The 527,976-nt window shown below is 41.8% G+C and overlaps 2 protein-coding genes across 2 annotated transcripts; one reads left to right on the top strand and one right to left on the bottom strand.

Moving 5' to 3' along the window:
* Positions 1-83,415: 83,415 nt before the first annotated feature.
* On the bottom strand, positions 83,416-304,669 carry LOC126106846 (venom protease-like). The gene is made up of 6 exons (XM_049913240.1): positions 304,597-304,669; positions 267,229-267,397; positions 206,566-206,735; positions 153,314-153,412; positions 132,134-132,270; positions 83,416-83,835 (listed from the first exon to the last, which is right to left on the bottom strand). The coding sequence occupies exons 1-6, from the start codon at positions 304,655-304,657 to the stop codon at positions 83,671-83,673; spliced, it is 801 nt and encodes a 266-aa protein (XP_049769197.1). The 5' UTR covers positions 304,658-304,669; the 3' UTR covers positions 83,416-83,670.
* LOC126106278 (trypsin 3A1-like) lies at positions 304,656-416,778 on the top strand. The gene is made up of 6 exons (XM_049912500.1): positions 304,656-304,761; positions 342,196-342,336; positions 360,449-360,617; positions 380,965-381,134; positions 411,026-411,124; positions 416,711-416,778. The coding sequence occupies exons 1-6, from the start codon at positions 304,656-304,658 to the stop codon at positions 416,776-416,778; spliced, it is 753 nt and encodes a 250-aa protein (XP_049768457.1).
* Positions 416,779-527,976: the final 111,198 nt, after the last annotated feature.

Below are 527,976 nucleotides of genomic sequence, written 5' to 3'. Positions count from 1 at the left end.
AACGGGTACACTTGCACTTGCCCGCGAAATGCAAAGGTCCCGAGTTCGAGTCTCGGTCCGGCGCACAGTTTTAATCTGCCAGGAAGTTCTTAACAGATACTATTATCTACTAGGTAAACAGGGTGAACATTCTGCTGAGTTGGAGAGCACGAGGAAAGTGCACGAAGCCCAGCCCAGTAGTGCTACAGGGAACACGATGTGACAGAATCTATCATTCGCACGTGGAGTGGTAGGTCAGAACCCTCCAAATATGAGAGGATTAGCTAGCAATAAAAGGAAGCTGGTGTAGGTGAAGCGAACAACCAGACCCTTACGCATCTCGCACCCGTCATTTCGGACAGAATGAAGTCACTCTGACCTGAATCCGCATAGGACAGTGTCCAGAAGTCCGTGTCGTATTCTGGTATCTATACCAGTATGTGTTGCCTGTTTTACAAAAATCTCTGTATGCTACGTTTTAACTTAGTGAACGAGAGGACGGAAGCTTGTGCGACCCATTCTCAAGTATTAGTCGAGTGTTTGCGATCCCCAGAAGCTTCGATTATAGACATCGAAGCAGTTCAGTAGCATTCTGTTGGATTTGTCACGAAGATGTTTTATGGGCCGAAATGAGAATGACTGGAGAGAAGACGACGTTCTTTTCGTCAGACGCTGTTGAGAAATATTAGAGAACGAGTAATTGCAGTTGCCTTGAAAACGATTCCACTGCAGCCAAGGTAAATTTTCTGGAAGACAAGGTAAGAGAAATTACGAATCACACCGAGGCATATAGACAGTCGTTTCTACCTAGCTTCATTTGTCAGTGGAATAAGAGAGGAAACGACTAGTAACGGTACGTGGTAGCCCCCGACATAAACCATATGGTGGCTTCTAGAACGTGTATGTAGACGTGAAATATATTCACAGCTGCGGATATGGGCAACCATCAGCTGTATAACGGAGTGATGACAACGAAAACTTCTGCCGGGCCAGCACTCGGAAGCGGATTTCCCGCGCATCGCTAGCGGTAGCCTTACCATTCCGCCGTCCGAGCATGATTCAAGGCGAAACCCAAACTTTCATACGCCGTCAGTTATGTGTCTGCAACCTGGACTCGTACATTCATTACCTGCTTTTCCGTCCAGAGGATAAATATGGTATTGCAGTGCCTGTATTATTCTGAAGTACGATGCATAGTTCATTCAGACATGCATGCATGTCCAAAGGGACTTTGCATAGTACTTCTGAACAATACAGGTACTGCAATGTCGCATGTATACTGAGGTGACAAAAGTCATGGGACGGCTCCTAACATCGGGTTGGACCTCCTTAGACTGGCATAGTGTTGCGACATGACGCGTCACGGGGTCAACAAGTCGTTGGAAGTAGAGATGGGGGATCCGCTCCTGAACTGATTCATAGAGTTGAATCTTTCAAAGGAGTGAACAATCAGTAATTGACAAAAAAAGAACGGTTGCTCCAAACGGTTCCCACGTCAGAGAGAGAGAGAGAGACGGAGCACATCAGCGGCGCCTCTGCTGGTCAGAGCACAGTGCACGCTACACAACACAGCCGGCGCCGGCCTCTGCCCTGCTTCTACCTTGGCTGCCTGCATTGTGCAGTGCCCCATTGGATTTTGTGTTTCACATATGCCGTGCCGTCTCTGTGCGTCCTCTGCCACGTGCAGTGTCTGGCGCAGCTTAACTTAGCATCGCACTCTGTCTGCGATCGTTTCAGTCGCACGTCCTGCCTTCTGGGCAGTTGACGCGAGCAACAGGACAGAGAGCCTCCTAGTGGAAAACATAAGAACTAATTGCAACAACCTGCTCGCAAGAGAACGGACGATTTGTCTCGGAGCGGGTGACTGGTGGCCGTTCACCACTCCCCGCACCCTCGGAACTCGCCCGCTCAACGCTCACCCCACCGTTCTCGATTCTAGCCAGAGTGTTGAGTAAAGCAACTCAGGTGTCACTCTGGTCTCTGTGGTCTCAGCTCACGCAGTAATACAGCTCGCGGCTCGACCTGCTCGACTCAGCACCTCTGCATCAGAGTTCGTCTCTACTGGATATTGTTCATTGTAGTAATACCGCTATGTATATTACTTTATTATGTTATGTATACATCATTTGTTTTTATTTTATTTTTATCTGTTTAAACTGATCAGATTAGGTCCCTGACGACTCCTCTTACTATAGGATTTTTATTATGGACACTCGAATTTACGCTTTAATTACGAACGAACCGATAAACGTATCGCAAAATGTGATACACCAATATTTTCCTTGTTTTATTCTGCGTAAGGCTATATGCAACACTTTAGTCTTACAGTCAAATTTATACATATTTTTTTCTTATTCTGGTACGGATTTTGCGATTTTAGGCGTCTTCGGAAGGAAACGTTCACTTTAAAAATATATGGCTTGCGATGTATTTGTACGAGGTTAATGAAATTATAATACATTATAGCCAAATATATTGTTAATGTAAATCTCAAGTTACAACATTTTCCGATCACCCAAAAAACCACGATAGTGCAAAATAAATCAATAATCAAAAACTTTGTCATATCGTGGAAATTTCAATAAACAATGCAAAATTCTTACTCATTATCTGTGTTACTTCAAAATAGGATCAAATAAGATCAAAATACAGGTATAGTACTGGAATAAACCAAGTTTAAAGGGCAATGTGCCTTCCATTTATTTTCTATTGTGAATGAGTGGTGAGTCATGAAAAAGAGCTAGTTCATTTCAGGGAGTGAACAGTTCTGATCCGATCTCTGAAAAGAACAGTTTTGCCCACCTCTAGTTGGAAGTCCCCTGAAAAAATACTGAGCAGTGTTATCTCTATAGCCGTCCATAATTACGAAGGCGTCGCCGATGCAGCGTTTTGTGCAACGACTGACCTCTAGATTATGGCCTATAAATATCCGATGGGATTCATGTCGGGCAATGTGGGTGGCCGAATCATTCGCTCAAACTGTCTAGAATGTTCTTCAAACCAATCGCGAACAATTGTTGCCCAGTGACAGGTCACATTATCATCCATAAAAATTCCATCGTCTTAAACAGCTGCAAATGGTCTCCAAGAAACCGATCATAACCACTTCCAGTCAATGATGGATTCCATTGCATGCAAACACAGTCCACACCATTATGGAGCCGCCGCTGACTTGCAGAGTGCCTTGTTGAGAACTTGGGTCCGTGGCTCAGTGGGGTCTGCGGCACACTCGACCAGTACCATCAGCTCTTACCAACTGAAATGGTAACTGATCGACCAGGCCACGGTTTTCCAGTCGTCTAGTACCCAACCGATACAGTCAGTAGACCAGGATAGGCGCTGCAGGCGATGTGTTCCTCTTAGCAAATGAACTCTCATCTATCGTCTGCTGCCATATCCCATAAACGCCAGATCCCGAGGCACAGTCCTAACGGCTACGTTAATCGTACGTCAGCCATTGTTTTCTGTGATTACTCCATAGTCTTGCTTGTCTGTAAGCACCGACAGTTCCACGCATAAGCTACTGCTCTCGGTCGTTAAGTAAATGCCGCTTTCCCCTAGCTCCATTTGTGAGTATAATACGAAAGGAAATGACTACTAGTGATACATGGTGGGCTCTGACATATACCATGTGGATGTGTTGTACGAGGTGAGGTAATGCCTGAAATCTGGTACTCTCGGAACAGTCTTGTTACTGTGTATCCCAGAATATTTAATTCCTTGACAGTATCCGAACCTGGATGTCCCATGCGTGTAGCTCTAACTACCACTCGGCGTTCAAAGTCTGCTGATTCCGGGCCTGCGGTCATAATCACGTAGGACATCTGTCCATGTGAATGTCTTGTGTAGAAATGAAAGCACCGCCAATGTACTGTCCTTTTATAGCTTTTGTACGCGCTATTCCACGAATTTTGTCACCTCAGAGTGTATAGTAGTATATAGTAATACGTGTAAAGCATATGTCGGTCTGTCCAGCACTGTACCTAGTGCGAAATATAACTTACAAAATCTGGTGTAGTGTCTTGGCTCCAACCTAACCACTGACGTTGGAGGATTTAGTATGCTGCAGAATTGCTGGCATGTTTTTGTAAAATGCAGTGGCCATTCACATTTATCTACTGTACCGTTCTCGATCATTCCACTGCGTTTTTCTTTCTTTTGAGAACTTTAGTGAAGACTATAAATATGATTGTAGTATTTCCGTGTGTCCGTTTGGCAGGCCAAATTCTCAAGTGTCTGGTGGGACGACTGAGTAATTACCATAGCATTTCTTTTTTATTGGAGACTTTTGTTATGCCCAGGACAAAGGGTGCTCATTCCCCCAGTTATAAAGTTTAGGAGATCCTTTACAGCATTTGTAAACCAGAATATTACCTTCGTTATTTCTTATCCGTGTGTTCGTGATCGTAAGATTTCCCAATGCTGTAAAAGAAACGTCCGTTTACCATCAGAATTAGATAGCATTCGCAGCGTGGGCACTCTTTATGGACTGATTTGATAGACGTTTGAGTGCCAGGGAACATTTACTGGTGACACGACCGCAAGAAGCTGACTGTACCAATAATTTTGCTGGTGGAGTCATTTAATGCAGGAGTGGCGTTGACTCCAAAAATGTGGAAATCCCCCTGGGGCGAGATCTGGACTGTGTGGAAGATGTACCAGGGCGTCCCAGTTCAGCTGCTGCGGCGCACTTGAAGCAGCCTTGGCAAAGACTGAGAGGGCGCACGTGGCGATTAATTACGAAATAATAAACAGTTCAGTTAGTTTTCATCTGAACACCACTTGTACATCACATAACTGTCAAACTTTATCTAAAAGTTTCTGAATTAAATTTTATTGTGCCATACTTAAGTACATATCTCCTGCGTCTATGTACAAAATATTTTTTATTGAACACATTCTGTTTTAATACGTGTAATAAAAGACCATAATGTGAAGAAGGTTATATGGTCTCGAACTTTTAATAGCGAAATTTGATATTTATTTAACGAACAGATACTGTGGTAATAAAGTCGAAGATTCCAGTAGTATATAGTTTTGTAAAAATTAATGTTTCGATTAGAAATGTGTGGTGATTAGGAAACTACTAATGTCTAGAACGTATATGCACAAAGCCACGAATTATATAAGTACTCAAAATGCGCCAGTGCGTCAGTCATCTGTTAGTTAACTTTTAGACACATACGCAAAAATCGTATAAATATAGGGTACACCCCACATAGTTACTGTTGCCAGTGTGTGCAGCAAATAATATTCAACGCCACCAGAAAAGACAGATATTATCTTAAAAAAACTTGTAGTTATTACTATCCAACATTACTTTCAGTGTCCAAATGTGGTTTTCCGTCCACGTGACCTTCAGCAAGACTGTACCTAGTTTGGGAAAGATATTTGTAATTGTGTTTGCTCAGCTGGGGTACCTAGAATGCTTAGATACCACGTGGTACGAATAAATACTAATAATTTCAAGATTGTATAATCTAGGCTTATACAAGTGAATGGTACATTAGCAATAATGTGAGAACAAAAGCTAACACAAAGTTAAGTAAATCATACATAAAATTTCATCTTCTTTTTATTAAACATCCCAATGAAATGCGTATATTTAATAAATTACATGTGCCTGAGTAAACTCTTTAACCAAAGTGTAACTATATAATTATGTTGATAAATAATAGGAGCAATCGACATTTGCGTCCTGCTCATACGACTCTCCATACATGAAAAGATGGTTACGTGACGCGAGAAACTCGTTGATTGGAAAAGATAACAGTAGACGATGAACTAGCATAATTGATATCATACTTACAGTATTGCCTGTGTATCGCTAACGAATAATGCACTGAACAAAACACCTACATTCACATTAAAAAGTAAATGTGGTCATGGAAACTACATACACAATTTTGACACATACTGGGAACGAGAACCACATTTGATTAAAACCATGCTCGGATATCCTTCCTGCATGTCCCAGAAGGCAGGCACGGGACTAAACCTAGTCAACAGTGTGGCTCAACTTTTAGTACAGTCATCTTCTTCCGAAATGAAATCTACCTCACTATTTATACAGGAACAACCCAGGTAGCTCCCTCTCCATTTGCGGGTAGAATAGGGCAGGTAATTACTAGCAACCTCTACCATGATGTACACCTTTATTTAAGCTGCGTGTGTGTGTGTATGTGTGTGCAGAACCTGTGAGTTACAGAAAAAGATCCAGATATATTACGTAAGCAAATTATTTGCAAATTAGTGTGGCTGTTATTTTGCATAGTTTTGTGTAATTTTTCTTGCGCTACCACCGTTTAGTCCCATTCCATGATAAAATGGGCTCCATGAAGTTTGAGCATATTGACATAAAGGAAACGGAATCCCCTTGGCCCTCAAATCTATACATGCAAAAATTTACATCTAGACAAAAAAAAAAAAAAAAAAAAAAAAATGGCATCCAGAAGAAATGGTCAGATGTCGATGTAACTTCGTCTGTGCACGCATCATTAGCTCATATGTAAATGACTGGAGTAGCAGATGGCTTTCACATATAGAATGGCCACCAAACACCATTACTTTCATCTGCGTTTAGTGGTACAGTGTAGTTACGAGCGTGGACAGCTTAGTGATCACTGTCAAGGAAACGGGGAAACTGCGCACAAGTTTAAGACAGCGCTGTCACCACGCCATATAACTTGAAGGCGTCTCACGGTGGATCTCTGTTTGTCCTGTTAACTGAATTGTGCTGCATACAGGTTTGTGGGGTATTCGGATGTTATAGCAGACAGATGTTGGACATGCAGTGGAACAGGGAAGCAGTAGTCGTCGTCAAAGCTCTGGTCGGCAACAGCTGGCCATCACAAGAAATGAGAGCCGTGAGGTACACCAGGCATCTCGCAAATTCTTGAGGGTATTTTTGTTCCCTTTTTTGCAACCACAAGAATGTGTGATTTTTTTCACCAGACACGTTTCGTTTTAGTTTTATTGAGGTAAAGCATCATTAGTGGCTTGTCATTAAGTTATTTGCATTTTTATCTACTTGTAGATCGAAAAACAGTTCTTTAAGGATATGTTGATTTGTACTTACGGCGATTTTCGCTCTATTTCTCGCTTGGATGAGGAAATGCCGTCTGCTAGGTCTGCTAGCACATCGATGTTTTCCTGCGTTGGACACTGAGCCCTTCGGTCTAATTTTTAGTTGTTCTGCAACACTATGCATTTCCTATGTTTTTCACAACACACTTCTATGCACACCACTATATTCTGTTTGTTTTTGTACCTCTAAGTATGAGTTGTGGTTTGTATTGTGGAGTGTTGCCAACACTTCCACTTTCCACTACTTTGTCTTTGACCTACAACCTTTTTCCTTTTATTTTCTTCTTTTCTTTTCTTTTCTTTTCTTTTCTTTTCTTTTCTTCTCTTCTCTTTTTTATATCATTATTGTATGTGTGTAATTCTATTTAACTATGTTGCTGTGTATTTATATACCGTGTAAGAGCAGAGAAGGAATAGTGATGGAGGGCCCCATTTTTCCAGTGTAGGGGAGGGAGAAACCATGATGAGTGGACATAAGGGTATAGCAGTGTGATCGAGTGTGAGTTAGGGAGAAGGTGTGGAGCAAGAAGTAAAATTAAATTGTTAGTGTGTGGGGAGGGGGGGGGGTGAGGGGTGTGTGTGAGAGTGGGAGGGGGTGAAGGATGGAAAAAGGCTCTTTCCTTTTTCATGTAATTTCATCAATTATTTTATATAGTCTGGTTTCCAATATTTATTTGGCCATTGAACAACGGTTCATTTTGTGTTAATGCTTCTTGTAGGTGGAAGTTTTCTTGGAAAGGGAGGAGATGTTTGTCTTCTTTGATTTTTGTGATATTCATATCTTTTTCAGTATTGAATGGTCTATGGCGTTCTTCTTTTAGATGGTCTGCAAATGTTGAATGGTTTGTGCCGTATTTATATGCTCTGGTGTGTTCTAATATCTTATGTAGAAATGTCCTCTCAGTCATTCCAATTCCATTTCACAGTCTCTGCAACTGAGCTGATAGATACCACATTGTTGGTATCTGTCTGGCTTTGATTTCAGATCTGGGATGTGCTTTTGTGTTGAATTGTTTGTTCTGTAAGCAATGTTTATGCCTTGCATTTTGAATATATTACACATTTTTGTGTGAATTTGTTGTGGTAATCACTGTATGCCACTTTTGTTGAAGTGAGTTGGTGCAGATTGGTTAGTTTTCTTCATTATATGTCTATTTTTTAAATTTGTCTACCATTATTTGTGTCCATTTTTTAATGCTATTGTTTTATAATGGCTAGCTCTTTCTGGTAATCAGAAGTGTTTAGAGGAATCCTGTTCAGCCTATTTAACATGTCTCCTACTTCTGCTCGTTTGTGATTCTACGGGTGATGTGACGTTGCATTTGAAATGACGTCAAGCAGTTTTGTAGTTGCAACCACAGAACAAAAATACCCTCAAGGATTGCAAAGCAACGACGCACATTATGGCCACACAAATTAAGAACTTCATAAATTCTTCACATCTGTTCCTGATATCCAATAACAAGTGATGAATTCCCTGCAAAACTCTATGTGTCTGGCCCCTTTGGCTGGAGGCTGCCTTCTGCCGCACTAGGGAATTACGTGTGGGCCACTGGCAACATCACGAACTCAAACGACTGCTTTTGGAATGGTCCCGTGACCAGGTAATAACTCAGTTCTGAACAAATACGTCTCAACAGTATGCTCTGTGATGAATCGTCACTTTGCATTCTCAAGATAATTACCAGCGGAGAGTATGGCGCCTGCCTGGTAAGAAGTCCCACTCTTCCAATGTCCTGGACAGTCACATCAGTGCTATTCCTGGCATCCAGGCATGATGAGCCATCGGGTGTAAGCAGGCAAGATACTGTTACCGTACATTTAATATTCTTCTACATTCACTTTTACACTGGACCACTATTTACAATGCACAACCAGATTACTGGTCATTTCACTGGCTGATGTTCGCTAGCACCACGTGCAAACAGTTTCTGTAGGGCTGCATGTCAGTGTCAGGGAGTTAATTAAGGCTGAGCACCGATAGGAAAAGCTGAGGGAGCCACGTGTTGCACAGAAGCCACTAATGGCTGAAGAGGGGCTGGGGAGAGACCCGCTGTACGCGGCACAGGTCCGACATTCACTGCCCTCAGAGAGACCAGGGCGTGGCCGTGTTACGACGACGGAGCTGGCAGAGCCCCTGTAGCCTGGGATAACAGGTGCGCGGTTTCTCCCTGGTGGGATGTAAAAAATTTCAGAATATCTTAACCTGGAGAAAGAGTGTCGAGGACGCAAGAAGGCGAATGGACATTCTTTCAGTGCGAATGAATGTTCAGAGTCACAACCTGACTTCCGAGGAATGGGAAGAACCGGGACTCACCTCCTGCCGAACAACAGAGACGCGTTTTGACTGTCGGAGTCCTAAAGATGCAGTAGGGGAAATGCAACCTTCCAGAAAATCTTCTGAGTTCCAAGTGAATGGCAGGCAGATCCGTAACCTGAGCGCAATACAGACGCCACGTGTCCTTGAGGTTGTGGGTAAGGCTCGGCTGAGGAGTTCCCTGTGGGAGTGATCAGAGAACTTAGATCCTCATCAAAGACATTTCTCTCCAGAGGCTGAGCAGTAGTGGTGAATTTGGTAGTTATATTTTAATAAGTGTTGCTTTCGACACAGTAAGTGCGTGAAGTCTTTTCTCCATAAGAGAGCTGTTAGTCTGCTTACTCGAGTGACGATCGTTTAGCTCTCTGTGGAGACCGACAGGGTGGAGTGCCCCCCTATGGGAGAATACCTGAGTCGAATTTCTGTTTGTGACTAATAAGCAGACAGAAATCTTGACTCGTGTTCTGTCTAGCACTGAGATAATTTCAACCCTAGAAGTTAGTGGACGCTGAACTGCGTCCACTGGGCAGGCAGAGAATTGCAGCCACGCCACGTAAGTCATTGCATAGCGGCCAATGACCCAGCGAACAGATCATTGCTGCAGCACTTTAAGAGCTCAAATGTGTTTTCTGGTTTGGCGGATAGGTAAGCACTCAGAGTAAATGTGTTGAGTTCCATTTGCTTGTTACCTGAAAGAGCCAGTCAGGGTGAAGGTCCGCTGTTTCTCACCGGTCGGCAGTGGCAGCCAACTATCTGTCCATCTAAACATAGGGATGTGGTCTAAAGAAAGTCAAATATAAGTTCTGCCAGTCTCGAAATTACGTGCATGATAGGATCTATTATTGTGTACTTCCTATTTATACAATTTTTTGCACTCTAGGCGGTTTTTGAGAATAAATATTTACGGTATCCACGTTGTGATTCATTCTAGTAGCATCCCGACTGCAATCAAAGGTTTGATATGCTAAACTGAAGTAAAACTGCAACACAACACTTCATTTAATGGAAATCTCTAGGTATAGGCTGTCAATCGCAGCGTCATCTCAACCATTTCTGAACGTGAGAATTCCATGTCGGAGACAACATTACACGACGACACATCCCACACGCCACATGTTACACACAGCACGGTGGTTTACACGAGTAATACTTCAGGTCACGAGTGGTAGTATTTGCGGAACGGAAACTATGATGACACAACTTTTACACAATGGTCATCCTGCGTCCTCCCGTGTTACTTCTCATGGAAATGTATGGTGGTAGCATTTTTCAGTAGGACAATGCTCCTACACACTTTACGTATGTTTCTATAGACTGTGTGAACTATGTTGAGCTTCAGATCTGTCACGAATAGAACATGTGTCGGACCAGCTAGCTAGATCATAATCGCAGCATCCGTCACGTTGTCAGTACAGAGGATATCAACAACCAGATATAACAACTGCGGCCAGCTTGTCACTTGAAATGACAAACAGCTTTATCGTTCAAAAAATGGTTCAAATGGCTCTGAGCACTATGGGACTTAACATCTATGGTCATCAGTCCCCTAGAACTTAGAACTACTTAAACCTAACTAACCTAAGGACAGCACACAACACCCAGTCATCACGAGGCAGAGAAATTTATCGTTCACTTGACCCGATTCTATAATCACTGAAATAACGTCATATACCCTATCATCCTATTAAGTTTTATTTCGTTTCCTCCTGTCCTGTGTGCTTCACCTTTTTTGTCAGGTAGTGCGCGTATAAAAGCATAAGCTTTCCAAACTATTAGTTCCACATAATACATTCAATCATTGCCCCATGTAGGCGGTTTGTTTACCTCATTCTCCTTACCTCAATGTGTCCTCAAGTCACATATCTCTTTTTTTAGGTCACGTGACATCCCATCGTCCTTAAAACAGTAAGATCGGGGCAGAGAGGGGTGGTCCTTTCCCTTTTACTGTCACCTCCAGACCACTTCAGTAGTCGTCCACCTTCGCTGATAGCAAGAACAGCGCCGCCATCTCCACTTCATTCACAGGAAATGATCAATTTACTCAGTTATTACTCTCACGAAATAACTGAAAGCCAACAGCCACCTGTCAGACAAACTTGAAACGTTTCTTTTTAAAATTTGCCGATGTGTAAATTAACTTTAATTGAAAGTACCATACTCGCCGCGCAGGAAGTAATAATTTATCGGAGGAAAACCGCAAACTGCTGTCTTCCGTGGGGGCTCATAACTGTGAGGGTCTCTGATTCACCATTCAACAGTGTTGCGTCCAACACCGGACCAAAGATCTTCCACGGCACTTTCCTCTCAAATACAAGAAGTTTATGAAAGCGCTGCAGCCTTACAGTACCGTGAGTTAGATCACAGTTTTATATAACCGAATCTTGCACAGCCTGCAGAAACACCTGGACCGTCCTTGCTGTGTAGCCCGGCGCTGACCTCTACCGCGTTTGACGAGGAGTTCCCTTTGAAAAGCGCTGCCATACATGTAACTTCGCTGACTCTGTCGTACGACCGGTCTCTCACCCGCAGTGTAGTTGCTCAGTATCGTAACCTTGGCGACCAATCTTAACGAGTTAGTGCTTCTTGGTCTCGTTTACGAGTAACCCAAATTTGCTGGCAGCCATCTCCATTGTGGTGGTCATTTGTTTTAGTCCCTCTTAAAAGCTCCTGATTAACCTGATATTATCAGCGTTGACTAGATATGCAACATTTTTCACTTCGACATGAATACCTTCAAAGTTATTCTCAAGGACAAAACTGAAGAGGGTAGGAGATAAATCATCTCCTTTCTTAAGGAGAGTGACAATCTGAAAGTCACCTGTTACTCAGTTTCCCATCTTCTCTTTACCGCGTTTTTCATTAAGGTACATGTTTGCCAGGGTTGATGAGATTCTGAGGCATCTCGAACTCTCTTGGACAACTGAACAGGCTCTTGCAGTGTATGCAGTCATAGGTCTTCATGAAATCTGCAAACACAATGTGTAGTTCTTTACCGCGCTCACAGTTTTTCAGTGAGCTACCGGAGACCTAAGATGTGATCTACTGTTGACCGTCCTGGCCGAAAACCAATTATCATTTCTTGCAAGGGCTGAGTTCCATGTAGGATGCAGCTGGACACTATCTTCTTGCTTTTTGACGCGTTTCAGCTTGTCCCCCTTTTTATGGATTGGATAGATCAGAGCCGTTTTCCACCCTGTCCATTTTTCTTCTTTGGTTCACATTACTTGTATCAGACGATGTAGTATTTCCGAAAATTCCCCGCCTTCTCCCTGGACCATCTCGGCGGCTGTATTCCGTCTTCGCGCGGGTCTTATTCTTCTTAAACCATTTAATTTGCATTATGAGCTGAACAAATGTGGGTGGGGGGGAATCCGTCTGGCTCAGATGTGATTAGAGACTGGACACCAACCGTCCTTTGTGTTCATCACAGTAGGTAAGCTGGTTGAAGTAGACCTTCCGTCTTTCGGCGATTTCAGCATTGTTGACCAGAATTTTTTCATCTGTGTCTTTGACAAACTTCTGCCTGGTCTGGTATAATTTACTAAAACTCCTCGACGTTTGAAACGTTTCCTGTTCTCGGTTCCTCTAGAGTCTGCTTCAGGCTCAACAGTGACGTCCTTAGCGCACCTTCTCTGTGCTCTCTTCAGAATTGCTTGCGTAGCTCTTCGAACCTCTGTGACCACCCTGTACGAGGGCCGCCTCTTCCAGCCAGTTCCTCCTGCCTTCCTGTCTCCGTTCCAAAGCACCGGCGCACTCCTTTTCAAACCAGAATTTCTTGGCAACTCTATTTCTCTTGATTGATTCCTTTGCTGTGTCAGTCAGTGAGTTATTGATGTCTCTTCATATGTGTTCAAGGTCTTCCAAATGGTTGTTAAGTTGCAGCTGATATTCGGTCTTTATCGTTTCGTCTTTTAGCCTTTCAGAATAGTTTCTCACAGTCTACTGTGCTTTATCCGTAGTCGTTCCTGTACCTCTGACCAGAAAAAGCTCACCTCAACACTCTACATCTCATGACGTCTAAATATCTGACACTCGTCTTTTAGCTCTTATATCAATGTCGATGAGGTCTGTCTAGGTTACTGTCCTCCATTCTGGTGACGCATATGTTTCCTTATGTATGCCTTTATGCTGGAAATTTGTGCTGGAGACGAATACACCTATTTTCGTGGTGACGCTAATTAACTCCACGCCATTATCGTTGTTTTGCTCACGTAAGATGTGTCTTCCTACTCTGTTCTGGAATACTTGTTCTTTTCCAGTTTTGGAATTCATATCACCAATAAGGATTCTCAAGTGTCTATTTAGGATACTATCCACCACTGCTTCCAGCTGGAGATAGAACTCATCTTTAACTTCAATCGCACTTTCTTCTGTGGGATCATAACAGTCGTCTTGTTATGATTTGCATTGATCGTCAAGACAGAGACTTTGGGTTGACAGGCACAAAACTCTTAAACATTAGTGGCTAAGATATTACTCACACAAAACTGAGTACCTAGCATGAACCCTCACTCACAGGCTTCATAGGAGATTCTATAATACTCAACACTGATGCTGGCCGAATCTTCCCACCACATTTCTTGCAGAGCAGTTACATCCAGGCTGTATTGCCCGATTTCTCTGATTTTCCTGCCTTCTACAGACTCCTCACATCCCACGTTCCGAATTGTTTACAATTTCCTTGCCATTGTCATAGTCTGGTAATTTTATCAATGTTCCGCGGCTTACTTGCAGCTTTGAAAGTATGTTAATTTTTTTGTTTTTTGTTTTTATGAAGAAAGAATGCTAGCCTGTCTTCCAACTTGAAGTTCAAAAATGGTTCAAATGGCTCTGAGCACCATGCGACTTAGCTTCTGAGGTCATCAGTCGCCTAGAACTTAGAACTAATTAAACCTAACTAACCTAAGGACATCACACACATCCATGACTGTAGGGCCTAGAACAGCACGGCCACTCCGGCCGGCCCAACCTGAAGTGTTACCCTCACACCTTGCAGAGTTGTTGGCTTTACTCTACCGGTGGTATTCGGTAGCCTATTTGGATAGATTTTCTCTTCGGTAGCTCATAAGGTGTAGCTGCAGTGAATCTCCCAGCCGTCCAACATAATCAGCTCACCGATCCAGCTCACGACTTTGATTGATTACCCAAAGAGTCCTTAAGTTACAAATGCCGTCGTTCTGGATCTATGCATCAAACTCCCATTTGTGGAGGTCTCATGCTACTGTGAAGACATGCCGTGGTTGATTCCAAGGGCCGAGTATCCGAGTATTGGCGCAAGTATCCAGGGCATAAGAAAGCTCGTATCACAGATTAATGATTTGTACCAGAAAGTATGATTTTTTTCGTCATGTTTCCCTTACAGATGTTGCTGATAGTAACGTTACATATTAAATTATTAGAGTCAATATCACAAATTTAATAATGAAGTACGTGGTAAATTTTTAATCAGCTGCTTTAGTGAAACATGCTGCTGGAAAAATGAGTTATTGCGCCTGAAAAGACGATGTCGGTTTTGAAAGGATAAGGGCACATGCCACCTGGCGGATAGTAGGTGTACTGACGGTTTCAACGTCGTCCGCCGGCAGAGACTGTAGTGGCGCAGCTACCAGGACGCCTTGTAACAGGGAGTGCTGACAGCCAGAGGGCTGCGTGTGGTGCAGCCGGTGAAGCCAGCAGGCGACCATGCCACGCAGTCGCACTCGTGCCTCCTGCAGCCATCTGAGAGAGAATGGAGGGAGGCCAATTACGGCAGTCGGAGTGATGGGATGGTCCTTTCGGTGAACTGCCACAACACGTGGACAGTTTGCGCAATGATGCTGGTATCAGCTGTCATGTGAACATTCCCACACCCTCAGGCGCCCGCCAGGATTGTAAGAGCACCAGTGACAGGTTGTAGGCCTACAGCTACCACAGCAGAGACAGGAGGGCTTGAAAGCCCAGACGTGTCAACAGGAACTGTTGGGACTGTAGGCACACACACCTCTAGCTTCTCCAGTACACATACTGAACAGTAGGCGGCATCCCCAACTCGTTGTTATCGTTATGGACTAGTCTGACGCAACTTTCCACGCACGTGTATCCTGTGCCAGGCTATTCGTCTGCAAATAACTACATCAGTCTAGATCCATTTGTAAGAGCTTACTGCATTCGATGCTTGGACTTGCTGCTCACTTTTTATCCACATCGCCCTCCCCAACAAATGGATGATACCGTAACATCTCAGGATGTCTCCCATTAAACGTATTGTTTTTAGTGAAGCTTGGCTATAAATTTATTTTTTTCTTTAGTTCTACTCAGAATCTCCGCATTAGCTATTCTGCCAACCCATCTGATCTTTAGAATTCTTCTACAACAACACATGTCAAAAGTATGTATTGTCTCGTTGTCTCAACAACATATCGTCCACGTTTGACGTCCGTACACTAGAGGTAAATACTTTCAGAAAAGACTTTCTATCATTTTCATTTACATTCAGTGTTCTCCCTCTTTGAAACAATTACTTGCTATTGCCACTCTACATTTTATATCATCTATACTTTCCTGCCCAAATAATAAAACACATCCACTAATTTTAACGTACATAATCTAGTTCCCTAAGCATCTTCTTCTGACTCAAATCGTCTACATTTCCTTTCTTTTCGGGAGGAAAACAATGTACTCTTTGCATCAGATATGCACACTGGCCATTGCTCGGACTATGGTGGGTGATGGCGAAAGCACGGCTTTGGCGACGACAGCGGCGGCGCTGCCAGATGTCGTCAAATCCTTCCCCCTTTCCCTCCCTCTTGACCCCTCTCCGAAACCGAGCCTATTTCTTGGGCCAATCAGGCAGCGTCTGACACCGAGGTGACGAGAGTCGCCGTCGTGTCGGACCTCCTTTCTCCCAGTGCAGTGCAGCAGCTCGACATTGCGTGGACTCCACAAGTCGTCGGAAGCCTCTCGCAGGAATACTGAGCCGCGCTGCGTCTGGAGCCGTCCACAGTAACTGCAGTGTTCCTGGCGCAGAGTTTCGCACATGAAATGTCTTTGTTTTCCACAAAAGTTCGATGGGATTCGTGTCGCGTGATCCGGCTGTCCAGAATGCTCTTCAAACCGATCACAAATAATTGCGGCCTAGTGACATGGTGCATTCTCATCCAGAATAGTTCCTTCGTTGTTTGGGAACATCACCGGCTGCAAATGATCTCCAGGTAGCCGAACGTAGCCATCTGCAGTCAATGACTTGTGCAGCTGGACCAGACGGCCTGGTTTTCTTCCACCTTAACACGCCCCACACCAGTGCTGAGCCACCACCAATTTGCACCCTACCTTGTTGACAACGTATGTCCACGACTTCGTGGGATCGGCTCCACACTCGAACCCTGCCATCAGCACTTACCAACTGAAACCGGGAGTCATCAGACCAAGTCACGGTTTTCCAGTCGTCTCCAGTCCAACCGATACAATCACGACACCAGGAGAGGCGCTGCGGGCGATCTCGTGCTGTTAACAAAAGCACTCGGATCGACCGTCTGCTGCCGTACACTACTGATGCCAGATTTCGCCGCACTGTCCTAGCGGATGGTTCGTCGTGCGTCCCACATTGATTTCTGCGGTTATTTTACACAGTGTTGCTTGTCTGTTAAGACTGACAACTCTCGGTCGTTAAGTGAAGGACATCGGGCACTGAGTTGCCTGTGGTGAGGTACCGCCTGAAGTGTACTGTCCTCAGCACACTGTGTATCTCAGAATATCGAATTCCTTAACATTTCTGAAATGTGCATATAGATATTCCATGACTTTCGACATCTTAGTGTATTTAGATCTTCCAATGGTAGCCCAGTATTTTACTCTCCAGTCACATGTTTCAGCCCCCTCTTAAGCCAGACAGTTCCTAATAAATAAGCTAGAAAACGACCTTAGTTGCCAACAACCACATATTTTCATCTCCCATTCATACAAGAATATTCTACGGACAATTAAGAAGAAACAGTCCTCCAGTATGTTCCCCCAGAGCCGGACAGATGGTTCAAATGGCTCTGAGCACTATGGGACTTAACTTCTGAGGTCATCAGCCCCCTAGAACTTAGAACTACTTAAACCTAACTAACCTAAGGACATCCTGCCCGAGGCAGGATTCGAACCTGCGACCGCAGCAGCAGCGCGGTTCCGGACTGTAGCGCCTAGATCCGCTCGGTCACAGCGGCCGGCAGAGCCAGACATCTCGCGTTCTGTAGCCGATCCGGCAACCAGTATAGCCCAGTATTTGTACCCAAGTAAAATACTCTTTAAAAACAAGAAAAATTGCCACTGTTATTTGTGAAAACGCGTAAAGAATAGGTTTATCACAGTACAAAATACACGTGTCCCACTTAATGGCACTACTGGGCAACTTACATCTGAACACGATTGTGGACCCTCAAATTAAGTGCCACAGTACTATTCCCACATAAAAATTTTCTGTAAAATTTACCAAAATATGTAGTCATGTTAGCATTTCGATCTTAAGTTTTAGCATACGATTCTTTAGAAATTTTTCATTTATGATTCACCACACCATGTGTCATTTAAGGGGGAAGAAGATGATGCACCATGTTGTAGACTAGATAAACGTAACTGACGATATTGACTAGCTAATACGACTATTACTGCTTGTGATCTTAGACCTAAATGAGTTTATGTTACTCCTGGTACGAAGATCAAACTTTCACTGTAGACGTTTTTAGAAGTTTTTCAGTAACGGTTCTCCTCACCAAATACCGTTTTAGGAGGAAAAAGATAACCTGCATAGTCCTATATTAGATGAATATAATTAGAGTTGTTGACTTTCTCTATATTTGCTGTACTTTGTGAACGTTCCGGTGTAGTTTTGTCTTTGGAGAGTCGTGCCTCATACGTGCCATACCGATGAAGGCAGTAACGGCTTTCTAAGAATTTTACAAATAGTACCAGCTTTGATGATGAAGTCTGTTGGCATAGAGCCTATCCTATTGAATATTGCACCACTGGAGCAGGTGGCATGCGATCGAAGTTGGTTCCACCGACCAGTGTAAATTTTCGTCACCTGTACCTTAGGAGGACCATATCCCACAGACTACCAGTTGCTAGAGAGGGTCCATCTGCTTTTCTTTCATAAGCAGTTTGATGCATTGCTTTTTTCTGCTGTAACACATCCAAGCAGTGTCGTTTTCTCTACTACATCTTCAACGTCTGTGTCAGCTGCCAAACTGACATCAACATATCTCGATCTATTGCCTCTTGCTGACAGCTGGAAATCGTGTAGTGTAAATTATACTGCTGCCACAATACATATTGTTGCAGATGAAGCAGGGGTGTAGTGGTTATCATACTAAACTATTGAATGGTCGTGAGTTCGAAATTCACCTGAAGTGTACCATTTTAATTTCTATATTCGGTTCGAGTAAGTTCTAGAAATATCCATAAATGTCAAGATTCATTGTATTGGAATGTTCTGTAGCTTTATATATAGTGTATGTGTTCTGGCCGGAGGCATTCCGCTCCGTGCTCTTGTATGTGCAAGTGCTGAATACACCTTCTTTGAGTGAAGTTAGTGTTCGTCATTCATCTAATTACGCCTTCTTCTATGTGACATTGTTCTGGTGGACGCGCTGGATATTGGAACTTGTGATGGCGCGCGTTGTCGACGACACAGTGGCTCCCATCAGGCTACGACAGAGCCGCCCTTTTCGTGGCGAGAAACCCGAGTTCGAGCCATATTCAACAGATAGCAATCTACTGGTGACAAAAGAAGAAGAGGACGTTATGATGACAGCAACTATGTGCCACCAAATGAGACATCCTTCCAGTTTCTCTGGTGACGATGGTCAAGATCCAAACAAGTGGCTGAAGGTATATGAGAGTATAGCCAAATTTAACAATGTTATGGCACTGTGTGGTTGCCTACCGTATTTTCTACTTGGAGGGCACTGCCAAGCGATGGTATGAGAACACCCAGGAGAAGTTCACAAGATGGGTAGTATTCCAGGTGGGACTGCGCAAGTATTTCGGCGACTCACAACGATAGAAGTGCAAGGCTGAAGGTAATTTAGAGTGCAGGGCACAGTTCAAGGAGAAACTGCAGTATCCTATCATACATTCAAGACGTTTTGGAGCTGTGTAAAATAGTGGATTCTAGAATGAAGGAGGAAGATAAGGTTGCACATCTCGTGAAGGGTGTTGCTGAGGACATGTATAGAGCCCTACTCCTGAAGGAGGTTTCGACAGCAGACGACTTCATAAAATGGTGCCAGTATATCGAGACAATAGGTTAAAAAAGAATTACACGCAAGAAATTTGAACGGCTTCCAAACGTTATATCGATTTCACAAGTGTTCTTCGTCAGATAGTGAGAGAGAAGTTCAGAAGGCACTTGGATTGCACGGTGAGCAAAAAACTGAGACGCTTGAAGAGGGAGGAAGTGAACCCAATCTCTCGTCCTTCATTTCCCTTTAAAACGGTGAAAACGTCGGGACGAGGCAAAGTTACATTCCTAAAATGCGACACGACGATCCTGTTTTGACACCAAGGAAGACTGACGTCTGGAGGACCCAGGATAACCAACCAGTATGTTTCCACTGCGGACGACCGGGACATGTGGTGCGCTATTGTCGAGAAAGGCGGCGGATATTTGATGACGCCAGAAGGCAGCAGACCGATCTTAGCCAACGCGAACTCCGGGACGACGAAGATTAATAAGAAGATGTGGGCACAGAACGATGTAGGTCACCATCACCGCAAGCTAGCCGCTGGAGAGGATGCTCCCCAACTAGAGATGGGGGATCCGCTCTTGAACTGATTCATAGAGTTGAATCTTTCAAAGGAGTGAACAATCAGTGATTCAGAAAAAAAGAACGGTAGCTCCAAACGTTTCCCACGGCAGGGAGAGAGAGAGAGAGAGAGAGAGAGACGGAGCATATCAGCAGCGCCTCTGCTGGTAACAGCACAGTGCACGCCACACAACACAGCCAGCGCCGGCCTCTGCCCTGCTTCTACCTTGGCTGCCTGCATTGTGCAGTGCCCCATTGGATTTTGTGTTTCACATATGCCGTGCCGTCTCTGTGCATCGTCTGCCGCGTGCAGTGTCTGGCGCAGCTTAACTTCGCATCGCACTCTATCGGCGATCATTTCAGTCGCACGTCCTGCCCTCTGGGCAGTTGATGCGAGCAACAGGACAGAGAGCCACCTAGCGGATAACATAGGAACTACTTGCAAGAACCTGCTCGCAAGGGAACGGACGATTTGTTTCGGAGCGGGTGAGTCGTGGCCGTTCACTGCTCCCCCCACCCTCGGAACTCGCCCGCTCAACGCTCACCCCACCGTTCTCGACTCTAGCCAGAGCGTTGAGCAAAGCAACTCAGGTGTCACTCTGGTCTCTGCGGTCTTAGCTCACACAGTAATACAGCTCGCGGCTCGACCTGCTCGACTCAGTGCTTCTGCATCGGAGTTCGTCTCTACTGGATATTGTTCTTCGTAGTAATACCGCTATGTATATTACATTATTATGTTATGTATACATCATTTGTTTTTATTTTATTTTTATTTGTTTAAACTGATCAGATTTGGTTCCTGACGACTCCCTTACTATAGGATTTTTATTATGGACACTCGATTTTACGATTTAATTACGAGCGAACCGATAAACGTACCGCAAAATGTGATACACCAATATTTTCCTTGTTTTATTCAGCGTAAGGCTATATGCAGCACTTTTGTTTTACAGTCAAATTTATATATTTTTTTCTTATTCTGGTACGGATTTTGCGATTTTAGGCGTCTTCGGAAGGAAACGTTCACTTTAAAAATATATGGCTTGCGATGTATTTGTATGAGGTTAATGAAATTTTAATACATTATAGCCAAATATATTGTTAATGTAAATCTCAAGTTACAACATTTTCCGATCACCCAAAAAACCACGATAGTGCAAAATAAATCAATAATCAAAAACTTTGTCATATTGTGGAATTTTCAATAAACAATACAAAATTCTTACTCATTATCTGTGTTACTGCAAAATAGGATCAAATAAGATCAAAATACAGGTATAGTACTGGAATAAACCAAGTTTAAAGGGCAATGTGCCTTCCATTTATTTTCTATTGTAAATGAGTGGTGAGTCATGAAAAAGAGCTAATTCATTTCAGGGAGTGAACAGTTCTGATCTGATCTCTGAAAAGAACAGTTTTGCCCATCTCTATCCCCAACACGTCGATCAAGGTCTCCATCGCCGTTTAGAAGCTCCAGCGGATCACCTAGGCGCCGCAACCTGGGAAACTAAAGGGTGCGACCTTTCTCAGAAGTGATGTTGCCAAAGAGAAAAATCCTCCGCCGTCGATCACTACAAAAATGATAGGAAACTACGTCGATATCCTCATGGATGGCCGACCAGCCCAAGCTCTTGTGGACAGGAGCATCATATTCAGGCATTTCGGAGAAGTACCGTCTCCATTTGCAGAAATCCGTATTCGTCGACAGCAAAACATCTCTGCAGGAAGATGTACCATTCGTGTGGGTATAAATGTCCACACACAACGAAACTCTGTCTCGAAATCCTGCATAGATTCAGGTAGGACGTAAAGTCAGCAGCGGAAAACGCTATCAGTGCCTTCATTGAGCAATAATAATTGATTAATTGATACGCCTCCAAAACCCGCTGGGCAGAACAGGTGATTAGGATTGTGGAAAGGGCCAAATGTGGTTGGAGTCAGTTTCACCGTGAACTCGTAATTTATTCTAATTTAATGACACATTTACAACCAAAGCACATAGCCGAACCTTTACAACTAAGAGTTTCAAAATGCTATTCTTTTACATCCGTAGGCCTCCAAACAAGATATATAAAAATCAACAAGATTAAAATGCAGTTAAAATATCAAATAAAATAATTAAAATATATATGGTATCACAGCTAGGCTGGAAGCCTCAGAGCAAGGGTGGATAGACCAACATAAACAAGATGCAATACAAACGGCTGAAATCCCACAGACAAATTTTCAAGATTTTAAAATAAATTACCATAACTTTACAGGGGCAGAAGGGCGCAATGTTTAAGCTTGAAAGGCAATTTTAAGAATAAGGTTCCAAGGCTGAAGGCCCACAACTAATTTTCCAAAACTGAAAAAGTTTTAAGTAGCTAAGACCACACTGAAAGAAAAGACAACACAATGGCAATAACCTTTCAGCAAATACCCAATTGCTGGAATTCAAACTTACTTACATAAAAAACAGTGAAACCAATTTTTTTATCATTGGCTATGATAGATTGTAAACCGACAATTAAACACTGGTGAGAAGGACAGTAAAGACAACAGCGCCCAGAAGCCTCCAGGCGGTCGGTCTGCCCTCGTTCGCTTAGGTGAAACAGGGGGACGTGGACTTGAAACCACTACTCGACTTTGACGTCCTGGGTCGGTGAGCCACGAAGCTCGTAGCGATCGGACAGCTCCACACACACGGTCCGACACCGCGCAGGGACCGCCAGCGGACCCAGCCGACTGCACCGCGCGGAGATAACTTCCCTGGTCTGCAGCAACCGACTGACTCCCCTCAGAATGCCGACAACATCTAAAATAGTCGTCAGTGGAAACAACGCGAACTACGCACACAACCTGACAAACACTTGCGCGAAGACCTGAACGATACCCAACAGTAACTAAGCACACACGAAGACAAATGGGGAGTCGATGTGCGCACACACACACACATACACACACACACATTGCAACTCCCCGACTGGCAGGTCCGGACTGCGCTCCAGATGTGTTCCAACCGACTGGCAAACCTGAACTCGTGACCCGAACTCCCTTACGACAGACAACGACCGGGAAGTAATAGCATTGGAGCAAAGATACTGCGAGAGGGGATATATCGATATGCGCTGTAATGCCGCTCACGGTCAGGCAAAGGAGCAACTCAGTAACAGTAGTAATTTAAATTAGCGTCATGAGGTGGAAGTACGTCAAAAGCAGGGTGTAAAGTACATGATGGCGGGGACGCGAGCTACGCACGGCTCATGATCATTCCTGCAGTCAGCCTTAGAAAGGTAACTGTCACCTGTCATGTCATGCAACAACCCATAGATCTTGTAGTGAAATGTAAGAGAAGCATACCACTGAAGAATAACTTGGCCATCCCAGCCTCTGTCGTCTAGTTTAAGAACGGATTCTGTGAATAGTTAACTGTCGCCGAGAACCGCAGATCCTTCCAAAACACATGTGCGTAGCAAACGCGGAGCCGTTAACTGCAGATCAGCTGAGCGTCATAGAAACCTCCCGTGCCGAGTCTGTGGGCGAAATTAGCGCTACCACTACGAGACAACATCTTCTAACTCGACTATCACCAGATCTCACTAAGGAACAACGGAAGAAGCTACTTGCCATTCTTCGAGAGTTCTCTAACTGCTTCAATCCACAGGTGAAGAGCAAATTAGACAAATCGATGGTGAAGCACCGGATAAGCACTGGAGACCATCAACCAATAAAGCATACCGTGTGTCAACAACGTAAGGTCGAATAATTCGCGACGAGGTAGAGAAAATGATGCATATTGACGTCATTCAGCCTTCGCAGAGCCCATGGTCGTCACCAGTATACTTCATCAGGAAAAAGGTTGGCAGTTGGCGCTTTTGTGTTGATTACAGGAAGCTTAATAAGATAACCAAAAAGGACGTTCACCCTCTTCCACGAATTATACACTAGATTGTCTGAAAGGGGCTAAGTTTTTCTCAACCGTGGACATGTACTCGGGAGACTGGAAAATCGAAGTGCATGAGGCAGATCGTGAGAAAACTGCATTCATCACCCTTGAGGGCCTGTATGAATTTGGGCTCGATGCTGTTCTGGTGCAAATTTCGGATGAAAAAGAGAAGGTTGTAGCCTATGCTTCCTGGACGCTTACAAAAGCCGAGAGAAACCACTCAATTACAGAGAGAGAATGTCTTGCTTTGATCTGGGCCACGTGCAAATTTCGACAGTATCTGTATGGAAGGCCATTCAGTGTTTTTCCAGACCATCATTCACTTTGTTGGCTGAGAGGTCTTAAGGATCCGACAGGACGACTCACCAGGTGGGCACTTCGTCTTCAAGGGTATGACTTTACCATAGTGCACAAAAGAGGAAGAAAACACCAAGATGCCGACTGTTTCTCAAGAAACCCTGTGCAAGAGCATCAAGACTTTAATGAACATAGTGACTGTCTCACTGCATTCCAGGATCTCTCTGCTGAACGGAAAGGATGCCAAGGTATATCAAATTGTGCTTCCTTAAATCGGGCAGGCGATGTGAAAGGACAATTTAAGGTAGTTAGTGGATTACTTTCCCAGTAGAACTTTGATCCCTTTGTAAAGAGGTGTCTAGTACTGATTCCTAAACAGATGCGCTTAGATGCTTTACAAAAATTCCATGACACTCCTGAAGCCAGACATTTAGGATTTATTAAGACCTACGATAGAATCCACAAGTGATTTTTCTGGCCAGGTTTATTTAGGAGCGTCCGTCACTACATGTCGCACTGTAGAGAGTGCCAGAGAGGAAAGGCAGTTCCTCAGAAACCACCTGGCAGACTCATGCCAATTCCACCAGCCGAAACGCCGTTGCAGCGTGTTTGAATTGACCACCTCGGACGATTTCCAACGTCTGCTAGTGGCAATAGATGGATTATTGCTTGCAATGATTATCTGACACGCTATGCCATTACAAAAGCCGTGAAAACAGGCGAAGCATCCGAGGTAGCCAAATTCATCGTGGAAGACAATGTATTAAAACACGGTGCCCCAGGGTCATTACTTTCGGATCGAGGGAAAGTTTTCAATCGAGTCTTGTGACACAGATAAACTGTCGGTGCAACATTACTGATCACATGGCGACTGCCTACCATCCGCAAACTAACGGGATTACTGAACGTCTTAATAAGACCTTGGCCGACATTCTATCACTGTTCGTCAATGTTGAGCAGAGCAACTGGGATGAGGTGCTACCTTTCGTGACGTTTTCCTACAACACCGCCGAACATGACACCACAGGATTTACGCCACTTTTCCGGGTGCATGGGCGTGAGGCGACCTCGACGATGGACACTGTGTTTCCGTTACATCCTGATGACGTGGACGACGACTACATCGCCCAGGTGTTAACCACAGCTGAGGAGGCTCGGCAGTTAGCTCGACTCCGCACGCTGCAGGCTCAAGAAAGCGATCGCCGAAGGTATGACGCGAGCCACCGCCCTGTTGTCTACCAGCCTGGTGACCTCGTCTGGATCTTCACTCCTGTTCGGAAGGTCGGTCTCTCTGAGAAGGTCCTCAGGCTCTACAGTGGAACTTATAAGGTTGTAAGGCAGTTGTCTGATGTTGCGTATGAAGTTGAAGACTTCGACCACGACGCAAGACGACGAAAGATCAGAGATACGGTCCACGTCATTCGAATGAAGCCCAACAAGGATCCTGCAACCCGGGATAAATTCGAAGCTCCGGTGACAGGCAACAAGAGGAAAGGTGACGAAGAGCGTAGCGGCGAAGGAAGTTATAAGAAGATCACCGCCAGGGCGACCGTCAGTCGTCAGCAGTCGGAGTATGCAGGACCGATGACTCGTTCCCGGACTAGGACGACGCTGTTCTCTTAAGGAGGGAGCAATGTCGCAGAAGAAGCTCAGTAGCACAGTCACCGTGGTGTAGTGCTGAATAAACCTTCGTTAAGTGAAGTTAGTGGTCGTCACTCATCTAAGCACACCTTCTGAAATAAAAGACAGACAAAGGTTCTTATTGATTAAAATGTAGACGATGTCATGGCATATGGAATCTAGAAGTGTTTGTGGCTTTGTGGGGCGTTTCCGAACAGCTGCACAAATTTGATTTATGATCTTTATGTTTAAACAACTCTTTCCCCAGTGAAATGGTAGCAGATGCCTAGATGTTCCGTTTCGATAGATTCCTCATATTGCAGGCATGTACGCAATCATAGTTTCTTGCAGCCCATCCCCAGAATGTGCCGTTCCCACCAGTACAGTTTGCTGTCCTATCATTATTACCCATCCTTCCCACATAAGGCTAGATCAACTGGAGGAACTCTCCAGTGCTAGACTAAAAGCGAAAGCATGCACTCCACATCTAGCAGTTGTTCACGAACTGAATGGAGCTACTGTCTAATCAATAGCAATACAGATTGTTTAAATTAACAATATTCTGCACTCTGTACAAAATAAGGCCATCCCACCCAGCACAGACTGACTCCTTTTCCCACTAATTTCCAGCTGGGGGAGTGGGGAGAGGGATTGGGGGAGATCTAACAGTGTTCTCTGGTGGGGGTGTTGTGAGCTAGGTTATTCCATCTCTGAACCTGAACACACAATATTATCTAATGCAATCCCTGTGAACCGAGGAAACAATATCAAATATTCCTACCAATAAATTTGGATTTCCCCAATTTTTTGAATTCCTGGCAAAATTTCAATTTCCCACCACTTCAAGAGAAGGGAAGGGTAGAGGAGGAGAGGGGAGGGGAGGGTAACGTGTGTCCCTTCTAGTCCAGCAGCTCGACACAGACTGAGCGAATTTCCCACCATGCTTCTGCCAGGTCGCCATCTTGGATTACGTCAGGGGAGGGGAGGAAGAGAGGAGGGGGCTCGGCGTTACCTGAGGGTTAGCCATGTGCCAGGTGGGGAAAACCGACTTCATCAGGGAGTGGGAGTAATTAATTGCTCTATTAACTAATTTGCATTAATTGATATCAAAACTGGTGTAGAAGCCTCATCACCCCGCTCTGCCATGGACCATGGACTAATTAGGAGTCTGAAATGCCAGTTCAATAAGCTCATATTTCTGAAAATGATACAACGGATTGTTAAAAATCAGGATTTTTCTATTACAGTGAGGTATGCAATCAAATACGTTACCAAAGTAGACCATAGACCAAACCGTCAAGAACTGTTTCTGTCATGCAGGAATTACAACTGAAGGAATAAACGCCATCAGAATGGAAGAGACGTTCCATGACACATGATCTGTCACTTTCTGGATTGTTTCCAGAAATCAACGGTGATTTCAATCAGTTCGACTATGAAATATATGAACAATAGATGATCTTGTTACAACCAAAGCCCAGTCTGAAGACGAAATTGCAAATTAACTGAGGAATCAGGGCCACAGTGACTATGAAGTGAGTGAGGGAGATGAAGAAGAAGAGGAAAGAGAAAGACATAAAATGCCTATCCCTACTCTGAGTGACGCTTTAGAAGCCATTACAATTGTGAACATGTTCTTTAAAGCCAGGGAGAGCGAATTTGAAAATGAACTAATAAAAACAGAACATAATTTAAAATGTGTTTAGTGTTCAAATAGTCAGTAGAGTAAAATGACTGATTACTTCATTCCTAAATGAAGAAGTTTGTTGAGTACTCTACATACTGCTATATATACCGCATTCATGTAAGCTTAAGAGTGAATACTGTATCTAAACTAAAACAAGGCTAAGTAAATTAGTTCTTTTCCATTTGCCACCACAGTAGACTCAAATTACGAATCTTGATTACAATTACATTCGCTTATAGCAACATAATTTTTAAGGTTATTTGAATGTTATTACAGTGAGGTTTCACTGTATATTCCAAATATAGTTCGAAGATACTTGAAATGGGGTGTAGCTCCTTTTACTATAACAACTACTCCGAACTGCATAAGTCCATTCTACATACAATTTGCAATGACACTGTAGGCACAGTTGTTTCAAGGAAGTGTGCTGTAGGAGTAACGACTCACGAACGGTAAATAGCGGTCTCTGGAACGTCTCCCAGTACAGTATGAAAACCACGCAGTGCTAGGAAGAAAAAAAAAAAGAAAAAAAACATTTTCAAATTGTAGCAATCCAGGTTCTGTTTTATTCTTCAATGTCTGACAGAAAAGTAAATTCGAATACTCACACCTACATCTACATCTGCGTACCTACTCGGCAATTCACAGTTAGGTGCCTGGCAGAATGTTCATCAAACCACCTTCAAGCTATTTCTTTACCATTACGCTCTCGAATACCGCACAGGAAAAACAGACACTTAAGATTTTCCATATGAGCTGTGATTTCTCTTATTTTGTAACGATGGCCATTTCTCCCGAAGTAGGTGGGAGCCAACAAAATATTTTCACACTCTGAGGTCAAAGTTGGTGATTGAAATTTTATGACATGGTCCGGCAGACGCGGAAAACCCTTTTATTTTAATCATCGCCACAGCAGTTCATGTACCATATCCGTGGCACCCTCTCCCCTGTTTCGCGATGGTACAAAATGAGCTGCTCTTCTTTGAAATTTTTCCATGTCCTCCATCAGTCTCATCTGATATGGAACCACCACCACACAGCGTCATCCCAGAAGAGGCTGAACAAGCGTAGTTAACCTGTCTCTTAGCCTCTGACTTGCTTTCCCCACAACATTACCGATGTGGTCGCTCCAGTTTAAGTTATTCTTAGTTATTGTAATCTGGAAGTATTTGGTTGATTCCTTTTAGTACCCATCTGGGTGACTTCACACTTTTCGTTGTTTAGAATCAATTGTTATTCTCGCGCCATTCATGTTACAGCGTGAAGGCAAGTTCCAGCATGCCACATGCTGGACGGACCTCCCTCCAGGACGACAACGCGGCAGCAGCGACCCCTATGTGGGGAGGACACAAGCGACCTGACTGGCGGCTGATGGCCCAGTCCAGTAGCAGCTCCATGATTAGCCACATTTATAGCAGTGTCAACACTAGATCACTTCAATTTTACTCTCTATGTAGCACAGGCGCGGGATTCTCTATACTGAAGAAGAGTGATATTTTGTATGTCGCCCTTTCCTTGCGACACATATGTAGAATTGCAGTATTAAATATTCTAATTTTATTTTTACAATAAAACTCATTAATTATACTGATTTGATTGTTTGTCTAGCGATCCGAGTATGCAGGCTACCTAGACACTACATATTTGACGATGAGGGGTTGCCGTCCGTTGTCGCCGAGCGGTTCTAGGCCCTTCAGTCTGCGCGCGACCGCTACGGTCGCAGGTTCGAATCCTGCTTCGGGCATGGATATGTGTGATGTCCTTATGTTAGTGAGGTTTAAGTAGTTCTAAGTCCTAGGGGACTGATGACCTCAGATGTTAAGCCCCATAGTGCTCAGAGCCACTTGCAATGAGGGGTTAAAGACTCCCATGTCGACAACCTTTCCACGTTTTGCGCCCAGGAGCCTGGCTGCCACAATTTTGTTTTGTCGTGAGCTTTTGTGTATTGCTGGTGCCTTAATTCTACCTTGTGTGTTCTTTGCAGAGGTGTGTTTACAGTATTAACAGTGTTTCTTGTAGTGTTTTTTCTATTAAGTGTTTGCAGGTAGGCATTGCAGAAATTTCCTTTGCTCGTGTCCTCCTGTTTATTGCTTGCATTGTCTGTTTATTGCTATTGTGTGTTCCAAAATGAGCAACGCACCTCTCCCACTCCCTGCTCAGGAACCTCATCTGCAAACGATAGATACAACACCGCTAACACAGATGTTTCGATTTCAGATGCAGCAGACAGAAACACTACTAAATATGGTACAGCTGTTCCTGGTGAACCAAGCCACTAATATAGCGCCAAATGCAACAACTGTAGTTCTGAGTCCCATACCACCTTTTCACCAGTTTAACGAAAAAGAAGAGAAATGGCTCGAGTGATTGCGACAGTGGGAAGCCCACATCACTACCCACAAAGCACGAGGTACACTATATTACTTTTTGTCAATGGTAGGAAGAGCAGTTTTTCGCCTCATTCATAAATTGTTCCCTAACGCCACTCCAAGTGTACTTTCCTATGATAAGGTTGTAGATTCTCTAACTAACTATTATGACCAACAAGTGACTGTAGTACCAGCTAGGTATCAAATTCTTGTTTTAAGAAAAGGTCAGAACAAACTTATCACGAGTGGCTAAGGATATGTAGGGTATGACGAGGAAATACAAATTTAAATGTACTTGTGGTGCTTTATATCCAGATGTTATGTTTCGTGATGCGATCGTGTACAATGTAACTGATGTCAAATTGTGGAGAACAGATTTTGAAACAGCCACATTCCTCATTTCAGCACCTAGTGCAAATTCGAGATCAACATGGTTCAGGTGCTGCAGCGTCCACCAATCTGCCAGGTTCAGCCGTCCCTTGCTTACGACTGGCCTAGTAGCAGCAACAGCATGCGCGCACCAAGCAGCGTAAACAATTCTCTAACCAGGCAAACAGAATTAAGTCATGCCCTCAGTGTTGTTGAAGGCACAAACGCCAAGATTGTCCGTCCAGACAAGCACAGTGTTATGCTTGAGGCATCAAAGGTCACAAAGAATCTGTATGTTTGCGAAAAGACAAACATAAGAATTCCGTCCACTCACAAAAATCTAGTACCAAACCCAATGTAATCAATACAGTGTATTCAAAGCCTGTTACAGACATTTGCAAAACTAACAAGCGAACAGTTTCATCAGTGCTACACCAGTCCAACCAACTCTTTTTGCTGATCTGCATATTAGTGGAAAGGATGTGAAACCTCGATTGGACACAGGTGCCTCTGTTACATTGCTGAATTGGGGTGTAAAGTTAGTTCGCCTCCACGTGGTGCACCCTGGGTAACGCTAAATGAACTAACACAACTGGCGGCAGACCGAACGAAGAATTCCTGCCCCACATCACAGTGAAACAGAACGACAGACAAAGCGCTATGCAAGATACATACAACGGTCCTTTTAGGGACCAACTGACAAAGGATCTCGGACCATGCATCCGAATCTGCCATTTCAACATTGAGGGCATAAGCAGAGCAAAATGTCAAGTGACAAACTGCCTATTGGCTTCTGTCTCGAGGTCTTTGGCCGACGTTCATCTAATGATTTTTCTGACGTTTCGCCAGCACGAGTGGCTGGCATTGTCAAAGTTTCACCCTCCATTGCCGGTGGTGAACAATGCCAGCCACTCGTGCTGGCGAAACATCAGAAAAATCATTAGATGAACGTCGGCCGAAGAACCCGAGACAGAAGCCAATAGGCGGGTGGCCACGAAAGCCTTAACAATTTTGTAAAATGTCAAGTATTGCAGAGAATTTTACACGATAACGACATTGAGCTGGTAGCCATACAGGAAACTCATGCTGAAAATAGAGCCCAACTTGAAGCTAGAGGAAGGATTCTGGGATATGATCTTCTTGGAGCCACGTATGACAGACACTATGGAGTTGCGACATATGTGCGTGGGGACATAGAGGATGCCTTTCCAGTTGCAGCCTCCATTGCAAATGATGTCCATGAAGTTGTCATCAAAATAGGAGAAGTTACAGTAACTAACATCTATAAACCTCCTGCTACTACATGGCCAGATGAAGTGATAAAGATCCACCCACACCCAAGCGTATACATTGGGGACTATAATAGTCACCACGAAATGTGGAAATACAGTACGAATGATAGCAATGGAGACATGCTGGTCGATTGGTCCGAAGAACAAAATACATATCTGGTCTTTGATGCCAAGGACCGAGGGACATTCAGATCAGCCGCATGGAACTGCGACTATAACCCGAATCTGTGCTTTGTTTCGAGGGATACAAACGATAAACTACTGACAGCCTCTACAAGGGTCCTGACGGACTTCCTTCATAGCCAGCACCGCCCTGTGCTTATTAATATCGGTGTATCCATCCCGATAATAAGGTCTTACCCTCGACCAAGGTGGAATTTTACAAAATCTAACTGGACAAAATTCTCTGTACAACTTGATTATACCTTGAGCTGGATCCCTCCAACCAGCAGGAGCTATGAGAGGTTTGTGGGAGCGGTCATTAGCTCTGCGGAAACAGCGATCCCAAGAGGGTACCGCAAAAAATACATTCCCGGTTGGACAGGGATATGCGATGACCTGTACGCGGAGTTCCTCAAGAATGGGGACCGGGAAATAGCGGATGAACTATTACATAACATCGACTTTATTAGACGGCAAAAATGGGAGAATACTGTTGAAAATCTAGACTTTTCAAAGTCAAGCCGACAAGCCTGGTCCCTAGTGCGTAAACTTGGAGGCGCAAATCCACCTGAACATAGAAAGGACAAAATATCTCCCAACAAGGTTGCATCCCGCATAGTTTCTGTGTCTAGAGCCTCACGAAATAGAAAGCACACAACAAAAGTGAAGAAAGACTTAAAAATATTAAAAAGGACCCGTGCAATGGACTCAGAATATTCATCACATATTCGCATCGAGGAGGTTACCAATGCCCTGAAGAAGGTTAAATCAGGCAAAGCTCCGGGTTTCGATGGTATCCACCCTGAGTTCCTCATACATGTCGGAGCCTACACAAAACAATGATTGGCTAAGTTCTTTACGGACATTCTCCAAGTGGGTAACATTCCTCCCTCACTTAAACGAGCAAAGATCATCGCAGTCCTGAAACCTGGTAAACCAGGCGATAGACCAGAGAGTTACCGCCCCATTGCCCTTCTCAGTATGGTCTATAAGTTACTAGAAAGCCTGCTCCTCAACAGAATAGGCCAGACTATACTCAAAAAAATCCCTATCGAACAAGCAGGATTCCGTCCATATCGCTGCTGTACAGATCAAGTCCTATCACTGACAACATATATAGAGGCGGGATTCCAGAAGAAACATAAAGTAGCTGCAGCATTCATAGACCTAACAGCAGCCTATGATACAGTTTGGAAACAGGGGCTCATGTACATATTAATCTGTGCCGTCCCCTGCGAGAAGATAACCAACCTCATTGACGATATGTTGTCAAATAGAACCTTCCAAGTAATAATGGGGAATGAGAGAAGTAAACAGATGAAACTCAATAATGGACTCCCACAAGGCTCTGTGCTTGCCTTCTTTTCAGCCTTTACATCGCTGACATGCCTGCAACCATATCGCGCAAATTTGGTTATGCTGACGACTGGGTTCTAGCAACAGCCCACAGAAATATAGAAACTGCCGAAGATATCCTTACGAGTGACCTAGGGATTCTCAGCGAGTACTTTAGAAAATGGAGGCTACAACCTAGTGCTACAAAGACGGAAGTATCTGCCTTCCATTTGAACAACAAAATGGCCAACAGAGACCTACAAGTCTATCTAGACGGGAAATCGCTAAATCACAACAAACACCCAAAGTACCCTGGGGTTACCCTAGATAGGACACTAACATTCAAAGAACACCTGACGAAAACTGCAGCGAAACTTAAAACACGCAACAACATATTGCAGAAGCTCTGTGGCACCACTTGGGGCTCCACAGCATCTACCTTAAGAACATCTGCACTTGGCTTGGTGTATCCAGTGGCAGAATACTGTGCCCCAGTGTGGCTCAACAGCAAACACACACACATGGTAGATAACCAACTTAATGCAACAATGCGTATTATATCAGGCACAATCAGGCCAACTCCTACAGTGTGGCTGCCCGTTCTCAGTAACATAGCCCCTCCTAACCTGCGCCGTGAACACGCTCTGGTTAGAGAATTTCAAAAAATCATGACCAACCCTCAATTAAAAATCCATGAAGATACTCACGACATCCAAGGAAACCGACTCTGGTCTAGGCATCCTCCACTAAAGACCGCACAGGCTCTGCACCAAACCAACTTTAAAATAAATGACCGATGGAAAGAGGAATGGGAGAGCAGAACAGCAGTAAACTGCCACAGTATGCCATGCATCTTTAGTAAACCAAAAGGATTTGATTGCCCTCGCAAAGTTTGGTCAACTCTTAATCGCATCAGAACCAACTGTGGGAGATGCGCCGACTCCTTACACAGATGGGGTAAACTTCCTTCGGCCTCTTGCGACTGTGGCGCTGAGAGACAGACGGTCAAACACATCGTTCAGGAATGCCCACTAAGGGCATACGAGGGTGACCCACGGGATTTCCTAATGGCGACCCAAGAGGCAATCGACTATCTATTATCTAAGCTGGACGTCTGCTTGTGATTGCTCTTCTGTGAGTGTAAATTTACAATTGGCGGTGATCTTATATACAAACTGTTATTTATTGCTCTGTTTATACATATGTGATTTTTCATAAATCGTGTTGTTTCTGTAATTTTTACTGTGATGTTATGAGCCATACGATAAAGAAATTGCTGAATAGTAACACATATGGACTGTCAGGCCCCCAAGGCTCCCCACGCCTGTCTAAAATTAGCTCCTCACAACTGACGGCTTATAATGGATAAGATATTCCCGTTCTCGGAAAATGTACTTTGCCTGCCACGTATCGCTCGCATACGCGAACTGTAACTTTCACTGTGCTACAATCACAATATTGTGAGAACATATTTGGCTTTGATTCGTTTGATTTGTTGGTCTTTAAGATTCAGGAGAATGTGTTGTCAGCGACTGCATTCAATGCCAAAGACAGTGTAGATAGCTAGCTTGCTGAAAGAATTCCCTGAACTCTTTTCTGGAGGTTTAGCTAACAATTTTGTTGCACATATTACTATGAAAGACAATGCTCAGCCGAAATATTGGCAGGCCAGAACTGTTCCCACTGCATTATGGGACAAAGTGGCTGCTGAACTCAAAGAAATGCAAGATAGCGGAGTTACTAGGCCCGTATCAGCTAGTCTGTGAGCAGGTCCATTGGTTTTGGTCCCCAAACCTTCAGGTCGCATTCGCCTCTGTGTTGACTTTGAGTCTACAGTCGACCCACAAACTGTCAGTGATACTTAACCGTTGCCACGCCCAGAGGATCTCATAAACAGACTAAGCGCTGGTCCCTAATTTTCAAAAACAGATTTGCATGAAGTATATCTTAATATACGGCTAGATGGAGAATCACAATCCATGTGTGTTGTGATCACTCATTTGGGCTTGTTTAAATATTTTCGCTTGCCTTTTGGCAGTGCTTCCGCACCAGCCGTTTCCAACGGCATTTGGAACAGCTGATTGGCCAATTACCAAACTCTTCAATCTATTTGGACGTATTGGTGTAGCAGGTCGTACACCTGAAGAACACATTAGAAATTTTCCTTCCTTGTTTCGTATGTTATCCGATGCAGGGCTAAAGTGTAGACTGAACAAGTGTGATATTTTTAAACCTGAGTTGCAGTGTCTTAGTCATGTCATAAACAGTCAAATTGTACATCCTCTTCAGTCACATTAGCTATACGTGACCTGCCAGTTCCTCGTAATGTCACAGAATTGCACTCAGTCTTGGGGAAAATGAATAGTATATTCGGTTCATACCGAATGCTGCACAAATCGCAGTTCCATTGCATCTCTTGCGTTGCAAGGACGACCCCTTTTTTGGGCACATGAATGTCAAGTAACTTTTCAAAAACTTTTGGATGTATTGCTCAGTGATCGATGCATGGTTCACTTTGATCCTGACAAACTACTTCTGTTGCAAGTTTTCGCTTCTGTGCAGTGCTTTCGCACAAAATGGGTGATAAAGAGATATCTATTGCTTTCATATCAAAAGTGTTGTCCAAAGCTCTGTGTAACTATTCACAAAATAGAGAAAGAAGGATTAGTAATTGTGTATGGTGACACCAAATTCCACCACTGTTTGTAGGACGGAAAATTCTATTTAGTAACGGATCACAAGCCAGTGCAGTCCTTGTTTCATCGCATGAAGCCGGTTCCTGTACGAACTGCCCTAAAATTGCAAAGATGGACTTTGCTGTTGTTTCAGTACCAGTACGAGAGTGTGTAGCGTCTTCCGATTGGACCTGATACAGACTTTGACGCCTCTACTGCACATTGATGCTCAGGTTTCTCAATTGTTTCACTCCTTCACTCTGAATTATAGGAACATTGCATAGGCCATGGAGACGCAAGTCGCGGAAGTGGCGTAAACTCGAAATACTTGCACCAGGCGAAGGGTCTACCCGACGGGAGGTCCTAACCACCTGGCATATACATTTTTACTGATTCCTTTTATAGTAACACTCACATTAATTACATTTAATAATTATGCAACAAGTTACATGAACTTCCTTTCAGTTCTATCCACGTACAGTCACAACACATGATCAAACAACGCCCCCCATCACGAGCCCAGATTCTGTCTTTTATTCAGCTCGAAACGCGTAACACGCATGATACGACTGACCTAGCCTCTGTTTCACACGTTATGATTCAGTTACGGTATGTTTATCTTTAAATACGCAGTCACACATCATCAAATCACTAAGTATAATACCACGATCCTGTCCTCTAACCAGTTCTTGATACCAGGACAGTCACAGCCTGTGATCATATATTGCAAAAACTCACACAGTTTGTTCCATTGATTTAGGATCAATCTCCATTAAATAGTAAATAATTAAATTTTAGGACAGTTCTCCTCGCGCTACGTTCTGAATTACTGCCTCAGTACCCATCCTGCTTTTACGTTTATTGGCCTCATGAACCTGACTTTACATCTGAGGTATTTATTCAACTTCATACTGGAACATAAATTCGCTAACAGTGCAAGTAACCATGCATGAAACATACACTAAGATAGTGTCCCTACGTTTACATGAAACAACACAAAAAACATAACTTATCCTAAAGACAATAACTTAACTCTTCTTCCTCGTTCTCTACTCATTCATAATATTTCTTCAGGTTTTTATGAGGGAGCAACTCTTCGGCGAGCCTCCCCCCCCCCCTCCCCCCCATTATGGATATCTCCCAATGCATAACAGCCCGGGTGTAGAATGTTTATTATCTTGTATTGTCCGGCATATAGATGTTGCCTTTTTTTTCATCTTCTTCAATGCAGACGACTTGGCGTGTTTCCGTAACAGTACTTTATCACTCAAATTAAATGTATTAACTTTAATTAGTTTCTTATCATATTTTCGTTTCCTTAACATCGCAGCTTAGTGCAAGCCTGGCTGGACTTCACTAATAAGTACATTTCTGTCTATCACAGGATCAGCTATTCTCGGTAAGTTGTTGATCCATTCCCAGGATGCTCCCTTGAAACGTCCCCTTATAACAATTATACAAGACTGTGCTTAACCTGACACACAATATTATTTAGCGCAACGCAATCTGACTACCAAAGATCCCTGCAAAAGAATGGCCCTGAGTAACATTAAACTATACCTTTCACAAATAACTTACCTCACAAAAATCTTCATTACTCGAACTACTGCAATACAGCGAGCGCCACTACTGCCAGCTAAATAAAAGATTCAAACTACTGAAGGCACTAACTACTGATATGGATAGTTAGCAAATGAAAGATTTTAATAGAGAACAAACACTGTATTTACCTTAATATCATCAAAAGTCATAATATACTGCATGTAATTTCAAAACTCCGCCATCTCTCTCCTCACATCCACCACTGCTGGCGGCTCACCTCTAACTGCGCAACGCTACGCGCTGTTCACATCCAGCTGCCACTGCCCAACACTACAATGGCAGACAACAATGCAAACTAGCCACAGGCTGCACACAGCACAGCCAGTGATTTTCATACAGAGAGCGCTACGTGGCGGCGGCGTTACCAACATAAGAACCTAAACAGCCTACTTACATAAAGAAAACATAAACAGCCTACTTACATAGCCCCCATGCTCCTCACAAAAAATTTTACAAAATATTTTTGGGCAGTGGCCAATAATGATTTGAAAAAATTTTTCATAATTACAATAATAAAGATATCAAATGCACACACTTATTTATACAATGTTGGTCAAAAGCTAAAATTTTCTCACAGTCCATAAAGACAGTCCTGATCATTCATCATAATAGTAATTACAGTTTTTTTTTCACAAAGTCTCATTAGTAAAAGAAATTGCACACAGAAGTAGTGGATTTCCATGCAGTCTTGAAGATGTAGTGTTGTCCTTCTAATGGAAAGACAGTGCTGACTCTTGACATGCAGACAGGTAATGGGCTACAACAGAGCAAACCCACAGCAGAGTCATTCGACGTTTTGAAGAAGATTGGTAGGTAGGTCATCACAGAGCAGACCCACTGTAGTCCTGGTAGAGAATATGGTATTGGTGGGCCACCAGAGGCGCAGACCCACTGCAGTCCTTGTAGAAATAATGGTATTGTTGGGCCATCAAAGAGGCAGACCCACTGTAGTCCTTGTACAGATGGCCAGCAGCCATCTGTTGTGACTGTGCAGGTGCACAATCACCATCGAAGAGTCTTGCGGAGAATATAGCAAGTCCATAACCACCACTTGTGCACGCACAAAGTTTTTGGAATTGTCCTTAGAACCAGCAATGCTGTTATCCAGTCCCTTGCTGAATTATCAACACACGTTCAAACACTAACAGTCCCAACTTCTCACATATTGTCCATATACTATGACCAACAGAAACGTGTGCAGTGAAATGTAACTTACAAGTTACTAATATCATGAACTGGTGACAATTACAATTTTATAACATAAGAATACAATTACAAGGTACAAAATACATCATTAAAGAACATAACAATACAGATAACATTTGTAGTAACACAGGCTTTACAAAAGAATAAAAAATAAACATACACATCAGTGTTACAGGAATTATGACATAAGTAAATACATAAAGATCAGAATAACTTTTGAAACATCACCTTCACATATGAGCAACAAAACAGAATAAATAATGTCTCAACATCTTTACAAAGTAAATAACATAGTATTAGAAAAATTCTACAACATAGCTCTCATCAGCTAAACACATAAAGACAGGAAAAACACAAATACACAAGGGTACACAAACATATAGAGGGATGACACAAAAGGAAAGGACAGGGTTTGTTTTACTGCAGTATTTTGCATGGAGATCTCCCTTTGTTCATCATTATTCCCAAAAGTACTATCTAAGCCTGCTTTCTCTGTTCACATCCTCTTTCAAAATAGTTTTTCTCCACTGTACACTACCCTTTTTTTTTTTTTGGCCAAACCATTTTCTTATATCTTCTCAATGCATTTCTTCCAATTCATCATAGTTAGTTTCTTATATAGTCTACCCCCTCTTAAGCTAACTTAAAACTACTGAGCTCAGATGCTAAACTAAGGGACAAGGCAATGCAGCATCACATAAAACAATTAATATAAACAGCAATGAAAAAAAATAGAAATGGCAAAGCAAGCAGCATAAATTACAACTAATATAAGGCAATGAGCAGCAGACAATAAAAATAAATTATTAGTAAAACTGGCTTAACAGAATAATACAAAGTCAAATTCAATAACACTATGCCTGGCAAACAGCAGCAACTTATACCTAAACATGACATAGCTCAAGCAGAAAAAATATTACAGTAAAATGGCCATGTCTAATACCTATGTCACATCTTAACACTAGAGTGATGCATCACGAGAACTTACACTAGCAGATAAGTTACCAAATCGTAAAGAAATTATTTATGCAATTCCTGTGAAGGGAAATGTCTATTTATGTGCCCTCGTTGGAAGTAAATCCTAAATTTCTTATTGACTGGATCTGTAGGCATAAAATAACTATATTAGTACATATATTAAATTTTATTTTAACCAATGCTGCTGTGCAGCTAGAAACTAGATATTAAAGAAAATGAGCTATCTCTCAACTACAAAGACAATAGATGTAAAATGTTTCTAATCATTTCATTAGGCATTTTAGTAAATATCATAAATTACGAGCTCCACAGTATGCTTTCAACAAGGAAATGTCTATAGCGAGGACAATGGCCTCCCCTTTCTTTTTTTTCTACCTGTGCCTCTGAGAGGTACTAATGGCTTTTTTCCAGTGACACACAGCTGGCCGCTCAAGACGCATTACGTCAAGGTCACTTGGCTTTCTTACCGAAATATTTACGACACCAGTTTCCGCTACAGTGACAGTCTCATATAAAAATATTTCACAGGTAAAGAATTTGCGTTACAAATCTGTAGAAACAAAATCCTATAAATATAACAGTGCCCAAAAAATTTTCGCCGGCATTGTGATACATTCACGCATTTACACACCTTTCATAACTCTTAAAGTACGTTTCTTGGTTTCCAACATCCTTTTCATAAATCACAGTCCCTAAACACTACTCATTATTCCTTACCTTATTCGTCGACACTTCTTCAATATTTCATCTTAAGAAGTATGTAGCCTAATCAAATAACTCATATAGCATCAGCCTATTAATCATAAACATACCTCAGCAGCATAATACACATCGTCATCGTAATAATAACATCATAACACCTCAGTCAAATTTCAAAAACGTCGTAGCTTTCTGCAATAATTTCAAAACCTAAAGAAAATTCTCTGCTCATTTCAGTAGCGTCATCTACCTCAAACGTACTTTAAAATCATGCTCCCTTACCAAATACATCATTCAAAGCTCTCATAGTATCACAATGGTTCCGAAAAAATATGAACAGTTCACACAGTACAGACAAAATACAATTTCGTAAGTGTGAAGTTATCCAACGGTGTAATTACGTAAACATGTGTCACTGACGTAGTAAAAAACATGTTTATCTCTCAGTTAAATGATCAGATAGCTGTGTAATTCTGTGTTGGAGAAATATGGTACCGATGTGTAAAGTTGTATAAGCAAATACCATATCAGCTAGGGCTCCTTGTGCTTGCCACACACATGGTACACAAAGTAGGCGTGTACCCCCCTGAGGTTTATTGTAATTATACCCTCAGGTGTTACAGATTACAGCAATGGAATGAAATGTATCACGAAAAACTTTCTTTGTAATTCAAAAATCTTTAAAAATAAATATTTTATGTACAAAATTAATCACTCAAATACGTGTCCTGTAGCGCTAGATGTGCGTCTTGCTGTAAGATAATCTCTGTGGAAGTGTCGTAATCATCGTCCTCCAAAAGCTAAGTTCTGCAGAAGTCAATGTACTTACCTCATGATAAACAAAAGTGAAATGCTTTGCGTATAGATATCTTACTTATTACGCTTATTGCCGTGATGAAGAAAGTGCTGTGCTGTAACGTATTGTTGTGCTACAGAAAAGGCTGTATCCTTGTAGCTATACCACAAAAGTTACTACTAAAACATGTTTTGCTTTCCAGAAGGATTCAGAAAAACCGTGCAGATATAAAACAGATACTCCGCAAAAGCAACAATTTAAATTGTGTCACACATTAGTAACGTCGTGATATAATCGTGTAGCTGTTACATAAACTAACCACTGTGTCATCTGGTATCTCTCAGAAAGTACTTAAATTCGGAATGTACCTTCAAGTAAACCAAAATGTTGCATTAGAATCTCATTAGCAGTACTGGTAAATGTTCTAAGTATGTGAGCCTTATAGTCGTTACGTAATCGTGCAACTAATAAGCAAGAATGTACACACACAATAACACTGTGTCGTCTGTTCGCAATAACAATGCATTCGTCATTTCTGTTTGAATAAGTCTTGACTGGATATTTAACTTTAAACATTGTTGCATGGTAACAGTTTCTAAAGCATACTAGTAACGTGAAGTGAAACGTTTTATGGCAAAGACAAAGTTAAAAAGCAGATTATTTTTCAATAAACGGTTTTACATGTGAAATGTGGTGTAAACCTTTACTCTTCCTAGTACGCAGAGTTTCAACTTCAACGCAATTATCATGTGGTATACGTCGGATTCTGTAAGGTCCATTGTAAACTAGAAAGAATTTGTGACTCAAGTGTTTCTTCTTATGTGACAATGAATGAGCTTTAATGAGAACTTTCTGACCAATATATAATTTCTTTGCATTTGCTTTACCGTGTAGTTTTCTCCTTTTGTTTGCTGCAGATTTTATATTTTTAAGAGCCAAATCAATTATATCTTTGTGTCGAAGTTTACGTGTATTCGGGAAAGGTACAAGCTCTCTGATTCTGTTCGGAGGTTCTTCATTCTTCAGTACAAGAATAGGAGGTAAAGCAGTGGAGTCATGAGGCATTTCATTCAGCACGTTTTGAAATAAGTGTAAATATCTGTCCCAATGCCGATGCTTTCTGTGACAATAAAGTCTGCAAAGCTTATTGATTTCTTTCATAATCCGTTCAGATGGGTTACAATGTGGGGAGTACAATGAAATAAAAACAGGTTTGATTTTATGATTCCGAAGCATGCGTGACCAAACAGCAGAACTGAATTGCGGTCCGTTATCTGAAATGACTTTAGCAACGTGGCCAACTCACGTAAGAAATTTTTAACAAAGGCGTTGGATACAGACCGTCCAGTGGCTTTACGTAACGGAGCGAAAGAAACAAATTTTGAAGTAAGTTCAACAGCGACTAGAACGTACGAAAATCCATTCGATGTTCTGACAAGGGGTCCCAAGAGATCAACAGCAGCAAATTCTTTTAATTTAGAAGGAATAATAGGAAACAACGGAGCACGATGTGAGATGGTAGATGGTTTCGCCTTTTGACAAAGTTTACAAATAGACAAGACTCTTCGAATTCGCTTTTCCATATTGTTAAAATAACAAGTCGTTCGAAGAATATGATAACATTTTCGTGGACCAAAATGTGCGTAGCTGAGATGAATGTACCAAATGAGCTTATTAACAAAATCGTCTGGAATGCAAAGTACCCATAGCTTGTCATCAACAGTGCAGCGTTTGAAGAGTATGTTGTTTCTAACCAGGTAATAATGCCGAATCTGAGTGTGTGTTTTTTCATGCCATTTACTTTTGATGTCTTTCCAAATCGGATCTTTATCTTGTTCATGAGCAATGTCCTTTAAAGATGTGGTGATGAAGTTTTCAAAGGCGACTTTCTGAATGTAAAGAATACTGAAATTTTTCTCGAGGTTGCCTTCTGTGTTACTTTTCTCAAGCCCAGCCGGTGCGCGTGACAGTGCGTCCGCAACAATGTTCTTCTTGCCGGGAATGTAGACTATTGTGAAGCGGAATTCTTGCAGAAACAATGCCCAACGTTTTAACCTATCATGATTTAATTTTGAAGACATAAGAAATTGTAATGCACGATGATCACTGTAAACTTGTACGTGCTTACCAGAAAGAAAGAAACGGAATTTGTTAAATGCCCAAACGATAGCTAAAGCTTCTAATTCAGTAACGGAATAATTTTTTTCAGATTTTGTTAGCACTCGGCTAGCAAAAGCAATGGTTTTCTGAACAGTAGTGTCATTTTCTATGGCTTCTTGAAATAAGTGGGCACCAAGACCGACTTTAGAAGAATCCGTGCTAAGGCAGAAATCTTGTGACAGATCTGGATGAGCTAGTATTGGCGCGTGAAGTAACGCTTCTTTCAAAGAATTGAATTCCAACTGTGCTTGTTCGTCCCAGTTCCAAATAGTATTTTTTCCAGTGAGAGAACAAAGTTTTGGTGTAACTAGAATTTGCATATTCAGAAAACGATGGTAAAAATTTACGAGACCTAGAAAACTGCGGACTTGTCTTTTTGTGGATGGAACTGGAATGGCTCTGATTGCTTCTAACTTTTCAGGATCCGGCTGAATGCCTTCAGAAGAAATAATATGTCCCAAAAACTTCACCTTTGACCTACCGAATTCAGACTTTTCCAAGTTAACTGTAATTCCAGATTCTGCAAAAATACGTAACAAACTGTTGAGGATGCGGTTATGTTGTTCCCATGAAGCTTCTGCTATTAGAATATCGTCCTCATATAAGGTGATGTGACGTTTTAAGAACTCAGGTAATATGGAATTTAACCCGCGAATGAATGCTGCCGAAGAAATGTTCAAACCAAAAGGAAGTTTCCGAAACTGATAACAAATGCCGAAACAAAGGAAAGCTGTGTATTTTCTGCATTCTGGATGAAGTTCGATCTGATAAAAGCTGGATCTGAGATCAATGGAAGACAACACTTTTACACCATTAAAATTTTGAAGAAGTTCTTCCATCGTCTGCGGCCTGTCTGTTTCAGGAATAATGATAGTATTGATTTGTCTCGAATCTAAGACAAGCCTGATCGATCCATTTTTCTTCTCAACAACATGTAACGGATTGTTGTATGAGCTTACTGCAGGCTCAATAATGCCCTCGTCAAGCATAGATCGTATTTCTGTTCTAACACAGTCCCTATAATGTGCTGGAATTACGTATGGTCTAACACAAAATTTAGTATGCTCACGAACACGAAATTGGTATTGAAATCCCTTGATTGTTCCTGTTTTGTGAGTAAAAACTGTGGAATGTGCTTGTAAAATCTCAGAAAGGTCCTGCCTATCAGTGTCATTACAATTCTCAATTGTTTGAATTTTATTCTGAATTAACTCATTAGTTTCAAATAAGCCGTCGATACCATCCCTGTCAGTACTTGCAGAGTGATTATTAGTGTCTAGTTCCGTAGAAAATTCCGAACTGTTGTCTAACAGAACGTAAAGCCGATTAATTTCCTCATCATGGTTTGAGAGCCAGTCTTCAAATTTCAAAGCTATTGACTTACCTTATTTATCTAAACTTATTTCAGCATCGTGAAAGCTTAAAATTGCTTTGTATTCATTCAAAAAGTCTACTCCCAGTATAATTTCCGTCGACAATAATGGAACAATAAGAAAGTTCATAGAAAAGCTGTGGCTATGGCAAAAGAATTCTAAATTGGTTTGTTGGCGTACATCTACACTTTTTCCAAAGATTGCACCTTGTAATTTAATCTTACGCAACGGAAGTGTGGGACAATCGTTTGATTTGTTGCATTTGCTAAAAGCTGTTTCACTAATTACTGAAATGGGACTGCCAGAGTCAAGTACTGCCGTAAATTTTACGTCATTTACAGTAATGCGAATCACAGGATATGCAATGTTATTAAGTTTTACGTCGTGTTCCTGGAGTAAGATGTCCCTAATGTCTTCCATTTTTACGTAATTACTAGCTACGGCAGCTGCGTCGTCAGTTTCATAAGTACGTTTTGTGGCTGCCAGCGGAGTGAGTCATTGCCTATTGTCTCTTTGTTGGCGCGCGTCGTTATTGGGATTTGGAGACCTAACTTCTACAAATTCACCGTGACGAGAATCCCACCAGTTCTGACGCAGTTCAGGTCTGTCGTTACGATCATATCGTCTGTCGTCATATCGGTAGATTCCATAGTTCCTTTCTTGTCGGTCACGTGGTGGAGAATTTCTCCCTGAGTCGTAACTGCGCGCTGGACCGTTGCATCTAAAGTTATTCTGTCTCCCTTGATAATAATTGTTTTGGTTCCCATATTGTCTGTTTCTCTGATTGGCTCTGTGATAGTCATTACCGCGGAAAGGTGATCTTTCCCTGTAACTATTACTCTGCCAGTGGTTGTCATATGGGTGGTGTCTGTTTTGGTCACGATTTGTGTTGTGAGAATAGCCTTGTCGTGTCCAGTTATTATTTCTGTCATCACGGAATTGTGACAGATGTGACCTGTAATTATTGTGTTCCTGTTTTCGCGTTACGCTATTGTCAGTGTCAATTTCTAGTTCTTGTAACAGTCCCTGAAAAGCTTCAATGTCGTCTTTACAACGTCCTGCTAAAATAATATGTCGTAAATGTTCAGGCAGTTTGATTAAGCAAATGCAGATGAGTTCTGAGGGGCTGTATGGGTTTGACAGGTACTGATTCTTGTGCAACATGTCTTCAAAATATTTCACAAGACTGGAAAATTCAGATTGTTCGAAATGTTTCATCATTATGATGCCATGTTTTACTCGGTCTTGTGTGGCTTGAGACCAATATGCTGAGAGGATGGCATGGTAAAATTCTCCTTCACTATGGCAATCGTGAATGACCGATCGCATTCTTACAGCTGGTTCATTCTCTAAGTAGCCACACATAAATTCTAACCTGTGCTCCAATGACCAGTTGGGAGGGGAACAATGAGAGAATTGATGGAGCCACGCTTGTGGATGAATGTCATTGGCAGAATTCTTAAATGTTTTGAATTTACGTGTAGTAATGAACAGCTTATAGTCAAAATCATCGTGTCGGCAAGTCGCATATCGGTCATTGTTACGTCGTGTCGGCGGTTCCATCTCAAAATTCGGTGTACCTTGCCAATTCCTTTCATAATTACCGAAATGCCCTGTGCTATTATTTTGTGGCTTTTCCGTATTTCTAAGTTCCTCTTCCCATGTTGGAGTGCGAGTGTCCTCTGAAATATGTAATTCTTGTATTACCCGCGTCAACTGATCTTGTACTTCCCGGATTTCTCTTTTGTACTGTGTATTGATTTGATTTTGATTTTGTTTGAATTTTCTAATTTGTTCATACTCTTCTATGTCAGTGAAGGCTACGGGTCTTGTGTCATTCAGATCATCATCTACCTTTGTAGATAAGTTAGTGACCTGATCCGAAAGTTCGGCTACTTTCTCCGATAGTGTACTTATTTCCTCCATGTGGCTGCTGGCGGCTCACCTCTAACTGCGCAACGCTATGCGCTGTTCACATCCAGCTGCCGCTGCCCAACACTACAATGGCAGACAACAATGCAAACTAGCCACAGGCTGCACACAGCACAGCCAGTGATCTTCATACAGAGAGCGCTACGTGGCGGCGGCGTTACCAATATAAGAACCCAAACAGCCTACTTACATAAATCGGTAAATGCAACTGAGTCAATTTTAGCTTGCAAGGTCTCATGATTTTCATAAACAATAGTTTGCAGTTCTTTTATGGCTGCTTCGTGATTCTGTAATGCATTTTCATGACGCGAAAAAATAGGTTGGAAACGCTCACAAATTTGTGTTTTTACGTCATTACAGATTTTTTGACATTTCGATTCGATGTTATGTACCTCAGTAGTTAAATCTTCACGTGTTTTTTCAAGTGTGGTGTCTAACTTTTGAAGATTTTGTTCCATTGTGTCTACTTTTTAAGATTTTGTTCCATTGTGTCTAACTTTTGAAGCTTTTGCTGTGTTTGTCTCTGATTTTGTTCCATTGTGTCTAACTTTTGAAGATTTTGTCCCATTTGTTGCATTAATTGTAATAACAATGCATTAGTGTCTGGAATCTGTTCCTCTACGCTTTTCGGCAGTGCATTTGCACCACAACATTCACATTTTGACAAGCAGAAAATGTGTCTTGACTCATTTGAGAAAACGGTGAGGACCCAAAACCTAAGTCTACAGTATTTGCAATATTGTGCTCTGTCATTTCGGATTCCTGAGGGGAGCTGTTGCCGACCGATCGATCGATAATGCTTCCCTGTTCACTAATTGTTTCACTGCCTACGCCACTGTTTGCCGCCCGCTCCATTTCCCTATGCACAAATACCAAATTACTACTTCGAATGTCTGTTAATTCAGTACCCAGTGGTGCTGATAAGCTACGCTCGTCGTCACTATTAATTCTCAGTTTACTTTGGAGCTGAGTGTTACGTTTTTCACACGCCATTATTGTCACAATATTTCACACGATAACACAGAAAAGCACAATTTGAATAGCAAAAATAAGAGAACACATTAACATAGCAGCTGCGAAATACTTGGTGCAAATCTACATGCATGCCACAACTGTTTTACAGTACAACAATGAAAGACTGCAACTACAAAGGAGATTCTCTCTACAATTACGTGCTAGCAATAAACAAAATCTACACTAATTATACAAACTACAAGAAAAAATGAGAAGTTTCCAGTGAGGTATCCTGGCTAAGGGTCGACATATGGAACGTCCCCTTTGAAAAATTTTTCAAGACTGTGCTTAACCTGACACACAATATTATTTAGCGCAACGCAATCTGACTACCAAAGATCCCTGCAAAAGAATGGCCCTGAGTAACATTAAACTATACCTTTCACAAATAACTTACCTCACAAAAATCTTCATTACTCGAACTACTGCAATACAGCGAGCGCCGCTACTGCCAGCTAAATAAAAGATTCAAACTACTGAAGGCACTAACTACTGATAGGGATAGTTAGCAAATGAAAGATTTTAATAGAGAACAAACACTGTATTTACCTTAATATCATCAAAAGTCATAATATATGTAATTTCAAAACTCCGCCATCTCTCTCCTCACATCCACCACTGCTGGCGGCTCACCTCTAACTGCGCAACGCTACGCGCTGTTCACATCCAGCTGCCGCTGCCCAACACTACAATGGCAGACAACAATGCAAACTAGCCACAGGCTGCACACAGCACAGCCAGTGATTTTCATACAGAGAGCGCTACGTGGCGGCGGCGTTACCAATATAAGAACCCAAACAGCCTACTTACATAAGGAAAACATAAACAGCCTACTTACACCCTTTCTACAGGACTACTCTGGGTATATCAATGAGACAGTTGGTTATGGATCTTCTCAAACATACCTATCCGTCTATACTGGTTTTTCTCAATATACGTTCTAAGAAACATGCTGAAGTCTCGGAATGCCAGATACATAAGCGATGCCCCGGCATGGTAATGAGATACAAAGATGTGTCTTATATGTAAATTATCTACACATTCATGCTAGGCTTTACTAGCATAATATGAGGCATTATCGGTCAATAGAGCAGTGGGTTTGCCTACATTTGGAATGTAATCATTTTCCTGTTTACTTAACATAGGTTTGTCATTACCAGATCCTAAAATTCTATTACATATTTAAATCTTCCTTTAGTTTTTGGTAATGGCCCTATGACGTCACATGACACAAGTTCAAGAGGTTTTGACGGTACTATGGGCTGTAACCATAGCTCATTACAGTAGTTTATAGGTTTAAACTTTTGACATAGTTATCACTTACTTAAGATTTCAAATACTTTCTTCTTCATTTTGAGAACAATTTAGACTAGAATGAAGAATTTTGCAGGTCATAAGAAAGTTCAGAGTCTTATGGACATAAAATACTACTACCCTTTTTGCGTATACAAAATATCTTCTGAGAGCGAACACCACGGCTAATATTTCCCACTTGTTCGTAGTTGGAAAGATGATTCCGAAGTGGTTTATGTAGCTCGTACCGTTGCCCATTAGTTAAATGTTCCGATTTGAGCGTTGTTAAGTTTATTTGATCGTTGATATGTGACGCTTTTTGATCAGTTGGTGAATATGTGGGAATCTTATTGTTGAAGTAGAGTAGTTTAAGTTATTTACTTCTTACATTAATTTGATTATGTATTTTGTCTTGAAATTCCAATTACTGTACTAAAAGTAACTCAACAACCAGTTCCTGATTGATTGAGGAGCACACACCCTTCACAGCGTCGAGCGTTACGTCTGGTTCACGCATAAAATCCCATGCCCAAGTACGTGGATAAGTTAAATTAGGAGCCAACAAGAATATGCTAATAAGTCGTTGCCCTTGCGCTACTATTTCCTCCTGTACTTGCGCCCTTATGGTTACAGGATGCGTTCCTAATACTTCAGACAAATAGAGTTGGCTACCGCCAACACTGACAACTTCACTTTGCTACTCAAATACTTGTAAACTCTCATATGCAACACACTAAAAGTTGCGCCAGTTTTCAACAAGGTGCTGATATCTTCATTTAAGATTTTAACTTTAACCATGGCCTGCACCACTTCAATAGAATTATTATTTAATTTTCCTGGGTTATCATACCATTATTATACCTCAAAACACACGCCACTAAGATTTTGTTACCTCCTGTCTCTTCGCCAGCTACACTGGCAAGGCTCTGGGCAGCTGGTTTTAGTTTGTCGCGTCTGTTTGGTGGTTACCCGCTTCATCCAGTACCACCATTCGAACCCCAGAATTCTGACCATTCCATTCAATGTTACTGTTAGTAGAGATTGTCTCAGGGCGTTGGTACGAATTGTCTGTTAACTGTAATAACATTAGTGGGAGCCCCCCACTGAATATGCGGTCCATTACCCCACTGAACACGCCTGTCTGGCGCTTGTCCTTGCTGTCCCGACCGCTCTTCGTACTTTCGTTTTCTATGAAAACCGTCTGAATTGTGTTCATTCTGATTATGCTGATTTCTATTGCTATAATCAGCATTATTACTACGATTTTGCCCATTTCTCCCATAATTATTATTAGAATTACTTTTTTTATAATTTTTATCTCCAGAATGATTATCATTATCCTGATTGTTATACTTCCTGTTCTGATATCGATTAACATAGTGACCCTTTCCACTGTCTTTCGTTTTACCATTAATGTTATTGCCACTACAACAATTCTTTTGTTGAGAGTGGTTACAATTACTACAGTAAAACTGATTCCTCCTGCTCTTAGCTTCTTACTTAATTACGTCAACATTGTCAGGAGATATGTTTATTAATTTCTCGCGTAATCATATAGGTCATTTTCCCTTGAGAATTCTAACAACCTCTCTGTGACTAATGGGACATTCCAGTGACGAGTTTTACTGACGTAATTTTCAAAGTATTTTTGTAAAGTCCTTTTCTTAGGATCGTAAAAGTCCGGACTATGAATTTCATTCCTCCTTCGATTTTCTTTGCTTTGCGACCAATATTTTCCGATGAATTATTTTTGAAAATCTCTACAGGTTCTGCAACTCTGAGCTGCTTCAGACGCCCACAATGAAACCTCTCCACTGGACTTTCACACTATAAACTGTATTTTATCTTGTTCCTTCCAAGATCGGGGAAATACATATCTGAAACTTTTTATAAACACCACTGAGTGTATACAATTTTTGTCGTTCGAAAATGTTTGAAATCGCTTAGCTTTGAAGATACTGTGTTCAACCTTAGAAAATGGAACAATCCCCTTGCGATCATAATATTTATCTCCAAGATCCGACTCACAGCTACTTCTACTGTTACTATAATCGTTCTCTAGCCACTTTCGCTTTCTAACAGTTGACTGAGTTCTGGAATATGGTTCCGGATATCTTTCAAATTGGTCTTGTACTTTAGGACTACCTTCACCTTTTGACGAACTATTGGTTACGTATTCCTGCCGCATAGGCATATCGGATGAAACTTTATCCCTAATAAGATTGAATTTTGTTTTCATTTGTTCCATGCTGTCTACCTTCTTGCGTCGCGGTCCATTTGGTTTATTCTGTTGCGTCGCGTTCTCGATAGCATTCCGATCTTGGGTGTGAACTTCTCCCCCCTTTGCTTCCAGCCATTCTAAAAAATCCTCCTCTATCTTAGTCACCTCTTTAATAAGATAGTCATCAATAAACTGCTCCCCTGTGATTTTTAAATCTTGTACTTGTTTAGTTACGTTATCGATCTCTTCAGCTATTTTAGTCTGTTCTTTATTTATTGCCTCCACCTTCTCTTCTAATTTGGAGACCGAAGGTTGCAATGTTTTGTTCATTTCATTAGAAGATTTTACACTTAACGTTAATTAATCTCTCTCGGCAGATAAGTATTTACCCTTTTCTTAGTACGTGATTCTAGCTCATTAACAATCTTTAATACCTCTTTCTTCAATTGTTGGTCTTGATAATCTCGTTGTTTCTGTAATTCTAGCATGTCCTCCCGAAAAGATTTTTCCGCAAGTTCGCGTCGTTCTTTCTCTAAGTTCACGTTGTTTCTCTTGTTCCCTTTCTCTAAGCTCGCGTTGTTAGTTTTGCTCTCCAGATTTGATTTCAATAGAAATTCAAACAGCTTATTGATACTGATACCTCCAGATGACATATTGACAACACTGGTAAGATCACTTTCCTCACCAGTACCTATAGTTTCAAACTCGTCACTTTCGGTATGGTCACCGCTCCTTACAAAACTGGTTCGACTCATATTTCACATTTGAGGTTCCAACAAATCCTCTATCCTATTAACATCTAAATTTTCATTGTCGCTCGTATCTTCTATCCCCGAAGACCCTAGACTCGTATCACGATTGGATCTTAAACGATATCCCCGTTTCATTGTTATCAGTATACACTCCCAGAACAACAGAAAAATAATAATACACAATAAATAAAATAAAACTCTAACTACTTATACAGTTTCTGCGTCACGGACTTGTCTCATTTATCCACTCAATTAAAATTAAAACGAAGCACAATGAGATACTGTTCAGCCAACAACAAAATGTCTTTACACATACAAGTCCGAGCGGCAGCAACGCAAGTCGAATATTCCCTGCCTTCCGTACAGTCTGTCCCTTATAAATTAATTGCAAATTAACAAAAGTGCCCTGATCCTTTGCGTAGTATATCGCACGGAATTGCCCGCTATATCGCATCGCCGTAGCTACGTAAACTTATTCAGAGCACAGAAAACAAGAGAACTAGCAGTAGCCACACATGGTTTATAGACTAGAATTTAGAAACAGAAGTACCCGCGTTAAACTCTCTCTGATTTCCCTGGCGCGTTACTTTGCTGTGGGTGTTATTGTGATAAGAGATTATATTTCGATATCTTCAATGCTATTAACTATTACCGATATTATTGATCACCTCCCCCCCTATATTAAAATAAGCCAGATGATACTGTTCTTAATTAAAAGAGCGATTATATAAGTCACGCATGTGGGGGGGAAATTAGTCCTCTCCGCCGCCAAAATTCTCTGCTTGGCCTACTTCGCAATCACCATAGCAGCATGTGCATGTAGACTTTGAGGGAACTTTTTGCAACTTTCGTTGGTTGATTGTGGTAGACTCTTACACCAAGTTTCCTTCTGCTGTGCCAATGAACTCGACAACGTAGCACGTAGCACAGTTCAGTCGTTGTCCTCTATTTTTTGCCTCGAAGGTTTGCCTGAAGTCATAATGTCGGACAACGGCCCTCGCATCACATCTAATGAATCTGAATCATTCTGTGAACGCAATGGCATTCAGCATCTAACTAGTGCACTGTTCCATGCACAGTCAAACGGCGAAGCGGAACGTTTTGTCACAACCTTCAAAGAGCAGATGGCCAAACTTCGCACCGCACACGCCAGGTGTCGAGCGTTGCAACTGCTTCTCGCCTCCTGTCGTTCGCATCCACGAGATGGGCCGTCGCCGTCTGTACGGAAGGCAGGGAATATTCGACTTGCGTTGCTGCCGCTCGGACTTGTATGTGTAAAGACATTTTGTTGTTGGCTGAACAGTATCTCATTGTGCTTCGTCGGAACCGCTGCACGACCACCGCCGTCGGACACTTCTGCTCCATCCGCTCCACCCTCCAGAGCATCTGGCGCCGAAGGAAGGCCGCGAGTATCGCTTCGCGCCGCAATACATTTTTTTTTCCAGAAACTTTAGCGGCAGCAGGCGGTGGGCGCGGGGCGTGATCCTCCGTTGACTTGGTGCATCCCTGTGTCTCATTTCAGGCCCTGACGAATTCCAGCGCCATCGCAACCAAATTCGCCACTGTCGTGTGCACGGTGATCCTTCTGCGCCTCTTGCCCCAGATTGACGGACCCCAAGGACAGCGCGGCCACAGCAGCCGCCAGAGGGTGTCTTCACGACACCGCGGGCCGACCCCACGGAGGCGGAGCCTTCGCCTCCTCTGCCTCCTCTTGCTCGCCGATGGAGCTGGACCCGCCCACGCCGCAGCAGCCGACGCGCTCTACACCTTGCTACCGTCATCAGGAGGTGGACCCTCTTCTGGGCGTTTTCCAGAGGACGTGTGGTGGGGTACGACCGGAAGTACGACATGCCCTGCAGCCACAGCTTACGGTCCCTAACAGCGTTCACGGTGCCACCTCCCCTCCCGTTGTCGTTTGTCGTGCTCCTTATACGATGGTGGTCCGTCGCTTTGGCGGGGAGGGGGGGGGAGGGGCGGAGAGGAACGTTAACGGAGTAAAGTGAAGCGGCGGCACGCCAGTCGGGAACGACAGACGACAGGGGAAGGCTGTGTGAAGTAATCACCCAATAGCACACTCATTGGGCCTCCTTCCAGGACGACAACGCGACAGCAGCGGTTCCTATGTGAAGAAGACATAAGTGCCTCGACCGACTGGGGACGGCCCAATTCAACAGCAGCTCCAAGATTAGGCACTTGTATAGCAGCGTCAGCTCCAGCTCACTTCGCTCGTACTCTCTATGTAGCACTGGATTGAGATTGTTTACACTGAAAAAGAGTGATTATTTTGTAAGTCGCACTTTGCTTCTACGTCTACGTTTACATCTACGTGATTACTCTGCTATTCACAATAAAGTGCCTGGCAGAAGGTTCAATGAACCACCTTGAAGCTGTCTCTCTACCGTTCCACTCTCGAACGGCACGCGGGAAAAACGGGCACTTACATTTTTCTGTTCGAGCCCTTATTTCTCTTATTTTATCGAGATGATCATTTCTCCCTGTGTAGGTGGGTGCCAACAGAATGTTTTCGCAATCAGAGGAGAAAAGTGGTGATTGAAATTTCATGAGAAGATCGCGTCGCAAAGAAAAACGCCTTTCTTTTAACGATTGCCACCACAATTCACGTATCATGTCTGTGGCACTATCTCCCCTATTTCGCGATAATACAAAACGAGCTGCCCTTCTTTGTACCTTTTCGATGTCATCCGTCAGTCCCACCTGATGCGGATCCCACACCGCACATCAATACTCCAGAATAGGGCGGACAAGCGTGGCATAAGCACTCTCTTTAGTAGACCTGTTGCACCTTCTAAGTGTTCTGCCAATGAATCGCACATCTGTGTAATTGCAAAGTATTACAATTTTCTTTTTATAATAAAACTCAATAATACCACTGGTTTAATTGTTTGTCAAGCGATCCAAGTACGTAGGCTTCGCAGACATTACAATGCAGATAACTTGTCTAAATCGTTTTGCAACTTGGTTTCATCACATGATGTCTTTATAAGACGGCAAATAACAACATCATCCGCAAAAACTCTAAGAGGGCTGCTCACAGTGACTCTTGTGTGGTTTAGTACGAGAGGAACGGCAGATGGCCTATAACTTTTCCTTCGTGAACGTCAGATATTACTTCCGTTTTACTCGCTGACTTTCCTTAAATTACTACGAACTGCGAACTTGGTGGAAGTCACGAATCCAGTCGCACAACTGAGACAATACTCAATAGGTATGTGATTTTAGTAGAAGTCGTTTGTGGAAATCGGTGTCAAAACGCTTGTGGAAATCTAAATATATGGAATCAATTTCACATCTTCTGTCAGTAGCACTCGTTACTCTGTGAGAATAAAGAGGTAGTTGTAGGACTGTTAATAAATCTTTCTCTTCGAGGTAGCCGGTAATGTTCGAACACAGTACATGTAGCGATGTGGGGCTGTAATTAAGCTATTTCCTTTCTTCCGTATTTATCGTGCAATTTTCCTTTCTTTAGATATGAATCTTTCGTCGAGCGAGTGGTTGAATATGATTGCCCAGTATCGAGCTATTATATCAGAAAACTCTGAAAGGAACCTAATTGGTGCACTATCTGAACCTGAAGATTCATGTTTATTAAGTACTTTAAACTGCTGTGTTACATCAAAGATACCTACATATAATTACTTATGTGGGCAACTGTTATTGACTCGAATTCTGGAATATTTCTTTCGTATTCTTTCATGAAGAAAATTCGGAGGGCTGCATTTAGCACTGTCAGCCGAAAGATCATCATTATTGAGCCGTGCGTGGCTCGTGTTCCCGCCATAATGGACTTTACAGCCATCTTTAACGTACTTCCACCTCACTATGATAATTTAAATTACTACTGTCACTGAGTTGCTGCTTTGCCTGACATGAGCGGCATTAGCAGCGCGTATCGATATATCCCCTCTCGTAGTATCTTTGCTTGACTGCTATTACGAGGGCAGTTCAATAAGTAATGCAACACATTTTTTTTTCTCTGAAACAGGGGTTGCTTTATTCAGCACTGAAATACACCAGGTTATTCCCCAGTCTTTTAGCTACACAACACTATTTTTCAACGTAATCTCCATTCAATGCTACGGCCTTACGCCACCTTGAAATGAGGGCCTGTGTGCCTGCACGGTACCATTCCACTTGTCGATGTCGGAGCCAACGTCGTACTGCATCAATAACTTCTTCATCATCCGCGTAGTGCCTCCCACGGATTGCGTCCTTCACTGGGCCAAACATATGGAAATCCGACGGTGCGAGATCGGGGCTGTAGGGTGCATGAGGAAGAACAGTCCACTGAAGTTTTGTGAGCTCATCTCGGGTGCGAAGACTTGTGTGAGGTCTTGCGTTGTCATGAAGAAGGAGAAGTTCGTTCAGATTTTTGTGCCTACGAACACGCTGAAGTCGTTTCTTCAATTTCTGAAGAGTAGCACAATACACTTCAGAGTTGATCGTTTGACCATGGGGAAGGACATCGAACAGAGTAACCCCTTCAGCGTCCCAGAAGACTGTAACCGTGACTTTACCGGCTGAGGGTATGGCTTTAAACTTTTTCTTGGTAGGGGAGTGGGTGTGGCGCCACTCCATTGATTGCCGTTTTGTTTCAGGTTCGAAGTGATGAACCCATGTTTCATCGCCTGTAACAATCTTTGACAAGAAATTGTCATCCTCAGCCACATGACGAGCAAGCAATTCCGCACAGATGGTTCTCCTTTGCTCTTTATGGTGTTCGGTTAGACAACGAGGGACCCAGCGGGAACAAACCTTTGAATATCCCAACTGGTGAACAATTGTGACAGCACTACCAACAGAGATGTCAAGTTGAGCACTGAGTTGTTTGATGGTGATCCGTCGACCATCTCGAACGAGTGTGTTCGCACGCTCCGCCATTGCAGGAGTCACAGCTGTGCACGGCCGGCCCACACGTGGGAGATCAGACAGTCTTGCGATGATGACACACGCTTTACCCAACGACTCACCGTGCTTTTGTCCACTGCCAGATCACCGTAGACATTCTGCAAGCGCCTATGAATATCTGAGATGCCCTGGTTTTCCGCCAAAAGAAACTCGATCACTGCCCGTTGTTTGCAACGCACATCTGTTACAGACGCCATTTTAACAGCTCCGTACAGCGCTGCCACCAGTCGGAAGTCAATGAAACTATACGAGACGAAGCGGGAATGTTTGAAAATATTCCACAAGAAACTTCCGGTTTCTTCAACCAAAATTGGCCGAGAAAAAAATGTGTTGCATTACTTATTGAACTGCCCTCGTACTTCCCGGTCATTGTCTGTCGTAACGGTGTTTGGGTCGCGAGTTCGGGTCTGCCAGTCTCTTGGAACGCGTCTGGAGTGCAGTCCGGACCTGCCAGTCGGGGAGTTGCAGTGCTGGAGTAGTGCAGTCGGGTTGGAGCAGTGAGGTCTGCGTCGACATGGCTCGCTCGACCATTGCCGCCACGCATCACTTGAGCCGGGCCACGGTCTTGGTGGATCGTCCGTCGGTCCTCCTACAGTCGACGCGTTTTGGCTCGCCTATCGTTCATGAGTCGTGTGTGTGTGTGTGTGTGTGTGTGTGTGTGTGTGTGTGTGTGTGTGTGTGTGTGTTACTGTTGGGTATCGTTCAGGCTTTCGTGCAAGTGTTTGTCAGGTTGTGTGTTTAGTTGGAGTTATTTGCACTGTTTTAGATGTTGTTGGCATTCCGAGAGGAGTCGGTCGGCCGTTGCGGACCAGGGAAGTTATCTCCGCGCGGTGCAGTCGGCTGGGTCTGCTGGCGGTCCCTGCGCAGTGTCGGACCGTGTGTGGAGCTGTCCGATCGCTACGAGCTCCGTGGTTCGCCGACCCAGGACGTCAAAGTTAAGTACCCAAGCCACGTCCATTCATGTTTTGTGGTTCGTTTCAGTGGTTCGCTGTTGGGGAGGTTTTCCTGTGAGCAACATCAAGTGTTTGTATTGCTGAAATTTAGCCGCCATGCAGTGGAATTAACTCTATCGGTTGACTACATTCAAGTGCACCAGCGGAATTTTCTGCCTTGTGGTCGTTAGTGTTCCGGTTACCTGCCCTGGCCACTAATGTAATTTCAGGCAGTGTCCTTTCCTCACCTGTTGTTGTAGTCCATCCCGGTGTGTAGTTTTGGCAGCTTAATACATATACATATTAGACTGTGGATAATCACGCAGGTAACATTTTTGTGTTTTGAATTCTCATGTACCGATTGGTGGCAAGCAATTCGTTTGTCGATCGGCCCGTGGCCATCCTTTGGTTGGGTTCCGGCGGATCAAGTGTAGTTGGGCTCACCACCTGTCTCACCTAAGCGAACGAGGGCAGACCGACCGCCTGGAGGCTTATGAGTGCTGTTGTCTTTACTGTCTTTCTCACTGGTGTTTAACTGTCTGTTTATAATCTATCATAGCCAATGATAAAAAACATTATTAGTTTTACTGTGTTTTATGTAAGTTTGAATTCCGGCAAGTAGATATTTGCTGTAAGGTTATAGTCTTGTTTTAGCTATTTAAACTTTAGGCTTATGGTTATATTTTTATTTAAATTTTTGCAAATTAATTGTGGGCCTTCAGCCACTTGGTACCTTATTCTTAAAATTGCCTTTCAAGCTTAAACATTGCTGCAGGGAAATTTATTTTTAAAGTTACCTTTCGAGCTTAAACATTGCGGCCCCCTGCCTTTGAAAAGTTGTGGTAATTTATTTTAAAATCTTGAAAACTGTATTGTGGGCCTTCAGCCATTTGTATTGCAATATGTTTATGTTGGTCTATCCACCATTGCGTTGAGGCTTTCAGCCTAGCTGTGATAGATTTATATTTTAATTATTTTATTTGCTATTTTAACTGCATTTTTATCTTGTTGATTTTTAAGATTTCATGTTTGGTTGCCTTCAGCCGTGAAAGAATTGCATTTTGAAACTCGTAGTTTTAAAGGTTTGGCTATGTGCCGCTTTGGTTGTAAATGTGTTATTAAATTACAACAAATTACAAGTTTAAGGTTAAGCTGACCCCAACTTTATTTGGCCGTTTACACAATGCTAATCACTTGTTCTGCGCAGCGGGTTTAGCAGTCGTTTCAATTATTATTGCGCAATGAAGGTACTGATTGTATTTTCCGATTTTGACTTTACATACTACCTGAATCTGTACAAGATTTCGAGACAGAGTTTCGTTGTGGAAACTATTAAAAGCACCTCGCGTTGAAGTTCACGCTACGTTTCTAACTTCTGTAAAACTTTGCCATCTTGGGGGTTTTGCGTCCTTAGGCAAGGCGTGGTTAGAAGGTGTTACTGAAGTCCCCCAAGAACCCGGACGTGGTGGATATTTAAATCCGTACTACAATCCTTGATTTTAAAGCAAAACCAGTCTGACCCTACACACAGACGTTTAGGAGATCCACCTGGACGTGTTGCATAGATGTAGACGACATTAAGGGTAATACCACTGTATAATTTTCAAAATTCATTTTTATTGACTTAAAAGATGCTTTGAACCTTCTAAAACACGTGGCACGAAGTCTAATCCTTGAAAAAAAAATTGTTCTATGGAATTCTTAGCTCCTCCTTTCGCATCTCTGACGCTTGCCTGCGTCAACTCGACACCCCCTGAAGTGTCTGGGTGTATTTCAGAACAATAATACGTTATCAAACGTCAGTACGTGTACGAGAAAGACGATTCTTTCGCTTCGAATCTCGGTTTTTGTGTGCTGTTTGACTTTTTATAGTTTATTCCTATAGTATAGGGTTTTGCCTTTCAAGTAATAATAAGTGGTGATGAAGTGTATTGGGGCAGAAAAGATACGAAAACATATTATCCAACGCGGTGTCGAAGCAGTATGTCATGGAAGGGTCCAAGAATAGATCTGAGACTGAAAGCAGGTCGGAGGAGTCAGTGCCTCAGCTAAGAAATTGAAACAAAGTTGCCAGGATTCTGATGTGAATTACGGATTAAGCTATAGAATTATAAATTTGTTTAGAGCTCTTTTCTGTTACTTGCAATGTAGACAACCCGTTGTAAGAACGAATTACTGGAGGCTTAGGCTTCACAATAACTGTGTCTTGTCCAAACTGTCCAGAAGCTGTTATACCAAATAGTTAAGTTTGTACGGAACCCATGTGAAATCACAACCGTCCAGTCGTCTTAGCAATGCTCCTGCTTGAAGTAGGCCTAAACGGAATTGTGAAGTTTTATGCGTTCATGGAAATGGCGCGACCTAAGTTTCAATCGTTCTATGATAAAATAGTGGATATGATTTCGATCGCAACGGCAACAGTACAACAGGCCAGTCCTGGGATAGCAGATAAATGGTATGAATTTTTTCATCTGTTCATGTCTACAACTCATTTAAAAACTACTAACCAGGTTTTTTCGGAATATGATTTTTCGAAACGAAATGCAGCGTGACTAACAATTTTAAGTCTCCAGAATTAGATTTTCACTCTGCAGCGGAGTGTGCGCTGATATGAAACTTCCTAGCAGATTAAAACTGTGTGCCGGATCGAGACTCGAACTCGGGACCTTTGCCTTTCCCGGGTAAGCGGAAGGTAGGAGACTAGGTACTAGTAGAAGTAAAGCTGTGAGGATGGGGTGTGAGTCGTGCTTGGGTAGCTCAGGTGGTAGAGCACTTGCCCGCCAAAGGCAAACGTCCCGAGTTCGAGTCTCGGTCCGGCACACAGTTTTAATCTGCCAGGAAGTTTCAATTTTAAGTCTCTTTACTGTAAAATTTAACCACAATTTTCGGGTATCATTTCACAGTGGTCGAAGGGGGGATTTTCGATTAGTTGATTAAAACAATATTTATTTCATTAACTGTCGTGTTGGGTGAAAAGTCAACGTCTTTATTCACATACTCCCCATTTACACAGAAATCAATATTTCTATAATCCCGTACGTGATTCACTAGCTACACTGACAAAGATAACATCGATTATTTCTTTTCAGAGATTCGAATTGGCACCAGTTACAGTGCTTGCCACAGATCGCCTCAAATTCAACATTCCTTGGGAGAATTGCTGCAGTGTCGCCATTTTGTAACACTTTACGCCAAATGTTTTTTCTAATTTACTTAAATATATGCTCAATAACTGCTCGGAGAATTATTCCCCTACCACCTTCCCTTCAGTCCACAAATAATATCACTGCTGCCTTCACTACTTCATCCCTCAGAGCTACCCATTCTTCTTCTACTGTATTTCTTTCCCCCATTCCTGTCAATTGTTCTTATGCTCTCCCTGAAAATCTGTACAACCTCTGGTTCTTTCAGTTTATGCAGGTCCCATCTCCTTAAATTCCCACCTTTTTACAGTTTCTTCAGTTTTAATCTACAGTTCTTAACCAATAGATTGTGGTCAGAGTCCACATCTGCCCCTGGAAATGTCGTAAAATTTAAAACCTGGTTCCTACAGCTCTCTCTTACCATTATATAATGTATCTGAAACCTGTCAGTATCTCCAGGCTTCTTCCATGTATACAACCTTCTTTTATGATTAAGTTGTGCTCTGTGCAAAATTCTATCAGGCGCCTTCCTCTTTCATTTCTTAGCCCCAATCCATATTCACCTACTATGTTTCCTTCTCTCCCTTTTCCTACTACCGAATTCCAGCCACCCATGACTATTAAATTTTCGTCCCCCTTCACTATCTGAATAATTTCTTTTATTTCATCATACATTTCTTCAATTTCTTCGTCATCTGCAGAGCTTGTTGGGATATAAACTTGTACTACTGTAGAAGGGATTGGCTTCGTGTCTATCTTGGCCACAATAATGCGTTCACTATGCTGTTTGTAGTAGCTTACCCGCACTCCTATTTTTACATTCAGTATTAAACCGACTCCTGCATTACCCCTATTTGATTTTGTATTTATAACCGTGTATTCGCCTGACCAAAAGTCTTGTTCCTCCTGCCAACGAATTTCACTAATTCCCACTATATCTAACTTTAACCTATCCATTTCCCTTTTTAAATTTTCTAACCTACCTGCTCGATTAAGGGATCTGACGTTCCACGCTCCGATCCGTAGAACGCCAGTTTTCTTTCTCCTGATAATGACGTCCTCCTGAGTAGTCCCCGCCCGGAGATCCGGATGGGGGACTATTTTACCTCCGGAATATTTTACCCAAGAGGTAGCCATCATCATTTAATCATACAGTAGAGCTGCATGCCCTCGGGAAAAATTACGGCTGTAGTTTGCCCTTGCTTTCAGCCGTTCGCAGTACCAGCACAGCAAGGCCGTTTTGGTTAGTGTTACAAAGCCAGATCAGTCAATCATCCAGACTGTTGCCCCTGCAACTACTGAAAAGGCTGCTGCCCCTCTTCAGGAACCACACGTTTGTCTGGCCTCTCAACAGATAAACCTCCGTTGTGGTTGCATGTACGGTACGGCTGTCTGTATCGCTGAGGCACGCAAGCCTCCCCACCAACGGCAAGGTCCATGGTTCTTGTAGGGGCTTTATTCACATACTCACCATTTACACAGAAATCAATATTTCTATAATCCCGTACGTGGTTCACTAGCTACACTGACGAAGATAACATCGATTTTTTTCTTTTCAGAGATACGAATTGGCACCAGTTACTGTGCCTGGCACAGATCGCCTCAAATTCAACATTCCTTGGGAGAATTGCTGCAGTGTCGTCATTTTGTAACACTTTATGCCAAATGTTTTTTCTAATATACTTAAATATATGCTCAATAACTACTCAGAGAATTATTCCACTACCACCCTTCCTTCAGTCCACAAAGAATGTCAAAAGAACGACGGTTTAAGTCGTTACAGTGGTGTTACCCCATGCGACACCAAATATTTCCAGGAATTCTAAATCATTTTTGACGAATGCCGATGTCGTTTCGTTGACATTTTCACTACCGGTTTATACCCTCATGCGTCTGTACCCGAAATGTGTCCCTAACGATCTTCATGTCGGTGGGACGTTGGACTCCACTTTTCCTGTTGCTGGCTGCAGTCCAGCTAAAACCTGAGAGGGAACTACTGTAATACCCTGATCATCAACACGTGTTTTGCTATTCCTTGACTGATTCTTCACATAAATTCTAAAGAAAGGTTTAGCTTCCGCGGTTTTCAGTTGGGAAGTATTGATGACCTACAGCGAACGAGGAAAAGCGATCTGTATTCTAAGACTGTGAGCTGAACTGCAGCGAATTTCACACATCAAAGAGATGGAGGACATGTCGTCGTAAGGACGCTAGTGACTGGCTGCTAAATAAAATTACCTTTAATAATGGCATCTTTAGCTAGTGTACGGTGCATATGATACTGATAGCAGTAATATATTGTAGAATGTGACTAAGTTCTACCCGCGATAAGAATTGCTAGGAACTACTATACATCTGTTTCTTTACATTTTAATTTAAGCAGTTTTTATCCTATATTAGCAGTGATATCTTACAGAATGTCAACAACACCCTACATTTAGTAAATCTCAAACAACACCTCATATTGAAACACCCCCTAATAAACAACACAAACTTTATCGTCGATTTAACACATGTAAATCCAACAGACGATGGAGATTTAAACCTTTGGCGCAATTCGTTGTGGACATATGAGCAGTGACTGGTAACAGCAAACTTATTTCATTCGATAAATGGAAATAATGTCGACAACAGAAACAGACAAAAGTTTCCAAAACTGATGTATTGTTGAAAAATACAATCTGTATCATTAGGTTGTTTTGTAAGCATGAATGTGTTCCGTGTTAGCAGTGATATATCATAGAAAGTAATTGAGTCCTACTCAGAATCTAATTACTCTTTAACAATTCATGGTTTCCACATTATCATACTCAAACTCCAATTAAGAGAGTGTGAAAAATCATAATCACCATGTAAATGTAAATAATTCCACTCATAAAAATAGATGGATGTTTTCTTAGGGAAGAGACATATCAGGAAACAAGACGAATGCTTGTATATAACTTCACCTGCAATGGCAAACACCCCAACACTATTGTGGAACTTATATACATATAAAGCCTGGATGGATCTTTAAGATAACCAGAATTGTTGTTATACAATCCGCTAGTCTTCATCATCATCATAAACAAAGGATGAAAAGACACGCCCCAACCCATAGTTCCAGCCAATTAGAAGTAATTGTCACTTATGCAAAACTAGAAATAAATGATAATGGATGAGATCTAATATCTAAATTTAGCAGTTCGTAACCAATTAAAGAAGTATATACAGCTTTAAATGGAAAATGAAGAGCAAAATATGAGAGCTCACAGGGGAAAGATATACACTCAGAAAATGTTCTGCTAGCATGAAATACAACATTGCTGGAGAAATTGATGAAACTATATAAAAAGGATATCCAGGAGCGCCTACATTGTATGAACCATGACTCCAAGAAGATGTGCTCTGCTATAACATGTAGAACGAATAATTAGGTTGTGCACGCAACAGCGACGGTGGCTGCGGTGAGATCTGCTGCGCTACTTGCTGCTTGGCGTAAACGTCGTTGTCCACCCACGTTACTCAAGATACTGAGTGAAAAAATACAGACAGTGATCATGTGGAATCTCTAACAATTCCAGATTGTGAATATAAATAAAAAAATTAGTTATGAGGAAGGTGAGCTACACCCTCATATATACTGTATCATCTACCTCATCAGCTCCATTTTGTACCTCCTCCAACAGATCCTCTATAACATCATTGCTGCCCCCAATTTCATGGGAAACCTCACCTACAAAGAACTCATAACGAATAAATATTGTATATATGATCACCATACAGAGGCCTCATGTTTTCTTAAACATAATAGTCCTAATGACCGCAAGCCACACACCAATAATCCCTCAAGTCTATCCACGTAAACGTAATCATCATGACACGACAGTCAGAACTTCAGCTATGGTACGATAGAGAAGGTATGGGAAGTGTCGTCGTTATGTGAATGTAGAATGATTAGACATAGGCCAATTTTTAGTTGGTGTGGCGGCCGAGAGCTTGCTCTAAATGAATTGTAAGACAGTGCAGATGAGTAGAAGAAAACTATCCTGTAACTTTAGAATACAGCATTATTAGCGTGCTGCTGCACACAGTCGATTAAATATCTACACCTTACGCTGCAAAGAAATATGAAACGGAATGAGCACTTACGGACGGTAGAAGGCAAGTCGAATAGTCGATTTGGCTTTATTGGAAGAATTTCAGGAAAGTGTAGTTCATTCATAAACGAAAAAAATGGTTCATTTGGCTCTGAGCACTATGGGACTTAACATCTGAGGTCAACAGTCCCCTAGAACCTAGAACTACTTAAACCTAACTAACCTAAGGACATCACACACATCCATGCCCGAGGCAGGATTCGAACCTGCGACCCTAGAAGTCGCGCGGTTCCGGACTGAAGCGCCTAGAACCGCTCGGCCGTGGCCGGCTTCATAAACGAGACCACGTGTAGAACACTAGTGCTACACATTCTTGAGTACACCTCGAGTGTGCGGAATCCTGACCAGGTCTGATGAAAGGAAGATCTTGAAGTATTTCAGCGGCATGCTGCCGGATTTGTTAGCTTTAGGTTCTCTCAGTATGCAAATGACCTCAAATTGAGTCACTGTACGAAAGACGATATTCTTTCCACGAGAAAATTTAGAGAACCGGCATTTCAGGCTGATAGCAGAACGATTCTACTACCACCAACGTAAATTCCGCGTAATGACCACGAAGATAAGAGAAAAGATATCTGGTGTGGTACGGAGGCATACAGATAGTCGTTTTCCTCTAATTCCATTTGAGAGTGGAACAAGAAAGGAAATGACTGGTAGTGATACAAGATAGCCCCCGCCATGCAGTATGCGGTGACTTGCGAGTATGTGAGTAGATGTAGGCACATTCCTCTCTCCCCCAACCCCTAAAGAAAGATGATCTGGCGTATCACATGTAAACGTAATCCTAATCATCGCATAATACAAGTCAGACAGATTTTCATTTGCTGTGGGGCGGCAGGGTGGGAGGGGGACGTGGTCCATATTGTGGCGCAATGGACGATCTGATCATCGTATTATGATGAGAAGTGAGTCATTTGCATGGGTGGAGGTGAAGAGTTACCATGTACACCATGCATCACAAGGGCTATTATGTTCGAAGGTTACCTGTACGGGGATCATACGAGTGATATCTACTCCTTTGCTACGCATATTTCTTGAAATTTCTCTCCAAACCTGAGGAGATCATGCAAAACAAGAATTCTCAGTATGATTGTCATGGAACACACTTAAATGTTTCAGCGCAAATAATCTAGAGCAGCAAGAGATATTTAAAAAATGCTTCCATGGATATGAATCTAAGGCAGGGGCTCATGAAAATAAATACCATCAGACATTCTGAAGCCTAAGCAAATAGGACTATTAGTTTCAACAAAGAATTTGTTTTTTAAATGGACACGACGTATTATTTCTTATGCAGTCAATAACATCAAAATTAACCAAAAGAGAGGCGTTCGTTGCATCGTAATACGTCAATCATGTTCTGAGGAAATGTAAAGCGAAACTGATGCTTGAAATAAACGAAACGCGCTGCTACTACACATCCCGTGTTGCAAGCATGAACGTGGTGTTGCTCGTAGTCGCAATGTGATTGACGCACGTAATTGTTCTTTCATTTTTATGACGAGGGCCGAAAGTAGCAACAACGTTACCAGCGACAAACATTGATGCGATGGTTTCCCTCGTTGGGTATTTTATTTATCTACATAAGCACTACGAAACCGTACCAGTCGGTGTACATCAACACATTATGCTATCTAGTACAACCTATCATCTCTCCACCCGTGTACCGGAATGGACTGCAATCAGCACTGTGAGTGGGAACGGCTCCCTAGCAAGCAGGCTGATCTAGGTGAAGGCACGTACAGACAAATGCCGCCAATGTAATTGACACCAGTGTTGAAAACTTGATATTAATTTATCTGGCCAACCATGCTAGGCATTCTACATGGTTTGCACCAATGACTAAGATGTTATTGCTTTACGAAGAAAGTCACCATAATCGCACATGAACAACACAGCTGTATGGCATGTGTTGCTCCAATAGGTGTCGTCTGACCCCCCATACTTTCACGAATACTCTTAGAGGCCTTGCATGCCAGGACGTATGTCTCCATGAACGCGGATTCAGAGCAAAGAGCAACACATGACGGAGCAGCAGAAGCAGCTGTCGGGGCGGCCACTGCAACAAACCCCCGCGCCAGCTCTCCTGAAATGGAGACAGTAGTGGGTTCCCTCAAACAAGTGTGCCGTGCGCTCTTCACGGAGATAAATACCACTCATCCCATGTGTTGCTACATCAAAGTCTTCATGGCAGTGATTTTCAAATTCGTCTGGAATACTGCCAGTGGGTTCTATGGCAATGCTACGACTCTTCATGTAGCGACCTGTTTACTTATGAAGACACATTTACTAAACACGGGAACATCAACTTACACAATATCCTCTACTAGTCAACAGGAAACCCACATTGACTTCATCACGTAGTGGAGTGGAGTGTCAAAGTACGGTGTGGTATTGCAGGTCCATAGTATTGGCTGTTACATGATTGGTACCACTCTTAATAGGTGACAGTATGGACAGTACTTTAGATATATTTTACCTGGACTGATCGAAGACATACTTCTTCATTTCGCCCTCATGGCCTTTTCTTCTGGGGGACATGTAAACAATGTGGTGTATCAGCAGGTTCCAGCAACAATGGACAACACGAAAGCCTGTATTACCACTGCATGTCGTGCAGCGACACGAGGAACGCTGCCAGAAGGGAGTCGATCAGTGTTGCCACGTAAGTAACGACCTCTTCGAACACAGGTTGTAGCGTTTCTGCTGTGAGAAACGTGACTGCAAACTGGCGAACATTCTGTGTGTTTCTGAGGAGACATGTGTCAGCTTTGCAGGTATTTTGTACCTTTAAATAAGCATTTCGCCATGTGCAATAGTTCAGTTGTAAGTAACCATTAAAATGTTTTGTATGTGTCATGTACCATTATGTAATTGATGTACAACTAGCATTTATCCCTCTGTTTGATCTTTGGTCAGCCATTAATCATATTGACCCTGGCCAGTGACATTCGGTATTTCGTTACCATTATGTCCATTCTAGTACAGTAGTGAAGATAAATAAAGCATGAACGAGTAAACCTTTTACTAATTTTCCACTGTGACTGGACGTCTGTATTGTTTCCAGTCCACTTAATAACAGTGTTAAGAGCAATAAGCATAGCGTTGGTCATACCACTGTACGCCAATCACATCGCGATTATGGGTAAAACGCCTGCATCTCGAAATGTGCAATAGTGGTACATTTCGTTTATTTCAAGCATCAACTTCTACACTCCTGGAAATTGAAATAAGAACACCGTGAATTCATTGTTCCAGGAATGGGAAACTTTATTGACACATTCCTGGGGTCAGATACATCACATGATCACACTGACAGAACCACAGGCACATAGACACAGGCAACAGAGCATGCACAATGTCGGCACTAGTACAGTGTATATCCACCTTTCGCAGCAATGCAGGCTGCTATTCTCCCACTGAGACGATCGTAGAGATGCTGGATGTAGTCCTGTGGAACGGCTTGCCATGCCATTTCCACCTGGCGCCTCAGTTGGACCAGCGTTCGTGCTGGACGTGCAGACCGCGTGAGACGACGCTTCATCCAGTCCCAAACATGCTCAATGGGGGACAGATCCGGAGATCTTGCTGGCCAGGGTAGTTGACTTACACCTTCTAGAGCACGTTGGGTGGCACGGGATACATGCGGACGTGCATTGTCCTGTAGGAACAGCAAGTTCCCTTGCCGGTCTAGGAATGGTAGAACGATGGGTTCGATGACGGTTTGGATGTACCGTGCACTATTCAGTGTCCCCTCGACGATCACCAGTGGTGTACGGCCAGTGTAGGAGATCGCTCCCCACACCATGATGCCGGGTGTTGGCCCTGTGTGCCTCGGTCGTATGCAGTCCTGATTGTGGCGCTCACCTGCACGGCGCCAAACACGCATACGACCATCATTGGTACCAAGGCAGAAGCGACTCTCATCGCTGAGGACGACACGTCTCCATTCGTCCCTCCATTCACGCCTGTCGCGACACCACTGGAGGCGGGCTGCACGATGTTGGGGCGTGAGCGGAAGACGGTGTGCGGGACCGTAGCCCAGCTTCATGGAGACAGTTGCGAATGGTCCTCGCCGATTCCCCAGGAGCAACAGTGTCCCTAATTTGCTGGGAAGTGGCGGTGCGGTCCCCTACGGCACTGCATAGGATCCTACGGTCTTGGCGTGCATCCGTGCGTCGCTGCGGTCCGGTCCCAGGTCGACGGGCACGTGCACCTTCCGCCGACCACTGGCGACAACATCGATGTACTGTGGAGACCTCACGCCCCACGTGTTGAGCAATTCGGCGGTACGTCCACCCGGCCTCCCGCATGCCCACTATACGCCCTCGCTCAAAGTCAGTCAACTGCACATACGGTTCACGTCCACGCTGTCGCGGCATGCTACCAGTGTTAAAGACTGCGATGGGGCTCCGTATGCCACGGCAAACTGGCTGACACTGACGGCGGCGGTGCACAAATGCTGCGCAGCTAGCGCCATTCGACGGCCAACACCGCGGTTCCTGGTGTGTCCGCTGTGCCGTGCGTGTGATCATTGCTTGTACAGCCCTCTCGCAGTGTCCAGAGCAAGTATGGTGGGTCTGACACACCGGTGTCAATGTGTTCTTTTTTCCATTTCCAGGAGTGTATTTGCAATTCCTTGTGATGTAATTGACGAACTGCGATGCTACCAACATGATGGCTGTTTATAATTTTTCGTGTTACTGATAACTTAAGAAATAACACAGGGTGTCCATTTAAGTTTGTGTTAACAGTAATATTTGCTTACGTTTCAGAATGACTCAAAGTACACTACTGGCCATTAAAATTGGTACACCACGAGGATGAGGTGCTACAGACGCGAAATTTAACCGACAGGAAGAAGATGCTGTGATATGCAAATGATTAGCTTTTCAGAACATTCACACAAGGTTGGCGCCGGTGGCGACACCCACAACGTGCTGACATGAGCAAAGTTTACAACCGATTTCTCATACACAAACAGCAGTTCACCAGCGTTGCCTGGTGAAACGTTGTTGTGATGTCTCGTGTAAGGAAGAGAGGCATCACTATCATCACCATGTCTCTACCCACCTGAACCTCTTCCACCCATCTGTCCCCCCAACTCCTCCATACCACGTCTTCAGGATGGACTATTCCCCCACCTTCCCTTGTGTTCTGTTCACAACAGTGGAAAAAAGTGACTTGGGAAAATGTTAATATTGCTACTAATTATACTGGTCCCATGTTACATCATTATGTATGACAGCAATTATTTCACATATCAAAGGTGAAAACATAGCTGTAGTGGGACCAGATAATAAGTGAGGTATCATACAGTCAGTGTGACTAATAGTTGTGGCTGGATCCAATTATAGCAAATTTATGCTATGACTGAATATTTGACAAAAATTATATTCTTTCTGGTGAGAAAAATATTCATAGCATATCACATTAAAGAACCATACATGTGCACAGTTCAAAAGTCACATTCCTTAAATACAATATTCACACTTTGTGATTATACTTATTCTAAATGAGCCACTTGAAACACACATACACACATGTATGCACAACCCAAACAAATGCCTATCACAGAAGACGGATCACAAAACGACAACCCACAAAACAGACGTTTTTCCATACTATAACAGGAGTTGTAGGGAAAAAGGAATCAAACATTTCATTTGGACACAGCATACATGCTGCACATGAGTTGTGGTGGTTGACCTCTGTGCCTCCATGTATTATTGTGCTGAGTGAGGCAGGACCACTTTCGCATGGCAGAGTGCGACATCTGTGCAGCTGAATGCAGCCAGCCAGCAACGGTGGGCATGCACAGTCCCCATCCCCACACACTTCTTTGTGCACAGCTGCCTCGCCAGTGGCGCTCCACAGCACATCCTGTGCCGTGCCACTGCCCCAGCCCTCGCAGCAGGAAGCATCTCTGTATCACTCTCACACCATTGCACTAGCACAGTCTGTCGTTAATTACAAGGAGAGACAGGCTGGTGCAAAAGTGATACAGCAGCTAGCAGCTTGCTGATGGATTCCTTGTGGTCCTTAGAGCACAACAACCTCGAGTCAGCTAGCGCCCTCGCGAAAATATATATGTTGAATGCACTGAAATTTATCGATCTAGTGCTAATGAGTTTCAGATGGGAACAGACTATAAATTCTATCACAGCGATAAAGACGCCCGTAGACACCTGTCAAATGTGAGGGAGTGTGGATGGCTCCTGCTCCTAGAACTGATTAACATCACACGCTATTTACTACCTCTCGCAAGTACATCACCTGCAGTCTTCTGTCCAAACATATTAGGACCCGTCAGAGCTGGGACAGACTTAACAGGAAGTTAGACAAAGAATTCTCTTATCCATATATTCTCAGTCGTAAAGATTCGAGTGCCTACGATACTGCACTCTTTTAATCCCCAATTCCTACTTTGACATCCCAGTCCTTTTGATATATCAGAATACAGCACAATGAGAAAAATATTTATTCTCGCTCTGACGTAATTTTCTTGACATTTCACAGCACTTAAGGTCCTGTAATAAATTTGGTGTTGATGTGAGCTTCCTTTGATGTGATTGGGCAATACACACCTCCAAGACAACACACACATACTAGCAGCTGTCCCCACTAATGAAAAATACACAGTATACAATATCACAATCCTTTTAGTTGAGAATCATTCCAGTTACAGACTGTTAACATGAGACACCTACAATGAAGAGATTTTTGTCATTTTCACTCTTAAGTAGTTCTTAGAGGAAGTGACAATGACAGCCTCACGTTGTATCCAGTGCTATAGCTGATGATGATCAGACACAAACATCTGAGCTACCAGACAAGTACCCTTCTTATTGAGCTGTTGTCGATGTATTATATGGAATTCAGTAACAGTTGTTGTTGCAGCATTCATCCCTCAGACACTGGGTGAGCTTGAACAATAATTTAAAGTTGAACAACATATAATCAATGTACGTTGCACTCCAATATAGTGGTACTTTCGGTGTATAGACTGAGATGGCTGGCAGTTACACATCTTTTTTCATATTTTGCAGGTGAAGATGTCTGTAATTGATGCCTTCCCTCGTGAGGAATGTCTTAAACAGCAAATACTCACTGCAGGGAGAGTAGGTTGGGCTGGTGCAGTGAAACTAACATATAAACAAACTGCTCCGGAATCTGAAATGATGAAGCTGGTCCACAGCACAGTGCTGTACGCGTCCAGGATTATGAGGAGTAACATGTCTATACATTTACATGTTTTACATGTGTGTGTATCTGCTTTGGATTCCAGTAATGATGATGATGATAATGATGATGATGATGATGATGTAGAAAATCAACAACTGATATGCAACTCAGATATGCATGTCTGGATAGAGAATGTGCCTGATGATCTCAAGATAACGATATCAGACTAGCGTAATACATACATCTATGCTGTTTTAGGCAAGGAAAAAAAGTTCAGTATTTACACATGTATTATACATATCCAGTATTATAAATATCCAATACTAAAGTATCTCGTTATTTTTTTCTACAGGAGCCTTTAAACCATCCAGATGAGGACTTAGGATTCAATCACCACGACACGGTCTGACATCACGGTAAACACTGGCATGTCCGCCACAATGTGGTCTGGTCCAGCTTGTCCCTGATAGCCTGCCAAGTCCACTGCATGGTCACCATGGCATCTGTCAAAACACCAGCCTGACCCACAGCTGTTCTGGGCCATTCCTCTCAGCACAGACTAGAAGCTAGACTGCTGATAGCTGTGGTAATACTCGGGTTAGCTGCAGACCTCTGTCCCATTCTAAAAATAATGTACACACACATCAGGTTAGTAGGTTGCCACATTTAAATTACTCAGTGATTGCAGTTGCATTTGAAAACTAGATATCATTTGCCCATATACATAATGGTACTGCTGGGTACAGAGACACCGTACATATCCTGAACTACTGCCTATGTTAGACACTGGACTCGCATTCGGGAGGACGACGGTTCAATCCCGCGTCCGGCCCTCCTGATTTAGGTTTCCCGTGATTTCCCTAAATCGCTCCAGGCAAATGCCGGGATGGTTCCTTTCAAAGGGCACGGCCGACTTCCTTCCCCGTCCTTCCCTAATCCGATGAGACCGATGACCTCGCTGTCTGGTCTCCTTCCCCGAAACAACCAACCAAATACTGCCTATGCATTCAGAAAGTGAATTTTCCAAAATGGCTGGCAATCCACAATGTCCCACTGTGTCCCAATGTGTGGCACACTATTATGCTGTGAACTGACACACATAGCAAAACAACTTTTCCAATATGCAGAAAAAGAAGGTGCTATAAGGCACTAAGCTGAGTACTCCACATTGATGTCTAATATCATGTTTTGATCCATTAAATGTAGGGTCCAGCTATATGAGTCTTCCCCAAGACGGCGCTAACAAGAAGGCTTTACTAACGTCGAAAATCTTGACGAGATTAGTTTTGCATGGTCAGCCCTGTCAAGTGAGAGAAATTATTGAGTCGTCCAGGTAGATACTATGTACACAATAATATCTGTGTGTATCGAGACTTTGATGGTACTGATTTCCCCGTTAAACTTCTGGCTATACAGAAAGTTGAGAGGCAGAATACTACTGTAACAATTCATGTTTATGGCATGAGAAAAAGCAAGCAGATAATAGTTTTAAAGTCACAAACTAGACTCTTGGACCTCTTCAGTCATCCAATTGTGGGAGTAACCAGAAGATGGACATATATGTGATTTTATTCTCAGAGGGACAGAATCAACTTCACACTATAGGTTGTCCTTCAAAGAAACTGGGACATGTTGATTGATATGCCCATTGAGGAAAATAAATTCTCAAAATTTAAGAACACTCACTACCAAAAGGGGTTTCTCTTCGTTGTGTATGCTGACTTTGAGTGACTCCTCGCTCCTGTCACATCTAGCTGTATCATAGCTGAAAATCAGTTTGGTTCCTCTTGATAGTAAGTAAGTCCATTGTGCCGATGGGGTAGAAATTTTGCTGTACTCACAGTATTCATTCACGTTAAGGTACTTATTTCCAAATTGTGTGTTTCAGAGAGAGAGTGTGTGTGTGTTTCTTGTTTAAAATGTGTGCTGTAGTGAAATGAATGCTGTGTTCACTAGTGTGCCTGAGTTTATAGCACAATATGTGTGTGCTGTAATGAAATGCATCTATACGTTTCTACATTAGTGTTTCACCTGCGCTGCTGCCAGCTGGTAGAGTCTCTACTTTTTAGTGTAATCTAGTTGCCATTTTAATTCAGTCTATTTTGAAGAAGTATATCAAAAGATATTGCAGATTTTCCTATTGCATCAAATGACACAAAGATTGTAAAATTTTTCCACTCTGTGGCAAATGACATTGTAATAACTGAACTGTAATTTGTTCTGTTATGCCAATGACTGCTTTCATTGAAAACATACTATAGGAAACGAATCTTTATAAATAAAAAGTATAATGTTTTAAAAGTATTCATTATCATTACTGAAGCAAATTAATTGAATATATGTATCTCTTTTTTATTATTAATTAAGTAACCAAATAAAATACTGTATACAATTAACCAAATAAACGATTAAGAAATTTGTTGACCTAAATCGTTATTATTTACAAAAGCCCAAGTCACACCTTTGTCAATGTAATGTAGTATATAAAGGGTGTGAGACACCTGCTTTTTTTTTTTTTGAAAAAGGTGAGTGTTATTTAGAAGGTGCAGTTTACAGATGAGTGTAAGGGGGTTAATAGACTGATCACTTGGCATTTCACATGTTGATAGTCACTTGTAGGTTTCTGGGAACAGGCAGTGCATGATCGCTGCTGCTTCATAAGCATAGAAGCTACGTCTAAATTTATTTCACCTGTGCTTGAAGGAGATCATAGGCTTTGTATCTGGAAGTAGTTGTGTGCTGAATAAAAATACATCCTCATAACATTAACTGTATCAGCCGATGGTAGCTGAAAGCACAGTAAAATTAGCGCGAACTCAATAATAACACAGTGAATTTGTTTTAAATTCATTTATTTGTCACCCAACTTAAAAGCATTTCCAGATTTTTCTGACATGCTGGATGGCTGGGCAATACCATGCATCCATGTAGCCTTCTTGGAGCAGTCATAGGATAGACGACAGTGTTTGTGAGATCGAAGGTTTGAAACGATGTTATCACATCGTCATAACATATGCCAGGATCATTACAGTGAATTCCGTGGAAAAAACATATTAACCATAATCCCATCTTATGTGTTTTAGCATACTCGTACTTCATACTTCACATCCCTGAGAGGTTTCGGCGATGATTTGCTGAGAACGTCATTATTACACATCCACAATTTTTGTAAAAGCGGCGAAGGCAATATCCTTAACTACAAACTATTTGCATTCATTGAAAAAGACTTGAGCATCTAAAATGATGTACCATCGTGAACTGCTCTGGATGAGACACAATGCTTGTTCATCTATACAGCTCGTTGCACACTTCCTGTCCATGGTAAATAGTTAGTCACTCAGTCATGCAGAAGTGCCTGCGGGGAGACAAATTTTACTGCATTGCTTTGCTTTGAACAATGTATAAGGCTAAGTGATGCCAGCTCCTTAATTGTCCACCAGGTGAGCAGACAACGTTCTTCTTATCGTTCTCATAGTAGAAAGGACGAAGTCTTGCATACATACCACAGCTGCCAAGTACGCTCCACGTTGCCATTCCTATTGGTTTGAAATGCAAGTATAATGAATCTTGTTGTTCCTAATTGAATGGATGTTTTAGGAGCCTATGTGTGCTTGGATTCTGTCAGTAAAATAGTATACTCAAAGTGTTCCCATCAATGGAAAGATAATGACAGATGAATCTCTCTCCCCCCCCCCCCCCCTCTCTCTCTCTATTCGTTTAGTTGGTTCCGACTCTTCGTGACCCCATGAACCAAATCACGCCAGTTTTTCCTGTCTTACACTTTCTCCCGTACACCTTCCAGGTTGGAACACACATTGCTTCTGTGATGCTATCGGTCCATTCATCCTCTGACGTCCTCTTCTTCTAATTCGTTCAATCTTCCCCAGCATTAATATTTTTTTCCAGCGAGGCATGCGTTTGCCTTGTGTATCCAAAGTAGGTCAGCTTTTGTTTTAACATTAGACCTTCCAGGGAGAAATCTGGTTTTATTTGCTCCAATATTGATCTTTTGGTTCTCTTTGCAGTCCATGGAACTCTAAGAAGTTTCCTCCAAGACCACAATTCGAAGGAGTCAATTCTTCGCCGTTCAGCCTTTCCAATGGTCCAGGTCTCACATCAATCCATCACAACTGGAAAGACCATAGCCCTCACAATACGGATCTTTGTTGCTAGTGTTATATCTCTGGACCTTATAACCTTGTCAAGGTTTGACATCGCCTGTCTACCGAGCAACAGGCGTCTCCGGATTTCATGGCTGCAGTCGCCGTCAGCAGAGATCTGGGAACCGAGATAACTGAATGTGGTCACTACCTCCATGGTTTCTCCTGCTATATCCCACGAATCGGTAGGTGCAGTTGCCATAACTTTCGTTTTCTTCACATTCAGCCTAAGACCGGCCTTTTCACTTTCGTCCTTCACCCTCAGCAAGAGTGTTCTCAGTTCTTCTTCACTTTCTGCCAACAGGATCGTCTCATCCGCGTAGCCTCGCATTCCTCATAACGTGTTCTGCATACAGATTGAACAAGTACGGTGACAGTATGCAGCCTTGCCGCACCCCTTTCTGACTCTTTATCCATTTCGTTGTTCCATACATAGTTCTGAGCGTGGCTTCTTGGTCAAGGCATAAACTCCGTATCAGATGAATGAGGTGAACTGGTACACCCATGTTTTCAGTACGTTCCATAATTTGTTGTGATCGACGCAGTCAAAGGCTTTGGCGTAGTCAATAAAGCAGAGGTACACATCTCTCTGGAATTATATTGCTTTTTGAATAATCTACCGAATGTTAGCAATTTGATCTCTAGTTCCTCTTCCTTTCCTAAATCCAGCTTGTCGCATCTGCAAGTTGGGATACTTTTTGCTACATTCTGAAGTTTCAGCCGAAATTTTGCAATCAGGAGCTCACGATCTGATCCGCAGTCAGCCCCAGGTCTTGCTGTAGCTGACTGAACCGCGCTCTTCCACCTCTGATTGCAAAGTATGTAATCCATTTGGTTCCAGTGTTGGCCATCTGGCGAAGTCCAGGTATATAGGCGTCGTTTTGGTAGTTGAAACAGTGTATTAGTAGTTATCAATGAATTTTCTTGGCAGAATTCTAGGAGTCTCTGTCCTGCTTCATTTGTTGTAGCAAGACCATATTTCCCTGCTATACCTTCTACAGCTTGATTTCCCACGTTTGCATTCCAATATACAACTATGAAAACGATATCCTTTTTTGGTGTTGACAGAAGTAATTCTTGTAAATCTCCATAGAACTGGTCAATAATTTCCTTTTAAGCATCGGTTGTTGGCGCACAATCTTGATATACTGTGATGTTGAGGGGCTGACCTTGAAGTCTGATGGACATCATTCTATCATTTTTATATTTGCATCCCATTACAGCTTTTCTCACTTTATCACTAACTATGAAGGCTACTCCATTACTTCTGTTGTTATCGTGCCCAGAATAATACACCATATGGCCGTCCGAAGCAAATTCTCCCATGCCAGTCCACCTCATTTCACTTATTCCTAATATGTCGATGTTAATTTTCTCCATTTCTCTTTTCACTATGTCTAGTTTTCCTTGATACATGGATCTTACATTCCATGTTCCTATGCAGTGCTTCTCTTTGCATCATCTTACTCTTCGTGAAGCTCCTCTCGACCTGGTTCCCCCCGGAGATCCGATCGGGGAACTTGAAACTCCGGAACATTTTGAGCTGAGCGAAGCCATGGGGTTTTCTTGGGATAGTTCAGTGGTGGTTTCCCGTTGCCTTCTACTGTCCTCCAGCTCATATCTGCTCACCGACTCAGTTTCCCGCTGGGGTTGCTTACCCAACCTACCGCTGAGTTGCTCAGCTTAACGGGGGTACCAAGTGTAGGTAGGAAGTTGGAGAACTGAGGTGACAGAGGCTGTGAGAACTCTCTTGCTGAGTTCTTGTAATCGCGTATCACCCACATTTTATGCCAGAGTCTCACGGTGTCTGCAGAGACCCCCCCCCCCCCCCTCTCCAGGTCATTTCCTGGGCTCGACAGATGAATACCAACATTCAACACTTTTAAAACATTCAAATGTTCCTCATCTGTTGCACTGATATGGGAGATCTTTCATCTTATTTTATCGACAAGAATCTCAATCACATCACCGCATTCTCCTTGAATGAATGAGTTATCATCCATTGCATTTTTTACCAAAACAAATTTCTGCTTCAAAATCATGATTATATGCTTCATGTCCTTGAAATATCACTTCAACATCCTGAGAGGTATATATGCATTAAACTAAGTACTATTTTGCTACTCTACCCATTAGTTCATTTTCGAAACATCCTGTGTTTTCTAAAAGATTCAAATCTCTGGTTTTAAGAGTTAATGTTTAAGAGTTAATGTCATACTCACATTTCATATGTGGTCAATCATGACCCGGCTCTGTTCATATCTTGTTTCCTGAAACACAAATGTTAAAGCATCACAAGCAACATTCGATCCAACTGTAGTGTTACCATCACTTTTCCGAAATTTACCGTTGAAGGATATGAAACTACTACTACTTTTATCTGGGATATAAAAATTAACAGAATGATTCTAAATCTAAATCCTTCAGAAACTTAGTAGTGGTCCTATCGAGCAATCATGCATAATGTCTACTGTCTTTACTGTTGTCTTTATTTCTGAGTCAAGCTCATTCATGTTTGCCTGTAACACAGTTCCTTATCCAGATCGTCAAAACATTTACTGGTTCTACTGCATAACACATGTTTCATAATGTTTCTGTGCTCCCTACCGTTAGGGTTTATGTTTTTGTATTTGTTTGTCATACATAATATTTCACCACACGTTTTTAGATCTTTGCCAGGCTTTGAAGTTTGTAAGAATATTAGATCCATTAGATCAAGTGTTCTTTCCAATTCCTTACTCTCAACATATACAATGTGCTTGGTTAAGCTTATAGGCTGTGCAGCCTACAATATGGTTTTTCTCCACTGACCCAATGTGTAGAGTCTATTTCGCTGTCTCCATGATGGCTAAAGCAATCAGCAACAGTATATACTTCCTCTTCTTCTTCTTTATCTCCATTTGAATTAACAGTTGTATTACATTTTTCTCCACGAAACTGAACTCATTCTGAGTGTCCTATCCTTAGAAATCGTAATTTCTGTCTAATAGCCTTCTGTTCATCAATGAATTTAGGTTTTTTCAACGTGCAGTTGCATACTAAACTGATTTCGATACAATATGCAACTTTTATGGCCTGTATTTCTAAAATTCGGTTGTTGTCTTCAACCTTTACATTTAATATAACGATTAATTTCAGCGGTGTTCTGACATTTACTTCTTTTCGACCTTTTGTCCCTTTAATAGCTTCAAATTAGTTTTTTATATCTTGCAATCTTTATTCAATTAACATGGTCCTTGATATCTGCACATTAATTATTTTCAACTTGTTCTTGTTCTCCTGCAAGTTTGCACCAGTGTGCTGATTAACCATCATGGACTTCATGCCCACAATTTTAGTCGATCTTCTGCTGATGTTTTCTTTCCCATTTACTTACTATAGTGTGATAGTTAGATTGAATCTACGCATCCACGCATGAACAAATGTTCTTTGCATGCAGACCTCTCCTGTCGGATTCAACACGTGACATACATGTCAATATAATCATAATCTAATGTATATTGATGTACTCAACTCCCTCATTGCTATATGTAGAGAAACTGCTGGAAGTTTCATCTTTATTGTCTGTCATTCAATGTTTTGTTCTATCACTTACCAAACACCTATACTGTGTGCGATACAATCAGACTCCACCTAACTGTGTCAAACAATAACCTACATGTACTTGATTAATGTATTTTAAATTCATATTGTCTTGCTTTAAAGCGATACTAAGGCCAAAGAAAGCAGGTGTTGACAGATGTGAAAAATACCGAACAATCAGTTTAATAAGCCACAGCTGCAAAATACTAACACATATTCTTTACAGACGAATGGAAAAACTAGTAGAAGCCGACCTCGGGGAAGATCAGTTTGGATTCCGTAGAAATACTGGAACACGTGAGGCAATACTGACCTTACGACTTATCTTAGAAGAAAGATTAAGGAAAGGCAAACCCACGTTTCTAGCATTTGTAGACTTAGAGAAAGCTTTTGACAATGTTGACTGAAATACTCTCTTTCAAATTCTAAAGGTGGCAGGGGTAAAATACAGGGAGCGAAAGGCTATTTACAATTTGTACAGAAACCAGATGGCAGTTATAAGAGTCGAGGGGCATGAGAGGGAAGCAGCGGTTGGGAAGGGAGTGAGACAGGGTTGTAGCCTCTCCCCAATGTTATTCAATCTGTATATTGAGCAAGCAGTAAAGGAAACAAAAGAAAAATTTGGAGTAGGTATTAAAATCCATGGAGAAGAAATAAAAACTTTGAGGTTCGCCGATGACACTGTAATTCTGTCAGAGACAGCAAAGGACTTGGAAGAGCAGTTGAACGGAATGGATGGTGTCTTGAAGGGAGGATATAAGATGAACATCAACAAAAGCAAAACGAGGATAATGGAATGTAGTCGAATTAAGTTGGGTGATGTTGAGGGTATTAGATTAGGAAATGAGACACTTAAAGTAGTAAAGGAGTTTTGCTATTTGGGGAGCAAAATAACTGATGATGGTCGAAGTAGAGAGGATATAAAATGTAGACTGGCAATGGCAAGGAAAGCGTTTCTGAAGAAGAGAAATTTGTTAACATCGAGTATAGATTTAAGTGTCAAGAAGTCATTTCTGAAAGTATTTTTATGGAGTGTAGCCATGTATGGAAGTGAAACATGGACGGTAAATAGTTTGGACAAGAAGAGAATAGAAGCTTTTGAAATGTGGTGTTACAGAAGAATGCAGAAGATTAGATCACATAACTAATGAGGAAGTATTGAATAGGATTGGGGAGAAGAGAAGTTTGTGGCACAACTTGACTAGAAGAAGGGATCGGTTGGTAGGACATGTTCTGAGGCATCAAGGGATCACCAATTTAGTATTGGAAGGCTGCGTGGAGGGTAAAAATCGCAGGGGGAGACCAAGAGATGAATACACTAAGCAGATTCAGAAGGATGTAGGTTGCAGTAGGTACTGGGAGATGAAGAAGCTTGCACAGGATAGAGTAGCATGGAGAGCTGCATAAAACCAGTCTCAGGACTGAAGACAACAACAACAAACACATGTGCTATCTCCTAGTTGGTGTAGATATTTTCTTGAGGTATTTAGCAGTTTTAGGTATGTGTCTCACTTTTATCATGGGAAGAACCTATAACGTCCAACACATTAATACTACTAATTTATAAAAAGTAAGGAAACAAAAGAAAAATTCGGAGTAGGTATTAAAATCCGTGGAGAAGATATAAAAACTTTGAGGTTCGCCGATGACATTGTAATTCTGTGAGAGACAGCAAAGGACTTGGAAGAACAGTTGAACGGAATGGACAGTGTCTTGAAAGGAGGGTATAAGATGAACATCAACAAAAGTAAAACAAGGGTAATGGAATGTAGTCGAATTAAATCGCGTGATGCTGAGGGAATTGGATTAGGAAATGAGACACTGAAACTAGTAAAGGAGTTTTGCTATTTGGGGAACAAAATAATAGATGATGGTCGAAGTAGAGATGATATAAAATGTAGACTGGCAATGGCAAGGAAAGCGTTTCGGAAGAAGAGAATAGATTTACGTGTCAGGAAGTCGTTTCTGAAAGTATTTGTATAGAGTGTAACAATGTATGGAAGTCAAACATGGACAATAAATAGTTTGGACAAGAAGAGAATAGAAGCTTTTGAAATGTGGTGCTATAGAAGAATTCTGAAGATTAGATGGGTAGATCACATAACTAATGTAGAGATATTGAACAGAATTTGGGAGGAGTTTGTGGCACAACTTGACAAGAAGAAGGGATCGGTTGGTAGGACATGTTCTGAGGCATCAAGGGATCACCAATTTAGTACTGGAGGGCAGCGTGGAGGGTAAATATCGTAGAGGGAGACCAAGAGATGAATACATTAAACAGATTTAGAAGGATGTAGGCTGCAGTAGGTACTGGGATAGAGTAGCATGGAGAGCTGCGTCAAACCAGTCTCAGGACTGAAGACCACAACAACAACAACAAGGTTTGCATTATCCCTTTCCAACTGCTTTGCAACCATAAAACATGTCAGACTCATGCATAAGATAACAACTCCCATACGATGGCGCACGTAGAAATATTTCAGTATTTGTACCTGGTGTACCACTACATCATCATCAAATTTAAGCACTGTGTTTGCCTTCACACTGTCTGGCAGTGGCATATTGCCCCTTTCGCTGAATGTTGTGTTTGTTACACAATTTATGCTGGGCAAATCTACTGTAATAGTTGGCATTTAGGCTGCAATACCGTTTTCGAAAATATACATGTAGGAAGCAGATTCCATCTGGATGTGTTAGCAATGAATGATGACATTTATCTTGCCACAGTCAGATGGAACTACAATTATTGCTCACATATTATTCAGGGAGTAGTGTTCCATTCCTCTTGTTCTTCCAGTCTTTAGTGGTACTGCAGGACGTGCCAGTCACTATGAGGTCCTGAGGAGCTGTGAATCAAGACTTTAACCCTCTGTGCCGTGTCACTGTCGCTCAGTCTTCAATGTCTCTCCTTTCCTGACAGACTGAAATGTGGTGATAATGTAAGAAAAATACCCTGAGACCTGACTCAGATTTTGTGAATGAAGAATAGTTTTACTGGTGATCAGTGCAGTGTTCTATGGGAAAATAACTCGAAAACAGGAAATTTAAAAAAAGTGTGTAATTCAACGAAAATTTTAAGACATGTTCAAACTGTTCAGTATTTTTTCGGAAATAACTGAAATCATTGAAATATTCAGAAAAAGCAATGTCCAATGTCAAAATACTGTGAAAACCGTTCCACTACAATTTTTAGTGGTGGTAGTTGCCAAATGTAGACCCAGTGGTACATCGAAAAAATGTAACACTACAATGTTTTCATGAAACAAATAATAATTATTCGATAGATTTGAGTATATAACATATTACAAGACTCTATAAACATGTTCTAGCCACAAATTACTAAAAAGAAATTTACTCATATCTCAGTTTTATTGCTTGAAAGCATACAGACACAGAGATAAACAGTTTTCTTCAATCACATATTGTCATTTGGTGGGAACATCCAGAGAGGAAAACAACTGAACTACAGTAAGTACATGGTTTCTGCTACAATCGAGCACAGCGAGTTCAGTCTTCTCGCTGAGAAAAAACAATGATCGTATCATTTATGCCATGTTAGCACTCAGGTGGACAGTGGTCTGAGAACATATTTTTTGCCAATTATTAAGTGTTCTGTGCCGATTTTTTTATTTTAATTAGAGTACTTATGAAATGTGATCAAATAACGGAACCTTGTCACAGTGAATACTAGCTTCTTAGTCAGCAGTGATGTCAGCAGTGTTTTTTATCCAGTCGAGGTAGTAGGTCATCCTGGAGAAGGCTCCAGGTAAAGGCTCATTGCACCTGTGAAAAAAACTGGCAATGCCGATCTGCTTGTAGCCATCTGTGGACTTAAGAACAAGCGCTCCTCCCCAATCTCCCTGCAACATAGACAGTTATTGCCTTACAAATATCTAGTAGACTTCTGCTGCTAATATCAAACAAAATCTTATGAATAATATTACACCTTGACCTGAAGGATGCACTAGGGGCAATGGACGCCTTTTCAAAATTTGTGTGTTTACCGATGACATAAGTAAGCTGATCAAGGGCACAAACACGTCCAGGAGCAAACAGTAAGAGAATAACGTAAAGGGTTTATACCCGATTCCAAACAAACAGCTTCCCTTCCTACAAAAAGCCGTGTTGTTAGAATCGAGTAATCACAGGCAAAGATCAGTGGGACGACACTTCACACTCAATAGGGCACCATGTGAGACGTTCTTTGACATCGAGGGGCATTACAGACCGATGTTCATACCAGCACAAGGATATGGTTGGCAAATAAGACCAGGTGAAGTTGATATTTCAACATGTTGCAGAAGTCTCTTCAATGACCTTAGAGTTATTATGTGACAGTACATATACTCTCTAATCGTACTTGAAGTTATCAGCAGGAATGTATGTACAATGAACAGTGGTAATCACAACAGTGACGGCCCTATTACACTACCATTGGAGTACTCCCGACAACGTAAGTCTTTTATGTCTGTCGATATCTGCTTTAAAGTCTTGAATCCAGTCACCGTTCTGGGCCGATCCTCGGAAAGCTACAACTATACTCATTCGAAAATGCGAAGCTGTATCTAATGCATTAGGAAATCCAGGAAACAAGTGTAGTTCTACGCTAATAGTATCTGAATAAAAATGAACGTGGTTATACAGTCAACATTGATGTTATTCTATCGATGACGACAGTTGTCTAAAATTGTACAATGGACAATAACGAAATTTGTCCTCCAGAGTAAAACTGCACTGGTAAGAACATTATGAGAGTAATCACAACTTTGTGGCTGTAAAAATATAAACATACAGCAAGTCTTATATATTATCCGACAAATTTATATTTTAAACGAAAATCTCGTAACTGTTAAACCATTTTGTTTGTGTCAAACTTATACCGTTTGTCCACAGTTATCTTTGTCCACAATGTTGTGGGGTTTCTGTACTTTAGCTTAATCCTACCATTTTTCCCACGTAGTTGTTTGTTTGTGTTCCATCCGTGGATGCAGCATGCGAAGGCTTCTTGCATGTGTCTGTAAGAACTATCGTTTGCCTCAGTTTATCTTAATATAGATGTGGTGAGCTGAAGAACATTTGTACCTTTTGCCCAGAAAGACAGTTCTTGACATTTTCTTATAAGTTTCTTGCAATATGTACGATGTCTTTCTCGGAGTGTCCTCCAGTTAATATCTCCCCACATATCTCCAGTTAGTCAAATAAGTCTGGGATCATTCGCACTGCCCTTCATTACCTGCTATTTGTGATCCGTGTTGTTCAAACTCTCCATCGAAGATTCTGCAAACAAACTCTCAATGTAGTGAAAAATATCTCTCAACAGCCCATATGAACGTGGTGTCGATAATAATATTAAGTATGTTACAGAGAAAAATAACTTTTGGAAGTCAAGAAACACTGCAGCTATCGGACTGCCTCGATCCATGGCTTTCAGATATTCATGTAAGAAAAGACCAAATTGGTCGTCAAATGTCGATGTTTTCAGGATCCGTGAGGTCTTTGAGCTCAGAATATATTCTAAGATCCTACGACAAATAGGTGTCAAAGACATTGGTCGGTAAGCTTCTGGACTAGTTCTGATGTCCTTCGTGGAGACAGGTATGACCCGTGCTTTCTTCAGACGAAATGTCATAGATTTGCATTCAAGTGATATCGATTTATGACGGTTAAATGAGGTTCTAACTCAGTCGCAAATCTGGTATAGAATCTTCCGCGGGCTCCATCACTTCACGACTTCAGCTGTTCATCAAATCCACTGACACTAATTCTGTTTCAGTCGTCTTTGCAGTGGTACAAGAATAAAATTGGGACAGTACGTGTGAATTTGTCTTTGTAAAGGAACATTTGAAACCTTGAGTTTCAGTTCCTATCTTGTCCATATGTGTCTGAACACTTACTTTGATGCCACTAACAGCCTTTACATACGACCAGTATGTCTTCGTGTTGTTTGAAAGACCTTTCGACAATATTTTTCTGTGGTACACACTGAAGGCGTCATGTATCGCCTACTTTAAAGCCAAATGAGCATCTCTCTGTCTACCTCGGTAGTCTATGTTTTAGACCTATGATGCGGTTGTCTCTATTTCCTTAGAAATTTCTTTGCAGTGATCATATACCATGGAGTATCCCATCCATCACGAATTGTCCTGCTAGGTAAGTATCTGTCCAAGCCATGGTCAACCACTCTTTTGAATCTGAGCCATAGTTGCTCTACACCCTAGTGTCCTGAGCAGAAAGGAACAATTTCTTCTTATTAGTCTAGTTTACTGAATATATAAATCTATCTACATATTGTTGTTGGTGTTTTTACACTGGTAATTGTTGTTGCTACAACTACCTCATTGTCACTGATACCAGTTTCACTGTACACATCCTCAGATAGATTAGATAATTTGTCCCCATTAGATCCAATATACAATATTTCCATCACGACTGGATTTCCGAACTACATGATGTTGTCAGTGGTCAGAGAAGGGATTTAGTAACGTTTTGCAGGATGTCTCATCACGCCTACCACCAACTAAACTGTAATTATCCCAGTTGGTTGTTGAATGATTAAAGACTCCCCCATCGATTACAGTTTTCAGTAACATCACGTGGTGAGTTTGGTTGTAAATACAAGAATCCAATTGTACATACATGTACACGAGTCTTATTGAGTCTTCCCCAAACAATCTTGGATGCAGCTGCAATTTCTTCTTCAAGGTCTACTACACAAAACACACAACAGTTTCTATGAGAAAATTAATTTTATTATCCTTATATTTAATAAAATTATTTTCATTAATCTGGAAAGTTGTGTAAAGTATTTCATATTGCAAAGTTATTTACTTAGAAAAATCTGATTGTGAATATATTGTAGCCACTGGTAACTTCAGTCCACATAGAAAAAAACTTCCATTATGTAATAAAATTTTGAGAGACAGAGTAGACAGACAGAGGAAGGATAAGTAGAGGGATAGGGCAGACACTAGAGCATTACGTCAGTGTAGGTTGCCTACATCAGGGACAGGTATGCACTCAGGGGAAAACCCATTGTTCAACTTTCATTGACAGTTATTTAACCTACAGTTCTCCTTTGATAGACAGATACTTAACCATTTGTTCTGCTGAAAGGATACTTCCTTTTGATTGACAGGTCCTTAACCTATTGTTCCCCCCCTCCCATCCCTCCCCCCACCCCCAGGAAAAATCCAACACAGTCCCATCCCCTGCACTGCTACATGTACACTTTTGATACCAATTAGATTAACTATTCAATTAAATTGATCAATTAATTAACCTCTCCCCTTCTGCCAAACCCCCTCCCCTCCCACAGAAAATGTTGGTAAGTTGAAATTCTGGCAGGACAATGCAACACGCCATGGCTACGTACACCAACCGAAGAAAATGGTGGGAAAATAGGTCACTTGGGCAACTTCCAGTAACCTAACTCATACGACTGCCACCTCTTCCTAGGAATTCGTGGGGAAAGGACTCAGCCTGTGCTGGGCTGCTGGATAGGATGGATGTAACCCTTTATTTTGAATTCAGTGTTAAAACAATTTGAGACAGTAGCTCCATCACCATGAGATCTGGAGTCCAACTGACACAGTACACAATACTGCCACCAGAGGGTGCAGTCGTCCCTTCCATGACGTAATCCAAGATGGGTGTCCTAAGGGGAAAAATGGCAGGAAAAGGATTCAGCCTTGTCTGAGATGATGGAGAGACGAAGGAGTGTACTTCATTTATTTAAGGGTGGAGTTCACTTAGTTCATTGATTACACTGATACAAAACACTCGCACTGATGTGCTTGTGTTCATGCTACTTAGCCTACAAACATGCAGACTACTCGTAAATTATCGAAGTAATGCATTAAACTGATTTACAGACACGAAAACTACTCTAAAATTACTGAAATAATGCGGTACACAGCATACAGATCAGATAATTGCCCGTAAATCATCTAAATAATGCAGTACATTGATGTTTAGACAGGAAGACATTTAATAAATTATCAAAATAACGCATGTAAAACGCTCTGCAGACACGCTCACCAATTCTAAACTGTCCAAATAATGCAGTACATAGTCTTCTGACCTGCAACCTGCTTGTAATTTACCAAAACAATACATATACAACACTCTATCAACACACTCAGACTGCTTAAACAGCCGAAAATAATGTAGTGAACAAACGCTCAGCGCACGTGAAAAACACTTTCGAACTGTCCTCAACCGCAGCGTATCAGAGACTCCGACACGTGCACATGCCGACGCCGCTGTGAGTCTCCACTGGACACACGAGTACAGGGGCACGAGCCATTGGTCTCAAGCCGCTATTGCCAACAGCCAGCAGGTGAAACTCACATGTTTTCGGGTATACAATTAGAGTTCTTCGAGTCTTATACTGAGGTCACATGTCTATGTACATAAGAGCCAATTCTCCCTCTGGTCTGCTGGCACGATACCTCTCTACCTGTGGAGACATCACAGGTCCCACTGTAGAAATCTGTTCCAATGCTTCACAGAATAGCACAGGGTGCATTGCTCATAGCGGTCCTAACTCGATAAGTAAGACACCTCCGACTATGCATGTGTTTACTGTGACTGACATCTACCTGCAAGTCCAGCATCTTAAGTGAGGAATGTCTGCATAGTGGCTCACACCTGCAGGTGCATCTAAAAGGCTCTAAATGTTATACTAACGTCACATGGCTATGTAAATAAGACCCAAGGCGACATTTCGGGAATTGTAAACTGTCACAGAAATAATTAACAGTCGCTTTTGTAGGAGCTATCGTGATGTCTCAGCTTGTCCGCACGGAATTTCTTGTCTTAACAGAACATGTCCACGAAAATAGCCCAGAAAAGCACCGAATGCATCCTTCCTGATGAACCCAATGGGACAGTGCATCTCTTACTGAAATCACCCGTCAAACTGCTCCTGCTGCCGGTGTGAGAGCACTGTCCACTTTTTTTTCCTGCAGACGAAACCTTTAGTGGTAGAAAAGAATTTTGCACAGCTCGCTATTTTGCACTGACAATTAAACTCTGCAGAAAGTGGTCTACTGATCGTCAAATACATCCCAGATGCACACCGTGTCGCAGTGCAACGTCGACAGAGGAAACTGCTGCCGTAAACACGGCTCGTGACTGCAGCCTCAGCCAGAGATGGACCAGCTGGCCATAGACTACCGCCGACCCCAGGAGGACCTAAGTGGTAGGAGTTCGAGTGCTATCAGTATTCCTAGAACAAACACACATCACATTGAATCTTCTCAAATTTCTGCAGACTATACACGAGAAACACGCGGTACCAAAGGCAACTCAACGCAAACTGGATATTAGTTCACTATTCACCCATCCAGGGGGAGCTGAAAGCCAAAACGTCATAAGCCGGAAGCTTTCTCTGACTCTCTGAACTGGTGTACAAAGGATGGGTAAGTCCTACCTCGCCGGCAGGTGTGGCCTTGCGGTTCTAGGCGCTTCAGTCTGGAACCGCCTGAACGGTACGGTCGCAGGTTCGAATCCTGCCTCGGGCATGGACGTGTGTGATGTCGTTAGGTTAGTTAGATTTAAGTAGTTCTAAGTTCTAGGGGAGTGATGACCACAGATGTTAAGTCCCGTAGTGCTCAGAGCCATTTGAATTTGAGTCCCAGCTCAGAGCAAAGGCATCTTCTGAGATGCTGTTTCTGGCTCCGACCTGCTTGCTTGCTGCTATGCTTTCATCGGCTACCTCCAGAAGCACAAGAATATTGGGAACCAGACACATATTTGTCAGTGTAACTACAATTAAATACTATGAAGGCTGCTGCAGTCTGACGCCGAGCAATGTACTGGATATGTCTCCTCTTTATGACCATGGTTCTGGAATGAATCTCAGTATCTATGGCGCACATAATTTTCCATGTAAAAAAAAAACTTTCATTTCCCTTATGGCTATCGATGTGCTGAATCTATACCTCCCTCACGATAGGAAATGCAGTAGTGACTACCAGACACCATATACCACGAAGACTGTTGTACAAAGGCTGGGTCGGTTCCCCATGGCACAAAGACTTCACTGTTCCTGACCCTGACCTATTTGCTTGCTTGCTATCTTTCTACACCCACCCCCGGACTCTGAGATTACAAGAACTCTCAGATTACAAGATTACTTTTCGATATCAAGCACATAGCAGTATGCTACCGATCGCTCGCGCAGCATAATTCCGAATACATAGACCGGAAATTATTTCTCTACAAATCCGAAACACTAGTGAGGTGGCGCATGCTGTAAACCAATGAGCAACTAGAAACTTATCCCGTCAGTGATGACCTTTGAGCGAAAATTCGAAAAGAAAATAGAGAAAACTGATACTCCCATTCGCGAACAGATTCCAACAGATTCCAAATCATCCCTATAATTTACTAAGTCAACCAAGGTGTTTCTCATGTCTAGACAATCGGAAAATCTAGTCTTCCGCTCGTCCTTTACCTGCTAGATGGACACACCGCAATCGATGTTCTCTCAACGAAATAAAGGCGCAAAATGTGTACACGCAGTCATAGGAGGGAATAATGGTCCAGCGGAAAGATACGTCCATATTGAATCTTCTCAAATTTACACACAATCACGAAAGCTATCCAACAGATACTAAGTATTAGTCCGCTATTCAGCCGACTAGAGGACGCTATGGTTAAGTCAGCTACATCCCTGCATCATAAAAGGCCTCTTCATTCGCACTGGTTCTACCGTTAGCCAAAAACGTGAATCATTACCGCCACAGGTCACCGGTCGAGACAGTCACTGTACTTACAACTAAATATTACGATCGCAGTCTCAACTGCACGTCACCGACAATAGATCTAATATAGGAAGTACGCCATGCTGACAGCTGTGGGACTGGAAATAAAAACATCTCTACCATTCTTATCACTTCATATACTTTTCCCTTTGCCATCACAGTATTTCGCATCAAGTCCATACCTTACTTACGACTGGACATAGTCAGTCACTTTGCACATTCCGGGACACACACACATACTTTATAAGCCTGATGCTTAAGGCGAACCTACTACTATGTATAATACTCCACAAATAACTGATTGATTGCGATACGGGGACATGGGTGGTCATGTCTCATAAGTCTTCTCTGCGAGTGCTACAACTGTGGCTTAGAAAGAGAGGCTTAATCGTCTTACAAACCACTATATGTTAAGAAACACGATCGCAACGACCATATTACTGTCACAGGTAGTCTTGTTTCTACAGGTGCAGATAAGTATCCTTGTTAACAGCTGTACTGGCTTTATAAATCTAGGTATGGCATTACCTCTGAATGAAGTCGCTTCTCACGACAAATACCGCAACACTGAATATAGACGCTGTTCGTCGAAGTGTATACTATCAGAAAAAACACAGCGGTCACACGACAATGATGGTGCCACCTCGTAATAAAATTACCGAATTTAGAAAGTCATTTGGCAAAAGAATGTGGTATGAAACCGGTGAAACAGCAACTGCCTCATACCACCGCTAGTTATTTCTCCAGTATTTTTAACCCAATCAGTCTCGATGCCATTCCAGAGGTTCTGCGATATATCCACTGGGCTATAGGCGAAAGTTGATTGAGAAGGATCACAAACAGAAGATGGTGTGCTGATTGAGGTCGCAAAAAATGTACTGTTCCTTTTCAGATCTCCAGTGTTACGCTATCCGCTAGAAATGCTGTCTGGGATTTGGAATCAAGTCTTTCCATTCAACTACATACCTACATTGGAAGCTATGGAGATGTCCCTTAATGATTGCAGCCACTAGTGAATCATATTTCTGACGCTCTCATATCTCGAAAAGGGTCACTTTTCTTCCAACCTATCTGATACAGTAAAATTCCAATGTGGTTTTCGGTATTCCCTAATCATTTTCCAACTACCCCTCAGACCCTGCGTTAGCATCCATGCAGCTTTGCACATGTCATCGCTCCAATTTAAGTCGGAACTGAGTAGAAGTCGGAAACGCTATATCTACCTCCTTCTCCAGCCCGTGTAGAAACAGGCTGAGCTGAGTTAATGGGACAGGACTGTGTTTTGACCATTCGACGGAAACAGCAACATGTTGTTGTAGCTCCACTAACTGTCCACAATGTGCAAGGTCAGCGCTAAATGAAGCCAGCTCCTACAACACGAAGTAGTATAAAAGACAGTACTGGAACTGGGAGAAGGACGCGGATATTAACAACGCTGCATTCCACATCACTGACAGGGCGGAAACTGAAGCGATCTAACATTATAGCCTCTTTTAAGCGCAGAGCTGTGCAGCCTTAGCATTGCATGCGTTTATATTCTCTCTTACCAATACCCTGTTGGTACTGAACCCAGACACTAGAACAATACTTTAAAATTGACAGCGTAGTGGATTTACGTAAAATGCTTCGAACTCCATCCGTCTGAAGCTCCATCATGCATAAAAACCGCACATTTATTGTTCTTCTTAATCGTCTGCTATTAAAACACTTTTAGATCTGTTACTATACACCGATAAGGGATGCTAACCTCCTCCACATGGGCGCATCTGAAGAAATCTTGTACACTTGGATGGGCAGGGACTCGGCGAGGTCCATTCATCCACGAGGAGCGGAATGTAGTGGCCTACTTCTGGTCAGCTGCGCATTAAATCGGTAACATTGCTGCAGGGCGGGTTGGTCAAAGACTGTGCAAGGGGGTCTTTCAGTCTAATTTTATCCTAAGAGAATGCTCTGGGACCCCCATCCACATAGAGACAGATCATAAATTAAATGCTATGTTCGAGGTGTTAGAAATATGTAGAGCGCTGCCTGGTATACTTTGATGACGTACATCTTCAGGGATAAACAGTGAGTGCACGTACTGCACAGTTGTCTATCCACGTTCGCAAACGTACTCACACAAAGTACAGAATGGGCTATTTAGCAATGGTGCTGAAATTGGGGAACATGTTGTGCATCATTTTTCGGTGTTGAAATTACTGTAAAATTGCTAAAATTGTTCACACTATCAACTGTGATGCTAGCTATTACACTACATCGACGGTGTCTTTTCCATCCAATCCGTTCACTAGTAGACTGTTGGTCACCACATAATGATTGACTGACATATAGAATGAAAGGAAGGTAGGAGACGAGGTACTGGCAGAAGTAAGGCTGTGAGGACGGGGCGTGAGTCGTGCTTCGGTAGCTCAGATGGTAGAGCACTTGCCCGCGAAAGGCAAAGGTCCCGAGTTAGAGTCTCGGTCCGGCACTCAGTTTTAATCTGCCAGGAAGTTTCATTGACTGACATCGTTTCTTTGAGTTGGAGAAAAAGTTTTGGTGGAGGGGCAACACCATCTGGGGATTACTAGCAACGAAACAGTCATTGAGACAGATGAGCTTAAATGTAGAGGTCGTCATTCACCTTCGGACTGCAGTGTGCAAACACTCCACAACGCCTCCAAACTCTTCCAGTTTCTCTATGTTGTAACTGTCTTTTATTTAAAATAATCGAGCGTGTGTGGTGTGGTATGGCAGCAGCAGTAGTAACATGAATTACACCGTGCGACGTCTAGTTTTCTGCCAGAGGCAATGGATCAGAACGTGTTAATGTCAGTTTGGAATCTGACACAGACCTCAAAGTCGTGGCGGAAAAACAAAATGTGTGGCAGTGAACAAAGCGTATTACAGTAGAAAAAAAGTAATGCTTCAAACAATGACACAAGGTCCCAGGGAGTGTCTTGCCACTTATGGCATAATCTGTGGGATACAGCCATCCTCCTGCAGTACACGTGATGAAACTTTCAAGTGATCTGTGCAGTGGATCAATACCTGTATATTTAATAGGATTGTCACACCGTCCTCCCAGTTCTCCCAGTTACCGTACTGCATTTTATACTACTTCCTGTTGCAGGAGCAGGCTTCGTTTGGTACTGACCTTAAACATCGTCGACTTGGTGGAGCTACAGCAACATGTTCCTGTTTCCATCGAATGGTCAAAACACAGTCCTGTCACACTAATTCAGCTTACCCTGATTCTACACAGGTTGGAGAAGGTGGCAGACATAGCTTTCTCTGACTTGTACTCAGTTCCGACTTAAATTGGAACGATGACATGCGCAAAGTTGCAGGGATGGTAGTACAGAGTCTGAGGGTTACTTGCAAGATGCATAAGGACTACTTAAAAGCACCTTGGAATTTTATTGTATCAGACAGGTTAGAGAATGGTCACTCGTTTCGAGATATGAGAGTGCCAGAAATATGATTCACTAGCGGCTGTAATCATTAAGGGACATCTCCATAGCATCCAACGTAGGTATGTAGTTGAATGGAAAGATTTGATTCCAAATCCCAAACGGCATTTCTAGAGGACAGCGTAACACTAGAGATCTGAAGAGCACCTGTACATTTCTTGCGAACCTAATCAGCACGCTATCTTCTGCTTATGATCCTTCTCAATCAACCTTCGCCTATAACCCAGTGGATATATCGCACAACCTCTGACATGACATCAAGACAGAATCCGTTACAAATACTCGAGAAATATCTAATGGCGGTATGAGGTAGTTGCAAATACCGCTTTCATACCACATTCCTTAGCCAAATCACTTTCCAAATTCATTGTTTTAGTATGAGGTTGTACCGTCGACGACTTGTAACCGCACTGTTTTCCTGGTAATATACCCTTCGGCGATCGTGTTTTTTTTTTTTTTTTTAAGACGGTTACACCTTTCTTTCTAAGCCATAGTGGTAGTAGCAAGAAAAACTTATGAGACATGTCCACCCATCACATATTTTCTCCCAGTGTTGTTTCGCTCGCTAGAAAACTTATGAGACATGTCCACCCTTTGCTAATTTTCGGTCAGTATTGTTTCGTATCGCAAGCAATCAGTTATTGGCGAAGTATTATACTTAATAGTAGGGGGTTCATGATAGGTTCGCCTTGAGCATAAGGCTTATACAATATGTGTGTGTGTTCTGACATGTGCAATGGGTCTGACTATGTCCAGTCGTAATGAAGGTATGGATTTGATGTAGAATACTGTGATAGCAAAGGGGAAAGTATGTCAAGTAATGAAGTAATTAGAATGGTCGAGATATTTTATTTGCAGAATCACATCTGTCAGCAGCGTGTTATTCCGGTACTTCGCTCATTGCCAACTGTCGTCCAACTGAGAGCGCAATCGTGATATTTTATTGTAAATACAGTGATAAAATATACGAGGGTTGGGACTTTTAAGGTGGCAACTATTTATTTACTGCTGATGCAAAAGAGATACGTGTTTCAAAGTTTTACGTACCTTCAAAGTAGTCCCCAGCATTGTGTACAGCCCATTGCCAACGATGCGGAAGTCGTTGGATACTCTTAGCAGTGCCAGTTGTGTTGACAGTTCGAGCGGCGCGGTCTATGCCCGACGAATTTGCAGCAGTTCTGAAGCGAATGCTGGAAGTGTTTCCTTCAGTTTAGAAATCGAGTTGAAGTCACGAGGGCTTAATTCAGGGGAGTGCAGTAGGTGGTATAGCACTTACCAGCCCCATCAGTCAAACAAATCAGTAACAGCTTGCACTGTATGTGCTTGAGCATTGTCCTGCTAAATGATGGTCAGGCCCGCAGAAAGTGTCATCACTTCTGTCTATGCTGTTCATTTATGGAACACAACCTACGACCACCCCTGAGCTCGCCTGACCTGCAGAGGCTCGCTGGGTTGTCGGCGTGTGCATGTGTTGGAGCCTCTGATATGTTGCGGTTGACGACTGTTCGAAAGCGTTTCTTACGTGCACTAAGTGTTTGTTCGCTACATTATTTTTGGCTGTTTAAGCGTTGTGAGCATATTGGTAGATCGTCATGTACGCATTATTTCTGTGATTTACCAGTAGTTTTCACGTCTGTAAGCTATGTACGGTATTACTTGGACAGTTTAGAATTAGTGAGCGTGTCTGCAGAGCGTGTTACATGCATTATTTAGATAATTTACGAGTTGTTTTCGTGTCTGCACGTCAGTGTACTGCAGTATTTAGGTGATTTACGAGTATAATGCAGGTCTGTATGCTGTGTTTGTGTGTCTGTACATCATTGTAATGCATTATTTCGGTAATTTACGAGCTGTTTGCGTGTCTGTGCATCATTGTACTGCATTATTTCGAAAACTTAATAGTAGTTTGCGGGTCTGTATACCATGTAGCACGACCCCAAGCAAGTCTGGGCGAGTGTTTTGTAATAGTGTAATAAATGAACTATGTGAAGTTCATCCTCAAATAAATTGTTCCACAATAAATGCAGTACACTCCCTCCCTTCTCTCTCCAGCAGCCCAGTCAAGGCTGAGTCCTTTTCCCACCATTTTTCCTCCCCCCAGACTGCCATCTTAGATTAAATCACGGAAGGGACAACAGCACCCTCTGGTGGTGGTACTGTGTACTACGTCAGTTGGGCTACAGACTTCATGGTGAACTCACTGGTTGCAGCTACTGGCTCTAATTGTTTAAATAAACACTGTATACAAAATGAAGACTTACATCTATCCTTTCCAGCAGCCCAGCAAAGGCTGAGTCCTTTCCCCACCAATTCCCAGGAAGAGGTGGCGTTCAGATCACTCAGGTTACTGGAGGTAGCCCAAGTGACCCATTTTCCCACCATTTTCTTAGGTTAGTGGTGGTAGCTGTGGTTTGTTGCAATGTCCTGCTGGAATTTGACCTTCTCGCCATTTTCTGGATGAGGGAGGAAGCGAAGCGGGTTAACAGAGGTGGAGAAGATAATTAATTGATCAGTTTAATTAAATACTTAATCAGACTGATATTAAAAGTATCTGTAGTATCGAGGGGGAGGGGGTGTGTTTGAGGTTTCCTGGGTGGAGGGGGTGGAAGTGGAGGGAACAATAAGTTAAGGAGATGTCAATCAATAGGTAGGACCCTTTTAGTGGAACAAATGGTTAAGTACCTGTCAATCGAAGGAGAACAATAGATTAAGTACCTGTCAATCAAAGGATAGCAATTGGTTTTCCCCCTGAGTGCATTTCTCTCCTGATGTAGGCAACCCGCACTAACAAAATGCACTCATGCCAGCCTTGTCCCCCTGCTAGCATATACCTCAGGGGAAGTCGGCAATATGGGGTGAGTATGCAAGTTGCACACAGCAAGAAGTGAGGGGGCAGAATTCGGTCCCTCAGATCAAGAATACTGTTACTGGCTCTATGAGGTCAAAATCCGCCTCAGACTTGCCGTGCTACTCATAGTAGTGTGGAGTTCTGGACCAGAATTGCCATCATACACAAAGGATGTTTGTGCAGGTCCAGGTCAGTCTATTAACCTACTTGAACACATTTTCCCCTTAAAGCTGCTATTCACTTAGAGGGCACTACACATGCTTCTCCTAGCTCTTAGTTTGGATCTTTCCACTTGCACCCTTGTGAAGGAAGGTGGAGGACTTTCCAACTCCCGCTGCCGCCACTGTCACCCTGTGGCAACTGACTGCTACTAGGGGGCTGTAGTGTCAATCTAGTGCAGGGTGACATTCACAAGAGCCAGCTTCCCTTCCTGCCACAAACAGGTTGTGTGATTTACCTGTTCCATATATATAATTCCCGTTATGCACTATTGTGATGCATAATATCACATGATACAGGGCATATAGCAGATTGGTATATGTAGGATTAACCATCTATACAGGAGGAGTTGTCGTCTTGGATTTTGAAGTGTTTGTAAGAAGTCTTATATGAAGAATATGTACTTTGCTTTGTGTAACAAGAAGTAGCAGAGGGTGCAGTTTGCAGTAGTAGGACAAAGTGAGTTTACATATTAATTGCTTGGGATTTTGGCTGTTGTGCTGCAGGGGATGCAGCTAATACTAAACTTCAGAAATATGTAATGGCTACTATTCCTAAAGCATCAGGTGTAATGTCATCTGAACAGTATGCCATTGTCAAGGCTATAATTGTTCTAAGTCTCTCTGGTATAGCAACAATTGAACTGTAGTTTCTTCGACATTGCAAATACACGAACTACTAAAGTGCAGATAACCACAATTTTGAAGTCCCATGAACTCCATCTTCCTTCCAACTACTAAAGCTCTCTCTGCAACATCTGAACTGGTAAGCCTCATGGCATATGTGTATGATAGAACAAAACATACAACTTGTAAAAGAAAAATATTGTTTATTATTATATGTATTTTTGTTACACCTTCAGTACATTGTAAATGCATATGTGGTACTTTGTGAACTGTGGAAAAAAACCACCATCGTTAAAAAAAACAACAATGTCATTTTCCTTCTTCTAGACGAAACCTATTCATCATTCAGCAATACTTTCTAAATAACTGTTTTTATATGCTTTACATGCATCACGTATACTGAAGAGCCAAAGAAACTGGTACACCTGCCTAATATCGTGTAGGGCCCCGGCAAGGACGCAGAAGCGCCACAACACGAAATGGCATGGACTCGACTAACGTCTGAAGTGAGGCTGGAGGGAATCAACACCACGAATCCTGCAAAGCTGTCCATAAATCCGTAAGAGTACGGAGGGATATTTTGTGAACAGCACGTTGCAAGGCATCCCAGATATGCTAAATAATGTTCATATCTTGGGAGGCTGGTGGCCAGCAGAAGTGTTTACACTCAGAAGAGTGTACTTAGAGCCACTCTGTAGGAATTCTGGCCGTGTAGGGTGTCGCATTGGAACTGCCCAAGTCCATCGGAATGCACGTGAATGAATACAGGTGGTCAGACAGGATGCTTACGCACGAGTCACCTGTCAGAGTCGTATCTAGTATCACGGATCCCATATCACTCCAACTACACACTCCACACACCATTACAGAGCCTCCATCGGTTTGAACAGTCCCCTGCTGACATGCAAGGTCCATGGATTCATGAGGTTGTCTCCATATCCGCAAACGTCTGTCTGCTCGATACAATTTGTTACGAGACTCGCCCGACTATGCAACATGTTTCCAGTAATTAACAGTCCAATATCGGTGTTGATGGGCCCAGGTGAGGAATAAAGCTTTGTGTCATGCAGTCATTAAGGGTGCATGAATGGGCCTTTGACTTCGAAAGAACATATCGATGATGTTTTGTTGAATGGTTTTTACGCTGACACTTGTTGATGGCCCAGTATTGAACTCTGCAGCAGTTTGCGAAAGGGTTGCACATCTGTCACATTGAACTATTCTCTTCAGTCGTTGTTGGTCCCGCTCTTGCAGAATCTTCTACCAGGCGCAGTGATGTTGGAGATTGGATGTTTTAGCGAATTCCTGATATTTACGGCACACTCGTGAAATGGTCGTACGGGAAAATCCCCTCTTCACCGCTACTTTCGAGATGTTGTGTCCCATCACACGTGCGCCGACTATAACACCACGTTCAAACGCATTTAAACCTTGAAAACCTGCCATTGTAGCAGTAGCAACCGATCTAACAACTGCACCAGACGCTTGTCGTCATATATAGGTGTTGCTGACTGCAGCGCCTTATTCTGCCTGTTTACATATCTCTGTATTTGAATGTGCATGCCTACACCAATTTCTTTAACTCTTCAGTGTATTTCACCCATTGCGGTTGGATCGCTAATACACTTGCAAATGTCCATCTATAAGCTTTACTTGCATAGAATTTCTGTTTATAGGAGTATTACCAATAAACTTGGATATAGCAAATGTGTACACTCCTGTACACACATCTGACTTCTCCTCTTCACCATGTACTTCATGCTACAATATAAACTTGGTAATAGTATCAAAGAGCGGTTTAACGTACCTTTACCATAGACTGAGTCTTCTATGGCAATCTGTAGTGCACTGTACACACCATACAGTTTGAATGCTTTAAAGATACACATCGCATCAGGTCTTGAGATCTTACCCCGAACAAGTCGATGATAGATACACTGTTGCTGCCAAAGATACTGATGTCTCAAGGGAATGGAGTGTTCTCAGTTGTCATGTCATCCCCAATGTGTTACAGTGTGCTGCGCAGTTGGTCCACTCCATATCACCAAACTGAACCTTTGTGATCCATTGGGCATTCTCTGTTTCCACTACAACTTCTAAATCTGTGTCAGGAGCTAAAGCAACGTTAATGCAATTTGATCCATTGACAGTCAATTAATAAGCAATGTTGACCAACAGCACTCTGTAATGAATTAGATGATGCATGATGTGTGTTGCAGATGTTGGATGTAATGGAGACTGTAAAAAATTCCCTGTCCTGCTCTGAATTACCAGATGTTTCATCAGAGAGCTAGTCTGCATGGTGACATGATGGTCACAGTGATAGATACAATGGAAACTCGAATTCTGGAAATAGTTCTCTATGCTGACTTAATTTCCATTCTGCTGTGTTGGGGTCTGTGTCAGGAAGCTTGTCTGCATGCTGATTTGATTTCTGGTTCTGCTGTTGCTCAGATGTAATTGATTTCCACTGCAACTTGTTCAGACCTGCATCAAGATGTGTGTCTGCATGCTAGCTTCATATCTCCTGCTCCTCCTCAAATGTGTCAGGCATCGCATCATCCATGTGATGGAGCTGTTAAACTGAAGAAGAAATAAAAGAAAATCGTGGAAAACACACGTATACATGTATAACGAATAATAAAACAATGCAAACTGCAAGTAGGAACATCAATAATGAAGGAAAAGACAGACTGCTACTTACCTAAAGAAGACACAGTAAGTTGCAGACATGCACAGTTAAAACACACTTATATACACTTTTTGGCCACAGTGTTCATCAGCAAAAAAGAAATAAACACCATCAAAAGACACAAGGATGCACATCACATATGCATACGTCTGCCAACTCCAGCATCTCAGGACACAACCTGACTGGCGTTCGCAGTGGTATGGATACAGCAGTGTTTAAATGAAGATGCAGGTGAATGTCTCTCCTGTTAGGATAAGCTCTCTTTCGTCTGACAGTTAGTAAACTTCCCATCATTTCAAACTTGTGTAAGTGAATTTCCTCACCATTTGAACTCATGGTAGTTAGTGTGGAGGGGCAAATCGTTGAAACTGTAATGTCAGAGTGGGTGTAGAAGGTTGTTGGCGAATAGCACAAGTGATCCTAGGGTGGGGGAGTGAGATGCCATGGGACAGAGGGGCCTTTCCCTCCCCACTAAATGGTTCAAATGGCTCTGAGCGCAATGGGACTTCACATCTGAGGTCATTAGTCCCCTAGAACGTAGAACTACTTAAACCTAACACACACATCCATGCCCGAGGCAGGATTCGAACCTGTGACCGTAGTGGTCGCGCGGTTCCAGACTGGAGCGCCTAGAACTGGCCGGCCCCTGCCCACTGTTAGTTTAAGATATAGAGTGGTGAGATCCAAACATAGAGTTAGGATAAGCAGTACACAGTGTTCTTACGCCTCTGAGGGGTTAGTATGCTTGAATTCCGTACTATTATAAATAGCTCGACACGAATGACCTATATTGTGAGTCATAGAGCCTGTCCCAGTACTCCAAGTCTTCGATCCCAACATCATAGAACCAGTATTTGAGGTCAGCCATCTTGCGTCGTCATCTTCGACTGTGATGTCACAGATCAAATGGAAACATCTGATGTCATTATTCCCTTCGTGGTGTTAAAGTCCAAAACCAAATTAACATCAAGATGCAACGGCCTTTATCAAGACCACCCCTTGTGACGATCTCGATAAATATTGAGGGATTCTCTAGCCATAAGAGTGTTTTATTAGCAGACATGTGCTATAAGCATAAATGCGACGTATTGTTGGTGCAGGAAACACACCGGGGAGCCACCAGCCACAGACCTAAAATAGCAGGAATGGATTTGGCCATTGAAAGACCTCACGACGAGTATGGGAGCGCGATTTTCATCAGACCCGGGCTCAACGTAACGTCAGCCGCAATGACAGAAGTAAATAACATTGAAGCACTTACCATTCGCGCCCAGAAGTACTCTGTGACGTCTGTGTACAAACCACCAGATGTGGACTTTGTTTTCCATGAACCAAACAATTTTACAAATGACCATATTAATTTTGTCATGGGCGATTTCCACTGCCATGGTGAAGCATGGGGATATAATGAGACTGATGAGAATGGTGTACAGCTTGAATCCTGGGCTGACACTAACGACCTACAACAGCCAGCATCTTTCTACAGCAGAAGATGGAGAAGGGGATATAATCCTGACAACATCTTTGTGAGTAGGAAATTGGCAGCACAGTGCATGAAGCTTGTTGAAGAACCTATCCCAAGTACACAACACAGACCCGTCGCTTGTGTTGTGAATGCCATGGTTAAACCAGAGGAGGTGCCTTTCCGAAGACGGTTTAATTTCAAAAAGGCAGACTGGCAGAAATTTAAAGAGCAATTGGACGAAGAGATTGAAAAAATCCCTACTCGACCAGATGAGTATGGTAGATTTATCGATCTTGTGAAAGGGATCTCAAGGAAAAACATCCCAAGGGGTTGCCGTACCCAGTACACCCAGGGTCTGACCGGCAGCAGCAAGGTCTTACTTGACAGGTACCAAAACCTGTTCACTCAGGACCACTTCAGCGAAGATACGATGGAGGCTGGGGAGGAACTAATGCAGGCTATTGCTGAGGATAAGAGATCACGGTGGTGCAAACTAGTCGAGAATCTTGACATGAAACAAAACAGCAGACGTGCATGGAAATTACTGAAAAACTTAAGCGGGGACCCAACTGACCACCAGCAGAAGAACAACGGGGTAACAGCAAATCAGATTGCTAGCCAACTTCTGAAGAATGCGAAAACCAAAGGGAAAAGAGAAAGGGAAAGAGTTATACCCCAAGAGCAAAAAGATTACGGACTCCTCAATGCTTCATTCACAGCAACCGAACTGGAAGACGCCATTCAGAGTATGAAACTGAATAAGGCCGCTGGAACTGATGACGTTAGAACGGAGCAGATAAAACAGTTTGGGCCCAAAGCTCGAAACTGTTTACTACAAATGATGAACACCTGTATTAAAGAGCTGAATATTCCAAAACTATGGCGGCAGGCGAGAGTGGTGGCTTTACTAAAACCTGGCAAGAGATAAAGGACCCCAAAAGTTACAGACCAGTGTCACTTATATGCCATCTCTATAAGATACTGGAGCGGATGATTCTCAACTGGGTGGCAGAAACTATAGATGGAAAGCTCATAAAGGAACAAGCCGGTTTCAGACCAGGAAGATCTTGTTGTGGGCAAATACTTAATCTGATGCAACATATAGAAGACGGGTTTGAAAAAAAAATGATAACTGGAGCAGCTTTCATAGATCTTACTGCTGCATACGACACGGTAAACCACAGAAAGCTATTGCGCAAATTATATCACCTCACAGGGGACTGTAGGTTGACGATGGTTATTGGTAGCCTTCTGCAGAATCGAAGATTTTATGTCTCCCTAAATGGTAAGAACAGTAGATGGCGACTGCAGAAGAATGGCTTACCACAAGGAAGTGTACTTTCTCCCATCCTTTATAATGTGTACACTAATGACCAACCTATACCTCAAGATGCAAGACTCTTCGTATATGCTGATGACACAGCTGTGGTGGTCCAGGGGTCCAATTTTGATGCAACATCTGGAAATCTCTCTAGAGCGCTTGAAGAACTGGCTCAATACTATGACGCAAATCACCTCAAGCCAAACCCTGACAAAACCCAAGTATGTGCTTTCCACCTGCGCAATAGAGATGCTGGAGTTGAGCTCGACGTTACATGGCAAGGTAAGAAGCTAAAGCACTGCCCAACACCTAAATATCTTAGGGTCGTACTTGACAGAACGCTTTCCTTCAAGCAGCATTGCCAAAACACCGAGGCTAAAGTCTGCTCCAGGAATAGCATCATCCGCAGGCTGACAAACTATGAATGGGGAGCTCAACCATCAGTACTGAGAACATCAGCACTTGCTCTGTGTGTTTCTGCAGCAGAGTATGCAGCGCCAGTATGGGAAGCATCTGCACATGCTAAACAGGTTGATGTAAGTGTAAATGAGACAATGCGAATTGTTACAGGCTGTCTCAGACCCACACCAACCGGTAATTTGTACGTACTTGCTGGAATTGCCCCACCCAAGATCAGAAGGCAGGTGGCAGCAGACGCTGAGAGAACAAAGAAAGAAACAGATTCTCGACACCCACTGAATGGGCACGTCACTCAGGCTCGGAGGCTGAAGTCCAGAAACAGCTTTATTGCGAGAACTGAGATCCTTGACGGTTCACAGGAAGATAATAGAGCCCGTAGATGGGAGAATGAACAAACCGGACTGCAGATAATACCAAAAGAGCAAATGGCACCTGGAAACAAACTTCCTTATACAGTGTGGAGAACACTAAATAGGCTGAGGGCTGGTGTACCCAGATGCAAAACTAATCTGTGCAAGTGGGGACTGCTGATTACCGATGACGACGTTCTTTGCGGATGCAGAGAGGTACAAGACGAGGCACATCTGCTCATGTGCCGACTACTGCCGGAGCCCTGCAGTTTTAGTGACCTGCTACAAGCCAACGACAAAGTCGTTGTGGTGGCTAACTATTGGAAAAATAAAATTTGATCTGGACACGGAAAAGTCAAGTAAGTATTCCCTTCGTAAAACTGTAGAGTAACGATACTTTACCGAGTTTCTTACGTGAAATGTGAGTCGCTCACTGCATATTATTCTCGTTGTTGATGTATACTTTCACTGTACTTGGATGATTCTTACACACTTTACTCCAGTAATACTATCAGAACTTGAGAGTTGAACATTGCAGCAATTTCTGCTGAATTCTGATCGTGCCTTATTCTGTCCTACAACAAACACATGCACACAGACGTCAGTAATGACATGTTCTGTAAAGAAATACTCAAGTACGATCAATTTTAGAGTGCATAACAAACAGATATCGCATTTCTCTCGTAAAATTCTTATCGATTTAAGCGCATAGTTTCGCGATTTGGCTTGGGTGTGCCTCCACACACGCTTCAAAAATTATTTTTGTCTCATCCTGGCTGAGGGAAGCTGGGCGCTGTTGTGTACTATAAAGATCAATCCTGGACTCTGATTTCTAAAATTTCACCGGCGAGGGCTAAGCATTATACTGCAGTTGACACATTTCTCTCAACAGGTACGGTCATACACGTCTTCGTCAACCGGAAGAGTCGGCAATTGCGGGACACTGCCTAAATACAGGACATCGTATGATTTATGAAAAGACGGAAGTTTTGTCCCCGGCACCATCCTTCTGTGACTGCGCCGTTAAGGAAGCAATATGTATCCGTACAGCCGGTAATCTCGTCAACGAGGATGCGGGATTTCAACCGAGCACAGCCTGGAACCCTGAGTTGGCTGCTATTAAATCACGACGCGAAGATCAAGATTGTTCGCTACCAGGCCCGTCATAGCACTGGCCCGGTACGGCCGCTGGCGAGTAACGTCTGGCCGCACTGCTGGCAAACGCAGCGTACCAGCGGCAGCTTGAACACGGCAGATCACTGCGCATGCGCGATTTCCGCGGCTGCGCGTTCTTCGCGCGCGTGTTCTAAAAACGGGGCGTCGGTGTGCGGATACCGTCAGTCGTACCTAGCCACGAGCGAGGTTGAACTACCTGAAGATGTCGAATAGTTGCTCCGAGGAAATATTGTGCAATTTGCACAACGTGATCCGGCGGCAAACCCGTGAAGCTTGAAGAGTCACATCAGGTGCAGTAAAGTTTAACATTAACGTTTCGCAAAATAAAGGCCCTTACGTTTCTCAATTCAGTCACCACAAAAATAGTCTTGAGGACTTTCTTCTCCGGCACATGCAGCTTGATTCCAACAGAGCACCGAACATACTTGTACTACACTACTGGCCATTAAAATTGCTACACCAAGAAGAAATGCAGATGATAAACGGGTATTTATTCGAGAAACGTACTATACTAGAACTGACATGTGATTACATTTTCACGCAATTTGGATGGATAGATCCTGAGAAAAACCCAGAACAACCACCTCTGGCCGTAATAACGGCCTTGATACTCCTGGGCATTGAGTCAAACACAGCTTGGATGGCGTGTACAGGTACAGCTGCCCATGCAGCTTCAACACAATACCACAGTTCACCAAGAGTAGTGACTGGCGTATTGTGACGAGCCAGTGGCTCGGCCACTATTGTCCAGACGTTTTCAATTGGTGAGAGACCTGGAGAATGTGCTGGCCATGGCAGCAGTCGAACATTTTCTGTATCCAGAAAGGCCCGTACAGGACCTGCAACATGCGGGCGTGCATTATCCTTCTGAAATGTAGGGTTTCGCAGGGATCGAATGAAGGGTAAAGCCACGGGTCGTAACACATCTGAAATGTAACGCCCACTGTTCAAAGTGCCGTCAATTCGAACAAGAGCTGACCGAGACGTGTAACCAATGGCACCCCATACCATCACGCCGGGTGATACGCCAGTATGGCGATGACGAATACACGCTTCCAATGTGCGTTCACCGCGATGTCGCCCAACACGGATTCGACCATCATGATGCTGTAAACAAAACCTGGAGTCATCCGAAAAAATGACGTTTCGCCATTCGTGCATCCAGGTTCGTCGTTGAGTACACCATCGCGGGGGCTCCTGTCTGTGATGATGAGTCAAGGGTAACCGCAGCCGTGGTCTCCGAGCTGATAGTCCATGCAACTGTTCGTGCAGATGGTTGTTGTCTTGCAAACGTCCCCATCTGTTGACTCAGGGATCGAGACGTGGCTGCACGATCCGTTACGCCATGCGGATAAGATGCCTGTCATCTCGACTGCTAGTGATACGAGCCAGTTGGGATCCAGGACGGCGTTCCGTGTTACCCTCCTGACCCCACCGATTACATATTCTGCTAACAGTCATTGGATCTCGACAAATGCGAGCAGCAATGTCGCGATACGATAAACCGCAATCGCGATAGGCTACAATCCGACCTTTATGAAAGTCGGAAACGTGATGGTAGGCATTTCTCCTCCTTACACGAGGCATTACAACAACGTTTTACCAGGCAACGCCGGTCAACTGCTGTTTGTGTATGAGAAATCGGATGGAAACTTTCCTCATATCAGCACGTTGTAGGTGTCGCCACCGGCGCCATCCTTGTGTGAATGCTCTGAGAAGCTAATCATTTGCACATAACAGCATCTTCTTCCTGTCGGTTAAATTTCACGTCTGTAGCACGTCATCTTCGTAGTGTAGGAATGTTAATGGCCAGTGGTGTACAATAGTTCATCCTGCCCCACAGGTACATGTTAAGGTGAGTATTCAATGGATATTTGCTGTCTTTAACCTAAGATTATTTCGAAGCATTACTCATTCACTTCACCATCAAATTATTGTAAAAATTCTGTGTTGTCGAAATTTTCATCACACTGAGGCACACCTACAGCGAAAATCGTGGCCCCCCCGACGGCGGATACCGCACTTGCAATGGCCGGTGTAGGCGTGTTAGGAGAGGTAAGTAGAATTGTGTCATGTCGCGTGAATCATACGACTGCGATGTATTTGTAGATGAACGAACACTATGATCAAAAGTATCCGGACACCCTCAAAAACATACGTCTTTCATATTAGGTGCATTGTGCTGCCATCTACTGCCAGGTGCTCCATATCAGCGACCTCAGTAGTTATTAGACATCGTGAGAGAGCAGAATCGGTCGCTCTACGGTAGTCTCGGACTTCGAAAGTGGTCAGGTGATTGGGTGTCAGTTGTGTCATTCGGTTGTACGTGAGATTTCAACACTCGTAAACATCCCTAGGTCCACTGTTTCCGATGTGATAGTGAACTGGAAACGTGAAGGGACACGTACAGCACAAAATCGTACAGGCCGACCTCCACTGTTGACTGACAGAGACCGCCGACAGTTGAAGAGGGTCGTAATGTATAATAGCCAGACATCTATCCAGATCATCGCATAGGAATCCCAAACTGCTCCCGGATGCACTGCAAGTACTATGACATTAGGCGGGAGCTGACAAAACTGGGATTCCACGGCCCAGCGGCTGCTCATGAGCCACACATCACGCTGGTAAATGCCACACGATGCCTCGCTTTGTGTAAGGAGAGTAAACATTGGACGATAGAACAGCGGAAAAACGTTGTGTGGAGTGAAGAACCACGGTACACGACGTGGCGATCCGATGGCAGGGTGTCGATATGGCGAAGGCCGGTGAACGTGATCTGCCAGCGTGTGTAGTGCCAACAGTAAAATACGGAGGTGGTGGTGTTACGGTGTGGTCGCGTTTTTCATGGAGGGGGCAGCATCCCTTGTTGTTTCGCGTGGCACTATGACAGCACAGGCCAGCATTGATGTTTTAAGCACCTTGATTCCCACTGTTGAGAAGCAATTCGGGGATGGCGTTTGCGTCTTTCAAACGACCGAACGCCTGTTCATAATGCACGGCCTGTGACGGAGTGGATAAACGAGAATAATATCTCTGTAATGGACTACCCTGCACAGAGTCCTGACCTGAGTTCTATACAACTTCTTTGGGATGTCTTGGGACGCCGACTTCGTGCCATGCCCCACCGGCCGACACCGATACCTCTCCTCAGTGCAGCACTCCGTGAAGAATGGGCTGGCATTCCCCAAGAAACCTTCCAGCACCTGAATGAACATATGGATGCTAGAGTGGAAGCTGTCATCAAGGCTAAGGGTGGGCCAGCACCATACTGAATTCCAGCATTACCGATGGAGGGTGCAACGAACTTGTAAGTCATTTTCAGCCAGGTGTCCGGATACTTTTGATCACATAGTGTAACTTGTTCTCGCCTGTCCCGCTAGCTTGACAAAGCCGATACACGGGCTGTGCGGGGACTCTGGCCACAGAGACTGGAGGTGTGGTCTGCCGGTGTTTGAGCGTACAGTCTGCACTTTGCCTTACAGGGGGCGGCACGGGCCTGTGTACGGCTCTGTGATGTCGGTTATGTTACTGCCGTCCATTTCATGCACAAATTTGTGGTGAATTTTCCAAGCCTAGAGCGTCAACATCGCTTTTACTTCGTACTCAAAGTCACTGAGCTTTAGCGCCCGCCTTGTCAGACTACTGGATAGGAGCTGCAAACATAATAACCATTTAAAGGCAGCCACTTTGATCTTCTTTCCAGACAGGTAACACAGATTGTACAACACTGGATTCAACGTTAGTAACTCCATTAAATCGCCGAACGACGGTGGAAATCTTAAGATCACACATACTCGATATCTTTGTATAAAAACTGCATAAGCAGCCGTGACATATCCACAAATCTTCTCGTGAACTTCCTACAAAAATTTGTGAGGCCCAGAAAAGTGTATAACTCCTTGCTCACTCCTGGTCTCGGAAATCTCGCAGCACCTTTTTGAGCTCGGATCAGTCCTCACACATATCTCACTAACAACTTGACCCACATAATCTACTTATTGCAACACAAAATGACATTTCTCACTCTTAAGTGATAGACATGCAGTTCGTAATTTCTGTCAGGCTTTGTCAACATTCCTCCATACCCACTGTAAAAACAAATGTGTCATCAAGATACTCTAGCGACTGACAAAGCTTCAGTCCTTTCAACACCTCATCCAAAATTCGCTGGAATGTCACTGGTGCATTCTTGAAACCAAACCGATAGTTTACACAAGGAAATATCGATTATTTCACCATGGTGCTGAAGACGGGATCTTCGTTCTATCCTCTGGAGCCACTTGTAACTGGTGATCCCACACTTGGGTCCCATTGATGAGTGGTGCCCCAGATTGTGAGTCGTCTCTATGATGCTTGGAGTTGGGTAGGCATCTGTCGTAGTCTTACCTCGTATTTAAGTGGCTATAATCGCAACAGAGTCGATATTGCCTCAAACCACCCACCAACTTCTCTGATACAATTACAGTTCCCACCTCTCCCATGGACTACTTCTCTGTTCTAGCATGCTGTCTGCCAAGTGTTGATAAATAAACTGTTCTAAAATCAGGTGCAGAGACTGTCGTATTCCATATGCCCTCTTGTACACCAGTGCTTCCTTCGCTGTCGGAATCCTGTGTTGCTTCACGGGTATTTCAGGCAATGGCCCTCGTGGAAGAAACACAAGCAGCTCTTTCACCTGTGCTCCCTCCGTACCCTTCAAATGCTTCACCTTCGGCCCCTCGTATCCTGCACCTCCTGCGCAGCAGTCTTCTTTCCCGCCTCCAATGTTCTATTTAACGACATAACGTTCTCAGCTCCAAATTTATCCACATTGATAGGTATTACCCTGCCTCCGTCCTCCTTCTGTACATATACAGGGTGTTTCGAAAAGACCGGTATATTTGAAACGGCAATAAAAACTAAAAGAGCAGCGATAGAAATACACCGTTTGTTGCAATATGCTTGGGACAACAGTACATTTTCAGGCGGACAAACTTTCGAAATTACAGTAGTTACAATTTTCAACAACAGATGGCGCTGCAAGTGATGTGAAAGATATAGAAGACAACGCAGTCTGTGCGTGCGCCATTCTGTACGTCGTCTTTTTGCTGTAAGCGTGTGCTGTTCACAACGTGCAAGTGTGCTGTGGACAACATGGTTTATTCCTTAGAACAGAGGATTTTTCTGGTGTTGGAATTCCACCGCCTAGAACACAGTGTTGTTGCAGCAAGACGAAGTTTTCAACGGAGGTTTAATGTAACCAAAGGACCGAAAAGCGATACAATAAAGGATCTGTTTGAAAAATTTCAACGGACTGGGAACGTGACGGATGAACGTGCTGAAAAGGTAGGGCGACCACGTACGGCAACCACAGAGGGCAACGCGCAGCTAGTGCAGCAGGTGATCCAACAGCAGCCTCGGGTTTCTGTTCGCCGTGTTGCAGCTGTGGTCCAAATGACGCCAACGTCCACGTATCGTCTCATGCGCCAGAGTTTACACCTCTATCCGTACAAAATTCAAACGCGGCAACCCCTCAGCGCCACTACCATTGCTGCACGAGAGACATTCGCTAACGATATAGTGTACAGGATTGATGACGGCGATATGCATGTGGGCAGCATTTGGTTTACTGACGAAGCTTATTTTTACCTGGACGGCTTCGTCAATAAACAGAACTGGCGCATATGGGGAACCGAAAAGCCCCATGTTGCAGTCCCATCGTCCCTGCATCCTCAAAAAGTACTGGTCTGTTCCGCCATTTCTTCCAAAGGAATCATTGGCCCATTTTTCAGATCCGAAACGATTACTGCATCACGCCATCTGGACATTCTTCGTGAATTTGTGGCGGTACAAACTGCCTTAGACGACACTGCGAACACCTCGTGGTTTATGCAAGATGGTGCCCGGCCACATCGCACGGCCGACGTCTTCAATTTCCTGAATGAATATTTCGATGATCGTGTGATTGCTTTGGGCTATCCGAAACATACAGGAGGCGGCGTGGATTGGCCTCCCTATTCGCCAGACATGAACCCCTGTGACTTCTTTCTGTGGGGACACTTGAAAGACCAGGTGTACCGCCAGAATCCAGAAACAATTGAACAGCTGAAGCAATACATCTCATCTGCATGTGAAGCCATTCCGCCAGACACGTTGTCAAAGGTTTCGGGTAATTTCATTCAGAGACTACGCCATATTATTGCTACGCATGGTGGATATGTGGAAGATATCGTACTATAGAGTTTCCCAGACCGCAGCACCATCTGTTGTTGACAATTGTAACTACTGTAATTTCGAAAGTTTGTCTGCCTGAAAATGTACTGTTGTCCCAAGCATATTGCAACAAACGGTGTATTTCTATCGCTGCTCGTTTAGTTTTTATTACCGTTTCAAATATACCGGTCATTTTTGAAACACCCTGTATTATGCTTCGCCTTACTAAACAAGACGCTGCCTCTAATATGTCACTATCTTCTAGAGGTTCCACTACACGCAACGTACCTATTGGTAACTCTGGCTCCACATTCATCCATATCGACTTCTCGGTATCAGTCGACATAAAAGTTTTCTGGGTATGGTACCGCGCCATAATGTAAAAACTACTACTGCTGGAGAAAAACCAACGTTTCGGCCACGATTGCAGCGGCCTTCTTCTGGGTCTAATCACTCAGCACCAAATCATGCCAATTAAGGCTTAATGTCGTTGTTTAGAGTTTAACTGGGTTGCCTCGTACAACAGACGCCCCTTGCGATGGGTCAGAAGTGACGACAGCTTTCCGTAGCCACTAAGCTCCACCACATGTCACTGTAGGCCAATTACGGCATGATGCTGGTGCAGAAACTCTCAGTCTAGGACCTTGCTGTAGCCACCGCTTACATCAGACGCCACTCAGTCACACTATCTAAACTTGGTTGCCTCCAATTGAAATTTCATCATTTCCGACCCCAGTGGCTGAACATCACTGTCCCCTGACCCACTCAAGCTATAATGCCGTGGGTTTCATTGCCTCTTACCGAGTAAGTCTCTCGAAGCTACCGAAACATGCGCCCACGTGCCTAACCAAAACTTAGACACTTTACAAAATATTACACTCACTATTGCAGATTCCACTTCTGCTTTCGTTTTTCTTGTGTTCATTTCTACTGGGGACCGTTTCTGGTGGGTCTAGGGTTCATTCTTACCTTTAATGGGTGCTTGTCGAACAAAAAATCATACCCTTTACCAGCTATTACACCAACTATTGCACATTCCGCTTCTGCATTTGTTTTTCCTGCGTTTATATTTACTAACGACAGTCTTCGGCGGTTCTAGGGTTCCTTCATATCTTTGACAGGTCGTTATTCCTACACAGTCCACCCATACGACTACTCCTAAACTGCACAATAAAATTAAGGGATGACTTCTTTGACACTTCGTGATTGTCTCCCATTACGACGCATAAGGTTGAAACTTCGCCCAAAAGGTGCCTACAGACTTCCTCTGTAAAAGTGTAGAGCAGTGCGACGTCACCCTTGGAGTCCGAGACGCGCCAACAGCAGGATGTCGACACATTCGGGAAAAAGGCACAGTTCAGAAGTTCAAGTGAGTTGCAAGGTGGGTTAATGACGTCAAAATGGAAGAAAATTTCACCACAGTTTGGCCCAGTGCCAGCCTGGAAGTATCATATGATGGGAATGTCGTCACACACCCAGTTAGCCGGCCGGATTGGCCGAGCGGTTAAAGGCGCTACAGTCTGGAACCGCACGACCGCTACGGTCGCAGGTTCGAATCCTGCCTCGGGCATGGATGTGTGTGATGTCCTTAGGTTAGTTAGGTTTAAGTAGTTCTAAGCTCTAGGGGACTTATGACCACAGCAGTTGAGTCCCATAGTGCTCAGAGCCATTTGAACCAACACCCAGTTACCGGCATTTCACCCCTTCTTTTGACGCCTCTTCAATGGACGCAAGAACCACAACGCACAGCATCGAAATCACGAGGTTTTCTAATAGGTGGCCAAGAAAAACGTTTGACACACATCGCCGGTTAGAATCGATACGAAAAGTTCTCAGGGGGTGGCATAAATGGCGTCAATGAAACCACCCCTTCCCTCGGGGAGTTGATTGACACACGTTTCAAGGTCGAAATCGACAGTTCTTAGTGCGATGAGCAGCACGACAACGTTCTTGACAATGTTCAATACTGCTCCCACCCCCTGGGCGTTTCAGTCCGACTCTACTTCTACACCTACATCCACATTTACATGATTAGTCTGTAAGTCACAATTATGTGCCAGACAGAGGGACATCGTGCAGCTACAACCCGCCTGAACGTGATCAGACTACTTTGGAGTGTAGTTTGACCAATATTTTTGTTCTGATAGACATAGTGGATTCAATAGAGACTCTTCAAAGCATAAGACGAAATTTGAACATAATCCAAAGCAGCAAAGGGGGTCGCAACATTTCAGCCCTCCTGTTTTGCACCCTCCTGTGGCATTAAGGGGTACAACGTTATTATGTGCATGAACTAAACAGTAGAGAATCCCTGTAACATACACTCAACTGCACCCCCCCCCTCCCCCCGCAGTTTGGCAACGCCAGTATTGGGACAAAGCTGATTCTACACCAAAGTACCATTATACAAGATGGCGCCGATGACGTCATCCAAGGTGGTGCGATGACGTCATCCAAAATGGCGGCCATGACATCATCCAAGGTAGCGGATTTTGGCGGGAAGTTTGAATATTGGTGGGAATACTGGTCAACTGTGCTAAATCCACTAATCTAACCCCCCTCAAATCCCCTCCCCCAGGAAAATGGCGGGAAGTTCAAATTCCAACAGGATACTGCATCATACCATAGTTATCTCTAATAACTTAAGAAAATGGCGGGAAAATAGTTCAATTGGGATACCCCCCGAACTCAAGTCATCCAACCATCACTTCATCCTAGGAACTGGCGGGAAGTTTGAATTTTGGCAGTAAGGAAAGATCACTTTGGCTATCTCTACCAACCTAAGGAAAAGGCGAGAAAGAAAGAGCAATTGGGCCACCTCCACTAACCTAAGTCATCTGACCACTGCCTCCTCCTAGGGTTTTGCACGAAAAGGTCTCGACTTGTGCTGGACATAAGTCTTTATTTAAACTATTCCATGCAGTACAGCCATCCAGTGTGTTTGCCATGAGGTATAGTACACAGTAACACCATCAGAGGGCGCTCCCATTGAGAACTACTTCCACTAACCAGAGTCATCTGACCACCACCTCTTCCTAGGGATTTGTGGGAAAAGGACCCAGCCTCCACTTGGCTGCTGGAGAGAGGAAGGAGTGAACTTCATTTATACGGCAGAGAAATTGATGAATTTCTTGACAAATTAACTCAGGTAGCCACGGCATTGCGGGGGCACAGAACTGTAATCACAGCAGACATAAATGCGAAGTCCCCCCAGTGGTTCAGCGGCACTTGAGATGAACTAGGAGAGAAGGCTGAAGAGACGATCATGTCCGTACAACTAATGGTCGCCAACAAGCAAGGGCACCCCATTACCTACGCAGGTGGTGGGGGAGAAGGCACAAACATCAACATTACCTTGGTGATGCCCAGCCTCGTAACAGACTGGACGGTTTGGGAGCAAGTAACAACTAGCGATCATAGTTACACAAGGGAGTGCTGCTGGGACATGGGGTGGGAGTCACAGTTCAATTACAATAAGACTGATTCGGATCGCTTGGCTAGGGAGTGTGATATACCAACATTACCAGAAGGTGACGAGAACGTGGAGCAACACGCCGAGGAACTTTTAAAAGCAGTGATCAGGGCGGTGAAAGCTGCTGTAGCAACCAGGAGGAGGGCTGTTGCGACCTCCCCGCAAACTGGGACAGATGCGCCAGTTCGTAGGGAGGGCCAGGAGGCACTACCAGTGATGGGTCATCTGGGAAGGAAAGCAGCATTGGTTGCTAGTATACAGAGTGGCAAGAGATAAGTTTCAGCAGGAGCTAAGGGCAGTTAGACTGACTAACTGGGAAAAATTTGTTCAAAACCAACTGGCTATAGTCCCATGGAGCATTCCAAACAAGCTAGTATGGGAGAAAATAAGATCACCTGCGTTGTTGTCTACCATCAAGGATGGGGGTCCTATGACGGAATCTTGGCAGGAAACTGTTACGGTCCTTCTGTGGGTCCTGTTGCCTGATGACGAAGAGGAAAATGACTCAGAAGCACAACAAGAAATCAGAAGGAAAGATCAACTAATGAAAACAACAGCATGGTTTACCCCTTCTGTGAAGAAGAGGTGGGCGCCCTGATAAAGGCTCCAGAAGGGCAAAGCTTCTGGCCCAGATGGCATCACAGTGGAGTTGGTGCAATTCCTGGCCCCCCAGCTGGTGGCATCTCTCACTAAGTTATATAATGAGTGCCTAATACTCAGGAAATTCCCCTGCATCTGGGAGAAGGCAAATGTAGTGATAATTAAGAAAGATCCAAACAAGGATCCAAAGGAAGATAAATCTTATAGAGCTGTCTGCTTGCTGGACCTACTGGGTAAGCTTTTTGAGCGGTTGCTAGCAGACAGACTGGCAGCACACAGTGTGCTGTGCAGGATGAGTGACAGGCAGTTTGGTTATCGGTCCGGGAGATCAGTCATCGCCTTGGCTGCGAAGGTCTGTGACTCAGCCCCGCACAAATACTTTGTCGGCATCGACGTTGATATCAGTGGCGCCTTTAACAATCTGTGGTGGCCTTCGCTCTTCTCCTGCTTCTGGGAGAAAGAGTGTCCAGGGCCGCTATATGGTTGTTTCATGAGATATTGTGAGGGAAGGGAGGTGTGGCTGTCGTCCTGTAGCGGGAGAATCAATAAACACATCACAAAGGGGTATCCACAGGTCTCTGTCCTGGGGCCACTCTTGTGGGACATAACTATGGAACCACTCCTAGATAACCTGCAGAATAGCGATGATGTGCTAGAGGGCATAGCCTACGCAGACGACCTTCTGCTGGTTGGCGGTCGTAGCCATGAAGAGTTGGAACCTAAAATTGAAAGGTCAATATCCATTCTAACTACACGGTGTCATAATACCAAAATGACGATATCACCTAGTAAGTCGACATACTTGTCACTCAAGGGACAATTTATCAGGAATCCTACGGTAAGAATAGATGGCTCGCCAGTTCTTTGGTGCCGTGAGGCCCGATACCTAGGCATAGTCGTCAAAAAGAGGTGGAGCTATACATTAAATATTGACACAGTGACACGAGATCTCAGGAAACAGTAAACAACTTGATTGGGATTGGCCATAAGCGATTTCATTTGTCACCTGATCTAATAAAATCGTATCAAACAGTATTCTTACATCAATTGTAGGACACGGGTCAGAGTCTGGGCTCACAGGCTCACGAAGGTCATGCCCGCCATGGCCGTTAGAAGAGTGCAGCGAAATATCCTCCTGCGTTCTGTAGGGGCATGCAGGACGACTCCAGGAGGGGCGCTACTTGCACTAATGGGCCTCTGTCCCCTAGATATCAAAATGAGGGAACAGTCTGCACGGTATTGGCTTAAAAAGGGATAAAATAGTTGAACTAATGGGGACACACTTGGGTATTAAATCTAAAATTAAACACAGGGGGGAGGAGCTATGGCAGGAGCAATGGGATAATTACAAAACAGGTCGTCGAACACACGAACTGCCGCCTAATATCAAGGAGCGACTCCAGCTCAAACATCTGAAGCCATCAAGAGGACTGCTGCACTTTCCTACTGGACATGGACCCTACCCAGCACACCTATGACAATTTGGGAAACAGGCTACACCAACGTGTGACTGTGGGGCCCTGGACATTGTGGCGTATGAGTGCCACCTCTTCGACGATGTCACATAACAACTAAGACTTCAATTAGCAAACAATGAATGACACGTACCACTTGCTCAGGTATGAGGACTATTTTCAAATCTTAAACAACCTTGCTAATGAGATATCAAGCAGAGCACTAAAAGAGATCCTAAGGAACAACCAATAACAGATTAAACCAGACTTCAACCCGACCGGACTCTGAGCACCTGTCCCTTTCCGCCAGGGTGTGGATTTTGCCAGCTGGCTCACGGCTGGGATCCGCCACGTCCAGGACTAGGAGGAGGATGCACACTCAGACCGAATTGGACACACACCGGTTTTGACAGTGGTATTATAATTAGATTAACACGTAGGACAAGTTAGGGTAACACCATTAGTATAAAACTGCGGCGACTCAAAACATCTTGGGCCAGCCCGGTGCCAGGGGCATGCACACTGGGGTTAGCTCGGTGGTCACGGCCAAAAAAGTAGGTTTATAATACGCTGGCACGCATGTAACGCTGCAGGTAGAATAGATTCAAAGTAGAACAAGCACTGGTAGCACTTAGAATGCCCATAGTGGAAGTAAAATAATTAACATACTTAGTAACCAATTAACAAATGCTGCAGTAACTGTAATCCCTAGTATAAAAAAGGAACCACTAATGTTTTAGGTGGTGGGTTTTTCATGTATCATGATGTTGTTTGGAAAAAAAATTAAAGAAAAAGCAATGGGTGCTCAATAACTGTGGAAGATATGTGAGAATAAATCGGCAACCCAAATAATCTTCAGAACTGGTCCTGAATAAACAATAACAATGCAAAATTCTTATGTGTTTCATCCTGCAGAACGTAACGTCAAAGTTAATCAGTGTGTAGTGATGTACTTTAAACATTGTGATAGCCACACATGACGGAGCTGCACAGTCGAAAGCAGTCCAAGTGCGCGGGAACGAGGCAGCGTTAACTTGGCGGCAGCAGCTAAGCAGTCGCCGCCTGGGGGGTTCCGAGTTCGACCCGACACTCCTGCAGGGAGTTTCTCAACTTCCACACCGAGACCACAACGTCACGGTAGCAAAACCTTGCCAACGTCGTTGGAGACTTCACACGACAGAAAACACCTTCGAAAAAATTGAAATATTTGCATCGTATAATTGGAAACACAAACTCTTCGGAGAAATTCTATAAAACTTAATGCTTGTAGCCAAAAATAACTATGCAGTCGTGTTTGATCTGTATATTTATACACGACTCTAAAATGTCAGCATAATAGCTCTCATTGAATTAAATGTTTTACAAATGCTAGACAAAAGTAAAAGCTGAGCGAACTGGGAGTGGAGATAGGTCCTTTCCTGGTTTTTCGAGACGTCTTTCATGTGAGCCGAACCCTAATTGGAGGACTATACACTTTCTAACGGCTTAAGCTAGCAAATCTCCACTCCAAACAAGTGCCTTTTATAAGAACAGCTGTAGATGTGTCAACCAGCCTTAATAAGTAGATACAAATTAATCTGCCATAATATACATAATAACAAGCAGAAGCAAATAGTAGTTTATAAGTTTCTAAAACTTTAATTTCATCCTGTAATAAGGTAGATATGATGAAATGCAACGCAAATGTTCATAAAATGAACATTAACTAACAAACTATATAGACATTATGCGTAAAAATCGGTGAACAATGATTGTACCATGAATTGTTAGTGCATACGAGTGTTAGAAAAAACAAGAACTCAACTGGAATGTCCATTACAGAAAATATTCAGATGAATGCATGGCCATTCCAGGGCGTATATAGCCTCCCCATGTGTACTTGTCTCAAAATTTTTGTATTTGGTACAAATTAATGAACTGAGTGACAGTAATAAAAGAAACTCTGTTTAACGTAATAACTAGTGAAAAATAAAATCAATGAACATGGGATAGAAGACTGTAAATTCTACGAAATGTTAGTCTGGAGAAAACCAGTGACGATATAGACTGGATGTGTGTGTGTGTGTGTGTGTGTGTGTGAATTCCTAAGGGACCAAATTGCTGAGGTGATCGGTTCCTAGGTTTACACACTGCTTAAACTGACTCATGCTATGAACAACACACACACACCCATGCCCGAGGGAGGACTCGAACCTCCGGCGGGAGGGGCCGCGCAATCCGTTACATGGCGCCCTAAACCAGGCGGCCACTCTGCGCGGCACTTGATATAATGTACTGTGAAACAGTATTTTTATGTTTATATTTGTGACTGTTACAATTATATATATGAGAGCCAGTTTCATAGCGCCTCTCTTCTTAACATTCTCTCTCTGGCGCCTTTTCTCTGACACTGTCGTTGTTATAAGATTTCTCTGAGTCTTCCAGATATGTATGAGTGCATAATGTGTTACTAATTGTGAAATAGATTTTTAACTTAAACTGTCGTTTAACGCTTTCATTTCGTAATTGTAATCGCCCTGTGTCAAATAATATAGCATTTATAACAAGTGTAGCAAACTGGGCAGTCGAGGCAATGTAGCATCGCAGGAGCTACAGGATAGCAGCCATTACGGGGCAAATATTAATTTTAATACTTTTCTGTACATTCGCGCAACATTTCTATTCCACAGAAGTCTGTGGACCTGGAGAAGATCTTATTTATATCAAAACAAGGGGGTGTACAATAAATTATTGATTTTTAAATGGGCCTAGCTACAAACTAACAAAGACGTGATTTCAAGTCATGCTATAAAGGAAAGTTGCGGAACTATGCACTGTTAAACCAATATATTGAGAAATATTGACAACGATAGTCATTTACAGTGGCATAGTTGTTTTTGTGGTGCGAAAATAATTACCTCATATGGACGTAATGTCGTACGACTATCGTTACGAGATTGTGTTTTTCTTGACCATTGCTTCTAACAGCATTTACGCGAATCAGTGACAATAATTAGATGGAAGACTCGATTCATTATTATTAAAGTAAATATGGCTAAGAACTGCCCTGTAATTTACGTCACAAACGAAAGTGCTAGGCTCATAACCGATGCAATATTTTAAGAACTAATTTCCAAGCTATACTCAGATGTTTTCAAAGAAACCTTTAAAAGCATTCAATTACAAAATTTTTTTTTTCAAACTATTGATACCACAGATGGATTTTGTAATGGAGAGAAGCGTATTACGCTGCTTAACTGGTGCGGCTCGGGAAAAATGGAGACATCTTCTACGTCTAATGCAAGGGGCCACGTGAAAAGGTGACACTAAGTGAAGCAAGGCAACACATTTTTCTCCAAAATGAGGTTGGTTTTATTTAGGATTTCAATACACCGTATTATTCCTGACTCTTTTGGCTACAAAACCCTGCTTTACAACATAACCTCCTTTCAATGCGATGGGCCTACACCACTCTACTGGGAGTGCGAGCACGCCCGCACGGATCCACTCAAATGGTGGGCGTCAGAGCCAACGCCTGGCTGCACATAAAACCTCTCAGTGGTCGACACACTGCTTCCCGCAGAGTGCATCCTTCAGTGGGCCGAACAGACGGTCCACTCTTGCTCTCTATGGTCTTTTGTCAGGCGGCGACGAACCTAGCAGGCACATACCTTTGAGTACCTCAGCTGGTGGACGAGCGTGTCAGCACTGCCGACAGAGACGTCCAGTTGAGCTCCGAGGTGTTCGACTGCGATCCGTCGACCACCTCGAGTGAGAGTGTCCGCACGTTCAACACTGCGGGAGACGCAGCTGTGTGCGGCCAGCCGGGGTGCCGGGCAGGGGGGGGGGGGGGTCGGACGGGCCTGCGCGGCCTCGTAGCAGTGATGGGAGGCGCCTCGCCCAACAACTCACTGCTCTTCTCTTCACTGCCAGTTCTCCAGAGGTATTCTGCAAGCACGCACGAATGTCTCTGGTTTTCTGGCAAAAGAAACTCAATGACAGCTTTATGCGCGGAGAACACTTCCATTATAGACGCCATTTAGAAGGCTACGTACAGCCTCGTTACTCATCAGAACTTCATGACACTATAGAGACACAAGTGGGAATATTCTAGCATGTCCCACGACAAATTCCACATTTTCTCAGTCGAGACTGGCCGAGAAAAAAGGCGTTGCGTTGTTTATTGGACGCCACTGGTGCATCACAGTGTGCACCCAGAATAGCAGTATCAGTGACGAAAGAGGGAGGCAGAGCTACTGCAGTGTCGATGGCACGGTTACTTCACATGTAAGTCAAAGGCGTGTCAAGACGCGTGCGGTCAGAACTGATGCACTACCAATACAAGTAGGCTCCGAGCCAGTTCACATACTGCACGTTTTCTGGTGAAAGGTATCGCAGTTAGCCAACTGCCGTTCTCGAGAAGGGACCTGTGCCGGCCCTCAAGTTTACAAGTCTACTAGCCAGTCAGTATATCAGTGTAAATGGCTCGATCAGTGACCGTCTTGCCGGCCGCGGTGGTCTAGCGGTTCTGGCGCTGCAGTCCGGAACCGCGGGACTGCTACGGTCGCAGGTACGAATCCTGCCTCGGGCATGGGTGTGTGTGATGTCCTTAGGTTAGTTAGGTTTAAGTAGTTGTAAGTTCTAGGGGACTTATGACCTATGATGTTGAGTCCCATAGTGCTCAGAGCCATTTGAACATTTCAGTGACCGTCTTCAGACTGTGATGTTGTTGGCTGTGGCACTGGTGTTGATGACAAGACCAAAGATTTTGATTTAACACTTTCCAATCACTGGACCACCTGCATGGCCTATTTCAGCTCCTTCTGCCTCCCACCCTGAGGGTCTCCAATTCCCATCCAGTGATGTACAGCCACTCATCCACCATGTCCTACTGCTGAACTGAGCAGACTCTGCTGTTGTGAGCTGTCCCTTCAGCATGGCTCAATAGCGTGATCATCCGCTCCTCTGCTGTCTCCATCCTGGGCTGTAATGGCATCAAGTTGGTAGAGTCGATGCAGTGTTCCTGGCTTGCTGGGTCAGAGCTTTTGCATTGCGACTGCTTTCACCACTATGCCACCTGCTGCTGGCCTTGCACTACGTGCTGACTGCAGTATCTTCTCTGGTTGGGTGCTCACTGCTTATGGATGCATTTTGAGTAAAACATAAATGAGTTTCCGCTGTTAATCTGGAATATCGCGCAGCATCTACCAAGCACTCATTCACCACTCTATTACAGCTCTCGTATTGTGTGGTGATACTCTGGCAGCCTGTCCACAATCCACCTCATTCCATCATACGTCGTAGAAACAGTCAACATAGCCAGTATAATACAAATCTTACTCTCAGCACAATCCCTAACTTTCACTGTGACCGAGCCCCCATTTTACAGTCTCTTCGACCACCTGGCGAGGAGCGACTACCAGGCCAGCGTTTTACATACTGAAAGACTGCAACACAGACTCCACAGTACCCCCACTGCTGAAAGGTGCACATAGCGTACTGAGTGTTCCCCACTGTCCCACTCGCTGGCTAGCGCATGTACCATGTTAACAAAAGAGTACGAACTTAGAAACCGTGCAAGGTGCCGCGGTTAGCAGTGTATTTAACACTAAATTCTTCTAGAACCGACATATGTAAATGATGCTCTAAGCCCCCCCTATTCTAACTACGACTTTTGCTGTTGCACAAGGATTAAAAAAAAAAAAAAAACGCGAACTGACTCTAATCAACCCTGCCAGTGGAGTAGAAGAGAGTTTGGCACCTGCAATAATTTAATTTGATAAATAAGTTAAATAAACGAAGGTTTCATTAACATAGTGAGGAATGATAGGGTTGCTCTACCGATTAACGGAATGAAAGTTCTGTCCAAAATAACAATATGATTTATTAAGACTAAACACAAAATAATAAACAAAAACACATGAAACATTTACAATACATCAAATTGGCTCAAATTCGATACTCAAACAAACGCTGTGAATGTGAAATTGTCCCTAAACTAGATTGTGAGGATTATGACGAAGTGGTATGTGGAGCCAATTCCTTGCAACTCAAATCTTAAGAGAAAACACATAGCCAGCCCAACATTAATTGCTGCTACTCAAGACAGAACAAAGTTAGAAAAAGACGAACAGGCGCGCTCTGCTGAGCTCTGATTATCACCTAGGAAAATCCCTGTCTGCCGGTGCTGCGGACATACCTTACCAATCTGTCTTCTTAACTGCAAGAACACGATTTGGCGTACCGGAGGCGATGGCTGGTTGCTTCGACGTCCTCGACCGAAAGGCGAGAGCCGACTACCCCGAGCACCCGTACAGGCCGAACACACTGCATTCCCGCCCCCACGACAGTGGCCGTGGTTAAACGTTCCAATCAGCAACTCGAAAACCGGCGGAAATTTCCACTTTATTGCCGGAGCACTACCATTCCACCAATGGAGATTCTTGGCCCCAATTTCTGAGCTGATTTTGCTACGTCACGGAGCTATGCCCTTAGCAAGCCAATCACAGTTACTATTTTGCAGAAAGCGCGGGAATTTTCCCGCCACAACTGCCTGGGTACACAAGTCCTTCCCACGCCTCGCTGGTAGCCCGCCAGAAAGTGTTTTCGCTAAGTTTCTGCGAAGTAACGGAACGTCTAGCCCAGCCGCTACTTCAGACCACTCCGGGCGTGTCTTTTGACAATGTCGGCGTCTGCAAAGCATTCATTCGACTTCATCACACCTGTCGGCTTAACCCTCTCCAGATCAGCAGTGCCCTCCTGTCACCGGATCACCCGGGTGACGAGAGACGTGTGTGAAGGAATAGCTACTTTTCACTGCATACAATTAGAGAGGAAAATCGTAAGAAAATGAGAGGGGGCTCATGCCACCTCTCATAGCCCCTACGCCATTTTAGATTGTAATTGGTGAGCGGTTGGCTCACTTAGGAGCAAGGTAGTGAGTCAATCGCCCAAGAACAATCTCTCAAACTGGCTGCACATGCCGCACTCTACAAAGAAAGTCACTGCAACTGAAAAATGCAGCTCATAGAGGGAGGATTATTTATGATGTAGCCAACTTCACCTTCTTAATATGGAACACTAACACTCACATCACACATCCATACCCAGGGAGCCCCTTCCAAACACCGATTCACACAGACATTCACTCTCTAGATATGGCCCGGGCATGTGGGCCAAATATGGAGCAATTTATTCTTTACAATCAGAGTTGGAGTGCTCCGTAATTAAATGCCCAAGACGTCACAACAATTTTAATGATTAAACTAACCTGAACTCACTCACACATGATACTATTTAAGTTAACAATCTCTTTGTGAGCTTTCAGAATCAAATTACAACCTTCGATTCATTCTGTCTCCCTGCAGGAAGAATAACCTTTACAAAACTTTCCCTGAACTGATGATCAATTCACAATGACAGTGGTGGTATCCGCTTCAGATTATGGGGACTTCAGGCACACTGTTTGCATACACACAACAATAAATACAAAATACAAAAAAAACATGGTGTGGAGAAACACATACAAGGTATAACATACATTACAAAAACAACACTTGAGAAAGAAATTTAAGAAAAAAAACAAGGTTCACCGGATCACCCGGGTGACGAGAGACGCTGCGTGGGAAGTCCGTGTGTGAAGGAATAGCTACTTTTCACTGCATACAATTAGAGAGGAAAATCGTAAGAAAATGAGAGGGGGCTCATGCCACCTCTCATAGCCCCTACGCCATTTTAGATTGTAATTGGTGAGCGGTTGGCTCACTTAGGAGCAAGGTAGTGAGTCAATCGCCCAAGAACAATCTCTCAAACTGGCTGCACATGCCGCACTCTACAAAGAAAGTCACTGCAACTGAAAAATGCAGCTCATAGAGGGAGGATTATTTATGATGTAGCCAACTTCACCTTCTTAATATGGAACACTAACACTCACATCACACATCCATACCCAGGGAGCCCCTTCCAAACACCGATTCACACAGACATTCACTCTCTAGATATGGCCCGGGCATGTGGGCCAAATATGGAGCAATTTATTCTTTACAATCAGAGTTGGAGTGCTCCGTAATTAAATGCCCAAGACGTCACAACAATTTTAATGATTAAACTAACCTGAACTCACTCACACATGATACTATTTAAGTTAACAATCTCTTTGTGAGCTTTCAGAATCAAATTACAACCTTCGATTCATTCTGTCTCCCTGCAGGAAGAATAACCTTTACAAAACTTTCCCTGAACTGATGATCAATTCACAATGACAGTGGTGGTATCCGCTTCAGATTATGGGGACTTCAGGCACACTGTTTGCATACACACAACAATAAATACAAAATACAAAAAAAACATGGTGTGGAGAAACACATACAAGGTATAACATACATTACAAAAACAACACTTGAGAAAGAAATTTAAGAAAAAAAACAAGGTTCATGGGGCATCAAGTTGTGCGTGCACATTGCACAAAGTTCACGACTGTTCTGAGAATGAGGCACTAAATCACATTGTTAGAAATATTCGAAGCACTTCACAAATTCCACAGTACTGACATCACATAGGGCTAAACGTCGGGTGTTGTTGCTACGTTGTTGCAACGGCAATAGGGTGTGCTGGAGCATCTGCAGTACTCTGTTGAGATTGCAACAAGACCCACGCATATGATCACGGCAGTACGGTAGGAAGACACAGTGATAGGCTCTCCTCACGTCGATTAATTGTCTCTGAGGTCTACTTGTTGGGATACATCACTAGTCTAGGTCTCTTCTCTCGCTGGACAGTACTTTACGTTTCCCAATATTGCAGTTCGACGAGGGATGACGGCACGTGGAGTGACTCCACAAGTGTGTGAGGTCGTCCATACAGGATCGAACTAGGAGCGACGATTGCTAAAACTGCTCTCTAATAGAGAGGAGAAGTTAGAAATGAGACCATACATTTGTTAGTGTGGCATGATACTGCTTTGTGTATGCAGATCGGCCAATGCTAGTGAGTTGTAAAAACCCAAACAGGTGAGTATATAGCGTCCCTTTCTGTCCTGAGGCACATGAGGCGCAGGTTCTGACACGATATGTGATCTTCTTTGTGTACTCACGACAACGTGGTCTGCCGCAGGGAATCCCTCCAAACGGCTGCCGCGTCCGGAGAGCTAGCAGGCTGTCGCGTGTGGGTCGCATGTCAGTGTCAATGGCCAGCCTCACTTTCGCTTGTGGCCCAGCGAAGATCCCGCCTAATCCCTCAGGTATACGGCCCGGTGACTGTCAGCTTGCAGGACCGGACGCTTGCCTTCTTGCAGGTAGCCGAAGACCTCTTGTTTTTGCGCTGGCTGGCCTCTGCATTGCTACGATACCTGTCATCTGCACAGTTCTGACAAAAATCTTATGCCTAACTTTTTCCCATGACCTTCTATGTTATAATAAATTTACATAATGACACATTGATGGTCTGTCATTTCAGACACTCTTATTTTACTTTTATAGTTATTAATCTATGGCTATCATTATAACAAAATCTTGGTGTATCAAATTTAGACATGGAAATAATTTATCTTGATATTTGTGTAGAGACCGGTCTCACTACTGTACATGGTGTGTGACGCTACACTGGATGAACAGCTAAATGTGCGGGCCCACACTAATATTACTATTAATTATATAGATCGACAGTAGACATGCTCAAGAATTAACGATCTACATTCTACGTCTTTTGAATAAATTATGTTATTATGCAGGTCAAAGTTTTACTGAGCTTATAAAGAACAAGCAACTACGTATTCTACGTTCGCTCGCCGGTCGTCCCTCCATCTTGGGTCTGTGATTTGATGACCTGAAAAATAACATCCCAACAGGCGCGCGCCAAACACTTGTGGTAGAAAACCCCCACAATATTAATCTAGTTATTGTTAAATCCTACAGTTTAACTTATCCTGTTACGTTGAGATGTCTCGCTGCTCGCCGCTATTGCCGACAGTGATGTGCGCGCCGTACGACATGACCTCCGAGTTTTCATTACGCGTCACTGAAACTCCAGAGACTGGGTTAGCCATGGCTATACACGACAATAAATTTATAGTTGCAACTTCTTTTTCTATGTTATGCGGTTTTCGCGATCAAAGCACACCTGGTTCCTGTTGAGGATTCCGTCGCCCACCACACACCAGCTACACAGTATGTCACAAATCTCCAAGTATAATTCCTTGGTTATTCATCTGTGGCAGTCACAAGCAGCACGCTAAATCCCCAACCAGCACATTGGCATGGTAGGCTTTATGCCCGCATTTCTACCGTCTAGGGCACCATTGGAGTCAAACGCTCACAGGTTCACCTCGACTTGCAAGACAACGATGCTGGCGCATCACTGTAAAAACTATATTGTCCATGTTCATCCTCGAAATCACGCAATATACCACAATCTTTCAGTGCACTGACGCGTACCTGCAAGCATTGGTATGAACGTCTCACGAACTGGTTGTGGCCGCTATGGAGCGTATCACGACTTCTCAGAACGCTTCTAAGAGCACGTTCTTGTATGCGCCCGTTTGTGCGACATCTCCTCACTCATCATTATCCCTCAACATGGACACCAGACAGGAAAGGACAAAAACATTGCTCATGGAAAGGTAGTGTCTCCTACTCCATCGACACTGGAAGTCGCGAACATAAACAAAACAAAAAGTTAGCAGCAGTAAATTCTTATGCGAGAAAATGCAGCGTGTTAATACTTTAACAATCTTAATCTATTAATGCAACGATTATTGTTCCCCGAAGAAAGGTTCATATATTTGCCTATTCTACTATGTACACCACTTACACTACTACTATTCCACGAACTTCCTTCTGTGAGACACGTGGTGGAGCCCTATGGACTAGCGCCAATCCCTTGTCAGACTCCCCCTCCTCTGACGTGCATTAGGATTTGCAGGTCTAATTTCAATCTCCTGGTTCTCCTGTTGTTCTTGGTTTCGCTCTCTCCAATTACGGTCGCTTTGCCGTTCGTTATTCCTCCTGTCCCAGATTCCTTGTCTAGATTGACCCTGTTCCCTGACGTTCTGGTTTCCGTGTCTCTGGTTTCTATAACCTTGAGGAGTGTGACCTTGATTTCCGTAACCCTGGTTTCCTAACTGACCAGTGCGATTATGCGATCTGTTGTCTTCCCTTGCTGGTACGTGGTATTTGTTATTTTGCTCCTTCTTCCTGTCCTTTGCGTCTTGTTTATCGAAGACAACTTCGAGTTCGCGTAATAGACTCTTGAATGCTTCTATGTCAGATCCACACTTCCCGACAAGTGTCTGTTGATACCTAATTGGCAATTTGGAAAAACAAAATTTAATGATTTCTCCGTTGCTATATGGACTATCTAAAAACTGATTCTTCTTGAGTAAATCATCAAAAAATTTTGTTGCGCTCCTATGCCCGGACACTTCCAGTTCAGGACAAAATATTATTTGCTCTTTAATCCTGTCTTGCGTTTCCTTTGACCAGTAAGTCCGCAGGCCTGGGATGGCCATGACGACGGTAATGAATTTGTAAACTGCATCACCCAACTCTTCGGATGCATCGACCCTCCATTATCTTTGAACTTCTGGAATTTTAGTATCGACAGGAAGTGATTGTGATCAAAATCCTGTCTGATCCTCACACTGGTGTTGTCACTCGTTTCCGATACTTGCACGTCTGCTGAGTGTCCTGTTCTATCTTGCTGATAACTGTGATTTGCTACCTCTGTATCACAGTGGCACTCAGAATTCACTCTCCTAAGTGGGCTACAATTATTGGAGCTATTACTCGCTGTTTCTGCGTGTGCATTGTTAGTTCCGCACTCGGTCATTGGGCTAGAGCACGGCGAGCTTTTCCTCGGAGACATAATTCTGTGTACTCCATCATTGGTATCCGAACGCGCAGTGCTCGTGTGCCTGTTTCGCTCTAGTTTTGCTATCCGACTCTCTACTTCTTTCATTCGTTTCGCGATGTTCGTAACAGCGATATTACCTTGGGTTTTTAAGAACGCTAGGGATTTTGAGTGAGCTTGTGTTGCACGTCGCAAGCGTCCTGCGAGTTGAGAAGTTACTTTTGCGATTTTCATTGCCCCTGTTGCTGCCGTTTTGGCTAGGCCTGCTACTTTTTGTGCCACCATTGACATTTGTTTTGCTTCTCCACATTCTTTCTTTATTGTTAGTAATTCCCCACGAATTGCTCCTATATGCGAAATTATAGTCTGAGTGTCCTTCTTACGCAGTTCGTCCGCTTCTTCCTTCTCCTTCTTACGTTGTTCGTCAGCCTCTTCTTTCATTGATCGTAGGAAGCTCAGTATTGGGTTAGTGTCTTTTTGATCCTCGTCACACATGGGCGATGTAACTCTGGACACCTGGGCGCTAGAGCTCTGACGTGACCAAGTTGGCCTCTGTCTGCTCTCGTCCGTTTGACTATAAACTTCTGCTACCGTCTCGATCTGAGTGCCTGTCTCTGTTTCATCCTCTAGCTCACTATCATAATCACGGCCGCGACGTTGCTCTAAGATCGCGTCCAAATCACCTTCCTCATCAATGAACCTGCCGTCCTGTCCTGCTAAAAATGTACCCATCTCATCTCCGAACCTATCCCCGTCAGTAAATTGCCCCTTATCCATTATGTATCCTCTTTTGTTTTAGCTTCGCTGGATAATAGTCGTGCCTTACTTCTCGTGATCATTCATGAAAAACTAATTTATCTACGATGCACAATAAAAGTAATCTACATATATTTTTCCACATAGACATAAAATTTCAACAACGCTGTAATTACATGCACGATTTGTTGTGGTACAGAAACTACCCACAAACACGACAAAATGTGATCAAAGAAACACATAAAACAATGAAAAAACAAACAAATATATACGCTGAAAACAAAAACAGTAATCATGCGCCGCTACTTAAAAATAATCACAGAACTACAAGAAAGAGATCTAGTGTATTAATCATAAAAATAGTAGAGAAAAAAAATTTGAATGTTCGTACCTTAGAATACTGTTTGCTAATCAGTGATTCTCAGGAAAGATCCGAGGCTAAGGGTCGCCATTTTATGCGAGGTGCCGGGGCTAGCAGTGTATTTAACACTAAATTCTTCTAGAATCTACATATGTAAATGATGCTCTAAGCCCCCCCTATTGTAACTCCGACTTTTGCTGTTGCACAAGGATTAAAAAAAATACGCGAACTGACTCTAATCAACCCTGCCAGTGGAGTAGAAGAGAGTTTGGCACCTGCAATAATTTAATTTGATAAATAAGTTAAATAAACGAAGGTTTTATTAACATAGTGAGGAATGATAGGGTTGCTCTACCGATTAACAGAATGAAAGTTCTGTCCAAAATAACAATATGATTTATTAAGACTAAACACAAAATAATAAACAAAAACACATGAAACATTTACAATACATCAAATTGGCTCAAATTCGATACTCAAACAAACACTGTGAATGTGAAGTTGTCCCTAAACTAGATTGTGAGGATTATGATGAAGTGGTATGTGGAGCCAATTCCTGGCAACTCAAATCTTAAGAGAAAACACATAGCCAACCCAACATTAATTGCTGCTACCCAAGACAGAACAAAGTTAGAAAAAGACGAACAGGCGCGCTCTGCTGAGCTCTGATTATCACCTAGGAAAATCCCTGTCTGCCGGTGCTGCGGACATACCTTACCAATCTGTCTTCTTAACTGCAAGAACACGATTTGGCGTACCGGAGGCGATGGCTGGTTGCTTCGACGTCCTCGACCGAAAGGCGAGAGCTGACTACCCCGAGCACCCGTACAGGCCGAACACACTGCATTCTCGCCCCCACGACAGTGGCCGTGGTTAAACGTTCCAATCAGCAACTCGAAAACCGGCGGAAAATTCCACTTTATTGCCGGAGCACTACCATTCCACCAATGGAGATTCTTGGCGCCAATTTCTGCGCTGATTTTGCTACGTCACAGAGCTATGCCCTGAGCTAGCCAATCACAGTTACTATTTTGCAGAAAGCGCGGGAATTTTCCCGCCACAACTGCCTGGGTACACAAGTCCTTCCCACGCCTCGCTGGTAGCCCGCCAGAAAGTGTTTTCGCTAAGTTTCTGCGAAGTAACGGAACGTCTAGCCCAGCCGCTACTTCAGAACCCTCCGGGCGTGTCTTTTGACAATGTTGGTGTCTGCAAAGTATTCACTCGACTTCCTCACACCCATCGGCTTAACCCTTTCCAGATCAGCAGTGCCCGCCTGTCACCGGATCACCTGGGTGACGAGAGACGCTTCGCTTCGGAGGGAGGGGAGTGGCCTCATGAACTTGATGAACTTGCCACGAGTATCACAGTGACAACTCAGCATCGCTACAGACGCTAACAATGAAATGTGCAACAGCACAGCATTACGATGAAAGGTCTGTAATTACGAAGATCGAGGTAAGTGGTCCTGAGGTTGTCATTAATGCAGTGGGGAAATTACTGTGTTTGTGTTCGTTCGTAATTGTACTGTATGATGGAAAATTATTACCTGTGTGAGAATAAGCCTTGTAAGTGTTCACTGTAGTAAATCTGTAACCGATCCAAAATACACCTATTCTCCAGAAATAAAACGACTGTTTTAATTTATATTTATGTTCCGGAAACTGGTGCACCTATACCTTCTGTCTGTTACTGATTCGAAATGGCACATTCAGGCATGAATGTTTTCAAAGTTAATAACGTATATTAGTTTTGCAAAGTCTGACTACAGGTATTTCCATCACCATGTAAACTGCTTGCCAATGCAGGTATCAACAAACCCATCAATCAGATGCCCTGGAGAAGAGATGCAATGAACGGTTTCATTTTCCTCTAGTTTCAGTCACACAGATATCTGCTGACAGTAACAAATTAATAACGGGGAAGCGTAGGACATTAGGGGCCGCTCATAGCTAGATTATAAAATATGTGGATAGTTTGACAATGTTTGCAAGCAGAGAGCATGACTCAGTTATGAAAAGCAAATTGTGTTAATTGGGTGGAATATACTTTTATAATATTAATTACTTACAAATTATCACTGTAAAAGGCATTTATGAAAAGCCACAGAATAAGATGCTGATAATTAGTAAGTTGTGAGTGTGCACCACACTTTTACTCACAGAACAGAGGCCACTGTGCTTGTTTCCGGCACACAGCGTACTTTCAAGAATGGTATCTGCTTCGAACTGCTGCTCGCATACTGAATTGGGAATAACCGTCACCTCAGTAAACAGAAGAACGTCAGAAAATGGCTCGCCTGTAACGAAAAAAATTCAGTCATGTCATACTCCGGTCTCTTTGCGACCGTGAGCATCTAGTTACTTTACCCTTCAGTACCAACATAAAATAAATAACTAATATCAATGCGATCGCACAAGGAATACCGTTATGAAACACCCATCATACGTAATTAGACTGCCAAGAATCTGTCGCTCGTGAAGCATGCGCCGTCCACAGGACCGCACCCGTGCAGACCGCCTGGACTAGTGGTACATCGGCGGCCCCTGCGAAAGCGACGGCGTGTCCGTCAGCTGCCGAGAAAAGCGCAGGTTTCCGTTCGGGTCTCGCGACAGACAGACTGGATGTTACACTAATTCTCCATCGAAAGATCTGGCAGCGGCATGTACTCTCTAAACCTCATCCAGAATACCGACGCACGCACGGGAGAACTCCTCCCAAGGCAAATGGCTGATTAGGAATCATACGAGAAATACTGCTGAAGTTAATAAATAATTAATTCCCAGTCAATGATCACGATGTAGCGGATATAAGATGGATGCCGTAGCTACCTCACACACAAACTGGCGATGTCACAAAACTAGTAGCCAGCTCACACGAAAACACTTTCAAAAAGAGATCGTTACATACAAAGACAGAGAGAGAGCTCTAGTTTGCTTTGCAGATGACGTAGGAACTAGCACGAGATGTTTCATTCTGGCATGGACTCTAAACTGCCTCCAGCCTTCCTGTGCACCTTTCCTGTGCTGCATTTCACAAACTGCTTCAGGAGTTATTAAATCTGGTGTGGAGTATCACATCTTGAAGATGTCACAAATGTTACTTCACATGACGTGCCATGCGAAATATTAATTTAATCGTTAATATAGCGTTTAAACAATTTCCTTCACACGGTTTAAAACCACTCTAAATAAAAAAAAAAGATCGACACTGCACATCAGTTTGCATGTATAAACAACAGTGATACATTATCGGCGAGTAGTTACATTAAATAATAAAAACTTATCACTATTTTACAGCACTATTGCAGTGGTGATGTATGAAATGATAGTTCGCATTTCAAATTTCGACGTGAATTTACACTGTCACGGTTATAGAGCTCCTGACAACTACAATCTGCTAAGCGTATTGGGTCTTGTAAAGTGCTATAAAATTCCTACGATGACTGGTTCTCTCAGCTACACCAGGGCGAAGAAGGAGGGAGGAAAAGGGTCTACAGCGTGAGAGGATATTAACAATAACAAATACCGTCACGATGTATTGAGAACACCGTGCATTCACGGCTAGATGACTGAGATCGTAGGGAATACTCTTACATGCCAGGTACTCGCCGTGCCGCAGTGCAGCGCCGGCGGAGGAAACTGCCGCGGTAAACGTGTCCCATGACTGCAGCTGCGGAAGCGTGTGTCGGCCACAGAGGCCGGCCTACCGTGGACCACCCCTTGTCCCAGGAGGACCCGCGTGTGGGACTTCCCAGCAGAAAAAAAATCGTCGTATTGACTCTTCTCAAATTCCCGCAGAGTATACACACGACACAAGCGGTCCCAATGGTGACTCAGTGCAAACAGGGTATGAGTCTATTCACACATACAGGGCAAGCAGTGAGCCAAACCGTCATAGGACGAAAGCTTTCTGGGACTCTCTGCAGTGGTGTACGAAGGACTGGCAAAGGCGTCTGCTGGGCTGCTGCTTCCGGCACCGAACTGCCTGCCTGCTGCTGTGCTTCCTACGGCCTTCTCCAGACACTCAAGAGTATAGGCAATCAGGCATCCATTTATCACTGTAAGTGTAGTTAAATATTAGGATTTCTGCTGCAGTGTCACACCGAGAGATGTACTGGAAATGTCTTCTCTTGACTACTGTACTTCTAGAACGAATCTCGATATCTACACTGCACATAATTTTCCACACAAGAAAAAAAAAAATCTTTCATTCCCCTTACGGCTATCGCACTTTTCCACGTGAAATCCACACACAGTTATTCAACGTGTTCACATTTCAAACAAGCAGTGCAGTATTCGTTTGTATGTGCCTTTTTTTTTTCGCCAGTTTCTGACTGGTTTGATTCGGCTCACCACGAATTCCTCTCCTGTGCTAACTTCTTGTGCTACCTTCTTCATCTCAGAGTAGCACTTGCAACCTACATTCTCAATTATTTGCTTGATGTACTCGAATCTCTGTCTTCTTCTACAGTTTTTACCCTCTACAGCTCCCTCTAGTACCATGGAAGTCATTCCCTCATGTCTTAAATGTCTTAACAGATGTCCTAACATCCTGTACCTTCTCCTTATAAGTGTTTCCCAAATGTTACTTTCCTCTCCGACTCTACACAGAAACTCCTCATTCCTTACCTTATGAGTCCACCTAATTTTCAAGATTCGTCTATAGCACCACATATCAAATGCTTCGATTCTCTTCTGTTCCGGTTTTCCCACAGTCCATGTTTCACTACCATACAATGCTGTACTCCAGACGTACAGCCTCAGAAATTTCTTCCTCAAATTAAGGCCGGTATTTGATATTAGTAGACTTCTCTTGGCTAGAAATGCCTTTTTTGCCATAGCGAGTCTGCTTTTGATTTCCTCCTTGCTCCGTCCGTCACTTGTTATTTTACTGCCTAGGTAGCAAAATTCCTTAACTTGATTGACTTCGTGACCATCAATCCTGATGTTAAGTTTCTCGCTGTTCTCATTTCTACTACTTCTCATTACCTTCGTCTTTCTCCGATTTACTCTCAAACCATACTGTGTACTCATGAGACTGTTCATTCCGTTTAGCAGATCATTTAATTCTTCTTCACTTTCACTCAGGATAGCAATGTCATCAGCGAATCGTATTATTCATATCTTTTCACCTTGTATTTTAATTCCACTCCTGAACCTTTATTTTATCTCCATCATTGCTTCCTCGATGTACAAATTGAAGAGTAGGGGCTAAAGGCTACAGCCTTGTCTTACGCCCTTCTTAATACGAGCACTTCGTTCTTGATCATCCACTCTTATTATTCCCTCTTGGTTGTTGTACATATTGTATATGACCTGTCTCTCCCTATAGCTTATCCCTACTTTTTTCAGAATCTCGAACAGCTTGCACCATTTTATATTGGCGAACGCTTTTTCCAGGTCGACAAATCCTATGAAAGCGTCTTGATTTTTCTTTAGCCTTGCTTTCATTATTAGCCGTAACGTCAGAATTGCCTCTCTCGTCCCTTTACTTTTGCTAAAGCCAAACTGATCGTCACCTAGCGCATTCTCAATTTTCTTTTCCATTCTTCTGTATATTATTCTTGTAAGCAGCTTCGATGCATGAGCTGTTAAGCTGATTTTGCGATAATTCTCGCACTTGTCAGCTCTTGCCGTCTTCGGAATTGTGTGGATGATGCTTTTCCGAAAGTCAGATGGTATATCGCCAGACTCATACATTCTACACACCAACGTGAATAGTCGTTTTGTTGCCACTTCCCCCAATGATTTTAGAAATTCTGATGGAATGTTATCTATCCCTTCTGCCTTATTTGACCGTAAGTCCTCCAAAGCTCTTTTAAATTCCGATTCTAATACTGGATCACCTGTCTCTTCTAAATCGACTCCTGTTCCTTCTTCTATCACATCAGACAAATCTTCACCCTCATAGAGGCTTTCAATGTATTCTTTCCACCTATCTGCTCTCTCCTCTGCATTTAACAGTGGAATTCCCGTTGCACTCTTAATGTTACCACCGTTGCTTTTAATGTCACCAAAGGTTGTTTTGACTTTCCTGTATGCTGAGTCTGTCCTTCCGACAATCATATCTTTTTCGATGTCGTCACGTTTTTCCTGCAGCCATTTCGTCTTAGCTTCCCTGCACTTCCTATTTATTTCATTCCTCAGCGACTTGTATTTCTGTACTCCTGATTTTTCCGGAACATGTTTGTACTTCCTCCTCTCATCAATCAACTGAAGTATTTCTTCTGTTACCCATGGTTTCTTCGCAGCTACCTTCTTTGTACCTATGTTTTCCTTCCCAACTTCTGTGATGGCCCTTTTTAGAGATGTCCATTCCTCTTCAACTGTACTGCCTACTGCGCTATTCCTTATTGCTGTATCTACAGCGTTAGAGAACTTCAAACGTATCTCGTCATTCCGTATCCCACTTCTTTGCGTATTGTTTCTTCCAGACCATCAGCCTACTCTTCATCACTACTATATTGTAGTGAATGACGCCTGCCGCTTGGGTTCTGAGGCCATCCTTGGTTCCTTCCGGCGGCTGGCTGATTTGGTGAAGACAACCAGCATCGCACGCGGAGTGCAAGCTGAGCTTAATATCTTCAGCATAGTGCCCAGAGTCGATCGCGGTCCTCTGGTTTGAAGCCGTGTGGAGGGTCTAAACCAGAGGCTCAGACGACTCTGCGACTATAATGGTTGCAAATTCATCGACCTCCGTTATTGGGTGGAGAACTGTAGGGCCCCCCTAGACAGGTCAGGCGTGCACTACACACCGGAAGCAGCTACTAGGGTAGCAGAGTACGTGTGGCGTGCACACGGGGGTTTTTTAGGTTAGAGGGACCCCCCCCCTTGGGCGAAACGATAAAATACCTGACGGCTTACCAGAGAGGACATTATCATCGTTGATAAAGAACGTCCGTCCTCAGAGACCAAAAACAGGAAAAGTTAACGTAATATTGGTAAACTGCAGGAGCATCCAGGGCAAGGTTCCTGAATTAGTATCTCTTATTGAAGGAAATAGTGCGCATATAGTATTAGGAACGGAAAGTTGGTTAAAACCGGAAGTGAACAGTAACGAAATCCTAGACACAGAATGGAATATATACCGCAAGGATAGGATAAACGCCAATGGTGGAGGAGTATTTATAGCAGTAAAGAATTCAATAATATCCAGTGAAGTTATTAGCGAATGCGAATGTGAAATAATCTGGGTTAAGCTAAGTATCAAAGGTGGGTCAGATATGATAGTCGGATGCTTCTATGGACCACCTGCATCAGCAACCGTAGTAGTTGAGCGCCTCAGAGAGAACCTGCAGAACGTCGTGAAGAAGTTTCGTGATCATACTATTGTAATAGGGGGAGACTTCAATCTACCAGGTATAGAATGGGATAGTCACACAATCAGAACTGGAGCCAGGGACAGAGACTCTTGTGACATTATCCTGACTGCCTTGTCCGAGAATTACTTCGAGCAGATAGTTAGAGAACCAACTCGTGAAGCTAACGTTTTAGACCTCATAGCAACAAATAGACCGGAACTTTTCGACTCCGTGAATGTAGAAGAGGGTATCAGTGATCATAAGTCAGTGGTTGCATCAATGACTACAAGTGTAATAAGAAATGCCAAGAAAGGAAGGAAATTATATTTGCTTAACAAGAGTGATAGGGCACAAATCGCAGAATATCTGAGTGACCACCATCAAACGTTCATTTCTGAGGAAGAGGATGTGGAACAAAAATGGAAAAAATTCAGAAACATCGTCCAGTACGCCTTAGATAAGTTCGTACCGACTAAGGTCCAAAGCGAGGGGAAAGATCCACCGTGGTATAACAATCATGTACGAAAGGTACTACGGAAACAAAGAAAGCTTCATCATAGGTTTAAGAGTAGTCGAATCATAGCTGATAAGGAAAAGCTGAACGAAGCGAAAAAGAGCGTAAAGAGAGCAATGAGAGAAGCATTCAACGAATTCGAACATAAAACATTGGCAAACAATCTAAACAAGAACCCTAAAAAGTTTTGGTCATATGTAAAATCGGTAAGCGGATCTAAATCCCCTATTCAGTCACTCGTTGACCACGATGGCACCGAAACAGAGGACGACCGAAGAAAGGCAGAAATACTGAATTCAGTGTTCCGAAACTGTTTCACTGCGGAAAATCGTAACACGGTCCCTGACTTCAGCCGTCGCACGGACGCCAAAATGGAAAATATTGAAATAAACGATATCGGAATTGAAAAACAACTGCTATCACTTAGTAGCGGAAAAGCATCCGGACCAGACGAGATACCCTTAAGATTCTACAGTGATTATGCTAAAAAACTTGCCCCCTTTCTATCAGCAATTTATCGTAGATCGCTGGAAGAACGTAAAGTACCTAGCGACTGGAAGAAAGCGCAGGTCGTTCCCATTTTCAAGAAGGGTCATAAATCAGATGCGAATAATTATAGGCCTTAGCCTAGCTTACGTCAATCTGTTGTAGAATAATGGAACATGTTTTGTGTTCTCGTATTATGACGTTCTTAGATAATACAAATCTCCTTCATCATAACCAACATGGATTCCGCAAACAGAGATCATGTGAAACTCAGCTCGCCCTATTTGCCCAAGAAATTCACAGTGCCGTAGACACTGGCGAGCAGATTGATGCCGTATTCCTGGACTTCAGGAAGGCATTTGATACGGTTCCGCACTTACGATTAGTGAAAAAAATACGAGCTTACGGAATATCGGACCAGGTTTGTGATTGGATTTAGGATTTCCTAGAAGAAAGAACACAACATGTCATTCTTAACGGTTCAAAATCTGCAGATGTAGAGGTAATTTCGGGAGTACCGCAAGGAAGCGTGATAGGACCTTTATTGTTTACAATATACATAAATGACTTGGTTGACAACATCGGTAGCTCCGTGAGGCTATTTGCAGATGACACGGTTGTCTACAAGAAAGTAGCAACATCAGAAGACTCGTACGTACTCCAGGAAGACCTGCAGAGGATTAATGCATGGTGCGACAGCTGGCAGCTTTCCCTAAACGTAGATAAATGTAATATAATGGGCATACATAGGGGCAGAAATCCATTCCAGTACGATTATGCCATAGGTGGTAAATCATTGGAAGCGGTAACGACCGTAAAATACTTAGGAGTTACTATCCGGAGCGATCTGAAGTGGAATGATCACATAAAACAAATAGTGGGAAAAGCAGGCGCCAGGTTGAGATTCATAGGAAGAATTCTAAGAAAATGTGACTCATCGACGAAAGAAGTAGCTTACAAAACGCTTGTTCGTCCGATTCTTGAGTATTGCTCATCAGTATGGGACCCTTACCAGGTTGGATTAATAGAAGAGATAGACATGATCCAGCGAAAAGCAGCGCGATTCGTCATGGGGACATTTAGTCAGCGCGAGAGCGTTACGGAGATGCTGAACAAGCTCCAGTGGCGGACACTTCAAGAAAGGCGTTACGCAATACGGAGAGGTTTATTATCGAAATTACGAGAGAGCACATTCCGGGAAGAGATGGGCAACATATTACTACCGCCCACATATATCTCGCGTAATGATCACAACGAAAAGATCCGAGAAATTAGAGCAAATACGGAGACTTACAAGCAGTCGTTCTTCCCACGCACAATTCGTGAATGGAACAGGGAAGGGGGGATCAGATAGTGGTACAATAAGTACCCACCGCCACACACCGTAAGGTGGCTCGCGGAGTATAGATGTAGATGTAGATGTGATCTGAGTCTATATCTGCTCCTGGGTACGCCTTACAATCCAGTACCTGATTTCGGAATCTCTGTCTGACCATGATATAATCTAATTGAAATCTTCCCGTATCTCCCGGCCTTTTCCAAGTATACCTCCTCCTCTTGTGATTCTTGAACAGGGTATTCGCTATTACTAGCTGAAACTTGTTACAGAACTCAATTAGTCTTTCTCCTCTTTCATTCCTTGTCCCAAGCCCATATTGTCCTGTAACCTTTTCTTCTGCTCCTTCCCCTACAACTGCATTCCAGTCGCCCATGACTATTAGATTTGCGTCCCCCTTTACATACTGCATTACCCTTTCAATATCCTCATACACTTTCTCTATCTGTTCATCTTCAGCTTGCGACGTCGGCATGTATACCTGAACTATCGTTGTCGGTGTTGGTCTGCTGTCGATTCTGATTAGAACAACACGGTCACTGAACTGTTCACAGTAACACACCCTCTGCCCTACCTATTCATAACGAATCCTACACCTGTTACACCATTTTCTGCTGCTGTTGATGTTACCCGATACTCATCTGACCAGAAATCCTTGTCTTCCTTCCACTTCACTTCACTGACCCCTACTACATCTAGATTGAGCCTTTGCATTTCCCTTTTCAGATTTTCTAGTTTCCCTACCACGTTCAAGCTTCCGACATTCCACGCCCCGACTCGTAGAACGTTATCCTTTCGTTGATTATTCAATCTTTTTCTCATGGTAACCCCCTCCCCTCTTGGCAGTCCCCTCCCGGAGATCTGAATGGGGGACTATTCCGGAATCTTTTGCCAATGGAGAGATCATCATGACACTTCTTCAATTACAGGCCACATGTCCTGTGGATACACGTTACGTGTCTTTAATGCAGTGGTTTCCATTGCCTTCTGCATCCTCATGTCGTTGATCGTTGCTGATTCTTCCGCCTTTAGGGGCAATTTCCCACCCCTAGGACAAGAGAGTGCCCTGAACCTCTATCCGCTCCTCCGCCCTCTTTGACAAGGCCGTTGGCAGAATGGGGCTGACTTCTTATGCCGGAAGTCCTCGGCCGCCAATGCTGATTATTTATAAAAATTTAGGCAGTGGCGGGGATCGAAGACGTTTTGATTATGAATCAAAGACGCTACCCCTAGACCACACTAGTTAATTGCCAGACTCAGACATTCTACAATCCAACGTGAATAGCCGTTTTGTTGCCAGTTCCCCAAATGGTTTTAGAAATTATGATGGAATGTTATCTATCCCTTCTGCCTTATTTGATCTTAAGTCCTCCGAAGCTAAACTCTACCATCTGGTGAGGAAGATGTATGAGACAGGCGAAATACCCTCAGACTTGAAGAAGAATATAATAATTCCAATCCCAAAGGAAGCAGGTGTTGACAGATGTGTAAATTACAGAACTATCAGTTTAATAAGTCACAGCTGCAAGATACTAACACGAATTCCTTACAGACGAATGGAAAAACTGGTAGAAGCCGACCTCGGGGAAGATCAGTTTGGATTCCGTAGAAATGTTGGAACACGTGAGGCAATACTGACACTACGTCCTATCTTAGGAGATAGATTAGGGAAAGGTTTCTAGCACTTGTAGACTTAGAGAAAGCTTTTGACAGTGTTGATTGGAAAACTCTCTTTCAAATTCTGCAGGTGACAGGGGTAAAATACAGGGAGTGAAAGGCTATTTTCAATTTGTACAGAAACCAGATGGCAGTTATAAGAGTCGAGGGGCCTGAAAGGGAAGCAGTGGTTGGTAAAGGAGTGAGACAGGGTTGTAGCCTCTCCCCGATGTTATTCAATCTGTATATTGAGCAAGCAGTAAAGCATGTTGTTGTTGTTGTGGTCTTCAGTCTTGAGACTGGTTTTATGCAGCTCTCCATGCTACACTATCCTGTGCAAGTTTCTTCATCTCCCAGTACCTACTGCAGCCTACATCCTTCTGAATCTGCTTAGTGTATTCATCTCTTGGTCTCCATATACGATTTTTACCCTCCACGCTGTCCTTCAATACAACATTGGTGATCCCTTGATGCCTCAGAACATGACCTACCAACCGATCCCTTCTTCTAGTCAAGTAGCCCCACACATTTCTCTTTTCCCCAAATTTATTCAGTACCTCCTAGTTAGTTATGTGATCTACCCATCTAATCTCCAGCATTCTTCTGTAGCACCACATTTCGAAAGCTTTTATTCTCTTCTTGTCCAAACTATATATCGTCCATGTTTCACTTCCATACATGGCTACACTCCATACAAATACTTTCAGAAATGACTTCCTGACACTTAAATCTATACTCGATGTTAACAAATTTCTCTTCTTCAGAAACGCTTTCCTTCCCATTGCCAGTCTACATTTTATATCCTCTCTACTTCGACCATCATCTGTTATTTTGCTCCCCAAACAGCAAAACTCCTTTACTACTTTAAGTGTCTCATTTCCTAATCTAATACTCTCAGCATCACCCGACTTAATTCGACTACATTCCATTATCCTCGTTTTCCTTTTGTTGATGTTCATCTTATATCCTCCCTTCAAGACACCATCCATTCCGTTCAACTGCTCTTCCAAGTCCTTTGCTGTCTCTGACAGAATTACAATGTCATCGGCGAACCTCAAAGTTTTTATTTCTTCTCCATGGATTTTAATACCTACTCCAAATTTTTCTTTTGTTTCCTTTACTGCTTGCTCAATATAGTGATTGAATAACATCGGGGAGAGGCTACAACCCTGTCTTACTCCCTTCCCAACCACTGCTTCCCTTTCATGTCCCTCGACTCTTATAACTGCCATCTGGTTTCTGTACAATTTGTAAATAGCTTTTCGCTCCCTATATTTTACCCCTGCCACCTTTAGAATTTGAAAGAGCGTATTCCAGTCAACATTGTCAAAAGCTTTCTCTAAGTCTACAAATGATAGAAACGTAGGTTTGCCTTTCCTTAATCTGTCTTCTAAGATAAGTCGTAAGGTCAGTATTGCCTCACGTGTTCCAGAATTTCTACGGAATCCAAACTGATCTTCCCCGAGGTCGGCTTCTACAAGTTTTTCTATTCGTGTGTAAAGAATTTGTGTTAGTACTTTGCAGCTGTGGCTTATTAAACTGATTGTTCGTTAATTTTCACATCTGTCAACACCTGCTTTCTTTGGGATTGGAATTATTATATTCTTCTTGAAGTCTGAGTGTATCTCGCCTGTCTCATACATCTTGCTCACCAGATGGTAGAGTTTAGTCAGGTCTGGCTCTCCCAAGGCCGTCAGTAGTTCCAATGGAATGTTGACTACTCTGGGGGCCTTGTTTCGACTCAGGTCTTTCAGTGCTCTGTCAAACTCTTCACGCAGTATCGTATCTCCCATTTCATCTTCATCTACATCCTCTTCCATTTCCATAATATTGTCTTCAAGTGCATCGCCCTTGTATAGACCCTCTATATACTCCTTCCACCTTCCTGCTTTCCCTTCTTTGCTTAGAACTGGGTTTCCATCTGAGCTCCTGATTTTCATACAAGTGGTTCTCTTATCTCCAAAGGTCTCTTTAATTTTCCTGTAGGCAGTATCTATCTTACCCCTAGTGAGATAAGCCTCTACATCCTTACATTTGTCCCCTAGCCATCCCTGCTTATCCATTTTGCACTTCCTGTCAATCTCATTTTTGAGACGTTTGTATTCCTTTTTGCCTGCTTCATGTACTGCATTTTTATATTTTCTCCTTTCATCAATTAAATTCAATATTTCTTCTGTTACCCAAGGATTTCTACTAGCCCTCGTCTTTTTACCTACTTGATCCTCTGCTGCCTTCACTACTTCATCCCTCAAAGCTACCCATTCTTCTTCTACTGTATTTCTTTCCCCCATTGCTGTCAATTGTTCCCTTATGCTCTCCCTGAAACTCTGTACAACCTCTGGTTTAATCAGTTTATCCAGGTCCCATCTCCTTAAATTCCCACCTTTTTGCAGTTTCTTCAGTTTTAATCTACAGTTCATAACCAATAGATTGTGGTCAGAGTCCACATCTGCCCCTGGAAATGTCTTACAATTTAAAACCTGGTTCCTAAATCTCTGTCTTACCATTATATAATCTATCTGATACCTTTTAGTATCTCCAGGGTTCTTCCATGTATACAGCCTTCTTTTATGATTCTTGAACTATGTGTTAGCTATGATTAAGTTGTGCTCTGTGCAAAATTCTATCAGGCGGCTTCCTCTTTCATTTCTTAGCCCCAATCCATATTCACCTACTACGTTTCCTTCTCTCCCTTTTCCTACAATTCCAGTCACCCATGACTATTATATTTTCGTCTCCCTTCACTATCTGAATAATTTCGTTTATTTCATCATACATTTCTTCAATTTGTTCGTCATCTGCAGGGCTAGTTGGCATATAAACTTGTACTACTGTAGTAGGCGTGGGCTTTGTGTGTATCTTGGCCACAATAATGCGTTCACTATGCTGTTTGTAGTAGCTTACCCGCATTCCTATTTTCCTATTCATTATTAAACCTACTCCTTCATTACCCCTATTTGACTTTGTGTTTATAACCCTGTAGTCACCTGACCAGAAGTCTTGTTCCTCCTGCCACCGAACTTCACTAATTCCCACTATATCTAACTCTAACCTGTCCATTTCCCTTTTTAAATTTTCTAACCCACCTGCCCGATTAAGGGATCTGACATTCCACGCTCCGATCCGTAGAACGCCAGTTTTCTTTCTCCTGATAACGACATCCTCTTCAGTAGTCCCCGCCCGGAGGTCCGAATGGGGGTTATTTTACCTCCGGAATATTTTACCCAAGAGGACGCTATCATCATTTAATCATACAGTAAAGCTGCATGCCCTTGGGAAAAATTACGACCGTAGTTTCCCCTTGCTTTCAGCCGTTCGCAGTACCAGCACAGCAAGGCCGTTTTGGTTATTGTTACAAGGCCAGATCCGTCAATCATCCAGACTGTTGCCCTTGCAACTACTGAAAAGGCTGCTGCCCCTCTTCAGGAACCACACGTTTGTCTGGCCCCTCAACAGATACCCCTCCGTTGTGGTTTTACCTACGGTACGGCTATCTGTATCGCTGAGGCACGCAAGCCTCCCCACCAACGGCAAGGTCCATAGTTCATGGGATGGGGGTGGGGGCAGTAAAGGATACAAAAGAAAAATTCGGGGTAGGAATTAAAATCCATGGAGAAGAAGTAAAAATTTGTGGTTCACCAATGACACTGCAATTCTGTCAGAGACAGCAAGGGACCTGAAAGAGCAGCTGAACGGAATGGACACTGTCCTGAAAGGATGCTATAAGATGAACATCAACAAAAGCAAAGCGAGAATAATGGGATACATTCGAATTAAGTCGAGTGGTGGTGAGGGAATTAGATTAGGAAATAAGACACTTAAAGTAGTAAATGAGTTTTGCTATTTGGGGAGCAAAATAACTGCTGATGATCGAAGTAGAGATGATATAAAATGTAGACAGGCAATGGCAAGCAAAGCGTTTCTGAAGAAGAGAAACATCGACTATAGATTTAAGTGTCAGGAAGTCGTTTCTGAATGTATTTGCATGGAGTGTAGCCATGTATGGAAGTGAAACGTGGACGATATATAGTTTGGACAAGAAGAGAATAAAAGCTTTCGAAATGTGGTGCTACAGAAGAATGCTGGAGATTAGATGGGTAGATCACATAACTAACTAGGAGGTACTGAATAAATTTGGGGAGAAGAGAAATGTGTGGGGCTACTTGACTAGAAGAAGGGATCGGTTGGTAGGTCATATTCTGAGGCATCAAGGGATCACCAATGTAGTATTGAAGGACAGCGTGGAGGGTAAAAATCGTATATGGAGACCAAGAGATGAATACACTAAGCAGATTAAGTAGGATGTAGGTTGCAATAGGTACTGGGAGATGAAGAAGCTTGCACAGGACAGAGTAGCATGGAGAGCTGCATCAAACCAGTCTCTGGACTGAAGACAGCAACAGCAACATCAGGAAGGAGAATTCCGTTCTTCTACAGGTCTTCTTTTGTATCTCCACAGGATCAGTCACATACAACAAAGTCCTTGTGATGATGATGTTTCACCCGCCTTGCTGTGATACTAACTACACCACGCTAGATACTGACAAGTTGTTGACATATATAGAATGATACACTGGAAGGGAGGGTAATAATTTGTGTAGCCACTATAGCTCAAGCACTTAACTGTATGAGCTATATTGGTTACAGAGAAATATATATTACCATGAAGACTAACTTGATCATTCATTATGTCAATAACTGGTCTAGCTTTGAAAAATAATGATATTAATAAGAGTAATACTTTGAGTGTAATGAGAGAGTTATTAAATAGAACACAAACACGGTTTGACCTTATACATATGTACACTATTTTTTTATTTAAATATCTTACACAGGATGTAGTATTTCAAGAAAATCACCAGACTCTTTCTGTATTTTCTTCTTTGCACCTGTACAGTATTTCCCAAACAAAGTTCTTTGACATGCAATAAATTCCCCATGTATCTCTCTCAGGCCAATGGATGGCTCACAATGTCTCAGATTTTTCAAATGCTCATTTAGTCTGGTTCTCTTTCGGTTCAGCGTTCATGTGCTGCTTCAAATCATCAACATATACACTGTGCACACGTAGGAAGTATACAACATCATTGTATGCAAAGTCTATGCTCGGTAACCAGGGGTTCACTCTATACAATGTAAAACGTAGTGCAGAATCCAGATCGTATAATTTCATAACTGAGGCGTGCCTTAGGTAAACACAATGGTCACCCTATTTCACACATAGTGTGCAGTCATCATACACTGTTGTAATAGTGTCACACCAGTAAGACAAATGTCTGGGTGAGAACGAGTTGGATAATACTCTGCAATCTGCTGAGTTATGTAGCGCTCTGCACGACATATTTGGTCTCAGTCGAACTCGGAAATTGGCACATTAACACCCTTCGATGCATTTTCAATTTCTATTCTCGAATGCAAGCCTCAAACATGATGTGCTTCTATACCAACACAAGTTTCGTTCCACTGGGAGTTAAACTGTATGTGGAACTGAAAAGCATGGGTATACTCCACGCATTCGTATTCACAGCATCTGCACTCTGTGACTGCAATAACACAGGGATGTTCTTTTGGGGTGGGTCATATGTTGGTGACCAGTACTGTCCTCCATCATGCTACTGTTTAGGACCGCCAGCAGCGTTCGATGTGTTGCGAGCAGATCGCATGTCCTCATCACACAAATCGATGAGTGCGACAGACAACAGCAGCTCCTTGTCCTGCTCCAGCAAGTGGGCTGTGTGCGCCACAGGATCCCACGTGGTCGCTACAGGTTCAGACGTGCTGGAGGTTGTTGCTGCTGCAGGTCTAGAGGTCGCTGCGGGTCTGGACAAGATGGCAGCCAATGTCGCTACAGGTCCAGATGCGGCAGAGATCGGCATGTTGGCGCTCTACCCTGTTCGCTTGGATGCATTGAGGGTTACTGCTGAACAAAGTCTAGGAAGTATTACACATGGGCCAAGATGCGAAAACAATCAATAATAATAATAATAATAATAATAATAATAATGCTATCCACAGAGAAAGATGTGATAAGGGACCCTTACATTTCCTCTTCTTCCTGTTCTGCAGGGCTGTGATGGATTGAGACTGCTGTTAGGCTTCATGGTTCTTCTTCTTCTGCTGGTGCTAACTGACTGAGCAAGACTGAGATTCCAGAGCTGCTGAGACTGCCCTATATCCCCTCCAATGACGTTACCAGGCACTGCCATCCTACTGGCTGAAGTCTAGCACATCACTGGATTGAGGGTGCCTAATGGTTCCCGCCATTTCCCCCCACCCCAGGCTGCCATCTTGGAGTACATCATGGGAGGGATAACACCGCCCTCTGGTGGCAGTACTGTGTACTAGGACTCCAGACCCCATGCTGAGCACACCAGATGGAGGCACTGCCTCAAATTGTCTAAATAAAAGCTGTTTAAATAAAGACATATGTCCATCCTATCCTTCACGGGGTGAGTCCTCTTCCCATCGATTCCTAGGAAGAGGTGGCGGTCGGATGACTTAGGTTAGTGGAAGTAGCCAAAGTGCCCTTTTTTCACCTCATAAATTTGAACTTCCCCGCATTTTCTGCGGTGGGGAGGGGAGGTAGCCGTGGTGTATTCCATTGTTCTGATGGAATTTGAACTTCCAGCCATTTTCTGGGGAGGGTAGGGAGGTGGATGGGGTTATGTCAGTGGAGGTAGCCCAATTGACCTATGTTCCCATCAAAATTTGAACTTCCCACCAGGATGTCATTGCAATGTTGAAATATCTATAGCCGCCATCTTGGATCCGCCATCTTGAATACATTTGACAACAATGGAGAGTGGAGCTGTACGAACTTTGTCCCACTGCTCATCTATACCAACACTGTAAGTTACAAAATTACTCTGAAAAAAAAACGTATTTCAGAGCTCGCACCACATACCATTCACTGCTTCTGTCCTCAAGACACGTTATCACAAGCCAAAAGTCAGTCACTCCCTAAAACAGCAATGCCATGTACTAACAGTTCATTTAAAGCACTGTGGTAGACTATTACTGCAACTATTAACATGACATACCTACATCCACACTTACCTGGTGGGGTCCCAAACACTGGATCAGTACTCAACAGCATGTCACACTGGTGTTCTGTATGGGTTTGCTTTGTAGATGAGTTACTCTTTAATAAATTTCTCACATCAACTACCTGTCTTATGTGGTTGTTCTGCTCTACATTGCTTTGAAGTTTTATGTCGAGATATTTGATGGGAATGGCTGTGTCAAGTAGGACGCATCTAACATGGCATTCGAAATTTACAAGGTTGTTTACCGTACTTATCTGCATTAGCATGCATTTTTCTAAATTTAGAGCAAACTGCAATACATCACACAAATTAGAAATTCTGTGTAAGTCATCCTGTATCCTCCAACCATTATTCAGCAACGACACTTTCCCATAAAGTACATCATCAGCGAAAAGTCACTGCTGCCCAGTCTATCCATCATCGTTCATGTTTACAGCGTACCATGGAACGTGTTTTTAAATTGGAAGAAACCTTAATTATCTGGAGTAATTTTTGTAATTTGTGAAAAAATCTACAACACCTAAAAAGTGACTGCCAACATATAAAAATATTTTAAACTTATAGATCGTACAGATTTTTGCAGTCATCCATGAAAAATTTCTTTATTATTATTGTACACAGAAGGGCAAGATTGTGCAGCATCGGTGGCTGATCAACATACGTTCGGTCATGTGATATAATTCTAATTATGTCTTATCTGTTGTCAGTCATCAGTTCAATGCACAATGATGCTAAGGAGCTGCTTCTTGTACACTTGGCGGCATAATGGTAATTTATCTAACATCCCAATTATGTTTCCTTGCACACAACTTACTTCTAACATCTTAATTTTTCTCATAATTTAGTGATCTATTTGGTTCCAAACATATTATATGCATACGTGCATTGGTATCAGTCCTGTGTACACAGTCATTTCTCAGTCTTCCTTAAGCAACAAATCACTCCATCATGAACTGGAAGATGGGAAGATACACAGTTCATGATGACATAAGACACATAAGGAACGGACATCTCGCTTATCCCTTATACCTGAAATATGGAGAATCTGATTGTGTTGACTACAGCACATATCACAGCGATTGTTCTAGTGCAAACGTCGCAGATTATCTATCTACCAGAGTGCGGGCAGTTAAATGCATGTGAAAGGCTATATTTTAATTAATAATGAAGTAATCAAACAGTGACACTGTATCATTAAGTATCTGAGATATTGTAGCCATTATGGTCAAAGTAAATGTGAATGTACCAGTAAACTGCTTTCACACACTTACACTGTATGCAGATAGTAACCATTTTCGTATTTAAATGTGATTCATGTTGTAATCTTATTTTAAATCTGTTACAGATAACAAAGGGTGTGAGAAACAAACTGAATGGAATGGATAATGTCTTGGAAAAAGGTAACAGAATATAACTGAACTAAATCAGGTTATAATGAGGACTGCTGCCAGTGTGGCAATACCTACGATAGCATTTCTGAAAAATAGAATTTTGTTAATGCTAAGTATGAGGTTCAATGTAAGGTGGTCTTTTCTGAAGACAGGAGTAAAGAATGTTGCCGTCTGTGGAAGTGAAATGCAAAAGAAAAATATCTGAGACAAGTGTAGAATAGAAGTGTAATGTGGAAGTCCATTTTCACCACCTTCCATAGGCAACAGGTAAGGTGACAGTCCCTTTTAACACCTTTCATGAGCATCTTCTCGATGAGACGATTCGATTGATATGTTACACGCTATACTTTGAATGTAAGAGACTTAATTTGCATATCAGTTGGTAATGAATGTGTATTTGGCAGCTCCCTTTTCCCATTTACATGTGCATTCATTTCGGTAGCAATGCAAACATGGAACGGAGATTAGAAGACACTTTTCACACCCGTCGGAGTACAGGGATGGGTCATAAAGATCGAGGCCGAGAGGGGCGCAGCACAGGCATCGACAGAGCTGCTTAGCTTGTTTCGCCATAGGGAGCCAATGGTGTGTTCATTGCCTCAGGCATCCCAAGGGAGAGACAAAAAATGGTTCAAATGGCTCTGAGCACTATGGGACTTAACATCTGAGGTTATCAGTCCCCTAGAACTTAGAACTACTTAAACCTAACTAACCTAAGGACAACACACACATCCATGCCCGAGGCAGGACTCGAACCTGCGACCGTAGCGGTCGTGCGGTTCCAGACTGAAGCGCCTAGAACCGCACGCCCACACCGGCCGGCAAGGGAGAGGCAACTGCGCAGTTCACACTAATTGGATGGGCCGCAATTTCGGAAGCGGAGAATGGAATATGTAATTAAAGCAGGACGTGGTACTCATGTGAGTTGTGCGTGGTCTCACACATACAAATGAGTGACAGTAAAGGGCGGTTCTCTCTTAGAACGCTCTCTCATTGGCGGAACAGTCTGAAAATTTCGAGCTGAGGGAGATCGCAGTGTTCCCGTCATTTCTTTTGGAGATGGTGTTAACAGATAGGACGATTGAAAGCAATGTTTTGAGGGTGGTAGAAATAATTCACGTGTGTAGTAGTTTGCTTGGCAGACTCCAAATTTGGAAGGTGTCAATATTCGGCACTAACAGAGGAGAGATAGTTCGATATACGCAATTTGCTGACAAGGAAGTACTCTCTCTCTCTCCGAAATGTTGTGTTGATACATGGAATATTTTATTCTGTGGTCATTTTGATAACAATTGGCTCTAAATAGTGCAGCATAAATAAGCTGAGAGTCTCGTATATTCTCCAACTAGTGAAAATGGGACAGAAGAGTCATGTTAGTTAAGGGGCTCCGGAAAGGCTCAAAATCATGAAAAGTTCAATTTTTACTTTTTTGCGTTTTCTGGATCTGCAGACTGTTACCTTTTAATAGATAAATAATTTATTCAATTCCGAAGACTACAACTATTTTTAAATTTTTTTTTAAATGTCTTCTACATGGGCGTGACCCACTGTGGCGCTGTTAAACTGCTGTCAAATGGTGTTATTATTAACGTCCCTGTTTATCAGGTACATTTTAGTGATGTGAGATGCAATAATGGAGGTGATAAAAGCTATTTTCAGAGACTTAGCAGCACCTGAACTATTGAAAAAGTGTATTCACGGAAAAACTCAAAACCCCAATGAAAGTGTAAATAGTGTTATATGGTCGAGAATCCCCAAGACTGTATTTGTTGGAATAGAAACACTTCACTTTGGTGTGTATGATGCTGTTGCGACTTTCAATGATGGCAACATTGTAAGGTGCAAAGTATTTAGAAATATGGGAATGAAGATAGGTTCTAACATGGCACGAGCGATGCTTGCTTTAGACAAGGAACGCCTTCGGGCTGCAGACAGGGCTGTAAAGAGTCTAGAAATACAAGCAAGAGTAAACAGGAGGAGGAACAAGAGGAAGCTGGAGGAGGAGTTTGCAGAGGATGAAGATAATCCATCCTATGGACCTGGAATGCACTAAAAAGTTAATCCAATCTTTGTCGCTCGATTCCCAAAACTTTTATTTTCTCATACTAATTACATGTTTTCTAAGGATCTTCCAAACATATTTGTTTCAAACTTTCAGTAAATGTTACACAGTACCTTCTGCATAATTTAACACAGACTTTTTCCAAAAAACTGTATATTTTTGAATATATAAATAAAAAATTGCAAAATAATGTTGTGAATTTTCATTACAATTGAAAAAAAAATCATCTTTAATAACTGAAGTAAAATTTTGTAAAATCCCTGTGTTAAGTTGTAGCCCATATTCCAATAAATAATGTGTAAAAAGTTCAACTTCCTACCTCAAATACTTTGTGAGGAAAGATGTAATTTATAAGCGTTATTTTAACATTGCAAGTATAGGGCGTTCCGGAGCCCCTTAATACGTTCTTGCGAGAACTGTAAGGGCATCACTGTGCACGTCGCCCCACCAACCAAGCGAGTGTACGCAGCCATTACAGACAGACTAGGGACAAACCGTCTTCTGTTTCACTGGAGAACTCGGTAAGAGGTCATGACTCACTCTTCAGTCAAGAATAAGCAGCTCACTAAGTTGAGAGGCTGTGCGGAGTACAGACAATCATCTGGCGTCCCAGGCATTCAATGGCACACTGTGCAGGAAAGGTAAACGACGCATTACAATCACGCAGGGTGTGTATTACATTTGATGTCACAAGTGTACCTCTTCGTCCAGCTCAGTGTTTAGTCTGGAGTAGTATACTAAACTCTCATTCGTGTTGCCTTGTACTGTATCAGGCTTAATTCAGATATTAAAGAGGTGGCCGAGTTTGTCATCTGAATTGAAACCATCGTAGAATGAAAAGCGGTATGTTTCCGTACATGAATCCCCATTTAAATGTTACGAATTCACTCTCCTCTACAAGACCTAGAACGATGTAACGGGAATTTCCAAACACTTATCTTCTGGTTCGCAAGGGGGAATCTGTACATGGCATCTGTATGCGGCAACAAGAGGAATGCAGGAAAACGATGATATCGAAGCGAGCGGTGGTCGAGGCTCGGGATTGTGACGGATCGCGGTCCTGGATGGAGGTATGTGTGTGCTCTGACCGCTGACGAGCGCGTCGACAGCGCCAACTCACGCTTGCGGAAGCCGAGCAGGGGCTGTGCGAGGCCTGAAATCAGGCGGATGGGTGACTTCACGACCCTGTGGGCAGGGTGCGGAGTGGGGGTACCTGCGCACGTCTGCTCAGTTATTTTGCGAGCGGATCTGCAGGCTCTGCTATGCGTTATTACTATAGTTTACGAGTACGTAGGGTATCTACACATCTGTGTGAGGAATTATTTAGTAGCAGTTTGCTATAGTGTGTACTGAAATTATGATTGGGTGCGTGTCTGTGGGCTGTGCAACATGGCCCAGGATGATTGTGTGATATACTGTATGGTTAAATAAGTTGTTGCAAAATTAAATAGAGTGTTGTCAATCATTACACCGCAGCACTGCACTGCAATGACAGGAACAAACTTGATTCAGTACTATATCACAAATTGAGCTAAATCAGCAACTTACCGGCAACCTGTCTTCCCCAACCGCTGAGCAAGGCAGTTCTTCCCACGAAGGTATCATTGACCTCGCTGGAGGAAGGTAACGTCACCAGCGCAATGAAACCTCCAGGAAAAAAAATATTAATTTCTTTATACTGGCAATATTTTATGTTTAGATTCTGTAAATCTAGAAAGCAGTATCATCTGACGAAGGAGATAAATTGAAATAATACCCCTTTGCAGTCCTCATGTTAGTTACTTAATTACTATAAAATTATGCTATATCAATATTTTAATGCTTAATAAGAGTCTGGCTCAGTGTGAATCTTGAGCTGTATCATTGCCACAGTGTTAAGCAAACTGAAACATATTTTTCATTTCTCATGGCAGTATTTATTGCGCATTGCACATGTCTGATAAATAAAAGTCTGGTTCAGTAGCCGCATAAGGTAGTTGCTAACAAACACTCAATGTAAGTAGTGGAACCGTGGGTAGAATGGGGTTCTGAGACGGAATCAAGATTGACGTTTTTAGGTGTCAAGGAGATGGTGCCACTTAGCAGCAATAAGTTGAACTATATCACCGTGGTGCTCTTCAACTACAGCAGTCACGTGTTTTCGTGTTGAGCACCGTTATGTGAAGTTTCCATTGTGTGATATTTTACTCCTGCCTTGGAATTCCGGATCATTTTTTAACCAAGGTAATGTATACATACAATGAGGCAATTGACAATCCTGTCGATGTTCTTATTTCTGACCAGTAGGGGTATTTGAAAGTTTCAAACAATTTGCTCTTCCCCAGTTTATTCAGCAAATACGTATTAGGAAAAGAAGAGAAAACACTGACTACAAAGTTCAAAAAATTGGCTGTAAAGTATATAAACGAATTTATGGATGAACAGGAAGTTGGGCTCATTAACTACTTAAAAACAATGGCAGCTAAGTTATTCGATCCAACAATAAGAGACTTGCCTATCTTACCTTCTCGTATCACTATAAGAAATGGCATTGCCCACAGATTTAAAAATGAAATCGGGTTAACGAGTTCGTTAAGATACATCCTGTTTCATCTGTTCTCAAACCCAAAGCAACATCTGGTGCTAGAACCATGGGCTTTAATAAAGTAGCTGTAGGTGCCTTTTTTCGTTGCTAACAAGTTTACTTACGAAAAACTCACTAAAGGCTTCTCAGATATTTAATTGCGATGATATAGGCGTCTCAGTGAATCCTAAAAGCCAATCAAAATTCGTAACTTGCAAGGGGAAACGTCAAGTTACATAGTTACTGTCCGCAGAAAGGATTGAAATTGCAACATGCTTTCTTTGTTTGTCGGCAAGCGGAGCTCGATGTTCATCATTCCTCGAAAGAAGCAACAGAAAGAATCTGAGATACAATTGCCACCAGGTGGTTGGGTGAGGTACACTGCATTGGATGGATGGCTCCAGAGACATTTTTTGTAGAATTTTCTAAGACATCAAAAGACTTACCAGCTTTTCTATTAAATGTCCGCTCAACACGTACCTAGAACCTTGAAATTACAGTATACGAGAGGGAGAGTGTCATTTTGTTGCTATGTCGGGCTATGAACAGGCTTAAGAAAAGGACACTGGCGTTGAATGCTGTTATTAAAACTTTATACTCCATTAAAAGGAAAGAAATGTAGAGCAAAGAAGAGAATTCTGCATTTTCACTAGTTTTGTATGTTTTTATAACTGCTTATCCTTACTGCCCCATTGTGCCCAATGCCTGGGACATACTTTCTCTTTTTGCAATGAAGAAGCTTTATTCTTTTGTTTGTCAACGATATTATTGTATTTTAATTATTATTAGACAATAATTAGTTCACAGACAAACTTGCAGTTCACTTAATTAACCATTTCGTATTTTTTAAAATATATTTTTATCTTTGTTTCTCATTCTACCCCGGGTTCTCTACTAGAATTGCACTAATTCCTTTTCCATCCACTACAAAAAGAATGGTTATGACTGAGACCTGCAGGAGGAAGGCTGCTGGAGAGTACTGCCAGGAGGTTTGGACAATGTATCTTGAACTGGACGGCAGTAGGTCTACAGAAAAATGACGTAATTTAACACAAGTCTTGACAAACGAATAATAGTAAAGTCCAGGACGTAAATGGGATTACTTCCATAAAAGATTCCAGATCTTCAGATCTGCTGCAAAAGTAGATTTTTAGTACTAGAGAACTTCAGTTTGCATATTATAATAACAGAAAGAGATTATCTTAAAATTTTATTTACATTTATATATTTAGGCAATTAGCGATCCTGGTTGACCAAATTCAGCACGAATAATTATTCTTATTGATATTCCTGCTCATGGTTCAAATGGCTCTGAGCACTATGGGACTTAACATCTGTGGTCATCAGTCCCCTAGAACTTAGAACTACTTAAACCTAACTAACCTAAGGACATCACACACATCAATGCCCAAGGCAGGATTCGAACCTGCGACCGTAGCAGTCGCGCGGTTCCGGACTGAGCGCCTAGAACCGCGAGACCACCGCGGCCGGCCTCCTGCTCATGCCCCAAACAGAAAATATAAAGTACCAATGTCCTTATGGTTTGTTCAGAATAATCATTTTTATGGTAAGATGGCTGAATTTTAGGTGGTAGACGGTAAATCTACTTAGGAGATAATTTCTCTCTTACCATGATTGGTCTTATATTCAATTATGATTCTAGATTGCAATTCTAGAGGTGTAATTGTTGCAATTTGATATAAGTGAGGCAGAACAGTAGTAAATGGGAAATGTAGTTGAAAGACAACAAGGAAAACCAAAGTCGACATTTTGTGTGACTGTAGAGCATGTGTAGGTGCAAGGTATATATATTGTTTCTCATTCTACCCTGAGTTCTCTACTGAGGTGAATTATTGTCAGACAACACAGTCGTCATCATCATAATCTTAACTTCAAGGATTAGACTTTTCTTTGTTTTGCTTGTTACGGTACCTATCACTTCGTCAGCCTTCCTTGTTTTCTTCTCCCAACTGGTTTAATTCTTCTTATCTGGAGAAGTAACCTTTCTACACTCTTTCTTTCGGCACATTCATTCCAGTTACTCCTACTCCATTGTATTTTATCGAAGATGTTAAATACATCCAGTTCTTCCAAATTTATAAATTTGTTGGTTCTTGTGCATCCCTTTATTACTCATAGACCTTACAACTGTTGCTTGTATATGACTTTCTTGACTTTTACATATCCAACTTTAATTCCATCTACTGTATTCCCTGTTGAGCATGTACCTTAGTACCACAAGTTCTGGTGGATGTTATTTATCTGAGAAACTTCTTATCCTGTTCGATTTAGCATTTCATTGTTTTATAAATCATCATTTGTCTTTTCTCAATATTGCCTTCTATTGTGCTTATAAACATATCCCAAGACTCTCACAATAATTTCACTGCTTAATTTCCTGCCTTTCTTTCATTTGTAAATTTGATGTTTCACTTCTGTTGCTTCACTGAGACACTTAATAAGAGCATACTGTTGTCTCCTTTTAATTTCATGCAATTTTGGTGTCCAGATTTTTAACTCTTCCATCCTTCTCACCTATTTCTTTTTCTTAAAGCTTCTTCAGCAGTTTTCTTCACGCCATTTTCTATATTTTTCAATTTTTCTCTATTTCTTTCAATGCTTCTTTCTTCTCTAGCTCTTTATTAAGTCTCTTATGGCACAGATATCATATGCTTTGTTTATTTCGTAGATATTCTTTGTAGATTTATTCCTTCATCTTTTCTTAAGTCAGCCATTTGTTCTTTCTCCATTTTGTATACATATGTACTTGAGATACCACTAAGAAATGATGAAACCTATGTCTTGTCCCCTGTATACACCTGTGCCTCTTACTTTTCTTTTTAATTTTCTGTTAATCTTAATGTAGTCAATAATGTAGCCATAAATCTTCGAGCTCATAGTCTATATTTAAGTATTTGCCATGGAAGGATATTCAGCTTGTTAAAAGAGACAAAATCTCTAGGTAATCTTCCATTTATATTTATGAGATCTTCTCTCATCATTCCCACACTCTTTGGGTTATGTTTATTCGCTACTGTTGCATTTAAATCTCCTGTCAATAGTATTTGATGTTTATTATTATACTCATTCAAAACCAAATGCAGTTTAGCATAGAAATCTGTAGACTTCACATTTTTCCCTTCATCAGGAGTATAAACTCCAATGACAGTCAAGTTTTGTTTCTATTCTCTGGCAGTTAAACCTGTAATTCTGTCATTTATGCAACTGTACTCTATGATTCTCTTTTCCAGTCTCTTATGTATATAAATGACAACCCTTTGCCTGTTCTCTCGTGTTTCTGTGTTCTGTTATATAAAATCAAATATTATCCTTCATACTTGTTACTCTGTAGCTTTCTCTTCGATTCTATTATGCAAGCTCTGGTTACCTCGACATTTTTTTTAATTTTTTGCTAACTTCTTTTGTTTCCTTGCTGAACCTCTGACATTCCATGTTGCTACCTTAATAGTAATAGCAGTCCATTTATTCTTAACCTTTCTCTTTGCAGACTTGTCATCATTATATCTTACTTTCGTCTGACGCTGTTTTGGTTACTTCCCCTTTTTAACAATAAATTAATCCAGTGTACATATCTGCCTTGCAAATCAACTGAACTTACAAACACAGCATGAAAATTTTAAGTAATAATAACTACTGCCAATGATGGCAAATTCTGATTAGTAGTATGTATTTTTTCCTCTGGGTACATTGAAGGAGTCTTGCAATTACAGCAGTCTTGGGGGTTTTTGGCTGGTTGGTGAAGGTTCACTTAGAGGAATAATCGTAGTCATAAAGATGTTTCTGCTGAAAGTTTTAGAAATGTCTTAATAAACTTTTATCCTTATTAAATGAACAGGTTTGAGAGCTATCAATTCTACTCATTCCCTGTGAATGTGAAATCAAAAATAATTGAAATATTCGTAACAAGGATACAGAAATTGACATAAATATAGGACTTGGATGACTTCACTCTAATCATGCTCAATTGTAGCTGAGCTTCAGTGCTATTGGAGCTGATGTTGCAGATTATCCAATTTATGATATAAAAGCTAATAAAAAGTTGATTGATACTTATGTGGTGAAGCTATTTTATTTTTTAGCACCACAGCATAAATTTTTATTGTATTGTACTCAAAACTCAGTCTCTCTAGCTTGTGAAGATACGCTTTTGTTGTACCATCTCAGATTCCTGGTTTACTTTCAATCTCAGAAATTATGTGGTGTATTTATTGAACTTTGGAATAATTTATTCATTTCCCTCACTTCTCGATGTACCTCATTTGGTGCTTCCATATTTATTTACTTATTAAAATGTAATTCAATTTAAGATATTGCAACAAACATGAAGGTCACTATGCTGCTGCAACAAGTTAGTGAAGGACTGTGGGACTGACAGCATGTGTTCCAGTTAGGAATCGTACGTGCAGGCAGGTCCATCAGGCTAAAATTGACGCCACCAAAGTCCACATCATGTAGGATGGCGGCTCAATTTTCGGCGTTCCATACAACCCCTCCATTAAGCACTAGCAGCCAGTAAGCCTCATTGTCGAGCGGCTGGCCGCGACGTAACAGTTATGAGGTGAGAAGCTCTCCCCTGCAGTTGCCATACTTTGTGACAACCTAATAATTTATTCAGTTACCGATTGTGAATCTGGGAAGAGAAACGAAGAGAAAATTTTAAACGAAAGTGTCAGAGCTGTGTGTTGTAATACATATACTGAGTGTCTCTGCTCAGACTCATCAGGTCCATTATCTCTGGTGTTCAGCAGATATTTACAGATTCGTTTTCGCATTTTGTAGCTAACAAATAATGCTCATTACGAACAACTTGGATTAGAAAGAATGGAAATTGTTGTGGGGAAGACCAACAACAGACTGTATTTCATTGGCAGAATGCTTACAAAATGTAACAGATGTACTAAAGAGACTGCCTACATTATACTTGTCCGCCCTCATTTGGAGTACTGCTGTGGGGTGTGAGATCCTTACGAGTTGGTATTAAGGGAGTACATTGATAAATTTCAAAGAAGAGCAGCACACTTTGTATTATCACGATATAGGAGAGAGAGTCTTACTGACGTGATACACGACTTGGGGTCGACATCATTAAAACAAAGGCATTTTCTTTTGAGAAGGAATCTTCTCAGGAAATTTCAATCACCAAGTTTCTCCTCCAAATTTGAAAATATTTTGTTGACACCGACCTGCATAGGAAGAAACGATAATCATAATAAAATAAGGGAATCAAATCTCGCATTGAAATATATTGATATTCGTTTATTCGGCGTGCTCTTCGAGGTTGCAGTAATAGAGAATTATTGTGAAGGTGGTTCGATGAACACTCTGTTGGGCAGTTATGTATGATTTCCAGATAAGCTAGCTCGGTGAAGATCTAGATGCTTTTAACACATTTCATGTGACACCTGCAATTCCTTAGCGGGCTTTTAACTGTCTTGGAGTTATATATGTAGTAGCAATTGCGTAGATCACAAGAAGTTTTTACCACAAGTAACTGAATATATTAAGCACGCTTGATATGTTGTTATTGTACATAATTTCTATATGAGTTAATTTAGTTTATTATACTACATTATATTATAAAGTTTCGCTGAATAATTTACACATCGAAAATATTTATAAATATAATATAATAAAATAATTCGAAAAAAGTATGTGCAATAAAAACATGCCAAGTGCGCTCAACTTACGCACTTACTACTCTTACTCTACCACTACTCATTTTTCAGATGGTTTTCCTGGAATGATTGTGATTCAACTCGTATCGAGCATCGTTATAAGGGATGAGGTTCGTGCTGCTCCATTGTCACTTATTTAAAATACAAACCCTATTTTAACTCATTTGAAACCAATGTCTCTTAAAATTCTTTGCACCAGGCCATTTTCTCACTCACAATTGCTAAAAGTTTTTGTGAGGTTGGGTATTCGCAATTTATACATTTCAAACATGAAGTGCTTAAAAATGTCGATGTAAAACGCATTCACTTGTATCAACGCAAACCGTCTGTATGTTTCCAGTAACAAATGATTTTTAAGGCGAATGTTTACTGGCCCATGCGATGGGGTGGTCACCAATCAGTCTTGTGCAATATTGTGTTTGTCGATATATATACACGAGGACAGCAGGACACACTGGCGTCAAATTTGTGAAGGAGCTGGCCGAGATACAGGTTTTATGCATCATATCCAACTACTTGAGAATAGTTTGTGGAGATACACTGTTCTACTTCGTGCACTATGGCCTGGACATCCATCATGTTGGTTTCATAGGTTCCTCCTAGTCTGCAGAAGACGGTCTACTACCAGCCATAGAAGTTTTTCTGTTGGGAGGCACATTCAGTGTTCCGTCTATGAAATATGGGCCTATGAGTTGTTGGTTCACTGTCCCACACCACACATCTACATCTACACAGAAACTTTTCAAATCACACGTAAGTGGCTCGCAGAGGATTCATCAACCACCTTCATAATACTTCTATATTATTCCAATCTCGAACAGCATGCGGAAAAAGCGAACATCTACATGTCTCCGTCCAAGCTCTCATTTCTCTTATTTCATAATGATGATCATTTCTGCCTGTGTAGATCTGCATCTACAAAATACTTTCGGATTTGGAGAAGAAAGTTGGTGACTAATTTCATGAAAAGATCCCACAGCAACGAAAAACGCCATTGTATTAATGATGTCCACCCCCAAATCCTGTATCATGTCTGTGATACGCTCTCCCTGTTCTGGATAATATAAGACATGCTGCCCTTCCTTGAACTTCCTCGGTGTACTCTGTTAACCCTAACTGACGAGGATCCCACGCAAAGCAGCAGTACTCCAGAAGAAGACGGACGAGTATAGTTAGCCAGTCTCTTTAGTAGGTCTGTTGCATCTTTTGAGTGTTCGGCCAAAAATCGCAGTCCTTCGCTGCTACATTTTGTATGTGTTATTTCCAGTTTAAGTTATTCATAATTGTTATTCCTAGGTATTCAGTTAAATTTATATTTGACTGAGTTCTTGTGTAACCGAAGTTCAACGAATTCGTTGTAGCATTCATGTAGATGACATCACACTTTTCATTATTTAGGGTCAGCTGTTAGTTTTCGTAACATTCATATGTATTTTGTAAATTGTTTTGTAATTTGATCCTTTGCTGACTTTACTGGACGATAAACGACAGAATTACCTGGAAACAACCTAACACGGATGCTCAGATTGTCTCCTAAATAATTTACACAGATAATGAACAACAAAGGGAATATGACACTGCCATGGGGAACGCCAGGAATCATTTCAGTTTCACTCGATAAATTTTCGTCAATGCCTGCGAAATGTGACCTCTCCGATAGGAAATGACGAATCCACTGTCATAACTGAGATGACACTCCATAAGCACGCAATTTGATTACAAGCCGCTTGTGAGGTAGTGTCAAAAGACTTCTGGACATCTAGAATTACGGAATGAACTAGAAATCCCTCGTTGATAGCACTCAGCACTTTGTGTTAGCAAAGAGCTTGTTGTGTTACACAATCCGTGTTGACTGTGTGTCAATAGACCGTTCCCTTCGAGGTAGTTAGATATGTTCCAACCCACCATTCTGCTGCATATCAGCGTTAATGCTATGGGTCTGTAATTTTGACAATTACTACTATTGCTTTTCTCGAATATCGGTGTGACCTGCCTGAGTTTCCACTTTTTGGCTACGCATCACTTGTCGAGAAGGCAGTTGTATATGATTGTTAAGTATGGAGGTATTGCGTCAGCATACTCTGAAAGGATCCTAACTAGTATACAGTCTGGACGAGAAAACTTGGTTTTGTTAAGTGATGTAAGTTGCTTCACTACTCCGATGATATCTACTTTAGGTTACTCATCTTGGGAGCTATTCCTGATTCGAATTCTGGAATATTTACTTCGTTTTTGTTCCGGCACGTCGGCCTGGAACGTGAGCGCAGAGAAGGCTGTGATGTTTTGGTTTGTGGGGCGCTCAACTGCGTCGTTATCAGCGCCCGTACAATTTCCCAACCTTTGCTCAGTCCAATTTCGCCACTTTCCTGGATGATGATGAAATGATGAGGACAACACGAACACCCAGTCATCTCGAGGCAGGTGAAAATCCCTGACCCCGCCGGGAATCGAACCCGGGACCCCGCGCTCGGGAAGCGAGAACGCTACCGCGAGACCACGAGCGGCGGACCCAGAGAAGGCTGTGAGACGGCGTCACCCAGCAGTACGCCTACCAGGGCGACACCACGACTGGAGCGGCGCCTACACGAAGAGAATAGAAGCGCCGCTCCAGCTAGCATCGGGCGCACTAGAGGAGTCGCCCTGGGAGATGGGCATTGATATAAAGTCTACAGCAGCTGTGACATGAGCTCTATAGCACTGACTCATGAACTTGTGTGATTTGCTTGCAAGGAGATTGTATATATCGAAGAACCTTGATTATTTGCATGATACATGTGGAATATCCTGTCTCAATCCCCATGTACAGAAGTTAACACTAGTCTCATAATCTTTTGTATGCATCTCTTGAAGGAGAGAGATGTGGTGGGGATGGAACCGACGTCGATGAAGAATGGATAGGACACTTATCTCATAGGACTTGCTCGAGATAAGATGCGTGTGAATTGCAACAGCAGCAAGAATATTCATTTGCCCTGCTTCTGTCGTGAAGCATTTCCCTCTCTTGCGTTGTATAGGTGTTACACTACGACTTTGACTAAAGTGGTTGAAGAGTTTGATAAATAATTGCCGAGATGTTTCACGTGTATTGGTATATCTTGCGGCATAAACAGAGGAAGAACGAACTGCATTTCAAATTGTATCGAGTGGATGTACGTGCCCGGGTATGGAGACAATGTCATGAATCCGTGGACGCTGCATGTCAGGAGTGATGTGGGATCCCTGGTACGTCTAGATACGACTCTGACAGAGGGCGCGCGAGGGCGGGCGTGGCTTTCTGTTTCCATACTGGGCGCCTCTCCAGGTGCCGGATAGAGGAACAGTCGTCAGATATGATGGGTACCAAATCCAGGCGTGTCGGTATCCGGAATGGGCGGGTTCGTGGTCGGCGTATGTCCACTGAGAGCTGTCCACTGAGGCTGCAAATAAATGCTCCAGGGCCCAACAACCTCTGGTGCTAATTTCCCTGTGAAACAATGCAACGATAAGATTACAAGGAACAACGACTTGTGTGACGAGTAATAGTAATACCATAGGAGGTAACGAGTTCACCCATCAATGGACGGCAACCAGGAATATGGACTCTGGGGAATCTCGACGTACACAGCCACAATGAAAGTCGGTGTTCTCTCGCAAACTTCCACAGAAAACTCCTACATTTCTTGGAACCTTCGACTTAAACACACTGATCAAACTAGGAAACTTGTGCGATGTAACATTAAAGCACGGTAAACGAAAGGTAACTATACTTGCCCTGCAGGAAACACTCAAGTGCAAGGCAGAGAAACAAGTCGCCAGGGGTGCTCCAATCGTGGGCATGGCGTTCGTGATACACAAGAAGATAATCAGTTCAGTCGGAGAAGTCACTCCTACGAACAACAGGATAGTGGCAATCCACCTGCCGTGCACAAACTCTACCATAACGTGCAAGTCCTCATAATTGGACTGAGAAATTCTGGGCAAAATTAGAGACAGCGATGGCCAACATCAGCAAAGACGACTTACAAATTTTGCTGAGTAATTTAAGCGCAGGAATAGGCAGAGAAATAAGTCGTCAGGAAACTGTTGGAAAGTTTCCCACACACAAATATACAAACAATATAACGAAACTAACAGAACAACCTGCAAATTATATCAATATCCCTGAGGAAATCCCCGCGGAAACAGAAAACATAGAGGTCACCTATGCAACAGATGGGAAAGTTCCAAATGGTCCATGTAGCGATATCCTATCCAGTCCAGAAACAGACCAACGACATTCAAGTTCGCAGAGGTGCGAAGGCTGGTTCAGACCACTACCTAACCTGAATTAAAATCAAATTTACACCGCAGAAAATCCCTCAGAAAAGACCACACGTAGAGAAGTTTGACACGAAAAGGGCCATAGTAGTAATAGAAAAAAAAGCAAAAGGACTGGTACCATGGAAAAAGGACTCTACACAGGGATGGCGGGACTCAGAAAGTAAAAATGTACTAGATAGTCGCAACAAGCTCTCCAAGAATAAAGAAGTGAAAAATAGCCGAAAACCTGTATCGTGTCAACTAGTCCAGAAAGCAGGCAGCAAAACTCATTGAGCAAACCAAAAGAAACTACATAAAGGAGCAACTGGACGCTACAGTGGAAAATTTCCACAAACAGCACAAGAGAGTTGTACAGCACTTTCGCGGTAAAGGTGTGTGGATACACACATAACACTTATGCTGCAGGAAACAAGATGGAAAACTCGTGTTAACTAATCAACACAACTGTCGGAAAGTGGCACACTACCTCTCTGGTCTCCTTAGTTTTACTGAAACAGGAACAAGATTCCCAACACAGGACTGCATCTCCACTCACCCAGAATCACTCCCACCAACACGTGAAGAGATACACAAACATGAACTTACATTAAAAAGCAACAGGACATCCACTGAAGAATGCATCATTGAAAAACTACTAAAGAACGCCGGACCAAACTCTTTACTGGAACTTTTACGAATAATCACAACCATCTGGCAAACAGAAAAATTTACTGGGGACTGGAAATGTGCATTTAACCACCCGTGACACTATAAAGGAGGTAGGACTACTGTGAACAACCACAAAGGTATCTCTCTTCTACAAGTCACCTACAAAATTTTTGTCAATGTGCTTACTTCAGAGAACACAACAACAGTAAGAACACAAAATTGGTGAACGCCAGGCAGGCTTCCAGCTGGGTCGTCATGCACAAAAAAACCCTTCAATCTGTAAACAGTTCTAAAATACAAGGTCATCAGGAATACTCCAATCACTTGCACTTTCATAGATGTGTTGAAAGCATACGATTCAGTTGACCGACTATCCTCGCTCAACATCTTAGAACAGCCAAAAACACTACGACTATTCAAACTGACAATGGTTGGCACTACATGCAAAGTTACATCCATGGTAAAATCTCTGACCCCTTCATGATCAAATCTGGAGTACACCAACGTGACGGATTATCCTACTATTTTTGAATCTACTCCTGCACAACGTATGAGGGAATGGAAAAATAACTGAAAACCCAAGGACATTGGAAATCAACATGACTAGGACGATCACAGGACAACATATCTTTCACAGACCACCTGGCCATACTCTCTAATACCGAAGCTACAGCAACCAAACAAATAGAAAAAGTAAAACAACGTGCACAAAAAGTAGGTCTGCAAATCTGTTTCCATAAGTCTGAATCCTTCTGCTCAAAATTAAACAAAATTAGACACAAAGTACATCAATATAAACAAAGTTAGACGTTTAAAATATTTAGGTGAATTCCTCGAACCTACTGAAGGAGAAAATATCTCACAGAAGACTCGACTAAAGGAAATGAAGAGTGCAGATGGCATATATTATAACAAACTAATGTCCATTCAAACAGAGATCCGCATTACAACACATTAATCAGGCCTGAAATACAGTACGAAAGTCAGACGCTAACATTCCATACCAAAAGCGACATGGAAAGCACACTGAAGCGACCACGCAAAACCATGATAAGAATACTCTACCCAAAGCTGGCAGAAGGGGATACAGACTACACTCAGATGTCAGACCTAGCAGCACGCTACCAGTAACGAGACTCAGCTACAGGATTCTGAAATAGATACAAACGGTTAAGGCAACAACGGCATGGATCACACATGTCAGACTTCTCCTAGAAAATCACAAATCGATACAATAGAAGTTGAAGACGGAAACATGTACAGAGACAAGATGTGGAAATGGAATTTTAGGTGAAAGAATGAAACCCCAAAGAAACCAGTAGCAAAGTGGATTGAGGATTCATCCAGATTCAAGACACAAAGTTATCTATCTAAATCAACTTGCATTCAGTTTGAAAACACATGAATGCAAACGAGGAACTGGCAGCACTCTCACATCGTAAATGTATTGAGGAATGCAATACCATACCAGCCAGCGTAGATCACTGATCAGACTGCTCAGACATCAAACCCACATCCACCAAGGCGCTACAGTTAGAATCTTCGTCAGTTTCCTTTGCCTTTTTTAGAAGTTCATTCCCTATTACTTTTCTCTTTTAAGCAGGACCGTCATTTTGTCACATCACAATAGCCAATCACTTGACTTTCGGATCCATTAAATTGCGTGAACGTGTCTACTAACCATAACTGATCCTGTCGAGGCCATGTAGAGTGGCTTTCCGATGGAGTACACAGACGATGAATACATCGACATCCATTTGGTGCTGGATGCATTCGATAACCAAGCTGCTGCTGCTGCTGCTTGCGCATACACTGCATGGTACTCCCAAAGACGCAATCGCAGTAAGAACGTTTTTCGTCGTCTGGAGCAACATTTTAGGGAAACTGGTAATATTCGTCAAAAAGTAATGAACAGAGGTCATCCGAGGACTGGATACACTCCGCAAACACAGTACACGAATCTTGGAACCACACATCAATCACCCCAATGAATCACCCGTGACATTGCAGGGCATTTCCAGCCTGGCTGTTGAAGTGTTGCACAGTGAAGAACTGCATGCATCTCATTAAATGTCAACATCAGCAGCCAGGAGACTGCATCACATGATTACAATTTTGCACCAAGTGAAAGATAACGAATATATATAAATAACGTGATATGGAATGACGAATCTTGTTTCACTCGTGAAGGTATTTTGAACCTCGACAACTGCCATTATTGGTTGGAACACAAACTGCATGCCACTCATGAATAGGGCTTTCAGGCGCGCTTTGGCATGAACCAGTGCACTGAACCGTGAGAGGAGTGTTTTTAGGCTTTTAGCCGCAGCTGGGCGCGTTGAATGCGCCCTTGTATCCTGTAACTTTTTGCAATATCATGCATGAGGCATCAGAAGACTTTCCACTTGGTGTTCGGCGAAGATATTGTTTCAGCATGTTGGTGCACTGCCGCACTTTGGAATGAATGTGTGGAGCTGTTTAAATGAAGTGTTTCCAGGGAAATGAATTGGTCGTGGAGGTCCAATGTTCCGTCTTCACGTTCCGCAGACCTTAAACGAATAGATTTTTATTTGAGGGCCACTAAAAAGAACAAGTTTATTCCACTCCACCCACTCGTGCACACGACCTAATAGCTCGCTTTCCTGCCATTTCGGCAATGGTGGATGTAGGTGTGTTACATAGGGAGCAAAAACGTTTGGGCCAGCGAGTGGCGAAGCGTAATCGCTACATAACAACACTTAAGCCAAATGATACCATACCATGCAGACTACTTTTGGTGAATAAAAACAAGTAAGCCTCAAACCAGAACCGAACCCCCGACCTCCTGCATCGTAACCCAAAACGCTATCTGCTGCACCAAATGCATAGCACTACTGCAATATCCTAAAAGAGGTAGTGACAGTACTCATGATTATGATCTCCCAGATTTCCAATATTTGACGTCTGTTTACTGTCCAAAACACCGGGTGATCAAAAAGTTAGTATAAACTTGAAAACTGAATAAATCACAGAATAATGTAGATAGAGAGGTACAAATTCACACACATGCTTGGAATGACATGAGGTTTTATTAGAACCAAAAACATACAAAGTTCAAAAAATGTCCGACAGATGGCGCTTTATTTGATCAGAATAGCAATAATTAGCATAACAAATTAAGACAAAGCAAATGTTCAATGTGTCCACTGTCATTCCTCAACAATAGCTGTAGTCGATGAATAATGTTGTGAACAGCATTGTAAAGCATGTCCGGAGTTATGGTGAGGCATTGGTGTCGGATGTTGTCTTTCAGCATCCCTAGAGATGTCGGTCCTTCACGATACACTTGCGACTTCAGGTAACCCCAAAGCCAATAATCGCACGGACTGAGATCCAGGGACCTGGGAGGCCAAGCATGGCGAAAGTGGCGCCTGAGCACACGATCATCACCAAACGACTTGCTCAAGAGATCTTTCACGCATCTAGCAATATGGGGTTGAGCGCCAACCTGCATAAACATCGTATGTTTCAGCAGGTGTTTATCAGTCAGGCTGGGGATGATGCGATTATGTAGGATATGGGCATACCTCTCACCCATCACGGTAGCAGTTACAAAACCAGAATCACACATTTCCTCCAACAAAAAATGCGCGATAACGGTGGATGTGTGTGGTTTTTTTTTTTTTGTTCTAATAAAACCCCATGTCGTTCCAAGCATGTGTGTCGATTTATACCTCTCTATTTACATTATTCTGTGGTTTATTAAGTTTTCAAATGTATACTGACTTTTTGATCACCCAGTATGTACATGATGAAATTTTGTGAGCGACATTTTGGTATTGCTTGTATGTGGGGAACTGCGCTACAAAGTCTGAGTGCACGAATTTTTCTTATATATATATATATATATATATATATATATATATATATATATATATATATATATATATATATATATATATATATATACAGGGCTATTACAAATTATTGAAGCGATTTCATACATTCACTGTAGCTCCATTCATTGACATATGGTCACGACACATTACAGATACGTAGAAAAACTCATAAAGTTTTGTTCGGCTGAAGCCGCACTTCATGTTTCTGTCGCCAGAGCGCTCGAGAGCGTAGTGAGACAAAATGGCGACAGGAGCCGAGAAAGCGTATGTCGTGCTTGAAATGCACTCACATCAGTCAGTCATAACAGTGCTACACTTCAGGACGAAGTTCAACAAAGATCCACCAACTGATAACTCCATTCGGCGATGGTATGCGCAGTTTAAAGCTTCTGGATGTCTCTGCAGGGGGAAATGAACGGGTCGGCCTGCAGTGAGCGAAGAAACGGTTGAACGCGTGCGGGCAAGTTTCACGCGTAGCCCGCGGAAGTCGACGAATAAAGCAAGCAGGGAGCTAAACGTACCAGAGCCGACGGTTTGGAAAATCTTACGAAAAAGGCTAAAGCAGAAGCCTTACCGTTTACAATTGCTACAAGCCCTGACACCCGATGACAAAGTCAAACGCTTTGAATTTTCGGCGCGGTTGCAACAGCTCATGGAAGAGGATGCGTTCAGTGCGAAACTTGTTTTCAGTGATGAAGCAACATTTTTTCTTAATGGTGAAGTGAACAGACACAATGTGCGAATCTGGGCGGTAGAGAATCCTCACGTATTCGTGCAGCAAATTCGCAATTCACCAAAAGTTAATGTGTTTTGTGCAATCTCACGGTTTAAAGTTCATGGCCCTTTTTTCTTCTGCGAAAAAAACGTTACAGGACACGTGTATCTGGACATGCTGGAAAATTGGCTCATGCCACAACTGGAGACCGACAGCGTCGACTTCATCTTTCAACATTATGGTGCTCCACCGCACTTCCATCATGATGTTCGGCATTTCTTAAACAGGAGATTGGAAAACCGATGGATCGGTCGTGGTGGAGATCATGATCAGCAATTCATGTCACAGCCTCCATGACTCCCGACTTAACCCCATGCGATTTCTTTCTGTGGGATTATGTGAAATATTAAGTGTTTAAACCTCCTCTTCCAAGAAACGTGCCAGAACTGCGAGCTCGCATCAACGATGCTTTCAAACTCATTGATGGGGACATGCTGCGCCAAGTGTGGGAGGAACTTGATTGTCGGCTTGACGTCTGCTGAATCACTAAAGGGGCACATATCGAACATTTGTGAATGTCTAAAAAAACTTTTTGAGTTTTTGTATGTGTGTGCAAAGCATTGTGAAAATATCTCAAATAATAAAGTTATTGTAGAGTTGTGAAATCGCTTCGATCATTTGTAATAACCCTGTGTATATATATATATATATATATATATATATATATATATATATATATATGTGTGTGTGTGTGTGTGTGTGTGTGTGTGTGTAAATCGGTGTGTGTATATAAAACAGCATGTATGTCTTTATAAAACCCAATTTGGCACACAGACAGAAAACTTTATGCATGTCAGCAGTGTGGGGACAAAGCGCCAATTGGAGCAGAGATATTGGCAAACCCCTCTTTCTCAGTCCCTACCATGTAGGCTGAACTTCACAAAAGGTGTTGCATTGGTACAGTATTAGGCTGCCCAATCAACAACCCTTGCAGGTGAGCTTATGGACACGTCAGGGTGCAAGAAATGCTTTCCAGCTCCAGAAACGTAGGTTGTCTACACAATAGGCATATCGTGTTGAAATAAGCCTGCTTTATCGAGTTGTTTAGTATGGCAGGCAATTCTATCACGTTTGAAAACCTGGATTCAAACCCTTGATGTGTAGCTTGCGCTGCACAACACACATGTTGTGGGAGTAGTATTGGCCTGCTTCATCACCTTGTTGTGCATGGGTTCATATGCAGATAGGTATGGCTTGGTTGAGATGGACAGAGGTGGGGATGTATTGGGAGTGTGTGGCAAGAGTACATAGAATGAGAGGCGGGAGTTGGAGTAGATAGGCTGAGAGGGGTAGGAGGTGATACACAGAGAGTGACAGGACAGAAGGGGAAGAGAAAGAGATGCTGGAGGGGATGAATAGGGACATGGGTGTAGATCGAATGGGAGAGGGGTAATGGCGGGAAAACAAGGAGAACTGGAGATAGATAACAAGAGGGACAGGAGAAGATGGATGGGGGGAGGTGAGCAGGAGGTTTGGATGGGGAAGTGGGGAACGAGAGAGTTGGGGAGAGGTTGGGTGGAGGAGGTGTAGGAGTCAAGGGCAGAAGGAGTTGGAGAGGCAGAAGGGCCTGGAGGAGATGGCCAGAGGTGAGAGGAAACACAAGATGTACAGTTAGGGAGGTAGTAAGAGGAAGTGGATAAATAGATGGGTGCAGGACGACATGAAAAGAGAGAGGTGAAGGAAGAGATGGAAAGAGAGGGGGAAGGAGGTGATGGAAATGTAGAGAAATCTGGAGGAGAGGAGGAGACGTTTGCAAGCTACATGTCAAATTTGTACAGCAGTGAAGCCAGCCTCTCTCTCTCTCTCTCTCTCTCTCTCTCTCTCTCTCTCTCTCTCTGTCTCTCTCTCTAATATATAGGTATGTATCTCCATCTAAACACTTGGCTAAATTTCAACCAAATTTGACACCCAAACACAAAACTTCATCAGCATCAACACTATGAAATTTATAACCTCACAGTGCCAATACAAGTGGAGACATGGGAAAAGGGGTTTCTCTCAGCACTTACTACATGAGATACCCTGCTCAACAGGTGTGATATGTGGGAACAGTATCCGCCTATTTAGTCGACCTGCATTGCAGTGCAGCCTGCATTTCAGGGGTATCAAACTCTTTTTCAGTCCTATTCTTAGGCCACCCAGGTGTGTTGTGGCAATATTATCAAACTACTTTACTGACTTACTTTGCCAGTACTTAGTGAAGTTGGGTATGGCTGATGGAATTTTGTGATGGACAAAGGAGATGGACAGAGAAAATGGGTACAATGGAGGCTGGATAGGAAGAGAGTGGGGCAGGAGTTGATGGATCAAGAGAGAGGGATGGGGCAGGATTGAATAGACAGAGTGAGGAGGCTGTGCAAAGGGAACAGAGTGAGTTGAGGATGAGAAGGTGGGATGTGTGAAAGTGGAGATGGTCCAAGAGTGCAGAGGAAAATACATGTTGGACACTTATGAGAATGAAGCTGGTGATGTGTGGCTAAAGCGTAAAGCAGAGTGTACACCTTGCACAAAGCATAAAGCAGAATATATAGCTGGGATCTACGACCAAAACCCTGGACATATTTCAATCAAATTTGGCCCAGAGACAGCAGGGCTCAAGAACATCACCATGGTTGTGTTTATAATCTGCTAACTCCAATAGGAGCCGAGTTGTGAGTAAAACTGTGTTTCTCCAGCCACTGCTGTATAGGTGTATAAGTATCCATACATGATAGGCAGTTTTTGAGTGTATAGTATCAGCCTGCTTTACTACCCCACTTTGAAGTGCAGCCTACACATCAGGGGTAAGAAACAGTTTCTCTACCCAATATGGAGGCTTACCTGCATGATGGATGTGTTGTGTGGAAATAGCGTCACCCTGCTTTATTGACCTCGTTTCCAGAGGCTCCATGTGCAGATGGTTACATCAGAGCAATTAGATGAGGAAAGAGATGGACTCTGAGAGAGGGGAAGTATGAAGTGGACAGGAAGAAGAGGGAGGGAGGAGGTGACGAACAGAGGGGTTGGAGCGGTTGGGTGGAGAGAAGGAGGAGAATATAGATGGAGAGGGGAGAATGCATATGGCACAGGTAGCATCTGCATGCCTCATAGGGGCACGGTTCACCAGAGAGGAGGTAGGAGATGGAAAGTGAGACAAGGGAAAATGAGCTGGGCGGATAAATTGGAGAGGAGGAAATTGACAGTGAGATGGCAGCGCTGAGGAGATAGACAAAAATTTGGCGAGGTGGAGGACATGGGGAGGGAAAGGAGGTAATGTGGAAAGGATGGAGAGGTAATTGGTAGGTGGAAAATAATTGGGGGCAGGAGGATGTGGACAGGGGGGAGGAGGATATAGATGGAGGGAGAGGGTAAGAAGATGTGGTTGGGAAAAGGGGTGGAGGTGATGAACAAATAGAGGGGCGGAGAGGATGGAAAGAGAGTGGGAAGGATAGCTGCTATATAAAGCACTCGAATTTCAAAGCGACAAATATAGTTAATTGCACCACACGGCGGCTAAATCTTCACCAACTTGAACACTCGCTGTTGCTCCCAGGAATACCGCCAACAGCGAACCACCAACCAAGGGGACAACGTGAACAGATGTCACTTCGGTAATTAAATCACCACTCAATAGGTTAGGTTAGGTTACGTTAGTTTAGGTTCACGTCCTGGTTCGGTGATCCACGAAACTTGCAGCTTTCAGAACAGCACCCACATGCTCCGACACTGCATAGAGACTGCCAGCAGGCCCATCCACACTGAGACTTTCTTGCTCATCTGCTCCAACCGACCGACTCACTGCCAGTATGCCGACAACATTTAAAACAAGTTGTCAGTGGAAATGACACCAACTACACACATAGTTTGACAAACACTTGCACAAAGACTTGAATGACACTCAGCAGTGGCTGTGCAATCACGAAGACAAATTGGGATTCGATACACACTCACAGCTAACCCATAATCGATCAGTGAGCCAGTTCATGTCCTCCAGAAGGACGACCGACCGACGATCCCCGAAGACTGTCCCCAGCTCAAGTGATGCGTGGCAGCAATGGTCTTGTGAGCCATGGGCATCCTGGCCTGACTGCTCTTCAAATCCAACTGAAGTAGTGCCCCTTTTCAATTCCACAACTGGCAGGTCCGAACTGCCCTCCTGGCACGTTCCAACTGACTCCACGACAGATGACAACCAGGAAGTAATAGCAGTGCAGCAATCGATAGGCGCTGCTGCTGCCGCTGATGGGCAGACAAAATAGCAACTCAGTGACAATAGAATTTGAAACTAACATAGCGAGGTGGCAACACGAAAAAAAACAGGATGTAAAATTAGAGATGGTATGAGTGGAAACCACACATGGCTCAGCCACCTTAAAAGATAAATGTGTTGACAGAGCAGTTACAGTTTGTTTTATCGATTTATATTGCATGGGCTACAAGTTTGGCCAGTGATGGTTGCAGGGATTTGGCATAGATAGAAGAGGTTATGTAGAGGGGGTGGAGAGGAAAATGGTCATAGGCACAGGGGTATGAGGACAGACAGGTGATCCATAAGGAGACAGGCAAATAGAGGAGGGGTGATGATATGTGCAGTATGGGGGAAGATGGCAGAGAGGGGAGGGAGAGGAAAAGAATGTAGGTGTAAATTCTAGAGAGGTAGTGGGCAAGTGGAAAATCAGGATGTGGGAGGAGGTGATAGATTGAGACAGGGGAAGGAGCATATGGACACACGGAGTGGTGAGGAAGATATCATCATAGAGGGAGGGTGGAAAAGCAAAGTCAGGTGGAATATCTAAATTGTGGCAGGAGGATGAAGTTGAAAGAGAGACGGCATGAAGAGCTGGATACAAAGTGGGTGTGGATGGTATGCGTGTTATACACAAGTGAAATGCATATACGAGTTAACCCATAGGGAAAAGGACTACCGTAAATGTAAAGCAGACTGTATATATGTGTGCTTGTATGAATGCATGTATGTCTTTGATCTTCTCCCACAACTGTGGTTGATTCTATCCAAATGTTGCCTACAAACAACAAACTTCATAAGTATCAGAAACTCTCAGGTCCAACAAGAGTGATGATATGGGCAACAACATACTTTTTTAAGTCCCTCCCATATATGCTTCGTTGCATGACATATCTGTTGTAGTGAATTGGTACTGGCATGCTTTATTGACCCTGCTTTGGAAGGTAGCCTACACATCTGGGGCAAAAAATGGCTTTCAAGCCCTTAAAATTAAACAACCTTGAGCAACAGGCATATTATGTGAGAGATATTGATATTATTTATTGACCTTTTTAGCTAAGGCCACACATGCAGATGGTCACATCTGGGAGTGGTCTGACATCCAAGTTGAGAGGATGGACAGAGTGAGATGTGTAGGTGTGGAATCTACAGTAAGAAAGGGTGGCAGGATATGATGGACAGAGAGAAAGGTGGGGCAGGGGCAGTAAGGGATGGATTGGGAGAGAGGTGGGTCAGAGAGGACGCACAGTGAGAGGAGAAGGAGACATAGCTGATTTACAGGGACTGAGATAATTTAGTATGAGAGGGTGAGGAGGTGATAGAAGGACCGATGATATAAAAAGTGAGGAGGGGGAGATGAAGGAGGCAGGTGGAAATGCAGAAGAGTATATGGGCATGGAGGGGGTAAAGGAGAATATAGACAGAAGTAGGTGGAGATGTTGAGGATAGAATGGTCAGGAGAGAATATGGAGGAAATATATATATATATATATATATATATATATATATATATATATATATATATATATATATATATATATCAAACATATATGTGAGTGGAGCTGTGGGGAAAAGCAGCCTACATATCATTGGCCAAATATGGTTTTGCAGCACCTCCCACACAGCCTGCCCTATATAAGAAGCATGATCTGGGAACAGTACTAGGCTGCTTTATCAAACTGTTTTGTGGAGCCCATGCATGTACATGTGCTTGTCTCGGTAAAGGTAGTGATGGATAGAGGAGTGAATCGACAGAGACGGGAGGGCAGGAGTGAATGGATAGGGAGAAAGTGGAGGGGTATATTGAAAGAGAGAAGGGTTGCAGCGTGAGGATGATGGAGTGAGAGTAGCAGGAGGGTGCATGAAGTGATTGGGGCAAGAGGAGGCCTACAGAGGGAGGGGATAGGGGAGGTGCAAAGAGAGGGGGGAGGAGGCGATGAATATAGAGAGGAGGAGGATGGCATGTGCAGAGAGAAGGGAGGGATCCAGAAGAAAAAATAATAAGGAAGTCATGGAGATGGACATGGAGAGTTAGATGTGGATAAGAACAGAGGGAAGAGGAAGAAGGGGAGGAAGGACTAGTCAGTAAAAGAGGGTGGAGGAGATAGATAACGAGAAGAAAGAGTAGGAGATAAACAGATGTAAGTGGGATTATAAGGTGGACAAAAATAAAGCAGAAGAATGACACAGATAAACATGCTGTGGAGGAGTTGTGAGCGATATATATGTCGAATGCAGATGTGCGCTAAGCTAGAGGGGGGGGGGGAGGAAATCTAGTAAAATACGTACTGTATACTGCGTAAAGCAGCCAAATTTCGCAACATGACAGTAACATTCAGCAGTATCAACTCCTAACTCTAATAGAAGCAGAGTTAGGGGCACGAAAGTATTTTCTTCAGTCCTGCCATACACACTGCCCTGCATGACAGATGTATCTGTGAATAGTATTGCCTTATTGCCCTGCTCTTCAATGCAAACTATGTATCGAGGACAAGCATAGATTTCCAGCTCCCAGCATGTAGTTTGTCATGTGTGGCAAGTGTAGTTTGTTGGAGTAGTATTGACCTGCTTTATCGACCTGTTTATCATGGCTGCCTGTATTCCACATGCAAGAATCGACTTCAGACCTTTCTTATACATACGTATGTCGTGGGAATAGTTTTTGTGTGCTTTATGGACCTGTTTTTCAGGTCTCCCACATGGGGTTGGCATGGCTTGGGAGAAGAGTGGGCTGGATTGAGGAGGGGTGAACAGGGGAGCATGGCCAGAGAGGAGTGATAACAAGGATGAGAGACAGGAGGGGTCTGGCAGAGAGGCTGGGAAATAGGAGATTCGAACAGATAGGGTGGAATAGACATGAATACGAAGAGGGGACAGCAGGAGATGGGTATAATGAGGGGATAGCAATGGGAGAGGCGCTGCCCTGTTCTTCAATGCAAACTATGTATCGGGGACAGGTGTAGTTATTCCAGCCCCTGGAATGTAGGTTGTCCTGTGTGGTAAGTGTAGTTTGTTGAAGTAGTATTGACCTGCTTTATCGACCTGTTTATCATGGCTGCCTATATGCCAAACGCAAGAATCGACTTCAGACCTTTCTCATATACAAGTATGCCATGGGTATAGTTTTTGTGTGCTTTATGGACGTGTTTTTCAGGTCTCCCACATGGGGTTGGAATGGCTTGGGAGAAGGATGGGATGGATTGAGGAGGGGTGAGCAGGGGAGCATGGCCAGAGAGGAGTGATAACAAGGATGAGAGGCAGGAGGATTGGACAGAGAGTTTGTGAAATAGGAGTTACCAACAGATAGAGTGGAATGGACATGGATACGAAGAGGGGGGCACAAGGAGACGGGTATAGTGAGGGGTGTCAATGGGAGAGGTGGGGTAGGATGTGATAGAGAGGGGCAGGAGACGATGGACAGAGAGTGAGGGGGGTGTCAAAGATGAACAGTGGTAGTTTGACTGGGAGAGGGGATTAGCGATGGCCAGGGAGACAGAGGAGGAGGAGCTGGATGTAAAGAGGGGAAGAGGTAATGGACAGATGGGGATAATGAGATGGAGAGAGGAGTGCGAAGTGCAGATGGACCGAAATAGGAGGAAAGGGGAGGTGGGGAGAGAGGGGAGAGAAGGAGATGGACAGTGCTCGAGGGGTTGTTGACAGTTCTGGAAATAGCCATAATGTGGATCACATAAGAACAAGATGAGAGGTCCCATGTCACACAATGCTAAATCAGATATTTTCACCCTACACAAAGACTTTGTAGGGGGTCGCGAAACATTGGACACCCACTGAGTGGAATTGCAATTGCCACCCGTCAGTGACAGGGGAGCATGGTCAGAGAGGAGTGATAACGCGGATGAGCGGCAGGAGGGTTTGGACAGAGAGAACGGAAAATTCAGACAGTCTGTGAGCAATGCGAAAAGTCACAAGATACTGAAAGAGATTCGGTTGGTAAGAGACTGAGAAACCAATCGAACATTAAGACAGTGGGGAGAACAGTGAGGAGGCTGATCAGACAATGAGTGTGCCATCTGGAAACATGCCAGCACATCACCAACAGTGTCTCTCGACTTTGAGACAGACTCCTACTTCAATTCCAGAGTTTTCTTTCATTTTGTAACACATTCTTTTCTCTCCATGGGCAAATGCTGAGTCTTCAAGCACCAGAATGCAGAGGTACACACATTCCTTGTTCAACCTTTCCCTCTAAGCAGTACGATAATATCACCTCCAAGAGACATTTACCGTGGAATGCAGTCACCAATAATGCGAGTGCAGCAGCACCCCTTTCCAAATTACTCAATAAACTACCGGAGTAGGATTAAGACTTTCAATCACCACTTTGAAAGATGGAACCAGTAGAGTGTCAGTTAGACCGGCAGAGAGAGCGCATCGCTAGTTCCTGCTACTACTAAGGCGAGTGCTCCGTTCACTTTTTACATATTTTTACGAGCTTCAAACAGGAGGAGTCCAGTAATGGGTAGGAGCTGTGACTGTTGTGTACAGATGCGAGCTGAGCTGGCGAGCCGTCACTCACCTGCTGTGACCTCCCCGGGTACTGCCTGCACTGAGCTTGACTCCTCACCCGTGGTCGAGTGGGAGGTCATTCCAAAGTCTGGCCGGCAGCGGAAAACTTCCCGTGGGACCGATCGTAGGGAATCCCCGGTTCGTTTGACGAACAGGTTTCGCATGTCATCTGTGGCTGACGATGTCTCTGAGCCGGATGCAGTCCTCCACCCCGTTCCAGAGGAAGCTTCTTGGCCCACAAGCTGGGAATTCACAGAGGGTGGGTTTTCTGGTAGTTGGGCCCCTTAGGAACATGGCTGCCAAGGAGGGGAAGGAAGACAGTGTGTAAAGGGTGCTTCCGGATGCCATAAAGAGTACAGGGTTCAGCCAACTGCAGGTGGTGGCTCATGTCGGTACCAATGACGTGTGTCGCTTTGGATTAGAGCAGATTCTGTCTGATTACAGGCGGCTAGTGGAAATGGTAAAGACTGCCAGTCTTGCTTCCGAAATTAAGGCGGGGCTGACCATCTGCAGCATCGTCGATAGAACAGACCGTGGTCCTTTGGTGCAGAGCCGAGCGGAGGGTCTGAATCAGAGGCTCAGGCGGTTCTGTGACCGTGTGGACTGCAGATTCCTTGACTTGCGCAATCGGGTGGTGGGTTTCCGGGTTCCGTTTATTAGGTCAGGAGTCCACTACACACAGGAAGCGGCTACACGGGTAGCGGGGGATGTGTGGAAGGGATTTGGTGGTTTTTTACGTTACAGGGCCTCAGGGAACAACAGAAAGTGCGTCCGTCTAAAAGAGGGCAATAAAACACAGTAATGTAGTTGTAGAAACTTGTAAATTGTTGTAGCTTTGTTGGGAAAGAAACAGAGCTCCAAGCCCTAATAGAAAGCACTGAAGCTCAAATAGTTGTAGGTACAGAGAGCTGGCTTAAGCCGGAAATAAGTTCAGCGAAATTTTTTCAAACGATCTAACGGTGTTCAGAAAGGATAGATTAAATACAGTTGGTGGTGGAGTAATTATTCCTGTCAGAGGTAGTTTGCCTAATAGCGAAATTGAAGTACATAGTTCATGTGAAACAGTAAGGGTAGAGGTTATACCTGACAATCGGACAAAACTATTAATTGGATCGTTTTACCGACCCCCCGGCTCAGAAGACATAGTTGCTGAACAGTTCAAAGAAAACTTGAGTCTCATTTCAAATAAGTACCCCACTCATACAATTATAGTCGGTGGTGACTTCAATCTACCCTCGATATGATGGAAAAATTATACGTTTAAAGCCGGCGGCAGACATAACACATCATGCGAAATTGTACTGAATGCTTTCTCAGAAAATTATGAGTCCACTCGAAGCGTAAATGGTTGCGAAAGCATACTTGACCTTTTAGCAACAAATAATCCTGGACAAATAGTGAGTGTTATCACGAATACAGGGATTAGCGACCACAAGGCAGTTGCTGCTAGGCTGAAAACCGTAACACCTACAACCATCAAAAAGAAACGCAAAGTATATCTATTTAAAAAAGCTGATAAAAATGCTCGTAACGCCTTTTTAAGAGACAGTCTTCACTCCTTCCGATCCGAACATGTTGGTGTAGAAAAGTTGTGGAATGTTTTCAAAGAGATAGTATCAATAGCAATTGAGAGATATATACCACATAAATTAATAAGTGATGGTACTGATCCCCCATGGTACACAAACGGGTCAGATCGTTGTTGCAGAAGCAACGAAAAAAGCATGCCAAATTTAAAAGAACGCAAAATCCACAAGACTTGCAAAGTTTTACAGAAGTTCGAAATATGGCGCGTACTTCAATGAGAGATGCTTTTAATAATTTCAACAACGAAATTGTGTATCGAAATCTGGCAGAAATCCCAAAGAGATTCTGGTCATACTTAAAGCACATCAGTGGCAAGACACAATCAGTACTTTCACTACGCGATAACAATGGTGAAGTCACTGATGACAGTCCGACTAAAGCAGAGTTATTAAACACGGTTTTCCGAAACTCCTTCACCAAAGAAGACGAAGTAAATATTCCTGAGTTCCAATCAAGAACAACTGCCAAGATGAGAATCATAGAAGTAGATATCCTCGTTGTAACAAAGCAGATTAAATCACTTAATAAAGGCAAGGCCTCCGGTCCAGATTGTATACCAGTCAGGTTCCTCTCAGAGTATGCTGATAAAATAGCTCCATATTTAGCAATTATATACAACCGCGTGCTCACAGAAAGATATGTACCTAAAGACTCGAAAATTGCTGAAGTCACACCAATACCCAAAAAGGGAAGTGGGAGTCGTCGGCTGAATTACAGGCCTACATCACTAACGACCGTTTGCAGTAGGGTTTTAGAACATATACTGTATTCGAACATTACGACGAACCTCGAAGAAAACGATTTATTGACATATAGACAGCAAGGATTCAGAAAATATCTTCCTTGTGAAAGACAACTAGCTCTTTATACTCATGAAGTAACAAGTGCTATCGACAGGGGATGTCAAATTGAGCCCATATTTTTAGATTTCCAGAAGGCTTTCGACACCGTTCCTCACAAGCATCTTCTAATCAAACTGCATGCCTACGGGGTATCGCTTCAGTTGTGGGACTCGATTCGTGATTTCCTGTCAGAAATGTCACAGGCCATAGTAATAGACGGAAAGTCATCGAGTAAAACAGAAGGAATATCCGGTGTTCCCCAAGGAAGTGTTACAGGCCCACTATCGTTGTTGTTGTTATGGTCTTCAGTCCTGAGACTGGTTTGATGCAGCTCTCCATACCACTCTATCCTAAGCAAGCTTCTTCATCTCCCAGCACCTACTGCAGCCTACATCCTTCTGAATCTGCTTAGTGTATTCAGCTCTCGGTCTCCCTCTACGAATTTTACCCTCCACGCTATCCTCCAGTACTAAATTGGTGATCCCTCGATGTCTCAGAACATGTCCTACCAACCGATCCCTTCTGTTAGTCAAGTTGTGCCACAAACTCCTCTTCTCCCCAATTCTATTCAGTACCGCTTCATTAGTTATGTGATCTACCCATCTAATCTTCAGCATTCTTCCGTAGCACCACATTTCGAAAGCCTCTATTCTCTTCTTGTCTAAACTATTTACCGTCCACGTTTCACTTCCATACATGGCTACACTCCATACAAATACTTTGAGAAACGTCTTCCTGACATTTAAATCTATACTCGATGTTAGTAAATTTTTCTTCTTCAGAAACGCTTTCCTTTCCATTGCCAGTCTACATTTTATATCCTCCCTATTTCGACCATCATCAGTTATTTTGCGCCCCAAATAGCAAAAGTCCTTTACTACTTTAAGTGTCTCATTTCCTAATCTAATACCCTCAGCATCACCCGACTTAATTCGACTACATTCCATTAATCTCGTTTTGCTTTTGTTGATGTTCATCTTATACCCTCCTTTCAAGACACTGTCCATTCCGTACAAATGTTGTTCCAAGTCCTTTGCTGTCTCTAACAGAATTACAATGTCATCGGCGAACCTCAAAGTTTTTATTTCTTCTCCATGGACTTTAATACCTACTCCAAACTTTTCTTTTGTTTCCTTTATTGCTTGCTCAATATACAGATTGAATAACATTGGGCATAGGCTACAACCCTGACCCACTCCCTTCGCAACCACTGCTCCCCTTTCATACCCCATCTGCCATCTGGTTTCCGTACAAATTGTAAATAGCATTTCGCTCCCTGTATTTTACCCCTGCAATCTTCAGAATTTAAAAGAGAGTATTCCAATCAACATTGTCAAAAACTTTCTCTAAGTCTACAAATGCTAGAAACGTAGGTTTGCTTTTCCTTAATCTTTCTTCTAAGATAAGTCGTAGGGTCAGTATTGCCTCACGTGTTCCAACATTTCAACGGAATCCAAACTGATCTTTCCCGAGGTCAGTTCCTATCAGTTTTTCCATTCATCCTTAAAGAATTCACGTTAGTATTTTGCAGCTGTGACTTATTAAACTGATAGTTCGGTAATTTTCACATCTGTCAACACCTTCTTTCTTTGGGATTGGAAGTATTAAGTCTGAGGGTATTTCGCATGTCTCACACATCTTGCTCACCAGATGGTAGAGGACTGGCTCTCCCAAGGCTGTCAGTAGTTCTAATGGAATGTTGTCTATTCCGGGGGCCTTGTTTCAACTCAGGTCTTTCAGTGCACTGTCAAACTCTTCACGCAGTATCATATCTCCCATTCCATCTTCATCTACATCCTCTTCCATTTCCACAATATTGTCCTCGAGTACATCACCCTTGTATAGATCCTCTATATACCCCTTCCACCTTTCTGCTTTCCCTTCTTTGCTTAGAACTGGGTTTCCAACTGAGCTCTTGATATTCATGCAAGTGGTTCTGGTTTCTCCAAAGGTCTCTTGAATTTTCCTGTAGGCAGTATCTATCTTACCCCTAGTGAGATAAGCCTCTACATCCTTACATTTGTCCTCTAGCCATCCCTGCTTAGCCATTTTGCACTTTCTGTCGATATCATTTTTGAGACGTTTGTATTCCTTTTTGCCTGCTTCATTACCTGCATTTTTATATTTTCTCCTTGCATCAATTACATTCAAGATTTCTTCAGTTACCCAAGGGTTTATACTAGCCCTCGTCTTTTTACCTCTTTGATCCTCTGCTGCCTTCACTATTTCATCCCTCAAAGCTACCCTTCTTCTTCTAATGTATTTCTTTCCCCCATTCCTGCCCTTTGTGCCCTTATGGTCTCCCTGAAACTCTGTACAACCTCTGGATTAGTCAGTTTATCCAGGTCCCATCTCCTTAAATTCCCACCTTTTTTCAGTTTCTTCAGTTTTATTCTACAGTTCATAACCAATAGATTGTGGTCAGAGTCCACATCTGCCCCTGGAAATGTCTTACAATTTAAAACGTGGTTCCTAAATCTCTGTCTTACTATTATATAATCTATATGATACCTTTTAGTATCTCCAGGGTTCTTCCATGTATACAACCTTCTTTCATGATTCTTAAACCAAGTGTTAGCTATGAGTATGTTATGCTCCGTGCAAAGCTCTACCAGGCGGCTTCCTCTATCATTTCTTAGCCCCAATCCATATTCACCTACTATGTTTCCTTCCCTCCCTTGTCCTACTCTTGAATTCCAGTCACCCATGACTATTAAATTTTCGTCTCCCTTCACTACCTGAATAATTTCTTTTATCTCATCATACATTTCCTCAATTTCTTCGTCATCTGCAGAGCTAGTTGGCATATAAACTTGTACTACTGTAGTAGGCGTGGGCTTGGCCACAATAATGCGTTCACTATATGTTTGTAGTAGCTTACCCGCACTCCTATTGTTTTATTCATTATGAAACGTACTCCTGCATTACGCCTATTTGATTTTGTATTTATAACCTTGTATTCACCTGACCAAAAGTCTTGTTCCTCCTGCCACCGAACGTCACTAATTCCCACTATATCTGACTTCAACCTATCCATTTCCCTTTTTAAATTTTCTAGCCTACCTGCCCGATTAAGGGATGTGACATTCCACGCTCCGATCCGTAGAACGCCAGTTTTCTTTCTCCTGATAACAACGTTCTCCTGAGTAGTCCCCGCCCGGAAATCCGAATGGGGGACTATTTTACCTCCAGAATATTTTACCCAAGAGGACGCCATCATCATTTAACATACAGTAAAGCTGCATGCCCTCGGGAAAAATTACGGCTGTAGTTTGCCCTTGCTTTCAGCCGTTCGCTGTACCAGAACAGCAAGGCCGTTTTGGTTAGTGTTACAAGGCCAAGTCAGGCAATCATCCAGACTGTTGCCCCTGCAACTAATGAAAAGGCTGCTGCCCCTCTTCAGGAACCACACGTTTGTCTGACCTCTCAACAGATACCCCTCCATTGTGGTTGCACCTACGGTACGGCTATCTGTATCGTTGTGGCACGCAAGCCTCCCCACCAATGGGAAGGTCCATGGTTCATGGACTATTGTTACTGATCTATATTAACGACATAGGAGACAATCTGAGTAGCCGTCTTAGATTGTTTGCAGATGATGCTGTCATTTACCGTCTTGTAAAGTCATCAGATGATCAAAATGGCTTGCAAAATGATTTAGGTAAGATATCTGTATGGTGAGAAAAGTGGTAATTGACCCCGAATAAAGAAAAGTGCGAAGTTATTCACATGAGTACTAAAAGAAATCAGCTAAATTTCGACTACGCCATAAGTCACACAAATCTGAGTGGTGTAAATTCAACTAAATACTTAGGGATTACAGTTACCAATATCCTAAATTGGAACGATCTCATAGATAGTGTTGTGGGTAGAGCCAACCAAAGACTGCGATTCATTGGCAGAACACTTAGAAGGTGCAACATGTCTACCAAAGAGACTGCTTGCACTACGCTTGTCCGCCCTACTCTGGAGTACTGCTGTGCGGTGTGGGATCCGCATCAGGTGGGACTGACGGATGACATCGAAAAAGTACAAAGAAGGGCCGCTCGTTTTGTATTATCGTGAAATAGGGGAGATAGTGTCACAGACATGATACGTGAATTGGAGTGGCAATCATTAAAACAAAGGCGTTTTTCGTTGCGACGGGATCTTCTCATGAAATTTCAATCACCAGTTTTCTCCTTCCATTGCGAATACATTCTGTTGGCACCCACCTACATAGGGAGAAATGATCATCACGGTAAAATAAGAGAAATCAGTGCTCGCACGGAAAAAATTAAGTGCTCGTGTTTCCCGAGTGCCGTTCGAGAGTGGAACGGCGGAGAGACAACATGAAGGTGGTTCACTGAACCCTCTGCCAGGCACTTTATTGTGAATAGCAGAGTAATCACGTAGATGTATATGTAGATGGCGTTATGCTGCCTCGAGCCGTTGACTAGAAGCCACATAACACAGAAGAAGAAAGCTTCTGGCTGTAAAATCACCGTGAAAAACAACAAGATGCGCAATATGTCGCCTAGAACTCGCTTCTCGAGCAACACTCTCGTGCCAAAAGAGACTCGACTGAGTAATGAGATGGTGTTTTTGTTGTTGTTGTTGTCTTCAGTCCTGAGACTGGTTTGATGCAGATCTCCATGCTACTCTATCCTGTGCAAGCTTCTGCATCTCCCAGTACTTACTGCAACCTACATCCTTCTGAATCTGTTTAGTGTATTCATCTCTTGGTCTCCCTCTACGATTTTTACCCTCCACGCTGCCCTCCAATGCTAAATTTGTGATCCCTTTATGCCTCAGAACATGTCCTACCAAGCGGTCCCTTACTCTTGTCAAGTTGTGCCACAAACTCCTCTTCTCCCCAATTCTATTCAATACCTCCTCATTTGTTATGTGATCTACACATCATGGTCTGCTTCCTAATTTCCAATTATTGGGTCATTACAATGACGGGTCAGATCAGCTCTCAGATACATATTTGAGTTAATAATACAATAAGACACGTAAAGGTCGCATGTTTTAATCCTTTAATCATTTTTAATCACTGTGACCTTCCTCGCCAAATTCATAATTCACTACGTTTGTCACTTGCATTTCCTCAATTTTATTCTTTAAATTTATTACAATACGTACTACCTGATTAACCATCCACCACTACTTTAGCTCACCCTTCTTACACAGAACACAGGTCGCCAGCTGGACTTCAGCTGACTGTTGGCTGCTAGTGAAAAATCGTATAACAAATTATGTAACTCAATGCAGTATAAAATTCACGAGAAAATAACATTTGTTGTTACTATCTTACACAATTGACTTATTGCATTCAAAGTGTTGAAGAAAGAATTTTCTCCTTTTGCAATGACTATTGGAATTATTCGCCTTACACAATGTGTAATATAGGTCAACGCATTTTGCTGCACGTAAAATTAAGTAAGGAAGAGCCAATAAACAACAACACAGCAGAAATAGCCGATTCGTGTTTGTGGGAAATTAGAAACTATGTACTCCTCTCCCTATCGCCAAACAATCATGGTGCACTACGCCTACTCATAGCACAATAATAAAATTCCAAGATGGTGGAAATAGCCCAGTTGTATTAATGGGAAGCTGGAAGTCTCTACCGCTTACCTGAAGCAAAGTTTAGCGTATTGTTAAAAATGAAACAAAAAGCCAATGTTGCAGTTGTGTTAATTAGGAAATCAGAAGGGCTCCCCCTGTATCTCTAACCACTCCTAACACAGTATTGAAAACACAGGATGGTGGGAATAGATGAAGTGTGTGCTTTCTACCGCTCCCCCTCCTTTTTCCAACAAATCAGGGTCTAGTAGCAAAATAATGAGAAAATATAGTGCTAGATATGTAGTAAAAATTACATAACCTCCAATTCATAATCAAAGATATTTATTATTTCTGGCTTTAAAATGGTGTCAACTGACGCAATTTATGTACTGATTAACTGTGTACTTTACATCCCTGTCTTTTTTTCTTTCCAAACAGTCAGAGTGTAATATTAAAAATCAAGATGTACAAGATGTACATGAAATTTACATTGCTTGAAGACACACTGCATAATATAGCGACTCTCTAAAATCTCTTTCTATCATAGCCTAGAATTTTAGTCACCATTAAAACGAAAGAGCAAATTATACTGTAGTGTCCCATCTGGGCTGTTATCCAAAGTATTCAAGCAACTGGAATTATTAATGAAAAAGTACATCATATACCTCTCTTGCCTCCTCCAATCAGAGTTTAATACTACCATTACAACGTAATTCCATCTGGCATATTCTCAGAAATATCCAAAATATATTACCAAAAATACATCAAAGTATCTGACTTGCCTAAAACACCAAGAATTTTGTGAACTATGTTTAGTTATTGAATTCCGAAAACACGTGTACAGACTGGCTCACCAGTCATATTGGTAAATTACATTTTAAGATATATATTAATCACCATGGAATATTGGAACCAGTATATAACATGCCCTTTATAAATAACAAAAACTGACATTTGCTGATAAGAACAAATAATGAATAAGGAATATGTGGCAATCGAACATGACTATTATATCAAATACTATTCCATAAACAGTGAAACTGCGAAATAAAATCAACTCCTGTTTCACATGCCGTTTGCTTATTCTCATATACGGATGGCTCAACTGTTAAAAAACGACGAAGTTCAGTCTCTGTACCACAAGTTGTTTTCACCGTTACCAACAGGCGTCTGTACACACTTGTTTTAACACACAATAGAGCCGTGAAAGAGTCATTCTGGACATCTGTGATGTCATAATATTCTAAAATATCTACAAAATACATCAGAAACGTGAAAGTGCGATGTTAAAATCGATACTACATCGATATTCTAAAAAGTATCAGAAAATGTATTGTTGACATTGAAGCAGTATCTAAATACCTAAAGCGTAATAAGTCTGTGGAAAAAGTGCGATGTTTTATGTGTGCATTACCACAGTGTGCTTACATCAAATTTTCTTCCCCTGCGTGTCCCATCCGAATTCAGATTCCAAACTATGTGTCAGGAGTAGTAAGGGGTAGAATTAAGTTGTATCACCAGAAAAGTGTGATTTTTAACAATTATTTCCAAAAAGTTATTGGTATCTAGTTCAAGTTAAGTACAACAAAATGCAGTAAGATGCAGGCTAATTACTTTACCTGAGATATCATGCCACAATATTCCGAAACTGCATCAGGAAATGTATTGTTTACATTGAAACAGTATCTAAATATGCATTCGATCTGATAACGTGTGTGTCATCATCAGCTAACGTTGTTCCTTCATCACCAGAAGGTAATGGATCATAAGAAAAAAAATCGTTGACAAGTGTTACGATCAAACTTCTGCTGCATTTTGGGGAACTATGACTGCTTAAAAAAGTGCTGTCAAGTACATCACCATCAAACACATACACAACATGATTTATTTTGGGGCAGGAAGTAATGAGGTGATCGATTTCAGGAAGAAATAAAGTGTTTTATTACGTTATATCACCAAAACTGCAGAACAATCTGGACTGTTTACAAACACACACACGAGAAATATAGCCAAAGTTGCTAACAGTGAACGATGAGACATCTCCAAAGACAGTGAAATAATTCATATCTCAAAACCAAATTAAATTATTTATCGTTTATTGTGAGATTCCTCACATCTGGCAAGCACAATGAAGCTTCACAAATTAAATCTTTCAGCATCTTCATCGCTGTCTGCATTAATTATTAAAATGCACAGAGCTTGCATGTTTATTGCATCATGTGCGAGATGCCTACAAAGATTCGTGCAAAGTAAATATGGCAGCATTATATGTAAGGTTTATCGTATATTGCAAGCACAATAGAGCTTAAAACTGAATATTTCCGCTCAGATTTGTCTGTATCATTTATTAAAATATTCTCAGCTTTCATACTGGCGCTACGAATAGGAATACTTTTGAGTCAAGTCGATACACCTTCTGGGTAGGGTGACAAAGATTGGGGTGCAATTTGATACAGTTTAAGGGACATGTTGATACAGATTAGGGGTAAGCTTATTGGGTTTTAGGTCAAAGTTGATACACATTTGGGTAACTCTGTTACAGTTTTAGGGTTTCTTTGAGATAACTCATGCACAGTGATCAATTGTACATGTGCAGGGAAGGGGAAGAAGGCTGCTGCATGCGGTTTACGACGACAGTGAACAGGAGATCAGGTGTTCAGGCCGTGTGAGTGAGCATCCAGGGCAGCTGTTAAATGACAGAACAGAGAGTTAGGCAAAATAAAGGGAATATATTTCAATGCAGGCACAAAAGGGGCTAGCCTAGGGAGGAAGTTACCAGGTGTAGGCCAGTCTAGGCGGACAAACAACTAAATAAGTGGGCAACGGAAGGGATGGTGGTTCATTTTAAGTTATGTTGGCAGCTGGTCACGGGGTGCATAACCAGGGTCTCTGCCTCCCCAAAAAGGCGCCTGTGTTAGTCGAGGTCTGGATCACAAGAGACCGAAGCAGCTGTGTTCTGCACTGCAGAATCCTCCCGAGTCCACACACATGACCTGCATCGCATGCACGTTATTGACTAAAACCGGTGACGTGAATTCGCCAACAGTTTCAGCAAAGCACTCAAGGTGTCTCTGGTCAGCATCTTTAATTGGACAGCACTGTCTTTGTTCTGAAAGGCAGGCAACTTGTGTCACGTAGGCATAGCGGAAGTTGCTCTGGGAGAAAACTTGTAAAGATTGGACTGGGCCTTTGAAATAAATTTTTCAAAGGAATTCCATGAAATATTTCTTGACTGGCTGTCACCCTGTACACAATGTTGGTCAGTGATCAATGATGTCGACTGATCAACGATGGTCAGTGATCAATATACATTAGCCATATGCATTAGGTGACAAGTAATAGCCATTAGATGTTGTGTTAGGCATTAGCGATTAGCATTAGGCATTAGCTGTTGTTGGCCATTAGCCATTAGGCACTAGACATGCACTGTTAGGCACTCGGCATTAGCATTTAGTTGTTAGCTGTTAGCCATTAGGTGTTAGTTGATTTCATTAGGCATTCAGTGTCATGCATTATGCATAAGCCATTAACTGTTTAACATCTACTGTCAGGTGCTAACAGTTTAGTGTCTAGCGTTTATCATCCAGCATTTACTGTTTACCATTTGCATTTACCATTAACGTCTGGCCTGAAGGAGTATCAAATTGACACTCAAACTTCACATTGCCCCAAAACAGTACCAACTTGATCCAGAAACGTGTCAACTTGTCCCAAAACTGTATCAACTTGGCCCAATGTGCATCTAGTCCCTCCCCCCCACCCCCAAAACTATGTCAACATCTCCCAAAAGTGTACAAACTTGCCCCTTAGAAGAGTATGAACTTTCGTCTCAAAGAACATCAACTTGCCCTAAAAGTATATCAAACTACCTCTAAAACAGTATCTAGTTGGCACAGAATTGTACCCAGTTTCCCCAAAAACTGCATGAACTTGCCCTAAAAGAGTATTTATGCCTCAGTTCTAAACTTAGCAAGCTCCTATAGAATTAATTTCCAGATTTCCATACATTCTTTAACCTAGTTCCACAAACCTCTAGCGTACTACATGAGCTGTAAGTATTTTAATAAATAATATAGACAATTTAGATGTGGAAGCATTTTATCCTTCTAGTGAGTGAGAAATCTGAGATAAAACGGAATTTTACTTTTCTAAAATTTTAGTAAAGGTCTTGCATGTATTACGATAAGCATGCAACCTGTTTGCGTTTTTAATAAGTAACAAAAATAATTTAGATGCAGAAATATTTGATTTGATGCGTCATTCTACTTGTAAAGTGTGGGAAATACTTCATAAACTACAGCTTCATTTTTGTTCATTTTTCGAAGAGGTCTTGCATGTATTACGGTAAGCATGGGAGCTGTCTGCATTTCAATGAGTAATATAGATAATGTAGATACAGGAATATTTGATTTAAAGCTTCAATGAGGATGGAAAGTGTGTGAAACTTTACATATTATCAGACTTTATTTTTGATCGAATTGTCGTGGAGGTGTTGTATGTTATTATAAGAATGCAAGATGTGAGTATTTTACTGGGTTACACAGACAGTTTAGAAAGGCAAAACATTTGATTTATAGGTCTGTAGGCTCGTAACTGTGCTACGCATATGGTTCCCATAAACCGTGAGTATTTTAATAAATAATGTAGATAATTTTGATGCAGAGATGTTCAGTGCGAAGCTTCACAGCACGTGCAATATGTGACAAATCTCAAATACGCTGGTAAAATATTTATTTTGCAAAATTTTTGTGGTTGTCTTGAATATGCTATGATGGGCATGCAAGCTGTGAATATGTTAATACACTACTGGCCATTAAAATTGCTACACCAAGAAGAAATGCAGATGATAAACGGGTATTCATTGGATAAATATATTATACTACAAATGACATATGATTACATTTTCAAGCAATTTGGGTGCATAGATACTGAGAAATCTGTACCCAGAACAACCACCTCTGGCCTTAATAACGGCTTTGATACGCCTGGGCATTGAGTCAAACAGAGCTTGGATGGCGTGTACAGGTACAGCTGCCTATGCAGCTTCAACACGATACCACAGTTCATCAAGAGTAGTGACTGGCGTATTGTGACGAGGCAGTTGCTCGGCCACCACTGACCAGACGTTTTCAGTTGGTGAGAGATCTGGAGAATGTGCTGGCCAGGGCAGCAGTCGAACATTTTCTGTATCCAGAAAGGCCCGTACAGGACCTGCAACATGCGGTCGTGCATTAACCTGCTGAAATGTAGGGGTTCGCAGGGATCGAATAAAGGGTAGAGCCACGGGTCGTAACACATCTGAAATGTGACGTTCACTGTTCAGAGGGCCGTCAATGCGAACAAGAGGTCACCGAGACGTGTAACCAATGGCACCCCATACCATCACGGCGGGTGATACGCCAGTATGGCGATGACGAACACACGCTTCCAATGTGCGTTCACCGCGATGTCGCCAACCACGGATGCGACCATCATGATGCTGTAAGCAAAACCTGGATTCACCCGAAAAAATGACGTTTTGTTATTCGTGCACCCAGGTTCGTCGTTGAGTACACCATCGCAGGCGCTCCTGTCTGTGATGCAGCCTCAAGGGTAACCGCAGCCGTGGTCTCCGAGCTGATAGTCCATGCTGCTGCGAACGTCGTCGAACTGTTCGTGCAGAAGGTTGTTGTCTTTCAAACGTCCCCATCTGTTGACTCAGGGATCGAGACGTGGCTGCACGATCCGTTACAGCCATGCGGATTAGATGCCTGTCATCTCGACTGCTAGTGATACGAGGCCGTTGGGATCCAGCACGGCGTTCCGTATTACCCTCCTGAACCCACTGATTCCATGTTCTGCTAACAGTCATTGGATCTCGACCAACACGAGCAGCAATGTCGCGATACGATAAACCGTAATTGCGATAGGCTACAAGCCGACCTTTATCAAAGTCGGAAACGTGGTGGTACGCATTCCGCCTCCTTACTCGAGGCATCACAACTTTTCACCAGGCAACGCCGGTCAACTGCTGTTTGTGTATGAGAAATCGGTTGGAAACGTTCCTCATGTCAGCACGTTGTAGGTGTCACCACCGAGCGCCAACGTTGTGTGAATGATCTGAAAAGCTAATAATTTGCATATCAAAGCATGTTCTTCCTGTCGGTTAAATTTCGCGTCTGTAGCACGCCATCTTCGTGGTGTAGCAATTTTAATGGCCATTAGTGTAGATATACTGCGAGTGCTGAAGATGTTGAAATATATTGTTTTTGAAGCTTTTTTGTGCTTGCAAAATATGAGGAATCTGACAAAAATTGAATAATTTCTTTTAGTTTCGCAATATCAATTCTGACATTGCCTTTTGAGACATCACATCTCTCACTGTTACAGTCTTTGGTCGCCTGCCACGTGTGTGTATATTTATAAACAAACCATGACATTCTGCAGTTTAAATGATATAACATGATTAAACAATGTATTTATTTCTAAAATCGAACACCTTATTCCTTCCTTCCTTATAATAAATCGCGTTTGGTAATGTGTTTGGCTCAAAAATGGTTCAAATGGCTCTGAGCACTATGGGTCTCAACTTCTGAGGTCATCAGTCCCCTAGAACTTAGAACTAGTTGAACCTAACTAACCTAAGGACATCACACACATCCATGCCCGAGGCAGGATTCGAACCTGCGACTGTAGCGGTCGCGCGGTTCCAGACTGCAGCGCCTAGAATCGCTCGGCCAACCCGGCTGGTGGTAATGTGTTTGTTCGTACTTTTATTAGATGCAGGTGTACTGGGTTACAAGTTTTTTAAAAAGCCATGGTTTCGAAAAAGGCATCAGAAGTTTCTCAGTGTGGCTTTTCATCGTTTGCGTTTTATTTTTATGGAGCATTATTTTCTGGAAATGGAAAAACAACGTTATTTGATGACAATACGCACATTATCAGGTTGAATACATTTTATATATCCGAACTTGTGCATAACAGTGCGCCGAACCGTTTGGAACCGAGCATCATAACATGTGCAGTAAGCACTCCGCGCCTCTTGCTCTGAACGGCACGTCACAGTTCAGTTTCCGCATTTTTCACAGTAACGGTCAGCGTTCACTGTGTCACCTCTGTGTAGGAAGTCAATGAACAGAATGCCCTTCCTGTCCCCAGAACACCTTGCACACTACTTTCTGCACCCACAGAGCCTTTTTGAATTTCGTCTTGACGCTTGACTGAGACGCCAGTGGATTGCCTGCTGCTTGGTTTCCGGCGTCAAGTGAGAAATCCACGTCTCGTCGCCTGCTACGAACCTGTCGAGGAACTCGTCGCCACCATCTTGAGACCACTGCAGAAAGGTCAGTGCTGATCCAAAGCGCTTCGTTTCGTACTCGAGTGTCAGGTTTTCCGGTACGAACCTGGCACACAATTAATTGAACAGCAGGTGCTTAGTGTCAGTTTCGCGCATCAAGGATCGCGATATGTGCGGAAACTGGCTGATGAGCTCCGTAATCTCGAAGCGACTGTGCACCAGGATGCGGTGCCGCACCATCTCATCCAAATGGCTAGGGACGGTCACCCAGTGCGCTCTCCATCGTGGACGCTTTGATGACCTTTCGGAAAGAAGCCTACACCAGCGACGCACCATCAGCTCATGATGTTCTGCCCGTAGACCTGACAAAGCTGACGATGAATTTCGATGGGCGTTAACTTTTGTGCGTTAAGGAACCTTGTCACTGGCCGAACCTCGAAGGCGGCGGGAGAGAGAGCAAAAGACGCCATTTCGTAGCACTGTTGGCGCTGTACTGGCATCAGATAGTACTTGTCCAGGCGGCATTTGACTGTCACGTCATAGATCTGTGAGGCATGTGCAATTTTTCCAGCTAAACGCACTACGCGATCAAAAGTATCCGAACACCCCCATAAACATACGTTTTTCATATTAGGTGCATTGTGCTGCCACCTACTGCCAGGTAGTCCATATCAGCGACCTCAGTAGTCATTAGTCATAGAGAGAGAGCGGAATGGAGCGCTCTGCAGAACTCGCGGACTTCGAACGTGGTCAGGTGATTGGTTGTCACTTGTGTCATACGTCTGTACGCGAGATTTCCACACTCCTAAACATCCCTAGGTCCACTGTTTCCGACGTGATAGTGAAGTGGAAACGTGAAGGGACACGTACAGCACAAAAACGTACACGCTGACGTCGTGGTCGAGCGGCTGCTCATAAGCCTCACATCACGCCGGTAAATGCCAAACGACGCCTCGCTTGGCGTAAGGAGCGTAAACATTGGACGATTGAACAGCGGACAAACGTTGTGTGGAGTGACGAATCATGGCACTCAGTGTGGCGATCCGATGGCAGGGTGTCGGTATGGCGAATTCCCAGTGAACGTCATCTGCCAGCGTGTGTAGTGCCATTAGTAAAATTCGGAGGCTGTGGTGTTATGGTGTGGGACTGTTTTTCATGGAGGGGGTTTGCACCCCTTGTTGTTTTGCCTGGCGCTATCACAGCACAGGCCTACACTGATGTTTCTAGCACCTTCTTGCTTCCCACTGTTGAAGAGTAATTCGGGGATGGCGACTGCATCCTTCAACACGATCGAGCACCTGCTCAGAATGCACGGCCTGTGGCGGAGTGGTTGCACGACAATGACATCCCTGTAATGGACTGGCCTGCACAGAGACCTGAACTGAATCTTCTAGAACACCTTTGGGGTGTTTTGGAAGGCCGACTTCGTGCCAGGCCTCACCGACCGACGTCGGTATCTCTGCTCAGTGGAGCATTCCGTGAAGAATGGGCTGCCGTTCCCCAAGAAACCTTCCAGCACCTGATCCAATGTATGCCTGAGAGAGTGGTAGCTACCATCAAGGATGAGGGTGGGCCAACATCATATTTAATTCCGGCATTCCGTGAAGAATGGGCTGCCGTTCCCCAAGAAACCTTCCAGCACCTGATCCAATGTATGCCTGAGAGAGTGGTAGCTATCATCAAGGATGAGGGTGGGCCAACATCATATTTAATTCCGGCATTCCGTGAAGAATGGGCTGCCGTTCCCCAAGAAACCTTCCAGCACCTGATCCAATGTATGCCTGAGAGAGTGGTAGCTATCATCAAGGATGAGGGTGGGCCAACATCATATTTAATTCCGGCATTCCGTGAAGAATGGGCTGCCGTTCCCCAAGAAACCTTCCAGCACCTGATCCAATGTATGCCTGAGAGAGTGGTAGCTATCATCAAGGATGAGGGTGGGCCAACATCATATTTAATTCCGGCATTGCCAACTGATGGCGCCACTAGCTTGTAAGTCATTTTCAGCCTAGTGTCTGGATACTTTTGATCATATAGTGCACGTGTACATTGAAGAAAACAACATGAGAAAACTTACTTTCTGGATACGCATCCCAGATACTGTTGCAACGTAAACTGCTAATACATTTTTAGAATATTGTGATATCATAGCTGAGGTGAAGCAAATAATGTCATCCTTACAACGTTTTCCTTGTACTGAACCTCTGCTAGATCCCAATAATTTTGGGTACCAGTTGTTAACGATTGTATTTTTGTAGTAATACTTTGTCTTCATTCTCCTCTTCTCTACCTGACTCATACTTAAGTTCACAGTCATGCAAGGCATCTTTGGAAAATAATTCTGATGTAAAGATAACACATCACACTGTTGGCACAGACTGAATACCCTTTAGGCATTTAGATACCGCTGCAACATAATGAATACACTTTAGGCATTTTGAAACTGCTGCAACATAAACCTTACATTTTCTGACGCATTTAAGAATATTGTGACGTCACAGATGAGGTAAAGTAATTAATTTCATACCAAACTAGTTCCCAAAAACATCGTTTCAAACATACCACTTTTGTATTACCGACGAATTTTAAAAACATTTTGGAAATTTGTGACGTCATATATGTGTAGAAAAATTAATTTAAGACTCTGTTGTGTCTTAAAAGGTGTGTAGTCCATACACACAACCAATCTTTACAGACTCCAGTTGTTAACAGTAGGAACACCTATGGTACAGAGGGCAAACGTCTGTCGCTTTTTAACAGTGGGCCATCTGTTCGTGACAGTAAGCAATTGGGATGTGAAACAAGAGGTGATTTCATGGCGCTATTTCAGTGTTTACAGAATACTATTGGAGGTAAAACCCATGTTCGACAGCCACATATTCTTAAGTCATTATTTGTATTTTGCGTCGTATATGTCTGGTCGTCCCTACCAAAAAGTCTCAATGCACTCATCAATTTCACTTGATGGCGCATATGATCTCACTTTTAACAATAATCGTAGGTGTGGTAGTGAGTCAAATGCTTTTCGAAAATCAAGGAACACAGCACCCATCTGATCGCCTTGATCCAAAGCTTTTAGTATGCCATGTGAGAAAACTTCGAGTTGGGTTTCACATGATCGATGTTTCAAAAATCCATGCTGGTTGACATTGAAGTGGTCATTGTGTTCAAGATACGTCGTTGTGTCTGACCTCAGAATATATTTTGGGATTCTAAAAGAAACGGATGTCAATGAATTTGGATGGTAGTTTTGTTGATCACTTCTACTACCCCCCTTGTAGACAGGTGTGACCTGTGCCTCTTTCCAAGTAAGGGCATGGTTTTTTGTTCGGCGGATCTACGATAGACTATAATTAGAAGAGAGGCCAACACAGCCGAAAATTCAGTATAGAATCTGACAGGGATTACATCCAGTCCTGGAGCTTTGTTCAATTTTAAGTAGTTTCTCAACGCCACTGACAAATTCATCTTTTCAGTGGTGCGAGGATTAAAATGGGGCAATCCTCCCGAGTTTTCCATGGTAAATAAATACTTGAAAACAGAGTTAAGCATTCAGCCTTTTTTTATGTTGTCCTGAATTTCAGTACCTGTCTCATCCACTAGGGACTGGACACTAACTTTGGTGCAAAAAACAACCTGTAAGTATGGCCAGAATTTCTTTGGATTCTGCGAAAGATCACTTGACAATGTTATGCTACGATAGTCACTGCAGACATCACATATTTCCCTCTTGACAGCTAAATGAATTTCACTGGGCATCTCTCAATCTATAGCCCTACGCTTTGTTTTACACCAATTATACAGTGATTTCTGTTTCTTTACAATTTTCTTTATAGTGAGTGTATCCCACCAAGGATCACTCCCAGTATGAACTCTTCTGCTGGGTACTTATCTATCCAGAACATGGTCAACCATTCTATTAAACTTTAGCCATAGTTCCTCTACATGTTCCTGTCCTGTGCTGCAAGTTTATAGTTCCTCATGGAGATATGACACTACCGATTTTTTTATCTACTTTACTGACCGTATGTACCTTTCTACGTGTTTTATCTGTCATTTGTGCTTTGGTAATTATTCTTGCCACAACAGTTTCATGGTTACTGATACCAGTTTCGATGTGTACATCCTCAAAGAGGTCACGTCTATTTCTTGCCATTAATTCCAATATTTCCTTCGTGAATGGGGCCCTAAATATCTGTTCTATGTAGATTCCAGAGAAGGCATTTAGTGATGTTTGACGGGATGTCTTATCACGCTCACAACTAACAAAACTGTAATTATCTAAATTAATTATTGGATGATCAAAGTCTCTGCCACTGATTACAGTGTGATTATGGAACTTACCTGCAGCTGAACTGAGGATTTCCTTAAAGTTTTCGGCTACATCAGTAGATAAGTGTGGTGGGCGATAGAAGGATCCAATTATAACTTAATGCCTATACTTGATATTGAGTCTTGCCCAAACAATCGCACATGCGCCTTCAATTTTTACCTCAGTGGATATGAGTTTCTTGACTACTACGACAAATACACCACCTCCATTTATCATTTACCTATACTTTCGATATACACTTAAATATACCCCGAAAATCTCACGGCTATCAATTTTGGGTTTCAACCAGCTTTCTTTACCTAGTATTATGTGAGCTTTACTGCTTTTCGTGAACGTTTGAAACTGTGGCACTTTGTTGCTAAAGCTGCGGCAGTTTACCATTAGGATTTTAATACTCTCACATGTGGAAGGCCTTTCTTTCGATCCTACACTGATAGTTATGGGTTTCCTACAGCTGTCGTTATCTGGATTAGATGGAGAGTCACCTAATCTAAAAAATCTTGGTGTGCACCACATATATAGCCAGCTACCTGAGAAGCAGCCCCTGATTTGTAGTTCATACCAAACCCATTTAGGGGGACCCTACAGTTCTGAACCCTATGGAGCAAGTCCAGGAAGTGACAACCTAGTTTTTCACAGAACTTTCAAAGTCTCTGCTTCAGTCCTTCCACTCTACTCACTACCAAACGGCCATGATCAGTTCTGGAGAGAATGCTGCAAATTGTGAGCTTCTTTGAAAGCCCATGTGCAAGACTGGTCTTCTCGACCTTCTCTGCCATTTCCTGGAATGACTTAAGAATTACCTCAGAGCACAGACGACAGCCATCACTTGTTGTGCCATAAGCTGCAGTTGGTTGCACCCTTTTCCCTCAATGGCCGCTGTGAATGAGGTTCACAGGCATACACACTGAGTGTACCTGGTGTCGTTTGCTGTCCCTTGTTGCCATCATTCGCTGTGTGTTCCAGATGCCGACTGTTAATAGAACCTACCCTTTTGCTTTTGCTTCCTCCTGAAGCTGGACAAAACAGCGTTCCCCAAAACAGATGAAGCGAGTCTCACTGGCTCAGTTTCAGTTTCAGTGAAAGGCACTATGATTCGTTGGAGATTAGGTAGGATTGCGCCTTCCCACTGATAACGGTGATGTCACTGTTGATATCAATAGTTCAAGATCATCGATGATATCATGCATGACTTTCAAATAAGGGCAAAAACTGATTTACAAGTCATTGGGCGTCTGTAGAGTTTCTGGCTGTGTCAGAATGACTATATTTACACTACCCCTATAACTGGTTGGTTGGTTGGTTGGTTGGTTGGTTGGTTTAAGGAGGGGGGGGGGACCTAAGTCCTGGTCATCAGCCCCCTGTAGCTGGAGTGGGGGAACCTTGCACAAGATGTGTGACAGTTGGGTATAACATGGGCAAACAATGTGAAATCAACGCATTTAGTTCACAGTCGTTTCCAGGGTGGTTCAAGGTGATGCACACTTTAACTTTGTCATTCAAGCATTGGGATTATGTCATGCCGCCTTGTCTGGTGTATGCTGTGAGGACTTAGGTATGATGGAAAATGGCTCCATCAGGATCATCAATTGCAATTATGACTGTGCTTGGCATCAACCATTGCAGACTGTAACAGCTGCGACACAGTACAGCAAGCCACTCGTGAAAACAGAGCTATACAGCTCCTGGTAGTGAACAACTTTGCAGTTCATATCACCTCCTTGCTGTTGTAGAGAAGGTATCATTCGCATATTCGAATTTACGTCCAGTTTATAAGTAGAGATGATGTGGGGGGAGGGGCGAAAGAACACCATCAGTGGATTTCAAAGGCATAGTATTAGGCCACTTGGACTTGCGTGACACGGCATCCGGTGGTGCAATCCAGTGGCAGCATTACCATGGAAACCATATTAGATGCTTCCTTTTGTTTATGAACTGGGCACTCTGAAGGACTGGAAGGGGGCATATTATCGTGTGGTAGCTCTTTCCTTGGAGGAAGTAGAGATCTTTCCTTGGTTTCACACTGTCACTCTTCAGAGAAATATTAAAAAAACCTATTGTATTATCATGACAGTTCACTGCTTGTGGAATGGTCTCAGTTATATGATGACATACACCCAATCTAAAACGCTTAGGTTTAGATGAAACTTGCAGTGTATTATTACAGGAACTTCCTTTACACACTGGATGATTTCAGGAGAGCCAGCATTCAGGAGTGGGACAGGTTTCAACAGCAACTCCTCGACAAAACTGTGGACATGCCCCAATGCACAACGTGCGGCAACACTTTGTTGGAGGTAACCGAGCAGTAAGTTATGTTTCAGCCTAAGCTAATGTGACAGGTTTATTCATAGGCAATTTGTATAATTAAAGAATAGTGAGATATATTATAAATATCCTTTAAATATGAAATTTGTGAAAAATAAAATTCATATCTCATATTCAGAGACAAGGGAAATGCGCAGGAGAGGAGCCATTTTATATTACATAGACAATGAAGTACCTCATACTTTGGTGCTAATATTGGACGTTACTCGCTTCTGTTTGTTCAAAAAATTGTTTTAAACAAAGACAAAAAAATCATATTAGCATCCAAAACAACTACCAGTTCACTGAAATGCATATCAAAGTACCAATTTTCTGAAAAGACAAACTTTAGGGTAAAAATGTTCGCTTGTATTTGGTGCGTGTTGAATGTTTTGACCATTTCCCACTGAGGCAGTTAAGTTTCATTGTGAAGGTAACCTGTAAAAAGGCTGTGTTCACAAAAAATATGGCCCCACACCCTTGAGCAATATTCTGAGATGGAATGTACAAATGTCATGTGTTCAGTCTCCTTCGTAGACTGATTGCGTTTTCCCAGTATCCTGCCAGTAAAATGAAGTCTAAATTGCCTTTGATGGTGTTGAGCCACAATTGTGCAGTACTTTTTTAAAAGAGTAAACTGCCATTTGTCCGTGTATTGTTATATTTATCTTTTGTACTACCTAGAATGAACCATGGACCTTGCCGTTGGTGGGGAGGCTTGCGTGCCTCAGCGATACAGATGGCCGTACCGTAGGTGCAACCACAACGGAGGGGTATCTGTTGAGAGGCCAGACAAACATGTGGTTCCTGAAGAGGGGCAGCAGCCTTTTCAGTAGTTGCAGGGGCAACAGTCTGGATGATTGACTGATCTGGCCTTGTAACATTAACCAAAACGGCCTTGCTGTGCTGGTACTGCGAATGGCTGAGAGCAAGGGGAAACTACAGCCGTAATTTTTCCCGAGGACATGCAGCTCTACTGTACGATTAAATGATGATGGCGTCCTCTTGGGTAAAATATTCCGGAGGTAAAATAGTCCCCCATTCGGATCTCCGGGCGGGGACTACTCAGGAGGACGTCGTTATCAGGAGAAAGAAAACTGGCGTTCTACGGATCGGAGCGGGGAATGTCAGATCCCTTAATTGGGCAGGTAGGTTAGAACATTTAAAAAGGGAAATGGATAGGTTAAAGTTAGATATTGTGGGAATTAGTGAAGTTCGGTGGCAGGAGGAACAAGACTTTTGGTCAGGTGATTACAGGGTTACAAATACAAAATCAAATAGGGGTAATGCAGGAGTAGATTTAATAATGAATAAAAAAATAGGAGTGCGGGTTAGCTACTACAAACAGCATAGTGAACGCATTATTGTGGCCAAGATAGACACAAAGCCCATGCCTACTACAGTAGTACAAGTTTATATGCCAACCACCTCTGCAGATGATGAAGAAATAGATGAAATGTATGACGAGATAAAAGAAATTATTCAGGTAGTGAAGGGAGACGAAAATTTAATAGTCATGGGTGACTGGAATTCGTCAGTAGGAAAAGGGAGAGAAGGAAACATAGTAGGTGAATATGGATTTGGGGGAAGGAATGAAGAGGAAGCCGCCTTGAAGAATTTTGCACAGAGCATAACTTAATCTTAGCCAACACTTGGTTCAAGAATCATAAAAGAAGGTTGTATACCTGGAAGAATCCTGGAGATACTAAAAGGTATCAGATAGATTATATAATGGTAAGACAGAGATTTAGGAACCAGGTTTTAAATTGTAAGACATTTCCTGGTGCAGATGTGGATTCTGACCACAATCTATTGGTTATGAACTGCAGATTGAAACTGAAGAAACTGCAAAAAGGTGGGAATTTAAGGAGATGGGACCTGGATAAACTGAAAGAACCAGAGGTTGTAGAGAGTTTCAAGGAGAGCATAAGGGAACAATTGACAGGAATGGGGGAAAGAAATATAGTAGAAGAAGAATGGGTAGCTCTGAGGGATGAAGTAGTGAAGGCAGCAGAGGATCAAGTAGGTAAAAAGACGAGGGCTAATAGAAATCCTTGGGTAACAGAAGAAATATTGAATTTAATTGATGAAAGGAGAAAATATAGAAAGTCAGTAAATGAAGCAGGCAAAAAGGAATACAAACGTCTCAAAAATGATATCGATAGGATGTGCAAAATGGCTAAGCAGGGATGGCTAGAGGACAAATGTAAGGATGTAGAGGCATGTCTCACTAGGGGTAAGATAGATACTGCCCAGAGGAAAATTAAAGAGACCTTTGGAGAGAAGAGAACCACTTGTATGAATATCAAGAGCTCAGATGGCAACCCAGTTCTAAGCAAAGAAGGGAAGGCAGAAAGGTGGAAGGAGTATATAGAGGGTTTATACAAGGGCGATGTACTTGAGGACAATATTATGGAAATGGAAGAGGATGTAGATGAAGACGAAATGGGAGATAAGATACTGCGTGAAGAGTTTGACAGAGCACTGAAAGACCTGAGTTGAAACAAGGCCGCGGGAGTAGACAACATTCCATTTGAACTACTGATGGCCTCGGGAGAGCCAGTCATGACAAAACTCTACCATCTGGTGAGTACGATGTATGAGACAGGCGAAATAGCCTCAGACATCAAGAAGAATATAATAATTCCAATCCCAAAGAAAGCAGGTGTTGACAGATGTGAAAATTACCGAACTATCAGTTTAATATGTCACAGCTGCAAAATACTAACGCGAATTCTTTACAGACGAATGGAAAAACTGGTAGAAGCCGACCTCGGGGAAGATCAGTTTGGATTCCGTAGAAATGTTGGAACACGTGAGGCAATACTGACCTTACGACTTATCTTAGAAGAAAGATTAAGAAAAGGCAAACCTACGTTTCTAGCATTTGTAGACTTAGAGAAAGCTTTTGACAATGTTAACTGGAATACTCTCTTTCAAATTCTGAAGGTGGCAGGGGTAAAATACAGGGAGCGAAAGGCTATTTACAGTTTGTACAGAAACCAGATGGCAATTATAAGAGTCGAGGGGCATGAAAGGGAAGCAGTGGTTGGGAAAGGAGTAAGACAGGGTTGTAGCCTCTCCCCGATGTTATTCAATCTGTATATTGAGCAAGCAGTAAAGGAAACAAAAGAAAAATTCGGAGTAGGTATTAAAATTCATGGAGAAGAAGTAAAAACTTTGAGGTTCGCCGATGACATTGTAATTCTGTCAGAGACAGCAAAGGACTTGGAAGAACAGTTGAATGGAATGGACAGTGTCTTGAAAGGAGGATATAAGATGAACATCAACAAAACCAAAACGAGGATAACGGAATGTAGTCAAATTAAGTAGGGTGATGCTGAGGGCATTAGATTAGGAAATGAGACACTTAAAGTAGTAAAGGAGTTTTGCTATTTAGGGAGTAAAATAACCGATGATGGTCGCAGTAGAGAGGATATAAAATGTAGACTGGCAATGGCAAGGAAAGCGTTTCTCAAGAAGAGGAATTTGTTAACATCGACGTATAGATTTAAGTGTCAGGAAGTCGTTTCTGAAAGTATTTGTATGGAGTGTAGCCATGTATGGAAGTGAAACATGGACGATAAATATTTTGGACAAGAAGAGAATAGAAGCTTTCGAAATGTGGTGCTACAGAAGAATGCTGAAGATAAGGTGGGTAGATCACGTAACTAATGAGGAGGTATTGAATAGGATTGGGGAGAAGAGAAGTTTGTGGCACAACTTGACTAGAAGAAGGGATCGGTTGGTAGGACATGTTTTGAGGCATCAAGGGATCACAAATTTAGCATTGGAGGGCAGTGTGGAGGGTAAAAATCGTAGAGGGAGACCAAGAGATGAATACACTAAGGAGATTCAGAAGGATGTAGGTTGCAGTAGATACTGGGAGATGAAGAAGCTTGCACAGGATAGAGTAGCATGGAGAGCTGCATCAAACCAGTCTCGGGACTGAAGACCACAACAACAACAACAACGGAGCAGTGAACATGATTTCACAGATACACAAAAATGTGTGTATCTGTAGATTCGTCCAAGATTTACAGTGTTCAGATATGCAACCATGTCAGGTGCTACATTTGTTCTAATGTCATCTGGTATTTACTCATTGTGGAACAATAAGATAATTTCTATGAAACATCATAAAAATATCCTGAATAAACAAAGAACTGAAAGAAAAGCAACTATGTATTATATTACACCGTGCCGTTTCATTAATGTGACCACTTGTCAAAATACTTACTAACCACTTTTTGCAGTGTGGATGACTGTGAGACATGCAGGAAGACAGTCAATGAAGTTCTGGACAGCACTGACAGCGATGCGGCGCTATGCCAACTCTAGTGCTGTGGCCAGCTGCGCGACGTTTCTCAGTTGAGGCTACATTGTGCCAACAGTCCAATGTGTTACCACAGTTCCTCTCTGAGTTTCATATACGAGGAGACAGTCTGCCAAGGGATACAGTAGACGCACTCTGCTGCTCTTTGGACCACGCACATACACTGTGAGCTGAGTGACATGTTGCATTGCCCTACTGGTAGATGCAACCGTGTTGAGGAAAAAGGAACTGCATGGTGGGGTGGACATGGCTCCCAAGGATGGAAGCATACTTGTGTTGATCTAGTGTGACTTCCAGAATGGCGAGATCATCCATTTAATGACACAAAAAACGCTCGTGAGACCATTACGCTCTGTTCTCTGGCCCAGACCTTTCTGCTGATTGTTGCAGGGTATTTACTTTCAGACGTTTCACGCTGTACAGACAATCAGCCATTTGCCTGATCGAATATAGAACGACTTTCATCTGGAAAGGGAACCTGTCGCCACTCGGACGTCCAGTTGCAGTATTGGCGTGCGAATTCCAGCGTTTGTCGCCAATGGACAGCAGTCTTCACGGGTGCATGAACCAGCTGTCTGCTGCAGAGGCCCATATGCAGCCCTGTTGGCAGCTCTTTGCGTAATCTGGGTGGCCAGTTGCTCAACACATGCACATCTATTTGCCCAGACGCATCTCCGCAGTCGTCGTTCATATACGGTCCATGGTTCACGGCAAACGCCTTATCACCAGTTTTGGATAGCACCTTTATGACATGCATGTTGTACCTTAACAATGGCTGCAAGTGAACGTTTAACAAACTTAGCCATTCCTGGAATGCTTCCACCCTTGTCCCAAAAAGCAGTGATCATGCGTTTGTAGACGTCAGGCAAATCGCTCCGTTTCCACATTATGACATCGGCACTGGTTGTCAGGCAAATCGCTTCACTTCCGCTTTATAAAATTTGCACTGTTTCCACATCACCCTGCCCCCCCCCCCCCCTCCCCCCAGTACCCTTTATGTGCCCTGCACTGCTAATGCTGCGATCTGCCATCTGTGTTTCGTTATTGTACTGACGCTGAACGTAGGTGGTGATCACATTAATGTCACTTGACTGTGTTAAAACAAACTATAAGTTTTTAGTATGCACATATTGATTTGTAAGACTGCCATACATGACATTCACTCAGTCACTACACTCTCTCTCTCTCTCTCCCTCTGTCTATCAATTTATCTATGTATACAGGGTGTTACAAAAAGGTACAGCCAAACTTTCAGGAAACATTCGTCACGCACAAATAAAGAAAAGGGGCATTTGAAAGCTCTTGTCTACACAACCCCGGTACCAAATGTAGAGACTCTTCGTGCTCGTATTGTGAACGGCTGTGATACAATACGCCATTCTCCAGGGCTGCATCAGCACATCGGGGATTCCATCCGACGGAGGGTGGATGCATGTATCCTCGCTAACGGAGGACATTTTGAACATTTCCTGTAACAAAGTGTTTGAAGTCACGCTGGTTCGTTCTATTGCTGTGTGTTTAAAAAAAAAAGGGCTCTGAGCACTATGGGACTTAACATCTATGGTCATCAGCCCCCTAGAACTTCGAACTACTTAAACCTAACTAACTTAAGGACATCACACAACACCCAGTCAGAGAAAATCGCTGACCCCGCCGGGAATCGAACCCGGGAACCCGACCGCGGGAAGCGAGAACGCTACCGCACGACCACGAGATGCGGACACTGTGTATTTCCATTCTATGACTAATGTTATCTGAAGAGAAGTAATAAAATGGGCTCTAATATGGAAAGTAAGCGTTTCCGGACACATGTCCACATAACATATTTTCTTTCTTTGTGTGTGAGGAATGTTTCCTGAAAGTTTGGCCGTACCTTTTTGTAACACCCTGTACATGTGTATGTCTGTCGCTCTCACTGTGAAGCAAGAGCGCTACTGTGCTTTCTCGCTACTCACTGCTGAGGGGGGCGCTCTTGGGCAGGAATATGACAGCCACGTTGTGGCCGTAGTAGCCCTCCGTGTCGTAGTCCGGGTGGGCCACGACCCAGTTCGCGACCACGATCCAGGATGTGCTCTCGTTCCTATCCCGACGAACGCTTCCCAGCCGAATGGTAAACTTCTTCCATCTGCAAGAATAAATCTATTTTCAATTGTAAAGCAAACAAGCGATGCAAATAATTTTTATGTATAGCTGATGGTAACCAAAGCCACGGACATAACAGAGCAGGAGAAAATACAGCTACTCTCTATAAAGCTGTACTAGATGTCTCTTCTTATATCTAAAAACATTCACAAACAAAATAGACTATCAACAAAGTTAATTTAACAATGTTATTTTGAGTTTAGTAACACAATAAGTTACTTGTGTAATCAGTTATTTATCTGTGGAATATTTCCGAAAACTGGAAAAAAAGTTACTCCAGTTTTGACAGTCACAGGCAGATTTGGCACTGCACGTGGTTTGTATGACGGTATGACATCCACACTCTCATTTGACAAACCATGATGTGAGTGGACAGTACGGCTATCGAGAAGAGAATCTGTACACTTTCAGTGAAACTGTCTTATGTGAACAGCACCAATTACTGTGCTACATTGAGAGGGTTTGACTGACTGAAAGATCAGAGGAGGCGTCAAATGTCTTTCAATGGTTTGAAGAAGACGACAGCGAAATTCGAAAACACGAGTGCACTTGCTGTGGTTCATGAAAGATGAAGGTGTCATATCCCGCTGAAGTTACCGATGAGATTGCGGTTGCTGTAACTGAACGTACAGGATGTACTCTGGCTAGTGCTAGTGCCTGTGCTATGTCACGAGAATTGTCCACCCCATAGTCAACAGTATGGAAAGTTTTGCAGTCTGTTTTATATTGTTACTCCTACAAGATACATACTGTGTATCAACTGGAACCTCACGATCTGTAGCAACGTTCTGAATTGGCTCTTTGATTTCTGGCATGGAACGAAGTTAATGACATGTGGTCAGGAAATATTTTAAGGAATGGCGCAGCAGATTTTACACTGCAGGATACAGTGAATACACAGGACTGCCGTATTTTGGGTACCGTTAAGCTGGGTGTTGTGCACGAGTAGCCATTGCACTTGCCGTATGTGACTGTATGGCATGGATTCACAAGCGGCCTTATCCTTGAAGAGAATACACCAAGGGGGCCTGTCTGGTGAACAACGACGTCTCAATGTTCTGGAAACCTACTTGTGCAGCATCGCACTCATGCTTTGAAACAGCACAACTGTGTGGATATCCTGTTTTCATGCAAAAACACTGAGCGAGGTGGTACAGTAAGCTAGCACACCTGACTCGCATTTGGGAGGACGACGGTTCTAACCCCCGTCCAGCCATCCTGATTTAGGTTTTCCACGATTTTCCTAAATCGTTTCAGGCAAATGCTGGGATGGTTCCTGTGAAATGGCATGACCGACTTCCTTCCCCTTCCTTCCTTAATTCGATGTGACCGATGACCTCGCTGTTTGCCCCCCCCCCCCCCCAAAATCAACCAACCAACCATGCAAGATGGGGCAACACCTCATTTCGGGCACCAGAGAAATATCTGCTTAATGTAACCTTCAAAAAACATGTTATCTCCAGAAGTTTTCCAAATGGATGGTCTGCAAGATCACCTGATCTGAATCTGTGAGACTTTTGACTCTGAGGATATCTAAAAGGTAGTGTTTGCGTGGGACACGTTCAGTGTATGTCTGATCTGAAGGCCGTTACACAGACACAAGTTGCTCAGCATCCACCAGAACTGCTGCGAGCAACTGTCGTTCGTGTTGTTTTACGGATGCAGCATCTCGTTGTCGTTCCTGGTACTTGAACAAATTTTGTTAGTGTTGGTTAAAAATAATATCAGCATTAGGCCTTCCTCGCTTCGAAGTATGATAGGAGTTGAGACCTATGTGGGGCAAAAGCTGCATTGGACATTGGGGGCCATAATATGACGCTGGTTTTTCGTTGCTAGGTGGGGTCGCGTCCGGGTACAATTCGTTTTTGTTTTTGTTTTTTTTAAATGGGATGCTATAGTTTGGTACTTATTTTCTGATAGCGGCTATCGAGACGAATCCAATGATGTCCAACAGTAAGGCCTTTGAAGGTCAACGAAGGTCAAAAATGTGGCATAAACGTCCATTTAACAGAAGGAGTTCGAAGTGATGACCATTGGTATCAATGCAGTGCTTCAACCTTCTTATCATGGATTGAGTGGTATTACTTATCACTTTGGCACTTAGCGAAGCACATGCTCTGACAATTCTCTCTCGTATATCGTGCAAATAGTAAATATTCGACGAATATGGCGTATCCATCTAACGTGCCATTGACGTGTAAACAGTATTCCACAGGTTTGGAATACAACACTAATAGGAGCGGTAAGACTACTATCATCGAATCAAGCGAATGTAAATGATGTATTCCTTCGAAGAACAAGTCGATATGCTTCTCATTTATGGCGAATACCAAAGAAATTCAGTGCGAGCTAGAGACTTAAACGCTGTAAGATATCCTCACCGTACTCAACCTACACGTCGTACATTTAAATATGTGTATGATAAATTGAGAACAACTGGATTTTTAACCCATCCGGCAAAGGAAAGTTACTAACGAGGAAACGGAAATTGATACTCTTGCCACTGTGATTCGAGATCCTTATGTTAGTCTGCCTCAAATTGAAAGGGAATCTGGCATGAGCGAGAATGTGTCGTTCGTTCTCTGCATCGCCATAAATATCATCCTTACCATATCAGTCTCCACCAAGAATTAACTGGTACGGACAGTATGTGTCGCACTGAATTCTGCCAATGTGCTCAACTTCAGCTTCAGAGTGATGACACATTTATTAATTTGATTTTATTTACTAATGAGGCTACATTCACGAACTATGGAAATGTTAATTTGTATAACATGCGTTACTGGACAACTGAAAATCCATGAAGGATGCGGAAGGTTGCAGACCAGAAACCCTGGTCGATGAATGTATGGTGTAGGATTCTGGCGGACAGAATTATAGGCCCCTATTTCATCGAAGGAAATCTTAATTGTAGGAAGTATACCACATTCCTGGAAGAAACATTAGGTCTATTATTGGAAGAAGTACCATTAGGAACAAGGAAGGGAATGTGGTATCAGCATGATGGGTGTCCGGCACATTTTTCGCTGATGACTAGAAATGAGTTGCAGAGACAATTCCCAAATCGTTGGATTGAACGCGGAGGAGATGTTTCGCGGTCGGCTCATTCGCCAGATTTTTTCTTGTCGGGATTCGTAAAAGACATTGTTTATAAAGACATTCCAACCACATCTGAAGATATGAGAGACTGAATTGTCAGGCAGGTTCTTTGATAAGTGCTCATGTGTTAAGGAATATCGCTCAATCCATGATAAGAAGATTGCAGCACCGCTTTGATACCTTCTGTAAATGGACGTTCATGCCACCTTTGTGGCCTTCGTTGACCTTCAAAGACCTTACTGTTAGACATCATTGGGTTCGTCTCGATAGCCACTATCGGAAAATAAGTACCAAAATGTAGCAGCCCATTAAAAAAAAGTTGTCCTTCATATCTCTGACGCGACGCTACCTAGCAACAAAAAACCAACGTTACATTATGGCCCTCGTTGTCCCATGCAACTTTTGTCCCACAAACTTTGTAGCTCCTAGCATACTTTCGGAGCTATTCTTGGTGGCGATAGTTAGTGAGTCTGCCAGCATACTACACATGAAAACATTTCTATAAGTTTTTCATGAATTCACAGGGCCTGATTATAAATGGTAGCCGAAACCTGGAACTAATTGGTATCCAGCATACGTCGGTTCTCCATTACCGCATTATAGTATCTCCCAAATTTCATTGCTGTATGGTAATTACATCCGCCACCGGACACCTGAGAGCAGTGCAGTTTAATTATAACCACTTAGTATGTACACATATAGCGGGTCCTTACATAATTCAGTACTCAAAAAACTATTGATTACTAGTATATTTTATGGTCTTGCAAAGCATTTTACAAAGGGAATTACAATAAGCTTATAAGCAAACTAAAATACTTTAGTGCAACAGGAACTGGTGGAGAATGGTTGTATCATACGTAACGCAGTGTGTCATTAGGAATGAGTCTTGGATTAAGCTATCCGGCGTGATACAACTGAGGATTTATGACATGGCACCATTACTTTTCTCATATGTATATATAAACTCTCATCACTGACATTCCCATTTGTCAAATTTGTTTTGTTTCCAGTTGATACAAATATTTCAGTAAATTACCACTAGAGTATAGTTTAAGGGCAATCTGTTAATGAAATGTTCACATTAATTAATAAATAGCTCCTAACCAATTCTTTGTTATTAAACTGCTCAGATACTGTGCTCTATTCCTGTAAACTCCTAAATTATGAGGACATGCAGATATAAGAGATCTACAGTGTTAAATAATTAGGACTGAATTTTAATAATATATTTAACTGTTAGGAATCTAGCATGAAACACCTGAAGCACCTCTACAAATTTTTATTTTCAATGCAGATGTTGCCACACATGGATGATATAAAAATAGGTTCCACGATTTGCTTAATTTCATTTCATAATGTAATCCAGGATCTTCTTTGGGTAACTCACCACACCAGGCCAATTTTTTCATGTTCTAAAACATGTGACACGAATTATTTATTGTTTCAACTAAGAATTTCCTACACAGATCTGTCCAAACAAGTGCAGATACTAACAACTTCTTTCCAATATGTGTATTCGTTAATGAAATTAGTCGTAAATAAAATACACTCCTTCGTTCCAAGTGATCAGCTTATGCAATTGGTAAGAGGAAAGAGAATACTCTTCTAAAGATTCAATGTCAGTTGTTTGGTACAGAAAAATTAACATTATTCAGAACACACATTTTAATAGCTTGCCAGCAGCCACATCGACTTTAAATACTAGTAATGTTTGGCTTATGACGCATTATCAGGGGCTCACTCATTCTACAACGTTGCAGAATATCTTAGAGGAAGTGACTTATGTGTTTATATTATAAAAAGAGTAAACGTCTCGTAACATCTAGCCACTGTTGATTTTCAGTGCAGTAATATAGTCAATGTAAATAGACCTCGCACGCAATTTTTTTTCACTTTAGTAATGTGTGGCTACAATAGCCCAAACTTATCGTATGTATCGCATGGTGTCGTAAATTTGTGTGTCTGACAAGTTCCTTATTACTATTTAAGTGAAAATATGTTTAAGAATTTCTGATTTATTCCACACTCATGAGGACAGTTTCACTTTGGACATGTGGCAATATCTTATTTTCTTTGGGAACATGTATTATTGTTTCCTGATGTGTTGTAACTTCTTGAGGGTCTCCTGGCTGTGAATCTATGGAACGAAAAGTATGTCGAATCTAATCAGTTCAGCATACAACAGACAGAAGAGCAAAAATGCTCCCCCTAAGTTCATAATATCGTACTTTTTTAGAAGGGCTGACAAATAGAAGTTTGACTCTTATGCTTCAAAGGAGTGTGATAGCAGTCAACATGTGGTAAGCTAGTGCAAACATTCAAAAGCAAGAACCAGGAGAGAAATACGAAATCAGTAGCAACGTCGATCAACCATATAATAAACTCAGCGAAACGAAGAGTGTAATAGATTTGCAATGAAGTGTCGTGGTATTGACAAGTACCATCCCTAAATAGCCGATCCCACACTGCGTGGCTTCAGCGTGCAGTGATATCGGTGGGCATAGCTCAGACCGCTGCATGCACGAGTCGACACCAGTGCAGTTATTCTGGTGATCCATGTGTTCGTTTCCCCATTGCTGGTCGCTATAGATATGGAAGTGTTCAAGCAACTGTACTCCATTGTTGTTGTTCATGCGCCACAGTAACGAAGAAAAATTCGAAAGGTAGCCCTCATGGTTCCATATGGGGACTTGACCATGGGACCTTTAAGGAACCATTTGCACTCGAGCGCAGACGATATTTAATTTACTGAACTTAGATTGTATGTATCGATTTTTTAAGACAAGAGAAAGCAAAATAAAGGAATTAACACCGCTCTCTTGTCGCAGCCAGTAGGCTCTACACACTTATGTCATTCGTTGTCCTAGAAGGACGTAATATTTTGTGTGGCTCCACAGTTAGCCATATTGATATTTATTTGCAGAAAAGAGGCGCAGAATTAATAAGTCGCTCTCATTTGTGAATTATCTGCAATTAGTTACCTAGAATTTTACGTAGGTGTCATTTATATCGTAATGTATATGTGAAATGAATATATGTTTTATTTAATCGTATGCTTTTCACTGTTTTAGTAGTTTTAGCCACTCCATTGTCAAGATTGAAGCTGAGGTCAGATATCAGACTTTGTCTACAAAAAATAAATAATAAGCCCTGGCTACGTTCCGTACATCTTCGGTCGTGCGAAGCTCGATAAATTCACGACGTAAATTTTAATCCCTCAATTACTTATCCAAACAACAAACAGTAACTATTATATTATTACAAATTATTATTTTTTTATTTGTTAAAGACCCCTGTGCAGTAGGGGACTGATGACCTCGGATGCATCCCATAGTGCTCAGAGCCATTTGAACCATTTTTTTCGACATTCTGTTTCCTGTATAAAACTCAAACTTAGTCCATTTATGTTGAGCACTGCAAGTAAATTATTTTCCTTTATATGCAAAAATTAAACTAATCATACATGTAAATACGATAGTACACACTGTTTACACATAGTTTTGTGATAAGAACAAGCACACTGCTCTACAGTGCCTTGGTGGTCGCCAGAAATCGTCGAGGCCATTAAAGAGTGTACGCAAGCTCTGCAGTTACATGAGTGGCACCCAGCCCTGGAAAACCTAATAACCTTTAAATTGCTCCATGCCCGTGTTCGCCTGCTCATAAAAAGATGTAAACAGCAGCGTTGGGAGAGGTACGTCTCAACCATTGGATCCCCAACGGGTGTCCCTGGCATTAACATTAACGGCGTGTTATCTTCCGACGCAAACGCAGTCGCCGAGCACTTTGCTGAGCACTGTGCTCGAGCTTCTGCATTGGAGAATTCCCCCCCCCCCCCCCCCCCCCAGGCTTTCGAGAATTACCCCCAGGCCTTTCGCACCCTCAAACGGCGGATGGAAGTGAAACTCTTCTCATTCACTGCACACCACAGCGACCCATATAAAGCTCCATTTACTGAGTGGGAGCTCCTCAGTGCCCTTGCACATTGCCCCGACACAGCTCCGGGGCTGCGGATCTACACTCAGATGCTTAAACGCCTCTCGACATACTACCAGCGACATATCCTCGTCATCTTCAACCGCATCTGGAGTGATGGCATACTCCCATCGCAATGGCGGGAGAGCACCATCGTTCCAGTGCTTAAACCTGGTAAAAACCAGCCAGATGTGTAAAGTTATTGGCCCATCAGCCTCACCAACGCTCTCTGTAAGCTGCTAGAACGTATGGTGAGCCAGCGGCTGTGTTGTCTCCTGGAGTCACGGGGCCGACTGGCACCATGCCAGGGTCTCTCTACCACTCATCATCTCGTGTCCCTCGAGTCTGCCATCTGAACAGCTTTCTCCAGATACCAATACCTGCTTGTCGTCTTTTTTTTTTTGTTTTTTTTTTGTTTTTGGTTTTTGTTTTTTTTTTCCTTAAGAAAAGCTTATGACAAGACCTGCTGACATCATATCCTTGTTACATTATATGAGTGCGGTCTCCAGGGCCTGCTCCCGACTTTTGTTCAAAACTCTCGGTCGCCCCGTACTTTACATGTCCAAGTTGGTGCCTCCCATAGTTCCCCCCATACTCAGGAGAATGGAGTCCCGCATATTGAGTATTTTTAGTGGCCATTAGCTGCCTAAATGCAGCTGCAGGGCCGCCTGTCTCACCTCCTCTGTGTGCAGACGACTTCAGCACTTCCCACTGCTCCTCCAGTACTGGTGTTGCTGAGTGGCGCCTACTGGGAGCCATCCACAAGGCAGAGTCATGGGCTCTGGCCCACGGTTTGTAGTTTTCAGCCGTGGAGTCGTGTGACATGCACTTTAGTCGGCGTTGTACCATTCAACCGAAACCAGAACTGTACCTTAATGACGATCCACTCACTGAAGTGGAGACATATGGATTCTTACGACTGATTTTCGAGGCCCACTTAACTTGGCTTCCTCATCTTCGTCAGATTAAGCAGAAATGCTGGCAGTATCTCAATCCCCTCCGCTGCCTGACCAACACCAGCTAGGGTGCTGATCGCTCTACGCTGCAGCAGCGCTACAGAGCCCTCGTTCAATCCCGCCTTGCCTATGGGAGTGTGGTTTATGGTTCGGCGCTTCTCTCAGCGTTGCATTTACTGGACCCAGTGCAGGACTGTGGAGTTCGACTAGTGGCTGGAACTTCTAGGACGAGTCCAGTGACCAGTGTAATAGTGGAGGCTGGAGTCCCTCCATTGCAATGAGGCGTGCACAATTGCTGGCTAGTTACGTTGCACACATTCGTAGCTCTCCTGGGCATCCCAATTCCAGTCTCCTTATCCCAACCATTGCAGTTCATATCTCACATTGGTGGTCCAGATCAGGGATTGTGATTGCGGTTCATTTCCGATCCCTTCTGTCTGAGTTGGAGTCCTTCCCTTCACCATTTCTACTCCAAGTCCGTTCATATACACTTCTATGCTGTAAACCTAGGCTGCAGCTTCGTCTGGCACCTTCGCATGGCCCTAAGGACTTAGCTAATCCTGCGGCTCTCTGCTGTCGCTTCCTCTCGATTTTTGATGTATCTTGGGGCTCTGAAGTGGTTTACACCGATGGCTAGATGGCTTATGGTTATATTAGCTTCGCCTACGTTCACAGAGGACATACTGAACAGCACTCCTCGCCAGACGGCTGCAGTGTTTTCACTGCAGAGCTGGCGACCATATCTCGTGCTCTTGAGCACATCCATTCATGCCCTGGTGAGTCGTTTCTTCTCAGTAGTGACTCCTTGAGTAGCCTAGAAGCTATCAACCAGTGCTACCCTCACCATCCTTTTGTAGCGACTGTCCAGGAGCCCATCTACGCCCTGAAACGATCCAGTCATTCAGTGGTGTTTGTCTGGACCCCAGGACACATCGGAATCCCCGGCAATGAACTTGCTGACAGGCTGGCCAAAGAGGCTACATGGAAACCACTTATGGAGATCGGCATCCCTGTAACTGACCTGCATTCCAAATTACCCCGCAAGATGGAATGGCGTACCCTCAGTATGTATAACAAACTAAATGCCACTACAAATCTGTAGAAATCCTCTATGCAGGCCTCTCGCAGGGGCTCTGTGGTTCCCTGTTGGCTCCGCATTGACCACACGTGGGTTACCCAATGCTATCTCCTGTGCCATGGAGACTCACCTCGGTGTTGGTGCGGTGCCTGGTTAACAGTGGCCCTTATTCTGTTGTGCTGTATTACTTTGGCTGCCATGCGCCACAATCTCCGCTTACCGGACTCTTTACCGTTAATTTTATCTGACAACGCCTCATCGGCTGATTTATTTTTGCGTTTTATACGTGAGGGTGGGTTTTATCATCCGCCGGCCTTTGTGGCCGAGGGGTTCTAGGCGCTTCAGTCCGGAACCGCGCTGCTGCTACAGCCGCAGGTTCGAATCCTGCCTTGGGCATGGTTGTGTGTGATGTCCTTAGGTTAGATAGGTTTAAGTAGTTCTACGTCTAGGTGACTGATGACCTCAGATGTTAAGTCTCATAATGCTTAGAGCCATTTGAACCATTTTTATCATTCTATATAAGTTTTAGCGCATGTCATTTGTCCCTGTGTGTCCTCCTCCCTAGTGCTTTTAGGCAGTAGGTTTTAATGTGTTCAAAGTGGCTGGCTTATCTTTTTTATTCCCTTGATCAGGAACCCACGGTCATCTGCTCTCTTGTTTTAATCCCTGCTACCTGTGTGTTGCGCCTCTGTTGTTTTGTTTTCCTGTTCTGTCCATTGTAGTGTTTGTTGCCCTACTGTCGTTCTTGGGGTCTTTCATTCTCCCAGTACTGTGTTGTAAGTCTCATTTCTTTTACTCTTAGCATTGTGGAATTGTTTAAATAGGATCAAAGGACCGATGACTTAGCAGATTGGTCCCTTCGCCCCCTCTTTAAGTCCACGAGGCAACCACATCCCACACATTTTCGATTGGTGACAATTGTGGTGATTTGATGGGCCAGTGTGCTGAAAGAGTGTGGCTACAGGATGCAGGATGTCGTTCACGTACGTCACACTGGTCACACTGCCCTGGACACGCACCAACTGTGATTTGTGGTTGTACCCAACAGCACACCACACCACAAGGCCTTGAGTTGACGCTGTACGTCTCATGTTAATGTGGTAACTGTGATGCCGCTCCCCGTGTCTGTGGCGAACCGAAATGCGGCCATCATTTTCAAACAAACGCACTAGATTCGTCCGAAAATGCTATCTGATGTTATTCCTGCCCCCAGTGACGTCGTTCCATACACCAATGCCGTTTAGCATGTCTCTGCACATTCGTCAAAGGTAGGAGGAGAAGTGGACGATGGGCACGTAACCCATGCTGTAATAAACGGCCGCGGACTGTCAGTACCTGATAGTGTACTGTTCCACTGTTGCATCAGAACCGAGGAGGACGCATATCTGTCCCGCAATGCCGTTCCGACGAGACGAACGTCTTCTCGGCGTGTGGCCTGGCTGCTGCGACCCGACCCACCTCGTCGCGTTCCGCGGTCTTCCGTGAACCATTCTGCGCACACCCGTTGCACTGCCGAAACACTTCGTTCCACATTATAAGCAGGTTCCTGGCTGCATCCATCACACTCTCTCATTCCAATAATTCGCCCTCTTCCAAACTCACTGATTTGACGGTACAGTTCGAACAGAAGTCTGCGAGGCACCCTCGACGTCTGCTCAGCTCACACAGACCCATTATTTTTGTTTTATAGCGACAACGAGAGCCGCAGACACATTTCACCGGTATGTGGTGTTGCGACGCGATATCGATGTTGACACTGAACCCGCGAGTTGACATGGTTTAAATGCTGATCACTTCTGCAGAACATACTAATGTACATTTCTTGTGAATGTGAACGTCCTATCTCCAGTCGTTCAAGGTGTTCCGTTTTTTTCTGAACATGAATGTCTTTTCCACACATAATTCCCACCACACCAAACCAAAAGCCAGGACCTTCCAAACCCATAACTTTCTCTACGCCAAACCAGGAACGAGGACCCTCCCTCCTATCCCCAATGGACATTCATCGCCCTCTGAAGCAGACTGGAGAGACGATCAAACGCAAAGGAAACCAGTCTAATATGTTAACAAGTTCGCCTTGTAACAAATATCTAGCAGAGAAACAGTCATTCAAAAAGAAGGAGTGAAAAGGGAGGCGCCAAAGAAGAAGTTGCTAAGAGCAACAGCTGTGAAGACTGTAATCACCTGCCCACTTCGTGGAGAGTAACACACGGCCTCTCCAGAAGCACAGTGGATAATGTGTGATCAGTGGAATACCGATTGTAAAATTAAGCGAAGTTATATTTCATGACATTGTTTATATTTTATCCTTGAATGGACAGCGATATTTATTCAGAAAATAATCTAAATTTGTTTGGGGAGTTGGCATTATTAATCATGACATGTTACTCGTACTGGAGGACTTGAAGCATATTTTGTTTCCTCCAGTATTTAAACCATTATTGGCATTACTCTTTTTGGCGGTGCTATAACCCTATTATCTATACCACCTAAAACGGATTTCTTTAACTTCTTTGTCTGTTTTACTCAATGTGACTTCTGTATCAACAAGCTCTATGTTGTAATAGCTATGTAAGTGTTTTATTAATTATTTATGATCTTTTACAGAATTGTGATGAATCTATGGATGTAATTTCAAAAGTAATAGAGTGTGAAAGAATGGAAATGTTGAAACATTATTTGTAGGGCATTCAGATATGTAATGATGTAAAACATGCAGAGGCTCCCTCTGAAAGGAAAGTGGCTTGGATCTGTGGATCAAACTGCAAAGCTCCTTTGTGGCATGAGTCATACGGCGGCTATCAGACAAATGTGGCCATCTTATGAAGTGGATGAGGCGAAAAAAACGGCAAGATTATAGGATATAGCCTTCGATGTGGACGTAATTTGGATTATTATTGATGAAATATTTTAGCTGGCTCTGTGGTTTGAAAATCCGACGCTAAGAGCAAAATTTTTGGAGCTAGTTACACAGCAAGAGCCACGGACACTTTTTCCACCTTTTTTGAACAGCACTGGGCACTGACATTTCCACCGCCTTCATCTCAAATTATCAGTTGAATAACGTATAACTGAGTTGACCAGTTATGCGGTTTCTTTTTCGGTAATAAGCTTGTGTTCTGCAAACGTTGTGTTGACCACCCGTTTTTAATTCTTAGTCGTTTACCTAGACATAGTGTGTGCAAAGAGCCATGATATTTCTGAGTATCCTATTTTACTGAACTGTAAAGCAATTATCTTCCTCAAAAAAGTTAATAAAATTTGTGGAGTTGTAAAGTGCACAATTATGAAGTGAGAATAAGTTTTGAAATGCTCGACGTAATTTTCATAAAAGGACAGTTAAAGTTTCATCAAGGTACTGTTACTGAAAGAAGATTTAAGGTACTCAGTTTAAAGATTCTTCTTACTGAAATAACAGTGTCTATAATTTCATGTGTTATGTAGTTACCAGTGTTTGTAATATTGTGTTGTGACTAAAGTAATTACCCTCGATCCGGTTCTGCTGACAGACTACTTTCTGGATCTCCATGATGATTGATGAGCCAGGTTTAAATTTCATGTAACAATAACAGTACTCGAGACATACAACTTATCATTCTTACAACTTGTGTCTACCACAGTAAGCAAATAGCTATAACTATTCAAACTATGCAAGATTCAGGTATCATATAACCCATCTAAGCCAAACAGTATAAGGAAGTGGATACTCCTTGAGAATGCAAATGATAATCAGTACAACTGATACAATTACTTGAAAACTATTTCAATGGTTGAAAATTAAACCGACAAAGTAATCCTCTGTCCAAGTTAGTAGTGTTCCAGCATTATTCATCATTTACCTATAACGATCATTAGGTTCCTACAGTAATGTACAGATAGTAATTGTTGTTGAGAGACACTTGTTGCCTAAACGTGTTAATACTCCACTTATGGATTTAATGTCAGACCACTGGTGCATTAGTTACTAAATTGCACAACTTCCTTGTAGCTCATCATTAAAGCAGAATTTCAGTAATAAGTTAATCCAAATTGTTAACTTTCTTTAACGAACCATGCTCTTACTTGGTACAACTTCCCGTAGCTAGGATGACCGTTTGCTTTTACATAGTTATGGTGTACATGATTACTAACAGAACGTTGGTTCGATTCTCATTTGTGTGTTACTGCTTTCTTTTAACAAAAATCTCTAGAGGAACGGAAATAGTCCGGTATCTTACTTAACCAGTCTACACATGATCGCGGTGAGATTAAAATCCTTCCACAAGAGTAACATTATTGGTGAGTTGGTAATTTAGTGATAGCTGGTACAGTTACAGTGTCTCTTTACTGAGGAAATTCCAACCAGAAAAGGTAGTTCCCTGCAGCAAGGAAACGATATTGTATTCCTTCACAGCATCCAAAGGCCACAAACACCACGGTAATTACCATTAAACAGGAGGCTACCCGTAGCAAGGAAAGAAAGGGTTCCTCCTTACATAGATGGCATAGTGTATAAGACCAAGGTAAATATTGGTAGACTCTGGTTGAGTCCCCATTCGTTCGCACTACGTTAATACACACCACGTATATGCTGACCCCTTAAAAGGTAAAGGAAAATAGTTTGCTAGACCAACACACAAGGTATTACTACGATTCCTGATGAACCTCCATATTATTTAATTTATCACAATACATCCCAACAGGTGCCGCCTCCTATGAAAGGTACAAGGGACCCTCAGACCAGTACACTGTAACATTCATGACTATTTGATTCCATTTATATATGGGTTGCGCCAAAATATGGAAAACCTGCAAGAAATCATGCTTGAAAATGAATAACGATACTAGTAGAGCCTGCAAATTTTGGTGTTGTGTTTGAGCATTAACGGCACCTAAGCAATGTCCTCTATACGTTGCAATTGTCACTCATTGTCAGAACAGTGTTCTTGTGGTTCTGAGTGCATTATGTCGGAGATCTGTGCATTCGAATGTGAGCACACCTCTGGTGCGCGAATCGTGAGAGTAGTAGGACAAAGTATGTCACTCGGCTCTCCATTGTTGCCAAATGTATTGAAGATGGCAGATCCAAGATGGCAGCAGTAGACATGGCAATGTCGCGATGACATCATAGTGAGAATTTCAAATTTTGGGGGGGAAAATAGGTTAATTGGGCTACCTCCACTAACCTATACCCCTCCCCTCCCCTCTCCCCTCCCTCCCCCAGAAAATGGTGGGAAGTTCAAATTCTAGCAGGGCAGTGCAACACACCATATCTAACTCCACAAACATAAGAAAATGGCGGGAAAATAGCTCACTGGGGCTACCTCCACTAACCTAAATCATCCAACTGCCACCTCTTCCTAGGAATTGGCGGGGAAAGGACTCAGCCCGTGCTGGGTTGCTGGAGAGAGGATGGAGTGTACTTTATTTATTTTGGAAGAAGTTATTTAGGGGTGAATTTCACGTAGTTCATTTATTACACTGATACAAAACACCCGCCCTGACACGCTTGGGGTCACGCTACATAGGCTACAGACCCGCAAACTACTCGTAAATTGTCGAAATAATGCAGTACACTGATGTACAGAGTTGCAAATAACTGCCGGCCGGTGTGGTCGAGCGGTTCTAGGTGCGTCAGTTTGGAAACGCGCGACCGCTACGGTCGCAGGTTCGAATCCTGCCTCGGGCATGGATGTGTGTGGTGTCCTTAGGTTAGTTAGGTTTAAGTAGTTTGAAGTTCTAGGGGACTGATCACCTCAGATGTTAAGTCCCATAGTGCTCAGAGACATTTGAACCATTTTTTTTTTTTGCAAATAACTCGTAAATAACCAAAATAATACAGTACACAGCACGCAGACCTGCAAACTACTCGTAAACCGCCAAAGTAAAGCATTGCACAGCCTACGGATACGCAAACAACTAGTAAATTGCCAAATAATGCATGCAAAACGCTCTGCAGACACGCCCGCTAACTATAAACGTCGAAATAATGCATTGCACAGCATGCAGACACGAAAACAGCTCGTAAATTTTCGAAATAAAGCATATGAAACGTTCTTGCAACACACTCGCAGTGCTTAAACAGCCGAAAATAATGCACAAACACTCAGGGCACGTAAAAACGCTTTGGAACTATCGTCTACCGCGACGTATCAGAGACCAATGTGCACACACGCTTTGCAAGGCCAGCGGGATGCAAGCCATCGCTGGAGCGCGAGCAGTCATTATCACTCCGCTGCCACCCACAGCAAGTAGTTGGAAGTCGTCTATTTTCAGGTATATAGTTAGAATTCGTCGAGTGTTATACTGACGTCACACGACTATGTATCTGGGCCGCGCACATGTGTTCACCGTTGCTGGTGCAATACCTCTCCAGCTGTGGATACTGATGTCACAGGTCGCGCTATAGAAATCTGTTTCAATGCTTCCCAGAATTGCACAGGGTGCACTTTTCCTAGCGATCCTAACGAGACATGCGAGCTGCGTCTTGCCCTGCACGTGTGTTTACTCGCCCAGCATGGCTGATGCATCGCCGCAAAATGTTAGCATAGTGACTAAAAATATGGTCCGATTGTAGAACTAAACTGTACACTAGCAACTCTTTTAAACTGTAAAGATAAATCAAATGATGCATTGGGTTCTCCATTCATTATCAGTGCAACAACACACACACAATTATTTGAACAGGATGTACTGGGTAGTGGTTCTGCTAGCCAGGAACTGTAGTCTAATAATGGTTTTGAATAGAGATGTGAGACAAAAGTTAGGGAGACAGAATGAAGATTTAAACAAGATGTTGACAAAATTAACAAAAAACATGAAAGTTGTGCAACAAAGTCTGGTAAAATATGTTACTGCTCTTGACCAGGAGTGAGAAAGTACAAAATGATTTAGATAGGAAACTTTGAACAGTTGTTGTAAGAGCTAAGGACTGAATGTGAAGCACACACTACGAGACTTGAAGATCATAAAGATTAAGGGCAACAGATTAAGCTGGATGACAGTGAAGAAAAGATATGGTGGAGTCTGCAAAATTTGAGAGCACAACAGAGAAAACATAAGGAAGTGACTGAAACTAAAGTCGGTAGTGAAAATTTAGGAGATTTTGGGAGCCACAGGGGGCAAGTTTCTAAACAGGCCATTGCAACTGAAGTATTTGAAAGTAAAATTCAGGTCTCTAAGATGGACCATAATACACAAAAATTTAAATTTAACAGATGAATCAGGTAAGCTGGCAAAGAAAGTATTGCTAAAGCAGGGAGAAGTGGTAAAGGCACATTGTCCATTCTGATTTCAGACGTAGACGAGGTTACACAATTGTTAAAGTTTAACTGAGGGCATTATGAAACTATTAGCTCACACTGAAAATTGCCCAGTGAGTTGTATGAACGTCTTGTACAGACAAAACGGAAACTAAGATATCTGAATGGTGATGAAGTCTTGTACAGACAAAACGTAACCAAGAAATCTGAATGGTGATGAGGTTAACATTCATAGTCCAGGAGAAAATTAAGTAGATTTTGAGTATTTGGGACACGAAAGAAATTGACACAAAACTGGATTCTGTTGTTACTGCTTGAGTTTGTTGTAAAATGTCACTAACCCGTAATGTCTCATTACCCACAGATTCTTTCTCTAAACCTAAACTTTGCCTAGTAATTTCCTGTCCATTACTTTGATTCGACAGTGAATTAGTGTGAGCTAGCATGTCTCTGATATTTTTGTAATTTTCAATTTGTGATAAATGTTTGACAAAAGTAATTGCACCCAGTGATGAATTCTCATTTTGAGATTCTTTCATTTGTCTCACATAATGACTGCATCTAATTTTGCTAGCCACAGTGGTGATCTGTTGCAAAAATAAAATGCAACAAAAAGTTACTATTACCCACGAAAATATGAAACTTTCACTCACTAGCTGTCCATGAAAAGATAAATTGTCCCTCTTAATGTATAACTAATGAAATTCTTGAATATATAAAGTATATTAACATGTAATATCTGCACTACAATGACCTCAGACTGCACAATTCTTTCATCTAACGTCATGTAACAATCCCAAAAGAGTTGTCTAAAATAGCACTCATCACGAAAATAGAAACGAGAGTACATAAAGAAACATGTACAAAATTCTTACACTGCTATTAGCCAGAAAAGCAGTGCGAGTGCAAGTTATGGTCAATGGTGGTTGTTGTTATTCCATTATTGAGACAGAACCTTCAACTGAATACAAAAATCGCAGAAAGTTCCAAAAATCTCACGTCCTAGGTAGTTGGTTCCCCAAGAGTAAATTGCGTTTCTTGTTGTGAACTTTAAACTAAACTGGTTTCCTACTTTTTAACTTTCATGTGTGACTGTATTGAATGTGAATCTGAACAACGCAAGTGATTTTATCACATAAATGTTAACTGGTAAAAGAGTAGCCAAATGCCTGAAATTATATAATTGTCTTACAGTTAAATTTGACTAAAAATAATTGGAAAATCTAAAATTTTATATTAAAGGAACTTTCCTGTGAAATTTTGTATTGGGCAGTCAAGCAAACAGTGCTACATTACGTGACATCACAGTACCGGTACATGACTTGTAGTTCTAACACACAAAGCTCACAGAATAAAAGTTCTACGTAAAATTACAAATAAAATTATGGAAGAATAATTGCTCAAAATTCTACTGCTGATAATAAACTTTGCTGTAAATGATCTTATTGTGTCCTAACTGCAATGTTAAACTGGCCCTAACAAATGTTCTTGGCTTACCTGTGGCACCAGAAACTCGGTATGTGGCCCACTTCTGGTCACCAATGTTAATGTATATGATGAGGGAAGGGGGGAGACGGTTGTTACATACGTCTCGTGAGGACAGTGTGCAGGAGGTCGAGCGGTCAGGATTTGAGAGTGCACATCCAGGGCTGCCATTAAATGACAAAACAGGTTATTAGGTACAATAAAGAGGGTATATTTCAATGTATGGTGTACAAGGCGCGCTCCTAAGGTCGGAAGTTACCAGCTTTAGGCCAGTCTAGCTGGTTGAATAATTAATTGAAATAAGTTCTGCCTTCCAAAAAGACACCTGCTCTGTTCGAGGTCTGGATTACAAGAAAGAAAGGCAACTGTGTTCCGCACCGCAGAACACTCCAGCGTCCACACAAGTGGCCTGTATCCCACGCGTGCTATTGGCTGAAAATAACGGCGTGAATTCGCTAACAGTTTCAGCAGAGGTCTCTGGGCACCTCTTGACAGCAGCTTTAACTGGACAGAACTGCCTAGGTTTTGAAAGACAGGCAACTCGTGTGACGTAGGCACAGCGTAAGTTACTCTGGGAGTAGACTTGTGGAGATTTGACTGGTCCTTTGAAAGAATTTTTTTAAACCAATTCCTTGAAATATTCCTTGACTGGGTGCCACCATGTACATTCCTTCCCCCTTCCAGAGAAGTGGTGACAAACATTGCTTACAAAAAGGCGTCAATCAGTCCCCAGAAAGACGGTTAGCCCTAGTAGTGACATTATGGAGGGATCTGTTACCATATTTAATTTAGTGTAAGGGCATTGTAACATACAGTCAAGTTTATCACACTTCATGAGTCAAGAAAACAACAAAATATTAACTATTCAAATTACAATACAATATCTACTGTAATGGTTAAAATCACCACTGTCCATATAATCAGATAAGGCATGCGATGTTAAAGTTTCTCAAAAGAGGGATGAACTAGTTTGGTTTCGGTTAGGTTTCGGGAAAAAATCGGTTATTAATCTGCTGTTGCAGTACAAATTCGTTGTCATAGGGAGTAGATGGTGGCCAAACTGAATCAGCACCCATCTTTTAATGATTTACAGGCGTTGTTTGTATTGTTTGGCAAATATTAATCTCATTGCTAGATAGTGGAACTAATACCAAAAATAAAAAGCATCAACATGACAGAATACTCAGTTCTATGACAATCAAAGTATTTGGGTAGAAAACATAATAAATCAGTTTAATGCAATCGTTAGCATCTGACTTGGGTAAAAACTGGGTGAAGTACATTTAAAAGAAGTGATAACAAACGTAAAATTGTGCTATATCCTCCACATATTAGTTACGGGTAACAGTTGCACAAAGTTTCACAGGCTACAAAATATTAACACATTTCAGTAGAATGGAGGATGCAGTTATCAAGCTGAAGAGATAGTGTTCCATAAATCAGATGAAAATCTTTAACTATATTAACTGATGTTAAAATACAAGGTACAAAAGTTTTCTTGTGGAATACTGGAATTATGGATGAATTCAGGGGCAAAAAAGGCTACACATCAAGACCCATGAATATCTAATACCAAAATGCTATCTTCTCACTTTAAAGTACCTTAAATCACTTCATTAAGCAATCGTCCTCCAAAACATGAATGGAATACGTACAAACACACAGTAAGAGAAGAAGATAGTGACATATTACACCTAGGTCAAAATTACTCAGTAGTTTCAACTGTAAAAATTGTAACATAAAGTAGCCAGACTACATGATGTGCTGTCACTACCTCAACTTAGATTCATCATTCGAAATGGACAGTACAGCCAAATAGTAGTGAAAATCTCAAAAAAGCAAAAGATAAGACACACCTATTCATTTAAAAACTACTTTACATTACCTCACGGAATAATACTGCTCACGTACATCACTTAGTTTTACGTGTAAATTAATTAGTTAAAAGTAAGGCAAATAAAAATTAACAAGGTTGAAATGTGACCACATTGTGGTCTAAATGGTTTCTGGTTTGCACAACAAATACAATAGGTCTCTCTTAATGGGGATCTATAATCAATATTTCTCATAAGTTAGTGCTCAGCACGGAACCCACGGATTTAATGTTTTTTCCCAATAGTGCCACTCAACCATAATGTTTTACAAACCTTTTACAATAATTATTAACAAACTGTTCGATATAACTAAAATCACAACAAGAAATTCTGGAGGACAGGGCCGAAAAAAACACTTTTTGGACTCTCAATTAACAGTGAAGATCGGTTACAGCCTTATGTTTCGCTCTAAAATGACAAAGTTCAAGAAAAACATATGTCCCGTCAACTATTCTTAGAGTTTACCGTTTTGAGATTATCAAGGTACTGTCATATGGCATAAAATAAGCTTGTAAAACGACGTTGTAGTCATGGAGAAACACACAGGCAAAACTCTGCAAAAGATAAATAAAATGCGTGTCCACAGTGACAAAACAGCTAACAATATCCTCGTCCTATTCATAAAACTTCACATAAAAAGGGAAAGAATGCAGTGAGTGTATAATTAGATCATAAAATACGAAAAGATTCACAGCTAGAACATGATTCTGCGCGACAAAGGAGCGACTGACTGATGGGAGATGGGGACATGGCTTGTCCGGCAGGGAAGGAGAGAGAAGCATGTCACGTCGACAAACTTAAATGGTGCTTCTCTCTAGTTGGGTGATGGAGGGGGTATCATCTGCAGCGTAATGCACATCTTGCGGGAGGGAAAAGAGCGAGAGGTATGTGCAAGGGATGAGGAATGGCGTGAGGAGGGGGGGGGGGGAGGGGAAGATGGAGGTGACTCATTCATCATTCAGCACAGCACACGTGCGCTTGCTAAGGCGATCTTGAAACAAACGTTTTTTGAAGCACAGCTGAATCCAAGTTGGTAGAAATTACTACCTGGTGCATGGTATACAACGGGTTATTCAACCTTTTGAACGTAACTCCTGAGTTGGATGGGTGATTCTGAAATGTTGGAAGGCCTACAACAATAGCAACAAGGGCGAGCACCAAATAATAAGTCATTGTGTTAAAACACAGAAGAAGATGTTAAAACACTGATAGTGAGCGTTGTGGCGACAGGTGGTGGTACAGAGTGCACGTGGTCAGCTTGAGTACCTACCTATAAGCACTAATTAATCTTGTTAGCTCCAGCTGTTAGTTATGTTATGAAAGGGAAGGATTACAGTGGATGAAAAAGTAGTAAGTAATTACCTGAGGTTGTAGTGGTGGGTGAAAAGACGGTGGTTAAGCGACTCATGTGCACTATGTCACTGGGCAATTTAAAATGGGGCATAAGTTAGTAACAAGATTCACAGCAAGGAGGGGGGCTACAGTCGTGCCGCAAAGAAGCTTACTCGTCATCCAGATTATCATGAGTGCCAAAATGTTTGGTTGCATTAATCAATGCCTGCAATCAATGCATAGGCGGCGTTTGCATTATTTAGTGGTTTCGTAAGTGATTTGCTGAATCGGAAGCTTAAGTAATGGATGTTGCGGCTTAGGAGGGAAAGGTATTTGACCAATGAGAAAATTATGTTGCAGTTAATGCAGAGGTTTTTCTGGGTATATTCGTAAGCTTTCCACGATCGCAGGGTTTTTTCTTCTCCCTCCCTCCGGAGGGAGACAATATGTCTGAGTAGTATTGGCTACCAAACAGGGTGTAAACGAAGACAAGCCTCGTGAAGTGTCAATGAAGTATAGATGAAAGAGATAGGTAGGCGATCAGTTTATGAAAGCGAAAACTGAAAGAATAAACCAATCAGCTGGGCACTCTGCAGGCACTAATCACACCATGTAAGGCACACAGCCCTCGAGGAGGAAGGTACAAAGTAAGGGTTGATGTTGGAAAGAGTAGATGAGCAACTCAGAGCAATGGTAGTAACCCAGTGCAATGCATGGGCGAGGGAAGAACTGTGCTCTGTCTCCATAGGGGCGATTTCCTCTCATGGTGGTTAACTAATACAAAATTCCCAAAATCCATGAAGTAACAGGGCGAGCTACGAGAAAAGGAGGGCACAAACTACTGGAGCATTGCACAATAAAACTCTTATTCATTAGGTGGAAGTCTCTTGCTAACTAAAGTTCCAACGAGATAACACGTTACTGTGCTTCGGTGGTGACGTTACATCATCGGTGCTAACCATCAACAATCTAGTGTTTATTTCAGAGGGTGCTTCAATCTTATTATCTCATGGGTGTGATTGTTTGAATAAACAAATGGGTGTCTCTCACTTCCTAAACACACGGCGGAGCACTCTATCCAAATGGTAGCACTGCCGTAACATCTTCACTTCATCATTAAATTATTTCGTAAGAAGTAGGGTGAATAATAACGAAACTTGTGATCGTCTGGGTGAATTCTTAAAAATGCACATAAGGTGCAAACCACAATTCTACAGTTACTTGGGTGAAACTTCTTTATCCTATCACAAAATCTATTTCGCTTACCGCTCTGCAGCGCGAAAGTAGCGCACTTCTTCTCAACTTCAGGGGCGCATTCGACTCTTCTCTATTGAGTATCCTAGATACGTGCTTCATTTTCTTCTAAACATACCAGTCTGGCTCTGGGCACGAACATGGCGCATGATGGGATTCTGGAATCGCTAACTCACAGAATCATGTATCATGAGTGAAGGGGAATTTTACATAATGGGATTGTTGCTATAGTGCAACATATCTAGAATTCAGGTCTGTGGTGGGCCTTTACATACTGGAGTCACAACTGTAAAATACAAATGCATATTGTACAACACAAATGGCATAAATTATAAAAATACATGTATGGTATAACATATACAGTATAGCAAGGGCTTTGCTGCACAGCAAAATGATTGTAAAATGCTTGAATGTAACATAAAATCAAAAGGGGAGAAAAATAGAAGTTATTGGGTAACAATTATTGAACACCTAGCAACTGGCAATGCATAGTGGGTCGGATGTCGCTCAACACCTCTAATCACACAAAATACACACAATACTGAGCCTTCTGGTATATCTCTGGGTGGGGAAGAAGAGGTTAGGCATAGTTTACTGGCGGGGTGTACTTGTTTTAGTGTTCTGGTGGTGTATCATGTTGTAGTGATGGGACGGACTTAACTGTAATCATCATTTTTCTTGTTGGCTGTGGCTGAGACTTGAAACTAGGATTTCTTGGGTCGTGTGCTCTCTCCTAATACCTGTAAAGCTATCGACACTATAAAGAGGACAATTCGATAGTCAGTTTTCGTAAATCTTATGTTCGAGGTGTGGGGTATAGTGAATAGATACATAATATTTAATTCGTGGTATCAATAATTAAATATGTTTATTTGGGGGTTCTCTCATTGGTGGAGATGCACATATGGTAAGAGTTTTTAGGGTGCTTCCAAAACTGAGTGGTAAAACAATTTATCAGACTCGGTTCATTGTGTAGCAGGTATCGTTATGAATCTGACGAGAGACACAGGCAGATGTGCTGTGATGGAGGCAGGTGTCAGATTAGCACTGAGATAGCACAACAGTGGCCCAATGCATGTAGTGCTAAGATAGCTGCTGGGCAACGTGTGTAATATTAGAGTGTGATTAGTGACTGTTGCAATAGTATTCTAATTCCTGTCTGAAACGAGTCGATTTATATGGGTTTGTTGGGTAAAACTGCTGTAACTCATGTATAAAGAAATTTTAATTTTAAGTTATTTTTTTTACCTCCATGGCGGTAAACGTGAATAGGCTGTGATGGGCACATAATGGTGAAACCATTTAAAAATTTGGAAAGGGAGCAGGTATTCGATTTTTAAGATGTGCCAGACTAGAGGCAAGGTGGTATAGTGGTACTATACTTCGGAGGTGGCTCGGAAATGCAGAGTGCCACCAAATTAAATGGTGGTGCATGGGAAGACACCCCATAATGACGCTCTTCGTTATTGTGATACTTTTCCGCTTTGTGTTCCATCAGCTGGAAGTCGCATGATTCCAAACTCCTCTCAGAGTGATAGTCCGGTCAGCAGGCATGTTAAGGTTTTAGGTGTGCAAATAAATTTAAGGGTGGGTTTTGAAGTTGTAGAAGTTACCTGGGTATTGAGATGGAAGAATGGAAGAAATTACGTTTGAAATAGGTATTACGTAAGAAGATGGTACCTTTCTGTATTAAGTTGACATTCCTTGGTTGATAGCGAAGATAGTACATTCCAATATTTGTAAGATCCCTTTAACAATGCAGGCAGGAGCACCGTCAGCGCTCAGAGAGAGGGAAAGGGGATGGGGGAATCAGGCAGCGACAGCTGGCGTGGCTAGCGGGACGCTGTGGGTTTGGGAGGGGCAGGGAGGTATCAGCGTCAGGTGTTTGAAGTGGCTCCTCCCCTCACACTATGGCCGCTGCACGTGTGACTCCTCGTTGACAGGTCCACCTGATTCTGACAGCTGGAGCGCATGTGTACCACCGAGCCGCTAAACTTACCTTCTGAAGTAACCTGACAAAACCATGGGCATCTGTAGGGGTGGTAGGGAAAATTTAGAGTGTCGCTGTTGTGTGTAGGCCACGTGGCCATGGTAGAGGAATAATTTTTGAGTCATCTAACATTTCTTTTGGTGTCAAAGATACAGGTTATGTATCTTTGTTAGGAGCAAATTTTGCAGTTAGTACTGCATATTATTAATTATCACACTGGGTGTTCAAATGGGAAAACTATTTAATGAAACATGGTGCCATTTCAGGGAGAAAGCTTTTGGAATGAAAAGGTAGAGACTTAATGCAATATAGTATTTTAAACATAGCTGCACAACAGCAACGGTACCACGTAATAAAATTAAAAACAGCCGACCAGTTGCAATGGATAAAGAAATCTCTACCTAAGTTTCAACAAATTTAAATTTGTCTTCTTCAGAAGGCGGCGATTTTACATTAGTATGGACTGATGTATCATCGTCGTTTTTACAAATATCTGCATAGATCCATTTTTCCAAATTAAAATTTAGCCCTGAAAATAGGGTTTGTCATGTAAATGTAAATTAGTACATGGATGTTGCAGAGCTCACAAGCTGTTTTTAATTTTATTAATGCAATATCCTAATACTGATCCATAACTTCTCCATATGATGCTCTTATTTGGAATTAAATGTACTGGTATTGAAAATGGAGCTGTTGTCCGACTACTAGTCATGCCATAACACATAACACTGGTTAAAACTTGGGATTAATTAGGCTAGGCTGGCATTGCAGAACAGGTTGGGTGGCTAAGGCTCTGATAAACTCTTTCAGAGAGGGAGGCTAGGGTGACCCCTTCATTTGCAAAGGAGAGTAAGAAGGTGGTTGCTACAGCCTTGTTACTTCTTTTTGGTTGCTATGACTGGGAATCTCCTCAGTAAGAAGTACCTGGGTGTTTAGTCCCTGGATCTAAGGGCATATGGGTGTTTAGGCGTGGGGGATTTTTTCCTTTCCTCCACTTCACAGGGGGGAGGGGGGGGGGACAGAACCTGATGAAGGTCTGGCGCTTGTCCCAGAAGAAGGCAATGGGAGAGGCATAGTTCCTGAATAGGGTTTCATTCTACCAAAATGGACGACCACCTTGTGGTCAGACAGTTGTAATTCTACAATGACAGGGGAAGTGAGCCGAATGATTGAATATGGTCCGTCATACACAGGGGTAAGTTTCTTCACTCTTACTTTCTTTATACTAGGTGTTTTTAGCATAACCAAATTACCAGAGTTATAGGTGGAGAATGGCATTTTTATTACTTCGTTCCATCTGTTTCCTGGTTGCTTTGCAGTTGTTCCCTTGCACCTTCTTCCAAAAGGCCTTAAGACGGCGGGCTATCCCCATAACAGCTGTGTGATCGATTCCCAGAGGTAATTTATCGATCTCTAAGGCAGATTCCATAGGGCAGCCAAATACTATCTCAAGGGGTACGTTCAGTGGCTTTGTGGATGCGGCTGTTGTATGCACCTGCCATGTACGGAACATACCTTCGCCAGTCACTGTGTGCTGAGTTGATGTAATAGGAAAGCATTCGTTTCACAGTGCGATGGACACACTCAGTGTGGCCATTTGCCTTGGGGGTGAAAAGAGGTGGTTCTCCATTTTCTAATTCTCAGAAATTTACAAACTCGGACAAATAAGGTGGACATCAAATTGGTTCCTTGATCTGTTCAGGGCTTCCAAAAGGAAGGACAAGATGATCCACAAACGCTCGTACTACTGTTTCCACTGAAATGTCAGCGATGCGTACCAAAATAACGTATCAAGAAAAGTGATTGATAATGGATAGGATGCATTTAATTCCTTGTGTACTTACGGAAAGTGGCCCAACTATGTCCAAAACCACAAACTGGAAGGGTTTTGATGCCTCAGGAAGAGATTGTAGGGGAATTTTGATTTTCGGGGGTGGTGCTCTTTGGGCCCATGGTAGGCAGTTTTTATATACTTAGCAACATCTCGCCATCTTTTGTGCCACCAATACTTCATGGAAATGCTGGTGTTTGTAGCTCTTTGTCCACTAGGGCAAGCTTGAATGTTGTCATGGCACTGGGCAATGATTCTTGACTGTAGGTTTTCGGGTATTACCATACGTTTACCCTGGGGGAGGGGGGGGGGTTTGCAGTGTAGAATTCCATCTTCCATAACAAAATCTGGATGGAAGCGATACAGCGATACTGGCAACATTTTGTGTCATTCTCCTGTGAGTCTTTTAATTTGTCAATTGACACATTGTCCGTTTGAGCTACTCTCACCTTTCTACTAAGGGTGTCATCATTCTTGTGCAATTTTCTAGCTTTGTGTCGCACTTGGTAATCACTCACCTTCAGGGCCCAGCAGGTGAGACGGATGCTAGGGTCTTTAAAGCTTAACAGCCACTGAAATGCTGCATGATCTGTTACTATTGTAAACTTTCTCCCATAAAGATAGCCTCTAAAAAAGTCGACTCCAAACTTTAATGTCAGCAATTCTTCCTCCGTAGTACTGTAATTAATTTCCAATTGGTCAGCTGACGGGATGCATAACGCATTGGTCTTTCCTCACCATCAATGATTTGACTCAGAATAGCCCCCACTGCAAAATCGGACGTGTCACAGGAGACAATGAATGGTTTTTCGAAATCGAGATAAATCAATGAGGGGGAACTAGTCAGAAAATCTCTGATATGCTGCACAGCAGCTTCACACTCAGGGGTCCATTGATAGGGTACATCTTTTTTCAACAGGTGGGTAAGGCTACTGTGGCACTGACCTTTACAAAACGCCTATAATAACTGCTGAGTCCCAGAAAGCTTTGCAATTCTTTTACATTTTTAGGGGAAGGGAATGTTCTAACTGCTTCAATTAGACAGGGATCTGGCTTTACTTCATCAGCACTAATAATATGCCCTAGATACTGTACTTGACTCTCAGCAAAGGACCATTTTTCAATCTTCAAACTTAAATTGGCAGTTCTTAGTCTAGACAAAACATTCCTTAACCTGGTAACATGCTCATCTATGTTTCTGGAAAAAATAATATCTAGGTAAACTAAGCACATTGTAGGTTTCAGTCCTCTTAAAAGTAAGTCAGCGAAGCCTTGGAAAGTGGCTGGCGCATTGCACAGCCCGAATGGCATTCTCAAAAGACCGGAGGGAACTACAAACGTTGTTTTCGGCCTGTCATGTGATGCAGTCGGTATTTGATAGTATCCACTCTTCATATCAAGGCACTCTTCACTGCGGCAGAAAAAAGATCCTGCAAGAATGGGACCAACGACGACTGAAGAGAATCGTTCAACGTGACAGAAGTGCAAGGCTTCCGAAATTTGCAGCAGATTTCAATGCTGGACCATCATCAAGTATCAGCATGCATACCATTCAATGAAACATGATTGATATGGGCTTTTGGAGCTTGATCACTGTATGCCATGAAGCTTTACACCTCCCCTGGGCTCGTCAACATCGACTCTGGACTGTTGATACCTGGAATCATGTTGCCTGATCGGACAATTCTCGTTTCAAATTGTGTCAAACAGATAGATGTGTAAAACCTCATGAATCCCTGTACTGTGCATGTCAGCAGGGGACTGTTCAAGCTAGTGGAGGCTTTGTAATGGTGTGGAGCATAGGCAGTTGGAGAGACTTGGGACCCTGATTGGTGACATGTACGTAAGCATCCTGTCTGATCACCTGCGTTTACTCGTGTCCATTGTGCATTCCGAAGGACTTGGGCAATTCCAGCAGGACAATGGGACACCCCACACATCCAGAGTTGCTACAGAGAGGCTCCAGAAACGCATTTCCGAGCTTCAACACTTCTGATGGCCACCAGACTCCACAGACATGAACATTGTCTACCATATGTGGGACACCTTGCAATCTGCTGTTCAGAAGAGATCTACATGCCCTCGTACTCTGCCGGATTTGTCGACAGCCCTGCAGGATTAATGGTGTCAGTTCCCTCCAGCACTACGTCAGACATTAGTCGAGTCCATGACATGTGGTGTTTGCAGCTCTTCTGCATGCTTGTGGGGGCTCTACATGATATTAGGCAGGTGTCTTTGGCTCTTCAGTGTTTAAAGAATACGATGAAGAGAATTTTAAATGTGGTTCCAAGTACTCCTATCTTGCTGAGCCCTGTTGTCAGATGCTATTGTTTCAATGTCTGTTATAATGACAGTTGTACTTGAAGTTATGGCTCAAAAAAATGGCTCTGAGCACTATGGGACTCAACTTCTGAGGTCATCAGTCCCATAGAACGTTGAACTACTTAAACCTAACTAACCTAAGGACATCACACACATCCATGCCCGAGGCAGGATTCGAACCTGCGACCATAGTGGTAGCGCAGATCCAGACTATAGCACCTAGAACCGCTCAGCCACCCCGGCCTTGAAGTTATGCATGTTATGCATTTATTTGTGTTTGTGTTGTCCCCGTAAAAACACTCTTAATCTCCAAACAGAAGTTACAGTTTCAGCATCCAACAAAGAGAATGTGTGTGTACTTAATCTAGTCTAAAGTATAATTAAGGAGAAGAATGGCGAAATTGTCATTTTAAAAAAATAATTAATTTTTGGCAAATTATGGTAATATATGTGGTTACAACTGAGAACGCTAGTCTGTGTAGAGCACTAAAAATGTTATAAGCATTTCAGAATAATTTTTGTTGCTTGCATTCAGCGCCTTTGATAAATAGTAGTAATGTCTTATTTAACATTACCTAGTTCATGGTTTAGTTTGTATGCACATATTTCTTTTGAAGACCGTTATGAGTATAAATTTCTATATATAACAAAACAAAGGTCAAAATATAATACATGTATTATATTTTGATATTTTTGTTTTAAGTTATATATGAAACACATTGCAGTAATAGAAATTTGAACCGGAAAGTAGTCTCCAAACGAAAATGGTCATACAACTAAAATTAAATTACTCAGCAGGTTCACATATTACAGTATATAATTAATATATAATTCATTTATATAATTATGAAATGTACAAAAATAGAAGTATTAATTGCACAAAATTAGAATGACGCAAAATATAATATTTTAAGCTTATTAGAGAAATATGCATGCTGTGAGGGAAACTGTAATTGGAGTTTGACTACGGGATCATTTAGTTTTGAAAAGCATCATATTATGTTGAATGTGAAGGAAAAGAAGTAAAGAGAAGTGATTCAATTAAAAATATTTTGGGAGATTATTGTTCCCCCTGAGAACTCGACGGCAGGAGTTATTATTTTATTTATTTTTGGATTTTATACAATTGTCTGCTATACAGACAGGATGATACATTAATATATGTGTGCCTGTATGGTGACAGAACTGGCTTACAATTACTTATAGTTCGTAAGCCACAAAACAAGCTGCTCCTGCAGATTGTATAGCAGATGTGTGGCGAATCTATGTAAAGTAAGTGCAGATGCTTTATGAAAAGGTTGAGGCTTATAATTTATTTCTAATTATCACCACAAAAAATTACATTACTTAGTTTTGGTTCATTTTCAAGTGTAATTAAAACTTTATGATTACCGTTTGTACAGAGCATTTTTCGGTGGTTAGGTCCAAAGGCTCTTCGCTTTCCTGTTGAATGCCCCCCCCCCCCCTGTAAAATAAAGAATAGTTTTGTCCACGTACGTTTACATAACAGAAATCAGTTTCTCGAAAGACAGTTTCTTTTGCCAGTGTGTCTTGAAGTGTGTTTGTACTCTCTGACAGGATGAATGTTGAAAATAGAATTTATTTTAAAAACATGTCCAGTATTTGAATAATAAAATGCTCATGCAGTTTGAGAGTTAATACAGTGTCAGATAGTAACAAAGAATACTCTGTTCAAGAATCACTAGAGAAGAAGGTATACTAGGAAAAGGCCAGGAGATACAAGAAGCATTCAGTTATATTACACCAGATACTGGATTTTAAGGTATACTCAGAAGCTGATATAGAGTCAGATTACAATTTAGTAATGACGAAGATTAGGCTGAAGTTTAAGAGACTAGTCAGGATACGCCTGAATTTCCCTGAGGCTATAGATACTGTGATAAGGAGTAACTCAGTAGGCACTTTAGTTGAAAAGGAATGGACGTCTCTAAAAATGGCAATCACAGAAATTGGTACAAAGGTACAAAGATGCAAAGAAGGTAACTGCGAAGAAACAATACACAACAGAAGAAATACCTCAGCTGATCAACGAAAGAAGGAAGGTCAAAAACGTTCAGGGAAGTTCAAGAATACACAAATACAAATCGCTAAGGAATGAAACAAAAAGTAAATGTACGAAAGCTACGGCTCAATGGCTGCATGAATAATGTGAAGAAATCGAAAAATAAGTGATTGTCGTAAGCACTGATGCAGTATATAGAAAAGCCACAACAACCTTCGGTGAAATTAAAATCAACGGAGGTAACGTCAAGAGCACAATGGGAATTCTACAGTTAAATGCAGATGAGAGAGCGGATAGGTGGAAAGAACACATTGAAGACCTCTATGAGAGGAATTCTCTGATGACGTGATAGAAGAAGATACAGGAGTCGATATAGAAAAGAGAGAGGGGATCCAGTGTTAGAATTTAGAAGAACTTTGTGTGACATACGATCAAATGAGGCAGCAGAGATAGTAAACATCCCATTTGAAGTTCTAACATCATTCGGTGTAGTGGCGACAAAACGACTATTCACGTTGGTGTGTACAATGTATGAGTCTGGCAATATACCAAGAGACTTTAGGAAAAACGTCATCGACAATATCAAACGTCACCGACAATGTTAAATGGTGCAAGATGTAGGAAATTGTGAGAAAAATAGGAGTAAGCCATAGGAGAAGGTGGGACCATGAACAAAGTGCTCGGGTTAAATTGGTTGTAACACAGGGATGTAGTCTTTCGCCCCTGCAGTTCAATCTGTACATCGAAGAAGCAATGACAGAAATAAAAGAAAGGTTCAAGAGTGGAATTGCAATTCAAGATGAAAAGATATCAGTGTTGAGATTCGCTGACGGCAATGCCATCCTCAGTGAATGTGAAGAATATTTACAGGATCAGTTGAATGGAATGAACAGTACAGACTACGAAGTGAGAGTAAATTGAAGAAAGTCGAAAGTAATAAAAGGGGAAGGAATGTGAACAGTGAGAAACTTAACAACAGACTTGTGATCACGAAGTAGAGGAAGTTACAGGAAACTGCTACCAAGGCTGCAAAATAATCCATAATGGATGGAGCAAGGAGAACATAGAAAGCAGAATAGAACTGGCAAAAAAGGCATTCCTGGCCAAGAGACGGCAGTTAGTATCAATCGAAAGCCTTAGTTTGAGGAAGACATTTCTGAGAAAGTACGTTTGTAGCACAGTATTGTATGGTAGTTAAACACAGACTGTGGGAAAACCGAAAAAGAAGAGAATCGAAGAGTTTGATGTGTGGTGCTACAGAAGAATGTTGAAAATTAGGTGGACTGATAGGGTAAGGAAAGGGTAAGGAATGAGGAAGTTGCCCAGAGAATCAGCGAGGATAGGAATATGGCGTAAACACTGACAAGAAGTGGACAGGATGGCAGGAGATACGTTAAGACATCATGGAATAACATCCATGGTACTAGGCGGTGCTACAAAGAGCTATAACTGTAGAGGAAGGCAGAAATTGGAATACATACAGCACGTGATTGAGGATGTAGGTTGCAAGTGCTACTCTGAGATGGAGAGGCTAGCACAGGATAGGCATCCAGTCAAAGGGCTGATGACTCAAAATATAAATAAATAAAGTAAAATAAATTTAAAAAAGCAGTGTGTTTGAGTTAGGCAACGTCTACATCAACACTTGTACTTCGCAAGCCACATAATGGTGTGTAGCGTAGGGTACTTCTTGTATCACTAAGATTTTCACTCTTTACTGTCCAAATTGCTCTGAAAATGCTTTGTTAATGTTTTGCAAAAACAGACATAATGTCTTACGGGATAACTTTGTTAATGTGGAGAATGAAAAGGTGTACGTAGTGGAACAAACTATAATCTGGTGCATTTTGATAGTGCGGGTTGCCTAAATCATGGGCAGGTATGCACTCGGGGACAAACTTATTGTTCTCCTTTGATTGTTAGGAACTCAATCTATTGTTCTCCTTTGATTGACAGGTCATTAGCCTAATGTTCTCCTTTGATTGACAGGTTGTTAGCCTATTGTTCTGCTAAAATGATCCTTCCTTTTGATTGCCAGACACTTAACCTCTGGTTTCCCCACCCCTACCACTCCCCTCTCCCCTGAGGAAACCTCCCCAACGCTGCTACAGGTACACTTTCAAGTCTGAGTTATTGGAATACACCCTCTCACTGTTATCAATTTGATTGATTACTTTATTAAATTGATCAATTAATTAACCTCTACCCCTCGGGTAAATCCACCCCACCCACCCTCCCTCCTGGTAATTGGTGGGAAAAAGACTCATTTGATCAGTCATTTGGAGGGAATTCGGTTGCAGTGTGTGGAATATTGTTTCTTGAAGCAATTTAAGGGATTCAAGGCAGTGTATGGAATATAGTTTATTTATTTAAAGAACATTTCAGGAAATCGATCACCACAACTGCCACCCCATCCTCGCCCACCTTACTCCCTACCCTCTCCACCACCCATCCTCTACCTGGAAGCTGGCAGCTGTGCAGTGTAGGGGAAGGATCTCATGAATGGAAGTTCTAGGGTATATTGTTTATTTATAAAAATTTCAGTTTGTGGGGGTTGCATTTCTCTTGCTCATCATTCTCTGCTGTTTGGAAACGTGTAGGTTTTGTAAGAAGTAATTACAAAGGGCAAACATGTTGCATAACCTAATGTTCGGCACTGTCTTAACCTAATGCTTGGCACTTTGTCAGCACTTAACCTATGGTTCTGTGGTTTTCCATGTCAACCCCATTTCCTTAAACTATTGTACCACCTTTGATACAAAATGAAGTAATTAGTTATGTCCTCCCACCAAGTTCCAGTACACTTTTCGAATTTCAGCTGCTGTTGAAAGCCATTTCTGGCGCATTGTTCTTTGTCACCCATCCCCTTAAACTATTGTATTACGTTTTACATAAACATTATGCCACTTAACTAGTGCTCTGCACTTAAGCTGCTGTTCTGCTCCATGTTACACCCTCAAGCACACTCTCTCCTTAACTATTGTGCTGCTAACAACATGTTGATATAAAAAACTTATGCAAATTAGTTAAATTGACATTCCTCACACGTATGAGGTAGTTATTTTTAATTTGAAGCATCCTATTGCTTGGTGAAATCGATGGAATATAGTTCAAACAAAAGATACGCTACTAAAAAATACATCCTGCCACCCGACTCCAACGCCGCTGACTCTGCACATGCCCCCAGGAGACGGGGCGAACTGTCGGCCCCAATGAAGTGATGACACGGCCATCAGCTGCCGAGCCACGTACAGGTGTCCATTCAGGTCTCGCAAGCATGATGCAGTGGCATCCCTTTCATGCTTGACACCTGAGAAATTACAGTCGAAATAAGTTTTCACCCAGGCACTGTTGCTGGCACAGTGACGCATAACTGTGATTCCTAGCAATCCTAATAGGACAACCCATTTGTCACTGAATTTACCCACCAAACTGCTGCTGCTGCCAGTGTGGGATCATGATCCATCATTGTTTTCTGCATATGAGGCTTTCAGCGGCAAAACTTTCTTGTACAGATCGCCACATTGCACTGACAGTTTAACCCCACGAAAGTTATCTACAGACCGATTGATGTACAGGCAATGTATGCTCTTCATGGCTGTGGTCCTGGAAAGAATCTCAGTGTCTATAGAGCACGTAATTTTCCATGTAAAAATCTCTCTCATAGCCTGACAGTTATTGATATGCTGAATCTATACGTCCCTCATGATAGGACACACACTCACTTTCTCTGTACATGCTGGAACATCATCCACAGTAACACTGCACTACAATATATACACATTTTACACAAACAGTGCAGTTATCTTCTATATCTGTACAGTGTACAAAAGAATTACACTCACACTAGCCATACGTATCGACTCTTCTCAGGAAATTATCCAACAAAGTCTTTGAATCAGAGCTTTTGGGAGCTGCTGTATGCTGCCAAGATTCTCTCAGACTAGTTTTATGCACAGGCGTCCTGCACTATGTGATAATGAATGACACACCAGTGGACATAATGCTTGGAAAGCCCGATATGGGCTGGTGTACTGTAATCAACATCACTATCCATAGAACAGTAAGGAAAATGCAAGTGTATACTTACAGGTGCTGATGAGGGGACGTATTGTTACAGCCGTATTGTCTGTCCTGTTTGTACATTATAGCAGGTCCAGTTGAACACTTGTGTTGCTATATTGTGCAGCTGTTTACGAAATGAATCTATCGCCACTTACGTTTGAATATACTCCTCAGTGCATGAAAATCACAATTCACCATGTCCAATCTATCCTTCCATTACGACTAGACATATATAACATTTTTTTTGTTTTTACGTGAACAGTTGTTTGATTGCTTCCCACAAGCGTATGTCGGAGCGTAAGCCAAAGCCTTATGTTCAAGCAGCAGCATAACATTTCTGACTATGAATTATAGTTGTATAAAAAAAATTATGATACGTCCACACTTGCTCCATCTGGGTGTCGTTTTCGCACAGAAAAAAAGCCTCACGCCATGGCATACTTGTCGATGAATAAAGGATGTAATTACAATTTTAAAAAAAGCCCTAGAGTCTTTTCGGTTAATTGATTTCACCACTTCCACGAAACCTTTTCCTTATCAGGCACATAGCAATATCACTTGAATAGCAGTTTCACTGGTGTAACCTACTTCCAAAAATATAGACTGGGAATTACTTCTCTAGAAATCCAAAACTTTAGAGAGGTGATGCGTGCTGTGAACCACTGAGTAACTAGAAACTCATCCCGTCTGCGAAGACCTTTATGCGGAAACTCGAAAAAATAGAGGAAACTGATATTTCCACTCATGAATACCGATGTTATTGATGTAACAGATTATACATAATCCTCATAATCTACAAAGTTAACTAAGGTGTTTCTCATGTCTAGAGAACCAGCAAACGTGTCTTCTAGCTGTATTTCACCTGCTAGGTGCACACACCACAATCGATGTGCCCTCAGCTCAATTAAAGGAAGAAATGTACAGAAGTAGTCAGCCAGACAAATTACATGGGTCGGAATGATGGTCCAGAGCAGACACACGTCCATATTGAAACTTCTCAAATTCCCACGCGATCACGAGAGCTATCCAACACATACTAAGTGTTAGTTCGCTATTGGCCCTTCTAGAGGACGACATGGTTGAGTCCGCTACATTCCTGCATCCCAACATGTCTGTTCATTCGGACAGTTGCTACCATTCGTCACAAACGTGCATCAGCCCCGCCACAGGCAACGGCCGGCGCGCCACGCACCTTAGACAGAATTATCCTAGGAAACCAGTCACAAACATATCTGATCACTGTACTTACAATTACGTGTTACGATCACGGTCTCAAATGATGACTTTCGACAATGAGCGAAGAACCGGAAATACACCACGCTGATGGCTGTGGCTCTGGAAATAGATATATCTGTACCATTCTTATACTTTCCCCTTTGCTATCACAGTATTCCGCGTCAGATTCATACCATCCTTATGACTGGACATAGTTATTTCCTTTGCACATGTCGGAACATGCACACACATGCTCGAGGCGAACCTATCATGCACCCACTACTAGTAAGTATAATACTATACCAATAACTGATTGCTCGCGATACGAAATAATACTGAGAGAAAATCAGCCTTTGGTGGTCAGGTCTCATCAGTTTTTCCTGTAAGTGCGACCCCTGTGTCTTAGAAAGAGAGACATAATCGTTTTACAAACCGCTATATGTTAAAAAAACACGACCTTATTACTATCACAGTTGGTCTTGGTTCTACAGGTGCACACAAGTATTCATGTTAAAACCTACACCCGATTTATAAATCGACTTATGACCCTACCTCCGAATGAAGTGGTTTGTTTTCCAGACAAATACCGCGACACTGAATACAGACGATGAATGCTGGAGTGTATATTATCAGACCAGCAGTGCAGTTACACGTAGCCCATGTTGCAACCTCGTGGTATAATCACGGAATTTTGGAAGTAGCCGGTCGGGGTGGCCGAACGGTTCTAGGCGCTATAGTCTGGAAATGCGCGACCGCTACGGTCGCAGGTTCGATTCCTGCCTCGGGCATGGATGTGTGTGACGTCCTTAGGTTTGTTAGGTTTAAGTAGTTCTAAGTTCTAGGGGACTGATGACCACAGAAGTTAAGTCCCGTAGTGCTCAGAGCCATTTGAACCATTTTTGGAAGTGATTCGGCTAAGGAACGTGGTATAAAACCGGTGTTTGCAACTTCCTCATACCGCCGCTTAGATATTTCTCCAGTAATTGTAACATATTCCATCTCGATACCATGTCAGAGGTTCCTCAATATATCCAGTGGGTTATATACGAAGTTTGATTGAGAAGTATCACAAATCATAGATGGTGTGCGATTGAGGACGTAAGAAATGTACACAGTCCTTTCAAGCCATCTAGTAGAAAAGCTGCCGCGTGGTATTAGCCGAGCGGTCCAAGGCGCTGCAGTCATGGACTTTGCGGCTCGTCCCGGCGGAGGTTCGAGTCCTCCCTCGGGCATGGGTGTGTGTGTTTGTCCTCAGGACAATTTAGGTTAAGTAGGGTGTAAGCTTAGCAGTAAAGTCCCATAAGATTTCACACCCATTTCAACTAGAAAAGCTGTCTGGGATTAGGAATCAAGTCTTTCCATTCAACCACACCCTTGCATTGGATCCCATGAAGAAGTCCTTTAATGATTACTGTCAGTAGTGAATCACATTTCTGGCACTCTCATCACAGTACACCTCCCGATCAGCGTATTAGCACTAGGTGTTGGCAGCTGTACTACATTTGCAATAATTTTAAAACACAGAGCAAGAGGTTAGGTCATGATCGCATGGGAGGAACTGATATAAAATCGATCGAATTATTTGTATAAATTGAGGGAATATACACTGAAATACGGGGAAACTGAGAAAGTACTTGCGTGCCTTCTGGTTGGCGCTGGACAATTTTTACATGGGAACAAATATGCGACAGCTAGAGGAATAGAGGAAACGTCGACATGGAAGCGAAGGGAACCAGGGAAATAGTCACTTTTTTCCATCGAGGCAGCATTCTACTGTAAGTATATTGAGGTAACAGTGATACATGCAAGTTGACTGTTGTATTTTCCGCTAATCAGGAATACAGAGATCTATCTGCCTTTAATTTTACTTGCATCTGCGTTAAAGGATGACATAGAGTGGATGGAGCGGTCGGTTCAGATGGTGTTGTAATTAGGTACGTATGCAACCGCGTGCTCTGTGTGGGTCTTACAGCAGTGTGTATTTGCGATAGTTAACAGTAAACCTCTCTGTCATCAGAGGACTTCCATCTCATGTGTGATGAAATATGACACATTCGTCTACACAAATGAAGATTTATGCGATGCACTCCATTCCCCTGTCGCATCTTTGCCGTAAAATCGACACTTCAGCTTCATAACTAAGTTAGCGATAGGTGTTTGTGAATCACTGCGATGCCCATGTATATGTATACTTGGGCACCACAGCGTTTCACAAACATGCTTAACAGATGTGGTTTTCACATAGTTAGTGGCGGCATGACCTGTAATTTCACATTTAGGACGCTGCTGCTATACGTTTATCTGCTTCCTTGTAAGACGTATTGTCTGTTACTAACGATTATTTGGTATAGGACTGATTTTGGCATACTATAACTTCTGAATCGTGATCGGAAGTGAACAATCGACGCCATACATCTCTGGATAGCTATAATGTGCATGTATCATACAGAGCCACTGTTTCAAGGAAGTAGTTTTTTGTTTTACGGTTTGTTACTGTAGTTTATCGTAGAGAAACCTGCAAGAAGGATGTATGTCATGTGCTGGAAATATATTTCTTACATTGGAATATTAACGGCACTGCATTCCACACAACTGATAGGTTGGAAACTCAAGAACTCTAACATTATAGCCTGTTTTAAGTGCAGAACCATGTATGCTTCTGACTGCATGTGCTTTAACATCACAACACTTTTAAATCTGCTAACCTCTTCGACATGGGCGCATCTCGAGAAATCTTGTACACTTGGATGGGCGAGGATTCGGCATGCTCCATTCATTGACGAGACGTGGAATATAGCGGTCTACTTCTGGTTCGCTGCAGATTAAATCGATAACGGTGCTGCAAGGCGGGTTGCTCAAAGACAGTGCGAGGGGGTCTTTCAGTCTCTAATTTTGTCCTATGACTGTGAGAATGCTCTGTGACTCCCATCGGCATAGTGATAGATCGCAAATTAAGCACTATGATTGAGGTGCTAGAAATATGTAGAGCGCTGTCTGGTATAGTTTGATGATGAAGGACGTACTCCACAGTCATCTAACCACATTCGCAATGATACTCGAAAAGTAGAGAAGGGGCGGCTTACGAGTGATACTGAAATTGGGAAACATGCTGTCGCATCATTGGTCGGTGTTGAAATTACTCTAAAATTGCTAAAATTGTTCGTTGTATCAAATGTGGTGCTTATTATTACAGTACATCGACAGCATCTTTTGCACCCCATCTGTCCACTGGTATGCTGTTGCTTACCACATAATGATTCACTGACATCGCTTGTTTGAGTTGGAGAAAGAGTTTTGGCGGCTGGGCAACACCTTCAGGGGATGGCTAGCACTAAAACAATGATCATGCACAAGGCTGCAATATGAGAAATCAGGCGAAACGGAATGCAGAGCCATCAGCTATTGCATCGCTGCGGCAGATGAGTCAATCACCTTCGGACAGCAGTTTGGAAACTCTCCACAACGCCGCCATACTCTTCCAGTTTCCTTACGTTGTAACTATCTTTTATTTAAGATCATTCAGTTTGTGTGGTGTGTTATGGTAGCTGCAGTAACAGCATGACTTACACCGTGTAACGTCTAGTTTTCTGTGAGAAGCGTGTTAATGTCAGCTTAGAACCTGACACAGATATCCAAGTCATGACGGGAAAAACAAAATGTATGGCAGTGTACAAAGCGTGTTACAGTAGAAAAGAAAAAAATAACTATGTTTCAAACAACGACACAGGGTCACAGGGAGGGTCTCTTCGAGATATAGTATAGTTTGTGGAATACGGTCATCCTCTTACAGTACAAAGAAACTTTAGAGTGGTCTGTGCCATGGATCAATAGCTGCAATATTAATATGATCGTCACATGTACCCGACGCTGGCGCGCAGACGGTATTTGTTTTCGATATATGGGAGCGGAGAGATGCGGTAAAAATCTTACCAAGTTCTCTAGCGGAGCTTTAATAGTTCGTAGTTTTTCTCTGTTCGATGGTACAGAATAACGAAGATAGCATATTGGGCTGATAGACGTGAATGGGCCATGGGGGATGCGGATCTGCTTCGAACAGCAGCACCTGCATGTAGTTCGGGGGCACACCACAATGCAGCAGCTAAATCCTCGTCCTCCCCCCAGTTCCAGTACGGTCTTTTATACTACCTCGAGTTGCACGAGAATGGTTCGTTTGGCGCTAACCTTACACATTGTACACTGATGGTGGAGCTACGACAACAGCTTCCCATTTCCACCGAGTGGTCAAAACACAGTCCAGTCGCACTAACTCAGGTCACTCTGGTGCTACACGAGTTGCAGAAGGTGGTGGATGTAGAAGCTCTCTCCGATGTCTGCTCAGTTCCGACTTGGAGTGATCACATATGCAAAGTTGCAAGAGGCATAGGACCTACCTGACATGACTTTGGAATTTGACTGTAGCAAATAGGTTCGAGAAAGTTGAATCCATTCGAAATATGTGAGTGGCAGAAATATGATTTAGTAGCGATAGTAATAATTAAAGTACTTCTCCACAGTATCCAATGCAGGTATGTGTTTTAATGGAAAGACTTGATTCCTAATCCCAGTCAGCATTTCTAGCAGATAGCGTAACACTACAGATTTGAAAAGGCTGAGTACATTTCTTACGACCTCAATCAGCATACCATCTATGGTTTGTGATCCATCTCAATCAACCGTCACCTATAACCCACTGGATCAATCGCAGAACGTCTGATATGTCATCGAGATAGAATACGTTACAAATACTGGAGAAATATCTAGCGAAGGCATGAGGGAGTTGTAAGTAACACTTTCGTACCACGTTCCTTAGCCGAATCATTTTCAAAATTCCGTGGTTTTTTCACGAGGTTGCATCGTGTGCTACGTGTAGCTGCATTGCTGGTCTGATAATATACACATCAGCCATGACCGTCTGTACTCAGTGTCGCGTTATTTGTCTGGAAAGACAAACCAGTTCATTCGGAGGTTATGTCGTAAGTCGATACATAAAGCGGGTGTAGCTTTTAACATGAATGCTTGTGTGCACCTGCAGATCCTAGACCGTTTGAGATAGCAACATGGTTATGTTTCTCTAACATATAGCGGTTTGTATCACGATTACGCCTCTCTTTCTAAGACAGAGTTGTCGCACTCGCAGGAAAAGCTTATGAGACGTGTCCACCAATCTCTGATTTTCTCTCAGTATTATTTCACATCGCGAGCAATCAGTTATTGGTAGAGTATTATACTAAGTGGTAGTAGTCGCATGATAGGTTCGCCTTGAGCATCTGCCTTATAAAGTATGTGTTTGCTTTGCGATATGTACAAAGGAAATGACTATGTCCAGTTGTAAGGAAGGTATGGATTTGACGTGGTATACTGTGATAGCAAAGGGGAAAGTATGTCAGGCAATAAGAATGGTACAGATATATCTATTTCCAGAGCCACAAGCATCAGCGGGATGTATTTTCGACACTTTGCTCATTGTCGATTGTCGTCCAATTGGGACCACGACTGTAACATTTAATTGTAAGTACAGTGATCAGATATGTTTGTGACTGGTTTCCTAGGATAATTCTGTCTACGGTGCGTGGCGCGCCGGCGGTGTCCTGTGGCGGGAATGACTCATGTTGATTAATGTTTCCGGCTAACGGAAGCAGCTGTCCTAATGGACAGGCCTGTTGGGATGCAGGAATGTAGCGGACTCAACCATGTCGTCCTGTAGTAGCACGAATAGCGAACTAACAGAATGTTTTGGATAGCTTTCGTGATCGCGTGGGAATTTGAGAAGTTTCAATATAGACGTGTGTCTGATCTGGACCAAAATTGCCTCCCATGTAAATTGTGTCGTTGATTGCTTCTACACGTTTCACGCCTTTATTTAGCTGAGGTAACATCGATTCTGTTGTGTCCATCTAGCAGGTGAAAGACAGGTGGAAGACTCGTTTGCTGGTTCTCCAGACATGAGAGTCACCCTACTTGACTTTGTAGATTATAGGGATGATTTGGAATCTGTTACATCACCGACATCGGTATTCGTGAATGAAAATAGCAGTTTCCTCCATTTTTTCGCGTTTCCAAGTAAAGGTCTTCACAGATGGGATAAGTTTCCAGTTACTCTGTGGTTTTCAGCACGCTCCACCTCGCTAAAGTTCTGGATTCCTAGGAAAGTAATTTCCAGTCTATGTCTTCGGAATTCTGTTGTGCGAGCATTACTGGTATACAAGCAATATTGCTATGTGCCTAATAAGCAAAAGCTTTCGTGGAAGTGGTGAAATCGATAAACTGAAAAGACCCTAGGGCTTTTTTTTCTAATTGTTATTATTTCCATTATTCATCGACACGTATGACATGGCGGGAGGATTTTTTGCAGTGCGAAAACGACACCCAGCTGTTGTAAGTGAGAACGTATCATAATTTTTTTTATACACCTATAATTGATAGAAATGTTACGCTGCTGCTTGAACGTAAGGGCTGTGGCGTATGATCCGCCATACGATTGTGGGAAGCAATCAAAGTACTATTCACATAAAAACAAAAAACAAACAAAAAATTACGTACGTCTAGTCATAATAGAAGGATAGATTTGACATGGTGAATTGTGATTATAATGCACTGAGGAGTATGACCGAACGTAAATGGTGATAGATTCATTTTGTAAACAGCTGCACAATATAGCAATGCAAGTGTTGAACTGGACCTGCTATAGTGTACAAATAGGATGAGCAATACGGCCGTAACAATACTTCCCCTCATCGGCGCCCCTAGGTGTACCCTCACATTTTCCTTGTGATGTTGATTACATTGTGAAATTGATTTCAGTGCGACCTCGATTAGAGTACACCAGGCCGCATCAGTGATGTCTTCCCAAGCATTACGTCTGTGAGTGCAGTATTCATTATCACATAGTGCTAGACGCTGTTCTTCAAAACACTTGTCTGAGGGAATCTTGGCAGGATGGAGCACCTTCCAGAAGCTCTGATTCGAAGACTTTGTCAAATAATTTCTTAGGACTGAGGAGAATCGAGACATATAGCCAGTGTGAGTGTAGGCATATCATAATTCTTTCTGGCACTTTACAGATATAAGAGATAACTGCACTGTTTGTGTAAAATGTGTATATATTGCAGTGTAATGTTATTGTGGCTTATGTTCCAGCATGTCCACAGAAAATGAGTGTGTGCCATATTGTGAAGGACATACAGATTCAGCACATCAATAACCGTGAAGGTACGAGAAATATTTAAACATGGAAATTATGTGCACTATAGATACTGAGATTCAATCCAGGACCACAGCCATCAAGAGCAGACTGTACATCAATCGGTGTCAGGCTGCAGCAGCAATCTTAGTATATAATTCCAGCTACACTGGTAAATATGTTCCTGTTTCCAAATATTCTTGCGAGTCTTGTGTTTATTTTATGATCTGTAGACAACTTTTGCGGGGTTTAACTTTCACTGCAATGTGGCGATCTGTAGAAAATTATTTTGCCGCTGAAAGTCTCGTCTGCAGAAAACGTTGGGGGATGGTGCTCCCACACCGGTAACAGCAGCAGTTTCATGGGTAAATTCAGTGACGAATTGACTGTCCCATTACGACTGCTAGGAATTGCAACTATGTGTCATTGTGCCAGCAATGGTACCTAGATGAACACGCATTTCGACTAGAATTTATCAGTGCCAAGCAACAAAGGGATGCCACAGCCTGATGCTTGCGGGAACGGAACAGACACCTGTGGTGTGGCTCGGCGGGTGACGGTCGCATCATCACTCCACGGGGGCCGGCCGTGCGCCCCAAGTCATGGGGGCGTCTGCAGAGTCGGCTGCACTGGCGCCGGGTGGCAGGTGGCAGGTGGCAGGTGGCAGGATGTATTTTTTAGCCGCGATCCTTTGTTTAAACTATATTTCATCGATTTCGTCGACGAACAGGATGCTGCGAATTAAAAAAGAAACTACCAAATACATGTGCGGAATATCTATTTAATTAATTTGCATAGTGTTTTTATATCAGTGTGGTGTTAGCGCTACTATACTTCACGGGAGGGTGTGTGTGAGTGGGTGACATGGAGCAGAAATGTAGTTTAAGTGCAGAACACTAGGTTAATTTGCATAATTTTTATGTAAAAGCCGGCCGTGGTGGCCGAGCGGTTCTAGGCCCTACAGTCTGGAACCGCGCGACCGCTACGGTCACAGGTTCGAATCCTGCCTCGGGCATGGATGTGTGTGACGTCCTTGGGTTAGTTAGGTTTAAGTAGTTATATGTTCTAGGGGACTGATGACCTCAGAAGTTAAGTCCCATAGTGCTCAGAGCCATTTGAACCATTATTTTTATGTAAAACACAGTAGAATAGTTTAAGGGGGTAGGAGACAAGAAGAATGCGCCAGAAAAGCCGTTCAAAAGCATGCAAAATTCGAAAAGTGCACCAGAAAATGGTGGAAGGACTTAACTAATTACTTCATTTGGTATCAAAGGCGGTACAATAGTTTAAGGAAATAGGGGTGACATGTAAAGCCACATAACAAACACTGGTTTAAATGCCGACAAAGGGCGAAACATTAAGTTAAGACACCCAGAGTACATTGCCAAACATTAGGTTATGCAACATGTTTGCTCCATTTAACTACTTCTCACAAGACCTGCATGTTTCCAAACAGCAGAGAACTATAAACTGAACATTTTGTAAATAAACGATATAACCTTGAATTTTCCTTCATGAGATCCTTCCTCTCCACTGCAGAGCCGCCAATTTCCAGGTAGAAGAGGGAAGGGGGAGAGGGTAACTGGCAAGGTGGATGGGGATGGTGTGGCGGGTGTGGTGATCGATTTACTGAAAAATTCTTTAAATAAATAAATAAATTATGTTCCATACAACACCATAGATAATTAAATAATATTCTATACATTGCCTAAAGTGCATAAACAATATTCCACACATCGCTACCGAATTCCCTCCAAATGACCGATCAACTGAGTCTTTCTCCCGACAATTTCTAGGACAGAGGGTGACGGCGGTATACCAGATGGGAAGAGGTTAATTACTTGATCAATTTAAGTGTCAAACAAATTGATAAGAGTGAGAGGGGCTATTCCAATTACTCAGACCTGAAAGTGTACCTGTCCAGCGAGGGGGAACATTTCCTGAAAGGAGGGGAGTGGGTGGGGGTCGGAAAGCAATAGTGTGAGTGCCTGTCAGTCAAAAGGAAGGATTATTTTAGCAGAACAATAGGCTAAGAACCTGTCAACCAAAGGAGAACAATACGTTAATGACCTGTCACTTAAAGGAGAACAATAGGTTAAGTACCTGTTAGTCAATGGAGAAAAATAGATTTCCCCCTGAGTGCATACCTGCCCCTGATGTAGGCAATCCACACTAAAAAAATGCACCAGAACTAAGTTTGTTCCACCTACTGGTGTGCTGTGGCTCTGAGTCGAGTGTTTGTGTGTGTGTGTGTGTGTGTGTGTGTGTGTGTGTGTGTGTGTGTTGGGTCTTATGGGCGCTCAACGTCGAGGTCATCAGCGCCCTGACACACATTAAAAGGAACGAATGTGGACAGACCTAATAAAACGTAAGCACACACGCAAAGGAAGCAGGAAAAGAAGGTAAATGCTACATAAGAAAGTAAAACGTAAGGAAAGGGAAAACATAGCAACAATAATGCCACAGGAAATTGTCACTGGCTGGCCACTTACATAAAATATGGGCGAGCTTGTCACACAGTGAGCAAATTAAGATCCTCTCCCTAAAATCTTTGTAAAAACATTTGACATGGCACAGAACTTTAAAACTTTAACCACATTCGTCTGAGTGTTGTCTAAAAGAGATAGCAGGTCCGCTGGAAAGTCAGCCGCGGCCCGGTGGTCAGAAAATAAAACACAATCCAATAAAACGTGGCCCACAGTGACCTGAACGCCACAAGCACCACAAATTGGAGGGTCCTCCCACCAGAGCAGGAAGCCATGCGTCATAGGGCTGTGGCCTATCCGAAGCCGAGTGAGGAGAACCTCGTCCCATCGATGGGGCTGAAAAGAAGTACACCACACACGCGTTGTGGGCTTGATTACACGGAGCTTATTGTCAGTCACTTCGAGCCACTCATCCTCCCACTGACGCATGACTCGTGAGCTCAACAGCGAGGTGAGTGCGTGCAGGGGTATAGCACACTGAGATACTTGTGGATCGAGACACGCCTCCTTGGCTGCGAGATCTGCCCTTTCATTCCCAGCAATGCCGACATGCCCTGGAACCCAGCAGAAAGCCATCACTTTCCCCAATCGCTGTAGTTGGAGGAGGGCATCCAGGATGGTCTGGACTATTTTATCTGCTTGATACAAACGTTGCAATGAGTGAAGGGCACTTAGTGAATCGGAACAGATAAGAAATTCAGGACAGGAAGAATGTCTCATCTGCTCCAGTGCCAGCAAGATCGCAGACAATTCTGCATCAAAGACAGTAAAAGTCTTAGGCAGTCGGACCTTGAGGACACGATCCGGAAAAACAACAGAGCAACCAACGGAATCTCCTTGTAAAAACGGCTACGTAGTCGTGGTGCTCAGGTAAAATGGCATAAAATGCTGAATTAAAGACGGTGGCAGGAGTGCAATCTCTCTTGTACTGCAATAAATCTGAAATCACTCCGGGCCTCTTCAGTAACCAGGGTGGCAGGCGATTAAAACCCAGGATTTGTGGTTGTACAGACTCCACACTGAGGGACTCTAGCAAACGTTGCCCTCGGATCCCAAACGGCAACGTAGCCCGGGGATGGTGGGAAAAAAGACGGTCCAGAGGTGGGTGGGCAACAAGATGGTGAGCAGGCGACGTGGGAGCTGCAAGAAACTTACAAGCCTGGCGCACCAGCAAGAGCTGCCATCGGGTGGTAAGTGGCGGTTCCCCAGCCTCAGCACAGAGGCTGGGTATGGGACTGGTCCGATAAGCACCCGTGGCCAGTCGAATCCCAGCATGGTGGACAGTGTCAAGGATCTGCAAATAAGATGGCCTCGCTGACCCATACACTGTGCACCCATAGTCCAGCCGTGAACGCACAAAAGCTCGATAAAACTGAAGGAGACGCGCCCTGTCCGCTCCCCAAGACCTGTGGCTGAGGCACTTGAGGATGTTCAGTGCCTTCAGGGTTCTGGCTTTCAAGTCGCGTAGGTGTGGCAGCCATGACAACCTGGAGTCAAAAATTAGGCCCAGAACCGCACTGCGTCTCTAAAATGTAGGACAGTATCCCCCATATGCAAAGCAGGCAAAGTAAAAAGACGACGAGAACGATTAAAATGACCACAAACACACTTATCGGCAGAAACCTAAAACCCGTCTTTGCAGCCCACTCCTCTAACTGCCACACTGTGAGCTGCAACTGGCGGCTCACGGTGGCAACACTCGAGGAGGAACGGAAAACAGCAAAGCTGTCCACAAATAAGGAGCACTGTACTGAACTCCTCACTGTAGACGTTATACTGTCGATGGCTACGGCAAAGAGGGTAACGCTTAAAACACTGCCCAGGGGGACACCGTTCTCTTGCTCAAAGCGATCAGACAGTGTGTTACCAACTCGGGTCCGAAAAAAACGCTGAGACAGGAAAGACCGAATGAAAATGGGGAGGCGGCCACGAAAGCCCCATGATGCAGTTGTGCAAGAATACAGTGTCTCCAAGTAGTATCATATGCCTTACTGACATCAAAGAAGATACCGATACAGTGATGCTAACGGAGGAAAGCCTGCTGAATAGCCGCCTCTAGGAGGGTTAGGTTGTCAACCGTGGACCGAAATTTTCGGAATCCACATTGAGAGCAGCTAATGAGCACCCGTTCCAGGGTCTTTCCGACACAGATCGTCAAGGCGATACTACGATAACTACCGGGACATGTGCGGTCCTTTCTTGGTTTGAGGAGAGGGATGAGGATTGCCTCCCTCCAAGAGGTGTAGAACACTTCTGTCTGCCATTTGAGATTAAAACATTCGAGGAGGATTTCCTTTGACGCCGCTGGCAGATGATGAAGCATGGAATACCGGATGCGGTCGTGACCTGGTGCAGTTTCAGAAGGCTCAGTAAGTGCCGATTCAAGTTCCCACAGGGAGAAATGGGAGTTGTAGGCCTCAGAGCTGTTCGACCAAAAGTCCAAGTTTGCTCTCTCGACAGTCGCACGGTAGCGACGAAACGCTGGATCCTGATTTGCAGCAGCAGTACTTCGTGCAAAATGCTCTGCCAGCGTCTCAGCCATGGATCTAGGTGTCGTTTGGAGGCATCCCTGGTTCAGGACTGCAGCTATTGGTAAACGGCTGCGTTTACCGGAAATCCTCCGGATGGCTTCCCATACTTTTGTGGAACAAGTGGAACGGTTGATGGAGTCCAGGAACTACTGCCATGACCTTTTCTTGCTCTCCTAAATGACACAGCGTGCCCTGGATCTCGCGATTCGAAAGAAGGTAAGATTTACCGCTGTTGGGCGGCATTTAAATCGTCGAAGAGCTGCACGCCTGTCCCGGATGGCTGAATGGCACTCTTATGTCCACCAAGACACACGGCGCCGCTTAAGAGGGCCAGAAGACTTTGGTATGGACAGGTGTGATGTGATCCACCCAGTCCTGTACGCTGTTGCGGCGTTCAAAGACAGCCAACCGACTGAACAGTGGCCAGTTAGCCCTGCCAGTCATCCACGATGGCGGCGTCTGCTCCAGCAATACACAATCCAGGAGATTGATGCGGATGGGGAAGGGATCGCTGGAATGAAGGTCGTCAATGACCTCCAAGTGAACAGAGTCAGTGAGGGTTGGAGAGCAGAAAGATAGGTCAATGGCTGAGAATGACCCAGTAGCAGCAGAGGAATGAGTCGGAGTACGAGTGTTGAGGATGCACAACACTTCAGACGTTAGGAGGCTCTCCAAAACTCGACCTCGAGCGCAAAGAGAAGTGGAGCCCCACAGGACATGATGGGCATTGAAGTCGCCCAGGAGGAGAAATGGGCGGGGGAGTTGTGCGATAAGATCTGTGAGAGCCTCTAAATTCACTGTATCCAGAGGAGGTAAATAAAGTGAGCAAACAGTAAGTCTCCGACGTCAATGAGTTCAACTGCAACTGCAACTGCTTGCAGGTCAGTATCCAGGGGGAGAGCAGAGGAGTGGTGGTCATTATTGACAAACACGGCGACTCCGCCTTTGGCCCTTTCCCCAGTCAGGTCATCCTTGCGATATAATGTATAGCCCCTTAGTACAGGAGCATCAGATGGTTTTAAATGCGTTTCCTGTAAACACAAGCACAGGGGGTGTTGCCTTGCTAGTAGGTTCAGTTCCTCCTTATGTGCCCGGACTCCATTCATGTTCCACTGTATAATGGGAGCCATCTATCAGGGTGGGAGTACCTTCATCCTCACTTTCTGTCGGGGAGGACAGCCCACAACAGGTGGAGGCTCAGTTTTGGGGCGAGACGATTGCCCCCTTCTGACATCAACCTCCATCGCCTCTGAAGAGGAGTCAAGAGAGACGTCAGAGAGAATGACATCAACATCAGCAGACTGTATAACTTCAGTCTCCTTCAGTGGGCTTTAGTTTAGATTTTCTGGCCTGAGGTGGCATTGGAGCCAAAACCTCAGAAGCAGTAGGGGGTGTAGCAGCGCTGGGAAGTGCACAAGACTGAACCCGGGAAGGGGCAGGAAGTTCCATGATGTCAGCTACCACGGCCTGGTCAGAAGGCTGGGGTGGGGGGGGGGGGAGGAGCAGCAGGCTTCACAGGAACGGCAGCAGCACACGTACATTGACAAACGCAGGTGCTAGTGCTGACAATAGCAACCTCCGTTTGTGTAGCGGCATCGGTTTTCAAGACTGGCTGTTTGAGAACGGAAGAAAAGGAGGCAGCGAACGTGGGCAGCTGCATGACATATAGAGTTTCTTTGCCTCACCATACGGGATGCGTTTGATGGTTTTAAGTTCCTGGATCTTCCGTTCCTCAAGGAAAACTCTGCATTCCCTACTCCACACAGGGTGATCCCCAGAGCAGTTGACACACTTGGGAGGAGAGGAGCAACCAACTCCCTCATGGGCAGCTTTACCACATTTCCAACAAGTGGCTTCCCCTTTACAGCTGAGAGTAGTGTGTCCAAAGTGTTGGCATTTAAAACACCGCATGGGGTTGGGGTAATAAGGTCGTACACTGAGATGTAGGAAACCTGCCTTCACATGCTCTGGCAATTTGGTGCTGTTAAACGTAAGGATAAAAGAGTCAGATTTCATGAGAGCACCATCCGCCCATTTCATAACGTGTTGCACGTCGACAATTCCTTCCCGGGACCATTCAGCCTTCAGTTCGCCTTGGGGAATATCAACGAGATCTCTGCAAGTCACAACACCCTTGCTGTAGTTCAAGGTGTTGTGAAATTCAGTCTCTATCGCAAAGTCCCCAAGAAATTTTGCCTTCTGAAGGTTCTGGACTTGCTGGAACCAACAAGGTGCCATTACAAAAGCGCTTTACAGATTTTAATGTGCCAGAAATACCCTCTAAGCCCTTCTGTATATAAAATGGTGAAACTTTATCAAAACTCCCATCTTTTCTTTTAATTATAAGAAACACATTCTGCGAAGCAGCATGCATTCTGTTACTACTAACGGAATCAGGAGGACTGGCTACACGAGCCCTCTGGTTAGATTGGGTGTTAGAAGCTACCAGCGGCCCACCCTTTCCGCTGGGAGGAGAAGAAAAGTTCGAGGGTCCCATCTCGGTCCCACGAGCAGCTAGACAAAGCCCCGCTTGCCTAGGTAAGCCTTATACAACTGAGGTGCGGCAGGTACCCAAGAGGTTGCCCGTTAACGCCTGTTCCACCTCAACAGCCATGCATCTCATCAGCGCGCAACACACCTTGAGATTGAGGGGTTGTTTATGGAGGTTTATCCCATCCTCGCGATCCGGGCGGTCAAGCCAAGATCCCCACTCCCTGAGACACACAACGTTCCACCGCCGCGCCGCACGGTGGTCGCTGAAGTATGCCCAGAGCTTACAGTGACAGGGGACTGGCCGCGCTGACCAGTCCCCAGCTCAGGAACCCCGGGGTCGCCAAGCCCGTACCCGCCACCTGAATGCTGAGCCCCTGGGGGCTCTGAGTCAATGTCAAACATTGACCCCAAAACAACTGGCTGAGTAAATCAGTTATTATGGTGGAAGTAGGCAGGGCAGACAGCCAAGAACACGATACTGCTTAGTAAAGCGCTGCTGTGTTCAAAGTAACCTTCAAGTTGGATATAAAATTTCTTTACTGTATAAAGTTGTATTCATTTGTTTATAAGTTCCTTTATTTTCCTTTTAACCTGATTCACTTTGGATCCATAAAGAAGTGTGAAGACATACACAAATAGCACTAACGTTGTCATATGTTTCACAAAAATTAATTTTATTGCACATGAAATCGTTTTCGGAATTCTAGCCAGTATGGAAGTGTTATAGTTTGAGGGATATTACGCACAATTTCTTCTGTACCATGTCAAAGAGTCAACAAATACTAAGGAAATTAAGTGGCAATTCGAAGTACATCAGTAGCTTAAAATACACAACAATGAAATTGAAGACAGTGCGAGACTATCTGTTACATAACATTTCTTCGACGTCTCATTATTCGACACAGATTCTTTCTTTAATAGAACACCACAAGCCAATGATGCCATCTTTGACACCGCAACACTAAAAAAGTGACTTGTATCGCAATATCTACTTGCCCACATGCCACTCTGTATTTAAAGATGCGTCCGTACCGTATTCGTGTTATCAGGTCTTAGTTAAAGACAATCGAAAATGTTTACCTTTCCGCATATGTCAGGTGTAACGATAGAAGGGGCGAGTTGTTTAGATCTGATGAGGTATCTTTGCACCTTGCAGAAAACTCACGCACCTGAGAAATGGAAAATTCACGACGTCTGCGAGAGTGCCATGAGCAGAGGCAGAAGGCACGAATTTGGTGTGCAGTAGCAGGGAGGAGGATGTTCTTCCAGATTCGTCCGTGGTTCAGTAAACAGCTTGCACCACGTTCATAGTGACTACACTTGTGCAACAACACAATATACATGTTTTCCACAGCTCGTTCAGTCAACAACACCATTATTTTATGTGGATCAGTTTGTCCATGGAAAAGTGAGAGGGTAGCAATAACCTCTCTAGATTAAAGTACAGGTGGTTTTGTCCTGTGCGATTCCCTTAAGACTACTGCTTAAAGATTCGCACTACTCTCGAATTGTAAAAGAAACTTAAGGACGCTTCTGCGATTCGACAACTAACGGATCATGCTCCTAAGAACATGTAACGACGAATTTATTAAAAGGGATCCCATAATGGTGCTATTTTTCCATAAGGTTATATCACTGAACACCTTGCAGTTGACTGCACGTGGGCAATTTCATATTATTTATTGGAAATTACTGATGTACTGATATATGCTTGTGGACGTTCAAAGATGCTGTCAATGCGATAATAACAATTGATATACATTCAACTGTTCAACTGTCTGCCACCTTGTTTCCGTGGTTTGTAAACAGTGACACGAAAAGTTCTAATGCAGGCCTTCACAGTGAAGAAAACGGGGAAACCAGCAAAAAGAAGTGAATCGTATTGCAAAGAACACACACACACAGACACACACACAGGGTGTTACAAAAAGGTACGGCCAAACTTTCACGAAACATTCCTCACACACAAAGAAAGAAAATATCTTATGTGGACATGTGTCCGGAAACGCTTACTTTCCATGTCATAGTTCATTTTATTACTTCTCTTCAAATCACATTAATCATGGAATGGAAACACACAGCAACAGAACGTACCAGCGTGACTGCAAACACTTTGTTACAAGAAATGTTCAAAATGTCCTCCGTTAGCGAGGATACATGCATCCACCCTCCGTCGCATGGAATCCCTGATGCGCTGATGCAGCCCTGGAGAATGGCGTATTGTAACACAGCCGTCCACAATACGAGCACGAAGAGTCTCTACATTTGGTACCGGGGTTGCGTAGACAAGAGCTTTCAAATGCCCCCATAAATGAAAGTCAAGAGGGGTGAGGTCAGGAGAGCGTGGAGGCCATGGAATTGGTCCGCCTCTACCAATCCATCGGTCACCGAATCTGTTGTTGAGAAGCGTACGAACACTTCGACTGAATGTGCAGGAGCTCCATCGTGCATGAACCACATGTCGTGTCATACTTGTAAAGCCACATGTTCTAGCAGCACAGTATCCCGTATGAAATCATGATAACGTGCTCCATTGAGCGTAGGTGGACGAAAGTAAATTGAGCTCTAACACGGAAATTAAGCGTTTCCGGACACATGTCCACATAACATCTTTTCTTTATTTGTGTGTGAGGAATGTTTCCTGAAAGTTTGGCCGTACCTTTTCGTAACACCATATATATATATATATATATATATATATATATATATATATATATATATATATATACACACTCCTGGAAATGGAAAAAAGAACACATTGACACCGGTGTGTCAGACCCACCATACTTGCTCCGGACACTGCGAGAGGGCTGTACAAGCAATGATCACACGCACGGCACAGCGGACACACCAGGAACCGCGGTGTTGGCCGTCGAATGGCGCTAGCTGCGCAGCATTTGTGCACCGCCGCCGTCAGTGTCAGCCAGTTTGCCGTGGCATACGGAGCTCCATCGCAGTCTTTAACACTGGTAGCATGCCGCGACAGCGTGGACGTGAACCGTATGTGCAGTTGACGGACTTTGAGCGAGGGCGTATAGTGGGCATGCGGGAGGCCGGGTGGACGTACCGCCGAGTTGCTCAACACGTGGGGCGTGAGGTCTCCACAGTACATCGATGTTGTCGCCAGTGGTCGGCGGAAGGTGCACGTGCCCGTCGACCTGGGACCGGACCGTAGCGACGCACGGATGCACGCCAAGACCGTAGGATCCTACGCAGTGCCGTAGGGGACCGCACCGCCACTTCCCAGCAAATTAGGGACACTGTTGCTCCTGGGGTATCGGCGAGGACCATTCGCAACCGTCTCCATGAAGCTGGGCTACGGTCCTGCACACCGTTAGGCCGTCTTCCGCTCACGCCCCAACATCGTGCAGCCCGCCTCCAGTGGTGTCGCGACAGGCGTGAATGGAGGGACGAATGGAGACGTGTCGTCTTCAGCGATGAGAGTCGCTTCTGCCTTGGTGCCAATGATGGTCGTATGCGTGTTTGGCGCCGTGCAGGTGAGCGCCACAATCTGCATACGACCGAGGCACACAGGGCCAACACCCGGCATCATGGTGTGGGGAGCGATCTCCTACACTGGCCGTACACCACTGGTGATCGTCGAGGGGACACTGAATAGTGCACGGTACATCCAAACCGTCATCGAACCCATCGTTCTACCATTCCTAGACCGGCAAGGGAACTTGCTGTTGCAACAGGACAATGCACGTCCGCATGTATCCCGTGCCACCCAACGTGCTCTAGAAGGTGTAAGTCAACCACCCTGGCCAGCAAGATCTCCGGATCTGTCCCCCATTGAGCATGTTTGGGACTGGATGAAGCGTCGTCTCACGCGGTCTGCACGTCCAGCACGAACGCTGGTCCAACTGAGGCGCCAGGTGGAAATGGCATGGCAAGCCGTTCCACAGGACTACATCCAGCATCTCTATGATCGTCTCCATGGGAGAATAGCAGCCTGCTTTGCTGCGAAAGGTGGATATACACTGTACTAGTGCCGACATTGTGCATGCTCTGTTGCCTGTGTCTATGTGCCTGTGGTTCTGTCAGTGTGATCATGTGATGTATCTGACCCCAGGAATGTGTCAATAAAGTTTCCCCTTCCTGGGACAATGAATTCACGGTGTTCTTATTTCAATTTCCAGGAGTGTATATACTCATACCAACACACACACAACATTCCAGAAAGTAATAGTTAACGGTAGGCTTAACCATAACATGACCAGTCATAATTTTCGAAGTAAATGACTGTTCTACATTAGGTTCTATATGGTTTCAGATGGCAAACTGTGAAACAACAACAACTGCATTAAATTACACAAAATCAATGAAATCCACATCATGTGGTAACAAGGTATACATACGAAATATTGTATGTTTTTTAAATATTTAAATATTATCCTAAGTACGGAAATATATATGTGTATGTGAGACCTGATAGTCAAGGGAAGGCAGGACTCGGTTACGATTGTGGACGGGGCCACAATCAGTTACTATTGGTTGCCTTTTACAGTTACACACATTTATTTTTAAAACAATAATTCTGGACTCAACAATAAATAAAAAATATCACACGTCATTAACGATAGAATAAACAGCTGTGTAAATAATAGAGTTTTCAGTGCGTTACAATTTAGCAAGTCACCATAAAATACAGATATAAATAATATTTAAAAAAAAAGCTATATTGATCACGGCTGAAGGCCTTATACGCCAAGAATGGCAATAAATTAAGAATGTTTAAGAACTCTCTCCATTTACAACTTACTGGTATTAAAATATTAAAAGTAAGTGGCCACAAAGCAGCAGAACGTATAGACGCCAGGAATGGCAGTAAATAAGGTTTTAAGGCTTATTGCTAAAGTACAAATATCGAATTATTTTTTTCAAAGCAAATGACCGCAATCATGGCTGAAAGCCTTACACTGTAGGAACGGCAATTACATTAAAAAAATTAGAAACCTGCTGTAAAACAGCAAATACAAGCAAAGGTTAATTAAAAGAAACAAGCAACTGACCACCAAACGGGTGAAATAAGATGATGGCAACCTTGTAACACAACCCTTACACTGCTACATTTATTCCAGAAGGCGACTGGAACTATTAACTAGAGATAAATAACCTTTATTGTATGCATTACAAGGCATGGTAATAAATAATACAATAATAAAACACAAGGACCAGTCACAGACAGTGCTCCAGGAATCGACCTCTGAGAACGTCCGGCAACAAACACTTTCGCGAGCGATGGGATAGGTAGCCAAGAGTTGCATTCACTTCACAAGATGGTAACTCAGACTAGTGGCAGTCCGACGAATGACTAAGAATATATTGCTGAAGCTACCTGACGTCCGATAAACCAAATGCAACGATGGAACAATACGCCAAAGCCGGAACCGGTGGGTTGCACTACGCCCATAGAACACTGTGCTTAGAGCGCCCAGAACTAGAAAGGAATCACTACCACCAGAGTAGAAGAATCAAAAACGGCCTACAATCAAGAAAGCTGTCAGAACCACACGCCTTACTGGACAGCAGCGGCAAGGCGAGGAAACGTACACTGCCGTTACATACACTAACCGCGAGGGCAGGTAACTGGGGCGTTAGAGGCCACCAGGCAGGAAAAATGCCGCCGGTAGAACTTAACAAATTGTAACAAGCTGAACGCAGTAAACAGTAATAAGGAGTCGAGGGAAGCTTACCAGACCCGCCTTCCTCGAGCGCTTCAGTCGCTGCTCTTCGCCTCAGCAACACTATGAGCAGCAACACGAACCCAAGTCACTGGAGAGTCGCGAGATTTCGCAATGGTGGAGGTTTCTCTACTTGAAACCAAATGCACTCAACTTAAAGCTTGTAGGATCCGGTTTACGACGAGGTCGTGCACCCTCGTGACCACAGGCCTTCGATCCGGCATCGGTCCCGGCGTGTTCGGGCACTGCGCGGACCTGGCTCCTCCTGAGTCCCCAACCGAACTGCCACTCGCACACGACACAGAAAATAAAACACGTCGCCCCAAAGATAGGGCAACAGCTACTACATATCAATAACGGCCGCTGCTGCCACTAGCGGACAGGCAACGGTTGCGAAACGAGTGTCGCCAGTCAACAAGAAGACAAACACCTGGAACCGTAACAACTAAAGGGTACGGTGTGGCCTCCGAAAGAGGACTGAAACCTACTGACAGCACCAACACGAGGTGCAGCACGGCTCAGTGTACAAGTAATAAAAAGAATTTGTCCTGTGTTATAAAAGATAACAAGAAACTCGCTGGTGATACTGAAACTTCAGCAAAACATTTCTGGGGAATAAAAAGGAAAAGGAAAATAGTCGAACCCTCTCCCAAAATAAATCTAAATCGATACGCATGTCAACTGCCGACGTGTTGAGCAAAAGAGGCATAGCTTCTGGCATTATTCATTGGTTATCGGGAGTGCATTCTGTTAATAACGCCGTTCGAACAGGTGCCAGGAAGCCAACTGTACCGTCCTGTTGCCAGGCCGTCCTCAGCCAGCAGGCGTCACTGGCTGTCGATAGGAGGGGCTCGTAGTCGACACGCCATTTCCTGGACGTTGTCAGTTTTCACGAGCAGAGCCGCTACTTGTCAATCAAGTGGCTCCTCAACCGACCTCACAACGGCTGCATGCAGCCCACTGGCTGACAGCACTCTTCAGACCCATACGGTCACCCTTCCAGCCTAATAGCGCTAACCTGGCTAATCTGAGCGGAATCGTCGTTGCCACTGCGGCAAGGCCACTGGCGTTTTTTAATTGGCAAGCATTTTTTTTTTCGATCTTGGCCACCTGAAGTCCCATAACGAATTTGTGTTCTATTAATGGAGTATCCATCAGCGATATAGAGATGACTATGACATCTCAGCTGTGCAGGTCTGTTTGAAATAAACACGCACTGAATGATAACGGTTCGCAATAGACCGTAATTGTAAATGAAAAATGGCCCTGAGCACTATGGGACTTAACATCTTAGGTCATAAGTCCCCTAGAACTTAGAACTACTTAAACCTAACTAACCTAAGGACAGCACACACACCCATGCCCGAGGCAGGATTCGAACCTGCGACCGTAGCAGTCCCGCGGTTCCAGACTGCAGCGCCAGAACCGCTAGACCACCGCGGCCGGCAATTGTAAATGAACTCGAGTTCAATATTCATCAGTGACGAAACACAAGTCCCTATATTTTTCTCCTGTTATTTTCCATTTTTACATTATGCACACTGCAAATCAATCGAAATAATGCTTAATATGTTGTAATTATTAATCTTTTCATAAACGGTATAAACAAGAAACACAACAGAAAATATGGAATATTAAATAAGTTTCTAAGGAAGGTTTGTACCTACTTACGACGTCTACGAAGATTCAGAAAATGACATTCCAAGAAGGGATTATGATTAAAACGCACAGGTCCTCGTATTCCGTTACAATCATTTTTACCTTCGAGCAGCCCTCAGCAGTGGCACATGCACACTAGTTTCCCGATCCAGGCAAGGCAGACCCATCGGCCGATGGAGCCAGCGCGAGCTACGGCTGCAGAGCTCATTCGCTTGCTAACTCTGCACCGAGTAACGTGCGTTGTTGGACAATATCGTCAGAACACACTTGTCTATGCAAACTTTTAAAACAACCACGCGGAATTATAAGGCTGCGGCAAGAATGAAAATCCCTGCCTCCCATGTTTTCGCAATGAAAGTCATCCCAGAACGTGTAAAACAACCGTAAAATAATAAAAATATCTTATTTAATATATGATGTTGTCGTGTATGCTTTAGAATGCCTTCCTCGAATTTTATTTGCAATCCCAAATTTTCCTTTGCCTTTTATTAACATATTAATGAATATAATGTATTGAGCATTACTTCTGCTTATTCGCAGTGTAGGTAATATAAAAACTGGAAATGCAAAAAAAAAAAAAAAGCGTCTGTAGGGCGACTTGACTCCACGGCCCTTGAATCAGTGTGTTGTACTCTTTCCGGTCAGTGAAACGCTCCCTGGAAATCGAGGCAGCACACACGACCGATGCCTCGCCTGACGCGCACAAAAAGTGCAGTTTTCTTCGGAACACTTGGCCACCTTTAGCTTCCGCTTCTGTCACTTGCATTTCTGGCCAAACGCTGCACCCATCATAAATTTTGACGAAATCGGTGGTGACGTATCCGTGCGTTTCGGTTTTTAGATATCATTTCACACACCATCAGCTTTTCACTCAGGTTCAGCGAGTAGATTTGTGATAACATGCATGAGAACGAGAGGTTGCTAAACGACAAATACAGGAATCATGTTGAAAATTATGCTGTGGTAAGTATGCATATTCACCCGTAACAAATGACGCATTATATACGTGACAGATGAATTCACTTCAGCCTGAGGGCATAAAACCTTACCACTGATCACCGCTTTCATTATATCTGTGGTTGCAATCCGTCAACTATAAACACTGGCTATGCTTCACAATGTGACAAGCAAATGTTACTAGACGAGCGGAAAAAGGCTTTCACGTGTCTGAAACTGGTTTCACCGATAGGAAGAGACCGGAAAACTTCGCGTATCCGATAACGCGTAACTGACAGCTTTAGGTAAATAGCGCTAATTCGGCGATTTTTACGAAATTCCGTAGAATTTGGCTTTTTCCGTATGGAAAATTTACAAATCTGAGAGCGACCGTGAACAATATACGTAACTGATAGTTACTGAATGGTGAAATTGCATTTTGCCTTCTCTTCCCCTGAGCTTTATATGCAATATTAAATTAACATTTTCTTTCTCGCGTAAAGAAATACGATGTGACTTCAAAAATGGCACGGAAATTGCAAATAACTTCACCAAACTTGGCAAAAAATAACATCGAAACTGGCGCAAACAACATCCACTTTCATAAACAAAAGACATGGAATTTGGCAAAAATTAGCACGAAATTAGACAAGAAAATAACTGGATTTAGCCTAAAGGTAACAAGGGAATTGGCGAAAACAACAAAACAAGTAGTAAGAAATATACCGAAATCGGCAATAAATTAGTAAAAATATCAAATTTCTCGAAAATTGCATAGTATTTTGAAAAATAAACACATTTCGGCAAAAAAAGGCAACACCAAACTTGCAGAAACAAGTAAATCGAATTTTGCATGAAAACCGTAATTGGCAAAAAAGAAGCACCGACTTTAGATAAAAATCGCACCGAATTCGGAAAAAATGAGCATCGAAAAGGGAAAAATGTAAAATGTAAACTGAAAAAAAGTAACCACCATACTCGTAAAATAACACAGTTTGCCAAAAAAATACCGAATTTGGCAAAAAAACCATTGAAATTGGCAGATAATTATGACAGACAGGGAATAAAATAACATCGAAATTGGCTAAAAATAACTGCGAAATCGACAAAAAACAAATTTCGCAACAAAGTAGCACTGAAACTGGCAAAAAACAGCACAGAGCTTGACCAGAAATAACACCAAATATGGCACTAAAATAAAACTATTTTTTCCTGGCCCTGCCGATAAGTAGTCATCAATTTTAAGTATCACAGTTTTTAACTTTGAACGTACTTCATTGGAGTTGTAATGTAGGATCGTCCTCCGTGTCCAAACCTAAACTGTGTACGAGGTACTGGCAGAAGTAAAGCTGTGAGTACCGGACGTGAGTCGTGCTTCGGTAGCTCAGTTGGTAGAGCACTTGCCCGCGAAAGGCATAGGTGCCGAGTTCAAGTCTCGGTCGGGCACACAGTTTTAATCTGCCATGAAGTTTCAAAAACAGTACTGTCTGCTTGCTTGATGAACAGGAACTCTTGCACTAACTTGCACTTCCGTTTCTCATGAGAATCACAGGTATGAGCTAAATACCAACGTATCGAGATGATAGCTGCGAGTACTGGAAACAAAAATGTATTAAAACGTAACGTAGGACGCAGTTCTGATAAACGAGCATACATCTGCAGCCCCCTAAATGAGACATTACATCACTGAGCGGCGCCCGTTGTAGCGCACACCTAGACAAGCGCTGTCCTCGCCCAGCTGCCGCTGCTGCTGCTGCCACTCACCTGACGGTGCAGTAGGCCGTGGTGAGGACTGCAGTTTTGGTGATGAGCGAGCCGCCGCATATGTGGGTCCCGTCGCCGAGGACGAGAGCCTGGTGTGGGAACTGGCCGAGCCTAGCGGCTTTGCCGTCGGTGATGCGCGCACTCCCCTCTCCGTGCGGCGACTGTGTGCCTGAAACAGGGGGTCAAGTTGCGGTACAGTTCTGCTGAACGCTCTGGGCGTTTTGCTACTCTGAGATCCAATGGCAACACAGAACCTACATCTGATTGATAGGTACACACGGAAGGCTCTTTGTTCACTACAATATAAAAAATTCACATATAAAAATTACTTGTGGTGTAGCACTACTGACACTTTTGGTTACAACACAGAGTTGTTTGAAATTATTTCTACCTTTTTATACGATTCAGTGTGCTTATATTTACTCTGAAAGTTCATATAGTGCTATCCCTGTTTTCGCTTTCTCCCTTCGGTTTTAGAAATTATGTCTACAATTACTAACATTTGTTAAAAGACAAAAATCTTCTCTTATTAGCGCGTCACATAAAGCACTTAGTGAGAGATAGCCAAAATAAAATGATCCCAACAAGCCCAGTATGAGAGCATTGCTCAACTTATTTTGTGGCTGAATTTTTCCTTTTCTTTTCTTAAAGAGAAGCGTTTTGAAACCATTGCGGCATCTCAGTCGAAGCACATCAAAAAATTCCGATTCGTGTGTCTACTAACACCTTAATGAACACGTATTAAATCATAACAATGACAAAAGTCGAGCAGATGCAAAGCCTTGACAAAGTCTCATTTCATGTTGGTAACTGCCCCAGTCAAACGCAGTCACTTGGTGGCTGAAAACACGCCAGCGGCGAGCAGCTGCAGTCTCCAAGTCCGAGGCCATCGCGTCATGGGACAAGTGACTGGCAACGCCGATAATAATCTCACGATGAGAACACTCACAATCCGATTTTCCAGGAAAAACTCAAATGAAGTGATTGTATAACATTGATCACCAAGAGCTAGTCTATGCAGTCGATGCCACATTGACCGACTTGCGTGTCGACGATAACGAAAGAAAGATGAGAACAACACAAGACAGACACATGGACAATATCTCCGACCCGGCCGGGAATCGAACACAGGCCTGGTACTCAGTAGGCAGAGGCGCTGACCACTCAGCTGAGGCGGCGGACGAGTTCCCAGACACTCCGCTCAGTGGAAGAGGGCTCAAAATTACCGAAGACACGCCTCAGCTTCTCCGTAGATGTTACTACGCCTCTGAGGAAACGGCGATCAAAGTTTTCGAGTATTCTCTGTGTCCTTTAGCGTCTAAATACACTGATAAGACAAAACATTATGACCACCGCTGACCACTACGTCGGATGCCACCTGGTCGCGTTGCGGCCACGTGACGCTGTAACAAAAAATATGTGAACGCAGCACACATGGACGGGGGATCACCCCAGATAAGACACTGGTTGTAATTGGGGAAACCCGTTGAGATAAGCGACTTTGACAAAGGACAGAGTATTACTATGCAGGGTCTGTGGACGAGTATCTCGAAAGCGGCAACGCTGGTCGAATGATCACGTGCCACGGTCGTAAGCACTTGCCGAAGGAGGTAGAAGGACAGTGAATCTACCACTTCGCGCCAAATGGTTGGACGCCTACAAATGTGTTCAAATGTGTGTGAACTCTTAAGGGACCAAACTGCTGAGGTCATCGGTCCCTAGACTTGCACACTACTTAAGGGGCTCCGCAACGCCCTATACTTGCAATGTTAAATAACGCTTATAAATTACATCTTTCCTCACAAAGTATTTGAGGTAGGAAGTTGAACTTTTTACAGATTATTTATTGGAATATGGGCTACAACTTAACACAGGGATTTTACAAAATTTTAGTTCAGTTATTAAAGATGATTTTTTTTCAATTGTAATGAAAATTCACAACATTTTTTTTGCAATTTTTTATTTATATATTCAAAAATATACAGTTTTTTGGAAAAAGGCTGTGTTAAATTATGCAGAAGGTACTGTGTAACATTTACTGAAAGTTTGAAACAAATATGTTTGGAAGATCCTTAGAAAACATGCAATTAGTATGAGAAAATAAAAGCTTTGGCAATCGAGCGACAAAGATTGGATTAACTTTTTAGTGCATTCCAGGTCCATAGGATGGATTATCTTCATCCTCTGCAAACTCCTCCTCCAGCTTCCTCTTGTTCCTCCTCCTGTTTACTCTTGCTTGTATTTCTAGACTGTTTACAGCCCTGTCTGCAGCTCGAAGGCGTTCCTTGTCTAAAGCAAGCATCGCTCGTACCATGTTAGAACCTATCTTCATTCCCATATTACTAAATACCTTTGGCTTTCCAACATTTCTCCTTTTCTTAAAAGCCTTCAAAGGATTTCTAATAACTTTACTTTTACTCATTATTATACTTCAGCAAAACAGAGACTCAAGAAACAGAATTACACTCCTGGAAATTGAAATAAGAACACCGTGAATTCATTATCCCAGGAAGGGGAAACTTTATTGACACATTCCTGGGGTCAGATACATCACATGATCACACTGACAGAACCACAGGCACATAGACACAGGCAACAGAGAATGCACAATGTCGGCACTAGTACAGTGTATATCCACCTTTCGCAGCAATGCAGGCTGCTATTCTCCCATGGTGACGATCGTAGAGATGCTGGATGTAGTCCTGTGGAACGGCTTGCCATGCCATTTCCACCTGGCGCGTCAGTTGGACCAGCGTTCGTGCCGGACGTGCAGACCGCGTGAGACGACGCTTCATCCAGTCCCAAACATGCTCAATGGGGGACAGATCCGGAGATCTTGCTGGCCAGGGTAGTTGACTTACACCTTCTAGAGCACGTTGGGTGGCACGGGATACATGCGGACGTGCATTGTCCTGTTGGAACAGCAAGTTCCCTTGCCGGTCTAGGAATGGTAGAACGATGGGTTCGATGACGGTTTGGATGTACCGTGCACTATTCAGTGTCCCCTCGACGATCACCAGTGGTGTACGGCCAGTGTAGGAGATCGCTCCCCACACCATGATGCCGGGTGTTGGCCCTGTGTGCCTCGGTCGTATGCAGTCCTGATTGTGGCGCTCACCTGCACGGCGCCAAACACGCATACGACCATCATTGGCACCAAGGCAGAAGCGACTCTCATCGCTGAAGACGACACGTCCCCATTCGTCCCTCCTTTCACGCCTGTCGCGACACCACTGGAGGCGGGCTGCACGATGTTGGGGCGTGAGCGGAAGACGGCCTAACGGTGTGCGGGACCGTAGCCCAGCTTCATGGAGACGGTTGCGAATGGTCCTCGCCGATACCCCAGGAGCAACAGTGTCCCTAATTTGCTGGGAAGTGGCGGTGCGGTCCCCTACGGCACTGCGTAGGATCCTACGGTCTTGGCGTGCATCCGTGCGTCGCTGCGGTCCGGTCCCAGGTCGACGGGCACGTGCACCTTCCGCCGACCACTGGCGACAACATCGATGTACTGTGGAGACCTCACGCCCCACGTGTTGAGCAATTCGGCGGTACGTCCACCCAGCCTCCCGCATGCCCACTATACGCCCTCGCTCAAAGTCCGTCAACTGCACATACGGTTCACGTCCACGCTGTCGCGGCATGCTACCAGTGTTAAAGACTGCGATGGAGCTCCGTATGCCACGGCAAACTGGCTGACACTGACGGCGGCGGTGCACAAATGCTGCGCAGCTAGCGCCATTCGACGGCCAACACCGCGGTTCCTGGTGTGTCCGCTGTGCCGTGCGTGTGATCGATCATTGCTTGTACAGCCCTCTCGCAGTGTCCGGAGCAAGTATGGTGGGTCTGACACACCGGTGTCAATGTGTTCTTTTTTCCATTTCCAGGAGTGTAGAAATAACGTTGTTCTTGTTTGTCTCCTAACAGTATCTCAGGTGAAATAATTAAAAAAAATTAATGAATGGAAAAATTATCTGAAATTGTTTCCCTGAAATTCCTGTGGCCTATCTTGATTCATAATCAACTGCAAGTGGCGGGTTTCGGAAAAGTGATTCGTTATGCGAGGTTTTCTGCGAAATTACTGCCAATTTGTGAAATCTTCAGCAATGTTGACGACGTTACTTTCTCGAGTGAGAATCGTAAGAACAAATGTCGGTGTGAGAAACCTACCTTCGTGTGATGCTCGAGGAGTTCGAAATATTCGTGTTTCGAATGTTACTACGGTCGGTATTGTAACGTAGCGAATCATTCCGTATTATCAAAGGTGCTGTAAAGTATGGACCAGGGAGCGCCACCGGTCCAGTGGCTGAAGGAGATTCTACCATTTTTTCTTGTTTCTCCTTTAGTCAGGACGCAGCTGGCGCATCTGTGTCAGATGCCGCCTGTGGCAGTGACTCAGCCTGAATGCTACGAATATTTATACTCATACGAATTTAGGTGAACTAAGTGAGTTATTCTCCGATTTTGTTGAGACTTTACACATTGTTATTGCCAAAAAGATACTGTCCAAATTTTATTTCACTGTTTATCATAGTTTCTAAGACAGAAAATTCTACCTAAATATCAGGAAAAATACTATTCTGGTGTTTCAAAATTGATCTAGTTACGGTAATAGATAAACCTTCAATATCGTATAGATATAATGAAAATTTCAATTCAGTTAACATAGTATTAGTAATTTTCATTTGATGTGATATTCAAACATTTTAAAATTGATACTCAGTTATATTTTTTATGTGAGTGAGTGGGAGTGATTGAGAGAGTGAATGAGAGACGATTGAAATTGGGAATGTTTTATTTTGTGAAGATCTACGTGAAATGCAAATCCTGGGAAGAACCACAAGTCATGTGACATAATGTGAGTGAGCATTGTTTTGTAAAACGCATCCAGAAGAGAAGATAAAAACGTAGTAATTTTGTTATTTAATTTTGGATTTACTTCATACTTTATTTGCTTTATTATTAAAAAGCAATGTAATAAATTGAGGTTTTGCTTACGAAAATTTACTTTCTGGATTCTGGTTGGATAAGACAGGATCTGGCCATGAGAGTCATCTAGAAGAAATTTCTCGTTGGTAGTTCAGATCAACAGTCAATCAGAATTGAGAGCTTCCCTTGTCGAGAGAGTGGTGCTATATGTTCAAGGACACTGGCTGGAAGCGTCGCTTCCGGACCGCTGTGCTGAACACATGATCTTAGATCGCTCTTCCCTGAGAGAATGTAAAGTGAAGAACTAGACATCTAAACTCGGTTCGGTGAACGTTTGGTAATTTTATGTGCCTCTGTGTGAAAGAGAATCGCGTGTGAAATATCCTGCTCGAACTTAGAAAATCCGAGCGGCATATTACGTATACACGACGGAAGAGTGTGACGAGCACTTCTGTAAAGGAAGACCACTGAATCGAACTACTCTTAACTCAAGTAAAGTTATGGGTCGATGACTGTTCGCAAATAATATCCGGGTCAAACTTCCAAAATTTCTAACTGCTTTTGTGAAACTATGTGTAGTATGTGTAGCTTCCCCCCATGTATCAGGGACGTTGCCGTTGGTGGGGAGGCTTGCGTGCCTCAGCGATACAGATAGCCGGTCCGTAGGTGGAACCACAACGGAGGGGTTTCTGTTGAGAAGTCAGACAAAACGTGTGGTTCCTGAAGAGCGGCAGCTGTCTTTTCAGCAGTTGCAGAGGCAACAGTTTGGATGATTCACTAATCTGCCCTTACATCATCAAACAAAACGGCCTTGCTGTGCTGGTCTTCCGAACGGCTGAAAGCAAAGGTAAACTACAGTCGTAATTTTTCCCGAGGGCATGCAGCTTTACTGTATGAATAAATGATGATGACGTCTTCTTGGGTAAAATATTCCGGAGGTAAAATAGTCCCCCATTCGGATCTCCGGGCGGCGACTACTCAGGAGGACGTAGTTATCAGGAGAAACAAAACTGGCGTTTTACGGATCGGAGCTTGTAATCTCATATCCCTTAATCGGGTAGGCAGGTTAGAGGATTTAAAAAGGGGAATCGATAGGTTAAAGTTAGACATAGTGGGAATTAGTGAAGTTCGGTGGCAGGAGGAACCAGACTACTGGCCGGGTGAATAAAGGGTTATAAATACAAAATCAATCAGGGGTAATGCATGAATAGGTTTATTAATGAATAAAAAATAGGAGCGAGGGTATGCTACTGCGAAAAGCATAGTGAACGCATTATTGTAGGCATGATACACACGAAGCCCACGCCTACCACAGTAGTACAAGTTTATATGCCAACTAGCTCTATAGATGACGAAGAGATTGAATAAATGTATATTAATTTGAAAGAAATTATTCAGATAAGGGAGACGAAAATCTAATAGTCATGGGGGACTGGAATTCGATAGTAGGAAAAGAAACAGAAGAAAACGTAGTAGGTGGAAATGGACTGTGTGTAAGGAATGAAAAAGGAAGCCGCCTGGTGGAATTTTGCACGGAGCATAACTTAATCGTAGCTAACACTTGCTTTAAGAAACATGAAAGAAGGTTGTATACGTGGAAGAGGCCTGGAGACACTGGAAGGTTTCAGATAGGTTACATAATGGTAAGACGGGAACCAGGTTTTAAATTGTAAGACATTTGCATGGGCAGATGTGGACTCTGACCACAATTTATTGATTATGAACTGTAGATTAAAACTGAAGAAAGTGCGAAAAGGTGCGAATGTGAGGAGATATCTCGATAAACTGTAAGAAGCAGGGGTTGTAGAGAGTTTCAGAGAGAGCATTAGGGAACGACTGACAAGAATGCGGGAAAGAAACAGAGTAAAAGAAAAATGGGTAGCTTTGAAAGATGAAATAGTAAAGGAAGCGGAGGACGAAGTAGGTAAAAAGACGAGCGATAGTAGAAATCCTTGGGTAACGGAAGAGATATTTATTTTAATTGATCAAAGGGGAAATATGAAAATACCATAAATGAAGCAGGCTTAAAGGAATAGAAACGTCTCAAAAACGAGATCGACAGGAAGTGCAAAATGGCTAAGCAGTAATGGCTAGAGGACAAAAATGTAAGGATGTAGAAGCTTATAGCACTAGGAGTAAGATAGATGCTGCCTACAGAAATAATGAAGAGAGCTTTGGAGAAAAGAGGACCACTTGTATCAGTATCAAGAGATCAGATGGAAATCCAGTTGCCGGCCGCGGTGGCCGTGCGGTTCTGGCGCTGCAGTCCGGAACCGCGGGACTGCTACGGTCGCAGGTTCGAATCCTGCCTCGGGCATGGGTGTGTGTGATGTCCTTAGGTTAGTTAGGTTTAAGTAGTTCTAAGTTCTAGGGAACTTATGACCTAAGATGTTGAGTCCCATAGTGCTCAGAGCCATTTGAACCATTTGAAATCCAATTCTAAGGAAAGAACGGACGGCAGAAAGGTGGAACGAGTATATGGAGGGTCTATACAAGGGCTATATACTTTAGGGCAATATTATGGAAATGGAAGGGGATGCAGATGAAGATGTAATGGGAGATATGATACTGCATTGAAACAAGGCCCGGGGAGTAGAAAGCATTCCATTAGAACCACTGAAAGCCAGCTCTGACAAAACTCAACCATCTGGTGAGCAAGATGTATGAGACAGGTGGAATACCCTCAGACTCCAAAGAAAGCAAGTGTTGACACAAAAATTACCGAACTGTCAGTTTAATAAATTACGGCTGGAAAACACTAACACGAATTCTTTACAGACGATTGGAAAAACTGGTAGAAGCCGACCTCGGGGAAGATAAGTTTGGATTCTCTAGAAATGTTGGAACACGTGATGCGATACTGACCCTCTGAATTATCTTAGACGATAGATTAACAAAAGGCAAACCTACTTTTCTAGCATCTGTAGACTTAAAGAAAGCTTTTGACAATGTTGACTGGAATACCCTGTTTGAAATTCTGAAGGTGGCAGGGGAAAAATACAGGGAAAGAAAGGCTATTTAGAATTTGTACAGAAACCAGATGGCAGTTGTAAGAGTCGAGGGACATGAAAGGAAAGCAGTGGTTAGGAAGGGAGTGAGACAGAGTTGTAGCCTATCCAGAGTGTTATTCAATCTGTATAGTGGGTAGGGAGTAAAGAAAATAAAAGAAAAATTTGGAGTAGGAATTAAAATCCATGGACAAGAAATAAAAGCTTTGTGGTTTGCTGAAGACATCATAATTCTGTCAGAGAAAGCAAAGCACCTGAAAGAGCAGTTGAACGGAATAGACAGTGTCTTGAAAAGAGGCTATAAGATGCACATCAACAAAAGCAAAACGAGGATAATGGAATGTAGTCGAATAAAATCAAGTGATGTTGAGGGAATTACATTAGCAAATGAGACAGTTAAAGTAGTAAATGAGTTTTCCTATTTAATGAGTAATATACTGTGAAAGGGTACAGTACTGCCCGACATTGAAAATAGGTACAACATACTTCATTATTTTTGTCAGAACAACACATTTTTTTTGTAAAATAACTCAATTTCAATTAATACAGCGAAGCCAGATACCAGTGTGGGGAAGAATGACAATTTATTTATTTAATTGATCACATGTGCACTCCCACAAAATAAATCCCTACGTCCAGTTTGGTGAGAGCTTTTGAAATGAGTGAATGTATGGTCGTCTGCTAACCGCAGATAGTGAATGTGAATATATGATCATATTTGAGTCGATCTTTTGGCCACCTTTGGTGGGACCAAAGAGATGAAATTTACCTGAGCTTTGAGCGCCTGAAATGTGGCTGACCAATACGGTAGCTAGGTGCTCCCCCACTTCAGCAAAGGTGCGAGAGGACCTAGAGAACGGCCATGTTTCGGCACTCTGCCGCTGGATCTTGTGCTGTTATGACCTGTTTTAGTTGTGCTCCGTAATGACGAAAGAGTGAAGACATGGTATGCATGTGGAATATTTAAGAGTAGTTTGAAATAATAATTTCTCTATTTCAGGAACTTTTGTGGGGAGAATTAAATGTCAGGCAGGTAATATTAATGGGATTGTAGTAATCTTCGGAAGTGACCAACGGTCACAATGAAACCACGTGTAGCAATAAGTTGAAATACTTCCGTGTGCTTAAGTTAAGCTGAATTACTAGCGTGTGTACAATAAGTTGAAATATTTAAGAATTAGCGTGTGTACCATAAGTTGAAATATTTAAGAAATGGCGTGTGCAGGACTTGAAATTAGAGACGAGTACTTCCATGTGGTGAGTACTGTGTGAGTCTCAAACTGTGTATGAGACAAAAGATAAAGAGAAGTACTCGTCCATGGTATCAGTTGAGGACTCGCGTGTGTGATGAATACATTCTTAATATTACTTTGCGTGATACGATTCCGTGTGACGCTAGATTCAAACTCTGAGAGAGAAGCAAGGTGAGTCGGCCGTCTACCCAGCAACGCCACTTGGCTTGCATTGCACAGGAAGACGTGCATATATCTCCAGAGTTCATAGTAGGAAAGCAGAATTACCAAGTGGGGCAGTGTCATGTGAAACTGGGATAAATATTGATTGAAGTGGGAAATCTGAAAGTGATAGTGTTGTGACTATTTAGTGTTTTATATTTCTTATTACAGTGTGATGTATGTCATGTAATTTGGGTATGTGTGGTTTGCATGGGAGAGTAGCAGGGTAGTTTCAAAAGATTAGTGGGTTATGCTTGTTCCTTCTGTACCGCTCGGTCTGGAGGAAAGTTTCGTCATGATGATTGCGAGAGTCGAAGTGTGAGGTATAATAAAAGATCCACCATCCTATCCAGAAATTGCACTGTAGCGTCAAATAATTACGAGACCATAATATAGAGATTTACCAATGTAAAGTCATGCCCACTGGGCGGAATTTCTCATGTGTTATTGTTGTAGGTTATAGAATTTGTGTGTTTAGGTTAGAGAATTTATCGGAATAAATAAGATAGTGAAAAGAAAAAGATTGGTGGACTTTTCCATTGAATTGTATGTTGCCATAATGTCCGAATTTATAATGTGTGTGCCATTCATATTCAGTGCGGTGGCCAGGTGTAGACAAAAGCCGTTAAATAAAAAAAGGAAAGAAAATGTGGTATTGCCAGTGCGTAGTGTACAGTCAGAGTTCTGTAAATTACTGATAGTCAGATGCGTGTTTCCGTTGCGTATTATTCATACAGGAGGATAATTTGTAACTTAATTGTGAGTACGAGAGTTCATGTTACTCGATAAATAAGAATGAATCCACTCGCTTGGCAGACCACTCATTTTGCAGGCCTGACTGCTTGATGCCACAGTATGAGCAAGGCATGTGAGTGCTTCTCAACTGATGATAGTCGAAGTAGAGAGGATATAAAATGTAGAATGACAATGTGAAGGAAAGTGTTCTTAAGAAGAGAAATTAGTTAATATCGAGTATAGATTTAAGTGTTATGATGGCTTTTCTGAAAGTAATTGTATGTAGTGTAGTCATGTATGGAAGTGAAGTATGAACGGTAAATAATTTAGACAAAAAGAGAATAAAAGCTTTCGGAATGTGGTGCTATAGGAGACTGCCAAAATTAGATGGGTAGATCATGCAACTACTGAGGAGGTACTGAACAGAACTGAGGAGAAGGGGAATTTGTGGCACAACTTGACTAGAAGAAGGGATCGGTTGGTAGGACATGCTCTGAGGCATCAAGGGATCACCAAGTTAGTAATGGCGAGCAGCGTAGAGGGTAAAAATAGTAGAGGGAGACCAAGAGATGAATACACTAAGCAGATTCAGAAGGATGTAGGTGGCAGTAGGTACTGGGAGATGAAGAAGCTTGCACAGGATAGAGTAGCATGGAGAGCTGCATGAAACCAGTCTCTGAACTGTAGACCACAACAAAAACACTTGTGTAGCAGTTCTTTATGACTGTAAACATGGGGAGAAAGTATTAGAGCAGATCTAAGTACGGATTTCACAGCCATTTCATGAGTTTTAGAGGCAACACATAGTCAATATAACTTCAAATATTTTACCACGAGAAGGTAAAAACCGAACGCCTGATAATTATCTTGAACTATCAGGAACTGATTTCTAAATAGAGTTTCGTGGCCTCTGTTTGGTAGGTATTAGGTGTTGATTTCTTCAACTCTTCTTTGCACCATCTAGATGATACCTGCTGTGGCAGAGTGTAGGGGCATCGAGCAGATGAGAGGAGGTAGGTGGATTGAACTGATAACAATATTAAGAGAACTAAATCCTGCTCCAAGAAAATGCACCAAATCGCCCTGAAGAATAAGCCCAAGAATAAAATAAAGGAATTAATATAAGAGTTGATATGAGAATGAAATATGAGAATATGAGAATTTAAAGCGTTTGTGGGCCCTGAAAATACGATACACACTAATATTGTATAATAAATACATGGCACTTATTGTGAAACTCTATTGTAACTTTACAGTTAATATAATGCCCTTGTATCCCGTATTTTGGCAAGGAACATTTGTGTAGTAACCTTCTATAGAGACGGGTAGGTGAAGGAAAAACAAAATAAATAAAATAATCTGGTTTTGAGGCAGGACGCAGAATGTGAGAAATTGTGCGATAGCTACTGTGCCAGCAGGTGGGCTGAGATTATTGCGTATAAAGTGGCACCTAAGTGACGTCAAAAAACTGACTGTCGTTTTCTCAGAAAGTGTCCAGTATCAACAGACAAGTTGAGACAGTTTTCCGCTTATTATAGCTCCTATTCCACATAGCGAAACATCTGGGAAATCCAGTTATGGCACTTGCCGTGTTACCCTAATGAGGCTGGCTGTCTACAAAGTGTGGCAACCCTGTAGGCAGCGCCAGTTCCTGAAGGACGTCTTATCCCCTGTGGTATTCTACACTGACGCACTTGATCTAGCAGCAGATAGCACCTCGTCTGCCGTCGCTTGCGACAGATATCTCGGCAGTGTGCCTGCCTTTGGACGCCGCACGCATCTGACACCTCCAGGACGCACTTCCTGGCACCTGGCAATAGCTGCTGAGTAGGAAGTGCACTCCCTCAGCCTTTGTCGAAGGCGGTAATCACCGCTCACTACTTTGGAGAGTGTAAAATTGTTTACCGTTGTTGAGTGGTCGTACATAAAAGAAATCTTTGATTTTCATATCACGCTCGATAGCAAGAGACGCAGACGACCCATTTTTGTATGATGAGAGTTGTACTACACCATGGCCGGCCACGGCGTGCCAAACTTCACTTGGGCCAGGCGTGCCGGCTGCGTGCGAGCCAACACTCGGCCTCTCTCGGCTTTGCTCCTTCATTCCCGGATGTACCCAGTACGGCGTGACACGTCTTTTAATACTGTGGTGTTGCGTTCTTCGGTCGGCACAACTCCATTCACTTTGGCAGAATAATGGTATCGGGTCTGTTTGTTCGTGGTATGAAGGACATTCACAGGCCCATTGGTAGTTTACACAAAAGATGCAATCTAGAGATCTATCACAACAAGCCCTTAAAAATAAATGGGAAAGGCAGAAAAGAGGGATGAGAATTCTCAATATATATCATGCAGTCACATAAGTGGTGGGTATTGGAAATTTGCTCTCAAACAATATTACAATACTGTGCAGACAGATTTTAAAAGTTTAATTGAAAATGTAAGAGACAAAAATTACAACAATCGACAGACAAGATTCATTGTCCCGTCGTCACCAAGCACGTTGTGCTAAATTTGTTGTTATCCAACACATGAAGAAACTGATGGTCTCAGTAATAACATGTCTGAAGTCACAAACATTATTTCACTGTCAGTTCAACAATTTTCGGTGGAACTGAATTAGGAGTATGGAGACGTTATACCTTACAGCAAAGTATGTTACTTAATTCAATAGGCATGCCAAGACGATTTATCGATTTGAAACTCGCTATCGATGAATTAATGAAGGAAAAAGGAATGCCAGAACGAAAATCAGAACTTCCAGAATGGATTTCAGACCTCGCATTTTAAGTGGACTTGACTGCACATTGCCCTCTGCCTCACCGCGAGATCCGAATAATTCATTGTGGGTTCAAAAAATTACAAGGCTAGCTTCCTAAACGTTTTGAGAAACTATTAATCTTACCTCTGTTTCAGATATCGCTTGCCATTTCAATTTAAAGTGGCCCTGTGCATGGGCATACATAACTGGTTGGGTTGCCAGATAGTTCCTGTTTTAATCACTAATCCTTTCACGTTAAAACTATCCAGAACATATACATTATTTTCCTCAGGTAGCATTCCCATGTATTCATAATGATGTTGCAAAAGTTCTACAATATTTCGATTAAAGCATGTGGGTGAAAGACATTTTTCAATTATGAAGCTAAATAAGACAAAATTATGTGGCAGCCTCAATGCAACATTCTGTGAAATTTCCTGCACAGATCTACATATCGACAGCTTGTACTAGATAAAAATTGTATTATGTCTTCAGTGCGCCAAAGTAAGTAATACTGAAAATTTATTATGGTTGTGGTCTATATTGTTGCAAAATGTGAAATATAAAACCAATTTGTATACATTGCGACTGCAGTACCATTTAATTGAGACACGTTCACAGTTTCCCCTCTTTACCTTCCTCATGGTCAGACAGTGTGGTGTGGTGGTGGGGGAAGTGTGCAGCAATGCTGACCACTGAGGCATTCATGGCAGGGCACGGTTCTTGAACTGAATCCTAGGCCACCCCTGTATTACTCTAATCTTCAAGACATGAGTGTGGCTCAAAATCAGTTTTATAATTTGTGATCCAATCACTTTCATGTTTAAAGTTATTGTTAATCATTTAGATCTCGTTTTTTTTATTTCATGCAATTATTTCGCCAAGACCTCTTATGTTTTCGTCAAGCCACAGTATGTAGTTGTGATGTAATGCGTTTTACTGTCATGGTTTGTATTCTCATGGAAATTATATGCGGTAAACTGTGTGAATACATTGCAATGTATGCTCTTTAGCAAATCAGGGACAGTGTACATTTTGAGGTCCATGTATGGAGAGAACTTAAGCTGATCGAAAGTTAATATTTACGATAATGAATTAGAATTAAATGAACAAAGTTTCCCATTTTGTAAGTTATCAAGACTAGCTGGTGGAGCTAGCGTCTACAGGAGTGTCTAATTGATGTTACACAGCCTCAGTGCAGAGGAACTATATTCGCTACATAACTATTCCCCTGACATATGGCTCCTATATGATGAAATAGTCTGATTCGCTTCGTTGACACTAAAGCTGAAGTTCTTCGAAACCTTTGTACGGTGAAGAAGTTTGTTATTGACAAAACATACATCTATGATCATTAACACAGCTTACTGGATCAACCTTGTGGAAAGACTGTTGTGGATTGGCAAGAGAGCCAATCCGGTATGAGAGGAAGCCGAAAGGCACGCGTTTTAGCTCACGCAGGCTGGTGTGAGGTCTGGAACAGGATACGTAATGAATGCTATAAAGAAAAGTACGTAGCTTCTGGAATACTTAACTTTTATCCATAATTGGTGAACATCGCTCTTGACGGTACATGTTTTACAGCATCAATAGTAACTGGTAATGGCGCCTTGCTAGGTCGTAGCAAATAACGTAGCTGAAGGCTATGCTAACTATCGTCTCGGCAAATGAGAGCGTATTTTGTCAGTGAACCATCGCTAGCAAAGTCGGCTGTACAACTGGGGCGAGTGCTAGGAAGTCTCTCTAGACCTGCCGTGTGGCGGCGCTCGGTCTGCAATCACTGATAGTGGCGACACGCGGGTCCGACGTATACTAACGGACCGCGGCCGATTTAAAGGCTACCACGTAGCAAGTGTGGTGTCTGGCGGTGACGCCACAGACTTTATGTGTAAGGGATTTTTCAGATTTTGTTAAGGAATTTCTTCCAAAAATTTGCAACTCTGTTAAATAAAACAGTAGAAAACTATAGGGCATTGGTCTGCACTGGGATTAGAACTGAGAGCTCACTCCACCTTTAAATTACATGTCATGTGTGGAACCAGTTTTTTTTCTCAAAAATGCTATCTCTTTAATTTTTTCTCCCTCACTTTCCTTATTCTAAAGGAACCTAGAATGAAAAGATATATTTGCCACGGCCTCTCTGGCGCTAAAAACAAGAATATTGCACCACTTCAGGCACTGTTCCCAAACTACGCCTTTTCCAACAGTTCTGCCTACCACTGAGCTAATGGGACCCTCATGGGAGGTGCTCTCTCTCATCGCAGTTTTAGCTGCTGAGCTACATAACACAACGTGAGAGAAGGAAAGATTTGTTACTTATGTTAAGTACAGAATTCCTGGAGTCCAAAAATAAAATTTCCATTCTCAGTGCCTCACCTTACACGAGGAATATGTAGCGTAACTCATCGATTATGTTAATAATCCTAATCGAGGTGAGACCCACAGAGGTGTACAGGGGTGTACAGGGGTGTCTCAAACAGAGAGCATCCCACAGTACCCTGGCAGCTACAATCCCAGGAGCTACTTCTCACCTTTTGGCAATAACAATGTGTAGTTTTTTTTGGGAGGAGGGGGGAATGAGGATTCTTTATTTATGTTAATACACAGTCAAATCACCAACAAGCTTTACATTTTCACATACACCAGATCCTTTACACCATACAGAAGTAGCTTCATCTTGATTTGAAATTACTACTGGGCCCAAGGAGAAAAATAAATTGAAGATGAAAGGTATTGGTTCCCATGGAGTCCTTTATGTTCCTTGTGTTTTTGTAGCTGATATTTTGAATTTTGCACTTTTTAAAAACGATAAGTTTGCTGCAGAATCCTTTAAAATTGAAATTAGTACTAGAACCATGCGGGAAAATAAAGTGAAGATGAAAGGCATTGGTTCCCATGCTGTCCTTGATGGGCGATGTGTTTTTATGGATGGTATTTTGAATCTTGATCGTTTCAATGACTATAAATTAGTTGTAGAAACCTTAAACATATTCTCAGTTCGAAATTAATAAATTTTCTTTTGAGACAGAGAAAGTTATGTCATTGAATCAGCACGATTTTAGAAAGCATCGCTCATAGAGCGCGAAAGATGGATGAAGGACAACAGGCAGATTCCGCATTTCTAGATTTCTTGAAAGCTTTTGACACAGTACCCCATTGCAGCTTGTTAAAGAAGCTATGAGAATATGGAATAGGTTCACAATGTGTGGTTCAAAGACTTCTTAAGTTATAGAATACGCTATGTTCTCCTCCACGACGAGTATTCATCAGAGAAAAGGGTATTGTCAAGAGTGCCCCAGAGAAATGTGGGAGGACCACTATTATTATCTATATACATAAACTATTTGGCAGACGCTGTAGTTGTTTGTTAATGATGCTGTGGTGTAAGTTGAGTGACTGTAGGAGGATACAAGATTTGTAGTTGCTGTGATGATTGAGAGCTAGCTCTAAATGTAGGAAAGTGTAAGTTAATGCGGATGACTCGGGAAACCAAACGCATAATGTTCAGATACAGCATTACGAGTGTCCTGCCCGACACAGTCACATCGTTTAAATATCTGAGCGAAACGCACGAAAGCGACGTGAAATGGACACAGCATGTGAGGATTGTGGTAGGAAAGGCGAGTGGTCGACTTCGGTTAATTGGGAGAATTCTAGGGTTGGTCGGTGGGTTGGTTGATTGTGGGGAGGACATCAAACAGCGAGGTCATCAGTCCCATCGAGTTAGGAAAAGACGGGGAGGGAAATTGGGTGTGACCTTTCAAAGGAACCATCCCGGCATTTGCCCGAAGTGACTTAGGGAAATCACAGAAAACCTAAATCAGGATGCCCGGATACGGGTTTGAACCGTCGTCCTCCCGAGTGCGAGTCCAGTGTGCTAACCACTGCACCACCTCGTTCGGTGACAATTCTAGGAAAGTATTATTCATCTGTACAGGAGACCGCATATAGAATGCTAGTGCGATCTATTCCTGAGCGTTTGGGATCCATACCAAGTCGGATTAAAGGAAGACGTCAAAGCAATTCAGAGGCAGGCTGCTAGATTTGTTAAGATAGGTCTGAACAACACACAAGCGTTACAGAGTTGGTTTGGAAACTCAAACGGGAGTTTCTGGAGGGAAGGTGCCGATCTTTTCGATGAAAATTATTGACAAAATGTCCATAACCGACATTTGAAGCTAACAGCAGAACTATTCTGTTGCCTATAAGATTCATTGCACGTAACGACTACGCATTGCACGTAAGGACTATAAGATACGATAAATTAGGGTTTATTCAGAGGCATATAGACAGTTGCTTTTCCATCGTTCTGTTTGCTAGTGGATCAGGAAAGCAAATGACTAGTTGTGGTGTAGGGTACCCACCATCACGCGCCGTAAGGTGGATTGTGGAAAGTCGATGAAGGTGCGTAGACAGAAAGTGGAAAGGGAATGGGAAGTAAATTTAGCGGAACAATTCAGGACCACATGCACATTCACAGGGTTTCAAATATTTGCAACGATGTTGCGAGGTTTTAGCTCTGCCAGCGGCAGCTACATACCAAAATACTTGTGGTCGTCTCATAAGGTCTCTCATTGTGTGACGGGAGGCGCCAGGGCGCTTGGTTTTTATGTAGCGTCATCTATAGACGCTTTATAACGTCATGTTTTCGACTACTAGCAGTAATGGACAGCCTGGGTGGCTGACTAGTGGGATAAGGATACCACGTAGAACAAAGCGGGTATTATATCAAAACGTTAGAAGTAGTCGCAATCAAGCTACAGTAGTCCATTACAAACAGTTTTGTAAGGTGTTTAAAAATGTTACTAGGAAGGCAAAGAGTATGTGGTATGCAAATAGAATACAAAATTCACAGGATAAAATTAAAACCATATTGTCAGTTGTGAATGAAGTGTCTGGTCAGCAGCACAAGGTCGACAATATAAAGTCAGTTCGCAGTAAAAATATTTCTGTTACTGATAAATCAGATATCTGTACAGTATTTAACAATCATTTTCTGAGCATTGCTGGTGAATTAAATAAAAATTTAGTTTCAACAGGAAATCATATAACTTTCTTGGCAAATGCCTTTCCGAGATTGATGTCTGAAATACTCCTTTGTGATACAGACAAGAGGGAGATTGAGTCAATAATTGAATCACTGAAGACTAAGGACTCTCATGGTTGTGATGGAGTGTCTAGCAGAATATTAAAGTACTGTGCTGCGCATGTTAGCCCTGTATTTAGTCATGTTTGTAATTTTTCCTTTAGGAATGGTCAGTTTCCTGGGCGATTAAAGTACTCAGCTTTATAAAAAGGGAGAAAGGAATAATTTTAGACTTATTTTTATGCATTCAGTGTTTGCAAAAGTTATTGAAAAGGGTGTGCATGTAAGGATAATTGACCATTCTGTATCATACGATTTGCTATCAAATGTACAGTTCGGCTTTGGAAGTCGTTCAACAACTGAAGATGCTATATTTTCTTTTGTCTGTGAGGTACTGGATCGGCAAAACCAAAAGTTTCGAACGCTTGGCGTATATTTTGATTTAACTAAGACATTCGATTGTGTTTATAACAAAATATTGCTCCATAAGTTGGACCATTACGGAATATGGGGAGTAGCTCACAATTGATTCACCTCTTACTTTAGCAACAGGCAGCAAAAGTCATTTTTCACAATGTTGATAAGGACTGTGATGTGGGATCTGAGTGGGGTACTGTCAAGTGAGGGGTGTCCCAGGGATCAGTGTTGGGGCCACTCCTGTTTCTTATTTATATAAATGATATGCCCTCTTCTATTACGGGTAACTCTAAAATGTTTCTGTTTGCTGATGACACTAGCTTTGTAGTAAAGGATGTTGTGTGCAACATTGACTCGGTTTCAAACAGTGCAGTACATGACCGCAGCTTAGCCTGTTTCTACATAGGTTGCAGAAGGTGGTAGATATAGCTTTCTCCGACTTCCACTCAGTTCCAAAATAAATTGGAACCATCGCATACTTAAAGGTACAGAGATAGCAGCAGTTGCAAAGGGCCTACCTAAAAACAAGTTGAAATTTCACTGTAGCAGATAAGTTCGAGAAAGGTGACTCGGTTGGAGATATGAGAGTGCCAGAAATATGATTCACTAGTGGCTGTAATCATTAAAGGACTTCTCCATAGGATCCAACGCAGGTATGTGTTTGAATGGAAAGACTTTATTTCAAATCCCAGACAGCATTTCTAGCGGATAGCGTAACACTAGAAATCTGAAAAGCTTGTCTACATTTCTTATAACCTCAATCAGCACAGCATCTACTACTGTTTGTTATCCTTCTCAATCAACCTTCGCCTGTAACCCAGTGGATATACCGCAGAACCTCTGACATGGCATTGAGACAGAATGCATTAGAAATACTGGAGAAATATCTTGCAACGGCAGCATGAGGGACTTGCAAATACCAGTTTCATACCGCACTTTTTAGCCGAATCACTTTCTAAATTTTGTAATTTTATTATAAGTTGTATCGTCGGTGATTGGTCTTATAATATACACTCCGGCAATCACCGTCTATATTCACTGTAGCGGTATTTCTCTGGAAAAACTACTTCATTTGAAGGTAATGCCATACCTCGATTTATAAAACCATTATAGCTTTTAACATGGATACTGAGTTGCCCCTGAAGAACCAAGACTGCTTGTGACAGTAATATGGTCGTTCTGACTGTGTTTCTTTAACATAAAGCGGATTTTAAGAAGATTCAGCCTCTCTCTCTAAGACACAGTGGTACCACTCGCAAGAAAAACTCATGAGACACGTCCACCCATCACTGATTTTCACACTGGCAGCATCAGTAATTTTTTGAGTAAATTTGATAAGAGCCAGTCAGAATGCTCTATTCATTCACAAGATATCCTTTGTGCTGAGGCATAGGAGCCCCTACATAGCAGGGAGAACGTTTGTGTTTCAGAGATGTTTGTTGAAAGCAGGACTTAACGATTTCCAGGAATGGTAACATGGGATGGATGGGGTGACAAGTTAGGACCATCAGGAGGAATGCATTCAGTGTTTTTATTGGCTGTTTTCGTTAACAGGTTCTGTTAGGATTTCCATGCAGACAGGCTGAGACATCATGAAAGCTCTTACAAAACTATTTCTGTGACACTTTAAAATTTCCAAGAGGCCAACTTGGCTCTCCTTTACATAGCCATATGATGTCAGTATAACATTCAGTACCTTTTAGATGCCCCTGCGATGGTGAGTTGCTACACTAACATTTTGCAGCACTGCATCAGCTATGCTAGGCATGAAAAAGCATGCATGGCTAGACGCAGCACACATGTCCCATTAGGAATGATAGGAACAACTCACCCTGTGCTATTCTGGGAAGCATTGGAACAGATTTCTACAGCGTGACCTGTGACATCAGTATCCACAGGTAGGGAGGTACTGCACCAGCATGGGTAAATGCACATGTGGCACAGAGGTGTCTCACGTATGGGAATTGTGTGAGTGTGCCCCTGGTTTGCATGCCCTGAAGTCCTGTAGGGGGCAGTTTGCTGATACATTACTGTTGACCATAGTTTGAAAGCATTTGTCCACATGCAATGAGTGTTCGTGCACTGCATTATTTTTGGTTGTTTAAGCATTGTGAGCATGTTTGCATAGCTTTACGCATGCATTCTTTTTTGATGATTTATGAGTTGATTTGGTGTCTGTTACATTATTTTGTGAACAGGTGTGCACGCTGTGCAATGCATGATTTCAGTAGTTGATGATTAGCGGGCGTGTTTGTAGAGCCTTTTACAGGCAATATTTTGACAACTTAAGTGTTGTTGCGTCTCTCCACACCTTTGCGCTGCATTATTTCGGTGATTTACGAGTAGTTTGCAGTTCTGTAGACTGTTAAGTGCATTATTTCGATAATTTATGAGTTGTTTGACTGTCTGTACACCAGTGTACTGCGTTATTTAGATAATAGACGAGTAGTTTGCAGTTCTGTAGGCTGTGTATTGTGACCCCATGCACGTCATAGGGAGTGTTTTGTAGCAGTAAAATAAACCACATGAAATCGATCGCTAAATAAATTGTTTCAAAATAAATAAAGTACATTCCTTCCTCTCTCCAGCAGCCCAGAAAACATTGAGTCCTTATCCCACAATTTTTCCGACTGCAATCGTGGATTACATCACAGGAGAGACAACGGTGCTCTCTGGTGGCGGTACTGTGTACTAGAACTCCAGACCTCACGGTGAACACACTGGATGGAGCTACTGCCTCATATTGTTTGAATAAACACTGCATACAAAATAAAGACTTAAGTCCATCCTATCCAGTAGCCCAGCACAGGCTGAGTTCTTTCCCCAGCAATCCCTAGGAAGAGGTGGCGGTCGGATGACTTAGATTAGTGGAGGTAGGCCAATTGACCTGTTTTCCCACCAAAATTTGAACTTTTCTCCATGATGTTATTGCTACATTGCTATATCTATCGCCGTCATCTTGGTTCCGATATCTTGAATAATTTTGGCAGCAATGCAGAGTGGAGTCTCGTCCTTGCTGACCTACTGCTTCCGTGGCCATGAAGTTCATGATCGCTGGACAGTTTGAGAAGTCCGCCACCATTCCATCTGTGATACCCCCATAGGAGCCAAGTCACCCTGTAGTCATGCCGTTGACAGCTCCGTTCAGAAAGATAGCACCTGCATACTAGCGATATGATAACCTAGCCCAGAATGGAGTATAGAAGTTCTGATTCCAAACGCTATAGTGCGTTTAAAATTAGTTGCGACTTAGAGCATAAGACAGAGTTAACGGAACTTGTAGTGCCGTACAGGCGAAAAACACCAGGCTACCAAGCCGACGGACTACTGTAGCTAAAGCGAAAGAGCACTTTTAAATCAGGCTTCCTGTATATCTGATTCAGATAAATCCGAGTGGGAATAAATGTGCAGAGGTAAAAGTAACGTGGCAAAAAACGAGAAGAAGTTTATGGTCAGTGAGGCTGAAATGCTAACAAAAAAAGCGTTTGCAAATGTTACACCACAGGACTACTTTCGAGTTGTCAGCCATACCAATAAGGTGGTTGCTAGGACATGGAATCATGAAGCACTGATGAGTTTCGAGTAATACGTAGCCTCTCTTATTGCAAGTTAAAGTCGGCTTCTCTTGCCAAATCGATGAAAATGTTACGAAAGAAGTGGATTTCGCTTCATATCATTACAATTTCGTCTGGACTATATATAAATGTTATGAATCTAACAGAATGTCAATCAGTGAATAATTTACATCTCACGTAAGAACCTCTCTAAAGTATCGTTACTCTCTGATTTGGAAAGCATCATGACATCAGACGTTTTCCTGTTGTACCTCCATATCTGACCCACTGTCTACCTCGTTCATTCTTGCTAAACTTCTAACTCTTGCCCTGCTAAACCTCGGCATGACATAATGCAATCACTGGAATTTAAACACACCTAATGTGTGAATGAGGAATTAATCAACCTACAATAAAATTTCTCAAGTCTCCTGCACACCCAATGATTGGATTCCCATCATTGTCCGACACACATAGTAGACAAAAAATAAATAAACCCCTGTTGAAAAGTTCAATGATGATTCTTCAGCTGGACATCAATGGACACATACAACCTCACTTCTGTGAAAGGAATACATAAATGGTGATGTGCAAACAATTTACAATTTAGTTATTACTTTAGTGAGTTTAATGATTTCTTAGATACCAAATGCAAGTTCTCCTCTAAATTAGAACTGTCACGGAAATGACTGCAGTGCCACAAGATAGCACTCAACAAATTCTTCATAGTAGTCGCCAAAATTCAAGGGCATGTGGGATGTGTTTGACTAGAAGAATGTGAAGTGACCATGCTGACCCGGCGTAATTAGTTGCTGACCGCTAAAAAAATCAATAAGGAATTCGTTATCTATGAAATTAAACGAGAACCAGAATTAATTCCGTTTGTCATTATCAAACTTTGCAATAAAACATGTGACAAAAACTGACAAGTCAAAACTAATACGTTTGTAAATATGTTTGTGGGATCTGTGGTCTGATTCTAATAAATTTGTATCAGTACAATGCAATTATAATTGTGAAGGTGTGCTATCATTGCCAGAGTGTTAGTATCAAAAGGCAGATAACTCTACAGAAGAATATAGGCTTGCAGTTGTGGCCAGAATTGAAGCAATACTGATCGTAAAATCTGCAAGAAAGTCTTCTAAATGAAGAAGTCAGTAAAAATGATTTGGCTGTCCCTGTGGCTCATGCTCGGTGACCCTACAACTTGCCATCTTAATCTGAAGGTGGCAGTGACTTCAGGCATTTGTCACGCCTGCGACTAATAAGGAGAGATCCCCAGTGGTCGCAACAGCTACTTGTAACCATCTATACGGCGATGTTGGTTAAGATCCCAGGTATCACACGCGCCAGCCATTCACCCAGGTGGGCCCTCTTTTGCGACTAATTGGAGAAAGAGGAGTGCCACAACTTTACCTGGCCCTCAGTAATGTTGAAACACATGTAATGTGTAGTTTGGTTGTGTAGCGTAATGAGAAGGGCTTCAAATGTAAGAAATCGTGAGTTTGGTTATCATCAGGTGCTTGAATTTTATTATTCTTAAGCCTTTATTTAAATGACTTTAATTCTCACTTATAATCAATTAACTGGTTTAAATGTTATTTATTTATTTATATTTCTTTCTTACGTCGTTTTAACCACAACTCTTTCAGATGCTCTGATATTTCTTTATGTATTTATTTGTCCACTCAGAATTTTTGAGAGTGGGCATGTAATTGTATTTATCTATTATAATATTTAAATATTTAAAAATTCCGATCTATCAGTTAAAAAACAAAAGATTAAATAATCCATTTGTATTGACTGTGAAATGGTAGCAAAAATGTATGTTTTGTTACAAGCTGTGAATTGTTTTGGTTGGTAATCGTTATACAAACATTTAAAACATACCCTGCATTCCTGCTGCATTATGGACAAAATAATGCAGATGAAGATTTAAGGAAAAGAACGAATTATAAGTAAAACGAAATTCAAGAAAAATGAGAAATAGAAAGAATGAAAGCATTAACACAACCAAAAGATAGTATGATTAACACAAAAAAATTAATACGCATAGTTAATACACAAAGTCAATTAAAATCACATGACCAAAAATTTCAAGCAGAAAAAGAATGACATGAAGAAATATGAGAGCAAATGAAGAAGTTGATAGGATGATTAAAATGAAGTAACAAAGAAACAGAAATAAAAAACTACATTTAAATGATTAATCGAACAAAATTTGTGATCAAATTCTTTTTGATAAAGGTTTAAAAACAAAAAATCTTAAACCACTTGATAAGTTTCGAATCAACGACCTACTGCATGCAAAGTCCTTACCCTATCCATTATGCTACACAACCAGTCAGTTTCATACCATCTATTTAACGCTGTTAATGGTGACTCAAAACAACAAAATTTTTCTTCGATTACTCGCAAACGAAGACCCACCATGGGGAATCGTTGTAAGTTGTGATACCTGGGATCTCATCCTACATCAACACATAGATATTTCAAAAAGTCTGTCCCACTGCTGGGGACCTCTCCTTGTAAGTTCAGCTCATTAGAAAACTTGTTCAGGTCCCCAGCCCATATGCTCAGAGACACCTCACTGCTCAGTGGATGACGTGCAGAGAAGGACCTCAGTGGAGAAGCGTGGCAGAGAAGAGCCCGGCGGCGAAGAAATCTGTCGGAGAAGTTATTTTGGTTCATCTGCTAACAAAAAGGAAGACTAGTATTTTTACGTTTTCTTTCACCATGTCATTTCAGTTGTGACTAGTGTTCTGAGTGCTAACCAGCAAAAAGATGCCTTAAAAGAACCTGGTCCTCTCCTGGATTCTGATTTCAGGCAGTTAACCAGTATCGCGCTCCCTAACATTTGGTGCTGAAGAACTATGTCCAGCACTGTCTGACTTTTCTGTGACCAATGAGGCAAGTCCTCGTCAGCGCAGTCGAGTTTCTGTCTATTAAATTCATTGCTCCGCTCCTGTAGAAAAACTGATCCAGCTCATACATATGTACGTCCGCTTTCTTTATTCTGTCAGCAAAATCCTCTATACCTTCCACTTGCCTCTTTGTAATATCACTCAAATGTTCCTGACAGAAACTTGCACTCTTCTGCTTCCTGAACCTCTACAGAAGTCTCCATTTTATATGTTCAAACGTGTCCCCCTTTCTCAGTGTTTCCGTGTATCTACAAAAAGTTTTTGCCTCTCTTGCTAGACCTAATTTTGCTACCTGTAACAACTGCTCAAACACCAAGTCTCTGCGACATTGTCAGGTTCTCCACGAGCAACATCACATCCGCAAAAAGTGCTGACTAGGGTAGTGGCATATGGATCTGTTAGATGGTTCAGTGTCTGGAACAACTGTATTTCCTCATGCTTAGCTACAAGCTTATTCCATAATTCTGTGTTATCTGGTCTACCCTGTGTTACTTCATCAATCAGTGCTTTAGCTGTCTTCTGGACAGTAACATCCTGTATCTCATTTCAACACCTTTACTGCTCATCCACACACAATACAAATACGCACCAATTGCCAGACTGAAGAACGAGTAACCCAGAATCCCTATACTGCATCACAACAGAACCAAAAGTATGTCACATGAAACAAGTTACAGGTACAGATTCAGCGCACAATGCAGAATGCTCAAGTACCGAGTGATCAAAAAGTCAGTATAGATTTGAAAACTTAATAAACCACTGAATAATGTAGATAGAGAGGTAAAAATTGACACACATGCTTGGAATGACATGGAGTTTTATTAGAACAAAAAAAAAGAAACAAAGTTCACTAAATATCCGACAGATGGCGGTGGACAGTAAAACGTCAGTGACTGTGCATGATAATCGTGTATAAAAGGAGCTGTAATGAGAGAGAGAATCAGATGCGCCAGTAGTCGCAGCATGTTGACGTTACCTGAAAAGGCGCTTTTAGTGAAGCTGTATTATCAGACGCCCAGACCTTAGTTCGTGCGATTATTGGCTTTGGGGTTACCTGAAGTCGCAAGTGAATCGTGATCGTCTGATATCTCTAGGGATGCTGAAAGACAACATCCGACGCCAATGCCTCGCCATAACTCCGGACACGCTTTACAGTGCTGTTCACAACATTATTCCTCGACTACAGCTATTGTTGAGGAACGATGGTGGACGTATTGAGCATTACCTTGTAAAGAACATCATCTTTGCTTTGTCTTACTTTGTTATGCTAATTATTGCTATTCTAGTCAGATGAAGCGCCATCTGTCGGACATGTTTTGAACTTTTGTATTTTTTTGATTCTAATAAAACCCCATGTCATTCCAAGTAAGTGTGTCAATTTGTACCTCTCTATCTACATTAATTTGTGATTTATTCAGTTTTCAAATTTATACTGACTTTTTGATCACCCGGTATTTATACTGCAAACATCTAGCAGTCCCAGGTTCTGCCCCTTCTTGTTGCCCCAAAACTCAGACACATCAGCTAGTTCCTCTGGCGTATCCAAAGTAATCCCTACGCTATTGTGACACTCTATTGTAGATCCATGTGTATCACACATATCGAAAACAACCAATAGTTTCTTCACTCATCCCACTCTGTTAGCACTGTAGGTTGAGGTCCACTCTGCATGCTGCGTGGACGACGCAATTTCTCATACCTACTGAAGATGATGCCACAACTTCTGAGGCAATTTATAGCCGACTCCGAGAGTGGCCGGATGGCCATAATGTCAGGTTGTCAAACAACGCACAGCTGAGGTTGGATGAATACATAGAGAGAAACGGCTGTCAAAACCAATAAATTACTCTCTATTTGTACATCAGCACTGTGTCGAAATAGGGGCGTGATTACTCTGTCTCCCCCGAAAAAAAGGGCTGGCAGCAAGGCAGGTACTTTCTAGTGATCGGACAGCTGACTACAATGTGTGCTCGTGTCCTGTTTTTCTGACGATTGCTGTAAGCATCTGGCTTGTGCACCTGTGTCGTAAGCCACAGCACTGGCGTCAGTTGAATGTGGAAACAGCCACGAATCTTGCAGATGTAGCCAACTACGCGATTAACGACCGCAGACGGGTGGACAACCGTTCATCAAGCAGGTGTGTCGAGCACGTTGTCGAAAGCCATCTGTTGCGCCTGGGCTGTGCCCTGTTGCCTGTGCTCTGCGGTCTGGTTGCTGCTGAAGTGAGCCAGGAAGGTTTCTCTGCAGTGTGGCACCAAGCCTGAAGTGTGGACTTAGTGCAGGAAGTTGGTACCAACATGGAGACTCGAACCTCAAGCTGCTGTTGGTGCCTGTGAATGAGTCTGCTACAAATTTGACAGCGATTTGTTCCAGATACCAGCTCACCTGTTAGGGCAATTCACCATTTCTAGACACGTATTCGGCAATATCACTGAAACCCTGATGTTCGGGATACCCTTTCGCCTGTGCCATGCATCATCCCCGTTGTCAGGTTATAGCGATCAGGCCTTGTCCATCTAGTAATAAACCACCAACCCAAATGACAACAGGCTGTGTTCACTAGCTACTGGTGGCTAATACAGTATTCCACTGTAGCTTCACACGTAATCTACCCTTAAAATGCTTGCGGCTGTACAATGGTGAGAGTGATAGCTAATGAAGGGCTATCGCTAGGCTTCTAGTTGACTCCTCCTCTAGTAGTGAAGACCAAGGAGAGAATGGTCGATGGTGGGGGCGAAGTCTTCCCACTAGTGACAGCGTGGCTTCTTACTGACTTTCTGTAGTGCATTTTAAGCAGGCACTCACTGGTTAGGTTTCGTGTCGTCTCGTCTCAACTACTCCAGATGTTGAAGACTGGTCATCCTTCTACAAGGTTAGTACACGAATGACACTGAAAAATTTTGAGATGACTGTCCCGCCTCTGGTGACAAATTTGGCTTCATGTGCTCACACACAGCCCTCTGAAGGCCCACAGACAGACATGTTTCTGTTTACCAGCGACTGATGGCAGCCAGCGCAGCAGACTGTCAGCTCCACTGTAGCTGAAGACACACAGTTCCGACGTAAGTGTTTGAGAGGTACATGGGTTGGATGGAAAGTAGTGGCAAAACAGCCATAAAATAAAGGATGTGTATCACATGCCATGGGCACTGTGTGTTTCTGATAGCAAACGATCTGTACAAATAGCGCAGTGAGCGGCGACGGCTGTGTTTGAGTCAGCTTCTGTACATACTGTCTGAAACTGCGGAAGGGCAGTTCGAGCGCCCTAGCAGCATATTTAGGAAACACAAACAAAGTGCATGGATATAGACTGAAATGGCACATAGTCAGAGCACAACAGCCTCCTGACACAGCGTCCCATCATGCATGATGCTACATGGCGAACCACATGCACTAGCTCCTGCATACATGGAAGTGGAAAATACTGGAACATCAACCGAATTCACCCGATAGCAGTCTGTGCGATTACGAGCTGTCCGCCAAAATGAAGGAATGTCTTCTTGGCACGTGCCATAGGGCAGTCCTTGCAAGAAGTCGGCAGAGGTGGACTTGCTGACAGTGTGTGGCGCCTTCCATCGGTGTGGGGAAGGTGATCGAGATGCGGGGCACTTACACTGATGGCTTGCACCATTTGGAACGTCTGTCAGCAACGTCTGGTATGAATCATAACTGTGTTGTCACGATTTTTATCCAACCCATGCACTTTTGTACACGAATATAGAAAGCTCTAAAACAAACTGCTGGCAGTTACTATTCCATCATGATGAGTACAGGAAGCAAGAAATACCTGAAGTGTGCTTCATACTTATATGTATATAAGCATCTGAAGACAGCTGCTGTAGGTAGGTACAGTAACACCATTTACATCTACACAATGGGTCACTCATTCAGAAACATACTTGAGTGATGGTTGTTTTCTAGAAGGAAGAACGTCCACCAGCCAGTGTATTTGTCGTTCCACAGTAGTGCTTTTCTCAGTGGCTGGGATCTTTAACATACAGTGAGGTGATCGAAGTCATCAGAAATTAGATATACCGTGTCGAAATTCCTTATGACCGGCGTAGTGCAATAACTCGGCGTGGCATGGGCTCAACAAGTCGTTGGAAGTCCCTTGCAGAAATACTGGTCGATGCTGCTTCACAGCCGATCTTATCCAAAAATACTGGATGGGATTCGTGTCGGGCAATGTGGGTGGCCAAATAATTCGCTCGAATTGTCCAGAACGAACAGTTGTGGTCCGGTGAGATGACATCGTTGCTTGGGAACATGACTGCAATTGGTCTCCAATCACCTGAGAACAAACGACAGCTCCGCCATGGCACCACCCTTTTGTACCTTGTACCTACCACCTTTTCTATGTGTGCATATTGCTATCCAATGACTTTAGTCAAAAAATGGCTCTGAGCACTATGGGACTTAACTGCTACGGGACTTTAGTCACTTCACTGACGAATCGGTGAGTTCTGTGGACTGTGCAGAAACCCAACAGTCGGACGCTCCTAACGCTGAGATGACAGCAACGTTATTGGCTGTGCCGCGCAATCTTGTAAGACACAACTCGTACCTGGAGTCGGCAAACGGGCTAGTTAGTAGCAAGTGGTACATGCAAATGGGTGGTGCGACGAAGTACGGAGCGATACGAACTCCCAGGAGGAATATCATTGTTGTGGCTTCCGTTGACCAACGGAGGAGAACAGAACGCTGGCCGGCCGGAGTGGCCGAGCGGTTCTAGGCGCTACAGTCTGGAGCCGCTCGACCGCTCCGGTCGCAGGTTCGAATCCTGCCTCGGGCATGGATGTGTGTGTTGTTCTTAGGTTAGTTAGGTTTAAGTAGTTCTAACTTCTGGGGGACTGATGACCTCAGCAGTTAAGTCCCATAGTGCTCAGAGCCATTTGAATCGGTTCTGAACAGAACACTGACAGCGGTGTCACCAGCGACAGTAATTGACGCTGGAGCGACACCACATCGTATTTTAAGATGAGGCCCAGTTCGAGGGGCTGAATAGCCTTCAATCCACACCGACGGAAAAAAATCGCAGCACCAAGAAGGAGTTGTGTGACACAGACGAAAGTTAGTAGGCATGTTCCTACGTCTAGAAGATGATGTCTATTACAAGTTTGCGCCAGTCGCATAAGAGTGGAGCTACTAGTGGCACTATGACAGTGCAGAGCAAGTTTGCTTTAAATACACGCTCTGTCGGTCATGAGAGTTTTTGAGACTGGACGTGGTGAGTTGAAGTTAGTGAATGAATGCGATTAACGCTAAAAAGACGCCATTCTAAACACCTCGCTGATTTTGGACGAGGCCTACGATAACTGGATGTTCCCTCTGCGTTGCTGCAAAAATACATGGCAGGAATGTAAACACTGCACGTGTTTGCTGGTAGTGGTAGTCACGAAAATGTATGGTCGTAGGTAAACTAGGGACGGGATGACTACATGGCAATACCGACAGGGAAGACTGTCGTGACGGCGTATGGATCTAGCGCATCGTGCTGCACCTGCAGCAGAAACCTCAGCAGCAGTGGGCACGGTAGGGACAGAACGAAATTACAAATCGATTACTTGAAGGACGTCTCCAAGTCAGGCGCCCTGCAACGTGAATTCCACTGACGCGGAACCTCCGCCGTCTGCCACTTCAGTGGTGTGAAGCGAGCGCTCGTTGCAGAGCAGGGTAGAGGTCGCTTGCGCTTCCTGAGGAAAGCTGGTTCGGCCTCGGTGCCCACGATGGCCGTGTGTTGGTTACGACGAGACCACTTGAGGACCAGCAACCAACCCCGACCTGGAGCTGTGGTCTCGGGAGAGACTTCGTATGACAACAGGACACTCTCGGGGCTATCCCACGCAACCTGACTGCAAATCTGTACGTCAGTCTGGTGATTCGATCTGTTACGCTGACATTTATGAACGGCATTACAGGGGGTGTTTTCCAACAGGCTGTCGCTCACCCAATGACCGCTGTCGTAATCCAAACGCTCTACCGTGTGTCGACATGTTACTTGGCCTGCTCGATCACCACATCTCCAATCGAACACACATTGGACATCATTGGACGGTAATTTCAGTGTCATCGCATTTACTGCCCCTGCTCTGACCGACTGAGTGCAACAAGCATGGAACGCCATCCCACAAACTGAGATCCAGTAACAGTAAAAAACATTGCTTGCACGTTCGCCTGTCTGCTCTCAATGTTCTGGTCATTACAACGGTTGTTAATTTTCCAGTTCACACTTGCAATGGCTTATCTCGCGATTACTTTAACCTACGATGTTGCAGTGTCAGTCACTTAAATATGTTACCTAGACGAATGTATTCCCGACGTTTCGTCACTCTACATTAATTCTCTTTTTGGTGTTGTTAGTTTTTTTTCGTCGGTATGTTTCTTCTTCGGAGATGCGAGCAGTGCATGGTGCATCGAGTGCGGTTGACGAAGACAGCATCCACACAGCTGGTGCGTCCGTCAGTTTTATAATGGTGTGAACTCTGCCAGTGACACGACCTTTAAGTCCCCTCTTAGCTGAAATATTCATGGACAGTTTCGAGAAACAGTTCCTAGAAAATGAACCCCTCAGTAATCACATTAAATACTGGTAGAGATATGTAGATGTACTGTGTATGTGGACAGGTACCAACACACAACTGAACACATTCCTAGAACATCTAAATTCACAACATAAAAACATACAATTCTACATGCAGCTAGGTGAAAAATTCATTAACTTTTAAGCCTTAACACATATATCAACACAAATACACATACTTCTAGCATTTACAGAAAACCCACAACAACAGACACGGTAATACCCTCATGTTCATAACACCCAATAACACACAAACATGCAGCCTTCCATTTCATGGCACATCGCCTCACATCCATACCAATATCAAAACAGATTTTCCAAATAGAAGAAGACACCATTAAATATGTTGCATATAACAATGGCTATAACCCTGAATTAGTTGACAAAATCCTGCACAAGAAACAAAGAAGGAAAATCTTGCCCTACATTTATGCTCTCTCTGCAATAACAACCACACCAAAAACCAACTGGTGTACTATTCCATATCTAGGTAAACTATCAAACTACCCAAAACATTGAAATCCCAAAACTATAAGATATCATTTTATATAAGAGACACTACAGCTAATCTGCTATTCAACAGCAAGGACAAAACAGATAAACAAAGCAACAGTGGGGTCTACAAAATAACCTGCACTGACTGCAATAAACTGTACATTGGTCAAATGGGCCGGGACATATCAACAAGGTTGACTGAACATGAACTCAGCTCGATATAAAATAAATCAGACTCCACCTTTTCTGAACATGTGCTCAAAGAGGAACACGAATATCTAACCCACAAAGAAGTGCTACACATAGCCAACAAAGGCAGTAAACTCAGCCTACTAGAAGCACTTGAAATTAACAAACACTTAGCCCTAAATCCCCATCTGGTTCTAAATGACCAATTGCAACTGAGCACATCATCACTCTTAAACTTTACACAATAAAGTAAACCTGCTACTAACCACAAAGTGTCCCAATAGTAAACAAATTGACATCCCAATATAATGTAATATCCCATATGTGTTTACATTTCTAACTGTAACTCAACTGTAACCATGTAATATTTGGAATATATGTAACCCCCAAACAAACATTGCTGTTGTACAACCAACAATTAGTGTCCAGTGCAACTGTTCACAGCTGGCCAGAGTGGCTGTGCAGTTCTAGGCACTGCAGTCTGGAACCGAGCAATGGCTACGGTTGCAGGTTCGAATCTTGCCTGGGACATGGATGTCTGTGATGCCCTTAGATTAGTTAGGTTTAATTAGTTCTAAGTTCTAGGCGACTGATGGCCTCAGAATTTAAGTCGCATAGTGCTCATAGCCATTTGAACCATTTTTTTGAACTGTTCTCAATAAACACTAAACAGTTGTACTTTTGTAACAATGTGTAGTCTAAATAATCCAAATCTTGTCATACATGGTACTGACAAAGAATAAAATGTGATTTATTACGTTAAAGAACAGTTTTACAGAACAAAAAGTCAAAAGACCCTTTTGACAATTCCAAAGACAATACCACAACCAAAGATTGTATGTAAGTGAGTTGTATCCTAGTCCAGAATGTTTGGTTCGAACACAAGCTCCTTGTAAACAATAGTCAGTAGTTATCTGAAGATGGCCTAATAAGCCAAAAACTAGTTCATACAAATAAAATCAGTAGAACAAGAAAGCGCCTAAGTGTAATTCAACCCTCAACACGATGTAATAGATATTAGGCTGATTAGAACAGATTTATTTCTACCTGATGAGAAAAATACTTGCAATGTAGCCTATGTCATACTATTACAGGATCTTCACAACATGTAACGATATGTTAGTGATGTGTATGCCCTGATTTCTTCTGTCCATGAAAATAACTTGTATAAAAGTAGAAATCTACACTTCACATGATAAATTTTAGGCATGTGGTCAACAATATAGCTATCACAGATTGGGTAAAGTGGATCTTTTAATCGGGGGGGGGGGGCATGTCGGGGTGGAATTGGTTAGAATTACTATACAAAACCAAGCTGCAGCTGTTTGTTTGGCGGTACATTGCAGCTGGCTGCAGAGGTGGTCACAAGGAGCCAGCTACCAGAAGTAATGGATTAGCTCAGTCTGTGACAGGCTTCTTAGTGTACAGAGTGCACCGACCAGAAGTGGGAAGTGTGCTGGGTGAGTGGGGATAGACGCAGATGTGTGTGCAGTGTGAGAGGAGATTCAAAATAACAGGTGTTTGCGCTGGCAATATTGATAACACTCGAATTCCTACCATTCCAACCATCCCTGGATGCCTTCCATGGCTGGTGATATTGCTTACACACGCGTCCACGACTGCAGCTGTAGCAGAAGTGGAAGTTGTCGCCAGTGTAGTTTTCACCGATCTCTGGGCACTAGCGTCGGCGGTGTATGACGAAATTGGTGCACTGTGTGTGTACATCAGGACATGAACGTGCGGAATCTGCCAGTGTTTCGTCGATCTCCGACATCCTCCCATGGCAGCTGCTGCTACAGACTGATTTGTGGTTAAGTGTGTCGTGCTTAGTGCTTGCCAGTACATCGCAATGGACTCTGTATTGCAGTGTTATTTACTTGTTTTCTCTATACTATCCGCAATAGGCCCTTCCTCCTTCTCAATGTAATGGAGATAACCAATTTAGGTTTTCCACAGTGTTTTAAAAACCCAATCCTGGCATCAAATTCCCGATTGACAATGATATCTAGCCATGACGACTTATTACTCCTGATTAGATCGCGGTTTAAGTGTGTTATGTTTAGTGTCTCTCAGTACATCACAGTGGACTCTGTCTTGCAGAGGTATTTGTTGTTGTTGTCTCTGTACCATCATGTGGTAGATCTTCCTCCTCCTCGTGCACCTTCTCCTTCTCCTCCTCCTCCGCCTCCTCCTGCACTCTTCTTCCTGGTGTAGCTGAGAGAACCTGTCAGTTTAGTAATTCTGTAGTACCTTTGAAAAAGAAAATACACATGGAAGGCCTGTAGTCCTCAGGGAACCCAAAACCATTACGGAATGCACATCGAAATTTGAAATTCCAAATATTTCATAAATCACCACTTCCAGTTGTGATGTCAAATAATAAGTGCCTATATTAATCATTTAATTAATATTTCCTGTGGCACATCTTCTGAAGCAACATTTGTGACATTTTTAAAATATGATATTCCACTCCAGATTTAATAACTTCTGAAGCACTGCAGTGTTTCATGAAGTGTATTACAAGAATGCGCACCAGGATGGCTGGGGCAGTTTAGAGTCCATGGGTGGAGTGAAAAAGTGCTGCAGTTATTAGAATATCCCATGCTCATTCATGATCAAACCAGTTAGCTCTCTCTCTCTCTTTGTAGCTAACAATCACTTTTTTCTTTTACTATATTTCCAGTCAACCTGCTATTAGTTTTGTGATGTCATCAATTTTTGTGTGTTTGTTTGTGTGTGTGTGTGTGTGTGTGTGTGTGTGTGTGTGTGGGGGGGGTGGGGGTGGGTGGGTGGGTGAAATAGTTACCATGTTCGTCATATATCCCCTGCATCATGATCAGAAATTAACTATTTATTAACTTCCGCAATATTTCTGGATCAATTCCCAGACAGGTAATTGCTCTGAAGGAAAGCATCTCTTGCATGTGCTGGTATCTGCATGCATACAGACCACTTGAGATGGCAGAGGACGCTGACAGGATGTGTGATTTTATTCCAGGGATTAGCGTGACATCCACTCTGTGCGGCGCAAGAGGCAGCTTGTGGTGAGGCCACTGGTGGACACGTCGCTTTGTGGGGCACTTCGGACAGCCTGCATGGGTAGCGAGACGAGAGAAGGTTTTAGAGATATGTTCCAGCAATCTGTGAGGGTGTAATTATCCATCCCTCAAAAGAGAACAAAGGTTTGCATCTGAATGTGTACTTGCCCCTGATGTAGGCAACCCACCATGTGTGGCGATGCTGCTGTTACCCTACTACTCCTGTTCCCAGTGATATACTGTCCGGCACCATAGCCATTTACTACAGAAGTGTGAGGCCTGTGAGGAGCTGCTCAAACATTGTGCCCCGTTGTTTTTAGGCTGGCAATGTGCTAGATGGACTACTGGTAGCACTTTCGAAATCACGACTGATTTCTTCTGCTGATTTCCCGTGATTTTTTACAACTGTCCTCCACAGTGCTTGACAGTCCCTGTCCATAAGTAGATGAGGTCGTCAAGATCCGACTGCCTCGAGACGTAAGTGTCCTCGACGGGAATATATGCTATCTTGTGGGCACTGCAGCAGATCAGATATTCGTATGTTGGGAGTGATAAACACATCGTATGTTCCGACTCCCTGAGTGCCCATCACTCTCTGCAGTGTGGATAAAGTTGTCCAGAATATCCAGGACGCTCTCCTCAACCTACTCACACGTTACCACCCCGCATGAGTTCTCGCTCTAGTGAGAGGACTCTCCAGTGTGTGGCCCTTTTGGCGTACAGGTCACAGTACACCACCTTTTACTAGAATGAAGATTATTTTCAGATGAAAGGGCGGCAACTCTATGCCAACAGATTTGCTCTATTGTAATTGACGGTCAACCGAATGTGACACAAAATCTTAGGGTGACTTTCTTGACGTGTTATCAGGATTGCTGTCTGATTCCTGCTTTTTTGCCAATTATCAGCCAGCTACATACTTCTCTGAATCTGTTTTAGTTTTCCTCTTGTTTTATTTAGCGTTACTTAATAGTTGTAGAACATCTGAACAATTTAACGCCATCTTTCATTGAGTGTGATATATTCTAACCATGCAAGGTGTGTTCAAAAAGTATCGATAATTTTCATTTTCTAGAATTACTTTTATTATTCATCTACATTAATGTTATATTCTTCAAAGTAGTCCTCATTACATGACACACGCTTACGCAACCGCTTTTTCATATTCCCTGAACACTTTCGGAACACTTATCTTTGCCACAGCACATAGCTCTTTCAGCGATGCGCTTTTAAACTCATCTAAGGTTGTAAAACGACGGCGCTTTAACGTTCGTTTCATTTAGAAACAGGAAAAAGTCACACGCGGCCATGTCTAGCGAATTTGGAGACTGGGCATCATTACAATTTTGCTTTCTGCCAAAAATTCATAACAAGCAATGAAGTGTGAACAAGTGAAATATTGTGGTGCAAAAGCCACGAATTGTTTCGCAACAAATCCTGGAGTTTTCTTCGGATTGCTTCTAGAGAACTGCACTGATGTTGTGGGTAGTAGTATTTCTAATTGATTTTGACCTATTGCCAAAAGGTCGAGATGCCCTACACGGTTAAAATCGAAGAAAACACTGAGCAAAACCTTCCCAAATACTGATTTGTTTCGTTTTTTCCACGTTTCCGTCGGTTTTTGATGTGGTTGGGCGGCCAGAAAGTTCGTCATCCTCAAATTTTTCACCACCACCACCAGAACGCTTATAGCACACATAAACCCTTGTTTCACTCCTAAGAGTCATTAAAAGCAACAATTATAATTTATAAAACTTTGTTACATTTTATTCCATTTTCGTAGCAAAATATACTGCAAACTGTCTGACTCATTTTGGAGACAAATCAGCAATCGTCACTCTTAAGCGAACACAACTCACTTACGTGACAACTGAGGACCCACTAAACGTTCAATACAGCGATCAGTGAACACATAGTTTGACATGTTGGCCGATAAACAACGAAAAATCGCGAGAATTTGACTAACACAATCCTCGAAATTAAAAGTTCCCGCTACTCTTTGAACACACCTGTATACAGCAAATAACAGAGGATGAAAATGGTGCTCCGAGATTAACAGATTGGCAGGAAATCATAGTAGGCCATTGTAAACTAGTCAGGAGAAAAGAACACAAATGAAATGATGCATTGGTTAACGCTTGATAACGAAGACAAAATCTGTAAAAACATTGTGTTAAACCAGTTGACTGGAAGACACTCACTCGTCGCCGCCATCGCCACCAGCAGTGCAGCCGCGAGCGCACAGTGGGAGCGCGTGGCCATGGCTGCCGCCGTCGCCGCCTGCTCTGCTGCCGCTGCTGCGGCCGCCCGGCAGCGCGAGCCTCGCGCACTGGCGAGCCACCTGGCGGCGCCGTGCCGAAACAGGCGTGTGTGAGCGCAGCACACGAGGACGGGGGGCACGCGGGCGAAGGCGAAGGACAGATTACTATAAGGCAGGGCCTGGGAACGAGTACTCGAAAACGGCGAAGCTTGTCGAATGTTCACGTGCTACTGTCGTAAGCTTCGTCAGAAGGAAGCAGGACTGCGAAAATACCACTACTCGCTAAATGGTTGGACGCCCATGACTTCATGCAAAGTACTGTTTGGAGGCTTGTCTGCCCTGTCCATTTTCTTTGCCATTCTGTGTCCACTGGCGCAATCCCCGTACACGGCGAAAATATTTGTGGATATCTCCACTGCTGTCACTCACTACTGAACTCAAACTGAAGAATGTTCCGATTTCGCGGGACTGCTACGGTCGCAGGTTCGAATCCTGCCTCGGGCATGGGTGTGTGTGATGTCCTTAGGTTAGTTAGGTTTAAGTAGTTCTAAGTTCTAGGGGACTTATGACCTAAGATGTTGAGTCCCATAGTGCTCAGAGCCATTTGAACCATTTTTTGTTCCGATTTCCCCAGTTGGAACTCCATTTTCTAGCATCCAGAGCTCCAATCAGTACCTCCAGGTGATAAAATGACAAAATGTAAACTCAAACAGCAACAATGAACCACAAATGGAAAATGACAATCATTACATAAACCCATAGCAACATGCTAAACAACAACGCTACGAATTTATGCACTATTCTTATACTTCGTTGTAAAACATCGAGTAGCTCTCACAGTTATTTTAAATTCAGCTCTATCTTAGATTTGACTTGGAATCCATCAAAATGATAGACTAGGAGAATGTGCAGTATGTAATCTGGTATGCAGAATTCAAAACTGTGATAATGGTGTCACATAATTATAGACGCCATTTTAGTAGAACACGACCTCAAAAATTAGCACAGTGAGATGGATCAAAAACCTTAAAAGGCAGACCTTTCTCTAAACACAGCCCGCACCCTACCACACACACACTGCTCCAGTGCCTGAAGCACGTGTTGTCATCTCGAAAGCTGCCAGAGTGGTGGTGAGCTGCGACTTCACTCTGGAGATGAAACGTGGACGACGCGCTTCCTGAGGAGTGGCTGAACCGTGACAGCCTGGATGTCACCTCATCAGACTTCTGTTTGTGGTGTTACGTCAAGGATCCCGTGTAGACGACGCTGGTCGATGACATTCCTACCCTTCGTGCTAGTATCACTGATGCAATCCGAAGTCTTGATGATACAATACTGACCCTCCGCCGGCCGTTGTGGCCGTGCGGTTCTAGGCGCTTCAGTCCAAAGCCGTGCTGCTGCTACGATCTCATGTTCTAATCCTGTTTTGGCCTACGTTTAAGTAGTTCTAAGCGTAGGGGCCTGATGACCTCAGATGTTAAGTCCCATAGTGCTCAGAGCCATTTGAAACATTTTGAACTGACCCTGAATGGGCAGAAATTGAATTCGCCTTAATGTGCTACGAGCGACGAGTGGGGCACACATTGTACTCGTAAGTCTGACACAATCGAAAAAAAATCTCTTACAGCAGCTAATCGTTTTACAGCAAACCGCGATGATCTTTCACGAATAGTTTCCAACTTATAATTTTTTGAAGCCATACGGGACCTCATCAACTCCCTGTATTTTATTGCAGCTCCGAGGCAAAGCTGAAAAGGCCGATAACAGTAAGCGTGTTGTTCATCTGTCATCTGATGTTGGTGATACTGTAGGTACAGACGATAATTTAAGTAGAGGGAAACTTGAAGGCTCACTGTAATGTCTGTAGTACTGATGTACTCAACCCTACTGTGTTTTCCACTTTATGAAACGAGCGCCGATGCGGAAGCAAATTTATAAATTTATTGCAAAATGTTGAATATGCAGGGTACAGCAAAGCTCAGCTCGTAGAAACTGAAGCAAGTGTTTCTATGTTTCATAACACTGATGAGCATCAAGTCATGGGAGGAAAAGAGGGGAAGCAATTTATCTTCAGAAAAAATCAGTTATTGGGGAAAATATATTAACACCGATTTTTAGTACTGAAAACGTGATAATAGCACAGGAAAACGATAACTCTGATACTGTAGTTGTTGGAATGTGGTACATTATATCGGCAGTATGTGACTGAAAACAGGCAGTTGCTTTCATTCCGTATGTTCATTGTGTAAAGATAGATGTAAATTGTATTTGCCTTGTCGTTAACGAATATTCTTGACGTGGTAACAGTTTACTGTTGTTCAGTAAAAGAAGATTGTTATTTGAAAAAGTTGTGCTCGGTTATGTACTAAATCATCCGAGAAGTGTCCTTTATGAAATTGGACATGGCTAACATTAAGATACGAGATATGATGGAAAAGACTACAGGAACTGAAGACGTCGAACCGAATGTATCTCAAAATGGAGAAAAGCTGTACAGTGGTGTCGACGGCAAAACTAACCAAGGATAAAGCCTTAAACTGGACTAAATACCTGTTGTTATCGTTGTTGTGGTCTTCAGTCCTGAGACTCGTTTGATGCAGCTCTCCATGCTACCCTATCCTGTGCAAGTTTCTTCATCTCCCAGTACCTACTGTAACCTACATCCTTCTGAATCTGCTTAGTGTATTCATCTCTTGGTCTCTCTCTACGATTTTTACCCTCCACGCTGCCCTCCAATGCTAAATTTGTGATCCCTTGATGCCTCAGAACATGTCCTACCAACCGGTCCCTTCTTCTGGTCAAGTTGTGCCACAAACTTCTCTTCTCCCCAATCCTATTCAATACTTCCTCATTAGTTATGTGATCTACCTATCTGATGTTCAGCATTCTTCTGTAGCACCACATTTCGAAAGCTTCTATTCTCTTCCTGTCCAAACTATTTATCGTCCATGTTTCACTTCCATACATGGCTACACACCATACAAATACTTTCAGAAACAACTTCCTGACACTTAATCTATACTCGATGTTAACAAATTTCTCTTCTTCAGAAACGCTTTCCTCGCCATTGCCAGTCTACGTTTTATATCTTCTCTACTTCGACCATCATCAGTTATTTTGCTCCCCAAATAGCAAAACTCCTTTACTACTTTAAGTGTCTCATTTCCTAATCTAATTCCCTCAGCATCACCCGATTTAATTCGACTACATTCCAGTCAACATTGTCAAAAGGTTTCTCTAAGTTTACAAATGCTAGAAACGTAGATTTGCCTTTCCTTAATCTTTCTTCTAAGATAGGTCTAAGGTGAGTATTGCCTCACGTGTTCGTGACTAACATGGCGGCGAGTGAGTGACGTGCGTTGGCTTGGCTCGCAAGTTTACGTGAAATCTGGAGGTGTTTTAAGCAGTTAGGCTAGTCTACATATACTAAAGCCGTATATCTACTGCCGAGTGTCGTATTTTACATCACATACTGAGCGCCAATTACACGGAATCGCACTTAAAATGGAAAATCGCCGAACAACGCGCAGTGCAGCCAACGGCCAGGCCGGAGACAGCGCAGGCGTGGAGTCTGCACCGGGAGTTGCGGCCGCTCCGCCCGGCATCGCTGACATCGCCGCAGTCGTGAAGGCTGAGGTGGGGTGAGTGCCGCGCTGCAGGCCAGGGAGACGCTCGGGCTCGCTGTTCAAACCATCACTGATGCTGTCACTGCAGCAGTGACGGACAAAATACAGAAAACTCTGGAGGCGAATGCGAGCGAGATCCGTGCACTGGACGCATCGTTAAAAGCAACTGAGGAGAAAGCACGACTTCTCGAACAGAAATTGATCGAGAAGACGGACGAGCTCGAACAATATCAGAGACGCAATAATCTCAGACTGTTCGGCATTCCAGAGAGCAGCAGAGAGAACACAGATGAACAAGTGATAAACCTCGTCCAAGAAAAGCTAGGCGTGCAGGTGACTCTGAGTGACATTGACAGAAGTCATAGAGTGGGTCGTAGGTCGCCAGGTTCTACAAAACCAAGACCTATAATAGTGAAATTTGTGTCCTATAGCAAAAGATCTGAAATCTTCAGAGCAAAGAAGAATCTCGCGAAGTCGGGTCTGACAGTACGCGAGGATCTGACATCTGAAAGACTAAACATTTTGAAGAGAGCGATTTCGAAATTTGGGCTACAGAATGTATGGACAAATGACGGCGGAATAATGGTTATGACCGAAAACGGAAAGAGAACAATTTGCATTGTTGATGAACTCGAAAGCCTGTGCTTTAGAAGCTAAATCAGTCTACCATAACTTAACTAATGTATTATCAAATTTTTCGTTTCTCCACATAACTATTTTTTTAATCTCTAATTGTTTTCTCATGTAATTTTGTTATTATTTCTATTATCAACTTTTCGTTTCTCCACACAACTATTTTAATCTATAATTGTTTTCTCATGTAATTTTGTTAATTATTACATAAGGTAGTCTCACTTCCATCTTTAATTAGCAACCCACCATCATACTTTAGTTGTTATCCTCATAAGTGCAATTAATATCACACTCTACCGTTTCGTGCAGATTACTCCCGTTGTGTTCAGCGAAATTCCTTCCCCTGCCGGCCCACGGCTACTTCCAGAACCGTTGCAGACCTCGCTGACCTTGGCCGCAGTTCAAGTTGGCTCCCCAGGGAACCACCCCCTCCCCCTCTGGGCCGCTCTCCCTGCTCAGAACTGGGAGGACACTTCGTCACCCGCACCCGCCGCCTTCACACGCCTTCCGCATTCCTCATGGCAGACCCTCTTGTCACCGCTAACCACGACCCGCAAACATCTGTCGGCAGTCTTCTCGGGAAATCAACACCCGAACGCACCAAGCTGCATATTGCACATGCAAATGTCCAATCTCTGCCAGCTCACTTCGACGAGTTCAAATATATATTTCAGACTACTGATATACACGTAATACTTTTGTCAGAGACTTGGCTCAAACCAAGTATTCCTACAAATTCCGTAAACCTATATGGCTGTATCTTTCTCAGGCACGACAGGTGCAACAGACGAGGGGGCGGAGTAGGGGCGTACATACGGTCTGATTTGTCACCTACTGTACTACACACATCCGACAACAATGTAGATAAACAAGAGGAATATATGTTCATAGAGATCAAATCCCTTAACAGAAAGTGCTTAATATGTGTCCTTTACAAACCTCCTAAAGTAGGCGGGTTCGCCTGCTTCGAAACTGCCCTCTCTAGTCTCGAATCGTCATATGAACATGTAATTATAGCAGGTGACACTAACATTAATTTTCTGTGCAATAGTCCTTCCACTGGGAAATTTAAGAGGATGCTTTCTTCCTCAAATATGACGCTACTTCAGCTGGCACCTACTCATCACACGACTACCAGTCACACTTTCATAGATATATTAGCAACGAAATCTCCGAACAGAATAATCCGCACCTCTCAAATAATAACACCTGGCATGTCGGCCCATGACATCATTTTCATGACGTATTCACTAGAATGTCCTAGAAAAAAACAAAAACTGTCTACATACCGAGACTTCAAACCCATAAATTTGCCTGAACTCGAAACTGAGGCACAAGAAATAGTTTGGGGGATGAACTCTACTCCCCTCATGGACATAAACGACAAACTTCAAGATTTCACTAACAAAATTACCCAACTCTATGACAAATACGCTCCAATAAAGACCAGAAAAGTAAAAAGGAAACCTGCACCTTGGCTGACTGATGAACTAAAACAGCTCATGAATCTCAGAGACGCTGCTCATCGAGCATACAAGATACACCCTACACTTGAAAATCACATTGTATACAAGCAGAAGCGAAACAAAGTCAGTCAAGCGGTGAGAAACGCTAAGCTCAGGCATGCCCGTAAATTAGCTGACAATAGATGTAGACCAGCTATCCTGTGGAAAAATCTCCATAGTCTCGGTTTAGGCAAAATAAAAGTTGCAGAAAATCCCATGGTCCCAGCTGAAGAACTAAACCGATTCTTCACATTACCTGCAACCACAATTGAACCGCAAAAAAAAAAAAAAAAAAAAAAAAAAAAAAAAAAAAAAAAAAAAAAAAAAAAAAAATTGATTACTTCATGGGGATGAACGACTGTAGCAAAGAAAAATTCTATCTACGGCACGTCACTTGCAATACTGTCAAGAAAGCCATAATGCGGATTAGATCAGCATCTACTGGACATGATGGCTTCACTATCCAGATGGTAAAACTTATTATTGATCAACTACTGCCCTCTATAACAGACATTTTCAATGACTCATTAATCACGTTTCCCCTGAGGCCTGGAAACTGGGACAAATTAAGCCACTGCCTAAAAATGACATCGCCACAGCACCCTCTGACTACCACCCCATCTGCCTTCTTCCTGCACTATCAAAGGCCTTAGAATATATGGTCCATGACCAGCTCACCAACTACCTAACTACTAACAACCTACTAGACGAATATCAATCAGGTTTCCGTAAACATTGAAGCACAACATCCGCACTGATAAAGGTGACAGATGACCTGAAACTTGCCATGGACAGACAAAAAGCGACTATCATTTGCTTCTTAGATTTCAGCAAAGCATTTGATACTGTCGACTTCGACATCTTACTAGCCAAACTTAGCGGTCTAAATTTCTCACCAAGTGCAGTACAGTGGTTTCGCTCATACATGACGTCACGTCAGCAACGCGTCCTGTCCGGGAATATAAAATCACAATAGTGGCAGGTAGTGTCAGGCGTTCCCCAAGGCTCAGTACTAGGTCCCATACTCTTCTCTCTGTATGTCAATGATGTGTCATCGGTTCTGACTTATTGCAAATATCATATGTATGCTGATGACCTTCAGTTGTATCTAAGTGAGGAACCAAACAATCTGAAGAAAGCTATTGAAAACTTCAATACTAATCTCGATGCACTATCAAAATGGGCACAGGACATAGGACTAAAACCCAAGTGGTACTTGTTGGTCACTCTAAGCTCATTAGCCCAAAACACCGGAAATCCGTACCATCTCTTATCCTAAATGGAACAAATATTAACTTCTCTCCCTCAGCAAAGAGTTTAGGAGTAATAATATATGAAAATCTAAATTGGACAGAGCACGTAACTGCAGTGTGCAAAAAAGCATCAGCATCCCTCCATGTCCTACAAAAATATAAAAAAACTCTTCCCTTTCGATCTGAAAAAGAAATTAGTACAAACGCTTATATTCCCAATCATTGATTACAGCGATATTATCCTACATGGCCACTCTCAGGAAAACTCGCGACGTCTGGAACTGGTCATGTACACCTGCGTCCGATATATCTGTGACATTCGACTTTTTGATCACATTTCACCAGCATATGCAAAATTGTCCTGGCTGCGTGCAGACAAACGCAGAGATTTCCATACACTCTGTCTCATCTACTGCCTTATAAATGTACACTGTCCCTCATATCTCTCCTCGTCCCTAACGCTTATGTCTGAACAACATGACAGAAACACACGTTCCCATCATAATAAAATCCTCTCTGTTCCACTGCATCGCTCAGTCACCTTCTCCAAGTCCTTTACAGTAGCGGGAACCCGACTCTGGAATAACCTCCCTCGGCATGTTAGAGAACTTAAAAACATGTCCGGCTTCAAAAAACAGTTAATGACGTATCTATTTAAGCAACAGTAATGCTTTCCTTTGTACACGAATGCACTTCACTTCATTACTTCCCTCTTTCCCCCTCCTTAAGTCTCCCTCCCCCAAAACTAGCTATACTAGTAATCATCTACTTTACGCACCAAGATATTAATGTACATCTGCACAAATCTTCATTACTATTGCCCATTTTTCTCATGTTTATCATTATTATTTAATTTTTTTTACTCTTACTATTATTACTTTTATCATAATTTGTATGTATAGCACCTGTCGTAAAAATACTGCCAGTACTTACTTTACTAGGTCTTAGTCATTATTCTTTATTCATATTGTGACTAGAGTAATCTAATTTTCTTATTTAAAGTATTGTCATGATGTAACTCTGATGTGTGAAATGCTGCATGTGTGAAACACTGGTCCGATGTAAGAGAGGGCCTGTTGGCTCTAATCTGATCAGGTTAAATAAATAAATAAATAAAAATAAATAAATAAATAATGTTTCTACGGAATCCAAACTGATCTTCCCCGATGTCGGCTTCTACCAGGTTTCCCATTCGTCTGTAAAGAATTCGTGTTAGTATTTTGCAGCTGTGACTTATTAAACTGATAGTCGGTAATTTTCACATCTGTCAACACCTGCTTTCTTTGGGATTGGAATTATTATATTCTTCTGAAAGTCTGAGGGTACTTCGCCTGTCTCGTACATCTTGCTCACCAGATGGTAGAGTTTTGTCAGGACTGGCTCTCCCAAAGCCATCAGTAGTTCTAATGGAATGTTGTCTACTCCCGGGGCCTTGTTTCGGCTCAGGTCTTTCAGTGCTCTGTCAAACTCTTCACGCAGTATCATATCTCCCATTTCATTTTCATCTACATCCTCTTCCATTTCCATAATATTGTCCTGAAGTACATCGCCCTTGTATAGACCCTCTATATACTCCTTCCATCTTTCTGCTTTCCCTTCTTTGGTTAGAACTGGGATTCCATCTGACCTCTTGATATTCATACAAATGGTTCTCTTTTCCCCAAAGGTCTCTTTAATTTTTCTGTAGGCAGTATCTATCTTACCCCTAGTGAGATGAGCCTCTACATCCTTACATTTGTCTTCTATCCATTCCTGCTTAGCCATTTTCCACTTCCTGTCGATCTCATTTTTGAGATGTTTGTATTCCTTTTTGCCTGCTTCATTTACTGCATTTTTATATTTTCTCCTTTAATCAATTAAATTCAATATTTCTTCTGTTACCCAAGGATTTCTACTAGCCCTCGTCTTTTTACCTACTTGATCCTCTGCTGCCTTCACTACTTCATCCCTCAGAGCTACCCATTCTTCTTCTACTGTACTTCTTTCCGCCATTCCAGTCAATTGTTCCCTTATGCTCTCCCTGAAACTCTGTACAACCTCTGTTTTAGTCAGTTTATCCAGGTCCCATCTCCTCAAATTCCGACCTTTTTGTTTTTCAATTTTAATCTGCAGTTCATAACCAATAGATTGTGGTCAGAGTCCACATCTGCCCCTGGAAATGTCTTACAATTTAAAACGTGGTTCCTAAATCTCTGTATTACCATTATATAATCTATCAGATACCTTCTAGTATCTCCAGGATTCTTCCATGTATACAACCTTCTTTTATGATTCTTGAACCAAGAGTTAGCTATGATTAAATTATGTTCTGTGCAAAATTCCATCAGACGGCTTCCTCTTTCATTTCTTAGCCCGAATCCATATTCACCTTCTGTGTTTCCTTCTCTCCCTTTTCCTACCTAGGTATTACAATTACGAACAACTGAAATTGGGAGGAACACACAGAAAATGATGTGGGGAAGACTAACGAAAGACTGCGTTTTATTGGCAGGACACTTGGAAAATGTGACAGACCTACTAAGGAGACTGCCTACATTACGCTTGTCCGTCCTCTTTTAGAATACTGCTGCGCGGGGTGGGATCCTTACCAGATAGGATCGACGGAGTGCATCGAAAAAATTCAAAGAAACGCATGACACTTTGTTTTATCACGAAAAATGGGAGAGAGTGTCACAGAAATGATACATGATTTGGGCTGGAAATCAATAAAAGAAAAGCGTTTTTCGTTGCGAGGGAATCTTCTCACGAAATTCCAGTCACCAACTTTCTCCTCAGAATGCGAAAATATTTTGTTGACACCGACCTACATAGGGAGGAACGATCACCACGATAAAATAAGGGAAATCAGGGCTCGTATGGAAAGATACAGGTGTTCATTCTATCCGCGCGCTATACGAGATTGGAATAAAAGAGAATTGTGAAGGTGGTTCGATGAACCCTCTCCAGGCACTTAAATGTGATTTGCAGAGTATCGATGCAGATGTAGATGTTCTACATAAGATATTAGAACACACGAGAGCATTTAAATAGGGTACAAACCATTCAACATTTGCAGATCATCTAAAAGAGGAACACCGTAGACCCGAGGTCGGCAACCTGCGGTTAGTGAGCTACATGCGGCTCTTTGGATGTGAAGCTGCCGATCTTTGGTTCCATACGCACATATTATTTATTTTATAAGAAAAAAAATTTAATCGTTCTTAATCGACTAACGAGGATTAGGCACCATTTCTATTCCTCACAATCAGCCCACTGTTCTCACTTTTCACGGCACGCTTCGCCCGTGACACCCGTCACTGCCGCACCGCGACAAGCAGCACGTTCTGACCTGTGAAGAGTCCGTTCGTGCCAGTCGGCTATCACCGCACGCGGGAGGCGACCGCACAGTGAGACAAACAGTGTTTCGTGTCTGAACTATTCATTTGAATAATTCAATTATTGGAGAATCATTTATTCTATCAAGGTAAGTATCTTTAATTGGGAAGTATTTTAAAGCCCAGCTTTTCGTATGCATTTACGCAGGTATACATTGACATAGTAAATAACTGCAAAACTTGTCATCTGCTGTTCTGCTGTTTTGGGTACATGAACAATGATTTTAAAAATTCTTCATCACAGCCTCACCGCAAGCATGGAATCTAAAAAAAAAAAAAAAAAAAAAAAAAAAAAAATGAAAAGAAAAAAAAAACTGAAGAAGAGCATCGAGAATTCAATCGGGATTGGAAGGAGTCGTTCGTTTTCATATGCAACTCAGATGGCCTTCCGACTTGTCTCATTTGCCACGAAAAACCCGCACACAATAAGAAATCAAATTTAGAGAGACACTTCACTACAAAACGTACACAGTTTGCTAGTAAATATCCAGCCGACGAAGAACGAAAAAAAGCTGTCGACGAGCTCCAGAAACAAGTGCAGCAATCAAGTCCCATGTTAAGTAACTGGACGCAATCTACAAGCAATGTTAATCTGGCAAGCATTGTGGTATCACTAGAAATTGCAAAAAAAAGGTGGAGAGTATGTCAAAGATTGCTTCATACGTGCATCTGAAGTACTATTTCGTAATTTCAAAAACAAACCAAAAATCTTGAAAAAGAAAAACAAAGATCTGCCACTATCCGCTAAAACAGTACAAGATAGAATAAGTAAAATGTCTTCAACTGTAACACATTTGCAGGTGGAAGACAACTATCTGCGTTATCGCTTGCTATCGATGAGTCTTGCGATATAAAAGCCAAGGCACAAGTATCTCTTTTTGTCAGGTATATGTCTTACCAAGGTCCGAAAGAAGAACTTCTAGGATTGCTACCGCTCTTGGTACAAACTAGAGGGGAAGACATAGCGAGTGCCGTGCAGAAATGCCTCGACGATAACAAGATCGATTCAAATAAAATCGTTTTAATAGCACCTGATGGAGCCAGAAATATGACAGGAAAAAATGAAGGGACAACAACGATTCTTCAGAGCAAAATAAACCACCAAATTCTTACGTTTCACTGCGTAATACACCGAGAAGCGCTTTGTGTGCAAACGTTTCCAGCCGAAATAGTTGAGGTCATGAATTTGGTAATCAAGATTGTTAACAGCATCTTGTCAACAGCACTCTACCATCGTCAGTTTAAAGAATTCTCAAACGAAATGGAGACTCAGTGTTCCCACCTCCTCCTTCACAATAAAGTGCGAAGGCTTTCCAAGGGTAAGATGTTGAAACATTTTGCTTTGTGCTTGAATGAAGTAAATACATTCCTCAATGAAAAAGGCATCAATCACCCTTAATTAGAGAACAGCGAATGGCTGCAAAAATTTTACTTTATGGTGGATATGGCTGCGAAATTAAATGAGCTGAATCTAAAACTGCAAGGAAAGGGAAACCCAGCCTATTTTTTGGTAGAAGAATTGGCTTGTTTCGAAGAAAAATTAATTATTTTTGCAGAAGATATTCAGAGCGGTGAATTATGTCATTTTCAGTTTCTAAAGCAATATCGCGATAAAACCAGTGCAACTGCTTACTCGAGTTACTTCAGCACAATTATTAAAAAAATGAAACATGAAGTTGCTGACAGATTTCAGCAATTCAAAGCCAACAAAACCACTTTAGCATTCATAGTAAATGTTCTCAACACAAATAGTAACGAAATCCACATTGAGCCATTTGGAGTTGATAGTGGATCTCTAGGAATGCAATTCATCGATTTGAAAAGTAAAGCTTTGTGGAGTGGAAAATTCACAGAGTTGATAAGCAAACTGGAAGAGTTGCAAGTCCCGAAATGAATGTACATAGCGCAACAAAAGTGGACAGCTTTAAAAAAATGCCGCAATGTGAGGCAATTATATTCGACGCATAGAATAGTCTTCCAGATTGCTACAGTGAGGTGAAGAAGTTGGCATTTGGAGTGCTGACTATCTTCGGATCGAGATATTCGTGCGATTAAGAGTTCTCTTGCATGAACATAATTAAAAGTAAAGTAAGGAGCCAAATAACGAATGAAAATTTAGAGTCGTGTTTGAAATTTAAAACAACAACTTATGAGCCACATTTATCCAAACATTCTAAAACCATGCAAAACCAAAGCTCCCATTAACTTTGTTCGCTCGAATGTATGTTATCGTTTTCTTTGTTCATTTTTAAGCACATGTTACATTGTTTAGTGAAGTTCAATTTTTCTGCTTGAATAACCATGCAAAGCCATCGCTCCCACTGAATTTGTTTGCTCAATTGTTTGTTATTGAAGTACAAGTTAGTGTTGTAAGTGAATGTTTAATTGTTTTAATATTTTCCTTATATATATATATATATATATATATATATATATATATATATATATATATATATATATATATATATATATATATAATCTAATTGGTTGTCAAAAAAACACTACTTGTAGAATATGAATAAATATATATTTTTCTTATGAATGAATAGATTAGTTTTTTCGTTAAAAAGCTTTATGTATGCAAGTACTATTTATTGTTGGCAAGAAATATTTTTGTGGCTCTTTAAAAACGTTGAAATTTTATAAATTGTAATTTCTGACTCTTGCGACTCAAAAGGTTGCCGACCCCTGACCAAGAAATATTGAAAAAGATATGAATATCACAAAAATCCTCCCTTTCCAAGAAAATTTCCAAAACCAGACTCTATATAAAATAATTGACAAAATTACATGAAAAAGAAAAGAGCCTTTTCCATCCTTCATCCCTTCCCACTCTCACATAACCCTCTCCCCCCCCCCCCCATCTCCCCCGCACTCACTATTTTATTTTACATTTTACTTCTTGCTCCACAGCTTCTCCTCTAACTCACATTCCATCACACTGCCCACTCATCGTGGTTTCTCTCTCCCCTAACCTGGAAAAAAAGGGTCCCTCCATCACTATTCCTTCTTTATTCTTACGCAGTATATAAATATATAGCAACATACTTAAATAGAATTACTTTCTTACAATAATGTAATAAAGAAAGAAAAGAAAAAGGTTGTAGGTCAAAGACAAAGTAGTGGAAATCGGAAGTGTTGGCAACACTGCAAGACACAAACCACAACTCATACTTAGAAGTACAAAAACAAACATAATATAGTGGTGTGCATAAAAGTGTGCTGTGAAAAAGATAAGAAATGCACAGTGTTGTAGAACAACTAAAAATTAGACCAAAGGGATCAATGTCCAATGCAGAAAAACAACGATATGCTAGCAGACCGCATTTCACCATGCAAGCGAGAAATAAAGCGAAAATCGAACTAAGTAGAAATCAACATATTCTTAACGAACTGTTTTTCGATCTACAAGTAGATCAAAATGGAAACAATTTAATGACAGGCCACTGATGTTTCTTTACATACCAGCTAATGAGGCGTGCATATACGAAGTTAAATCGACATCTGATCATTTCATCTGGATTTAATTTTTTTTGTCTCGATGTAAATTTTTGTATTTGTAGATCTGAGGGCTAAGGACATCCCTTTCCTTTATCCAAATATGCTCAAACTTAACGGAGCCCATTTTAACGTGGAATGGAACTAAACTGTGGTAGCGCAAGAAAAATTACACAAAACTGTGCAAAATATCAGCCACACTAATTTGCAGATAATTTGCTTAGGTAAATATATCTGGATCTTTTTATGTAACTCAGAGGTTCTACACCCGCATACACACGCACACACGCAGCGCAAATAATGGTATACAACATGGTAGAGGGTGCTTCGTGTTGCTGCTAGTAATTCCCTTAGATATTGTACCGGCAAATGGAAAAGGAGCTACCTAGGCTGTTCCTGGATAAATATAAAAAGGTGTCTTTATAGTGAGGTAGATTTCATTTCGGAAGAAGATGACTGTACTAAAAGTTGAGCCACACTGTTGACTAGGTTTAGTCCCGTGCCTGCCTTCTGGGACATGCAGGAAGGATGTCCGAGCATGGTTTTAATCAAATGTGGTTCTCGTTCCCAGTATGGGTCAAAATTGTGTATGTAGTTTCCATGACCATATTTACTTTTTAATGTGAATGTAGGTGTTTTGTCCCGCGCATTATTCGTTAACGATACACAGGTAATACTGTAGGCATTATATCGATGATGCTAGTTCATCGTCTACTGTTGTCTTTTCCAATCAACGAGTTTCTCGCGTCGAGTAACCTCCTCTTCATGTGTGGAAAATGTCGATTTCTCCTGTTATTCTCATATATCAACGTACTTATATAGTTAGACTTTTGTTAAAGGGTTGACTCAGGCAGACGTAATTTATTAAATATTCGCGTTTCATTGGGATGTTTAATAAAAAGAAAATGAAATTTTATGTCTGGTTTACTTAACTATGTTTCAGCTTCAGTTCTCACATAATTACTAATGGACCATATACTTGTATAAGCCTAGATTATACAAACTTGAAATTACTAGTATTTATTCGTACGACATGGTATCTAAGCATTCTAGATATCCCAGCTGAGCAAACACAATTATAAATGTCATTTCCAAACTAAGGTATATATTAAGGTATATAAAATACACTTCAGTCTTCCTGAAAGTCAGGTGGATAGAAAACCACTATTTGACACTGAAAATAATGTAGGAGAATGATAATTACAAGTTTCTGAAGACAATATCTGTCTTCTCTCATGGTGTTGAATATTATTTGTTGCACACCACTGGCATCAGTGTCTGTGTGGGGTGAATGCTGCATTTATATGATTTTTGCGTATTTATTCGTGTTACTTTTTCTCCAAAACGACATTCATTTGATGTGGGCAGACAAGAACATATTTATTCCAAAAAGTATCATTTTGTTGACAGACTTTCATGTGTTTTCATATCATCGTACATATTGAGAACACAACACAGAATCTCATGTTTACGTGGCAAAAGCTGAACTCTACTTAAAGACTCGAAAATTGTTCACATGACGCAGGCAAATAAAGTGTAGGTTATGTGTCTAAAAATTAACTAACAGCTGAGTGACGCACTGGCGCATTTTGGGTGCTTATATAATTCGTGGCTTCGTGCACAAGTGTTCTAGACATTTGTAGTTTCCTAATCAGTACACATTTCTAACCGAAACAATAATTTTTACAAAACTACATACTTTTGGAACCTTCGATTTTATTACCATAAAATAGCAGTATCTGTTCGTTAAATAAATATCAAATTTCGCTATGAAAACTTCGAAATCTCATAACCTTGTTCACATTACGGTTATTTATTACATTTATTAAAAGAGAATGTGTTCAACAAAATTTATTTTGAACTTAGACTCATTAGATATGTGCTTAAGTATGGCACGATAAAATTCAATTCAGAATCTTTTAAATAAAGTTTTCACAGTCATGTGATTTACAAGTGGTGAAGTGGTGTTCAGATGTCTACATCTACATCTACATCTACATGACTACTCTGCAATTCACATTCAAGTGCTTGGCAGAGGGTTCATCGAACCACAATCATACTATCTCTCTACCATTCCACTCCTGAACAGCGCGCGGTAAAAACGAACACGTAAACCTTTCTGTTCGAGCTCTAATTTCTCTTATTTTATTTTGATGATCATTCCTACCTATGTAGGTTTGGCTCAACAAAATATTTTCGCATTCGGAAGAGAAAGTTGGTGACTGAAATTTCGTAAATAGATCTCGCCGCGACGAAAAGCGTCTTTGCTTTAATGACTTCCATCCCAACTCGCGTATCATATCTGCCACACTCTCTCCCCTATTATGTGATAATACAAAACGAGCTGCCCTTTTTTGCACCCTTTCGATGTCCTCCGTCAATCCCACCTGGTAAGGATCCCACACCGCGCAGCAATATTCTAACAGAGGACGAACGAGTGTAGTGTAAGCTGTCTCTTTAGTGGACTTGTTGCATCGCGTATCATATCTGCCACACTCTCTCCCCTATTATGTGATAATACAAAACGAGCTGCCCTTTTTTGCACCCTTTCGATGTCCTCCGTCAATCCCACCTGGTAAGGATCCCACACCGCGCAGCAATATTCTAACAGAGGACGAACGAGTGTAGTGTAAGCTGTCTCTTTAGTGGACTTGTTGCATCTTCTAAGTGTCCTGTCAATGAAACTCAACCTTTGGCTCGCCTTCCCCACAATATTATCTATGTGGTCTTTCCAACTGAAGTTGTTCGTGATTTTAACACCCAGGTACTTAGTTGAATTGTACTATTTATCGAGTAATGGAATTCCAACGGATTTCTTTTGAAACTCATGTGGATCACCTCACACTTTTCGTTATTTAGCGTCAACTGCCACCTGCCACACCATATAGCAATCTTTTCTAAATCGCTTTGCAACTGATATTGGTCTTCGGATGACCTTACTAGACGGTAAATTACAGCATCATCTGCGAACAACCTAAGAGGACTGCTCAGATTGTCACCCAGGTCATTTATATAGATCAGGAACAGCAGAGGTCCCAGGATGCTTCCCTGGGGAGATGAAAACGAGACAAGTGAAAAGAACTAAGTGGGCTGTTCATTATTTCATAATTAAGCGCCATGTGCTCCCTCTCAGGTTGTTTTCAAGTACGCTGCAGCAGCTGAGCTGGGACCCCATGCACATCTTCCACACACTCCAGATCTCGCGTCAGGGGGATTTCCACATTTTTGGAGCCAATGTCACTCCTGCATTAAATGATTAGCAAAATTATTGGTACAGTCAGCTTCTTGCGGTCGTGTCACCAGCAAATATTCCCTGGCAATCAAGCATCTATGAAATCAGTCCATAAAGCGTACCCGCGCTTTGAAGACTAATTCTGATGGTAAATCGACGTTGGTTTTACAGCACTGAGAAATTTTATGATTAAGAAAACATGGATAAGAAATAACGAAGGTAATATTCTGGTTTACAAATACCGTAAAGGATCTTCTAAACTTTATGACTGGGGGACTGAGCACCCTTTGTCCTGGGCGTAACAAAAGCCTCCCATAAAAACGAAATGCTTTGGTAGTTACTGAGTCGTCCCAGCCAGAAACTTAAGAATTTGGCCTGCCTATCGGAACCTATAATGGTGATTCATCTCCGAGTGTTGTGGCAGTCATTTCTTACCGGTAGATCTACTGTGTCTTCTGATTCAAGAGTAGTTAAAAATGGAACTTAGTAAAAAGTCAACGGGTATTGGAATATTACTTATTTGCATACACACACACAAACACGGAAATACTACAATCAGATTTATAGTCTTTTCTAAAGTTCTCAAAAGAAAGAAAAACGCAGTGGAATGATCGAGAACGGTAAAGTAGATAAACTTGAATGACTGGCCACTGCATTTTACAAACATATACCAGCAATTCTGCAGCATACTAAATCCTCCACCGTCAGTGCTTAGGTTGGAGCCAAGACAGTATACGCGATTTTATAAGTTCTATCTCGCACTAGTTGTCATCTGTTACAGTGCTGGACAGACAGCCATATGTTTTACTAGAGTTCTTGAAGTTGATCACTTTCTTTATTAAACAATATTTTTTTTTATTTATGAGCTTGTCTGTACTTAAATTATGGCTCAAGATAACATATTTCAAATTCTCTGCTGTATAGCAAGATAGACTCACTGTCGTTAATTTATTCTAAGCACTTTTTTAACGAAGTCAGATCAGAGTGATGGTATAACCCTTTTATTTTTCCATTTGCGGGATCAGAAATCAGATAACAACCTGTGTGTGGTATTTGAAGGATCCTGTAAGGTCCATCAAAAAGACTTTGCCATTTTCGATTTTTGCGTAAGAGCAACTATGGTTTAAAGTGTGTTTTTAGCAAGACCTTTTCGCCTACTTTATAAGTTAACACCTTTTTAATATGTTTGTCATACGCCTTTTTGCGTAAATTGGCTTGGGTGGTCAACGTTGTTAGAGTTTGTCTTATTCTGGCGTCTAAAATAGCGATTGTGTTGTTACACTTAGGAATTGAATTGACCCATTCGTTTTTCTCTTGGTCAAAAGACATCAATTAACTCGGAGTGAAACCAATAGACAGGTGTGGTAGATCATTCACAATTTCCTCGAAAAGTGACACAGAGTCAACCCAGCGAGTCTGCTGATTTTGTATATACGTACGAATAAAACGATTAAACTCCTTGAACACCCACTCAATCTGGTGCGACTGCTGTCCAAACTTGGAGATAAGGATTTGCCTTATTTGATGACTAGCAAAGAAAAGTCTCCATCTTTTGCAGATAATTTAGATCCATTGTCTGAGAGAATTTATTCAGGTTTTCCGAAACTTGGAAAGTAGTCACATTCTAAACGATTGATGATTAGTTGAGTGTTTGCAGATCTCATAGCGTACAATCTCAAATGTTTGGTAAATAGATCAATGACAGCTACAAGGTACCTTAGTCCTCCACGACCTCGTGGGAGGCGTCCTGCCAAATCTATGCCTAGGATTTGTCTAGGTTTCTCTGTGATAATAGGATTCAAAGGCAGTATATTCGAGAGTTTAAAAGGTTTTGCTTTTTGACAAATGATTCAGTGTTTCAAGAGTTTGTGAATTCTGCTATGAAGGTTAAGGATGTAGCAGTACTTTGCTACTTTACGCTAACACTTTTCTGGACCAAAGTGTCCCCACGAAATATGTGTGTACCAGAGTAAGTTTTCTACATATTCCTGCGGAATGCATGCTAGCCAATTTTCTGATGACAATGATGTTCGGTGGAAAAGAACTTGATTGTGCAATTTGTAATATTTGCACATGCGATGGGTAGGATTAGTTTCGAGGATCTGTTTCACACCTCTCCATTTTGGATCAGTTTCCTGCAATTGGACAATCTAGTTACAAAGTTCAAGAAAATATTTTCGATGTATTGGATCCTTCATCAAAAGAATTCTGTAATTTGACATTTGTTACAAAAGTTCAGTACTGTCCGAATAGCCTTCAGGCATTCGAGATAGAGCATTCACGATGATGTTATCTTTGCCTTTTATATAGATTATTTCGAAGTCATATTCCTGTAAGAAAAGACACCACCTCGTTAAGCGAGGATGTAGGAGTTTACACGTCAGAAGAAAACTAAGAGCATGATGATCAGAACACACTTTGATTTTCTTGCCATTGATGTAGTAGTTGAATCTCTTGAAAGCCCAAACTACTGCAAGAGCTTCCAATTCAGTAACAGAATAGGATCGTTCAGTTTCTTTAAGAACCCAACTAGCAAAACTAATTGCTCTGATGTCTCGTTTTCCATTGGCTTCATGGATCTGGAAGAGACATGCGCCTAACCCCTGAAAACTTGCGTCAGATGACACACAAAATTCCTTTTCCATATCTGGATGATAAAGAATGTTTCTATTTAACCAAGCTTCTTTGATATCGACGAATGCCTTTTGACAGTCGTCTGTCCAATTCCACTGAGTATTTTTCTATAACAATTTCAATAGATCAGGGTTGTTCATTACTTGCTTTGGGAAAAGTCTTCTGAAGAATGAAGCGAGTGCGAGATAACCTTTAAGTTGTCGTTTTGAAGATGGGATAGGACAATTTTTAATGGCACTTAGCTTAGCCTGATCAGGACGGATTCCGTCAGATGAAATGACGTGTCCTAAGAATTTGATTTCGGCTCGGCCAAAGTGTGTGACTTTTGCAAGTTGGCAGTGACTCCGTATTCTAGGAATCGCTGAAACACTTTCTGTCTTAGTTCAACGTGGCCTTTCCAGGTTTTAGTGGCAATTAAAAGATCATCAACGTAGAGAGTGACTTCATCAATAAGATCTGGACCAAGAACATGATCTAGGACAGAGATGAATACTCCAGAACTAACATTCAATCCAAAAGGCATGACCTGAAATTGATAGGATCTGCCGGCGAAGATAAATGCCGTATACTTTTGTGAGTTAGGATTTAGTCTTACTTGCCAAAATGACATTTTCAAATTTATGCTACTCAAATATTTAATTCCATAACGTCTGTGCAGGTGTTCTTCAATCGCTTTAGGTCTCGTTCGTACCGGCACAACAATGTTATTTATGTTTCGTGCGTCAAGTACGAGTCGTACGGTGTTATCCTGTTTCAAAACCGTCAACAAGGGACTACTATATGGCGAATTAGAATACTCTATGACTTTCCAGTTCAGCATTTTCTTAATTTCATTACGAACTGCTTCCCTTCTTCATACGGTATGGGATATGTCTTGCGACAGAAATTCATAGTATTTTATAATACCAGGTCGTTTTGAAAACACGTTGATATAGTGTGACAACAACTTGAATAATTCCTGTCGCTGAGGTTCGGATAACACTGTTGATTCTGCAGTCTTATTGGTTATTTCTTGCTGAGAGGGTAAGTGACTGACTGTTGTTGTATCATTAAATGTATCACAGTTACCATAGAACAATTTGAAATGATTACGACAAGGAGGTTTTCTGTCTATCCTTTGTAATCTAATGCTATTACAAGTGCCAAAGTTTTTTACTCTTTCTTTCACTAACTCCAGTGCAACTTTGCTGTAGTAACAGGGTATAAAGATCTATTCGGGCTCTATATCGTCGTAGAAAATCCATTCCCAAGAGACATGGCACTGCCAAATTCTTGACGAGGAAAATACATTTGATGTGTATTGATTGAATCTCCAATGGTACCCAAGCTTGTATACTGACCTTTTGTGTCTGGGAGCCGATGGCTCCTGTTATTGAACATCCTTGGACGGGTAATGTTGGAATTTTAATGAATGTACTAATTTGCTTATGGAAACATAAGGACATATCAATAATATTTGCACCTGTATCTAGGATTACAGTCGTCAAAATTCCGGTTATAGGAAGTTTTGTCATAGCTTGCACTTGGTCATCTATCTGTTCATCACCGTCAGTCGTCTCTTCCTCTTGTAATAATTCTTGTCTCATATCAATCCCGTCATTGTATCTCAGTACAAGTACGTCATGGTTAGTCTCTCCGTCGAAGTGGTCGCCCCCATTCTGTCTCACAGCATCACTTAGGGAGCTTTCAGATGCTGAACTTACGTTTTCCTGTTTGTGTGGTTTTGATTGGCCTTCATCATTAGAAAGTGCGACCAATCTGACATTATGAGAACACTGAGGAACAAAATTACTGTTATGCACAAACCTTGTGTCAAAATGTTGTTGCGTTTGTTCTGGTGTCCAATACGTGTTACTGTCATCCGCGTTTGCGAAAAATACAGAGGGATTGTAGTGCCTTCGCGGAGTCTGATGATTTTTATTACTATTATGATTTCCGGAATTGTTACGGTGAAATCCACCTTCACACTGTGGCTTGCCCGTTAAACTGTGTGTTTCTGTACATTTCCTGTGCTTGATTTTCACTAGGCGCGGAGTTGTGTTGGTATGAGTGGGCGTTATCAGCTGTTTGTTGCTGCCCGTAATCTGAGTGTTGACCGCGCGAGTACGGTGCATTCCATTGAGATCCGCTCTGCTGTTGCCAACCTTTTTGACTGAAAGCATTTCCAAACTTCTGCTTGCACGGTTGATTGCCGTACTGGTCACCAGTCGTGTTATACACGGGATTGAATCGGCTGTGTTGATTATGTCTATTCCTTTTGTCCGGATACCCATTTCCTTTATTTCCGTTTTGCCCATTGTTACTATTTTTGTGACCGTTCCCTGGCTTTTCATAGCCGTTACTCTCGTAATGTGGCCAAGAATTGTGCGGAATATTCCGCGGTTTGTTAGCTCTCATGCCCTCATAAATCAGGTCTAGGGAATCTAATATCGACAGAAGGGTATGTGTGTCATCATCTGGTATGGCTATCAGCTTTTCACGAATCGATATGGGTAATTTAGACTTGAGAATCATAATTACATCTTTACTATTGATAGGGTTATCCCAATACCTGATTTTGCCAAGATATTTTTCGAAGTACTTTCCTGGGGTCAAATTGTTCTGCATTATAGACTTCTTTACGAAGGCGCTTCTAAACACCTTCGCTCCAAAATTTGTTGAGGGAACAGTGCTCAAACTCCTCATACGTTCGACACTTTAAACCATTTAGGTTCCCCATATTGCCGATTCGCCACCTACATACCCGGTAACAAATTGGATACGCTGCCTATCAGTCAAAGAATTTGGAAAAATGCCAGAGAATCCACGATGAAAAACAATTGGGTGGATATTTCGTTTTTCCGGGTTAAAGGTTTGAAAAACTCGATGCTTAATCGTGCTTTCTTCCTTCATCATTTGTACTACTGAGTCAGATTCTTGGTTTCGGTGATTAACTGGAATATGTGGTGGTGAAGTGTGTTCATTAGATTCAACAGGTATTCGGAATTGCCGAAATAATTCATCTTCTTCCTCTGAGGCTAAAGAGCTAGGATAATTCAGTGTCTGTATTCGGGAACTACTACTCACTTGTGCCTTCAGGTTATTTAATTGTTCGGTTACCTCTTGCTTCCAATTTGATAATTCTTGCTGAAGGGCTACCGAGTTCAGACATTACGGTATCTCCGGAGCTTCCAGGAGCTGACAAGATACCAGGAGTGGTTGCTTTCACAGTCTCTACTAGGTCTTTGTTAATTTTATTTATTTATTTATTTTCGACGAAGTTGTCCTTTCCAGCAATCCAGTTCTCATACTTTTCTCGAAATTCTCTCTCATGACTATCTAGCCTCTCCTTTACTTTCGTTTCAGTTTCCAGAGTCAACTTTGATATTCCCTCGGTTAGTTTTTGTACCTGCTTAGTTACTCTGTCTACTCTGTGAGTAACCGTGATTAGGGTGGAGTCAATATTCTTGGTTGCGTTTCGGATGTCAGCTGTCTCGCTTTGCATGATAGCTAAAGTGTCATTCAGTTCGAAAATTATTCCACTTCGCATTTGAGAAACAGCATCCTTAACGTGCTTTGCTACTTCTTTGGCTACGTTTTCTCCAACAGTTTTTATTTCTTCGCATACTGTAGAAAGTTTATCTTCAAGCGAGGCTAACATTTGTCTATTTTCCTCTTTCATTTGACGATTTTCGTCTTTCAAATCATTTTAATGGAATTCACCATTTGGCGATTTCCATCCTGCATCATTTGACTTATTTGACTCAGTAGCTGTTTGAATACGTCGTCTGTCACTAACCCTGAATTGCTTTCACCTGCCTCCCTTGTAACCGGTATATGGCTACGAGTACTAGTGGCAGAAACTATGCTGGCATTGTCTAGTTCAGTACCGGTAACATTGTGGTGTGAGGCGCCAAAGTCCATCAGATTTCCCACTTCACTTTCTACAGTTGTTTCGATTGGGGTCTCAGCCCTACTAATTATCCTGCAGGACCGTAAGCGACGCGACACTTCACTCGTTTCATTCTGTTCATTTGAATCTAGAGGTGACATTTTATCGTCTGCCATAGCTCATTTATTTACAAACAGTAAGTCAATGAAGTTCGTTTCCGCTACGGCCGTCAGCTGTAGACAGAGATGTAATTTATCGGTGGCGAGTCGGTTGTCACTGCTACGTCACAAGATCGGAATGTCGGGAGTTGCACGTCACGAGGACAAGAGACTATTCCGGACCGTAAAGAAAGTATGGCTGCACACTGGTCAAAATAAATGAAAACTAAGGCTGGTCAGCTACGTGAACAGGTAGCGTACATTTAAAAACAAGTGATATGCAATACACAACAATGGACTTTAAACAATACTTAAAGAAATTACCAGACTACTGAATTCAAAGCAAATTTTTACTGCAACTACTACAGATCGTCACAAATTGATTACTGTCTGCTGAAATTAAGGAAGCTTGGCTACGGCTAACGAAATTTTGACTTACGTTGCTGATGACTGCCTTGGGCGTTGCAACTACATTTTCGCACAAATTCTGTCCCAAAAAAAGTCTCTCTTCCGTAATTTTCTATGAATATCTCCTTTCTTTCGGTCAATGTAAATTTTTTGGATGGCGTTTGATGCCATGTAACAAATAAAAAGCACAAGATTATTTATGAATATTCTTTATGAATATTTCCACAATGCGTATCTTATATAAATTTTTATTCCTTTGAGGTTTTTTTTTTCGCGTCCCTGTTCGTGCGCCAATTATAACGATATATTTACGTAATGCGTATACATAAACATACAGATATAAATGTCCCCGTTTGTAGTCGCTAATTATAACAATATGTTTACTTTTTTGCTGTAACATACAGCTATAATCAGCGGTGGAAATATATTTGCGAACGCCGACCGTGTGCGGCTGTTTCTTGTTGGATCGTCTGATCAGTCGGAAGTTGCATTGCAGAGGACAGTAAATGCCTATTCAAAATATAATTATTTTTGGATAGCTCAACATGAATTTCCAAAGGGACCATAGCTTTTCATGCATTTACCAGTAGAATATGGCGCGGAGAAAATATTTCGCTGCATGCAACTTCCGTCCGATTTCGACGAAAGAATTCGTGCCTGTGAACTCTCTGTTTGGCAGAAACATAAAGAAAATTAAATAACTTCCTGAAGGAGTGAGACATAGATTCTATACAAAATAAATAGTCCATACACCAGTTCCATTTAACTGAATTTATGGCAATTAATACATGAACTTACACTGCAATGGAGGATTTAATATGGATGCCGTTTTGACTCGCATTTCTCGTAATGAAAATAATTCCTTCGACGTTTTCACATACACGTCGCACAATAAATCTACTGCTATGCAGTATCGCTCTTTTAGTATAGAACTTTTACTTTACACTAAAATAATATTATTTTTAACCATAATAATACGGGGGCAAGACATGCGCTTCCGACACAAGTTACAAGAGACAAGAGGAAAAAAAAATGGGTAACTGAGTAACTGTTCATCGAGAATATCTCGTACATCAAAAGAATGTGTAAAAGTGTTCTTCTGTCCGTTTTTCGCGCCGTGGTTTTCAAAGTCATAACTCACTGCGTATCTGACGGCACTTCGACAATAAACAAGTTACGTCACAGGTCGTTCACCTTTTACATTCTCGTAACATTATTTGCTAACTGTAGCTGTTGCCGAGCGACTGATCGATTAGTGAATGATTAAAAATGATAAGGCAATCGCATAATGTTACAACCAACATTGAAGAAAGTGGAGAGATGCTGCATATGCCCTAGCTCAAAAGTTAACTAGTATTCAAGGAAATAGTGTGCAAAATTCCTTCCAACGCTTTATGCGCGAAATGTTTAGGCAGAGTGAAGCTTAATGCTAGAAAACATTTTGTTTTATAGTTCTGAAACACTGTTTACGGACGTATTGTTTATTTTACACAGTAATAAGTATATGTTGCTTGTGGTTAAGGATTTTACAATTTTTTTACAATTAAGCCTATTTCGTTTTTGTCATAGACCAAATCCACTTATTGACTAAAATAAATGAGGTACTGAGAGCCATAGGGGCCCAAAGCACAGACACAGAGTTTTGAGAAAAATATATCTTTGTGAAAATCAAATTTATAGACAAACTACCAGTCTCATAGATCTTAATTTCTTTTCACAAAGTCTCAACTTTCTATACTTTCTACGAAAAAATAATGTAGCAAATTAAGGTATGAAATATCAATTAATCTTTAAGAATGTATTATTATTAATGTTATTTCACAAAATTTTCATATTTAAGCAGTGACAATAGTATCATTTTAAAGCTTTAAAGTTGTAAAGTAAAATTAGTGTGAAACCTAATCGGAACATAAAGAACAGACACTAAATCCACCACACACACACACACACACACACACACACACACACACAAACACACACTCCAACACTTCACAGTCCCCTTTATCACCATTTTCATTAACCTCATTATGCACCTGAATCCGTCAGATTTCTAGCTTTAGGGATGTTTGAAGACACTGGTGTATGCCCATCACTTAGGCAATGTACAGGCGTTACAGGAGCATGTGCCCAGTTTATGTGATGCAGTCCGGCTAGAGCCATATGTATTCGAAAGAGAGCGAGATGCTGTGCAAACAAGTGGTGAACGGTGTGGCAGGGTGCGTGACAACCACATGCAGCAATATCCGTAGTGTCTCAGAGGACACATTCGCACACATCTCAACAAGTGTTGCCTTCCAGACATGTCTCTATACGAACTTTTCTTCTAAATTTCTCTAGTACTCTCTCCCGTAAGAATATGTGATAGTTTTTTCAACATGACGCCGTCCAGATGGAGCAAAGCAAAGAAAAACCAGAGAGCCGATGTTCTGGTGACGACTCGCTGGTCAGCTCAGTGGTGAAATTTGTTAAACCATTCAGACCACACCTCACTAAAATCAAACGAAAGAAGGCGCAAAAGTATCTCAATCCCAGACTGAGTTAGTAGATAGCGAAAAAACTGACAGCAGTGACAAAAATGAGGTAGAAGTTAGGGAAGACATGGATGGAGAAAATGAAGAGCTCAGAGGAATGTAGAAAATCCTGTAGGTAACTGTGATATAAACGAAAATAGATTGAAAGACAGCTTATGGATCAACAGGGAGCAAGTGAATAAGAAAAAACTGACAGTAGCAACAATATTTTGTTTTCTGACGTATCTCACCAGGTTTCCCCCGTTCCAGCAAATCTAAGGGTTATATTAAATAAAATAAGAAGTGAAGCATTTCAAAACTGTTGGCTTACTTGCACTTTTAAGAGACAAAATGCGTTAACTGACACTTGACTTCTGATTGGTTCTAGACCAGTCACCCAAATAGTGAGAGACGTATGAGAAACTGCATGGCATACTCAACGGAAAACCAAAGTTTGTACTGGTTCTGCTGTAGACTCCGTAGAATAGTCACAAGTTTGAACAATTTATTTAAATTTGTCTCTCGTTTTCAAGCATTGTGGGAACGTAGTCCGAAAGTTTATAACCAACAAAACCTCTGAAAAACATCGGAATTGTTTCAAAAACGGAAAGGCTTAAGAGGTAGTCCGATTTCCAACAGAACGATTGATCATTTTACGAAGCATCTGAAACAGAAAAACGAAAATGGAGATATTTTAGAAGTCAACATATACTACATTAGTACAAGTTTATATGCCAACTAGCTCCACAAATTATGAAGAGAGAGACAAAATATTTGATGAGGCAAAATCTATTAGTAGGATAGTTAAGGAAGACGAAAATTTAATTGTGATGGAATTCTGGAATTCGATAGTAGGAAAAGGCAGAGAAGGGAAAATAGTAGGTGAATATGGACTCTGGGACATATTTTAATTTGTAAGACTCTGCCTACAATTTATTGGCTATAAGTTGTAGATTAAAACAGAAGACATTGCAAACAGGTAGAAAATTGAGGAGATGGGATCTAGGTATGATGAAAGAAACAGACTGTGTTGAGAGTTTCAGAGAGAGCATTAGGCAACAGTTAGCAAGAATAGGAGTAAGGAATACAGTAGAAGACGAATAGGTAGCTTTCGAGGATGAAATAGTCAAGGCAGCAAAACTCAAGTAGATAAAAGTACAAGGCCCAGTACAATTCCTTCGAGAACAAAGGAGATATTGAATTTCATTGTTGAAAGGAAAAAATATGAATATGTAGCGATTGGAGCAGATCAAAGAGACTACAAACTTTTAAAAAATAAAATTGACAGGAAGTGCCAAATGGACAAACAGGAGTGGCTAGAGGACAAATGTAAGGATTTAGAAGCATATTTCACTAGGGGAAAGACAGATAGCGCCTACAGGAAAATTAAGGAGGCCTTTGAAGGAAAGAGAAGTAACTATGAACGGAAGAAGTATGAAACTCTGTAAGAATGGGGTAAAGTGCGTGGACGTTTGCATCAGTTTTATGTTGTACATAGATTAAGAATTTAAACAGAGAAAATATTGCAGTAATGTATTAAATAGTATCTCAGAAAAGGGTCCATATATTACTCATCAGGTCTACGACGTACCTGCGTGGATTCAGAGTCTGCTTTCGTTGCTTAAGACCCCGGAGCGCCATTCCATCTTCCAAGTGATCCTCTGCCGACACAAGTCGAGCCGCAATCGCCGATGCTGTGGCGTGAGTGGAAGAGGGGCCAGAGGTCTCACTGCTGCCCTTACAGCACGAAGATGTATGGACGTCAGAACCACGTCTATGTCTCTGGGAATGTTCTCGTGACGAGTGATACCAACATCATCAACTTGTGTGGCAGGACCATCCCTCCATTCGGAGGGACACAATCTGACGCCTTTGAAACCCGCTCAGTTGGCCGTAGGCGGCACGAGTGCATCTCCAGGCATGGTTGGCTGGTTGCTTCACGCGTTTGCACCACGCTGAGCCTTCTGGCTGTGAGCGTTCCCTATTAAAAGGTAAACACAGATGGCACCCTGGCAGCCATGCCACTGTTGGTGGACGACGTTGAAACCGTTATTAGTGATCTACTATCCACCAGGTGGCATACTCGGTAATCGAATCGAAATCAACGCCGTCTCTCCAGGTGTGCTGATTTTTTTCTCCAGCAGTTTATACGTTTGAATGCGGGTCTTGGGAATTTGCCTTTAAGGCTCTTTACCAAGGACAACTTATTTCCTGTAACAACTTGCAGTGCACTTTTTTGACTTCTTCGGTGACAAAATCCGTTTTCCTCTTCTTTCGTGATACAGATTTGTACACAATTAGAAACTATATCAGAACAGCAGAAAAAAAAAGAACCGTAACACTTACATTAAATTCACCTGCAAGTGAGAATTAGGCCGATTAGCAAAAAGATAACAGCTCTAGCACGGCAAAAAACGTAAACTAGTTCGTCTTGGCTGGGCGATAGCCGATAGTGCTATGGATATATAGCTAATTGAAATCCATCGTTAGCTTCGTTGATAGCTGATAGTGCAATCCCTTTTTCGTTCAAATGGCTCTGAGCACTATGGGACTTAACAGCTGAGGTCATCAGTCCCCTAGAACTTAGAACTAGCCGGCCGGAGTGGCCGTGCGGTTCTAGGCGCTACCGTCTGGAGCCGAGCGACCGCTACGGTCGCAGGTTCGAATCCTGCCTCGGGCATGGATGTGTGTGATGTCCTTAGGTTAGTTAGGTTTAATTAGTTCTAAGTTCTAGGCGACTGATGACCTCAGAAGTTAAGTCGCATAGTACTCAGAGCCATTGAACTTAGAACTATTTAAACCTAACTAACCTAAGCACATCACACACATCCATGCCCGAGGCAGGATTCGAACTTGCGACCGTAGCGGTCCCGCGGTTCCAGACTGACGCGCCTAGAACTGCACGGCCACACCGGCCGGCAATTCCTTTTTCGTCGTATCATTGAAAATCAAAGTATTTCACTACTTGGCAACTGTAGCTTGTAATTTCATTTAAGTAATGAGGTGTGTGGACCCCTCTTTGACTAGGTCCTTGACTCCAAATGCAGATCATTCATACAAAGTATGTAAATATCATGTAAATAACACACAGAATGCTGTATAGGGATTTTAACATTGTAGGAGATTACATAGGAAGTAATATCTTAACTATGGTAAAGTTTACTCCGTAAAATTTCTCTTTTTGCCATTCTGCATGTTTCTTTGTCAACATTTGGTATACTGGTTGTTTATGTTTGACTTTACATCGTCATATTTTGAGACTAAACGAGATATGGGTTGAAAGAAAGTGCCTTAGCAAGTTTTCATTCATTACATCGAGAAAAGAGAAAAGCTGACCAGGCAATTAGTACTGAATCACTTGTGAATCCATCCCCATGAGCTTGAGATAAAAAAAATGGAGGTCCTCAAGAAGCAAATAGAGATAATAAAGAACATAAATATGGCGCAAGAAAAGTACCAATATAACTAAACTTATGTATCACAAAAAATATGACTGAAATGACTGTGCACACGCTAGACATAAAAGGTCAATAAGAAATGGAAATGGTGTCACGTGAAGAGCAGCAGATACTGCTAAGGTCCTTTCATCAGAAGCAATATCTCCCAGTGTATATGTACAATTATCTGTGGAGACAGAAGTATTATTTGCTTTATAATCCAACGCTCCAAAAACAGACTGAGGTATTTCAGTGTAATAACGGGATTTCAAAAGAGGTTGTAAATCCAATTACCGCTAAAACAGAATTAATTCTCGAAGTAAAACCAGTAATCATCTTTTAATACGCACAGGAAATATGAATGTCATTTCTTTTTCTTAATGCTCTGGCCACCAAGGACAAAGTCAGCCTTTTATCTGTAGCTCCGTTTGACGTTCAACATCACGAGAAGTGAGAAACGTAAATTATCTTTTCAATCAGCTATGCATCTGACTGGGTTCAGATTCTTCCTACAAAAACGGAAAAGAAAACTTTCTTCAAAACGTTAACTTCAACATAATTTTATACGTTAGTCTTAATTATTTCCACTGGCTGCTATCATGCTACGACCCAAGTTAAACGAGAATTGTAGTTCAGAAAAAAAGTTTTGCCTCCATACATGCGTCTAAATAGCTGAGATGGTCCAGGGATACCCCCAAACTCTACTCACTGATACTTATTCCGGTTCAGAAGTCAAATAACAAATTTTTCTGAATTTCATTCGATCAGTATTTCCTCAAAAAACACTTTTTAAAGCTGTGAGTACCGGGCGTGAGTCGTGCTTCGGTAGCTCAGCTGGTAGAGCACTTGCCCGCGAAAGGCAAAGGTCCCGAGTTCGAGTCTCGGTCGGGCACACAGTTTTAATCTGCCAGGAAGTTTCATATCAGCGCACACTCCGCTGCAGAGTGAAAATCTCATTCTGGAAACATCCCCCAGGCTGTGGCTAAGCCATGTCTCCGCAATATCCTTTCTTTCAGGAGTGCTAGTTCTGCAAGGTTCGCAGGAGAGCTTCTGTAAAGTTTGGAAGGTAGGAGACGAGGTACTGGCAGAAGTAAAGCTGTGAGTACCGGGCGTGAGTCGTGCTTCGGTAGCTCAGCTGGTAGAGCACTTGCCCGCGAAAGGCAAAGGTCCCGAGTTCGAGTCTCGGTCGGGCACACAGTTTTAATCTGCCAGGAAGTTTCACTTTTTAAACATGCCAACATCGTTTCCCGGTTTCACTGTGTTGCTTTCCCATCGAATGACACACCAAAATAACAGATACTTGCACATTCTATATTGGAAATTAAAACGGCTGTATTTACATCTTACGACTGCTTCATCAGCTGTCGCTACGTGCAAAAGCTGAGAAATTGTTACTGAGAGTTGAGTCTGTTTTGATACTGTAAGTCGATAGGTTACTAATTGCAGATCAACAACATTTTGAACGATTTTTGCTCTATCTCATAAGAAGCTAGTTCCATTATATAGAGGCATGGCAGTGATAGAATTCTTAGCTGTTGAAGCAGTGGTTTACAGTGTTATGTTCTTTTTTTTTTTTTACATTTCATTATTCTTACCACCTCTTCTTGTAACCTGAAAATTCTGAGAGATTCAGAGCTATTTTCCCATTAGATTAGGCCAGAGCTCAAGACAGACTCAAAGAGGGAATGGTACATCAGTTTTGAGGTATCTACACTGGCTGTGTCTTTTAATGATCTTAATAAATAACAGATTTTATTAAGCTTTTGTGACAGTGCCTCAATATGTGGTTTCCAATTTAGTGTGTTACTGATAGTAAGTCCAAGAAATTAGGTGTCCTGCTGTTTGTAATGTCATCCTTGCCAATAACTATAACTGCATTGAAGGCGATAAGATTCTGTCTAATGCGGAAGTTCATGCCTACATTTTTTTAATATGTATGAGTAGTCTATTTGCTTCAAACCAAGATTGTAATTGACAAGTAGTTTCATCTTGCATTCTGTCACCTCTACTGGTTATCAGAATATTTCTTTTGTCGGCATGGGTTTGTAACGTTGCCCTTGGGGGACGAAAAAAAAAGATTGTTTATTAAATGTCGAAAAAGTGAATATTTTGGTGGGCCGCTTGGAAACAGAATCAAAGATTGATTACACTATTATAAGAACATACGTTGAGCATTAAATACCTGAATAAGAGCAGCATATTTATATACATTTGAGATCGTTCGGAAGAAACATTATCATTTCGTTGCATTTTTATAGTCGCGATGTAGTCATACCCGGATCAACACTAAGGGACCAGAAGATTTATAGACTTTAAAAGAAATGCAACACTACACAATTGAAAAAAAAATTGGTTCAGAAATAATAGGAAAACGATCATGTTCCTTCTGCCTCAGGCTGCGTTCGGCTCATCAGCGTGATTGTAATTTCTGGTGATGAAGTAACACAAAATAATTATCCTTCAGGTAAATAAGGAGATGCAAATAATCAAGGTTAATTTACTAAAATAAGCACACTTATCTTTAACACAATTTTTTTATTCTATGTACCTTTTATATTAAATTGCTATAGATGACCGTTGTGGTTAAATACTTTATACATAACAGTCAAAATGTCCTCTTGATGCTGTCTGTTCGTAATCAGTTACAAGAAACTACATGTTTTCTGATGGAAAAATAACAATTAGCATATTCACTCAATCTTGAAACCACAGAATTCTTTTTTATGCCATTAATTGATACATGTACATAGAGATTTACAGGCACCGCGCAAGAATGGCAAAGATAAAGAGTAATAGACTCTGTCGCTGCTATGCGATGGTTCATTTCTTTTACTTTACAATTGTTCGATAACTTTAGGCCATAGGGCGTTTACTATTGAGCATATATTAATGATTGTGAGGCGAAAATTAGTAATATTACAGGTTCTGGGAGACCATTTATGAACAATATGAAAATAACAGGGCCAAGAGCGGATCCCTGAGGGGCGCCATTTGTTGTATGTAGTGTATCTGACCTGCAGTGCCTGGATGTCTTTGATTTTCTTATTTCTATGCATTGCTTTCTATCACTAAGCTATTTATGGAACCAATTGTGGTCTACACCTGTAATCCCACATTTCTCGAGTTACGTAAGAAGCAGCTCGTGGTCGACCATGTCAAATGCCTTGGACTGATCAAGAAATATACCAACCGCAGGTATAAAATTTGTTGCTCTGTCACTGTAACTTTTAACTTCAGTTTCCCTAATTCGTTTTTGCACACCCTTTGCAATGCTATCGATTCCTTGGAGTATAATACATCGATTTTTTCATTATTTCAAATGTAATTTTATTATTACTCATGAATTCCAGTTGCTTCTTCGAAATCGTTCCACATATGTAGTTCATTGCAGTCAGATTTTCTTCTTCGAAAGTATTCGATTTGTCCTTGCTTGGTTTTGCCCTCGAAGCCACTGTATAGCTTTTCTTCATTTTCAGAAACATTCCATTCGCCGTTTTCAGTTCCAGTTGCCTTCTCCATCAAACTCTTGTACCTTAATGTTAGCCATGTCCAATTTCATACAGCACAATTGTCGGGTGGTTGTCTTCATTTTAGTACACAAGAAAGCACTGCTTTTTCAAATAACAAACTTCTTTGTACTCAACAACAGGAAACTGCTATCGCGTTAAGTATATTCGTTAATGACAAGGCAAATATAATTTACATCTATTTTTACACAATGAACGCACGGAATGGAACCAACATCCTGCTTTCAGTAAACATTCGTATTGTCGCTATAAATGTACCACATTACAACAAGTACAGTATCAGAGTTACTGTTTTCGTTTGTCATTATCAAATTTTCAATACTACAAATGTGTGATAATAGATTATTTCTGAAGAGAAATTTCTTCACCTGTTTTCCTGCCAAGGCATGATGCTCATCAGCGTTACGAAACATAGAATCACATGCTTCAGTTTCTACGAGCTGAGCTTTGATGTATCCTACATATTCAACATTTGGCATTAAATTTACTTCCGCATCAGCGCTCGTTATATAAAGTGGAAGACACGGTAACGTTCAGTACATAAGTACTAGAGACATTACAGAGAGGCTGCAAATTTCCCTCTACTTAAATCATCGTCTTTACGTACAGTATCACCAACATCAGATGACAGATGAACAACACACTGTTATCGTTCTTTTCAGCTTTGCCTTGCAGCTGCAATACAATAAAGGGAGTTCATAAGGTCCCGCATGACTTCTAAAATTTGTAACTTGGAAATTATTTGTGAAAGATCATTGTGGTTTGTTGTAAAAAGTTAAAGAGCTCTCAGAGATTTTTTTCTGTTCTGTCGGACTTTCAATGTGTGTCCCACTTGTCGCTCGTAACACATCAAGGCGAGTTTCGAGTTCTGCCCATGCGAGAGTCATTATTGTAGTATCAACACTTCACATTGCTTCAGTGATAGGAGCAAGAAGGGTAGGAATGTCATCGACCAGCGTCGTGTACACGCGATCCTTGACGTAACACCACAAACAGAAGTCTGATGGTGTGACATCCAGGCCGTCACGGTCCAGCCACTCCTCAGCAAGCGCATCGTTCACGTTCCATCTGCCGTGTGGAGTCGCAGCTCACCACCATTCTGGCAGCTTTCAAGATGATAACACGTACTTGAGGCACTGGGTTGTAGGGTGCGGGCTCTGTTTAGAGAAAGGTCTGCCTTTTAAGGTTTTTGATCCATCTCACTGTGCTAATTCTTGAGGTCGTGTTCTGCTAAAATGGCGTCTATAATTATGTGATACCATTGTCACAGTTTTGAATTCTGCATACCAGATTAGATACTGCACATTCTCCTAGTCTATCATCATTTTGATGCATTGCAAGTCAAATCTAAGACTGAGCTGAATTTAAAATAATTTTACAACGAAGTATAAGAATGGCGCATAAATTCGTAAAGTTTTTGTTTAGCGTGTTGCTATGGGTTTATGTAGTGATTGTCATTTTCCATTTGTGGTTTATTGTTGCTGTTTGGGTTTACATGTTGTCATTTTGTCAGCTGGAGGTACTAAGTGGAGCTCTGGATGGTAGAAAATGGAGTTCCAACTGGGGAAATCGGAACATTTCCGACACATTCTTCTGTTTGCGTTCAGCAGAGAGGGACAGCAGTGGAGATAGCCAGAAACATTTTCGCCGTGTACGGGGATTGTGCCATTGGACACAGAACGGCAAAGAGAATGGTTTTCTCCTTTTAAGGAGGATCCTTTAGATGTTAGTTACTCTCCACGTTCAGGAAGATATTCAGACGTTGACGAAGATCGCCATACGCATTAATTCACAATGATGCACGCCTGTGTATTCGAGAACTAGCAAACGTGATGAGCTGTGGTCATTCCACCACAGTGCGACATTTGCGTGCAGTGGGGAAGGTTCAAAAATCGGGCACGTTGGTACTGCACGCTCCAAGCCAAAATCACACAAATCAGCAGGTGCCCATATGGGTATCTCTGCTTGCTGGTAATCAATTGTATCTTCAACAGCTCCGACCATAAGTATGTTCTATCGTTACTCATGACGGTAAATGGCGTTTCTCTGCTAACTCAAGGAAAAGAAAGGATTGGTTGAGCCTAAACAAAGCAACAGCTTCCCATAGAAACAAAAGATAATGTTATGCATCTGGTTGAGCAGCGACGGTGCGGTGTAATTCGAATTTTTTCCTGGGGTATAACCACCACTGCTGACATTTATTGTCGACGACTGAGACGTCTTATACAGATGCAATACAAGAACAAGGACCAGGCAGACTGCGTGAATTGACGCTATTCCACGATAATGCCCGCTCGCGTCCTGCTAGACTAGTGAGTTGGGTTTGGAAGTGAATCCGCTCCCACCTTATTTACGTGATCTGGTGCCCTCACAATTTCACTTTTTTCGCTCTCTATCGAACAATCTTTAACGAACTTTGTTTTCGCAAGAAAATTTGCTCTGAACAGGGATCGAGGAATTCTTCGTTTCAAAACCACGTGATTTCTACAGTCGCGGAATCGAAAAGTTACCCCAGTCTTTGCACACTGTTGTAAACAGCGAAGGAGAATATATTATTGATGACTAATATCTGTGCTATGTGTATCTGTTGTGTTTATTACATTTATGGATCAGCAGTACAAATTTGTGCACCAATCCAATACGATAACTTGTCTCAAATAGTTTCGAAATTATGGTTTTTTTGAAATGAGAGTTTAAATTCATGGATACCCTGCATATTAACGTGACTTTGCTGGAACAGCATGAAGTGTTGTGGATTGCTGCGTCCTTGGATAGTGGGAGATAGCACCACCGAGCTCCCGCATGACGTGTGTAGCGTTCTTAAATACGGTACACCACCCCTGCATAGAATGATGAGCCAAAATATTACGACCACCTGCTTAATAGCTTGTTTACCCATCTTTGGAACGAAACCATCACTGATGAGCCAAAACGTTATGAACACCTGCTTAATGGCTTGTGTGCCCATCTTTGGAATGAAATGTATCACTGATTCTGTGTATCAGCGATCCGACAGTTTGTTGGTAGGTTCGTGGAGGTATTAGATATCTACGCGGAGGTCATGTAATTCTCGTAAATAAGCGTCGCTGATTTGCATTCGTGGCGATGGTGCCCTATAGTGAACCAGATGGGACTGATAGAATTGAAAAGTTCGTCAGGGAGGACATCAAGTATGAAGGGATGCCGGTGGTTTGCAGCTGTCACGTGTCTTCAGTTACCGCCAGAGGTCCCATGCAGGCATAGGAGGGTGTCTCCCGTACCATAACACTGCTCCCGCCAGCTTGCAACTACGGCACGCGGCACGTTTCGAACTGCTGTTCATCTTGGCGGCGGCGTTTGTGGAGACGACCAGTGACCTAATACGGCAAAAATGTGATTGGCCCGAAAAGCCGACACGTTTCCATTGATCGCAGATTTCCGGTGGTCGCATGCCCATTGCAATCGTAACTGACGATGTCGTTGGCTCAACACGTGGAAACGTAAGGATGGTCGACTCTGGAGCTCAATGTCGAACAATGTACGATGAACGGTGTTCCCTGAAACGCTTGTGAGTCCGCCGTGGTTGTGCTCTTTTGATAGAAGTGCCACAGATCACAGTGTATCCTCCTTGACAGGGCAGACAAACCTCCAAACAGTACTTTGTATGAAGAGTTATGGGCGTCCAACCATTTAGCGAGTAGTGGTATTTTCGCAGTCCTGCTTCCTTCTGACGAAGCTTACGACAGTAGCACGTGAACATTCGACAAGCTTCGCCGTTTTCGAGTACTCGTTCCCAGGCCCTGCCTTATAGTAATCTGTCCTTTGCCTTCGCCCGGGTGCCCCCCGTCCTCGTGTGCTGCCCTCACACACGCCTGTTTCGGCACGACGCCGCCAGGTGGCTCGCCAGTGCCCGAGGCAACGCGCTGCCAGGCGGCTGCAGTAGTGGCAGCAGAGCAGGCGGCGACGGCGGCAGCCATGGCCACGCGCTCCTACTGTGCGCTCGCGGCTGCACTGCTGGTGGCGATGGCGGCGACTAGTGAGTGTCTTCTAGTCAACTGGTTTAACACAATGTTTTTACAGATTTTGTCTTCGTTATCAAGCGTTAACCAATGCATCATTTAATTTGTGTTCTTTTCTCCTGACCAGTTTATAATGGCCTACTATGATTTCCTGCCCATCTCTTAATCTCGGGCACCATTTCCATGCTTTGTTATTTGCTGACAGGTCTCTTCAAAGAGTATCGGAAAATTTGATTTCGAGGGTTGTGTTAGTCCAATTGTCGCGAATTTTCTTTGTTGCATCGGCCAACATATCAAACTATGTGTTCACTGATCGCTGTATTGGACGTTTAGTGCGTCCTCAGTTGTCATGTAAGTTAGTTGTGTTTGTTTAAGAGTGGCGGTCGTTAATCGCGTAGTTGGCCACATCTGTAAGAGTCCTGGCTGTTTCCACAGTCAACTGACGCCAGTGCTGTGGCTTACGACACAGGTGCACAAGCCAGGTGCTTAGAGCAGTCGTCAGCAAAACACGACACGACCGCACATTGCAGTCAGCTGACCGATCACTAGTAAGTACCTGCCTTGCTGCAAGCCCTTTTTTTGGGGGAGACAGAGTGATCACGTCCCCTTTTTGACATAGTGCTGATGTACAAATAGAGAGTAAATCATTGGTTTTGACAGACGTTTCCCTCTGTGTATTCATCCAACCTCAGCTGTGCGTTGTTTGACAACATGACAATATGGTCATCCTGCTACTCTCAGAGTCGGCTATAAATTGCCTCACAAGTAGTGGCATCATCTTCAGTGCATCGTTCACGCAGCATGTAGAGTGGACCTCAACCTACAGTGCTTACAGTGTGGGGTGAGTGGAGAAACTGTTGGTTATTTTCGATATGTGTGATACACATGGATCTAGAATAGAGTGTCACCAAAGCGTAGAGATTACTCTGGATACGCCAAAGGAACTGGCTGATGTGTCTGAGTTTTGGGGCAACAGCAGGGGGCAGAATCTGGGACTGCTAGATGTTTACAGTGTAAATACTTGAGCATTCTGCATTGTGCGCTGAATCTGTACCTGTAACTTGTTTCATGTGACACAGCTTTGGTCATCTTGTGAGGCAGTATAGGGATTCTGGGTTATTCGTTCTTCAGTTTGGCAATTGTTGCGTATTCGTATTGTGTGTGAATGAGCAGTAAAGGAGTTGAAATGAGATACAGGATGTTACTGTCCAGAAGACAGCTAAAGCATTAATCGATGAAGTAACACAGGGTAGACCAGATAACACAGAATTATGGAATAAGCTTGTAGCTAAGCATGAGGAAATAGTGTTGTTCCACACACTGAACCATCTAACAGATCCATCTGCCACTAGCCTAGTCAGTACCATTTGTGGATGTGATGTTGTTCGTGGAGAACCTGACAATGTCGCAGAGACTTGGTGGTTGAGCACTTGTTGCAGGTAGCAAAATTAGGTCTAGCAAGAGAGGCAAACTTTTGTAGATACACGGAAGCACTGAGAAAGGGGGAGGCATTTGAAAATATAAAATGGAGATTTCTGTAGATGTTCAGCAAGCAGAAGAGTGCAAGTTTCTGCCAGGAACATTTGAGTGATATTACAAAGGGGCAAGTGGAACGCATAGAGGATTTAACTGATAGAATAAAGAAAGCGGGCGTACATATGTATGAGCTGGATCAGAGTGACAAATAAAATTACAAATTAAGTTTTTCTGCAGGAGCCGAGCAATGAAGTTAATAGACAGAAACTCGACTGCGCTAACGAGGACTTGCCTCATTGGTCACAGAAATGTCAGACAGTGCGTCCAGTAGTTCTTCACCTCCAAATGTTAGGGAGCGTGATTCTGGTTATCTGCCTGAAATCAGAATTCAGGAGAGGACCAGGTTCTTTTAAGGCATCCTTTACCTGGTTAGGCCAGCCGTTGTGGCCGAGCGGTTCTAGGCGCTACAGTCTGGAACCGTGTGACCGCTATGGTCGCAGGTTCGAATCCTGCCTCGGGCATGTATGTGTGTGGTGTCCTTAGGTTAGTCAGATTTAAGTAGTTCTAAGTTCTAGGGCACTGATGACCTCAGCAGTTAAGTCCCATAGTACTCAGAGCCATTACAGCTACTTCTCTCTCTCTGTCTCTCTTTTTTTTTTTTTTTTTTTTTTTTGCTGGTTAGCACTCAGAACACTAGTCACAACTGAGATGACATGGTGAAAGAAAACGTAAAGATACTAGTCTTCCTTTTTGTGAGCAGATGAACCAAAATAACTTCTCCAGCAGACTGGGGACCTGAACAACTTTTCGAATGAGCTGAACTTACGAGAAGAGGCCCCCAGCAGTGGAATAGACTTTTTGAATGATCTATGTGGTGATTCCGCATGGTAGGTCTTCGTTTGCGAGTAATCGAAGAAAAATTTTGTTATTTTGAGTAACAATTAACAGCGTTAAATAACTGATATGGAACGGACTAGTTGTGTAGTGTAATAGATAGGGTAAGGACTTTGCGTACAGTAGGTCGTTGACTCGAAACTTGTCCAGTTGTATAAGATTTTTTATTCTAAATCTATATCGAAATGAATTTGATCATTAATTTTATTCTGTTAATTTGTTTAAATGTATTTTTTTATTTCTGATACTTTGTTACGTTTTAATCAACCTATCACCTTCTTCACATTATTCTTTTGCTGCTTGAAATCTTTGTTAATGTGATTTTAATTGACTTTGTGTATTACCTTTATGTATTCATTTCTTTCGCTCAATAATTCTATATTTTTGTGTGTGTTATTACTTTCATTATTTCTATTCCCCATTTTGCTTGAATTTCGTTTTACTTATAATCTCTTCTTTTCCTTAAATCTTCGTCTGCGTTATTTTGTCCATAATGTAGGATATGTTTTAAATGTTTTAAATGTTTTACCAACCAAAAAATACACAGCTTATAACAAAACATACATTTTTGCTAGCATTTTACAGTTATTTCGTCTTTTGTTTTCTAACTGATGGATCGGCATTTTTAAATATTTAAATATAATAATATACAAATACACTTACATTCAAAAAATTCCGAATGGTAAAAGAACGACGTAAAGAAAAAATCAGAGTAACTGAAAAAGTTGTGGTTAAAGTGACGTAACAAAGAAATGTAAATTAATAAATTACATTTAAACCAGTTAATTAATTATAAATGAGAAGTAGTCATTTCAATGAAGATTTAAGAATAATAAAATTCGAAGCGCCTGATGAGCACCAAACCCACAATTTTTTTTATATTTGAAGCCCTTCTCATTACGCTACACAACAAAACTACACATTTCATATGTTTCAACGTTACTGAGGGTCAGGCAAAATCTTGGAACTCATTTTTCGCCAATTAGTCGCAAAAAAGGGCTCACCAGGGTGAATGGCTGTGGGGTGTGATACCTGGGATCTTAACCAGCATCACCGTATAGATGGTTACAAGAAGCTGTTGCCACCACTGGGGATCCCTCCTTGTTAGTCGCAGGTGTGACAAATGCCTGAAATCGCTGCCATTCCAGCCTCCACCTTCAGATTAAGATGGCGAGTTCTAGGGACATCAAGCATGAGCCATAGGGACAGCCAAATCATTTTTACTGAGTTTTAATAACCTCAAGCTTCATTTGGAAGACTTTCTTGCAGATTTTTCGAGCAGTATTATTTCAATGCTGGCCGCAAATGCAAGCCTATAACATTCTGTAGAGGGGCAGCAGTCTTTTCAGTAGTTGAAGGGGCAACAGTCTGGATGATTGATTGATCTGGCCTTGCAACATTAACCAAAACGGCCTTGCTGTGCTGGTACTGCGAACGGCTGAAAGCAAGGGGAACTACAACCGTAATTTTTCCTGAGGGCATGCAGCTTTACTGTATGGTTAAACGAAGATGGCGTCCTCTTGGGTAAAATATTCCGGAGGTAAAATAGTCCTCCATTCTGATATCCCAGAGGGGACTACTGAGGATGATGTCTCTATCAGAAGCTATAAAACTGGCATTCTACTGATCGGAGTGTGGAATGTCAGATCCCTTAATCGGGCAGGTACGTTAGAAAATTTAAAAAGGAGAATGGATAGGTTAAAGTTAGATATAGTGGGAATTAGTGAAGTTAGGTGGCAGGAAGAACAACGCTTCTGGTCAGATGAATACAGGATTATAAATACAAAATCAGTTAGTGGTAATGTAGGAGTAGGTTTAATACTGAATAACAAAATGGGAGTATGGATAAGTTACTACAAACAGCACAGTGAATACATACCTACCACAGTAGTACAAGATGATGTGCCAACTAGCTCTGCAGATGATGAAGAGATTGAAGAAATGTATGATGCGACAAAAGAAATTATTCAGATAGTTAAGGGAGACGAAAATTTAACAGTCATTGGGGATTGGAATTCAATACAATGGAAAGGAAGAGAAGGAAAAGTAGTAGGTGAATGTGGACTGGATGTAAGGAATGAAAGAGGAAGTCACCTGGTAGAATTTTGCACAGAGCATAACTTAATCATAGCTGACACTTGCTTTAAGAGACCTGGAGACAGAGGAAGGTTTCAGATAGATTATATAATGGTAATACAGAGATTTAGGAACCAAGTTTTAAACTGTAAGACATTTCTAGGAGCAAATGTTCACTCTGACCACAATTTGTTGGTTATGAACTGTAGATTAAAACTGAAGGAACTGCAAAAAGGTAGGAATTTAAGGAGTTGGGGCATGGATGAACTTAAAGAACCGGATTTTCGGAAACGATTGACAAGAATTGGGAATAAAATACAGTAGAAGGAAAGTGGGTAGCTTTGAGAGGTGAAATAGTGAAGACAGCAGAGGATCAAATAGGTAAAATGACGAGGGCTAGTAGATATCCTTGGGTAAGAGGAGAGATATTGAATTTAATTGATGAAAGGAGAAAATATGAACTTGCAGTAAGTGAAGCAGGCGAGAAGGAATACAAACATCTCAAAAATGAGGTCGACAGGACGTGCAAAATGGCCTATCAAGTACGGCTAGAGGACAGATGTAAGGATGTAGAGGCATATATCACTAGGGGTAAGATAGATACTGCCTACAGGAAAATGAAAGAGACCTTTGGAGAAAGGGAACCACCAGCATGAATATCAAGAGCTCAGATTGGAAAACAGTGGTAAGCAAAGAAGGGAAAGCAGGAAGGTAGAAGGAGCATATAGAGGGTCTATACAAGGGCAATATACTTGAGGGCAATATTATGGAAGTGGAAGAGGATGTAGATGAAGATCAAATGGGAGATATGATACTACGTGAAGAATTTAACAGAGCACTGAAACACCTGTCAGAAAAAGGCCCCAGGCGTAGAGTGCATTCCATTAGAACTACTGATAGCCTTGGGAGAGCAAGCCCTGACAAACTCTGTCATCTGGTGAGCAAGATGTATGAGACAAGCGAAATACTCTAAGACTTCGAGGAGTATAATAATTGCAGTCCCAAAGAAAGCAGGTGTCGACAGATGTGGAAATTACCGAACTATCAGTTTAATAAGCCATGGCTGGAAAGTATTAACAGGAATTCTTTGTAGACTAGTGGAAAAACTGCTAGAAGCCGACCTCGGGGAAGATCGGTTGGGATTCTGTAGAAATGTTGTAACACGTGAGGCAATACTGACACTACGACTTATCTTAGAAGATAGATTAAGGAAAGGCAAACCTGCGTTTCTAACATCTGTAGAGAGAGAGAAAACTTTTGACAATGCTGACTGGAATACTCTCTTTCAAATTCTGAAGGTGGCAGGGGTAAAATACAGGGAACGAATGGCTATTTACAATTTGTACAGAAAGCAGATGGCAGTTATAAGAGTCGATGGGTACGAAAGAGAAGCGGTGGTTGAGAAGGGAGTAAGAGAGAGCTGTAGCCAATGCTTGATGTTATTCAAACTGTATATTGAGACACCCTGCTAAACCCGCACGACAGAACAGGTAGTAGGAATTGTGGAAGGGGGCCAGAATGAGCGACTGTTAGTTACATTCCAAACATAACACTTTATTTAAGGCCAGGTGATGTAAGACTTGACTGCTCAGATATATTAAGTTTTCTTTTAAAGCAGTTGAAAGACGATAAATTTAAAACAACATAACTATAATAACCTTTCAATACGCAGAAGTCTCAAGCTTTATGACCAATAAGAAACCTTACTGTAAAGCGTCTGAAGGCCTTTGTTAAAAAAAAAAAAACTGCACCCAATTTTTGAAAGGCAGAAGACCCCAAGCTTTTAACCTTAAATAGTATTTAATCCCAAGTGATGCAAGAATTGATAAGTAAGAATCCAAAATTTTAAAGTGGCTGAAGGCCCATCATTTTGAGAACAATACAACTATGATAAATTTTCAACAGGGAGAAAGCCCACAGCTTTATCTTCCAAAAGGTATTACTTGATAAGTAAGATCCTTAAAACATAAAGCATCTGAAGGCCGATGCTTTAAAACAATACAATAAATTTTCAACAGGCAGAAGTCCAAAGGTTTATCTACAGGCAATGTAAGACTGGACCAATTTAGAGATTACTTTTAAAACGGCTGTAGGCCTTTGATTTTAAAAACACAATTACAAGCATACAAATTCCAACCATCGGCTATGAGCCATTAAAAATACACAATTAAACGCCAAGAAGAAAGGCAGTATAGAAAACGGCGCTCAGAAGTTTCCAGGGGGCTCGGTCTTCCCTTGAAATCTTAACATTCGCTTAGGTGAGACAAGAAGTCAGGCCAACTATACTCGATCCTCCGGCAACACAACCAAGAGACTGTCAGGGACCCACCAACAAGACAACTTGCTAGCCAACGACCAGTAGACGAGAATTCCAAAGCCAAAACGTTACAGACATAGCCGCCCACAAGGAAAATACATTAAGCTGTCAAATACTACACATCATGTTGGACAGTGACAACAGGAGAGGAAAGGACACTGCCTGAATTTACGTTCAGCGACAAGGGCAGGTAACCTAACCGGTAATGGCCACAAGCAGAAAATTCCGCTGGTGTACTTGAATTTCAAACCGACAAATACAGTTAATTCGACTACACGGCGGCTACATCTACACCAACTCGAACACTCGCAGCTGCTCCCAGGAATACCGCCAACAGCGAACCACCAACTAAGGGGACAACGTGAACAGACGTGGCTTCAGTAATTAAATCACCACTCAACCTTCATGTCCTGTGTCGGTGAGCCACGAACCTCGTAGCACTCGGAACAGCTCCCACACACTCCGACACTGCATAGAGACCGCCAGTAGGCCCTGGATGACTGCGCTGTGTGGAGACTTACTTGCTGATCCGCTCCAACCGACCAACTGGCTGCATACCACCAAGCCACAACTATGAACACCAGACCAAAGATGGTATACGGTGCAAATATCGATACACACCGCTGCTACCACACATAGAAAGAGGAAGAACCACCGCATAACCGCAATAACAGTGGGGAACCAAACGCAGAGTAACAGCCAAGTTTAAAAGCAACGCATAAGCTGGTGTCAGTACGGCTCAGCAGTGAAGGAAACAAAAGAATAATTTGGAGTAGGAATTAAAATCCATGGAGAAGAAATGATAACTTTCAGGTTTGCTGATGACATTTTAATTCTGTCAGAAACAGCCAAGGACCTGGAAGAGCAGTTGAACGGAATGGACAGGAGGATATAAGATGAACACCAACAAAAGCAAAACGTATATAATGGAATGTATTCGAATTAAATCAGGTGATGCTGAGGGAATTAGATTAGGAAATGAGACACTTATAGTAGTAGATAAGTTTTGCTGTTTGGGGAGCAAATGTAGAGTAGCTACGACAAGGAAAGCGTTCTGAAGAAGAGAAATTTGTTAACATCGAGTATAGATTTAAGTGTCAGGAAGCCTTTTCTGAAAGTATTTGTATGGAGCAAATGTAGAGTAGCTAGGCAAGGAAAGCGTTCTGAAGGAGAGAAATTTGTTAACATCGAGTATAGATTTAAGTGTTAGGAAGCCTTTTCTGAAAGTATTTGTATGGAGTGTGGCCATGTATGGAAGTAAAACGTGGACGATAAATAGTGTAGACAAGTAGAGAATAGAAGCTTTCGAAAGGTGGTGCTATAGAAGAATGCTAAAGATTAGATGGGTAGATCACGTAACTAATGAGGAGGTACTGAATAGAATTGGGGAGAGGAGGAATTTTTGGCACAGTCTAACTAAAAGAAGGGATATGTTGCTAGGAAACGGTCTGTGGCATCAAGGGATAACCAATTTAGTATTGGAGGGAAGCGTGGTGGGTAAAAGACTAAGAGGGAGAATTATATTGTCCTTTGTTTTATTCGTAGGCTTACTCTTTAGGAAGATTTGGTACATTCCGTTGGATGCGGTTGAGCGGGTTTCCGTTCTCTTCTTATTGTTATCACTTTCACACAGTTCAATCCACCTAGCTCATAGGCTTCTTGTCTGCACGTTGCAGTTAGTATGTGTAAAGAAGAGTTAAAGAAATCACCACCTAATACCTATCAAACAGAGGCCACGAAACCCTAGTAAGAAATCAGGTCCTGAAAGTTCATGATAAATACCAGGCGTTCGGTTTTTTCCATCTTGTAGCAAGATATTTAAAGCTCTGTTGACTATGTACTGCCAGTAAGACTCATGAAATGGCTATCAAATCCGTACCTACATCTGCACTAATACCTCATCTGCAGGTTAGCATTTATAAAGACCTGCTGCACATCGCTTTACAAAAGCAGTCAGAAATTTTGGAATTTCGATCCGAATATTATTTGCGAAATAAACAGTCATCGACCCATAACTTTAGGAGGGATTAAGCAATCGGTCGATTCAGTGGTCTCCCTTTATAGATGTACTCGCTGCACTCTTCTGAGACGAATGCGAAGTATGCCACGAGGATTTTCTAAGTTCCAGCAGAATATTTCACATGCGGTTATCTTTCACACAGAAGCACATAAAATTACCAAACGTTCACCGAACCGAGTTTACGTGTCTAATTCTTCATTTTACACACTATCTGGGAAGAGCGATCTAAGATCACGTGTTCAGCACAATGGTCCGGAAACGATTCTCCCATGCAGTGTGCTCATACAGATAGCACCAGCCTCTCGACACGGGAAGCTCTCAATTCTGATTGACTGTTGATCTGAACTACCAATGAGAAATTTCTTCTAGATGAATCTCATAGCCAGATCCTGTCTTATCCAACCACAATTCAGAAAGTAAATTTATGCAAACAGAACCTCAATTTATTACATTGCTTTTTAATTACAGACCAAAAATGTATGAAGTAAATCCAGAATTAAATATCAAAATTACTGCGTTGTTAACTTCTCTTCTGGCTGAATTTTACAAAACGATGCTCACTCAAAGGTATGTCACATGACTTGTGGTTCTTCCTAGGAATTGTCCCAAGATTTGAATTTCATATAGATTTTCACAAAATAAAACATTTCCAATTTCGTAAGTCTCTCATTCACTCTCTCAATCACTCCCACTCGCTCACATAAAAATATAAATGAATATCAATTTTAAAATAAAAATTACAAATGTTATGTTAGCTGACTTCTGGCAGCTGAACTTTTCACTATATCTATACGATATTGAAGGTTAATCTATTGACGTAACTAGATCAGTTTTGAAATACCAGTATTGTTTTGTGTGATATTTAAGTTAAATTTTCTGTCTTCTAAACTATGATAAACAAAGAAATAAAATTTGGACAGTATCATTTTAGCAGTAACAAAAATCAATGTGTAAAGTCTCAACAAAATCGGAAAGTATCTCAAGTAGTTCACTTAGATTCATATGGAGTGTAACTATTCGTAGCGTTATACTGTCAGGCTGAGTTACTGTCACAGGCGGCATCTGACACTGATGCGTCAGCTGCGTCCTGACTAAAGGAGAAACAAGAAAAGACAATCGAATATCCTGCAGCCACTGGACCGGTAGCGCTCACTGCTCCATACTGTACAGCATCCTTGATAATATTGAATAACTTGCTACGTTACAATGCCGACCGTAGTAACATTCGAAATATGAATATTTCGAACGCCACAAGTGTCACACGAAGATAGGTTTCTCACAGCGACATTTGTTCATATGATTCTCACTCAGGAAAGAAACATCGTTAAGGAGAGACGGTGGCAGAAATAATGAAAAATTTACAAATTATTTTTATTTGCTTATTTGATGGTAAATATAATTGAGATTATTATCCCAAATTTTTTCCTTGAAATTCGAACTACAAATGGCATAAAAAATTAAAAACCTAAGCAGTGTAATGCGCCAAGCCCACTTTTCAATGTACCAGATGGAGGAAAAATTTTATTGCAGAATTTGGCCTGTGAACCTAGAAAATGTAGCTTAGTAGGCTTTGATTTTTTGTATACATAACAGCAGTGTTGTAAAGAAGGTTGTGGAGCCATTTTCGGGTTCAATCAGTGTGGTATAGAAGGCTGTGGAGTGTTGTAAACAAATTTTTTGCTGTTCAGTGGAATTCGAGTGATGCTTGATTTATTGTGCCATTGTTTGTGAAAGGTTGAATCTGTTGATCCCTTTTTACAATGCCTAGGCCTGGTAAAGTATTTAAAAATATAGAAAGTTCCATATTTCCAATATAAAGCGAAAAACTGACATTGAGGATAGGGTCGTGCCTGCAGATGCAAACATTAGCTTGTCTCCAAGTGCATCTAAAATGAAACTTGGACAGGGATTGTGTCAGAAGAAACAAATCATGACAGAAATACAGGTTTCAGATTTATGGATCTGGAAATGGTGGCAGAAGCACTTAGAAAAGCCTGCAAGTGCTCTGTTTGTGGAGAAAATGTGGATTTGGTTGATGATGGAAAGAGTGAAGGTTTGGTTTGCACATTGCACATTTTGTGTCAAAACTGTAATGCTGACAGGCCATTCAAGACATCAAAGGGCAGTAATAGAATCTATGAGGCCAATATGAGATTTGCTTATGGACTAAGGTGTATAGGGATTGGAAGAGATGATGGAAACCTTTAATGTGGTATTATGAACATTCCCGGTCCTCCCCTAAAATTTTCTGCAATGAATACTGCTCTCCTCAATGCAGTTGGAAGTAAGAGAAGAGAGCATGAAAATGGCAGTCCTGGGGGCAATTCAAGAAAATTGTGAAGCAACTAATAGCAATGATATGCCAGTTTCCTGTGACAGATCCTGGATGAAGAGGGGGGCATACTTCACTGCATGTAGTTCCCATAATCATTAGTGTCAACACTGGAAAAGTATTAGACTTAGAAGTGATGTCTAAATATTGCTCTGCATGTTCCTTGCAAAAGAAATATGTATATTGATGCAGGTAAAGAAACAGAATGGCAAGAAGCCCATAAAGCTGTTTGTAGCACAAATTATGCAGGCTCCAGTGGTGGGATGGAAGCTGCAGCTATGAAATTCATTTTCCACAGATTTTTGAAAAAAGTATGGAGTAAGATATGTACAGTATTTCGGAGATGGAGACAGGTGCTTTCAAGAATGTAGTTAAAAGTCAGCCCTATGGAAAAGATTGCACTATTGAAAAACTGGAGTGCTTAGGCCATATTCAGTAGAGGATGGGTGGACTACTCTGAAGACTTGTTACAGACAATAAAGGCAAGCTACTAGAGGATGGGAAGCCACTGGGAGGCAAAAACAGACTAACAAAGAATAGAATTGGCAGCCTACAAATCTATTATGGTGCTGCAATTAGAAGTAACCTCACAAGCTTGGACAGTATGAGGAAAGCAGTATGGGCTGTTTGGTATCATTACTTGTCGACAGACACTATACCTCAACATGGCTTCTGTTCTAATGAATGGTGCAAATTTTTGAAAAGTAAGGAATGTGGGGGAGCATATACCCATAAAAATAACCTTCCTTATGAGGTTCCAATGGCCATTAAACCAACTTTTAGAGCACTGGCTTCACCAGAACTGCTAGAAAAATGTCTGCATGGGAAAACACAGAACCCAAATGAAAGTTTCAATGCTCTTATTTGGAAAAGATGTCCAAAGACTGTTTGTTTCCAATTTGGTGGTGAAGATTTCTGCTTTGGAAGCTGCAGCAGTGTTTAAAGATGGGAATGTGGTAAGACTTCACATCCTCAGCAAGTTTGGCTTTACACTTGGAGTCTTCACTGAGCAGATACTGCAGATCATCGGTAAGTAAAGATTCGCGAAGGCGGAGACTTCAGTCCAGAACATACAAAAAATTGCTAGGCAAAGGAGCAGAGAAGATAAAAGAGCTGTAGAGGATGATGAGGAAGAAATGGAATATGGATATAGGCACTTTTAGCTGAGGTATGACAGATTTTTTTTTTTTTTTTTTTTACGTTTCATCCAAACTTTAAAATGATTTTTCTGTAACTCAATGTTTTCTGCTTTCAGGAACACATGTATTAGAAACTACTGGAAGGATTGCAATGAAACTTGGCACACCTATTCTTTTACTTTGAAGCAATATTTAAGTGGAACAAAATTGTAATCGAGATATTATACACAGTTTTGTGATTGATAATATATTGAAAAGTTTGCTTGTAAAAAATGCTCAAATCCAAAATATCACAGAAAATAATAGTATTAATTTACCAAAAAGTTGCAGCACGTAATTGTACACCTATTAGTGTAGATTATTTTACCATTAAAAAAATTTGCTAAATTTGCCTCGAAATTATGAAAAAGTGTATCTTAAAATAAAAATACAATAAAAAATTCAAAATTATCTCACTGCCTTAGATTGTTATTAAAAATTCTGAATTTAAAAAAAAATTATATTAGATCTCTATACATAAGTGTCCAAACTTTCAATGAGATTGAACAAAAAATGGCAAAGATATGGATTTACAAAAATATCAGTGCAAGACTGCCACCATATCCCCTTAACATTGCTGAAGATTTCACAAATTGGCAATAATTTCACAGCAAACCTCGCATAACGAATCACTTTTCCGAAACCCGGCACTTATAGTTGATTATTAATTAATATACGCCGCAGAAATTTCAGCGAAATAATTTTAGATAACTTTTCCATTCATTCATTTTTTTAATTCATTCACCTGACACACAATTAGTAGAGAAATAAGGACAACGTTATTTTTATATACACTGTGAAACATTTGTATATCAGTCTTTTACGGAAGTGGATAGATGAATGGAAAACTAAACAAAATATCAATAATAATCAGGTTTCGAAAACAGCGCGTAAAGGTCAAAAGTGTGAAGCTGTAATGCTGACCAATGCGCCAACTACATTGATGAAGCAAAACATTATAACCAACTGTTTAACAGTTTGTTTGTCCATCTTTGGAACGAAATACATTACTGTTTCTGCATATCGGGGAACCGACAGTTTGTTGGCAGGTTTGTGGAGGTACGTGGCATTAGACGTCTACACACGCCGCTGATGGCGCCTGATAGCGACCCACATGGGTTCCATTGGATTTCCTCAAGCGAATTTGGTGGCCGAACATGGATGTGTTCGCTATAATGATCCTCAGACCACTGAAGGACGATTTTGCCTCCGAGACACATACTGCTGAAAGATGACATCGCCGTCGGGGAAGACATCAAGCATGAAGGGGGATGCAGGTGGTTTGCAGCTGTCAGCGTGTCTTCGATTGCCACCGTAGGTCCCATATAAGCGCAGGAGAAGTCTCCCATAGCACAGTACAGCTCCCACCAGATTGCGTCTGTGGCGCGAACCACGTTTCCAGCTGCAGTTCACCCTGATGACGACGTTTGTGGAGGCGACCAGCGATCTAATGCAGCAAAAATGTGATTCGCCCGAAAAGCCAACACGTTTCCATTGGTCGACGATGGAACCCCGGTGCTCTCGTCCCCACTGCAGTAGTAACTGACGATGGCGTTGGGTCAACATGTGAACACGTAAGGGTGGTCTTCTGCAGGCTAAGTGTTCAACAATGTACGATGAACGTTGAAACACTTGTGCGTGCTCCAGTACTGTGCTCCTTCGGCAGAGATGACGCACATCACCATCTGTCCTACTTCACAGATCAGACAAGCTTCCGAACCCTACGTTCTGTGGAGAGTCGTAGACGTCCAACCATTTACCTCCTAGTGGTAGTTTCACTGTCCTTCTACCTCATTTCGCAGCTCCGTGTGAACATTCGACCACCTTCGCCGTTTTCGAAATACTAGTTCACAGACTCTACGTAATAATAATCGGTCCTATGTGAAAGTCGCTTATCTCAATGGATTTCCCCATTTACAACCAATATCTTGGCTAGAGTGACCCTTCGTACATGTGTGCTCCGTTCACATAATTTTGTTACAGCGTCACGTGCTCACAACGCGACTAGGCGGCATCAAACGCCGCGGTGGACAGTGATCATTACGTTTTGGCTGGCAGTGTATTTAGACGCTAAAGGACACAGAAAATACTCGAAAACCGTCGTTTCCTCAGAGACATATGAAAATCTACCGATAAGCTGAGGCATGTGTTCGGTAATTTTGAGCGCTCTTCCACTGAGCGGAGTGTCTCGGAACTCGTCCCCCCCCCCCTACCCCCCTACCTTAGCTGAGTAACCAGCGCCTATGACCACAATGCAGCGGGCCTGGGTTCGATTCCCGGCCGGGTCGGAGGTTTTCCCCGTTCCGGAGCTTTGTGTTGTGTTGCTCTCATCTTCATTTCGTTATCGTCGATACGCAAGTCACTCAATGTGGCATCAACTGAAAAGACTAGCTCCTGGTTATCAACGTTATACAATCATTTCATTTGAGTTTTTCCAGGAAAATCGGATTGCGAGTGAGTGTTCTCCTCGTGACATTACCATCAGCGTGGCCAGGTCACGTGTCGCGTGTTGCGATGGCCGAGGGCTCGGACTCTGCAGCTGCTGGCCGCTGCCATGCTTTATGCCAAAGGGTGTACATCAAGTGCCTGTGTTTGACTTGGGAAGTATGAACATGTAATGAGACTCTGTCAATGCTATGCATATGATCTATCATTGTTATTATTATTATTAAATACATGTTCATTAAGGTGTTAGTAGACACACGAATCGGAATTTTTTGATGTGTTTCTACTGAGATTCGTCATTGGTTTCAAAGAGGTGCTCTTTAAAAAGCCTGAGCCATAAAATAGGTTGAGCAATGTTCTCATAATGGGCTTGTTCGGATCATTTTAAGGAGGCTGTCTCCCACTAAGTTTGTTATGTGACAGCTAATAATGTGGTGGCGTGTTTGTCGCTGTCAGTTGTAGTTTATCATGTAGTGAAATAGAAGTGGATACATTCTGTGAATTATTATGGGTGCATGGGTGGAGGTTATACTCAACAACCGAGCTAGGATAATAATTGGCTCCTTTTACCAACCTCCCGACTCAGCAGCATTAGTGGCAGAACAACTCAGAGAAAATCTGGAATACATTTCACATAAATTTCCTCAGCATCTTATAGTCTCAGGTGGAGATTTCAATTTACCAGATATACACTGGGACACTCAGATGTTTAGGACGCGTGGTAGGGACAGAGCATCGAGTCACATTATGCTGAGTGCACTGCCCGACAATTACCTCGAGCAATTAAACAGAGAACCGACTCGTGGAGATAACATCTTGGACATACTGATAACAAACAGACCCGAACTTTTCCACTCTGTATGTGCAGAACAGGGAATCAGTGATCATGAGGTCGTTGCAGCATCCCTGAATATGCAAGTAAATAGGAATATAAAAAAAAGGGAGGAAGGTTTATCTGTTTAGCAAGAGTAATAGGAGGCAGATTTCAGACTACCTAACAGATCAAAACGAAAATTTTTGTTCCGACACTGACAATGTCAGGTGTTTATGGAAAAAGTTCAAGGCAATCGTAAAATGGCTTTTAGACAGGTACGTGCCGAGTAAAACTGTGAGGGACGGGAAAAACCCACCGTGGTTCAACAACAAAATTAGGAAACTACTGCGAAAGCAAAGAGAGCTTCACTCCAAGTTTAAACGCAGCCAAAACCTCTCAGACAAACAGAAGCTAAACGATGTCAAAGTTAGCGTAAGGAGGGCTATGCGTGAAGCGTTCAGTGAATTCGAAAGTAAAATTCTATGTACCGACTTGACAGAAAATCCTAGGAAGTTCCGGTCTTACGTTAAATCAGTAAGTGGATCGAAACAGCATATCCAGACACTCTGGGATGATGGCATTGAAACAAAGGATGTCATGCGTAAAGCTGAAATACTAAACACCTTTTTCCAAAGCTGTTTCACAGAGGAAGACCACACTGCAGTTCCTCGCACGAATGAAAAAAATGGCTGACATGGAAATAAGTGTCCAAGGAATAGAAAAGCAACTGAAATCACTCAACAGAGGAAAGTCCACTGGACCTGACGGGATACCAATTCTATTCTACACAGAGTACGCGAAAGAACTTGCCCCCCTTCTAACAGCCGTGAACCGCAAGTCTCTAGAGGAACGGAAGGTTCCAAATGATTGCAAAAGAGCACAGGTAGTCCCAGTTTTCAAGAAGGGTCGTCGAGCAGATGCGCAAAACTATAGGCCTATATCTCTCACATCGATCTGTTGTAGAATTTTAGAACATGTTTTTTGCTGGCTTATAATGTCATTTCTGGAAACCCAGAATCTACTCTATTGGAATCAACATGGATTCCGGAAACAGTGATTGTGTGAGACCCAACTCGTATCATGAGACCCAGAAAATATGAGATACAGGGACCCAGGTAGATGCTATTTTCCTTGACTTCCGGAAGGCGTTCGATACAGTTCCGCACTGTCGCCTAATAAACAAAGTAAGAGCCTACGGAATATCAGACCAGCTGTGTGGCTGGATTGAAGAGTTTGTAGCAAACAGAACACAGCATGTTGTTCTCAATGGAGAGATGGAGAGACGTCTACAGACGTTAAAGTAACCCCTGGCGTACCACAGAGGACTGTTATGGGACCATTGCTTTTCACAATATATATAAATGACCTAGTAGATAGTGTCAGAAGTTCCATACGGCTTTTCGCAGATGATGCTGTAGTATACAGAGAAGTTACAGCATTAGAAAATTGGAGCGAAATGCAGGAAGATCTGCAGCCGATAGACACTTGGTGCAGGGTGTGGCAACTGACCCTTAACATAGACAAATGTAATGTATTGCGAATACATAGAAAGAGGGATCCTTTATTGTATGATTATATGATAGCGGAACAAACACTGGTAGCAGTTACTTCTATAAAATATCTGAGAGTATGCGTACGGAACGATTTGAAGTGGAATGATCATATGAAATTAATTGTTAGTAAGGCTGGTGTCAGGTTGAGATTCATTGGGAGAGTCCTTAGAAAATGTAGTCCATCAACAAAGGAGGTGGCTTACAAAACACTCGTTCGGCCTGTACTTGAGTATTGCTCATCAGTGTGGGATCCATAGCAGGTCGGGTTGACAGGGGAGATCGAGAAGATTCAAAGAATAGCGGCGCGTTTCGTCACAGGGTTATTTGGTAACCATGATAGCGTTACGGAGATGTTTAGCAAACTCAAGTGGCAGACTCTTCAAGAGAGGCGCTCTGCATCGCGGTGTAGCTTGCTGTCCAGGTTTAGAGAGGGTACGTTTCTGGATGAGGTATCGAATATATTGTTTCCCCCTACTTATACCTCCCGAGGAGATGACGAATGTAACATTAGAGAGATTCGAGCGCGCTCGGAGGCTTTCCGGCCGTCGTTCTTCCCGCGAACCATACGCGACTGGAACAGGAAAGGGAGGTAATGAGAGTGGCACGTAAAGTGCCCTCCGCCACACACCGTTGGGAGGCTTGCGGAGTATAAATGTAAATGTAGATGTAGAAGATTTTTGTCTTTTAACAAATGTTAGTAATTTTAGACATAATTTCTAAAAACGAAGGGAGAAAGCGAAAACAGGGATAGCACTATATGAACTGTCAGAGCAAATAAAAGCACACTGAATGGTATAAAAAGGTAGAAATAATTTCCAACGACTTCTGTGTTGTAACCAAAAGCGTCTGTAGTGCTACACCACAAGTAATTTTTATTTGTGATTTTTTATATTGTAGTGAACGAAGAGCCTTCCGTGTGTACCTATTAATCAGATGTAGGTTGTGTGTTGGCATTGGATCTCAGAGTAGCAAAACGCCCAGAGAGTTCAGCAGAACTGTACCACAACTTGACCTCCTGTTCCAGGCACACAGTCGCCTCACGGACAGGGGAGTGCGCGCATCACCGACGGCAAAGCCGCTAGGCTCGGCCAGTTCCCACACCAGGCTCTCGTCCTCGGCGACGGGACCCACATTTGCGGCGGCTCGCTCATCACCAAAACTGCAGTCCTCACCGCCGCCTACTGCACCGTCAAGTGAGTGGCGGCGGCAGCGGCAGCTGGGCGAGGACAGCGCTTGTCTAGCGTGCGCAACAAGGGACGCCGCTCAGTGATGTAATGTCTCATTTAGGAGGCTGCAGATGTACACAACTGGCCATTAAAACTGCTACACCATGAAGAAATGCAGATGATAAACGGGTATTCATTAGACAAATGTATTATACTAGAACTGACATGTGACTACATTTTCACGCAATTTGGGTGCATAGATCCTGAAAATCTGTACCCAGAACAACCACCTCTGGCCGTAATAACGGCCCTGATACGCCTGGGCATCGAGTCAAACACAGCTTGGATGGCGTGTACAGGTACAGCTGCCCATGCAGCTTCAACACGATACCACAGTTCATCAAGAGTGGTGACTGGCGTATTGCAACGAACCAGTTGCTCGGCCACAATTGACCAGACGTTTTCAATTGATGAGAGATCTGGAGAATGTGCTCGCCAGGGCAGCAGTCGAACATTTTCTGTGTCCAGAAAGGCCCGTACAGGACCTACAACATGCGGTCGTACATTATCCTCCTGATATGTAGCGTTTTGCAGGGATCGAAAGAAGGGTAGAGCCACAGGTCGTAGCACATCTGAAATGTAACGTCCACTGTTCAAAGTGCCGTCAATGCGAACAAAAGGTGACCGAGACGTGTAACCAATGGCACCCCATACATTCATGCCGCGTGATACGCCAGTATGGCAATGACGAATACACGCTTTCCAATGTGCGTTCACCGCGATGTCGCCAAACACGGATGCGACCATCATGATGCTGTAAACAGAACCTGGATTCATCCGAAAAATTGACGTTTTGCCATTCGCGCACCCAGGTTCGTCGTTGAGTACACCATCTCAGGCGCTCCTGTGTGTAATGCAGCGTCTAGGGTAACCGCACCCACGGTCTCCGAGCTGATAGTCCATGCTGCTGCAAACGTCATCGAACTGTTCGTGCAGATGGTTGTTGTCTTGCAAACGTCCCCATCTGTTACTCAGGGATCGAGACGTGGCTGCACGATCCGTTACATCCATGCGGATAAGATGCCTGTCATCTCAACTGCTAGCGATACGAGGCCGTTGGGATCTAGCACGGCGTTCCGTATTACCCTCCTGAACCCACCGATACCATATTTTGCTAACAGTCAATGGATATCGACCAACGCGAGCAGCAATGTCGCGATACGATAAACCGCAATTGCGATAGGCTACAATCCGACGTTTATCAAAGTCGGAAACGTGATGGTACGCATTTCTCCTGCTTACACGAGGCATCACAACAACGTTTCACCAGGCAACGCCGGTCAACTGCTGTTTGTGTATGAGAAGTCGGTTGGAAACTTTCCTCATGTCAGCAAGTTGTAAGTGTCGCCACCGGCGCCAACGATGTGTGAATGGTCTGAAAAGCTAATCATTTGCATATCACAGCATCTTCTTCCTGTTGGTTAAATTTCTCGTCTGTAGCACGTCATCTTCGTGGTGTAGCAATTTTAATGGCCGGTAGTGTATGTACACAGAAATTTAATTAAATACCAAGCTACATACAACATATTAATAAGCAAAAGGAAGCATAATGAAAAATTATACGAGACGTGTAAGCTAAGGACAAACGACAAAATGCCGTAAGAAATGTCAAATAATTTTCTTTGCAGAGTAAATCATTAAGGGTAACAGAATAAACGATGTCTATGAATTTAAACAAAGTATGGAAATATCTGCAGACGGATGTAATGACCAAATGTATGAGTCGCCACTGAGCTACCTAATGCAATTAGTTTTAAGTTAGTTTTAAGGATTTTTTTTTTCTTTCAGCGACCAGTGCATCGTCACAGCGCAGAAGAAGAGAGAGTAGTAGGTACCAAATGAAGAAACAGGCCGCACCTCGAGTAAACAGTTTAGTTATAAGAATATTTATACAAAGGTCATAAGGCAAATGGCAAATGAAATATGCTTCCTCGCAGTATACCTCCGTGAGAATTATCAGTACCTATTCGCTGCAGAGTACAAATAAACATTTAAGGATGAGATTTTACAAAAACCAATTAATTTTTATTGTGTCACGTGACACTTAACTAAACGTGAATTGAAGTAAATAACAGTAGCATATGATGAAAAAACATGACATAATGTGAATGATTAGTCGGTACACATTATTTCCATGAAACAAAAGTTTCTTCGAAACTAGTTCATGACTATATGAGTAACATTTCCTCATAAATTCTTGAACCAGTACTTGAGTATTTCCTTTCTTCCCTCCCAAACGAAAGAGGTGGCGCCAAGCATAGTTAGGTCAGCAATGCGTAAAGTTTTGGTCCTATTTCCAATGCTTTTTCCCTCCTTCATCTAAGGGAGGAATGAACTCCCATAACTGATAAAAGCCTATCTGTAAAATGAAGTATAAATGTATCATTTGCTTATATTGTATCAAGATAATGCGTATTTAAATAATTTATATATGTGATGTGAATGAAGAGAAGTTGAAACTAACAAAAAAAAGCTGTAGTAACAGAACCCAGTTAATGAAAATCTGATGACGTTTTAAAACTTGAGAAATTTATGTTCATGGTATAAGAAATTGCTGGAGTGTCAGCCATAGATATAAGTTATTGTGTTACGTATATTGTTGTAACTCAATACTGGTATGACTTTTCACTGGAAACCAAACTCCATAGGAATAAATGAACTATGAAGATAAGCAATTTATACTATGTTTTGGATGGCTACATGTATCTTTCAACAAGTGGATGGTCAAGATGAGTGACATGAACATGTGTGTGCAACCAAATAATTCCTGAGTGTCGTTGCTCACATTAACAAGTGAACTGCCTGGGGGATGTTTCCAGAATAAAATTTTCACTCTGCAGCTGGGTGTGCAGTGGCATGAAGTTTAATATATCATTTAGGGGGGCGTTATCAATTACTATAACAATAGATAATTCAATATGTTAACATTATAGGTTTTTTAATCTGAAGACATAACTGATAATAACTAGTCTGGATAACAACATACAAGAATGCAGTGTAGTGTTCTATCATAATAATATGAAATCAAAACATCTTAACAGAAAGACCAAAAGAATGAATCACATAATGACAAAAGTTAACATGGAAAGTTTAAAACAGGCTTAAAACGTAATATCCAACCTTGTAAACACATTAAAGTTTGAAGGTTGAGACATAACCAAACGTATTGTAGGAGGTGGGGGAAATGGTGCCCAAGACGAAATAGGGGTGGAAGCGTTGGAAATGGGCCAGAAAGCGGAAGGGAAAGGGGGAGGTAATTAATGGGTAACAGACTGCTACGTAACTGATATCCTAAATATGAAGAAAAATCAAACTTGCTAACATCAAAATTTAAAACACTGTCTTAAGAAAGGACATATCAATGCATTGTAGTACCAGTATGAGGTGAAAAAGTTTTATAACTTTTAAACTCTTTTGAAACTACTGCAATACCAAATTACTACCTAGCAGGGCCTAATCATCCATAAAATACAGAATATTGTGCACCAGAAACCACCACAAGAATCATAAATGTCACTGCATATCTAAAACTTTTACACAATTATTTAAATACTTATTACTTTTCAAATCAGCCTATTCATTTTAGATCCCATCATAATGTCTCATCATGTAAAACATATTTCAGTCTCTTGTAATAAATTCGTTCCTAGTTTTCTCTAGATTTGTGTAACAATTCCATCTGATCATTTATATTACTGAGACAGTATTTGCGAGTCTTTAGAAGTGCTGCTAGATCTCATGTATTACTTGGTGAAGAATGCTCTTCAGAACTTGTTCTTAGTTTTTTTACAGTCTGACCTGTGAAAAATTTGTCATGCTGAATACCTTCATTCTTACATACCCCAGATTAGTCCAATCTCTATATTGTGCTATACTTTCATGCCAATGTAACTGAAAAGAGATCATAGCATTACCTTGTTCTGAACAGTTGTTTAATTTTCTCTTAAATATTATCATACTAAGGAAGAACCACATAACTAGCCTTCTCATAGCCAAGTGACAACTAGTCTGGCTTTTTGCCTGTACTTTAGTTTTCTTGTTTCGCAACCTGACTGGAATCAAAGTTCTGACATCTGAATGACTATAAAAAAACCACTAGCAGGTATTCAGACATGTCCATATTTACCTTCAAGTATGGCACATTTTGATACTGCTTACTGATTTTTTGGAAAATATATTTCCCTGTTATTGCTGTTGGCTGTAACTCTTGATATTGTATGCTAGATTATTTTAATTTTCCCAATAAATGCAAAATACTTCTGCTTACAGCGTTCTTCAGTAGGTCATTGAGTTTTTTCCTCTGTGTAACGTTTATTTTTAATTCTATTTAGTTTTTTGTGTATCTGTCATCATTAATCTTATTATTAAAATTTGTGGTCCTCAGTTTTACCCTTTTATCCAGATAGGTATTCCTTGCTTGTGGGACATTGTGCATTGAGACATGTGACACACTGCATTGTATGATATATGGTACTCAAAAATTGTGTGTAATAATACCATTGACACATTTGCTTGAATTATATTTCAGTGTCATTTGTGGTAGTTTCCCTTATTGTCATTTAGTTTTTTACTAGTCAGATAATACATTGTAATATGTACATAACATGGCACACACACTCAGATATATATATATATATATATATATATATATATATATATATATATATATATATATATATATATATATATATATAGTGTGCTTCAGAACTGATGGTCAATATTCAGGGATATGACTGGAATGATCATTCGAAACAAAAAAGGCAAATAAATATGAGCTCTAAAAAGCATACCTTTAGAGCTCGGAGCAGTTCTTTATCTTCAATACTGTGAAACACATCTCTTCTACTGGAACCGCTTTGCTTTCCATATTTTGGAAAGTGGTAGTATGTATCAAAACAAGAAAAAAAGTCCAGTAAACACATTCTCTAAAATGCATACCCTAAGAGCTATAAGCTTGAAACACAACTCTTCTAATGAACAAGTGTTCATAACTTTAAAGGCGTGCATGTGTGTGTGTGTGTGTGTGTGTGTGTGTGTGTGTGTAATGTCATAAGTGTGATTAGTTTGAAGTCTTCTTATTCTGCTTTGGTCATATGTTACAACATTATTCTAACAGTTATTATTATGGCTGTTTTATGTTAAAATTCCTTACCACACAAAACAAATCATAACAATATAGCACATAGGATTGTCAGTCTAACAACAGCCGGCTGGATTGTCCGAGCGGTTCTAGGCGCTACAGTCTGGAACCGCGAGAGCGCTGCGGTCGCAGGTTCGAATCCTGCCTCGGGCATGGATGTGTGTGATGTCTCTAGGTTAGTTAGGTTTAAGTAGTTCTAAGTTCTAGGGGACTGATGACCTCAGAAGTTGAGTCCCATAGTGCCCAGAGCCATTTTTTTCTAACAACAGTGGTAAGGAACAACAACAAACCGGAAATCAATGGAAAGACACATGAGCTCAAGTCTTACCTGTTTCAAGCACAGCCTTTCGGATTTGCGCAAAAAAAATCTCTGCACCCAAAGTGCTGTTGCTGGTTGCACTGTTTGATGAAATCCTCATAACAAGCAGACCGTCCAATCTTTTTAAGAGCACAAAGATAATTGCCATCCTGAAACCGTCTAAATCTGGAAACAAGCCTGAAGATTACAGACTTATTACACTTGCGCATCTGCCATAAACTGTTGGAGAGGGCACTCTACAATAAAATAGCACCAACTATCTTCAGAAACATTCTTTTAGAACAGGCTGACTTAAGACCAGACCACAGCTGCAGCAATCAAGTGCCAACATTGTAAACATACATAGAGAAGGGCTTCAAGCGTCAGGAGAAAACAACAGCCCTGTTTATTGACTTAACATCAGCATATGATACAGCATAGTGCAAACGAATGCTTCTAAAGTTCTTAAGAATAATTCCATGTAAAAGAATTGCACAGATATTCAATAACGTTCTGTCCAACAGGAAATTACAAATCCATGTAAATGGTCAAGTAACCAAAGTGTACAATGTAACTGACAGACTACCGCACGGATCTTTATTGGCCCCACTACATTTCAAATTATATGTTGCCAACCGGCCAAAAATGAAAGCGAGAATATTTATTTATGCTGATGACATCTATTAATTTTACAGCTTCAGAAACGACTCTCACTTAGGATTATGAGGTTTTTTTTATGTACAGCAACTCAAAGTAAATGAAAATGAAAGTCGAACTTCCACCTTCCATCTAAGTACCAGGCATATGGGCCATAAACCACAAATTGTATTCTGAAATCAGTTGCTGTCAAATTATCCATCCCTAAAATATCTTGATGTGACCCTGAATCGATATAGGACACACCTAACATGAACAGCCTCAAAAATGAGAACAAAAAAGCAATGCACAACACAAATTATGTGGAAGAAGTTGGGGAGCTAAGGCAGGACTTCTGAAAACAGCTGAACTCTCACTTGTTTATTCTGTTGGTGACTATGGATGCCCAGTACGGCTAAATAGTGCTCATACAGACATGATTGATACAAAGCTGAATGTGGCAATAAGAATAATATGTGGCACAATAAAATCCACACCCTGGAATGGCTATCTGGTCGAACCATGGAAGACACAAAGTCAATCTCCATTGGAAAAGGAATGGGAGACATGATGCAGAAATTCCGAGCTGCCACTACATCAAGACTGTGCTGTCACTCAAAGGCAACAACTTAGATCTAGGAAACCCCCTTGTAGACTCGGAAAGAGGTTCACTTCTGAACGATTCCATCTAGAAACAGCGTGGTGGAAGTAGTGGTTTGCAGAACTCGGGATGGCTTAGTGTGGAACATACATGAGTTCCTCCAGGGTCCCAACAGACCTAGGAGCTTGTGGACCATCCTAAATCGCATTATGCACCAAGTGCAGAAGATGGCAGGACTTGAAGTACAAGTAAGGAACAGCTGAAAGTACCGAGTGTACCTGTGGACAACAGTGACAAAAGATGCACTTCATAGTCATGGAATGTACTCTATGGTAATGTGCTGAACTCTGTTCAGCATACATTAGGTACCTGAGGACGCAGCCTCGTGAATGGCAACTTTAGATATCCACCTACAACCAACTGATAGCAAATATTTAAAAAAACTTTCCTGTCTTTTCTTATCTTAAACTTTATCCATTCTTTGCATTAAAATTAGCTTATTAGCTTTTTTCTTTAATACATAATTCATACAAGTGATTTTATAATTTTTTCTGATCTCATGGATAAAATTGTCTTATCGACTTAGTAGAAGGCATTCCTAATCAAGAACGAATGTAATTTATTTTATATCTACGTTGTTGTTGTTGTGGTCTTCAGTCCTGAGACTGGTTTGATGCAGCTCTCCATGCTACTCTATCCTGTGCAAGCTTCTTCATCTCACAGTACCTACTGCAACCTACATCCTTCTGAATCTCCTTAGTGTATTCATCTCTTGGTCTCCCTCTACGATTTTTACCCTCCACGCTGACCTCCAGTACTAAATTGGTGATCCCTTGATGCCTCAGAACATGTCCTACCAACCGATCCCTTCTTCTGGTCAAGTTGTGCCACAAACTTCTCTTCTCCCCAATCCTATTCAATATCTCCTCATTAATTATGTGATTTACCCATCTAATCTTCTTCTGTAGCACCACATTTCGAAAGCTTCTATTCTCTTCTTGTCCAAACTATTTATCGTCCATGTTTCACTTCCATACATGGCTACACTCCATTCAAATACTTTCAGAAACAACTTCCTGAGACTTAAATCTATACTCGATGTTAACAAATTTCTCTTCTTCAGAAACGCTTTCCTTGCCATTGCCAGTCTACATTTTATATCCTCTCTACTTCGACCATCATCTGTTATTTTGCTCCCCAAATAGCAAAACTCCTTTACTACTTTAAGTGTCTCATTTCCTAATCTAATTCCCTCAGCATCACCCGATTTAATTCGACTACATTCCATTATCCTCGTTTTGCTTTTGTTGATGTTCATCCTATATTCTCCTTTCACGACGCTATCCAGTCCGTTCAACTGCTCTTCCAAGACCTTTGCTGCCTCTGACAGAATTACAATGCCATCAGCGAACCTCAAAGTTTTTATTTTTTCTCCATACCTACTCCGAACTTTTCTTTCGTTTCCTTTATTGCTTGCTCAATATACAGATTGAATAGCATTGGGGAGAGGCTACAACCTTGTCTCACTCCCTTCCCAAGCACTGCTTCCCTTTCATGTCCCTCGACTCTTATAACTGCCATCTGTTTTCTGTACAAATTGTAAATAGCCTTTTGCTCCCTGTGTTTTACCCCTGCCACCCTCAGAATTTGAAAGAGAGCATTCCAGTCAACATTGTCAAAAGTTTTCTCTAGGTCTACAAATGCTTGAAATGTAGGTTTGCCTTCCTTAATGTTTCTTCTAAGATAAGTCGTAGGGTCAGTATTGCCTCACGTGTTCCAACATTTCTATGGAATCCAAACTGATCTTCCCCGAGGTCGGCTTCTAGCAGTTTTTCCATTCGTCTGCAAAGAATTCGCGTTAGTATTTTGCAGCTGTGACTTACTAAACTGATAGTTCGGTAATTTTCACATCTGTCAACACCTGGTTTCTTTGGGATTGGAATTATTATATTCTTCTTGAAGTCTGAGGGTATTTCACCTGTTTCATATATCTTGCTCACCAGATGGTAGAGTTTTTTCAGTACTGGCTCTCCCAAGGCCGTCAGTAGTTCCAATGGAATGTTGTCTACTCCGGGGGCCTTATGTCGACTCAGGTCTTTCAGTGCTCTGTCAAACTCTTCACGCAGTATCGTATTTCCCATTTCATCTTCATCTACATCCTCTTCCATTTCCATAATGTTGTCCTCAAGTACATCGCCCTTGTATAGACCCTCTATAAACTCCTTCCACCTTTCTGCTTTCCCTTCTTTGCTTAGAACTGTGTTTCCATCTGAGCTCTTGATTTTCATACAAGTGGTTCTCTTATCTCCAAAGGTCTCTTTAATTTTCCTGTAGGCAGTATCTATCTTACCCCTAGTGAGATAAGCCTCTACATCCTTACATTTGTCCTCTAGCCGTCCCTGCTTAGCCATTTTGCACTTCCTGTCGATCTTATTTTTGAGACGTTTGTATTCCTTTTTGCCTTCTCCATTTACTGCGTTTTTATATTTTCTCCTTTCATCAATTAAATTCAATATTTCTTCTGTTACCCCGCGGATTTCTACTAGCCCTCGTCTTTTTACCTACTTGCTCCTCTACTGCCTTCACCACTTCATCCCTCAAAGCTACCCATTCTTCTTCTACTGTATTTCTTTCCCTCATTCCTGTCAATTGTTCCCTTATGCTCTCCCTGAAACTCTGTACAACCTCTGGTTCTTTCAGTTTATCCAGGTCCCATACCCTGAAGTTCCCACCTTTTTACAGTTTCTTCAGTTTTAATCTACACAATCTACACAATCTACACAACCAATAGGTTGTGGTCAGAGTCCACATCTGCCCCTGGAAATGTCTTACAATTTAAAACCTGGTTCCTAAATCTCTGTCTTACCATTATATAATCTATCTGATGCCTCCTAGTATCTCCAGGATTTTTCCATGTATACAACCTTCTTTCATGATTCTTGTACCAAGTGTTAGCTATGATTAAGTTATGCTCTGTGCAAAATTCTACCAGACTGCTTCCTCTTTCATTTCTCTCCCCCAATCCATATTCACCCACTATGTTTCCTTGTCTCCCTTTTCCTACTCTGGAATTCCAGTCACCCATGACTACTAAATTTTCGTCACCCTTCACTATCTGAATAATTTCTTTTATCCTATCATACATTTCTTCAATTTCTTCGTCATCTGCAGAGCTATTTGGCATATAAACTTGTACTACTGTAGTAGGTGTGGGCTTCGTATCTATCTTGGCCACAATAATGCGTTCACTATGCTGTTTGTAGTAGCTTACCCGCATTCATATTTTCCTATTCATTATTAAACCTACTCCTGCATTACCCCTATTTGATTTTGTGTTTATAACCCTGTAGTCACCTGACCAAAAGTCTTGTTCCTCCTGCCACCGAACTTCACTAATTCCCACTATATCTAACTTTAACCTATCCATTTCCCTTTTTAAATTTTCTAACCTACCTGCCCGATTAAGTGATCTGACATTCCATGCTCCGATCCGTAGAACGCCAGTTTTCTTTCTCCTGATAATGACATCCTCTTGAGTATTCCCCGCCCGGAGATCCGAATGGGGGACTATTTTACCTCCGGAATATTTTACCCAAGAGGACGCCATCATAATTTAATCATACAGTAAATCATACAGTAAATCTACGTTAAGTGGATGTTATTCCCATTAACACCATGTTCTTCAGTCGCAGTAATGTATTCTTGATGCGCTACAAAGTAAAATAATTTTTTTAAAATTACCCAAGTGTGATACTGCCCATGTCGATTAGACATCTTTGTGGTATTATCTTTGAGATTACAATACTTTGATTACTCAAGTTATGCCCTAATAAAATGGTCAGTTACTTCTTGTTGTGCATGATGATAACTACAGATGCAGGGCAATCCTTACATGCTTTGCTATTGTTGAAGAGCTTCGTAATTAATGTGATTTTACGTTTCTGCGTGAGTGGTATGTAATTTGTAAGTTTCCATAGATAACGATTTTATATTATCACTGTCCATATGATGCTTTGTATTTCAAGCTTCTGTAGCCACTTTTGTTTTCTTAGCATTGATATGAGAACTGGACGATGGTCTTAGACGAAAACTGTTATTCTGTTAATTGTTCTAGTGCTGATTTGTGTCATGAGTTGCCTGTTCCCTAATCTGGACGTTCTGTTTACATAAGTCAGTCTAAGTTCCCTAATCTGGATGTGCTATTTCTATAAGTCAGACTAATTAATTGTCTTTTTCAAAAAATTTTTAGGGGTGAGTCAATATTAGTTCTTTATTGGTCAGTCAAATTTCACTCCAGTTCTTACAATTTTGTCAATATGTAATATGGTTGTTTAACTGAAATCCGCTATAACTAGACATTCTTGCATAAATTTTATGTTTGCAACACCAGTCGATAATAGTAACATTTTGTTCTTTCACTACTTTATCATATCTCCCAGCACTGCATTTCTTTAACCGCCATTACAGTCATGGTCATATTTCATGTTTCATGAACTTCTAGAGACTCATCAGCCGGGATGTTTCAAACTATTAGTCTCCCAGTTTTCTGCCTGAATGTAAATATGAGGAGTTCCGCTTGGGTCACAGTGATTTTTATCATTTCCATTATGAAACAGATTATCTTGAGTTTCACTGAAACCCATTTTGTGACCTACCTTTTTCATGATGCCTCCTTTTCTGCTTGTAATGTGCTAATAGTCATATAATTTTCCACCCTGATTCCACAGTTTTTATTGGAAGAATATTTACCAGGTACAGATTCCCTTCATTATGAAATCTATTATTTTCTTCTCACCCGTTTGGATGCATCATCTCACAGACTCGTTTTTTTATTAGTCTTGATTTTTCGGTTTCTTTTATTGTCACTACAAACTTTTCTGAACAAAAACCCCATATTCCGTTATCTAAATTTTCCACACACTCTTTATTATTTCTGTTACTGATTAAAGACCTATTGAGTGCCAAAAAATTGATTAAAATGGAGCTCTGTATCAGCAACCTGACTGCTCCAGCTATTTGCATTACGACTGTCTACATGATTAACTTCCACTGCTTCATCTGTAATTTCGATATTAACCATTCTGCCAGTTTCTTCATCACAATTAGCATTGTATTTATCTTAATTATCAATTTCATCATCAGTCTTATTACAATTGAATGGTTAAATGTCTTTACCCCCTGTACATGATCATCAAACCCATCAGTTACATCATTGGAAATAGCAACGTTTCACTCGTGCTTTCTCAATAATAACTAAGTTATCTATACCTCATTTATCATTGTTGTTATTATTTGTCATTTCCTCTTTGTTTGAAATTTCATTTCCCAACAGGCTATGGGCATTTGAGAGCATCTCTGCAGCCCACTCTTATGTGAAATTTCTTTAATATTTAGGTTTTCTGTTGTCAGATTAAAATGCATTGCTTTCCGTTTGTAGGCTCCCATTTTGTTCTAGATATACAAGTCTGATTTTCTTTCCTCTATACTTGGATCACGTAATTACTGCCCATATCTCGCTACATATTTCTTCCTCCAAACTAACAACCACAAGTTTCACTGAACATTTCCCTCCTTATCTGGTCGCTATTATCTTATGATCCATTATTTCTCTCTAATGGCCTACCTTTATCTTAAAATTCTCTCTTCCTATTCCTATTTCTCTCATTTACATAAATATCATTTATGATTTCAAAATCCCTGACAATCATTCTTGAGGTATCCTACTTCTTTCTTTCCCTGATTTTACCATTATAATTTCTATCCCATATCGATGTTCATAACTGTCAACTGCACCATGATTAAATTTCTGACTCTCATTTGTCTCTAAGATTGTCCAGCTTGTCAACATAGCTTAGAAAATATTCATTTGGGACTTCTGGCTCATGAAGTATCCCTCATGACCCTATTCCTGGAAGTCTTGTTTTTAGGAAATTTGTTTGAGTCAACTCACCAAATATCTCACCAAATGTATTGTTCTTTTATGCCATTTCTCAAAAAGTTCTGTTGTACTCTCATTTCCCTCTATATAGTCAAACCCACTCAAAAACTCGCTTCTGATTCTGAGAAAAATTTGTTTGGAACACATTTTTGAAACACATAACAATATAGAACATAAGAGAACAGACATTCTGACTCAATTATGAAAGTACATACTTGTCAAAACCATTTCGCAAATTTAATTTTACCATATCAGTCACTAAAGAAAGTTTTGTCACAAGAGTTTTATGCAAAGTCGATAGGATGTAATTTACACCCCTAGGAAATTTTATTAGAGGTGTGTTACGCCAAATACCACCACAGTTATTAACAAAATGCTTTGTAGGGAGATTTTCTTGTAATTCAACAAGCTTCCAAATAATGTGTCTCACACTGCTTTTGTATGCATCTACCTCATTAGCAACTATTCATTCTTCATCCACTGTTTCACTATTAATAACAGAAATCAAGAAGTTACAACCTCTCTTCAAGATTCGGTTTAGTCCTAGTCATTTCTGGTTTCAAAAGTTAATTATCTGGCATTATGACAGTTTTAAGTATTTCAAAATTATTCAAAGTCTTTTTTCATCTAATAGTAAGATTTGATTCTACATTTGCAATGTTAGATTGAACTACATCATCTACAGCATTTGCCTGCTTCTGTAGGGTATTTTGATCTATTAATTTTGTCATAGACTCCAACCATCTGGATATTCTTATTTACCAGCTCACTTGTGAAAGTGTGCCGTCATGTTCACACTTTAATAGGCATTTTGAATCCTCAATACTGTTATTTAACCATCTGATTAATTTTTTTTCCCCACTACTTGATGATCCAGTTTACATATACTACTTTTTATATGGAATATAAGACTGCCAAGCTACCTCTTCATAATCTGCATCTCCCTCAGCAAGTGTTCCATCCAAGAATTGTTCTGTAAAAGTTAACTCCTGAGATTTTGTTCATAACCTTAACTTTTCCTCCAAGGGTGTTCGAATTTCGCTCTTGTTTAATCGTATTGCTACATCTTTTCACATCACAAAAAATACCATGTTCAAAGACTTACACTCAATGCTCAAATCTCACTAAAATAACAAAAACACTACTTATCTATTGTCTCAGTTGTTGTTGAAGTCCAATTCTATATCAGTAATTACATTTTAAAATTATTACCACTGCAGTATGAAGCCCTTTATAAGTGTACGCTGCTTCCATTTCAATTACAGACTAGTTTCAAATAATGTTCTTCATATAATTCTTGTTTTAAACTGTAACATTATTCTTTAAAATGTCAGTTTATTATTACAGGTATCCGATGACTTACAGCATCTGCAGTGCTTTAGTTGCTACTAGTTCATTTATAAAATTAAATATTATAGCTGCATGTTATGACCCTTTTGAATAATTAATTTAAAGCTGATAAAACACAATTTGAGTTGGGTAGCATCAAGGTAAAAGTTATAACAATTATTTTTAGTTTCTGTTCAGTCATCAATAAAGCAAAGGTGTAAGACTTCACTATTTTCCACCCTTGTTGTTGTGTTAAACATTTTTAGGGCTTTCCAATGAAATATGAACACACCATTTCAAATTTTTACTTCATTGTATTAAATTCATGGTAATTTTTCCAAATATAAAACCTACAGAAGATAACATAAGATTGGTCTCATATGTATGTGTACAGACTTTGTGGGCTGAGATGCATGACTATCTAAATTGTCTTCACAATAAAAATAAATTTATTAACTGTCAGAATTACAGTGTTAACAAGATACAATGGCTGAAATAATTTTTAGTTCAGTTATATCGCACTGTGGCAAACATGACAAAATGTAAACACTGACTGATCAGTCAGAACAATAAAGTGTTTGAGAGTTACATTTAAAATTTGTAAAACTAGAAGTTGTAACAAAACGTTAACATTAAGTTATACTTAATCAAATAATTTAATTTTTCCAGTTTTACTAACATTTACAGTGTATTACATCAATGTATATATTCTAGTAGTGTGCTTGTTGTTATCAGAAAAATGTTTAAACAGTATGTACTACAGTATTTACATTTGTGAATGCTTGGATATTTACATATAATTTACTTGGAGTGCTTAAGATAATTGAATAGACTAAATTTGAGTTTTATAGAGGAAACAGAATGTCGATATGATGATTTACTGAAAATATTACATACACTAATTTTTAACACTTGTCATCAGGGATATAAAGAGATGAGTCCAAATGTTAGATCGAATCCTCACAAATGCAGTGAATATTGAGCAGTTGAAGTAAGTGGAGTAATACTACCTGCTCCATTCACGACCATCACCTACCGCCCTGCAGATGGTCAAAAACCGACCAAAACCGGTAACCACAAAAATAAAGGTTTCTTGTTGTCGACACTGTTTATGTTCATTTTAAAGTACTAAAAATATAGAAAGAAAAATACTACTGTTGTCCACGAGAAATTTTCTGAAAAAGTAGTGAAGAGTGTTACAGTATGCTCTTACAACCTCCATTGGAAGTCGGGCAGTGCCTACACTATTGTGTTTGTGCATTATTTCTGGTGCATTCCAATTCTGTCACGATTCATGAAACTCATTGTTCATAAAATAGTAGAGTTAAAAACCTGCAACTATCATTATATTGTATAGAATTTGGTCTGACTTTCAGTATAATGTTTCACTGAAAGAAAATTTCCTCTTCCACAAGGTGTATGCAATCTTATAAATCAAAATTTGTAATTTATTGCCTTTATACCATACCATACGGTTTTCATCATCATTCCAGTTTACTGTCCGAAATCTTCACTATCCTAAAACAGGAATACCACTGGCATAAACAACAACATGGTCAGTTAATCCTGCTGCACCCATCAGCTGTAACAAGGGTTCCATGATCAAGTTCCCATACAGAACGCTGAAGGTTAGCCTTCGAATTTTTTTCGTTATTGTGGCACATGAACTACAACATTAATGGCGTTAACTTGCTTCCACACTTCCATATGCATAGCGACCAGCTGTGGAGAAACAAACACATAGTTCACCAGAATAACTGCATCAGAGTCGACTTCTGTATACATGCAGTCAGCAATGGCCGCTGAGGTCGATGTGTGCTGAAGCAACATAGTGTGAGGTTTGCTATTTAGGAATGAAACTTGTCAGTGCCACTGCACTTCACTGAAAATCTATTAAACTGTTCGTTTCACTGTGTTTATTATGTGGTTGATCGATGTTGATACTGAATTTGTATTTCTCTCTTAGTCGTTTCTTTTGAATGTTCACCCTAGCTTACCACGTGTTGGCTGCTCTCACACTCACATTTTTCAGCTTATTTAGAAAGTAAATATTATGAACTTAAGGGCAGCATCTTTGTTCTTTTGTCTGTCGTATGTTGAATTGATTAGATTCGATGTACTTTTCGTTCGATAGATTCATAATCAGGAGATCCTCATGAAGTTAGAACACATCAGGAAAGAATAATACATTATTAATATGAATATGAGATGCGATAATGACTGTTACACAGGCCCCAACCGAAATTGTCCTAATGGATTGGGAGTAAATTAAAAATTCTTAAACACACTTTCACTTGGAAAGTAATAACAGACTTGTCAGACACACATACATTTGCAGCAGCATGCGATTATACGATAATTTTAAGCTATTGTAACCACAAATCATCAAAGTGGAAAAAATTGTTTGTAACATTTGCTTACATTGATTATATTAGTGCACTGAAAATCAACAGTGGCTAGATGTTACGAAATATTAAGTCTATTTATAATATAAACAAATCAGTCACTTCACCTAAGATGTTCATCATTGCAGTAGAATGACTAAGCCCCAAACAATTCGTCTTAAACCAAACATAATTAGTAGTTAAAGTCTATATAGCTGCTGACAAGTTATTAAAATGTGTGTTCTGTATAATGTTAATTTTTCTGTACCAAACTACTGATGTTAAATCCTTACAAGAGTATTCTCTCTTACCAAGTGCATAAACTGATCTTTTGGTATGAAAAACTGTGCTATGTGTGCTTTAATAATGTTCATTTTTCTGTATAAAACTACTGATGTTAAATCTTTAGAAGAGTATTCTTTTTTCTCTTACGAATTGCATAAACTGATCACTTGATATGAAAAAGTATATGTTATTTATGACTAATTTTATTAACGAATATACACATTTTGAAGCAATAGTTAGTATCTGCACTTGGTTGGACAGGTCTGTGTAGGAAATTCTTAGCTGGCAGAATTAATAATTCATATCACATGTTTTTGGACACAGAAAAATTATGCCTGGTGTGTCAAGTTACCCAACAAAGATACTGGATTACGTTAGGCAATGAAATTAAGCAAATTGCAGAACCTTTTTTTATTTTTATATCATTTACGTGTGACAACATCTGCATCGGAAATAAAAATTTGCAAAGGTGCTTCAAGAGTTTCATGTTATATTCCTCGCCGTTAAACTTATTATTAAGCTTCTGTCTCAATAATTTAACACTGTAGATCTCTACTCTTGTCATGTCCTCATATTTTAGGAGTTTACAGGGATAATGCACAATATCTGAGCAGTGTGTAGTATTTTTTTTTTTCGAAGTTTCTTATAAGGAATTGGCTAGAAGATATTTATTAATAACTGTGAACATTTCATTAACCGATTGGCAATTTACTGATATGTGTGTATGAACTGGAAACAAAACAAATTTGGCATATGGGAATGTCACTGATGGCAGTTCGTTGACACACGCAAGAAAAAGTTACGGTGGCATGTAATAAATTCGCAGTTCTATCATGCCTGATAGCTTAATACTCGAGTCATTCCTAATGACAAACTGCGTTTCATGTCAGAGAGATATAATACCAACCATTTTCCAATAATTCCTGTCACTCAAAAATATTTTAATTTACTTACAAGCTTATTGTAATTTCCTTTGCCAAATGCCCTTGAAAGACCATAAAATTTACCAGTAGCCAATAGTTTATTCACCACTGAATTAAGTAAGGTCTCGCTAAATGCCTACACACTAAGTGGTTATAATTAAACTACAGCTATTCACAGAGGTCCAGTGTGGGCTGTAATTAGCACATGGCAGTGAAACATGGTAGATACTATAATGCATTAATGGAGAACCCATTTATCCTGGATAAAAATTAGTTCCAGTTTCGGCTACCAGGTGAACATCAGGTGCTGTGAATGCAATAAAAACTTATAGAAATGTTTCCATGTGTAATGTATTAGGAATGGAACGTGGACTCAAAAGGTCAAACAAGTGAGAAAGGCCAAATGTTGATATTATTTTTAACCACCGCTTACAAAATTTGTTCATTACGAGCACCAGGAACGACAACGAGATGCTGCATCCATAAAACAACATGATCCTGTATACTGGCGTTCAGGACAGGCAGAGACTGAATCTGTCCCTAGCAATAACGATCTTTTAGATATCCTCAGAGTTAAAAATCTTATGGATCCATATCAGGTGATTTTGTAGGTTACATATCAGGAAAAATTCTGGAGATAACACATTTGTCGAAGGTTGCATTGAGCAGATATTTCACTGGCGAGCGGAATGAGGTGTTGCCCCATCTTGTATGGCTGCTTGGAGAATTGGGTGGGGGCAGGGGAGGGGGACTAAATAGCGAGGTCGTCGGTCCCATTAGATTAAGGAAGAATGGGGAAGGAAATCGGCCGTGCCCTTTCGAAGCAACCATCCCAGCATTTGCCTGAAGCGAAGTAGGGAAATTATGGAAGACCTATATCAGTATGGCCAGACGCAGGTTTCAACCATCGTCCTCCCAAATGCGAGACCATTGTGCTAACACTGTGCCACGTCGCTCCATGGTTTTGCAAGCAAACAGGGTGTCCACACAGTTGTGCTCTTTCAAAGCAACAGTGACATGCTGTACAATAAGGTTTCCAAAACTTGCAGACGTCGTTGTTCATCTGACAGACCCTCTGGGTGTATTGTCTTCAAAGAAGAATGGGCCGAGGATAAAGTTGCTTGTGAACCCATGCCATACAGTCACATATGGCTAGTACAATGGCTACTCATGCAAAACACCCAATTTAACGGTACCCCAAATTGGGAAGTGTAAAATCTGCCTCGTCATTCCATAGAGTATTTCCTGTCAACATGTCACGAACTTCGTTCCATGCCAGAAAGCAAAGAGCCAATTTAGAATGTTGCTGCAGATAATGCGGTTCCAGTTACTACACAGTCTGTATCGCAAAACTTTCCATACTGTTGACCAGAGTACATGCTGTACGTTCAGTTACAGCAACAGCAACCTCGTCAATAACTTCCACCAGGAAAGGACACGTTCATTTCTCAGATGCCATACCAAGTTCACCTGTCTTTTAGTATTACGGTATCGTCGTCATTAAACCATTTAATGACATTGGGCGGCTCCTCAGATCTTTCAGTCAGTGATACACTCTCAATGTAGCACAGTAATTGCTGTTGTTCACATAAAACAGTTTCACTCAAAGAACATGGATTCTCTTCTCGATAGTCGTACTGTCCACTCACCAACCATGGCTTGTCAAATGAGACCGTGGGTGTCATACCGTCATAAAAACCGTGTACAGTGCCAGATTTGCATGTGGTTGTCGAAACTGGAACATTGTTTTCCAGCGAAATCGGTTCCGCGTTTACACGTTAGTTTATCTACCAAGTCTCGCTGCCACACGATAATCACAGACCACACTACACCTCCATGAGTAGCTACATTTTAATTATAACCCTCTGGCACTCATTTTCTTGTTTAGCGAGCGAGAAGGACCTTGACGATCATACGCCTACTATCTAACAATATCTAACAAATCTCCCCCCCCCCCCCCCCCCCGGCCAGCAGATCCTGTCATGTGCACCTTCCATCCAGTTTCCTGAGAATCTAATCTACTGTGGGTCTCCGTGTAGCATATCGTTCCGTATTGTTCCTAATCTCTGCAAAGGTCTCCTTCTCTCTGGCCTTGCTACCACCATTATTCTGAAACAGAACCATTAGCCACCCTCACAATATCTTCAGCCTATTGTAGTAGCTCAATTTTTACTTTCTGTACTACATTAAACGAGTTAATCTTATCGTATATTTCTTCATTCTTCAGTCTCTTCTAACCTGTTTCTTCCTACCCTTGCCCAAAAATCTTTGTCATTTTCTTTCAAATACAATGTGTAAATATCCATAATCTATTTTGTAATCATTTTGTAATCCTAACTGAGTCATAGACAATATATTATTTGTAGTCAGGTTGATAAGATACAGCGTCTATACTAAGTTTTCCACAAATTTCGAAAATGCTAACAACAGTGATTTTGTGCAGGAATTTGAGTGCTATTCTTCATTTCCTTACGTAATGGCTTACCTTCAGCATATTTAAACCATTTCTGAAATATTCCACAGATGACTCACTCATTACACAAATAACATATTGTGTTACTAAACTCAGAAGAACATTGTTAAGTTAACGTTTTTGATATTGTATTGTGTTTGTGGATGTCTTTGGATACACGAAAAGGCTCCTGATACAGTTTTACTAGAGAGTAGTTGTGTTTTCTTCTGTTCGGTAATGTCTGTGGCACTGATTACCATGAGCTATCGGTAAAAATTATTTACATCGCCTGTCTGCTTTGCAATTGAAAATAGATTAATTCTTGCAGCTTTGACAAGTTCATCATTCGCCTGGGAACCGTTCATCGGACTAAGAACGAGACCACAGCCTGGGTCATTGCCGCCCACTGGTCTGTAGCCCACCCGGACTACGATACGGAAGCCTATATGAGTCACAACGTGGCTGTAGTATTCCTGCCCAAGAAAGCTCCTCTCAGCAGTAAGTAGTAGAACAGCGCTCTTACTTCATAGAGAGAGCGACATACATACAGATATATACATAAGTAAATTGACAGACAGAAAGCGACAGAGACAGTAGTGATTAACGAAAGTCATCTGCGAAAGTCTGGCAAAGGAGTGTGTGCGGTCTGAAACCTATAGTTTCTTTTTACACAATTCAGTCACATTAATGTGGCCATCACCTATGTTCAACGTCAGTACAATAATCAGTCACAGGTGGCAGGTGGCAGCATTAACAGTGGAGGGCATATAAAAATTGTTGGGTGGGGGAGAGGGATTGAAAAAAGTGCAGGTGTCATAATGGGGAAACGGATCGATTTGCCTGACATCCAAAAGGACTTGATCATTGCTTTTTGGGACAAGAGTGGAAGCGCTTCCCAAACGGCTAGTTTTGTTAACTGTCCACATGCCGCCATTGTTAAAGTACAACATGCATGGCTTAATGGCGCTATCCAAAACTGGTGGTAAGGCATCTGCTGTGCACCATGGACCATATATGAACGATGACTGCGGCAAATAGATGTGCATGTGTTGAGCAACTGGCCACCCAGATAAACCAAGGGGCTACCATCAGTGTCTCCTCAATAAACGTTCAGGGAATGTTGCTATATATATGGGTCTCTGCAGCAGACGACTGGTTCATGCAGCCATGCTGCCTGCTCTTCATTGGTGACAGAGGCTGGAATTTGTACGCCAATACCGAAACTGGACGTCCAGTGAGTGGGGACAGGCAGCCTTTCCAGATGAAGCTCGCCTTATATTCCATCAGGCAGTTGGGCTGTACAGCGTGAAACATCTGAAAATAAACGCCCTGCAACAATCTGTAGAAGGGTCTGCGCCAGAGAACAGACTGTTGCGGTCTCAGAAGAGTTTTTGCGGCATTACGTGGGTGATCTCGTCATTCTGGAAGCCACAACGGATCAGCACAAGTATGCTTCTATCCTTGGGAGCCACGTCCACCACTACATGCAGTTTCTTTTTCCTCGACCTATGGCACCTACCAGCAGGGCAATGCAGCGTGGCACACAGCTCACAATGTGTGTTCATGAGTAGCAGTATCCTGACAGGTGTTCACGTCAATGTGACTGCACGGTGTAATATAATACATAGATACTTTTTTTCAGTTCTTTGTTTACTCAAGTTATTTTTATGCTGTTTTGTAGAAATTATCTGATTGTTCTACAATGACTGAGGACTGGATGACATTAGAATAAATGTAACACCTGACATGGGTGCATATCTGAAGACTGTAAATCATGCAAGAATCGACAGGTATGCACATTTTATTTGTATATGTGAAATCATGGTCGCTGCTGGGCTACATTCAATAATGTGTTGCTCTACGTTGTCCATTGTAACATGCAAGGCCTGTCTCCAAGGTAAGCAAGGAGTTGCTGTTGAAACCTTTATCACTGTTTGATGTGGACTCACCTGAGATCATCTGATCTGTGATATTGGACTGCAAGTTTCTTGTAACCCTAAACAATCTTGATTGGGTGTATGTCAGCAGATATCTCAGACCATTCCACAAGTAGTGAACTCCCATGAGGCTGCAATAGGTTTTATAATATTTCACTGATGACAGATGTGAAACCAAATAAATCTAATAAATATTGGTACTTCATCCAAAAAACTACCAAACAATAATACCTCCCCTTCCAGCCTATATAGCGATCAGTTAAAAGACAGAAGAAAGCACCTAATATCGTTTCCATGGTTTTGATGCCACTGGAGTGTACCACCAGTCCAAGTGACCTGTCACTGTGCCTTTGAAATCCACTAATATTATTATTTACCCTCCCCCCACCCAATCTATGAGAAGATTCTTGTGTACTAGATGCATTTTCAAGGATTCGGAAGATACTTTCTACGCCACAGCAAGGACGTGATATGAATTGCAAAGTTGTTCACTACTCGTAGCGCTGAATTGGAAAGTTGTTCACTATTTGCAGCTCTTTTCACGAGTGACTTGCTGAACTGCGTCGCATCTTTTCGCTGTTACAGTTTGCAATGGTTGACGCCAAGCACTGTCATCAGTGAGTCAATGGCTGCAATTGAGGGTCATAATGGTGCCATTTTCCCTCATACATAGGTTCTCACAGCATGCACCAGACAAGGTGGCATGACATAATCCCAGTGTTTGAATTGCAGAGTCAAAGTGTACTTTGACTTGAGGTACCCTGGAAATAACTCTGAATCAAATGCGATGTTTGCCCATCTTCCGCTCAGCTGTCACGCTGACAACTTGTGCAAGGGCCACGAACGTTCCAGCTGCAGGGGAACTGATAACCAAGCAGTTTGGTCCCTCTGACCCCTTAAACCAACTAACCAGCCAATCAGCTACAGTGGTAGTGTAAGTATAGGCATTTTGACACAGGTAGAACCTCCACAGACGTCCTACTTGACGCGGAAATCAGTTGTTGGCCTTATTTCATTACTGATGATCTTGAACTACTGACATCAACAATGACATCACCTTTATCAGTGGGAACTCATGACCCTTCCTAATCTCCAACGAATGGTAGTCAGTGGGACACACTTCAAATGTTTTTGGGAAATCTGTTTTGGTTCAGTGTCAGGAAAGGGCAAGCACATAAGGGCAGGGTCTTTTAACTGTCGGCAACTCGAACATACAGCGAATGACGGCAGCAAGGAACAGGAAAGGATGCCAGATGCACTCAGTCTGTATGCCTCTTGGCCTCATTCACCATGTTGAAGAGGCAATTCCAGCAGCTATTGACGGAACAGGTTACAACCAAATGCAGACTTTGGCGCACATTACAATAAATTATTGGGTCATTCCAGCGAATGACAGACAAGGTTGAGAAGACCAACCTTGTGTCTGGACTTTCAACGAAGCTCACAATTTGCAGCAATGTCTGCAGAACTGATCGTGGCCCTTTGGTAGTGAGCAGAGTGGAAGGACTGAACCAGAGACTTCGACAGTTGTGTGAAAAGCTCGGCTGAGACTTCCTGGACTTGCACCATGAGGTCTCGTGTGCACTACACATCAGAGTCTGATACTCAGGTAGCTGACTATGTGTGACCTGCAGACAAGGCTGTTTAGATTAGGCGACTCTCCATCCAATTCAGATAACGACAGCTGTAGGAAACAGATAAATATCAGTGTAAGATCCAAAGCAATGCCACCCACAAGTATTAAAATACTAATTGTAAACTGCTGAAGCATTCGCAACAATGTACCAGAGCTTCAAGTGCCCATGAAATGCAGTAAAGCTCTCATAATACTAGGTACACAAAGCTATTTGAAACTTGAAACTTATAGCAGTGAGACTTTTGGGGAAAATTTAAGCGTGTAAGGATAGGCAAATGGAAAACAGAGGCGGTATATTTGTTGCAGTAGACAACAAACTCATATCCACTAAGATAAAAATTGGAGCTGCAAATGAGATTGTTCGGAGAACACTCAGTGTCAAGTGTGTGCATAAAGTGATAATTGGATTCTTCTGTCGCCCACCAGATTCACCTCCTGATATAACCGAAAACTTTAAAGAAAACCTCGGTTCACTTGCACATAAATTCGCCAGTCACACTGTCATCAGCTGCAGAGACTTTAATCATCCAACAATTAATTTGCAAAATGACAGTTCTGTTAGTTGTGGGCGTGATTACCAAATGCCTTCTCCGAAATCTGCCTATAACAGATAGTTAGTAGCCTCACTCATGGAAATACATTGGATCTAATGGCAACAAATAGACATGACCGCTTTGAGGATGTATACATCGGAACTGGTATCAGTAACCATGACACAGTTATGCCAACAGTAATTACCAAAGTACAAAAGACAACTAAAACATGTAGTAAGATATACACGTTCCATAAACTACATAAAAAAAATCAGTAATGTCCTATCTCTATCAGGAACTTCAAACTTTCAGCAAAGAGCATGAACATGCAGAGGAACTCTGGCTAAAGTTTAAACGTATAGTGGAACATGCACTGGATATACATGTAAACAGTAGAACCTTCCCTGGTATACAGTCACTGTAAAGGATATCCTAAAAAAAAATAGAAATTACTGCGTAATGGGTGTAAAACAAAGTGTAGGGCTATAGATCGAGAGATGCTCAGTAAAATACATTTGGCTGTCAAGAGAGCAACGTGTGATGCGTACAGTGACTACGCTGTCAGAATATTGTCAAGTGATCTTTCACAGAATGCAAGGAAATTCTCGTCATACGTAAAGGCTGTCCATGACACCAGAGTTAGTGTCAAGTCCCTAGCGAATGAAAAGGAACTGAAATTGAAGATAGCAAAGCAAAAGCTGAAATGTTTAACTTCGTTTTAAAGTGTTCTTCTACAAAGGAAAACCCAGGAGAGTTTCCCCAGTTTAATCCTCGTACACTGAGAAGATGAATGAAGTAAGTATTAGTGTCAGTGGTGTTGAGAAACTGCTGAAAAGGTTAAAACTGAACAAATATCCAGGGCTGGATGAAATCCCTGTCAGATTCCACACTGAATTTGCGCCTAAGTTGGCCCCTCATCTGACTATAACCTATCACAGATCCGTTGAACAAAAATCCATGCCCCATTCATGAAAAGAGGCACGGGTCGCACTTGTCTAAAAGGAGGGTAGTAGAAGTGATCCACAAAACTACCGTCCAGTATCACTGACATCGATTTGTTGTAGAATCCTAGAACTTATTCTGAACTTAAACGTAAGGAGATATCTTGAACAGAATGACCACCTCATTGCCAACCAGCATGGACTTCGGAAACATCGATTATGTGAAAGCCAACTCGAACTTCCCTCGCATGACATACTAAAAGCTTTGGATGAAGGCAGTCAGGTAGATACTGTATTTCTTGACTTCCGGGATGCATTTGACTCAGTAGCACACCTACGCTTATTGTCAATAGAAAGATCATATGCGGCATCAAGTGAAATTTATGACTGCGTTGAGACTTTGTGGTAGGAAGGACGCAACTTGTTACCTTGGATGGAGACTAACTGTCAGATGTAGAAGCAACTTTGGGAGTGCCAAGGGAAGTGTGTTGGAACCCTTCCGTTTCATGTTGTACACCAATGACCTCGCAGACTATATCAATAGTAAAATCAATCTTTTTAAAGTTGATGCAGTTATCTACACTGAAGACCCAAAAAAACTGGTACACCTGCCTAATATCGTGTAGGGCCCCCGTGATCACGCAGAAGTGCCACAATATGACATGACAGGGACTCGAATACTGTCTGAGTTAGTGCTCAAGGGCACTGACATGATGAATCCTGCAGGGCTGTACATAAATCCTTAAGATTACGAGGGGTTGGACATACACTCCTGGAAATTGAAATAAGAACACCGTGAATTCATTGTCCCAGGAAGGGGAAACTTTATTGACACATTCCTGGGGTCAGATACATCACAGGATCACACTGACAGAACCACAGGCACATAGACACAGGCAACAGAGCATGCACAATGTCGGCACTAGTACAGTGTATATCCACCTTTCGAAGCAATGCAGGCTGCTATTCTCCCACGGAGACGATCGTAGAGATGCTGGATGTAGTCCTGTGGAACGGCTTGCCATGCCATTTCCACCTGGCGCCTCAGTTGGACCAGCGTTCGTGCTGGACGTGCAGACCGTGTGAGACGACGCTTCATCCAGTCCCAAACATGCTCAATGGGGGACAGATCCGGAGATCTTGCTGGCCAGGGTAGTTGACTTACACCTTCTAGAGCACGTTGGATGGCACGGGATACATGCGGACGTGCATTGTCCTGTTGGAACAGCAAGTTCCCTTGCCGGTCTAGGAATGGTAGAACGATGGGTTCGATGACGGTTTGGATGTACCGTGCACTATTCAGTGTCCCCTCGACGATCACCAGTGGTGTACGGCCAGTGTAGGAGATCGCTCCCCACACCATGATGCCGGGTGTTGGCCCTGTGTGCCTCGGTCGTATGCAGTCCTGATTGTGGCGCTCACCAGCACGGCGCCAAACACGCATACGACCATCATTGGCACCAAGGCAGAAGCGACTCTCATCGCTGAAGACGACACGTCTCCATTCGTCCCTCCATTCACGCCTGTCGCGACACCACTGGAGGCGGGCTGCACGAAGTTGGGGCGTGAGCGGAAGACGGCCTAACGGTGAGCGGGATCGTCGCCCAGCTTCATGGAGACGGTTGCGAATGGTCCTCGCCGATACCCCAGGAGCAACAGTGTCCCTAATTTGCTGGGAAGTGGCGGTGCGGTCCCCTACGGCACTGCGTAGGATCCTACGGTCTTGGCGTGCATCCGTGCGTCGCTGCGGTCCGGTCCCAGGTCGACGGGCACGTGCACCTTCCGCCGACCACTGGCGACAACATCGATGTACTGTGGAGACCTCACGCCCCACGTGTTGAGCAATTCGGCGGTACGTCCACCCGGCCTCCCGCATGCCCACTATACGCCCTCGCTCAAAGTCCGTCAACTGCACATACGGTTCACGTCCACGCTGTCGCGGCATGCTACCAGTGTTAAAGACTGCGATGGAGCTCCGTATGCCACGGCAAACTGACTCACATGACGGCGGCGGTGCACAAATGCTGCGCAGCTAGCGCCATTCGACGGCCAACACCGCGGTTCCTGGTGTGTCCGCTGTGCCGTGCGTGTGATCATTGCTTGTACAGCCCTCTCGCAGTGTCCGGAGCAAGTATGGTGGGTCTGACACACCGGTGTCAATGTGTTCTTTTTTCCATTTCCAGGAGAGTATCTTCTGAACAGCATGTTGCAAGGCATCTCTGATATGCTCAATAATGTTCATGTCTGGGGAGTTTGGTGGCCAGCGCAAGTATTTAAACTCAGAAGCGTGTTCGTGGAGCCACGCTGTAGCAATTCTGGACGTGTATGGTGTCCTGCAGGAATTGCCAAAGTCTGTCGGAATGCACAATGGACATGAATGGATGCAGGTGATCAGACTGGATGGTTATGTACATGTCACCCATCAGAGTGTCAGAGTTGTATCTAGACGTATCTGGGGTCCCATATCACACCAGCTGCACACACCCCACACCATTACAGAGCCTCCACCAGCTTGAACAGTCCCCAGCTGACGTGCTGGGTCCAGGGATTCATGAGGTTATCTGCATACCCGTACACATCAATCCACTCAATACAATTTGAAACGAGACTCGTCCGACCAGGCAACACGTTTCCAGCCATCAACAGTCCACTGTCGGTGTTGACAGTTCTAAGCAAGGTGTAAAGTTTTGTGTTGTGTAGTCATCCAGGATACACAAGTGGGCCTGTGGCTCCAAAAGCCCACATCGATGATGTTTCATTGAATGGTTTACACGCTGACACTTGTTGAAGCATTGAAATTTGCAGCAATTTGTGGAAGGCTAGCACTTCTGTCACGTTGAACGATTCTCTTGAGACGTCGTTGTTACCGTTCTTGCAGGACCTTGTTTCGCCCGTAACGATGTCGGAGATATGATGTTTTACCGCATTCCTGATATTCACGGAGAACTCGTGAACTGTTCTTACGGGAAAATCCGCACTTCATCGCTACCTCGAAGACACTGTGTCCCTTCGCTCGTGCGCTGACTATAACACCAGTTTCAAACTAAATTAAATCTTGATAATCTGCCATTGCAGAAGCAGTAACCGACCATATAACTGCGCCAGATACTTGTTGTCTTATATAGGCATTTCCGACGGCAGAGCCGTATTCTGCCAATTTGCATATTTCTGTATTTGAATACGCAAGCTTATACCAGTTTCCTAGGTGCTTCAGTGCATAATGAAATAATGATTAAAAGAAGCTGCGTAAATATTCAGTGAGATCTTGATAAGGTGTCAAAGTGGTACAGATTGGCAATGTGCTTTAAATGTTTAGAAACGTAAAGTGTTCACTTCATAAAACGAAAAATGTAGTAGCCAACGACTATAACATCAGTGAGTCACTATTAGAATATGCCAACTAAGATAAATACCTGGATGTAACACTTCATAGGGATATGAAATGGAATGATGACATAGGTTCAGTCATGGATAAAGCAAGTGGAAGATTTCAGTTTATTGGTACAATACGGGGGAAGTACAAGCAATTACTCGTGCGACTGGTTCTAGAATATTGCTCAACCTGTACCATATAGGACTAACATGGGATATTGGACGTGTACAGAGAAGGGGAACACAAATGGTCACAGGTTTGTTTAACCTGTTGGAGAGTCTCACAGATATACTGAACGAAAGAACTGGACTACTCTTGGAGATAGACTGTCCTGAGAATGTATACTAACGAAGATTCAAAAACCAGCTTTAAATGATTACTCTGGGTACATACTACAACCCCCTATGTATCGCTCACATAGGAATTGTGAGGACAGTATTTGAGTAATTACTGCCCACATAGTTGCAATCAAACAATCATTCTTCCTGCTCTACATATATGGAACAGAAAGAAACTCTAATAACTGGAACAATGAGACATACCCTCTACCATGCGCCTCACTGTGGTCTGCAGAGTATAGATGTAGATGTAGTTATAGCGCAGTATTAAATATGCAGGTGAAAAACAAAAATACAAGGTTGCAGAAATAGCGCAATAGTGTTAGTGGGAAATTAAAAACCATGTCTGGCTCTATCTGACATAATTTATGTACAGGCCAATTGTGTACTTTATACCTGTCACTTTCCTTTTTCCAACCAATTAAAGTAGAATATTAAAATAATGCACAGAAATCACACCTTGTCCATAAAATTTACATTGAATTGTTTGATGACAGACTACATAACATACTACATCTCTCTAATCTCCTTCTGTCATAGCCTAGAATTTTAGTCACCATTAAAATGAAAAGAGCAAACTACACAGTAGTGTCCCATCTGGTCTGTGGTCGAAACTAGCCAAACGAACATAGTTATTTATGAAAAACTGCATGATACATGTCTCTCGCCTCCTCCTCCAGTCAGAGTCTAAAATTACCATTGCAATGTAACTCCATCTAGCCTGTTCTCAGATGTATCCCAACTATAATATGATAAATACGTTTAAGTATTTAAACCGCCTGAAATATCGAAAATTTTGTCAACTATGTTTACATTGCTGGGTTCCAAAAATAAGTCTACAGACTGGCCCACCTATCATGCTGGCAATTTCTATTCGAAGCTGTATATCATATATCATTCACCATGCAATACTGGAACCGATATGTAACACATTCTCTGCAAATCATTAAAAACCGATGTTTGCCTGTAACACAGATATAATGACTTGGGAATATGCAGTGGTCGAACAGTTTTACCTCAAATAGTATTCTGTATACACTGATATTGCGAAATGAAATCAACTCTTCTTTCACATCCCAGTTGCTTCCTCTCACAAACAGATGGTCCACTGTTAAAATGCGACAAAAGTTCGCTGTCTGTACCATGAGGTGTTCTTACTGTTAACAACTGTAGTCTGTGCAGCGTAGTCATATCTATGGACCACACATCTTTTAGCATGCAACAGAGTCTTATGTTAATTATTCAGCACTACTATGAGATCACAATATTCCAAAATGTCTGCAAAACTCGCCAATAAGCAAAAGTAGAATATTTGAATCAGTTTTCTTTGGAACTAGATGGATCTCAAATTAATTACTTTGCCTCATCTATGATGTCACAATATTTTTAAATGCATCAGAAAATATAATGATTATGTTGCAGCAGTATCTAAATGCCTAAACTGCTTTTAGTATGTTGCAGCGATATCTAAATGCCTAAAGGGTATTCAGACTGTGCAAAAATGCAATGTGTTATGTTTAGAACAAAATTATTTTCCAAACATGTCTCATAATGATTGTGAAATCCTAAGTATGAGTCAGGTGGAGGAGGGGAGAATGAAGATAAAGTATTGCTAGAAAAATGCAATCGTTAACAACTGTTGCCCAAAATTATTGGGATCTAGTTGAGGTTAAGTACAAGGAAATCTTTGTAGGTGTCAAATTATTTACTCCACCTCAGCTATGACGCCACAGTATTCTAAAAATATGTTAGCAATATGCTGTTGCAACAGTATCTATAAGCCGAATCCAGAAAGTAAATTTACCCATGATGTTTCCTTCAATGTAGATGTATGTAGATGGGAAAAGTGCGCATTCGCCAGAGATCTATCATGTGTCAAACAAATGATGGCTGGAGAGGTCCCGCCTGTTGCCAGTACTGTGGCAGCACCCTGAAATGCCATTCCTGTTCGCTCTCCAGACATCCTCGAGGTTCCTTGTTCTTTATCGCACAAAACTTAGCGCCCATCGAAATTCATTGTCAGCTTTGTCAGGTCTGTGGGCAGAACACATAGCTGGTGAAGGTTTTCTTTTCTGAAACGTACCGTAGTCAAAATATCCACGATGAAGAGCACAGTGGGTAACAGTTCTTCATCAGTGATCACCTGGTTCAAGTGGTGTGGCAGAATATCCTGGAGAACCGTTGCTTCACGATTACTGAGCTCAAAAGCCAGTTTCCGCAGGTATCGCAATCCTTGATGCACAAAACTGTTACTATGCACTTGCTGTTGAATAAATTGTGTGACAGGTCGGTGCCAAAAAACTGACACGCGAGTACAAAAGTAGTATGAGGGTAAATTCAGTGCGCTATGGTGTTTAATGATCAAACCCACCCCACCCGCCAAAATAGATAATAAAATTAAATCAGTAAAATGATATTTGAAATTGAAGGGGTGAGCAAAACGCTGAACCTTAATTTGTCATAAATATTATGGTGCTTTTCTCTAGTATGCTCAGTAGTACTAAATGGGTCACTTGAGTGTGCTAGGAGATACGATGATGAGTCAAATGAAAACCTTAAATTTGTAATAACAAATCGAAATTACCCGCCGTTATCCTGTAAGTTGGTAAGCATGCTACGAACAGCGTGCAGAATGGCCTGTAAGTGGCACCATAGTGCAGATGCACACATACCGTCGCAGTATCAGTATAAATATGACTGTCCCACTTGCGACTTTGCACCAGGGAAGAACAGCGTTCTATTATTCGGTTTTTGCGTAGTTAAGGTGTAAAACCTATTGAAATTCATCGACGAATGAAGGTTCAGTACGGTGATGCATGTTTGTCACAGCAGCAAGTCTGCAAATGAAGTAGGAAGTTAGAAAATGGTGAGACATCGGTGGAAGATGCTCCTCGTCCAGGTAAGACACAACGAGTTGTCACTCCACAGAACATTGCACCAGTTGAAGCCATAGTGAACGAAAACCGCCGAGTGACACTGAATGACATTGCAGCATGTTTACAAATTTGTCGTGGGTCAGCACACTACGTTGTGCATGATATGCTCCAGTTTCACGAAGTGGCTGCATGATGGGTGCCACGGCAGCTGACTCCTGAAATGAGAGAACGACGTGTTGATGCTTGTGAAGAACTTCTTCGGCGCTTTGAACGTGAAGGTGATGGCTTCCTTGCAAGAATCGTTACTGGGAACGAAACCTGAGTTCACTTACACCAACCAGAAACGAAGAGAGCGAGCAAGGTATGGCGGCAGTTCTCATCACCAAAACCAAAGAAATTTCGAACAGAACCATCAGCAGGGAAGGTTATGCTGACTCTCTTTTGGGTCGAAAAAGGCGTTACTTTGGAGCATTACATGCCCAGAGGGACCACTGTCACCAGTGCATCGTACACAGATCTCCTAAAAAATCATCTGCGGCCTACAATCAAATCAAAGCGACGTGGATTGCTGTCAGCAGGTGCCCTTTTGCAACATGACAATGCAAGGCCCCACACTGCCTGTACAACAGTTGCAACAATCACAGACCTGCATTTTGAGAGTCTTCCTCATTCACCATACTCACCATACCTTGCCCCAAGTGATTTCCATATGTCTGGACCACTCAAAGACGAAATGGGAGGAAAAGATACGCCACGTGGTGCATGAGTGGTTGCACAGACTACCAAAAGAATTTTTTTCGAAGGGAATTTATGCGCTTTGTAAGTGCTGGAGGACTTGCACTGAGCGTAGGGGATAGTATGTTGAAAAGCGATACAGCTTTGTACCACTTCTGCACAATAAATAATATTTTTAAAAATTTTTTATGGTGTTCATTTGACTCACCCTTATAATTCAATGGGCAAACACAACCCACTCATGAAACTAAATACAAAAAGTAAATCAATTAAAATAAGTTTAAAAATTTATAGGATGCTACTCATGTAGAAAAATTATTTTAATCTTATTAATATTTATCAATAAAATAAACATATTTTAGTTTCTTATTCCACTGTATCAGAATTTTCTAGAACAACTCTTATAACATATTGAAATAAGAATCCTTTCTTAGCCTGTACATTGACTAAATTTTTAGTATAAACATCTCCAATGATCTAACTTTATTGTAGTTTTATCTTTTTCTTCACCTTTCTCTCAAATAATCTGATCACAGAGTTTCCATTCAGATTTTGAATACTCTTATAATTTAATGTGAATCCCTTTACCTTCATCTCTGTTTTTTCATCATTTTGTCATAATAATAACTTTTTGGGCCAGTTGAAACCCAGTCTGTAATCCAGTTATTTTCTAATTCATCAGTCCATTCGCCTAACATACAATATGCTTCCACAGAGCTTTTACCAAATCAATATATGCTACACTATCTGTATCAAAATATATAACAGATGCTCATAGTTTATGTAACATATCGTACAATCTAAGCCAAGCATTTGATATAGTGAAGGCAGCTATAAAAATATCTTTAGCTGTACTATTTTACACATAATAATCCTTGAAATTGAACTTCAGCAGAACCATATTGACATTAATAAAATTGATATCCCTGTTATCCACTCAATCATCCAATAATATCTTGTAAAATAGCTATAAATTAGTTACATTTGTAGTCTGACTCATTTTTGCCTTTGCCCAAATTTCCCCCATAGTGAATTAAGACATATCTTAGCAACAGCTCGTTTTCCTGGATTTTCCAGGATCTACAACAGTATCTAATTTCTCTTAAACTGTTTTGACATAGTCTTCATCAGTTTCAAAATCATATGGACTGGAGTCTAACTTTATTTTCATAAAATCTTTCACATAATTTTTAACAAGATTTTGCCTTTATTTCTAAAATCCCACTCTTCACAGACATCTAAAATTTTACATCCTTTTTCTGCAGATATTTTCACTTCATCAGTCGTCCAAGTACCAATACAACCACTTTCATCATCATCATTGTCATTGCATTTATTTATTTTTTTCTTGAGTTCATTTGACACACAAAGGAAACACCTGTTTTTCATTTATTCTTACTGATAGAACAGGATGATACAATCCTTTAGGTGGCATACTTTACATTTTATTAAACCATATCAATTATAAGAATAATATCTTCATCTACATATTTTTCTCAGATGTTGTTCAGAACAACAATTACAAAATTGCACAGTAGGATAAAGACTACATATGTCCATGCATTTTATTTTTATACTAACACCATTTACTTCAGCTCTTAATTTTTTTGCATTTGTTTGACCACCATAAAAAGCTTCTCTTGAATTCAATGGTTTGACAACTTCTGGTAACTATTATACACTGCTGAGTTAAGCCAATCATATTCCCGCATCTCCACTAGTTGTATCCTGCATTTCGTGTTTCTGCACTTCTTGTTAAAGTCTTTTGGTAAAGATTATCCATTTTTCTTTATATTTATTGTTAATCATCTCACTTTTAAAAAATTTTACAACCATGCCATAAAGACGATGATGTGGGTAAACAGTAATATTTTGTCTATCAGATCCATCTACTTTTGCTCCAGCTATTTTTACTTCTCCACCACTAAAAGCATGATAGGTATTATTATTGTTTAAACTGTTCAACCTTCCCATGGATTCCTTACTATAGTTTTCTTTTTGTTCTGTATCTTATATAGTGTTAGTATTATCAGGTTATTATTCAAATCTGTAAATAGCCATACAAACATATGATATCGTTAAATAACAGAAAGAATTAATATTAGCTATCTCTAGAAATTGTTTTCTTCATTACAAATAACCTCTTCTTAATATATTGACATCAGAATTACTGTACTCATTAATTTCTTTCTTCATATTGAACATATAATTTTCCTTAACTCTGGAGCTAAGCCACTTGAGAGATGCTTCTCTATCTTTCAGTTTCATAGTGTCAACATAATCATATCGAGTATCTGGAACTGGTCCAATGTAATATTCATTTTCTTGGCTGTTGAATAGATGTGGAAAATATCTTTTCTTCAATTCTTTGAAATCAAATGTTTGAAAACTACTAAGTAAACCTTGTATAATATTAGTTGTATCTATAGTTTGTAGACCTAACCCTTTGATCCCCAATAACATTAATTTACTTCCTGTGTAGACAATATATTGTTTTATTGTCTTTTCAATACTGTACATAAAAATGAATAGTGAATTGCATCCTTTAGCATAGTGAGCTATGAATGTGTAATGCTTGTTTTTTTTCACATTTCGTCAAACTACAGAACTCATCATTTGTCTCAAATTTATAAACACTATCTCCTTGAAAATATCTGAACTATTATGAGATTCACAGTATGTATACCAGTTTCTTATTGAGCTTTAAAATCAAACCAGACATATCTTTCTGTGTTGGTGGAATTCACTCTCTTAAGGGATCCATCTTCATAACACTCAAACTGTGTATCAACAACTATCTTTCCACATTCACAGCATTGGTAAACATAAAAATCATTGAATACTCCATTAATATAGCAACCATTTTTATTACAATTTGGACAACCTTGTCTGCAGCTCATGGTCTAGATACTAGCATTGCTACCTCTGGATCACAGGGTCCCAGCTTCGATTCCCAGCGGGATTGGAGATTTTCTCTGCCTGGGGACTGGATGTTTGAGTTGTCCTCCTCATTTCATCATCATCCTCATCATTCATGACAGTAGTGAGATTGGACTGTGAAAAAAATTGGGCTGTGAACAAACTGGGCTTTTCTATTGGCGCTGATAACCATGCAGTTGAGCACCACACACACCAAACATCATCATCATTGGACAACCTCGCACTATAAAACCGTCATCAAATTTTCATTCAGGAATACTCTTTTGCAATACAGATTATATGTAATATTTATGATTTTCAATTTTCAGTACTTGATTACAGTTTCTGCAAAGTTAAAAGCTACAGTTTTGTGGTTTAATCTCAAACAGATCTTTTTAAATCCTTCACATTTTTAAGCTGTTTCACAAACTTCTTGTGATTTTTTAGCACTCTTCATTATAACAGTACATATTGCAGTTTTCAGAATATATCTAGTTTTCCGCAGTTTCTGAACCTTTGTGTAGTATACAGATTTTACAGCCTATTTTACATTTCTATTTATCTTTGTTTTTATTTGGTTTGTCACATTTATCACAAAAATATGATGATCCTAACAAAGCATTCACACTGCTAATTACATAAGAATGGTTTGATCTTTATTCAGATATATCTTTATTTTTTTGTCAGGACAATTATAGATGACTGAATTGAAATTCTTAACACATACAACATTTATTTCAATGCCCAACAATTCTTCAACATTTTTAATCTCATCTAAAGCAAAGCCTTCTTCGTTACATTCAACCAACTCACTACATAATATTTCACTTAACTCTTTTTGTAACCTCTGTTTATCTCCTTCTCTAATCTTGTTTTTGTTTGGTATGTTAATGTCACTATTATTGATCAATGATGACACAAATCATCATTAATATTAAGTCTAGTAATACATCTTTAATCTTATTAACATCAGCTATATTTATTATTTTTTTACGTTTTCATCCTCTAGGAATCGCAATCATTTGTGTATTAGATGAGGCATCTGCTATGTAATTACTCTCATCAGACATTAATATATCTCTGATATCATTACAGAAAACGAACAGATTCTCAAGTATTCTTAGATGTTTACACCCTGCAGGCACTGGTTAAAACATTTTTGAAGGTTATATTCAACCTACCTCATTTTCTATGATTAGTTCTTTTTTGCTACTTTAACCATAGAATGGAGAGCCATCGTTATATAAACAGTTTTCTGACGAACAATACCGAGTTTAGCATCATTACAGATAATTTTATACTCATCAGAAGAAAGCTTGAAATTTTTCATTAAATGTCAATCTTATTTCTTTAATCTCAAATAAATGCTTTTTAGATGGCTCAGCCTCTGTTTCTTGGTCATATAGTTTGGTACTGAATGGATAAATTGATGTAATCTCACTATTTTTTCTTCTGTATGTCGTCGAGTTTTTTCAATATCCTCATCAAATTTGAATAAATAATTTATATTAGGTACTTGTTGTGGTCTTGATCTAGTCTTTTTCGACTATAGTAACCCAATAGTATTAATTATCTCTGATTTCTTTAATTTGCTGTATCCTCTAATACTAAGATTTTTTGCTTGAGCTTTGAGTTACCTTGCGTTCAGATTATCCAGAGTCCTTGTATGTGGAGATAAATTACATGAAATAATAAAATTAATTAATTTATTTATTTATTAAGGATAAAAAAATTATGTTTGCAAAACGTGAGGACGTTTGCAAACAGTGAGAAATGAAAAAATGATGTCGTAATTAAATTTTACCTTCCATCAATTTTATATGGTTCACTGACTGTATATCTTTCTTTGAGATGACCTGTATTTATTTCTTTTCCACAATTACACTCCATTTTTCTTTTTATCTTATCTTTGAAAAATCCTACATTTACTTAAATGTTTTTCCCTAGATGTAGGAATTAGGTAAAAATAACTGAACTCTTTAATTTCTTGACAACCAATGTATTTTTTGGTGACTCATCGCAATCATCATTCTCTATGGATAACAATATTTTAAATTGCTCCTCATATGAAATTTGTTTGATATATTTCTTAGATTAATCAGATGTGGTAGCTTTTCCACAGAAACAAAATACTTTACTACATCTACTGTTTTCGTAGTTTCTAATACATTCCTTATAAATATGTGAATTTTTATCCTTTACAAGTTTATATAAGTGAAAGATATCAACTGATTTCTCCAGTTCACAGTCTTTACATTTCTTGACTTCCATTTATTAAGACTACTTTTGATTACTTACATGTAAATTAATCCTTAATAAATGAACCCACTTTCTTGTTGCTGTGGTCTAGATAATTGTATACATAAAATATTTACACTCTTAATTTTACCTTCACTAACATTTTTACTGTGTATTTTATATTTTATTTAAGATTTTGCAGTACAATACACATTTCATGAAAAATAAATTGCGCACACAATTAAGGAAATTATTGTTAATACTTTTATCTAATATATTATTATTCTATATAAAGGGTGCCACTTACAGTGGCAGATGAAGTGGTTTCAAGTGCATCTAATGTTATTTGCAATACAATGGATATATTAGAATTTATTCAGAAGAATAATTATAAATTAAATTTAGATACATGGTTTAAAGATATTCAGGCTCCATTGTTTAAAGGGAAAAATATATTAACTACAAATGATATTTTAACTTTTCTACATGGAACACCTGATGGAAAAATTTCCTTCCTGGAGAAAGGGGTTATCTTAAATCTCTTAAACATAATGAAATACCAAACAAACAAATTAATTATGACAGTACTTTAGCATTAGAATGTGAATACATTAAAAATGAAATTAAAACATTAAGACCAAGTAATCTTGTTCAGACAAAATGTATTTTATGAAATATTGAAAATTTTAAAATTTTGTAATGACACTCATTCCAAACAGTATAAAAGAGTAATAAAATATTACATTCCCTTAGAACAAAATTACTCAATTATCTGCAGTATAAGGCAATTGATGAAAAAGATAAATTGTAAAACATTATTGTAGAACAGGCAACAGAAATTAACGCAAAGACAAAGAACGTCTACAACTGAGAAATAGTTTCTGATGTAGTAGAGCTGTAGAAACAACAATTTATTTACATTGCCAGATCCAAGAAATATGCCAAGAAAAATTATTTTGGTGCTGTATTCTACAAAAATCATCTTTCAGGAAGATATTCGAGTTATAAAAGTGGAAGACCTATTGAAAGTAAAGTATTTTATGGTAGAATATATAAATGTACAGATTATAAATTAGTAGATCATATGCTAAATATTTATTTTGTTGTACACAGAGCAGATTAAAGTAAAGAAATGTACAATATTCACTTCAACAGTCTTATTTCATTTAGAAATAATGTGACCAGTCCAGTGATATTGTTGATTAAATAAATGAGAAGAGAAAAATATATTTATTACGAAATTTTGAATGGACCACTAAAGATTTTTAATTTATGTAATATATTTTTATTCTATATAAATGGAGTCAATCATAGAACTTGTTAATAACAAGCTTCCACATAATGGTAAGTAAGCACTTGTGATTATTGGTGAAAATAATAGCCCATGTCTTAAAGCAAAAGTTGTTGCTGAAGTATTAGATTATGAAGACACTGACTATGCAGTTAGGCCACATGTGGATATATAAGATAGAATTACATTTAAAAATTTATACACCAAGGCCACCTCGGGATTAAGAGTTAATGAAAAATCATCAATATTAATCAATGAATGGGGCTAACATTTTTTAATTTTCAAATCGCAAAACCAAGAAGCAAAGCATTCAGAAACTGGGTTACACAAGACGTTTTACCAGCAATTTGCGAACATAGCGAATACAAGATTAGAAATGAAATGATAGATGCCTATAGAAATCAAATAGATACAAGAATTAAGGTACAGAACAACTAGAGAATATAGAGAAATTGTATGAAAAACGAGTAGAAATTTTTGAAAGAAAGTATTGATATGGCTTTTGATGTAATAAACAGAAGAAATGAAGAAATCAATACATTTTTACCTCGTATTGTTCCTCAATTACATCATGCAAATGTGAGACCTAATTTTGTTACTTCATGATGATATGATTTTAATTATGAATATTATATTATCGATGCAAAATTTAAAAATACGCAAAACAAAAAGATATTATCAGAAATCGACACCTAAATTGCTAAGCATTTTGAAGAACTAGTTATGTACAAAATTCAGTAAATTTGTATCATTGAATGAAAGACACATTAAGAAATAATTGCCATCGAAATTATTTCAATATTTTGTATAATCATCCTCCATACGAATTGATTAAAGATATAAAGAATCTTCTTCACCAAAATTCATCTTAAAGAAAGTCAGGCCTAATCCATGGTTTAAAGCTAAAGATGTGAGTGATATATTTTCTCTAGAAAAGCTTTAGATGATAATGTTAAGGGAAAGTTATTAAAAGATACAGAGAAATAAAGTGTAACCAGCAGTGTCTTACTGATAAAGAAATGGCTACCTGTGTTCTGAAGAAAAGAAGAGAAGCCATTCTAAACTAAAGAGAACAAATCAATGAGGAAAATGAAATAATTAGAGGTATATAGCTGCATGTAGTTACACCAACTCAAGATTTTAATTTGAGACATGTTTCTCCTTTAAAATTATTTGATGATGAATGTGAATATACTAATTAGTTCGTTAGAACACAATTAAGAAATGTGTGAAACAGTTATATGCAATTATAGATAGACATTCAGACTGTGAAGAAACATTGAGACTTGAATATGATCATAAGTTAATAAATTTATACCAAAGAATGAAAGAAAATTTAATGGTTGTTTGTCACAACAATTATTTTAATATTTCCAATGACTATACACAAGAAGAATTGATTAATGTTTTAGTGAATCTTGATCAGACTGGATTAATATAAGTCTGTTTATTAATGTATTCATCAACAATACAAATTTCGTCTCCTTGAGAATTTACAAGTAATTCAGACTTTCACCAATTAAAATATATATGAATATAGAGGGAGGTCTCTTCAATCAGATAAAATACAGCTAGAAAGAATAAAAGTGAAAATATTTTCATTCTTAGTGTAGGAAATTATATAGAAGAGTTTTTATTAATATTTTATAAAATTACTTCTGTTTTATTTACCCAACTATTATGTGAATTATCAAAACCCAACCATTTAACATAAACATTACCTCCTTTCTTTCCCAAAACTTTTTCAACAAGATATACATCTGGATATTGTGTTTTCTGTAATTCTTGTTCATAAAAATATCATTCAATATCATTCAATTTGTATGTGACTGGATTAGAATGAATAACATCTCAATTCTGAGAATTTCTGTTGACAATTAGCTGTAGAACCTTTATCCAAAAGTTCTTTAAGTTTACTAATTCTGACATTACAAAAGTTCTTTAAGTTTACTAATTCTGACATTATCTCTTATTTTAAATTTCGCTTTTACATTAGACACAATAGTAACAGGTAAATAATTCTTTTCCTTCACTTCTGTTTGTTTCATTTTTATAGTTGTATGATTTGTGTTGTTATATTCGTCAACTAATAGCGAAACTAGTTCCACACATTTATAATTTCCTTCAAGAGAACATTTTTCCACATATTTTCTTTTAATGTTCTGTTAAATCGTTCAACAACAGATGCTTTTAATACACTAAACGCTGAATAATGTTTAATGTTATATTTTTTCGTTATTTCAAGAAATTCTGTGTTATAAAATTCTTTGCCTTCTCTGTTTGTAAATTTCTAGGTTTTCTAGCAATTAATATTTTTTTAAAGAATCAGCTATATTTTTCCCTGTTTCATTTATAACTGGAATTGCCCAAGCAAATTTTGAAAAAAACATCCATAACAGTTGACGAGTATTTATATCCTTTATTTATTTCGAAATTCATTTTAGTTTTCCAGAGTCCAATTCAGCTAAATCTGCTTGCTATAAATTAGATATACCATGTGAAACAAAACTTCTTCTTTTAAAAAATTTTCTCATTGGTTTATGTAATTCATTAATAAATTTATCATCAACATAAATCGGTTCTGGTGACCTCCTTCACTTACAAAATTATTTAACAAAGTTACTCTTTTTAGTTGTACATACGTACAATGAACTTCAGTTCCGTGTCATTCATATTTCGTTGTTAATCTATGAGGATTATGTGCTTTAATAAAATTTTTATACTTCAAACAGTACAACTGAGTATGATTATCCATTTATATAGGATAAAAATAAGATTTAAATTATTTCACTAAATATAATTAACATTGCATCAACTGGAACAGTTTTAACACAATCTTTTAATCTTATAATGAGAAAGTTTGATCTTTTTGTTATTATTGACTGAGTAGGAGCCATTTCACATAGGTATCGGAAACACTTTGTGTGGTATCAGAGTCATTAAAAGATAATACATTATATATATTTCGAGCAATAATAACAATTTTTTGTAAATAAACTTGTACTCGAAATTGTGTATATTTCGTATGCCTCCAGTCATAAAACTAAATGCAAGAATTTGTTTATCATACACTTTTTTAAAGGTTACTTAAATAGTTTAAGTACTGAATAAACCTGTTTTTGAGAAATAATCTATAAAGCATTTTTCTGGTGTTTTTGTAAAGTAATCAGTTAGATTAGTTTTACTGACATAATTATTCAACTGTTAGAATTCTTGTATGTTTAGGATTTGTAACACTTCATAACTCATTATGTAAATGTTTGTTCATTACATCCTTTGCATCAATTGACTCATTAACATTCACAATTCTTCTACCTTTAAACCCAATATAATCTCTAGTAATTTTGAAAATACCATTAATTTTTTCGTAAATTGTTGAATTACATTATTTGCTTGTGGATCTATTGCTTTTTGATTGGAAATCTTTAAAATTTGAAATTAATTCATTGTTAAGTTTTGTATGTAATGATTCTAATATAAATCGTTATTGGTCTTATTTGTAAAAATGTCTGTTTATTATATTCAAAATATCATTAATTTTGTATTTTCTGGCAGCAATTTTACCATAAATAGACATAAATGACCACAAATTACTTCATTTATGTTTTGTATTCTGTTAGCATTGTGGTACAAATCATTTTTTCCTAAATAATTAACTGGTTAAATTGTTGTATTACCACAAAATGAATTAAACAAATTTTATATCAATATTCTTATAATAACAACGAGAACCAACATGATCAGATGTATCTAAATTAACTATTCCAGATTTGTATTCTCTAGGAATCATAAAAGAGTCACCAAAATATTTATTTTTTAAATGTTTAAGTAATTTTTCTATATCGAAATTACTTATGCATTAGCATAGAATTCAACTGCTCATTGAAATTTTTTTCTAGCACCAGTGTATTTCTTTTCCTTTACTTCATTATGTCTTTTCTGTTCTTCCAACTCTGTATCACCTTTTCTCTTGTTTATTACTGCATTTGAAATTGCTGCAGAACCACCAGAAGGGGAACCAATTATTGCAAAATAAGGTAATGCTGCTAATAGCAATTGAAGAAATCTAGCTTTGTGTTGTGTTAGTCTTTTTCCTTCTTTCTTTATCGTTACTTACTCAATAATCTTTTTCACTACAGGAATTCCTAATGTAGTGAGTAAATTTAAACCAGTTTTTTTCTGTTTCTTTCTCTTTTCTTTTTTTGAACATAGGTTTAAAATGGTTCGATACTACATAGTCTTTCATTGTTTAACTTAATCTTAATTGATTTTGGTTTAGTTTTGCCATTTGGTAGCCATGTATAATCAGTTGTAAAGTTGTTCGTTTATACAGATAAAAAATTTATAAGAATTAATATTTTTACACTCCCCAACGATTGTTATCCATGCCTAAGACAGTGCCAGCTGAAGCAGGCTGAGGACAGTGTCCCACTTCTAATTCTAATGCAGCATTTGGTGAATCAGTAATTCATGAGTCACATTATCCTGTATTATTCTAATTTTTGAACCTATTCAGAATTTAGAAATTACCATAACTGATGACAATGGTAATCTGATTGACTTCAATGATAATCATGTAACAATAATTTAGAAATGTCTTAATAAATTTTTTCCTTGATAAATCTTGAACAAAATCGAGAGTTATCTGTTTTACTCATTCCCAGTCAATGAGAAGACTAAAAATAATCTGAATCTCCCCAACAAAAACAAAGAAATTGATATTGGTGTTGGAAATGGATTGGTTCATCCCAACCATGCATAATTCTATATAAGTTTTAGTGATATTGCAGAAATGGTACAGATTACCCCTCATATGTTGCAAAACCCAATAAAAATTTGTTGATAACTATCTGCCAAAGTTGTTCGAGGTCACCAGTATAAAGAAAGGAAACAATATTTTGTCTAGAATGGAACATCCATTCGTTTCTTTATCTGTCTTTATGAGATTAACTTTGACTATAGCCAGTGATTTAACTATGGAAAGTCATATCCTTAATAATGTAAGATTAAAAGAAAGGAAAATGAAGTGCTTTGTCCACTAGATTTGTTTGCTGGAATTTTCAAGAAGTTGCATGGCATGGGGAGTTAACAGTAATTTTTACTTAGAGTTCATGTGCTGGAGATGCTATTTGCTATTTTTAGATGGGCTGATAAAAATGACATTGGAATTGAAGTAAAAGATAGACTAACCAAACGAAGGTAAAATGGAGTGAAATCTATGGAAATTCGTGTTCCTATTGTAAAGTATGAACGAGAATATTCACATTTCTTTAAATCACAAACAGTTGACATAGCCAGATTAGAGGGAAAAGAAATTTTGAATGAGATATTACTAATTATTATAATTCTGCACTATCAGATATGCCTTATTTTAGTTGTTTTCCTAACTAATCGAAAAGTAATCACCTAACGTTTTCTTCTTTATTCAGTCATGCTAAATTACAAAATATCTATGTGAAAAAGTAAGAAATGCAGTGAATCCTCAAGAATTACGGAATCTTGATCCACCAAATAATTATCTGATAGCATATGATGCTTTCCTCGATTTTAAGAGAGTCACTCAGTGGAATGATGATGTCAATGTAAAATCGTCAGTTTTATTGAAAATTGACCTCTTTTTTTATAAATATGTCTAGGAGAATGAATATGCAAGCCATACAAAAAACTGCAATGAAACTAGTTGCTACTTTTAATGACAAAATTCCGAAATATACAGTTGTTAACACAGTCATGCATAGCAAGAAAAATTTAACATATGGTGCTCAGCATAGAAATTTGAGTGACAATTTTGAATATTAATATTTTTTATTGTATGGATATGCTACTGAAGAAGCTATATAATACAATGAACTCTAATTTTTTTAAGAATATTTGTGATCTAGAAGTAAATAAATAAATTGTATTAGATTACAAGGAGTGAAAATTTGTATGGTGCTTGGTAGTATATTTAAAATTATTTTGCCAGACAGGTTTAATGAAATAAAAACTAACTGGGACTTTCAATTTTTTGAATCAAGTAATATTAAACTAAAGTCTAAAGGAATTGGGGCAACTAAAATAATGATAGCGAATTCCATGATCTAGAGCTCATTGTTTGAATAATTTTTATTTAAATTTTCAATCTTTTGATTTTTATATTTATTTTTTGGGTGCATTGTGTTTGCTCATTAAATTATCTCCTAGTGCACTCAACCTGCACACTTACTCATACAAAGAAATATTATTTCTCATCAACCATATACAGCGTTTGGTAGACCAAACTATTCTGTACATGTTCCATTTTTTAAGCCTATTCAAGATTTACAAATTACTGTAACTGATGAAAATGATAATTTTATTGACTTTAATGTTGCTTATTTAACAGTAATTTTAGAAATGACTTAATAAATTTTATCCTTATTAAATCATGGACAAAATCCAGAGTTATCAGTTTACCCATTCCCACTGAATGAGAAGACTAAAAATAATCTCAATCCCCATAGCAAGTACACAGAGATTAATAAAAATATTGGAGTTTATCAGTTTACATGAGCTTTAGTATTATTGCAGCTGATGGTACTAAGTTTCCATCATATGATGCTAAATCGAATAAAAAATTAATTGATAACAATGTGTCAAAGCTGTTCAAGTACATCACCACAAAGAAATGAAACAATATTTGGTCTAGAATGTAGCATCCATTCATTTCTTCATCTGTCCGCATGTGATGTAAAGAAGTAACTTGAGAAGGGAGTTAACAGTAATTTTTACTTGGAGTTCAAGTGCTGGAGATGCTATTCAAAGAATGCTATTCAAAGACAGGCTGAAACAATTCTGAAATGGAAATATTGAAGGTTAACTTCCAAAAGAAGGTAAAATCATAGTAGAATCTATGGAAATTCGTACTCATGTCGCAAAATATGAACCACAATATTCACTAGAGCTAGAAGAAGGAAGACTAAAATTTCCAAAAATTTTATTTTCTTTCTTTGAGTCACAAACAATTGAAATAGCCGGATTAGAAGGAAAAAGAAGTTTTGAACAAGAAATTAATAATTATTATAATTCCTCAGACTTTGATATACCTAATTTTAGTTTTGTTATGTTTCAGAATAACACAGAAAATAATCAGTGAATTGATTCTTCTTTATTCAGTCAAGTTAAATTACCAAACATCTAAATAAGGAATGGATGAAACGATGTTTTTTGTCAAGAAATGTGGAACCTATAACCACTAAATACTTATTAAAAGCATGTGATGGTTTCCTAAATTTGAAGAGTGTCACTTGACTGAACGATGTTGTCACTGTAAATCCCTTCAGTTTTATTGAAAATTATCTGTGAGAATGAATATGTTAGCCATACAGAAGGCTAAAATGAAATTAGTTGCCATTTTAATGATAAAATTCCGAAAGATACAATTGCCTACATAGCCATATGTGTTAAGGACGTCGATTCTAAGTGTATAATTATTCCATATAAATGGATGCTCTACTGAAGAAGCTTCATAATGCAAGTATTCTAATTTGTTTAAAGAGATTAGTGAGCTAGAAGTGAATGAATTGTATTACATTATAGACTCTAAATACTTAAAAACTAGATACAGGGAGAAAACTTGTACTGAGCTTGATAATTAATTTAAAAGTATTTTGTCAGACACCTTTAATAAAATAATATCTAGCTGTGACGTTAGATTTCTGAAGATGGTAATATTAAACTAAAATATAAAAGAATGGAAAGAACTACAAAATTACATTGAATTTCACAATTTGCAGTTCATTATGTGAGTTAGTTGTTATTGATTTAAATTTTACATTTATTTTTGTGGGTGGAGTGGGTCTGACCATTAAATAATCCCTTAGTGCACTTACCCTAACCACTTACTACTACTGAGTGTACTAAAGAAAAACATAATAATGTTTATCGAAACTAAGTTTGAGCAACTTGTGCACCTTTTCAATTTCAAATATGATTTGCTGATTTAATTTTTATATTTATTTTTGTTGGGCGGGGTGGGTTTGATCATTAAATAATCCCCTGGTGCACTGAATGTACCCACTTACTACTTACAAAATGAAACGCTCTGGAGCAGCACTGAGCTTTCTGTAGTAGTATCATGGTGATGGCTACAAGTTCCTCAATAAGTTCGCCACAAGCGATGAGATGTGGGTATGTCACTTGGCCTCAGAAACCAACCAACAGTCAATGCATTGGCATCTCTGCAGATTCCCAGTCAGGAGGAGATTCCAACTGTTAGTGCAGAAACTAATGTTCACGGTTTTCTGGGACAGTAAGGGCATTCTGCTCAATGACTCTCTGCCCAGAGTCGACACACTGAATGCTGACCATTACTGAAAAAAAAAATGCTGAAACTGCGACGTGCCGTTCAGAACAAAAGGACTGGAATGCTCGCTGTGGGTGTTGTGCTCAGCCCCGTAAGGCTCGGCGCACAGCAACTGTTGTGCAGAAGTTCGGCTGGGAGCTGTCTGGTAATCCAGTATACAGTTCTGATCTTGCTCCTAGGGACTTCTATCTTTTCTTGAACCTCAAGAAATTCCTGTACTTTGGCCAGCGTTTTAACAACGACTAAGAGCCGAAGACGACTATCGCATGCTGGTTCTATCCACAGGCAGCAGACACAAAAATTTATCTCACAATATGACGAATGTCTCAATTCTTTTGGTGACTGTGTCTAAAAATAGCTCAAACATTTGCTATGGCTGTTGCCAATAACGTTTTTCATGTAACTATGTTGTCTTTGTTTTAAAATACTAGGGTAACTTACTTTCTAGATGCGCCTTATAAATATATAATAATGTGTATATTGTCATCAAGTAACGTCGTGTTTTCCATTTACAGAAGAAAATGGACCATAAGAATAAAATGCAATCGATGAGAAGTCTTATTAAGAACCTATGGCTCTTTAGAAAACGTAAAATCAGCAACACATACAAAATACGATTTATTTTAGGGAAGGAAGGAATGAGGTCCTCGATTTTACCAAGAAATAAATTGTTTCATCGTGTCATATCATTTAAGCTGCCGAATGTCATAGATTGTATATAAATACACACACACAAGCTACTATGAACAGCATAGTGAAGGCATTATTGTAGCCCCGGGAATAGACAACATTCCATTAGAACTACAGATAGCCTTGTGAGAACCAGCCATCACACAACTCTACCATCTGCTGAGAAAGATGTATGAGACAGGTGAAATACTCTCAGACTTCAAGAAGAATATAATAATTCCAATCCCATAGAAAGCAGCGGTTAACAGGTGTGAAAATTACCGAACTATCAGTTTAATAAGTCATGGCTGCAAAATACTAACACTATTTCTTTACAAACGAGGAGAAAAACTGGTAGAAGCCGAACTCAGGGAAGATCAGTTTGGATTCCATAGAAATGCCGGAACACGTGAGGCAACACTGACCGTACTACTTACCTTAGAGGATAGATTATGGAAAGGGAAACCTACGTTTCTAGCATTTGTAGACTTAGAGAAAGCTTTGACAATCTTGAATAGAATACTCTTTTTCAAATTCTGAAGGTGGCGGGGGTGAAATACAGGGAGCGAAAGGCTACTAACAATTTGTACAGAAACCAGATGGCAGTTGTAAGAGTCGAGGAGCATGAAAGGGAAGCAGTGGTTGGGAAGGGAGTGAGACAGGGTTGTAGCCTATCCTGGATGTTATTTAATCCATATATTGAGCAAGCAGTAAAGGAAACAAAAGAAAAATTTTGGAATATTAATTAAAATCCACCGAGAAGAATTTGGTTCAAAAGGCTCTGAGCACAATGGGACATAACATCTGAGGTCATCAGTCCCCTACACCTAGAACTACTTAAACCTAACTAATCTAAGGATATCACACACATCCATGCCCGAGGTAGGATTCGAACCTGCGACTGTAGCAGCAGTGCGGTTCCAGACTTGAAGCGCCTAGAACCGCTCAGTCACAGCGGCCGGCCATGGAGAAGAAATAAAAACTTTGAGGGATGCCAATGACATTGTAAGTCTCTCAGAGACAGTAAAGGACTGGGAAGCGCAGTTGAACAGAATGGACAGTGTCTTGGAAGGAGGACGTAAGATGAACACCAACAAAAGGAAAACGAGAATAATGGAATGTAGTCGAATTAAATCAGATAATGCTGAAGGAGTTAGATTAGGAAATGAGACACGTAAAGTAGTACATGAGGTTTGCTATTTGGGGTGGAAAGTAACTGATAATGCTCGAAGTAGAGAGGAAATAAAAGGTAGACTGCCAATGACATGGAAAGAGTTTCTGAAGAAGAGAAATTTGTTAACATCGACAATAGATTTAAGTGTCAGGTAGTCCTTTCTGAAAGTATTTGTATTGAATCTAGCTATGTATGGAATTGAGACATGGACTATAAATAGTTTAGACAAGAAGAGAATAGAAGCTTTTGAAAGAATGCTAAATATTAAAGGGTAGCTCACATAACTAATGAAGAGGTACTGAATAGAACTGGGGAGAAGAGGAATTTGTGGTACAACTTGACTAAAAGAAGGGATCGGTTGGTAGGACATGTTCTGAGGCATCAAGGGATCACCAATTTCGTATTTGAAGGCAGAGTTGAGGGTAAAAATCGTAGAGGGAGGCCAAGAGGTGAATAAACTAAGCAGATTCTGAAGTATGTAGGTTGTAGTAGGTACTTGGAGGTTAAGAAGCTTGTAGAGGATAGAATAGCATGGACAGCTGCATCAAATCAGTCGTTGGACTGAAGACAAGAACAACACACAACAGCCATCATCTGTAATCGTTTTGCAATTTGTTTTGATCTTTTGATTTTACTAGACGATAAACGACAATATTATCTGGAAACAAACTTAGACAGCCCCTCCACGACCTTGGGGATTGCCAGAAATCACCTTGTGATATCTCGATGACTTTCCGTCAGTTACTGTGAACTGTGACCTCTCTCACAAGAAATCATTAATTCAGTCACATAACTGAGACGATATTTCATAAGCACGCAGTTTGATTACAAGCCGCTTGTGAAGCAGGGTTGTTAAAGGCCGCCTGAATGTCTAGAAATATGGCATTAATTTGAAATCCCTTGTCGATAGCACTCAACACTTCGTCTGTGTAAAGAGCTAATTCTATTTCTCGAGAACGACGTCTCCTAAATCCGGGTTGACTATGTATCAATAGATTGTTATCTTCAGCTTAATTCATCTTCCTATACCACTAAGACGATGAAAGGGAAGAGAAAAAGGAATACATAACCACATGTCAGATGAAAGTGTGACCTGACAGGAGACGGTACATAGGTGGTTGTAGCATGGTCCCATATTCATCACTTTGTAATAATAGTCCCTTGTAAGGACACTTTCGCGGAATAGTTGGCGACTGCTTTCAAGGCGTGCCACTATTATTCTGGTAACCACCTGTGTTACCAACTCATAATGTGACTGGTCAGGACTTGTTGTCAAGCTAACATGAGGATTGCATAGGTGTGTTATTTCAATCTATGTCCTTTGTTAGGTAGTACTGCTTTCTAGATATAGACAATCCAAACATAAAATGTTTGCAGTATAAATAATGTAACATTTTGTCCTGAAGGTTTCATTGAGCTGATCACATTACCTTCCTTCAACGAGGTCAATGACACCTTCGTAGGAAAAACTGCCTTGCTCAGCGGTTGGGGAAAAACAGGTGACGGTAAGTTGCCGACTTACTTTAATTTGTGATGGAGCACTGAATTAAGTTTGTTTCTGTCATTTAGAACCTATAGAATACCTTGCCATTTAGTGGAAAGTATGGCATTGTTAGGCATTTATTATTATTTGCGCAACGAAATATAGCTGGAATTCAATAATGACCATCTGTATATTAAGAAAGACATTCACATTTCGATCAGTAGCGTTATCCAGTGTTGACTACTCTCAAATATACTTTTTATGGAATTGATAGTTTAGCAAATATTACATAACTAGTGTAAGGAAATCTTGTTCGTTTCACTTGCATATGCAGGGTGTTCGGAAATTCCCGTTACAGCCTTGTATGACTTGTAGAGGGGAGTGAGTACATCGTATTTTGAATAGGAACCCATGTCTGGAAATATGACGTTTCCATTCTATGATGGTTTCAACTCAGATATTTAACTATCCACTTCATCTTGAAGAATTGAATTGGGGCTAACGCAGTACGATTATTAGGCAACAGTTTGAAAGGAAACATAAACGAAATATTCATTTATCACTTAAACACTTTTATTTGTGTTAACACACATCATATTCCAGAACAAAAAGGAATCCAGCATCTGTATGTACAGAACACTACTGACTCATTAGAACTACAGGCTGATGTGGCGACCACCAACGTTGTTACAGACATTCTACCTCTGAAGCACACTCCTGTACACACTCAGCATCCCACCTGGGGTCTCTTCAGATTCTAGTGCAGAGGCCAGAACTTGTGCTAGAAGATCTTCCTCTGTGTCTACAAGAGTTTTGTAAATTAAGTTTTGCATACAACTCCACATCAGGTGACTGTCTGATGTAGTAGACTACATTTCGTCCTATGTACCCCACTGCAACCAGGATAAGCAACTCTGAAATATTTCTCTATCTATCATGACATTGACATATTACGCATCTTAACTGAAATTGTCGTAGAACAGAAAAGGTACGTTTCCAGACGTGGGATCCCATTCAAAATATTATGAACTTACTCCCCTCTACACGTCCAAATTTGTATAACGAGATGCCCAGAGACCCTGACTGATGGAAATAAAATAATCACCCTTTCATAACAACCCGACATGCCTGACACATTATCAGTATGAAAATATTGAATAACAAGTATCTACAGGCACACACATCTAGATCCTTTGAGAGCTTGGCAGTAACTTCCAATTATTTCGTGTTAGCAGTGTCTCAGTCACAACTGACAAGTCAGTTAGAATAACATTATTTTAGTCTGAGAAGCAGATTGAAATGCAAATTAGGCGCAACAGAGGAAAATATTAAACAATAACACTTTTATTGGTTTTGACCACTGTTTACGGGAGTTTAACTGAGTTGAATTTACAAGACAGCTTTGTGGTGAACGTGGCAACGACCTTGCCACAGTGGATACACCGGTTCCCGTGAGATCACCGAAGTTAAGAGCTGTCGGGCGTGGCTGGAACTTGGATGGGTGACCATCCCGCCGCCATGCGCTGTTGCCATTTTTCGGGGTGCACTCAGCCTCGTGATGCCAATTGAGGAGCTACTCGACCGAATAGTAGCGGCTCCGGTCAAAGAAAACCATCGTAACGACCGGGAGAGTGGTGTGCTGACCCCCCCCCCCCCCCCCTCCTATCAGCATCCTCAACTGAGGATGACATGCCGGTCGGATGGTCCCGATGGGCTACTTGTGGCCTGAAGACGGAGTGCTTTTTTTGTTGTGAACCCTGTTCCAATTAATGGTTTCATAGAGCCCTCCAAGCCACTGCATCCTGTGTAAGCCTACCAATCGCTGCATAATTACTGCAACCCATGCATATTTGAAACTGCTTACAGTAACCAAATTACGCCATCTCACTACACCTTTTATGCACTTGTGACTCCTAAAGCTTTCTTTCATTAACAGATTCACAATTCCTCACTGCATCAAAACGTTTGCTATCACTGACCCCAGGTTGGTGAGGCGATGCGCACAGTGACTCCCTTGCCTAGCAATAACACATTAACTGACATGACTCTTCCTGCTGTCTCTACTTTGAGAACATTCGAGACTCTCAGCTTATTTATTGCTGAGCCATTTAGAGTCCATTGTGATCAAAGTGACCACAGAATAAAGCAATCCGTGTATCAACACAACATTCTGGAGAGACAGAGAAAGAGTACTTTCCTGTCTGCAAATTGCATGTATTGAGCTACCTCTCTGCTGGCTGTGGACAGCATTGCCACGTTCCAAAATTGGAGTCTGCCGACCAAACTGCAGGAATTATTTCTGCCACCCTCAAAACATTACTGTCAATTGTGCTGTCTGCCCCCGGTAACTGAATTGTCAGCGTGACAGATTGTTAATCCTCTTTGCCCGGGTCCGATTCCCGGCTAGGTCGGGGAATTTTCTCCACTCAGGGACTGGGTGTTATCCTGTCCTCATCATCATCCTATCATCCTCATCGACTGCAGGTTGCCAAAGTGGCATCAAATTGAAAGACCGGCACCCAGCAAACGGCCTGCCCGATGGAGGGGGCCCTACCAATATGATTAACTAAAAATACTGTCAATTCTCATATCTGGTAACTCCACTTCCATAAAGAAATGACGAAAATAGGGCGATCTCCCTCCACTCGAAAGTTTTAGACTGTTCCGCCAATTATAGAGCGTTCTACGAGATTCATTTGTATGTGTAGAGATCATATACTGCTCACGTGAGTGCCACTTGCCATCTTAATTACGTATTCCGTTCTTTGCATCCGAAGTTACAGCCCATCCAATTAGTCTGAACTGCACAGTTTCCTCTACTTTTGGACACCTGAGGCAGTAAACACACTGTAGACACCCTGTGGCGAAACAAGCTTTGCAGCTCTGTCGAGGCTCTTGCTGCATCCCTCCCGGGCGCTATATTTATGACCCATCCCTATCCTGTGACACAGTAACTGAAAAAAAGGCTTTTACAGAAAAAGCTGCATCACAGCTCATCACCTCCTCTCAGTTCCATGTCTGAATTGCTACCAAAATATATGTACACACGAATGGGGCAAGGGATTATTTGGTATCGTATTCCAAGCAGCCATGTACACTTTCATTATCGTGTGATTTGCAAATTAAGTCTGCTACGCCCAAAGTATGGCGTGTGACATATTATTCGAATCGTCTCGTGGAAGAAAAGCCTATGAAAGGTGGTATAATGGATTGTCATCTTCTCAGTTGCTCATGGAAGGTGGTAAAAAATGGAATTCAAGCTTACACTTCACAGATATTTTTCTTCGATATTTCACTTCCACAGAGGACAACATTCTTGACTAATGTCTTCAGGAAAGACCTCCTTACACTGAATTTCACACTCAATGTTAATAAAATTCTTATTTTCAGAAATACTGTTGCTGCTGTTTTCAGACTGGCAGCAGTCCTCATTATAAATAGATTTAATTCAGTTAATTCTGTTACCTTTTTCCAAGAAACTATCCATTCCATTCAGTTTATGTTCCAAGTCTTTTGTTGTCCCTAACTGATTTAAAATAAGATTACAACATGATGCACATTAATATACGAACATGACTAATTACTGCATAGAATATGAAGGTGTAAAAGCTGTTTACTGGTACAATCACATTAGTTTTGTACATATAGGTTACAATATCTCTTAAAAATCTTCCTTATGGTATCTCCAATATTTAATGATACAGTGTGACTTTTAATTACTTCATTATTAATTAAAATACAGTTCTTTCCTTGCATTTAGTTATCTATGTTCTGGTAGTTAAATAGTCTGCGATGTTTTCACTATAAGAATCGCTCTGATATGTGCTGTAATCAATAGAATCAGATTCATCATATTTCAAGTATGAGGGATTAGTGAGATGTCATTTCCCAAGTCTCTTATGTCAATATGAATTTTGTATCTTTCCATATTATGTTAACGATGGAGTGATTGGGTGCTTAAGCAAATCTGAGAACTGACTCTGTACATGAGATTCATATCTATACAATTAAATGCATTTAACACATTTGCCACCAAATAGATCAGAAATTTATGAGCAAAATTAAAATGTTTTTACAACTATTTTGTGTGCAAGGAATGATAACTGATATGTTATGTATATTATGATTTCACCACCAATTATACAAGGAACAGTCTTTTAGCGTCATTTTGCATTGCACTGATGATGGGCAGCAAATTAGAAATAATTAGAATTATAATGCATGAGAGAACTCATTTTGAACAGTGACCGATGCGATACTGTCTTGCCCTTCTGTGCATAGTAAGAAAATAATGAAGAAATTTTCCATGGATGACTGTAAAAATCTATAAGATCTATCAATTTCATGTATTTTTACATGTTGCCATTCACTCTTTAGGGGCTGCAGGCTTTTCAAAAATTACAAAAATCACTCCAGAAAACTAACGTTTCTCCAAATGTGGAAACATGTTCCAAGGTACTTTGTATGCACAAACGCCGACCGATAGGTTGGTCAGCAGCGACTGTTCGCTGATGATGTTGTACTATATGGGAAAGTGTCGTCGAATAATGGTTGGAGGATATAGGATGACTTTTTAATTGTGTAATGTGTTTCAGCTTGCTCTAAGTTTAGAAAAATATAAGGTAATACAGATAAGTAGGGAAAACTATCCTGTAAATCTGGAATGCTCTGTTAGTTGTGTCCTACTTGACACAGTCATTTCTATTAAATGTCTGGGGATAACTGTGCAAACCAATGTAGCATCGAACAACCCTCGTAAGTTTGATAGCAAGGAAGGTGAATGGTTCACTTCAGGTTGCTGGAAGCGTATTAAAGAGTAGCTCATCTATAAAGGAGGCCACATAAAGAACAGAGTGACCTATTGTAGAGTATTCCTCTAGTGTTTGGGACACCCACCATGTAAGTGTAGATTTAGATATGTCCTGTTAATAGTTGCAGTAATAGTCTGCTATGGTGGTTTAAATCAATAGTTATGGGATTGCTATCTTGGTGTTTGGTCGACTTGTGGCTTGAGACATGTCATGAGGACAGAGGCAGTGTAGGGTGTCTCATGTGAGTTCTGCAATATGGTTTTTTCAGAGTAATTTTGTGGCTTTCAATGTGGGTATAGATGGTGTTGGTATTGCAGTAAACTTGTGTGACATTGATGGAGGATCAGTGGTATGCCCTTGTGTTTTTGAATGTTGTGTAAGCTATTGAGAAAAGGATGGGAATATGATCACTTGCAAATGGATTGGTGACATTCATTGTAGGTGGTTGGTTGAGGTGATGATGGTGTCAGAGGGGACTGTTTTCAGGTCAAATGTACTGGGGTAAGGGAACCTGGTCAGCTCTTAGAGTGATAGAAACAAGACGCCACTGGTCAAGTTTGCCAAGGAAGCGTCTATTCATGTTAACAGCTGTGGGAATAATGTGTATTGGGGGCAATCTGGTTAATGTGTACAATGAAGGCTTTGAAAGCAGAGTATTTGAGACTGATACAGTCGGTGACACCTGTTACTGTCATACTCTTGAAGTAAGTGATATACATGAGGTTCTTGACATGAAGATTGAATAAGTGTTTGGGCAAATGACACATGGCCTACTGAAACTCCCATTTTGGCTACAGGTTTTGGGAATATGTGTGAAGTGTTGGATGACATGCAAATGATGCTGGGCAGTAGTCAGAATGTTTAGTGAAAGGTAAATGAAAGGATAAAGCTTGGGGGTAGCATGCAAATTAGAGGGAATGGATGTTACTTAATAGGATCGGGCACCATTTCAGACAAGAATATCAAGATGGCTTAAGAGGAATTGCAACTGCTTTACAGAGTAGGTAACATGGTAAGCAGATTGAGTTGATAAGAATTGCTGTTGGAGGTTATGTAGCTGTTCAAAAAGAGAAATTTTCTGGAGCACACTAATGATAAAACATATGTGATATCTTGAACAGTGGGGGGTGGGACACCAGGAATATTGGTGGTGAGGAGTTGGTTACTTAGATGGTTACTTAGATAGTTTGTTTCATGTTCCATGGATAATTTGCATGATAACTCATAGTGATATGGATGAGTCCATACAAGTTTCATATAGCAAATTAATGTGTAAATATGGCTACATGATGGACATCTGCATAGTTGCTTTCCATTTTTCATTATTGTTATTAATTATGCAGATGTGAGTTCATAATTCCTTTTGCACATTGAAATAGTAGAAATTCTTCTATGAAACAGCACGAGCTGCAATAAGAAACTATTTCAGTATGTTTTCTAATTTTACTTTGCTGTCTCTTAGATGTTTTCTAGCACTGGGTAGGTTATCAACAACATTAGTTGCAATATTGTGCATCTCTTATTGTACTCAAGAAAGGTTTACTTTGGAGTAATGGATGTCTTTCACCTTCTGGTATTGCAATTAAGTCATCATTGTTCCTTTTGAACTGCATTAGATTGATTACAAAAATAATGATGAGAATATAAATACAATGTGCAGCAGTAGCCAGAAAGCCCACCTCCTCAAAACGTTTGCAGCAAAATGATCATGGGTGAGCACCACTTAGAATGTTTACAGCACATTCTGAACAATGATCACTTGCTCCATTAAAAATGAGTGACCCTAAAACATTACTCCACATGTAATTATTGACTGAAATGCCAACAATTATAAATGCAAATGCGGCTGCTAAGATGTTTTAAGAGTTTAAAAAGTCCTTTATCCATTTTATATCCTCATCAAGTGGACACTAAAGAATTTTGAAGTTTCCACCCTATTTATTATTTCCTCATCATGTATTACGCTTATCATTGATATTCAACCACTAGACATGCACAACTGAATATACTGTGTCTTTGAAACTGAGACCATTCGCAGAAAACTAGTCTATGGTACATTTAAGAACACTGTTTGCCACTTCTTCTGTTGCTGTATGTATGTTTGGATTGATTATAATACTATTGTCATTGCAAAAGGAATTAATTTGGCTTGATGTATATTAGATGGAAGAATATTTTCATATATGATGAAGACTAGGGGGTCAAAGACTAATTCTTGGGGAGTCCCATACATGATTTCTCAACCATCAGAATAATGTCCCCAGACAATATTGCTTAAATTACGAAATACAACTTTCTGCATTCGTCTGGTGTGACATGACGTTGTCCATTTGTTGGCTATCTCATGAATCCCATAAAACTTTAGTTTATCTAGGAGAATATTGTGATTCACAAAGGCCTTATTTCATTCTTGTGAAATTTGGTAAATTTGAATGAATGTGTAGATGGTATACTGAGTTGAGCAACTTTGCTGAGGATATTATTGTTGTCCAGGTGAGGTACTATTATAGAATACATCGCCTTCTCAAAAAATTTGGAAATGCTGTCAGCAGTGAAACAGGTTGGTAGTTATTGACGTCTCTCCCATCACCTTCCTTAAAGATTGGTTTAACAACGTCATATTTCAGTCTCTCTGGAAAAATGCCTTGAATTTGTGCTCCATTACAGATTTCAGGTAAGACAGGACTTATTATATTTGAACAAATCTTTACCACTATATTGGAAACACCTTCAAAATCAGATGAGATTTAGTTTTAGAGGCAATATATAATTTCATAAATCTTGGAATGAGAAGCTGGTGATACATTCATATGACTGAATTTTGTGATGATTTATTTTTCAACAGACTGCTGTGATTTTACACTTCAACTGTTTTTCTCTATTTTCTCTACTATATTTAAGACATGATTATTAGAGAGATATTTGTTACCTGTGACTCATCACTTACAGCCCCTCCATTCAGTTCAGTTGTGATGTTACCCTACCTATGGCTGGTTGTCCTGTCCCTCATTTCACCACATTACATGTAGCATTCAGTCTGTTGTCACAGTTAAAGGTTTCTGAAATTATGTACATGTTCCCTGACTTTTTAATAACTTTTCTTAGTAATTTTCAGCATTTAGCAGTTTACAACTACTGCAGCATCTTTCTTTGTTCCTCCCCACAGATGGGTATATTTACTTTTTCCTTTCACAAGGTACTTTAACCCATTTAGTGAAATGTGTTATTTTATATGGCTGTTTAATATCCTTTCTGATTAGCTTATGTGGACAGCTATTTTCAGTTATTTATTTTATCAGGGAATAACTATTATTTCACCATAAATTTCAACATGGGTAATTTCCTGTATTGAGTTATTTATTTTATCATGGAACAGAATAAATTTTATGTTAACAATTATTTAATCATAAATTTCGTCATGGGATTTTTCTTGTAAGCTATTCTTAAAAACATTTGTCTTGTAGTCATTAATTATTGTAACTAATTTCGACTCAGACATAACACTAAGGTGCTCTCTTATTTAGCCTAACTAAGTGTGTACCATGATCAGAGAGAGGATTTGTTCTTGGGTAAACAGTTATTTTCTTGATTTGAGTTTCATGAAAGAAAACATTGTCAATTAGCATCCCAGAATGCTTTAGAAAATCTATACTGAAGTAACCACAGTTTAGTAATTGCCTGATTCTGTCTGACAGATAGCATAGTAAAGAATCCAGATTCCTCATCATCATCATCAGTGTTCTGGCCTAGCGCAGGTCTCTTTGCAGTCGTGCCATATGCTACCATCATATACTCTGATATCTTGTGTGTCTTATTCTTCTTCTTCTTAGATCCACCGTTGGTTCCACAGGATCCATCACTAAACAATCTCTTGTTTTCCACTGTCCCAACCAATTGTGTTTTCTCCTCCTGTTTACTTTAAAATTTCTCTCTCCTCCCCCACTCATCTCAACACATCCTCATTTCTCACTTTTTCTACCCATTTTATCTCTTCCACCATCCTTCAAATTTACATTTCAAATGCTTCTAATCTTCTTTCATCCTTATTCCTCAGTGTCCATGTCTCAGCTCAATATAATGACACACTCGCATCAAACACTTCGCTAGTATCTTCCTTAGCTCTGTTTCCATGCAGTCACCTAGAAGCTTCTTCTTCTTATCAAATGTCTCCTTGGCAACTACTATATATGTTGTTGTTGTTGTGGTCTTCAGTCCTGAAACTGGTTTGATGCAGCTCTCAACGCTACTCTATCCTGTGCAAGCTTCTTCATCTCCCAGTACTTACTGCACCCTACATCCTGCTGAATCTGCTTAGTGTATTCATCTATTGGTCTCCCTCTACGATTTTTACCCCCCACGCTGCCCTCCAATGCTAAATTTGTGATCCCTCGATGCCTCAGAACATGTCCTACCAACCGGTCCCTTCCTCTTGTCAAGTTGTGCCACAAACTCCTCTTCTCCCCAATTCTATTCAATACCTCCTCATTAGTTATGTGATCTAGCCATCTAATCTTCAGCATTCTCCTGTCGCACCACATTGCGAAAGCTTCTATTCTCATCTTGTCCAAACTATTTATCGTCCATGTTTCACTTCCATACATGGCTACACTCCGTACAAATACTTTCAGAAATGTCTTCCTGACACTTAAATCTATACTCGATGTTAACAAATTTCTCTTCTTCAGAAACTCATTTTTGCCATTGCCAGTCTACATTTTATATCGTCTCTACTTCGACCTTTATCAGTTATTTTGCTCCCCAAATAGATAAACTCCTTTACTACTTTAAGTGTCTCATTTCCTAATCTAATTCCCTCAGCATCATCCGACTTAATTCGACTACATTCCATTATCCTCGTTTTGCTTTTGTTGATGTTCATCTTATATCCTCCTTTCAAGACACTATCCATTCCGTTCAACTGCTCTTCCAAGTCCTTTGCTGTCTCTGACAGAATTACAATGTCATCGGCGAACCTCAACTTTTTTTTTCTTCTCCATGGATTTTAATACCTACTCCGAACCTTTCTCTTGTTTCCTTCACTGCTTGCTCAATATACAGATTGAATAGAATCTGGGAGAGACTACAACCCTGTCTCACTCCCTTCCCAACCACTGCTTCCCTTTCATGTCCCTCGACTGCCATCTGGTTTCTGTACAAATTATAAATAGCCTTTCGCTCCCTGTATTTTACCACTGCCACCTTTAGAATTTGAAAGAGAGTGTTCCGGTCAACATTGTCAAAAGCTTTCTCTAAGTCTACAATTGCTAGAAACGTAGATTTGCCTTTCCTTAATCTTTCTTCTAAGATAAGTCGTAAGGTCAGTATTTACTCACATGTTCCAGTATTTCTATGGAATGCAAACTGATCTTCCCCGAGGTTGGCTTCTATCAGTTTTTCCAGTCAATTGCAAAGAATTCGCGTCAGTATTTTGCAGCTGTGACTTATTAAACTGATAGGTAGGCTTTAAAAAAAAATACACATTGATCTAATTTTTGGTATCTAACGTTCCATAAATACTGCTTATCTTCTTTAAGTAATTGCTACAGCAATTTTCACTCGTTAGATCATTGTTCATCCAGGATAGAAATCATCGTATCACTATACAATGATCGGCCAGAACATTGCGACCACCGACCTTCTACCAATATAAAGCCATCCAGGCGATAGTAGCGTCACCTGGCAGGGAATAACTGCTAGTCAGACACACGCACCGTACATGTAGTATCAGTGGGCATGCTGTCTGTCTGTAGAATGCACAAAGTACACAATCTATCTGAGTTTGACTGAGGACAGATAGTAATTGCTTGGACTGTCAGCACGAACATGTCGGAAACTGCAGGAAGTTCGAGTGTTCGAGGAGTGCTGTTGTGTCTTCACCAACAGGCGAAACCAAGGTAAAACCAGTTCCAGACATGGTGGGGTTGGTGGCCACTCCTCGTTATAGATGTCGGATGTCGTAGGCGGGGTAGACTGGTAAAACAGGACAGGCTTCCAGTGGAACTAACATGAGACTTTAACGCTGCTCAGTGCACCACACTCTCCTGACAAAGGGCCTCCACAGCTGTCGATCCATGAATGTGTCAATGTTAACACCATGACATTGGCAACTACGACTGAAATGGGCATGTGACCATCGGCACTGGACGTTGTCGTAGTGGTAGAGCGTCGCTTGGCCTGATGAATCCCGATACTTCTGCGTTATTCCCATTGGAGGGCGCGAATCGGTCGTCTTCCTGGGCAACTCGTCCTTGAACCCTGTTCTGCGGGATGGAGGCAAGCAGGCTCCATTATGCTCTGGGGAACTTTCACGTTGGCACTAACGGGTCCAGTGGAGCTCGTGCGAGGCACATTGACGGCCAAGGAGTGTCGTCCACTGGTTGCAGACCGTGTGCATCACTACACGACGAAGGCATTTCTCACCAATATAATGCGCCATGCCACGAGGCCAGGAGAGTAATGGAGTGCTTCGAGAAACACAGTGGCTCGTCAGATCTGAACCCGATCGAACACATCAGGGATGTGACTGAACGTGATGAAGAACTCATCGCCCCCCCCCCCCCCCCTCCCAGAAACACAGTGGCTCGTCAGATCTGAACCCGATCGAACACATCTGGCATGTGACTGAACGTGATGAAGAACTCATCGCCCCCCCCCCCCCCCTGAATTTACAGGAATTAGGAGACTTGTGTGTGCAGGTGTGGTGGCAGCTCCTACCTAGGCCTCGTATCTTCCAGGCCACGACCCGTCGCCGCCGTTATCCCTGACAAAGGTAGACATGCTGTTTATCAGGTAGGTGGTCATAATGTTCTGACAAATGCATACTGCATTTTTTCTGCCTTTTTGTAAATGGCTTTTATGTAGTTCACATCTATGAACAAAAGTGTGGTAGAAATGGACAGCGGTGGTAAACATTAGTGTTCGTTCATTATGATTTTAATGACTTCTCTGTTAGAGAAACGTAGCTGCACCTTTACTAGCATATATAACTACTAACAAAAAGGGTTATAAATAACTAATTTATCGTACATTTATTAAATCGTAGTGAGAAACTTAATATTCAAAAATATTTATTTTATTGTTCCTCAAAAAAGTTCTACCTACTCTTGCAAGTAGCACAGCACACTGTCACAATAATCCATCTCTAATAACAGAAAACGCCGAGGGTTAGCAAAGACAACTTTCATTTTATCTGAAGCTGCTTGTTTTGGAACACTCCTTTTCTTTCACTGTTGTATTTTTGATCAGACGTAAATTACTTAAAGTGTCAAGAAGAATAACATCTTAGTTCTTCAGTTCCTTTAAGGTAAGTGTTGCAAATGTCATGTAACTTGCTGCGAACTAATATGTGTATACATGACAATAAAATGTAGTATGTTTCACTGCGGTGTCGTCCGCAGCTCGTGGTCTAGTGGCTAGCGTTGCTGCCTCTGGATCACAGGGTCCCAGGTTCGATTCCCGGAGAGAATGGGGATTTTCTCTGGTCAGGGACTGGCTGTTTGTATTGTCCTCATCATTTCGTCATCATTACCGGCATTCGTGGCAGTGGCTAGATCGGACTGCAAAAAAACTTGGACCGTGTAAAAATCAGGACTTTCTACGGGTTCTGGTGACCGTGCAGTTGAGTGCCCCACAAACCAAGCGTCGTCATCACCTGTGGTGTCCCTACATTAGTGAGTAGCTATGTACGAAACATGTGATTTATTCCTGATATGCTAACTGATTCAGTCTCTGCCATAATAAAAGAAACTGGCCAAATTGAGTTTGGTAAACTATTGAACAGCTTTAACAAATTATTGCAAAAAAATATTGCAAAGATCCTTAAACTGCGAGTATCTTGGACGGGTATTACTAACTAATTTTATGTTGATACTGAAAGGAATAGTAACAGGATGCTCATGTTCGTGAAGATGTACGAGTATGACATGACTGAATTATTTCGTTGCAGGCAAAAACGTTTCTGACACTCTTCAGTATGCTGAGTTGACGGTTGTTCCCAATTCAGTATGCGAGGAGGGCTACGGACCAGATTTCGTTCTTGAAAGTACGCTGTGTGCCGGAAACAAGTTCAAAGGCTTCTGCACGGTGAGTAAAAAGTGTGGTGTACCACGACAACTTACTATCAACATCTTATTCTGTGACTTTCCATAAATGCTTTCTACAATGCTAATTAGTAAGTAACTAATATTGTAGCAATTTATTCCATCGACTTCACAGAATTTGCTTTTCATAACTAAGTCGTGCTGTCTGCTCGTGAACATTAATAAAAAATCGGTGTATTTTCTGATGTAACTACGAACGACACCTGATCTCCTACGCTTTTCTATTATTAATTTGTTACTGTCAGCAGATGTCAGTGTGACTGAAACTAGAGGTAGGTGCAACAGTTTGCTGTATCTTTTCTGCATAATATATATCATTGATGGCGGTGGAAGTGTCTGCAGTCAGACGCTGTGAAACTAATACACGTTACTAATTTTAAATACATTTGTACATGAATATGGCATCTGCAGTCAGTAACAGATAAATGATGTAGGTACACCAGCTTGGCTCGCGTATAGATTTACTGGAGTGAACACTTACAAGACTTATTCTCACAGAAAATTTTTCCATTATACAGTAAAGAAATACCACAGCAATTTTCGCGTTGCATTTATCACCAGCTCAGGACCACTTTCCTGGATATTATTCATTACAGACCTTTCATCAGAATCCTGTGCTGTAGCTCATTTCATTGTTAGGGTCTGCAGCAGTGATGAATCGTCGCTGTGATACTCGTATGTGGAGTACCTGAGGCAGCAGAACTTCTCAGCAGCAGTTGCGAAGGCAACAATGTGGCTCTATGTCCGCCAGTGATGACCCTGACTGACAACCAGCGACCACTTACATACTCCCCCCCCCCCCACCCAACCATCGACAAACCCGCAGAAAGTGTTCGACAACACGTAAGAGTACCGTGCTTTTTAAACTCATAATCTTTTGTTAACACACGCTAGCCAGCGAGTCTGACATTTCAGAACACTCGGTACGCCACGCACACTTCTTGGCAGTGGGGGCATTGTCGAGTCGCTGTGGCATTGTTTCAGTATGTAAACACCTGGCATGTGAGTCGCTCTGTGCCAGGAGGTTGTACTGTTGGTCAGTCTGTAAGATGGAGTTGATTACGGTGAAAGAGGAAGATTTGTATTTTAACGACTATGTTGAATGCCTCTACGGTGGACAGCGGAACCAGCTATAACGTGGTCAGGCTGCCAGAAAATGACAAGTTGCAGTAGAGTGGTGAATGGGTGCTTGTTAGATTCTGGATGGTACGCCAAAGAAACAGTGAAAAGTCATTCATTTATTACTCAGAAGGCATTCGTCGTGACGATGCCCCATGACACCAACGCCCATGGGACATAAGCAGTGCACACCCAGCCAGAGAAGACTCCACAGCCAGCACATGGTGCACGGCCACGAGCCGGTGGCCTAGTGGCGAAGGCAGTGGCAGTGCAAAAGCGCTGACCCAGCGGGACAGGGACATCACATTGATCCCACCGACCTGATGCCATTACAGCCCAGATGGAGCAGTCGAGGCGTGGATGATCACGCTGATTACCCATGTAGAAGGGGCAGCTCACAACAGCAGAGTCTGCCCAGGGCAAAGGTAAGCAGCAAGAAGTTTGTACACACAGGAGATGGTGGACTGGACGGAAACCAGAGGCGCAAGCAGATAACAGACCCTTCACGTGGCCCACTGATTGAAAAGTATTAAGTACACATCACTGGACTTGACACCAACAGCAGTGCCACAGCTAACAACATAACAGTCGGTGGCTTAATGAGACATGTTCACTGATATTGATTTGTAGACTTGTAAACTTGGTGGGCAGCATGGGTCGCTTCTCGAGACGGGCAATTGGCTAACTGCGATACCTTTCATTTAAAAAAGGTGCATTTTGTAAACTGGCTTGGTGCTTACTTGTATTGATAGTGCATCAGTTCTGATCGCGTGAGTCACAACATTCCTGAAGCTCAGATGTGAAGGAACCATGCCATCGACGCTGCAATAGCTCTGCCTCCCTGTTTCGTCACTGATATTGCTACTCTGGCTGCACCCTGCGACGCACGAGTGGCGTCCAATAAATAATTCAATTTTTTTTCTAGGCCAGTGTCGATTGAGAAAATGTGGAATTTGTCGTGGGACATCGTAGAATATTCCCACTTCGGTCTCTATGGTTTCATAAAGTTCTGATGAGTAGCGAAACCAAAATCATAATGGAACTTTTTTCCAAGCATAAACCTGTCACTGAGTTTCATTTGGCAGCCCACCAGATCGTAGATTCGTACTTGCATGCAGAATATCTCTGGAGAACTGACAGTGAACAGAAGCACGGTGAGTTGATGGGCGAGGCGTCTCTCATCATCGCAACAAGGTCGTGCAGACCTGTCAGGTCTCCTGTGTCCCAGCTGGTCGCACACAGTTGCATCTCCTCCAGTGTTGGAATGTCTGAACACTATCATTTGAGGTGGTCGATGGACCACAGTCAAACACCTCTCCACTTAACTGCACGTCTCTGTTGCTAGTGCTGACACACATGTCCCCCAGCTGAGGTACTGAAACCTATGTACCTGCTGGGTTCGTCTCCCCCTAACAAAAAAGCATAAAAAGAAAAAAGGACCATATGTTCGACCCAGTGAAGGATGCACTCTGTGCAAAGCAGCATGTGAATGATTGAGAGGTTTTACATGCAGCAAGACGTTACTAGTGGGGCAACAAGGATGCCAGTGCATTTCGTTACTGCAAGTTCCCTACATCAGGGGCAGGTAAGCACTCAGGGGCCAAGTGATTGTGCTCCTTTGTTTCACAGGTAATTAACTCATTGCTCCCCCTGCGCCCTCCCTCCCCATATCCCCTCCCTCCCCCTTTGCTGCTACAGGTACAATTTCAGGTCTGAGTTATTGGAATAGGCCACCCTCTCACTCTTATCAATTTGATTGACTACATAATTAAATTGATCAATTAATTAACCTCTCACCCACTGGGTAAACCACTCCCCTCCTCCTCCCCTCCCTTCCCCCAGAGAGTGGCAGGAAGTTCAAGTTCCATCAAGATAACGCAACATACCACAGCTACTTCCACTATCCTAAGAAAATGGCGGGGAAAAAAGGCCATTTGGGCTACCTCCACTAGCCTAACCCCACCCACTCCCCTCTCCTCTCCTCTCCTCCCCCAGAAAATGGTGGGAAATTCAAAACCCATCAGGATAATGCAACACATCACAGTTATCTCTACTAACCCAAGAAAATGGCGGGGGAAGAAATGTCACTTGGGCTACATCCACTATCCCAAGTCCCCCGACCACCACCTCTTCCTAGCGATTGCCAGGAAGAGGACTCAGCCTGAGCTGGACATAAATTTAATACTTAATTAAATTCATACCCCTCTGGTAAACCCCCATTCCCTCCCAGCCTCCCTCCCGGAATTGGCGGGAAATAGGCTCAGTTTATCAGTCATTTGCAGGGAAATCAATTGCTGTGTATGGAGTATTGTTTAAACAATTTATACAATTTGTCTGAACAATTTAATTGTTTAAACAATTTATACAATGTGTGGAAACTGTTCATTTAAACAATTTGAGGCAGTAATTCCATCCAGTGTGTTTGCCAAAAGGTCCAGAGTCCGACTGACCTAGTACACAGTACTGCCATCAGAGGACACTGTCGTCCCTTCCGTGACATAATCGAAGATGGTGGTCTGGTGGTGGAGAGGAAGGATCTCATAAAAGGAAATTCAAGTGTATTTTGTTTATTGATGAAAAAATCAGTTTTTGGGGGTCGGATTTCTCTTGCTCGTCATTCTACGCTGTTTGGAAACATGTAGGTCTTGTAAGAAGTAATGGAGCAAACATGTCGCATAACCTAATGTACGGCACAGTAGTCTGTATGTCTTAACCTAATGTTTGGCCCTTTGTTGGCACTTAAATTATTGTTCTGTTAATTGGTTTCCCATGTCACCCCCATTTTCTTAAATTATTGTATCGCCTTTGAAATCAAATTAAGTAATTAGTTACGTCCTCCCACCATTTTCTGGTACACTTTTCGAATTTCCCATGCTTTTGAACGCCATTTCTGGCTTATTCTTCCTTGTCACCCACCCCTTTAAACTACTGTACTGCGTTTTACATAATAATTCTGAGAATTAACATACTTTACTGCACGTAACCTTCTGTTCTGCTCCATGTCACACACTGATGCCGACTCCCCCCCGCCCCCCTCCATTAACTACTGTACCGCTAACACCATGTTGATATAAATAATTTATGCACATTAATTAAATCGATATTCTTCACATCTATGGGGAAGTATTTTTATATTCATGACACCCTAATTGTTGGCCAAGTCGATGGAATGTGGGGAAATTGAGGAAGTACTTGTGTGTCGTCTTCCTGCGCAGAACAATTTGCACATGGAAACAAGCATCCGACAGCAAGAGTATCCGAGAAAACATCGACATGGACGCGAAGGGAACCACGGAAACAGTCACTTTTTTTCGTCGAGGCAGCATTCTACTGCTTGTCTATTGAGGTAATAGTGATACACGCGAGTTAACTACTGCATTTGACGCTATTTCAGGAAGGCAGAGAAACATCTGCCTCTAAACTCACTTGCACCTGCGTTAAAGGACGACATGGAGTGGATGGATTGGTCGGTTGAGATGGAGTTGTAACGAGGTGCGATTTAATGGTAGACTGATGATGCTTTCTAGAGAGAGAGAGAGAGGGAGGGGGGAAGTTTTTGCAGGTCATTTGACCATTTTTTTGCTGATGTTCTGTCAGGATGAATCAGATGTGTGACATAGCCTGCGTTCAACTCGTATACAGCCGCTTGTTCTGTTTGGGTCTTAGAGCAGTGTCTACTTGTGATGGTGTACAGTAAACCTCTCGGTCATCAGAGGACTTCCATCTCATGTGTGACGAAACGTGACACATTCCTCTAAACAAACGAAGATTTATGCGATGTACTCCATCTCCCTGTCCCACCTTAAGTGTAAAATCGATATTTCACTATCATAACTAAGTTAGCGATAGTGTTTGTGAGACACTGCAATCTTCTGTGTATACATTTGCTTGGCAGATGTGCTGTTTACTTTCTTTGTAAGAGGTATTCTCCGTAACCAACGATCATTTTATATATGACTGATGCGCGCATAGTATAATTTCTGAATTGTGATCGGATGTGGTCAGTGGACGCTATACATATCTGTAAAGCTATGTTGTGCATGTATCACACAGAGCCGCTGTTTTAAGGAAGTAGTTTTCTCGTTTTATGGTTCGATACCATAGTGAATGGTAAAGAACCCTGCAAGAAGGATGTATGTCATGCGCTGGAAACATACTTCTTACACTGGAATATTAACAGTGCTGCCTTCCACACGACTGATAGGTCGGGAACTCAAGCGATTTAACATTATAGCCTGTTTTAAGTTTGGAACGTTGTATCCTTAGGAGTGCGTGTGTTTATGATCTCTCTTACCAGTACCTTCCGGGTACAGATTCTAGACTCTAGAACAATACTTTAAGAGTTGATAAAGTAGTTGCTTTACGTAAAATGCTTCGAACTGCATCCGTCTGGAGCTCCATCGTGCATAAAAATCACCCTTTTCTTGTTCTTCTTAAACCTGTGCTATTTCATCACAACACTTTCAAATTTGTTACTGTACACCGATAAGTGGTGACATGAGTGACATGAGTGTATCTGGAGAAATCTTGTGTACCTGGATGGGCGAGGACTTGGCTAGATCCATTCATTCACGAGACGTGGAATGTAGCGGTCCACTTCTGGTAGACCGCAGATTAAATTGGTAACGGTGCTGCAGGGCGAGTTGGTCAATGACAATGTGAGGGCTATTTCAGTCTCTAATCTTACCCCAAGACTGTAATAATTCTCTGTGACACCCATCAGCATAGAGATAGATCGTAAATTAAGCACTATGCTTGAGATGCTGATATACTTAGATGATGTATTTGTTCAACAATTAACAATGAATGGACGTACTGCACAGTCATCTACACCTACATCTACAAACATACTCCGCAATTCACCATACGGTACGTGGCGGAGGGTACCTCGTATCACAACTAGCATCTTCTTTCCCCGTTCCACTCCCATTTAGAACCTGTGTACGAGCCCTAATCTCTCTTATCTTTGTGGTCTTTCCGCGAAGTTGGTGGCAGTAAAATTGTACAGCAGTCAGCCTCAAATGCTGGTTCTCTAAATTTCCTCAGTAGCGATTCACGAAAGGAATGCCTCCTTTCCTCTAGAGACTCCCACCCTAGTTCCTGAAGCATTTCCGTAACACTCCTGTGTTGATCAAACCTACCAGTAACAAATCTAGCAGCCCGCCTCTGAATTGCTTCTATGTCCTCCCTCAATCCGACCTGATAGGGATCCCAAACGCTCGAGCAGTACTCATGAATAGGTCGTATTAGTGTTTTATATGCGGTCTTGTTTACAGATGAACCACATCTTCCCAAAATTCTACCAATGAACCGAAGACGACTATCCGCCTTCCCCACAACTGCCATTACATGCTTGTCCCACTTCTTATCGCTCTGCAACGTTACGCTCAAATATTTAATAGATGTGACTGTGTCAAGCACTACACTACTAATGGAGTATTAAAACAGTACAGGATTCTTTTCATATTCATCTGCATTAATTTTCATTTATCTACATTTAGAGTTAGCTGCCACTCTTTACACCAATCACAAATCCTGTCCAAGTCATCTTGTATCCTCCTACAGTCACTCAAAGACACCTTCCCGTACACCACAGCATCATCAGCAAACAGCCGTACATTGCTATCCACCCTATCCAAAGATCACTTATGTGGATAGATAACAGCAGCGGACCTACCACACTTCCCTGGGGCACTCCAGATGATACCCTCACCTCCGATGAACACTCACCATCGAGGACAACGTACTGGGTTCTATTACTTAAGAAGTCTTCGAGCCACTCACATATTTGGGAACCAATCCCATATGTTTGTACCTTAGTTAGGAGTCTGCAGTGGGGCACCGAGACAAACGCTTTCCGGAAGTCAAGGAATATGGCATCCGTCTGATACCCTTCATCCATGGATCGCAAGACATCATGTGAAGAAAGGGCGAGTTGCGTTTCGCAGGAGCGATACTTTCTAAAGCCGTGCTGATGTATGGACAGCAACTTCTCTGCCTCAAGGAAATTCGTTATATTCGAACTGAGAATATGTTCGTGAATCCTGCAACGAACCGATGTTAAGGATATTGGTCTGTAATATTGAGGATCCATCCTTCTACCCTTCTTATATACAGGCGTCACCTGCGCTTTTCTCCAGTCGCTCGGGACTTTACGTTGGGCAAGAGATTCGCGATAAATGCAAGCTAAGTAAGGACCAGTGCAGTAGAGTACTCTCTGTAAAACCGAATTGGAATCCCATCAGGACCTGGCGATTTATTTATTTTCAACCCATTCAGCTGCTTCACAACCTCAGGGATGTCTATCACTATGTCCTCCATACGAGAATCTGTACGAGACTCAAACGGCGGTATGTTTGTACGATCCTCCTGCGTGAAAGATTTCTCAAATGCTAAATTTAAAATTTCAGCTTCCGTTTTGCTGTCTTCCGTTGCCACGCCAGACTGAGCAGTGAGTGACTGGATGGAAGCCTTCGACCCGCTTACCGATTTTACGTAAGACCAGAATTTCCTTGGGTTTTCAGCAAGATCTTTTGCTAAGGTATGACGGTGGTAGTGGTTGAATGCTTCGCGCATCGCTCTTTTTACAGCAGCACGAATCTGTACTAACTTTTGTCTGTTCTCATTCTCCCGATATTTCTTGCACCGCGAGTGCAACTGCCTTTGCTTCCTGAGCATTCTCCGAATTGCGCTGTTAAACCACGGTGGGTCTTTTCCGTCCGTAACGCACTTTTTCGGCACATACTTGTCCAATGCGTGATTTACAATGTGTTTAAAATTTGCCCATAATTCTTCCACGTCCATCGTACTGGAAGTAAATGAAGTCGATTCATTTGCTAAGTGGGATGCTAACAATTGCTTATCTGCTCTTTCTAGTAAGAATACTCTCCCAGCCTTCTTGACCGACTTTTTAACTTTCGTAACCATAGTCGTAATGACAACATGATGATCACTAATCCCTGTCTCAACACTGACACCGTCGATGAGATCTGGTCTGCTCGTGACTACCAGATCTATAATATTTCCATTACGCGTTGGCTGTCGATTTAGCTGCTCAAGACAGTTTTCGGATAATGTGTTCAAAAGTAATTCACACGACGGCTTGTCTGTACCACCTGTAGTGAATCCATAGACATCCCAGTCTATACTAAGTAGGATGAAGTCGCCTCCGACTAATATAGCATGATCTGGGTACTTCTGTGGTACAGAATGTAGACTCCCTTTGAATGATTCTAGAACTGCCACTGTGGAACCTGGTGGCCGGTAATAACACCTCACAATTAACTTTATTTCCCCTAGCCCTGTTAAACGTGTCCAGATAACTTCACAATCACACTCTACTTCGACCTCAGTAGACACAATATTTTTGTCAACTGCAATGAAGCCACCACCTCCTATGGTGTCTAATCCGTCCGTTCCAACCCTCACTAAATATTTCAGAACTTCCTATCTCAGGGTTCAGCCAGGTCTCAGTCGCGAGAATAATTTGCGCGCCACACGCTTCCTGGAGGGCAGTAAATTCAGGAACTTTCTTCCGAACACTGAAAATTTGCTGGTAATATCTTGATAGCTGAAGTGTCTTTACACTGAGTGCGTCCTGATTTCCCTGCCTGCGCATCGACTGGTGAGTGTTCATCAGGACACCTCGCACTACTGCCTAGCCCAAAAAACTCCCACGTGCACGCCACAAGTACTCTTCTACCCGAGTAGCCGCTTCCTTTGTGTAGTGCACCCCTGACCTATCTAGGGGCGTCCTACAATTCCTCACCCAATAGCGTAAGTCTAGAAATCTGCAGCCAAGACTGTCACAGAGTCGACGAAGCCTCTGGTTGAGGCCCTCCACTAGGCTCCAAACCAAAGGACCCCCATCCACTCTGGGAACGATGCGCCAATTAGAGAGCTCTGCTTGCACCCCGCGTGCGAGACCAGCGGTCTTCATCAAATCCGCCAGCCGCCTGTACGAACTGAGGATCACCTCAGAACCCAAGTGACAGGCATCATTGGTGGATTTCTTTCCAGCTCTGAACGCTATTTCCCTGAGGGGCTCCATCACCCGCCTAACGTTGGAGCTCCCCAAACCAGCAAGCCTTTGCCCCCGTGTGGCTGCTCGGGCCCTGCTGAAGGAGCGGCCACCTGCCCACTGACAGGATGAACGGGCGAGGCCAGCCGGCCAACCTCCACATTGGCCCTCCGCCTCGAGCGACGCGAACGCCTTGCAGTCCGCCACTCACCCTGAGGTGAGGGCGGCCCCAACGCGCCGGGTACACTGGAAGGTGCCTCGGCGGCTGAGTCAGCGGAAGCAGCAAGCGACACCTGGGGTGTCTCGAGCGACGCGCCAGACCCTCCGTCGTCGCTGCACCTCGAGGCAGCAGCCTGAAGGCGGCTGACCGTGGCCAACAGCACGCTCAGCTGCTCGCGAACCGCGGCAGTTCCTCCTGCGCCCGCACACAGCACGCACACACCCTATCCATCCTACTGCTAATATCTAACGACTCTGCGAATTTATACTATACGGCTATCAATAAGCAATATTACTCCTCTCAAATACGAGAATACGCAAGGATTTTATGTAATTAAATATGCAAGCGCACAAACACTCGGAAAAAATTAAGAATCAAACTGCCAAACAAATATGAAAGCTAAATATGCGACTCGCTATCTACATTCGCAAAAATACTCGAGAAGTAGAGAGGGGGACAGTAAAGCTATGATGTTGAAATTGGGGAAACATTCTGTCGCAGCATTCCCCAGTGTTGTAATTACTGTAAAATTGCACTATCAACTGTGATGCTTATTATTAGAGTACATTGATGGTGTCTTTTCCACCCCATCCATCCACTGGTACACTGTTGGTTCCCACATAATGACTGACTGACATCGATTGTTTTGAGTTGGAGAAAGAGTTTCTGTGGAGGGACAACACTTCTCTGCGGAAGGAAAGCACCGAAACAGCGATCACGTACATGACTGCAATGTGGGGAATCAGTCGAAATGGAACGCAGAGCCATCAGCTACTCCGTCACTGTGAGAGATGAGTTTAAATGTAGAGCTCGTCAATCACTTTTGGAGGTCAGTTCGGAAATTCTCCACAACGCCGCCAAATTCTTCCAGTTTTCTTATGTTGTAACTGTCTTTAATTTCAAATCATCCAGTGTGTGTGGTGTGTTATGGTAGCTGGAGTAACAAGATGATTTACACTATGTGACGTCTAATTTTCTGGGAGGGGCAATGCATCAGAACGTTTAAATGTCAGTTTAGAACCTGACACTGACCTCGAAGTAGTGGTGGAAAAACAAAATGTATGGCAGTGTACAAAGAGTGTCACAGCAGAAAAAACACAATGTTCAAACAACGACTCAGGGTCACAGGATGCGTCTCTTACTTACAGTATGGTCTGTGGGACCCGGTCATCTTCTTACAGTTTAGGTGATGAAACTTTAAACCGGTCTGTGCAGTGGATCAATACCTGTATATTTAATAGGAAGCCGTCACACATGCGGTATTTGTTTTTGAAATATGGGGGGAAATAGATGCGGTAAAAATCTTATCGAGTTCTCTGTCGGATGAAGTTAGTGGAGCTTTTATAGAGTGTAATTTTTCTCTGGTCGATGGAATAGAATAACAATGATAGAATTTTGGGGTGATAGGCGTGAATGGACCCTGATGGGCGTGGATCTACACTACCTCTGTGTAGTGTGGAGAAGCACTACAATGCAGTAGCAAAATCCACGTCCTTCCCCCCAGTTCCCATACTGTCTTTTACTACCACGTGTTGCAGGAGCAAAAAAAATGGTTCAAATGGCTCTGAGCACTATGGGACTTAACATCTATGGTCATCAGTCCCCTAGAACTTAGAACTACGTAAACCTAACTAACCTAAGGACAGCACACAACACCCAGCCATCACGAGGCAGAGAAAATCCCTGACCCCGCCGGGAATCGAACCCGGGAACCCGGGCGTGGGAAGCGAGAACGCTACCGCACGACCACGAGATGCGGGCTGCAGGAGCAAGCCTCGTTTCCAACGAATGGTCAGAACACAGTTCTGTCCCAGTAGCTCAGTTTCGTCTGTTTCTACACAGGGTGCAGAAGGTGGTAGATATAGTTTCCTCTGACCGCTACGCAGTTCTGACTTACATTGGAATGATCATGTGGGCAAAGCTGCAGGGATGGTAGCGCAGAGTCTGAGGGGGTAGTTGCAGGATGCATAGGGGCTATCTAAAACGAGGAATTTTACTGTAGCAGATAGGGGACTCGTTTAGAGATATGAGAGTGCCAGAAATATGATTCACTAGTGGCTGCAATCATTAAAAGACTTCCAGAATGAGATTTTCACTCTACAGCGGAGTGTGCACTGATATGAAACTTCCTGGCAGATTAAAACTGTGTGCCAGACCGAGACTCGAACTCGGGACCTTTGTCTTTCACAGGCAAGTGCTCTACCATCTGAGCTACCCAAGCATGACTCACCCCCCCTCCTCACAGGTTTACTTCTGCCAGTACCTGGTCTCCTACCTTCCAAACTTTACAGAAGCTCTCCTGCGAACCTTGCAGAACTTCTGCAAGGTTCACAGGAGAGCTTCTGACACTCGCAAGAAAAACTTAAGAGACACGTCCACCCATCGTTGATTTTCGGTCAGTATTATTTCGTATCGGCAGCAATGTGTTATTGACGAAGTATTGTACTTAGTAGTAGGGAGTGCGTGATAGGTTCGCCTTGAGCATCAGGCTTATAATGTATGTGATTGTGTTCCGACATGTGAAAAGGAAATGACTATGTCCATTCGTATGGAAGGTATGGATTTGACGTGGAGTACTGTGATAGCAAAGGGGAGTATACGTCAAGTGATAAGAATGGTACCGATATTTCTATTTCCAGAGCCACAGCTGTCAACAGGGTGTATTTCCGATACTCTGCTCATTGTCAGATGTCATTCAGCTGAGACCGCAAGTCCGCAGCTCGTGGTCGTGCGGTAGCGTTCTCTCTTCCCGCGCTCGGGTTCCCGGGTTCGATTCCCGGCGGGGTCAGGGATTTTCTCTGCCTCGTGATGTCCTTAGGTTAGTTAGGTTTAAGTAGTTCTAAGTTCTAGGGGACTGATGACCATAGATGTTAAGTCCCATAGTGCTCAGAGCCATTTTTTGAGTCCGCAATCGTACCATTTAGTTGTTACGTATAGGGATAAAATATATATGAGGACGATTCTGTCTATGAGTCCTTGGCATGCAGCGATGGTGACCTTTGGCAGGAATGATTCACGTTTCCCATTAACTGTAGGAGCCGTCCGAATGCAGAGGCCTGTTGGAGTGTAGGAATGTAGTTAACTTAACAATATTGTTGTAGACGGCTGAATAGCTAACTAATACTTAGTATCTGTTGGGTAGCATTCGTGATCGCGTGTAAACGTGACAAGATTCAGTATGGACGTGTGTATGCGCTGGACCGTTATTCCCTTCCATGTATATTGTCCAGTTGAGTGCTTCTGCACATTTCGCGCCTTAATTTAGTTGAGGGAACATCTATTGTGGTGTATGCATCTAGCAGATGAAAGACACATTTGCTGGTTCTCTAGATAAGAATAAGCCCTTATTTGACTTTGTAAATTATAGGGGTGATTTGGATCTGACACATCAACAGTATCGGTATTCATGAGTGGAAATATCAGTTTCCTCTATTTTTTTTCCAATTCTCACGTAAAGGTCTTCACAGACGGTATAAGTTTCTAGTTACTAAGTGGTTTACAGCACGCTCCACCTCCATAAAGTTTCGGGTTCGTAGAGAAATAATTTCCAGTGTGTATCTTCGGAATTATGTTGACGAGAGCGATCGGTAGGATACTGCTGTGTGCTTCATGTAGAGAAGTACTGCGAAAATGGCGTAATATTATGGCAAAGCACGTGAAAACACATGTATTCCAGAGTCTGAAGATGGATGTAGAAAAGAAAGCAAGCAAGCAGGTCCGGACCAAACCCAGTAACGCGTTTGTGCCGAGGGGAACGAGCCCGAATTCGTAGAACAGTTCTGAGAGTGAGTCCGGTCCGCTGGGGGCGCGCTGGTCACCCATCGAGAGTGGGTTGGGTGGCCGCCAAACGTCGCAGGGAAGTATCTGGTGCTGCGAGGGGTGCAGGCGGTGCTGCCTGCCTTCGTAGTATGTGCACGAACGATGTAAATGGGACGATTCTGTACGGCGCAGGATGCGATTTGTGTGTTTACTACATCGACACTTCCAGAACCGCTGATTCGATGACTTTCCTAGAACTGAGTAGAATCGAGACATATAGCCTGTGTGAGTGCAGGCATACCGTAATTTTTTCGGCCGCTGTACAGATATAGAGGATAACTGCACTATGCGTGTAAAATGTGTATTGCTAGAATTGCTAGCTTGCTAGAATTGCTGTAAATGTTCCGTTATTTGACACAGTGCCATTAAAACTGGGAAATGAAAGCATTAAATATCAGTCGTAGAATTAACAATCTTATGCCCCATGTTCACTGATTTTCTTTTCCACTAGTTATTACATTGTACAGAGTTTGTTTTATGAAATGTCCTCAGTTAATTAATTCGTCACAAATACAAGAATGTTCGTGGCAAATTCACATGGGGATGCTATATGGCTACCTGGAATGGCCATACGTACATCTGAATATATCCTATAAAGGGCATTCCATTAGAGTCCCTGTTTTTTATAACACACACACACACACACACATAAATAATATTTCATGATCCTTAGTCACTAACAATTCATGGTACGATCATTGTTCACAGATTTTTACACGTAACATCTATGTAGTTCGCTGCTTAATGTTCATCTTATAAAAAATTGGGTGTAATTTCATCATATCTACCTTCTTACACGTTGCAATTTTGAATCTTATAAACTAGTATTTGCTGCTACTTTTGATTGTGTATACTATTGCAGCGCATTTTTAAGGTTACTTAACAGTACACAGTTTTGCAGCTGTTCCTATAAACGACACTTGTTTGGACTGGAGATTTATTACAATGAGTCGTTAGAAAGTTTGTGGTCCTCTTATTAGGGCGAAGTACACAGGAAAAACGGCTCGATAAAACAGGAAAGAGCCTATCTCCACTCCCAGTTTGCTCAGATTTTACTTGTGTGTGGCATTTGTAAAACATTACATTCAATGAGAGCTATTATGGTAATATTTTATGTATATATACAGGTCAGACATGACTGCATAATTATTTTTGGCTACAAGCATTGATTTTTTTCTCCGAAGAGTTTGTCTTTCCAACTATACAATGGAAATGTTTTCAATTTTTCGGAGATCTTTCCCTTCGTGTGAAGTTTTCAACGATGTAGGCGAAGTTTTGCTACCTCGACGTTGTAGTCTCGGTGTAGATGTTGAGAAACGCCCGGCACGAGCACAGGGCCAAACTCGAACCCCTGGGCGACGATTGTGTAGCAGATGCGGCCAACTTGTCGCTGCCTCGACTGCTTTAGACTGTGCAGCTCCGCCATGCGTGTCCATGAAAAATGTTCAAAGTACATCACTACACACTAATTAACTTATAAGTTATTATTGTTTGTTCAGGACCAGTTCTGAAGATTATTTGGCTTGGCGATGTATTCTCACACATCTTCCAAATTTACTGAACGTGCCTCGGTTTGCGCTACGCAAAATTTTTTATATGTCAATGTTGGTAAATTCATAGAGCGCAGACGCTCCCGGGCACAGTGCGTGTTCACTGCTGCGATCGTACACGGTCTGCCCCGCGTCGCCGCAATCTCTTGTTTGATCTGTTCATGGGCTTCGTCTTCCGTCATATTTCACATGCTCGTTTTATGCTTTGTACTTGTCTTTTGAGGTCAATGGCACAACAGTACCTTTTTATGATTGTCACACACTTATCAATTCGTATATGCCCCCAATTCATGTGTATGCACTAGATGAAATATTTCGTGCACGACTGTGATGTACGCATGCACCTCACATCTGTGTTTACATCCCTCCTATGGAAAAGGACTGAATTTTCTATTTTACATCGCTCGCTTAGGGCTCACACAGGATCCTACGACAAGAATGTTCTTACCTAATTCCAAGTCGGATCTGAGTTCTGCAATTCGGCCATGTCTTTACACATCTGCAACGACTTTTACCTATGTGTTTAACCCCTAAGTACCTAGAAGCCTGTTAAATCAGATCAGTAAAGTCATCCATACCGCGCCGTAGGTGTATAAAGGATTTGCTACTAAGTTGTCATATGCTTTGATACATGTTATTCTTTGTTCTTACTGTTGTGAGGATAGAGCCTACAGGGACGACGTGTCATGTACAATTTTGCATGTAAGCAAAAAGCTCAGAGTTTGATGATCACTGTATACTATTATTGGTTTACTGTGGATGTAAAAATGGAATCTTTTGATGGTCCAAACAACCGCTAAGGCTCCAACTCCATGAATGATTAGGATTTCTCACAACTTGTGAGAACTCGGCTTGCAAAACCGATGGCTTGTATTTGTTAGCAACTGTTCATTTTTTCTACTTGGAACAGACAACACCCTAGCCCATGTGAATACGGTCTGCTGCAATACAGAACTCATTTGTCATGTTTGGGTGGTACAGCAGGTTTGCTTCCAACAAGGCTTGTTTTATTGTTGCAAACGCTCTGTGGCTTTCTGCTGAACACATCCACGGTGCGTTTTTGCTTAGTAATCTCAGCAGCTATTGACTGTTCAAAATTTGATTGGGCACAAAATGCAAACAAAAAAAAAAACCACAACGCCAATGAAAGCCTTTAACTGCTTCTTTGTTGTTGGCTGAGAAAATTGCTCAGTCACTTGCATTTCCTTAGGAGCAGCAATGATGCCTAAGAGCAAAATAACATGTCCAAGAAATTTGATTTGGTGTCTGCCAAATCTCGATTTATCGAGGCTTGCGGTCACACCTGCTCCAGACAGTTTTGCAGTACCTTGTGTAAGCTCTCTACATGCTCTTGTGATGTTGGGGTGGCAATAAGTAAGTTATCTAAGTATAATGTTACTCTATTGGGCCAAGCATTGTATCAAGTGCTGTTATAAATACATCTGATCTAACGTTCAGACTGAATGGTAGTACTCCAAAGTGGTAGCTTCTACCACAAAATATGCGTGATGTGCACTCTTAGAAGTTTCAGTTAATGGAATCTGCGTTTAAGATGAGTTTAAATCTACTGTTGTTAGATATCTAATGGAAAAGAATGTTTGTACATGGTCTTCCAGATTCTCCAGTTTGGTGCAAAGCAGTACAGTTATCTTATTTATGTCTCTATCGTCTAAAACCAGATGGATATTCCCACTGGCTTTAGCTACAGCAACTAAAGGACTACTATATGGTGACAAGGAAGGTTCTATTATTCCCCATTCACCTTTTTCCTTATTTTCTTGGTGACTGACTCCTTCTTGGTCCACGGTACAGAGTAAGTGGCATGACAAAAGTATTGTGAGGTATCACCCCTGTATTGTACTTGTGTCACTTGATGATACTGGTTTGTCGGGAAAGACCTCTAAGTATTTTTATAGAAGCTGACCAAATTCGACTTGTTGGCTACTAGTAAGGTATTATGAGTCTCGTGTTTTCGAGGTAATCGGCTCTTCCACCTGAGGTAAATTATTTTCCCCAGTGTCTGAATAGCAGAATCCCTCATCATACATCATATTGCAGATTTGTAACACACTTGGCCCCCTACGCGTAATTTAGATACTTTGGCGGTATTTGCCATGTATTCCGTTGTCCCCATTACCAGTGACTCTTTGCTGAAGCTTATGTCAATTTTGGAGAGGTCAATATTCGCTATCAACTCCCAGAGAAACTCGCAACTGAGAATACATTCAACCGAGAGTCCTCAGAGAAAGGTGCTTTTAATAGCTTCCTCTCCTACCATTATTACAACCTGAACCTGGTATTTTATCAGTTGCGATGTTGCACCAATAGCACCTGTCGTCCTACAGTTTCTTACCCATAACGTCGTTAGTTTTTGGACCTGAGAAATTTTCTTTACGTTCATAGAACCTCTTGTGCCTATGATTGTATTGACAGGTCTCCTACATATGGTTCTTTACACTATGGACTGCACAACTTCTATATCTGTCCTCAGACATCACCGCTGTTCATCCAGTAAATCTTGCTGTATGCCAAGCCCATCATTGCATTTCAATATTGATATGTTGAGGGAGGAAAAGTTACTCTCTCACCTATTTTCCTCATAGGGAAAATTATCAAAGATTTTATTACAACCTGAGGCACCTTAAGCCAGACTTTAGAAAGTTAACAGCCTGAGCAGATGTTGATGGAGCCTGGTAGGGCGCTAAAAGCTTGAGGTATTTTTATGGTTGTTAGCTCGCAGAAACGGCATGTTGGGAGTTGGAAGCAATTGGCGCCGAGCCCATCCCTCAGTAAATCTTGCCGGACAGGCCCACAGCCGTACAGGGCAGACAATGCAGCCCATTGTCGAGACAGGTCTCCAGCAGAACAATGCCAAGCTACACGCCGCGGCGCCAGCAGAAGGCTGGGCTGGGGGCAACAGGCTGAAGGTACGTGTCTACATGGTGGAGAAGTAAGCCAGGCATTGTGTGCAGAGCCAATGCGTGATAAAAACTCACAAGTTTTCGTGTTTGCCGGTTCTGCACATAGGCCTGTGACGCACTTCCATCGGCTGCCTCGGTTGTACAAGTAACTCCGGTGTCGGAGAAACCTTCAGAGACACCTGATAGCTAGGACTAACAAGCTCCAAGGCACAGGCGATTTAGATCAAGACCTTTAAGATTGTATCTGTTTGATTGTTCCCGTGGGAAGCGACGCGACGACTGAGAAAATCATCTTCCCCCTCTGCGAAAATTAAAAAAAAGCAGTAATGGGCGGCTTCTTTTTTCCCAGAGACGCACGTTTCTTAGCTCTTTCCCTGGTTTGACAGGAGTTTGTGTTGTCATAGGGGAGGGAGATTTACTGCCTCTTGAGACCTGCGATTGGCTCAAGATGACTTGAAGGCGGTGTCGTTCGTGCACTTTGCAGGAAAAAGGATTTTTTTTTTCTGAAGAGGTGCGAAGCTCTCCGGGGCTGGACTTTGGTCTGGGAAACACTGCCAGTCAAGGCTCTGGCATGTGTGGATGGTACGTGGGACCTGTCCTGAGACTGACATCGCTTGCGAGTAGTTTAGGCTGGGGAGCCTGTGGTGAAGCTCTTACTGTACTGACAGTCTGACTTCAAACGTCTCTGACTACTCGTTTGCCGAGGACACACTTGTTCGTCTTTGGTTTACCAGTTTTGACGTTGGGTATCCTTGTGCGCTCTGTCGTATATGTGAGCCAAATTGGTCCTTAGTACGATCAGCAAATGGGTGTGTCACACACTGAAATCTTCTGTGATTTCAGCGCTCTGGTAGATAGTTAATTGTGATTCGTCTGCCTGATCGCTAGACCGTAAGATTTTTATATTTCTTTTGCGAGCCTTGGTCGATTCACAGGTGCCCCTCCACGTCTCATCACCGCTGCACACTTCTCCCCAGGTGCAATTTACATCGTCGCATGAAGCCAACACGCTACTGCACTGCTGCACCGGCATTGTCAGGCTATACAGATCTCAATCGCCACTTGCTCTCAGTTGATCAATCAAAGTCTGCTTAGCGTCAGATCAATTTAGATTGCGTTATGCACATTTTTAGGGCGAGGGTACTAGACTCACTTCTGCCAACCAGGATCCTTTTCCATTGTTCCCTTATTTACGGTATTCAATCAATATCTTGTTTAGCATAATTTACGTCTTTATTTTGGGAATATAAATGCTGTTGTTGTTGTTGTTGTTGTTGTTGTTGTTGTGGTCTTCAGTCCTGAAACTGGTTTGATGCAGCTCTCCATGCTACTCTATCCTATGCAAGCTTCATCATCTCCCAGTACATACTGCAACCTACATCCTTATGAATCTGCTTAGTGTATTCATCTCTTGGTCTTCCTCGACAATTTTTACCCTCCACACTACCCTCCAATGATAAATATGTGATTCCTTGATGCCTCAGAACATGTCCTACCAACCAGTCCCTTCTTCTTGTCAAGCTGTGCCACAAACTCCTCTTCTCCCCAATTCTATTCAGCACCTCCTCATTAGTTATGTGATCTACCCATCTAATCTTCAGCATTCTTCTGTAGCACCACTTTTCGAAAACTTCTATTCTCTTCTTGTCCAAACTATGCATCGTCCATGTTTCACTTCCATACGTCGCTACACTCCATACAAATACCTTCAGAAACGACTTCCTGACACTTAAATATATACACGATGTTAACAAATTTCTCTTCTTCAGAAACGCTTTCCTTGCCATTGCCAGTCTACATTTTATATCTTCTCTACTTCGACCATTGCTCCCCAAATAGTGAACCTCCTTTACTACTTTAAGTGTCTCATTTCCTAATCTAATTCCCTCAGCATCACCAGACTGAATTCGACTACATTCCATTATCCTCGTTTTGTTTTTGTTAATGTTCATCTTATATCCTCCTTTCAAGACACTGTCCATTCCGTTCAACTGCTCTTCCAAGTCCTTTGCTGTCTCTGACAGAATTACAATGTCATCGGCGAACCTCAAAGTTTTTATTTCTTCTCCATGGATTTTAATACCTACTGTGAACTTTCCTTTTGTTTCCTTTACTGCTTGCTCAATATACAAATTGAATAGCATCGGGGAGAGGCTACAACCCTGTCTCACTCCCTTCCCAACCACTGCTTCCCTTTCATGCCCCTCGACTCTTGTGACTGCTATCTAGTTTCTGTACAAATTGTAAATAGCCTTTCGCTCCCTGTATTTTACACCTGCCACTTTTAGAATTTGAAAGAGAGTATTCCAGCTGTAGTTTCCCCATGCATTTAGCCGTTCGCAGTACAAGCACAGCAAGGCCCTTTTGGTGAGTGTTAGAAGGGCAGATCAGTCTACCATCCAGATCGTTGCCCCTGCAACTAATGAAAAGGCTGCTGCCCGTCCTCAGCTGTTAGTAAACCAAATTTTGCATACTTTCTCGATCATTCCTACAGTGCCCACAGGGTTAACTTTCAATGTCATTGCCGTTAGTGTGAGTCATGTTGCTCTCACTCCACCGTATGGCCAGCAGTGGAGTGCGTATTGTGTAGCCAAATCTAGTTCAGTGGAACAGAGAGACAAAGAGGTCTCTGTCCATTATGTCCACTATACACAAGTTTTGATTATAATTCTGCCATTGATGGGTATGCGGATTTACCCCTGTACAATAGGTCGACTTTAGTTACTTTGCATTTCAAATTACTATGCGGTGGTCCCTGATTTGTGTTACAGGTTCCAGAATGTCCTCCTTGCCTAGTATTTCTCAATTTCGCATTATGTTTAGGGCTTCAGTGCTTTTTATCGTTGTGACACCTTTTTCGGTTAAGTGATTGATTGCCATGATCGTTTTGTTGTCTATTGTTTTTGTGATTGTACTTATTCTTCCTGCTACCTCTATTGCCTTTGCTATGCAGCAAGTACTTGCGTCTCTCTCGCTTCGATAGAGATGCGTTGCTGTTCCCATGCTCACTACTATGCCTTATGACATCCTGTGTAAAGTCAGTAGCACGAACATAAATTGCTCAAGATCATTTTCAGGTACATTGATCAAGTTTTCTTTGATATTGTGAGGTAACCTAGCCTTCAATAAGCAGACGATGTCAGTAGAGATTGGTTCAACCCAGTAACGCGTTTTATTTGTGTAGTTTGGAAATTCCACAGAGAACACTGTCTTGAGTTATATGATTCTGGGCCCTAAAGTCTGTTTATGTAAATGTTGCTGTATACCAATTGACCAGAATTTCACTAGAAATGGTTTTTTGAATAGTTCTTGTCTATGACAAGTCTCTGCCAAATGTGTGGCCCATAATGATGGTTCACCTCGAGTTTTAAACTAAATAAATTGGATTTTCTTGCCCCTTACCCAAAGGTATAGTATTTTTAAAACTTCGTTGGACACAACTGGGTGAATAGATTTCTCCATATTAGGTTAAAACTGTCTATATTTAATCAAGCTTTTTTCAAGGAGTAAGTCAGAAACGGGAGCTGCTACCCCTGCAACTGAAGAATGTTGACTATTGACTGCACTGTGCTGCTCGAATGAACACAGTTGGAGTCGTTATAATACATATTTTCACATGTCAGACCACAGTTTACAATATGCCTATTACTATCGACTGGACTGCAATTAGTGTCTAAACACTGTGAAGCACTTCACTGCCTGAGCGTGTTGCTTGGTTTGTTTTTGTGCTCTGTGTCGTCTGACTGAGATATAGTGGAATCCATGTTGCCAACAGTAGTAAGTGGATGCGTTGAGCGATCTAGGACTATTTTAATGCACAACCGTGTTTGGCGAATTAATAAAGAATCGAAGGGTAGCAACAGCAGTTGCTGGGAACCCTTTTGAAAGTCCAAACTTTGACCTCTTAGTCCACCCAATTCAGATAGGCTTAAAGGTTAAATAACTCACTGTCAGAGTTGGTTGCAGCAATTGCTATTACTACCCTTAATTTCTTTATTAATGTGTCAAAAGCAGTTTGCATTAAAAACACGGCCAGTTTGCTCAACTTATCCGCTTACTAATTACATAAATTTTTCTGGCCATGTTGAGTACAGTACAATTAATTTAAAAAAATAATTCGATCTCAGAAAGTAGAAAACATGTCCTATTGAACGCCTTCCATTTCTCACCAAGCTTCCAGCCTCTGACGTTGCGTGCATCAGTGCAGCATGGAGTCCATGTCCGACTTAACAGGGCACTGCTGCTTTAGCACAGGTCTCAAACCCATCCAGGAGTGTCGATGAGCCATACAGAAGCGAGGATATAGAATATTTTGTCAAAAAGGGTTCTCTCCCCAAGCATAATTTATTTAAGACTTCATCAGATAATGTCACATACTTCTGTCAACATATCTGCATAGAGGGTTGATGGAGTAAAGAAGTCTCAAATCTGTATGTAGTTGATATTTGAGTGACAAACTATTTCAAATTAAGTCATTTTTATCAGTCAAATTTGGGTACAAATGAATTATTTTCTTCACAACATTATATTTACTTGAAGAAATGAAATGTCAGCAAAATATAAATGTCAATGACAGCACTCAAACTAGCATTAAAAAAGAGTAATATGTGAATAAGATGAATCGTGTTCCCATATTAATGCAAGTAGACGCTGGCAACTGCGCCAGCTGTTGGTCACTACAGAGACTCTTATCTTGTGGCTATGTTCAGAGATATGTGTGAGTGAAACCTGCCTTGAGTCGCCAACTGGTTCTTTTCTTCCATTACCTCTCACACTCAGGAAAGTACAAATTCACGAAACAAAAAAATATTCAAAATGTTAATGTAACCTATATGAAAAGGGATATTCAGAAAAATTATAATGAATAAAACCAGATATATTTAGATGTGCAGCTTTTCATTTTAAAAATTCTCAGCTAAGATTCTGTGTTGCACATTGTGAGATTCTTTTTACCATACATAATTACATATGCAAAAGTAACTGCAGGATTTTTTTCATTAAAAGTTGCAACTTATTTCATTGTTGTCTCCTGAGTTGCTAAAATATCATTTCTATGAGTCATGTTAACCACATGGATAGGGTAGCTATTACGAAATGAAATTGACTTATGTCAGTACCCTCTTTCGATAGTGTAACTCATTCAAAATCGAGAGATGCATCATATGCTTTGAGAATATTATTAGGAGGGTTAATATTCCACGTCTATTGAGGGAAGACGTCGTTTGTTCCATTTTTCAGGTATACAGGGAGGTCCATTGATCGTGACCGGGGCAAATATCTCACGAAATAAGTGCCAAACCGAAAAGCTGCGAAGAACGAAAGTCGTCTAGCTTGAAGGGGGAAACCAGATGGCGCTATGGTTGGTCCGCTAGATGGCGCTGTCATAGGTCAAACGGATATCAACTGCGTTTTTTTTTTAAATAGGAACCCCCTTTTTTATTACATATTCGTGTAGTAAGTAAAGAAATATGAATGTTTTAGTTGGACCACTTTTTTCCCTTTGTGGTAGATGTCGCTGTAATAGTCACGAATATATGACTCACAATTTTAGACGAATAGTTGGTAACAGGTAGGTTTTTTAAATTAAAATACAGAACATAGGTACGTTTGAACATTTTATTTCGGTTGTTCCAATGTGATACACGTACCTTTGTAAACTTACCATTCCCGAGATCGCATGCTGTTACAGCGCGATTACCTGTAAATACCACATTAATGCAATAAATGCTCAAAATAATGTCAGTCAACCTCAATGCATTTGGCAATACGTGTAACGACATTCCTCTCAACAGAGAGTAGTTCGCCTTCCGTAATGTTCGCACATGCATTGACAATGCGATGACACATGTTGTCAGGCTTTGTCGGTGGATCACGATAGCAAATATTCTTCAACTTTCCCCACAGAAAGAAATCCGGGGACGTCAGATCGGGTGAACGTGCGGGACATGGTATGGTGCTTCGATGACCTGTCATGAAATATGCTATTCAGTACTGCTTCAACCGCACGCGAGCTATGTGCCGGACATCCATCATGTTGGAAGTACATCGTCATTCTGTCACACAGTAAAACATCTTGTAGTAACATCGGTAGAACATTACGTAGGAAATCAGCATACATTGCACCATTTAGATTTCCATCGATAAAATGGGAGCCAATTATCCTTCCTCCCATAATGCCGCACCATACATTAACCCGCCAAGATCGCTGATGTTCCACTTGTCGCAACCAACCGTGGATTTTCCATTGCCCAACAGTGCATATTATGCCGGTTTACGTTACCGCTGTTGGTGAACGACACTTCGTTACTAAATAGAACACATGCAAAAATCTGTCATCGTCCTGTAATTTCACTTGTGCCCAGTGGCATAACTGTACACGACGTTCAAAGTCGTCACCATGCAATTCCTGGTGCATAGAAATATGGTACGGGTGCAATCTATGTTCATGTAGCATTCTCAGGACCGACGTTTTTGAGATTCCCAATTCTCGCGCAATTTGTCTGCTACTGACATGTGGATTAACCGCAACCGCAGCTAAAACAACTACTTGGGCATCATCATTTGTTGCAAGTCGTGGTTGACGTTTCACATGTGGCTGAACACTTCCTGTTTCCTTAAATAATGTGACTTTCTGGACACTTGGATGATGTCGTCCAGGATACCGAGCAGCACACATAGCACAAGCCCGTTGGGCATTTTGATCACAATACTCGTACATCAACACAATATCGACCTTTTCCGCAATTGGTAAGTGGTCCATTTTAACACTGGTAATGTATCACGAAGCAAATACCGTCCGCACTGTCGGAATGTTACGTGACACCAAGTACTTCTACATTTGTGACTATTACTGCGCCATCTATCACAAAGCGAAAAAAGTGGTCCAACTAAAGCATTGATATTTCTTTACGTACTACACGAATATGTAATAAAAACAGGGGGTTCCTATTTAAAAAAGCAGAGTTGATATCCGTTTGACCTATGGCAGCGCCATCTAGCGGGTCAACCATAGTGCCATCTGGTTTCTCTCTTCAAGCTAGATGAGTTTCGTTCTTTGTAGTTTTTTCGTTTGATGCGTATTTCGTTAGATATTTGGTCCAGTCACTATCAATGGACCACCCTGTATATTCTGTAGCTTCACTTGGTTGAATAATGAAGAGTCCAGCAACTGATTATTTTTACAATTTGTTTGAAATGTAGGAAGTACGAAATATGGCATATCAAACTCTAGAGAGCTACAGAAATTCCTAATACCTGACTAAAATTTTTCTTACCAGTCAGTACAGCAATTTCTACAGTTTGCAGTTCATAATAAGACTTCGGAATTTTAGGATCTTTCAATAGATTTTCTCATTGTCCTAACTAGTAATTTGGTTGATATTTAACGACTGGTACTAGAATTTCCATCGATTCTTCACCAAATGTTCCTCCTTTTGGAAGCGTGTCTTTTATTTTCACTCCAGCATCCTTTTAGCAGGCCATGTAAGAAGAGTATGATCACCACTGGAACTCCAAGTAAAAATTACAGTAAGATCACCTTCCCATAAAATTTCTTTATAGTACCCAAAGAAACCACCAAGCATATTCAGTGGATAAAGTACTTCATTTCTCTTCCTCTTTATTTTTCCATTTTTAAGTAATTGTCCATCCTTACTAATTTTATCGATAACAGATGAAGTCAAATACAGCAGAACTGGTGTTTAAATAAAAGGGTCCTCAGTTTGCGATGAAATTTTATTTTCTTTCTTTATGGCTACAAAATCAAATAGCTTTACTACATAATAAACAATTAATTTTATGGCATTTCCCATCATCTGTGCTGAAGCTCCTTTATAATTTAGCATGGCTCAGATTTACCTAGCTGTCTCTATTATTTATATTAATCTTTGTATCCTCATTAGGTACAGTCAGTTTATTTTTAGATTTCTGATTTACAAAGAATAAGTAAACTTGATGACCATTGATTTTGTTCATTATTTATTAAAGAATAAATTTTATTAAGCCATTTCTAAAACTGTTACACAAGCACCACTGAAATCAACCCAATAATCACTTTCATCAAATATAGTTATTTCTAAAACTTAAATGGGATCAAAAATTAGAATAATTACAGGGGAATTTGGTTGATAAATTATCAGTCCACCAAATTCTGCATTTGGCTTGAAAGAAGCAATAAAGTAGTTTCTCAATCAAAATTATCAAAGTATTCCATCAGCTAAGTTAAAATTTATATTATTTAATTCGAGTGGAGTAATTTTAGGAACATCATTAGCAACAGTTTTTTATTAGGTTTAACTGTCTGATCGCTAAATCCAAGCACACTTACAACACTATCTATTATATACATACCTAATTTAGCATCGCTGTCAATAATAATTCCATTTAAAATTTAACCTTTTTTAAAGTAAACATTTGGTTTTTTGTATATATAATTTTTTCTAAGCTTTTAAACTGTACTGGCAAATATGAATTTCGATTGTTTCTCCTTACAAGTAAAGTTTATTATTTTTATATAATATTTGAGTTACAAATGTTGTATGAAAACCAACTGGCATTACATTACTGTAGTTGTCTCAAATATCACAGCTGACCTTATTTGAGAACAGATGATTTACCACTCAACTGAAATAATCTAAGCATTTAGTTAATAAAAATTATCTTGATTAAATGAAAACTGATTGTGAATCAAAAATAAGAACTACATTGAAGAAATCAACATATAAACATGGTAAGATTTGGCGAATTCTATTGAATGTGTAATAATAGGACCAAGCAGATGTGGAAAAACTACATTAATAATTGACAGTTACCCTCTATCACCAGGATGATTGACAGGAATACAATCAATCATTTGTATGTTTATCCTAAAAGTTTAGATAAACCGAAATATTAAGAATTTATAAAAAGTGGAAAAAATTGAAGACAAATATAGTGAGAAGTTCATTAATTTTATTGAAAATCGTGATGAAATTATACCTCTGGATCAGTGCCCAGATAATTCACTGGTAGTATTTGGTGTCTTAATTATTGAAAATCAAGATATCATTAGAGAATGTTTTACTAGAAGTCACCATTGAGTAACATATTCTTTTTATTTAGCTATACCTTAATCAAAATTCCAAACGATTACTCCACAATAATCTCAACTTTTTAAATATTTTCATACAGGATGACACAAATTAAAATCACATACACATTTGATGATTTTAAATAAATGTGCAGTAAATGTTGCAGTGGTCACTTTGTATTTTTTTTTCTATGCATATGACTAGAAACCCAACTGAAAGTCAGTTCAGGGATAAAATACAAAAATTTCTGACAACATAAAGGGGAACGAATTGTTCCTCTTGAATCCATAGACATAAACATTGAACGTTAGAATTAATTATATTTAATGTTTATTATTTATATTAAATGTTTTGGAACTATGACCCAGAGGTTGGTAAAAAAAAGCTTAAGGAAATAGAAAAAAGTTCAAGTAAAAGAACAATTCAAGATTTGAAAAAACAACCAAGAACAGAATGAGACAAATTTGAAAGAAGATCTACGATTTATTGATGCAAAGGAACAGGTTAGACAAGGAATTGAAGGTTTAGGTGGCAATGCTCTGAAAGCTATGGTTGCTTATTACCATCTTTACAAAGATGCATACGATGGCATGTTTCCTACTCCATCAGCACTGTCAGAATCATCATGTTAGAAAAGCTTATTATATTACGATAATGAAATTCCACCTTCCCAAAGACGGAAACAACTTGAAGAAATGCTGAAAAATATGGAAGAAAATGAGGTACAAAAAATGAGCCAAAAAAGGTTTTACCTCTGACTTCTTATATTAGTACAACAGCAATAAAGTATATTGATGCCCTTAATCAACAACAACAAAGTATCTTGATGCCCTTAATGATAGTTTTTGGCTTGCATATCATAAATGTTAAACACTATGTTGGGGATTCGGAACTAAGATTTAACAATGATGACACCTTTATCAATGAAAAACCTAATAAAGATACTGATAATTTAAGGAAATTCTTAGCTAAAATATATTGATGAATGTAATGATACTATATATTACTATAAAGACGTGTTAATATCAACAAATATTAGATTTTAAAATATCAATCCTAATACTAATAAACCTAAATCAAGTAAATGTTTGAAATATCACACATTAAAAAATCTGATAAGGCAGAAAATAAGAGAATCTGTAAGTCCCAGAAAATTTGGTAGTGCTCTAATAAAAATTATACTGAGAAACACATTGGATGTGTTTGCATGAATGATGTTAGAGATTTAATCGACAGATTAGCAGTAATTCGTGGAGAAGAATTAGGTGACAATAAAAATTATTATAATCAAAAAAGTAAAAATAATGCAAATGTTAACAAATAAAGTTAGTGATTTCATAATCAGCGATCCAAAAGGAATTCTGTATTTGATTAGATATTTGAATAATCTTCCTCACACTCTGCAGAAAACAAAAAAATTGTGGAAAACGTTTAGTAAACAGTTTGATTATCAAACTTCCATTCAAAATAAATCTATAAAACTTTCGAGACTACCGATTTACAGGCCTGGGGACCAAACTAGATGAAAGGTTACCTAGAGGAGACCAAGGAATAAATCCTTTACATGAGGCTTGTAAAAAAACATAATACTGCCTATAAAGGTAATAACGATTTAGAAAAAAGATGTGAAACAGATAAGGAACTTCAATTACCTGCTACTGATGCATCTATAGGACAAAGATTAGGTGCAACTGCAGTTAGAGGAATAATGTATGGAAAATGAAAACTAGGTGTGGGACTTGAACAGCAGTACCTGAAGTAGCTTTAGGGCTGCACAGAGGCTTTAGTCTGCCTTTGATGATAATGGTAGGCGATTATAAAAAATGAAGTAGCTTCATTTCAGTGCTGCCTAAAAATATACTTTGTCATAATTTGTCATGATAAGACTGGTGTACCCACGTAAGCTGCTTCAAATCCTGCTGCTTTGGCAATCGCCAAACCTAAGACCGCTTCAGCTGTCGCTAGTCATGCTACAGAATATGAATCTGGAATAATAAATTTAGGTACATCTGACGATGCTGCCTCACATTGGATCTGTTACTATAAGAACAGAGATAACAATTTGTATTTGATTCATTTGGAGGAAATATTCCTAAAGAAGTGGTTAAATATCTTGGCTCAAATGAACTGTAATGTAATTGGCAACGAACAGAAAATTTTAATGAAGTAATTTGTGGCCATTTGTGCTCATTTGTGTTAAAACTATTAACTGATAATAAGAAATTTAATAATGTATTGAGTTCAATATATGAACATTTTTGGGATAAGCTACAGGCACAGACTGCAATGCAAGGAAAATATACATGAAATTAGACACAAAAATAGAAGATTTAATTATAGTTTCTTTAAGTATGATAAGACATTTGTAAAGTAACTGAGTTATATATTGATTTTAAAAGTAGAAGGTTAGTAGGTTTAAAAGATCTAATAAGCGCTTATGATGTAGTTACCAAACAATATTCAGAAAACAGATTCGCTAATTTGCAACAGAGCCTGAATGTACAAGTATTCTAACAGCTAATCTTGTTACAAAAACTGAATGTGCAAGTATTCTAATACAATTTGATAACTATTTCGCTAAAACATACTTAATAAACAGTTTACTCAACTTTTTAGTGGTAACCTTAACACTTTTACAACTTACTTTACAAAAAAGGAAGTAGGAAAAGCTTTTATAAAATATTTCTCTAAGAAAGGTTTAACACCATCACTTTGACAATTAAGTGCTCTTGAAAAAAGAATTTGTATCAAACGTAAACTCATATTTAAATTTGTTAGCATTGATAGAATATTAAATTACATATTTGAGTATCATTTACACATCAAGAGGATTATATTATATACAGCCAACGTAAATGGCGATGTGGTACCTATGAATTTAGAAACAGAAAACAAAAGATATAATTTTGATGAAGTACAAATTTTGTTTCTAACACAGTTCAGTAATCCATCCCTTGAAATGAAAATGGAAGATAAAATATTTATATCTCTAAATCAATCTGTTAAAAGTGGACCTCTTTGTGGTGAATGACTCATGTCTGGAGAACTGTTTTTAGAATCAAATGACGCTTAGGCTACCTGACTTGGACAGTCTTAAATTTTCATTTTTCATTTGTAAAAATATTAAAATATAAATGTATCATGCAATATAAATGAGAAAATTAACACTTTCATAATATTTTATTTGTATGTTATCCTGATAATGAAGAAGATGCAGTCACTAAATTCATAAATCAATCAACTGATAAGAGTGTGAATTATTTATTCAACTTAAGAGGTAAAGAAATTTGTATTGTTTATTAATACTTTAAGTAACAGATGTAAGTTACTTACTATGGTACTAATCAGGTTGGATATATTCTGCACAATATTATCAAATAACTTATTTTTAATTTCTTCAATACTGAGATCATGATTGCAAATGAATTAATTTCTTAGTCAACAAAACTATCTATATAATAGTTTATATCACCAAATTTCATATTGTAGCTTCTTCAATCATGAAGCACTTAAAAGCAGATTTAAACCTTTATTAAAACACTTTATAGTTGATACATACTCCACAATAGACACATCATAATTTTTTGTCTGGCTGCAGGACAAAGCCTACTTTAGCTGGCACTGGGTGCTCTCCAGTATTGTTTACAGAAAACTAAGATTTGATTAACTTGATTATTGTTCCAGCAATATCAATGAAATGATGTTTTTGCAGATAATAAGTTGTGATGATGTAGACGATATCATTCAGCTCTATTTTAGGTATTTTGCAGTTTACCTGCCTTAGTTTTTTATATTTCACATTGTCATCTTCTAATTTTATTGTAAGTTGTGGCTTTTGTTCTTCTTCTATGTCAATTACAAGCTGTTCTTTTTCTTGTTCTGATATGTATTTAATATAAATGAATAGTACATTTTCTAAAGTGATTTAATATTTTCTCATTTGTTTGTTACTTTGAAAGCCTTCTACTCACGTTTCAAATCCGGACTTCAATAATAAAATAGGAAGGTACTGTTAATCAGCAATCAGAGATAAGTTGTGATCTAAATGACAATGGATTTATTCTATTTTAACATAACAAGAAAAAAAATGAATAAAGAAACGTCACACAAACATTTTTATTTGACAAACGCTTCCACTAACATGGGCTCTATGGTGGACAAAGTGAATAGTTGGGGATCGACACAGGACATAAACAGGAACACTAATCGTTTCATCTGACTTCATACACGTGAATCCGGGATATGGCACAAAAACTATGGCACCATGAAGCATCTTTATTTTACCATTCCAAAAAGAAAAATGTAGGTCGAAAGAACAGGGTGCTGAGAAACATATATTGGAGCGATACGCCATAGCAGCGAATACCTTACCCTCCTGCTGGTCAGGGCGGCCCACTACAATGCATTCGGCGACACAAGTCATTTATGGCCGCAATCTGTTGTTAATGGCGCGCTCCCACAAAATGCAAGTACGCAGCCTCATATTTGGTTAATTCGGAATGCAGCACACCTATTTATTAGTCTACCAAACAAATTTGACTCCATTCCACGACTATGTGTGATGGAATGTGTCAAATGTTTAGACAGTTGACTCAAGACAAATAAGTACACCCATGCATCACCTGTTGTCTGAGTGACGCTAGAAGCAGTACCTCTGACAATTCAGAAGGTGCCTGGTACAGGCTGTGAGTGGCACATTAGCAAACGACACAAGTCTCACCTTCCAGGTAGAGCCCTGCAGTTCCTTACTAGCGAAGTGCAGTACAAGTGTGTTCTCTCATGCCTGCTTTCCTGCCCAGATCTGCAGGAAAGCACATTTTACCTCTTAGACTTTCCCTACTTTACCACTAGCCAGTCACGAGTTGGAACACATCATTCGAAACTCGGAGAGTGCCTCTTGCTCTGCATGTACTGATTTGACCAATCAGAGACTTTAAAGTTAATGGGGAGAAAAGGAAAAAAGAGTCAGCTTCTCGGCCTCTTTCCCATGTCGTTATACCATGTCTTTTGCTTACAACATGACCAGGATGGAACTACAGCCCTCCATAAAAAAAGCTTGTTATCTCTCCTGTTGCATCTATTTCTACGTTTCCAAAGAATGGCCATAAATTCACTAAAAGTCTCATGCTTTCACAAATATGTTTCATAACAGAGTCCGGATGTCTGGGCGCCAGTGGCCCTGTCCCACGGAAATTCGCAGAACGCTCACAGTTGTTTTGTCGGCTTCCTGCATAACAAGGGTCCATCTTCTGCTTTTTTGCCTGTCTACAATGCGCTGGCCATTGCAGTGGCGACTTCTCGGGGCTAGTCAACCTACCTGGATGCTGCTGCCTCTTGACCTGCGCCAACCAATGTGCCTGCACAATCAGAATGCAGAACTCGGCCGTCAGGAAATGTCTCACCCAGCTTCCACAGAAAAAACGCGCTTCCCTTGACACCACCATCACCGTACGCCTTTACTGCAGTCGTTTAAATTGGCACTCTATTCCTCTGAAAGCAGGTAAAGCTTACCGTTATTTCTGCCCTAGAGCACGCAAGCAAGAGCCTTATCTAGTGCCCACCATTTCATCATGATGCATGAAGTCAAAATCGGGATAAAGATCATATTCCCTATGAACATGAAGTGCCATAACACCGAATTAGAAGTGAGAGTGCCCTGCAATCTCTCACAATCTCCCCATCCCTCTCAAATTTATTCATGGGGAATCTCACACTTTAAAAGGTTAGTGTTACACAGAACAGTGTCAATAGTTCTGTGTTAAACTTTAGTTGGGTCATTATCAAAGAAACAAACATGAATCAATCTTTGTACGCCATAAATCCGAGCACAGTGTTATATCCTGTCTTTACCAAGTTCAACCAGGGATCATCCATACCCTCTCTGCTGCATCACCACAAAATTAAGTGAGAAATAAAGTGTGATGGGCGTACCATCGAGTTATATTCTTGAACACCAAGATTTAAATAACAATTACTAAACAGTTACAGAGTCATGCAGTCATTTATCTACTCATTTATCCTGACACTGCGGCCAGAGAAGGTTATTCCCTAACCTGAATATAATATTGTGGTCTTGAGGATTCTCTGCCCCATGGAAAAATTACTACCCCTGCTCAATAATACACATATCTGCATTCATTCCTTGACAGAATATTGGTTACGAATGTCCTCACATTGATCTAAAACAGAGAGTATTACTAGGTTCAAATTTGCAAGTCATCTGTGCTTCTTATATCTCTAAAATGTGTAAGTCTGTCCCTTAAATGCAAAGGTATAAGACAACAAAACAACATATGATTGTCATAAAACAAGTGAATCTTTGCACTAAACGAAAAAAATAATACATGAGTTCATTAAGAAAAAGTAAAACTTCATAATAAAACATAGAGACTACATTTTATCTTGTAAGATGTAAACGGTAAGGCACATATAATACACATATAAAAGGAACATACATAAATCAATAATGGAAACAAAGCTGCCTGCAGCTGCCTTCTCAAACATATTTAGGGAGACGAATTTTTTTTAAAATTTATTATTGTCACACAAAAACACCGCTGGATGTGGCACCTATGTGGGATGAGTTTGTCCAAGGTGGGTTACAGCTTTTTATATACATGTACAGTACAGGCAGCACCCTCAGTGTGGCAGGACCCGGTGTCTGGCAGTGCTCATTGCCATCTCGTATACTGAGCGTCTCGGATGACGTGGTGGTCGGCAATGCGTTGACACTGTTGAAGACGTTCGTGGGAAGACCTGTGCAGCATGTGGACAAAGGTTTGAGGTGAATCACCTCTCGCTATCGCTGTCAAATGGCTCTGAGCACTATGCGACTTAACATCTGAGGTCGCCTAGAACTTAGAACTAATTAAACCTAACTAAACCTAAGGACATCACACACATCCATGCCCGAGGCAGGATTCGAGGCTGCGACCGTAGCGGTCGCTCGGTTCCAGACTGTAGCGCCTAGAACCACACGGCCACTCTGGCCGGCCCATCGCTGTCGACTGTGTCTCCAGTCAGCCGTCCGCAAGTGCGCCCTGCTGGCCCCAGCCTCGGACTTTCATTGGTCGGCAGGTCCTTTGGGACCTCGTAGTGGCAGTGGCAGGACAAGTGCTCCGGTGTCGGCCGCACAAGCCACCTGTTGACAGCTGGAGACACGAAGGGGCTTGTCCTCTCCTGAGCCCCATCCACGCAGCCGGTGACGTCACGTCGACCAGTTGCCCTGCAGTCAGTGAGTCGGCCACTGGCAGCAGGGCTGGCGCCTTGCCTGCGTGGCGGCCCGGGCGCCCAGCCGCTGCAGTCACTCCAGTGCCAGCTACCCCTCCAAAACACCTGGCACGTCGCCATCAACTCGGCTACCAATAGTCTGCACAATCATTACAAGGGAACTCAGTGCGTGTTTTTACAAATATGTTTACAACATAAATACAGTGAATTATAATGAATGATTACTCCAAGAATAAAAGGTTTTCATCATCATCATCATGATGATTTAAGACTAATTATGCCTTTCAGCTTTCAGTCTGGAACATAGCCCCTTTATAAAATTCCTCCATGATCCCCTATTCAGTGCTAACATTGGTGCCTCTTCTGATGTTAAACCTATTACTTCAAAATCGTTCTTAACCGAATCCAGGTACCTTCTCCTTGGTCTGCCCCGACTCCTACTACCCTCTACTGCTGAACCCATGAGTCTCTTGGGTAACCTTGCTTCTCCCATGCGTGTTACATGACCCCACCATCTAAGCCTGTTCGCCCTGACTGCTACATCTATAGAGTTCATTCCCAGTTTTTCTTTGATTTCCTCATTGTGGACACCCTCCTGCCATTGTTCCCATCTACTAGCACCTGCAATACTTTAAAAAAATATAATCCTGTTCTGTTACATAAATAATTTGGTATTATTACATCAGTAATTTTAAATGATTAATTTTCTTTATAATCTTAAGTAGTGGTGAGGTGTTGTACCGTATGATAGTGCAGTGTTAATTTCCCACACCCTTACATGCACTCAAAGTACTATGCCGGCTTAGACTACACATTCACTTCAGTCATTTTCATTCCCTCGCAGCATACTACTTAGTCATGCAACCCAACTGCTATAAAAGATATGCAAACTACTATACTCCCATTTTGATGTCATTAAGGCGGCACTAACACTGTTGTATGGCATCAACCTCGGTGAGTACTGACGTCACCAGTCTGCTCGCTCTTCTAAGTGGGATTAAAAAAAAAAAAACGCGAAATTCTTTTTTTGCTACAACTGACACAAAATTTTCACAGGTTGGTGTACACTTTTTTTTTCACTCCAGCCCCTGAAACAAACATAAAAAGCACAAGGTATTATCGACATTTGACTTCAGAGCTACACATCTTCCTTCTTCTCTTTCTCACAAATTGATGGTGTGCCTAGCTCACTCTGCAAAACATACTAAAGTGACTCGCACATTCTGTGCTCACGCCACATAGTACAAACTGTCGCCCAAAATAAACCACTAAGGCGCTCGCAAATTACTCGCGAAAGCCTACACGAATATCATCACACAATAGCGTGGAAAAACACATGCGAAAACCACAAGCGAATAACCACAGTGAATAACAACCGCATTAGACGCGATAGCTCATCTGGGTAACTACACTCGAATAAAATATCTAATTCGTGAGAAACATTGCACCGAAAGTGACATCCACAGACAAAAAACACACCACAAATACACAGCGCCACAGCCTTTTTGCGTGGACAATACTGGACCATCCTGCGAGAATCTCGCAAACTAATCTCAACGACGACCCTCTCACACACTATACTACAAATTATATACCGCATCCTACAAGCGCTTGCACTGCGATGCACACACAGTAAGCAGAAGAAATAGGACGGTAACTGATCTCTAAGACGTTACGAGTAGAATTCCGTCCCCAAAACTGGTGCACTTTTTTCGTACTCGAGAATATAAAAGTCTGTCGTTGTGACACCTGATTCTGTCGTTCCGTGCAAAATGCAAAGCTGCTTTGAGAACATGTTAACTTATGCCAAATAGGGCTCAAATAAACAACGAAGTTTCTGTCGTGAAATCGGCACATTTCTACTCTCAACAATTGTAATTTATTCATCTCTGGGATGACCTTCTGTACATCTCTACACTTGATACACGTTACGAATAAATACTTGTACAGTGAAATTCTAACATGGCCAACTCTTACGACTGGCAGTAATGGGAGAAGTTGCTATGCTAATTACCATGGTGGAATTACAAAGAAAATGTAAAGAAATGCTTGTTGTGTTTAAAATTATTATAACTAGACAAAATATATCCTACTAAGCTTATGTTCGGCTGTCACCGACCTTTAAACTATCTGTGGCTTGTTCCGAAGTTCAGTGGCCTAGGTTGTCATTTCCTCGCGCCCGTCGACCTGGGTTTGGTCCCCGAATCTCAATTGCCTCTAGCTGAGCTCCATTCCCGTTTTCTCCGTTGTTCAGTTGCGCCCATCTACTATTGTCATTGAAACCGGAGCCATGGTTTCGCCATCAATTGTTTTGTAGTCCGTAGCCTTCATTCCTCCTTCCATTCCAGGCTCTGTTGCGTAGTACATAATTATTGCGCTTCCCATCCAGTCTCTTCGTTGTTCAACTTCATTACTCCCGAAATTTCCCAACCGTGAATGGTTTCCTTAAGGCGCTCCATTCCGCTCATTGCCGTTCCTGTTATTGTAATGGTTATATTCTGGACGCGACACAGGGCCTGCGACGTATCTGTCAGACTTCCCTCACTGTCATTCTCCGCTCGGAATGCGTATTCTAATTCGTAAAGTGTGTTACCGAAAGTACTGAGCTCCACATTACATCTCCCGGCTAATACTTGTTCATATGCGGACGGAAGTTTGGTGTAACAATGGACAATGATTTCACCGGCAGAGCATGGTACGTCAAGATACTGGTTCTTGTCAATCATTGCATCAAGGATCTTGACTGGGCTTTTGTAGCCTGAACTCTCGAAATCTTTGCCAACAATCATCTCGTATTTTATGCGCTCTTGCGTCTCCTTGGACAAGTAGATATTTAGGAAGCTGTCCTTGAACTCGTGGTAACTTCTACGCGTTGCTGCTATTCCGCGCATTTTCTCCGCGACTAACCCTTGCAAGTGTCCGCAAATTGCATTTTAAAGGCCAATTTGGAGGTAAAGAAAGGTCACATTGTAATATCCAAGTGCGTGGGTGAGTAAAATCACCCGCATCTGGAAAAATTTCGAATTTTTGGACTTGTAAGAAGTGTTGAAAATCAAATGGCGTTTCATCGACAACTTCCGTCCTTCGGAAAATATCAGACTTTTGGTTGTTCTCGTTGGACGTCCCCTCATTTGTGCTCCCTCCTCGGCTTCGAGAAAATGCGGCGTTTATCTCACCATATCCTCTGCTTGCCGCTAACGGTATAAAGTTACCCGTCCCGACTGAATTTGTTCCAGGTTCTGTTGCGTTCGCGCTGGGCCACATTTGAATTTGTTTCCTTAGCGCCTCCTCCAGTTTCTTCTCCATGCGCGTGTTGATAACTTCCTGTTGAGCTTTGAACGAAAGGGGGGTCCGGACCTCTTCAGTCTCACTCACTGGAGTTGCAGTTGTTACCTCCGAACCAGTCCCTAATTTGCGTAGGTCACATTCTAATTTGTCCATGGTCGCTGACTCGTCATTTTGCCGCTTTTCCACGCATTCTACCTTCTTGCTGAAATTGATCACCGCCTCTCGTCTTTGCAATCCTATGCGTTTACTCGCTTTCGATGCTTCAGCTGATATTCGTTTGGCGATACTGGCTACGGTCTTGGCGTTCTCTGAATTCTTCTTAGCATCATGTGCAATCTTTAAACCTTTCATTTCTTTGGTGTTTACTATCCGTAGGTTTCGGTGGAGTTTATTTTCCCATCACTTGTGTTCCTCTCGCATCTGATTTACCTGAGCACCGATATTTTTGATGTCCGTATTCGTCTCGTTATAATCACGACTCAGTCATTAATTTTCTCCTCCATTTCGTTTAGTCTATTCATCTTTCTCTCCATTCCTTCTAATCTGTTAATCGTTTCTTCCATACCTTTTATGCTATCAAGTTTCTTCTCCATTCCCATTAATAATTCCACTAGATTGAAGTCCTCTTCGTTTTCCTCAGCATCATGATTGTCCGAACTCAGATTAGTGGGCTACAAGTAAAATGTACCCAGACAAAAGAGATTTAAGTAATAAGTGGGTATGTTGAGTGCACTAGGTGTGTTTTTAATGCACAATCTTTTTGACGAATTAGTAAAGAAGTTAAAGATAGCTACCCTCAACTTCTTTATTAATTCATCAAAAGCGGTTGTACATTAAAAACACTCGTGCCAACTTTGTTGCTTGGTATTTCCCTCGTTAGGCACTGTATTGGACACTTTACTTGAGTTCCTGCTGTGCAAACATATAATTATTAACATAGTAAATGTTCTTATTATGAATATTAATCGAATTAATTACGAAGCCTTAAAATCTTGTAAGTTGGCAGTGAGCGGTGCCGTAAACTTACGTCGATTTTGCTTGCTTTACGCCATAGAGATTTACGGAATTTGGTTATATGCTTCTTCTTCCGCCATGACTACTTCTCATTTTTGACTGTGAATAAAATACTGATTTTTATCGGACTTTCTCTTCAGATGCAGGCAGCTACAGTGACATGACATTAGCATAGTGCGCGGAAGAAAAGAAAACTTTCGTGGTTTTGCACTAAAAAGAACTCTCACACTTCATACTTTCATAAAAAATATTATTCAGGTAACACAATGTCTACTACACACTTCTCACAAGAATACGTCTTCTCCCTACGAGAACTAAAGACACAGTCTTCTAAACTACTGACATAAAAATTGAATGGAGTTTCCATCATTTGTCATTCGCCTTCCGGCGTAGCAAAATACATCTTTTCCGACGCTTACAGCGGTCGCGCTAGTGATTATTATCACCGGTTTTAAATTTTTGTCCTAGCTTGTTGGGGCTTTTCTTTATGTACCTATACACTACCCAGTCGGCAATATCATTATCTTCGCTATCTAACCATGTGCTGAATTCAGATTCTCTGTTCTTTGCTTCTTGAATAAAGTTTTGCTCTACATTTTATCTGTATCTACTGCAAGATTATCAAAGCGTTCAGTTAGTGACTCTACATCTTCCTCTACAGCCAATCGCCCAGCTTGTAAAGTTTCTAGTAGCATGGACAAGGACTGTTTCCAGTTCTGGTAAACTTTTGCACGATCTGTTCAATTCTGGAGTTCCATCCTTTATTTCTTTCGTTTCAGCGACTATTTCCTATTACGTTCTCTCTCGCATTCTGCTTGCAAGCCGTCGCTTTCCTTCCCACATTCTCCTTGTAAGTGATCATGTTCTTTGTCACAATCTCCTAACTCACGTAGAAGTTAAGCGAATGGGTCTGGTATAGGCAAACAGATAGGCCTGTTCTGTAACCCATCCATGTACCTTTGCACATCTTGTCTTTCCGGTGTACCCAGTTCGCCAATTGATCGGGTTTCTTGACGAATATCGTTTTCAGTATGTCCACTTAGGTTATCCACTTCAGTGTCTTGCTCTATTTCTGGTGCAAACGAGTCTTCGCTAGCGTGCTGATTTATCTGTTGCCTAGACATTGCCATTGCCAATTTAATTTCGCCAGTAGAATGATACCACACGTTCCAGTTGACCGCTAGTGCCTCAACATCTGAGCTGCTTACGACATCTTCTTCTTGCCATATTTCTGTCCATTGGCTTCCATTTATGGTCCACATCACCAGTAGTAGGCTGATCTGCCACATGGGTGTTGTAAGCTCGTAATACACACACATTAGAAAAAGTGAGACCTTCAGAGGCGGTGGTCCAGATTGCTGTACACACCGGTACCTCTAATACTCAGTAGCACGTCCTCCTCCACTGATGCATGCCTGTATTCGTCGTGGCATACTATCCTCAATTTCATCAAGGCGCTGTTGGTACAGAATATCCCACTCCTCAACTGCTATTTGGCAAAGATCCCTTAGACCTTTTGGTGGGGCACGTCGTCCATAAACAGCTTTTTTCAATGTATCCCAGGCATGGTCGATAGTGTTTATGTCTGGAGAACATGGCCACTCTAGTCGAGCGATGTCGTTATCCTTAAGGAAGTGATTCACAAGATGTGCACGAGGGGGCGCGAATTGTCATCGATGAAGACGAATGCCTCGCCAGTATGCTGCCGATATGGTTGCACTATCAGTTCGAGAATCGCATTCACGTATAGTGAAGCCGTCACAGCGTCTTTCATGAAGACCAGTGGTGTACGACGGCCCCACATAATGCAACTGCAAAACATCAGGAAATCTCCACCCTGCTGCACTCGCTGGACTGTGTGTCTAAGGCGTTCAGCCAGACTGGGTTGCAAACACGTGTCCGACTATTGTCTGGTTAAGGCATACGCGACCCTCATCAGTGAAGAGAACGTGATGCCAATCTTGAGCGGTCCATTCGGCATGTTGCTGGACTCATCTGCACCACGCTGCGTGGTGTCGTGGTTACAAAGTTGGGCCTCGCCATAGACGTCGGGAGTGAAGTTGTGCATCATGCATCCTACTGCGCACAGTTTGAGTCGTAACACGACGTCCTGTGGCTCCACAAAAAGGATCCGAACCATAATCCGTAGGTAGCGGTCATCCACTGCAGTAGTAACCGTTGGACTGTCTGAGTGAGGCATGTCATCGACAGTTCATGTCTCTCTCTGTATCTCCTCCATGCCCGCTCAACATTGCTTTGGTTCACTCCGAGACACCTGGACACTTCCCTTGTTGAGAGCCTTTCCTGGCATAAAGTAACAATGCGGACGCGATCGAACCGCGGTATTGGTCGTCTAGGCATGGTTGACCTACAGATAACACGAGCCATGTACCTCCTTTTTGGTGGAATGACTGGAACTGATCGGCTGTCAGACCCCCTCCGTCTAGTAGGCACTGCTCATGCATGGTTGTTTACATCTTTGGGCGGGTTAATGACATCTCTGAACAGTGAAAGGGACTGCATCTGTGGTACAATATCCAGTCAAATCTTCAGGACTTGTAGGAACTGGGGTGATGCAAACCTTTTCTTGATGCGTTTATGTTAATCACAACGTTGTCATATTCAGCGTCTGCCTAAAAATCATCTATATATACTTTAATTTCAATATGTGAAGCAGCTCGACAAAAATTCGTTTTGTGCGTCTTAGCAAGTTCTTACAGGTGGCTGCAATAAGAAATGGGCTACCGCTGAATCCGAAAAGTAGCTGGATGAAGCGACATGCAACTGTTTCGTCACATGTAATATACTGGGTGGTCAAAAAGTCAGCATAAATTTGAAAATAAACCACGGAACAATGTAGATAGAGAGGTAAAAATTGACACACATTCTTGGAATGAACAAAGTTCACAAAATGTCCGACAGATGGCGCTGGACAGCAAAACGTCAATAACTGCGCATGACAATCGTGTATCAAAGGAGCTGTAATGAGAGAGACAATCAGATGCGCCAGCAGTCGCAGCATGTTGACGTTACCTGAAAAGGCGGTTTTAGTGAAGCTGTACTATCAGAGTGGGGAATGTGCTAGTTTAGCGTTACGATCCAACGCCATAGGAAGGGGATTCGAACGGGTAAAGGTCCGTTGACAAATGCAGCTGTGGCGAGAATGATTTCGAAGTCTACGGGTTGTTTAGACGCTAGACCCCGTAGTGGCCGACGGAGCACAAGGCGTAATGCTGCTCAGACAGTTCAGGAAGAAATGGAGACTGCAGCGGGTTCGTCTATGCACGGGGAAGTCAGCGCTCGTGCTGTCGCACGTCACACCGGCATTCCATACACTACTGTTTGGTTGGCACTGAGACGTATCCTCCGATGCGATCCGTACAAAATCCATCGGCGTCATGAACTGTTACTTGGCGATTTAGTGAAGCGGAGGGCATTTGCGGTGTGGGCGTTTCAAAAGATGGCGGAAGATGACGATTGGTTGAGTAACGTGTTGTGGACCGACGAAGCTCATTTCACGCTCCGAGGGTCTGTCAACGCCCACAACTGCAGAATTTGGGCTACCGAAAATTCTAGAACTGTCGTGGAAACTCCATTGCACGACGAGAAAGTCATGGTATGGGTTGGATTTACCACATGTACCGTTATCGGGCATTTTTTCTTCGATCGCATCATCCCCAGCCTGGCTGATAAACACCTGCTGGAACGTACGATGTTTATGCAGGATGGCGCTCCACCCCATATTGCTACACGCATGAAAGGACTCTTGCGCGCGTTGTTTGGTGATGATCGTGTTCTCAGCCTCACAGGTCCCCAGACCTCAGTCAGTGCGATTATTGGCTTTGGGGTTACCTGAAGTCGCAAGTGTATCGTGATCGACCGACATGTCTAGGGATGCTGAAAGACAACATCCGACGCCAATGGTTGGTTGGTTGTTTCGGGGAAGGAGACCAGACAGCGAGGTCATCGGTCTCATCGGAGTAGGGAAGGACGGGGCAGGAAGTCGGCCTTGCCCTTTGAAAGGAACCATCCCGGCATTTGACTGGAGCGATTTAAGGGAAATCACGGAAAACCTAAATCAGGATGGCCGGACGCGGGATTGAACCGTCGTCCTCCCGAATGCGAGTCCAGTGTGCTAACCACTGCGCCACCTCGCTTGGTCGACGCCAATGCCTCACCATAACTCCGGACATGCTTTACAATGCTATTCACAACATTATTCCTCGACTACAGCTATTGTTGAGGAATGACGGTGGACATATTGAGCATTTCCTGTAAAGAACATCATCTTTGCTTTGTCTTTCTTTGTTATGCTAATTATTGCTATTCTGATCAGATGATACGCCATCTGTTGGACATTTTTTGAACTTTTGTAATTTTTTTGTTTTTGCTTCTAATAAAACCTCATGTCATTCCAAGCATGTGTGCCAATTTGTACCTCTCTATCTACATTACTCCGTGATTTATTCAGTTTTCAAATTTATACTGACTTTGATGTCCGGGTAGTTTCCTCATTGGTCTTTAATTACTCTGAACCGGACAAACCTCATGAGATCTCTGCCCTTCCTATGAAGAACTGACTGTAGAAATGCTTGTTTGATATTGGTAATTAAGGCTACAGGACATAGAATCACAGTAATAATGAATGGATTCCAAGGAGTAGTAGGGTGCATTTCTAAAGGGTAATTCAATGAATAGTTCTTCTTGTATGACAAACTGCCGAATACAATTCCCCATTTGATGACACACAGATTTTCTTTTTTTACTTCATGATGTGGCATATAAAATGTATCACGTAATCTGTCCCGAATGAGAAACTTCCACACACGTCTCTTTGTTGCAGTGTATTGTTTCCGCCTCAAAAATCTCTTTTTGGTTAATGTCCTTTGTAAATTTTTCCTCCAGTGAAATAAATGTTTACCCTGCTTGCTGAATAATACTAGGCACCATGATCCTGGGTTTTCTGGAGAAAGAAACCAGTTTTCTTTTGTCTTGACGCAGTAGGGTTTTGAAAAGTCTGAGGCCAAGTCCTTCAGATTCCGGATTCGGATTTCTTGTTTGTTCCCCTGCGATCGCCATTACTTCTCGCCGTCGTTTGCCGTCACAAGATTTGGCATAGTGCCTCATTTGCTCTAGCTAAGAATGCAGCCTGTAGTTGAAGGTACCGGAACAATGTTAGTTCAATCGGAAGAGAGGGATGGGGAGAGAAATTTTAACGGCTTTCCGATAATAATTTGCTCCTACAAGGGTCTTGGCCTTTCCTTGGGACGACTAACTATACTCTCAATATTGGAAGATACAATCGGGACCCTGGAAAATGAGTATGTGCTTCCAAACGCATCACAGACTTCATGGAATTTCTCCAGATCCCCTTCAGAGAGAATCCTACAACTGTTTGAAGTTGCAGCTATCACGTCAGAAGTGTTGATACATATTCTGTAGTTCTTAAACACAGCCACAATGAGAAACTTGGAAATGAATGTTGGCTCACTACCACTACCCAGAACGCAGTGAGTAAATCTGCTTAATTTTCTGGGCTCACTGATACAAACTCGAGCTGTCTAGAGACAAGTAAAGTCTGCTGAACTTACGTCGATTTTGCCCACAGAAGTAGCTGAAAAGGTGTCAGTAGAGACAGCTTTGTGATGGTATTCACTGCACTCACAGCACGAGAATTTGCTGTTTAACTGCGGTTTCCAGCTTTATAACACGGGTTTAGACACATAAAAAAACGATTATATAGATTTAATTTATTTAATTTTGTTGGCTGTCATTTACTAACTTGCAGACTTGCGCCAAATGAGTGTAAACTAACGAAATACACGATATAGCCGTATTTTTCGATTAGGTTTTAGCGAGTTTTTAGCTTGCTTTGAATCTATGTGATGTATCACTGCAGTGTATGTGAAGTTAGGTGACAAGATATTCTGAACGAATTTTTGTGCAGTAAGAGCACCATGAACTCCTCCTTCCACAAAGTTCAGTAACTTGAAAAATCTCGTTCTGATATTCCACTTCTTCTGTCAAGAATAATCTATTTCAGCACGAAACGATCAGAGAATTTTCGGAGTGAGAGTTTTTACAACGTGCTACGTCTTCTTCTCCTAGGGCATGCAGTGCTTGAATACGACGGTTACATTCCGGGAGTGTACTGTTCAGGGTATCCGAAACAATTGAGGGAGGCAGGATTCGAACCTGCGACCGTAGCGGTAGTGCGGTTCCAGACTGAAGCGCCTAGAACCGCTCGGCCACACCGGCCGGCAAACTCCAAAGGGTCCCTCTAATATTCCCCTGTTGGGCAACAACTTCGGTGCCACCCACACCCCTCTGTTGAGGACTTTACCAATGTAACTGCCAGAAACTTCGATAGCAATGGCGGGTTCTCTAAACACTGAAGGCAAGCAAACCACTCTTAAAATATGTCGAAGGGGTTCCCTAACCCTCAGGCGCTAGAGTAGCTGCAATGCTGAATTAGTGTCGAGATTTCTAGATTTCTGCCAGGTACATTTATAGAATGCTCAACAAATGTGGCACCGTTGCCGAAACGGAGTGGGAGGGCGTATCTTCCTGTTGCATTCACGCACATGTTAACGTTGTGCCCTAAATTATCATGCCACAGGAGGGAGCAAAAAAGGAGGGCTGAAAAAGGAGAAACCCCCTTGGCTGCTACGGATCACGGAGAAATTTCGTAAAGTGGTTTTCAGAGTCCCTATCGGTTCCACTCTGTATGCCAGAGCAAAAATTGCGATCACAGTACACTCGAAAGGAGTGAGATCTCGTTCTGTGTTGCTGCAGCCTAAGGATGTTCCTCTGTCAGAAACGTAATGGTGTCTTCCAGAGTAATCATGTAGATGTAGATGTAGGTGCTAAGTAGGTTTGAAACGCCCAGGGGGCGGCAGTAGTGAGAAACGTGTGTGAATCAACTCCCGCAGGGAAGGGCTGGTTTCACTGACGCCCTTTCTGCCATCTCCTGAGAAATTTTCGTATCGATTGTAAGCGGCGATGTGTGTCAAACGGTTTCCTTGCAAACCCATTATAAATTTCAATGGTGGGTATTGTAGTCTAGCCTCCATCAAAAAAGGCGTCAAAAGAAGGGATGACATGCGACGTTCCCATCGTGTGACACGTCCGGGGTGACACTGGGCAACACTGCGGTGAAATTTTCTGCCATTGTGACATCATTAATGCACCCCGCAACTCATTTGGACTTCTGAGCTGTGGCTTTTTCCCGCATGTGTCGACATCTTGCTGCCTGAAGCGCCGTCGAGTCCAAGTCGCCGAGTCGCAGTGGGAGACAGTCACGGATTGTCGAAGAAGCCATGACTTACTTTTATCGTGCAGTTTAAGAGTAATGGTAGGGTTGGAATGTGTACAAATAACCACCTGCTAAAGACAAGAAGGAACCTCAGAACCGCCGAAGGCTGTCCTCAGTAAAATTAAACAAACGAAAAACGAATGCAGAAGCGCAGTGTGCAATGGTGGGTGTAATAGCTGGTGAAGGGTACACGTTTTTGTTAGACAAGCACACGCTGAAGGTAAGGAGGAACCCCAGATCTGTCGGATGCTGTTCCCGGTAAAGATAAACACAGGAAAAACGAATGCAGTAGGGGAAAGTGTAGTAGTGGGTACAACAGCTGGTGAAGGGTACCGAAACATGGGCGCATGTTTCGGTAGCCTCGAGAGAGTTAGACGGTGATAGGCAATGGAACCAACTGCATTATAGGTCGAGTTGGATAGGGGACAGTGAAGCTCAGTCACTGAGGTCGATAAAACGGAATGGAACCAGTGCGTTATAGGCTGAGTTGGGTAGAGGACAGTGATGAATCCTGGGATCGATGTTGACGAAATTTCAGTTGGAGGCAACCAAGTTCAGGCAGCGTGTGCAAATGGACTTTGATGTAAGCGATGGCTATTGCATGGTCCTAGGGTAAGAGTTTCTGTATCAGCGTCACGCCATAGTTGACCTTCGATGACATGTGGTGGAGCTTAGTGGGAAAACATTACGGCTAGGGAAAGCTGTCGTCAGTTCCGATCCATCGTAAATGGAGTCTGTTGTACAAGATAACTCAGTTAAACTGTGAACAACGACATTAGGCCTTAATTCACATGATTGGGTGCTGAGTAGAACCGGGAAGTCGCTATGGATGAATGTGGAGCCCGAGTTACCGACAGGTACGTTTCGTGTAGTGGACCCACTGGAAAATAGTGACATATTAGATGCAGCTACTTGATTAGTAAAGTGAAGCATCATAAGCACACAGAAGAAGGACGGTGGTAGAGTAAAACTCATCAATGTGGATAATTTTTGTGCTTAGGAGGTTATGTTGTTAAAGAGAACTTTGTTGGTGGGGAACGAGTCAGCTGCATAGGAGGTGTAGGATATGAGCGGTGAGGGGGCACAGGATGCTGCTAAGACTGGGAACCAACTACTGGCGTACTGGAGTTCATATGGAATACGTCAGTCACTGCAGCTAATTTTACAACAGTTTATTCATCAGCAGTTGGATGACAGCATATTAGAAAAATTAGTAGTCCCTGGGAGAGGTGGGAATTGCAATTGTACCAAACAAGTCTGTGGGTGGTTTGAGGCAATATCGATTCTGTTGGGATTAGCGCCATTTAAAAGGTAATGAGGAACAAGGAACAAGACTTTTGGTCAGGTGAATACAGGGTTATAAATACAAAATCAAATAGGGGTAATGCAGGAGTAGGTTTAATAATGAACAAAACAATAGGAATGCGGGTAGGCTGCTACAAACAGCACAGCGAACGCATTGTTGTGGTCAAGATAGACACGAAGTACACGTCTACGACAGTAGTACAAGTCTATGTGCCATTAGCTCTAAAGATGATGAAGAAATTGAAGAAATGTATTGTATGATGAGATAAAAGAAATTATGCAGATAGTGAAGGGAGACGAAAATTTAATAGTCATGGGTGACTGGAATTCGATAGTAGGTAAAGGAAGAAAAGGGAACGTACCAGGTGAATATGGAATGAGGGTAAGAAATGAAAGAGGAAGCCGCCTGGTGGAATTTTGCATAGAGCACAACTTAATCATAGTTGGTTCAAGAATCATAATAGAAGGTTGTATACATGGAAGAAGCCTGGAGATACTGACAGGTTTCAGATAGATTATATAATGGTAAGACAGAGATTTAGGAACCAGGTTTTAAAGTGTAAGACATTTCCAGGGACAGATGTGGACTCTGACCACAATCTGTTGGTTATAAACAGTGGATTAAAACTGAAGAAACTGCAAAAAGGTGGGAATTTAAGGAGATGGGACATGGACTAAACCAGAGGTTGTACAAAGTTTTAGGGAGAGCATAAGGAAACAATTGACAAGAATGGGGGAAAGAAATACAGTAGAAGAAGAATGGGTAGCTCTGAGGGATGAAGTACTGAAGGCAGCAGAGGATCAAGTAGGTAAAAAGACGAGGGCTAGTAGAAATCCTTGGGTAACAGAAGAAATATTGAATTTATGTGACGAAAGGAGAGGCAGGCAGAAAGGAATACAAACGTCTCAAAAATGAGATCGACAGGAAGTCAAAATGGCTAAGCAGGCAAATGTAAGGATGTAGAGGCTTATCTCACTAGGGGTAAGATAGATACTGCCTACAGGAAAATTAAAGATACCTTTGGAGAAACGAGAACCACTTGTATGAATATCAAGAGCTCAGATGGAAACTCTGTTCTAAGCAAAGAAGCGAAAGCAGAAAGGCGGAAGGAGTATATAGAGGGTCTATACAAGGGCGATGTACTTGAGGGCAATGGAGGCAAATGGAAGAGGATGTAGATGAAGATGAAATTGGGGGTATGATACTGCGTGAAGAGTTTCACAGACCACTGAAAGACCTAAGTCGATACAAGGCCCCGGGAGTAAACAACATTCCATTGGAACTACTGACAGCCTTGGGAGAGCCAGTCCTGACAAAACTCTTCCATCTGGTGAGCAAAATGTATGAGACAGGCGATGTACCCTCAGACTTCAAGAAGAATATAATAATTCCAATCCCAAAGAAAGCAGGCGTTGACAGACGTGAAAATTACCGAACTATCAGTTTAGTAACTCACGGCTGCAAAATACTAACGCGAATTATTCATAGACGAATGGAAAAACTGGTAGAAGCCGACCTCGGGGAATATCAGTTTGGATTCCGTAGAAATGTTGGAACACGTGAGAAAATACTGACCTTACGCCTTATCTGAGAAGGAAGATTAAGGAAAGGCAAACCTACGTTTCTAGTATTTGTAGACTTAGAGAAAGCTTTTGACAATGTTGACTGGAATAGTCTCTTTCAAATTCTGAAGGTGGCAGGGGTAAAATATAGGGAGCGAAAGCCTATTTACAATTTGTATAGAAACCAGATGGCGGTTATAAGAGTCGAGGGACATTCAAGGCAAGCAGTGGTTGGGAAGGGAGTGAGACAGGGTTGTAGCCTCTCCCCGATGTTGTTCAATCTGTATATTGAGCAAGCAGTGAAGGAAACAAAAGAAAATTTCGGTGTAGGAATTATAATCCATGGAGAAGAAATGAAAACTTTAAGCTTCGCCGATGACATTCTAATTCTGTCAGAGACAGCAAAGGACTTGGAAGAGCAGTTGAACGGAATGGACAGTGTCTTGAAAGGAGAATATAAGATGAACATCAACAAAAGCAAAACGAGGATAATGGAATGTAGTCGAATTAAGTCAGGTGATGCTGAATGAATTAGATTAGGAAATGAGACACAAGTAGTAAAGGAGTTTTGCTATTTGAGGAGCAAATTTAGCATTGGAGGGCAGCGTGGAGGGTAAAAATCGTAGACGGAGACCAAGAGATGAATACACAAGCAGATTCAGAAGGATGTAGGTTGCAGTAGATACTGGGAGATGAAGAAGCTTGCACAGGATAGAGTAGCATGGTGAGCTGCATCAAACTAGTCTCAGGACTGAAGACCACAACAACAACAACGAACAAATGGTAAGACTACGATAGATGCCTACCCAACTCCAAACGTCACAGAGACGATCGCTAATCTTTGGCAGTGTTGGGACTTCTCACCAGTGGCATTGAAGAGTGGGTATCATCGGTTAGAAGTCGCTCCAGAGCATAGAACGAAGACTTTGTCTTCAGCACCTTCGGGAAATTAATTTCCTTGGGGAAATTATTTGTTTGGTTTTTACGAATGCACCAGCGACATTCCAAAGTTTGTTAGATGAGGTGTTGAAAGAATTGAAGTCTTGTCGATGCCAAGTGATGGATGACATATTTGTTTTTGCATTGGGTGTTCAATAAAACAGACAAAGCCTCACAGAAATATTCAAGACATTACGAGCTGCATGCCTAACACTGTGTAGGGAAAAATGCTACTTTGTGTTGCAAGATTATTTGGGTGACATACACTCCTGGAAATTGAAATAAGAACACCGTGAATTCATTGTCCCAGGAAGGGGAAACTTTATTGACACATTCCTGGTGTCAGATACATCACATGATCACACTGACAGAACCACAGGCACATAGACACAGGCAACAGAGCATGCACAATGTCGGCACTAGTACAGTGTATATCCACCTTTCGCAGCAATGCAGGCTGCTATTCTCCCATGGAGACGATCGTATAGATGCTGGATGTAGTCCTGTGGAACGGCTTGCCATGCCATTTCCACCTGGCGCCTCAGTTGGACCAGCGTTCGTGCTGGACGTGCAGTTCGCGTGAGACGACGCTTCATCCAGTCCCAAACATGCTCAATGGGGGACAGATCCGGAGATCTTGCTGGCCAGGGTAGTTGACTTACACCTTCTAGAGCACGTTGGGTGGCACGGGATACATGCGGACGTGCATTGTCCTGTTGGAACAGCAAGTTCCCTTGCCGGTCTAGGAATGGTAGAACGATGGGTTCGATGACGGTTTGGATGTACCGTGCACTATTCAGTGTCCCCTCGACGATCACCAGTGGTGTACGGCCAGTGTAGGAGATCGCTCCCCACACCATGATGCCAGGTGTTGGCCCTGTGTGCCTCGGTCGTATGCAGTCCTGATTGTGGCGCTCACCTGCACGGCGCCAAACACGCATACGACCATCATTGGCACCAAGGCAGAAGCGACTCTCATCGCTGAAGACGACACGTCTCCATTCGTCCCTCCATTCACGCCTGTCGCGACACCACTGGAGGCGGGCTGCACGATGTTGGGGCGTGAGCGGAAGACGGCCTAACGGTGTGCGGGACCGTAGCCCAGCTTCATGGAGACGGTTGCGAATGGTCCTCGCCGATACCCCAGGAGCAACAGTGTCCCTAATTTGCTGGGAAGTGGCGGTGCGGTCCCCTACGGCACTGCGTAGGATCCTACGGTCTTGGCGTGCATCCGTGCGTCGCTGCGGTCCGGTCCCAGGTCGACGGGCACGTGCACCTTCCGCCGACCACTGGCGACAACATCGATGTACTGTGGAGACCTCACGCCCCACGTGTTGAGCAATTCGGCGGTACGTCCACCCGGCCTCCCGCATGCCCACTATACGCCCTCGCTCAAAGTCCGTCAACTGCACATACGGTTCACGTCCACGCTGTCGCGGCATGCTACCAGTGTTAAAGACTGCGATGGAGCTCCGTATGCCACGGCAAACTGGCTGACACTGACGGCGGCGGTGCACAAATGCTGCGCAGCTAGCGCCATTCGACGGCCAACACCGCGGTTCCTGGTGTGTCCGCTGTGCCGTGCGTGTGATCATTGCTTGTACAGCCCTCTCGCAGTGTCCGGAGCAAGTATGGTGGGTCTGACACACCGGTGTCAATGTGTTCGTTTTTCCATTTCCAGGAGTGTAGTTACCAAGGTTGGTGTGAGGACTGATCCGAGTCTGACATAGGGGCTGCAAGATTTTCCGGACTAGGAATGAGAAAGGAGCTACAATAGTTTCTGAACCTCAGATATTTTTGTGGAAAGTTCACGAGTGGATTTGTAGATATGTCACGACTGCTTATGCAGTTATTAAAGAAATATATCACGTTTGTGTGATCTTAAGACAGTCAAGGTCGTTCGTCGAATTAATGGAGATACTAACGTTGAATCCAGTGTCGATGTTTCCAGATTTCATAAGAAATTTATATTGTTATGTGATGCATCAGACCATGCCCTCGTGTGCAGTTTGTGCCTGGAGGCTGATGGAGATGAACGCCGTAGCACTTGTGTATTAAGACAACGTAAGGGGAACCAGAACGTTCTATCTTCTCCATGTTAATTTCAGCAAATACAAGGAACATTTTTACCTAAAGCATTAAACTTACAGCTCCAAAATTTGGAGAATATTTTCAATGAGTACAAAGTTATAACGCCATGTTGAGTAACATTTATTGGTTTCTATTTTGCAATTTTTTAAAATGTTGCCAATTTTTTCTCTAAAGTTTTGCATCTTTACTTCTATAGCCCCTTAATTATACAAATTTTTTTACAATTTGTTATAACAACTAAGGAAATGAAATAAACGGTATTGTGTGTAATTTTGATTCATCTACAGTTAGTAGTTTTTAAGAAAATGTTCCCTAAATATGAAAATTAGAAAATTAGAAACTTTCAGCAAATGGTTTGAAAGTCTTTCAATACATTCCCACTCCATATGACGGATCATCAGCATCCTCTTCTCTTTCTAGTGCTAGTTTTCTTTTCACAGGCCCCTGCTTCGCTTTTGCTACATGTTGTAGACTTCTGTCTCTTCTTGCTGCATTTCTTAGTCTTTCTTCATCAGTTAGGCGCATTGCGAAAATGCTATTGTGACTGGTTGGAAACCTAAGCATTTCAGCACATAACGTTTCATAACGTTTCATAACGTTTCCAGTAATGTATGTTGGAACTACATCATACACTCCAAAGTGCAATCAGGAAAAAATTCTTTTCACGCCCTATACTTCCATTGCTCAACTGTGCCATAAAAATTTGTTTCACAACCATCTTTATTTTCCTCCTTGGTATAGCCCTTACATCTACAATGTTTGGAGAGAGTAACAACATTAATAATTTTGCAACTGTCTGCACTGGTAGCTGTCACGATTCCATTTAGACATTTACGACCTCTACCTTGCCGTGATCCATCCAAAGAAATAGTCAAATCTCCACAATTTCCATTATCAGTCATAGACTCTTTAGCTGATTTCTTCATCGTTGTTTGTGCAACATCTTCAGCAGAAGACCCCACCAACTCATTATAAAATTCGAACTTGGTTGGTGCTTTTGACAAGTTCATAATTCCACATAACATTGTTCCTCTAGCTCTGCCCTTTCCTATGTCATGCATGCCATACACTAGACTAAAATTTATGTCATACACCTTCTTTCCTTTGTTAACACTACTAGTAATACTATTAGAACTATAAAATAAAACCTCTCCACCAGATTTGTCACTCTTCATTAAGATTTTACATGTAAAACCAATGTGTGAAATTATTTTCAATTCGAGTCCTCTTTCTTTGCAGACTTGGAATAATACATTATGTTTCAAAGTATTCGACAGCAAGGAAATGTTAATATTTCATTCACATCATTACTGTAACTTTCAAATCTTTGTCTGCTATCAAAAGGTTTCTTGCTGGAAGAAGTTTTCTCACACAGATTGAGAGTGGATGGTGAAGCAGCATCTCCCTTAGAAACAACAAAGGATTTGTTGTTCACTCATTGCGTCTTTACTAATCCATTCGATTGCTGAAATGGTACATATTTATATCCACAAACCAAAAGGAACATTCGTAAAATACTCAAAATTGGTGAACGTAACAACAAACACATAGCAAACATCACAAGTCCACAAACACGGCTTGCCATTTACGTTTGCGGATATGAACAATTACGTGTCACAGAGATAAAGGCCTACAACGTTGGAAAACAAAACACTGGCGGTTGCCACCACTAAACTCTGCCTAAAGACAGCGAGCAGTGCCGTCAGAAATAAAACACTAACTCGCTTTGGCCATTTACGTGGCGCGAGGCGGTGCATCAACTTTGAAATGGTAAAAAACACGCTAAGTGAAGCCTGACTTGTTTTAACCAGAAAACTCTAAATAATTTTATAAAGAGAAACACCAAAAAACGTTAATTTTCCCATTTTCATCGTTCCTTCTCCCCTTAATGTAGCGGAGAGAAATTATGCAATGACCGAGAGATGAACAGTCTGCTGTATGGAGTAACGTACAGCCTGTGTTACCTGTTTCTAGAAAGAAGATCAATGTGGTGACAGATCGTGCTGCTTTTAAATGGTAACTAGGTTTGAAGCCGCTATCCAGTAGGCTGACAAGTTTGGCCTTAGAGCTCAGTGATTCTGAGTATGAAGTAAAAGGGAGGCTGAGGCACTAGGCTTGCAAAATTGATCAGCAATTTTTGCATGGAATGGACGACAGTAACGTAACCTGCATCACAGAGCCCCTCCCATCTCTGTGACGCCTCCCTCTGAGGTAAAGTCCAGGCTGTACTCTGAGGCACCGGGAGGGTGGGAGTCTGCCGCCGCCCTGGCTGGCGCCGTGCTGTGGCACGGGCTTCGAGTCTGCGAGCACAGCCCGTGTGACGGCTTTGCCGTGCTAGCAGGACAGTGGCGAGTGCGGTCGCCGCCACCGGTCTAGGCCGAGGCGCTATCGCAGGCGCCATAGTTGTGCCTCGGTGTGATGAAAATTTTGACAACACAGAATTTCCACGTCAGTTTGATGGTTAAATCGATGAGAAATGTTTGTAAAAAATTTTAAATCGAAAACAGCAAATGTCCATTGAATACTCTCAATTTAAGGTGTACCTGTGTGGGAGAACAAAGAATTTTATTACAGGTATGTTCGGTGCTCTGTTTGGAACCACGCTGCACATAGCGGAGAAGAAATTCCTCATGGTGACTCAATTCACAACCTTGCGGACTTTATTTTGCGAATCATTGGTGTCAAACCTTACAGTACATACTGAGAAAAATGCGTCAGTAACGAATATTGCTCTGGATTGTTGTTCGCCGTTGAAACATTGTTATCCTGCCATCATCAACGTATTAGTATTATTCGTCAGTCTAGATGCTGATTAAACTGTGGAGGTTTGTTTAGATTGCCTAACGCTACACGGGCTCATAAATGAAATCTACGTATTAGTGACGATCATAAGGATTAGAGGCTGACAAGGAGATCTTTTGCTGACTAATTACGACGAGCAGCACCAACGCATCCCTGAAGGTATGTGCACAGAAAGAGCCCAACCAGTCCAGCATTGGCAGCTCAGTACCAACAACGACAAATTGTACCCCGCTACCACTACAGAAACTGCAATGGAGGAACCTATTAGCGAAATGCTGACTGCATCTGGCCGACTGCGGATAAAGGGCGGTGAGTGTTAGCCGTTCTGGGACAATATTTGGATGCTTTCGTATCTGAGGTGAAGGAAAAGCAGACTAAGTGGTCAATAGTAAAGCACTGTATCAACACTGGACATCGACCACCAATTATCTTGGGCTTCTATGGGTCTAGGAAGTCGCCAGCTGAAATACAGATAATTCTGGTTGGAGATCCTGCATGGTCATTCAAACTTCAGACAGTCCTTGGTCCTCTCCTGGGCCAATTGTGAAGAAGTGCAGAATATGGCCTTCTTGCGTCGACTGAACAAAATCTTCAATAACATGTCTATACATTGCCGCGTACTGATGACATCCTAAAGTGCTGGAAAGTGGCAAAGTGTATCTCTAGTAATGATTTGCAAACAGACTACTAGCAAAATGAGGTTGAGGAGCGTGACCGGACATTTGACTATGGTGGGTAACCTGCTTAGTTACCATTAATGAACGAAGCTTTATTGCTACTGGGGTGACACTGTCGCTTTTGGAAGACATCTGAATAACATCTAAACTGCCTAAAGCCTATATGGGATCACTTCAGACTGATTTCTGATTCCGAAAAGGTGCACCTTCACCAACCTTCACCACGTGGAAAACAAGAAACTTTGAGCATTTAGTTCGTACCAAAGGAGTCCTTCCTGATCCAGTGGAAATAATAGCCGTAACGATCCTCGACACATTCATGATGTGAGAAGTTCTGGTTGTTGTTGTTTTTTGGGGACGAGATCATACAGCGAGGTCATCGGTATCATCGGATTAGGGAAGGGCGGGGAAGGAAGCCGGCCGTGCCCTTTCACAGGAACCATCCCGACATTTGCCTGGAGCGATTTTGGAAAATCACGGAAGACCTAGATCAGGGTGGCCGGACGCAGGATTGAACCGTCGTCCTCCCGAATGCGAGTCCATTGTGCTAACCAGTGCGCCACCTCACTCGGTGGAGAAGCTCTCTCACAATGTGCTCATACTACTTGCGATTCATAAGGAACTCCTGTTTTGTGTACCAATGCACTTCATTTGCGCGTATTTCAGGGAGCCTCAAAATCTTCCTGTAACGAGAGCCACAAACATGTTTGCTTGCCCTTAGTTTGTCTCTGACACGTCTGCACGTTGCATAACGAGAAAGCCGAGACAGAACGTTTCCCTGACGCTAGCATTTGTGGAGTGGGTTCAGTTCTAGTATTCAGAAAGGTGCTTCCGCCGTACTCTCCACGTTCGAGATAAACTACCTGCAACTGACAAAGTGTGTCTTCCAATTAGCTGAATCATTAAAATATTCTCGGCATATTTATTTGGCTAACCATTCACCAGTGCGATGGACCATAACAACAGTGAAGAAGGAGGTACTGATCAAAGGAGGATTACAATTAAAAAAGGGAACATCGTATTAGAATTACTGTAACCTGATGGGGCAGAAAAGGTTGGTTATCATCCCGACACATATACAGTCAGCTATTTTCCTATTTTTCCATGAACTCCAAAATCTGATCACCTGGAATTCGTAAAGACTGCCTTAGTCTCAGTTATCTCTGGGCAGGACTCTACCGATCTGTTAGACACTATCTGAGCTACTGTAAGGAATGCCAGCGATGGAAGCACATGCCACAGCTACCTCCGGGACATCTGGTACCAATTCTGCCCGCAGCAGCACCATTGCACCGAACTGATACCGACATCTAGAGGAGGTTCCCTAAGTTGACATATAATTATTTTGGCTGAATACTTCACATTTTATGGTTTCACCAAGGCAGTGTCACTTCTCATAGCTTCGGATGTTGCTATGATCCATGTACTATACATCATTTTGAAGTACAGTGCTCCAACACTGGTGATAGAAAGGTTTCCTTGTTGAGGTTAGAATGTGAGGTAATTTCATGTTGCGATACCACCCATAGGACGACGACTCCTGGCCAGGCACAGACGATTGGCCTCACAGGACAGTTTAATGAGACCTTGGCAGATCTATTGGAGATGCAGACTGATGTCAAACAGGAGTGGAATACAAAATGCCCCGTGTAACATTCTTGAACACAGCAGAAAAACAGACTTCACGACAGTCGTGAGACAGAAATGAAAACAGATACACAGCGCCCGTTTATTCGCGACAATACTCAGTACAGATATCCAGAATGAGATTTTCACTCTGCAGCGGAGTGTGCGCTGATATGAAACTTCCTGGCAGATTAAAACTGTGTGCCCGACCGAGACTCGAACTCGGGACCTTTGCCTTTCGCGGGCAAGTGCTCTACCATCTGAGCTACCGAAGCACGACTCACGCCCGGTACTCACAGCTTTACTTCTGCCAGTATCTCGTCTCCTACCTTCCAAACTTTACAGAAGCTCTCCTGCGAACCTGGAGGACTAGCACTCCTGAAAGAAAGGATATTGCGGAGACATGGCTTAGCCACAGCCTGGGGGAGGTTTCCAGAATGAGATTTTCACTCTGCAGCGGAGTGTGCGCTGATATGAAACTTCCTGGCAGATTAAAACTGTGTGCCCGACCGAGACTCGAACTCGGGACCTTTGCCTTTCGCGGGCAAGTGCTCTACCATCTGAGCTACCGAAGCACGACTCACGCCCGGTACTCACAGCTTTACTTCTGCCAGTATCTCGTCTCCTACCTTCCAAACTTTACAGAAGCTCTCCTGCGAACCTGGAGGACTAGCACTCCTGAAAGAAAGGATATTGCGGAGACATGGCTTAGCCACAGCCTGGGGGAGGTTTCCAGAATGAGATTTTCACTCTGCAGCGGAGTGTGCGCTGATATGAAACTTCCTGGCAGATTAAAACTGTGTGCCCGACCGAGACTCGAACTCGGGACCTTTGCCTTTCGCGGGCAAGTGCTCTACCATCTGAGCTACCGAAGCACGACTCACGCCCGGTACTCACAGCTTTACTTCTGCCAGTATCTCGTCTCCTACCTTCCAAACTTTACAGAAGCTCTCCTGCGAACCTGGAGGACTAGCACTCCTGAAAGAAAGGATATTGCGGAGACATGGCTTAGCCACAGCCTGGGGGAGGTTTCCAGAATGAGATTTTCACTCTGCAGCGGAGTGTGCGCTGATATGAAACTTCCTGGCAGATTAAAACTGTGTGCCCGACCGAGACTCGAACTCGGGACCTTTGCCTTTCGCGGGCAAGTGCTCTACCATCTGAGCTACCGAAGCACGACTCACGCCCGGTACTCACAGCTTTACTTCTGCCAGTATCTCGTCTCCTACCTTCCAAACTTTACAGAAGCTCTCCTGCGAACCTGCAGGACTAGCACTCCTGAAAGAAAGGATATTGCGGAGACATGGCTTAGCCACAGCCTGGGGGAGGTTTCCAGAATGAGATTTTCACTCTGCAGCGGAGTGTGCGCTGATATGAAACTTCCTGGCAGATTAAAACTGTGTGCCCGACCGAGACTCGAACTCGGGACCTTTGCCTTTCGCGGGCAAGTGCTCTACCATCTGAGCTACCGAAGCACGACTCACGCCCGGTACTCACAGCTTTACTTCTGCCAGTATCTCGTCTCCTACCTTCCAAACTTTACAGAAGCTCTCCTGCGAACCTGGAGGACTAGCACTCCTGAAAGAAAGGATATTGCGGAGACATGGCTTAGCCACAGCCTGGGGGAGGTTTCCAGAATGAGATTTTCACTCTGCAGCGGAGTGTGCGCTGATATGAAACTTCCTGGCAGATTAAAACTGTGTGCCCGACCGAGACTCGAACTCGGGACCTTTGCCTTTCGCGGGCAAGTGCTCTACCATCTGAGCTACCGAAGCACGACTCACGCCCGGTACTCACAGCTTTACTTCTGCCAGTATCTCGTCTCCTACCTTCCAAACTTTACAGAAGCTCTCCTGCGAACCTGGAGGACTAGCACTCCTGAAAGAAAGGATATTGCGGAGACATGGCTTAGCCACAGCCTGGGGGAGGTTTCCAGAATGAGATTTTCACTCTGCAGCGGAGTGTGCGCTGATATGAAACTTCCTGGCAGATTAAAACTGTGTGCCCGACCGAGACTCGAACTCGGGACCTTTGCCTTTCGCGGGCAAGTGCTCTACCATCTGAGCTACCGAAGCACGACTCACGCCCGGTACTCACAGCTTTACTTCTGCCAGTATCTCGTCTCCTACCTTCCAAACTTTACAGAAGCTCTCCTGCGAACCTGGAGGACTAGCACTCCTGAAAGAAAGGATATTGCGGAGACATGGCTTAGCCACAGCCTGGGGGAGGTTTCCAGAATGAGATTTTCACTCTGCAGCGGAGTGTGCGCTGATATGAAACTTCCTGGCAGATTAAAACTGTGTGCCCGACCGAGACTCGAACTCGGGACCTTTGCCTTTCGCGGGCAAGTGCTCTACCATCTGAGCTACCGAAGCACGACTCACGCCCGGTACTCACAGCTTTACTTCTGCCAGTATCTCGTCTCCTACCTTCCAAACTTTACAGAAGCTCTCCTGCGAACCTGGAGGACTAGCACTCCTGAAAGAAAGGATATTGCGGAGACATGGCTTAGCCACAGCCTGGGGGAGGTTTCCAGAATGAGATTTTCACTCTGCAGCGGAGTGTGCGCTGATATGAAACTTCCTGTTTCATATCAGCGCACACTCCGCTGCAGAGTGAAAATCTCATTCTGGAAACCTCCCCCAGGCTGTGGCTAAGCCATGTCTCCGCAATATCCTTTCTTTCAGGAGTGCTAGTCCTCCAGGTTCGCAGGAGAGCTTCTGTAAAGTTTGGAAGGTAGGAGACGAGATACTGGCAGAAGTAAAGCTGTGAGTACCGGGCGTGAGTCGTGCTTCGGTAGCTCAGATGGTAGAGCACTTGCCCGCGAAAGGCAAAGGTCCCGAGTTCGAGTCTCGGTCGGGCACACAGTTTTAATCTGCCAGGAAGTTTCAGTACAGATACATGAAACACATCACCAAGACGAAAGAAGCAAGATAGCTGACTCACGTGCAGACCTTAAACACACCCACGAAAAAGACCGAGATCACTATGGTGCCTAATGCCATCCTGTGAGATACAGCCAGGCAGACTTGATGTGGACATTTAAACCTGTGTAGGAAGGTGAACTCCAGGAAAAGATACTAAAGCAGATCTACTTTGTGCTGTATCGTATTCTTTGTCGGTTCTCAGATGCCACTTACAAAGTCGAGGATTGTAACCCCCTCATCAAGAGGACCAATATGTAGAGATGTCGTCCATGTACTTCATATGACGACCTACTAGAGTTCTGAGGGGCAGATAACTCTGGAAGCTCCTCAGTCAAGGAAACTGAAGGCCACCTCGACGACTGTGAAGCTTTGACAGAGCGACTACCTTCAATGTTTGCCATCTTGCAGTGGATGTGACAACACGACTGGAACGTGAGAATCCCAGTATTGCCATGCCGAGCTTCACTGACAAGATTTAGATCCAGGGTGCTGCAGTCGGCTCCAGTGAGAACATGTCGCTGTTTATCCAGGAGAGGGAGAAATGCCGTGGACTGCACTGTATGCAATGTGGTGTAACGGTTAGCCGTCATTGACAGGCATGCCGATTAGATTATATTAGATTCCAGTTTCGTTCCATAGACTCGAGGATGAGATGATTTTCGTGGGTGTGGAACACTTCGGAACCTATAACACAGAAAGCATAGAACATTTCAATATAAAACTCACTTCCCCGATCATTTGTCAAGAGATAATCAAAACATGTGCCTTACTGCTTACGTGAGGGGTAAAGTGCTTTCTTATCACGCAGTGGGCCTGCGTTTGATTCCCGGCCGAGTTGGAGGTTTTCTCCGTTCGTGTCTTATGGGTTGTGTTGTCCTCATCATCATTTCGTCGTCATTGACACGCAGGTCGCTCAATGGGGCGTCACCTGAAATAAGGCTTGAAACCCGGTGGCCGAACTCCCCAGAACTGGGCCTCCTGGCCATCAATACCAAACGATCATATCACTTTGTCAAAATATATGATTACATTACAGTAAATTGGAACTGATAATATTTGGAGAATTCATACACTGTCAGAAGGTAACATAGTTAAGTACGTTTAATAAATTTATCATACACAAAATACCTAATTTTGACTGTTGTGACCAAGTGAGGTCATAACAGAATCTGAAGTTTCTACTTAAGCTGTTCTAACAGTTCCTTATAACATACTCTAGAGTAGAAGGAGTTGTCTACCAAAAACGTGTTTCAATCTGTGCTTTAATTGTGTTTCAGCAGAAAGTTTTTAATGGTACTGGCAATTTATTGAAAATGTGTGTTCCTGACTCTTGGATCAATTTTGCACCTAGTTGAGTCATTTTAGGTCTTTACGTACATTGTTCTCTTCCTAGTACTGACACTACGTATTGAGCTATTGGTTGAAAAAGAGGCATATTATTTGCAACAAATTTCATTAAGAAATGAATATACTAAGAAGCAATGTTAACGGTACCCAGTTCGATGAACAGGTTTCTACATGATGTTCCTGAATTTACTCCACAAATGAGTCTTATTATACTCTTTTGAACTCCAAATACTTTTTCTCGATTTGATGAGTTATACCAAAATATATTCACACATGAGATTACAGAATGAAAGTAAGCAAAGTATGCATTTTTTTACATTTGTATCTCCTACATCTGACGTCATTAGGATTGCAAATATAGACTTGCTTAGGCGCTTTATCGATTCTGTGATATGCCCTTCCCAAGTGAACTCATTATCGAGTTGTAATTCCAGAAATCTAACAATGTCAACTTCTTCTATCTGTATGTGTTCATATGTTACACATACGCTGGGAGGAAGTCTCTTACAGGTTCTGAAATGCATAAGTTAAACGACTGCCGATCGCCCATTCAAACCCAACCACCAGCATCTATTTCTCATTTAGTGGTTTTCATTTCTGGAAAGTTTCTGAAATTTGAAATGTTCGTATAATATGGAATTTTCGATGCTGTAAAAACGGCAGCATTATCGATTCAGGAATCACTTGTCTTGCTTCTGTGTGTTTGTGGTTGTAAAAAACATGCTTTCAATTGTAAGTGTTGTGGTATACCAATGGCTTTGTGTTGAGGTTTTGTCTTGATTGTAGTTAGAACATGACACCTTGATAGTTTGCCAGTTCATTAAAGGTCCAAATAGAAAAAACTCATACAGGTAATACCACTCTGGTTAAAAATTGATTTGAAGAGGTACCGTTAATTGTTACATTATCACAGATTAAGATTCATTATTATATTCTCACAGAATAACGTTCACTGCTCCTGCTCTTTTACAAAACTAAGGATGCTGCAGTACTGTTGGCTATGGTGATGTGCCGCAGGCTGTCTTATGTGTCCTCCGACGCCGAGATGTATTTGTAGCGCCTGCCATTCACACACACACACACACACACACACACACACACACACACAGATACAGTTGGCAAAGCCAACATGTTATAATGGCAATATCGTTCCACCTACTGGTGGTCTGTTCAGTTTCCATATTGATCCACTCCATAACTTTCATCGCAAGAACTTTGGTGCACTGGGAGCCCCACACACACCCGCTTCACTCACGCACTACCGCCTGACTTCTAGCTGTCGGCACCCCGCATGCCCTCCACGCCTTGCCAACTTCCCCTGCGGTCTATGCTACCTCTGTCTGCCTTCTCTGTCTCTCACAATTTAATTATATTGTTGTGGCGTAACAAGACAGCCACGCCACTCGGAAGTAGCCGAAATGCACGCGTTACACACGCCGGCTGGCGTGAGGTCTGAAACAGGATACGTAATGAATGCTACAAAGAAAAGTACGTAGCTGCTGTAATGCTTAACTTTAATCCATCATTGTGGTACATCGCTCTTGACGATACAAATGAGACTCTTTCTAGAAATGGTTAATGGCGCCTTGCTAGGTCGTGGCCATGGACTTAGCTGAAGGCTATTCTAACTGTCTCTCGGCAAATGAGAGAAAGGCATCGTCAGTGTAGTCGCTAGCAAGTCGTCCGTACAACTGCGACGAGTCCTAGTACGTCTCTCAAGACCTGCCTTGTGGTGGCGCTCGATATGCAATTACTGACAGTGGCGACACGCGGGTCCGACATGTACTAATGGACCGTGGCCGATTTAAAACTACCACCTAGCAAGTGTGGTGTCTGGCGGTGACACCACATATATAATGCAAGTTTGTTCTACCGAAACTTATCAATTTATCAGCGGCTACAATATATTCACAATCAGATTTTACTAACTAAATAACTTTTCATTGTGAAATACTTTAGACAAATATGTAAAATTAATGACAATTATTTTATTAAATGCAAGGATAACAAAACGATTAATTTGGTTATAGAAACTTGTGTATTCCGTGTAGTACACAAGAAACTCAAATCCACTGAGGAAGTAATTGCAGCTGCATGTAAGATTGTTTGGGCAAGATTTAATAGCAGGGCTGGTCATAAATTATAATTGGATTATTTTATTGATAACCAAACTCACTTCGTAATGTTACTGAAAACTTGAGAGAGAACCATTAGATCACTAGTATGTTAAGTTTCTCAATCATACTGTAATCACTGGATGAGACTTTAATTCAACAACTGGTGGGGATAATTACAGTTTTGTTAGTGGCAGACGTGACAAGACATCCTGCGAAACATCAATAAATGCCTTCTCTGATAACTACCAGCAACATATAGTTCAGAATTCCAGTCATGGCGGAAGTAGTGTATATTGGATCTAATGAGGCAAATACACCTGATCTGTCTGAGAATGTCCAGAGTGAAACTTGTCTCAACAACTATGAGGTAGCTGTAGCAACAACGATTACCAGTTTAAAAAGGGCAACAGAAACAATTTCATGGATTTATATGTTCAGTAAAATAGATTGAGATGAAGAAATTGTAGAGCTACTATGGCTCAAATTCAAAAGAATAGTTGACCATACCTTAGATAAATACACTCCTGGAAATTGAAATAAGAACACCGTGAATTCATTGTCCCAGGAAGGGGAAACTTTATTGACACATTCCTGGGGTCAGATACATCACATGATCACACTGACAGAACCACAGGCACATAGACACAGGCAACAGAGCATGCACAATGTCGGCACTAGTACAGTGTATATCCACCTTTCGCAGCAATGCAGGCTGCTATTCTCCCATGGAGACGATCGTAGAGATGCTGGATGTAGTCCTGTGGAAAGGCTTGCCATGCCATTTCCACCTGGCGCCTCAGTTGGACCAGCGTTCGTGCTGGACGTGCAGACCGCGTGAGACGACGCTTCATCCAGTCCCAAACATGCTCAATGGGGGACAGATCCGGAGATCTTGCTGGCCAGGGTAGTTGACTTACACCTTCTAGGGCACGTTGGGTGGCACGGGATACATGCGGACGTGCATTGTCCTGTTGGAACAGCAAGTTCCCTTGCCGGTCTAGGAATGGTAGAACGATGGGTTCGATGACGGTTTGGATGTACCGTGCACTATTCAGTGTCCCCTCGACGATCACCAGTGGTGTACGGCCAGTGTAGGAGATCGCTCCCCACACCATGATGCCGGGTGTTGGCCCTGTGTGCCTCGGTCGTATGCAGTCCTGATTGTGGCGCTCACCTGCACGGCGCCAAACACGCATACGACCATCATTGGCACCAAGGCAGAAGCGACTCTCATCGCTGAAGACGACACGTCTCCATTCGTCCCTCCATTCACGCCTGTCGCGACACCACTGGAGGCGGGCTGCACGATGTTGGGGTGTGAGCGGAAGACGGCCTAACGGTGTGCGGGACTGTAGCCCAGCTTCATGGAGACGGTTGCGAATGGTCCTCGCCGATACCCCAGGAGCAACAGTGTCCCTAATTTGCTGGGAAGTGGCGGTGCGGTCCCCTACGGCACTGCGTAGGATCCTACGGTCTTGGCGTGCATCCGTGCGTCGCTGCGGTCCGGTCCCAGGTCGACGGGCACGTGCACCTTCCGCCGACCACTGGCGACAACATCGATGTACTGTGGAGACCTCACGCCCCACGTGTTGAGCAATTCGGCGGTACGTCCACCCGGCCTCCCGCATGCCCACTATACGCCCTCGCTCAAAGTCCGTCAACTGCACATACGGTTCACGTCCACGCTGTCGTGGCATGCTACCAGTGTTAAAGACTGCGATGGAGCTCCGTATGCCACGGCAAACTGGCTGACGCTGACGGCGGCGGTGCACAAATGCTGCGCAGCTAGCGCCATTCGACGGCCAACACCGCGGTTCCTGGTGTGTCCGCTGTGCCGTGCGTGTGATCATTGCTTGTACAGCCCTCTCGCAGTGTCCGGAGCAAGTATGGTGGGTCTGACAACCCGGTGTCAATGTGTTCTTTTTTCCATTTCCAGGAGAACAGTTCGTGGTCGATGGGACGTTCCTTGGTATATGGTCACTGTGAAGAAGTTTCTAAGGAAACAGAGACAATCGCATATTAGGTCTAAAACATGGACTACCGATGTACATAGAGGGATGCTCATTTGGCTTTAAAGTAGACAATGTGTGACGCCTTCAGTGAGTACCATAGTAGAATATTATCCAAAGATGTCACATAACACGAAGATATATTGGTCGTATGTAAAGGCTGTTAGTGGCCTCAGAGTTAGTGCTCAGGCACACATGGACAAGACAGGAACTGAAACTTTGGGTTCCAAGTGTTCCTTTACAGAGGCAAACCCACAAGTGCTGCCCCAGTTTTATTCTCTTGCCAGTGCAAAGACGGCTGATATCGGCATTACCGTCAGTGGCGTTGAGGAACAGCTGAACAAAGCTCCAAGGATTTACGGAATCCCTGTCGGTTTCTATACCAGATTTGCGGCTCAGTTAGAACCACTTTTAACCGTTATACATAGAAAATCACTCGAAAAGAACTCTACGCCGTTTGCTGCGAAGAATGCACGGGTCATACCTGTGTCCACGAAGGACATCAGAACTGATCGACAAACTTACCGACAAATATCATTGGCAGCTATTTGTTGTAGAATCTCAGAACATACTCTGAGTTCAGAGACCTCCTCCATGCCAGCCATCACGGATTCTGTAAACATCGACGTCTGACGTTCAACTCGCTCTTTTTCCACATGAATCTCTGAAAGCCATGGATCAAGGCACTCAGATATGTGCAGTGTTTCTTGACTTCCGCAAAGCGTTCAATACAGTTCCCCACAGTCGTTTAATGAACAAAGTAAGAGCATATGGACTATCAGATCAATTGTGTGATTGGATTGAAGAGTTCCTAGATAACAGAACGCAGCATGTCATTCTCAATGGAGAGAAGTCTTCCGAAGTAAGAGTGATTTCAGGTGTGCCGCAGGGGAGTGTCGTAGGACCGTTGCTATTCACAATATACATAAATGACCTTGTGGATGACATCGGAAGTTCACTGAGGCTTTTTGCGGATGATGCTGTGGTATATCGAGAGGTTGTAACAATGGAAAATTGTACTGAAATGCAGGAGGATCTGCAGCGAATTGACACATGGTGCAGGGAATGACAATTGAATCTCAATGTAGACAAGTGTAACGGGCTGTGAATACATAGAAAGAGAGATCCCTTATCATTTAGCTACAATATAGCAGGTCAGCAACTGGAAGCAGTTAATGCCATAAATTATCTGGGAGTACACATTAGGAGTGATTTAAAATGGAATGATCATATAAAGTTGATCGTCGGTAAAGCAGATGCCAGACTGAGATTCATTGGAAGAATCCTAAGGAAATGCAATCCCAAAACAAGTGAAGTAGGTTACAGTACACTTGTTTGCCGGCTGCTTGAATACTGCTCAGCAGTGTGGGATCAGTACCAGATAGGGTTGATAGAAGAGATAGAGAAGATCCAACGGAGAGCAGCGCGCTTCGTTACAGGATCATTTAGTAATCGCGAAAGCGTTACGGAGGTGATAGTGGAAGACTCTGCAGGAGAGACGCTCAGTAGCTCGGTACGAGCTTTTGTTGAAGTTTCGAGAACATACCTTCACCGAAGAGCTACGCAGTATATTGCTCCCTCCTATGTATATCTCGCGAAGAAACCATGAGGATATAATCAGAGAGATTAGAGCCCACACAGAGGCATACCGACAATTCTTCTTTCCACGAACAATACGAGACTGGAATAGAAGGGAGAACTGATAGACGTACTCAAGGTACCCTCCGCCACACACCGTCAGATGGCTTGCGGAGTATGGATGTAGATCTAGATGTAGATATTTGATTCAACAACATACATAATATTAACATCGACAGCACGTTCATATGGGCTGTCAAGACGTATTTTTGACTGCATTGAGAATTTGTTGGTAGGAAGCACACAGAGCAATCCGTGGAATCTTGGATGGAGAATTTGAACAACACGAATCACCAAGAGCATTCCATGAAGGGCAGTGCGAATGATCACAGGCTTATTTGACTGCCTGGAGATACGTGGGAAATTATCCACTGGGGACACTCCGAGAAAGATGTCGTCGTACTTATTGCGAGAAACTTGTAAGAAAATGTCAAGAACTGTCTTTTTGGGCAAAAGCTACAAATATTCTTCAGATCGTCACATCTATAGTAAAGATAAGTTGAGGCAAACGACAGTTCTCACAGACATGTCGCAGAAGCCTTCGCATGCTGCACCCATGGATGGAACACAAACAAACCTCTACGTGCAAAAAGTACAGAAACCGCACAAAATTGCTGACAAAGATAAATGTGAAGAGACAGTAACAATTTGAAGCAAACAAAATGGCCTGAGAATTACGGGATTTTTAATTTGGATACATAGGTACCTGATTATTTACTAGTAGAAATATAAATTTGCTGGCTAATACACTCCTGGAAATGGAAAAAAGAACACATTGACACCGGTGTGTCAAACCCACCATACTTGCTCCGGACACTGCGAGAGGGCTGTACAAGCAATGATCACACGCACGGCACAGCGGACACACCAGGAACCGCGGTGTTGGCCGTCGAATGGCGCTAGCTGCGCAGCATTTGTGCACCGCCGCCGTCGGTGTCAGCCAGTTTGCCGTGGCATACGGAGCTCCATCGCAGTCTTTAACACTGGTAGCATGCCGCGACAGCGTGGACGTGAACCGTATGTGCAGTTGACGGACTTTGAGCGAGGGCGTATAGTGGGCATGCGGGAGGCCGGGTGGACGTACCGCCGAATTACTCAACACGTGGGGCGTGAGGTCTCCACAGTACATCGATGTTGTCGCCAGTGGTCGGCGGAAGGTGCACGTGCCCGTCGACCTGGGACCGGACCGCAGCGACGCACGGATGCACGCCAAGACCGTAGGATCCTACGCAGTGCCGTAGGGGACCGCACCGCCACTTCCCAGCAAATTAGGGCAGCGAGGACCATTCGCAACCGTCTCCATGAAGCTGGGCTACGGTCCCGCACACCGTTAGGCCGTCTTCCGCTCACGCCCCAACATCGTGCAGCCCGCCTCCAGTGGTGTCGCGACAGGCGTGAATGGAGGGACGAATGGAGACGTGTCGTCTTCAGCGATGAGAGTCGCTTCTGCCTTGGTGCCAATGATGGTCGTATGCGTGTTTGGCGCCGTGCAGGTGAGCGCCACAATCAGGACTGCATACGACCGAGGCACACAGGGCCAACACCCGGCATCATGGTGTGGGGAGCGATCTCCTACACTGGCCCTACACCACTGGTGATCGTCGAGGGGACACTGAATAGTGCACGGTACATCCAAACCGTCATCGAACCCATCGTTCTAGACCGGCAAGGGAACTTGCTGTTCCAACAGGACAATGCACGTCCGCATGTATCCCGTGCCACCCAACGTGCTCTAGAAGGTGTAAGTCAACTACCCTGGCCAGCAAGATCTCCGGATCTGTCCCCCATTGAGCATGTTTGGGACTGGATGAAGCGTCGTCTCACGCGGTCTGCACGTCCAGCACGAACGCTGGTCCAACTGAGGCGCCAGGTGGAAATGGCATGGCAAGCCGTTCCACAGGACTACATCCAGCATCTCTACGATCGTCTCCATGGGAGAATAGCAGCCTGCATTGCTGCGAAAGGTGGATATACACTGTACTAGTGCCGACATTGTCCATGCTCTGTTGCCTGTGTCTATGTGCCTGTGGTTCTGTCAGTGTAATCATGTGATGTATCTGACACCAGGAATGTGTCAACAAAGTTTCCCCTTCCTGGGACAATGAATTCACGGTGTTCTTATTTCAATTTCCAGGAGTGTATATAAGACTTGCAGTGCGTTTATATTTTTAAAGCCACGAAGTTTTGATTACTCTCATAATATTCGTACCAGTGCAATTTCGTTTTTGTCCATTGTACAATTTTACAGAAAAATCGCTATCGGTAAAATATAATTCATATTGACTGTATAACCGCGTCCTTTTTTGTTCAGATACTTTTAGTGTAGAACAGTACTTGTTAACTGGATTCCTTAAGGCATTCGATACAGTTTCACATTTTCGAATGAAGAATATAGTCCGAGCTTTCTGAGTATCGGTCCAGATTCGAGACTGGATTTAGGACTTAAAAGCAGATATGGACAGATATATTTTCAGGAGTACTCCAATGACAGTGTCACTGTTGTGATTTCCACTGTCCATTGTACATACTTTCCTTATGACTATAAGTAATGCTACTTAAGTTTAATAACGCCAAGGTCATTGAAGAGACTTTTGCAACATGCTGAAATAGCAACTTCACTTAATCTTTCTTGCCAAACATATCCACATGCTGGTACATCAGTCTGTTGTGCACCTCGATGTAAAAGAATGTCTCATATGGAATCCCATCCAGTGTGGACCGCATTGATATCAACATGTGAAACTTAAATTCTAACAATACAGCTTTTTCGTAAGAAGGGAAGTTTTTTGTTGGGAATCAGTGATAAAGCTGTTACATTATTACCCAGACTGTTCCTGGTACTGGTTTGTTTATGCCTTCCATCAGCTTACTTGTGTCATCGGTAAACAAACGGATTCTGAAGAGGCCTTCATACCTCTGGTGCATCCGTTGTATAGGTTTAAGGTGTAATATCGTTCATAAACTTTTAATATCAGCAGCAGAAGTTTACAAGATATTGTAAGGTAATAATTTTCTACATTGCAGAATGACGATGGCGGAGCCCTTGTTCTCAAGACCAAAGAAGGCTACAAGCAGATCGGCATTGCCAGCTTTGTGTATGACAAGTGCGACGTACCTATACCTGGTGGCTTCTCCAGGGTAACCTACTTCCTCGACTGGATCACAAAAACTGCTGAAGTTACTGATGACTGAGAAGCTGGCATTGATAGTTACACTGTTCCATTACTAGATCACATTCAATATGTATTTTAATGAAACTGAAAAAAATCTGCGCATGATACTTAATAATAACCCAGAAAATATGTTCTCAGACCAATGTCCACCTGAGTCAGGGAGTAGATTGAACTGCGCTTGAGTGCTGCATACACCATGTGCTTTCTGTGGATCAGTTGTTTTCCTCTCTGGATGTTCCCAGCAAATGACAATATGTGACTGAAGAAAACTGTTTATCTCTGTGTCAACATGGATTCAAGGAATAAAATTAATATGTAACTATGTTTCTTTTTAGTAATTTATGGGTAGAATGTATTTAGAGAGTGTTTTAATACTTTAATGTACTCAAACCTATCTAATAATTGTTATTTGTTTCATGACAGCAATGTAGTGGTATACTTTTTCCATGTACCGCTGGGTCTACATTTGGTAACGGCCTATACTAAAAATTCCAGCGGAAATGTTTTCACATTTTTTTGCATTGGACATTAATTTTTCTGAATATTTCAAAGATTTCAGTTATTTTCGAACAAAAATACTAAACAGTTCGAACATGCCCTAGAACTTCAGTCATTTATTTTTTTTTAAGTTTCCTGTTTTCGCGTTATTTTGCTGTAGAACCTTGCATCGATCACCAGTATAAATTCTTCATTCACAAAATCTAAGTCAGGACTCGTATTTAGTTTACATCACCACACTTAGGTCTGTCAGCAAAGGACAGACATTGAAGACTGAGTGTTTAGTGGTCGACAGTGACACTGTATGTAACGTGACACTGAGGGCTAAAGTCTTGTTTCACAGCTCTTCAGGATCTCTGAGTTACTGATATATCCTGCAGTACTGCGAAGACTGGAGGAAGAAGAAGAAGAAGAAGAAGAAGGAACACTACTCCCTGATAATGCATTGTAGGTCTATCTGACCGTGGCAACATGAATATTGTCATGTCATTCCTAACATATCCAGATGGAATCTATTCGAACATGTGTATATAGTTTTCAAAACGCAATTGCAGCGTAAATAACAGTTAGTACAGTAGATTTGCCAGCATCAATGGAGTAACTTACACAACATCCCACTGACAGAAAGAGTGGAGGCAATGATGTTGCACTGGAAAACGAGGTTCAACTACTGGAATGTAGTCACCATATATGAGTTGATATCTTTTACACGAGTCTGACATATTCTAGGGTATTTGGTAAGGGATAATTCAAATCTTATTATCGCTTTCAAACAAGACAATATGAATTTAAAACACATTTATCAAGTACATGTAGGAAATAGGAATGAATTTTTGAAAGTATGTGGAGTCTGTTGGTATTACACAAAGTACAGGTGTCTGGTAAATGATTAAACAGGAAAATTGAATGACACCCAATAAAAGTGGAATTTCCAGCAACTTCTCTACGTATAGCAATGAAGGAGTTGAATATTTCAGTATACAATACATTATGATTATATTCACATGTAGGTCATGTATCCAGTCTGAGAATAGGTGTATGAATACACAGAACATTTGTCCATGTGTATGCACAAACTGAATCTATCTATCACATCTTAGTGTGAAACTGGAAAAAAACATCAGCAAAAGATCTAGTACAAAAAAAGGCACCAGCAGAAGATCGACAAAAGTGGTCGACATGAAGTCTGTGATGGTTAATCAGCACACTGATGTAAAATTCCAGAAGAACAAGAATATGCTGAAGACAATTAATACGCATACTGCAAGGGCCTTGTTAACTGAATAAACACTACAAGATATGAACAAAATAACTTGAAGATATTAAGGGGACACAAGTTCAACAGGAAGTAAATGTCATAACACTAGTGAAGTTATTTGTTATATTAAATGTAAAGGTTGATGACGATGAACGAATTTTAGAAATACGGAGAAAATAAGTCTACAGAGACCACACAAGTTGCACATTGTGTCGAAATCAGTTTAGTATGCAACAGCATGTTGACAAAACGTAAAGTCATTGATGCACGAAAGGCCATTCGACAGAAATTACGATTTCTAAGTTTAGGACACGCAGTTCACTCTCTCACAGAAAAGTTTAATCCAACTGTATCTGTAGAGCGACTCTCACACACTCCTGCTAAGGTACATGGGGCCAAAGAAGAAGGATTAGGATGTGCTGCTCCTGATTTCTTTAGCTGTCACAGAGACAGTTAAACAGACTCTACATACTGGGGCAGTGGGGAAGTACCATATATGTAGGCTCCGCAGCCTGTAAGCTTCACCAAGCATGCCCTATTTGTTGAGAATAAGGGTTCTGAAAGAATGCTTGGTCTAATGGGTCTAATATTCCTAAAACCTTCAATGCCTGGCATCCATGAACCCAGAGATCTAAAAACGTGTGCTGAAATATTGCGTTGGCATAAACAGTCGAACAGAAAGCCCTAACATTAGGTGGCACACAAACATTATTAAACATGTGTTATGCGGCAGAACCAGTAAAGGTACTGACATTCAGCATAAAAAGTAAATATCAATCTCTAGACTACATATATTATGTTACTTCCATTGAAACAAAAGGGCAGCTATGACTGCTCCCAGCATCAGCCACTGCTGGAATTACAGCTCATATGAATGAAATCACATCAGTCATTTGACAGTTTAGGGAAAGGCAAATTATTAAACAAATATGGAGAGAGTAGTCTGAAAACCACACAAATCAGCACACGAAAGATTTTGTCATAGGCATGTTATTGCACATGGACTGCATGACTTGTACATACAATGCAATATTTAAGACATAATTGAGGATTCGAGTACATCTTAATGGTTATTGATATGTATTCCAATGTTTCCTCGACATTGCCAGTGATAAGACGAAGTTGGGTGGATGTTTGAACAACTGATGCCGTATTCTGGAAACATTCAAACTGACTATGGAGATGAAATTTACAATAGGCATTTCAAGGCGTTAATGTAGTTGTATAGAATATAATAATACTCTGCTCGTCTCGCTTGAAATGTTTGATAGCATGAAAAAAAAATTTCGATACATTTTAATCTTTGAGTATCATACTAATGGCTAGACACTCTCCCACATTCTCCCACAAAGAACTGAAAAGCCTAACTGAACTGTATGTCATACAATATGAATGAAACGGCTTAATATTCATAGTAATGAGACTCAAACTCAATCATATTAAAATGGAAGATCCACAGTATCAGACACTTAATGTAGGTGATTTGGTCTTTCAGAGTTGAAGACTGAATTTGAGAAATCATATGTACTGAACTGACCATCAGAGATATTTACCATTTTCAAACTGCAGAGATGAAACACAAGGATGTATATCTTAAAAGATGGCAAAGGTGAAGAAATTTCTGGGCTTTTTACACAGAAGAATTGGAGAAGAGCTCTGAACCACATGTGTTTCTTGTGGAGTGGTTCATAACACATCCAGGATTAGGTCATTAGTTAAGTAGATTGGTTTCCCTTCATTAGATGACAGTTGGCTGGATGCCTGTGACTTGCTATACACTGCGTTTCTGCAAGAGCATGCAAAAATCCAATAGGACATAGTGATAGTGGATGCTCCATTGAACAATTTGAGGTAGGGAATCTGGGGCTGGAGAAGCCAGCTTAAGGAGATAATAGGAAAAAAAATCACAGTGTGATGTAATTTTTTATTTACATTACTTATAGTTAACTGCAAATACCATCACTGACAAAACAAACGTACCATTTGCACTGTATCTTGTAAAACACTCCATAAACCTCAATGCAAGCACAACCTCGGCGAACAAGATTTTGACGCCACCTGAGAAATATACCTGGTGTGTTAGGAAGTGCATCAGAGGTGGTGGTAGCGTTATAGCTAAACTAATGATCGAACTACGTGTGGGGTCCTGCCCACTCGTCTCTTACATAGTGCCTAAAGGATGCTGCGTTCTCAGAATGCTACACAACAATTCAAGCAAATCACATTAACAATTTTTATTGCAATAAAGAAGATCGACAATACATAACTTTATAATTACAACGAGTAATCGCAAGCGATGGGTGACACGCAAATACTCAAAGTCCCCTGCTGTATACAGTGCTCATGCCAGTTTGTCACACAGTTTGTGGATCACTACTAACTGTTCCGCGAGTGACGGTCAAGTAGTGTGCGGCCGAGACCGGCAGGAGCTGCGCTCGTATCCTCTGCAGGTGCAGGCCGCTCCTGTCGTGGCGCAGTCCTTGTCAGCAAGCTATCGGCTGGCACCGTCTCACAGCCTTCCCTGCTCATGCTTTCTTCGTCTTCGTGCCGGAGCTTGTGGTTACGCCGGAATATTCCTCCCCTGTGGGGGAAGCTGCAGTGTGGGCGCATCGCGGGACTGGAAGAGGAAGCATCAACTTGTAGTACGACTGGTTTGTCAGAATCAAAGTGAACTAAGCATCGATCACTGACAAATGCAACTTATCTGTGCAAACAAAGGGGACATTCTTGCGACGATAGCCACGCAATGGTGCGGTGATTCGTGCAGCATTCGGTATGAACCGAATGTAAAAGTTCGTTTTCCCTAAGACTGACTCCAATTCTGTGACATTGTGAGAAATTGGCAAGTCTTGTGTTGCTAACAAATGCGACTGAAGAGCATGTACACCTTGACTGTTTATGTCATGACAAAGATACTGCAACTCATGTTTACAAAATCACACTTGCCCTGTCTACACTTTAGTCCTGCATCAGATAACACACGAAACAAATCACATAAATTTTCAGTATGTTCTACAGATATACGACCTTCTATGACAATATCATCCATATAGTTTGAACAGTGTGGCACTTGTGCAGTAACCTGCTCTAAATACCATTGGAAAATGGCAGGTGGGGAAGCACTGCAAAAAGACAAATGCAAAAATTGGAACAAGCCCACATCAGTATCAGTAGTAGAACTAAGTTTGTTGTGGTCCATTTTGTTAGAGTGGGTTGCCTACATCAGGGGCAAACCTATTGTTCTCCTATGATTGGCAGGTACTTATTGCTCTCCTTTGATTTATAGGTAATTAACCTATTGTTCTGTTAACTGGTTTTCCATGTCAACCCCATTTCCTTTTGATTGACAGGCACTTATCCTATTGTCCTGTAGTCCCACCCTCCCCTTTCAATCAAACCCCTCCCCCTCAACCATCCCCCACCCCCGTCATTGCTGCAGGTACAGTTTCATGTCTGAGTTATTGGAATAGCTCCTCTCACTCTCATCAGTTTGACCGATTACTAAATTAAATAGATCAATTAATTAACCTTTCACTCACTAGTAAACCACCCTCCCCCCAAAAAAGTGACGGTAGGTTTAAATTCTATCAGGACAATGCAACACACCACAGCTACCACCGCTAACCTAAAAAAATTGCGGGAAAGAAAGTGCACAGCTACTTTCACTAACCTAAGTCATCCAACTGCTACTTCCTCCTACGGAATGGCGGGAAAACGACTCTGTCTGTGTTGGACATAAGTCTTTATTTTAAGTCTTTATTTAATCAATTAAAGGCAGTACCCCCAATCAAGTGTGTTCACCCCAAGGTCCAGAGTCCAACTGACCTAGTACACAGTACTGCCACCAGAGCACACTGTCATCCCTTCCATGACATAATCCAATATGGTAGTCTGGTGGTGGTGGAGAGAAAGGATCTCATAAAAGGAAATTCAATAGTTTATTGTTAATTTATACAAAATTCAATTCGTGGGGTTGGTTTTCTCTTGCTCATCATCTCTGCTGTTTGGAAACATGCAGGTCTTGAAACAATCAATTACATGAGGCAAACATGTTGCATAACTTAATGATTGGCACTGTACTCTGAGTCTCTTAACCTAATGTTTAGGCCTTTGTCAGCATCTAACCTATTATTCTGTTAGGTGGTTTTCCATGTCACTCCATTTCCTTAAACTATTGTACCAACTTTGATACCAAATTAAGTAATTAGTTATGTCCTCCCACCATTTTCTGGTGCACTTCTCGAATTTCACATTCCTTTCAACGCCATTATGAGCGAATTCTTATGTGTAACCCACCCCCTTAATTTATTGTACTGCATTTTACATAAAAATTATGCAAATTAACCTATTGTTCTGCATTTAACCTGCTGTTCTGCTCCATGTCACCCACTCGCACACCACCTCCCCTTAACTATTGTACCATAACACCACATTGATATAAAAAATTTATGCAAATTAATTAAATCGGTATTCTTCACATGTATGGGGTAGTTTTTCTTAATTCCCAGCATATTATTGGTTGGTGAAATCGATGGAATATAGTTATGTTTTGTTTAAACTATATTCCGTCGATTGCATCCACCAAAACATATCTGGCTATCTGACGCCCGATGCTGGAGTCTGGGTGCTTCAGCGGGTCCCACAAATTGGCGATGCGGCACTCAGGTGCCCAGTGATGCACAGGTGTTCGTTCAGGACCCGCAAGCCTGAGGCGGCGGCATCCATTTCATACTTGACACCTGAGAAATTCCTGTCGAAATACATGTTCACCTAGGCTCCATTGCTAGCGTGATGACTCATAGTTGAGTTGCAGGTCTACCACCGAGAGATGCACCATAGCTATACTCACAGCACTAGAAATTTCCCATGAGGTTGGGTGGTTATCCACATAACATAATTCCGAATACATAGACTGGAAATGTCTAGGAGGAACATGCTGTAAACCATAGAGTCTCAACTGAACGACATTCAAGAATGAGCGAAGTATCGGAAATACACCCTGCTGTCATGAAAGTGGTATTGCTATGAAAGCAATATTGACATGTGCTTCATATCGAGAAGTACCATGAAAATGTGTGATATTCTAGCCAACCATGCGAAATTACATATGGTCTTGTAATCCCAGAGTCTCGAGATATGTGTCGAAATGCAAGGAAGCAAGCAGGTCTTTACCAAAGACAGTAAAGCGTTTGTGCCATGGGGGAAATGAGCCCATCTTTGCACAAAAGTTCTGAGAGTGACTTCGACCCTGTGAGGGCACGCTGGTCACGTGCTGGGAGTTGATGACCACCCAACCTCGCGAGAAATATCTAGTGCTGTGAGTATAGCTATGGTGTATGTGCTTATGCTGTCTGTCTCCGTGGTGTATGTACGAATGTTATAAAAGGGGTGATTGTCTATGGCACATGATACGAATTGCATGTTTACTACATCAACACGGAATGCGGTGATATATTGCTCGGTTGGAGATCGGTTTCATGTTCTAATATTCAAGGTCCTTTCCTCAGTGAGAGGTCAGTGTCATTGAGTAAGAGTCTTTCTGTGTTTGACGATATGTAGCGCACATAGCAAGGTTAAATTGTTGGTGAAATATAGCGATCTGTGTAACACAGTTTTTTGCCGCTGAAAGTCTCGTGTGCAGAACAAAAAAGGTGGACAGTGCTTCCACACAGGTGGCATCAATAATTCAGAGGGTTAAATTCGATAAGAGCCAATGATAATCATATCCCACCATTTGTGCTGGGATATGGGAGTCTCTACGTAGCAGAGAGAATGTTATCAGCACCCCTAAGCGTACCTTTGTATTTTCCTTGTCATAGTAATAATTACAGTACACCAACCGACGTCAGTGATGTCTTTCCAAGCATTAAGTCTGTCAGTGCAATATTCATTATCACACATAGTGCCAGATGCTTGTCCTTCATAACACTTGTTTGAGATAATCCTGGCAGGATGTAGCACTGATTCGATGACTTTGACAGATAATTTCCTAGGCCCATACATATAGACGGTGTGAGTGTACCATAATTTTACAGAAGCTCTCCTGCAAACCTTGCAGAACTAATACTCCTGAAAGAAAGGATATTGTGGAGACATGGCTTAGCACAGGTTTGCAGCAGAGCTTCTGTAAAGTTTGGAAGGTAGGAGACGAGGTACTGGCAGAAGTAAAGCTGTGAGGACAGGGTGTGAGTTGTGCTTGGGTAGCTCAGTTGGTAGAGTACTTGCCCGCGTAAGGCAAAGGTCCTGAGTTCGAGTCTCGGTCTGGGACACAGTTTTAATCTGCCAGGAAGTTTCATAACACCACACACTCCACTGCACTCCGCTGCAGTTCTCATTCTGGAATAGGATAAGTGCCTGTCAATTAAAAGGAAATGATGGAGGTGACATGGAAAACTACTTAACAGAGCAATAGGTTAGGTAGCTGTTAGTCAAAGAAGAACAATAGGTTAAGTACCTGTCAATCAAAGGAGAACAATAGGTTTGCCCCTAAGTGCATATCTGCCCCTGATGTAGGCAACCCACACTAACAAAATGGACCACAACGAACTTAGTTCAACTACTGGTATTTACTACACAGACTTTTTGAGATTCTTCATCAAGCGGTATTTGAAGATACTCATCACACAAGTCAATTTTTGAATAGTAGCATCCAGCTAATCTGTCCATGAGATCGTCTGGCCATGGCAATGGATAAGTATCAATGACAGTTTGTGGGTTGACTTAGACTCAAAGTAAACACAGGTGAAAGCGATGTGATGCTTTGGGGAGCAAAATCATTGGACTTGCCCATTGTCCATTGCCTAGCTGATATGGGCGCAATAACTCCGCTATCTTGTAATTATTGAAGTTCAGCAACAACGTTGTCCCGTAATGCAATGACAATAGTTCTGTTCCGGCAAAATTTAGGCTGAGCTTTGTCTTTCAGAGTAATATGCGCAACAAAATTGTTAGCTATGCCTAACCCTTTAGAAGAGAGTTCTGGGAATTCTTTTAGTAAGCTAGCTAGGTACACTGTCTTTCGCATTGAATGCAGACATCGATAACACATTGTCCTGAATGGTAAAGTCAAACAAATCGTGATGACTGGGTGTTGTGTGATGTCCTTAGGTTAGTTAGGTTTAAGTAGTTCTAAGTTCTAGGGGACTGATGACCATAGCTGTTAAGTCCCATAGTGCTCAGAGCCATTTGAACCATCAAACAAATCAAAAGAATCAAGATCAAATATATTCTCACCATCACGTGAGTGTAGCGCTGTAAAACTCACTGCTCACTTATGCTAGCAATACATGGCAGGCAAAGTACATGTTCCGAGAATGGGAAGGTCTAGTCCATTATAAGCGGTCAGTTGCATGCTAGTTTTAGACAGGCATATGGGCAACAACAACATGGAGCCTAACAGTTGATATGTGTGACGATTGAGAATGTGGTAGAGGGACCAATGTCCAACTGAAATTTCACACGTATCCCACAAATAACTGAATGATAAAAAAATTTGTTTGATTGGCGTATCACTGAAGAAACTGCACACTTGCTAGGTTTGCATATGCCTTCTGCAGACTTTGAATATACTGCATTAATGACATGGGTCCAGTGACGAGATTTTTGTGAGTGGGCCGAATTCTTATGTTTGTTCCGTCACAAACATATGGCTTGTATGTGTCCTTTCCTACTACAAGCGTAACACTGAGCCTGTTGGGAGGGGGCAATCTTGGCGTTTGTGCTGTATATAACACCAAGGGCAAGACATAATTCTGTACGTCTGTGTAGCATGTTTAGCGAACTGCTTACGCAGTGTGGAAGGTTGTTTATTCGGAGAGGTGAGCTGCTGCCGCCACCGAATGGGCCGGTCGCGAGCAAGGCTAACATTCGACAGGGCGCCAGAGTCGTACTGATCGAGTATTTGCACTACCTGCTGAAATGGTGTATTAGACTGTTTCAGAATCTGTTCTCTGCGTTTGACATCAGGCGCATTGTATGTGATCACATCACGTAACATAACGTCTCAGTACAAAGCACCGCAAGCATATGTGAATTTGCTTTTCCTTGTCACACCCTGCAAATCTGTTACCCATTTGCGATGTGTTTGTTCTGGCCTTTTCTTGCAATGAAAGAATTCATACCTAACTGCTACCACAATCCCTTGTTGGTCATAATAATTAGTCAGCGTTGGGATTACCTGGGCATAAGATTGGTTCAAATGGCTCTGAACACTATGGAACTTAACTTTTGAGGTCATCAGTGCAGTAGGAGTTAGAACTAGTTATACCTAAGTAACCTAAGGACATCACACACGTCCATGCCCGAGGCATGATTCGAACCTGCGACCGTAGCGGTCGCGCAGTTCCAGACTGTAGGGCCTCGAACTGCTCGGCTACACCGGCTGGCTGGGCATAAGACACTTCATTCAGAGTGGCGTTAGGATACAACTTCTGAATAAGTCTGAACACTGCACTTTCTACCATTGATAGTAGATAGGAAAGTTTCACAGTACCTGGAAAGCTGTGAGCTAGTAAGTTCGTCTCGAACTAGGACAACCAGTCGAGCCATTCTTCTTTTTCTTCACAAAACTGTCGAAGAGGCGTTATAGTGCAGGTGTTGCTGTAGGTGGTGCTCGTTCCGTCGAGTGTGCCGCATTGGCCAACAGCTGCTGCGCCGTGTTGAGTGGAGTAGATGTCTGTTGCGTCTGGAACTGTAACACCTGCACTAGCAGCGTGGCATCTGGCGTTTGAGGCTGCGGCGCCTCTGCCTGGGATGGGACAAGTGGAGTGGGCATGTTGGAAGAGACAAATGCAGCAAACAGACAAAGCAAGCAAGCAAAAGAAGGACAAGAACCAAGAAAATTTCCGCAACGCCCACATGAAAAACACTGATTAGCAAAAACAACAATAAACTATTAAAGCAAGTAAACGCCCCCGCAAAGTAAAGACAAGACAGAATTAAGGCGCCAGTAAAAAAAAAAACAAAAAAAAACGGGATATTCCGTAAGCATCAGGCGCGGGATTTGTTTGTAAGTCCTCATTGCCAATGTGGGGTCCTGCCCACTCGTCTCGTATAGGGTGCATTCTCGGAATGCTATACAACAATTCGAGCAAATCACATTAATAGTTCTTATTACATTAAAGAAGATACGATACTTAGCATTGTAATTACACTGAATAGTCGCAAGCGATGGGTGACACATAAATCCTCAAAGTCTTCTGCTATATACACTGTTCATGCAAGTTTGTCACTCAATTTGTTGGTCACTAATGACAGTTCTGCGAGTGCTGGTCTAGAGCTGTGCGGCTGCGGCTGGCAGGAGCTGCGCTTATATTCTCTTCGAGGAGAGGCCGCTTCTGTCGTGGTGCGGTCCTTGTCAGTGGGCTATTGACTGACGTCATTTCACAGCCTTCTCTGCTCTTCGTTTCTTTGTCTTCGTGCCGGCGCTTGTCATTGCGCTGGAACACTACACATGCCAAACATATATCTGGAGTAACACTTCAAAAAGAGTTAGAAAATGATGATATGGGAATTAATCTGTTGGATGACGTGGACAAGAATCGTGATGTTGCATATGCTACAAATCAGTGTTTGACAGAATGTCATGCATCATATCAAATATTGGCTGATGAAGCGAAGGCAATAGGTGCGAAAAAGAGATATCTTTACCAAACAATCCATAACGACATTTGTAGCTTACAAAACTATGAGCACCTAGCATAAACAGGGTTTGGAAGTAAGTTTCCAATAAGTTACGAGCACAGCTCTTCATACACTAAAAATGAAAAGACAACCCAAGGGTGTTCATAAAACTGTTTCCATTCAGTGGTGTCAGCAGTAAAAAGCACACTGAAGTGTAAAGAACATGAAGATGAAGAAGAAGGTATTAAAATTGCTTAGAATCTCACCAATGCATCAGACCATATGTTAAATTTTTCCATTTCTAATTCCAACACTGACAGACGTTTCAGCAACTGGCTCATTAGCTAGAGATGTGGCAGTCATCGCCTAAAAAATGAAAAATTCTAAAACTCTCCAGGCACGGCTTGTTCAGGTGAAAAGACTTAATAGGATGGTGGGATCTATGGCTATTAGGAAATGATTGTATTCAAAACAACATAGGAAACGTTTTGGCTGTCTGTAACAGGAAAAGCTCCTAGATATACCACCCAACTGACCACTTACAAATACTGATCTTCTTCAATTTGCCCAAAACTTCGATGTTACTAAGAATTTGCATGGAACACGTTGCCTAAGACTATATGAAAAACTAATTGATGCATGATTGTGAATTTAGATGTAGCAGTGGTACCTGAACTCACTGGGTGGCGTATATTGAAATGAATAGTGTCTACTATTCAGTGATCCGTATCTGCCAGTAGAATTATATCACTACCTTCCCAATAACCATGTGTTCTTCATTTTTCGTTACTATCAAAACAGTGTTACATACTTGTATGCCCATCTGTGCGTCTCGTTTTCCTGAAATTTATAAAGTAGAAGAATCTATAATGATCAGTGTTACCCATCCATTCATCATATGAGATTTAAATGTGATATCCTACAGTCTGGCTTTAAAACAGTGATCCTCCGAGTAATGTGCAAACTTCTCTCCAAAAATTGATCCAAGCAGAGGCCGCTGGAGCATCACACTGATTGCACTGATTGGATTAGAGACATACAGCAGTATTCCCAGTATAAAAAGGCAAACAATAAGCACCATCTAAAAGGTGGTTAAGTTATGGAAATACAACCTGCTACATATGATACTGATTTTAAAATGATGTTTTTAAATGGTCTGAAAAAGGGAGTGTTACAGAAAAACATGAATAAGCTTATCTCAGAAATAAGGGCAATGGAAAAGACAATAGATTTCATCCAAGACTTCCCAATAGGACCACTACTAGCTTTCTCAAGGATTCAGGTTTAGCATCATTCTGATAACTTTTATGTGCTGGATAAGGATAGTAACAGTTTCTATATTTCAATGGGAAATTTCGCAAAAGTTATGGTAATGCTTCAGTTGGATCAAATGTTACATGTGATGCTTTAACATTTGTGCTTCAGGAATTAAGATATGAACAGAACATGGTCAAGACTGACCACACATGATATGTGAGTGTAACATTAACTCTTAGGCATTAACTCTTAAAACTTGAGATTTGAATGGTTTAGAAAACGCAAGATGTTTCCAAAATGAACTGTGGAACAGAGGAGTAAAATAGTCAGTTTAATGAATGTATGGCTCTCAAGATGTTGATGGGATACTTCAAGGACATGAAGCATATAATTAAGAGTTTGAAGCAGGAACTTGTTTTGGTAAGAAATGCAACGGTTTGTAACTCATACATTCAATTAGGATATGGTGATGTGAATGAGATTATCGTTGATAAAATAAGGTGTAAGATGTCCCATATCACTGTAACAGATGACTAACATTTGAATCTGTCATTAACTTTCCATTAATGGGAGCACTTTGTCTATCCTATTTTACCGACGGCATCCAAGCACATGTAGACTGTTAAAACGTCAATTCAATAAGGAACACCAAGATTCATTATAAGAGCATTTCAAACCAATAGGAATGGCAACATGGGAAACGATTCGATGGTATTTCACTGCTGTAATTTAACTAATGCCAAAGTCAACCTGAATTGATTTTATTGTCCATATCACAATTTATGAGTGGAGTGGAAACTTTATATCAACAATCTAAGATTTTATATGTATGCAAGGTTTCGCCGTTTTTACTATGAGGACGTTACAGTAGAATGATGTCTGCTAACCCTTCAGACATTTAAGCTGCTGGCACCACTTATTGTTATACATGGTTCAAAAGAGAACAATACATTTAAATTTCTCCCCCAGCAGGTACTTCTGCATGACTGGTTGATTAACTATTCACCCTTCACAGGAATTGCACGATGAGCCATATAGATGAATAAGTGTTGTGTCAAATCCAAACCATTTCACGATGGCAGCTTGAAGTGTGAACATCCCTGTAAATGTTCAAGGCTCTTCCAATGAATGCAGACAGTTTGTAGTTAAGCATATTGCCTTCACTGCTTTTACAAAAAACTGCAGATGTGTAATAATGACGTTCTCAGCAAATACAGCATCGCTGAAGACTCTCAGGAATGTGGAGTATGAAGTGTGGCAAAACATGTAAGACAGGAGTACGGTTAAATACATTTTCCATGCAATTCACTGTAATGATCCTGCCATATCTTACAAGGATGTGGTGACATTGTTTCTAATCTTCGATTTCACAGACACTATCATCTATGTCAATTGCTCCAAGAAGGCTATGTGAATACATGGTATCTAAACATATGCAGTTATTTGAGACCTCGAATGATAAGGGTGCCAATCCATTCAGCAGCTCATGAATAAGTATGGAAATGGACAAAATAATGTATCTGCTTCAGAAAATCCTGGATTGCTTTCAAGTTGGTTAATAAATAAATGAATTTAAAACAAATTCACTGTTTAACAATGACTTCAGTCTGATTTTACTTTGTTTTCACCTACCATCAGCTGACACAATTAATGTTATGAGGATATATTTTTATTCAACTCACAACTTCATCCATATACAATGTCTATGGTTTCCTTCAAGCACAGGTGATATAAATTTACACACAGCTTCTATGCATGTTACAAAAGAGCAGTGATCAGGCGTTACTTATTCCCAGACACCTACAAGTGCATATCATTATGTAAAACCCCAATTGATCAGTGTATGAACCCTGTTGTACTCATCTGTAAACCACACCTTCTAAATAACACTCACCTTTTAAAAAAATGAAAACTAAAGCAAGTGTCTCGCATGCTTTATATACTAAATCACATTGTCATCATTTTGATTTAGGCTTTTGAAAATAATAACAAAGATGTAGGGTAGCAAATTTGTTCATCATTTATTCATTTAATTTTATACTGTATTTTCTTTGGTTACTTAATTAATTATAAAACAGACATTCATATGTTCCATTAATTTGGATCAGTAATAATAATGAATTCTGATAAAAGTTAATACTTCTCTGTAAAAAGATACTTTTTGCAATTTTTTTCTGTGAAATCAGTCATTACTATAACAGAAAAATTACAATTTAATTATTGCAGTGTCATCTGACACAGAATGGAATAATTTTGCATTCCCAGTGTCATTTGATGCAATGGAGAAATTTGCAATATCGTTTGATATACTTCTTCAACCCAGACTGAATTAACATGGCAAGTAAATTACACTAAAAAGTAGAGACTCTGGCAGGTGGCAGCAGGTGTAAGACTAATGTAGAAATGTATAGACACATTTCATGACAGCACAGACATGGTTTCGTTTATTTATTTATTTATATGTCAAGTTCCATAGAACCAAATTGAGGAGCAAATCTCCAAGGTCATGGAACATGTGAGTACATGAATTAGAGCATAAAAGTAACAACAGATAACAATAAAATATTTATGAACCCGAAAAATGTCAATCCACAATTTTAAGTAAATGCAATCAATAATACAACAAGAATCAGCTAAATTTTTCAAGGAACCCATTGACAGAATACAAGGAGTGGCCCGTGAAGAAACTCTTCAGTTTAGATTTTAAAGTGCATGGATTACGGCTAAGATTTTTTAGTTCGAGCGGTAGCTTATTCAAAATGGATAAAGCAGTATATTGCACACCTTTCTGCACAAGAGTTAATGAAGTCCTATCCAAATGCAGTTTTGCTTTCCACTTAGTATTAACTCAGTGAAAGATGCTTATTCTTGTGAATAAGCTAATATTTTTAACAAGAAATGACAGTAAGGAATATGTGTATTGAGAGGCCAATGTCAAAATACCCAGACTCATGAGCAAGGGTCGACAAGAGTTTCGTGAACTTACACCACTTATTGCCCAAACCACCCATTTCTGAGCCAAGAATATCCTGTTAGAATGGGAAGACTAACCTCAAAATATAACGTATGACATAAGCGAATGAAAATATTCAAATTAGACTAATTTTGGTGTCGAATGATCACTCAACTGAGATTCCGTTCGACTAGTAAAAATAGCACCACTAAGTCTTTGAACAAGATCCTGAACATGGGCTTTCCACAACAGTTTACTATCTCTCTGAACACCTAGAAACTTGAACTGTTCAGTTTCACTAACCATATACCCATTCTGTGAAATTAAAACGTCAGATTTAGTTGAAATGTGTGTTAGAAACTGTAAAGACTGAGTCTTGCTGTGATTTACCATTAGTTTATTTTCTACAAGCCATGAACTTCGGTCATGAATGGCACTATTTGAAACCTGGTCAACATTGCACACAACATCCTTTACTACCAAAATAGGTCATCAGCAAAAATAAATATTTACAGTTACCTATTATATAGCAGGGAATATCATTTCTATAAATAAGGAACAGGAGTGGCCCCAACACTGATCCCTGGGGCACCCCCCACTTGACTGTACCCCAGTCAGACCCCACATCACAGTCATTCTCAACATTGTGAATAATGAACTTTTGCTGTCTGTTTCTGAAGTAAGAGGTGAACCAATAGTGAGCTACTCACTGTATTCCATAATGGTCCAATTTCTGGAGCAATATTTTGTGATCAACACAAACACATGCCTTAGTTAAACAAAAAATATGCCTAGCGTTCGAAAACATTTATTTAACCCATCCAGTACCTCACATAGTTATTAAACCACTTCTAAAGCCGAACTGTACATTTGACAACAAATCGTGTGATAAAAATGATCAATTATCCTTATATACACAGCCTTTTCGCTAAATTTAGCAAACACTGATGGCATATAAACAGCTCTAAAATTGTCTGCCTTATCCTTTTCTCTCTTTTTATAAAGCGGCTTTACTACTGAGTACTTTAATAGTTCAGGAAAGTGACCAGTCCTAAAGGAAAAATTACAAATTTGGTTAAATAGAGGGCTAACATGTGCAGCACAGTACTTTAATATTCTGCGAGGGACTCCATCATATCCATAAGAGTCCTTAGTCTTCAGTGCTTTAATTCCTGATGCAATCGCCCCCTTGTCTGTATCACAGAGGAGTATTCAGACATCAATCTCGAAAAGGCATTTTCCAAGAATGTTATATGATTCCCTGTAGAAATTAAATTTTTATTTAATTCTTCAGTAATGCTCAGAAAAGATTGTTAATACTGTACATATATCTGATTTATCAGTTTCAGAAATATTTTTACTACAAACTGATTTTATATTGTTGACCACCCTGTGCTGGTGACCAGACATATCCTTCACAACTGACCATGAGGTTTTAATTTCATTCTGTGAATTAGCTATTCTATTTGCATACCACATACTCTTTGCCTTCCTAATATTTTAAACACCTTACAATACCGCTTGTAATGGGATACTGTAGCTTGATTGTGACTACTTCTAACATTTTTATATGACTCCCACTTTGTTCTACATGATATCCTTATCCCAATAGTCAGCCACCTGGGTTGCCTATTACTGACAGTATCCTGTTTAGAACTTTCTAGTGGAAAGCAACTCTCAAAGAGCATGAGAAATGTGTCAAGGAAATCATTATATTTATCATCTATGTTATCAGTACTATAAACATCCTGCCACTCTTGTTCCTTCACAAGGTTTAGAAAACTTTCTATTGCTGTTGGATTACCTTTCCTACATAGTTTGTAGTTGTATGTGACATTCGTTTGACTACAAAAGCCTTTTAGTGTTAAAATTTGTGCATATGGTCTGAAAGGCCATTTACTAACAGAATGTCCATCTAGCAACGAATAATGAATGAAAATATTGTCTGTGGCTTTGCTACTGTTCCCATGCATCCTAGTTGGAAAAAACACTGTCTGCATCAGATCATACGAATTTAGGAGATCTACCAACATTCTTTTCCTTGCACCATCATATAAAAAATTTGTATTGAAGTCACTGCATTTCTGGTACTTCCTACAAAGTGAATCAAGAACCCACTGTAGCTTGAGTATAAATGCTCTGAAGTCAGTGTTAGGGGACCTATAAACAACAATAATTAATAGTCCAGTTACACTAAATGCAGCTAGCCTGTACAACATCCAAATATCACCTCAGTGCTGAGCTGTGATATGTCTACGGACTCAAATGGAATACTGTCTGTTTTCAAGGAGCTCCTTGTGGAGTGGGGGTGTAGCTATGTACACTCTTTGACATAAAACTCAACCGGCGGCCGGCCGCTGCAGAGGCTAAGTCCGCGCCGATCGCGACATGGGACAAATAAACTGACCAACTCGCTAATTCTCCAGCTATCTGCACAATCTGGCAACACTGTAGACTGCGGCACTTCCTGAAGGAAGTCTTGTCCAATGTTAGAGAAAATGTAGTCTGTTTACGCCTGTGGTCTAGTGGTAGCATGCGTTCTTTCTGTCTACAATGTCTCTGGATCGAGACTAGCTGGAGTAAAACATTTTTATAGCCTCCTCTGTCTGAATGGTGAAGACGTGAATTTAATGGTAGCGCAGATTCAATCTATTTTACTTTCTGACAGACCGATAACAAAATTTTATACAGTAAGCATTTTGCGGCAGATTTCTCGAAGACAAGACTGTCCTCCTCAGGACGCTGTATGCGGTAAAGCTCCGGGACCCACTTGCTGGCTACCGGCAGCGGCCGTGGCGACAGAAGCGGCGCTGCACTCCCCCGTTCTGTATCGAAAGCGCCTGCTACCGCTCATCGCTTATGATAATTTAAAACGCTTTATTATCATTAAATGTTGCTAAACAGAAAATTTCTACGATTTCCACTCACGCTCGAAGGCAACAGAGATTACTGTATTACATTAATCAGCAAGAGCTGAGTATGACCCGAAATTAATTTTATACACTGGGACGAAATTAAACCAACTCACTACATTCTATGAATTTATAAATGCTTCATACCTCGCTTCTTTTTCTTCCAAATTCAATTAATTGTGCAACTTTTGGGCAATATTAGGATGTTTTCGTTAAGGCAGAGTGAGCTTCTGTGGGACGCTAGGGTTGGGGTTGGGTTCTTAGGGGAAGGAGACCAGACAGTGAGGTCATCGGTCTCGTCGGATTAGGGAAGGACGGGGAAGGTAGTCGGCCGTGCCCATCCCGGCATTTGCCTGGATCGACTTAGGGAAATCACGGAAAACCTAAATCAGGATGGCTGGATGCGGGGTTGAACCATCGTCCTCCCGAATACGAGTCCAGTGTCTCACCACTGCGCCACCACGCTCGGTTGAGCTACTCTGGTGTAAAGTGTATTACGGTTTCTGTTTCATTCCTTGTGGTAAGTCTATGCGACAAACTGTGTGAATACCTTGCAATGCATGCTCTGTAGCAGTGCAGGAACATTGCACATTTGGAGTTCCAAGAATGAATTCATGAAGTATTTAACGTTGATCGGGAGAATAGTTAATGTCATCAGATTTAAACCAGAAATAGTTATTGTTTCTGAGGTTCCAGAGAACGGAAAGGAATTGCTAACGCTAGTGTCAGGAAAACTCTACAGTTAAATGCTAATACAACAATTTAGAGAAGAGAAAGTATATTAATCAACATGTTCACTTCATAAACAACCTCCTGACATGTTAGACCTATAAGCGAACAAAGCTCAAATTTGTATCGTTTCCGAAACTAGTTCACAGTGAAGCACCTTGGCATTTGCAAAGTAAACATCCGTGATATTAACATAATTTTTTAAGTCGAAATTGCACGAAGATTTGTGTGTAAAGGCATTCCTCACATTTCGTGTAAGGAATTTTTACTAGTAGTTTGTAACTCCATTGATTAAAATGGAATATAAAAATGTTGCGTTCAGCGGCTTTCTCCCAGAATGGAACAGCCATTTCATATAGCATTATCATCGCAACGCATAAGGGAACCACTGAGCTAACGACACACTAGCCGTAACAGGCGGACTATAGTCATTGCGGTATGGCCTGAGCCTCAAAGCGCAACATTAAACACACAAACAGGTGTTACTTATGTGAAGAACGCCGTTTTGTAGTCCAAAAATTAAATATACTTTCTAAGTGTCTCGTCTTACAGTGGGTTATATCGTATGAGTCTTCGATGTGAAAAGCGAACGCCATGTGAATTTAGCGAGGTAATACCGGGCTACACCCGAAAGTAAATGCGCTATCAGAGTGTTGACAAATATTTGCTACGACGCTGCCTATTCCCGGCTCTCTTACGAGGCAGCTCTTCAGCGAAATGCTTGTCGTGATTGTCCGATTCGGTTCTTCACAGGGTTGGTTTGGTTTGTGGGGCGCTCAACTGCGTGGTTATCAGCGCTCTTCACAGGGGAGACGTGCGCACATGTTTGGTTTTTATGCGGCGTTCTCTCCTGATAGTTTCTGACGTCACCTTGTGGGCTATGTATACATTTTAGGCATTCAATTATCATTAATCCAGAATGATAGAAGTTTCAGCTTCCGGCGTGGGAGAAGGCTGTTGACAACCGACATTATATCATTTCAACGTAGGAAATCGAAACGGATGATTCAGTGTTTCTCATTACTACAGACGAAGTAAAAATACATCTTAAGCTTATTTGAATATAATGTAATGTAAGATATCAATCGCTTTGCACCTCGATGTCGAATGTGCCCACGTGCAATCTTCTGCAGCATACATATAAAGTGTCACGATTACCACGAAAATGAAGAAATATGTTGGTAGAGATGGAATCAAAAGGAGACACAGTCAACAAATATTTGATTCCTCATTGTATTCATTTCATTTGAGACTTAAGAAGAGGTAAAGCGGGATATTACTATCGTTAACACGAAAGATGTGTCGCACATGTGGATAACGAGGATGTCTGCGTCTTCATACGTTTCCTCCTTGAAATCTGTATTTTCTCTTATATACTAAGTAACCTAATCATTGTTTCCAAAATGTTACCCTCTTATTTGGCCCCTAAACGATCAGTAGATTCCAAATGCATGTCTGCAAGAAAGTAGTTGTTTGAACCCTTCCCGTGTGTTTTTTTGTTTGGAATTCATGAAGCAGACCACTCTGCCTCCCCCCTCCCTCCCCCCTCGAGGGTTAGGTCTCAAAACTAAACCGTTTTTTATCCAATGACATAATTTATTCAGACTGCATCAGCACAAAACTATCAAGCAAAGTCTTCCATTTACAGTTGCAACACTCTAACCAGCAGCTGACCCAAGTGTGATCAACCGTCATGGTCTGAAATTAGCATCTCTCTGCTACTGTGGCAAAGTTCGCGCTACATTTTCGATCCCGCAGCACCAGTTTATCTGGTAACACTGTGTTAAATCAACAGGAGTAGTTGCAGAGTTGTGCCAGCGTATCTGTCCTCCCTCTGTCAACTTTATGTATCTCACTTCCCCTGTAGCGTTGATCACGAGGTGCCGAAGTAAAGTAGTGTATTCTACATGACGTAACATTCAGTATTCCCATCTTTCATAGGCACTCTTCATGTGCATCGATACTAAATAGGGATGTGAAAACTCTTGCGAGTGAGAGAATGACAATAACAATCGTAATAAGATCGAGCAAATAATGAGCGAAGTTTATTGCAATGCAGAACGAGAATGGGTGTGAAAATAAAAATCTATAAAAATAGGTTGGTCGTTGAGTTGGCACAATGGAAATATCTTCTTAGAATTTTATTACTGAATTTAGTTCTGGATGTTTGCAGAGAAAAAGGAAAATTCGGTACTTCTCGCTTGAGTAATATAATGTGAAACAGAAACTACGCTTTCCTTAGAACACGACTCAAGCAGGCCCCAAGTAGTTACCAAGGCATTGCTGCATTCTGCCCCTGACGTTGCTCTGATGACGATTAATGCAGATAGTTGTGATTATGAAATACAAAACTTATAACTTATTGCAGGTTAGTTCCTAGGATCGTAATATTATATTTGCGATGTAAATGGTATATGAACGTGACGACTATCCAGATTACTCGTCAAAGTAAAAAGTCAGAATTATGGGAATGCTGAAAGAGAGTGAATGACCACAGGCGTGTCAAACACTTTCAAAAGGTCTGCCAAGTACCAAAGACAGTAGCAATGTGAAGAAAGCAAGGCATTGGACAGATCGGAGAGGCCTCACTGCTGTCCACAGCCTGTTTGTGTCAGACCTAGTGGAGCTGCGCTGCCAGACGCCAACCCGGTACCACATTACACCACTGACATCTACGAATGAATTGTGTACTTATACTGATGAGCTTCAGTAAAATTTGTTATACATGACTAGAATATCAGGTGTTATTATGGATAATAGTCCAACACATCGAACTCATTTGGCGGATACACAATGAATGTAATAGATTACTGAAGAAGAAAGGAAACAATGGGAAAATGCGCTGATGTGCATTTTCATGCGTTTTTATCTTCGTAGTTGCCATAGTTAATACATGAATAATAATCTCGTTTATTGCTTCAGTGGCTGTTACCTTCTGGTTTGACACCGAGATGATGTAAACAACACAAAAAAATGGCTCTGAGCACTATGGGACTCAACTTCTAAGGTCATCAGTTCAAATGGTTCAAATGGCTCTGAGAACTGTGGGACTCAACATCGTAGGTCATCAGTCCCCTAGAACTTAGAACTACTTAAACCGAACTAACCTAAGGACATCACATACAACCATGCCCGAGGCAGGATTCGTACCTGCGACCGTAGCGGTCGCGGGTTGTAAACAACACAAATTCGTGTCACTGACAGTTAACTCTAGTCTCTTCCGGGGGTTAGACTTGTTTTGTTGTTGATGTAAATTGGTATTCGATAGGAATACTACTGTCGCAAATCCAGAGAGGTTTCCAGAACACACATGAATCGGAGGGTTTTGAACAGTCTCTCAGTTGTGACCTTCCGAATAGCAGTTGGCGCGCGGGGTGGCCGCGCTGGCTGGGGCGCCGTGCCACGGATTTCGCGGCCGCTTCCGCCGGAGCTTCTAGTCCTCCCCGGGGCATGGAAATGTGTGTTGTGCAAAGAATAAGTTAGTTAGTGTTAGTAGTTTCTACGTCTAGGGACTGATGACCCTAGCAGTTTGGTCCCTTAGGTAATTGAACTTAAAAAAGAGCAGTAGCGGAAGGAATCGATAAGATAAAGCTTTTGCAGAAAAACTGGAACTAATGAAAAAAATAGCTACAGTTATGTAAATTGAGCACTTTACTGTAGCAGTGCCTTGTTCTCACAGTAGTAAATACTCCTCTTACCAAATCGTCGCTCACGTATACATCTCGCAACGTGAAACATGAGAGTAGGACCTTCTCTTGCATGAAGCGACCATTTTGAACTGAAATACGTTTCCTAACCCAAAACCACTCCTTCTGTTGTCATTATTCACAATATTTGATCGTCATGACAAGAAAATATTAAATGGATGTAGCAGATAAAACACCGTCCCACAGCCGCAAATCATTCTCATGCCAACACAGTTGCCAAATAAGGCGTACGACGTCGTGAGTCCTTGACTATGTTAGCGGCAAGATGATTCCGTTTTCTTAGCAGGAATTCTTCACGAACGGATGGGGATGCAATGCAATCCGAATGACAGATATGGCTGTATGCCTACATGTCTAAAAAGAACAGAAAATCTAATTGTTAACCCTCTGAGTAATATTCCCACGTCTGCGACTCGTATCATGGTTAAAGCCCATTTATTACCACTGTTCATGCTTACCGACAATTACCTACATCATCAAATTTCAGCAGGAAATGAGAGAAATACTTTCGGAGTATACACCATGATATCTGAATTAATTTTCGGATGTAGCAGGTTTTCTTTTTCCATAAAGCTATTGTTTCTATTTCCAGACAACATTTCATATCCTTCTTGCTGCTGCAGCAGAAGTTATTTTGCTGTCGACATGGGAAACCATGCCTACGACTACCATCGTCTCCTTTCCTCTGATTAGCCTTACTTAATTTTACTACTGCTCATTACCCTTTTATTAAAGGCTATACACCAAGGAAAGAGAAATAACATCTACATGTAATGTTTACCGCGATGCAATCAGGAAACTGTTGTTATAAAAGCGCTCAGAACAGCTGAACGAGCCTTTCAATTTGCAGCACACTCCAGACCGAATGAAAGAAAATAATATTAAGAGGAACAAGTTGACCATAAAGAGGGTGGGGAGGGTTTGAAGTAGTGGCGTGAAGTTAGACCAGTTTCCGTCATATTTAATTCCTGATAGACCAAAATGTGATCTTGACACAAAAGCGTCACTGTACTCATATGGGAACTATTTCCAACGTGTAATTGATAGAATACCTGGTCACGTTAGGTAGCGTTTCGCTTGCGGCCATCACTAATTTTAATTTCAGTCCATTCCTTGATGACACACTGAAATGTTTTCGAACTTTTCTCATTGATTCCTGCCTTAGAGATTTCCTAAAGCGTTATATCGTGTGTTAGTCACACCGTAAGTTAGACAACCATAAAGCTCTGACTTGATGTTGAACATCAAATGATTTGAGCATCGATTCGAAATTACAAAAGACCACTTCTGAAGAAGGGCCTGCTGGCAGCAACTCCTGGAATACAACACTGTGGGCAGTAAAAATGCCCATGTTTTACGTCACAAGATGCAGAAGTGATTTATATACTTTTCGAAAAACTCATTTCATGAATGCTTTCGAGTCTGGTAACGTATGGGAAGGGTGATTTGTGATGATAAAAAGTTGAGTAACACAGATTTCACTAGTTTCATTGGATTTAAGAATGGGTGTCAGTTTTTGGGTAGTCGAGTGATGTGATGATGGCCAAGACCGACTGCTATTTCTACATCACAGTGGTAGCCGCAGCGTTCCCGTTTCGTCAACACGAACACCACGTGACCGGGCACACTGCTCACCACGTCACGTGCTGCGAGTGGCCGCGTCAAATATGGAGTACCGGCAAGAATAGCTAGATGCTGGTGGAAAGAATACCAGCAAAGGGGCTACAACGGGTGGAAAAGAGGAAGTGGAAAAGGGACCATACTCAATTCCCATAATATTGTAGTTTTATATTGACGACTAATCGGGATAGTCTTCACATTGAAAATTTAATATTACGATCCTAGGCACTAACCTGCAATAAGTTTTGTATTTCATAATCACAAATATCTCATTAACCGTCATCAGAGCAACGTCAGCGGCAGAATGCAGCAATGCCTTGGTAACTACTTGGGGGCCTCCTTGAGTCGTGTTCTAAGGAAAGCATAGTTTCTGGTTCACATTATATTACTCTAGCGAGAAGTACCGAATTTTCCTTTTTCTCTGCAAACATCCAGAACTAAATTCAGTAATAAAAGTCTAAGAAGATATTTCCATTGTGCCAACTCAACGATCAACCTATTTTTATAGATTTTTATTTTCACACCCATTCTCGTTCTGCATTGCAATAAACTTCGCTCATTATTTGCTCGATCTTATTACGATTGTTATTGTCATTCTCTCACTCGCAAGAGTTTTCGAATCCCTATTTAGTATCGACGCACATGAAGAGTGCCTATGAAAGATGGGAATACTGAATGTTACGTCATGTAGAATACACTCCTTTACTTCGGCACCTCGTGATTAACGCTACAGGAGAAGTGAGATACATAAAGTTGACAGAGGGAGGACAGATACGCTGGCACAACTCTGCAACTACTCCTGTTGATTTAACACAGTGTTACCAGATAAACTGGTGCTGCGGGATCGAAAATGTAGTGCGGACTTTGCCACAGTAGCAGAGAGATACTAATTTCAGACCATGACGGTTGATCACACTTGGGTCAGCTGCTGGTTAGAGTGTTGCAACTGTAAATGGAAGACTTTGCTTGATAGTTTTGTGCTGATGCAGTCTGAATAAATTATGTCATTGGATAAAAAACGGTTTAGTTTTGAGACCTAACCCTCGAGGGGGGATGGAGGGGGGAGGCAGAGTGGTCTGCTTCATGAATTCCAAACAAAAAAACACACGGTAAGGGTTCAAACAACTACTTTCTTGCAGACATGCATTTGGAATCTACTGATCGTTTAGGGGCCAAATAAGAGGGTAACATTTTGGAAACAATGATTAGGTTACTTAGTATATAAGAGAAAATACAGATTTCAAGGAGGAAACGTATGAAGACGCAGACATCCTCGTTATCCATATGTGCGACACATCTTTCGTGTTAACGATAGTAATATCCCGCTTTACCTCTTCTTAAGTCTCAAATGAAATGAATACAATGAGGAATCAAATATTTGTTGACTGTGTCTCCTTTTGATTCCATCTCTACCAACATATTTCTTCATTTTCGTGGTAATCGTGACACTTTATATGTATGCTGCAGAAGATTGCACGTGGGCACATTCGACATCGAGGTGCAAAGCGTTTGATATCTTACATTACATTATATTCAAATAAGCTTAAGATGTATTTTTACTTCGTCTGTAGTTCGAGATGATTATGAACGTTACGGAAAATTATTTCACATGCTTTATGCTGAAAGAGAAACACTGAATCATCCGTTTCGATTTCCTACGTTGAAATGATATAATGTCGGTTGTCAACAGCCTTCTCCCACGCCGGAAGCTGAAACTTCTATCATTCTGGATTAATGATAATTGAATGCCTCAAATGCATACATAGCCCACAAGGTGACGTCAGAAACTATCAGGAGAGAACGCCGCATAAAAACCAAACATGCGCGCACGTCTCCCCTGTGAAGAACCGAATCGGACAATCACGACAAGCATTTCGCTGAAGAGCTGCCTCGTAAGAGAGCCGGGAATAGGCAGCGTCGTAGCAAATATTTGTCAACACTCTGATAGCGCATTTACTTCCGGGTGTAGCCCGGTATTACCTCGCTAAATTCACATGGCGTTCGCTTTTCACATCGAAGACTCATACGATATAACCCACTGTAAGACGAGACACTTAGAAAGTATATTTAATTTCTGGACTCCAAAACGGCGTTCTTCACATAAGTAACACCTGTTTGTGTGTTTAATGTTGCGCTTTGCGGCTCAGGCCATACCGCAATGACTATAGTCCGCCTGTTACGGCCAGTGTGTCGTTAGCTCAGTGGTTCCCTTATGCGTTGCGATGATAATGCTATATGAAATGGCTGTTCCATTCTGGGAGAAAGCCGCTGAACACAGCCTTTTTATATTCCATTTTAATCAATGGAGTTACAAACTGCTAGTAAAAATTCCTTACACGAAATATGAGGAATGCCTTTACACACAAATCTTCGTGCAATTTCGACTTAAAAAATTATGTCAATATCACGGATGTTTACTTTGGAAATGCCAAGGTGCTTCACTGTGAACTAGTTTCGGAAACGATACAAATTTGAGCTTTGTTCGCTTATAGGTCTAACATGTCAGGAAGTTGTTTATGAAGTGAACATGTTGATTAATATACTTTCTCTCCTCTAAATTGTTGTATTAGCATTTAACTGTAGAGTTTTCCTGACACTAGCGTTAGCAATTCCTTTCCGTTCTCTGGAACCTCAGAAACAATAACTATTTCTGGTTTAAATCTGATGACATTAACTATTCTCCCGATCAACGTTAAATACTTCATGAATTCATTCTTGGAACTCCAAATGTGCAATGTTCCTGCACTTGCTACAGAGCATGCATTGCAAGGTATTCACACAGTTTGTCGCATAGACTTACCACAAGGAATGAAACAGAAACCGTAATACACTTTACACCAGAGTAGCTCAACCGAGCGAGGTGGCGCAGTGGTGAGACACTGGACTCGCATTCGGGAGGACGACGGTTCAACCCCGCGTCCAGCCATCCTGATTTAGGTTTTCCGTGATTTCCCTAAGTCGATCCAGGCAAATGCCGGGATGGTTCCTTTGACAGGGCACGGCCGACTACCTTCCCCGTCCTTCCCTAATCCGACGAGACCGATGACCTCACTGTCTGGTCTCCTTCCCCTAAGAACCCAACCCCAACCCTAGCGTCCCACAGAAGCTCACTCTGCCTTAACGAAAACATCCTAATATTGCCCAAAAGTTGCACAATTAATTGAATTTGGAAGAAAAAGAAGCGAGGTATGAAGCATTTATAAATTCATAGAATGTAGTGAGTTGGTTTAATTTCGTCCCAGTGTATAAAATTAATTACGGGTCATACTCAGCTCTTGCTGATTAATGTAATACAGTAATCTCTGTTGCCTTCGAGCGTGAGTGGAAATCGTAGAAATTTTCTGTTTAGCAACATTTAATGATAATAAAGCGTTTTAAATTATCATAAGCGATGAGCGGTAGCAGGCGCTTTCGATACAGAACGGGGGAGTGCAGCGCCGCTGCTGTCGCCACGGCCGCTGCCGGTAGCCAGCAAGTGGGTCCCGGAGCTTTGCCGCATACAGCGTCCTGAGGAGGACAGTCTTCGAGAAATCTGCCGCAAAATGCTTACTGTATAAAATTTTGTTATCGGTCTGTCAGAAAGTAAAATAGATTGAATCTGCGCTACCATTAAATTCACGTCTTCACCATTCAGACAGAGGAGGCTATAAAAATGTTTTACTCCAGCTAGTCTCGATCCAGAGACATTGTAGACAGAAAGAACGCATGCTACCACTAGACCCAGGCGTAAACAGACTTCATTTTCTCTAACATTGGACAAGACTTCCTTCAGGAAGTGCCGCAGTCTACAGTGTTGCCAGATTGTGCAGATAGCTGGAGAATTAGCGAGTTGGTCAGTTTATTTGTCCCATGTCGCGATCGGCGCGGACTTAGCTTCTGCAGCGGCTGGCCGCCGGTTGAGCTTTATGTCAAAGAGTGTACATAAAAAACAGTATTCCATTTGAGTCCGTAGACATATCAAAGCACAGCACTGAGGTGATATTTGGATGTTGTACAGGCTAGCTGCATTTAGTGTAACTGGACTATTAATTATTGTTGTTTATAGGTCCCCTAACTCTGACTTCAGAGCATTTCTATTCAAGCTACAGAGGGTTCTTGATTCACTTTGTAGGAGGTACCAGAAATGCAGTGACTTCAATACAAATTTTTTATATGATGGTGCAAGGAAAAGAATGTTGGTAGATCTCCTAAATTCGTATGATCTGATGCAGACAGTGTTTTTTCCAACTAGGATGCAGGGGAACAGTAGCAAAGCCACAGACAATATTTTCATTCATTATTCGTTGCTAGATGGACATTCTGTTAGTAAATGGCCTTTCAGACCATATGCACAAATTTTAACACTAAAAGGCTTTTGTAGTCAAACGAATGTCACATACAACTACAAACTATGTAGGAAAGGTAATCCAACAGCAATAGAAAGTTTTCTAAACCTTGTGAAGGAACAAGAGTGGCAGGATGTTTATAGTACTGATAACATAGATGATAAATATAATGATTTCCTTGACACATTTCTCATGCTCTTTGAGAGTTGCTTTCCACTAGAAAGTTCTAAACAGGATACTGTCAGTAATAGGCAACCCAGGTGGCTGACTATTGGGATAAGGATATCATGTAGAACAAAGTGGGAGTTATATAAAAATGTTAGAAGTAGTCACAATCAAGCTACAGTATCCCATTACAAGCGGTATTGTAAGGTGTTTAAAATATTAGGAAGGCAAAGAGTATGTGGTATGCAAATAGAATAGCTAATTCACAGAATGAAATTAAAACCTCATGGTCAGTTGTGAAGGATATGTCTGGTCACCAGCACACGGTGGTCAACAATATAAAATCAGTTTGTAGTAAAAATATTTCTGAAACTGATAAATCAGATATATGTACAGTATTAACAATCTTTTCTGAGCATTACTGAAGAATTAAATAAAAATTTAATTTCTACAGGGAATCATATGACATTCTTGGAAAATGCCTTTTCGAGATTGATGTCTGAATACTCCTCTGTGATACAGACAAGGGGGAGATTGGATCAGGAATTAAAGCTCTGAAGACTAAGGACTCTTATGGATATGATGGAGTCCCTCGGAGAATATTAAAGTACTGTGCTGCACATGTTAGCCCTCTATTTAACCAAATTTGTAATTTTTCCTTTAGGGCTGGTCAGTTTCCTGAACTATTAAAGTACTCAGTAGTAAAGCCGCTTTATAAAAAGAGAGAAAAGGATAAGGCAGACAATTTTAGAGCTGTTTATATGCCATCAGTGTTTCCTAAATTTAGCGAAATGGCTGTGTATATAAGGATAATTGATCATTTTATATCACACGATTTGTTGTCAAATGTACAGTTCGGCTTTAGAAGTGGTTTAATAACTATGTGAGGTACTGGATGGGTTAAATAAATGGTTTCGAACGCTAGGCGGAACGAGCGCCACCTACAGCAACACCTGCACTATAACGCCTCTTCGACAGTTTTGTGAAGAAAAAGAAGAATGGCTCGACTGGTTGTCCTAGTTCGAGACGAACTTACTAGCTCACAGCTTTCCAGGTACTGTGAAACTTTCCTACCTACTATCAATGGTAGAAAGTGCAGTGTTCAGACTTATTCAGAAGTTGTATCCTAACGCCACTCTGAATGAAGTGTCTTATGCCCAGCCGGCCGGTGTAGCCGAGCAGCTCTAGGCGCTACAGTCTGGAACCGCGCGACCGCTACAGTCGCAGGTTCGAATCCTGCCTCGGGCATGGATGTGTGTGATGTCCTTAGGTTACTTAGGTTTAACTAGTACTAAGTCCTACTGCACTGATGACCTCAAAAGTTAAGTTCCATAGTGCTCAGAGCCATTTGAACCAATCTTATGCCCAGGTAATGCCAACGCTGACTAATTGTTATGACCAACAAGGGATTGTGGTCGCAGTTGGGTATGAATTCTTTCATTACAAGGAAAGGCCAGTACAAACACATCGCATATGAGTAACAGATTTGCAGGGTATGACAAGGAAAAGCAAATTCACATATGCTTGCGGTGCTTTATACTGAGACGTTATGTTACGTGATGTGATCACATACAATGCGCCTGATGTCAAACGCAGAGAACAGATTCTGAAACAGTCTAATACATCATTTCAGCAGCTAGTGCAAATACTCGGTCAGTACGACCCTGGCGCCCTGTCGAATGTTAGCCTTGCTCGCGACCGGCCCATTCGGTGGCGGCAGCAGCTCACCTCTCCGAATAAACAACCTTCCACACTGCGTAAACTGTTCGCTAAACATGCTACACAGACGAACAGAATTATGTCTCGCCCTTGGTGTTATATACAGCACAAACGCCAAGATTGCCCCCTCCCAACAGGCTCAGTGTTACGCTTGTGGTAGGAAAGGACATATACAAGCCATATGTTTGTGACGGAACAAACATAAGAATTCGGCCCACTCACAAAAATCTCGTCACTGGACCCATGTCATTAATGCAGTATATTCAAAGTCTGCAGAAGGCATATGCAAACCTAGCAAGTGTGCAGTTTCTTCAGTGATACGCCAGTCAAAGAAATTTTTTAGTTATTTGTGGGATACGTGTGAAATTTCAGTTGGACGTTGGTCCCTCTACCACATTCTCAATCGTCACACATATCAACTGTTAGGCTCCATGTTGTTGTTGCCCATACGCCTGTCTAAAACTAGCATGCAACTGACCGCTTATAATGGACAAGACCTTCCCATTCTCGGAACATGTACTTTGCCTGCCATGTATTGCTAGCATAAGTGAGCAGTGAGTTTTACAGCGCTACACTCACGTGATGGTGAGAATATATTTGATCTTGATTCTTTTGATTTGTTTGATGGTTCAAATGGCTCTGAGCACTATGGGACTTAACAGCTATGGTCATCAGTCCCCTAGAACTTAGAACTACTTAAACCTAACTAACCTAAGGACATCACACAACACCCAGTCATCACGATTTGTTTGACTTTACCATTCAGGACAATGTGTTATCGATGTCTGCATTCAATGCGAAAGACAGTGTACCTACTAACAGAATTCCCAGAACTCTCTTCTGAAGGGTTAGGCATAGCTAACAATTTTGTTGCGCATATTACTCTGAAAGACAACGCTCAGCCTAAATTTTGCCGGAACAGAACTGTTGTCATTGCATTACGGGACAATGTTGTTGCTGAACTTCAATAATTACAAGATAGCGGAGTTATTGCGCCCATATCAGCTGGGCAATGGGCAATGGGCAAGTCCAATGATTTTGCTCCCCAAAGCATCACACCGCATTCGCCTGTGTTTACTTTGAGTCTAAGTCAACCCACAAACTGTCATTGATACTTATCCATTGCCATGGCCAGACGATCTCATGGACAGATTAGCTGGATGCTACTATTTAAAAATTGACTTGTGTGATGAGTATCTTCAAATACCGCTTGATGAAGAATCTCACAAAGTCTGTGTAGTAAATACCAGTAGTTGAACTAAGTTCGTTGTGGTCCATTTTGTTAGTGTGGGTTGCCTACATCAGGGGCAGATATGCACTCAGGGGCAAACCTATTGTTCTCCTTTGATTGACAGGTACTTAACCTATTGTTCTTCTTTGACTAACAGCTACCTAACCTATTGCTCTGTTAAGTAGTTTTCCATGTCACCTCCATCATTTCCTTTTAATTGACAGGCACTTATCCTATTCCAGAATGAGAACTGCAGCGGAGTGCAGTGGAGTGTGTGGTGTTATGAAACTTCCTGGCAGATTAAAACTGTGTCCCAGACCGAGACTCGAACTCAGGACCTTTGCCTTACGCGGGCAAGTACTCTACCAACTGAGCTACCCAAGCACAACTCACACCCTGTCCTCACAGCTTTACTTCTGCCAGTACCTCGTCTCCTACCTTCCAAACTTTACAGAAGCTCTGCTGCAAACCTGTGCTAAGCCATGTCTCCACAATATCCTTTCTTTCAGGAGTGTTAGTTCTGCAAGGTTTGCAGGAGAGCTTCTGTAAAATTATGGTACACTCACACCATCTATATGTATGGGCCTAGGAAATTATCTGTCAAAGTCATCAAATCAGTGCTGCATCCTGCCAGGATTATCTCAAACAAGTGTTATGAAGGACAAGCATCTGGCACTATGTGTGATAATGAATATGGCACCGACAGACGTAATGCTTGGAAAGACATCACTGACGTCGGTTGGTGTACTGTAATCATTACTATGACAAGGAAAATACAAAGGTACACTTAGGGGTGCTGATAACATTCTCTCTGCTACGTAGAGACTCCCATATCCCAGCACAAATGGTGGGATATGATTATCATTGGCTCTTATCGAATTTAACCCACTGAATTACTGATGCCACCTGTGTGGAAGCACTGTCCACCTTTTTTGTTCTGCACACGAGACTTTCAGCGGCAAAAAACCGTATTACACAGATCGCTATATTGCACCAACAATTTAACCTTGCTATGTGCGCTACATGTCGTCAAACACAGAAAGACTCTTACTCAATGACACTGACCTCTCACTGAGGAACGGAGCTTGAATATTAGAACATGAAACCGATCTCCAACCGAGCAATATATCACCGCATCCCGTGTTGATGTAGTAAACATGCAATTCGTATCATGTGCCATAGACAATCACCCCTTTTATAACATTCGTACATACACCACGAAGACAGACAGCATAAGCACATGCACCATAGCTATACTCACAGCACTAGATATTTCTCGCGAGGTTGGGTGGTCATCAACTCCCAGCACATGACCAGTGTGCCCTCACAGGGTCGAAGTCACTCTCAGAACTTTTGTGCAAAGATGGGCTCATTTCCCCCATGGCACAAACGCTTTACTGTCTTTGGTAAAGACCTGGTTGCTTGTTTGCATTTCGACACATATCTCGAGACTCTGGGATTACAAGAACATATATGTAATTTCGCATGGTTGGCTAGAATATCACACATTTTCATGGTACTTCTCGATATCAAATACATCTCAATATTGCTTTCATAGCAATATCACTTTCATGACAGCAGGGTGTATTTCCGATACTTCGCTCATTCTTGAATGTCGTTCAGTAGAGACTCTATGGTTTACAGCATCTTCCTCCTAGACATTTCCAGTCTATGTATTCGGAATTATGTTATGTGGATAAGCACCCAACCTCACGGGAAATTTCTAGTGCTGTGAGTATAGCTATGGTGCATCTCTTGTTGGTAGACCTGCAACTCTACTATGAGTCATCAGGCCAGCAATGGAGCCTAGGTGGACATGTATTTCGACAGGAATTTCTCAGGTGTCAAGTATGAAATGGATGCCGCCGCCTCAGGCTTGCGGGTCCTGAATGAACACTTGTGCATCACTGGGCACCTGAGAGCTGCATCGCCAATTTGTGGGACCTGCTGAAGCACCCAGACTCCAGAATCGGGCGTCAGATAGCCAGATATGTTTTGGTGGATGCAATCGACGGAATATAGTTTAAACAAAACATAACTATATTCCATCGATTTCACCAACCAATAATATGCTGTGAATTAAGAAAAACTACCCCATACATGTGAAGAATACCGATTTAATTAATTTGCATAAATTTTTATATCAATGTGGTGTTAATGGTACAATAGTTAAGGGGAGGGGGTGTGTGAG

This window comes from Schistocerca cancellata, chromosome 10 (genome assembly GCF_023864275.1).
Source record: "Schistocerca cancellata isolate TAMUIC-IGC-003103 chromosome 10, iqSchCanc2.1, whole genome shotgun sequence".
Taxonomy (NCBI): domain Eukaryota; kingdom Metazoa; phylum Arthropoda; class Insecta; order Orthoptera; family Acrididae; genus Schistocerca; species Schistocerca cancellata.
This window is presented reverse-complemented; position numbering and strand designations above follow the sequence as displayed.

Bases quoted from the DNA above. Each gene is read 5' to 3' on its own strand.
- LOC126106278 (XM_049912500.1), top strand. From the start codon at position 304,656: ATGGCTGCCGCCGTCGCCGCCTGCTCTGCTGCCGCTGCTGCGGCCGCC. The intron at 360,618-380,964 runs GTGAGTGGCGGC...TAATTCTTGCAG, and splicing joins GCCGCCTACTGCACCGTCAA to CTTTGACAAGTTCATCATTC. The intron at 411,125-416,710 runs GTAAGTTGCCGA...TTTTGGCTACAG, and splicing joins TTGGGGAAAAACAGGTGACG to GTTTTGGGAATATGTGTGAA.
- LOC126106846 (XM_049913240.1), bottom strand. From the start codon at position 304,657: ATGGCCACGCGCTCCCACTGTGCGCTCGCGGCTGCACTGCTGGTGGCG. The intron at 132,271-153,313 runs GTAAGTTGCTGA...TTTTCGTTACAG, and splicing joins TTGGGGAAGACAGGTTGCCG to GCGAGCCATTTTCTGACGTT. The intron at 83,836-132,133 runs GTGAGTAAAAGT...TCTATGTTGCAG, and splicing joins AGCACAGTGGCCTCTGTTCT to GGAGATTGGGGAGGAGCGCT.